Here is a 576,716-nt window from a genome sequence, read left to right on the forward strand (position 1 = left end):
TATAGTTCAATCTAACTCTAACTGGATTTAAATATTTCTATGTTAGTAAGGCTTAACAAAAGAAACAAATGCCAGTTATACTCATATAACAATAAAAGAGAGCATTATATCAAGAAATAATTAAGAATAAAGAAACATCCCAGCCCTGTCCAACTCAAATCACTGTCTGATAATAGACCATAAGTCTCTCTTCAGACACACAGTCACAAGCAATGATGCAGAATGCAGGAATATCACCGGTTGGTGGGGCCAAAGTTGTGGTGGAAGCATCAGAGTGGCCAACTGGCAGGAAAGTGAAGGTAGAGAGAGAGGTGGAGTTTCCAAGAGCATGCCTTATGAGAAGGCCACGCCCACAAGGAGGCGCCATCAGGCTGTGACCTGATTGCAGGTTGAATAGCACCCCTACACTTTATATTTCTTCAAGTTGACATGAAATTATGCCTAAGCCTTAATATAGGCACCAATTCATAAATAAATAAGCACACACCATTCCATACCATAATAAAACACACATACACACACACACAATGTTAACAACTAATTACACTTTGGAGAATTTTGTACAAAAAAAAACTTTGCTTTATCACAGGGAGAGCAGACATCTCATTTGTTATACAAGTCCTAGTTAAAGGAAGAAAATCTGCTCTGTAATCTAACCACTATCAGGAGTTCCAGGACTCCTAAAAATATCAGTTTTTAGCAGTAAATCTCCATCGGCCTAAATTAACCATCTTGGAAACAGATATGCTAGTTACGGCATTTGTTGCCCGGTGCTGCCCAGCTAGTTCTTACTCATGACTACCTGTGTCCAGAAGCTCCCTGACCCCACATCATCACACTCATTGCTTTGATGCAACTCCCACCCTTCCTTAAAAGTGTGCAATTCACACACACACACACACACACACACACACTCACAATGGGGTCCATAAAAGAAAAACACAATTTTTTTCCCAAAGCTATGGCTTTAATTAAAACAACTTTGTCTCCTGCAAAGGACTCTCCATTACACTTAATACATGTGTTACATCGGTGATTCCATTCTTGGAAACATTTTTCAAACTCATCTGTTTAGATGGCTGACAGCACCTTCCTCGTTTTTATCTTCACCTCTTCTATGTCGTCAGATCAGGTCCTTTCATGGCCCTCTTCATTTGTGGAAACAAACAGAAGCCACATGGAGTGAGTTCAGATGAGTAAGGAGTATGGGTCAAGAGAGGCATACTTTTATTGAGATGCTGCGTGAACAGGTGCGTTGTCACAAAACCAGCTCCTTCTCTCACGGCATCATGGCAACCAGTTGTTTTTCCTCTACTGACTTCTGGTTTTCTGCAGTTTGCACTTTCCCACACAGTAATTGGTGTTTGTTTTGAGAAAATGGTGGTGGCTTTCTCCCTCTTCCCCCCCCCCTTTTGGATTAAGTGCAGGATTCTGCTTGTATGAGAAGCCTTCTGTTTCGATTTTTTAACACAAAAAATCCCTTCCATGTTGGAATTCCATTCCCTCTCAGCATACTCACTGTCTCATGCCTTGTCCTGGTTCACTTTGATCTGCAAAAGACTCCTCCTGGGCACATCTTTGGGATGACCTCAGCCTGAGTGCCATCCCCCCGTCCCCACCCCCAGTGCATGTACAGCCAGCAATCTGCATACAATTCAGACAAGTCACAAAAGGCCTTTAGCTCAGAAAAGGTACACATCTGTATTTATTAGTGCATTTTATATGTAGACCGCAGTTGAAATGTATACTTAGGAAAAATATTTTTAAATTGCACAGCACAGTGAATACTTACTGTAAAATGCCCTTGGATTAGCTTCCCGTGTAAATCTGTTGTATTGTTACTACACTTGCTATAATTTTCACTGTTCACTCAGAAAGGTCTGATTATTTCAGAGCCAATGCAGAGGCAGTTGGGGATGGGCTGCATTCCCGGCATGCTGTGTGTATTTGATTTGCATTCTGTATCAATTGCCCCTTCTTCTGGCCACTCCTTGCTCCCAGCCTAGTATTTTGCAGGGTTTGATTAGTGATACACCTGGTGTCCCTCACTTGTTCTGCTACCGTTATAGAATGGCACATAGCTGTCTGGTCGCTGTGGAAGGCGCGAGGAAAGGAAGGTGTGTGTCCTTGGGCCAAAAGGCCATGAGCTGTGCCTAGGGCAGTCTTCTTGGTCTGTGTGCTTCCCTCTTGGATTTTTTTGTTGCATACTGTTACACAATCTTTCAAGAACCCCTAAAGAGAAAGCTTTATTAACAGTCTGACCTGGTGTGACCAACTCCAGATGCACTATCCCCCTCACATCAAAAAACAAATGAGTAGCATCATCATCTTTGACTTCATTTGATGAGCTTTTGGGGGGCAAGATGATAACAGCATCTTCCATTGGCTTGATTGATGTTTGCTTTTGGGGGTAAGACTAGCGCCATATCGCCTCACCTGTAATGACCTTGGAAAAAGCCTAGGTCAATTTGGAGCTGTTCTTTCCAAGCACAGCATGTTTCCACTTGACACTCCTTTTGCTGGTCAGTCAGGACCTGAGGCACACATTTAGCAGTGACCCTTCTCATTCCTAAATCTTCTCTTAAAATGCATGGCTCCAATATAATCCAGATAACTGCCCCTCTCGTCAATGATCCACCATCAGTCGTCAAGCACAAGTGCATGAATTTTGTCAACATTTTCAGCCTTTTGGGAAGTTGGCTGCTGTCCACAATGAGGTTTGTCATCAATCGACATTTTATCTTCTTGAAACTAGAAAACCGCTTGTACACTGGAGTTTTTCCCATAGAGCTGTCTTTGTAAGCTGTGTTCAACATCACAACTGTTTCTGCAGCATTTTTTCAGAGCAGGAAACAAAATCCAACAGCTGCATGCTGTTCTCTGAAATCAGCCATCACAAATAATGAGGTTCAAGTGAAACTGCTTTTATGAAAAAATTCACTGTGACCAGAGAGAACCTCCCCAGGCAAGGCCACTCGGTGCATGAATTCAGAGTAAGTGGCTTGATGCTTGCTTAATAGGCAAAATACGTATTATGCACACTTCACCTAGTGAAGCTTTTTCCATTTTGGGGGTACCCCCTCATATGTATGTATATATACACATGTATACATCATATGCATATCAAGCAATGAATGATTTTGGTCAACTTGATGTTTAGTTGATATTCACCATAGATGGATTGAAGAGAAATGTCTTTAACTTTCTGACATGACACAGACCTAATTTCCTTTTATTTTGTAGTCATGGGGACATGCTATAACTTGTCTTAATAGAATATCACTTTCAAACATTTGCCAACAATACATGAAGACACTTGGTACATATGTGTCACCTGCCATTTAGATTTCTTCTCTGACAAGCGGTAGGCCAGATTGTTTTGTATCTTCCCATAGTTTGAGGTTCTTTCTATATTAACTCTTCTTTTATTTCCAACTTAATTCAGAACCACAGATTCTTAAAATCTCCTTGAACTTTAATTGATGACATAAAATGTGGGAAAAGACATATCTGATCAGAGCACATGGGAGCAGATCAAGGGGGAGGAGGAGAAAGTGGAGCACATCCTGGCCCACCAGGCCCTGAGGACAATGTTCCCAATTAGAGAGGCCAGTCCACAGAGAGAATCACATGGCCAGCCCCACTATGAGACATGATGTCCTTCACTGAACCATAGCCCTACAGGGAACAACACCGGAGACACAGTGTGGGAATTGCACCCGATCTAATCCCGCTACCCCAAGGCAAAACACTAAGGCGGTGAAACAGAACAGTAAGGGAATGGAAAGGCATGATCCCCAGGGAATGCTGAAGGTGGAATTTGGGGCCAGGGCATAGAGCCCCAACAGACTGGACTGGAAAACACTCCTAAAGGCCAACAAATGATCCTTGAACTAACTACAAGCTTTTCTTTCTTATTGTGTTTTGTTTGTCATTGGTTTTTTTATTGTTGTTGTTTTGTTGTATATTGTTGCTTGGTTTTGCTCCGTCTTGTTTTGGGGCATGTTACTATCTCCACAGGTCTGTCTAAATAAGATAGACTGGATGAGCAATCTGGAGGAGGAAACAATGGAACCGGTAGTTCCGGGGGACATAGGAGAGGGGGAAGTGGGGGGAAAGGAAGTGGTGTTAACAAACCCAGGGACAAGGGAACAACAAGTGATCCAAATAGGTGGTGAGGAGGGTGTAGGAGGCCTGGTAGGGTGTGATCAAGGGTAATATAACCAACAGGAATTACTGAAACCCAAATGAAGACAGAGCATGATAGTGGGAAAAGAGGAAAGTCAAAGGAAATAGAGGAAAGAGCTAGGAGGCAAAGGGCATTTATAGAGGTCTAAATAAAGGCATGCACATATGCAAATATATTTATATTTGAGAATAGGGAAATAGATCTATGTGCCTATATTTGCAGGTTTAGTATTAAGGTAGCAGAAAGACATTGGGACTCCACTCAAGTACTTCCGGTACTCCCTCAATGAAAGAATACTTTCTTCTATTAAATTGGCATTCTATGATGCTCACCTTCCTGACACAACTAATGAAGACAAAGTGGGTAAATAAGTAAATGTGGTGAAGAAAGCTGATGGTACCCAGCTATCAAAAGATATAGCATCTGGGGTCTTAAAGGCTTGAAGGTAAACAAGTGGCCATCTAGCTCAGAAGCAACAAAGTCCACATGGAAGAAGCACACGATTGTGAGAGATCACGAGGTGTCAAAGGGATCAGATATCAGGCATCGTTAGAGCAAAAAATCATATCATAGTGAATGAGGGGGGAGTGTGGAGTGGAGACCCAAAGCCCATTTGTAGGCCACTGGACATCCCCTTACAGAAGTGTCTCAGGGAGATGAGCCAGTCAGAGTGTGACTAGGAATGATGAAAAATACAACTTTCCTCTAGTTCCTAAATGCTTCCTCTCCCCCACTATCATGAACCCACATCTACCTTACAAATCTGGCTAGCCCATAGGATGTACACAAGTTCAGAAAGGAACTGGAAACACAGGGAATCCAGGGCAGATGATCCCTTCAGGACCAGTGGTGTGAGTGGCGATACTGGGAGCATGGAAGGAAGGTGGGCTGTAAAGGGGGAACCATTTACAAGGATCTACATGTGACCTCCTTCCTGGGAGACAGACAACAGAAGAGTGGGTGAGGGGAGATGTTAGACAGGGCCAGATATGAAAAAATAATAATTTATAAATTATCAAGGGTTCATGAGGGAGGGGAGAGAGGGGAGGAAGGGTAAAAATGAGGAGCTGATGACAGGGTTTAGGTGGAGAGCAAATATTTTAAGAATGATGAGGGCAATGAATGTACAAATGTGCTTTACACAATTGATGTATGTATGGATTGTGATAAGATTTGTATGAGTCCCTAATAAAATGATTTTTTTTAATGTGGGAAAATATTGCTCATTAAAATAAAACATTTAAGACCTTGGAAAACATTTTTTTTCTTTTTGATTTTTTTTTTTAGTGTCCTGTACCCCTTAAAAGTATTTTTCATCTGTGTGAATAAATTATAGATATTGGAGCATCCTAGGGTTTTCCTTTGAAAATCAGTCACTATAGGACACTCTGGAAGGAATCTACATGAATGCAATACAACATGGAGATTTGTCTACTTGTTATAGTTGGAAAAGGGGACAAAAAGATGATTAATATCACCGCTGCATTTTTATCATCTGAGAGCCTGTGAGATCTTACACATGTGACTATTCACAGATTGGAACTGAGTTGCTGAATCCATTTCAAGATATAAAGGTATTTTATACTTCAAACTGTTATTCAGTAGATACGGTGAAAACCTATCACCTGGTTAGTTATATACATGAACATTTCATGTAAATAAAGAAATACATGCCAGTTAATATTTGATAAAGGACTCACTGATGAGACACAATTTAAGGATCTAACCAAATATCAATTTTTGAAACCCATTTGCCTACCTACCTACCTATCAGCCTACCCAATTAATTCATTGCCATGACACTGACTACAATTCTTAGCACCCCAATATGAAAGAGTAGAACTGTGCCCCAAGTTGTTTTGATGGCTGATCTCTGGAAACGGGTCACCAGGAAGTCAGCTGAGCTTCTGATGGACTTCAGCTTCCTACCTTTTAGTTAAAATCCAATTAGTGAAAGATAAAAGAGTCCAAAGAAATTACACTATTTTAATATAGCACAAGAAAAGAGACCACTTAAATCTATTAGCTTTTTGTACTCCAGGAAATTATATGTAGATAATAACACACGTGCCACAATTACTGGCATTAGCTACTTCAAGAATTCTAGAACATATTCTTGTTTTGCTTGTAAATAAAAGACACCATAGCACATGATGCTTGTTTAAACCTTGCATACAAATTTGCACGATGCCAACTGGATTCTATTTATCCTGGCTTAATTTGAGTTAACTTGACGGGTCTTTTGACACATGCTGAGCAGACTAATTGTTGCTTATTTGGGTGCAGTGAATCAGTGAACATGGCAATCAGAATCCAAACAGATGTTCATCGTTGCTTTGATTGCCCAGAGCCTGAGGTTGGAAAAAGAAGAGGGAGAGTCATCCTGCTGATTTACTTTTGTTAGCATTTGTCAAGGCAGCAGCTGCATTACAAATACAACTGTTAAAATAAACGGATTCTTTGTTAAGTAGTCGTGAAGAATAGCTATGAATGCTAATTATAATTCTACGGTTTGGCACATATGACCTTGTATAGTTACTGTAACCAGGGCAATATATAGTAGTGTTATCACCTATGGAGTAGCACATTTATCACCTTTTTAAATTTGTTTTCAGTATCTTCATTTTTAACGTTATAATAATTTATTCCAACTAATTTCAGGACTATAGAAATCCTAATTTTTAACTTGAATTTTCCCCCATGGCAATAATATAATGTCCCATTGCCAGTTAGCTATTATTTCTCTGGATACTTTATCTATGATTTTCTTCTCTATCCCTCCCTGTACATAGGAGGGCTTCTTATTACTTTTCTCTATATCTAATAATTTTTATTTCACTTATTCTAGTAATTTTACTTCTATGTTCTTTATTCTTTGTGTGCAATAAAATTACATCTATTTTATGGTTCACCTATTCTTTATTCATCTCTCGAGCTACATAAACATATAGGTAGTTATGTAAAATGATGTAGATTTATATATTTGATTATAGGATGTATATATAATTATCAAATTATGTATGTATGAATATATGTGTTTAGAAATGTATACATTATAAAAGACCCATTACATTTTCTCAAATCTTTCATTATACCTTACTCTCTCTTATTTTTTCTTTATATTTTAAAGTAGTTTTACTTTAAAATATTTTATTCTACTATTTTAACCAGTAATTTTCTATATGTATTATTTCATAGCTCATTTTAATATTTAACTTCGGTCCATTAGCCATCTTTCTTCATATAAGGAAGTGCTTTTACCTTTGGGTAGAGAAATCTTTAGCAAGATTTGTTCATGAGGATCATGTGTGTCTGAATGGAGCATATATCCTACTAGACAACAAGGTATATGTTTTTGCTATCATTAGCATATGAATAGCCTAAACAGTGTGATATTTATTAAGTTGTCCTAAGGAATGCCCATGATTTACAAATTTCATGGAAGCTTTTTATTCCCTGTTTTTTAACAAGATACTTAGATAAGATGGGCAACCTTTTGTGTGGCTTTCTTTTACTAGTGAGAAAGCTTTTTAATAGTTTACCTTCTAAATAAAATAAAGCATTTCAAAGACCAGAGGTTGGTGATGCAGAAATGAATTAATCAAAGGTCAGTAGGTCAGGCTTGTGATTGGATCACATGAACAAGATGCCAAATCTGGACACACCAACTTTTCCACAGTGTCCATTTATATCAGAATTAGGCCACTTCCCGGAAGAAACTGCGTTTCAACAGCATCAGGGCTATGACCTGAATCAGGGGATTGTATTCCCCTAATGTTCTTGTAAAAACTTGCGCTGGCAGAGCCCATTACGGCAGGAGTGAGGAAGATTTTTACTGCCAAGGGCCATTTGGATAATTGTAACATCATTCACAGGCAAGAGTGGTAAAATATTTAAGTCACCCCTAATATGATGACTGGAATTGCTTCTCCTTGATGAACCCCATGCTGCTCATTGGTATTGATGGGTTTTGAAGTCTTATTCAGCCTGTGTGCTGTACCTTCCCCAACTCTGCATTATGGCGTTGATTACATTCTGTTAGGTCACATCATGGAGGAGTATTTATCCTAACAGCCAAGTCACTGAGGGCCAATCCTGGCCAATCCTGGTCAAGCTATGTTGATGCAGAAGTTTATGGTCATAATAGCCATTTTCAAAACTAGTATGTATTTTAGTTGGCATCTTCTTAGTAATGTTCATTAAGATGATAAGGTTTGCTCTAAAGCTTTTCCCAAATCTAATACCTATCTAGATACTTATTCACTCATAAACACTCAGTTTAATTAATATTTACTAAGAGAAATCACCAATAGCCATATTAAAAAAAGACAATAGTAATAGTACTCAGAATGCTCCCACATGTTTATTCTCAGTCATCAATACTCACACTTTCATCACATAATCATTATTCTTAGTTTTATAATAGGTCCAGATTTTTTATTATTGAACTCAATGCTCTATGCACTTCTGGATTAGCATCTAGAAATGAGTGAGATCCACCCATGTTTTCACACTTTGCAACAGTTTTTCTCCCCACTGTTCTGTTAATGAACGTATGGTGAAGTGAATTTCTTAATATGGCTCTTCTATCCATGTCTCAGGATCCCTGGGGGTGTAGTGTTTATCGTTGGTCTACCAACCACAAGGTCCAGGTAAGCAGTTCCAAACCACCAGCCAGGAACTCCTTGGGAGAAAGATGGGGCTTTCTAGTCCCATGAAGAGTTACAGTCTTGAAAACTCAGCTGCAGTTCTACCCTGGCCTATTGAGTTGCTATAAGTTGGTATCAACTCAAAGGCAGTGAGTTTATTTTGAGTTTTTATTATCAGTGCCTTAGTACCTCCCACCAAATTATTTAGTGAGTTCATGTCAATAAAGTATACAGAATGCTAACAGAGGTAACTGGAAAGTTTTAGTTGCCACTCTTCTGGGTCTATGAAAGTAGTCTCAGAAGCAAGAACAGAGATTTCCCTGGACAATCAGCATCAGTGGAGTACATTCCTCAAGACCCCTGCCTGAAGTGACAAAGTCTCAGAGGCATGTCACATGAATCTAGAGGCTCCAGAGAAACAAGGTTGCAGCAGTACAATACAGGGAGCAACCAGATGCTCTTGCTGGATTCAGAAGAGGATGTGGAACAAGGAATATTATTGCTGATATCAGATTGATATTTGTTTAATGCAGAGAACACCGGAAAGACGTTTGCATTAGTTTTACTAAAGCGAAGTCGTTAGACTGTGTGGATCATAATGAATAATAGCTAACCATGATACAAGGTGAAGGGGTTTTCCAGAACACCTGTGTTCCTGTGCATCTTGTACATGAATCAAGAGACAGTTGTGTGAACAAAGCAAGGGATCTTGTCTGGTTTAAAATCGGGTGAGTGTGAGGGTTGTGTCCTCTCACCATACCTATTCAATCTGTATGCTGAGCAAATCATTACAGAAGCTGGCCTATATGAAGAAGCATTGGCACCAGGATTGGAGAAATGCTTGTTAACGACCTGTGATACACCCATGACACACCATGCTTGCTGAAAATAAGGAAGACAAAGCATTTGCTTATGATGATTAAAGATTGCAGCCTTCCTCAATTTAAGGAAGACCAAATGTTCCCAATAGGTAGCTTAATGATAAATAGAGATGAGAGTGAAGTTGTCAAGGATTTTATTTTGCTTGGGTCCAAAATCAATGGTCTTGGAAGCAGCAGTCAAAAAATCAGAAGACATGTTGCATTAGGTAAATGTCCTGCACAAGTTCTCTTTAGAGTATTGAAAAGCAAGGGTGTGACATTGAGGACCAAAGTGCAACGGATCTAAGCCATGGTATTTTCCATTCATTTAATAAGGAAGACTGAAGAAGAATTGATGCATTTGAATTGTGGTTCTGAAGAAGAATATTGAAAGTACCATGGACAAACCTGTCTGTCATTGAAGAAGTCATCCTGACAGGCAATGGTGGCAAGCTTGGTCTTACATAATTTGTATGTGTTGTCAGAAGAGACCTGTCCTTGGAGAAGGACATCCTGTTTAGTAGAATAGAAGGGAATTGGAAAAGAGGAAGGCCCCTGAGGAGATGAATTCACACAGTGGCTGTAACGATGGACGCAAGCATAGCAGCAATTGTGAGGCTGACACCGGAATGAACAGTGTCTCTGTTGTGCACAGGGTCACGATACGTGGTAACTGACGGATGGCACCTAACAACAACATCCATGCCTCAGTAACTCCCACCAAATGATTGAGGGAAACTGTGTAAACAGAGTAGATGGAAAACTACTAGAGGGAACTGGTTGGATTTGATTGCCATTCTTATGAGTCTAAGAGAGGCATCTGAGAAGCAGCAACAGAGATTTCCCTGGACCATCAACAACGAAGTACCCCTAGTGGAGTCTGTTCTTTTAAGACTCTTGCCTGAGGCTCATGGGCCATGCCCAAAAGAATTCAGTCTCCAGAGCAGAGGAGCTGCGGCACTGAGACCAGCGACTCTGAGACTTTGAAACGGAATCAAAGCTGCCGACAGGCTTCTTGGCCAACAGAATGGACCATATGGCTAAACCAATAAGGGCCAGAGACTTGACTGTTGGTTGAGGAGAGTTACTGCTGTAGAGCAATGACTCTATCCTGAATGTATTATGATCCTGGCTTTTGGCAACCTGTTCATTTTCCTAATGACCCCAATAAACCTGAGTACCGTCTGTGATTTCTTTGTGGTCATTGAAATGGATTACTGAACCCAGCAAAGAAATGGAATGCCCATGGGAAGAATGGTTGGTATCAAGATAGGGAGAAAGGATATAGAGTTTAAGTATGTCTAACCTCTGCCATGTGGAACTCAGCCTTCAGTCGGTGTGGAGGTGGATTTTTATTTTCTGTATTATCGTAGTTATATGATCTGGTGTTAACTTCAAAAGGGGTGGAATCAAGCCTGTCAATCATGTCATTTTGAGGTGCCACGGAGATAAATAGCTGATTGGAGGCCAGGCACAGACATACTCTCTGCTTGGAATTCCTGATGACAAGAAACATGGAGGTACACTAGAGCCTGGGAGCTGGAAGAGCCACGTGGAGGTCCATGCCAGCACTAAGATGCTTAAGCCACCATTGGATCCATAAGACTCTCCACCCGCTGGCCTGTGAGCTTCCAGCATTTGGCATTATTCTATATATTTTGTGTGTCTGAAGAGGAATTTATAGATTGGTATCATACAAATAGGTAAATGGCTGACTTGTGGACTTGATTTGGACTGGACTGGGATGTTTTCTCAATATTCAATTGCTCTTGTATAAACTCTTTCTTATACACATGAGTTTCTATGAATTTTTTTTTCTAGTCAATCCCAACGAACACATGTACTGAAGCCAGAGGAAATCACATGTGGCAACTAAACTGTTTGTTCAGATGTCCCAAAGGGATGTGTATTATCTCCTAGTAAAATATATTTCTTACTGTTTTTGCTATAGACATTCTTCTACATTTGCTCTTTAGAAGTGTGGATGGCAAGATTTCTACTTGCTTACTTTGGAAAAATCATCAGGAAAACCTAATCACTAGAAAACAACATATTAGTTGGCAAAATAGAGTTCAGAAGTATGAGAAAAGTCTTTGGTGAGATGTATTAACACAGTGACCAAAATAATGAGTTTCATAATACCAAAGATTATGAAGAAGGCTGGACTTGGAAATGTTGCTTCAAGTTGTACTTACACTTTTCATGAGTTGGAGCACCTAAGATCACATCTAACACCACCACCAACATCCTTTGGTTTAAATATGCAAATATTTCTGATTCATATACAAATATATATATGCAAAAGACAAGAATTATTGAACCTTCAAAAAACAAAAATCCATCCAATCCATTACTATATTCTGATTTATAGTGCCCTTCTTGAACAGGATAAAATTTCTCAAACATTTCCAGATCTGGAAAGCTTTACAGAAGCCAACTTTCACATTTTTCTCTACAGTTCTCTGAGCTGGTGGATTCTCATAGCTGACCTTGTGATCAGTAACTGAGCCCTTACCCACGGTGCCACTAGGCTGAGTCTTAGCATAGTTGAAATAATATCCTATCCACTCAAAAATCATCTACTTTATTTAATTTTTTTACATTCTATCAATAGTATATGAATTTGCCTCATATTCCAGTCAACAGTTGGTATGGTCAGATTGTTAAATAAATATCAGTTATTCTAGTGAATACTCAAAATTATATAATCACAGTTTAATCTGTTTCATTAAAAATAAAGGGCATTTATGGAGCTCTAGATAAATACATGTACATATGCAAATATATTTATATATGGGGAGGGAGAAATAGATCTATGTTCATATATTTATAGGTTTAGTATTAAGGTAGCAGAAGGACATTGGGCCCCACTCAAGTACTCCCTCAATGCAAGAATATTTCCTTCTATTAAATTGGAATGCTATGATGCTCACCTTCCCAACACAACCACTGAAGACAAATGGATGCATAAGCAAATGTGATGAAGAAATCTGATGGTGCCCAGCTATCAAGAGATATAGCGTCTGGGGTCTTAAAGACTTGAAGGTAAACAAGTGGCCATCTAGCTCAGAAGCAACAAAGCCCACATGGAAGAATCACACCAGCCTGTGCAATCATGAGGTGTCGAAAGAATCAGGTATCAGGCATCATCAGAACAAAAAATCTTATCATAGTGAATGAGCTGGGAGTGCGGGGTGGAGACCCAAAGCCCATTTGTAAATCACTGGACATTCCCTTACAAAAGGGTCTCAGAGAGGAGATGAGCCAGTCAGGGTGCAATGTAGCAACGATAAAACATACAACTTTCCTCTAGTTCCTAAATACTTCCTCCCCTTATCCCCATCATGAACTCAATTCTACCTTGCAAGTCTGGCTAGACCAGAGGATGCACACTGGTACAGATAGGAACTGGAAACACAGGGAATCCAGGGCAGATGATCCCTTCAGGACCAGTGGCATGAGTGGCAATACTGGGAGGGTAGAGGGAAGGTCAGTTGGAAAGGGGGAACTGATTACAAGGAGCTACATGTGACCTCCTCCCTGGAGGATGGACGACAGAAAAGTGGGTGAAGGGAGACGCCGGACAGGACAAGATATGACAAAATAATAATTTATAAATTATCAAGGGTTCATGAGGTAGGGGGAAGCAGGGAGGAGGGGAAAATGAGGAACTGATGCCAGGGGCTTAGGAGGCGAGCAAATGTTTTGAGAATGATGAGGGCAATGAATGTACAATTGTGCTTTACACAATTGATGTATGTATGGATAGCGATAAGAGTTGTATACGCCCCTAATAAAACTATTAAAAAAAGATAAATGAGGTTGATGGCATTTTAATATGTTTGATATTTTCATATTTAAGTGTCTTTTTAGATTTTGACGGTTTAAAAAACTCAGACTTTCAGTCTTTTCTTTAATGATTTTAGTAGATACATATGTATTCTCAAAATCACTAGATATTGTAAGTATTTCTTTCATCCTGACACTTGACTTTTAATTCCTAAGAAGATCGTTTTCAGAAAGGCCATCTTAGTATTAACAAAACATAATTTATCAATATTTCCTTTAAATTTAGAATTTCTGTAATTTTAAAGAATTTTTGTTAGAACTTGCAGACACTAACATTATATTTTAAAAATCTAAAATTGGTTTTTATTTAGTATATCAGATAATTATGGAGATTACTGGATTACTTATTTTTTATATTTTATTCAATCACTCTAGCATTTTTATTAAAAAATCATTCTTTAAATTCTTGCAATTGTCCTTTGAAAATTCAAATAACTCTGAGTGTTTGTTTCTGTAGTGTTTCTGTAGTGTTTGTTTCTGTATTTTATTCCATTTTTAAAATCGGTTTCCTCATACAAAAAATAGTTTGCACAGCTTTACTATAGAGACATATATAGTTTATTCTAGACTTGTTACTGTCTATTCATATTTACATAACTTACTTTATAAGCTCATTGGTATATTTTATTTTTAAAAGGGTGGATAAATAAGCTATTTGAAAATTAGAACTAATATAGCATCAATCATAAATGGAATATGATAAATAATATAAATGTTATATCTTATAAATATTATTTTCATAGATTCTGCATATTGAACATTTTTATAAGATTTCTTTCTCTATCATGTCTCTATAATGAATAAATATAATACACTATTTCCAATGAATCATCATTCAAACCAAATCTATTTCTTTTCTTTTGACTCCAACTCAAAATGACCTTTATAGGTGATTTCCAAAATAGCAAAGAGCTACGGGAGCACTCACCCTTACGTTATCCTATTGAGTGACTTTTGAGTTTGAATTGCCAGTCGCAAGATTTGCAACCCCACACATCATCCATATCACCACCGTGGCTCTTTTCATTTTTGAGAAGAATTTATAAATTTGCAAATCTAAGTTTGTTAACTATGTGCAAGTTGTAAAAAGGTAGTGAGTAGTAAAGTTTTCGAAACCTCTCTAAACTCAGGAAAGATAATTAGAATTTAACATCAGCTAGAGGTTGATTTACATTAGGTATGAGTTAGACAGGTATAGGTCAGAACTCAGATCATGCTTGGACTCCACCGGTTTATTAAGGAAATAACAGAATAAACTTGAGGTCAGTGTCAGCAGGCCACAAGTTAGGATCAGGATAAGGAAGCTTATAGGCAAGGTTTCCTTTCTTCCATCCTGCATAGCTTTCTTGGCTCCTCTAGGTCATGCAGTCCTCCTGTCGGTCCCTGGACAGGCTCCTCTGGGCCCTGCTGCCTGTTCTCCTTGGCCCTGCTGCTTGAGCTCCATATAAATGTGTTATCATCTTTAGGGTTACAGCTGTTAGGACAGTCTCTGCCTCCTCTCTCTGCCTCCTGCCTCTTTCCTACTTCTGCTTCATCCTGATGTTTCTCGTCCTGCTTATTTCTGTCTCAAAACATCTATGGAGTTGGCTGTATAGGGACACAATTCCTTGTCAATTTCAAAGTGTAGTATTGTCCAGAGAGAGCCACAAATTGAGCTATCTCTTCTCCTTAGGGCGCACATGCTTAATTTGCATTCTGTAGACCAATCACTAGACTGTAGCTCAGGACCAGACAAAAAGTATCAAACAAAGGCTTTATAGTTTACCCTGGAATGTCAATCAACCTGAACAAAAGCAACAAATCCTCTGAAGTAGAAAACTTGTGCAAAGGTCCTTGTTCAAGGCAAGAAGAAAAATCCCTCAAGGATTTTATCCAAAGAACTAAGGCAGAAGGCCACATAAAGGAACTCACTGCACTCATATATATATACCAGTCTACCAAGGCCTTCTTTGGTTTTTCAGAATGATGTTTTATAATTGTTCTATAATTTTTTCTCTCACATATTTCATTGAGGGCAGGCCTCAAAAAGTTAGTGTAACATTGGAATTTTTTTATTATGGAATTTTTCCATAAATGTTTAGAACTCCTCTCTTATTTCTATCCACTTTTTAATCTATTTTATATGACACTAATTATTAAAATTATTGTTATCATTTTTGTTTTGAGTATTGTTCTATCAGAATTCATATCCTAAATTTAGTACTTTCTCTGTACTATATTTCAGACATTTTTACATGCACAATTATGTTGTTGTGAATGAATGATTTTTGTCTCATATTTTCAATTGTTACTTTAGTATTTATTTGATACTCACTTGTTGCATCAGATTAGATCTTCTGTAAGTTGTGAAATGAAGTAGTCAAAGTAAACACACTCACGTGCATCAGTCCCACGATAGAATCCGAGCGTTGATGCTTCCACGTGAAGTCCAGAATGGTTCTGTGTAAGAGTCCAGATGCCCTGGTAGCTTCCGCGGGTCAAGAGTTGATCTGCTGATGACAAGGTCAGCAGTTTGAAACCACCAGACAAAGGAGGTTCTCTATTCCCATAAAGATTTACAACTTTATAAATCCACCGGGACAGTTCAATTTTGTCCTATAGGGTTGCTCTGTCATCATCAGCTCACTGGAAGTGGGTTTGTTTTGTTCAATTTTATGGGGAGCACTATGAGTTTTCTGGTTGGTAATAAACTTCAAGGGATATTAGAAGGTAGCTTTTCCTATTCTGGAACAAGGGAACTCCTGGTTGGAAACTCCCAGATTGTCTCCACATGTTTCTTCATTTGTATCCTTTTTGTTATATCAAAACTGTAATAATAAGTATAGGTCTTCTAAATTCCTTAAGTTTTTCTAGTACTTTATTAAACCCAAGGGAGTAATGAGGGCCCATAGTCTGAGAAGTGAGTAAAGCCCTCCTGATTCTTGAGCTGAGGGATAACTTCCTAAGAGAATGTCTCAGTTACCTACTGCTGCTATGACAGATATACTGAAAATGGGTCACTTTAAGAAACCAAAGTTTTACTTCTCCCAATTTACTAGGCAAGAATCTGAGTGTATAGTGTTGGTCAAGGCTTTCTTTCTCTATTGGTTCCATTACTGATAGTCATGTGGTATGGATTTGTCTTCCATCATCTCTGATTATGTCTCTTTGCTTTGTTGTTTTTTATATCTCAAAGTTGATTGCCTTGATATTCACCTGATAGTGCTATTTGATATAAAATATACATGGATCAACTACATGTATTACTGTACATGGGTGAAGAGGCAATTGTGGGAATCAAACCAGGGAATTATCAGTGGCTAGTGTCCATAAAAATGTGCATCAGAATTGTAGTCTTTTACCATACTTATTCATTTCCTGAGCAAATTAGTGAGTGTAAAGACCAAAATCCTCATACTAGGGCCAGTAGGTAATATCATAATAAATGGAAAAAGATTGAAGTTGTTGATGATTTTGTCTTGCTTAGATACACGATTGGTGTTCATGGAAGCATTAGCCAAGAGATCAGCTGCATTGGGTAAAGCTGCGGCACAAAACCTGCCTAAAGTTTAGCAGCAAGGATGTTATTCTGAGGACTAAGATGGAGTTGACCCAAGCCTTGATATTACAGCCAGTGTGAAAGTGGTGAAGCACTTCTGTGGAGACTCATCTGTGATGGTTAGTTGACGTCCAATCATTTCAAGAGGTAGCCTCTGAGCAAGAACCAGTGGTACTGTAGGAATATGTGCAAGAAGAATTGAAATCTTTGGCCGAAAACTAGGCTTCAGAAATTGATGAAATATGAATTGAAATGTTTTGACAACCTCGTGAATCACTGCAAGCACTTACTCATCTATACCAATAAATTTTGAAGACAGCTAGTTGGTCCACTGACTAGAATAAATGAAGGTTGTACTCATATTGCAAAAAAAGTAAACTTACAGACTGCTCAAATTATTGAACAGTGCCAGTAATGTCACATGAAAATACAATGTTGAAGATTATCCAACAACAGTTGTGGTAATACACTGGCAGGGAGCTGCTGCCAGAGGCTCAGGTCAGATTCAGAACATGTATGTTGGTGAAGAGGCAATAGAACGAAGAGAACAAAGATAAAATTTAGGAAAAGTGTGTTTCTGGGTTGGATCCTCTCACCTTACATATTCAATCTGTATGTTAAGTAGATAATCATAGAAACTGATTTATATGAAGAACGTGGCAGCAGAATTAACGAAAGTCTTACCAGTACCCTATGATATTTAGGTGACACAACCTTGAGTGCTGAAAGAGAGGAGGATTTGAAGCACTTGCTGATGCAGATCAAGAATTGCAACCTTTTGTATGGATTACAATTTAATGTAAAAAAGAATTCTTATAAGTGAACAAGAAAAGTGCACCATGATTAATGGAGTTGTTAAGGATTTTGTCTTGCTTTGATCCACAAGCAATGCTCATAAATTAAAAAAAAAAAAACACGACCTACTTAAAGTGTTGAAAAGCAAGGATGCTACTTTGAGGACTTAGGTCCCCCTGACCCAAGCCATGTTTCTTTCAATTGCCTCACATGCATGTGGAAGTTGGTCACTGAAAATGGGAAGATTGAAGAAAATTTGATGTATTTGAATTATGGTTCTGTTGATAATACCATAGGTACAAACAAATCTGTCTTGGAAGAAATACATCCAGAATGCTCCTTAGATGGCAAGAGTTCATCTCAGACACTTTGGAAATGGTTCCAAGAGAAACCAGTCCTTGGAGAAGGACTTCATGCTTGGTAAAGTAGAGCATCATTGAAAAAGAGGAAGGTATTCAAAGAGATGGATTTGCACAGTGACTTCAGCAATGAACAACTCAATTATAAAAACCATTTTGAAGATGGCACAGGATCAGGCGGTGTTTATTTCTGTTGAACATGGACTATAAATTGGAACTTACCTGACAGCCCCTAATGACAACAAGAAGAAGATTCCACAATTTACTTGTGGTCACAGAAGTGCCTCGGAGGTGAGTTGGGGCCCATATCCTTCTTAAGCTTTTTCCTAACAGACTCTGGCTCAGTTGTGTTCCAAGTTCAAGGGAGGACACAAAAGAGAACAATCAAAAAGGCTGCATATCCATTTTGCTTCTTCCCTTTTGTCTCTTCCTTTGTGGAATACAGATTTGAAGCTGGAGATGTAGCAGCTCGCTTGTGACCATGAAGTGACCTTGAGGTTTTTAGTGAAGGGGTCCTCTGGATAGATTGTTTAAGCTGGAAGCTTCAGGGTTTCTGCAATAAAGGAGGCATCAAGGTTATGTATTGTGGTTACTTAATAAAAACTAATATCTTTCTTCTTAACAGAACTTTGAACTTAAATTTTATTGGGGACTACAAAATTCATAGCTAAAATATTACATTTTCCAGCCTCTTTTGCAGGGGTGGTCATGTGCCTTAGTTATGGACAAGCAGAAGACACTGGGTGGAATTCTGGATAAACTCTTTAAAAGAAGCAATCTTAGGTAGCACAGGCCTGTTTTCTCCTTCCCCTTTCTTCTTCCTTCCCTCCCTAGAAAATAATGTGATGGGTGGAGATGCAGCAGGTATCTGCACTCTGGAAGTAAACAAGCATGAGGGTGATCAACCGTGACAAGAGTAGAAAAACAGCAACCCAAAGGAGATGCAGACATTGCTGATGGCACGGAGCCACTTCACTGCCCTGGCTGTCCTACTAGTGCACTCATTCTTCAGACTCCTCTTTCTTCATCGTTTTAACTGCCATTCAGAATCACATAAGTAAGCACTTTTCTGGCTTAGGTTTCTCCTTGTTTGTCTGGGTTTGTTTTTTTTAAGGTTAATTTCTATGTCATCTGAATCCTATAGTTTAGTACATGTAGACTGCCAGTCACTTTCCGGTAGATGCCCTTGAGAAACCCAGCTCTACTGTAATTAGCTGAAGTAGAAAGAGGATACAGCTCCCCATCCTGAGTGAAATCAACTACCTGAGCAAATATATATAACCCATTCTAGAATATTCTGCATATACATTGATTTCTTTTTTGAGATTTGAACACTAATAAAATCTAATCACTTAGAGATGGTTTGTGTATTCTTAGCCTGGATTTAAACTTCCAGATGTATAAGGGCAGAATGTGTCAAGAGAAAGACAACATGGTATAGATATAGGAAATGAACCTGTTTTTATCATCAATATTTAGGGAATATTAATGATGCAACAGATGAAAAGCTTAACGATTCCAGTCAATATCACTTAGGTTGTACAGGGTTTTTCATAGGCATTGTGTAATTTTACTTTGTTTCCCTTAACCAAGCCTACAGAATACTTACCTTTCCATTCTCAAGACTCAATATCTTGAATATAATTCCCTTCCCAGCCATCTGTTACTCAAAAGATACTATCCTTGATTTGAAAATGTATAATTAAACACCTCAAGTAAGTGACTTTTGAAATAACGCTTAGGCACTGAAAACAAAAATTTCACTATATCAAACTAAGAAGCTTGGTAACTACTGTTCAGAAGAACAACAACAACAACAACAAGCCTCTAGTTTGCTAGCCACCAGCAGCATGTCTCTTCATCCTCTCCTTAAAAGTAACACTTTGTATCTTGCTTTGGATGTGTTATTTCGCTACTATGATGTTTTCAAAATTGCATATATTTTCCCTGATAACTAGTATTGTGTGTCTCCTTTAAGACATTTTTCTTTATCTTCAAAGTAGGAATATAACCTCCAGTTTTAGCATCTAAAGACTTAATATTTTCCCTTCTACTTACAGATAACGATTCTACCTGGTTTTGCTGTTTCTTCGTGGAGTGATAAAATAATTTAATGTTTGTTTTTTTCATATTGATACACATTATAGTTGTCCAGGTGCTACCAGATTTGGAACAATGAGAAAAATTGTATTATGACTGAAGAATAATATACATTTCTGTATTTGCTCATTTAGTATTATAAAGTAGCTATGGTTGAACACTTACTCCTGGTAGTGACCTAGCTGACTTAAGAGAGTGTCGCAAGAGCAGATTTGAAGCACTGAAACTAATGTTTTAAGAGCTGATGAGTTATGGAATAACATCAAAAAATTAATTATGAAAATAGCAGAGGGTCATTAAAAACACAAGAGAGAAAAGATCAAAATGGCTATTATAAGAGACTGATACTTGCTCTTGAGCACAGAGATGCTCGCACAAATTGAAAAATGCTGAAAAGAGCATTCCAATGACTAGCTCAAGAAGACCACATACACGATAATAATTAAATATGCAATGAGCTAGACAATTAATATGCAAAATTAAATATGCAATGACCTAGATAATAATTAAATATGCAATGACCTAGAGTTAGAAAACCAAAGGGGAAGAATAAACACAGCATATATCAACCTGAAAGAATTAAAAAATATGCCTCACATTTCAACCATGAATGATTCGGTGGGAAAAATTCTTGAATGATACAGAAAGCAAGAAGAGAAGAAGGAAGACAGAGAGTCACGGCACCAAAATGATTTGGTGGACATTCACCCATTTCAAGGTGTCGCAGAGAAAGCACTGGAAGCACTTACTCATCTATTCCAAGAAATTGATAATAGAGCTGTATAGTCAGTAGACTCGAAGAGTTCAATATTTGGCTCACTCCCAAAGAACGTTGACTCAATAGAATGTGAAAATATAGGACAATATCATTACTATAACATATAAGTAAGACTTTTCTAAAAACAATGAAAAAATTGTTGTAGCAGTACATCAACCAGGAGCTACAAGAAGTCCAAACCGGATTCAGAAGCGGATATAGAAAGAGATAGTGTTGTTGAAGTCACATGAATCTTTACTAAAAGCAAAGAATATCAGAAGAATGTTTGTCCCCCCCCCACCCATAGATTATGAAAAGACATTCAACGGTGTGGATCATAACAAACTACAGATAACTTGGAGAACAATGAGAGCGCCATAATAATTCATTATCCTCAGGCAGAGCCTGTGTATGAACCAAGAGGCAGTCTTTTAAATAGAACTAAGGAAAACAGCATGATTTACAATCAGGAAAGTTCGGTGTTATGGTTGTATCCTTTCATCATATGTACCCCAATCTGTATCCTGAACAAGTAACCTATCCATTATGAAGATTAAAGTATTAGAATGTGATGAAGAGTTATCAACAATCTGTGATATCCAGATGATACAACTTTGCTTTCTGAACACAAGGCAAATTTGAAGGACTTGCTGATAAAGATGAAGGACTACAGGTGTCAGTGTGGATTGCCTCTCAATGCAAACAAAATACAAATCCTCACAATTGGACCAATAGACAATATCATGATAAATGGAGAAAATAATGAGGTGGCCAAGAAATTATTTTTCTCTTGTGTCCACGATCAATGCTCATCAACATAGCAGTCAAGAAATTAAATGACACGTTGTATTGAGCAAATCTGCTGCCCACAACCTCTCTCAAGTGCTGAAGAACCAAGAAGTCACGTTGAGGACTAAGTGCACCTTGGCCTATGCCCCACTGCTTTCACTTGCCTCCGATGCCTGTGACAGTTGGCCAGTGAATCAGGAAGGCCTCTGATGTATTGATCCATCTGAACGATGCCATTGCAATACTGAAAGTACTGTGGGGTGCCAGAAGAGCAAACAATCTGTCTTGGACAAAGGAAAGCTACTGTGCTCCTTAGAAGCGAGGATGAGGGAGAGGCCTTAGTCTCACATCGTTTGAACATGTCATCAGGAGAGACAAGTCTCTGGAAGAAGACCCCGTTCTTGGTAAAATTGATGTCAGTGAAGTAAAGAGACACCCTCAATAAGAGGAATTAACGCAGTTGCTGCGAAATGAGTTCAAATGTAACAAGTGTGAGGATGGCACAGGACCACGTGGTGTGTCATTCTGATAGATGTAGGGTCACTATGAATCCGAACCATTTCGATGACCCTTACCAAGAACAACTCCAGAGACTCGCTTTCCTTTCATCGTGGCTTTCCCGTCTTGCTTACAAGGTTGTGCATCCCGTATGATGGCTTCAGTGGAGAAGGGAGAACTGCTTCCCAAAACTTGATGTGAATTTGGCAAATATCACTGCTATTAGTTTTCACTGATGAAACGTCTCAAGTCTTCCTTCAAAGGAGGTTGAAAATACACTCTACTTGTGCGTCCAGGAAAAAGAGATTAGTTTTAATTGACCAATAGATCCTATTACTATCCAAAGTTTAAAATAAAATATATCTCTACACACACCATTCTTTTCTATATTTAAAACACACACATACACACAGAGAGAATGAGAGAGAGAGAGAAATTGTCCAGCTAATGTTTATTTGCTACTTTTTTGAATACAAATATACCATCTTTAATCTGATTTCTAGCACCTGGTTGATTTCTACTGTTTAGTGAAAGTTTTTAATACCCTTGGCTTTCACTGCCTTTAAAATCCTACTAGTGGGATCGAGAAGCCCTTTTTGTTTACAGGCCTGGAAGGCATCACTTTTCAGAACACTACCTAGTTCATTTCCTGGCTGCTATCAAGCCAGGCACTCATTGCCTGTGGAATTTTTTTTCCTTTTATTTCTTATTCCAAACTGACAGGAATAACTAATTCATATTATTTTTGGCTCCCGTTTCTCTTAAAGTTATGGGTTTAGGAGGAATTGGGCTGGCTTTCCAAGTAATCACAGGCAATATTTTATCAGAAAAGTTGCCACTGTGTAATGCGGAATTCCAACTTTTAAATTTGTTAAATCGCATGCCTCACCATGCACCACCCAACCATTTTGCCAAAGGCAGACAGTTTTAGTGTTTGTTTCCCAGCAATTCATTTTCTCAATTGCTTTGGAAATATTTACTGGTAGGTATTGCTGCTGAAACAGACCTCAAGCATCACAGTAAATAACACAATAAAACTTTCCATCTATTACCATTTATAAGAAAGTTTGTAATACTTTTCCCACTTGCTTTGTGAGCCAGAAAGGCTGGGTCCTCTTGGATTGTGGCTAAATTAACATCCAGAGCCTTGCCATTTTCTACATCTAGTGCTTGCAAAACAAAAGAAACAAACATATGTTTGTCAAAAAGGTACAGTGTATCTGAATTTGAAGCCTATCACAACACAAACCAAGGTTGATTATGTTCCATTGGTAAAACTCGGTTCCAGAACTGCATCTAAAGGAACAGAAGATAGTACATTAAGTGCGACGATAAAGAAGAGCAAATAGAACAATTCCCTGTAGAGCGCTCGTCTTTCACTGTTGGTCTGTAGTGTTTCTCTTGCCATGATAGCATATTTGTATAGGCATAAGCCTTTCAGAGCTGTAGTGAAATATTGTTCTTCTATCCATTGTCTTTATATGTCCCACAAAATAACTACTACTCAGACTCTCACTGCCATTGAGTGATTTCCAACTCATACTCTCCCTATAAGACAGAGTAGAATTATTGCTAAAGATTTCCAAGTCCTTTGACTTGAGATGAACATACATTCATTGCACATCATACCAAGGCTTTCTGCTTACCCTGGTGACAGTGGGTCACCTACTGGGCTGCTAACTCCTGACTGTCTAAATGACCTGAAATCTTCCAACTACCATGAACCACCCCTTTCAACTTAGCACCTTTACTGAAACTTTTAGTTATGCATGATCTCAACACAAAGATAATAATAAAACAATATCTGAGCCTAAGATGATTCACCCAACACATGTACAACAGAAACTCACCAGACCCATTAAACACTTTATTCTATAAATTGATGAAACAAAAATATTTTATGCCTGACAATTGCAGTTATATGAATATTTATATCTGAATCTTATAATCCTATCAATATTTGAGTGCACCTATGAACATTTGTAAACCAGCTACTTCATATATTTATCTCTCTCACATTTTAGATACACAATTTCTAAACTGCCCATTTCTATCATCCCAGTGTTCTGAGAAATATGTTTATTGATGGGAAGAATCTTCATTTGAAACTTGTAAGTCTTCATCTATAAGGAAACTTTGTAATTCTGCATCTATAAAGAAAGCAATGTCACTCAGGGCAGGTCATCTATCAAGTCAACAAGCAAAGTACACGTGTTCACAGGATCTTCAGCTCCAGGGTCTTCTCTGTAGCTGGTCGGGTCCAGACAACTCAGCCCTAGTCATTCAAACATACATCAATGGCCTTGTTGTAAGCCACAAACTCCCTCCACTTCTGACCAATGGCCCCTTCACAAATTCTCAACAACTCTGTCCCTCCAGGATAGGTCATTCCGTAGGATCAGTTAGAGTCTGTAAATCTATATGGGAACAGATGCCTCATCTTTGCCCCACAGAGAAATTGGTGGATTTGAATGGCTGGCCATATGGTTAGCCCAACTCTTAACCCACTATGTCATCAGGGACTGCTGGATATATACATATATCCATATATAAACTTTTCATTTCCCAGGTTATCAAGTAAGTCTCATAAGGTTCCAAGCATAGAACTTATGCAGAGGATCTTCTCTTAATAAGATGTAATTTAGCTCAAAATAAATGACAAAAAAATCTATAGAAAATAAGTATATATTCAGAATCAGTTGATAATTCTAAATAACCAACATGACAAAGTAAAAATTATAAATAACTCTTTAATAATAATAGACTTTAATAGTAATTAAAATAACATCTGACATATTATATAGTAAAACTTTTTAAATGGAGGAAGGGCTATATTAACACAGACATTTATATTTATATAAGTATATTAGAAAAATATGGTTAACAATAAGATATAAAAGTCATTACTATTAAAGATTACATAGAAAAATAAGTCTGAAAAAGAGTTTTGATTTTAGCAAAAGCTGGTTCTTCAAATAGATGAATAACCTTGAACAAGTGTTGAATTTTTCTATGATCAAGAAAATGAAAGAGAGAGAGGTTAGGGGAAAATGTCGACCTGGCAGCACTCACACATCTGGAGCTCCTGCTGCCAGATCAGAAAATTGGGAGGTAAGGAGAAGGAAACAGGGAGGCAGAGTCCTGAAATTAAAACTAGGCTAATAGGGTCTCTCCTGAACCCCTTTGTGAGTGGGATTTCCACTAACAAAGCAAACCAAGAATGTTCTAAAGCACTCTAGCTTTGGCAAGCCTGTGGGTGCCTGCTGTGCCCTTGCCAGGAGATTTCTGCAGGCTGACATCCGACTGGGGACAGAATCCGAGAGAGAGGTGAACCCCACGCTCGAGATCTCCGCACCGTTGCATTTCTTGAGCTCACAGCCTGGGGAGTGGTGGTGGTGGGTAGCCATAATTTAGAGTACAAGAAATAGCAGATATTTACCTCATGTAGATTGCAGTGTGGGAGAAAATAGGTGGAAAGTCGGGAGTCCAGGAAGTGAATTTAATTCCAATTAGCCAGGAAGGAAACAACCCCCCTGATAAGCTGTATCTATCTCCCCCTCTGGGAGTCAGCCTGACAGCCCCCAAATTTGAGCTCAACACAAGCATAATTTTTTTAAAGGATGAAATATATATTATTGTTTTAAAACTCAAACCCAAGTCTGGTTGCTCAGCTCCAAGGAGCACATAGATGGGAGGCCCTTAACTTAAATTAGCATAAGAAGAAACCCAACTAAGGAATGCCAGAACTCAGCTACAGGGCCTGGCATCTTCTTGCATAACAAAGACCCGCTGTAGCAAGTGTCAGTTTCAAACAGCACTGAGCCACAGCCCAGAGACTGTGGGAGAGAATTTCATTTGATTTTATTCTAGCTGGCCAGGGGGATAAAAATCAAAAATAAAATCCTCTTATCTAGTAAGCACCAGCAAACTAGAGAGGACAATAAGCCCAGCTTCCCTCTCAGTGATTCTACACACAGCTGCCTGTCCGGGGGCCCTACAAGGGCTGTGGGAACACCCCAGCCCCCCTCCTCCACCCTTGCGGCAGTGCTGCACACAGTACAAGGCAGGTACGCCAGTGAACTCCATCACTCAACAGATGCCTGGCCACAGATATGACCTTTCCTTTGAAGTAATCCCACACAGCATCTGTGGAGTCCTACATCAAACCGGTACACCACCCTGGTACCTTGAGGAAGAGTTGGAATTCCTCCAGCCTCACAGACAGGTGATCAAGTCTCAGTTATCTCCTTACCTACTTCTCTATTTCTTCTCTATCTATTCACAAGCCCTTCTATCTATCCCACTGAAGTCAGTCTCAAGGAGCTGCGGGTCGTGTTGGTTTTTTCCTCTTTCTTCTTCTTCCCTATTTATTTTCTTTTTTTCTCCCTCTTTCTCCTCTTCCACTCTCTCCTATCACATGTCACCACTGGCTTCCAGGTCACTACCCTCCGCTTAGGGAAAATCAGCCCAAATAGCAGAAGAAACTCCAGCCTGTCATCAGTGGGATTGCTGTACACCACACAGGCAGATGGGACAAAGATCTACACGGCGCTGCACTGCTGAGGAAATCTCTGTCAGACATCTAAGACAATCTCTTCAACTAGGGCAATTCGATCCAGCACCACTGGGTCCAGGCATTAAAAGGCAATACCAACCTGCCATTGTGGGGCAGGGTCCAAACCCCTCTGGCCCCACATTCAAGCAGTCAGAGATCAGCTATCTCTTTATTCTTTATTTCCTCCTTCTCTCTTTCCTCCCTGTTTACCATCACACCAAATATTAGTGAACCCAGTTGGGGTTCCCCCCCTTCTTTCTCTTTATTCGCATTTTATTTCTTTCCTCTTTCTGTCTTTGTTCTCTTCACTTCTCTCTTTGTTTGTGTGATTCTCTCTGCTTTCTCTCATTCCTTTCACTTGCCACTGCTGGTTCCCAGACCCCCTACACTCTGCCCAGTACAACCCTGTCCTCCCAGTGGGCAGCCCAACCCCTCAGACAATGATGCACACAGGGCGAGTCAGTGCTACACACAGCACAGCACGGGGTCAGCTGTTTCTTTAAACATTTTTAACATTCCCTCTTCTCCTTCCGATTCTCTTCTCCTTTTTTCTTTCTTTGCGTTATTCTTTCACGTTTTCTTTTCTCTTCTTCTTCTAGCTCTTCTCTATGTCCTACCACAGCCTCAGCAGATTTAGTTCTCCTTTTTAGTTGTTTTCTTTTATTTTTTTTACTGTTTTCACTTTCTTTTTACTCTGTGCATTTTAGTTGTATGTGTGTGAGTGGGTGTCAGTTTACTTTGCATTACTACTCCAGTCTGTGTCTTCCTCTTTCTCTCTTTTCCTTCACCTTTTACTCTTTTTCCTATCAGAAGCCACTAGCGACCTCCAGGCCACCCCCCTCTGCCTAGGGAAACTCTGAAGGCCCAACTGGGGGACCTCTCACCCGGATTTATTGGCTTAGCAAGCAGCTGCAGAATTCACTCCAGGACTCTTCCACACACCAAGCAGCAGGGGGTACTCCCCTACAAAAAGTGGGGTATCCTCAGCCTAAATCCTGAGGCTCTACAGGTTAATGGGGGAAACAGCTGACCACCACTTGTGGGGATTAATGCTACAGCATGAATTTCTACCCAACCTCCAATGTGACTTCTCTGTCTACGGTAATTCCCCTATCAGCTAGAGAGCTCTACACCAAGGAGGGTATACCCGCATGACCTGCTCAGCACTACAGTTGCAGAGGAATATACCACAGGCCAGCCGAGGTGCTCCAAGCACTGTGAAGCCTACTTAGCGATCGGCCAGGGAAGCGATGCCCTAGAGGACCCACAACAACCCAACCAGTGTGTCACATGAGAGGAATATCCAACACACATTCCAAATAATGGAATACTGGATGGCTAGGATAAGCGAGAAACCACAGGAAGATATAGCGATAGCCTGACCCCTCAGTACAGCTGCTGGCAGGTAGTTCATAGAAGTACTCAAACAAAGCCCTCAAGAGAGAGCCCAGGGCTCTTCGACTCAGGAAGATGGCTCCAGGCTCCTCTAAAACAACAAGTAAACAGCAATCAGTTCTAACAGCTTCAAAAAAAAGCAGGAGAAACAGAAGACAATGTCAGAAGAAGTAATGAACTTAATTATGGGCATAGAAGAAGCAGATATTGATCTGCCACAAAAATAAATTTTCAAAATGCTGCTTGAAGTCATAAAGGATATAAGGGAATAAATGCAGGGGAAAAAGATGAAATGATAGAGGAGATAAAGGCAACGCACCAAAGGGAAACACAAGGGTTAAGAGTCAAAATAACAAAATCCAGTGACAAATTGACATACCTTGCCAATAGGCTAAGGAGGCAGAGAATCACACCACTGACGTGGAGGATAACCAAGCAGACCTCAGCAAACAGAAAAAGCGGTCAAATAAGATAATCAAAGAAACTGAAGAAAACCCGAGAGCCATATCTGATGCTATGAAAAGGAACAATAATAGAATAATTGGACTACAGCAACAAGAGACGACAAAGAAGTCAACAGTGAAAATAGCAAGGGAATACTTAGAGGAAAACTTCCCCAGCTTTAAAATTGAAAATCAGGCAACCATTCAAGAGGCTGAAAGAACACCAGCCAGACTAAATCCCAAAAAGTCACTAAGAGACATAATTGTTAAATTGTCCAACTATGAGGAAAAGGAGATCATAAAAGCAGCTAGGGAACAGCAAACAGTCACGTATAAATGTACCCCAATAAGAGTATGTTCAGATCTATCAGCGGAAACAATGAAGAAGAGGAGGTAATGGAGTAACGTATTCCAAAAATTGAGAGAAAACAACGCAAACCCAAGAATACTTTACCCAGACAAATTATCTATTAAGGTATGTGTAGAAGTAAGAGTCTTCCAAGACAGGGACAACCTCAAAGAATACATAAAAAGAAACCCAGCCCTACCAAAGATCCTTGCCAATTCAGTATGGGCAGAAGATAAACACTCACAAAGGGCAAGTAAGAGACTATCACATAGAACAACTCCACCCATAGGGTGAGAAAGAGGAAACAGCCCCCAGGATAGCATCAGCTCAATAGTGGAAAGAAGGCAAACATAAACCACACAAAAAACAAGCAGATGAGATAGGTATATAGGAAAATATCCAACACAAAATGTACAAGATGACATCACAGAGTCCACAGATGGATATAATAACATTGAATATCAATGGCTTGACTCAGGTATTAAAAAGCTGAGGTTAACAGATTGGCTCATGAAACATAACCCATCTATCTTCTGCCTCCAGGAGACTCATCTGAGGCTTACAGACAAAAACAGGTGGAAAATTAGAAGCTGGAGAAAAATATTCCAAGCAAATGGTATTGCAAAAAAACAGGGGTAGCGATCTTAATATCTGACCAAATTGACCTCAAGATACAAGCCATAACAACAGACAATGAGGAGCACCATATAATGCTTAAGAGAACAATAGACCAAGAACCAGGGAGCATTATAAACATTATAAACATATATGCACCTAATGATCTTGTGAAATTTGCAAATGAAACAATCCAAAAGATGATAAAAGAGATCACAGGCTCAACAATTATAGTTGGTGACTGAAAAAGACAGATCAGTTGAAAAAAAAAGTACTCAACAAGGAGGCTACAGATCTAAATAGCACAATTGGATGACTTGACTTGATAGATATTTTCAGAGCTTTCCACCCACATGGAAACATTCATATTCTTTTCAAGATCACATGGCACATACTTGAAAATAGACAACATGCTGGGACACAAGTCGAACTTGAGTAAATTCAAGCACATAGAGGTTATACAGACATCTCTCTCTGATCATTGTGCCATAAAGCTGGAAGTTAACAGGACAGTGAAGAAAACAAGGGTAAACAATTGGAGGATGAACAATTTCCTATTGCAAAAGGAGTGGATATTGACCCAGATCAGAGATGAAATCAGGAAGTTTCTAGAAACCAATGAGAATGAAAATACAACATACCAAAGTCTTTGGGATATAGCAAAGGCATTTATCAGAGGAAGGCTGAAAGCAATAAATAAACAAATTAAAAAGAAGAGAGACTCATGGATTATATACTGATACAAACCTACACCAATTAGAGCAGAGTAGCAGAACACCCCACTAATAGCAAGAAGATAGATATAATAAAGATCAGAGCCAAGATACAGGAGAGGGAAAACAAGAAAACTATGGAAAAATTAATGCTGCTGAAAGTTGGTTCTTTGAAAGAATTAACAGAATTGATAGACCTCTGGTAAATCTAACCAAGGAAAGGAAGGAACCAGTGACATTTGCAAGGATGAGGGATGAAATGGGAAATTACAATGGACCCCAATGAAATCAAAAGGATAATTACACCATACTATGAAGGTCTAGAGTCTAATGAATTCAACAATTTCAAAGACATGGATAAATATTTGGAAACACAATCCCTCCCTAGACTATCCCAGATGGATGTCAACAACCTCAAGAGACCCATAGCAATGGAAGAAATAGACAACGAAATCAAGGGATTACCAAGAAAAAAATTCCCTGGGCCAGTGGCTTCACAGGAGAACTATACCAAGCATTAAGGGAACTACTGACACCAATTTTATATAAACTTTTCCAGAACATAGAAAAAGACAGAAAACTCCCAAACTCTTTCTATGAAGCTAGTATAACTTTAATACCTAAAGCGGGCAAAGTTGCCACAAGAATTGAGAACTATAGACTAATACCCCTAAGGAACATCCATGCAAAAATTCTTAATGAAATATTGCCAATAGAATACAAAAGCACATACTATACGGCCACAGTAGTCAAAACAGTGTGGTACTGGCATAATGACAGATATTCAGACTAATGGAAAAGAACTGAAGATCCAAAAATAAAAACATCAGCATACAGGCAACTGATCGTTGATAAGGGTCCAAAAATATTAAATGGGAAGCATATGCCCTCTTCAGTAAATGGCGCTGGAAGAAATGGATATCTACCTGCAGAAAAATGAAGCAAGAACCTTACCTCACTCAATGCACAAGAATAAACTCAAGGTGGATCACAGACCTTGAGATGAAACCCCAAACAATTAGGGCCATTAATTGAAGAATTGGGACAAACCTGAGAAACTTGGCACAGGGAATATATAGAAATAGGGAAGGATAAAAACACAGAGGAGTCAAAAATAGACAAGTGGGATATACTGAAGATAAGACACCTGTGAACATCAAAAGAATTCGCCAAGAGAGTCCACCAACTGTGAAAACATCTTTAGCAATGACACATCAGACAAAGGGGTTATTATTAAAATCTACAATGTTTTGCAAGAGAAAAACTAAGTGTCACTGAGGAGGTAGGCAAAGGACTTGAACAGAAGTGTCACAGAATATGAAATAAGAATGGCCAATAGACATATGAGAAAATGTTCCCGATCATTAGCCATACAATAAATGCAAATCAAAACAAGTATGAGATACCACCTAACACCCTCAAAGATAGCCGAATTCAAAAAATCAGAAAGCAACAAGTGTTGGAGGGGCTGTGGTGAGATAGGAACTCTCATCCACTGCTGGTGGACCTGTAGGTATGTACAACTACTATGGAAATCCATTTGGTGATTTCTCAAACAGATGGAAATTAAATTACCATATTACCCAACAATCCCCCTACTGGGTATAAACCCAGAAGAGGCAAGGAAAAATACCAAGGCCAGACATCTGTGCGCCAATGTTCATTGCAGCACAGTTCACAATCACAAGGAGTTGGAAACAACCCAAATTCCCATCAACACATGAATGGATTAAAATCCTGTGGTACATACATAGAATGGAGTACTATGTATCGCTGAAAAGCATTGAGGAACACATGAAGCATATCGCCACATGGGAAGAACTGGAGGAATCATGCTAAGAGAAGTAAGCCAACACAAAAGCACAAGTATAACATGAGTCTGCTGAGGTATGTTACATATATATAACATGAGTCTGCTGAGGTAAGTTTACATATATATATATATATATATATCATATATATATAAGATAAAACAGAAAGTAAGTGCAAAAGGGGCACAGGGGAAAAGCTACCATATACAATCACTCTAGTGGTGAGGTCCAGGTAGTAAGGCAGGGGCCAGACCAAATCCAGAGATACATACGGTAGCCAACAAAAAGGGGGTGGAGGGAGGAAAGGGGAAAGAAAAAAAAGATGTGTGATGGGGGAATAGGGCACTGACCCACCCAAGGGGAGGGTATTGCTGTGTCTCCACAGGGAAAGAGGGACCAGATATAAAGCCAGTGCCAGACAAATGCAGTGCGCCGGCAAGGAGTGGGGAACCAGTGGAGGGGCCTGAGGGCTCGGCCCCTCACCCCAGAAAAATTTAATTGAGAGGAAGGCACTGAAGCTGCAGCTAGGGGACAGGGGCATGTCTGATCAGAGCAAATGGGAGCAAATGAAGGGGGAGGAAGAGAGAGTGGAGCACTTCCTGGCCCATCAGGCCTGGAGGATGATAGCCCCGCTCTGAACAGCCAATGGACAGAGTGGACCATATGGCTAATCCTACTATGAGACACACCATATATTGATGGCCCAAGACCCTAATGGGGACAACAACTGGAGACCCAGTGTCAGGACTGGACCAGAATGACCCTGTGACACCGAGGCAAACCAATAAAAGTGTGTAGCAGAGCAACCTTCAGAGCGGAGCAGCGAGCCTCTGAGGGAATACAACGGACAGATTCTGGGGCCAAAGCATGGTACCCCAGGGGAACTCACTGAAGTACACGCCTGGAGTTCAAAAATCAGAGCTTGATCTATTTACACGTTTTTCTTTCTTTCTAATTTTTTTCTTTTAATTAATTTATTCTTCTATGGGTAATTGGTTTCCTTTTTTGTTGTCATCGCTGTGTTCTCACCCAAAGTCTATCTTGCTATAGCTTGATTTTTGGTGCATATTATTATCTCTACAGATCTATCCTGATAAGATAGACTGATGAATAGTCTGGAGGAGAAAACAATGGAACCAATGGTTCCGGGGGGACTCGGGAGAGGGGGAAGAAGGGGTAAGGAGGTGGAGCTGACCAACCCAGGGACAGGGGAGCAACAAGTGATACAGAATCTGTGGCAAGGAGGGTGTGAGAGGCCTGGTAGGGATTCAGCAAGGGCAAGTTAACCGAGAGAAATTACTGAAACCCAAATGAAGACTGAGCATGATAGTGGGACAAGAGGAAAGGAAAAGGAAATAGAGGAAAGAACTAGGTGACAAAGAGTATTTACAGGGGTCTAAAGACTGGAATGTACATATGTAAATATATTCATATAAGAGTGTGAGGAAACAGATCTATGTGCATATATTTATAGGTTTAGTATTAAGACAGCAGATGGACATTGGGCCTCCACTCAACACTTACTCAATGCAAGAACATGTTGTTCTATTAAATTGGCATTCCAGTATGCACACCTTCCTGACACGATTGCTGAAGAAAACTGTGTGCATAAGAAAATGTGGCGAAGAAAGCTGATGGTGCCTGGCTATCAAAATATATAGTGTCTGGGGTCTTGGAGGCTCGAAGATAAGCAAGCAGCCGTCTAGTTAAGAAGAAGCAAAGCCCACATGGAAGAAGCACAACAGCCTGTCTGACCATGAGGTGCAGAAGGGACCAGGTATTAAGCATCAAGGAACAACAAATCTTATCAGTGTAAATGTGTGTGTGCAGAGTGGTGACTCAAAGCCCATCAGCAGCCAACCAGACACCCACTTACTGAAGGGTTGTGGGGAGAAGATGAGCCAGTCGGGTTCAGGATAGCAATGAAGAAACATATAACTTTCCTCTAGTTCTTAAATACTTCCTCAATCCCCCCTCTCCCATTATCATGATCCCAATTCTACCTTACAAATCTGATTAGACCAGAGGAGGTACATTGGCACAGATAGCAACTGGAAACACAGGGAATCCAGGACAGATGACTCCTTCAGGACCAGTGGTGAGAATGGCGATGCCTGGTGTTTTATACAATTGATGTATGTATATGTATGGATTGTGATAAGAGTTGTATGAGCTCCTAATAAAATGTTAAAAAAAAGGGGGGGGGCACCGATTACAATAATCTGCATATAGCCTCCTCCCTGGGGGATGGACAGCAGAGAAGAGGGCAGCGGGAGACGTCGGACAGTGTAACATATGACAAAGTAATAACAATTTATGAATTATGAAGGGTTCATGAGGTAGAGGGGAGTGAGGAGGGAGGGGAAAAATGAGCAGTGGATATTAAAGGCTCAAGTGGAAGGCAGATGTTTTGAGAATGATGATGGCAACAAATGTACATATGTGCTCGACACAATAAATGTATGTATGGATAGTGATAAGAATTGTAAGAGCCCCCAATAAAATGATTTTAAAAAAAGAAAATGAAAGAAACTCTTAAAAATAGGTGTCCATAAAAAGGTTGAAGGGAGCAAGAAATAGAGATGAATTAGATATTAAACCATACAATATTATGGAACATGTTATAACAATAGATTTTGAAACTTAAAACAAATTTCAATATAAAAATATAATAAATAATAGACCACAGTAGTCTCTAAGGATGAAATAAATTGAATTGGAGTAAAACTATTGAGCTCAAACTTTCAGTACCAACTTTCTAAGAATATAAAGAAATAATAACTTCTATGAATATAAAAATTAAAGAAATAAAAAATAAAGAAATAATTACTTTTATAAGAAAGTGTGATCACAATTTTGACAGGAAGTCTCAAAATATATTATTAATAATTACCAACAGATATTATTTAATAATATAAACACCAACTCCTACAGAAAATATTAGAAAATCAAATCATATCTCCAAGCACCTGGGTTGTTTCTAGTCACAATTTCAGCTATATACATGATATATCGTAAATTATATCTATTTCATAACTACAAGTAATGATATTAGAAAATGAAGTACAAACACATGGCGTTATGACTCAGAAGCTAATGTAGGCCTGACCCTCAAGTCCTTATGTTCCGGAAGAAAGGCCTCAGAATTCCCACTCATTTCCAGTAATAATGTTCTTAGGCCAATTAGTTTCATGCACATTCTAGTCTACAAACTAGATTAGAAATTAGTTGAATTCTTCAGCATTCTACAGAAGTATGAAAGGATCCACAAACACCTGTGATTCACAATTCATGCTTAATATTAATCTTTCTGTACATACTGTAAAGGCATTTTAAGCAAAATGTACCCATGAGCATTTAAACTAGTTGTTAGATTTAACTGGCTGTATAATTTAAGATTTAAAACATAAATATTTGCAACTTGATCATCTGTTGACAATGATTTTTGGCGCCTAGAATTCACCATCATTTAGTAATTCCTATGTGCACACAAACTCACACACACACACACACAACTTACTTCTCATATCTTGAGAGACTCCTCAGATTCCTTCAATCTTTGGCCTCCAGTCAATTCCAAGTTCAAACATCTTTTAGCTTAAACTTTTTGAGTCATGATTTTTAACACAAGTTTTCTACCCACACTTCATCCATGCTTTCCACAGCAAAAAACGGTGCTGCCAAAATCTGAAGCCCGCTTCCCAGAAATCACCATATCACAATTGATTACGTCAGAAAGCTACGGGAGGTCAGAATTGTCCAAGACCTTCTAATGGGATCTTTTATGTAACCGAATAAGTCTTTGTATTAACCAAGAATGTCTCCAAATCCCTCGTTGGATTCTTTCACCATCTTTGGTGACTGATCAAAGAACCTAGAGAAATCATTTTGGGAGGACACCTCGTTTTTCATGCCCAGTGTCCCTCTGGAACACAGGATAGCTGCAATTCACTTTGAGGCCTCACCTGGAGAAGGAGGCTGCCACTCAGGCAGCCAGGAACCCCCACAAGTTTGTGGAAAACCCTGAGAATGTGCGATTTTTCAATCTGGACTGTACTGAAATGTCACCGGCCTTTCCCAGTGCATTCATAGGAAGTGGCACCTGGCCCACTAGTACGCCTGCTACAACCTTGCTCTAGGCTGGCAGTGTACTTAATGGCTTGGGAGTCTCACTTGCTCCGGTTTCAATAACCTGAAGCTATTATTTCAGGTTTGCAGTTTTCAAGTAGCACTTCTTTATTTAGTTGAGTAGCCATATGGATGTCAACCACCTATGAAAAAAGGTGTTTATCTCAAAGATACCATTTAACACTGTGAATTTAGGACAGAGCTGTACCAAAGGCAAAATTTGTTACTGATGGTTGGTCACTTGATGTAAAATCCACTCAGTAGTGCCTGCGGCTTTTCCATTGCAAGATCAAAACTGAGCTGCAAGTATATTGCACACCCATCCAAAATAAATAACCTTATGTGAAATAGATTATGTCATAGATAAAGGATATGAATAAAGTAGTGATTGAGCCTGCATGTTCCATTTGTCCACAAACTTGCACACTAAATACCCTGCACAATTGCAGCAAATAAAACTGCCCATTTGCAAAAAACCTAAAAGCAGTCTTTCAAAGAGGCATAAATAAACATACATATATGGGAATAAAGTTTTACTATTCAACCCAATGCTATTCTTAAAAACATTAACTGCATAGGTTAAAAAATATAGCAATGTGCAACATTTAAAACACCCCCCATTAAAAAAACCCAACCCCCCAATAAAACCCCAACACCCACATCCAAAATCACCATTTTCATGACCAATAACATACACAAATAGGAAATAATGATCAAAACTCAGAATGTAAATATATGGACTGATACACTGTCCATTGTTGGGAGTTTTTCTCCAACTTAAGTGTCTTTTTTCATCTCTAAAAATATTTTAAAATGCTAACTTTACACAAAGCCGCATGAAAAGGTGTATTAGTAATATGAACTTCTAGGTCAGCCAGGAGTTCTTCTAGTTGCAAAATGTGATATTTGCATGGAACTGTTTGATTTTTAATTTTCTCGGCCCCACTCCTCCCACTGGATAGAACTGAAGCTAGAATTTTCCCTTCTTGACAATGAAACTGGAAGTGAACATGTTATTTTTAAATTGATTCTTAATAACGAGTGGTAAATTTGAAATACTAGAATACACGATAAGCCTAATCTTAGATAGGCTTAGGAAATATATCTCTTAACTATTTTTTGAACACCCTGTATTCACATTGGCATTTAAGATGTTTTAAATTATATTTTTGTTTTCTATTTTTATTTCAGAGCTGCTTCTTCCTTGTTGGGGGCTACTTATTTTGTATTCTTAAATTTTTTAAAATTGAGGTATACTTTAAAAGCGGTTAAACCTTCTTGATAAAGCTCCTTCTTAACTGTTCCTGTCTTCCAGAGAGGGTTTTTTATTTTTACAGTCACTGCTAAAGTCACATAGTCTTTGGAATTTGGGGACTGTTTTTGTAGGAGTGCTAGTAAGAATGTCAACCCAAGATGACCCCATGGCCTGCTACCCTGTGAGCATTGGCTATGGAAAGAATATCCTGCCTCTGTAGTACATGATCAATTCTGGGCTGAAAAGTGGGGGGGGGGGGGGCTGGAGCTTCATTGTTTCCTTCATGTATAAATCAGGAATGTTTACAGTCAGCATGCCATGTTCCAGCCAGTTTCCTTTTTAGCTTCAGAAGGTGATGTTGCTTTAATTCCATGGCAAGGACATGACCCAAATCGTGGTGTGTGTACATTTAAAATCTGCATGCAATTGACTGTCTTAATAGCTTTTGTGTTAGGTGTACATGCTCTACCCCCAAACCTGCTGCACTCATTAGTTCTTGAACTTTTTATAGGCTGGCATCGGAACTGCAACAACATTCTTGTACTGATTTTTTTTTTAACTTTTACAGGGCAACACGTATTTTTTCTGAAGCAAACCGAAGGTAAATTTCTCATGGTTCTTGCTGCCGGCCTTTGCAGCATTTGAGGGAGGATCTTTTTATACATTTGTACTTTTAATAGAGAAAAATAAACCAGATAGCAAATCCCTGTTTCCTTTTGAATCTTAAACCGTGAAACCGTGTATCAAGTCTTCGGTCAAAATTATGTAGGATAAGTTAAACTTAAATTGCATCCTATTAACCATTATGAGTGTATTTTTGTACACATAGTTATGTTGAAATAAAGTTTTTTTAAATTGGAAAATCAATTAACAAAACAATAACAAAAAATTGACAGCAACTTTATAATGCAGTTCTCCTCTGTCCAATTAGGTCATTGTGAGTTTAATTTAGATTACTACAAATGACAATGAGGAAATGAAAAGATATTATTGAGTATGTCAAGGGGTGTGTATAAAATTTATTTAGCATGAGATATCCTAAATTAAATGAATAAATAAAAGAACAAAAATGAGTAAATGAATAATGTAAAGTATAAATTATGTAAAATATAAAACTAACAATCTATATTAATTTGTACTTATAAATGAAAGTTAATAAGTTTAATTATTGATATTATAATAGGTGATAGACCAGCAAACCATTTTATTTCAGATATAATTACTATCATCAATTAGAAGATAAAATAAATAATTATTCTGTTAGGAAATACTGGGACATAAATGTAACAATGGAAGTATAAATTGTTTATTGGAAATAGAATCAACACTAAAGAGATGCATTAAATTAAACCTAAAATATCTGAATGGCATAACATGTTTATTGATTGAAGTTTCGTTATTTAAAATTTCTCAATATCTGCAGACTAATCTATAAATTTAATTTAAAATTAATTAAAATTCAAACTTTTTGCAGGAGGAAATACAAACTTACTTGTTATGTATTGGCAAATATCCAGAATCTAATATAACAGGTGGCAGTCAAATAATCTGAGCTTAAATATATCAAGATATAATAAGAAATATAAATAGAGCACCAGCATACCTCAGAGCTATTGTGGGTTTTGTTCCAAACCAGTATAAAGTGAATGTTGTAATACAGTCACACAAACACATCAAATATGTTTATGCGCTACTGCAGTTTATTAAGTGTGCAATAGCATCATGAAAATCTTTGAAATATTTTTTAAGCTACAAAATTGTGACAGAGACTTTCAGGAGACCCTAAAAGGAATGATCTTCTAGCACACTGGATGGTGTCCATCCACAATTTCCAATTTGAAGTATTAAGACACTAAATCATTTATAATTTGTAGTTGCCTCAGTAATGCAAAGGCTTTTACTTTAAATATTCAATAAAAGTACAAATAATCTTTCTAAATAAATACAGACTCAACCTTAATAAATTAAAAAATATTGTTATTCTATGCTCCATTTATGGTACCACAGTACTATAAAGGTAACAATGAATAATAGAAAGAAGAAAGGCAATAAACATATGCATGGAAACTGAAATAACACTACCTAAAAATAATAGTTGATGCATAAGTGTGGTTTACACAATGGATGGAAGTATGGATTGTGATAAGAGTTGTATGAGCCCCAATAAAATGATTAAAAAAAAAAGAATACAGGGAAAGAGTGTAAGAAAAGACGGCAAAAAAAAAAGATATATATGGGGCCCAATGTCTTCTGCTACCTTGATACTAAACCTATAAATATATGTGCATAGATCTATTTCCACATCCTCATATATAAATATATTTGCATACATAAAAATAATAGTTGAAATAAGAAAATTTTACAATTCCTTGAAACAAATTAAAATGAAATATTCCAAAAATTTAGGGACATAGCAAAATCAGTTATCAGAGGGCAAGTTATAGTAGTCAATATACGGATTAAAAAAGGAGAAAACAAAATCAAAAACTACACCCAGAATTTTCAACAACTAGAACAAGGACAAACATATGGAACTTTAACCACAGGAGAAAACAAATCAGAAAGTTATGAGCAGAAATAAATCAATAGGAAACAGGAAAGTTCTAGAAAAAATCAACAAGAAAAGAAGCAGCAAAAGTATCAAAATTTAGAGATTAAAGTGATGACGTCACAACAGAACCAAATGGCGTGAGAAGAAATCACCCTTGCTAGATTACAATGTACTTTGTTTCATCTGATCTCAACTATACTTATTTTTTCTCTTGCATTTTTATCTAATTATTCTCTTTCCCTCTCTCTTTCATTTTATAATTTCCCCATGTTAGCATAGTGGTTACATAGTAAGTTTTTTCTTCTTCTTCTTAAATTATCCAGAAAATTACCAGCTCAAACTCTCATTAGGCATGCTTTTCATATCTTTTAATTTTGTACAGAATTCAGGTATGATAAAACACATTGGCAAATAATTTTTGTCCCTCTGCTCTCTTAAAGGCTTTGTGTAACATTTTTCTTAAATGTCAATGGTGTTAATCAATAAAGATATCCATGTTTAGATGTAAAAAAATTAAGATAAATTTTTATTCATTTACATTCGTAGATAACTAGAAGCGAGACTATTTAGGTTTTTATTTATTTTAAATCTGTATTTTGTAAGTGGCTTTTTCAAGGAATTTATTTTTAAAATTTGTTAATTCATTTGTGTATTTCTGTGATGCATTGAATTACTTGATATGGCCCTTCCAGTCACAGTCTTTGGAACACCCAAGAAATGCCTAGGAGGTTCTCTTCAAATAAGCTGTACAGAAACCTAATGAAGTCGGGCTGGTCAGTTTGCTATTATGCTGCTTTCAAAAGGAACCACCACAGAGGCAAGAATGGGGGATCCCTCTCTTAATAAAGATGAGTCAGGAGTGGAACACATCCTTTTGCTCCTGTGATCCCTGTGGGTAAATTCAAGAGACAGATTTCTGTGACATTGGAAGAGAGGGCAGAGGAGTGATGGAGCACTATCACAGGCAGACCCAACGCATGAGACAGAGTTGTGACATCACTGGTATTAAAGCTAAGTATGTTTGGGCATAATACTCTTTTTTGGAGCGGACGCCTCTAGTCACTTAATTAGGACAGCTTGTTTTCCTGACTCATGATGCTGCACATTTCAAGACTGAGGATTTTGATGGAGTGGAATGCCCTTTGGCCATGTATCCAACAACGCTAAATGCTTTGCAAAATTGTCTGAGCAGGACAGATGGTAAGAGTTAGCAGATGAGAGGCCAAAGACAAGAGATTGGTGAATGGCATTGCTGATGAGTTACCCTGACTTTAAAAACTGTTTTAAGTATTTCTGATACTGAATTGTAGCGTGTTGCTTTCCATAGTAAACCCAATATTAGGGACTGCACAGTAAACAAAGGAATCAGGCAGAGAAATGGAGCACGCCTCTCAGCAGGCAACTTGTGTCAGAACTGGTAAAGAAGGTTGAAGAATGGAGGAATGTTTGACCTCTCTTTCTTAAAATTGGTGTTGGGTTGATGCGTTATTTCCTTCTTGAGAAGTCAGAGGAAGCCAGGCTTGACCCCCACACTACATTTATAGTTGATCGCAGAAGTGCGACTCCATGGATACACTCATGGGAAAATAGGATTTCATAAGAGAAACAAATGAAGGGTCTTAGGAAGTGGAATTATTGATTATTAGATGACTTCTGGGGTTGTTAGCTGTCAAGACTAAAGGGATAGTGAGACACTATGATGAAGACTCGAGAGAAAATCTACTCCTGAAGTGACCTGGGACAAAAACAAGGTTGGTTAAACAAATGCCTATGTTTTATTTTCTAAAAGTTTTATAGTTATATAAATATATGCATATGTATATAAAATATTCATTTAAGGTGTGAGGAATAAGATGCTTTTAAAATTGTTATTTGTTTGGCCTGCTGAATCTTATCGCTTCAGCATTATTATTGGAAAATGTTTATCGAATACGCTATTGAATGACTTTTGCAACTTTACGAAAAATCACTTGGTTATACGTACGTCTATTTTTTGAGTTCTTGATTATTTTCTCTTAATTTCTCTGATTATTCCTACATCTTATTTATTGCTGGAGCTGAATAATAAGTCTTGAAATCTGGTACAATGATTTTCCTGTTTTATTTTACTGTTCAGGGTTATTTTAGCTATTGTGGTTGAATCATGTTGCCACATACATTTTTGGATATTCTTGTGAACACGAATAGTAACCTACTTAAATAGAAATTGCTTTAAATCTGTGTCATCTTGGGGAGAACTAGCTTCTCTGTGATAAATTTTATTTCTTCTTTTCTTTCATCATTATTATAGGGCCTCAGCTAACAAATCTCGTACATATTTAGCTAAATTTATAATTTACAACTAAATATTTCATATTTTAGCATTTCATTATACTGTTTTGAATTTGTGTCTGTTCATGTATAATATACATAATTAAAGTTGATTTCTGTACATTGATCCTGAATCATTTAATTCTCTGCACTCACATCACATAGAATTTTTTTTATTCTGTACGTTCCTATGCAATTTATACATTGTCCTTTCCAATCTGTGTGTCTTTCTTCTTTTCTTGCATGTATGTAAGTGTGATGTGAGCAGACAATCTTGCCTTCCTTTTGTTCCTAGGGGTGGGGGAGTGGTTTGGGGAGGTTTTCTAAATATGTTATCTTTAGCTGTTTTGTAAATTTCCATGATTGAAATACAGAAATTTCTCCTGTTCCTATACCTGTTTCCCAGAAAGTCTTTATCATGCATGACTGTTTGCAAAAATAGCACAGAGGAAGATTATATCTGACCTCTGACTTCCCTATTGCCAAGAGGCAAAGGACAGATATGGTTCTACCTTCCATCCTTCTCTATCCATTCTGATACTAACCATCCCTCTTTCTATCCTTGTTTCAATAATCCAATGCAATTGCCACACAGGGCTCACAGACAGTACTCACAATCGTGGGAGGTTATAAGAACAGATAAATAACAGGCTAGAATTGGTACACAGTAACTAAGCAGTCAAAGGTCTACCTCATTCCCTCTCCTCAGCTTCTCAGACACATGCTCCCTTGGCTTTTGCCTTCAGAGTCCAGGAAGCCCACAAGCTGGTCTGCTTTATACCACTTCAACCAAAGATCTCAAACGTTTCTCTACTTCTTACAATACTGGGTGTTTTTTTTTTCTCTGTTTCTTTGATGGCTCTTATTCCAAGAGATCATGCTTGTCTATCACTTTATCAAAGTATGATGGCTTGTGTGTTACTGCGATGCTGGAGGCTGTGTCACAGGTATTTCAAATGATAGGAGGTTTATCCAACAGGAATATGTTTCAGTCTAACTTCCAGACTAATAACAGACAAGAAAGAAGGACTTGGCTTCCCACTTAGGAGGAATAGCGCAGAAGACCTTATGCATAGCTTTGAGCATTTGAGTATACTGAAAGCCTAAACAAAAGATGTGGAAAGTTATTAGAAATACTGGCGCAGGTATTAGGACACTCAACATGAGATCTCTTGGAGGTGAGTTGACGGTGGTGACATGAGTCTGGTGAACCCTGTGGGAGTGGAGTCTTTGGTATCTCATTTGCTGATGGGGCACACCTCAAGGTAAAGAGCCTCTGCTGCAAATCTAATTATTAGAACTTGGGATGTTTGAATTTAAGTACAAATTTAGGAAAATTGAAAGTTGTCAAAAATGAAGTCCCATGAAGATGGATATCCTAGGCATTAATTAGCTGAAATGGACAGATATTGGCCATTTTGAATCATAAAATCATATGATTTACTATGCTGGGAATCACACGATCAAAGAAATGGCTTGACATTCATTGTCAGAAAGGGTCTTGCTAAATCCATCATGAGTACAATGCTATCTGTTATTAGATTATATCTATTTGCCTTTTAGAAAATCCAGTCAATACAACTAAAGATTCAAATTTATGCACTGAACACAGAAGCTAGTGATGAAGAAATTGTGGAAATCTACCAAGAATGTCAGTTGGAAAATGATCAAACATGAAATATAGATGCATGAATATTTATTAGAGATTGGAATGCAAGAGTTTGAAATAAAGAGGAAGGACTAATAGTTGTAAAATATGGACCTGGTGCTAGAAAGGAAGCTCGACATTGCATGATGGAATTCTGTAAAACTAATGACTTGTTTAAAGGAAATACCTTTTATCAACAACACAAAATATGACTATGCACTAGACTTCCCAAATGGAATACACAGAAATCAAATTGACTACATCTGTTAGAGACATGATCAGAGACGCCCGATATCAGCAGCTAAAGTAGACCAGGGTCCAACTGTGGAAAAGACCATCAATGGCTCATATGTAAGTTCAGGATAAAAGTTAAGAAGATGAAAACGAGTCCACAGGAGCCAACAAATGACCTAGAGTCTATCCCACCTGACTTCCAAGTGCATTTCAAGAACAGATGTTAGCATCAGACACTAGTGACAGAAGACAGGAGGAGCTACAGGAGGATATGTAGACCAGCATTCATGAAGAAAGCAAACCGTCCTTTAAAAGACAGGAAAGGTGAGTCTCAATGCCACATTATTAGAATAAACAGTTCTTGTGCTGAGGTAAAATTTAAGTATAGGCCCAAGGTATATCTGCTTCCTGTTGTGTTTGCATATATGTAAACATATAAATAATACACATATTTATATATTTACACACACATATATACACATATATTTTTTTCTTTCTTACTCTTTCTTTTTTTTCTCCTGCCCCATTGTTATGTTTACCTATCATTCACTTCTTAGTAATTCCTCTCAGATATAACTAGATTGATTAAACATGACCAGAGAAACTACAACCTCTTAGCCATCAATTTTAGAACATTTACTGTTCCCTGTACCCATCATTGTTGGCTCCCTGCTCCCCTCCCCTTTCCCTTCCATGTCCTCCAGGAACCATTAGGCAGTCGCTGGATCTGTAAGATTGCCTATCCTGCCTATCTTGTAGAGATAAACACCAAAACAACACAACAAAAGCATATAGTCACAGCCTCACAGGGATCTTGACATAGAGCTGATGAATATCTCTCTGTTGACTAGAGAGAAGGACATGTTAGAAACCATCAGTCCAGTCTCCTTTTCGTCCAGCGCCGCAGATCCTGGGTCCTGTTTACCTAGTAACTCATACACCCCTTAATTCTTCAGTGTTCATGTCCCAAAGGCGAGCATCCTAAATGGCCGTACTTCTATGCCTGAGACAGGTTTGGGGTGGTCTAGTACATACACACACGCACACACACACACACGTACACCTTCAGACATTCAGTTTGGCCCCTTGTGAGTAAGCCCAATCAGTTCTTATGGGATGCCAAGGGCTGCCCCCAAGTCAGAATTCTAAGTAATTTGGGGACTTTTATGTTCTGCTCCCATCACTGGTCTGCTGCACTCCCCTTTTGATTTTCTCCCATGTGTGTGAATCACACAGGCTGTTGGATCAGACAAACGAATTGTGTGTGAATGAATATTTGGATTGTGTAAGACATAATAAAAAAACAAAACAATACTATTATAGGGAAAAATTAAAAAGGGCTCCTGAGGGGTAGGGTGGGTGCAGGAGGGGATAAGGGGGAGGTGATATCAAGGAATTCAAGAAGAAAGAAAATTTTCTGAAATTGGTTGTGATGGCAATTGTTCAATACAGCTTGCTGTGATTGAACTATGGTATGATATCTGTAAGACCTCCCCATAAAATGATTACATTTTTTTAAAGACATAAAAAAGAAAAGATCACAGTTGATGTTTAGAAACCCCTCTGAGACTTGCTCTTAATTGTAGAGTATGATAAAGCAAATGGAGGAAAGGATGAAGTCAAGGAGTTGACTAGAACATTTCAAAGGTAGCTTGAGAACACAAAGTCAAGTTGTATATGGAATGTGCAAGAACCTAGAATTCTAAAACCAAAAAGGGAAAACAAGCTTAGAACAAATGAAAAAAGAATGAACTCAAGGAAATTCAATCCTCGAATTAAAATTTTGAAATATTCTATAGGCAAAATAGTGGATGATCCAGGAAACGTCAAGACAAGATGGAGAGAGTACACAGAGTCAACTCACCAAAAAGAACTAGCTGAGGATCCACCATTTCAGGAGGTAATATATGAGCAGGAACCAATGGTGCTGAAGGAAGAAGTTCTAAATGCACTGAAAGAATAAGCCAAAAAGAGGGATCCGGGAACTGACAGAATGCTAATTGAAATGTTTCAGAAAGCTAAGAAGCACTTGAAGCACTCACTGGTCTATGACAGAAAATGTGCAAGACAGCTACCTGGCCAACTGACTGGATGAGCCCCATATTTGGGCCAATTCCAAAGGGAGATGTTCAAGTTATAGAATAATATAATATAATTGATATGGCACACAAGTAAAAAACTTTACTTAAGATCATCCAACAAAAGTTGATGAAGTTCATTGGCAAGGAACTGCCAGAAATTCAGGCCAGATTCAAAAGAAGACATGGAAACAAGAGATATTGCTGATGTCAGATGAATCTTGACTCCAAGCAGAGAATATCAGAAAGATATTGTGTTTCATTGACTATGCAAAGGCGTTCAACTATGTGAACCACCACAAGCTGTGGATAACCTTGAGAAAAATGAGAATTCTGTACACTTCACTGTGCTCATTTGAAACTTGTCTATGGATAATAGAGAGATGTATATCCAGGTTGTAGCCTCTCATCATACTTGTTCAATCAAATAATGAGCCAATCACCAGAGAAGTTGGGTTGTATGAAGAGTGTGTCATCAGGATTTGAGAAAGGCTTATGAGCAACCTCATATACAGATAATACAACTTTTCTTTCAGAAAGTGAGGAAGACTTGAAGCACTTGATCATAATGATCAAGGATTGTATGGATTACAACTCAATTTAAGGAATCTTTACAACTGGACTAATCGGTAGCATCATGATAAATAGAGTAGAAGTTGAAGTCATCAAGAATTTTGTCTAGAGCCACAATCAGTTCTCATGGAAGCAGCAATCGGAGATCAAAAGATGAACTGCATTCAGTAAATCTGCTGCATAAGCCGTCTTCAGAGTATTGAACGATAAGGACGGTACTGTGATGACTTAGGTACTCTCCATTGCGTCATGCGCTTGTGAGAGTTACACATTGAAAAACAAAGGCTGAATGGATGCATATGATTTGGGGTGCTGGAGAATATTGAAAGTGACACGGGGTGCTAAAAGGACCAACCAATCTTTATTGACGAAGTAAAGACAGAGTGCTCAGACAACAGAGTATGTTGTCCGGAGAGACCACGCCCTGGAGAGGGGCATCATCTTTGGTAAATGGGAGGAGTGGTGAAAGGAGGAAGACCTGCTAGGTTTCTGGAGTGGGTTGTACCTCGGGTCTTTGCTTCACATGCTGAAAGAATTCACGCTGAATCACGTTTTGTAATCCAAATAGGTTTTTACAAAGGAATGGAGAAGTTTCAGGTTTTACCGTCTCTAAAGGGTACATGCTATTTCTAGAAAGTGTACCGAGCCATACAGGAGTTGCGCTAGATTCACAGCTGGGCATGAAAAAAAAACACGTGGAAAAGAACACCCACACATGAGGAACTGGGGAATCCCTGAAGCCAAGAGGCCAAGCACATTTGGACCTGTGTAGGACACCAGAGGCTCTGAGGGGGCACGCACAGCATGAAGGCATGTGTGCTCCCTGACGCTAGGGGTCCTCCTTACATAGTGCCCCTGAGCCAAGGCAGAGCAAAGAGACTGGTGGCAGGTCAAGAGGAGGTGCCAAGTGGGCAAGAGAGCAAGTGACTAAGAGTCTCAGAGTCCAAGCACATGTGGGCCCCCAGCAAGCCTGCAGCAGACCCTGAGGGGGCACGCCGGGGGTGCTTGTGTACTCCACCCTCCGAGCTGCCATAAGAGCAGAGCGAAAGAGAGAAATTGGTTTTTCCACAGTAAGCTTTTAACACCTCTGGGAGGGGAGGTGTGGTTGAAGGTATTGGTTGACCCCATTGACTGAGTCTGGCCCAACTGTGTGATGTCATTTGCTGGTACCCAAGGTGGTGGGTGTGCCCAAGGCATTGGCTTTACATGGGCCTAGGTGGTCCTAGTCTGTGCATGCTCAGTTTGGATTTTTCCCATAGGTGCCTAATGGTTGCCTGATGTCTTTCCAACCGCCTCTCTGGGGGCCTTTGCAGGCATGGGAGGGACAAGCCCGTCTCTAAGCTAGCTGCCTAACAGATCCTGGATGAGACGGACTGACAGAGTGGTTGCATCCATAGACTCACATAGAACATTGTGAACTTAGTTAGGGTGGCTATGGGTTGGAGACTCGGTGTTACCTAAGCACAACATTCATGGAGGAATGATTTTCATGGAAGTGTGCTTTAGTCTTTCAGCAGACCCTCCAGGAAATGAGGGCTTTAAATCACAGCCTTTACTAGATGAAGACTTAATCCAGCTTCCCACCCCCCCAACAACAAAAAAGAGGGAGTATCACCACAGATATAGAGGCTAATACCTCACAAAAGTAATTGTGGCCCGAAGAGCCATATGTGGTAAGTGACTATATCTGTGTTGAATTTTATTAAGCATTTATGCAACATTAATTGATATGATCATATTTTTTATCCTCTATGCTGTAATTTTGTATATTACTATGATTAATAAAAATTTAACCATACTTGTATAATTAAACGACATTTCATTTTATCATAGTATAAAATTCCTTATTTATGTTATTGATTTCTGTTTGGGATTTTTATGTTAAGCATTTTTGATTCCACTTAATTTGTCTTTATGTTCTTTGTCTGGTTGGGTATAAAGGTGATACTAGCTTCACAAATGACTTGTGAAGTATTACATATTCTGTTTTCAACAAAAATTATATAGAATTGATATTTTATTCAAATGTGTTATACATTTTTTCAGTGAGACCTCCAGACCAAGAGATATTTTTGAGAGTTTTAAAATTAAAATGAACATTTCTTAATTATAAGTTTACTCAAGTGATTCATTCTATCTTAGGTGAGTTATACAATTTATGTATTTCAGGAAGATGCTTTATTTTGTCTCAGTTGTCAAATTTATTACTATAGAGTTGCTATGATCTATTTTTTATTTTTGTTGTGTTTGCTGTTCTTTTAACATATTAATTGATATTTTCTAAGAAATCTCTATATATTTATTTATTTACTTTGTTATTTTCAAGGTCATTGGTTTCTGTGCTTATCTTTACTATTATACAGATATTGATATATTTTATTTTTATTAAGTTCTATGTATTTTATAATGCTTTTGAGGCTTCTTTTTGATTCATGGACCACTTAAAAGTGTTCTGTTTAGTTTCCAAGTGTTTAAAAATATATATGCATATATATGTATATGATTTCTTTTTACTGGCAGTTTTTTTATTCATGTTTTGATTCATTTGTAGTCAGAAGCCAATTTGTAATTTTGTATATTTCTATGCTGCAATTTTGCATATACTCATTTATGCTTGTTGAAGTTTGCCTTAGGTCCGGGATATTTTGTATTTACATATCCCCTTGTATTCCTTAGGTCCTTGAAAAGCACATGCATCCCGCTGCTATTTATACTGAGTTCATTGGAGTTTGAAGGTATGATAACCATTCATCAGGATCAAGGCGCCTTCTGAAGGACAGTGGCGTATGCTACACCTTTTATAGGCACGCATATTTCCCCCTTGAGGATAGCTTATGCGTAGTCTCTGGCATATACTTTTACCAGATCCTTCCTTAGACATTCAAGTCACAGATAATGAAAGCAAAGATAGTCCCACTTCAAACCATGGGCCACTTCATTTGCACGGTATGCACGCATGCATAGCTCCAAGGTTCAAGCTGGGGAGAAACTAGAGTTATGGTGAGCCCCTCTGGAGACTTTTACTTCCCTGCCTGCCGTCATTATTGTGGTTAAATTAGTACAAGCACCCTGTGACAAATCTTAGTTTATTTCCTACCTTTGTCTCTTCACGCTTATGATTTTTATCTTTCCCTAACATTTTATTGGACTACACTGTTTCTTCTGAATTTATTAATAAAATACTTATAGACCTTTGCCTTTTTCTGGACAAGGAATTCCTTTTCTGCTCATATTTCCTAATTTTCTTCCTCATTTCTCTCTCTCTCTCTCTTTTTTATTTTGTCAGAATATCAGTCCTGCAATTAGTACTCAAAGGCCTAGAAGGGCCAACGAACATGAAGCAAACCAGATACAAGTAAATCGACAGGGAGTGGTGGGGGGCTTGGAAAATTAGAGAACGCCACCCCCCTTTGAAAAATGCAGCGGGTAATTATTTTCATTTGGTCCAATCCTCGAAAAATTCAAGACACGATATAAATTATTTTTGATAAGTTAACAACTAATTAAAAAGGGGGGGTCAAAAAAGGAGAGGGTCCTGTTTGAGTTGACATTTTTCAGGCCAAACAACCCTGATTTGAGGACTAGGTTTGGTGTTTTGGTCCTCCATTTATGTCTTCTACTCTAATCTCTGTAATGATCTCTCCCAGGGAGTTTAGGGGTGATTATGCAAATACATCTCCTAGTGGTTCATAATTAATTCCCTTAGGTAGTTCTGAAGATCAGGTCAATTCATGGTACAAACATGGCTCAAGTCTTTTTTTAGCTCTGTTTGGCAAACAGCCCCCCTGGTTCAAATAGTCACTGCCCAGCTGATTGCTGGCAAGAAGGCAGAGCTCCGCAAAGCGTAGGACCTGGGACAACTGCCCAAGTCACAAGTTCCCAGCGGTGAGTCTGTCTCTGTTGAAGAGCTTATTGCTGCTCTTGTGCATCAGCTGCCTCTGCAGTGGCAACTAAGGGCCTCTGTCAGGCAGTCTGCAGACATCAGTACTATTGTTATCTTAGGCACTGCGGTTTTATTTCCCTCAATATGTGATTTACTCGATTGAGCAATATTGGACTTTTTTTCTGCATGAGTTAGATTTTGAGACTAAGTCATCAGCAAGTGCTTTAAAGTGTTTTCCTGATGATTGCTTGTTTCTATTTTTGGTATTTCCCTATCTCTGAAGTGCTGCTTTGGATTTTCAATTTAGGTAGTCAGACCTGTATTTCTCTTTGCCGCAGAAGTTAAGCAAGTCTCTGAGGTAGACCTTACTGTCGGATGCCTTATTTCAATTATATTAGACCAGGTTGGGGAGCAGCCTGCGTAAACTTCACAGAAAGTTTCAGAAGTAATCTGAAATTTAGTGGTGTGCCAAGATATGGCTGGGGGGCGGGGCAAAGCCAAACAATGAAACAAATATATAAAATAGGCCCTCTAGACAAACTTCAAGGGAAAGGGAAAATGCTACTTTTTTTTGGTTTTATTCTTTTTCAAGATTATTTTTTGAAAGGAGAATGCTTCCTAGAACGATTCTATAAATATTATGTTGCACACCTTTTCTCACTCGGTGTAATGGAGCTGGAAAGCTTCAGTGTATTTGTCATTTCCCAGATTAAAGGAGATTTACACCGGGATGCTTTCCTGAGTCCTTGATCCAGGTTAGAACGGCTGCTGTAGATTGCTTCAGCTTCTACTGTGAGTTTACCATAATGGCCATCGTGTATTTCTATTCAGTTTTTATTTTCTTAATACCTTCCGTACTTTTAAAGTTCTGCGAATGAGGGATTGTGTCTGTCTTACTCAGCATGGTGCTCCCCCCACAAAAGGGTGGGGGGAGGATGTTCTTTTCTGCTGAACTTATTTTATTTGCATAAATACTTATTTTTCAGTTTTAAGTTTCAATCTGTTTATTAATATTTCATCCCTGTGGTTCCCCATTATTACTTTTGCATACAAAAATAATCCACTTTACTCTCAAAAGTCAGAATTTATTGGTCACCTTCTTGCTTTCCTTTTTACTGTGCTTCTTATCTTCATACCAAAAATATAAAACAGTCGATAGAATTAATTAAATGGTCAATAACTTAATTTCAGATGCTAGATTTAAAAAGCATCTGTCCTTGTCTTGTCTAAGAACATAGGATTTTTAATAAGCAACTACAATCATTGTATAAATTTAATTAATCTAACAATATATATTAAATTAATCTTAAATATTAAATATTTAACACATAATTATAACAAGTCTTTAGAGTTTGGGGACACATATATTATTCTCTTACTGGGTAGAGCTAACTATAACTCATAAAGCAGCAGCATATAATTCAAATGCATATTCAATTAAGGGTTGAAATTGTGCTAAACTCATGTTTATATTGTAGCAATTCAGAAATTAAAATAGCAATTCCACTAGTCAGGGTAAATAATGAAAGGTAGAATTAAAATATATGTGTGATTTGGATATGTATAAAGTATACATAAAAGCCACTGACCATGAAACAATTCAAACTCAATAGCTGAATCAATGCAAGGTGTCCGGCAGGGTTTGCCTGTGTGGTCTCCTGCGACTTTGCTGCATCCTTGGTTCTGAATATACCACACATGCTCACAGCCAAAAATCAATCAATCAACCAAACCTCTGAGTCAGATGTTGTGCTTGCATCTCAATCCTATCAAATTCTTTGATTTTATTAAATGCCTGTTTGGTTTTTACAGTTATTTTATAAAACTATATAGTTTGCTACAGTAAAAATTGCTCAGATGAAAAGGGGTCCCAAGTGGAAAAAGGTTCAGAAGCCCTGGAATAGATTGGAGATTCTGTGTGCACTTAGTAAAGAATGGGGTCAATAAATTAAGGAGGGATAATTGGGACATTGATTTAGAAAACACTTACATTTGCATACTAGCAATTGAGTTTTAAGTTAAGACTGTCATGAGAAACATGTTGAATCAAAGATTGGAAAATCTTGAGAATTAAAAATAATGAATGAAGGCTAAGGACTTGTTTGATTTTTGCGAAGTATTACAGATAACCTTTTTATAATTTCCTTTAAGTATTTCTAAAGTTAATTTTATAGTTGAAATGAGAACTTTCTTTAATCCATAACTCTAAAAATATTGTTCAAAGTATACTTAGGCAGGTAGGGATGGTAATAGTGGGAAAATAAAAAAAAATTTTGAAAACTATGTTCACTATCAGCACATTTGAGAGAAATAAGAGTTGGTGACGTAGGAGGAGTGGTTACAGAATGTAAATACCGAAGCCTTTTGCCCTGGAAAACCACTTGGCTTTTGGGCGTGGGGAGAGCTTGTCTGAGCACTTTGGCATTAGGACACACTGCTGCCACTTCCAGTTAACAAGATTTTAACATGCTCCAGGCTCATGGCACATCAAGGATAATATCTAAAGTCAGGTTAGATATTTTGCTGTAAAAATTCTTGAGTTTCTGCTTAACTTACAATGTTTTCTTTGTCTTCTAAACTAAATTCTTCCCACGATTGCTTGAAATGATGTGCCATCCTAGAAGAGAGCAGTATTGGAAACAAGAACCACCTGGCGGAGCATTGTAGTTAGATCACAATAAAGTGGATCTAATTGAGATAAAATGATGAACAACAGATGAAATATTGTCTGCTCCTATGCTAGCTTCATACTTTCTGCATGTTTGAGTCCCTCATTGAAGCATGGTGTCAATCAACCTTGCATGGAGTTGTCCTCTTTTTCGATTCCTCTCTACCAAGGATGATCTTTTCCGTGGACTGGGCTCTCCTGAGAGCATGGTGAAGTAGAGAGTGGGCAAAGTTACAAAAAACATCTTATTGTTGTTAGGTGGCATCAAGTCCAGGGACTGGTTTCTCCTCCTTCCAAGACAGATGTTTGTCCTTGTGGCAGCCCAGGGTGCTTTCATAGTCTTCTTCAGCACCACGATTCAAGCGCACCGATTCTTCCACAGTCTTCTGTATTCCATGTCAAACTTTCATGTGCATACGAGCTAGTCCATGTCAAACTTTCATGTGCATATGAGCAAATACTATGATTTGGGTCACGCAAGCTCTAGTCTTCAAAGTAACATTCTTGCTCTTCAACACTTCAAAGAGGTCTTGCGTAGCAAATTTGCCTAATGTAACTCATGTTTTGTTCTCTTGACTGCTGCTCCCATGAGCATTGCGTACTCAAGCAAGACAACATCCATGACAACCTCGACCATGTCTCCATGTACCATGGTGCTATTTTTAGCCTAGTTGTGAAGATATTATTCTTCCTACACTGAGTCATAATCCTTACTGAAGACTGTAATCCTAGATCTTCATCAGCAAGTGATTAAAGTCCTCCTCTTTTAAAACCAGAGAAGTGGCGTCCTCTGCATATCGCAGTTAGCAGGTTGTTCATAAGCCTTCTCTCAATCAATTGCATCATGCTTGTTCATATAATCCAGCTTCTCTGATCTTTGTTCCACCTGCAGATTTAAATAAGTATGGTGGGAGGATACAAGCCAGATACTAACTTTCCCTGATGTAAAAACACACAGGATTGCCTTGTTAGGTTTCACAACTGCTAATGTGTTAGTCTGAGTACTTTAGAGAAACAAATCCACAGAAACTCATATGTATAAGAGAGAGTTTTATATAAAGGGTAAGTGCACATCAAGAAAACATCCCAACCTAGTGCTGCCCTAGCTCACAGTCCAACATATGTCTGACGCCAAACCACAAAGTCCTCCTCCATCTCACAAAACACACACAATGACACTGACTGCAGGAGGAAAGCTGAATCAGTGAATGTGTAAGCATGTCTGCACTGGCAGGGGTCTCCACACGGCTGCTCCAGCACCCAGGGCTGCATCAGGGTAGGTCCACGTGGCTTCTTCTCAGGGATATCTTGCAGGAAGTGAGCCTTGCCAGCTGACGCAGGGAACTGGCTAAGGCAGTTGTACCCTGGTCTGACCATCAGAAAGCAAGAGATCTGAGAACTGGAAAGATGAGGCTCACTGAACCATTATCTCTCCGCCTTTCAATTAACCCCACATATGTTTATCGGCCAGGCTGGCACAATAAACTTTAAATACCTCAACTGCTTCTTGATCCATGTGTGAGCAAAATTAAGTGTCCTAGAATATCTATCCTTCTCTAGGCTACCCAGAGTTTGTAGTTATCCACACAGTCAATGTCTCTGCAACAGAAACTTCTTAGACAAAACCAAACACTTTCGGGTATTTAGTCCCTAGAGTTGAGGTCTCAGGACCAGGGTCTGAGAGTACAGTTGACATGACATAATTCAAAAAGCCAGCACTTGTCTGTCAGTTTGTCCTACTGTGGTATCTTGTTTTTTTACTATCATGCTGGAAGCAGTATCACTGGTGTCCAAAATGTCAGCAGGGTCACCCAAAGTGAACAGATTTCATAGGAGCTTCCAGACTAAGAACAGACAACGATGAAGGAATCAGCTTCCCACTTTGGAGGAACTGGTCACTTAAAATTGTATGCACAGAATGAAAATGCCTAAGATACTGAAGGCCTGGTGAATAGAAGCTGAACCTTGTTGGAATAGTGCTGGAGGATGGACCTGTTGGGTCAGAAGGCACTGGGAATATGACCGATGGGGAGCTGTTTGCTCAAAGCAGAGTCAACCAGGATGACTTGAGTGAATAGGGGCCCTGGGAGTGGAACCGTCTGGATCTTCCTTAGCCGATGGATCACAACTTATGGTAAAATGAAACATGTGCAAAAACTACTAATAATTAGGACATGGAATGCATTAAGTATGAATCTAGGAAAATAGGAAGTCATAAAAAGTGAAATGGTAATTTATACCTCGTTATTTTGTCATATCTTGCCCTATCCGGAGTCTCCCTTCCCCCCTTCTCTGCTGTCCCTCTCCCAGGGAAGAGGTCACATGTGGATCCTTGTAATCAGTTCCCCCTTTCCAACCCACTCACCCTCCACTCTCCCAGCATCGTCCCTCACACCCTTGGTCCTGAAGGTATCATCCACCCTGGATTCCCTGTACCTCCAGCCCTCATATGTACCAGTGTACAGCCTCTGTCCTATCCAGCCCTGCAAGGTGGAATTCGGATCATGGTAGTTGGGGGGAGGAAGCATCCAGGATCTGGGGGAAAGCTGTGTTCTTCATCGGTACTACCTCGCACCCTAATTAACCCATCTCCTCTCCTAAACGCCTCTATGAGGGGATCTCCATTGGCCGACACTTGGGCCTTGGGTCTCCACTCTGCACTTCCCCCTTCATTTAATATGGTATATATATATACATATACATATAAACACATATATACACATACATACACACACAAGGGCACATGAGGGAGGGGGGAAAGGGGAGTGAGGGGAAAAAAAAGAGGACCTGATGCAAGGGGCTTAAGTGGAGAGCAAATGCCTTGAGAATGATGTGCTTTATACAGTTGATGTATGGATGGTGGTAAGAGTTGTATGAGTTGTATGAGTCCCTAATAAAATGTAAAAAAAGAAAAGAGGAGAAAAAAATGATTAGGGCAAAGACTGTACAGATGTGCTTTATACAATTGATGTATGTATATGTATGAACTGTGATAAGAATTGTATGAGCCCCTAATAAATTGTTAAAATTAAAAAAAAGTGAAATGGAACGAATAAGGAAGGATATCCTGTGTGTGGATGAGCTGAAATAGAATAGCGTTGGCCACTTTTAATTAGATTTTCTATAATTTACTATAATGAGAATGACAAATCAAGAGGAAAAGCTTTGTGTAAGTTGTGAAAAAGGGCATTTCAAGGTCTATTTTGAAGTACAATGCTCTCTGAGATAGAATTATATCTATCTGCCTTCAAGAAAATCCAATCAATACAAATGTAATTAAATCTATGTCCCAACAATAAAATGTAGTAACGAAGAAATTAAAGAATTCTACCAATGTCTTCAGTTAGAAATTGATCAAACATGCAATCAAGATGCATTTATAATTATTGATTGGAATGCAAAAGTTGGCAACAAAAAGGAAGGAACAATAGTTGGAAAATATGATCTTGGTGATAGAAATGAAGCTGGAGATTTCATGATAGAATTTGACAAGACAAATAATTTGTTCAGAACAAATACCCCTTTTGAACAACACAAAGGAAAACAATACTCATGGATTCTCCAGACAGAATACAAATAAATGAACTTGACTCCATCTGTGCGAAGAGGAGAAGCCCAATGCCAGCAGCCAAACCCAGGGCAGGGTTGCGTGTGGGACAGACCATCAATTGCTTGGATGCAAGTTCAACTTCAAGCTGAAGAAAGTTAAAATGAACTCATTAGAAGCAAATTATGAACCCAAGTTTATCCCACCTGAATTTCAAGCACATCTCAAGATAGATGTTCTGCATTGAGCATTAATGACAGAAGATCTGACAAGCTATGGGAGGACATCAAGAACATATTTCATGAGTTTAAAGAGGCTTTAAAAAAGACAAAAATGGACGAAAGACAAAAATGAATGTGAGATGAGACATTGAAACTTGCTCTTAATCACAGATTATGTACAGCAAATTGACAAAATTATAAAGTCAAAGAGCTCAACAGAACATTTCAAAAGGCAACAACAGAGGCAAGGAAAATATTATAATGAGATATGCAAGGAGATAGAATTAGACAACCCAAAGGGTACGACACACTCGGTATATTTTAAACCGAAAGAAATCAATCCTTCATTTCATTACAAATATCTCCAGATTATTGAAATATTCCATGGGAAGATATTGAATAATGCAGGTAATATCAGCTATCAAAATATATAGCATCTGGGGTCTTAAAGACTTGAGGGTAAACAAGTAGCCATCTAGCATAGACGTATCAAAGCCCACACGGAAGAAGCACACCATTCTGTGTGATCACAAGGTGTCAAAGGGATCAGGTATCAAGCATCAAGGAACAAAAATCACATCATTGGGAATGAGGGAGAGTGCAGAGTTGGGGTCCAAAGGCCATTTGTGGGCAACTGGACATCCCTTTACAGAAGGATCTGGGGGAGGAGACGATCCAGTCAGGGGGCAGTGTAGCAATGATGAAACATGCAACTTTCCTCTAATTCTTAAATGCTTACTCCCCCCAAATATCATGATCCCAATTCTACCTTACAAATTCAGGTGGCCTGGAGATGTACACTTGTAGAGATGGGAACTGAAAACACAGGGAATACAGGACAGATGAACCCCTCAGGTCCAGTGGTGATGCTAGAAGGGTGGAGGGACGGTGGGGGAGGAAAGGGGAATCGATTACAAGGATCTGCATATAACCTCCTCTCTGGAGGTTGGTCAACAGAAAAATGGGTGAAGGAAGATGTTGGACAGTGTAAGATATGACAAAATAATAATGACTTGAAAATTATCAAGGGTTCAGGAGAGAGAGGGGAACAGGGAGGGAGGGGAAAAATGAGGAGCTAATGCCAGAGACTGGAGTGGAAAGCAGATGTTTTGAGAAAGATGATGGCAACAAATGTGCAAATGTGCTTGACAGAATGGATGAATGTATGGATTGTGATAAGCATTGTATGAGCCTCCAATAAAATAATTAAAAAATAAATTTATAAGAAAAAAGGTGGAAATTATATTCAGTTACTGTACCAAAAAGAAGTGGTCAACATCCAGTCATTTCAGGAGGTAGCACATGAGCAAGAGCCAGTGGTGCTGAAAGTAGTTCAAGCTTCACTGAAAGCATCAGCCAAAAACAAAACTCCATGAATGGATGAAATCCCAAATGAAATATTTTAACAGGCAAAGAATATACGGTTCATTTTTGCCAAACAACTTGAAAGATAAATACTTGGCCAACTGACTGGAAAAGATCTCTTTTTACCTATTCCAAAGAAAGATGACCCCATCGAATTTTTAAATTATAATACAATATCATTGATATCATAGGCAAACACATTCTACTAAAGATCACCCCAGTTTGGTTTCAGCAGTAACGTGACAGGGAATTGCCAGAAGTTCAGACCATATTTAGAAAAGATCATAGAACATGGGATATCATTGCTGATGTCAGCAATGGCTGAAAACTGAGAATACCAGAAAGATGTTTGGTAGGTAAGTTTATTGTAACAACCTGGGAAATAACCCCATGTGGGCTTAATGAGCTCACAGTTTAATTGAAGGGCAGAGAGATAAATGGCTCACAAGCTTTGTTTTTCTGTCTCTTGCTCTCTGAAGATTGGACCAGTGTGCAGCTATCTTATTTCTTTACCTCAAATTGTGAGCTACACTATTTTCGGGACACCCAACCCATGGACTGTGTCACTATAGTCTGAGGTTCCTTTGAGAACTGCTTCGCCACACTGGCAGTGTATACATCATTTGATCTGGGAACTATTGGACCCTGTCAGCTGGCTGACTGTTGGTGACTTTCCCTGCTGTTTGCTGCCTGTGGCCAGACTGCCTGTATTGCTTTACGGAAGACTCACCTGTCTACTTCCTTGACTTGCATCCAGCAACCCTCAAGAGTTGAAGGACTGCCAATATATTAACTGTCCCACAGAAGTGAGTTGAACTGAGCCATTTTTACTGCTTTTTGGACTATTTAGCTGTTTATTTCTTATGTTGTATCTATCTATCTATCTATCTATCTATCTATCTATCTATCTATCTATCTATCTATCTATCTATCTATCTATCTATCATAAGTGTCCTGGTTTCGTTTTTAGAGAATCCTGTCTAACATAGGTGTTTACTTTTGTTTTATTGTCTATGCCAAGGCATTTGACTGTGTGGATCATAAACTCTGGATAGCCTTGAGAAGACTGCTGAAAGGACAAACAGATCTGTCTGGAGAGTAGTAAAGCAGAGTGCACCTTGAAAGCAAGATTGCAAGGAGAAAGACATCATGCTTGGTAAAGGGAAAGACCTTCAAGATGGATGTCACAGTGACTACAAAAATAACAATGTATAAATTACCAAGGGCACATGAGGCAGGGGGGAGCCGGGAGGGAGGGGGAAAAAAAAGAGGACCTGATACAAAGGGCTTAAGTGGAGAGCAAATGCTTTGAGAATGATTGGGGCAGGGAATGCGCGGATGTACTTTATCCAATTGATGTATGTATATGTATGGATTGTGATAAGAGTGTATGAGCCCCTAATAAAATGTTTTTTTTTAAATGTGAGTTCAAGCATAGGGACAATTGTGACGATGGTGCAGGACTGGTCAGTGTCTAGTTTGCTGTGGATAGGATTGCTATTGGTGGGAACAGACTCAATGTCCCCTCAGAAAAGCAGCAACAGTAAATTGCAACATTTTTACAACCTACTTGTTGAGTAGCTTCTAGGGTCTGTAATGCTTGTTAGCTAAGCAGTGACTATTATTCTATTCCAATTTGCATGAAAGAAAAGGGATGAAAATATATATATATAAAGTCGGTCTAATCGACTGAATGACCAGACAAACAATCACAGACAGCCCTGAGACCAGGAAAAAAGTAGAATGTACCAGATATTGTTACCAACTGCTCTGCAAAGGCCTGCTTTAAAAGGTCCTGGATAGAGCAAGGAAAACTGTGAAACAATACTAAAAATAACAAAAGAGACCTGACCTACTGGTTGCCTAGAGACTGACTGTAGCAGTTCACTGACAAGGAGCTGGGAGAGGTTCTGGCCAGAATCAGGAGAGGACCTGGAACAAGGGATATATCATTGTTGATGTCAGCTGGATCTCTCTCAGCGCAAAGCAGAGAACACAAGAAAGAGGTTAATTTGTGTTGTATTGACTATGCCAAGGCATTTGACCATGTGGATCATAACGCACTATGGGTAACCTTGATTAGAACAGGAATTGCAGAATGCTTCACTGTGCTCATTCAGAACGTGTACATGACTCGAGGCACTGTTGTGTCAACAGAACAAGGCAATACTGCATGGTTTACACTAAAAAAAAGGTGTGGAACCTGGCTATCATCTCATTATACTTACACTCGCTGTATGCTGAGAAAATCATCATATAAACAAGCTTATATGAAGAAGAATGTGGAATCAGGCTTGGAGGAAGGCTTCTTAACAAGCTGTGATGTCATTGATAAAACCTTGCTGGCTGAAAGCAAGGAGCACTTGAAGCACTTGCTGATGAAGATGGAGGATTGCAGCCCTCCCTATGGGTTACAACTCAATGCAAAGATACCCCAAATCCTCACAACTGGACCAGTAGCTACCATCATGATGCGGGGAGAAAAGTTTGAAGTTGTGAAGGATTTTGTCCTTCGAGGGTCCGCAGTCACTGCTTGGGGAAGCAGCAGGGAAGCTAACAGAAGATGAGCTGTGTTGGTACATCTGCTCCGCAGGCTCTCTTCAGAGTCTTGAAGAACAAGGATGTTACCTTGAGGACTAAAGTGTACCTATCCCAATATGGTCTTTTCAGCTGATTCACATGCCTGTGAAAGTTGGACATTGAGTAAGGAAGACAGAAGAAGAAATGCATTTGGCTTGCGGTGCTGCAAAGAATATTGAAAGTACCCTGGACTGCTAACAGGACAAACTGACCTATCTTGGGAACAGGAGAACCCAGTCCCTGAAGAAAGAAAGACCTTCTGGTTGGGGCCATGCAGAGTAGAGAGGCAGCACTGAAGACCTTCCAGGAGATGGAGTGACACCGGCTGTCACGGGCGCACCAGCACAGGAAGAGTGGCGAGGCTGGTGCTCAACGGCCCTGCTCTGTGCGGGACCTGGCAGTGTTTCGTTCTTTTCTGCTGGATGGCGCCTACCAACAACAGAGATTGATGAACGACCAAGACCGATCCTTCATCACCCTTCAATTCTGGAACTATACACACCTCTGTGTTACAGAAACAGACATTTACAATCAAAGCGGCAACATGTACACAAAGACAAAGTGCCCAGTGTGAGGGAAGGAGGAGGAACAGAAGCAGGAATCATAGGGCGGAATGAGCTGAGTGCTTCAGGGACAGAATGGATGTGATCGATGGTTGAAACAAAATGTGTATAAACTGTTGAATGAAAAGCTGATGAGTTGCTCTATAAGCCTCTCCCCAATTCACGATAAAAATTTTTAAATGCATATCAAAAGTCAAAAATTCATAAGGAGCATTATCACATGCATAAAGTGAAATATAAATAAATACCCCAAGGTGTGTTTTCCCTTGACTTTCATGGATACAGGTAACAATACTTGAAGAGGACAATTTGGATATTTGAATAGTTTAATGATCATGAATATATGTTTGCTAAGACTGGGAGGATTTCATACTGAAGTCACTTAAAAAGACCCTTTTCAACAATCACATGCTTTTATTAAAGTGTGGCTAACCCTCTGGCACAGTGCTCAGAGTGTGTGACTACTAACCACAAGGTCTGCTGTACAGACCAGCAAAGCTGCTCCCAAGCATATTCCCAGCGTTGGATACTCCGTGGGTTGCTAGGAGTTGAACTTGACTGGTTGGCAACTGGTGTGGTTATCACTGGTGTGGAAAGTACGTTAGCTAACTTCCCCCCCCTCCGCCCCCCACCCCCCGCCCACCCCTCTGAATTTCCTTAGACAAAATAATCTGCTTGTTTCCTTTTTTTTGTTCTTTCTTCTAGAGAGTTTCTTTCCGACGGAATGTTCACTAAAGCAAAAGACATCGTTTTCGAGATAAATTTGTCAGTGAAGAAGAAATTATAAGGTTTTTTTTTCACCCTCTCCTTGGTTCTGTCTGTGTTTCTCCCTACATCTGTTGATCAGCTCTGCCTTTGTTAAGCAGATGAGTTACATTAAAACAGCTCAGAGACATCAGCAATCCTCATGCTTCAGATGACAAAGCTTCTGATTATGACACAGATTTGCATCAGTGTGAAGGAGTCTTGCTGTGAATTCTTAAAAAGTAACGGATACAGGATACAATACTCTCCCACCACTGAGTTTGCCTGCAGCTGCTTTATTTGAATGAAATTAACTAGAGTTGGCCTGAATATCTTTTGTTTTCATATATTTTCAATGTTTATTTTGTGGTTCATCTCTTTTTGTTACAGATGAAAATTATATATGAAAGTAGCTAATCAGATGCCTTTTGCTGATGGCAGGACCAGAGTCTTTCTACTGCTCTTTATAATATGAAATTATGAGATGATTGAAAGTGAAAAAAATAGCTGAAGTAACATATTATGCACCTTATAGACTTTGTTTTACAGACCTTTATTAAATTTTACTTAAAATATATTATGAAAAGGATTTCAGGTAAATCTTCTGAGATAATTTTAGCAAACTCAGCATACATCTTATAGATTTATCCTACTTTATCAATATAAATCGTTCCATATATGTACACATAGATGTTAGAATATTGCAGACTATGCTTTAAGGTAAAATTGTTGTGCATTTAATAGGGCCATAAATGTGAACATTGTCAATCTGATACACAGTGTACTTGGACCTTAAAGTCTGAGTTGGTCAGCCATGGAAGTATTTCAGGTATCTTAAGAATTATTTCTGTATTCAGCTTTGATATAAGTTTCCTTTTATTATAAATGTATACAAGAATAAGTAAGAAAAATCATCAAGAAAACATCTCAAAGTCTTCCCAAATCTTAATTGGCCAGAATTTTCAAGATAGCTAATTTATCAATTTCATGGACACAATGAATTATTTCTAAAGTAAAATAAAGTCTCATCGACTTAAATAAAACATATCAGGATGCATGATAATCAATATGAGTATGTAAATAATATTTTTGCTTTATGTGAGGTGCCTATTGAGTGTTTTCTGGGGTAACAGCAACAGAGTCAAAGGCCAAGTAGTAGGCGATACGGCGCTATGGAGGATCTGTTTAGCATGAGGGTTGTCTGCCTGCATCTGTATTCCTTATCTAAAGAGCACTTATGTAAAGAATTTGCCTCTGTAGGGAGAACCTTAGGTCTAAAAATTAAATTAGGCCAGAGTTTTAGCCTTGTTTGTATATTGATACATGTAACTAGGTCTATGAAAAATGTTTTTGTTTTTGTTATTAACTACAGGCATATTTTCATTTAAAAGTACATGTCTGATAGAATGATGCACAAAAACTTTATAGTCATTTTAGTGTCCGTCCTCTGACAGGGACAGCCCTCCATCATCCACATACCTCCACCCTCTTAGTGACACTGCACACTGCGGACCTATTGGTTTTAGAAGTGCTCTACTGCCTGGTGGTTTTCTGATTTTCTGATGCAGGTTGCAGGCAGGCTCATCTCTTTTTGGCCCCTGGTTATTCCAGCTGATTTTCTCTTCTCCCTGGAACCTCACGTAAACCCTTCACAAGACCCTTCCAAACAGAGGTATCGCAGAAAGGAACAGAGTAATGTGCAGACAAACGCGGATGGTAAGGATACAGTGGGAGTTTACTAAGGACCATATTGTAACGGAGAAGAGTGATTCCTGAGAAACTAACCACAATAGGGTGATAATGAAAACAAACCATAAATGATAAGGACCCCAATGTAAAGTCATTTAATCCACATCCTTTCTGTATTTCCTGTTTTCATCTCTTCTTTTCTAATCCACTGAATTCTTTGCTTGGCTAAATGCCGCCCTTCCATCCCAAATGGTTTATTATTCTAAGGTGTGTATATCTCCCTTATGGACTTATCTATATTTTGATTGAAAATTGAGCCATAGAGTTTATAACAATTTATTTTCATATGTAATCACTACAGTAGCATATAAAGTATAAGAGGCATTACAAAGTTGGAGTTGTGCTGAGAACGTTTATTTATTTCATTGGACTTGCTGGATCTTCCAATTTTATTAGAACCAAGATTTCTTTTCTTTTGTTGTGAGATATATATATATATATATATATATATATATATATATATCTTAATGGCGAGGCAACTGTAACTACTAACATGTATCCAGTTTGTGACTCTAAATATTTTAAAATGGTTAAATGGTTAAATATAGCCATTTCTTCTTTTCTATGGATTTATACTTGCCCTTTCTCCTTAAAGGATACAATTTTTATTACTGTAGTCCAAATCTGGTACCCTTGGTGCTGTAATTGGAGTTCGATTGCAATCTGCAATGTCTGATGTTCAAGATCACCAGCCACTTTACAGGACAGAGAAGATGCTCTACTCCCACAAGCAGGGCCATTCTCAGAACCTCACATGGGCAGTTCTGCCCTGCTCTAGAAGGTTGCTATGAGTGGGTATTGACCAGATGGCAGAGAATTTGATTTTGTAATAGTCCAAATATGTATTATCTCCATTTAAAGTTTTGCAACAGAATCTTGGTATCTGGCCCATATCTGACTCATCTCATAAATCCATGCAGCAGAGCTTGAAAATCTTAAAAATATTTTTTTTGACACGTCATTTTCCATTTAACTTTGCATCAAGAACCAAGATTAATTGACTATGATTCATTAAGAACTCTGTGACTTTCCATTCCAACTTGTTGATGTTTTACTTTGTGTTTGGAATTGTTGAAAGAGAATATTCAATTAGGGATACATTTATCTTGTGTGTGTGGAATATATTTACATGGCAGGGTATAATTACAGAGCTTACAATCCATTTTATGCACAATTATTGCAAGCAAACCTACTGTAGGACTGACTTTTGGAATATTCTTACTATCCACTATATTATAGTGTATGAATTGTAATTTTACCTGAAATCTGTTGGTTGTGGAAGATAAACATGGTTTGATATATACAGAAGCTAATCTGATTTATGGGAAGTTCTCACAAATTTCATGGCACATGTAGAAAAGAAATGTAGTAAATCTTTACCTAAATTTTGTCACACCCATCGGTAACAATGATGGAAACATCAGAGAGGAGACTGAAGTATCAGAGAGGAGTTTCAGAAATTTAGCTAATTCAATTATTTCCCTCTTTAAATTTTTAATAATATTTTGGATATTATTTATTAAACAATTTTGTAGTGTTTTCATTTTGATAGGAATATCTGTATTTATTTTGTATTCATATGTTATGTATATTTAAAATTTTGTAACTTCAGGCCAAGGATCTTGGAAGGTCTGTATTATTTTCCATATTTTACACATGAATAACATGAATATGTGTGGGACAGGAGGTTAAAGTCTCCTGCAGTGATTTTTCCATTCCACTTGGTTGTTTTTTGTCCAAGTTAAATCAATTTTAAGGGAATGAGAAAAATAATATGTTATGCTGAATACCATGCCCATAGTATTACATAAAAAGAATACAAAAGGACTGGCCAATTAAGGATTTATTTCCAAATAACTGGCAACAAAAATGTTTTTTAAATTTCCATATAACACTGCTCCCTTGATTCAAGGTAAGATATTGATGTAAACTATTGGGCTTAGATAATCTCTCTATGTAGTATGTAATGTATGATTCAGAGACTGCAATACAAAAGGCAAGTTCTAGGAACATATTTAATGGAGAAAACATAGAACATATATTTGAGACCTTGTGAAATGTTTTCATTATAGAAATAATCCTCTGAAAATTTAGACATATAATTTTATTTTGTAGAGGTAACATTACCATGTGATATTTATTATATTACATAAAATAACTATTCATCTCTAAAGGTTAGTATGCTTACACAAAAATGTGTAAACCTATTCTGGAGTGTCCAGAAACAGAATACAAAGGCTAGAGAGAACAGTTTGGAACTGATGTAAGAAAGAGCATGACCAATCCAGGGAGACAAGTCTTGAGTTTATTATACGATTCACATATCCTCCCTTGGGAGGATATTTACAAATTTGATTTTGAAAATAGAAGAAGTTATGAATGACAATTTTTCACTTTTTAATGTCAATATTACAAGAATTATCCTCCATGATTAATTATCAGCTGAAAATGTTCCAGTGGAATCTAGTATCTGTTAATTTAACACTTTATATAAGAAATAAAAAAACACAGTTATTTTCAAGTCTTACATATATTACTTAAAATAGATACAAAGTTCAGTTTGTAATTTTAAAATTTTACTCCTATCATCAGCTACCTGAAAGAAAATACTTTAATGGGAAAAATATTTTGATAGATTTGATTAAATATGGCTTTTAAGACAAGCACTGTTGATAACCCTGATGTTATTTAGCAATTAGGTATGTCAAATAATATATGAAATTATTTTGAAAGGAAGGAAATAATATTTATTGGGTGGATAAAGTAATAGTGAAACTATTAGTCTATGCAACTTAGAGTCAAATTCCAGAAGTTGATTGATTAAAAAGCTAACATTGCACAAATTCATAAATAACTGTTTAGTTTCAATCTTTAATATAATCTTCATCATAGAAACACACTGAACAAACTGAGATGAGTTAACGTAGAGAAAAAAATTGTAGATCTGATTGTTTGAGTGATGGAGGAATCACTTAATTAAGATAGCATCTCATTTTCTTGTCCAAAAATATAAACTTGCTTATTTTCTATATATACAATTATCTTGTGAAATGCTGGATTCTGATGAAAAAATGTTTGAGGTATAGCATTGAAGAAAGCATCAAAATGTATGGCATTTTGGGTTGTAATTCATCAAAAAGTACTGTCAGCTGAGAAGAGTTGATCTGCGTGTGCTTCCAAAAGTCTTCCAGATTTTTGCCCTCTGAGATTTTTGAGGCGACTTCAAATAAGTGAACTCTTCAACATCAACACATACAAAGGCATTTTATTATTAATTGAAGAAAGGGAATTAGAGTCATCAGAAATTGCAACTTTATTTTTTCATAATAGATATATTTATTGCCATCATAGTTCTGCCACTGTCATAAGATTAGAGTCAGATGAAATTCAGAGACACGTGCAAGTTTTGGAACTGGACACATAGATAACAGTATAGAACTGTACATAAAATAATTACAATTTATTAAACACACTTTTTAAAGCACATCCGTGATGGATGAGAATGAGCACCATATTTTTTTTACGAATATATATTTTTCTTTTTTCCCCCCCGACAGCACCAAAGAAATCCAATAGAAAAGGAGAAACAAAACTTAGGGAATCAAGCAGCCTTATTTTCCATCTCAGCCACAATATTTTCTACCTTAATGAGTTTCATAGCTTTTCCCAGGTGGTTCTGCCCCCACGAGGACAGTAGAACTTCCTAAATGGTACATTTATATGTAGTAAGTTGTTGTCTACACCATCCTTACTCAAAACTTGCATGTGGTGTGTAATGGTTTGGTGACACCAAGGTACATTTCTGTTGGTTTTATGAATGATTTGTTCTAATATCAGCCAAGAAAACAAACAGGACCAACTTCAAATCCAAACTTCTGATTCTGATCACCAAAGTCATTAATCATTACATCAACGATAGGTACTTGATTAATTCTTGGTGTGTTGATTTCAATGACAGTCTTTTCATAGCCTTTTCTGGACTGTAAAAATAAGTAAAAATTAAAAGTTACCCAAACCGCTTCACATGCTTTTAACACTTGGCATTTCCCCCTTAATATTCTGAATGGAGATATAGAGATGAGGGCGAGAGAGTAAGACAACATATTTGCCATTATAGATCTAGTATTTAACTTCCTCTTGTTGCAACATTTACATATACTCTTAAATTTTCAATCATGTTTAAAATGTTGTGATAATTCTCTAAATATTATATTCCATTATTGGGTATATTTGAGAAGAGTCTATTGAGCATATAAATACAATTTAATATGAAAATAAAATGATTTGAACTTATCGTTGTAATTATTCTTTAGATACAATGTAGTTTATTTATTATGATTAAAATTGAACACAGCATAAAAATTAGTGCATTGGGTCAAACTCAAACTATTTCTGCCATGTATTGCCTTCATTATGGTGATGGTATTTACTAATACATTATAGTGGTAATCTCTCCCAAACTCCTGCTCCTTTTATAGTCATTTTGCCTCCTTTTGTTCAGGGCAAGGATCAGTTTATTTATAACCATGGCTGTTTTCAGCTTCAATAATTGGCTAAAGCACTGAGCTGTGTAAGATATTCAGTGGATCAACCTACAGTCCCTGACGGGTCTAAATAGGTGCTCATCTATTAGCTGAACGATTGCAATGTGAACTCACCCACACACAGCTGCCTAGGGGTCAAGCCTGAAAACAGGCTCTGTCCCTGGACACATGGGTCTCCCTAAGTTAGAAACAACTCAATGACATTTACTACAGTGATGGGGCATTTTGTTACAGGGAATTCCCTTATGTGAGGGGAAAAAAGAGAAGCGAGTCAAGGAATAAAAATTATGTTAGACCACAAAAACTGATGCATAATAGTATGAATCAGCAAGCCCCAAACATAAGAGTAAGATTGTCTGCGATGGAATGATTCTTTTATGTATTTGATTAGCACTATGGATCAAAGAGGGATTGGAGTAGAGTTCTGTATTAGTTGTTTGTTTTGTGTTCATCTCGACTCAGATGAATAACTACGTATAATGCCATTCAAATGTCAGAAAGAATTCCATAAAATTATCCAATGATTCCAGATTATCTTTTGTCATGGCTTCAAATGGGACTATTGTGTGTTTTACAGGGACCCTTTAGGACAGAGCAGAACTCTCCCTGGGGGTTTCTGAGATTGGAAATCCTTGCATGAGGAGAAAGGCTCATCTTTTCCCCTCCAAAGGCTGGTGAGTTTGAACTGCCACCCTTGTGATCAGTAACCCACTCGATAGTCCACTAAGCCACCCTGCCTTCCACCAGGTTTCTCTGAATCCGAATCGACTAGTTGAAAGTGAAATGATTTATTTATTTTTCTATCTTGTGTATCAGCTGATTACTGTGCGTGCCCTTGTATGTGTGCATGGAAGAGAAAATTAGATGTTTATAATACTCAGTACTTGCATTTCTCTGTGTTAAGAAAATTCTAATAGCAATATGCTTATATTTCTTGAAAGAAATCTGGTTTCAGATTGAACTGGGGCAGTAGTTGCTCTGTGACAGGCGAGGACAAGCAGAGGTCGTACTCACCGCACAGCCGTCAGACAGCGCTTTGATGTAGGCATTATTGTCGTAGGACAGCTCCTCATCATTTGACCCCAGGAACCGAAGTGCTTTGTCATACCCACCAGATGACACATCATACCAGGCTGCTGACTGATGGCAGTAGTAGGTGAAATTTTGTCGGGCAGTCGCAGTCAGCAGTTTCAGGAATGTCATTTGCACCATATTAATGGAATTTCCTTCAACATCTAAATAAGAAAGCTGGGAATAAAAAAAGCATTTAAAGATTATTCCACTCCTTTAGCATATAAAACATGAATACTACTGTTGACAGCAAACTGTGATCCTAAATGCATATAGACGGAGCTATTTCTACTTAAGGAACGTGTACATGCCAGATAAGGGCATGGCTTTTAGTCAGCTAGAAATATATTCTATGTGGAGTATTTAGGTGTTGTTTATTTTTGAAAAAGTCACTTTATTGAGGGGAATAAAACTTTTGTTTCCAAATAATGGTTCGTTATATTTGCATATCTTTTCAAATTTGAGGGGTTAATGAAAATTGAAGCATTTTAGTGCAATTCACTGGCGGCTTTGCTGTCACGGTTTGCTTTCTGTTCGCTCCTTTTGGAAAACTGCATGACTTGTATCTGCCTGCCTTACACTTTTCACGTGTGCCTGCACTTTTCCTTTTGGGTTTTTAGTGGGTTGGGCTGAACAGTGATCTCCTTAAAGATATGTCTAGGTTTCAATGCCTAGGATCCTAGAATGTTACCTTATTCAGGAAAAGGATCTTGGCAAATCTAACTAACTGTCCTGTCAACAAAAATGCAGAGAGAAAATGGAGACAGACAGTAGAAAACAAAACAAGTATATGCAGAGCATACGAAGCGATGAAAAATGGGGTAAGCTTATAGGGGTGCTGCTGCAAGCCGAGAAATACCAGCAGCCGACAGAAATTAGAAGACACAAAGCATAGAGTCTCCAGGAGCCACGTGGGCCAGTTATGTTCACTGCTATTGAGTCAACTCTGACTCCTAGCCACCCGGCAGGGCAGGATGGCATAGCTTTGCCCCGGGTGTGGGTTTCCATCACTGCAACTTCTGGGAGAGTAGAAAGTCTTGCCTTTCTCTAACGGAGTAGCTGAATGTGCTTGTTAGCACATTTTAGAGAGACTGGTTTTGGATTTCTGGCTCTGGCCTCTAGAAGTCTAAATGAATAAATCTCAGCGGTTGGACGCCTCCCAGTTGAAAGTAATTTATTACAGTATCCACAACAACGATGAAATCTCGCTGCCATGGAGTCCATTCCAACACATCGCGACCTTGTAGAGCAGGTTACAGCTGGCCCTGTGGTTTCCAAGACTGTCACTGTGTATGGGAGTAGAGGCCCCGCTATGTCCTGTAGAGCCGTTGGAGGTTTTGAACCGCTTATCTTGCAGCCAACAGTCCAATGTGCGCCATCACTCTACCAGGGAGCCGTGAAGACGATCACAGGGACCCAAAGGGCAGAGGCCGTTTTGTTCTCCTTTTCAGCACCAGAAAGCGTGATGGCACCATGGTTAAGCTCTAGGCTGCTAACCTAAAGCTTGGTAGTTTGAATACAACCAGCAATTCCAATGGAAAGAGAATTGGAAAGACGCTCCTACAAAAATTTCAGCGGAGGATACAATTTGTGGCAGTTCTGCTCTGTCAGTTAAATGAATGAGCCTTAACACAATCTGACAGCAAACAAGGTTCAGCAGGGCTATCGGTTGTTCTCCTGCCTCTGATATAATGTGTTTGTTCATCATTTTGTCATTAGCATCGAGATAATTCTGCAGACAACGATGGGGACTATTTATTGACTCAATAAATAATGGCTCTACATCCATAGAAAGAAAGTAATCTTAATTGGAACTGATGCAATATTGTCTCAATCATCTTGATAAATTATTTTAATAGTCATGATGGAAACGGTAGGGGTCAGCTGAAACATCAACCTTCAGAAAGGAAAAAGAAAGTCACGCAGGTTATCGAGTGAGTCAGTCTAAGGGAGGTTAACGCCGAGCTATGGCTTCTAAGCGATTTTACTCATGTGAACACCTTGAGCGCGGGCCTTGTGAGGGTGGAGGAAGCAGTCGATTTAGAAATGGGACTCCTAGGAAAGCAAAGCAGAACTTTGAAACACAAAAGAAAACCACACACAGTTCCATTTGGGTGTTTTTTGGTTTTCATACACAGGCAGGAGTGACACATGGATATTTATTATGCAACTTAATCGTATGTAATTAAAGATCAAACTTAAAAATGAGAAATAAAGTGGACCACTTTGCTAAAAATTGTTCATTCATATTGATAAGTTCACATAGAGATGATAATTGTGCAAAGGTTGTCAATTGAAATAAAATTATTTTAAAGTAATATAAATGATTGAACAGTTGCCACAGGAAATGAGAAACATTTCAATCTGCACATATTCAACTTAGATTTTTTTGAACCAATACATTTTTTAAAATAGGTTTTGAACAAGACATTGATTTTTATCATCTGTTCTTAAAATATTTCTGGAAAATCAATAGAGAACAACTAAGTAAACTGGTGCTCTATATAAATACAAGACCAGTCCAACCATTCTATTTCCAAAATAAAAATCAACAAAGACAAGGCACTTTCCAAAACTCCTTACAGGAGAAAAAAAAAGTGAATTAAAATGAAGCAGAAAAAATACAAAGTAGATGGAGTCAGATACTAAATGGTAACAATTCTGTAATGTTTTATAATTCCATTTCCTATCATAATAAAAATAGTTATTCAATAGATATAAATAGAGCAAACTAGAGACCAAATGGAATTCTGATTTGCATAATTTAGATTTGCACAATTTGAAACTAGAGGTTTATCATTTGAGCCTCACATATAAAAATGAAGATAAATAATTCCTTTCTGAGGAAATAACATACCAATTTTCCTCTCTTGAATTCACTAAACCAACTTCCTGGTTTCTCCTTCGGCCACGATGAAATTCTGACCTGTTGCAAATAACAGAAAATTAGAAAGACGATAAAACAGGAATAATACCATAAATGCAGCAATACAATAGCAAAACTTCTTCCAGTACAATGGTACTTCCTACATGGGAGCGTAAGAATGCCTATTTCATATACTAAATGTTGTCATAATGTCATGTGTCTCTTTGTGTGCATATGTGTTTGTATGTGTGTGTGTGTGTGTGTGTTTTCCAGAGTTCATGGAGAAAAAAAAACATTATCTTTTCATTTCATTTTTTCCATGCAATGTTTGAATCCTCTTTGAGTGTGTGTATGCCTATACTATTGATATAAAAATACATGCATACGTATATTATTGTTATATAAGGTTACATCAAAAAGAATTGCTATAAAACTGTTTTGCAAAACCTCATTAAGCAAAACATTCAAAATGGGAAGCTACTGTTTCTCCACACATCGGCCATTAGGTCCTTACACTTGAAGGTGGTTGTCTCTCTCTCATTAACGGTTCCCTGAAAAAAAAGTCAGCACTCTTTTCACATACTTCAGGGGCTTAGATTGTATTTCTTTTCCAATGATCTTTGAGTTATGGGAACAAAAGAAGTCTAAAGGTTGTAGGGTATATGGGTTAAAATGTACCAATAAAATTCTTGTAGGGCAGGCCTACACATGCTCACAGAGTGAGCAGGGGTACTTTGTGCCATAAAATAATTCCTCAGCATTAACTTTCATCGCATTGTTTTCACCTATGCAGTTTTCACATTTTCTTAAAATCTCATCATAGTGAGCTCCCGTGATCGTCTTGTATCCTTCCAGGAAATCTGTCAAAATCGCCTGCTTTGGAATCCCATAAAGACATGCTGCATTGCCTTCTGAGCTGCCCTCTCCCCACTGAGTTGACCTGACGCAGCAAAGCCCTTCTGAAACCACAGTTGGACCACTTTTGGAAGGCTTCAAAAGTTTGTGGACAATATGATGAAACGAGATTTTTCCAAAAACTTTTTGAAGTCGCCTCCCGCCCCCATCTCTCCTCTCTCTCGGTGTGTGTATCGCTCTCTCTTTCACACACACACACACACACACACACACACACACACACACACACACGCCGCGCGTATTTTATGGCATTTTTGTTATACATGTAAGTGGAAGTAATTTTCAATTTTCCATAGACACGAGTCACTATACTTCTCCATACATCAAACTGTGTTGGGAGATGAAAGTCTGCCACCTGCCCTACCACCTCCCTCTAGTCACACACGCAGCTTTCCTCCTCGATCAGCCACACAGAAAGCATCGTGCTTCGCCGTCAGGCATTCCTGGGACTGAATGCACACAGCATTTCACTTAGAACAAGTTTTATTATAAGAATACAAATGAGGATGAAATTCTTCATTTATTGAATGTTTGCAGAATATAAACATGCTAGTGAAAACTATTTTCTTAAATCAATGACGTGTATGTAGCATTAAAGATATAACCTTTTAACACTGTGACATTTAGCTATAAAGTTATACTACTGTGAGGCAATCAAGGAATTCCCTTTAAATAGTTAATATTAGGGAAATATGTCTGAACATAAATTCTTAAACATAAAAGATTAATTCCTTATAAATTGTATCACTGGAGCAGATTACATAGCTATAAATTCTACCGTGTGGTAATTGGATGGCAGAATACTATAGCTGCTGGATGATCTGATATTAAACTGTGCTGTGTCAGAAAGATATAGAATGTGAGAGAGCAAGCAGGTGTGTGAAGAATACATCTGGGTGTAAATAAAGGAGGAGAGTATTTGTTAACGCCCATCACTTTGGTATCTTATTCATGCTTATGCAAATGAATACTCTAATTACCCTGTAAGAAAAGCAAATAAATGAATATATGACAGTATAATTTTACTGTTTAGTTCAATATTACGAAAACATGGCAGGAACTGTCAACAGTAACCCCCCAAACAGATTGGTACTTACGCCCTCTGATTTTTTGTCTGGATAAATGCAAGTCTCCCCACCAGATGTGAAATTACAGTAAACTTTGAAGGAATCTCCTGAACAACCTTGGTTAGGATCAATCCAATATTCACCTGAAAGGTAAGAACAAATGTATATGAGTCCATTCGTCAAAAATGAAATGTGCTGGTTGAGTTGTTGAACAAGAACAGAGGGAAAAAGATTATTAATAGATATTGTTCCACATGAATTCTTTTAATATTTTATAGACATTAGAGAGTGTTTGAACATTTAACAAGTGATTCTTTATCTTGTCTGACTCAAACTATTTTCTTTTTCTGGTGGATTGGCTGCTCTTCTTATTCTAATAGGATTATTTCTTTTAGATGTTAACTTAAATGTCAACTTCTCAAATGTTAAACTTCTAATTATCTACATGTAATACATTTCAGCACATAGTGTCAGATGCACTTGACCTCAAATCTTCCATGCATTATCTACTATTTAAGTAATTTGATCTTAAGAAACAGTATATTTTATTCCCGATTTATTAATCTGTAATAATGGTAGATCTATTATATTTTAAGCAAATGAGACTGTGCGCTCCCCTAAAGATTTACAGCCTTTCCAAATCTAAAGAGGGTAGCTGTGGGTCAGAATTAATACAATGGCAATGGGTTTGATTTGGTTTGGGAGTATACTTTTGCATTCGTTTATAATTATAGGTCTTGTAGTAAATTTGCTTTTGTAGCTGTTGTTATTGTTGTTCTGTGCTGTCAGCTTTCTTCAAGTTCTTCAAATCCAGGCATGTCCAGTGCTTTCCTCAGAACTACTGTTCTATTTTGTGCACCTTGTTACAACCACTGTGTAACAACCAAATCATTGTGTTACAACCACTTGTTACAACCCTTGTTACAGTCACTATGTTACATCCAAATCATTGAAGGACTTCCTTGTTTGCTTTGACTTTCTACTTGACCTTGCATGAGATTCCTTTTCCAGGGACTGTACGCTTCTGAGAATGTGTCCAAACTAGATTAGAGGGAGACTCATCATCATCAGTTCTAAGTAGGATTCTGACTCTACTTCTTCCAAGATGATTTGCTCCAAGATCATTATTAGTGGTTCAGTATCGTTTGTATAACATCTCTAAGTTATACATCTCCTATCCCTGCATCCACATCACTAAGTCACTCCTTCCTCCTCTCCTGATCACTTGAACAGATTCCCATTCAAGCTGATTGTTCATTGCTCCCTTTTGCCACATTTCAACCTATTCTTCTTGTGCTGTCTGCTGTTCTTCCATGGTCATATTCTTTGGAATGCTGGAAAATAACACGTTTCTGCCTTTTTCAATGCTTTGAAAATTCCCTGGAATATCCTCTGGATTCTCAGCAAAGGTGACCATCTCTTTAAGGGGCAGATTCAAGATCATCATGTCAAATATCAACATTTTATTATTCAAAGTTGATTCGTCTGATTCCATCTGTTCTTTTGCCATATCTATCATAAAATGTTTCCATTAACACCTTTCACTAATTAATTTTTTTTCTTCGCTCCACAATTAGAGCAGCAGCAGCTTGAGGGCATTATTTCTTCCCCTCATTGAGGCATCAAAAACCAAAACCAAACAAACAAACAAAACCCAAACTAACTTGGTTCAGCCCAAGAAAGCAAATAACTTCCCCTGCCATCAAGTCGATTCCAACTCATACAGATCAAATAAAATATTTCTAAAGCTATACATCTTTACAGAAGCCGTTAGCCTCCTCTTTCTTCCATGCGACAACCACTTGGTTTGAACAGCTAACCTTGGTGTTAGGAGCCAAATGTTTATCCAAGTGTAACCAGAATTCCTTAAGTAAGAAAGTAATACTTATAATGATTCTTTAATTTATGACATATATAATGAAATTAGTTATCATATGGCAAACAACTGAGAATTACACTCCACACCAAAATTAATTACCAAAGTTCATAATGCACACCCCCCCAATAGAGTGATCAGGTTCATAATTCATTATATTATTTCATAGTTTAATCGTATGCTAGAATCATTTACTTTAGTTTTTTAATCCTTTTCTCATCTAGGGAAAATATCTTGGAATCATATTACATAGGCTTATAAGAGTCTCGGTATCCTCTTTGGAATGTCACATAACCCAGTAAGAATTTGCTAAATGATCAAGGATATCTAAATTCATTATGGAAATGAGAAATTGTCTGCCACAGATACAACCTAATTCACCTAATTTTTCTTCCCATATAATGCTACTTAAAAGTTATATTTTCCTAAAATAGTGAATTAATAAAACACTAAACATTTTGTTTTACAAATAAATGTATTGCATATGTAATGACCCAAATATCAATATATAAATGTTTCTTAATAATTTATATTTTCCTTAGAGTGCTGTTTCTGAAAAGTATTAAATTTTAGTCTTTGCACTCAGTTATTTATATAACATCCCATGCCTTGACAGTGAAATATAATATTCTTAATGAAGAAGAGATTATAAATTAGATAAACATATGTATTTTGGTAATTCATAAATGAATGGGTCAACCACCAGCATAGCTGAAACGGTTTCTTTCCCTGAACAACGGGAATGTAATTAAAAATAAAAGAACTCATTGCCATTGAGTTGATATCAACTAATAGCTTCCCAATAGGACATAGCAGAATTGCTTCCCTGAGTTTCTGAAGCTATAACTGTCTGAGAATGGACAGTCCTGTCCTTCTGCCATGGTGCACCGGTAGTTTTCAATTGCTCCTCTTGCACCTCGCAGGACAACACTTAGCCACTATGTCACCCTTTATTGTCACACCATTCCTTGTTGTCAAATAGTAACCCTTCAATAAATTAATCCAATTGTTACTAAGTAAAATGTTCTCAGCTGTCTATCAATAATATCTTTTTGTCCCAATTTTAAAATATTCTGCTCACCAAATTACCGTTAAAACTAAAAGGCAAACACTATCAATTTTTCTGATTCCAGCTTAAAACAATTTAGGATACAAATGATAAGTGTAGGGTAATAGAGGAGAAAGATGGAGATCTTACTCCCATAAAAAGTGACAGTCTTGGAGCCTCACAGGGGGAGTACTACCCTGTCATGGAGGGTCGCTATGAATAGGCACCAACTGAATCACAGTGAGTTAGAGGGTAATAATCACATGTGCTAATACTCAAAGTTCATGCTTATATTTATTACCATGCAAGCTATATTTGTGTTAACTGTAGTTAATCAAAAATAATCTTGGCATAATGTAATGAAATCTGACATTCAGATAAGATTTTACAACCCAGAGTTTGAATTGCACACAGCATAAATTGCCTGTCTTGAGTCTCCTTGGCCGGAACTAATTACCATTGCTTTAGTTTTGTTTGGGGACTGTATTAAACATTTAACTAGGATGAATGGGCTGACAAGGCTCATTGGTGCCTGTGCTCGCCATGTATTATTAACGTACCGTCTGGGAAGTCAGGATGGCTGAGTTGCAGGTCTTTGCACGTCCGGGCTGGATTGGTTTGCGTCCCCATTGGAAACTTCATATGCTCAATGTCTTGTTTCAAAGAATTGAGGGAACCGAATATTTCCTCCATTCCATCCGAATAATCAAGAATGTTGTCACCTGCATCTGCTTGCATGCTGTCAGTATGCCTTCTTGTTTTTTTAGGTGACAGGATAGGTAATGGTTGAATGACTTCACCAGGTGGACCCTGTGAAAAAGATAATCTGTGAGAACATGTGTCTGAAGTAAAAATTCTGCTGATCTTAGTGGGCAAAGGTTACCCCACTATTATGAGAAATAATCATTGGTTTGGCCATTTAATTTTTTCCTTAATTGCTACAGAATAATTGTGCAATATATATTTTTGTATATAAAAACAAACCAATTGCTTTGAAATCAAATCTGTCTCCTGGGCTCCACAGGTCAAAGTCCAACTGCTCCAAAGAGTTGGAAGGTTTGGAGCTGGAAGGTTTCAGAGGAGGAGGCCACCCCATCTTTCTCCTCTAGAGCATTTGGTGAGTTCAAACTGCGAACTTTAACGATAGCAACCAACCACCTTAACCAATGTGTCCTCAAGACTCATTCTTTAGATATGTACATGCAAATCATGTGTTTATATATAAACCTACACCTACATATAATTTTTATTTTGTTTTTCCATTTTAGTCGCTTAAAAAAAACTAACACTAGTCCTTTCCTTATAGTGATAATGGTGAATGGACAACGAGGCTTTAAAAACCTCATTGAAAAAAAAAAAACCAAGGAATCACACATATTTTCCATGAACTTTTTTGAAGTGCCCCTCAAAAAGTTATATTCATCCGCCAACCAAATGGATTTCAGTTTGAGTCCCTTCAGATATACCCAAAAAGAAAGTTTTGGAAATATACTACAAAACTAACCTGTCAAAGGGATCAGGTATCAAGCATCAAAGAACAAAAAATCATATCATTGTAAATGAGGGTGAGAGCAAAGTGGAGACTCAAAGCACATCTGTAGGCATCTGGACACCCCTTACTGAAGGGTTGAGGGGAGGAGATGAACCAGACAGGGTGCAGGGTATCAATGATGAAACATACAACTTTCCTTTAGTTCTTAAATGCTTCCTTGCCACCATCATGATCCCAATTCTAGCTGCCAAAATGGCTAGACCAGAGGATGTACATTGGGATAGGTAGCAACTGGAAACAGGGAATCCAGGACAGACAACCCCTTCAGGACCGGTGGTGAGAGTGGCGATGCCTGGAGGGTGGAAGGAATGTGGGGTGGAAAGGGGGAACCGATTACAAGAATCTACATATAACCTCCTCCCTGGGGGATGGACAGCAGAGTAGTGGGTGAGGGAGACGTCAGACAGTGTAACATGACAAAATAATAATTTATGAATTATGAAGGGTTCATAATGGAGGTGGGAGTGGAGAGGGAGGGGAACAATGAGGATCTGATATTAAGGGCTCAAGTAGAAGGCAAATGTTTTGAGAATTATGATGGCAACAATGTACAAATGTGCTTGACACAATGGATGTATGTATGGATTGTGAATAGAATTGTATGAGCCCCCAGTAAAATGATTTTTTTAAAAAACAGAGCAAAATTCAACTTTGATACAACACCATGCGTTGGGATGAATAATAACAATGGACTTCTGGCTATCTTCACTAGTGATACAAGATTGATTTATATAAGCATATGTTATATATGTCACTTTGATATTTATTGGTTAATCCTCATTTACATACACTTACATTCCCTCTCTCAACACCTAGTTCTTCAAGTCTCAGACTGGCAAATAAGCATTTAATGGTTCATAGTCATTGAGTTTTTTACTATACATGATACTAATTATTTTATAAAACAATAGATTGTTTCAAATACTAAGCGCTTTAATCTTTACATTTTAATAAACTTAAACAATGCAAACTTAGTGAGATGTAACTCATTAAAATAACAAAACCCTATAGTTAGAAGCACTTAAGAGCAAAGAACTAGACTAAAATTTCTTTTCATATAGATCTGCATTTTTTGCTATGACATTGCAGTTATCCAATCAATAATGCCTGATCAATAGAAGTATTAATAGATAGTACCAATTATTGCTTTTACTATCATTGTGATATTCTCTGGGATAAAATACCATGCATCTGAAATTCTGTCTTTATTCCTAGTGGCAGATATAAATATATCATTGTGTCATATAATCAGTTCATTTCATTGAGACATAAAAATTAATATCTTAAAAATAGTAAGTGCTCTATTATTATACATGTATAATTAATGCATCTTTTATTTAAAGTAGTGAAACCAATTAAAGGCAAGTCTTGGCACAGAGTCACTATTTTCTACCAAATAAGCACCTTTGATTGTGCACTTTTGCTCTACACTATAAACTTAGGTAGTGTACCTGGTGGAACAAGGTCAGCAGTTAGAATGACCAGTCACCTTTCAGGAACAAAATGTGACAGTTCCTTTCCTAAAGATTTACAGATTTATAAATCCAAGGCAGTAGTTTCACTCTGTGCTAAAGGAAGGCTATGGGTCAGAATCTATTAGATGGGAGTAGGGTGGTGTGGTAGATATATAACCATTTGTCAATTTGAGGATTAAGAGTGTATGGGGTGGAGTCTAGTTTGTCAATCTGATCATAGCCAGTGAGGCTTCTCTTTGGGCATGACTTTCTCCTGAGAATTCTGGGAAATCTGTTACTTCCTCTTTGGAGACACTGCTCACACCCTGGAAGACATAGCAGCTGACAAGACACATGGACCCACTCTGATGCAGAGACCTCTGCCAGCACTGAGATGTTTCCAGTGACACTTGATCCATAGACTTTCTACACACTGGCCTGTGATATTCTCCATTCAGCGTCATCACATGTATTTTGTGAGTCTGAAGAGGACTTTAGAGATTGGCATCGGACATCTGTGCTAATATCTGACTCATGGACTTGATCTTGACTGGACTGGGATGTTTTTTCAATGTTCAATTGCTCTTATATATAAATCTCTTTCTTATACACATATGTGTATTCATGGATTTGTTTCTCTGGTCTACCCAGACTAACACTGTGGGTTTTGGTTTGAGTATAAACTCTGATTCTTAGTAGGCTTGGATTATTCATTAACATGCACTTACTGGAGGTCCCGGAGGCCCTGGCACACCACCATCTCCCTTCTGGCCAGCAGGGCCCTGTTAGAAAGAGAAAGAGACATGAACAGGCCAAAAATCATGACTAAGACACTGACTAAGTTTGGACAAAGGAAAACATCAAAGAGTCGAGTACTTACAGTAGAGCCTTTGTTACCCTTTGGACCTTGTGGGCCCTAGAAAATGGAAAGGCCAGAGTGGAGATAAAAATGAATGGAATTGGTGTCGATTAGAATATTTAGAAATGAATTCCACCTTAGATTTTCTCTTGTACTTACAGGTAAGCCAGGAGGTCCAGGTGGGCCTAAGGGACCAGCAGGACCAGGGATTCCCTACAGAGAAAATACAATTATGATTAAAGATCTTAAAAACTTCTTCACTGTTCTATAAAATAACAAAACACGGTGAAGTTCAGAGAATTAAAAATACTTAAAATAGCCTAAAGCATTTCCACTGCATCTCTTAGAAATAATATTTCCAAAATAACTGAAAGTTTGATTACCTTTGCCTTACTATCCAGAAAAAGTTCATTTTATATATTTTTGTAACCCTATAGTTCTCTTAATTATAATTTTCATAGAGTTAGTATTTATTAAATGTTTGTATAATTAATTATCAAACAATAATTTATTATTTCTAACCTAAATATATATTTAATTATTTGCTTTGAGGTTAAATCAAATCTGAATTTTGAAAATTTCAGTAGAGTTGTGCTTAAGGAGATTTGAATAAAGAAGTTATGCTTTTCCATGCTTAAAGGTATCTGTGCAGGGCTGTGATAGAGAGAGAGAAGGGACAAGCAAGCATTAGAAAGGAAGAAGGACACCACGGAGACTTTATTCACCCCATCTCCCTTTGCGCCAGGCGTTCCTTGAGTCCCTGGGAGCCCTCTGTCACCTTTTTCACCTTGTTCTCCTGGAGGGCCAATTAGGCCAATTAAACCAGGATGGCCCTTTTGAAGAAAAGGAAAAACAATTTTAATAATATGTAAAATACAACTCTCTCATTACTTTCTCATCACAAAATATTTTCATATTAAATTCTAAAAGTATGAAGACTTGAAATGTGGATTTACAAAGTTTAAAACAACCTTTTCAACTAAGATTTTACTGTCCCTCACATAACAAGATTATTTAAGAATTACATTAAGTGAGGTCTTATGAACCGGAGGACATAGTATGAAATGAAATACTTTCTAAAGTATCTTTAATGCTTCCTTTACATAAAGCAAATACCTTCAACTAATAGACCAAGAAGGATTATATGTAATATTAGCAACAATAACAACAACAAATTCCCCAAATAATAACTTTAATAACCATATCATTTTATATACAATTACTTATTTTTCAGAGCTTTTCCAATATTTAAAGATAATTTGTAGGCTTAAAAATAATCCTACCAGCATTAATGTCATTCTGAAATATAGTTCATTTTCTTTAGCTTGAAGATCTCAGCATTCATTTTAGAAAACTATCTTACTATGTATTTTTCTGATTATTTTTTATAATCTTTAATGTTTAAAAACATAAAACAGATTATTATTTCATGTGTTTATTTTCTGAACAGCAATTTCAGTAAAACCCTTTAAATTTTGGTCCACTTTTTGCTATTATTTTGCTTCTTTTCCCTTTTCTAAATAAATCTGAGAGGCTGAGTTTAGCAGATATTTTTTCGATAGTCAGAATGTCAAAGGGATAAATTTGCTCTATGAGTATCAGAAATCTCATAACATACATCGTTCTTTTTTTCTTTCTTACCTTCTCCCCCTTGGATCCAGGATCTCCTTTGAGACCAGGTAAACCAGGAGGTCCCTATATTATGAGAAAAAATAAACATATCATAAGTATAGTATAAAGCAATATAGGTATGATTTAAAGAATCATGTTATCATTCACTGATGTTGGTCTGACTTTAGAAATAAGATAGAGTTAAAATAGTTAATAATATTACTATTACATTGTTTCAGGATTCAAATTAAATGTATATGCTTAAATTGTGTGGTTTCATCTGTAATCATAACACCGATTAATAGGATTAAATAAATATTACAGTAGAGATGGGCATGCTTTTTATGACTGTTCAATTAAAAAGAGTGTTTTAGTTACACTAATTTTAGAAGAAAAGAATTTCCCAACTATACTTCAAGTTAATTTCTGTTCTGAGCTCCATTTAAAGGGTGACAGCCTTTTTATTAAAGAATCTTAAAATAAACCTTTATTAACATTTGATAGACAACTAATCTTTGGAAATTATACATTCATTTTACACAAATATTTTCTAAACTATACCCTTGCATATACATAAAAATTATATATCAAAGAAATATTGCTTAATATTCTATAGAATAATAAAACTCCATATATTTCTATTTAAAACTAGGATTTTGCATTCTGTTAGCCTACATCAGCTTTCAAAATGTGCACGAAATTCTTATTTATTGCACACTGGAAAAGGGACATCTTTTGTGATTATTTGTGGAAAGAGATATATCCTAAGAATATATGCTAACCACAGTTACATCTTACCTTTATAAATACCTTATAGATTACAAAATTGTTTTAGTAAAACTTTACATTTTCTTAAAGCACAAGAATTCAAATGAATGAGAAGTTGTGTCACTGAATTTGCCATTGAAATCTGGAATTCAAGTCAGATTTCTGGTTCCAAACCCAAAATTATGTTACCATTTGATTATTACACTTTTAGAAAAAAATCAAATGATACTTAGAAATCACAAAGATTACTTTAAAAAAGCCACAAGGCAAACAAATGAGTGTGTGTGCATCTGCAATGAGTGTGTGGAGAGAAAGAGAGAGAGAGAGAGAGAGAGAGAGAGAGAGAGAGAGAGAGAGAGAGAGAGAGAGAGAACGGAAAGGCCAAGAGAGCATCCATCCTTTTGCTGTGGAAAGAGGCGATTTGGGGGAAAAAACACCCAAATTCTTGAAAGCTTTAGATGAAGTTTCCTCCTTTAAAGCCAGAAATGACATCAACAACCCATACATACATTTGATTGTCCTTATGTATCTATGCTAGAATTTGTTGTTTTTTTCTTTATCTTAATGATTTTGAACATTTAAAAACCAAGGATTATCATAGGGGTCGGGAAGACATACTGATCGTGTCTCTAGTTAATAGCACAAAGAGCATCAGATTAATTACTCCTGCTAAAAACTTCCAGCAACTTCCATCTACTGATTGGCTTTGGAAATGATCAAATGAACACTCTTACCTTTCCTTCTAACAGAAGTTCATAACTTTTATTAACTTTGTGAGATCACAATGCTTGCCAACAAAAACTTCAAGGACTACACCCAAAGTCTTATGACTTAGGCCAAGGTTCTTCCATTAAATCAAATGCATTTACAAATTAAACTATCATTTAATTCCTTAGCAATTTTACAAAAATATGCATCCTAAATCTTTTCTGATTCATTAAATACTTGTAGAGTTCACTCATGTGCTGATTGGAGTTTTACACTGATCATTTTGGCTGTTAAGGAAACTTGTGATATCTGGAAATGTGAACTTTTTCTTACTGAAATTACCTAAGTGGTATTTTTACCCACAGTTCATGAACTGGGTTTCTGCTCTAAATTATTTTTACATTTAATAATAAGAAAATTTACTTTTTCCATGACTAAGGTATACTTTGTTTACCTCTTATTTTACAATTCAATGCCAAGACATTTATCCTTTGACTTTAATTTGTATTGTCACTAAATTAATTTAGCACCCAACTTGGTTCTGTCCCATTACATACATTATCAAATATTTAGAGGAAGTTATTCAGAAATTATTCAGATGAATAATTTTAAAATAAATGTTTTCATCTATAAATGGTATCCTTCACCTCAAAATCATCACAAAAGACACCACAAGTAAGATTTCTGCTCTGAAATGACCAAAAAGGAATCCACAAATGCAACAAATACTGTGGCAGGAAGTGTAATTGACACCCACAGATGATGGGCAAGTCGTATTTGGCTCTGGAAATCCGGGTCATGACAATTCTAGGAAATGTAGATCACAACTGCCCACAACAAGGCACTGAACAACAAAAGCAAAATAATCATTTGGTTTCTTTATGAGTTTGAATTCTTTTGATCAGATTAAATGACTTAATTTACAATTTCAACTCTAATTTTGAACATAGCACTTAGAAAGCAAATTATTTTAGTTTTTATTTTCTATAAGGCTGTTGTTATTATGCCATTGGTTCAGATTCACAGTGATCTGTCGTGACAGGGCAGATACGCCTTTTAAGATGGTCTTGGCTGTAATCGTTATGGAGGACAGTGCTGGCTCCTTTGTCCACAGGGCTACTTACTGGGTGGTTTCAAAATTCCAAACTTCTGGTTAGATTCCCAGACACAGTATGTGTGAATTGCAAATATTAAGACACTGTATCTGATGCAAGCAGTGCAGTGTAATATGAAGCATGTAACTTCAGAATAGTACAGACCTGGGATTGGGTCACACTCTTTTTCAAAATACTGCAACTAAGCTAACCAGCGAAGTTCCATTTTCTTAAATGCAAACTAACTGACTACCATAGAGTTGATGCTGACTTAGAGGGACCCTAGACAGTAGACGTGTCTGTGTGGGTTTCCAAGACTGTTAATCTTCATGGGGGAAGATAGTTTTGCCTGTCTCGAATGGAAAGGATAAAGGATTTGAAGTTGTGACCTTATGGTTAGCAGCCCAATGCAAAAGCAACTGTACCAGGACTCCTTTCTGAAACCTAAGAGTATGATATTTATTTCTCAAACGTCAGATTGAATAGATGGGTCTTTTCCATTCCTTAGTTCTTGAGTCTACTTCTCACTGAAATCATGAATACCACATAACAATACGAGTAGTGTTGTACACCAATCTTGTGTGGCAAGAGTATTTGAGCAATATCACATATATTTATTTCATGAGTAAATTTGTTACCTACAAAATTGACAGCCTGAGAGCATTGATATAAAATATCAGTGGAAATTTTCCATTCATCACTCGATTAGAAATATATTAAAAATTTTCCACTGGAAGTAAGTGCTTCAAAAAGTTATGGAATAAAGAAGTTTAGGATAATGGAATTTTCCCATGAATTTTTCAAACCTGCTTCATAAGGACAGTTTTAAATGTGAGTATGTCTAATGACAGTCTTTTATTAAGAAGAAAACGATCAGTTCTTAATTTAGCCAAACCAAATTAGTTTTTGTTTTATACAAATAAAATTATATCCCTTTGCCTTACCTCAGTCAGGATATGGACATGAGAAATGAATCACTCAGTTAGTTTAAAATAAAAGTCTTGTGAAAAATTATTATTGCTTGTTTTCAATGCCAGATTTTCATCTTGTAAACTAACATAATATGCTAGTGTTTTGTGAAGTGTAGTTTCAGATCAGGAGGATCGGCCTCTCTTCAAATAAATATTTATGCTGCGGAATCAGCTTCTCAGGCCACAACTAGAGTAACTGGCTCAGAAATCCTAATGTTGATCTCTAGCAATCTGTTCACAGGTCTGATGTAAACTAACATTTGACAGTCCATGCACTGGTTCAAAGTCCAAACTCCGGTAAGCCAATAGGCACTTCTAAACAGTAGAACAATGTTGCTTATATTATATGAAAATGTTACATATTTTGGGCTATTGTTTTTACTTTTATAATTTAAAGTATTTCTAACATTTCTTTTTCTCATCAGAAATGAATATTCGATTAGGATAAAAGAATATTGCTCAAAAGCATATGTGTAATAAAATGTGAAGTTGTTCTGAAATGATATGCATGAAACAAATATTTTCTCAAGGCCACTGGCACAGTAAGTACCAAAGACTCCATGTTCAAGTGATATGATTTTTAAAAGAAGAAAGAAAAGAAATTGCAAGAAATAACTAGCAAAAAGGTAATTGCATTTAAAATAATATACCAGTAGCACAGACCATTTAAGAATGATGGTTAAAATTAGAATTTAATGTCTGTTTACAATAAATATACACAGGTGTTTAAAAAAGTTGTGGAAAATGAAATAAAAGATAATGGATTAAGAATATGAGGCTAAGATTGGTCTTTTTTTTTTCTCAACTTCTGATTTTGTATTCCACCTCTCTCTGACATGTGATACGCTTGGCAGAATTTTTACTGCAAATGAAAGAATTGATAGGATGTTGCTGGCAGGTCATCAATATTCCAATCTCTGTTTCCCGCACAGGCTCACATCTACCACACATTGGTTGGGTTATCTGGAATATATTATCTATTTTATCTGAGTCTATCCATAGACGTGTTCTAATAAGAACACTGTCATAGCATTGTGAGAATGAAAGGATACAGATAAAAACACTGCATAAATAGTGACACATAATACCAAGAGTAATTATTATTACAGTTAGGTTTAGATATGCTTCAGTCAATATCTCTCAGCTTTTTAGAGCCAATTTTAATAGTACAAGCTAAAATGGAAAAAAAGAGAAAAGACTAGGAATTTTAATTCTCTGGCTAAATGAGAAATATAAACTACTAGATTTTATTTATATCTGTAACACATTCTATAATTGTATGTCAGTAGTACAAAGAAGGAGTTGGAAGAAATGAGCATAAATTCCCCTAAGCTAATAAAAGCTTATGAAATTTTAAACTATATTTAAGAAAGAATTTGCCAAACTACTCTTTTTATCACTTTCATCAGCTGGAAAAATGAATTGGTAAAATTATGATATTGACAACAGTTTTAAATAAACTTCTGACCCTGAAATAGATCAATAGCATCAGCTCTGCATATAAAATTGTTAATTCAAGGACAGTGTACGTATTTTCTCTCTCTTCTTTAGGATTTTGTAAATTGAACCACTCTAGGGGAATACATAATTCATAAGTAATAAAGTGAAAAGGAAAACAGGAATTATACATCTAAGCCATCTAGAATACACAAGCAAACATTTCCCTGCAGTATTATATTTTAGAGAAGATTTGCTTTGATATGCATCTCAAAACTCAATGTATTAAGGTTTAAAGCAATTGTAGGACTATGCTTTATTAGAAAGAAAAATTGTAAAATAATATTTAATTTGGTGAAAAATCAATGCTTTACTGTTTAAATCTTGGTTGTTTAATCATTATGCAATGTTAACCATCTAAACCTTGTAAAAAAACAGACTTTAATATTCTATTGAACTCAATTCAGTCTTCCATAGTTTGAAATGAGATGTTATCAGATATTTTATGTGTTGGTTTTGAAATGAAGGAATAATAATGATAGGAATGATAATGCTAAAGGAAACTTGTCTAGAGATAAACACTGAATATTTTTGATTATATTGTAACAAACGATATAAAATAAAACATATAAGCAAAATAGAAGCTTTAACACAAACACCAATTAAATATAACATCAGACAATATTTATTTTTTAAATGATTAAATCATGTTCTTTTATCTTTGCATCAGTGGGTAGAGTTTAGCTACTTTTAATTAGTTACTCTTCTTACTCCTAAAAAAAATCTTATTCCTACTTGAAATTTGTTCAAAACAGAGAAAACATTTGAATTGAATACTTTACGTAGTTATATTATTGTAACTAGTTTTACTTTGTGTCTCATGTGAACTGTTTATCAATATTCAGTTCCATAAATTAAATATGTAAATGGATGATTACATATATGCATAGATTTGAAAAAGTTGGTGGAAAACTGAAATTAAAAGATAATTGAATATTTCTTTCTGAAGAGAATATGTGAAGGCCCATTGTATAAGTACAGTATTCTAATCATGAAAACCATAAAATTTTTTAAAGTAAGAAATAAATACTATATTACATGTAAACTTTTGTAATGTTGATAGCAATTACAAGAATAGGCATTCCTTCTCCAGAAGGTCTTATCAAATCATTAGATAGGTGGGTAATGGGTGCTTTGTGAGACAGAATTCAATTGTCCTATTTGAATTACTAGTTGCTAGTATGGAATAATGAGGAGAGTTGTGTTTAATGAATAGCTAAATTATCTTTAAGATTCGAGGGAAAGGGATGTCCTGTGACTATGGATGCCCTGCAAAGTGTTAGTAGAAAATTCTCTTTAGCTTCTAGACACCTGCAGGTGGATGCAAAGTTCTAGTGATAAGCAAGCTGAGGCCTGGGTATACTTGGATGTAGATGTTAAAATATCCTTAGAATGAAGGAAAGTACATCATGGAACAGACATCTCTTCACATGGTACATTTCAGAGACTAATTAAAGCTCTTATTAGTTTTAACACTTTCATTAATCAGCCTTGCCTCCCACTCTTTATCTTCAATTCACTCTCAATTTACTTCTTAAACAATTTTCATATAAGTTTGTAATCCAAAGAAGACGGAATTGAAGAGACCTCCTATTAACATAGCTAGCTCCTCCCCCTTGACTCTGTTGCAGTGTGTACCTTGTTAGCTGTACGTGTTCCCTTTCATTAGCTTTAAGTTGCAAAGATGTTTACTGACAGTACACATGGATAAAAGAGGTTAGTTTTAGGTACTTTGCCACCAAAACAAACTAATTTATTTTTCAAAAAGTTTGGTAAGTATTTAATTAATTTATTTAATAAACCTGTATAGGGTACCTAACAAAATCAAGCAATGATCTGGACACAAATAATTTCTTAACCAAGTACCCAATGAGAGAGAATATAACACTATCTGCATTTAACACCAGTTACCCTCATGAGGTCCTATGGGATAGATGCTATTAATGTGCCTATTTTATAGATGAGTCACTTTACATTGCTCAACTCCCCGAAAGTAATCCAGCAAGTAAGTGGCAGGGCTTATGACTGAATCCAGGGACTTTAGTGTCAGATTTTATAGCCATGATATGCTACTTTTCATTCTGGTAAACACTTCATAGTAAAATAAATGTTTCTCAGTTGACTTCAAAAACAGACATTACTTAATAACTTTAACAAATCATCACCAGGTAACTAAAACTGGGGTTTGGTTTAAACACAAGTCAGTGGTACTGTGCTATGAATGGCAGTGAAAACTGAACTTTGTATGAAAATGACAGCAGTGATGGTGATGACGGCAACCTCAGTGAAGACAGCATCTATGATGACCTCACACCAGCTGAAGCTCTGCATTGGGATACGGATGATGATGAGGAATCCAGTTTTGAAGGATTTTAACTCTTTACATTTTAGCATGGTTGCTGATTGAGCTCAGGGAATAGTACTCTTAAGGTATCATTGTTGATACCTTATTGCTTTTGTTGAACCTATTTTCCATTTACTGGGCTGGTTTACTAATGTTGAATGACTTGTCCTTTTATTTATGTTTTGTATTTAAAATAAATATTTAAATACATTACCCCACTGCTGTCTCAATTCTTAGTAATTTTATTTTAATTTGTTTTGATTATTGAAACTCACTATCAATAGCTTCTGCATTTTCCACCCTAGGCTTATACTCGAGTCAATCCGTTTTTCTGGTTTCCCAGGTAATAATTAGGTACCTCGGCTTATACTTGGGTCAGCTTATATTCAAGTATATACAGTAATTGATTTAAAGTGCAGTATTTTTGTAGTAGGTGTAGTCTTGTACAGTATAATAAACTCCATGCATATGAGTAGTATTTGTGGTAAAACATAATGCATGTAGTGTGAAGAGAGAGGTTACACTAATTACCATGACTTTGGTCTTATAATAATTATAATTTTGCCCATCAATGGAATTTAGTGTTTTCTTTTCTGGCCGACCTGACAGGTGAGCACAGTTCCTTTGGTCAAGGCATCACCTTACACTTGTGCCAATGTGACTCCTATAAAGGAAGTGTCAGGAAGCTAAGTGTAATTGCATTCCCTCTAGAGAACTGTCCACATTAGGGAAAGAACAGGCGGCTCCATCAGTAGCATTTTATTCAGAATGGAAATATTCCTTTCTATCCAACGGACATAATGGACAACAGGACTTCTATCAAGGAGAATATTTTCCAAGTATCTATTAGTTAGGATTACAGTTTTATTGGAATTGAGTAATATATCTGCCTGAATATATTTAAAGCATAATCCAATTTATAAGCTAAAACTTTATGAACAATTTTAGTTCAATAATATCTTTTGTTAAATAACAGAAAAAATAATACTCACCATAGGTCCAGGTGGCCCATCTTGACCTGCAGCTCCGGGGAGTCCTTGTTCTCCCTGCAGAAAATAATGATTGATTTTTCAAAAAGATAAAAGGAAAAAAAAGCAAATATTTCTTTAAATTTTTTAAAAGAAAAACTGGAGGTACATAAAAGAAAAAAAGCAGATGTCTCCTATGAATTTCAGTAGCTGGAAAACATCCACAAATATTATGTTTCTGTGGCTTTTCCCAATGTATGCTTATGACCATTTATAGTCTTTAGTCTTAGAACATGTTTTCTAGTTTTTCATCGACAAGCTGGAGTTTTAGCATGTGAGCATTACATAAATGGCATACTTCAATATGTGGAAGATTATTTGATTTTATGATACCTTTAATGACTTTCCAGTTAAAAGTATCAAAACAAAAAGAAAATTCATATAAAATTTATGATAAATTTCTAACATAAATATATTTAATCAGAATTTTCCGAAATAAATGTCATTTTACCCAGACTCTCAGTGCACAAATACTCACCACAGGGCCAGGAATACCGCGAAGGCCTTCTGGACCTGGTTTGCCGGCTGGGCCCTGGGGACCAACTGGACCAGTTTTTCCAGAAGGGCCTTCAGCTCCTGCTTCTCCCTATTTGATAAAAAGACACATAAGTAATGAGAAAACACACCTTATTATTTTCTCAAAGATATTAAAATATGTCTCGTCCAATTTACATCCAAGTTCTTAAAACATAATCTCTTAAAGTATACTTGACCTTAGCACCTTTTTCACCTTGTCTTCCCTCTGACCCTGTGGCTCCAGGAGGACCCTATAAATAGAAAAACGGCATTTACAATATGCATAGCCAGAACATATAAAGGCGGTGTAAAGAATTATATCATGCATGCTGCCAATCAATTTGACTGGATTCTGCTGACATGTGGTATTTAAAGCTACCCTGGCCATCAGAAGAGATCAGAACCCTGGAAAAGGATAGCATGGTTGGGAAAGCAAAAGGTCAGTGAAAAATAGCAATAGCTTCAACCAGATGAAGATTTCAACAAACTGAGATTTCACAGTTTCTACAGCAATGGGTTCAAATTATAATAACAGGAATGCAGTGTTTCATTCCATTAAACATAGGTTTTCAGTGATTTGGAACCATGTGGCGGCACCTTACAACAACAGTTATCTAATTAAAAAGGAGATGAAGAAATGAAAATCACTTTTAGGTACAAATTTTCAGTTGGAATATTAAATGAAACAAGGATTGAGTAGATTGCAAATAACCACATCACCTCAATGTAAACACGTACTAAAGCAATGATGTAGAAGATTCAGATACAAGTTTTAAAAAATGCTGATAACTTGTAAGACTCAGCAATAACATGTTAAATTTTCATGTGACACGTACATGTTATCAGATACAAATTGAACATCTCAGATTTTATCTCCTCTAAATTTATAAAGTACTTCTTATCTTAGAACACACATATACTCATGTTCCTTACAGATTCATTTACGCATTAAAATGACACAACGAATGTGTAGTCTTTTCACTTTCTGGAATTATGCAATTCACATAAGAGGCTTTAAAGACATTCCTACTTTTTAAACGATGTATTTGAAATATAATATTCAAGACATAGTATGAGAGTAAAAGCACAAGAGTATTCCCAAAGCGTCATCGAAAAGCACAAAAGAATATTCTAGTGTTTGGGCAACATTTATAGAAATGCACATTTGGTATGGAGAAATCTTAACCATGTATGCATTTGAAAGCTACTAATAATTTGTCCCTATTGCATACACTTACTTATCCCATTTTACCTTCTTGCTATTCAACATTTCCCATTTATAACCATAGTGAAAATCTACTCTCTATCTTGATCAATAAAATGGCAGTACCAGAAGCTGAGAGGCGGGGTGAGGATACTGCTGACTATGATAGTAGCTTATAATGAGGCAAATTTGCAATAAGGCGTTCATTGTGTGATCTTCAGCACAGGGTATCATCTGTTCCACTTTAGCACTTTCATTCATGATGAGTTATCATTACGAATTTGCTTGCTGAAGAATAGTTAGTTAAATAAAATAAGAAAATACAAGGTTTAGATTTAAAACCTGGATTTTCCTTTAACTAGCTGTTGATCTTGAGTACATTATATGCTAGTAAAGTCCTCATTTCCCTTCTATGTAAAATCAGAAGAAGTAGCTACCTCCATTCTGCCATTAGATTTTAATGAGCTGAAAATATATTACAATGGTATCTGGGTACATAAAACAATCCATTCATATTAGCAATCGGTACCATTATAATTCAAATCATTAGCTGTTATTTTTCTACAACTCAAACTTATTCACAATGAGAAGAATGAGGCACAACTCAAAATGAGAAGGAATGGCTACAAATAATCACTGATAATTGGCACATAGAATGTGAGAAATATGAATCTAGAAAACTTGGAAGTTGTCAAAATGAAATGGAATGCTTGCCCGTACACTTTCGAGCCATTCCTCAGATGAAAAAGGACTCAGACTGGCTATTCTGAATGCTCTAAGCCTCAAAAGAAGGAGAGTTAATATTTCTATTATTCAAATTTATACCAACCAATAATTACAAAGGTGAACAAATTGAAGCTTTCCCCTAACTTCTGTAATCTAAAATGGACCCAACAAGCAATGAAGATGCATGGATAATTATTCATTATTGTGTGGCAGAGGTCAAGCATTCGATGCAAACTTGAAGGTTGACAATGAGAGCCCACCACTTGCTTTGGCCGTCTACTGAGGTAGATTTGTTCTCTTGGAAAAACGATGGCATCTTCTTGGATGAAAGCTGAGTGTACCAGAAATATGTCGACCTATGTTTTATTGGTTATTCAAGGACACCAAAATATGTGGATAATTAAAAATATGATGACATTGTCAAGAATGAGAATTATAGAACAGTTCATTTTCTCATGGAGAATCTGTATATAGATGGAGAGGCCGTCATTCCAATAGAACAAGCGGTTATTTTGTGGTTTGAACAAAATCAGGAAGGATATACATCAGGGTTGTAATATTTTACTTTCTTTATTCAAGCTGCATGCTTAGCAAACAATCTAAGAACATGAACTTTATGAAAAAGAACATGGCATCTTAACTGAAAAAAGGCTCAGGAGCCTGCACTGTGCAGATTACATAATCTCATTTACTGAAAGTGAAGAGGAATCGAAGGATTTAGTGGAGTTTATAAAAGACTACCGCCCTCTGTTCGAACTATATCTCAGAATAAAAAACAAAATTCCTCCCAATAGGACCAAGAAGCAACATTGTGACAAACAGAAAACACACTTCTCAAGGGTTTCATTTTACTTGTATCCACAACCAACAGTCATGGTATCAGCCGTCAAGAGATAAGATGATGTACTGCGTTGGACAAATTTGCTGCAAAAGATCTGTTACAAGTGTTCAAATGCAAACATGTCAACTTGAGGGTCAAGGTGCACCTGACTCAAGCCTTGTAATTTTCAGTAAGCTCATATGCCTATAAAAGCTGTATAATGTATAAGCAACACAGAAAAGTAATGCTTCTGAATTACAGTGTTGGAGAAAAAATATCACCTATACCAAGAGTATCCAGGAGAACAAAGACATTTGTCGTGCAAGAATCTCAGCCAGCACACTCCTTAACAGGGAGGATGGTGGGAGTTCCTCTGATGTGCGAGCTTCCTGCCTGAGATCAGTGCCTTTAGAAGGGCAGCGTGCTTGACCAAGTAAAGAGTCCAAAAAGAGGAAGAAATCCCATGAGACGGCTGCTACAACGTGCTTAAGCACAACACTGATTGTGAAGTGGTGCGGACCTGGGCAGTATTTCTGACGCTGAAAACTGGGTCGCTCTGGGTCAGAACCAACTCAAAGACATGAAGAGCTTTGTTCTGTGGATGTTGTTAGGTGACACTGAGTCACTTTCTATCCCGAGCTACCACAAATTCAACAGAACACAATACAGCCCAATCCTGTGCCACCTCACAATCGCTCTGTCAAAAAACATCGCTGCAGCCACTGTGCCAATCCATCTCCTTCAGGGACTTCCTCTTTTTTGCCCCCACAATACCAAGCACGATGATGAGCCTATTTCACCTGTAGTTTCCACAATTTCAAGAGCCTAAGAGTTATGTTAAAGTAAAATAAGCTTTCAGAACACATCTGAAAACACTATGTTAACAAATTACTTTTTCCATGTATACTCTTGATAATGTAATACATTAAAATTAAAATTCTGTGTTTAAAACCACTTGGGATCTGTATCTATAATTCCTACCTATAAATCTAGCGTTCATATTTTCTTTTATGTTTAAATAAAACACTTGGCAATGCTCAGGCTGGTAATAAATGATGGTGTGAAGAATGATTTATATGACATCTGACATTCAAGTTCTTCACAGACATCCTAATAATTTTTCAGGCAAGAAATAGACCATATCCTGTATGATATCTAATTGCTGATTGTTTCAATTATACTGAATCTTTATTATCTTCACATACAGAATTTCTTATAAACCTAACAAAGCAATACAAGCAGGCCTCTTCGTTCCACAGCCTCTAACCAGGCAACCCTAGGTTTCTGCAGCTACACTGTATATATTAATGACTGATTTATTCCAGAACGTTTTAAATTTAGAATTGTATCATAAAATATACATTTCATTTTTCACTTATTAGATTTTTTATGCATTAACAAACACAAAGATTCAATCGCATAATACAAATACTTAAACATAAGTAGAGAAATACATATGTTTTACATAATGATTTTGAAAATTCAAAGTCTACTTCTAAAATTCTTGTTTTCTGTCTGTTTATTTCTCTTCTTAATGCACTGTGCTCAGAGTCGCTAACTGAGATTGGATCTGGGCAGTGAGGAAAGATGATGACATGTTGCTGAAGGGAAACCATGATGCAGTAAGGCAGGATTTCTTTCTTTTATCGCTGGCGGTGAATTTTTCTGGTCTTTGATCTGTTCCCTTTGTTGTTGTTTTTGTTAACATGTAACATACTATCAAGTAGTCATAAAATTCAAGATGCTCTTTAAGTGTATTAAATCCAAGTCAATGAACCTGTCATTCATTATGTCCTCAATAGCATCACTGTAACATCATCTATAAGTAGGCATTCATTTTTCACTCTTCAAAATCTAAATGTGCAGGTTCTAAAAGCAGTCACTTGAAATGCTGATAATAATATATGCATTACAACTTCAAAGTATTCTTTTAAGTTTCATACAATTTATGTAAGGAGATGTATGTATTAACTCAAAAGCTTGAAATATTCTCCTTTTAGAATCCTGAGCGTACATTATTGTGGTATGTTATGCAAAATATTAACTTATATAATTTACATGATCTATTTTAACTAACAAATGAATATCATTTGAGACATGTAAATTGAGAAAATCATGTGCATAAAAGGTTTTTCTATCTCGGTTTTTCCTTTGTAGATGACGTTGAAGTAGAAGTGTTTAGTAGAAAAGACTGTTTAAACACATGAACTTCTAAAACACACAGATTTATAAGTATGTGGCTTTTTTCTTTACAGCAAGTTTATGGATAAAAGCATAAGAAAAAGAATTGCCTTTTTACCACAGTAGATTAGAAAATGTTTAATACCATTTACCAAAAATTATCCTAAGTTATAATTTGTGACAAAATTGTGAGTAAATATTTATTTGTCTCAAAGGGAGTCTTACCTCTCTGAATACAGGTTGGATGATGTCTCAATAGTGGAAATATTTACTAACTGGTTTTGTTCTGCTATAATGATTTATCCTATTATCTTAGCCACTATTTTGACAGATAGTACAGTGATTTCGTGAGATATATATACATATATATTTTTTCAATATACTAGAGCAAAAAAAGGCACCATTTTCTAATAATCATTTGAAAAATCTCAATGCCTCTGGATACATTACAATTTTAGTCATGTATTGCTCATACACTTGGAGAAATTGAGTGCAGGGACTTAATCTGCACAGATTCTCCCTTGATTTTCATAACTCAGTGAGTCTCCCAATCCCTCATTAAAACAAGAGAAAAGCACATAGACTTAAACATATCCCAATTAATCCTCCACCAGTAGTCACAGTTACAAAGAATTTTCTTTCCATGAGAATATAGTACATTACACAACATTTTCATTATGGTACGGTACTTTATCAATTCTTTAACTAATTTCACTATCACTTATTAAGAATACCTGCTTTTTGAATCTCTGAAAGCAACAGTTATTGTGCTTGCTCATATGTTGCTTTGTATCATTCTTAGAAATGTCCTATGCATGAAAAATAATTTTGAAGTCTGAAGGAGTTATCACAATTTGCAACCCACCGGCCAAAAGTCAATTCAGACTCATAGAGAGCTGGCAGTGTAGATTAAACCATCTCACAGGACTTCCAGAGCTGTTCGTTTTAGGAAGCTGACTGCCACAGCCTTTCGGTGGATTTGAACTGCTGATTCTCCGCTTAGTAGACCAGTGCAGAAAATTAGGTGAATGTTTGTGAGTTAAGTTAAAAAGAAAATCTTAAAATTGAAAAGGTAAATAAAGGCCAGTGAAATGGGATCTTTACTGGCTCAATATCAGTAAATTAGAATATGTTAAATTTAGTATGTAATTAAATATTTTGGTAAATATTTTCAAATATGTTAAATAAATAACCATTTAATTTCCCCATGAAAATTAGAAAGTATTTCCCCAAATTAGTGTTAAAAATAAATATTAAGTACAGTTTTTAAGTGAAGTAAAATTGACTAAATATCTTTTTTTCCCGCAAGCTTTATAATCTCTTTGAACCACAATTCTCAAAGGAGTGCTTATATTTATCAATGTAAAAGCAGATATTATTTTTCATAATCTAACATACATTATAATTTGTGGAAATTCAAATAGAAATTTTAATGGATTTACAATCTATTATATTACTGTGTATTTAAAACTATTTATGTAAGAGGGAATTTTCAAAGACCTTCAAAAAAGCCATTTTCTATTTATATATAAATTAACATGTAACACACTTATATCTCGATATTAAATATATATTATGTAGCATATATGTACATACATAAATACATGATATACAGAAACCATTTTATGTAGATTTACTATGCAATAATTTTATATATGTGTATGCATATGCCTGTGATTATATGAGAAAGTTCCGCTACATCTATCTCTATAATTACTTAACCTCTCTCTTGAAAACAGTCTGGATAGAATTGACTCTGAGGCTGTACGTTTTAATAGGAGTGGAAAATCTTCCTTTCCGCTAGTGTCGATGCTGGTGGGTTTGAATCTCTGACCTGAGATCGAGCAATTACGGCACCCAACAGTGCCAGCGTTGTTCTTTACTTGCTAATATCATTTCTATTTTGTTTTTACTTATTATGACCATTCTTTGGGTGATACGTGATGTACTGGACTTTTAAAAATTTCATTTAAATGTGTGATTCATACTACATATTCCAAATTCACTGCTGTTGAGTCAATGCGACTCACAGCGACCCTTTAGACTGGGTTTCTGAACTCTTTTTGGAAGTAGAAAGCCTCATTTTTCTCCCGTAAGGTAGCTGGTGGTTTCAAATAGCTGACCTTGAAATTACCAGCCCAATGTGTAACCATTATGCAAACCACACACCTTGTGCTCCGTACTAAACGTTTAGATTTTGTTTTAGTCCATGCTAGATTTTTTTCAATCAAAGTTCATGGAACTGGCTGTGATGATAACGTGAGTGTGAGCTTTTTTGGCACACTGACACAAGCTGCACAACCCCCTGATGCCTTTCAGAACATACCTTTTTCACAAGTATTACAAATGGAAGACAGCATGTACTACAGATGAGAGGTTTGTTTTCCTACTTCTGCAATAACCATTACAATGTTTCTCAGTATCACTGTCACTGACAACATTCTGATCAATACGTTGTTGGTAAGTTTTATTATTATTGGTAAGATTCCCTCAAAGGAATGAAGCCATATGCTTTTAAAACACAATTCTGTGATTTCTACTTCTTTCTGAGGTCATGCTGCTAGGTGCGAGTGCGTTGGTTCTGAGTCCCGATGACCCTGTCTGCGCGCACCAGTAGGAGATGCCGCTCGCTCCTGCAGCATCCTCATGGTGACTCTGCTGTCTGAGCCCGCTGTTGCGACTCTGTCCATCCGTCTCATCCAGGGATTCTTTCTTTCCGTTGCCCCTTCACATGTCCATCTCCAAGGCCTAGTCTCTCCTGATAACATGTCCTAAGTAGATGAGGTTAAGTTCTGCCTTAAAGTAGCAGATCTGCTTCATTGTTTATTTGTTTGCTTTTTGGTTTGTTTTAATGGGAGTTCAGGGTTATGAGATTGTAGCAAAATTCTTCTTTGTTCACGTTTCTTTTGCCCCCAGTGGAGAGACAAATGTGGAAAAATTTAATTAAAAATTATATACAGTACTTAAGTCTATGAGTTATAGATAGAGTGACGTGGAATAGGTGGTAAGGCAATTCTGCATTAAGGTCAAAAAGCACAGCAACCATATTAAAGCTATTAGATAGAGAGGTATTCTTGATGTTTTCACAAAGATTATATAAAATGCTACTACGGTATCAAAGGCCTATTGCTTGCTGGCTAAACTCAGAAGTTCACAGAGACAGAATTCTACCCAGTGTTTAATTCACTATATTGTTGTGATGGTTGCCGTCACATTAATTCCAATTTATGATGCTATCTGTGCACCGTACGGTGGCTCCATGGGGCTGTCAGAGAAGATTTCTGAGATGCCTCTACAGTGGGTTCAAACCACCAACCTACTGGCTAGGGAAAGCATTTAATAATTTGCAACATCTGTGATCTCCATAATTTCAGATAGTCTGTCTTCCTCCAGTATACAAACAGTGTCAGCTCACAAATGCAGGCCTTTCAAGATAAAAACATTATCTCTTCAGATAACTCATTTAAGGTACATTGTTATTTCTAATATTGTTCCTGTGTATTTATTACAAAGCACACACAGTTGACGTGAGTTTAGATTGTGTGACTGTGCTGTTTTATGTTTCCATAGCTCTCATAGGAAACTCTTTCACATATATGGTCCATGAATTATGTCAAGATAAATGAGTATCAATTTCACAAAACCTCATATACACTGTGTTTAGAAAATGAGCTTAATTTTATATTGCATACACATATATAGATGTAGCTACATCCCAGACTACCTGGTGCTGATATTAAGCTTATGGAATGCTCCATTTTATAGGTATCAAAAGACATACGATGATAAGTCTTCTCTTCTTTGAGTAAAATGATTTGCTTAGGTTAAGTTACAACTCTTGATTAAGTTAACCTGGTTTACTTGCCAATTAGAAGGGTACATGCATTAATGGCTAGTTTTAAATCAGAGTGAGTTAATTGTTGTTTTAGTTATAAAACTGTTGACACTAGTGTAATCTTTCACAGCATTATAAATATATTTTTCTCTGGTGAGAAAAATAGATTTTTGAGTAAAATAGTTAAAACCAATTAAGCATGCTGGCTTACCCAAACTTAATATAGGAAACATTTTAGCACATTGTCCTAAATAGCTTCCAGGTTAGATTTAATGATGCCACATTTTAAAGAGGAAAAACTGCATATTAGTGCTCAGCAAAGCTGATCTCAGGTCGATTTATTTATTGGTGTCCTCTCTAATGGCTATATCAAAATGCATGTGGCTAACACTGTCAACATTGCGTAATCATCACATTGATAATGTATGGATGTGGTTTTTAAATTTTGTTTGATTACTAGACTAGATTAAAATAATCCACCAATATTTAGCTATTATACAAGATAGAATAGACTCGACTAGAAGGTTGGTGAGAGTATTTTAAAGTAAAGCATTAAAACTCAAAATCGATTGAAGTGTCTTAATAAACCAAAAAACAACCTCATTGCCTTTGAGGGATGCCAACTCATAGTGACCCCCCGTAGGTTTCAGAGACTCTAACTGTTTACAGGAGTACAAAGCCTCACGTGTCTCATATCGAGTGGCTTGTGGTTTCAAACTGCTGACCTCTAAGTTAGCATTTCAACACATAATCATTGTGCCAGCAGGACTCCTCAAATACTTTATAGTGCAATTATTAAAAAGATAAGACAGAGAACAGCTCTGCTACGGATTTTCATATCTTAAGCTCACAATTTGTAAATGAATTACATACATAGGTACAAATAATGATAATATCATTAGAAATATTCATTCATAATGCACCAGCTAATTTCTTGTGCCAACCTTTCTCTCAGAGAAATAATTACTTTACTAATAATTTTGTCCTTATTGCCTTACCTCTCTTTATACATTTTATCACTTGCTGATTGGGAAAGGTTTTCTACTATATATGCAGTTATGCAATATATATTTTCCAGCTAAATACTCATTCCTCATTAACTCACATGATTGTGTTCAAGAAAGCCAGATCATTAAGCAGAAATGGAGAATAACCACATCAGATCAATGAATGGAACATACTACATCATCATAAAATCAAAAAACCAAACTCACTGACATCAAATCAATGCTGAGTCATAGAGGCCCCCCTTGTGGGTTTCAGGCACTATAACTGTTCACTGGAGTAGAAAGCACAGTCTTGTTTGGAACTGCTGATCAGGAGAATCACAGCCCAATGCATGACCACTACATCAACAGGGCTCCTACATGATTATACAACTACCAAATCCCATCACTCCAATACTGCCAACTACTGACACAGCACAGCCAGGTTGGCACAAATCCTTTAACTACCACAACCAGCATAAGTCTAACTCTGCTATCTGTTAGTGCCCAAGCCATGGTGCTAGTAACAAGGTGGTCAGGGTTTTCACTCTTGGTCAATGTAAAATAACGTAATAGGATACTTCTAAGTGAGGAGTAGGTGTATATACTTTCTACTTACATTCAATTTTGAGAGTCACCCATTTTAATGAATTAATCTATAATTATTCCTTTACATTGCTCTATATTATTTAGGAACATAACTCAATGAGTTTAGCTCTTCTACAGACATGGGGATTCAGGTTTTTACCCAAGGACAAATATTGCATGACTCTACTTTAATAAAAATACAAGAAAAGGCAAATGTATGTAAACCAAAAATCTATTAGTTACTAGGACTGGGAGGACCGGATCCCTGGTGGCTCAGTGGTTATATTCTGGACTGCTACCAGCTGCACTGCAGGAGAAACATGAGGCTTTCTGCTTCCCCAGAGAATTTCACAGGGTCAGTTCTCTCCTGACCTACAGGGCCACGATGGGTCAGCATCGACTCAGCGGCAGTGAGTTTTGGTTTTGTTTTGAGGGGTGGGACTGAGGTCTACAAAGAAGGTTGACGGGGGAATCTCACTGGTTAAGAGGAGAATGGCACAGAACAGTATTATGATGGCTATAAATATATTTTACATAGAAAAATTTGAATAGAAAAAAAGTTGCGTGATTTATATATTCATAATCACAACCACAACCAAATAGTAGCTGCTGAGGATGCTTGGACATGATAAAACTGTACCAAAGAAATGCATAACCAAAAGAGATGGACTTAGTTCTTTCATGTGGAGGTTTGGGGTGGGGGTCATCGTTTCATAGGACACTCAGTTAATTTTCTGAATAATACGGTTAGTATTTCTGTTCTATTTCCTAATCCACTGCCAATAGTCTGGGTCTTAAACACTCAAAAGTGGCCAGCTGAGGTATAATTAGTCTTGAGTCAACAGTCAACTGGATCAATTAGGAAGGAAAGTCAGGAATCGGATACGGATATGGAATTAAACGTGAATTGCTTTCAAAAACCACTACCTCATTTACCACAAGACTGAAATGACTTGATGGTGCGCAGCTATAGTTATTGAGTATTTTAATCAAAGAGTCTATGAGAGAATTCTGATCAGTGGGACATGGGGGAACGCAGAACATAATTTCAAATTTTCCTGAATTCTAAATTTTCTGTAGCCATACAGGTCAAATTAACTCTTGTAACTACTGCCCTCAGATAATATTTAAAACTTAAACAAACAAACAAATAAACAAAAAACTTAAACAAAAAAGATTTCCTGGTGTTATCTTAAACAGAACATTAATCGATAATTATTAGTAAAATATATCTTCTATGATCATTTTTAAGAGAACTATCTGTGTGGAAACACTTTGATAATAAAGGTGTACATGATCCTAGTCATGATTTTTTTGAATCCCTAAAGAGGCATGTAAAACTGGACAATTAATAAGAAAGATCAAAGAAGTATGATGCTTTTGAATGATAATATTGATGAAGCATACAGGATAAGTTCATAGGCTTCTGTTCCACCTCCTCAACTACTGCATAGTCTCCGGGGTCAAAAAGCTCACAAACTGCCATCCAAAACCCAACGAGTCTCTATTTTCCCAGCGAAACCTGACTGCCAGAATAACAAATACATCTATTCTGAAGCACATCCAGAATTCTGCAAGGGAGGCGGAAAGCCGGCTGCAAATGCTTTGGGTAGACATATTAGTCAGAAGGAATTCGTCCTTGGAGAAAGTCATCCTGCTTGATAAAGTTAAGGGTAAACAGAAAAAAAGAAAGGACTTCTGAGAGATAAATTGACAAAGTAGCTAAAACACAGGGCTCAAACATTGCAAAATTTGTGAGTGTGGTGCAATGTGGTGATTCTTTCCATTGTGTACAGGAGTGGTATGAGTCAGAAATACTTGATGGCATTTAACACTACACTTTTGGGTCAAATTGACAGTAGCAAAGTGAATGACTACATAGAAAACACATGGTGCGATGAGTACAATTAATGAATGAAGAACAACTAAGGAAATGAGAATCCATCAGAGAACATGATAAGTGCCACTAAATTTCTACACACAGAAACTAAATTTATACATTTGCATACATTCCCAGAGCCAGGTTCAGGCACTAGAGCAAGAGTCAGAGCCAACCAGGGATACATAGGGTAGTCAATGGAAAAGGAGGGGGGACAAAAGGCCAAGGGTAGTGGGGGAACAGGGCATAACCTACCCAAGGGAAAGGTATTGTTTCTATCTCTACAGGAAGGGAGAGAGGGACAAGACCTCAACCTTTTGTGCCAAGATGTGAATGCAACATGCTGGTATGAAGCAGTGAATCAATAGAGAGGCCTGTGGGGCTGGCCCCAATCTCAGCTATGTGGCCCCTGTCCCCAGAAGAATGTACTACAGAGGACAGCACCGAAGCTACAGTGCAGGGAGAGGGTTCATCTTCTCAGAACACAGGGCAACACATGAAGAGGGAAGGAGAGACAAGAGAGAGTGGAATGCATCCTGGTCCACCAAGCCCGAGGATGATATTCCAGCTGAGAGCTGCAATGCACAGAGAGGACCATAGGGCTGGCCCCACCACCAGACACGATGTCCCCTCACTGATCCTTAGGCCTACAGAGTGGGAGAGACACCCCTGGGAGAAATATGAAGGGCGTGCAACAGAGCAGCAAGAGGAGCAAAGCAACAAAGTCCCTGAGAAATCACTAAAACAGATTTTGGGGAAGAGTGTGGCACCTCATCAAACTTAATCAGAAAACATTCGTAAAGGTCAACAGACAGACCTGGAAGCATTTTATAGGCTTTTCTTTTTTGTTGCTTTGTTTTGCTTTGTTTTTGCATGTCTATCTAGATAAGAGAGGCAGGATAAACCATCCCAAGTAGTAAACAATGGGACCCATGGGACCCATATCAGGAGAGATATGGTGGAGGGGAAGGTGGGGGAATGGAAGTGGGGAGCCCACAACTCAGGGACAAGGGAACAACAAATGATCTAAAAGCAATGGCAAGGAGGGCATAGGCTACCTGGGCTTGATCAAGTGCAATGTAGCCAAGAGGAATTAAGGAAAGCCGAATGAAAGTCAAACATGATAGTGGGGCAAGTAAAAGGAAATAGAGCAAAGAACTAGGAGGCAAAGGACATTTATAGAGGTATAAATACAGGAATAATGCATGTAAATATATTTTATATGATGATAGGGACAAGGATTTATGTACATATATTATATGTTAAATTTTAAGGTAGAAGATGGACATTGAGCCTCTACTCAAGTACTCACTCAACAAGAACACTTTGATCAAGTAACCTGGCCCTCTGTGATAGTCACCTTTTGACATGACTGCTGTAACAAAATGGGTGCATAAGCAAATGTGGTGAAGAAAGCTGATGGTGCCCAATTATAAAAAGATTCAACATCTGGGGTTTGAAAAGTTGGAAGATAGATAAGCAGCCATCTAGCTGAGAAGCAACGAAGCCCACATGGAAGAAGCACACCAGTGTGACAATGAGTTGTCCATGGGATCAGGTATGAGGCATCAAAGACCCAGAACAATCAATCGTATTGATGCAAATGAGGGGAGGACCCAAAGCCCATCTGTAGACAATTGGACATTCCCTCACAGGAAGGTCACAAGGAAGGTACTAGGTTGCAGTATAGCACTGATGAAACATACATTCTTCTAGTTCGTTAATGCATCCTCCCCCCCAACTATTATGACCCCAATTCTACCTTACAAATTTGGCTAGATCAGAGCATGTACATGGGTACAGATAAGAGCTCTCAACACAGGGAATCCAGGCCTAATAACCCCTGAGGACCAATAATGAGAGTAGCGATACCACAAGGGTAAAGGGAAGATGGCGGGGAGTGGGGAGGAGATCGAAAAGGATGAATTGATCATAATGATTGACGTATAATACCCCACCCAAAGGGTATTGAACAACAGAAAAGTGGGTGAAGGGATACAGTGGTTGGTATGAGATATGAAAATAATAATTTATAAATTATTAAGAGTTCAAGAGAAAGGGAAGGTGGGAGAGGGAGGAAAAAATTGGGAGCTAATACTAAGGGCTCAAGTAGAAAGACAATGTTTTGAAAAGGATGATAGCAATCGTACGAATATGCTTGGCACAATGGTTGTATGGATTTTTATAAAAGCTCTAAGTGCCCTCAATAAAATGATTAAAAACAACAAAAAAAGAGACTTTTGATTTGGTGCATGTTTTAATGGATATAATATTCTCACAAAGGCAAAGTAAAAAAATAAAAGCCCAAACCTATAATATAGTAAAGGATCCCTGCTGGTTCTGTGGGCTAAGCATTAGCGTACCAACTAAAAGATCAATGGTTCAAATCCACCAGCTACTCCTGAGGAGAAAAGTGAGGCCATTTGTTTCTGTAAAGATTTACTGTCTCAAATACCCCATGGGGCAATTCTATTCTGCCTCCTAAAGTGGCTCCATGTCTTAAGAACATTGAGTTAATGTCAATGGTTATGTTATAATAAAGATAAACATTTACATTATATTATGAGATTTAAAAATGTTATGCTGCACTACATTATCAAATTAAAAATATGAATAAAACTGTTTTGAAAGTGTAATATAGTGTTAATATGTGTACATAAAATATCTAAATAAATATTAGGGTGATTACACAATTCATGGGAAATGTAATTACATTATGATGCAATTTTGCACAAAATTTCTAAAAACCCCCTCTTATGCTTTGGACATGTTGTCAGGAGAGATCAATCCCCGCAGAATGACATCATGCTTGGTAAAGTAGAGGGGCAGCGACAAAGAGGAAGGGCTTCAACAAGAGGAATGGACATAGTGGCTCAGGAATAAGAACAATTGTGAGGCTGACACAGGGCCTGGCAGTGTTTCGTTCTGTTGTGCAGAGGGTTGCTATGGGTCAGAACAGATTCAATGGCACATAACTACACCAATAACAATTTTCCCCATGAAATAATTATGTTATAATTAGTTATGTAAATAGAAGACATAGGGAGAAAGTGAGTTAAACAATGGTACATTGAGAGTATTTCAATTTAATCTAAATATGAATCAAATATTATATGTAAAACTATGACTTACACTAGATCACTACCAAAAAAATCAAGCTCGCTGTTATTGAGTCGACGCTGACCCATTGCTACCATATAGGACAGGGGACACCTGTCCCTATGGATTTCTGAGACTGTAATCCTTTACAGACGACACAAGCATCTTCCTTCTCCCGTAGAGTGGCTCGTGATTTTGAACTGCTGACCCTGTGGTAGCTCCCCTTGCATAACCACTACCCCAAATTAATAACTAACAAGTTTAAAAATATTTATTTAAATGTATGGTTATATTGTTAATAGAAAATATATATGGAATGCACTTCTCCATATACTGTTTATTTTGCTTTGCTTTAATTGTGAACTACAGTGTTTTAAAAAAAACAAAATAGAATATATTTTCTGAGTGTACCATGTTTAATGGAACCACCTGAGAAATGGAAAATACTGAAATAGTTAGATATAAATCTTCAAATCTTTAAGATTAGGTTTGTAAACATATTATGTGTATAGTTATTCTTTAGGAGGGATTATACTTTGAAGGGAATTTAACTTCATCTATATCAAAAGCATACAATCTTTATCATTATTATGATCATCACTGTTCTAATAAATATTTATTAACTGCTTCATAACTGAAGTTATGAAGTTAACACATTAATGACTAGCCTGGGAAATTTAATAATTCCTTTAATATTACTATATAGACTTGAGTATAAGCCAACTCGAATACCAGCCAAGCCACCTAATTTTGCCACAAAGACTGCATTAAAAATGTGCTGAAAAATCGGCTTTTACATGAATATATATGGTACATAAAATGGCTTATCATCAGCACAGCTCTGTCAGGTAAGTCCACTGGAAAACAGAGGCTAAGTAAGTACATGCAGGCAGTCCTCGGGGTAAAAAGAGATCCACCCCTTCTTATATTTTTGAGAATTTGTAGGTATGTCCGAAAGCTGTATGCAGTTCCAATTTATTCTCGCTCTAGTGCAGGAAAGCAGGACTGGGAGGGGAGGTCCCACCACTGAAAGTGTTACAGTCTCAGACACACCAGGGGGCAATTCTGCCCGTCCTTTAGGATCGCTATGAGGTGGCATCGACTCAATGCAGCGAGCTGGTTTTCAAATTTCACTGCAAGGAAAACATGAAACGCTCTCAATAAATTAAAAATTGCATGTGTAGCAAGTAAAGGTGCTTATGATGAAGAATTTTTGGGGAGTAGGGAATGGCTCAATTGTTTCAAAGAAGTAAGGACTTTTACATAATTTCTCAGGGCTAGTAGTAGTTGTGAGTACATTGCATGATTGTAACTCAGGGACTGCCTGCGGCTGCCCAAAGCAACACAACAAATAAACGATAGGGCTAGATAAAATGCCCGCTGCTCTAACTTCATCACGCTGCGCAGCAATGCACTGCATCTCTGCCATAGAGCCAACTGTGATAGAGCTGAAGTTTGGCTGCGAGCGGCATGGTCAGTTGTTCGAAAACACTGCCATTCTGTGGGAGAGAGAAGAGGCGTTCGACTCCTGTAAAGAGTTAGTCTTGGAACACTTGGGGGCAGTTCTATTTGGTCCTCTAGAGTCACCATGAATAAGCATTACATCACATGCCACTCAATATTTGAAATTTGGTTAAAAAACGAAAACAGAATTTTATGTTTTCTCTAAAAAAATCTCAATCAATTATCAAAGATATTTTTTTGAGTGGCATTTTGTCTATACTATCAAATAAGACATGAGAGCCACTTCTCAAAAGTCTTGAAATAATAAAGAGACACATCAATTCATCTGGAAACGTTTAGGTCCTCAGACTGCAGGGAAGAAAATAACACAGATCTCAAGAATCCTGGCTCCTGCTTGCAACCCAGGAGCCCTGGTAGCGTGTTGGTGACGCACTGCGCTGCTCCCCACGAGGTTGCCGGTTTAAACCCGTAGCTGCTCCAGGGGAGAACAAATGAGGCTTTCTACACCTGCAAAGAGTTACAGTCTCTGAAACCCACAGGAACAGTTTTTTTTTTAAATTTTAGTGCAAGAAAAAACATGGCACCCTCTCAATAAGTTAAAAAGTGCATGTTAGCAAAAACAGGTGGTTACGATAAAGTGTCGCTTGCAGTTGGAATCCACTGGATGGCAGTGAGAGTTTTTTTGAGATTACATTCCGAGAGTAACTGCCAAATGTTTGTTTGAGATAGTTTTTTTCTAATAAGATCATTCTTTTGGGTTGCAAACCATAAGCAAACATTTAATATGAGGTAAGGTAGAAAAACACTTGATCAGCGAAAGACAATTGTTTTCAAGGGAAATATAGACAATAAATTATTTCTGGAGAGAAATATTTGCTTGTAAATATTGACTCTTTTGATATTGCTGAGAGAAGAAAATTAAATCCCAAGGATATTCTGTTTGATCTGAGGATATTTAGTGAGAATAAAACTAAATTAAACTACCACTGGCAAGGAACAGTGGCCCCAATTGCTTTCTGCCTTTGAATCACTGAAGTGCAAGAAACACATTGTGATGCTAACCACACATTTTGTTCATGGACAGTTATAAAAATAGACTATAAGAAACACAGAAGACATTTGTGAACTGTTCTAAATGCTTGAAGAGGGAGGATTTTAGGTATATATCTTTTGTTCTTTTTAAAAATGTAAATAGTACAATGGCACAATATTATAAGAATAAAGTAAATCTCATAGTCCAGGGAAGTTGGTATGTGAAACAAGACCTTTCTATTTGTAGTTACTATAGTCCTCTGCCAAAATCGTGGTTTTATTTCTGAGTAAGATAAGTTTGGCAATATAAATTCATTAAATTATGCACTGCCTCCTCAGCTTATTCTATGATAACTAAATTTATTTTATTTTTTTTTAGTTTATTTTTAATGTTGGATTGTAACCCTGGACTTTTGATAATTCCAGTTAAAACAAATAACCAAACAAGACATAAAGGAAACAATAACAACAAAATCAATTGATGTAAAGTCCGTTCTGCCCACAGCAGTGGTTCTGATGAGCGTCAAAATGCTAACCGCAAGGTCAGTGGTTCAAACCTAGCTGTGTGTGCTTCCATGATGATTCACAGCACTAGCATCCCCATGTAAGATTGCTGTCTGCCAGACAGACTACAGGGAAGGGAACCATGGGAAAGAAGACTAGACTTGTCTTCTGAGTTATCCCTTGATAGCCACCAACTTTCCACTTCACACAAGCAGTCCAGCACTTACCTGTCTGTGCTACTCCAGACGCCCCCTGCAATAAACCTCCCATGAGGTTTTGTTCCTGGTGCGATTAGATTCTTTCATAACAATATGCAATTTCATAACAACAATATTCTTTAATAACATTTGTACAGACAACACAAGCAAAGAGAAGTGAGAAATAGATAGAATTGGCAAATAATGAACTTGAAATTTAAAAAGTTGAAGAAACGTACCCGTTTTCCCGGAGGACCTGGTGGGCCAGCCTCACCAGATGGACCAGGAGGACCCTAGAATGGGAGAAAAAGTAAATTTTAATGTTTGGTGCTATTTGAAGAACCGCATCCTTTTTCAATAGCTGCACCAAACTCACCATCTTTCTCAGTATCTCCAGTTTGCATTTCCTGGAAAACTGTGATACTAGTGACTAGAATCATACAGATAATGATCTTACTAAATTCATATAATTGTGTGAAATCACTTTAAGTTCTTAATATAAACTTAACACTTTTATTACAAGAGTATAAAATACCTGCACAGATTTAGCTCCTATCTATTTGACTGTATGTAGTGGATATGATTTAGCGGTGCAGTGGTTAGAGGTGAAGCTTATCTTTGGTTCCTATTTCATTTGCCGGTACTTTTGCCCTCTTTCTCCAAAATAATCATATGTAGCCAAGCATGATGCTCTTTATACCTCTAAATAATTACATATTTATTTGTTGAAGCCATGTACATGATTAATGGAGGTATTTCATACTAGTATGCGACATCTTTCTTTTAGTAACGTTTGCGTTTTAAAAGTAGTATTTTTTTATTTAACAGTATAAAATAGATGACTGATCTAGCTAGAGATGAGACGCTCATTAGGATACTTTGAATGAAAATTTTTCCTTTATCTCTCATGAAGGCTTTTTGAATCACAACAAGTAGGAAACAATGGTAAATTCTCAACTGTAAGACAAATATTGCTTATAATTCTTTTTGGACAGATATGCCTTTAAAAGTCTTACAATGACTTCTTTAATATGCTTTGTGGCTATTAGTGAATAAAAATAATGAGTGTATTTGCTTACTGGTTGACCAGGATCTCCATCTTCACCTTTGTCACCACCTACACCGTCTTGACCCTATAATGGGTAGCAGAAAGTTAACCCAAATATTTCTCACTACTAATTAATATTGATGAGAAAAAAAGAACTGAAATAATCTACCTTTGTGATTTCTTAGAATAAATTACTACAAAATAGCAAAGTGAAATTATGAAATTCTCATACTTTTATTTATTTACTTTTAGGATAGCTGTACTTTTTTCTCCATACATTTTGGTATATTTCTCTAATAACACATTTTAAAACATTATGCTCATGATTTTTAAAAATTGAGGTATATGAAATGACCAGTGTACGTTTCCACCATAAACAAAGATTCTATCATTTGAACCAATATTTACATCTTAGAAATGTATACCACAAAAAGCTTATATTTTGAAACAACAATAATTTTACTATTTAGATAATTTGTGTTTGTGTAACGCAAATGCAAAATCTTGAAAATAAATAAAAATGAATTTAGACTGAATACCCTCATTGTACACAGATTTTTGCTCTCGTGATTATTGTTTTCTTTTTCAATTTTGGGGGAAATCTACTTAAAGAAGTAAAAGAATTTTCTTTAATTATTAACAATGAATATAATGGGAACATCTCTCCCACGTCCATTCCTTCATGTTTCCATGCTACTTACCGCAACACCAGGTTCTCCAGGAGGACCAGGATCTCCAGGAAAGCCTACTGGACCCTAGAATAATTTTTGTAAAGAAAAATGAATATTTAGAAGTTATGAATTATCACATTTTAGACGTAAAAGGCATGATAACAAAGCCATATGGGAATACTTTTTGTCATGCCAGAAAAAAATAGAAATTAAACAAATTGATGACATTTATGAATATATAAACATTCTGAAGTTTCAACTTCAACAACCACAGATAGGAGGACGATGATCGCCAAACTTTCCATAAGAAGTTTTATAGCTGACACCTTAGGGGCCCAAACTCACTCACCGGATTGCCCTTAGGGCCATCGTCACCTGGTGGTCCCTTAGCACCCGGAGGTCCAGCAGCACCGGGTGGGCCTGCTTCTCCTTTCTCCCCTCTTTCTCCTTTGGGACCCTACACAATGTAGGAAGGTATATGCTTATTTTACAAACTTTAAAGCACATTTTCCCAATAACACTATTGCCCTTGAGCTATAGAGTGTTTCATGGCTGGATGTCTCGCCTTTACATTTTAAAATGCTTAGCAGCTTTCTTAGTGACTACCTATTATTTGGCTGCAGCAGCTTCTCAATCCCTCTCCTACCACTTCCCTGGGTCACCCTTCCAACACGAAAATTCCTACCCCAACCATTGCCATCTTTGGGTGTCACTAACTCCCCCTGCTCCCCTGGTTTCAACCAACCAAGGTTGGAAGGGTACAATTCTAGCATGTTTTAAAAATGTGTATTTGATGAAGCAGGGATAGTTTTTTAAATCAGTCTATTTAAAGACTAAATACAATGCAAATATTACAGTTTTAACATGCTCAGTTATGTAAATGTGTTATTTTCAATTTGTATATAAATCAAAATGTCTTGGGGTATATAACCTTTTTAAGAAATGCCATGTTTGTGGTTATTCTTAATGGGTTTGAAAAGAAAAGGAAATAACTGTTCTGCCACTCTGAGTTACATGCTACACAACGGTCTATTTTTTTCCCGAACAAATCACAATCTATATTAATAACATGTCACTGCTTACCCCTGAGCCTGCTTCTCCAGGAGGCCCTGGGTTTCCTGCTTCTCCAGGTTCACCCTATGAAGCAAATGTCAAATCAGTATCAGGACACAGAAATGGTGCTTTCCATTTGTAAAACTGCCTTCACGATGACCATACCATTGAACTAACGCTTGGATTGTTATATTGTTTGATGAGCACTGAGAAGCTTCAAGAATAGAAAGGAACCTTATGCAATAAGTTTGATATTTTTATTCCTCGGGTGCAGCTCTGGTAGTTGTGGCGGGTAAGCATTGGAATGCTAACCACAAGGTCGGTGGTTCAAACCCACCAGGCAACCCGTAGAGAACTATTAGACCACCTGCCTCTGGAAGGATTCCGACTTGGAATTCTATACAGGGTCACTCTGAGTCAAATAGAATCAATGGGGTTTGTGCAGAGCTGAACAAGCTGATTAGTTAACTTTCAAGTGTATGTTGTTGTTACTTTCATGTTAAGTGCTGTCAAGTCAATTGGAACTTACCCAATGTACAACAGAATGCATCCTTCCCTTCCCTACCATACTCACAAACAGCTTCTACCGCTCACAGCCTGTCTTCTGCTTTTCACTAACCCTCTAGGGACTGATTCTTCCTGAAAACAGGTCCAAAGTATGTGAGACGGAGAGTCATCATCCTAAATTCTAAGGATCATTCTGATTGTACCTTTTCCAAGACAGTTCGTGTCACAGTCAATATTTTGCAACAACACCATAATTCAAAGGCCTCGATGATTCTTTTTGGTCTTCTTTATTGATGAGCTGACTAAACACACCATGCAGTGAGTAAGGTGCACCTTAGTCCTCCAGGTGCCATCTTTGTTCTTAGAGAAGCAGATATTTTGCCGCAGATTTTCCAAAAGTACTTGAACATTTGATTTCTTCACTGCTGCTTCCAGGGGCTATTGATTGTGGTTAAGTAAAATAAGATGCTCGGTGGCTTCAATCTTTTTTACATTTATCATGAATTGTTGGTCGATCCAGTCATGAGCAATTACGTTTTATTCAGTTGAGGGCTAGTTCATACCAAGTTCTTGCTCTTTTTCAGTAAGTGCTTTGAGACTTCTTGTAATTTTCAGCAAGCAAAATAGTATCACTGCATGCTGCAGGCTGTTAATAACATTTCCAATCATGATATGTTTCCTTCACATAATCAAGCATCTTGAATTACTTGCTCAGCATACCGTTTAAATAAATATGGTCAAACGATACACCCTGAAACACATTTCTTGATTTCAAACCAAGTATGCCTTCTGTTCAAAAACTTGTTTCTTGGTCAATGTTCTGGTTGTGAATGAGCAGAATTAATTAAGTGTGCTGGAATTCTCATTTTCGTTCTTTGAAATGTTTTCTATAATTTGGTCTGAAATACAGAGTTAAGTCTCTTTGCATAGTCCATAAAACCCAGATAAACATCTTTTTGGTATTCTACGCTTTCAGCTAAATCCATCTGACATCAAGAAGGATACTGCTTTTTCTACATACTTTTCTGAATTCAACTTGAATTTTGCACAATTCTACATTGATAGACTACTGCAACCAGTACATGTGATGTTAATACTATCGCTTGATGATTTCCACATTCCGTTGGATAATCTTTCTTAGGAATAAGCAATAATGTGAACTCTGTATGATTGAGCATGACCCACAATATGTACAGAATAAAGCATTTCCCAGCTGTGCTCCATCCTCACAATTGTGTCAGAACCGATTGTTGCAGCACCAGGGAGCAATTCTACTCTGTTTTCTAGGGCTACCATGAGTTGGAATTGATTTGATGACACACAGATCCGTTTTTTGGTTTTTATTATAAAAATAATGAACAAACTATTTGGTGTTAAAATGATAATTTAATAAAATGTTTACTATAGAACTAAAGAACCAAGAGAACAGACTAGAATTATAAGACATATAAAGGAACTTCAATTAATTAAAATTGCTTTTTCTGATGATGTACATATTTGGACAGACTTTGTCATCTCCTTGTTTATTATGAGTGATCATTTTCTAGTCAGTGCATCAATATATACATTTCCTACCCTTGTAGTTTCTGTCTATGAAGTCTCATGGTAATGCTTAGCACTTAGAATTGAGCAAAAATAAAATGTTCTGTTTAAGCAATCATTCAAAGGAAGTACACAGCAATTCAGGTACCATGTTTCCATTTAAAATCAATGGCTGTAGCAATTCTGAAACAGGTGGTTCTAGAAATTCTAAAATGGAAAATGTTATTTACATTAAAAAAAAGAAATGTGAGATTGAATTTCCTTTCAATTTTAACTGTGCTTTTTCTCCCCGAATTATAGAATATCCCTGATACAAAGCATCCACCCTCCTAAAATTGGTAGGCGATATATATATAATGTAAACATAAGTCAGTGGCTGTTTTGGGCATGTAATTTCTTATCCTAGGAGAATATGTATTTTAATGCTCTGATTTATCTATATGATGGTTGAGTAATTTAACTTATTAATAGTAGTATTGTAGATTGCTGTATTTTCTAGGATTCATAGCAAAGATTTTCAGTTATTTGGGTAAATCATTCTAGCATAATATTATATTAACATTTTAAAAGTGATCAATCATTCAATACCTGAATATTGTGGAATTATATATTATTAATTTCATAACTTTCTATTTACATTTGTAAATACAAATGTAGTCATTCAAATAACCTACAAGATGGTCAATATTCATACTGAAATATGTACAAAATTATTTAATAATGATTATCCATGTAAAACTTCAATCCACAACGATGCCACTGGAAATATAACTAACATAGAAATAAATACATTTTAATCCCTGCATAAACATTTTGGGAAAAGATGAGACTTTTTACTCCCACAGTCTCAGGAACCCACAGGGCAGTTCCAATACTATCCAATATGGTCACTATGACTTGGAATCGATTCAGTGGTATTAAATTTGGTTTGATATAAGTTTTGTGTTTTTCTATCCTTACTTATCAACCACACAATTAATCTTTAAAAAATTCTGAAAAGTTTATTTGTGGTTTATGTTTTTATGAAAGAAATGATAGGTGAAATGATCAGCTTAAACTTTCATAATTGAGTGAAGCCCTTTTTAATATTAAATCTTTTAATTTAAAGAAAAATGTCCTATAGGTCTTCTAAAAGATACATGAAAATAATCTTCTAGATAGCTGGAATCAAATATTCCCCAAGTAAATAGCAATTATTATATTGAAAATAACACTATCAAAATGCTTTATTTCAAATCTTTTGAAAGAGAAGAGGGCAAATAATGTATATATTAAACAGTGCACCGGAACTACATAATAAAATTAATGTATACTTAGCATTATTAGTACTACACCAAATATATTTTAGAAGACTAATGTTTGAAATAAAACAAACTGTGACATAAGAATGGCATATGAATAATGTGATGGAATATAAAGCTATTATTATTAATCGTGCAATCATTTTACACCATCTTAAGACATAGTTACATAAGTTAAAGCTCATTTCAGAAAGGTAAAGTGATTCTGTGGGCCCCAAATGCAATAGCAATCAATAGGAAATATGTATTAAAGTGAAAACAGTTTCAACATAATTAAGCCAAGTGTAACAGATCTATTAGCTTTTGATTTTTATTGATTTTTTATCTTAAGTGTAGGACTGAGTATGCCTACAATCTGAACTTGACAGGAAAGCATGAGTACCCCATGTTCTAAAGAAAAAAAAGTTAATACTAAACTGTCTTCCTAGCTCCCTTTCACATAGTAAATGCCCACATAAGATGGAGCAAACTGATAATTCTACGTGTCTTTTGGTGTAATGCATTTAGACTCAGGTCATTTTAAATGTGAGATAGTGACAGGTCATCAGCGAGTTTGGCTGCGCCCTCCAGAGAAAGCTTGTCTGGTACAGTGGGACTAAAGAAGCCGAACACGAAATGGAAATAATGTTGGGAGATTCTTCCCTAAATGTGAACATCTGGTGTAACAAAGAGAACAAAAGCTTAACTGAAGTAACTGAGGTGTTTAAACTATGCCCTGTGCACTCCAAACCTTTAGGGGAAACCTAAGTTGACTTGAGAAGGTTATTAAGTGATTTTGAAATTTTCCACATATCCAGAACTGGGATCCGAATGAGAGAAGCATTCTCCGGACTCATCAGAAAGGGAGGATGCAGACGGAACAAGGAAAGGCGGGGAGGGTGACAGATGGGGTGGAGGGTGATGCTCATGGCCTCACACAGTGATCTCCCTAGGGGAGACTTCTCCCGCAGCGGCCATTGCATGTAGATTGATCTGAATAAAGATATTCTTTCAATGTTACTCTCAAAACATCCATACCGTTCGAACTTCAAGCTTAGAGCATGAAATTTAGAAATTTAGAAATCTCATTTTTTCATTAATATGCTAACTTGCTAATGCCTCCCATTAAATGCCATAGAAGAAACAAAATTGTTTATAAATTAAGAAATACAAATGCTTAACTTTAAAATATTTCTAATTTAATAAGGGGTAGATATTTTGACTATTTAACCATCTATAATTCATTATAGTCACAATACTCAAATGGGGGATACTGGGCACAAGTATGTATCAAAATGTTGATTGAATCAAAAAGTTTGATTCCACGGAGAGCTGGCCCGGAAGACAGGCTGACATTCCGTTTGGTCCTAACGCTTTGCAAACCCGATTAGTAATCTTTACTCTGCACAAATGGCCTCCAGGACCAGGCGTGCTCCCAACATCAACTTCACGCAATACCCTCTACCATCACTTGTCATCTAGAAAATTCAAAAAATGCCTACCAATTTTTGCAAATTTATATTTATAATATGGAATCTAAAATCTAATTCTTCCTTTAAAACTTTATCACTTTATAATTTGCGTATTAGCGGGATGAAATGCAAACAATTCCTTTGAAAATTCCCTTAAGTAATGAGCACTCACATAAGTGCCAGAGACGCAGTTTGCAATGTCATGAAAGCAGCATCTTTCTTGTTCTGTGAGCTTCATGAAATTACATTAAGAGGGAAGGAAGCTGGTCTAGTCCAAGGTGATACTGCACAAGCCAAAACTACTTTGAAATGTGACTCATAGGTAGGTCAAATGATTAATTCTGAAAATATAACTTAAAATATGGCAAAATGAATTACTAATGATTTTTTGGGGGGAAGAGATCTTCTTCTATTTTAACTCATTTATTTATACGGCAACTTAGCACTTCTCGTTTCAGGAATGAGTATTCCTAAGGCACTGTAGTCACCAGGGAGATTCCTAGGTTTGAGTGCACACAAACTTTATCACACATTCGCTGACAAGGCTCTGAGGAAATTATTAACTTTTCCAAACTGCAACGTGCTCAGCTTACTTATGTGGATAATAAATAAGCATCATTATAAAAAGTAACTGTGATGATTAAAGGCAATGATTACTATTTCAACATATTTTCATCATACAGTATATTAGCTACCAATTAAAAACCTGGTATTTCAAAGTCATTGTGAGTTTTATTTCTTTAATTCCTTGAGGAGGTAAGCAAATAACTCATTTCATTATGCATAAACATATAACTGTATAAAATGCTTATAAAGAAATTAATATTGGAAGTACTAAATATTAACAATTTTTTACAAACGATTGCTAAATTCCTCACCTTTTCTCCAACACCACCAACTGAACCAACGGATCCTGTGGGTCCTTGTGGTCCCTGTGATTTCAGCAAAAGAGAGAACAGTTATCCTACTATTCAGATGACCTCCAAACGATGGATGTGATTTTGTCGGAGAGAGAGAAGTATCTGTGAAACTATTCTAAAGCATTTGACAGATGGGAAAGTGGTACTTTCAAAATGAATTGCCTGATTTATGAGCTAGCAAATAATTTATCACATTGAGTTCAGAATTAAAACATAAAACTAGACAGTTCACACCAGGAAAGGAGTTCCATTTCTCTTCCTATGAAACTGTCACCGGAGTTTTAGAGGATAATTTTGTCAGTTTTTGTAAAAAAAAAAATCTTGACTTGGGCTAAGAACTATATCATCTGTATAAAAAATAATCATGAGCCATATCTCACTTTTTAAAATTCCTCCAGAGAAACCCAAAGTTCATTTTTAGCTCATTTCCTAAGATTAATTTACCTAATCCTTGCCTGCTAGAGTCAACAGAAACTGTAGCAACCAAGAGGCAGAAGTCGGGAGTGACTTTAGACTTCTTCATGGGGAAAAGGAGGGATACCACACTGAAGCTTATATGCATATTAAGAACAACGGTAATATAGATATGGCATTGCCTTTAGAGCTCCTGTAATAGAATAGCGAGCCCATGTTTAATTTGAGAGAAATACTCTTTACAAAACGGAAAGGAAGCCTTTAGCATTGGAAGAGGTGTGCTTATCATAAACAAATGGTTTCCAGTGAACATGCTGAAGGCAGAACTGCTTACAAAGATATTTGGCACATTGTTCTAGTCTAAAACAGCCCAATTACAAACTATTTTCTCATGCCCCTTTCAGAGTTAAAGGTTAAATATGAACCAATTCAGTCATCCTTTATCAAGCAATTATATGTAAAAGAGGAGTTCCAACATGTTGAACAGAAGAATGTCATTAGCTAAGAGGCAGTGTATTTTCCCCACTCCTCAAAGGCTATGAATTGAAGACAAATGGTGTGTACACTTGATATTTATGGTAAATTTTCCATAGAAAGCCCAAGTCTGTATAAGTCAGAAATGACTATCATGTTCTATGTACTTGAATGGAAAATAAGGGCAGCTATGAGTACTTGGCAGTTCTCTTGCAATCCTTGAAATCAACGGATGATCTCCACTTTATCACAGACCCTGATTGCTATTTAACAATAAAATGATTTATGTAATTTTCAAAGAATTGGAATTTATTTCATAGCTCTTACATCAGCTCCACTGGGTCCTTGGGGCCCTCTTGGGCCTGGAGGGCCAGGTGGACCCTGTAAAAGATAAATATTAAAGTTTATAAAGTTAAAATGCAATGCTTTTATAACATTTTCATTCTGAGTTTAGGAATAGGAAAAAAAGGTTAAGCTTGCAAAAGTATAGTCTGTGAAGCATATCAGCATTACATTATGAAATTCCTGATGAACATAACATTGAACTAGCAAATGATCCTTTACACATAGCTCTGGGAACTGAGGGAATTATAATCTGAAAAGAGACCAAAACATATGTTATGACTCTTTGGAACAAGGTAGTAGGAAAACAAGAAATGTTTTATGCTAGACTATAAAGATAACATGAAGTTGGAACAAGAAATGATACTTAAGTAAATTTAATTAACTCAATAAAAATGTGTGACTTTTTATTTTGTTTTGTCTTGTGTTATTTATGCTTTTTTAGGGTCAGCTTCCATTTTCTATGTACCAGATATTAAAAGAAGAAACTACTTAGTAATCCTCTTTTGACTGTGCATTAGGGTTACTTAGGGGCATTTGAAATAAAATACGGAATGCCAGAACTCCTACGTTAAGGATTTGATTAACTATATTCAGGGAATATCATTCATGCTGTTTTAACAGTCACAGGTTATTCTAAGTACATGCCATGGTTTAAAAGCTTCTCTACTGTTTGTGACTATCACATGGGCAGCAAGAAAGTATCTATGATTTTGGGAAACATTATCAATCACGTGAAGAAAGGGGTTTATTTCTCTGTTACTGTTTGAATGTGTAAATCAATGTTCTTAATCATCAATTTTTATCAGCAATGTTTATTTTGATGTCCTTGCACTTAAGTATTATTGTGATGATGGCAATCATTTCAAAGAATTTAATAGACGTCAATGTGATCCTTGAAGAGAATAAAGTCTAACATGGAAATGCAAAAAAAATATCTAAGTTTTCTGAGAAAAGAAAAGGAGAAATTGGATATGTATTCATACATTTCATTATAGATTGCAACTACTTTGGCTAATTATTTCCTTATCTAAGCTAGTGCTTAATAAACACATATATGCATTTTAATTTTCAGTGAATTGTTAGTATTACAATTACAGAAGAAATTCAAATCAATAAATACAAATAACTGTAAGTCACAGATGTCACCGCATTCTAATTAAGAGAGAATTCCACATTAAATCAAGAAAGTGTTTCAAGATACAATTGATTTTAATAGTTTGTAACTATTAAATATACTATTTTTCTAAACAGTGGGTAAATACTACCATTATATATCTGCTCCACATCAAAATATGATTTTAAACACTAAGAAATCATGAATGCATGGGGCTTGATTATATACACTTCTATGACACGGGCATCCAGAAATGGAAAACTTATAAGAAGAGACGAATCACTGGAGGCTGTGCAGTCCCTTAAGTTCACAGTGAGAAAGAGATGTTCTGGGTTGTAATATAATGTGACATATTAGAATAGACTCAAAGCTTATTTAACTGTGTTTTATGGGAAAATGATGTTATTTCTTGACACCCCCCCTCCATGCAGACTTATTTATATTTCATCCTTCATACAAAGCAGTACATTTTTCAAGGTGCTGGAAGACGGATTAGAAGGAGGTGGGTGTCAAGACGGGTAGCATGAGAGCCATGAGGGTTACTTTGTTCAAACTAATAAACTTCTAGAAAATATTAGTGATAATTAGTGTGAAAATTCACACTAGAAAATAAAAACTTACCATAGGTCCAACATCCCCATTTTCACCTTTTTCACCAGGTGGTCCTGGGAGGCCCTAAAGAAATATAATAGAAAAAAGTTAAATTACAAATGGATAGAAAAACAATTAAATCACACATGGATAAAATATATGTTTATTCTATTACTAATAGAATATAAAAATTATAAGCTTAGGTATTAATATGGAATAATGAATCAGGAAATATTGGTTAAAATACTTTTGAAACATATTCTGGTTACAAATGATAAATATTTGTGAGACATTTAAAATAATAGTTATACCTATATTCTGTTGATTTGATTTTGGTTATAATACATACATGATATGATCTTTGGATATGGGAACATATAACAATTTGATATGTACTTTATAAGCAGCATATAAGAGTCATTGCAAGATTTTTCTGAAAATGGTTTTCAATTATTTTGAAGTTTTTATGCAGATGACTTAAATATCTATCTATCTGTAGATAGATATAGATATAGAGATATAGATATATTAGATAGGTATGTGTATATGTATATATATGTATCTATATATGAATGAAAAATAGAGAATAAATATTTGAATTCATTTCTAGAGTTATAAGTAATTTCAGTTTTAACTAATATTATTACTTCTAAATCTTAAACACCTATAAGCCTGAAGAACCTGCCAATGTACTTCCTTTCTTCTATCAAGATCATTTGCGAGGTATTCTGTTGCACTCCGTTTTTATAGTCTTTTGTTTACAAAATCTCTCTGTAACATCAGACAAATCAGAGTATTCTAAAATTTTAGGTGTTCTTTAACAGTAAGCCATATTAAGCCGATTATGAATTAATGATTATATGTTGATCTCCCAATTAGGCCTACATGGGGAATTGTTTGTATTTCTTCCCACAGGTCAAATAACAAACTGTACATATTTCAACTGTATGGTTTACAAATACCACTTTGTCATTTGCATAGTGCAATCTTATTCGTGCAATAGTATGTCAGATGAAATATGCTTCGAAATTATAAAATACAACAATAAAAAATTAGGTTTCTGCTAGAGTCGTAGTAAAGTTATTGTTTTCTTAGCAGTTCATGTCAAGGACTGAAAATTATTGGGTCAGTATTGACAGCAATAGAAACATTTACTCATTACTCTCTAAGCATGCATGGGTAAAGTGGATGAAACAAGAGTTTTCCAATTGCATAGTCAGTGTCTTTTGATGGTTTGACTCTATTGTGCCTTGTTTGATCTTTTCAATAAGTTATTTTGTAATTGGTAGTAATCCACTAAATTATTTATATTATCTTAATTAAACATGCCTTTCAGGTTGGGAAGAAGGTATTGTACTGAGTATAGATACACCTTTTTGATTTTTTGATATGTCATATATACATTTGTATGAGAAATTTCTAATTACTGGCTTACAATAGATAACATACTATTTCCCCTTAAAAAAAAGCATCTAGGAAGTTCCTGGGTACACTAGTTCCCAGTTCCTAGAGACTCTAGTAAAGTGACTCTAAACCTTCCTAAGGCCATAATCCTTTAGTACAGTTCCTCATGTTGTGGTGACCCCCCAACCATAAGATAATTTTTGTTGCAACTTCATCACTGTAATTTTGCTACTTCTATGAATCAGGGGACTCCTGTGAAAGGGTCATTCAACCCCCAAAGGGGTCATGACCCACAGGTTGAGAACTGTTGTAGGTACTGTATTTGAATGGCTATTGTCTGACGGCACATTCTGGACATGCCAGTGAACTCCTGAGATAACCAGGGAATGTTCTTCAGATTTCAGTATACCTAAATAGTACCTGAGAAAATGTTTCCTAATCCCAAGGCCCTCAACTTCAGTTTAAAATGTATTAATGAAGTAAAGACCTTTTATTCAAATAGATTTTACTACACATGCAAACATAGATAAATTCTTGTTAATATCATCTAAATTAATATTAATATTCCTTACCTTTCCCCAGGTTTCCAAGTTTGTTTTGTGAAAATTACTTTTGATTCAGGATTCCTAAACTTAATGAACTATCAGTATTATGCCTGTTCAATATTTAAAGAACTTTCTACTAAACACATTTTAACATTGCTGTCTTTCTTTTCTTTATGCACATGGTTATTACTAATATTAACTGATAGGATATTCCCAATAGAAATTATATATATTTATTTATTTTAGATAAAGTTTGATTGCAGTTTCAGTTGATTAAGACAGAAAGTGTTCATTATTGAAATTAATAGAAGCCTAGTGAGTCAATTCTCTTGTTGCAAGGAACTAAATATGTTAAATGGCATTCCACTGTTAATCAGTTTTCATGTACCCTAAATTTCTCCTAGGGAGCAATTTATGCATGCAGATCTCCTGCTTTTAGGTCTGTCAATTTAAAATAAGTTGCTTCTTAAATGAGTCATTAAAAAGGAAAAGTAATTTAAGTCAAGAACTCTCTTTACATACCACACCTTCATATCCAAATAGAAAATAATAAGTGAAAAAATCAAGTTATTTAATCTGAAAATTACAATACTATTATTTATGTATATTGAAATTGCTAATATCCTTCTACCCAGATGACTCAATTAAATGATGCAAATGCAATTGTGAACATGTTAATTGCATTAACATCTTTTCAAGATCCTGATTTAAAGAGGTAGTGCTAGGAAAATATAATCAATTTTCTTTATAATGAACTGCTCTTTTTTTAAATCATCCTCATCAAAGAGCACATTCCTCACTTTGTGAAAATGAATATAATTTTTATTGAATATTTTATAAATATAAGCTATCACGCACCTTCTTTAATCAGGAGAACTAAGTTGCTAAATTATTACAAGTTTATAGGATTCAGAGCAATCAGTTAAATGAAAAAGTAAAAGAAGAATGGTAACATATATAAGGGCATTGCATTTCTTAATGATTTATTTCCATGAAATTTACATAATAATGTATTACATATCAAAATCACTATTTTTATTATCCTTATAAAATAAGGACAAATGTTAAATGCATATAAATGTAGCTGATAGTTACTATAGACAAATCCACGACTTTTTAGATACTAGTAATCAAATAATTTAAGCATCTCTTAAATTGCCAATAGAGCATAAACAATATGGTACTCAAATATTTAGAGTTAAAATTTAGATTCTTAAAGAAGCCTGATCTCATTTTCAACATTTTCTGTCACTTTCTTGTTTATTCATATTGGGGTTTAGATCATATTGGAGTGGTCTTCTTGAATTTTTGTCATGATTTTCCGTTTTTCAGCATATAAAAGCCAGGACCGATGCACCTATGAGACGGCAAGGAAAACCAGGGTTTCTAGACCAGCACAGGGGGAGAAGGGAGAGTGGGATAAAAGGGAAACAATGCCAAGAGTTTCCAGAAGGACAATAATGTAAAACTGACTGTTTGCAATTGCACACTACTGCTTGATGTAATTGTGCTGTGGAACTATGCTATCTGTATTAGCTCTGAATAAAATGGTTGGGGGATCAGCCCCCCCCCCCCAAATGCGCTGCTACTGAGTCGATTATAATTCACGATGAAACTTAGAAAGAGTCGAACTGTGCCTTAGGGTTTCAAGACTGCAATCGCCGACAATCCCCTCTCTGAAAATTGTTAACCTTGTGCTTAACAGCCCAATGTACAACCCTGAAGACGCCAGGGCCCAGGGGTCTTTAGAGTTATTAACCAACAAACCCACTGTCACCAAGTTGATGCTGGCCCATAGCGACGGCCGTACATTAGCCTCTAACCTACTAGCTGCTCCTCAGGAGAAAGTTCTGCTCCTGTGAATATTTATATCCCGGGGATTTAAAAGGGCAGTTGTTCTCAGTCTCAAAATGTCTGCATGAAAAGATCATTAGATGTATAAAAATAAAATAAATAAGTAGAAGACGAAAGCTAGATTTTTCCTATTTATTTAAAAACCAATAAATACAAGTTTTAAAAAGCTGGGAAAAATCTCAAATATAGACAAGGTGATGTCCACAATGATGGTTTTTATCTTTATGAATGGTGTTGCAAGATATATTTAAATAAAATGTTTGAGCTTACAGCCTTTTCTAATACATTGCTCCCTTTCTTTAATGTGCCATTCCTTAAAATACTGAAGTGAATAATCATTTAATGTGTACTTTAAAGAGATTTTGTGCAGAATTATTTAGGTTTTCCCAAAATAAACTAACGTTTTTGTCATTTATATATAATCACGCATCTTTAAAAAATATTGGCATGTTTAAAGTGATTTGAAATCAGTAAATTAAATGAACAATTTCTGTCATAGTACTGAATCAAGTTAAATTTTGTAATTAATCATGATGAAGTAAAGAGCATTCTCATATTTTAAAGAATAAATATAAAACACCCTAATTTATAACACCCCGTTTGTATTCAGTTTGTACTGAAATAGATTTTGTTGCAGGGGTAGGCAAAGCTTAATTTTTTGTAGTCAGATAATGTTAAAACAACAAACAACTTTAAATTTCAATATATTCTTAATGTATTGCTTAATACTACTGCTTAATATTTTCTACTGTCAGCTGTGCTTAGCAAATAGTTATTTCTTTAACTATTTCAGTAGGTTAGTGATCCTAATTACTCATTTCCTATTATTAGATCTATGGAAAAATTTCTTCTTTTTACTTTCTTTAAGACTACTATTTATAGTTAATTAGGATTGTGTATAATTTATTGAACAAGTAGAATGAACATACAAGCAAATGTAAGATCTGTTGGGATGGTGCATATTCCAGGAAGAGAAAGTAGCTTTAATATATTTTCAGAAAAATAACACTTGTTGAAATCCACTGGATTTCAATTTTACATTTACGTGAAATAAGGCTGAAGTTCCATTTTATATTTAACAAAAGCAATTATCAAGTTAACCATTGTACCCTGATTCCTATGTAGAGAGAGGATGCTTTTTTCACATCCATCAGAAAACAGGTGTAAGACGGCGAAGTCCATGAGGCAGAGAGCAGCTCACCTGAAGACCTATGGGACCCGGAGGTCCAGGGAAACCTCTCGCACCTTCATCACCTTTCTGTCCAAACATTCCCTGTTGGCCCCTCGGACCTGGCTCACCATCACCTCCCTGTGAAAAAGTGACAAAATGATCACACACCAGAAGAATCATTTATGACACAGCCATAAACTAGCCATTGTTAAAGCTACGCGAGAACAAGGACAAAGTGGATTCCATTATTTGCTGCAGGTTGAAAGTCTTCCTTACCTTCTCTACTTATAGAATAAGGGTATTTTGATCTTTATCACATATGCTAAGGGCAGTTAAATCGCCTAATAAAGATATCACATTTATAATTCATTATATAGTTAAGAAGTACTCAAATGGGTATTATCTCTTTTCAAATAATGTTACAATGGGGGATTTTGGTATATTTTTGTGTGGTTTTGTTTTGTATTAATAAGAATCAGCTTAACTAACAGTAATAGGTGACAAAGTTGATAAATGTTAAACAAGCAAGAAAAAGCAATTCATTAAAAAATGTCATCTGGTAAGGTGATAGTTCATAAATTTAATGAGAGAGTAGCATGGAGTTAGATTTTCTGAAGACAATGGAACACTCACAGCTATTCCAGGGGCACCAACAGGACCCTGAAGCCCTGGGGGGCCAGGAGGACCCTGGTGAGAGACAAAACATTAGTAAAGTTAAAAATTGAAGCCAGAAAAATCTCATCTACATAAAGCAGGACATTTGTTTGATAACCATCATTAAATAGCCAAAATTCCTTTTAAAAAGAAAAGATTCCTCAGTAAAATACAGCGTCTAGCTCCGTCAAACATTATTTTGCTTGCAAATGCACATTTGGAATCACTTTTAAATGGACATTTATTAGAAGCACTTTTATTTCTAGTATTTGTTATTCAAAAAATTGTTTGTATACTACTGTAAATCAAGTTGGAGAGTCCCATTTGAAACATCTCAAAATATCATATTTATTTAATAAAACAAATATAGATGGGAAAGAATGCCTAAAAATTCATATGAACATCAGAATCTATATGCACATAAAGATGATGAGGATTCTATACTAACAGAGTCAGGAATGAAAATTTTGAATTTTCTACCTATTAAACTTAATGTTGTATATTGAATACAGCATGTTTTAATTTTAAGTCAAAGGTTTAATAGGCATTATGGTTCCTAGATGCATATGTTTTTCTTCTCAATTGCTTAAGTTATTAAATCAGTAATTGATTAGGTGTTTCAGGAATTTCAGGCTCTACAGGCAAATCAGTCAATGGTCTATGTCCTTTTTTATAATTCAACATATTAAAAAGAGTGCTTAGAGGGAAAGGTAGGAAAGTGTGGTCTGTGGGTATCTGAGGCCCTTTCCAGCTATTCTCTAGGACAAACTCCCTTTTCCTAATACTAAGACATCTTCCCCACTATGTAGATATTTTCACTAATGATGCAAACGCAGTGCTGAATGAAGACTGATACCTTAGCAAGGGTCATGGCTGGGCAGCAACCTGTAACACTATGCATTGCATTCTTCCCCGTTATGAACTCTCAATTAACATGGAAATGTCTGCTTCACTTACTTGTGATAATTAGGATTTGACTATGTGGCAGGTATTTTACTGAAATGATGCATTGAGCTGCCAACCAGAAGGTCAACAGTTCAAAGCATCAGCCGTTCCACAAGAGAACAAGGGGCTTTCTGCTTCTGTGACCTTGGGCACGCACAGGGGCAGTTCTACCCCATTCCATGGGGTAGTTAGGAGTTGGCAACAATGACAGTGACTTTTTGTGTGTTCACATATTTGTTGTTTTTTTGAAATCTGAGAATTCATAGAACAGAAATTACAGTATCTCAGCAGGTAATAAAATTTTGAAGCAAAAATTTTAATAATTGGAAAGCTGCATTTCCATGATGAGTTTCACCGATTCTAAAATTTATAGAATTTTCTATAAAGATGATACAACATTAAAAATAAATGAGAGATATATTCAAAGTACTATAAAGGCCTCTGGATGTTTAATATAAGAACACATTCCATTTCAGATTCCATTTTACAATCGACTTTTAAGAAAAACCGTCACTCACCAAGTTTTGATGTAGAAAAGAACATGTACAATTATCTGAAGAGATATTCAAAATACTCCTCTCTTTACCACCTGCATATCTGAGTAAGTTCAGCTTTTCTTAATGTATTTTAACCAAAATAGGATATCACAACAGATCGACTTCAGAAGCAGTTATATGAATCCATTTTCTTCTATGTGCCTAGACACCCATAAAAAGAAAATATTTCCACTTCTCTACCTAAATATATTTTTGGGAAAATATAGATATTTTTATTGAAAAATTATGGCATTATTTCAGTTAATTTAAAATTAATCAAACAAAATATTATTTTTTCTGTTTTAACTTATATTAGAATAACTCATATAAATACAATATTTTTGGGTTCTTCAATAAGTTTTAGGTGTGTACACAGAACTCTGTGTTATTACTGAAAACAAAAAAAACTCAAAAAACCCATTGCCAAGAGCAGCGTAAGATTTTCAAGGCTGTTTTCTGATGGAAGTAGACTGTCACGTTGTTTTCCATGTAGTAGTTAGTGGATGGAACAGGCAGTCATTCAGTTTATTTGTCAAATGCTTAAGCCCTGGCCACCAGAACTTTTTCATTTGTCATAGAGAAGGCAAACTGCATGAAGATTTGGCGACTTAATAACATATTCATCTGTCCAGTTTTATTAGATCCCAGAATTATAGTATGAGATTATAATATTTGGATTGGTAAAAAAATAGTACTCAGGAAAATGATCCAGGACAAACAGTACATGGTTTAAGTTAGGAATGATTCTTGAAGAGGAGAGAAAACACTCACACTTTCTCCTTTGTCCCCCTTGCCGCCTTTCTGCCCTGGTTCACCAATTTCACCCTGCAAGGGAACGAGCGGAGTTACACTGCATCTCCAGTCCGTCACATTTGCCATGGCCTTTCTACCATTATTGTTTGGTTCAAATAGCTCCACTATAAACTAATACATTATATTTACAATAAATCTTACTACATATCAATCAATAATGGCTTTTGTTTTCCTAATGTTAAAGTGTGGCTTATTATTAGTGTACAAATTCACAATATTCTGTAGAATTAAAATATATCTGTGATAGATTCTTTCCATTTTATGTTTCTTTTGGAAACAATATATTAAAAAAAATAAGTAACCAAACTGACACATTTTTTGTTCTTTAACTTCATTTTCTTGTCTATATACCCCCCTAAAAGTCTCAAGTTCAAATATAGAAACAGGAAGATATTAATCTTTATGAAGCATTTTATAAAGTATACTTTGAACTGGAATATAATCTTAAATTAATAATTCTCAAAAGATTTTTTTCCTGAATGCACTAATATAAATTAAAACACCAACCTTATCTCCGTCTTCCCCAGGGGAGCCAGCAGGTCCCGCAGGACCAGGGAGGCCTACAGGACCTTGGACTCCATCTCGCCCAGCTGGGCCTTGAGGACCTTTTTCTCCCTATATTGAACATAGCAATGTAAGATTGATTTCATATAAGAAGCCCATAAATTAGCCATTTGTTATAATTTTCAATACAGCTACAACACATATGCATTCTTGCAGCAACTACATATTCACCAAGGGCATTGGTTCTAGTGTTCCCAAAGAAGAAATACATTGAAGTAGTAAAAGGCCACACAGATAACATAATCTGTTCTCGGTAGTCACGGCTTCAAAAGCTGTGGACAAGACGGGATTCTGGTTACGCTTGGTTCTCTGTCCTCTCACATCGTCAGGAAACTACACGTCTTTAGGTGCTACTTTTGCACTACCCTACTCAACTTCATCACCTCAGTGACTTGTGTTTTGTTTTTCCCTTGTATCTATTATCTCCTGAATGTGTCCAATTAATTGAATCCACATCACTATAAACTTATTTCAAAATACTAGTATACTTGGAAATTTGTCTTTTCCACTTTCACTCTTATTTTCTTCCAGTTTAACACACTGAAAACAGAAGAGGGATAAGATAATATCACGACTCTTCTGAGGTTGATACACTTCTTTACTGTTACTACTAAAAGAAAGACCAACATGTTCACTTGCTTTTTCATGATAGGGCTCCTACCACCTGTCCAGTCATATCTAGGTTCGCCTTATTTTGCTTCCTGCTTTCTTCCCCTTCAAAGAGCTTTGGTCCCAGTGTCATGGCCGGGCGTTATGCGCTGCCAGGAGTGTGGTGGGATAACATGCTGTGCTTTGGACGGAATGCCTCCAGGAGGACCTGTCAGAGAGTTAATTCTTCTCATCATCTTTTTAATTTCAAGATAAATGTCCTTGCAAAGGAGAGACTAGTGTGGATTCCCGTTCTCACACAACTCCCATCATAGCCCCATTCCTAATACAACTGACCAGTGTTGTATTTGTACATTTATTTGATGATTCCTTAATTAGTATCTATTTTACCATTAGGTATTCAAGTCTATAAGTATTCTCTGACTTCTTGAAGGTCTGTGGCCCAAAGCAGCAACCTAAAAATCATTTGTTGTGATATTTAAACATTTGATGATGGCAAAAATAACAAAACATTGTCAACTTGCTAACTCTGAATAACTGCTTGCTGGTTTACATAGTGGGCAAGGTTTATCATATGGACACATTCTTGATGTCGCTCTGGAGAGCTTTAATTTCATTTAAAGTAAATAGCATCTCATCTCAAACTTATCTGAACTCCTAAGCTTATAGATGTGCCATTTTTTAGCCTTAGTTCGACACAAAATAAATTTCAGATACATTACTTCATTTGCAAAATTTTCGTGATAGTTGTGGTAGATATATAATCGTTTTTCAATTTAAGGATTAAGAGTGTAGGGGTGGAGTCTAGTCTATCACTCTGAACATAGTCAATAAGGCTTCTGTGTGGGCGTGGCCATCTGCTGAGAATTCTGGTAAATCCGGTACTTCCTCCTTGGAGGCAGGAGCCTTCCTGCTCACTGCCTGGAACACATGGCAGCTGACAAACCACATGGACCCACCCTGATGCAGAAATCCCTGCCAGCGCTGAGATATTTCCAATGCAACTGGATCCAACGACTTTCTACACACTGGTCTGTGATCTTCTACATTCAGCGTCATTGCATGTGTTTCGTGAGTCTGAAGAGGACTTTATAGATTGGCATTGGACATATGGGCTAATATCAAACTTAGGGACTTGATCTGAACTGGGGTGGGGTGTTTTCTCATTGTTCAATTGCTGTTGTATATAAATCTCTTTCTTATACACATATGTGTGTCCATGGATTTGTTTCTCTAGTCTACTCAGACTAACACAATAGTATAAATAGAACAGTTATTTTTTTGTACAAGAGAATTCGTAAATAAGACAAATTTATCTCACATGCCTTCGTGATACTAGCATAATGTTCAACAAGGAATCGCTTGACATTTACTTCTTTCAACTATGTCTTATTACGAAGGAAGAAAAAAATTCTTCAACTTCTCATCAGTCTAAATTTAGATTCTCCATTTATAACTCCACAAGATGGAACGATTCTTATTTCATTATGCATCTCTTGGCTCACCATCTCCATCCCTAGAGTAAATATTCATCTTTTCACAGCAGTCAGTTTTGATGTTACCATATCTATCCATCTATTCACAGAAGTTACTCAATCTTCAAAAGCTCATTGTTGGTGAGCCAGTTTTACCCTTGAAGACAGAATAGAACCGTCATATAGGAATTCTAAGGCTGTCCGTTTCCACAGAAACAGCTCGCTTGTTTCTTTCACTTAGCAGCTGGTGGGTTTGAACTGTCAACCTTTCCTTTAGCATCCAAGTCTATGTGAGACCAGTTTCAGTTGTTAAATCTTACCTTTGAAAAATCTGATACAAAATCTACTCTCTTACATGCGGCTTGGCATGATGTTGTAGTTATATATAACTTTACACTCAATTATTACAATTCAGAGGACCTATCCCTCTTTACCTAAAAACAAATTCATACATTTACACTCTGGTTATTAAGGTATCATTCTTTATGAAAGCTGTAGTTCAATCATATTTTTCATTGAGCACTCAATCACCAGTCCACCAACTCTTTAGAAAAATAACAATCTTATCCTCACAGAATTCTGTGGTTATCTTTAGTTTTATTGAGGTAAAAAAAAAACCAGATCCTCATCTACTTTATTGCGAAGTTTAATAACTTAGTCCATATCATGAACTCAATAAATTATGAGACTGGAATTCTAATTCAATTGGACTGACTTCAAGTTAGTAGTTTTAGCCTAGTATGACTCCGGTATTTCAGTATTTACTGAGTTTTCTATCATATATACAATAGGTCCATATACACATAGTACAATAATCAATAATACTGAGTAATAAGAGTAATAGAGCCTAACTTCACAGTGCTGTCACCTGTGGTCCCACTCTTGTAGATCCTTATATTTCACTTCCTCTTTGAATAACAATCATTTTTTACCTTTGAAGATTCTTGGTCATTTGTTTGCCATAAGGAAGGAGAGCTTCCTCTCTCTCTTGGTCTATAGGATAAGGTGTCCCTGATATTGTTCTGCAACTCAGGGCTGGCTGTTCGGCTGGTTGCTTTCCTGTTTGTCTCCATCTCTCTCCTCCTATACTCTCTCCTGCTGCCTTCCCCTCTCCCTCGTTCTCATTTGATCTTTTCAGATCCCCCACCAGTTACTTATAAAGTGTAGATCAAGAACTCAACTGCATTTTCTTAACATTAGACCATATAGGAATATAAGGACATGGTGTCAAATAACATTTTTTAATTGACTTCTAAATTTAAATTCCTACTACTGTTCATTCTGTTGGTTATAGACATACATACTTGAAATTAGAAAGCATTATATGGAGTCTATACTTTCTTGTAAGTGTCCCCAGTGGCACAGTGGGTATGCGCTGAATTTCTAACTGCAATGGCAGTGTTTCAACCCACCACTGACTATGGCAGAAAAATGATGGTCTCTGCTCCTGTCATGGTTTCCACCCTCAACATCCACAGGGGCAGGCTACTCCATCCCAGACGGCTGTTTCCTGGTTGATATGCTTTCTCCACCCTCCAAGTTCTACTGCTGAATCAATTTATGGATTTTATCTTATTGTCACTGTGCATTGCATGTAGTACTTCAGGTGTATTTAGCTACAACTGCCTACAGCATAGGTGCTGTCCTAAGACAACTTTCTATCTGTAATCTTTGCCTCAGGGCCAATTTAACAAAGTAGAGTTTCCTTTGACAATCATCTTGCCAGCAAGAGAGATCTGTTAATATGGTGAGTTGCAGAATTCGCTTCTCCTTATGCACTTTGCAGACCTCACAGCCCCACCACATGCTTACATGATTGATTTAGTGTGGAGATCCTAACTGGCCACACGTATTGGTGTGTGTGTGTGTGTGTGTGTGTGTGTATCTATGTGAGTGTGTGTGTGTGTATATATATATCTATGTGTGTGTATATATATATATGTGTATGTGTGTGTGTTATATAGGTATTTATAAGGGGCAGTGGTGGTGTAGTGATTTGATCCTTGCTTTGTTGAGGGAGACCCAGGTTCAATTTCAGGATGCTGCTGAATAGTTTTCAACCTAGCTGCCTACAGTAGGTTAGGGATGAAGCTACTGTAACTTAGTCCCCTACAGCACCCAAAGCAAACCCTGTGGATCACAGCAGACCCATCGACAAACCTCAGGCGATGAGGTGGAACCTGGCAGAATTTGGTCCCACTCTCACGCTTCATTATTCGCTTTCCCAGGAGGCTGAGTCCAGAGCATTAGCAATTTGTGGCTCTTGTGTTCCACCGTCTCCCTCCCAAGGAATTGGGTTAGTGGCTGAAAGAACCCAGGGTGTGTCTTCAGCAGGCTCCATCTTCGTTCTCTTCCTTCATGCAAGCCTAAACTAATACTCGAATAACATTGTTTTATAATACACAGCTGGCTAACAGCATTTAAGATCTAAATTGTATATTTAGATAGAGAAAGAAGTAAAAGGCTACATTTAGCATTTGAGTATATGTTTTGATCAGATTTGGGGGCCTCTACATTAAAGACTGCGGATACTATAATGGTTGATGTTATGTGCCAGCGACTTAGCTAAACATTACCCTAGTTGCTGTTCTGCGATTTAAGGTAATATAATATTAGGTCCTGGTGGTAAGCATCTGGGTATTAACCGAAAGGCCTACAGTTAAAAGCCATCACCAACGCTAAGGGAGGAAGATGTGGCGGATCCACCACCTTGGAGACTCTGGGGGAGTTCTAGTCTGTCCTGTTGGGTCCGTGTTAATATGAACACAGGAACAACCAGACTGTTTGATTTGCGGATGTAACATAGTTTAATCATCACCCAGCATATAAACTATGGAAATATAATGAACCAAATGGCTAATGGGAAGGAATGTTCTTAGGCTGTGTTTTCCCTCCATTCAGTCCCCCAGAGTATGAAAAGATCCGCTAGAAGAAATCTCTCTCGGCATTTGTTTTCCTCGTTGCCTGGCCCATGGGTCCAGAGATGCAAGAAGCGGGGGGCTCGGTTTCTCGCCTGACCTGGATTCTACTGCTCCAGCCCCATTTTAACGTGGGCTGACTCCTTCAAGTACTGCAATCCCTCTGCATTTTTCTCTCTTTTTAATTGATTGTTTTTGTAGAGAATCTTGTCCAAAATTATTTTTGTTACCCACCATGTTTGCCTACATTTTATACTATTGCCCCTGAGTAGACACTTCCTTAAGCAAAACAAAGCACTACCTAATATAGTGTCTAGCACTATGTTCTTTCCAATAATTATTTGTTGAAGGGAATAAACACTGAAAGGAACATCCTTGTGGGCGAGGACTGAGGGAGAAGGTGAGCGGGCCATTTCCTTTTCCTTTCAAAGCGAAGCCTCACCAACAAAACTCAGACCCAAACCCCAGCTCTAAAAATATCTTCCATCAATCATTTCTTATCAAAATTCACTTCTAATAACCAATGAATGGCTTTTCTTATAGTCTTTATTCTAAGTCTTCATGTAGTCAAGGTGTTTATCGACATTACACCCTATCATTCACTACATCCTGTTCACATGTACTCATTAATATTTCATTAATTCATTAAAATATTCTCTCTTTGTATGAAAACCGATGTTTGTTACTTCTCTCTATATGCATTCTCTATTATGTAATGCCAACATAAGGTTACTCTAGAATTTTTAACAAAATGATTTGAAAGGGTCAAATATTTTTAAAATTATTTTTCCCCTTTAAATAATGTTCAGTATACTACAACATTGTTTGCACTTATTTTTATTTCTTAGTTTTGCTGATAATTGGAGATGTTGTGAGAGGAAAATAAAGAAGATTTTTCTCCCATTTTCTTAATATTAATGTCTCAGAAACAGGATATATTTAAAATAGAACTCCATTAAATATTAAGCAAATGTACTGAGCAAGAAATATATTGCTTAAATATTCTCAGCTTATTAAAGGTGCTTTTTATGGCACCAAAGGATTATACACACCCATGACACCCTTACTCAAATCTTCTAACTGAAATCTGCTGTGTAATGGAATACACAAATATAATTCTTTTAAAACTTGGAAACATGTAAACAATAACTCTGATGAAATAATAAAAGAAAATGCCTTGACAATGAGATTAAGTCATTTGATGAAACAGACATATTCATGAGACAGAAGCAATTTAAATTTAAATGGATTTTTATACGTTCAGATGTATGTGTATTTAAAATTATTTGATTTGGACATCTTGATATAGTATGACTATCAATTCTTGCCTATATTTGCTGAATGTTATAATAATTTTGCAGAAATGAGACTTTTTAAAATTAATATGATTAAATAAATTAAATGGAGGAGCAATAAGTGGGAAAGATTGAGAAAGAAATAGAAACCCATGTAGTTTACAATCACTTAAGTATGCTATTTTTAAAAATCTATAGACACATGATGAAGTAATTGGTCAGATGTTTCTCCTTTTACTCGCTAGAAGTCAGAGCTCAGAGTCAAAATGAGAGGCAGCCACCTTCTGAGTTTCATTACAGAGGAGGGAAATGGCCTTAAATCAAGTTGTACTGCAAGAGGAGTGGAGAGCTCACACAATTGTAACATAAAGCATCAAAATTATAATTTTATATTTTAAAAAGAACAAAATCACAAGCCTTGTACACTGGTAATATCCAACTGCCTCACAGAATCTAGGGTTTCTTAAAGTATGGGGAAATGTTATATTCTTTCACTGAATTTGAAATTTTATCCATTATAACTATAAAAAGGTGTGTTTGTATGCCAGGCACATCTGCAACGAGAATGCAGTGGGGTATGAAGAGGCATTATTCCTGAATGAAAAGTAATAGCACGTGGAGGGCAGAATTATCATGTATTTTCTCCTGGAAATTACTTACAGGAGCACCTTTTTCTCCAGCCGGACCAGGTGGGCCCTGGGGCCCCGGCCGCCCTGGTAAACCGATTGGACCAGCTGTACCTGCTGATCCGCGTTCTCCTGGTGAGCCCTAAAACATAGAAAAAGAAACCAAAATTAGTAATGGGAAGAAAATCTGATTACCAGTGCCTTAGAAGACAATGGAATCTTACAGTCTAGCAAACAAAAAGAAAGTAACCTTGACGATTGAAAGCTCTTGAAGTAGGACAGTTATATCTTCTATTAGATTTATTTTTAGTCCCACCTTTCAGCAGATTTTGTGATGAGGGAATGATATTCAGGAGAAACAATATTTCAAATATATGTATAAATTTAACACACGCAGATGTCATCATCTTGTCTTTGAGTTCCGTTTTTTACAATGCTTTCTAAAATATCTAATACAAACCCCCCATGCGATTTACGGGAGAATCACAAGGCTCTCGACTCCCAGAAAGACTCACAGGCAATTTTGCTCTGTGCCGTCGGGTTCCTGTGAGTCAGAAACGCCTTCATGGCAGGGAGTTTAGTTTTGGAGAAGCAATTTCAAATTAAATTTCTTCTCAGCAATACTTTCTATATTTTCATTATCTGCCGAGCAATAGCACTGAAAGTTGAATTTATCGCAAACGAGAAATGGCTGTTCTTCTACGATCCAATGCCACGTTTCTTCTCCAAAAAGCCACTTACTGTTTTCTCTCTAATGAAGACAGAAATGACTTCTGGTGGCTGCTACCTTGGAATTTCTTTAAATTCACTACCTATTCAATTTCATTAAAATGCTCTTTGAATAAAAGGGATCGAAAGCAAAATTACTAGTTCATTTCTTGACTTACTTTTCTGATTAAAATCACAAGCTACTTAGCCTAAATTTTTAGTTGGCCAGTTAGCTGGATTTTGAAGCAATTAAAATAAATGGAAGCGAGAAAAGTTGAAGTTACAGAGATAATAAAAAAGGAAAAGTTATTTTGTCTTCCACTTTCCTCTTTTAAAGGACTGTCTAAACTACTGTTTTAGCTTCTTATTGTTCTATATTTTAAAGAGAGAAATAATTTAGGGAAAAACAAATGTGAAACTTAAATTTGATATAAACAAAATTATGATTTTGGGGCTATGAATAGATGACTAAAAAATCCATGAAGTGAACTTTGTGTTCTTATTAAAAGAAGATTGTGTGAATATTAAACTTTTACCTATCAGATATGCCAAATTCTTAAGAAAAAGCTTCGGTTACAAAGGAAAATATCAGATCATGTAATTTACATAATAAATACCTATCTTTCATCAAATCTATGCTTGGAAAATATTAAAATATTTACATGCAAAAGTTTGAACCACAAGTGTAACAATTGTTTGCAAGGTGGCAGACCTCCTTTGTGTTTAAACTCTGTGTGCGTGTGTGTGTGTGTGTGTGTGTGTGTGTGTGTGTGTGTGTAGGGGGCAAGCAGAGTTCTCCAAATGTTTTGTATTTAAGAAGTGTAGCCCTAGAAAACAAAAGGAATGTTACAATCTCCAGCAGATGGTAACATACAATGTCAGCAGAGTTCCATTGTTCCCCAGATTAGTACTATTGTTGTGTAGTGCCATCCTCTCTGTAGCAGAACGAAATGCTTTCTCCTGTACCCTCATGACAATCAATGTAACCACACTGTTGCATCTTTCATGCCAATTCATCTCATCCACAGACTTTCCTTTTTTTTTTTGCCACTAACCTTCCACTCTACCAAACATGACATATGGATACATTAATTAATAATTTATGAGCAGGTATTTTTGCTTTAAGTTCCCATTTGTAAATGTCAGAAAAGAAAGTAATCAGACTGTAAATAAATTTCAATATGAGGGTTCTATTTATAATTAACTATGCTGGAATAAATGTAATTTACAGTACTCAGGTCATACAATTTTTAAATTTCCCTTTTAAATTTAAACTCCAAGTGTCTGTACGTGGACCAAAGTAGATATATCAGTGAGCTGTGCTGATATTTGTAGATCAGACGCTGGCAAAGTAACAAGGAGAGTGCCTGTTATAGTTAAGTTTTCTGTCAGTTTATGACGAGGATGTAATTCTCAGAATTTTGGCAGTTGAGGGCTAGTAACCCCTCATGATTCGACCTAATACAATGCAATCAATTACATTTTGGAATCTACAGTGAGGAGTCAATGAGTTGTAAAATGGGGGTACAATGAAAGTCCTTTCATCAGCTCACAGTCCTGATGAAAATAAAGGAACTTTCTTCTAGGGTCTTTCGTGCTTTCTAAGCAAGCAGACACTGTGGGAACACTTGCTTGCCTTTTGCTTAATCAAGTCCCTGCATATAACTTGTTCACATCTGGCAATCCAGAAGTCATCAGCAACCCTGACATCTGCCCTTCTGACCTGGGCTTCATCAGCCTCTGCAGCCACCACCAGCCTGTAGTATTCTACCATTCCTGTGTTCGTCAGCCCATGAAGCTTCATGAGTCAGGAGAAACCTCCAACTTCACATCTGACCCACTAACTTGGGATCAGATTGAACTTGCCTGCTTCTACAATTGTGTGAACCATTTTCCTGATAGAAATTTCTATCATCCATCTAAAAACATCCCTGGTTTTGATTCTCTACAGAACCTAGTCGAACACATGATTTTTATATTAGTGTGCTAGGTAGGTTTATTGTGCCAACCTGGCCAATAAGAACATGTGGGATTAATAAGGTTGTAGTTTGATATGAGGGCAGAGAAATAAATGGGTTGGCAAGCTCTGCCTTTCTCTCTCCTGCTCTCTGGTGATCGGACCAGTGTGCAACTGCCCCTAGCTAGCTCTCTGCCTCAACTTGCGAGTCACCCAACTTGTGGACCATATCGCTAGAGCTTGAGGTTCCTTCAAGACCTACTTCACCACACTGCTGGTGTGTATATCGCTTGAGCTGGGGATGGTGGAATCCTGTCATCTGGCTGACTGTTGGTGACCCGCCCTGCTGTTTGCTGCCTGTGACTGGGCTGCCTGCATTGCCCAAGAGGAGACTTGACCTTGAACCTTGACCTTGAACCCAAAGGCCCTCAAGATTTGAAGGACTTCCAGTATATTAACGGTTTCACGTAGTGAGTTGAACTGAGCCCTCTCTATTGACATGTAGATTAATTAACTGTTATACTCCTTTTTGCTGTATGCATCTATCTTTATATCTATCTGTCTGTCAGTCTGTCTATCTGTCTAAATCATAAATATCCTGGTTTTGTTTCTCTACAGAGCCCTCTCTAACACAATTAGAGTGCTTACAATTTTGCAAGCATTGAGCCCAAACTTTACAATTACTATGCTAAGTAGTTCGGATAATGGATGCACTTTAACCCAATTGATTTGTATTTTTTCAGATAAAATCCTGAATGCTCAGGGATTATCTAATGTGACTCAATTCAATACATGAGTTTTGTTGATTTCCATCAAAACCGAGTATTTCACAAATTAGTAAAAAATGTTTGGTTTGGGCTTTATCTCCTAGGTCCAAATATTCATTCTTCATTATCCACTTAGTTAATGTAAACTTTGTAAAATGCATTGAATTAGTTTTTGTGTGTATGTTTATGATTGTATTTATTCAACAGTAACGCAACAATTCATAATTATTTTTAATATTGCTTCCACGGATTATGCCTATTGACACACTAATGGACTTCTCATCAAGCTATATCTCTAATTTGAGAGACTTCTTTCTTATGTAGACAAATGTCTATGCGTTTTTGAAGATCTATTCATGCTTTCCAAGATTATGGCTATACAATTTTACTTTATTTTTCTGCATTAGCAGCCTCTAATGTGAGCATTATTTTTCATAGAATATTATACTTCTCACATTTCTTCTAACAATATGCCTATCTAATTCTCGTCATCACTTTCACATTCTCTTTGCATCTGAATATTTAGTTACACTCATCTGATTTAGAAAGTTTGGGGATTTTTTCATGCACCATTCAAACTCTAGCCTTTCTTTAACCTTAGATCATCTATTGGTAACAAAAATTTTATAATAATCTGAGAATGAGAATCATGATATATCCTATTTTCAAAGCGTCTACTCTAGTGCTGGAGATCATCAATAAGTATGCTCTAAATAAATTAAAATAATATTTAACATACTGAATTTTATTTGCAAAAGGTTCCCGGATCTCTTCATTATAGGCTCAAAGCACATTGCATATATTTCATTACATAAATAAGATTATCATATATTTAGGATCATAGTAAAATTATAAATATTCACTTTAATAAAGTATACAAGCCCAATGACATTAAATATCATTTAATAGATCTACAGTTAGATCTAAATCATTCTACATTTAATCCTTTAATGTAGAAGGGCATAAAGTACACATGTGAAGCCAAAGAAAGTGTCATAATTTGTTAGAAATCACCAGTTCAGCAAGAATTCTCCATAGTAGATTTTTAAAACTTCATGGAAAATTTCATTACCTTTTATTTCCAATTTTTTTATATGCCTCTGGATGTCTCCACACATATTCCCTTCAACTGATGCAATGTGATTGATATGTTATGAAAAAACACAGCTTTACTCTTCAATATTTTAAACTAAACAAGATAACTCAATTATTTTAATGTATCCCCAGTAGGAAAAGTCTATTGGTTTGAATCTATGACAACATGTGTAGTTTATATTTTTATATGAGAACTCTTAAATATTTTAATTTCCCTAGGAACATTCACATTATTACATTTCAGACTGCAATATCTTTTGTGTAGCCTGAATTAAAATTAATAATAAAAATTTTGCTTATTCTGAAATATTTCTCATGATCCTGTCAACACTCATGTTTTGAAACAATGGATAAAAATAGAAAGAGCCTTTTTTAATGTACAATTGTGGCCTAAAGTGCAGCCATAATTTCCCATTAATGATTTCAAATATTCTATAAGCTTGAATATTTTAATAACAGTAAAACAATTGTATATCTTAATTCTTGAAATGAAAAGAGACAATATCTGATGGTACTTACTAAATAAATGAGTAAACAGTTTTGCAAATATCATGTAAATATTCCTAAGTAATTTTTTAAAAGTATAAACCGTCTGAATCCTAATTCCACCTAAATTATTGACAAGTTCCATAAAAAACTAAAGCAAATAATCATAATAAAGAAAATTCTACTCTATATTAAGAGAGGAATGCATTCAAACATGTAACAAAAATATAGTGAAACTCTATTATCTTGTAAAATTGGATAAAAATACAAAACATATAGGTCATCTGCATGCCCTGGAAAAGTTCACATTTCAGATGCAGTTTTTTTCCTATAAAGAGTAAAACATTATAGTGATCAACAATACTGCATTATTAGATAGCATTTTTTAGAGTGACCAACAGAAGACTTTCTAATTATCCCATAAAATAAAATGAATATGTTTGGGTTTAAATATATGTTAAATAGATTATGAACATCCCTAGAGAAACAGGGCTGGTGCTTGTCTTTTTGTCTTTTTTCTGTTAAAATCCTTAGAAGCACATTCAGTAACTAAACATCGCATGTTGTCTTAACTCCCTGCAACCCGAACAGGACAGGCTACAACTGCCCACCAAGGGCTTTTAAAGCTGTGATCTTTCAGAGGCAGATCGCCAACCCTCATTTCTGAGGTGTCTGTGTGTGAATACTCCTGATTATTTAAATGTAAATGCAGTGGTCAATGCAAACTGACAACCGGCTTGTAGGATATCTCTGTATATATCTCTGTATATATGGATTGCATAGAGAACCACCAAATATTTCCCAGTGCATGCCCAGTGTGTGTGGGGGGGGGAGGGGGAATGCTACCTCACTCTTCTCCTGCTGTTAACTCCCTAGGTGCTTTTTGCCTTCTGTGTGTATGCATCAAGGCACTCACTTAGTGAGCAAACCCTTTGAGAGCCCGAAACATGCCTGTGTGTGGATTGACATCTATTACCAGTTCTTAGTAAAGCATCATGAATACAGTTTGGCTAGAGCTCAAAAAGCTCAAAGGCAGAGAATCCCCTTGGGATAGCTGTGTTTGTCTCTAACACTACAAAATGTTCCCCAATACACACTCCCTTTGAGTTGTAACATTTTAGAGAATTGCAACCCGGAGATTTCACTTCTTTGCCAAAATGTCCGCTCGGTTCAAGCTTCCAACAACCCTCTGTGCCACAGAATAACAAAATGCCCCATCCTGCCCCGTTTTTGACAGCCAGGTTTGACCTATTGCTGTGTTTCGAAGTCTCTTCGTGTAACCACGGTGTGAATCCCAGAGCTCTTCCTTCTGCTGGCCAACTCTCCCTGGCATAACATGCCTTTCCAGAAACTCTTCTCATCTGAGAACATATCAAAATTACGTGAGACTAAATCTCACCATTCTTGCCTCTGAGAAACATTCTGGCTTTCATTCTATGTAAAAGTTGTTACTATGGGAGGCCATGATATATACTTGTCAATACTAAAATTCAAATACATTAATTCTTTTTTAAACATCCTTATTCATTGTCTGACTTTCAAATTCACAAGAAGCCATTGAAAATGCCAGACTGGGTCAGGTACATATTAGTACTTCAGGTGAGATCTGTGTTTTGCAACTTTAAAGAGGTATTTGGCAATAGACGCTTAATGCATTGAATCATTTAACTTATTGACTATTATGTCCAGGGACATTATTGTTGGGAATGCTAGGTGAAATCAAGTTAGCTCCAACACAAAGCAACCATAATGTACAACAGAATGACACAATGTCGAATCATGTGCCCACCCATAATTAAATCCATGGTTGCAGTCACTGTGTCGATCTCTATCTTCTCTAGGACCACCCTGTTTTCTAATGTCCCACTAATCTATCAAGCATGATGTCATTTTATAGGATCTCCTTTCTCCCTGATAACATTTGGCTAGTGTGTGACATGAAGTCTCATGATACTCGCCTCTAAGGAGTATTCTGGCTGGACTTCTTAAAAGGCAGATTTGTCTGTTCTTTGGAAGTCCATAGAAATTTCAATATTCTTTGTCAACATTCAAAAGTATCAATTCTTCTGTGGTCCTTCTTATTCAATGTGAAACATTCATATGCATATGAAGCAATTGAAAATACCATTGCTTGTGCTAGGAACACATTAGCCCTCAAAGAGCCTTGCTTTCAACACTTTAAAGAGGTTCGGATTTACCAAACACAATGTCTCTTTGTGATTTCTTGACCTCTGTTCCATGAGCAGTTATTGGGAATCCAAGCAAGAAGAAATCCTGGGCAACTTCAGTTTTTCTCTCATTCTTATGATATTACCAATTGTCAAGTTGTGAGCATTTGAATTTTCTTTGCATTGAGTTCCAATTCATATTGAAGCCCATGATTCTTTATCTTAACCAGCAAATACTTCAAGTCTTCCTGCCTCTCAGAAAGCAAGGTTGTAACATCTGCATATTGAAAGCAGGTAATAAGCTTTCCTTTAATCCTGATGCGGCATTCTTCTTCATATAGCCCAACTCCTCTATTTGCTTATCATACAGATTGAATAAGTATGATAAAAAGATACAATCATGAAACAATTCTTCTTGCTTTTAAACCATGCAGTTCTGTTTACACAAATGCATCTTGATTCCTGAACAGGTTATGCTTGAGAAGAATGAAGTGCTCTGGAATTCCATAGAGGCTATCCATAGTTTGTTATACTCTATAGAAACAAATGTCTTTGTATAGTCAATAAAAAAGAAGTAAACATCTTGGTCGTATTTTCTATCACCCAAGATCCAGCTACATCCTAGTCCTGTTCAGACTCCAGCCTCAATTTCTCGTAGGTCTCTGTCAATGCACTGTTGCAACGTTTGTTAGACGGTCTTCAGCAAAATTTCACTTGCATGTGATATCATGAGATTGTTCTCTAATTTGTACATTCTTTGGGACACCTTTTTTTGGATTGGGTATAAATATGGATCTCCTCCAGGAAGCTAGCTAAGTAGGTGTCTTCCAAATTTCTTGGCATAGATGAATGAGTGCGTCCATTACATCATCAGCTAGTTGAAACATTTGAATTAATATTCTGATATTCCTGGAATGATGTTTTTCCTAATGCCTTTAGTGCAGCTTGGCCATCTTCTTTCAGTACCATCGGTTCTTGATTTTAGGCTCCCTCTTGAAGCGGTTAAATATCGACTACCCTAATTATTTTAGGTATTAAGACTCTGGGTATTCGTCCCATCTTATCTTGATGCTTCCTGCATTGTTCTAACTATTGCCCATAGACTCATTCAATACTATGACTCAAAACTTGATTTTTTTCTTCAGTTTAAGATAAGCTGAGGTTTAACCCTTTTAGTCTTCTTGCTCTAGGTCTTTGTTCATTTCATTATAATATTGTCTATGTTTTCTCGAGTTGCCCTTTGAAATTTTCTGTTCAGCTCCTTGACTTCATCTCTTTCTTTTCTCTTAGGTATCTACAATTAAGAGCATGTTTCCAATCCCTTTTCACAGACATTTTGATCATCTCTCTTTTCCTAGATTCTGAATTACCCTTTCCTTTCTCTGTGTACAATATTTTCCATGTTATTGCTCAGCCATCTGATTATCTGTAATTAATGTTCAATGAGCTTAATCTGTTCTTCAGATGGTCTTAAAATTCATGTGGGATAGACTCAAGGTTGTATTTTGGCTCCTGTGCACTTGTTCTAATTTTCTTCAGTTTCAAACTGAACTTACACGTTAGCAATTGATTGTTCCACAATCAACCCCTGATTTGGTTTTAGATGCTGATATTGAGTTTCTCTATTATCTCTTTTCACAAATATAGTCAACTTGATTTCTATGTACTCTGGAGAATTCCACATTTATAGTGGCCATTTGTGTTGAAATAAGTTTTTCTGATGAAGAAATTGGTAGTTTTTCAAAATTCTATCATGTGCTCTCAGACTTCATTTCTATCACCAAGGTCATATTTTTCAACCTCTGTTGTGCGGATGTTTCTTTACGTTAAGGATTACACCTTTATGACCAATGCTAGGTTTTAATTTACAGATACAACCCAACATAATTTCTCTATGTTAACCTCACCCTTTTCACCATTGGATTCCTTATTACTTAATATATCACTTACTATTTACTAATTTCATATTTATCTTCTACAAGAGCTATTAACTATGGTAAGAAGGTGTCTTTTATTATATATATAATTTTACCTTACAAAAATTTCAGAATATACACATTTTTAATTTTTGAACTTCCCATAGGAAAACACTTGAGGGCTGGTTGCTTGAAATGAATGAAGATGCTTGAACGCTGCTGTCATTGAGTCGACAGATGCATAGTGACCCTGGAGGGCAGAGTACTGCTGCCCACTCTGGGTTCCAATAATGAAATTCTTGATAACTTTTCAAGCATGTAGGTGCCTCCTCCTCTCTCCTGGGACCTCTGGTGGTTTCAAGCTGCTGACCTTGATGTTCAGCAGCCCAACTCTTAACCAGTTTGCCACCAGAGCTCCTACAGGAAGGGTAAGATACTGTACAGGAGAAATAGGCAGGCAAGAAAAAAAAACTATCATGTCTATTTTCTGGAGTTCAAAAACACTAACTTTCAGAACATAGCATTAATAATATTAGCAGTCAAAAATGAATCCTATAGAATAAGCTTTTTTTTTTCAAGGATGTTATTCTACTGAATTGTTGTGAATCCAATTAAATGTGATGCTGGGGGCATACTGGGCTACTAGCTCTGCTGTTAATCCCGTTGGAAGTTCAGACACGCCAAGCCAGAAAGATTAGACTTTCTGCTCCCGCAAAGATTTATAGCTTCAGAAACCCAAAGGAGCAGTTCTATTATCTGTCCTAGAAGGTGGGTATGACACTCAACTCAATGGCAGTGGTAAGAATTATTGATCCTCCTTTAATTACTTTATCCTAGGAATGTATTATTTCTTCACTAATGTAGATAAACACAAAGCAAGAATGTTACTTAGTCATTTTTCTAATCAATATTAAACAAAGGTTCAAACAATCCACTGTCATCAAGTTGTTTCCAATTCATAGGGACCCTTCTTCAGCAGTTGCTCACCCCTAATAACACGTTCAAAGGCCACGAGGAGTGCTTTTACCATTCTTACTTTACTTCTTGCTGCACGGATTTGTTTTATTCTGTCAGTCCATAATATACTCACTGTCCGCTGCAAACAACACATGTAAAAGCCGTCAATTATTCTTCTGCCTTATTCATGATCTAGCTTTCACATGCATATGAGGGTAATGAACTCCCAGGGGGCGGCCAGGCACACCTTAGTCCTCAGAGAGACAACTTTGCCCTTCAAATGTGGTAAAAAGGGCTTTAGCAATTGTTCAATATAAAAGTCACTTGATTTCTGGACTGCTGCTTCTATGAGCATTGATTATGAAGCCAAGGAAATCTTTGGAAACTTTAATTTTTTCTGTCATATATTTACTTATAGATTCAGTATATTCAGTAGGAGGATTTGTGTTTGATGCTGATGTTGAGGGGTAAGTCATACTGATCTTCATCAGTAAATACTCAAGTCTTCAATTTCATTCAGCTTTTTCACTTTCAATATAGTATTATCCTCTGAATATTTCAGATTGTTAATTAGTCTGCTTCTAGCCCTGGCATCCATATTCATATAGTACAGTTCCTTGAAATATGTGTTAAGCATACTGATTAAATAAATATAAATATGCATACAGGATGAATATTTTAAAAAAGCATATTTTCCTGGTTTGCACCTGTTCCCATTAGAACACAGAGAGCTGTAATCTTTTTCCCTTTGCAGATTCCTTTGTGGTCAGATTTGAACTTTGCAAATCACATAAAGTTTGGCAGTTCATATCTACTCAGCAGCGCAGTGGAAGGCAGGCTTGAAGATGTACTTCAGTAATATTAAATTCACCTGAACTACTATGCAGAGACATTCACATGCATGATATCATACCGAGTCAAAATTTCTTCCAAGCAACAGGTTTGCCTGTCCTTTCTTCCCACCTTCTTCACTGCCTCCTTCTCTCTCATCCTGTCTTCATTTTTACCTCTCTTCCTTTTGACAAAGAGGTTCCACTTTAGAGAGGAGTCAAGAGTTGTAAAAGTGTAATAATGTTAATATTAGTAATAATGGAAGAAATTGGTTAGGCAGATGATTAGGGAAATTAATTAATTTGAACATACATAGCATGTGAGCATGTATTCTACCTCAGAAAATAGACTATGAACTTCAGCAGATTCTCTCTCACCTCTATTCCTCAAGTCCTTGGCTTTATTGAAATAACAGCTACCATGCTAGTTTATGAAAATCAAAAAGGAAGAAATATTTTTTTTCACTCTTCATAGTACCTTCACATACTCTTTTTTTGCATTAGGTAATTTTTAAAAAACATTTTATTAGGGGCTCATACAACTCTTACCCCATACTCTTACTTAGAGATCCCTCATTTTCATATTCCCCGTAACCTTCCCTGCGCGTGTTCCCTTCAGTGTCGTATTTCCCATCACTTAGCCAAAATCCTAGTTACCATGAGATACCTGCAAATTCACATCTGTCTAGGATCATTTTATTTTGCAGGATAATTTTATTTTTTACCTCATTAGTCATACATTTTCTACATTTGTCACAAACTCACCGAATCTTTATTCTGATGTCATCTTTTAGATAAATATTGCAAAACTGAACTTGTATTTCACACCAAAGTAGTCAACACTACGGATTTCTTCTTTTTATTATCAACAATAACCCATAGACCATCCTAAATCTCAACAAACATAATAAAATATAAAATCAGAATGAACTAATTGCCTTATGTTACTGTTTGTATTTGTAAAGTCAAAAGTTTTGGGGGGTTAATATTAGTCACTAGAATAAAAACATTGTTCAATCAAACTTAAGATGTGCAAAATTGCTGTCAATGGATTCTATTTTTTGCATTTATTATAGACTAGCAGTAATCATCATGAAATTGTTTGCTATATTTCATAGTAATCACAGCACTATGGTTGGAAACACAAATGAAATATTTTTCTTTCAGTGTTCCTTCTCTATCAACTTTTAGAGAGAGTTTATGACTTCACCTTTAAATATGTTAATTTAACCAGGAGTAGGCATTAAATCCAAATAAATAAATTCACAGTAAGCATGTGTGGATCACTTCTGATAGGAAAGGATAAAAGCCTTTTAAGGCTTCACCTTACCTCATGGCTGATTTTCAATATCTTAAACACTATATGATGCCAATGCATGCTGCGACCACACTGCCCTCTTCTCCATGGCCTACTCAATGGCTTCCTTCTCTATTTCCACAACAGCTACTGAAATTTTACTCTTCTTTAGTCTCTGCCTCTGCTTTATATATTTCACACTGATGGTAATAGCTAACAATAACAGTGAAATTATTTTATTTCAATTGTTTCAAAAACTTCACATCATTAAATTACTTCAATTGTCTATTTGATAGTCCTATAATCATAAACAGTCTTATATAGCTACTGATCTAAGGTTACTTTGTTTGAAAACACAGGCAACTACCTAGGTCGTAGAAGAAACATTGCTAGTCCTATATCAAAGCTTGCTCTTTTAGGTAAAACCAGTTAGTCCCTCAAACACACACATATACACACACCACCACCACCACCAACAACAACAACATCATCAACAACAACTAAACTCCTTGCCATCCAATCAATTTTCACTCTAACAATCCTATAGGATAGAATAGAATGTCCCAAGTGGGTTTTGAAGGCTAGAAATCAATCTTGCCATGTAACCCACTAAATCACCAGAGACCCTTTAATCATGCGCTACGTATCACAATTTCCTTGACACATGTGTTCTGAAATAGCTTTCACTTCCTGAAGGAGGCCTGGGGTCTAGTGGTTACTCGCTGGCTGGCTAAGCACAAGGTCAGCAGCTCCAAACTACGTGCTCTTCCAAGGGAGGAACAGGGCGGCATTGACTTGTTGGCAGTGTGTTTGGAAGTTGTTGTTGTTGTTTGTTTTTATACCTCATGAATCAAAGGCCAAGGGTCGCATCCTGCATGATCCTTTCTCTGAATTTAATTTTTCCCCCAAACAATTAATATTTAGATGCATGATACATTTTGCCCTATAAATAGCACTGGAGTGCTATTTTTTCATGTATGCGGTTCTTTTTAATAACTGTTTTCTGTATTTGTTATTGTTATTGGCATTTAGTCGGCTCTGATTCAGTGACCCAATGCAAGTCTATTTTAAGTGTCCTAAGGGCAAATTTGTTAACAAAATTGGTAGGAAAGGAAAACAAAAAAAAAAACAGGTTAAACGAGAGTAACATTTTGTAAGCAGAATTAATATGATTAATTAAACATGTTGTGTGCGGAAGTTGAGAGAGGATTTGGGGTAATTTTTACCTCTTACAGGATCAGAATAAAGAAGAAAAAAAGGCCATAAAATATTTCAATTCGGTAAACTCAACAGAAGTGAGTTTGTGAGGAAAATGAAGGTTGTAGGAAATACTTACTGAGAGACTGATACATAAGAAAATAAAATTTAAGACAAAAATGTACTCCTTTACCAGTTATTTAGTATGTTTACATTGATTAATAAAGCCACCTGGACGATCTATCCAAAGGATACATGAGGGGGGTTTAAAGGAGTTGGGGGGAATATTTCATCATCTTTTCATTCAAATTAGGAAAACGTTTTAGGTCACTAAGTGTGTGGGTCTCTAAATGTTTAAGTCATTCAAATCTAAAGGACTAAGAATCAGATAAATTAAGCCTGTTAAATATTAAATCATGATAGAATGGAATATGTATGAAATACAATATTTTTCATGATTAATTTTCAAATGCTAGAGATGAATGGATTCAGTTAGTATGCATTAAAATGATAATTGAAGCTCTCCAGGTCTTCTGTGACCATGAGTTTCCGTTACTCATAATTTCCTAGGGTAGTGTAAGAGACAAGAAAGCCTTTGTGACTTCCTAACAGCAGTAGTGAAGCAAATATTTCCATTTGTCTGAATCCTTCTGCTACTATACTCATTAGTGCATGCAATTAGTAGAAACTGGGCATTGGTTGATTGGATCGACATTGTTTGTTTTCTCTTGCACACACTGTGGGAACACAGCATGTTTATAATGAGAGAACGGATGTAATTTCCGAATGTGTATAGCAGGGCTCTTTCTTATCCTCGTACTTACAGTTGGACCAGGTGGGCCCTGGGGGCCTTCCCCTCCTTTCAGACCTGCTGCACCCTAGGGGAGGTGGGCAAGAGAGAGAGGGAAAAGGAAGCAAATGAATCGATAGCAATTAATTGCAAATAGAAGGAATTGTATAATTGATAAATTGAAGATGACAGAAAAAAGAGTTCTTAGACACAATTGCATACTGCTATGTATATTGTAATAACCAAAGGTATATGTATGCCTGTTGTAAAATATGAATAAATTATTCTTTAGTTAGAATCTGATAAAATTGATTCAATAAGAATGTTTTCTCTATAAATTAATTGTACTTACCTGAGCTCCAGGAAGACCTCTTTCACCAGGGAAACCACGTAATCCTGCTGGTCCATCTTTCCCTGAGATACCTTGTGGACCTGGGTCACCCTAGGGAATAGGCATCCATCAAGTGAGAGTCATTTCTACACATTTTTACAAATAACTCTACCAGAAGTGAAGTCCAAATTTCAGTATATGATGAGAAAATTGTACAGAATATCATACCTATTAAAATAGTCACGACTGTCTTCATTTAAAACTCAAACCACACTCGCCCCCATCTAGTTGATTCCTAATTGTTAAAACACAATTCGGGGTTTCTGAAACTGTAAACTGTTTTTAGGTGCAGTCAGTGTTACCGGTCCTGTGTGGATGTCTGGTGGATTTGAACTGCCAGCCTTACAATTAGCAGCCTAGTGCTTGTCCAAAACACCACCAGGGTTCTTTTCTACACTTAGTAATGAATATAAGTCTACATTTTATGGATAATGGAGCTAAGTGGTCTTATGTTATTGCTCAACAATTCATTGTAGAAAAGATTCATACTAAATATATTTTTTTCCAACCAATCTTTCTTACATCCATTTAAATACCATGTCAAAACTTGGAGAATCCATGAGCCAGTGTAAGAAACTACAGTGGAAAGTGAATCAAGATTTTCAGCCGAGCAATTTGCCGAGTCTGTTTACCTTTGCGCCTTCTTTGCCTGCTGCCCCGGGAAGACCTTGCTCACCAGGAGGTCCTGGAGGGCCAGGATGCCCACGTTCTCCTATTGGGCCAGTCTCACCAGTAGGGCCCTACATTAGGTAAGGTACATTTCATTACATTCATATTTTACTTTCAACAATCATATCACAAACTATATAAATATCACCCCTATTCACAAAAGTTTATCACTCTCATTTATATTCATGATAGTTTATATAAACATGGAAAGTAGTCTATCTGGTAGATACATGAAGAAATTTTGTGGAACACTGAATGTAATCCAAGTGTCCAAATATAATCTGAATAATGCCCAAATGAATATTTTCTTTATTTTAATACCAGAGACATCTCAGAGGGAAAAACTACACTAAACAGTGCCAACTCATTCCCTGTTTGTATACCAACCAAACCAACAGCCGCTGAGTCAATTCTCAATCCTCAAGACCCTTTAGGAGTGTGCTCTCCTTTCTTTCTGAGACGCTCAGTCTTCATGAGAGGAGAGAGCCTCCTCGTTTCCCCATGCTTCAGTTGGGGGTTTGAAAGTGCTGCCTTTATGGTTAGCAGCCCAACAGGTAGCCTGCTATGATCCCAAGGCTCCCTCCTATTTGTAGAGAGGGTATCAAATCAGCTAGTAGTACAGAGTCAATGGTAGTACATCAGCAGCTATTCAACACATCACCACGTGCGCGGGAGCCATGGTCAGCTGAGACCCAAAGGGCCAAAGCAGAACTCATTGGACTTCCCAAGGGCTGGAGATCCCCTCTCACTGTATCCACTGGGCAAGTTTCAGGGAACATGTCATGGGATTCTAGAGGCAGTGTGTTTAGAGGGCAGTTTCTTCAGGCTGGAGGCAATAACAAATAGCCAACTACTTTAACTTGCTTAAAATGCCAAAGTGAAAAATGCCAGGTCCTTGAGGAGTCCCCTGAGCGGAGCTGTGTGTTGCTGCTGAGTTGGGTCCAGCTCAAGGGGGACTAGAGACTGGAGGGCTGTTGTTCATGACCGCCTTAAAGTAGAGCAACATGAAAGACTGCAGTGAAATATATAGAGGAAGGGAGGTTTTCTAAATGCGAAAATGGAATGTTACTGAACTGGTTCACGTGAGACAATTCCGATATTTATCTAATAATACATGGGTTTTACCTCTTGATATTGGGCAAAGAATGTATCGGGCCCACATTTGGGTGGACATTTCTAGTTCTGAATTGTATTAAACTTGGAATTAGTGAAACAAACTTGGATTATCTTTGGTAACACATATTTTACCCCAAGGAATTTTTCTTCATATTTTGACACCATAATATAAACAGTAAATATCAAAGTTATCTTAATGTAATGATTATCGCCAATGCTACAAACACAGATACACGCAACAGCAAGGGTTTCATAGAAATGCACATGGCTATAAAAGAAAATGAATATCAATTGCATATATTACAATTAATATTGTCTCCATTAAACAACTTTCTAATATAAAAACAAGGCTGCATTTGAAATAAACTGTTATTTGAAGCATAAATTAAAAATTCAAAGAAGACACATAGTGTTCCTATATAAAGTTATAGGAAGTTAATATTTCCCATGATTTTAGATTAAGTTCTGAAATAAAGTGATCAAATAATACTGGACTCATTTTTGCTAACGTTACAATGTTACACATATTCCCACAAAGTGGATGCAGTGTTTGCTTCTCTGGACATGGACATGGATGTATGTGTGAGGGAAAGAGAGGACTATAAACAAAAAAATGATTCTAGGTTTAAAAAAGACTTTTAAACAATTACGTAATTAAAAATATTTATTCAATTCTTTTGTTCTTTTGCTGTAACTTGTCATAGTTAGAATAAAATTCTAGTTATGTAAACTAAAGGTGGCCCTGTTCATTCTGTTTTCCTAGAGGATAAAAATGTTTTTTCCCCTCGTTCCATGGCATATTCTTTATAGCTAATAAACATTGAACTTTAAGAAATAATTCAATTTTAAAACTTTATGTACCCTAGATTGAAAATTCTACTAGTATTTTACATTATTTACACACCAAAAGCCTACACATATGTTATGCCTGTTTTAAGAAATTTTGAGGAAATAAAATATTTTAAAATAAACAATATATTAAAATATTAATGTTTAGAAATAACTTATTCAAAGCTGTTTTATAATTTTACTTTATTATATTTCCAAATATAATTTATGCCTAGAGACAGCAAGTAATTTTATAATTAAATTTCCTAGAAGAGAAGATGGGAGACCTATTGAAGAAATTGCTTCTCTTGCTTCATTTTGCTTTACTGTAATAGATCCTACTATGATTAGGCTGTAGTGTTGGGTTCACTTTGAATTTTCTTATCAATTGGTATTAATTATTTTACTATTTCTATTGACACCTAAAAGGGAAAAATTGTTCTAGCTAAGTAATAATTCACTGAATTTCATTTGCTGTAGATAAACTGCATACTTATAAATGATATCTGAAATATAAATCATAATAAAGTAGACATATATGGGATATTACAAAATTTAAAGCAATTGAACATATAACAAGATAAGTCTTACTAAGATAACACGGTAAAGGAGCGTACCTGTGGTCCAACAACACCGCCTGGTCCAGGAGGGCCAGTCTTGCCTTGAAACCCCTAAGGAACAAAGCATCATTTGTAACAGCTATGCATGGAACAATGCATAATTAAATATTTTATGAGATAATAATATAAGTCATGAATAATATCACTATTCAGCTAAAATATTTATTTTAAATGGCTAAATATGAGCAGCTATATTTCAGTTCTTTTAACATTCTACATTTATCTTTTTTTAAATTTCATTTTATACTACAGTGATTATATTCAAGAAGCCTGAAAAAGAATATAATAGAGTGAAGCTGGAGGAAAATGTGTCCACACCCCTGCTCCTTTGGGCAAGCAATTATAGAAGTTTAACGTAGCACTATTTATGAATAAAATAAATGGTGATTTAGGCAATCTATAAAATATTCCAGTGGTTCTGTACCCAGAGATGGATATATAGTCTGTGATATTAATGCATTTATCTTCATTGCACTGCAACAATCTCAGAAAATAAGATATAGAAAGAAATGTATAAAAGAAGTGAGTCCCATGATGAATAATTATTTTAGCATTTTCTCAGAGTGCTCTTTCATAACAGCCAAAAGAATACAGGTACAAATAGACCTTGCAATAATAAAGTCATTAAAATAAAATTTAGCAGATGGGAGCATTGTGTACAGGCTCAAACAAAGCCTCTGGCCATATTTCATGGCATCTGTAATTCTCTAGGCCCCTGGGCCTGCATCATTGTATTATATTGGCCAATTCCTCATGGAAGATGAATTATATTTAATAGTTTGTGAAATAAATACAAAATACTAGGTAGAGAAAGGGAAAGGTCCAAAGAAATAAATAACAGAAAATAACTTTTATAAAGTTTAATCACTCTATTATCTCATCAGAGAATCCTCCTCCCTCATGACAATGTTCTTAATTCTCTTCCTCAAACAAGGGGATTTTTGGAGAGTTTGAAGGGAAATTATCAGGCACTCGCTTTATGGTATTGATTTTCCTCCCTCTGACTTCTTTTTGCTCTTTCATCTTTTAGTAAAACATTGCCAAGGAAATAATATATCATAAATAATTGTTTTTCTTCAGTGTTCTTATATGTTTCTTCAAGATCTTCTGGCTCTTAGAATTTCTGGGGGAAATCTGCATGGATTCTTATGACATACCATTGTTATGTTATATTGTTTTTCTTGTTACTTTCAGAGTTCTCTTCTTGTTCTTTGTCTTCAAACACTGCATTACATTTTAGAGTGGGGTCTAATGATTCCTGTCTTCTTAGTGGAATGTGTGTAACTTACTGTATTTTCACACTTGGTTCTCTGTTCCTGTCTAGGCAATTCTCCCTGATTATCTTTGGAAAATTGTTTATTTGCCTTTATTGTTGTAATAGTAGCCTGTGATTCCAATAACTCTGATATGAACTTTTTTGTTGGAATATTGTAGTTCCATTGGGGCGTGTTTGCTCTGTTTTATACTTTTCTTTTGGTCCTTGATAAATCCTAGTTTGTTGATGCTAACATCTCTTTGTTCTGCTCTATGATGAGCATTTATCTTACTTTTCTAATTCCGTTGTCCTATCCTGCCGTCCCAAGGTGTTTGAGCTGGGGTGGGGGTGGGGGTAGTTCTGTGGGGTAAGTAAAAAATCAGCAGTTCAAACTCACCAGGGACCCTACATAAAGAGGCTGTCTGCAATTGTAAAATGACAGTCTTATAACTCCATAGGGGGCCCTGGGACAGAATGGACTGAGAGCTGGGGGCTTATTCTTTCGATCCTGTAGTGACCCATGCCCCTTCCCTTCTTAAGGTTTTCAGTTTCCTGTCAGACCTCCATTTGTTCTTGCATTTCTTTCCTGACCTCTGCTAGTTTGTTTGTTGTAGTTTTACTTCCTTTTCTCATGATAGTCATTAAATTTTGAATCTGTTTTATTAATCTGGTCTCCATAAGAGGAATTTCTTCCTCCTCATGTTTGATTTAGACTGGTCTTTCTATAGAACTGTGTTTTATTGTTTTTGTTGAATGTAGCTTTTAATTTTTTTTTACTTTAAATATTATATCCTGGTTTTTGTGGGAAATGTTCTGATTAGATGCACAGTGGCCAAGCAGCTGGCCACAAACACAAAGTCTGAGAGATCTGTACCTCCCAGTCACTCTGCATGAGGACTAGGCAGCAACTGACCCCACGAAGACTGACAGCCTGGAGACACCATGGCACAGCCTGATGCAGGGTCACTTCACAGATGATCACTATGAGTCGGAATCCATAAGGTGGCACCATGCCCTGATCTCGTGGGAGCCAGCACACAGTACTGTTATCCTTCCGTGTTCTTCAGTGCTTGATCTCGGGAATCCACTGTACATACAGGGGAGTGGAGGGTCGCTGCTTGCAAACACTGATCTAAGTGGGGCTCGCTTTGCTGAGGTCTTTTCATCACAGGAATGGTGCAAGAGCGCACCTCTGCTGTCTCTCTCGGGGGAGGGGCTCAGGACTTTCTCTCTGTGGTGCGGGCTTGTCTACAGTGTTCTTGCTCTACTGCCCCTGCACTTGCTCGCAGTCGCTGAGAATCAATAGCACTCTTTCAGAGCACTGCAGTGTCTATTGGCTTCCTCTCATTTGCAAGGACCATGAATTCTTACAGCCAATGTGTGCCAGTTTAAAACAATAAGGGTGCCGGCCGCTGCCTCACATGAGAACCTTTGCAGCGTGTCCAGTTGGCATGCTGTCCAACCCCATTCTAGAATTGCTGTGCTGAGTACTCACATGGCGGAAGGTTCCCCCAGCTTCTGGGCTATCCAGTTCTTCCTTCCCCCCCTTCTGCCTGCATCTGAGTTTATCCTACTCTCCAACACCTCAACTGCTCCTGGGCATTGAGATGTCTGTCTGTCTCTTTTTATTCATTCTTATTGGGTTAGTCGCAGGGGGTGCTAGGAGAGGATATTGGAGCTTCTACTCATTTTGCCTTCTTGCTCTCAATTTTTCTTTAGATAATTTACTCTAGGCCTCTCTTGGAAAATCTATACTAAGGTGGTAGGTCTGACAATTTTATTATTAGGCCACATCAAATCATCGCGGATTCCGCCTCTGTGGTTTGAAATCTGGGTAAATCTAAGAAGGTATTAAAACAACATGTCATTGGTTAAGTGAAACAGAAATTGGGTTACTATGGACAGCTCTTTTCCCCCATGCAGCAAATTGATAAAGGTTTTAGTTGTTAAGATGATGTAAACTACATAGTCCATGGTTGCCTGGGTTGTGCTTCCCTTAAAACATTTGGAAAACATTAATTAGTAATGAAAGCGGAGAACGGATTCCAAGGAAGCATGCCACATGGTGATGACTTCTTATCAGACGGCCAGCACACGGGGGTAGCCAGACTCGTGGTTTAGTCACAGTGCCACAGGAAATAAATCAGCAAAGTCACCACCGCCCTTAGCCAACGTCTATGCGATGAGGAGAGGGCGGCACGCTTTATTTACATGTGATACATTTCAACCTATTTATTGACCGCCTTGAGGTGTGTTTAATATTTTAAAACTTCAAGGAGAATCCCTTGAAGTTTTAAAATAAAATCCAATTACATTTTCACTTGCTTTTTTTATTTGAGATGAGAGGATTCAGCTGATGTTGCTTCAAACCAATTACAGGGTTATGCCTCCATTCCTAGCGCTATTGCATCCTCGGTTATAAATAGATGCCTTTTATATGACTAGACTGGCTCATCAAAGCCTGCTCTCTTTGGAGGTCGTAAGTGGGAGGATGTGAGTGGAAGGTATTTCTAAACAAAGAATTCCAGGACGCAATCTGTAAGGAATCAAAGTAACAACTTTGGGGAAGTTTCAAAAAAAAGTTTCCAAACACATCCACTTTCAATTCATCCCTAAATTGGGGACAAAGAGCATTCATACCTTTATGTGCTAATTTCTGAAGTATATTTGTATAGGTATAAATGTGAACCCATTTGTCTTTTTATTTATTCACATATCTAACTAGATGATTAAAGAAATAAAGTATTCCACCGTCCTTAACCTTGCATAATCGAGCTGCAAATAATGGAGTTTAATATCTAAACTCTTGAGGTATAAATAATCTATATCAGAAGAAGAGGGTCACTTACAGTTTCCCCACGTTGTCCAGGATGTCCTGGCAGTCCGTCCTTTCCAGGTGGTCCCTGAAATCACACATATCAAACAGCATACTTCATAAATATTCCTGAGAAAAATGTAATAGGTTGGATGATATTTCCATTATTTTTCCTATATGAATTTTACATATAGTAATATGCTCATTCCTATCATGAATCTCACTTTACACCTATAAATAAGACCAAGAGAGAAATGTAGAGCTCTATCTAAATATTTGACTTGTAAATTGATGTGTTTAATTTGCATATAGCTCTTATAACAGCATATATCTAAATTTTGCCTTTCCAGTTTTGAAAAAAACAAATTCTTGGAGCCTGACAAATGAATAATTTCCTCTGTTTTTTGTGATGTGTTTCTAATTAAATCCCCAGTGCACTCAGACTTGCATAATAGAGATAGTGTCCTCTAGTGGTAAGCAGAGCATCTAACTGACAAGGATGTAAAATAAAATGTAAAAAAAGAAAAGAGGAGGAAAAAAATGATTAGGGCAGGGACTGTACAGATGTGCTTTATACAATTAATGTATGTATATGTATGAACTGTGATAAGAATTGTATGAGCCCCTAATAAATTGTTAAAAAAAAAAAAGATTAAAAAACAAAAAAAGAAAATGATTAGGGCAAAGAATGTACAGATGTGTTTTATACAATTGATGTATGTATATGTATGGATTGTGATAAGAGTTATATGAGCCCCTAATAAAATGTTTTTTAATAATAATAAAAAAAGAAAAAAAAACATATAGTAGCACTCTAACTTTTAGTTCCTTATATTGCTCATGTATGTAATCATCAGGACCAATTTTTCCCTAGTTGGGTTTCTTAAATATTTTATTGGAAGTATATACTTATTAATTACTGGAAAGAAAATATATTATGTAATTTATTGTTTTCCCAAATATGCTCTATTTGTCAAACCTGAAGTAATAAATGAAGCAAATAATTCTTTTAAATATGCCACTGTTAACTTCCTACTTCTTAAGTATTTTGTGTAAAAATATGTTTTCAGACTGCTTTAGGAAATTTTCATTATTTTAAGAAAGTAGCAAGCTCAAATATGATACCATCTTAAAGAAATGAAGGCAGAAATATTATTTTCCTATTGCACAAATGGTAACAAGTAATAATTATAAAATAAAAAACTTTTAGCACAAGTGATACACATCTCACTAATTAAGCAATTATCTATTTAAATATAAATTGTTCCAGCACCACACTTACTGGGCATGCATGTACCCCAATGAAATAAGAAACCATGAAACCACTCATGGCATAGAGGGCTCTGGAAAACATAGTGCTGAGTGAAGTTATTCAATCACAAAAGGATAAACACTGCGTGAGTCCACGGGGGCAGAGGCAAGCAATAGGATAGGTAGAAGCTTCCGGCTTGCAGGGCAACCAGTCTGCTGGCCAGAGTGCCTACAAAAGAGTCTGACTTGAGCCAATGAACCTTACATAATCCTCTCTAGTAAGTATCTTGAAGGAAATTTTGGGGAAGGGCTCCTCACATCAGCTGGGATCAAGTAGCCAAGAGAAGAGGAGGGATGTTGGCTGCTAATGCAAAGTTATGGTGAGGCCTCCCTTTAAGAGGGATGGGAGAGACTACAGGAAAGTCTCATCAACAGAGGGGAAAAGGAGCAGATGAGTCTGGGAGAACATAAGTGCATCAGTGTTGGTAGAAAAAGGGGGGTCAACTTCCCAGATGGAGGGATGGGATAACTAAAAACACTTAAGAACCCTCAGAGAGGAGTATGGCTGGTAATATGTATTGAATAATTGAATAAGCCACATTGACCCTAGTTTTGGTGCACATTCTGGGACCCAGGCCAAGCACCATAGAACACTGGGGCACTGAATGCAGGGTCTTCCAGGTGCACAACATGCTCCAAAGGCACACCAGAGATCCAATGCTGACATGCAGAAAGGTGACCTTGACTCTACCTAAACCACCCCTGTAGTTGGTAGTGAGGCCTTAAGATTGAAAATTCATGATGTTTGAAGAAGCAGAAGGCAGCTATTCTAAGAGTGTTGAACTGTCAGTAGGTAGCCAATGATTGACTCACTGCATTAATCCTTATTTGCTGTGTTAAGATATATATTGTTCTGGAAAATCTGTGATGGACATTGTCAATGAATATCATTGGAAAATTTTCTTGACAACCAACTCCCATTATTTGTGTAAATTGCATCCAGCCAAGAAAGGATGGATTCGGTATAAGTGACTAATTTAGATATTGCGATGCAGAGTCAGCCTACATTGGCCCAATATCCCTCTCTCAACAGTGTTTTAAAAAATTAGTACCAGGGGCTAATCAATAACAATATCTACAGAACATCTTTATGCTCCAGGGAGTTGATCGATAAGGCTCTCTACCAACATCAGCAAGGTCTATAAAGGGAGCCAAAGGCAGGTAAAAATAAAACAAAAAATATTGATCCAGGAATGGATTTGGGGCTTTCACTAAATCCTAGCTCTGATTTAAGAACAATTAGTTCTTCCATCCTGCCCTACTTGATACTTGCCCTCAGCAAGGGGACATGGTAGATAGGGATGTTTTAGGAAGGTGTGGTGAAGAAATTAGATGGTGCCTGGCTAGCAGATAAAATAGCATCAAGCGTCTTAAAGGATTGTTTCCTAATACGCAGCCATCTGCTAAGTGAGATGTCAGTAGGTCCACATGGAAGAAACACACCAATGTCAGTGACTGAAGGATTGTAAATCCTACAGTGCAGTGTCAAAGGAGGGAATCGCAGCAAAGCCTAAATTGTAAGATTCTGGTTTTTAGAAGGTAAGGGATGACAGAGGCAGCCCAAGATATATTTGTGAGGTTTACAGCGAAAATAAACCTCGGGTGATTTCCCTCTATCCACAATAAAGGAATGGGAAGAAACTAGTTACAAACAGAAAGCGCTGGAGAGATGGGTCAAAATGATAAGTCTGACTTTAATGCTTAAAAACTTTTCAACATTTTCTGTTTTCTTGTTGTTTTTCATATTGGGATTTATTTCAGATGTATTTTGTCAAGGGAATAGCCCTCTTGAATTTTTGTTATATGTTCCTGTTTGGGGGGATATGAAACTCAGCAAGTACAATAAGTGCTCCTGGTAGGTACAATAGAGGAGGGGGTGAAGAGGAATGGATGTCAAGGAAGGAGTTCCACAGGAAGAGAATGCTTTGACACTGATTGTGGTAGTCATTGCACAGTACTGGCTTGATGGGATTGAACTGTGCAAAGGCATAATATCTGTATTAATGCCCAATAAAATAGTTTTGAAATATATATATAGTTTTTCATATGAAAATTAATTGAGTAAAAAAATGGAGTTCACTGCTACATTTTTTCACCTAAACAAGTTTTTTCTACGATGACTGACATATTTTAAGAAAAAGAGGTCCTGAAGAGGTCTCAGAACTAATGCTGTTTTGTTGAGCTTAACAGTACAGATACACAGTTGTGAAGTTAAATACAAACTCTAATGTAACCTGTTGGACAAGTGTTGGGCTACTAACCATGAGGTCAGTGCTTCAAATCCACCTGTAGCTCTGTAAAGTGGGAGAAAGAGGGGCTGCTGGTTTCAGAAATGCTACAACGGGTCATTATGGTCGAGACTTGGCACAATGGCAGTGAATTTGGTTTTGTATTTATCAAAGTTCACAAGATCAATGCCTGTTCACCTATGCGAACATGTTTTCTAGGACCTCCATAAAAATTTGGTGCTTTCTTACCAAAGGGCAAAATTAAACGATTTAAAATTTTCATTCACCGCCACCCAGTTACAGACTCACCGCAACCCTATAGCGCAGAGGAGAGCTGCTCCCGCGGTTAAGCGCGTGGATCCTAAATGAAGTCAGTGGTGTGAACCCAGACCTGCTCAATGGGGGAAGATGCAGCCCCTCCGTTTATGTAGATGCATAGCCTTGCCGACCTTGTGGGGCAGTTCTACTTGTGCCATATGGTCATTATGGGTCAGAATCCACACAATGGCAAGTGAGTTTAGTTTTAGTATAGTTGTTTTTTTAGTTTCATTTAGTTTTCAGTTTGTTTTGCGGGGAGGGCATTGGGCATGAGTTAGATTTTATATTGATCTAATATTTCTAAAGAGAAAATGAAAAATACCGTAACACTGTTTTGGTATAGAAAAGAATTAAACGTGAGGAAGAGTAATTAAACATGTCCCGACAGACAAAATGCGCGACAGTTAAAGGTTAATAGGGAGGGTCCTGGCTTTCTCCCCCCGGAGTGAAGGGACAGTCCAAGGGCGTGCTTGTCATCGCGCGAACGCCCTACAAGTTTGCAATGTCTCCATAAGCCTAACAGCTAGTATTTCATTCTATTTACTGACGTGACAATTATCGGTCCTACTTTTGAATAAAATGTTATAATCCTATAAAACCCTGACCTTAGAGCTACCCCCTATCAGCTTGAGACGAAGGCAGCGTGACTGCAGCAGCTTTCCTTGACCATGCGGGAGCAGTGGAAGGGACTGTACAGATTGTGACATCATCACTTTTCTTGACTTAAGCATGCATTTTTAAATATTAAGCAATTAACCCCAAATAATTTTAATGGCTCCAAATTACTAGTCAATAATATAAAACTGCCTAATTACTAGTGTATTTTATGGCAGCTACTTAATAATATTTTATAGATCAAACATCACTGTTCCATTTATCTAACTTGCAAAGGGTAACCGACACAAATTCATCTAAATGAGGTTACGTATCTATAACAAGGCAATCTGGGCAGGCACCTATGAATAATTTCTTTTTCACTTCCCGTCGGCACTGAATTTTGAGCTTGATTTTTCCTTTTCTATGAAGAGAACGTGCGTCACTTAGAAATGGTGCCGTGGGCTTACACAGTGGAGGCTAACCCTTAGGTCATCAGTTTGAAACCATGAGGTGCTCCACAGGAGAAAGAGGAGGCTTTCTACCCCTGTAAAGACTGACTATCTCGGAGCACCACGGGAGCTGTTCGACCCTGTCCTGGAGCGTCAATGTGAATGGACTCGATGGCAGTGAGATTTGCGTTTTTCAGTGGAAATGCATCATATAAGTTATGATACAGCTCTTAGTCACCTCAAGTTAAAACTTTATCCTCAATGAGGTGAGTGTATTCTTCAAAATTGTGCCAGTATTGGCATGGAAACACTTCAAGCATTCAGTGCACATATGTGGGTTCCTGATACCTAGAGATATAAAGTTTCCAGAATTAGTTCTGGTCTTGGAGAGTCCATGTGCACTACAGTAGACCAGCGCTCCACGGGATTTTCCACTGCTGATGGTTTTCCAAAGGAGAGCACCAGGTCTTCTCCTCAGAGTGTTTCTCGATGGACTTGTATTGAAAACTTCTCAGGCGGCAACCTATCATGTCATTGGTCATTTGGACCAACCTAGCTTGTCATTGCATCTAACACACACACACACACACACACACACACACACACACACACGACACGTATGATGAGTTTAAAGAAAATTCTTGGTTTTGTCACTTCTCGCCCATTTCTATCTTCTCTCAAAGACGTGAAAGCATTTCTTTCCTAAACATCTTAAAACTACTTGACAGGGAAAATTAGGAGTGCTTTTCTTTATTGCTGCAATGTTTCGCTTGACAGAGGGGTATAAATATCACTGGGCTTAGCACTGAAAGAGCCTTAATAGTGTCATGTCTTTCCAACTAGACTGCATATTTCACGAGTATTAGCAATTATTACCCTTCTAATTCTTCTTAGAGACATAAGGCACGCATAAGCAATGCTTGAGAGTTGGTGAAATGTGCATGGCAGAATAGGCTGAAAACGCCTGAGGAAAAATGGATCAAATTGCTTTGCTGACAATAAAATTCTATTGCATGCTGAAATAATCCTAAAAAATATTTACAGATATAAATGAAATAATACTGTTTAAGCTGTATGTGTCATTTGTTTTATGGTGTGCATAACATATATGCACATGGTACGCATGAGTCCAGAGTACTTATGGAAATGTTTTGAAACAATTATTGGAATTTTGTTTTTATTTATATACTATAAACACTGTACAGATAGCCTTAATAAGACATTTGGAATGCACTGAAACAAGGAGTAAGTAACATAATCTACAGGTAGTATTAGTACTATGTCTTATATTACTATTTGCATTGATCCTTATAACACTGTAATATAGAAAATTTTACAGTACTAATGTAAAACAGTTTAGTGTTAAAATACCACCTTAAGCACTATATCTAAGGGAATTTTTCTCAACATTTAATAAAATCAATATTTCAGTTTATACTAGGAAATTCAATTTATCCACAATAAATAATTCATTTTAGGGAGGAATTAAAGTCAAATTTTAAACTTTTAAGTGAAACAGAGAACTATTCAGAATCAATAAAAAATTAATAAACATATTTATTTAATTTTAAATTGCTTTTAAAAATTTAAATATACTATGTAACCAACCCTAAGTAAAAATTTAATAAAATTTTGACATTGATATGTTTCTGAACTTTTCCTTTGTGAAATAATTCTATTATTTCCCACTTGGTTAATTATAATTACTTGGAATTAAAAAATTAGTTCATATCATTTTGAAATAGTGGTATGCATTAAAATTCTAAAATAATGTGCTCATTCAAGGTACATGTTGTGACTTCATTAAAAAAAGGTATTGAATTTGCATTAGAAACAAACATTCATTTCAAAATTCAATTAAAAATATAGCTTAAAATGTATTATCAAAGTGGTTCTAGATAAAAATTTACAGGCTATGAATAAAATAGTAGTGGTGATTACACAAAATTGTTATTTTTATTCTTGTGTTGAACAAATTACAATCACTAGCTGAACATCTTAACTGCATTTCATTTTGAAAAAATAAACAAAGTACCGAGGTTTTTTTCCTTCCAAAATAATCTAGAAGTTCGCTATGCGAAGTGTGGTCCATCGGCCAGTAGCACTGTCATCCCTGGGGTCCTTGACAGTAACTTATTTCTCAGAACCAATGGAGACACACCCCATCAAATCCTGTACTTGTGGCATGGTTGTAATTGCTGGACTACTAACCACAAGGTCTATGGTTCAAACTCACCAGACATGCTTAAGGAGAAAGATGGAGTCAGTTTTCCTGTCCATATTAACATCCTCAGAAACCCTACATAAGGTTGCTATGAGTCAGAAGAAACAGTGGGGTCAAGGTGATTAGTATGAATGTTGTGTTTGGATTGCCCTTGATCTAGACTAGATCAATAGTTCAAAGCTTTCATATGCATCAGAATAACGAAACACCGATTAGGTTCTGATTAGGTGACAGGAGTCCAGGTGAAGAGAGTATTATATTACGTTTCTAACATGACACCAAAAACGACCACTGCTGTTGGTCTAGGGAAGATACTTTGAGAACCACTGGTCTGGACAGGGTTATTCGAAGAATCGGAAAAGCAATCCTATACAACAGAGTAGAACTGTATGTTTGAGTTTCTGTGACTGTTGATCTTTGTGGGAGAAACAGCCTTATCTTTCTATCTTCAAGCAGCTGCTGAGTGCCAACTGCCGACCTTGTTTGCAGCCCCATGAGTAAGTCACCCCAGCAGCAGCGCCTAACACGTCGCCAGCATAGACCCTTACATCGGGGTTTTCAAGGGCTGGTTTTTCAGAAGCATAGCCCAGGCTTTTCTACCAAAGGGCCCTTGGATGAATTCTAACCTCCAACACTTTGGCTGGGGGTCAAGCTCCTTGGTAACAAGGTGGCACAATGGCTAAAGTGCTTCGATGGTAAACCAAAGGTCAATGACTGTAATCTACTCGCCACTCCTTGGGAAAAAGCTGCTTCAGTCTACTTCAATAAAGATTGACAGCCTTACAAATCCTATTGGGTAGTTCTACTCAATCCTATAAAATTTCTATGAGTATGAATCCACTTGAAGGCAGTGGTTCTAGTTTCTGTAAGAAATAAAATATTATTGCCATCAATTATGTTCATTATTGTAGAGGAGTGACTGACTGAATGATAATTATTTTGTTCCAGCTTAATATACATTGAAAGAATATTTAATATGGCCATATTATATTCTGAAATAATTGACAATATATTTAATATAAACTATATTAGTATATGGTATAAATTTCAACTTTATATCAATAGAGATTCTATCAATATTTGTATCTATATAATATTTAAATGAAAAAGTATCACTCAAAACATTTGACAATATTGGAAAAATGAAGAAAGAAAAGTAGAAACTATGGTACTTACAGGTGGACCTTTTGGTCCAGGGAATCCAACTGGACCCTGTGGTCCTTGAGGGCCCTGAAAACAAAGAGCATCAAGTAAAGTTAAGAATATGTCTTACTAGATATATCTCCTACATTGCGAGACTGTGCGGTAGGCTTCCTGGGCTATAGAAAGAAGCTGTTACAGTGAATCTATTGATCAATTGAGTGAGAAAGCTTAGAGTCTTGGGAAGGAGGAGCAGAGTCATGTGGGAAAGCTGGTATAAAGATCAGTTAAAAGAAAAGGCAGGAGAAATGGTACCAAGGGGCAGTCAGAATTGGTGATAAGGTCGGAAAGTAGAGAGATGGCTGACCTCCACCTCAAGGAGAGCTGAGAGACTTGGACTGATTATCTTTGTTCTCTCTTCTCCTTTGAAGTTAGAGTCAGACAAAACCATATTTTTTCTTTCATAGTATTGTGAATTCAGCAAGTCAAAATTTCATACAACCCTAATAAACATTTATCCTTGTACCTATCTACCAATATGTGTGTGTCATAAACAGAAACAGTTAATTCTGATTGATTTACACACCAATATAAATATTTCTTTTGTAAATTATCTATTGAAAGATTGGTAAGTAATATACAAACATATCTTAATATATGGTTGCATAACATTGAAGCCCATTGTAGAATATTGAAAATAAGTTTAATTTGTCTGACAATAATAAAAATATTTGAATTTAAATATTTGCAAGATGATAGCACAGAAGTCTGGCTACAAAAATGCATTTTACCAAAAAAGCCAAAAATAGAAAAGCGCTCATGCTTGCTCATCTGTATGTAGCTGTATTTTACACCAATTGAAAATCAATTTACTAAATAGTTTTTCTATTTACTGGAATAGATGTTTTATCTTGATTTGAATTTATATTGATTGTGGTTTAATGGCTACTGGTAGATTACATTTCACTAACATAATGCTACTGTTTGCTCACTGGACAAAATGCTTATCAATACAAAAGCAAGAGGAATGCATGAAAGAGCTCAAGTGCTCTGTGCATATTTAAAAATGTTTCTTTCTTGGGTTTAAAAGTTTAGTTTAGGCCAACAATATACCCTATTCTGTCATTTTAATGATAAAATTACTAAGATACAACAATTTAAACATTTTCTTCAAAGAAGAAATTAAAGAATAGGGATCTTTTTAAATTTCAATAAGACTTTGTGGATAATTGTCTAAATGCATTTGCAGATAGATGTACTTTTTCCCATAACTATAACCCATTGCAAAATATTAAGTCTTTGTTTTATGTTATATGGCTGTATCCTACTTACTCTGTCACCAGGAGGACCTGGGGGGCCATCACCACCTGAGGTACCCTAACAACAGAAAGATAAATAATAAAAATAAGATTGGATTCATTCTCATAGAACCCTTTATCTGGGAAAAGTAACTTGTAACAAAGCCCAAAGTGGAACCAATGCCTACAGTACCTTTGGCCCAGGTTTACCAGTGGGACCTCTTGCACCTCTTGAACCTCGGGGACCCTGATTATGAGAACAGAGGAGACCAAATAAATGTATAGATCGATATTCATAAGTGAAAAAAAATCTTGAATTATTGAATTAAAATTTTAACACTATGCTCATCATTTAAAATCATAGCACCCACCGTTGGACCACGTTGACCCCGAGGACCTGGCTTGCCGGCAACACCCTGCCAAAGACAGTTCCGATACTTTGAGTAGGAAGCATATTACAATAACTATGAAACCAATGTTAACATGTGGCATGCATGCAAGACAATGCATATGAAAGAGTCTAGGATAAGACCGTACCCGTGCACCTTTGTCTCCATTAGAACCTGGGAACCCAGGAAATCCTGTGGAACCCTACAAGAACAATAATGATGGCAAGAGAGAAAAGTTATTAATAATTTTGGTGGAAAACTTTAATTTTTTTTTAAAAACAGCGCTCCTGACACAATTGGTAATACATAAATCAAAAATATGTTGCTTTAAGTTACCATGCAAACTTGATTCTTATATTTGAAAACAAACTTACCATGATTTTGGAAATCCTGAAAGCATTGAAAGCATGAATTGATAAGACATATTTTAGTCTTCAACTTTAAAAATAAAATAATTAAGAGAATAATTTTCCAATTAGAAATGAGCAACTAATGGGCTTTTAAGCTAAAATATATTTTACTTGTATTTCTATATGTGCTTCAAATTTAAAGAAAAACTTATTACTGACAAATATGAGAAACAAAATGCTAAAATAGAAATCTTAAAAAGGGTTTATCAGTTTACATATTGTATTTTTATTTGTATCATTTTTCAGAAGATACTTGGAGGTTCAAAGTTGACGAATTCTTATGAAACACCACATGTATATTAAATATTACATGTTTAATCTCTAAAACAAAAATATAGAATCGTTTAATTGTTATCTTTCACAAGATATTAAATATGAATGATAATAAATGGTAAGCAGGTTTTAGAAACAGCTCTTTGTTTCTACACCTTTCAAACTCGATCAAACAATTTATGCAAAAATGTTCTTCCACCTTCTCTGTTGTTGCATCAATGTGCTTAGATATGGCTACTTGTCTAATTCAGATATCCCAGCATTAATTTTCTAATTATAAAGACATGAATCAAGATTTATATTGATTATACCATCACTTGTGTGAATTGAGTACAGTACTTATCTTCTTTAAGTGTACTTTTTCTTCCTTAAAGTGAGGGCAAGATAGTACTTTGGAATTTGTGAGATTTGGGACAAATGAAGACAGGGTATAACAATTATTATAATGTTTAACAATATATAATAATTGTTGAGCCTTGGGATAAGCACATGACAAGCATTCCTCACTAAGTCAACAATCAGCCACGTTTTACAGATGGAATATAATATAATAAATATAATATAATATAATAAATATAATAAATAGCCAAATCCCCCATTGCAGCACGTGCATAGGTCCGGGTTTGCACCTGCTCTAGGAGTACTTTGGTTTATGACTGTGATTGGTTTGTCTTAATCATTATGTCACAAATTAGAGTAAATTAGGAAGCAAAGTTTAGCTCCCCACAAATGAGATTAAAGAAGATAACAAAAAGTATATGTGAACCTTATAGAATTGATAGTAAAGATAATAACCCATAGTATGCACGACTAAGCTTCTTTTTGTAACATATGACTCAGAACCATAGAGCTAACTATACATTCCACAAGAGAACAACTGGTAAGATTAAAAAAAAAACAACCAAAACCAACATGCACTATGAGAAAGGTATCTAAATATTAGATTTTGGAAGAACTTAAAATTTTCTTCCCTTTTTCTGTAGAGAATTAGTTAGCCTTACATTTGATTGACTATTACTATGTGATTACTATATAATTTTGATAGCTGAGTATAATCCAATATGCCTATCCATTACTTTTATTAAAGTTTATTCAGGAACAAGTCTTCACTGCTGTACTGAGTATAATAGATAACTAATTAAATTAATAAAGATACTTCAATAAAACAAACTGTTCTTATGAATTGGTATTATCTACAATAAACAATTTATCACCTGGTTTCTTCTCTAAGAAATTGAGAGAAAACAGGAAAAATATTTGATCCATTAATTTAATACTTTCTATTATAGTGGCATATTATTTATCTTTTCCTACTTAAACAATTATCAACAAAATATATAATCTTCACATAGAAGTAATACTTCTTATATAAAAAACAAACAAAGTTCAAAAGGCCCTGATAAAATTGGTTTAGTCAATAAATGCAAAAATCCTGAAATTATTTAAAATTCTGTCTTAAATATCACTAATCTTGTATTTAAATGGATTTTACTTGTTGAAATATCTATCATTTATAATATATTGTAGTATTTCTTTGAGTATTTATTAAGGTTTTTATTACCACTAAGACATGGATAAAGTACAGTATTTTTGTATAATCTTTAACTCCTTCAAATAGATTAGCAGGAAGGTTTCACTTAAATCTATTCAAAGTACATTAGCATCCACATTGGGAAAAATGCAGATCTATCAGTGATATTTAATGTGTCCATCATTTATGTTACAGAATTGAGATACTTAAAAGCTTTTTACATAGGAAAATTTATTTTTAAAAGTTGATATAAAATAAATTAACACAAAAACGTCAGACAGCATGAAATATTAAAGAAAAAAAACTTGCTTGTTCTAGGAAGAGGCATTTCACTTTAGACCTTCTGTTGTGTTTTGTTAAAAAAGAGAACTTAAAAAATATTATCCAGAGGACTTAGGAAAATAGAAAAAGGTCAGAATGTAAAACAAATATGAAAGAAAAATGTGCTCCTTGAAGTTATTTATGATTTTTTTTATGTTTTAAAATCAGCAAAAGAACACTACAATTGCAATTCAAACTGGTAATTTGAATTTACAAAATAATCTAAGAATAGTGTATAAATTCTTGGGGCCAGCAGTGACTGGCTTGATTTGTTTAAAATCTCTGGGACAATTCTAAAGTTGTAGAAGGATAGTATCTAGGAGACAGTGCAGTAGATTTCAGACAAAATGTAAAAGGCATTTGTTTCTAGTTGGTGGACCCAAAGTAACTAGAGAAATATAAATGATGCATACCTTGTTTTAAATTCATAAACAACATGAATTTTATCCTGTGTTTTAGAAACGTTTACCTTATATTAAGCAAGATAATTTGATGGACAATAAAATTTTAAACTCTAAAGCTCATTTAAACTAGCATGGCTGTTTCTGTTAGGTGACATTGAATTACTTCTGTCTCATCGTGACCTCACATACAACACAATGACACTCTGCCTGGGCCTGCACCGTCTGCACTTAGACTAACATAGTGCCATCACATGACAATGAGTGAGGATAAGTACACTGTAACACTTCACATTTGTCAGAAAGTAGGACATTTTTACTTCCCATTGTGTCCATGAGAGCCGGTCAATGTATTTTCAGTGGTATTCTGTCAACTAGGCCTGGACTCTGCATACTATAGTTGTCATGCCTGAATTGTTCAGTTAGATAACTATCCTCGCTAGCTAATCAGAATATCTCAAATATATATAATTAAAAGAATGTCATCTAATATTAATAACCATAATTTACATATGAATCCATTTAGCCATTTTAAAGTACTAGTTAATTCATAGCTGTCGTCTTCACACCTTTCCACGGTCAGCTAAAGGGAAATTCTTGAACGACGAGGCACATGCCTGTGTTCACGAACGCCTTTGCAAGTGGATCAGAGTGAGTGTCAGGGACACAGCCGCTAAGAACTCCAGGACTCGTGGCATGAGGTGCATGTCCTGCAAAACCCTGCTTTAAGTTTTAAAAAGCAAAAATGTCACTTTACTGTCACAAAATGTCACAGAGACCTGATCTAGGCCATGGTCTTTTTCAACTGTTTTATATGCAAATGAAAGTTGGAAGAGACAAAGAATTGATACATTTCAACTGTAATGAGACTGTAGAAAATAATGATTACACTATGCACTGTCAAATGAACAAGACTATTACTCTCAGAAGAAATATGGGGGAAATGTTTCTTAGTGGCCAACCACTTCAGAGTTCAATTTGCTAAAACCAACAATTCATGTATTGAGGTTAATACCTGGCCCATAAGTGTACAGTGTTCTATTCTCAACAGGGTTTTAAATTAGATACCATTGGCTAAATTAATGGCACCATCAATGGAATTACATTTTGTCACAGGAATATGATTGATAATGCTGACAAACAAAATGCTAATGATATCTTTAAACTGGATGAGAGGTCTATGTAAAATATATATTTTTGAATTTATTTGGGTTTCACACTTAATTTTAGCCTCAATCTGAGAAAAATTAGTTCTTTTCACATGACCATACTTGATGGTCAGCCTCATGAAGAGATCGCCAAAAATCTGGGTGCTATAGAAAAGTGAAGCAAATAAATTAGAAGGCACCCAGTTTTAAGAAAGACTAACATCTGAGGCAGCAGTTTTCAACCTGGGAGTCGCAACCCCTTTGGCGGTCAAACGACCCTTTCACTGGGGTCGCCCGATGCATAACAGTAGCAACATTACAATGATGAAGTAACGATGAAAGTAATTTTATGGTTAGGGGGCCACCACAAGGTGAGAAACTTTAATAAAGGGTTGCACATCAGGATGGTTGAGAACCAGTGTTCTAGAGTCTTAAAGTCTTGTTTTTGAACATGCAGCCATCTCAGTAAAGCATCAACCTAGCCCCACACAAAAGAAGCACACTAGCCCATGAGATCCAAAATTTGTGAATGATTAAATCCAAACCTGAAGGAGAAGATGTTCTCAGTTTAAATCGTGAACACCAGGCTTTGGGAAGCTGTGGATGAGAATGGGGGTCAAAACCTAGAGTTGCAGGGTCCACACACAGATGGAGCCTCGGGTGGCCACTCTCAGAGAAGAGATCAAGGTTAATGCTGATTCCTCTGTGTGTGTATGTGTGTGTGTGTGTGTGTGTGTGTGCGCACGCGTGCACCTATTCATCCCTCCCTCCTAGGTATACAACATTATCAAATGTACTGTTATTGGGTGTGATTTCTGTTTTTGATTGCCTCAGACAATTCCACAGCAGTTGCCAGACAGAATCACGAGCTGTCAACAAATAGCAATACATGTATACTTGGTGGTTCCAGACCTGCAAGTTGCTCTCAGAGGAAAAGACGGACAAGGCTATCTGCCCCTGTAGAGATGTCAGGGCTCAGCTCAGAAACCTAAAAGGGAAACCGTCCTATAACCCATATGGCCGCTATGAGTTGGAATGGACTCAATGGTTTGGCAAAAAATAATCTGAATGCTTAAAGTTTGAGTTTTTTAAATAGTCAAAAGTAGGCCCTAGAAGGCTGAATAATGGTGCCCCAAAATATATGTCCATGTCCAAATCCCTGAAGTCTTAGATAATATTTTGTTTGGAAAAGAATCTTTACAAATCTAAGTAAACTAATGATCTTTTGATAAGATCTTGGGTTATCGGAGTCGGTCCGAAGAGAAGACACAGACCCACAGAAAAGGCCGTGTAACCTAGAGACAGAGATGGGGTGATGAAACCAAAGCCAAGGAGGACTGGGACCTGACGGAGCTCGAAGAGACAAGGAAGGACTCTCTCCTACACCCTTCAGCGGGAGCACCTTGTCAACACCTGGATCTCGGGTTCCCAGAATATTGGGAAAATAAAATTCTATTAAGCCATCAAGCTTTGGTAATTTGTTATAGCAACAATAGGTAAGTAGTCCTGAGGGCCAACTCCCAGGGCAGAAGGTGTATTACAAGTATTTTCTTTAAAATAAATCAAGAGGTGGATCATTCAAACCACTGGGGTACTCAAAATCTAATCAGAAACCATTAGCTAACCCTGGCATATGTTAGTGTTCGAAGAATTTCCCATTTGTCCAGCTGCATTATGCCCTTCGTTATCCTCCTTTATCTTAAATACTCCAGTCCATCACCACCTAAAGACTCGGCTTTTACCACTCTAAGCATCCTGATTCCCTATGATTTTCCTTTGTGAAATTATATTTCCAAGACTCATTATCTCTGCCTATAAGGAAAGCATTGTCATTAAATTTTGAGACAAAATGTTGATAGAATATGAGATTATTTTACCTTTTGACCTTGTCTCCCTGGATAGCCTGGTAGTCCTGGAACGCCAAGTTTCCCCTAAAGTTAGAAATCATCATCATCATCATCATCATCATGTAAATATTCTAAAGTTGAAAGACATTTTAAAAATTATTTTTGTTACTTTTCTGTGTGTTAAACCTAATATTTTAAAACTGCAAAGGAAGATTTTCAATGTTTAACAACACTTTATTCTCATTGTAATTCTTCATTTAAATAGAAAAAATGTGTATGTGGACATGTGTCTAATGCCATATGCTGTTGAACACGTCCTGTTGTACACATTACTGCAGAGGCCTCCTGGGAGGATGCCTGACATATTAAACATCCTCACCGAATGAGACACACGAGCTCTATCAACAGTAAAATGCAACTTGAAATCACTTGATAGAGTGGGAACTATATTTAGCTATTTTATTGCAAGGAGTGTGTCATAAAGTAACTCTGTTTGCAATATAAGGATGTTTATTTACAAAGGAATTGCAAGTAATCTTCAGTTACTTAACTTTACTCAGAGAATAACTAAAGTTTTAGTAAATATAGTAAGAAATTCTAAACAAAATTTGGAGTAAAACGTCTTCTTTCATATCTGGATAAAGACAGGTGAATGAATCTACAAGTGTTGTGACCTATAGCTAAATAGTGACTTTCTATGAAGTGTCCACATCTACTGATGAGTACTTGAATATGTGACTATTTGGGATTACTTCTCAGGATGCAAGTGCTAAAATACATTGTAAATTAAAACAGATTGCATTCATTTTACAAATACCATGAGGTTTCAAATGTTATTCTTACAAAATTAGTTCCCTGTAATTTATTTCACAACAAAGCATGAACGGTATCATGCAGTTAGATGGAGCATCAAATAAATTATTAAATGAATAAATTGAATAAAACGTGGAAGTTTATTTGTCTATTTTCTTTAAGATATTTATAATACACACTTCAGATATAAAACATTTGTTGTTAAAATTTTAAACATTAGCAGGCATTTGGTATTTCATTCCTGGAGCATATTTCAGTAAAACAGATAAAAAAAATCAAATTATGGTCTCCAACCTTACAATCTGAGCAGTACTTCATAAGCAAAAATAATTATTTCATTGGATGAAGCAAAGGAAGAAATGAAGACCATACTTTCTTTATGACTGTGTTACAGATTGAAGCAGAGTTATATGATTCAAGATCAACACTGCATAGGTAAGCAGAACTCAGATGGCAAATATGCAAACAGCCCTAGGAAGCATATGCATAATGATGTCGCGTTAGGTACATTCCGCTATCATAGCTTGTTTCACACCATCAATTTCAAAGTTAATGAGACCCCCTAATTTAGATCACAAAGTTATTTATGTTCATTGTTAATTACTACATATGGATGTATACTTCTTTTTTCCCTTTCTATTTTTGGGTTCATTTAAAAAATCCAGACAGAAAATTTATTTGCATTCTCAATACAGTGGAATCTAACTTTAATATTTCAGCAAAGATAGAATGCTATTTTTTAGAAATGGAGACTCTTGCATTGGTGAACTTTTCTTTTCACTGCCTAAGCACCCCGACATAGTCACTAAGGGTTACGAGTTACTTTACTTCAAATACTTTGACACTTACCCTGGTTTCTGTGAAAACGAAAACAACTCCTAGAATTATTGGGGGTATTTTGGCTACTTGTAAGGATTTGTGTTGAAGAACAGGAACCAGTCTGGAATAAACCTGAGTAGACTGACATGTACAAATCCGGAAACGTGCAGGTTTCATGGGGCAGAACCCTGCACTGGGAGCTTTCAGTGGCGAGAGATGCCCTCTGCTTTCGAACCCTTTCCAAATGCGTACCAGTCCTTCCAATTGTTGCTCCCAAGTTTCTCCTGGGTTGTATTCTACTATTTGTCTGTTTGTATCTTGTTCCTGAACTGTATCCTTCACCTTAGTAAACCTCATAACTGTAAGTACAGTTGTGATAGGCGGGTTTATTGTGCCATCCTGGCCAATAAGCACATGTGGGATTAATAAAGTGGCAGTTTAGCTGAAGGGCAAAGAGATAAATGGCTTGGCAAACCTCACCTTTCTGTCTCTTGCTCTCTGATGATCAGACCTGTGTGCGGCTGCCTTATCTAGTTTTCTGCCCCAACTTGTGAGCTGCACTACCTGTGGGACACCCAACCTGTGGACTGTGTCACTACAGTTTGATCTTCCTTCCAGACCTGCTTTACCACACACACTACTGGTGTAAATATTGATCTGGGGGACTGTCGGACCCTGCCATCTGGCTGACGGTGACCTGCCCTGCTGTTTGCTGTCTGTGGCCAGACTGCCTGTATTGCTGTAGGGAAGATGCAGCTGTCTGCTTCCTTGACTTGCACCAAGAAGCCCTCATGCTCTGTGGACTAATTAGCTGTTTATTTTTTCATGTTGTGTATATATATATATATATATATATATATATATATATATATATAATCATAAGTGCCCTGGTTTGTTTCTCTAAAGAACCATATCTAATACAACAGTCAATGAGTTCTGTGGGGCATTTCAGTAAATTACCAAACAGTAGATAAATAGACTGCTGTGTGGAAGGGAGCAGCAATGTAGAAGTTGAAAAACTGAGCTATAATGCCCTCAGCGTTTAATGATTCTTATTCATCCCAACTGAATAGTAGAAATTAGAAATATTAAACTGTAGAAAAACTGCTACATCAAAATATATAAATGATATAAAGGCTTTTTATATTTGTTCTGTCACAATTTGAGCCAAGGGCTGCATCAATGGGCTCCCAGGTAAGAACAGTTCTGAGTGGGCACAAGAGGACACACTGATCAGTGGTATGTGGGAGGGGGGGTCTTCACTGTGAGGTGGAACTGACTTGAGGACACCTAACAACAATTACAATGTACATATTTATGAAATCAAAAATGTGGAAAGTTGAAATAAGTGATTAAATTATCATCTTTATTTCTCCACAGGAGATCCACCATGGTCAAACCTTTTTGAAAGTGATGGTCATTAAGTCCCTCCCTAAAGAAGCAGGGTCTTGGGAATGTATCAAACATGTTAATGCTGTCCATTTCACATTATTAGATGAAGAAACACCAAGGTGCTCTTTCGAAGAGGAAACATAAAAAATTGTCACAAGTAGCCAAATTATGACTGTCGGGAGGATTCCAAAGTCTTTCCCATTAAACGTCTCCCCACATTGACTTGTTTGCTAAGTGGAATGAGCAGAAGCATTGTCTGATGAAGAAGGATTTTCTTGTTAGGATTTCCCAGCTGTTTTTCTGTAAAAGATTTGGCTACCTTTTTCAAACATTCTCAGAATAAGCAGACATTATCACTCTTTTGGGCTTCCCAAAAGTCAAGAATCAAAATGCCTTGAGCATCACAAAAGCTGATGCCTTGACCTTTGCCTTTCACTCCTCCTGTTCTTTGATTCCACGACTTCCATCTTCTGGAAGTCATTGCTCTGATTGTCTTCAGAATCATCCTGGAAAAGTCATGATTCCTTTCCTATTGAAAGTCCTCCAAGAAAATTTCAAGATCTTGGTCCCACTTGTGTAAAATTCCCTTTGAAAATTCTGCGCCTATAAGGAGCTGATTTGTGCAAGATGAGCTAGTTGATATGATTACCATGTTGGCTACTATTTCATAACTTTTATGCAAATAACTGTTAAAAGTTATCATTTTTTTAATTAGAAGCCAAACAAGATTATTTCTTTTTCTCAAATGATACAGATGGGTTGCCACTGTGAGCCTCATCTGAAACATCATCTCATTCCTTCTCTAAAAGCAAGGTATCCATTAATGACAAGCTAATATTTTGGGAACATTGACCCCATACAATTTACATAAAGTATTAATTATTTCACCATGATTCCACCAAAACTTCACCCTAATTTAAATATCTGTTCTTGCTTAAATTTTAGCAGAATTAGGTTGCTCTAATTGGAGCTCTTTTCAAAAATAAGCCTTATCCTTAGTACCTCAAAGTAGATTTTGTTTATGCATGTTCTAGAAAGTCAATGAGTTCATTTTGGTGTAGAAATGTGGAAATCCATGCACAGGTCTTCATAATCTACATTTTCGTGAACTTTTGGAAAAACCCTCATATTTTTCTTTAGGGAGAATGGTAAGGGAGGAGTGATTGCATTTTTAATAACCTGATGTTTCTTTCCTTTGTGAAATAATGGCATGCTTACGCTTTTGTGTGAAGAGACATAAATGAAAGAAAGGAAATTTTTAGAAATATGCTGCCAAAAGATTTTATTATTTATATTTTTGCCTTATTACACAAAATAAAATATTACTTGTCATAGTTTCCTTTAAAAAGTGACTCCATAGTATAATGTACAGGTTTATCATGTCACTGAAAATACACTGTAGAATAAGTAAATTTTACTGTGTATATTGCATTTATGTGTAATATACCTGTTGTATCATATTTTTGCCACAAAATATTTAGATATGGCTCTCAATAAAGCCAGTTTTGTAATTTTCTGGAGATATTTGTAAACATTTTTATCTCTAGGTCAACTCCAAATGAAAACATAGCATAGACCCTTGAGATTACAACGAAGGATTATTTCTTTTAAAATCACTTCCTCTGAAGAATTACATACTTCCATGGGGGGAAAAAACCAAAATATACATAGTGGCTTAAGATTTGAAGTGAGAGGGAACTTCAAAAAGTTTGTGGAAAGAATGGAATTAAAAGGCAATGGAATTTACTCAACAGTTTTTTGAAGCCCCATCATATTTGTCACAAACCAATAAACACAACTGTCTTTCATTGGTTTATTCACCTGTCAATCATCACCCTGAAATTCTCAACAAGCAATCTTGGAAAGTCTATGATACAAACATTTAAAACATTTGTTTGTAAAGCACATGCTTAGAAGTTCAAGTCTACTTGAACCTATGTGTCACGGAGCAAAGGCCTGGTGACCTACTTCCCCCCCCCCCAAAAAAAAAAGGTGGTTGACAATTCCATAGAGCACCATTCCAGTCTGACACACATGGGATAGCCAGGATCAACTAGATGATAACTAATTAATATTTTAATGTGTTAGAGCTTTGAGAGGGACTGACCATGTATGGTCAAGGAGATCAGAGGGGAGGTACAACTTTTAAAATGTACACTGACGTGCTTTACATTTGATAGCATTTCCTGGATTTCTGATGACACATTTAATATATTTTAAAATGACAACAAACTATAATCTCAAGAGGATCTGTGAATTTGGGTGTGCTTACTCACCTTCTCTCCTGCTTGACCAGAAGGACCAGGGTCTCCTGTTGGACCAGCTCTCCCTTTGGGGCCTTCAGGGCCATCTTCTCCCCTTGGGCCTAATTGACCAACTTCTCCCTGAAACCCAGAGTAACAGCGTTCTTGTAGCTTGCAATATGTTTGCAGATTGAAAAACAGAGATTGCAGTGTATCAAAAAGTCAAATTCTTCATTTCCTCATTTATTGACTCATTTGATTTATGACAACGACTTAAACACACTCATTGACTTCATCGATCATGCCACTACTGGACCTCTAGTGGTCATGTCACCATCAGGGGGCAGGCAGTCCTTTTTAACGATTCCATTACTGACTACACTGACTACAATTGGTATTTTGAAAACCGACAGAAGCCAGATATTATTGGGTGGCATATTAAATTGTTTTCAACACATTTTCATTACAATCCCAAGCCAAAGCAAACTAACTCCATTTGAGTCAATTCTGAAATCATATCAGCTCAATAGGACATGGAAGTACCTCTCTGTAGGATTCCTGAAACTGTAATCCTTTACTAGGACTGCCAGCCCTGTATTTTATTTTGTTGGGTTCACACTGCTGACCTTTTGGTTATGAGCCCAATGCTGTGCCACTGAGATAACAAACTCCAAATACACAGCCAATCTTGAGCACCTGGGCCCATCTTTCTCCATCCGAGCGGCTGGGGACTTTGCGAGGCCACCCTGAGTTTAGTAGTCCAAGTTTTCCTGAGAGCACGTTGCCATGAAGACAGATAAAAATAAGAATCAAAATCAGATAATAGCTTTGGGCATCAGAGTTTGGAAGTCAAGAAGGTCTGACCTGGACTTTCAGATATTAGAAGCTAGCTGAGCATGGAGACCTTATTTACTATTTCTATATGGTTTCTGAGATTAGGAATCTTTACAGTAGCAGATAATCTCATCTTTCCCTGTGGAATCGTTGGTGGGTTTGAACTGCCATACAAACTGCGAGGTTCACAGCCCAGTGTTTGTCCCATAGCGACATGAAGGCTCCTTACTAGATCTTCCAATATGTCAATTGTTGATTCCATGAGATACACGGATTTCACATGTATTTTAAGGAAGGGAATAGATTATACAAAACTGTCCTTTTTTCTTAGATTTATTAGATAATATTCTGTTATGTAGGAAATAACCATTGCCACAAATTGTTGAATTTTGTTTAGGTGACTCATTTTCTTTGTTTTCTGGGCATCTTTTACCAGAAAAGAACTATTCAAATTTTCAACACCACCATATAATGAAAATGCAGATATGTAGTTTCCAGACAGTGTACCTTAGTATATATGACAAATTTCAACGCAAACATAACAAATTTAACTTATTTTAAATGCATCATTTTCTACAATTGTGTCAAAAGCCCTATATAACTATATCTATAAAATAGGCATATATAAAAGAATATCAAATCTGAAAAATGAATAAAAAATAAAATCCCAATGGCAATTGATAATATAAAATTTCAACAAAATTGAACTCCTGATTTTCATAAAACTTAAGTGAGCCATGTTCTGGTACTATCTGTATTTGCCTCACCATTCTGCTAACCATAGGAGCTGTCAGCAACCTGCCACACTGTCTACAAACATTGGTTCATATTCATCTTTTAATATATTTTAAATATAAATATATATGCACATATATGTAATTCATCTTTATATATATATAAAATTTACTCTAATTTTACATAAATTAGTGCATATTTGCTTGTTACTTACTCTGTCACCTTTAAGACCCATATCACCTTTGAATCCTGGAAATCCATCTTCACCCTAAAAAACATAGTATTAGAGTAGATAATCAAACATGTAGATAAATCTAAAATATGGAGAGATAAAATATGAGAACAGGTAATTCATTAAATGGTGATGAAAAAACCATTATCCTAGCATCTACTCATTTTTCAGAATTAATGATTAAGGTACACATAATTTTTCCGAGGCTCAAAAAATCTCTATCTCTGGTGGAAAATCTATTCTTTCACATGTATATTGTGTGTTTGGCTTTCATATGTATATTGTTTATTTGGATGAAGAAATATATCTAAATAATTATATTAATTTTATGCATGCTTTGGGTTCCCAATAAAAAATGTTTTTACTCCTGATTTACTTATTTGTACCTAAAATCTTATAGTGTGTATCAATGTTATTGGCTCAATTACTCTAAATTGAAATCTCTTTTTAGTTGAAGAATAAAGTATGACCCTTTTCAAATATATGATAAATGTTCATCATGGCATCATGATGAAAACTTAGCATTGTTTATGAAAGTATAAATATTTTGGCTGAATAAATATTTTCTATCGTTATTGAAAATTGAACTTTTAAAAGTAAACTGCATGAACTTTACTGTAGAGTTTCAAGAAAAAACTAATTTTCTAAGAACTTAATGTATGAAATACCACAATTGAGCAATTAGCCTTTGCTAAGTAATGGAAAGTATTTTCAAATTATGTTTTATAAAGCTTAAGTGGGGGTAGAACTTTTGTAATAATTAAGTGTCATGGGCGCCGATAAAGCAAGAAGTGAGTAAGAGAAGGTGTGATAGAAATATGGGTGTTTTAGTTGGTAGCAGAATTTGAGAAACAATTATTTCACGTGGAGGCTATGAATATACTTAAAAATATCAGCTCATCACTTCCATACCCTGCTTCCAAAATCATCACTCTGAAATGAAAAGCTGATTACATCAGTTTTGACTTTAAAGAATTTCAATAACTCCAGATTGATGATGTTGAATCTAAGGACCCTCATGATCTAGCCCCTGTTATTCTCAGCAGTCTTGTCTTTGTTCATGAAGTCAGACTCCAAATTCCCATCTGAGTTGTGTTAGTTATTCCACCCACTAACTTGCAACCTGCAAATTGTGTTCTTTGTCCACTGAGTGATACTTTATGTTTCCGTTCATAATTCTACTAGACAATTTCACTGTCTTCAATATTCTCATCCTAACATGACCTTCTTCATTTTGTGTGGATCTGCTAAATATGTTGTAACAATATGCTAGCTTGCATTTAATAGCGTTCTCTTTTTTCCTACAAAAATCACATGAAAAGAATCATGTCTTGTTAACATCGGTATCTCCAGTCCCTAATATATTGTGACGCGCGTAACCAGTTATTCTCTGTGGCAGCACAAGGGTCACTTGATGGGCCCTATCTCGACTCGGAGAAACTGACCCTACTTGTTGGCACACCGAACTCAATGACTGGTTTCCACATCGAACCCTGACCTCTGCCTTTCTCTGCCTGAGCTCCAGAACTGAGAGGTCCTGTACTCTGACTTTGACCCCAGTCTCTCATCTCTCAGCCAGTGTTGGATTCCCAGGCTCAGGTAACCTCATAGGCAGGTCCTGCTCAAGATACTTAGCAGACTGTCTTGGAGTGACCCCGCCAGGCATGGGCCTGGGTCTGAATTTGGGAGGAAAAGTGAGTTAATTTGGTTTTGTGTCAACTTGGTGCATCTACGAGAAAATATTGGTGGACCTCAACTTTCAATCAGGACCCAGCCTAGTGATGACTCTACATGGGTGTGGCTCCTTTAGAAGAGAATCTATATAGGGCATGTTTATCTTGCCCTTCTATTTACTGCTTGCTCGAATCCTGCATATGGCTTATAGAGCCAGTGGCTCATGTGGCCTACCAACCTGGAACTGTCAGTACCTGGCCATGCTCCTTCCAATCTTGGCTCCTCATGACTCTGTGCCCCTCAGTCTGAGATCTCCCAATCCCATGCTCATCAAATGTCAGCCATGCCAACTAACATCTTACTCTAGGCTGCTTCTTGATATAAATTTGTCTTGGTCAAAAGTTTTTTTTATACATATATGAGTGTCACTGTTTTGCTTTTCTAGAATATACAGCCTAAAACATTAATTTATTCCATTTTGTATAATTTTTATCTTTTCATTTTTTCATGTGTTCATGTCCTTTGGAATTATAAGAATTAATTGTGCCATTTTATTAAAAATTAAAAACTAAATTAATAGAATTTTAGCCTTAGGGATATAACACAAGTAAGCTGGGTTTATTAAAAATGTTTTGCTATTATAAATCAGTACTAGGGAGATTTTTATTAAAATGAAGTTCTCCTAAAACTGCATCAAACTTTTAATAGTCAGTCATTGATGTCATCTCATCTGACAGTGTTACCTGTTGTGATCCTCAAGCCCCTATTTCATCAATTATTGTTCATTCCTTCATCAGAGTTTTAAACGGTTCAGAGAATACCTGTAATTATGAGAGTATGTGGCATGAACCTGAAAAAAGTGATTCAAACTAATAGCTTGCCTCTCTCAATGTCATGGTGTCAATTCTGACTCACAGCGACCCTGCAGCTTGCCTACTCCTAATACTTCTCACAAGCTTCTCAATTTCCTTTTAGACAAAAATATGATGTTTACAACATTCTATGGGCAAAACACCCTATAGTTAATATTATTTCCTATGGACTGGATCATTGGGCAATGGTAAATTCTTAGACACTGAAAAGGACCACTTAACTTCCTATTGACTGTCTCCTCATTGCCTTATCCCTAGTGAGAAAGGTAATTACACAGTTGCCAACTGTAGTTTAAAGAATACTGAACTCTATATCTAAAAATCAGTAGCAGGTTTTAGGATTGCACCACGCATATTTTAAGAGTAAGATCTCAATGAAATGATACTATTTCTATCAATTCTTTCTTTTCTATACAGGACTAATTAAAGAAAGAAATCAAGTGACTCTTAATCTATTAGGTATATCCTTGAATAAAGGCTACTTTGAAAACAACACTATCTGGTTACTGAGCTTTCCAAATGATCAGATGTCAATTGAGCCTGTGTAAAAAGGAAGCAGTTTTGTAAAACATAATATATATATACATATATATAATCTATGGAATTTTATTAATTAGAAGTAACTTAATAGAAATGGGTTTCTTTTGGTGGTTTTAATTCTTTTATTGAACAGTATTGCTTAAAGACTAGGGAACAAACATATTTCTAAAAATTTGGAGACCATTAGCTCTTGAAAATTGGTTAATTTGATATTTCCATGTTAGTTAACAATGTAATATTATATATGAAAGATCAGACACTTTTCACATTTCTCTTTTATCTCTCTTTAGAAAAATGATCAATTATATATAAAGCATACTCAGAAAAAACAAGTGCATTTAAACTTCACTAGTATTTTGTAATAAAAGTGCTTCAAATAGAGAAAACCACCATTTTAAAATTCCATGAACACGTATGTATAGTTTCTCTGAATTTATAAAATAATATACTTCTTGACTGGCACAGAATAAAATTTATAAATGTAAAATAGCTTGGTGATAATTTTTAACCCTCTACTTGCACTTAAAATGAGAATCAGAGGAAGTGCACTGTCTTCCTGAGTCTGCATGCTTAGTGCTTAGTGTATGTTTAGAACAGGCAATCTACAAATTATAACAAATTCAATACATCTGAACTATTAATGTGATCAGATGGCAATTCAGCAAGGCATTATGCATCCTGAAATTCACCTGTGATGACCAGAAAGAAGTGGAGTATCACCACAATAGGTAATGTAATTAAAAATTCATCATTCGGAATGGATGCTGCTTTCATAAAAATTGATTTTTAAATGAATTTTGACAATTCCAATCATTTCTTTGGTTATTATCATATCATCTACTGGTGTCAATGTGAGGATTATAGTTTTCTTTGCATTTAGTTGTAATTCATAGGGTGGATTAGCATCTTTGATTTTCATCAGCAAGTAGTAAAATTCTTCATCACTTTAAACAAGTAAAATGGTTTCATCTATTTATCACAAGGTGCTAAAGAGCTTCTTGGTCTATTTCCTTAACATACATAGTGAATAAGTGTGGTGAGAGGATACAGCCCTGACACACACCTTTCCTGTAAAATACCGGTGGCATATCTTCTAGCTTCACCACAACCCATCAGCCACCACAGTATGACAAACAGACAGAATATTGGATTTTGACCGCAGAATCTTTCAATACTGAAATTCAAGGTCTGCATTGCTTTCTCAATTCTTTCAGGTTGATAAATGCTGAGATGTGCTTTTCTCTTAGATTTGAACTCCTGTTCCCTGAATCATGATAATATTTTACTGTTTTCTCCAGCTGTCTTTGTGATTAAAAAAATAAAACTTTTTGTTGTGAATTAGATGGATATTTACAGAACAGATCATCAACTTTATATTTCACATTCATAGACTTTCATCTCATCCATTGTTCCTCAAAGTACTTTCACACTCTGCTTGCTCCTCTTTTGTGTGTTTTTCTGTTTCCATTCCTCATTCTCCTCCAGCTCTTGGAATGATGTCCTGGGATAAATACTGTCCCTTTGATCTCATTTGGTTAGTTTTCTTTGTGTCTGGGTTTACCCAGGGGGGTGGGCTCAGTTCCAATGCTGATGGAAGACTGAGAACCATGCTCTCCAGACTCCCCACCTATCTCTTGCCATCCAGCAACTCTGACCTTCTTCATGACTGTGATTTTTTGTTCTGAATTTCTCCCATTCCACCCAAGACTTTACAATCTAGGCTTTCCGAAAATTGGTAGCTGAGAACCATCTACTTCTGCTCTCAGGGTTGTGGATCCTGATATTGTTGGACTAATTGATTCCATAAGTTTTAGATTTTCATTACTCCTATTTCCTCCCATCTGTAACACCGCAATAGTTTTACCTTAGATTGCTACTCACAAACATATCCATCTCAGTTGCTATTTTACCCAACTAAGGTGTCAGACACTGTGTTTGTGAATTATGTCATGCCCATAGAGCTTGGTGTCCCCTTGACTTTGGTCCTAATCCCCCAGGCTTAGTGAGACATACCCTCCAAAGAGCTTGTTCATGTTTATGAAGAATTCACTTTGCCTCCTGAATGCTCCACCACAGTCATGCATATATTTGCAGCAAAGATAAGTAGACAGAGACAACCTTTCTCTGTCATAGTCAAACAGATATTCTCTGCCCCATCTATATATTTCCCTGGGTATATTCCCAGTCTCTCACCTATACCTGTTCAGCCTGCATGTCTAGCTAAGCATCTATTCCTAAATCACCACTGTTGCTGGTATATTTCCTCATTAAATTATTTTTGGTATATTTTTCATGTACTAGTATTTGTCTCTGTTGCCTTTAAATTCTATAGGTCTCCCGGTGCCTTTCTTTCTTTCTTCTTCTAATTTTTACCAACCGTCCTCTTGTGTGTATTATATCTCCCTTCACTTTAATCAAGCAAATACCTATCTCCCTCTAACCTGTGACTTTCCCTCCTTCCCTTCTATTGTCACCCCTGGTCAAAATCAAAGTATATTTCCTTTAGTTTCACACCTTTGTCATCATCTATTATACTATCATTGTATATCGCCCTTTCTTCCTTTAATTTTAAGTACTCTGTGTTCAAGAGCAAGTTTCAGAATCTCTCTTCAAACAACCATTTTGATCTTTTCTCTGGTATTGTCTCTTTAAGTGGCCTCTGTTTTTATCACAGCCACACACAAGGCACCATTGGACGACAAAGAGACAGGAGACTAGCCAAAGTGAGGCGCAGTAGCCATGAGTAGTCCATGTATCAAATCTGTGGGAATTTTATCTTATGTATTGCTCTTTGTATTTTATTATAACTTAGAGTCAGAATCAAATTATAAATATGAGTGACATCATTCTCTTTGCATAATATTTGAAGAATTTGGTGGCATAAACTCCTATGAAATATCTCTTTTAAGACACTCATAATATATGTTCCTCCCTTTAAGCCAACAAAATTAAAAATGATTGTATAAACTAGGATTTCTTCATGCACAGTATGAGGAAAGTTCTTTTAATCTACTGTTCACTGGTTTCAATCTTTATTTCCTTCTAATTACTTATTTTGCTTCCCAGGATGATATCCTTATTCCTAATTGATTTGGGGTAGTTTTAACTTTCTTTTTTTCCCCCCGCCTGCCCCTTACCCACTCCCTCTAGTTTTAACTTCCATGCAATGCATTTCGACTTAGGGATTTTGGAAAAGAGGGAATAAATATTCCTCTGATGTTGATACACCTAAATATTGTTCACCCACTATAGCAAATCCATTCATGTGACTAACCCTATACTCACAAAAGCTATCCAAATGTGTGATTAAGGGGGGCCCTCCCCACTCCACGGCAGCTTTATGAAAACTCTGTTTTGTTTTTTTAATTCAACCATCACCTCAGGATACAAGGCGCTATGTTTAAAACAAAAGAAAATTCAAGACACTTGACCCAAAATTAGACTAGTAGTTTCTGGTAAGAACTCAGTATATCTGGGTTTTACAAATAAAAGGTCCATTGCATAAAAGTTTTAGTTTAAATGTGTAGCAAAGTGAAATCTCTAAATGATAATAGTTTACCTTTTCACCTTTAGAGCCTTTGAGACCTCTGACACCATCTGCTCCCTGAGGAATAAAACAGAAGGATTACTTAATGCTAACAGTTTGCTTTGACACCCATCAAATAGTGTGAAAACCAAACAAGAACATTTACCTTGACTCCCCGAGGACCAGGGTATCCAATCGGTCCCTGGGGGCCAGGAGGACCCTGAAAAATGGGCACTGCACTTTAATATACATGACCACAAATATTACTCATCCATAACCTCTGTATTTACTAAATAATCTACAGGGTCTGATATTTTGCTACTATTAAACTTTGTAACAATTTCTTGGATAGCTTTTAATATTTGTTGTTAGATTTGGTAAACACAATGTCTAACCAGAAGTGCCCACTGAAAGTGTGTAAGGAGGCTTCACGGAGCTCTGGGTGTGCATTGGTTATGCATGGGCTGCAATCCCCACGGTCAACAGTTCGACAACCTCAGCAGCTCTGTGGTAGGAACATGAGGCTGTCTCCTTTGGTACAGTTACCATCTCAGAAACCTCACAGGGTCACATTGAGCCAGGGTTGACTTGAAGGCAATGCAAGAGAGAGAGAGAGAATTCAACGTGTTTGGGGAAAAAACTGCCATTTAATTTCACTTTCCACAAGCACTTTGAAACCCTTTGTGTGATGAAAATTATATATATTTTCCATGCTAGGTTATAGTTTAATAATTTACTTAAAGTAATAAATATAGATCATACAATTTCAGTTACTATGGTAATGTTGAGAATTAATACGTATGTATAACTAGCCACTTAATACATATTTATAACTAGGCACTCTAAGTAAAAATATTTGGCCCTACCAATTCTATTGAAAACAGTATTAATACTGACTAAGCATTTATTTTGTCATTTTTCAAGATATATTTATAATTGAATTGCTCTTAAATATATGCTCCCTTGTATTAAATATTAATAGGAAGTAGTAGGTTAGTACTAGCCTAAAATAAGTACTTAATTGACAATAATTTGTGGTTCATTTCATTTCTATACTTTATATGATCACTTATTGATCATAGAGTATATATGCAAAAGGTAAATATAGCCCTAATCACAACAATAATCTTAAAAACAGGGAGCTAATTTAATTTATAGGACTTCTAATAAAAAACTAAAATTTATCACAGGCATGCTTATCTCTTAGACCCATGGAAAAAGGATTATGGGAACACTTATTGGATTTAAATGTTAAGAAACATTATTGACAAAAATAAACAAATATATGCAAGTAAAGAAGGAGTGTAAACTCCTGTATGATTTCAATCTTAGAGGAATATGCCAATGACCAAATTAAGGCATTTTGTTTTAGGAATAAATTAGTAGCGCATGTAAACAGATACACTGCAACATACCAAGGCACCTTTATCTCCAGACTGGCCTTCTTTCCCAGGGTGGCCCTAGGTTGAACAAAAATATACTGCGGTTAGAACACTATTATTAATCTGTTCTTTTTTGTAGTTGTTTTTATTGATTTACATGTTACACATTGTATTTTAAAGAATGAAGTTGCTTTGCATCAGTGTATTTGGCAATACACAGTGTTAGAAGTTGTGACTCTTGGAAGGAAATACAAGCTAATAATTGATGCACGTAAAGTCACCAAGTACGACAAATCTTGGGAAAAGCTAACAAATCAATATGCATTAACAAATTAATAGTCATTAAAAATGTAACTCCAATCTCCAATAGGGTCTTACATGAAATTTACTGAGTTTGAATTGATTTTTATTTTTCACATTGAGCTACTGATCATGTGTGCTAATTCAAAAAACAACTGTGTAATTGGTACATTCAAAAAGAGAAAGATATAAAATAGGAAGAATATTACCCATTTTACTGAAACTTGGTTAGTGAAAATGTACAGTGATATCACTATTATAATCCATAACACCAATAGAGGCCGAATTAAATCTCCTGTGCCTTAGGCTTTACACACTTGAAAAAGTGCTTTGAAGGGGGAAAAATAACTAGACACTTAAAACACAAGTGTGGACACTTCAGCATTATACTTTTATCACTTCTGGAAGACTACCTTAAAGAAACGTCAATTCTATTTTTGTAGAGCAGAAGGGAGTCCTGAAGGCTAAGGAATTTCCATGGAAGAATCCTGATGATATTTACACAAGGTGAGAACCTTCGCCTGAACTGTTAAAATATGCCTAGTTTGGAAAAGAGGATAAGACAGTGGCGTGCTTTCTCTGAAATACAGAAAATAGGAAAGTCTTAGAGATGGAAAAATTTAGAGCATGGTGAGAGAAAAGCAAGATCTGTTTGATGATGGTTCATGAAGAAATTGGAAAATATGAGGTTGGGGGCAGTTTGGGGTGTAGAGCGCCAGAATGAGTTTATCCAGAGGCCACTGTGAGCTTACGAAAGGTTTTGCAATATCAAAGTGACCTGATGACATGGACTTTTACTGAGATCAATCTTTAAATTACTGGCCACATTTGCTTTTTTAAATGACTTCACAGAGCCATTTCCAAAACACATGTAAAATTGATTTTTGAAGACAATACACAGAATGTTTAATGACCAGGAAATTGTTACTTACAGGAGGCCCATCTGCACCAGCAAGTCCAGCAAGCCCTGGTTTTCCTTGTGGTCCCTAAACAAATACAGAAATAATCTTTTATTAAAAAATAAATAATGAAGGAAAATCTCCAAATTTGAATAAATAGTAATATACAACTAATGAAATCATTGAGTCATCTTTTCCTACTAGAAGAGAAAAGCTTATTAATTTATTAGCAAATCATCTGGAAGAAATGACATATAAACATGAAAAGAAGTAAATTTAACAGATGTCAAAACATACTTGTACTTAGCCAGCTTAGTATTCCTAAATGTGTCTTTTTAATAAATCATAGGTGTGGTTTTGGATACCACAATAAATGAGAAATAAGATGATAAAGGAGAACATAATATAAAGGTCTTGAATAAATTGACTTTTATAATTAAAGAAGTAAGCAAAGGATATTATCATCAATAGCATCAATAGGTGGCAATTCAAAAACATGCTAAATAGCAGATTTTAAAAACTAAGGTATATTAAAGTATTTCAAGAAACATAAGTTGTAGAACGATATAGAAATATAAGTCTAATATTTTATGTAAAAAGAGTACTCTTTAATATGGAAGAATCAGATAATGAAAAAGTATCTTGCCATTTAACACATTAATTTGATGCATAAGCAAAAATGGTTGTCTTATTTAATTGGACCATTGCTAAGTTTGCCACACGGTAAAAGTTGTTTTTTGCAAGAGATAAACCCTTTCTGGGAAAGAAAACAAAATTTGCTGAAAATAATTAGGACATTTTGTCTCAGACAATGAACTACTATGCTTTCTAGTCAAGTATTATCCAGGATTTAGCTACAATTGAAAGAGCAAAAAAAAAAAAAAATGAGCAAGCCCAGATGATGGACACATTTTAAGGATTTTCCGTTCTCAGAAAATATATAGGTAACCAATGTATCTATACTGAGTGATATTATAGATTTTATTCTAATAAAGTATCACCAAAAACACTGTATTATTTTTTATTGAACTGTGCACACTTTATAATTGAGATTACAGGAATCTTTCACAGAGGGTTTGAAGCGTCAGACCCTTTACTTCTCTCTGGGATGTTTTTAGTCACTTTTTATTAAAATTATGTAAGGCCAATTATAAAATAATATATATTTTCCTGTTCATATTTGCCTGTCACTAATTTTTGTTTCCTAAACAGTTATGTTATTTCATATACATATATTTACATATATATACACATATATATGAACACAGAACTACTTCACTATATTAACAGTAATAAATGCAAATGATTTACTAGAGAATAATAATGGATTATTTTGTTGAAATATACTTGTAGGTAGAAGAGGGAGATTAAAATCAGATCACTTTCCAAATCAAGTTATAATAAACCCTTCTATTTGATAATTATTTGATAGTTATTCTTTTTCTAATTACTTGAGGAGTCCACAGAGGGAATACATTTGAATGAATGAAAGAAGAATAAATTTCAAATTTTTTCAACATTTAGTAAACCAGAAAACTAGACCAATTGTTGTTAAAATGATTATGCTTTATGGTAGTCCCATGGGTGTAGGAATAGAACTGATTTCTATAGAGTTTCAAACCTGTGACATTTTGGAAACAATCAGAAGGCCTTTTTCATAAGTACCTTGGGAGGATTCACACTAACCACCTTCTCAATAGTATTAAAAGAGCTAAGGTTTTGTTTAATTAGAAACTTCTTCAGATTTAATACAGTAGTTAAACTGTATTGAATGTTGTATATAGTGTCAGTGCATTCTGTGCAGTATCCACTTTTAAGGCTAAGTTCCATGAATAGTTATCAAAGTGTTTGGGGAATATTTTAAACAGTGCTAATCTAAACTCAGCTCTTTTCCAATATCCTGAAAGGCCCTGTCTTTAAATAGTACTATTTTTTATCTGGCTTCTTGTGGTGTAGTACACTTGCTCCATGGAAGAATGATGGTGCTTTCTACTCCCATAAAGACTTGTGGTCTCAGAAACTCACAGAGGCAAGTCTATTCCGTCTTACAGGGTTGCAATGATGTGAAATCGATTCTATGACAGTGAGATTTTGTTTTTGCTTTATTCAGACGGAACTCATAAATTAATACAATCCCAGTGGTCTTTTTTGTAAATAAATTAAATCACAGTACATATTTAAGGTGTGATTATCTAAATGTCAAGAAAAACAATATAGCAAAAATTTTAAATAGTATTTTGAAACTATACAGCACCATTTAAAATGTATTTTGTAATAAATATACTGAAAGCAAGGCAATCATAACTTAAGAAAATATTATTTTTGTTTATCTTGCATATTAAATTAAGTGTGTATCTCACTCACTCACTCACTCAGTGCCATCAAGTTAATTCTGACTGAGAGGAACCGTGTCGAGAGAGAACTGCCCCTTTCGGTTTGCAGGCTCTGTAGCAGTAAGCCTCATCTTTCGACTGAGGAGCAGCTGGTGGTTTGGAACTGGTGACCTTACAGTTAGCAGCCCAATTCATAATGCCACCAGGGCTCTTTTGAAAGTATATAACATTAGTTAAAGCTCTATTTATGTATGGAGAACAGTGTCGGTCAACTTAAAGATTATTATTTAATTCTGTTTTCGAGATAACACTGATCCAAAATAAATAGAATTCAACATATCAAAAGATAAAAATAACATAGATAAAACATGAAGTGTATATTACTCTATATTGGATGTAATATAAAATAATATTTAAAAATAAAACAGTTGCAATATAAATCAAATGGTTCCCTATTTCTTTTTTTCCCCTTCTAGTTTTGGTCGAAATTAATTGTTTTTGTACTTTTTACTACATATGTAAAAAGTTCAAGGGCAAGGCGGAACCTGCATACAGTTAAGAAAGATATGATCTTGCCAGAAGAAGTGAACTAGATGTTTTGTTTTATTGTTGTCTCAACAAAGGAAATTCCTGGGCACCAATTTCATTTAATAGGCATTTCCTCATAGGAGAAATTTTATGGCTGCTTGTCTTCAGTTTAATCAATAGCAAATATAATATGTCTGTGACAAGCTAAAGCACAAATGAGTTACCCAGATTTTAACTTCTTATCCAAATTCGAGGTTAAAACTGACCTTTGGGACTTAAAATCATAAATCCATGGGCCATTTCCAATAGTACTTCTATATGGACTATCATGCACAAAGCATCCACAGAAAAACAATGAAGAGTTCTTCAATTTAAAAGTATTTTATTGTTAATTACATGGTAATTTATAATCCAGATCATCATTACAGCATTTAACAACTTAAGCTAATTATTAACCCTCCCAATAGCTTTCCCCACCCCATATTCTTCCCCTCTTTCTATCTTGTAAAATGCGAGCCTGCCATTCATCCAGGTTAAGACCTTGGATGTTAATACATTTGAGCCCACTGCTTATCTTTCCCTCTTTTTCCTTCCTCCCCCTGGTAACCATCAAAGTCTGTTCCTTTTGCAATAAAACCTTTGCCTTGATTTTTTTACAGCTGTTTCTCACAATATTTATCATTCTCTGATTGGCTACAGCACTCAATATAAGGTTCTACAAATCTGTCGGAGCCAAAGATTGGACAGATATGTGCATAGAGTGTTCACTGCAGAACTATTTACCAAAGCCTATCAGGGAAGATCTGATATATAAACTTTGGTACACACACACACACACACACACACACAATGGAATACTAAGGCTCATCAAAGAAAAACAATGAAACCGTGAATGCCCCTTAAATTTGAGGAGTTCAACTCTTACTCCTCAATAGTAAAAGGTAAAGTATCTCATTAAAATTTGATTAAAACGAGGCTAATTTTAGTTCACAGAAAAATACATGAGTATATATTTGACCATAGAAGATCTAGGAATGGCCACTAAGCCTATGTAAAATGGTGAACATCATTATATGTTAAGATTACAAAATATAACAACCTTGAGTAACCACTCCAAAAAAATGTAAATGCCCATAAATAAAAGAGGCAATAACAAGTGGTGGTGACAATGTGGAGAAACTGAAACCTCACATTTTGGGAAGGAAGAAGAACAGCTCTACTGCTTCTACAAACAGTTTAGAACTTTCATCAAGAGGAAAGGCTAAGCAGACATTCTATACAGACCATCTACAACAAAGACATAAGAAACTAAATGAAACACATTCCGATGATAATGTCACCCAGGAATGCTGAGCTTCATAAGAAAACAGAGAAAACTGATTGAGTGTCGACCAGGAGAATTAGCTGTATAGAAGCAATAGGAAATGCAGATGGGTAAATTGTCTACTAGCCTGACATGGCTTGATTTTCTTAAACTTTTTCAAACATCATTCAATCAAGACAGAAACCTGACAAGAGAGAAACATCCTAGGAAGTTCCCCAATTACTTCTTGGATCAGAAAGATCGTCAGTTATTACACTCACTCTCTCACAACAACCCCACCTACATCTGAAGTCAGAATCACATCTTGGTGGACCAGGTCCCCTGCTTCTGAAGATGTGTGAACTCAGCTGTAATAGACTGTGTCCCTGGCCACCCCTGAGCAAGCTAGAGCGTCCTCCATAAACAGATGCCCTGCTGGACTGTAAGAGTTTCCGCTGGAAGCAAGCACTCTGATGTCTGAGCTAACATGAAGTATTTCCAGAACAGATGCCCTGATGCTAAATCCAGGCAGACTAGCAGGAACACCATTGGGTCTTCCGACCTCTTTCCATTCTCCTCTAGCCCCTCCCTGTAAGCTCCTTGTCTGTGGAGGTTGCTGACCCTCTGGGTACCAGGGACCCTGCCTCCTTCCAGGTTTCTTCTCTCTTGGTCCTGCCTCTGTCCCTGGCCCTGTGTTCTTTACTCTCTCCTTTCTTCATTCTCTCTTTTTCCTTTGCTGTCTTTTTACTTTTCTCTTAGTTTTTTTCCCTTGACAGCTCTTTTTCCTCAGTATCTTTACTTCCCCTTTCTAGTTCTGATTAATTTATACTTTCATCTCCTTTGTATTAAATATTAAATTATTTCATTGCTGCTTGTCTGCTTTGCCCTACTTGCTTTGCTTTCTCTTTGCTATTATCTATTTTATTTGACCTTGTGTAGTACATAAATCAATATTTACGTGAGCCACCTCAAGTGAGAAAGAAATAGTACCCTACTTCCTGCGGCCCCATGCACTGGATGAGGGTCACTAGACTTTCTTGTAGCACCAGATCATCGGCAGACAGTGTATGAACCAGCTCTCAATTGTGCTACATTAACAGTAACAGAAAGTTGTGCAAACACTAACATTCTCTATCACATCCACTACTGCAGCCATTCTCAACCCGTGAGCTGTAACCCCCCTGGGGGTTGAATGACCCTTTCACAGAGGTCACCCAATTCATAACAGTAGCAAAATGACAGTGATGAAGTAGCAACAAAAGTAATCTGATGGTTGGGGTCACCACAACATGAGGAACTGTATGAAAGCGTCGCAGCTTTAGGAAGGTTGAGAACCACTGGTCACGGCATTAGGAAAGTTGAGAACTCTTCTACATACAATTATCAGGAAAAGAAAAACACAAAACACATCACAGTGCCTTCAAGACACTAGAAAATTTTATCTCACAGAAAAAATCAAAACCACAACCATGCGTCATTTCTTTGTTCTGTTCACACATCTGCCTCTTGACCCATGTACAAGATTTGGATAGACACAATTCCATGTTCTGGAGTTCTCAGTCTTCTCAAAGAGAGCTATAGTTTGTTATAATCCAGACAGTCAAATACCTGGCAGAGTCACCACAACACATGGAGACATGTTTCCGTGCTGTGAGCTAAGGTCCATCTGACATCAGCAATGATTCCTTTGTTCCACGGCCTCTTCTGATCTGGCCTGAGCCTCCGACAGCTCCCTGTCAATGTAGCGCTGCAACTGTTGTTGGATGACCTGCAGCAAAATCTTGCTTGCATGTCACAGTAATGATATTATTCCATACTTTGAGAATTCTTTGGACCAGCTTCTTTGAACTGGGCACAAATAAACCTATCTTTCTGTCAGTTGGCCAAAAAAGTGTCTTCCAAATTTCCTGGCATTGAGTGAATGTTCCCAGTGCTTCATCAGTTAGTTAAAACATTCCCATTGGTGTTCCATCGATTTTCAGAAACTTGTTTCTGCCTAATGCCTTTAGTGTGAATTGAATTTCTTCCTTCAGTATCAGCAGCTTATGCTCACATGGTGCCTCTTGAAATGGACAGATGTTGACTAGTGCTCGTTGATACGGCGACTGTGAGTGTGATTTTCATCTTCTCTTGAAGCTCCCTGCATCATTCAATATTTTGCCCAGAGATTCTTTCAACAGTGCAACCTCAGGCTTGAGTTTTCCTGAGTTCTTTCAGTTTAAGGTATGCCAATCATGTTCTTCTTGTCTCGGTTTTTAACTCTAGGTTTTTTTGTTCCATTTTATTTATCTTCTAAAGTCCCTTTGAAATTTTCTGATCAGCTAGCTCTCTGACTTCATCATTTCTTCCATCTGCCTTAGGCAGTTATGATAAAGAGCAAGTTTCTGAGTCTCTTCTGACATCCACTGTGATCTCTTCTTTCCTTCCAGTCTTTTGAATGACCTTTCACTTTTTCCATTGTTGATCTTCCTGATTTCACACTACAATTCATTAGGCTTTCTGTCATTAGTGTTCAAAGGGTCCCATCTGTTCTCAAAATTCAGGTGATATACATTCATGATCATATTTTGGCTTTCCTGGACTTGTTTTAATTTTCCTCAGATTCAAACTGAACATACATATGAACAATTAATTGTGGTTCCACAGTTGGCCCTTAACCTGGTTTTAGTGTCTTGGCTTCTCCATTACCTATTCCCATTGATATAGTTAATTTGATTTCTGTAAATTCCATTTGGAAAAGACCCTATTAACAGTTACTTTTTGAGTTCTTTAAACAGAGTATTTGCAATGAAGAAATTGTTGATCTTGCAAACTTCTCTCATAGGATCTCTAGCTTCATTTTTAACACGTCCTTTTTAACTAAGAATTCAAATCCATTTTCCATTATTTCATTCCCAACACTGTAGACCATATGATTTTCTGATTCAAAATGGCCAAACCAGTCATTTCTGCTCAGCAACAAATAGAACACAGACTTCTATGCATTTCATAAAAAATTTGAGAATTTTCCATTTTCCAAGATTCACACTCTTTATATCCAAGTTCTGATTATTAATTTATAATTCCAGATATTTCTTTTCATGCTCCATCAGCAAATAAAGGTACTGGAGGCCTTGGCCTACAGGCTTTAGTCCATCCATATCAGGGTGGTTGACTCTACTTTGAGAAGGTAATTCTTCTTCAGTCATCTTTGAGAGTATTTGGTTCCACACAGGAGACTGTCCATCTCTGACACTGATTTGAGGTTATCCATTCAGTTTTCTGAAGCTAATTCCTCTGAGGTGGATGGCCTGTCTCTTCCTGGGTCGTAGTGTGTTCTTAGCCTACAAGGTATACTGAAAAAGCATCACGGCGACATATACCTCAGCACAGAGTGGAAACAAGTGGGCGGGCGGATGGGCGAGTACAATACTAACAATCAAAAGCTGTAAGCTACTGGCATTTTTGGAACACAAATAAACACTTCAAATTAAAATAAATGAAAGAATACAAACACAAAAGCCACGTAATGTATCATTAGATTAATATTAAATTTTAATAAAAGGAAGCCAATAGACAGAAATTGGATAAGTGACCATCTCAGTAGGAAGATGGGGATGGAAAGTGTCTATAAGTTGAAATGACATTTCTTTCTGCAGCGCAGTAAATGTTCTAAAATTATATTGTGATGAAATTTCTACATCCCTATAAAAGTACTAAAGTTATTGAATTAGATATACCATATGAATTTTTATGATACGCTAATTATAATTCACTAAAGCTACTACTGAATGAAATAATATGTTCATGTAATCAGCAAGAAGATGAAAAAAGGCATTATAAAAAATCAGCTCACAATAGCATTGTAACTACAGTGACAAGAAAAAATACTTGGAGAATCTGACTGAGCGGATCTGGGAAAAAGACATCTCTTTAATTAAAGATTTATTCTTGTTTTGATTCAGACATTGAGTTATTAGTAATATCATTTTCCTTTTATATGTGAGTAATAGTAGTAATGACAACTTCACAACTTTCCCCTAATCAGATCTTGCTAAAAATCCTTTGTCACAAGCCAACCTAATTACATTTTTTTAAAGAATGAAAAATAAAAGAACCAAAATAAAGAGAAAACCTGCACTCATTCCAGTACATTTTTGAAATTAATATAGCTGAGAATGTCACATTTGGAAGCTGTCCAAATGGAAGCTCTGCAAACTTTTATCATTCACTCTTCAGAAATGGATGAACGAATTATTCTCACATTGTACTCTCGAGATTTAACTTCAGTTTAGTCAGAATGAGTACAGCCATCTAGATAGCTTATCAAACCACAGACAAGCCTTATTCCTACATAGAGTTTTAAACCCGAATTGATTCCCCAGACTTTACACAAACAACAAAGTAACTTACTTTTTCACCAGGAGGACCGATTGGACCTTGTGGACCAGGAAGACCCTATTTTAAAAGATTTGATTTCACAAGTCAGGAATCATATAACAAATCTTTGCTTTAAAATACTAAATTATTGGGTCTCTGTGTCACATGAAACACATTATGAGGATATATATATTTCTTCTCTCTGTCCTCCAGAAAGTCTGGGGACACTGCACACCGTGAGAAGTTTGGCACTAGCTACTCTTGGCAATGAGGTGTAATATGATCCTATTCAGGACCCTTCTCAAGGCTGTTCTTCCTGCTGGCATTCCAGGACCACCGCATGAAGCATTTTTCTCTTGGAAAAAGTGGGGCTCTGAAAGTTTGCTTAAATTTTAAAAAGAAAAAGGAAAGAAAGTAAAATGTTTTCCTACAATCACATTTTCAATATGTTTAGGGCTATATAAAACATGGCGAGGCGATCCATCTTCTTGTTTAAAGCCATTATCTTACCCCTTTACCTCCAAGGAGCTACAGTGGCTCAGACTTACCTGAGGCCCTGGATTTCCTTGCTGACCTGGAGGACCAGGCTCCCCTTGGGGACCCTGCCAGAGGAAAATATACAGTGTCTTTAATGGGACTGCACAGTAGATGCTTTTACTGATGAATTGAGAAAACAGCCCTCAAACCAGTTTTCCCTCTCGAGACTTTGGAAAAATCTGGCTAATTATTATTAGCAGACATTTCTTACCCAAATGTTAAAAGACATCATTTGTTTAAAAGACTTAGCAAAAAAAAAACGGTTTGTTAATACTCAGCTTGGATGATGATTTATTTTGTTCTCTACCTACCATGTTTCCTTTGGGGCCTTGAGGACCATCTATCCCTGCGATACCCTGAAATTGGGGGGAAAAGATTATGAGTAAATCTAGAAACTACACAAAAAAGGGTTACCTAATACGCCAGCACATACCAGCTAGGAGAACTGTAAGTCAATGTATGAGCTCTCATGCATTTTCATAGCATTTTCCACTTAGTAATGGGGATTTGGTATGTCAATACAGTCAGTAAAGTGACCAAACAGCTCCAAAGTCAAGCTCACTTCAATCGGCAGACTGTCATCTCCTAACAACCGTATAGGGCAAAGAACTGGCCTGTCAGGTTTTCTAAGATTTTAAATCTTTACCGTAGTAGCCGCCTCATTCCCCTCCCCCCAAACTATAAGGCTATTGGAGGGTTCAAATCCCTGACCTTCCAGTGCATCAGGCTGACAAGGGTGACAAGCACCACCATTAGAGCTCAGAAGATGAAAATACTACCAAAACTTTCTTCCCGGATTTATATAGTCTGCAAACAGATTTTCTTTAGAAAATTTCAACTGCTTCTAGTAATACATACAGGCTGCCCTGTGGGCCCTGGAGTCCCCCTTGGTCCCAATAATCCTCGAGGACCCTAAAAGAGAACAAATCAAAATTTGACTTTAATTTTTTTTTAAGGTTTACAAACATACATCCTCTGAAGAAAATTCAATGTAATGTCTAGAGTATAGTTATTTGCATGTCTTTCAATGCACAGAAATTGTGTTCAAAATAAAATTTTTAATTTAACAGAAACATAAAGTATTAATCCTAATCTAAAATCCAGAATGAGAAACAGCAACTTTTATTACAGATACCATATTTTTTTATTCTACAGACTTACACAAAAATTTAAGAAATTTTTAAAAATTTAAGAAATTAAAAAATAGACATTTTAAACCTTTGCATAAGTCAACTTTATATAATTTTCTAATTTGAATGGCATTCCTGAATTTTATTATTAAATCAGAAAAAATTATACAACTATGAGTGCAAATCCTCATTTATTTTACATTTAGGATTATCTCATTTTGAGAAAGATTACTCACTGAAGCAAATAAACAAATAGTTGAATAAATGTGCAGATTTTAGAAAGCATATCTTAGAGGGAAATTTTCCTATTATTTCTACTTTGTTGAATTTATTTCTCCTTCTTTCCCTCCCTCACTGAAAATGGTAAAACAATTACCGTCTCTTCTATTTACTTGGACTATGGAATTTGTCTGGAGAGACTCTGTCAAGTGGCAAACTAGAATTAAAATTAGCAGGGGAATTTGGGTCTAGTCTTTTACCTAGCATATATAAAATGCTCATGGGGGAGGATATATGTGATCTAGTGTATTGTATTTCTTTTCTGATATATAATCATTGTAGCATTCTTGTTTTCTCCTTAGAGTCAATAGGTTCATTTAGCTTAATAACTACAAATATATATGTATATATTAGAGCTCTTGATTTTTTTTTAAATAGAGGAAAAAAACAACTAGAAAGATTTTAGAGGTGGGATATGTTATCTTCTACATTTTCCTCTCTCAGTTCCCTAAGATTTTCTATATAACAAAAATAGAATTTTATGTATTCTTTCCCTTTTTTATGTTAAAATTATTTGGTTTGGTCACAGGAGACCACACTATGTACCATAGTTTGCCAAAGAAATTAGTTATATGTAGATTAGTGGGCACTATTACTCAAAAGACAGGCTACTAAAAACCAAAGATACTTACAGCTTCTCCCGGGAGACCCCGTGGTCCTATTTCTCCGTCTTCTCCCTGTCATTGGCAGAATGGATGTGAGGATGATGCCATTAGACAGTGCATTTCAACATGACTCAGTTCCCTACTGCTTAATTCAATGTATGTTGTGTACCCTCATTCCGTCTTCTCCAGGAGCTCCAGGGGGACCTTGAGGACCTCGCTCACCCTGTGAAGTAAACAGCCGTGTTAGTAGATGGCATGAAACACAGTACTTACAGGTCTAAAGGAAGCCCTTCCAGCCAAATACAACAGAGGGTATAGAGGGAAAAAAATAGGCTTTATTTGTTTCAGATCACTTCATAGATAGATTACAATTTTATAATATTAATTGGCTTTGCATACAAGTTTTCTAGAAAATAACATGTTTCCATAATCTGAAATACAGAAAAAGTTAAAATACAATATCTGAAATGACATTCAGATGATTAGCCATTAAACCATTTAAGAAGTGTTTAGGCTAAACATTGTTTTCAAATGGAGAAACTTTGCTAATTTCAACACAATTTTATACTTTCGTCTGCTTCTGCAAAAGTTTATGTTAATAAAGCACTACTCTAGCGGTATGCATTAGGGTGGATTTTTTGATACATGAAATTCGATATGTAAATTTATACATGCTAGGCACATGCTATTTTTGCTGGATATTTACAGAGTTTAAATTTCTCATCCAATTTACCTTATGGCTGACTGCTCTGTCTGTATTTCAAAATGCAGTTATTCAAAAGGTACTTTTTTGGAGAGAGCACACTTTGCTTAATTTGGAAGATTCTCATAGATGTCATAATATAAATACGTAATAGATTGCTATTCAGCATGGTAGTTAATTTAGCTTTAGAAAGTTTAAAACTCATATAGGCTTGAAAGCTCATAACTTCACCAAGGTGATAGCTTGGGGTGGCTATAGCATCATCTAATGGCAATAATAAAATGCACGGTCTCCAGTAGGATTAAAGATCCCTGGTGGTAAGGTAGGTTATGCTTTGGAAGGCTAATCAGAGGCAAATCAGTTCAAAACCACCAATGGCTTTATGGGATAAAGATGAAATTTTCTATTTCCCTACAAGATTATACTCTCAAAAACCTGGGGGAAGTTCTACTCTGTCTATGGGGTGGGTATGAGTCAGAGTTGACACCATGACAGTGAATGAGTGAGACAGTAATATTGTATTAAAGGCACACAGCCTACAGATATCTTCTTTTCAGTATATTTGCATACAAATAATATATGAGAAAGGTTGAGGCAATTGTGAAAATTTAGAGACAATGTTAAATTTCTATATTTGCTCTTCTCTTAATACAAAATTTTCAGATATGAGAGAACTTTTACAAAATATTTGTGGAAACATCCATTGTTTCCTTATTTTATTTTTCCATAAACTCTTTGAAGTCTCCCCATACATATTCCTAAAGTCTCCATTTCAAAGTATGTTTGTATACAAGAAATATTTTAATTTCTAAGAATAACTAGAGAACTAGCATAAATTTCATATATATAATTTTACCTCTCTAACTTTAAAAGCATCTTGAATGCAATATTTCATTAAATTAATTTAGAAATCTTTCATATTAGTTTTCTACTTCTGATATCTTAAAGTAAATCAATTTCTAAAATTACATAAAATTCCTACTATGCCTTCTTAAAAAGTAACAAAATGATATATCTTACCTTGTGACCTTTGTCACCAGGTAGACCTGGAAGTCCATCAAATCCTCGATCTCCCTGTAAAATCATCATCGTCATCATCATCATCATCATCTCTATCACTATCTTCATCATCACCATCATCATTTGCATTTCCAGACTATATCTGTACTAAAATTTGATTATGACATATTCTTCCCTATCATGAAGTTTTATCTTAAAGTATAAAATGTTCAGGAGTGAACTGGCATGCAAGAAAGACCTTAGTAGGAAAATGTGGGAATGCCTGACCTTTGCCCCAGGTTCTCCTGGCATTCCTCTGCCTCCATCAGCACCAGGACGACCCTGACGATACAAAAGCATAAGCAAGCGATGGAGATTCCCAGCAAGACAACCGATGCCACTAAAATCCCCTCTACCATCCAAAGAAAATCATCCATACCCTTTTCCCAACTTTCCCTGTGGGCCCAGGCGGTCCTTGGACACCTCGAGGACCCTGGAACAAAACAGCACAATTAAACGACTGCAAAGAATTCCTTATGAATGAGTACTTGCACATACGCACACATAGCTTTAGGAAGTGAGACAGGCTTCGCTTGATCTTTGCTTTCATGCAACTATTCATTTAAGTAAAAGAAAATTATTTCTTAAATACAAATGGTGATAAAACAGAAGCTAAGAAAAGATTCTTTTCTAAGTGACTTTTTGCCAAAAAATCTTATTATTTTGTAAAGCTTATATATAGAAACACGAATACATTTAAATATATGCAATAAAATGTGGTTTTCATCTTTAAAAAATCCCCAGTTGTTCGTATTATTCTCATATTAACTTGGGAGCTTGCTGCATCCCTTAGGTAAAATGTGAGTCATTTATCATAATCCCCTTTCCTTCCAACTTCTTTTCCTTCACTTTTTGATGCCCTCTCCTATATATGCCTACATTTCTTTAAGCACAATGTCTGGTATATGTGTCTTTGATCATCTACAAAATGCACATTTAGTGCTTGTTTTAAATTAGTCACATCACGAATTTACGGTGGAATCTAAAGACTCTTCAAATAAAATAGGTTATATAAATGCTGTAAGTCATTTACTAATTTAACAAATGCAGATATTTTAAACCTCTTATAAATTAAAATATTTTCTAAAACATCTGAGTAACATATCTAACTTTTCTTTACCTGAGGGCCGGGATCACCACTCTCACCTTTGGCCCCAGATGAACCAGGTCCCCCCTAAGGACAAAAAGTGCATATATGAGTCCTTCCACTTGACAAGATTCTACCTCTCCTATCCTATCATTTGCTCGTTAAATAACTAAGCAGTATCCAAAAGATAACCCACCACCAAATCCTGGTTTTATCAGATACTAAATTAAAATTTCAAATTTTTTATGTAAATGTCTTTTTAAAGTATGCTGATTTTCTTCCAGTAGATGAATTACATTTAAGTGCTATTTTGATATGACTACACAAAAACACTCCAAAGAAAGAAACTATGAAAATGGAGGAAGGAAGGGAGGGCAAAAGAAGGAAAAAGAAGAAATGAGGACAAAATCCTCTGTATTTTTATAGAAATTCTTTTCCATGAAGTCAACCTCAAAACCACATTGAAATTTTCCCCAATATTTGCACACATAGTGCACTTGAAATAAGAGGTATTATTCTACGGTGTAGTATGGTGCTGTCAGGTAAACCTTAGCCTGAGAACTACACGGTGGTTCAATCCCACAGCCACTCCCTCAGGAGAAACATGAAGCTCTCTGTCCCTTGGGTAAGCCTCAGAAATCCTACAGCATGCATTGGCTCAATAGCAATGGGCAATATCAGAGGCAAGACATTTTCATTAAGTCCAGAGTCACTGAGCCCATTTACACAACAATGCCTTGGAAAAAAACGTTATTGCTTTTACACTAAAAAGTCTCATATATTGAATTGTCGAGCAATGAGAAGTCAAGAACAGACTGCATCACAAATGTCTTCAAGTAATTTCAAAGCACATTTCCCAGACTGAATTTCTGCCCCCACTTTAGAGCAAACACTTGCTAAAATGTTTTACATAATTCAGACTATACAACACAACCCTTATACATTAACAGGAAAAAACAAACAAAAAATGACAAGGTCATTTTAAATGGGTGAAATTTGTTTGAAAAAATAATTATAGGATATTTAGCCCCTGCAAAATGTTGCAGGATATTATATTGGACATGGTACTTAAAATTATTTAATATACAATGCACTTAGTGATTTAAGACACTTATCGTTTATTAAAATCAGTACATATTCAAATAAATAATACATTAAATCAAAGTACAGCAAAATTAAGAATTATTCTAAATCTTGAAAAGACAGATAGCTAGAGCCTCCTTGTGGCTCCCAAGTGAAATGACTGACTAATCCTTACGACTTCCAAGGAATATGGCAACCCAAGTAACAACGTTTTAATCTTGGAAATTGCAGGAATAATTTTCAGTCTTCCGATGAAGAATTCTTGCGATGGATTTTTTCCAAAAGATACCAGAGGTTCTATAATAAGATTATTAATCACTGAATTGAATGCAACTGATGAACAGACAATTTATTTTAATTATTTCAATGCGTTATGCTCTCGAATTATAAATATTAACTATTCAATAGATTATAAGACTTAATAATAAACTTTGTCCAAACACATATTATAAATATTGTCAGATGATGTCTGATTGTAAAAGAATAAGAATTTTAAAATTCCATGTTTCCTATATATTATATAATATAGAATTTCATTAGCCTTTAACATGTTTCCATTTAAAGAGTATATATATATTTATGACAAAATATATATATAAGCAGTTACTTTCTAAATTTTAAAATAACAGGGACTTTATAGACTTTAGAATCAATACTCAAAATCAATAATCATTCAATAGTGTATGACAAAAGATATTTAAAAAATGAAATTATGAAAAGGGGGAGAAATTGTTTTCCTTCTCAATTCCTTTCTTTAATATGTGTTATTATTCTTAGATGCTGTTGAATAATTTGCAAATCATAGTAACTCTGCATACAACAGAATGAAGCACTGCCAGGTCCTGTGCCATCTTCACAATTTCTGTTAGCTTTCATTTCATTGTTGCAGGGTGTGGTAGTTACAAAATCTTCTGTCAATTTGAGAGGATTACCAGTGAAGGGCTGGTCTGGTCTGTCAATCAAAATATAACCAATGAGTCCTCTGTGTGGGCATGGCTTTCTCCTGAGAATTCTGGGAATTCCTGTTTTGTCTCCTTGGAGTGGGGAGACACTTCTCTCTGTCTGTTCACTCCCTGGGAGACACTTTACTGATGAGACACATGGGACTATGGTAGTAACCCGAGCTGGAGGAGCCACATGAAGGCCCCTGCCAGCACTGTAGTGCTTACACCACCACCGGGTCCACAAGACTTCTCTCCCACTGGCCTGTGTTGTTTCTGCCTTCGGCATCAGCCTGTGTTCCGTGAGTCTGCAGAGTCCTTTATTGATTGGTATTGGACATATGGCTAATATCAGACTCATGGATTTGATCTGCACTGGGCTGGGATATTTTCTCAATATTCAACTGCTCTTGTATCTACATCTCTTTCTTATATACATATGCATGCTTATGAACTTGTTTCTCTCTAGTCTACCGAGACTAGAAGACAGGGACATTGTGTCAATCTAAACTGGCAAGGTTCTTCCCGTGTTTGCCAACCCCTTACTTTGACAAACATGATGCCCTTGCCAGAGACTGGCGCTTTTTGAGAACATGGATTAAGTTTGACAGACAAAGGCTCATCATATTCTTGTCTAAGAAGCATTATTTCTGTTCTTCTGTAATTAACTAGAAGGTAGTGAGTTCTTCTGGAAGTCCATGTTAATTTCGTATTACTGCATATACTTGAGAATAAGCCAACTCAGTGACAGCCAAGGCACCTAATTTGAACCACAAAAACTACATTAAAATGTGCTGAAAAGCTCGGCTTATACACTAGTATATACGATATTTGCCAACACCGTAATTCTAATGCAGCAATTATTTTCTAGCATTTCTTATTCAGTGTTGAACTTTCATAAGCATATGAATTGACTGAAAATGCTATGGCTTGGAGCATGCACATCTTAGTCTTCAAAGTGACATCTTTGCTTTTTAACACTTTAAAGAGGTCTTTTACAGGGGAATAACCAAATGCAACACTGCTGTTGGTAGTTGCTGCCAGTCAATTACAACATATCTGGACACCCTAGGTACAACTGAATGAACCACTCCCAGTCTTCCTGATTAACTGTCCAATGCTCAAATACAGAGGAGGCAGTTGACCCTGACTTCGGTCAGGGCAACTTAGTCCTTCTGACATCTTGTCTTCAACACGTTGCACAGCAGATTCTCTCAATGCAATGTGTCACCTGTTTCTTTTTTTTCTCTCGTGATTGATACTTAAATGAGCATTAATTGTGAATGCAAATACAATGAAATTCTGGACAAGTTCAATCTTTTCTTTATCTATTGGTCCACTTGTGAAGATTTCTGTTTTCAAAGACTGGGCTTCCTAATCCCATAATTCAGTCTGGGAAACCCACAGCAGGGTCTCTATTAGTCAGCATCTACTCAAGGGTAGTGAGTTTGGCTTGGATGACATCAAGTTGTAATTCAAATTGAAGACTACAGTCTCTGATTTCATCAGGAAGTGCTGTAACTAAGGTTGTATAACAGTTTTCCCTGAACTAGAATATATTTTTATTTGTAAAATTTCAAATTATGTTTAATTTAAAGTTGAAACAAGATATTGATGAAATTTAAAGGTGATCATAATTAAATTTTCTGAAATTAATAGATGGGCACATTACTCTTAGTGATATGAGTATTTTCATTTTATTGATTTTATATTAAATTTCAAAATTGAAAATACTTTCATAGAAACTTATTGAAGCCTAAGTTAAAATAGACTTTTAATTGATTCAAAATAAGGCATAAGGATTTTCATCAGTCAGATAAATGAACAATGCCTGGAAAAAGGTGTCCATGAATTCTGTACTAATGGAATTGTAGCGTGTGGTCTTTTTAGTAACTTACCACAGGACCCGGTCTTCCAGTTAGACCCATTGGTCCAGGTGGGCCTCGTAGAGCAATCTAGGAAATAAAACCATCAATTTCAGAAATTTAATCCTGGAAGAATATATTAAAGAACAAGTATATTACTCACTTGTTCAAGCTACTCCTAAGTAAATTATCTTTCTAGCTACTTGCTAGAAAGAGTGCCAGATTACTCAAGGACTACATATTTCTAGAATGAAAAAGTGCTGTATACAAAACAGATATTTTAAGCAATTGTAATTCATATATACATATTTTAAGCAGCTGTAATTTATACATAATAGCTTTTTAATAATAAATCTTAAAGTTAAAATAACAAATGCGATGCCTAGTAATTTTACTGTTCTGAAATACAGCTCAGAGTATTCCATGAACTTCTGCTCTGAAATACAGGTGAGAAATGCTCACGGAAAATACTTCTAGAACTGAAAAAGTAAAAATTTTTCAGCAACACTTTATGGCAAATTATAATTAAAAGCATGTAGCAAAGATGATTAGGAAGTGTAATGTGAATATTTTAAAATAAATATCAAATTTAGAAGATGTAATAATATATAACAAAAATATATTCCAACATTACAGATATAATCATGTTTGCATACATTATTGTTACATTGAATATTAGAAATGCAAACTGAGCACACTTGGAAAACTGGATCACTTAGAGTACAGGAAAAAAAATTACACAGATGATAAATTAGTAGGACCTGCTTCTTTTAAAATATTATTAAACTGACAGGAAAATATTTAGCTACATCATAGCACTCATAAAAAAACTGTAATATATAATAGAATTAATGTGCATAATTATATTTCAAAAGTACACGGATGAGAAAAGTAGAATTATCAAAGTTCTACTACTAGCTGACCATTAAATGTTGACAATATATTTCTTAATTGTTGATATTTAATATCTAAAATTTTGGAATCAAAAGGCTCCCTTCCTGCTTTTCAAGGAGGTGAATAGGACTGATAAGAGGAAAGCAACAACTTCATCATATATTTATGGTCAAATAAGCACCTTTAGGTTTGTTCCAAGCAAAACAATTTGTGACATAAATTGTAGGAATAATTAGTAATTTTAAAATACTTTGCATTTTTGTTGTCCCAACGTCTCATGTAGATTTAATTTTCACTATATTTACACATGATATAAAAAAGTATGAAACCTAGTCAATTTAAAATATGGAAGAAATATATAAACAATTGTTGGGAATGGATTACTACTGTCATTTATATTTTCAAACCCTTTAAAGACACATGAATTTTTTTTCTTGAATTAAATGTTACCACAAACCAACTTATGCCAGGTATGGAGCAGGTAACATATGCATACCAACAATATCCTTTCTTCCTTTCACCAGGAATGAAGTATTATAGACTTTCCAATTCTTTTCTGATATATTATTCAGTGTTCTTATAAATATACTGTGTACAGTGTGTCTAATTTTAAAAATTTCCTTTATATGTTTTATAAAGCTACAGAAAATTGTAATTCTCAATTTATAAAGGGTTATAAACTGATGATGACTCTTAGCTAATATATTTTTGTAAAAATATTACAATCATTGCTATTAAGTAAATTCCTACTCTTAGTGATTCCACAGGATAGGAAGAACTGCCCCTGTTTCCAAGACTACCTTTATGGAAGCAGTTAGTGGAATAGAACTTTGGACCTTGCATTTAGCAGCCCAAAGCATAACCCACTTCACTGTGCAGGCAACTCAAAAGACTGAAGATTATACAATGATACCTTTGGAATGTACTTGAAGATTTATTCATTTCATATGAAATAATGTCTGTGAAACAGTTTAGTGGACTTAATTTTTTTCTTAAATTATATGCAAAATTAATAAATGTTTCTTCAAATTGTATTATCTTATTTCTATTTAAACTCACAGACTTATACTTTACAGAGGTTAAAAAACTGCATGTAAAATATAAGAAGAGCTATATCTTAAATGAAAATAAGTTTGTGTGCTACGATGGTATTCAGTCATATAATGATAATATTATAAGGGTTAAATTACTAACTGTAACATTAAGAAAAGAAAATCTCACTACTAGAAAGAGTCAACAAAATTTGTTAAGCTTTCCACCTATATGCAATATAGTATTCAGGAGTAAGCATTCAGGTTTTCATGTTACCAAATTCTATAAACACAGGCCCACACATAAATACACACACAGCACAGCTCGGCATACATTCGATAGAGATAGAATGAGGTTTGGGGACGCATGCTCATTCTTGCTTACCCGTGCTTGCTGTAGGATTGCCTGAGCCTGAGCTTCCTGAGCAGAGATGGTTGGTCCTTTTGAGCTATCCCCACCATACCGAAACTAGGAAGAATCAACATAAAGAGCTCAAAATCAGTTTTTGATAAATATGTCTGATTGGGTGTCTTGACCATTACATGAAACCTACTTATTTAAGTTACTGTAATTTGACAAATCCAAGAAAACTTCTAGTGTGTTACATTCATTCTAATAAGCTCCTCTAGCCATACAGCAATGGTTGAGGTTACTATTGCTCATTTGTACAGGGAACATATTACAGACTCCTTTCCAATTCTAAATTCTACAACTTTTGAGCAATTTTAAATAAAACCTCATATATTTTTATACATATAAAGTATACATTCTGTTAATTTATTTGTGAACATTTCAAATGCACTAAATTCAGTGGTGGTTATAGATTAGTCTTTCTTTGGTGGTGCCAAACTTTGGACTCCCCAAAAACATAGAGAATATTATTCTTGGCATATTTTCATTTTGCTTGACAGTACTCCAGTAATCTTATTAAAAATGTGATTCTTCCTACTAACTTCTCCACAAAAGCTAAAGCCTATTTTAATTTTAACTCAAATTCAAGTATGAGTCATGTTTTTATCCAAAGTGCTCATTTCTTGACATTTTGTTTATTCTGTTTGATTAATCATTTTATTTTTCCAGAAAACTACACTAAATAACCTAAAATGAGTGTTTTGGTAAAGCAAATGAGTAATGAACAGTGGGGAATGACCTACCTTGAAGCAGTCTCAAGTTGTTGTGAGGTGCTGCCCCGTCAGTTCTAATCTTGGGTTCCAACCACTAAGTCCTGCGCTAACCTCACAATTGTACTCATGCTTGAGCCCATTGTCCCAGCCACTGTGTGCACCCAACTTGTCAAGACTCTCACTCCATGGCAGCTTCTCTCTGACCAAGCATAATGGCTTTTTCCAGGAACTCCTCTCTCCTGATAGTATGCCCAAAGTATGTAAGAGAAAGCTTCCCCATCCTCGTTTCTAAGCAGCATTGTGGTTGCTACTTCTTCAGCGACAGGCGATTTGGTTTGTTGTAAGTCAATGGATCTTGCAATAATCTGTCAGCATAAAATTCAAATAGTTGAACTCTTCTTTGGTTGTCCTTATTCAATGTCCAACTTTTACATGCATATAGGGCAATTGAAAATATCATGCTGGTCTCAGGGACACGTTAGTCTGAAGGGTAACATCTTTGAGCTTTAAAGAGATTTTGTGCAGCCGATTTACCCAGTGCAATGCATCAATTGATCTGCTATTTCCAAGAGCATTGATTGTGGATCTAATCAAGACAAAATCCTTGGCATATTCAATCTTTTCTCCATTTAACATGGTCCTCCTTGGTCCATTTGAGAATTGTAATCCACACTGAAGGCCCAATCCTTTCTTCTCATCAGCAAGTTCTACAAATCCTTCTCACTTTCACCAAACAAGTTTCTTTAATTGTTTGACCCTTAGATTAAATAAGTATCCTAAAAGGTTCCAACCCTGACACACACTTTTCTGGTTTTAAACTATGTGGCATTCCTTATTCAGTTCAAATGACTACTTTTTGAACCATATACATGAGGACAAGGAAGTGCTCTGGAATTCCCATACTTCACAATATTATGAATAGATTTATGATGCATGCATTCAAATACTTTGCATAATCAATAAAAATCAAATAAACATTTCCCTGGTATTCCCAGCTTTGAGCCCAGATCTATTTGATATGTGCAGTGATATCCCTGTTCCATGTCTTTTTCTGAATCTGGCTTGAATTTCTGGTAACGTTCTGTCAATGTAATGCTGAAAACTTTGTTTAAGGAATCTGTGGCCAAAAATGTACTTACATGTGATATCGATGATATTGTTCTATAATTTTCACGTTATATTAAGTCATGTTGCTTTGTATGGGCACAAATAAGGACCACTTCAGTTGGCCAATTAGCTCTCTTCCTAGCAGAAGAATGAGTGCGTCCAGTGCTCCATCAGCTGGTATTCTTTCAATTTGGGGAGCCTGACTTTTCTTAATACCTTCAGTGAGGTTTGGACTTTTTCCTTCAGTACTATTTGTTCCTGCTCATGTGATAGCTCTTGAAATAGTTGAATATAGACAAGTTCACTTTAATATAGTGACTGTATATTTCTCTAATCTTCGTTTGATGCTTCCTACATTTTCAATAGTTCCCAAGGGAATCTTTGAACATTGCAACTCAATGCCTCAAGTTTTTCTTCCATTCTTTCAGCTTGAGATAGATACACTAGTGTGTCCTTCCTTTTTGGTTAGTAACTCCAGGTCTTTGTACATTGCATTATAATACATTACTTTACTCTGTCTTCTGGAGCTGCCCTTTGAAATTTTCTGTTCAACTCTTGTGCTTTGATTCTTCCATTTGCTTGAGCTACTCTATAACCAAGAGAAAGTGTCAGAGACTTTTTAGACATCCTCTTTGATTTTTTCTTTCTTTCTTGTCTCTTGAATACTATTTTGCTCTCTTCATGTATGATGTCACTCCACAGCTCCTCGGGTTCTCTCAATTTAGTGTCAAAGGACCAACTCTGCGTGATAGCATAGTCCAATCAGACTCTGGCCTACTTTTGCTGGAAGACATTAAACTTTTCCACCTCCCCACAGATGTAGTCAATTTGATTCTTGTCTATTTTATCTGGATTAGTTCTAGTATACAATCCCCATTTGTATTGTTGAAAAAGGGATGAAGTCATCAGTCTTGTAAAATTCTATAATGCTGCCTCCAGCTTCATTTCTGCAACAAAGGCCATATTTTCTGACTATTGTTCTATCATTTTTGTTTCCATTTTGTGCGTTCCCAATGCCAACAATCAATAATACATCTTGAACTGCATGCTTAATCTATTTCAGACTGACAATGTTGGTTGACTTGTTCAAGTTCTTCACCACTAGTTTCAGCAGTAGGCGTGTCCATTTGAAGAATAATTGTATTGACTGCATTTGGATAGATTTTATCCTATCACAGATAACACTGTACGTCCAGTTAGAGCTTTAAATGGCCTTCTTGACGACAAATGGGACATTATTCATCTTAAATTTGTCATTAGTGACATACTAAATTATATGACTGCCTGATTCAAAAAGGACAATACCAGTCAATTACAGCTCACTAACACCTAGACTGTGTTATGCATGTTTACACAGTTCATATCACTTTTCACGACAACAATTTTCCTAGGTACGTGCTTCACTTTCCAAATTCTGATTACTCACACCTGTTTCTCGCTCACTCTCCTTCTTTTGAGTCTTGCCTCTCAGTAAATGAAGGTCTCAGAAGCTGTGCTCCATTCCTGTCTTTACAGTTTACTTTCCCTGGAGATGCAGCCACAATTGGAATGCCTTCCAACCTGAATGTTCTCTTCCAGCACTGTACGTACCTGACAGTGTCCTAGTGCTAGTCAGGAGACTTCCACTATGTGACACTGTTAATTTGCTAGTTACGGTTTTCCATGTATAATTCCTTGGAAATGGATAATCTATACGTTCTTCATTGTCTGTTCCTAGTCTAAAATCACTGCTGAATGTTGTTCACCTTGATTGTCCCAGGTGGTATTTGAAATACCACTGAGAGAGCTCCCAGAATCTTGCAACACACAAGCCACCACCATACAAGGAAGTGACAGACAAGTGGTAGAAATTTAGTGTATCTTATGATAAATATTACATCAATGTTATTTTAAGTTTGTTATTGACAAAATTAATATTAATATAAACCACATGATTGGGAAGATATTTTTCTAAACCAATAAGTGTTGTTAGCGGAAGTCTAGGAAACCAATGTCACCTTGGTTCTAATGCGATTATTAACATTTATTATAATTTTAGTAACATTTCCATTAATTCCCTGGTCTGGTTGCTTTTTAGTATCTCTATTCCATAGAATGATTTGCAGTTGACTTTTCTGTATTACAGTGAAACAATTTATGTGTAGGAGCAAAATAGGAAACTATCAAGTCATCTTTCTATCAAAAAAGGACTCACCGGTAACATTAACATAGTACCAGGAGGACCAGGTAGACCATCAGCCCCGGGCAAGCCAGGACGTCCTGGAGGTCCCTAAGAAAGTCAAAGGCATAATTTTAAACAGCGGTCTGTATTTATTAGGAAACAAATACTTTCAGTGGCACAATTCTCTACAATTTTCTTTGCATTTGTTTGTTCCTCATTGGTTACTCCCTTCAATTAAATATATCTAGAAATATTTGAATTCCATTGTAGTATTTTTGAATAATGTTAATAATACCTGATTAGTAAAGTATACTCCAAGGAGTTTGCAGTCTATTTACTTAGAACCTCAAACTGGATATGGTAAAAAGCTCATCTAATCTAGGGGAATCAATGTTATAGAATCACGAGAGTTAAATGTATATTGTAGTTAAATAAGTAAATGATAAACTATTTAAAATCAAATTGATACCTTTAGAATGTATTTAAATATATTCAGTAAAGTATAATTAACAAATATTTACAATGTGTGCTTAATGATTAAATGGTGCAAATGCAGATGTTTATATAATGGGGCTTCAAAAAATTTGAGAACAAATATCATTTTCTTTAATTTTGATTGTCTCTAGCTTTTTGAAGCTCTTTCAATGTGACTATGGCATCTGGTTAAAAATGCAAATACATGCCTGCAATTATTAGAAAGTTGAATATATATGCATCTGTAAGAACCGTCTTGATGGTAATAGTTGAATCTATAATTAGGTAACTAAGTCTTACAAGGCAGATGTTTATATGCTCTCAGTAGAAGTAGGCTTTTTGATTTTCAAGTCATACTTTGGGGTGGTATATTCTAAAATTAACCAGTGTATATATAAAAAACATAAAACTTGAGCAATTCACTAAGTAAAAAAAGCTTGTAGAAACACTTTTAAAATCATAATTTCTGAAGAAAGTTAATATCGCTTGACTGTAATATTAACTCCAGTCTGACAAGATTGTATTTCATTTATAATATTAAATCTAATAGGCACTCTTTAAGATTTTAAAATATGCAATGGTGCTAAATAACTGATCCAGAAACATAACATTATTTTTAAATTAAAAAATTACCTAAAATTTTTAGCACATTTATATGTCTATATTCTAAAACAACAGTCTAAGGGGATTAATACATAATCTGGAATAGAGTTTTAAGGTAAATAAATTGCAAATTATAAAATATTCTTAAGAAAATAAAATTTATAATTAGAATGTATAATTAAAGTGACAGATGTAAACAAATATGTGAATTATATAGGACATAAGAGATGAAAAAATCAAATTCTGTATAAAGTCCTATTTGTAGGTACATTGTTTATGCCTACAGACCTAAACGTGCTACCAGCTACCATATCGGATTTCCTGAAATATTTTAGAATATTTCTATCAGTGATTTTAGTTTTTTAATTTGCTTTTCAAACTACAAATGTATAAAATGGAACAAACATTTACATGTTTGATTATTTCTTAGCACTATTGTTAAAAGGAAAAAAATAAAACCATTCAAAAAACAAACCCCACAAATGTATTAGTATTGAAGAATGGAGACAAAGAGAAGAAAAATAGAGAGCACAATGTGCATGCAAGAGGGTTTTGCAAGATGAGACTACAGAGACTCGATGGAAATTTTACCTATTTCATCTGCGACTTAATCCTCAAATTATAAATTTAAATTTAGTAGTTCATTCTATTAGTATCATATTAAATACCTATAAGAGTCTCAGGAAAATATGTGAAATTAAAATATGAAGGACTGAATCCAAAGTAATGAATTCCTATCACTATGTAAATTGAGAATAAATGTTTACTTAACAATTATAACATGAATAGTTTTAATCTTTCTATAGTTATAAAAATTAACGTAAATATTATACGAGGAATTAATATACAGCACCCATCCTGAACCAGAAGGTTACATGCTAAATGTCTCCACTACTTTAAAGTTTTTCATCTGTGTTATATGCTGTAGACTTATGTAATAGGGTACCTTTAACTTACCCTGTCTCCAGGGTCACCAGGGGGTCCAGTGGGGCCTTGTAGACCTGGAGGGCCCATAAGACCCTATGGAGAGAAAAATATATGATCTGCTTCAGATTCCTAATCTCATTAGTATTCAGGAAAATCTGACCCATTAAATTCAAAGAAGAGCTGATTCATGTTCCAGAAAATTATACTTGACTCCAACACAATTATGCTATTTATCTTCCTTTGAAAAGACAACATACAGAAACAGCTTCATGGCAACTCCACTGTTACTCTCTTAAAAGGCTCTCAGGGTGGAAATAGACATTTCAAGGAAAACAGGAGAGGAGGTTGTGCCAATGTAAAGACCCGGAGGTAGACGTTGGTTCCCAGTTCTCATTGGAGGAATTGTAGACTTGCACAACGAGAACTTCAAAACCTGATAGCAGAGCTGACAGTCAGAAAACACTGATCTCACAGGTATTTTTATGTTTTCTTTTACATAAACTATTTAAAGACATCTAGGATACTGATATTTAAAATAAAATATAATTATTTCAGATGACTCAAATTTAATTCCACAAAAGACAAAAGGAATTTTCCAAAAGGTCTAATTAGTACAATTATTTTGAATAACAACACACTGAATGACTTTAGCCTTAATAGGAAATCGTACTGAAAATGATAACTGCGTCAGAAGAATAGGTAATGCAGATATGCTCAACTCGTGTTTGTGGTGTGCTTTCCAGTCACCCTAAAAAACAGAGTATAACTGTGCCATTGGGTTTCCTAATTTGTAATCTGAAACCACAAGGGAGTTCAAACTGCCAACCTTGCAATTAGTCCCCAAACACTTACAGCCAACATAGAAATCTTCATTTCTCTCTTCAAATACTTCTATGCCTATTTGTAAGAAAAAGGTTTCATGGCCTTTGCTTTCCTAAACCTCAGGGTTGTTGTTATTAGGGCTCCAGGAGTCTGTTCTGACTAATAGCAACCTCTGTACAACAGAATGAAACGCTGCCTAGTAACTAGACCCCAGTTGCTCTGACAGCGTTCTCATTATTATTCCTACAGTTGAGTCCAACTTTGCAACAACTGTGTCATGCGGATTCAGTGATATTAAGAGATGCTAAGGTAGTTAGATGGCTAAAAAATGTTTCAAATAAAATTTGATTCTTAATCACATACACTAAAATACCGAATAGCCAAACCTGAAGACTAAAGATGAAGGTCAAAGCCTCTTTGAAAAGAGTCTAACCTCCATAATCCAATACTCGAACTTGTCTAAAATACGTAAACTTAAAATGTAATGTGACTCTTCTTCCAACTATAAAATATCAAAGACAAAAAAAATTCTTAAAAGCTTACATACCGCCGGTCCAGATGGTCCTGGTGGCCCTTCAATGAGCATACCCTATCATTTAAAAATATATCAAATAAAATCATTAGAAAATCATCACTAGAGAAATACAGCTCAATACTTTAAGAAATCACAACATCACTACATTTTTAAAAACATGAAATATATTTTTCAACTAAATAAAAGGAAAGGAGGTAATTCAAAATAATGAAAGTTCTACTCTTAAAGAAGCCACATACTAATGTTTTTTTAATTGGCATAGTACTTATAAAAAATAGTATTTAGAGGGGGGCAGGAAGGGAGGGAGAAAATGAAGAGCTGATGCCAAGGGCTTAAGTGGAGAGCAAATGTTTTGAGAATGATGAAGGCAACGAATGTACAAATATGCTTTTACACAATTGATGTTTGTATAGATTGTGATGAGTTGTATTCGTCTCCAACAAAATGATTTATAAAAAATATAGTATTTAGAAAACCCGTTTATGAGAGATAAGGTTGGAAAATAAATGTTCAGGATCTGCTATTGTTCAAAAAATGAAAATTAGATTCATAGAAATATTAAGACACATTACATTACAAGAGATAATGTGCTCAGTGCTCTAGTGAAGGATATACAAATAAAAAGGAGACATGGTCAACTTTCCCATATGGTTTCTCAGTGTCTTTCCATCAGTTCCAGCTCATAGTGACCTTATATACAACAGAACAAAGTATTCCCATACTCACACTAGTGTTCTTTGAACCGAGTGTCGCAGCCCCTATGTCAATCCATCTGGGGAGCTCTTTCCTCTTTCCAGACACTCGAATTTAACAAGCATAGTGTTCGTTTGCACAGACTGGTCTCTACTGAGAACATGCCCAAAATGCCTGAGAAAAGAAGCTTCGCCATCGTCACGTCTGATGGCTATTCTGACTATATTGCTTCCAAGAGGGACTTGTTTCAATGGCAGGAAGTGCATGGGAAATTCAGTGTTCTTCTCCAACACCATAATTCAAACCCATGAATTCTTCTGTGGTCTTTGTTATTGATTGGCCCAATTTCACACACATGTAAGGCAATGCTTTCTTTGTTAGGTTCTGAGCCGTCACAACCTTGAGCACAGCAGAAGGAGACCAAGCAGAGAGCTGCGCCAGTCCCACAGTTGTTCCTGTGCTGGAGTCCTCCGTTGCAGCCACTGTGTCAGTCCATCTCCTGGAGACCTTTCCTCTATTTCACTGCCCCTGTTTTACCAAGCACGATGACCTTCTTCAAGGAGAGATCTCTCGACATTATGTCTGAAGCATGAGAGGATGTATTCGTGCCTCTAAGGAGCACACTGGCACACATCAGGAAAGAGATTTAGCTGTCTTTCTGGCAGCCTATGGGACTCTCAGTAGTCTTCATCCACACCAATATTCAAACGCATCTATTCTTCTGAGGTCATTCGTAATCAATGTCCAACATTCACATACATATGAGGACATGAAAAATATCATGGCTTCGGTCAGGTGCAACTTAGTCCTCAAAGAAACACCCCTGCTTTGAATACTCTCAAGAGGACTTCTGCGGCTTCCATCTTCATTGCTTATGGTTCGGAGCAAAACAAAATCCTCGACAACTTCAGCCTCCTCCCATTTATTGCGATGTGGTCAAATGGGTCAGTTGGAAGGGTTTTGCTTTTCTTTACACTAAACTGAAATCCATCCTTAGTTTTCATTTCTTTGATTTTCATCAAGTACCTCAAGTCTCCCCGAGTTTCATTGAGCAAAGTTGCATCATTTTCATATAGTTGGTGCTAATAAACCTTACTTCACTCTCAATGCTGCATTCTTCATATTGTTGTCCAATTTATCAGATTATTTGTTGAACATAGAGACTGAATAAGTATAGTGAAAATATAAAACCTGAATACACCTTTCTGATTTTACACAATGCAGTGGTCCCTTGTTCTGTTCAAACTACTACCTCTTGTTTCCTGCACAGGTTCTTAAAGAGCACTATCAAATATTCATCAATTTCTATTCTTAAAAATGCTATCTATAGTTTATTACATTACACAGTAAAATTTCTTTGCATATTCCATGTAATGCAAGTATGCATCTTTCTGGAGTTCTTTGCTTTCAGTAGAGAGACGTCTGATACCAATCATGACACCTCTCATTTTCTGTTTTCTTCTGAATGCAGTTTTCATTTCTGGAAGATCTTTTTAGATATTTTGCTACAACTAAATGTATATTACTCTCAGCAAAATTCACTTGCATGTTATATTAGTGCTATTGTTCCATATACTGTTGGGTGCACTTTCTTTGAAATTGGCACACATATGGATCTCTTCAAGTCCCTTGGCTAGGCAGCTTTCTACCAAATTTCATGCTTAAACTAGTGAGTGCTTCGGGTGCTTAATCAGCTTATCACAACAGTTCAGTTGTTATTCTGCCAAGGCCTTCGGTCTTGGTTTCAATCAATGTTTCAGTTTAGATTCGATTTCTTCCTTCAGTACCATCAGTTGTTGCTCATATACATGCAAGCTCATGAACTGGTCAAACAGCTGCCAGTCCTTTGGTTACAATGACTGTGTATTTCCATCCATCTGCTGGTGTCTCCTCCAAAGTTTAATATTTTGTTCATAGGATCATTCAATATGGAAACGTGACCCTTGAGTTCTTTCTTCATTTCTTTCATCCAGAGGTTAGCATGCTCTTTCTTTTTGGGCTTTCTAACTCCAGGGGTTTATATAGTTCATTATAATATTTTGTATTCTCAGGTAGTCTTTTGAACTTTCTGTTCCGTTTTTACCTCCTCATTCTTTCCAATCACTTTAACTACTCTCAATTCAAAGTCAGGTTTTAGTCTCTTCCCTTTGTTTTTTTTTTCTTTCAACTGTCTTATTAAAAAAATTCATCATTTTATAGGGAGCTTTCAGATGTCATGACATTCCATAATTCAAATAGAAAAGGCATAATTGTATAATTGCTACTACAATCTGTTTCTAATGATTTTTTTCTTGAACTCTTGATATCAGCTCCCCTCAATTTCCTCCTACCCCACCTTGACCCCAAGATCCCTTGTTGTTAATATATATATGCATATATACACACAGACATCTTACCCTATCAAATATTTCCATTCACTTGCAATTCTGTTATATGCTCCCCTCATGTGGGGTTATACAGTCATCATTGCTATCAGCTCCCCCTTTCATCCCTGCACCCCTCCTCATCCACTGAATCCCCCTATCCCCAAGAATTCATTACTCCCTTGCTGTCTCTGATGGGTCATCCATCCTGGCATTCCTGCATCAAATGATCATAATGATATACATATGATATACATATGTAAGTTGGACAGTATTAATGAGGTGAAACATAAGCCTTAATAATAAGGGGACGAAATTTTAAAGAAACAGAGGATAGTTATGTGTTCCATCAGTGCTGTAGCACATCCTGAATTTCCCCCTGTGGCCGCTCTGTGAGGACCTGTCCAATGACTTGCAGGTGAGTTTTGGGTCTTCACCGTGTCCATGATCCTTCACATTAATTCGATTGCTTGTTTTTGAAATTCAGATACCTATTCCCATCGACAATTCATGCTGACACAGGCTGGTGTGCTTCTTCCAGATAGGCTTTGTTGCTTCCCTGCTCAATGGCCGCTCATTTGACTACAAGCTTTTAAAACCCCAGACACTATATGTTTAATAGCTGGGCACCATAGCTTTCTTCACTACATTTGCTTATGCACCCATTTTGTCTTCAGCAATCATTTTGGAAAGTCATCATACACTACCACTTTATTGGAACAAACCATCATTTTACTGAGGTGAGATTTTAGTACAAGCCCAAAGTCCATCTGTTTTCTTATTGTATTTACATATATGTACATGTATAGACAAAAACACCTATATACATATGCTTATACATTTGCATATTTATATAGCTTTATTTGTAGCTGTGTGTATATTTTTTGCTTTCTTCTTCTTTCATTTTTCTTTCCTCCTGCCCCACTATCATTCACCTTTAGTTATTATTATTCAATATAGCATGAATATCTGCTCCTGAGATGCTCTCCAAATTCAGATTTGAGATATTCGAGGTCATATTGTGACTTGTGAACTTGTTTTCATGTGTTCAGCTTCAACTTGAGCTTCCCTGGAACCGTTGACGGTGTGTTGCACATTCCAGCTCTGGCTCTGTTTTCACTGAGGATATTTGGCCTCACCACTGTCTCGACCCGCAGTCTTATTCCTTTTAGATCCACATACAGAGTCACCACTTATGTTGCTGATAAAACATATTTGCAAAGAAGAAATACGTATTGCGAGATTCTATCGGCAAATTATATTTCTATCATATTCTAAGCTATGCTTTGCAATTACTAATCCTTTCTTTTGTCCAACTATTGCAGTCCAATTGATCATAATTATGGATGTATCTTTAAAAAAATCATTTTATTGGGGCTCATACAACTCTTATCACAATCCATACATACATACATCAATTGTGTAAAGCACACTTATACATTTGTTGCCCTCATCATTCTCAAAATTCGCTTTCCGCTTGGGTTCCTGGAATCAGCTCTTTATTTTCCTTTTTCCCCTTCCTCACCCTCCCCGCTCCCCCCTCCGTCGTGGACCCTTAATAACTTATAAATTATTATTTTATCTTATCTCACACAGCCCGGTATCTCCCTTAACCCCCTTTTCTGTTACCCATCCCCCAGAGAGGAGGTAATATGTAGAGCCTGGTGATAAGCTCCCCCTTTCTACGCCCCCTTCTCTCCTGGCATAACCACTCTCACCGTTAGTCCTGAGGGATTCATCTGTCCTAGATTCCCTGCGTTTCCAGTTCCCATCTGTACTGCTGTGCATCCTCTGGTCTAACCAGGTTTGCAAGGTGGAATTGGGATCAAGTTGGGGGAGGAAGCGTTTAAGAACTAGAGGAAGGTTGTGAGTTTCATTATTGCTACACTGAACCCTGAGTGACTCATCTCCTCCCCACTACCCCTCTGCAAGGGATGTCCAGTTGTCTACAGATGAGCATTGGGTCCCCATCATGCACCCTTCTCATTTACGATTATATGATTTCCCCACCCCACCCCCCACCCTGCCTTTGGTGCTTGAAACCTGGTCTCCTCGGCCCTTCATGAGCACACATATTGGTGTGCTGCTTCCATGTGCATTTTGTTGCTTCTGGGCTACATGTCCAGTTGTTTACTTTCAAGCCTTTAAGACCCCAGACGCTATATCTCTTGATAGCCGGGCACCATCAGTCTTCTTCACCACATTTACTTATGCACACACTCGTCTTCAGTGTTTATGTGGGGAAGGTGATCACACAATGATGGTTTTTGTTCTTTGGTGTCTGCTACCTGATCCCTTGAACACCTCATGTTCACACAGGCTTGTGTGCTTCTTCTCTGTGGGCTTTGTTGCTCCCGAGCTAGATGGCCGCTTGTTTGCCTTCAAGCCTTTAAGACTCCCGACACTATATCATTTGATAGCCGGGCACCATCAGCTTTCTTCACCATGTTTGCTTATGCGCACATCTGTCTTCAACGATCAGGTCGGGAAGGTGGATATCATGAAATGACCATTTAGCTGAGCAAGGTGCTCTTATATTAAGGGAATTACTGAAACCAGAATGAAGGCCGAACATGGTAGTGGGACATTAAGAAAGAGTAAAGAAGTAGGAGGCAAAGGGCATACATAGATGCCTAGATGTTGGTAGAATTCTTCAATTTTTTTTTATCCCTAACTTTTGGTTGGTGAGTGAATTTTATTAACAGTTGCAGTAAATGGCCTTTTTCTGGGCACATAGACCATATCTTACCAGACAGCATTATCCTTCAAGATAGGTCTTAAAATGTTCTTTATGATGTCCAATGCAGTACTATTCTTCTGAGGTTGTTATTCCCAGCATAGTAAACCATGATTTTCTTACTCCAAATAACCAATACCACTACAGTTCAGCTCACTTATGCCTAGAATATTGATCTTTATGCATTTCATTTTATGACTTATAATTTTCCTAATTTATCCTCTACACATTTCATGTTCTGATTATTAATAGATATTTGCATTTATTATTCTCATTTTCAGTTGTGCCATGTCAGCAAATGATGCTTCCAACAATGTTACTCCATTCACATCATTAAGATTAACTATGCTTAGAGGAGACAGTTCTTCCACAGTTGTATTCTGAGTGTTTGCTGATGGGAGGGGCCCATCTTCCAACATGATGTCTGACAATGTTCCACTGCAATTCATAAGTTTTCATCAGCTAACTCTCAGAAGTATACAGTCATTTCCCCTGTTTCTAGTCTTTTCTCAGTCTGGAAGCTCCACCGATCCTACTGGTATTTGAAATAACAATTCTATAAAAACACCCAGCATCATAGCAAAATACAAGCGACTATGGTAAGAAAAACTGATGGAAATAAGTAAAATAATGTCCCTAGTAGCCAGAATAATCCCTAACACAAAGCATGTGCTCAATAAATGCTTACTATATGAATGAGTGCATGTAGATTGGCACCTGCACACCTTTGCTCAAGGAAAACAGAGAAAGTCCAGAAAAAGTGTTGCATGCAAACATTAAATATAGTTTTAATCAACTTGACAATTGATTAGTATTTTACAGTAAGAATCCATTACTAAAAAGTTTGTTGTTTTTGCCTTCTGATAATTGCCAGGCAATTTAAAAAGTAAGTTGTATTTTTTGGTTAAAAGCCCAACTCATAACCCACTAAGCCCCTAAGGCGCCTGTGAAAGAGTATATTTCTAAAAATACCTAGTTCTAGAAATCAGCAGCGGGCACTGTGGATCACTGGAATGAAAACTCCAAGAGCGGAGGCACTTTTATACTGCAGCTACCAAATGTTAGAAACCTGCTTGAGTGTCTTAAGCCTTTGCTGGTGATAATATTATACTTCGCTGAATCTCAGTCTCTTACCAATTTCAAAATTCATCTCCATAATTTTCTGGTTTACTGAAACGTCACTTTCACATATATCACTATTATACAAGCATTCAATTAGAAGCATTTTGGAAAAAAAGAATTTTCAATGGTAATGCATAAACATATGTAATAATTTAAGGTGATGTTAGCCAATAATGCAAATTAAATAAGTATATCTGACTTTAAAATATATTCACATGAATACTTACAGGTTCAACTACTGCTGGTTCTCCTTTTTGGCCCTTTTCTCCATATGCACCATGGCCGTTTATCTATTGAGTACAAATTCATTAAGTAAATAAGGTCAGTTCCAATTAAAAAAAAAAAGAAGAGGTGGGAGAGGAGGCATGCATTCATCAAACACATTCTAAATGAATTAAGAAAGTGTATTTTTTATTCATTAGAAAGCTATTAAAGGTTTTTGTGCACATATTAAAAAGAATGTATATTAATACTGATCCTTCCAATGAGATTGATTATTCACTGAAAAATAGACATAACAGACCTTTGTAGACTTCATTTCATTATTTCAAGGTATAAAGATACACCATGTTAATTTTAATAAAATAGTATAACACTGAAACTTAAATTTATAACTCAGAATAATAAAGCCTATATCTCAATCTTTTAAATGACAAGAAACATGGGTTTGAATTCTATTCAATATTTATACTTTATGGTAAAGACCAAGGGTGAATACAGAAGACAAAACCTCTGAAAATTCTTAAGAGACAAGTTGATTAAGTTATTCTAGAAGTAATAAATATTCAAAGTTTATAAATGAATAGAACATGCATTTTAAAACCTGACAGAATATAAAGTTTCCATGAAAATTTTATAAAAACTAAAAGGCACAGGTACATAGATTCTAGCACTGACTTACGCTTGTTTCTGAGATATCAGTCTCTGCTGGGACACCTGGACCAAATTCTTCAATAGTGGGGCTTGTTGGTTTCTCTTCATATTCTTTATATTCATAAAAATCATATTCGCCTAAGTCTCCATCTACCAGAAGATCAGAATCCCTGCCGTCTATTCTTTTGCTTTCATACAGTGTATCCTCAGAATGTTTCCTCTGGGAATCATAATCCTCTCCAGTTAGATATTCTTCAGTAAATACATCTTCAACTGGATTTGGCTAATTCGTTGTGTTGAAGGGATCGGAGAACACGAAGTTTACTGTTAGTAAAGCATGGTAAGCGGTCGCAGTTGCAGTTTGATTACACGACACGGTAAGTGATGGAAACACAAAGCAAGCCGGCCACACTGTGGACCTGAAGGCCCAGAAAGCGAGATTTTCAGAAAAAACAAAAGGAATACTTTGTACTTTGGCGTGTGCCGATAAATATTGCCTTCAAAGGCTTTCCCCATAAACCACAAATATTCACATGGAGTCAACATGTGCATTTGTTCCACTAAAAGTATTATCAATTTAATTTTGACCTTATAGCTGTAAATTGTAATTAAAAAAAGGCATAAACTTCAATCTTTGCTTAACTTTAAAATGTCACAAAATATCTTCATTAAATACAACTGTTACCTAACGAGATACATCAGTTTAAATTTGACTCTGAATTCAATAGTTAATATATTAATACCATTTAAATGTCTATTTATTATTGTTATAACTATGCAATAAGTTAGTATTTAAGTAGATATTCTTTCATCATAGTATGTTAAAATTTGAATTATATTCTACAGCTCTAAAGTAATGCAATAGAATATATTACTGTACAAGTGTTTAAAAAGCAGAAAATATTCACTTAGGAGTGCCACCCATTCACTGACTGCCAGCAAGTCAATTCTGACTGATGGCAGCTCTGTAAGACAGGTTAGAACTGTCTGTGGGTTTGGGGCTATAAATATTTATTGGAGTAGAAAGACTCATCATTCTCCTGACACTTATGAATTACTTTTAAGTGAGTCAATTGAGTAGATGACATTAATAATTCTTCATCATAAGTATAAAAATGTAAACCTGGCATAATTCTTCATTAATATCACAAATCTAAATTATGTGTATTTTGCAAACTGTATGGACTTTTGGTTATGCTGTGACATAAGTGCCGTTGTTTTGCTATTCTTTGATTTTCATTTTTAAATAATTTTCTGGAATGTTTAATGTAAAATAATGATAATATTTGAACTCATAAGGAGTAAATACTATCTATAGAAGTCTTTTATCAAAAAAAGTGTATTGTTAGAGTCAGAATACTACTATATTCATAGATTTGAATTAAAGTTAGATATATTAAAGATGTAAATAAACATATTAAAACAATATGCCCATTTTTGAAAAATTAATTTATAGTAGATAAACATTGAACTTCATCTTCAATCTAAATTGTTCATTTTCTAAATAATGTAAAAAACACATAGCTTATTTGTCTCAATGAGACACATGCAACACATATTTTCTAATAACTAAATAACTCAGATAATCCTCACACAAAGATTTGAAAAAATATAATTGTGATGTCAGATATAGTAACAAATTAAAACTGAATTGTATATTTTAAGGGGCTGAATATATGTTCAGCCTGATAATCACGGAGTACTTGGTTTGAACCTTTATGTTCTACAACATTTTCATAGGAAAAAAAAACAAACTTTAAAGTTATATTATTTTAATCCTAAGAAGCATCATAACACCACAACTTTAATATGTTTAGAAATGTAAAAAGCTGTAAAAATACACTCAAGTTGCCTTTTCCCCCCAAATAATGAGTGTCATAAACATGCATGATTATTGGTCATCTCGAATAAAGTCTTATTGTATCATCTGATGATACAATTTTCACATTAGAGAATTTTCCTCCTCAGACTCAAACCACGTTGTGACTATCCATTTTCACAACATGCTGAGAAACTTGTTTGCTCTCAGAAACAAGCAAGAAAATGAAAGCAGCCAATTCAGTTCAATCACTTTAGCAATTGCATGAAGCAAAGTATCATGCAAAATCTGAATTGGAATTATTTTGTAATTAACTGCTTTCAGAAATAGCAAACCAAAGAAAGCTATTGTTTCTCTTACCACAACGAAACTGCTCAGGGATTATAGATTCATCCAGAGTAAGGTATACCAAAGTGTAGTACCCAAACTTAATGTATCTACATGTATATATTACCTCATTTGTACCATATACACGTCTAGGCGTTTCTGTCTGGTAACTTCCCATTGTTCCATAGTTGTATTCTTGGAAATCATCAATGATATTCGCCTAATAACAGATCCAAAAAAAAACAACTCATAAAAATGAAAAGCAAACCCCAAATATAAGACACCGTGATTAAATTGAGTTACGTATTAGCCAAACGCGCATTGGTCTAGTTTGGTTAGGACTGGGACTCGTCATCAGAGATCTTCCAGCTCAGCCAGGAGAGATCTTGATTGCTTTTGCTTTGCTACCTTTACCCCTAGTTTGGCTTTGGCTGTGGCTTGGTATCTTTTCTTCTTCTTGGATGCATTTTTTTCAGATTTGGGGGGTATAAACTTTTTGGATTTTTCCTTTGACTTAGTGGCCACTGTCTTTGTCTTCTTTTTGAAATTTGATTTCTTTTTCTGTAAAATGTGACGAAAGATGGAATGTAAAACATAAATAAACTGGAAAGGGATGTGACGGGCATGAGTGAAAGAATGGATAAACAAAATGAGTATGCTTTCTTCAGGGCAGCTACTGTCAAAAACGTCAGCTACGATTCCTAGGAGTGGGCTGAATGACAAGTTACTGATAAGTGTAAGACACAGAGGACACGAAGACTCACAGAACAACATGCAACAGGCTCCACATACAAAGGCGCTCCTTGTTTTTTACCTCCGTTTGTGCTACTGTCTCCTCAGCTACAGTAGGTATCTCTGTTACACTTTCAGCCTCTTTATATTCTGTTTCCCCATACTCATAGTCATACTCGATTATATCCTCGGGTGCATACTACATAGCAAAGGAAAAATACCAGGCAATTTTGTTAGTTGCAAGTAATTTATTATCAAAGTAGGGATTCTCTTAGCTTTTACTTGGAGTACATGTTAAGAGAATGGTAATACAGTCATTCTGTAGCAGTTTATGTATTACACGGAATTATTATACTTTCTTAGGCAGAGTATAATAACATATAAACAATAAAGCAAATTTTCTAAAAGCCGAACAGTGGCCTATTTCTAAAAGCACAAAAGGAATTACAAGAAACTAAAATTTTGAATATTAACTATTGGCAATTATTGCTTGGACAAAGTTGCTGACTATCTTTGTTAATTTTGACTCATAAAAATTACTATGCACTACCGCTCTATAAGAATTTCAACATTAATTGGAATGGTTGCATATAATTTTCTTTAACCCACACATTTTAAAGGAAAAATATGGAACGTAATTTTCCAGAGTAATTTTCCAGAACTTTTGCCTCTATGGTGAGAGGGCAAAGGGAAGATGAAGGAGGGGAAATACAAAACCTCAAGTGAATCTGATCTATCAGACAGGCTGCCATCGATGGGGCAAAAAAAGCTCATTCAAACATCTCAGATGTCTCTGATCAACTATACAGACTCACCAGCACAGCACATCCCTAAACCCATCCCATGGGAACATTGTGTACTCTAGCCCTTTAAAAAATAGCAGCACCAGAAATAAATTTTTCTAGACTGATCTGGAAATCATTTTCAAATATAAGCATGACTTTAGTGTTCCTTATGATTGTTGAAACTCAAGTTGGAAGAAATGAGATGAAAAAAGATTTGTTACTAAAATTGACTGTGGTAATGATTTACAACTCTTCTTGACATGATTAACTATTGAATTGCATGATATGTGAATGGCCAAAAGAAAAAAAGAAAAAGAATTGTAACTGTATCCCTATAATAATAGTTTAATGATCAATAATATATATCTGATTAAATAGTTTTATGGGGGTTTTCCTATTTGATAAAAATGAAAAATGCCTAAATATTATAGCTTAGACATTTTTGCTTGGGTATGTCTGTGCAAGAAATTATTCCATTATTAAAAACATCATGAAGTAAAAAAAATTTTTTTTAATGTAACCACATATTAAATAGATATTAGTAGAGATTCACTAAGCTCTACTGAGTCATTTTTCTAAAGTAATGTTCACCAATTTTGAAGTAAGAAATATTGGATTTCCATAATTATTGGCTGCTATTTTTAAGTACAATAAACAAACTTACTAATTTTATACTTAAATTATTTAAAATTTTGCCAAAATTTTAGAACCACATGTATCTCTAATAAGAGTATTAATATATATGGAATAGTCTAATAAGTACTCTAATAAGCACTCTGATAAGAGTACTTAATATATACTTAATAATATACTGAGAACAAAACATATATAAACAAAACATTTAACTTTTTGTTGGAGAGTAAAACCAAACCGTTAGAATTTTAATATTGAGTAATATTTTATTAAAATTTTATTGTATAGCCTGGAATAGGATTACATTTTGAAGATGTTGCTGTTGAATTTTTATCTGCCTACACTCCTCATGTCTCACTCTGTAATATATGATGATATTGCAATGCTTTGACAAGCATGCAAATAACTGAATTTTAAAAAATGGATTTGAAGTAGGTTGGAAATGTTATTCAGAGGAAAATAACCAGAAATCAGTTACTGTCTGGAAAAATCACACTCAAATTAAGTGCCACATTTAAGAGTCAAATTCAAAAAATAAAATTTAAATACATTAATGTTTTATTAGAAAATTAATAAAGTACAATATGCATGCATGCTAGTTTATATTGTACTTTATGTTTTATATTTACAGGTAGCACTGCATTTCTAGATTCTATAAGCAAAGCACTTAGAGACCCATTATTAAAATCCATGCTTATCCTACAAGTAAATATAGTATATTTATCAATCAAAATTAATTAGAACTACTGGCTAATTCAATTAATCAGTGATATATACAAACAAATTTCAGGGATATATCAGTTTATATGCACAGACCCATGAGTATAAGTAAAAAGTATTGGTATAGGATCATAGAAACTTTTATTAAATAAAATAAGAAAATATGATGCTACAGTTTCTCTGCATATCCTTTATTTAGAGCTACACTCTTCTTTTGAATAATTCTTCAATGCAATTTCTGGACTTTGTATCATCAATTTAGATTTTAATATTCTTATTACATCTTGCTAATAATCCACCTTAATTGTCCTCTGCCAAGAAATTTGATCAAGATTACCCATTTTGTATACTAAAAATATTCACCACATTTTCATGAGCTGACCTATCTGCCTTGAATTTCATTGCTCTAGCGGATTCCTTTGAAGCCTTTGTTTTGATAGGCTCTTGCTTTCTGGATTGTATTAGTAAATCCAAAACCTGTTTCTGGTTATAACTCACTTCATAAAATTGTGAGTTTTGACTTGCTTACAGAACTGATGGAACACATTGTTTAGTGTCCTTGGGTTGTGTGGGTACCATAATAATACTAAGACAAGCCTGTGAAGGAAGTTCAAAGAGTTCATGGAAAAATGGAATTCAAGGATAATGAAATTTTCCATGAGATGTTTGAACCCCCTTCCGATTAGTTAGAGAATTTTCCTGCAGTCATCCACTGAGCCCAGAGACCTGTTTAAGTGTCTTTTATTTGGAACAAACCCTAGCATGCATGTCCTGGAACCGTAGTAGCATTACTTTTCAGCTGCCTCTCGTGTGCATGTGTGTGCGTGTGTGTGTGTGTGTGTGTGCATGTGTGTGCTGGGGAATGAGGAGGCCTACAAAAATTTTGTTATTTTTCATCTAATTTTTTGAATACCCCGTAAACACACACACACAGACACACACTAGAATGTAGCTATCTCATTACTGAAATAGGATTGTTATCTGAAGTTAGGGGGAAAATTGAGACCTTGTTATTCTTTTCAAAAAAATGGTGCTGTGGCACAATCCACATAGACACGAGTGAGAAATTATTATATTATATCATTATCATTATTATTATTTTACTGAATTACCTAAGCAGAGTTTAATGTAGTGCCTATTATCATAGTACATTGTTTTCCCCATTCAATGCTTCTAGTAAAAGCAAGTTTGGCCTATCTATAACATACTTTCTATATTGAGCTAGAACTACAATAAAAAGGCAAGTCATTTCTAACTGAATTTAAAATTAGAAGATGGGTTATTCTCCTTTAACATAATTCAGTGTGTCTCTAAAATATAGAAATAAAACTTTTCAAAAAGACATGAAGAATGTATACTTTAATTTTTTTAAAGTTCAGAAGCATATTGATTACTGGACAGATGAATTTTATCTTTATAAAAATATATAAATTTATCTATATGCGCAACAAAATGACATACATTTTAACATTAAGATACTACATAGCCTCTCAAGTAGAGAAGCATTATTGATTAGCATTCTACCTATCTTCTTGGAACTCATGAAAAGCCTTTTAAAATTAATGAAAGATTTGAGATGTATGAAAGAAGTAAACCCAAATATTTGGGTAACTTCCCTTCCCTCCCTCTTATTTCCCTTCCTTTTGGCTTCATGATACTTAGCCCTGTTTTAAAATGCGATAATATTCTTCATGGAAATGATCAGTGCAACAGAATTTCACATTGTATCTGAAAAATGATATTAGAAATGTCTTCAATAATAGAATACAAATTGAATTCATATGCAAAAATAATAACAAAAAGTTTTACGATCTTATCTCAATCTAACTAGAAAAGTCAAAGGGTGAAACTTCATAGCCTATTGTAAAAAGAAGAAAATTGTTATCTGCTTTCAAACAGAAAAAAAATAAAACATTTTCTTCCAGTCAATTTTGACTCAAAGTGGCCCTGCTGCAAAGAGTAGAACTGCCCCACATGGCTTCACAAGCTGTACATCTTTGCAGATCTATCCGCCACATCTGCCACAGGCCGGACCTATTTCCCACAGATCTGCTGGTGCGTTCAACCACCCACCTTTCAGTTTGCAGACAGCTCTAATACTTGTAAGCTTTGATGCCTAAACATTTTAATGCACTCCACCTTGAGAATAAAAATCTAAAAGCACAGCTTTTTTTCTGAACAAAGCCTAAATCTCTTCCAGCCCTACTTCATTTTAATTTCAATTAAAATCCAACTTCAAAGGCATTCATATAAAGCTTATAAGCTACTGTATTTCTGTTATTATTATTTTTAATAATTAAGTCTGACAAAGTTGTTCATACTATGTTAACATAGACATATGCATTTTTCTTTGAAGGAGAATAGAATCAAATTTCATTATGGTGAAATTTGAACACTTGAACTTCAAATGCAGTGAAATATAATTAATCAAAGTATAACCAATTTAGCTGGTGCAATCAGTACACATGACTTTTCATTTCATCTCGCTTTTAGCACAATTGGTACAAGAAAATAAGAATATATGTTAATATAGCGTAACCCTAAGGAAAGTAGAAAAAAAGTAACTCCAAATGTTTGACACAACCTGAGAACTTTAAAATGGCCCGAACGTTTTTTTTAATCTCCATGAGTTGTCAAAAAGACTGGAGAAATGCAGTGTATTGTAAGACATGTAGCTTTAGCTTGAGCAAGTTTCAATAATTGAAAACCTCACAGCGCAAATATAGCTTTAGTGAATTCTATATATATATAATATATATAGTGAAATATATATATATATATATATATATACATATTTTACTATTTGACTCCACTCCACCCAAAATAGTTGCCCTGCTGGCACACTGCTTCCGTGTTCAAGTGCTAACTGAAAGGTCAGAAGTGCACACCTACCAGTCACCCTGCAAAAGAAAGATGTGGCAGCCTGCTTTCATAATGATTACAGCCTAGGAAGAAGTCCTCCAGGCAGGTACTCTGCCCTACAGGGCTGTTGTGGTTAGTAAACATTTGATGACAATCAGTTTATACACAGTTTATTAGTGAGTTACTGCCATGTTTAAAATCTATTTTAATGGGGGCAAGGGACCACAAGATCCCTTAAATAATTTCTTTTTGAAATATTAGGATGCTATGAGGTTAAATGTACAGTTTAATTACAAGTGAGTAAGTAGGTACATATATTTTCTTAGGGCCAGGCTAGTTCACAGCACTGCAAACAGAAAGCCTCTCCTGACATTGTGCTCCCACCTCATCTATCTGTGGTTCCTGAGCCTGTGCAGCCTGGGGCGAGGAAGAGTCGCAGTCTGGACTGTAATGCTCACAGTAATCATATGCGGCCTTGGCGTCACCTGTGATCAGCAATTGCTGGATGTCCCCCTGCAAAAAAACAAACATGGATGTAGTCAGCATTCCCAACTCATATCTTCATGGAGCAAGCTTTACCCCAAACCATGTGTAGTTTATTTTAAATACCTAAAGATAAATATGTTATATATATAAATATAAGAATAGTCTCAAAAGATTAAGGAAAACACATACATATTTTAAAAACTACCTGATAATCTGTTATTCCCTTATCATCTGTGGTTCATGAAATCTATACTTTACGTGCATAATGGATAAAACTTGATTCTTTTCACTAATAGTTTATGGTATCTTATATAATGTAAATAAAATATAAGAAATGAAAAGAGAAAATATGACTTTTGAAGTGTAAATAGATAATGAAAGTTATGTTATTCTAATATTAAATAAATAGACACAAATTGACCTCAGTCATTATGGTTAGCCTATTCATGTTAAAATCTCAAAATAAAATATATAAATTGACTGTATTTTACCAGTGGAAAAAAAATCAGGAAAATATATATAAAGTAAGGTTTGTGAATTTTTATTAAGAAAACATGACCCAACTAATCATAGACCAAAATGCACTTATTTAGAAATTCTTATTATTTTAACACAAAGATTAAAATATAAATATTTAATATAGAATTATCTTATGTGTTTTCCTTCCAACAGTATTTAGAAGTTGCGTAAACAAAGGAGGCCATCATGCTTGGTAAAGTTCAGGGCCATTGAGGGAAAGCAGCAGTGGCTTTAGCAATGAGCTAAAACATAAGAACCAGTATGTGGATGGCACAGGACTGGGCAGTGTTTCATTCTGTTAAATGTAGGCTCTCCATGAGTCAGACCTGACTGGATAGCACCTACTGCAGCAACATGCCTTCAATGCCCCTTTATTCATGAGAATTGTCTATGAGTTCCGTGTGGTCTTTACCAGGAATCTTGGAATCTACATAAAAATAGAGAATGCTGTCTGGGTAACAGACTGCAGTGTATCTGTGAATCACTTGGAGTTCATTCTATTTGGGGTGTTTTATCTAATTTACAAATTTAGGTGCATCATCAAATTGGAAAACTTTTAGGCCACTGTTTCGTGGAATATTCTTCCAGGCTGACAGTGAACTGGGTAGTTTCTCATATGTCCCTAAACCTCTGTCAAGTTTTCCTCATTAGCATCTCCTTATTTCATTCAGACCAGAGTCTCCATTTGTTTTCCTTTCCTCATTTATGTTGTTACTGAAGTTCCCTACTTGGTGAGAAAGCCTGCTTTCCTATACTCCTTGAGTCATTCTTGCCTTGAGTTTTCTGAACATACTCACAATTACTGATTTCAAGGGGCTATTAAATGTATTATCAGGATTTAAAAAGGGCAGCTCCTAACATGCCCCACACATCTTCTCTTTACCTGTCTCATACTTTTTTGTTTGTTATTGACTATTCTAACTCTTGCTGGTTATTCTAACTAGGATGATACGGCAACTCTGTAACTCAGGTTTGTTCCCTAGTGTTTGTTCACCCTTCTAATTTTTTTGTTGCTGCTGGTCTTGTTTAGTGACTTTCTGAAGTAACTCTTTAAGTGTGTATACTTTATTGACTTTATCTGTTAAGATCTGTGCTTAGGTAATATTATGGTCAACAAATGGTTGGACAAGATTTCCAAATGCTTTGTACTGAAGAGCTACGTGTGTGTTAGAGCATGACTTCAACACCTCAACTGTTTACAATTATGCATTCGTCTTGCTTTTTTGCTGTGCCGCATCCAGAAGTTAACCTTATTCGAGAGATTAGAACCTTATTGGGCCTCTCCTGAATATAAACAGAGGGCATCTGCAGTCCTAGGAAGATGTTAGTTTTTCAGAGTTTTCAATGAATATCTCATTTCCAAGTTGTTAAAATATTATGGTTTTATAATCTTTGTTTACCTCTCCCAGCCCTACGTTGCTCCATATTCTCATGTTTAAATTAATATCACCAACTAAATGCAAAGACCTTAATCTAGAATAATTATCACCAGATCCATGTCGCAGACATTAAGTATAACAACCTCCAGCCATTGTTTTAACCCAGTGTGCTGAATTCAAGCTTCTCTACTGCGCACCCAGATTTGCTGCACTTCTCCGATTCTATCCGGCCTCCGTGCAGCCACTGTGCCGCCCGTTCAAAGCTGGCGGAAAACACAGAGGCAACGTGGTGTTGTGTCCGGGAAACACCAAAGGAAAACAGATACCTGCTCTTAGTTACAGATAAATACGATAGTCAGAAAATATTATTAATCAAGTCATTGCTTTTAAGGGTCATAATATCGATACTATTTTCAAACTGAAAATACATCTCATTAGGCCATACACGCAATTTCTTATACAAATTATTGTTCTGTGTTTTCTTTCAATTAACAGAAATATCTACTATTCATCTATGCCTACAAATTAATATAAGCTCTAACAATGTAGTGGCAGTACTTCTAATACCATCTAATCCAGTAGTTCTCAACCTTCCTAATGTTATGACCGTTTACTACAGTTCCTCATGTTGTGGTGACCCCCCCAACCATAAAATTATTTTCACTGCTAATTCATAACTGTAATTTTGCTACTGTTATGAATCGGGCAACTCCTGTGAAAGGGTCATTCAACTCCCCAAAGGGGTCACAACCCACAGAATGAGAACCGCTGATAATCAATTTATAATACTAAGTAGCTACATATGAATTGTTAGAAGTGATCAATCTTGAGGGAGCATGGAGAGGGAGGGGAATAATGAGGAGCTGATACCAACGGCTCAAGTAGACAGCAGATGTTTTGCGAATGCTGAGAGCAATAAATGTACAAATGTGCATAAAAAAAAGAAATGATCAATCTCAAATAGAAAAGGGATGTTTGGCTAAAAATACTCATTTCTACAGTTTTAAAAATAAAGTTTTAATTTGGAAAAGTGTTCAATTTACAACCCTGATGATTTTTCCCAAAATCTCCACTAACTTTATGGAATCATGCAAGTCATTTCACTTAATTCGTCATTTTTAAAATGAACGCAATGAGGGATAATTCCTAAGGGCCTTTCTATGACTAAAAATTCTGGAATTAAATGCTAAATCTTATGAAACCTATAATGACCCCAGTAAAGGTGTTGCTAAAATGCCAGAGAAGTTTTCTATCATATGCAAATGGCATTTTCAAAAGCACACTTTGAGACAACATAAAGAAGTTCTTTAAGGACTCGCTGTTGTGTTTAACAGACTTGGCAGCATTGAATGAATTCCTGCTAAGATTTCCACTCTAAATCTTCACTTCAGGTGTTTAATATGAAACTATAAAATATATACTGGCAAGAAACAGACAATTTTAAGGAAAAGCCCTATGTACTATTTTCCCAGAAGCATGTTACAGTGTTTTACATCAATCACATAACATAGGTTGTGAGACGACAGTCTGTAGATAAGCAAAGCAGGGTGACAGGTCAAATGAATTGTAAATACTAAAGTTCAGCTGCATCACGTGAATCTCCATCGTTGGAAAAGGCGGATGTTTCCAAGTGAAGCTGGCATTTGCAGCGCACAGTGCAGGAAAAGGCATCCCCCTCCTCATCTCGACACCAGGAGTCCTGGTGCTGGAATAGCCTATGCCTTGAGCTTCTAATGCCAAGATCATAAATTCAATGGTTAGCCTTAGTTCCAGTCTGAGATGTAAAGAATACCATCTACCTTTCCAGATTGAATATCCCACCCCAAGCTCTGATTAGTTGCCCTGTTCTACGTCATCTAATCAAATTATTTGATCTATGCATGAAACTGTGCTTGCCACAAGAAAGGCAGGAATTATTCATGTAAAACCAAAGGATGGGATCAATGCTCAACTATCAGTTTAAAACAACAGTTTAAAAATGATGTTGAAGTGGTTTCTGCTTTCTCCTTTTGGTGGGGAGGTTGAAGGAGAACCACCCTTGGTACCAATGCAAGGTTGAAGGAGAGGTAAGACATGGCTCTACCTTCCAATCTTCTTCACCAATTCTGACACCAACCATCCATCTCATGCCACTGACTCTCTGTTAGGTTCATCAATACATACAGAACTCCCAGGTAAGTCTTACAACCATGGCGCTTATTCAACAAGCTAACGAGGTATATTTCAGCATCAGAAATGCATAGGATACAGTTCTTTGAAGAGAAAACCTTCTTCTCAGTTATACCCAAAGGGAATCTCCCTAGGTTCCTTTCAGCCCCATGATTCCTGGCCCGTGTCTGGCTCAGGCAAATGTGACGAAGATATTTTAGCTCTCAGTCCTGTGGTCCACTGGCCTCAGCCTTGGTTTGGCAAGAGTAGTTTTAACAAGTAGGTACTCACTCTGCCAGTAATCCTCAGCCTGAAGGCAGTTAGTTCTAATTCTGTGAGTCAGCAAATTTAGTTTCCCCCAATAAGCGCTGGGAGACAACCCAAACTTTCAGAAGGTCACCATCCCAGAAGCAGTCGACTTTCTCACACTGTGGGCTGGCACGTGTACCACTCCCTGCTACTGCTTCTCTGCCTCTTCCCTGCGGCCTCTCCCCATCTCTGGTGCCTCAGCTCAGTCTCCTGGATCCAGAAAGAGCATTTCAGGAATATTGTGATCCAAAGGTCCAAAGGATGTGATCACCTCCTGGTCTTCTTGGTAGTCAGGTGATCCCACTTCTGCTTCTGAAACTCACTCATTTAAACCTAACAGAATGACAAAATGCCCAATCCCCTCTAGGAGGCAACACACAATATGGGTCTATGTACCTTATTTAGATTATTACCAAGCTATCCAATTCTCTCGGTGGGTCACAAACACCTCACGTTTCCATGGACTTTCCTAGGGATTTCATAGGAATGTGAAAAGACTAAGGTTAACTAGCTGTATCAAGTAATCTAGTACATCAGAAAAGTTTTCTCGTGAGTGTCCACCTAGCAACATGAAACAATACGGCCTTGTCGCCTTTCAATTCCATTCTGAATATTGGGAGATCTAAACTTCTGAATTTTTTAATTTGAATGTTTCTTACAGCCTAAGAAAGGAATTAGCAAACTTTTGAAAGAAAATGGAAGAGCTGAGCCAGCACTTCACACCATTTTAAAAATTATTCAAGAACCATAGGCACATTTTTGCAAACAAATAAAATCGCTTTGATTGAATAATATCCTTGTAGTTTTTAAAGTTCACTTCCCCGCGGCAGAGCGCTCATGGGCTGCAGTTCGCAGAGCAAATTCAAAGAGTACGGGTCTCTTGTGGAAAAGAAGACTTCCACTTCTACTGACCGGCTAGCTTCTTTCTCTGTGGTTCATGCTGCTGATTGGCCCACTTATAAGGATTTTCTTTACTTTTTGTTGAAGTGTAATCCTAGCGGCAGTCAGGAAGGCCTGTGACGTACTGCGATGGGCAAAGCTGCTGTAAAAGATCTCTTTACAATGTTAAAAGGCAAAGACGTCACTTTGAGGCTATGGTGCTTGGCCCCAAACACGGTATTCTGAACCACCTCATCTGCATGTGAAAGCTAGACAATGAATAAGGAGACCTGAACAAGAATCACTGATATCTTTTAATGATGGTGTTGGCAAAGGATAGTCGGTGTACAGTGGACTGCCAGAGACTGAGCCAGTCTGTGTTGGCTGGAGTAAAGCCTGAGTGGTCCCGAGATGTAAGGAATCCCGTACCGTGTCTCAGGAACTCTGAGGATGTTACCAAGAAGCATTAGCCCTTGGAGAAGAGCAATGTGATTGGGAAAGTAGAAGGTCAGCAAAAAGAGGGCTTTCTTCAATGAAATGGATTGACACTGCAAATAAAAAATCTCAAAGGTTGTGAATATTGTAAAAAAAAAAATAGCAGTCTGAAGTCCTTGGATGGGGTAACAAATGCCACAACAGCCAAAGTCAAATCCTATGTGGCAAAGATCAGACAGACTTCCACCCCCAAAGCTTCTGACCAAGTCTAGCACCAACAATTTTTCTCAAGACCCTGACTTTAAATTGCGTCCATCTCTCTACCTCTCAAAGTGTGTCATGGAAGCCAAACTCAATTAGGATGACAATAAATAAATAAATGTTCCCTTTAATCGGTTAGCCCTTAATTCGTTCACTATAACATCCGCAGCCACTTGTCCGTCAGTTTGTCATATGTGGTGGCTTGTGTGTTGCTGAGATGCTGGAAGCTAAGTTACTGGTATTTCAAATGCCAGCAGGATCACTTGCCCAAAGAGAACGGGTGTCAGCAGAGCTTCCACACTAAGAACAGAAGATGAAGAAGGACTCAGCTCCCCACTTCGGAGGAAGAAGCAACTGATACTGTAGGCGGAGCTTGGAGGCATTTTCAAATGCTGAAAACCTAAACAAAGGATGCAGGATATTGACCCAGATATTGCCTAAGAATGGGCCCCTTGGGTCTAAGCGCACTGCAACTGTAACTGAAAAGGAGCTAATTTCTGAGAGATGAGATGACCATGGTGACATGAGGAGGGTAAAGCTAGTGGGAGAACAGCTTTAGGGATCATTATTTGCTGACAGGGCATGACTCAAGTGAAGAGAAGCAACTTTAATAATGTTATAATAATGAGAACTTGGAGTGTTCAAAGGAGGAACTTAAGAAAGCGGGAAGTAGTTAAAAATTAAATGGAAGGCATGAATATCAATATCTTAGGCATCAGTGACCTGAAATGGAATGGTAGAGTAGTACATTTACAATCAGAAAATTACAAGATTTACTAATTACCAAAATCAAGAGGGATGGCTTGACCTTCATTATTAGAAAGGATCATGATGAATCCATCATAAAGTACATTGCTGTTTGTGAAAGAATTATGTCTATCAGCCTTCAATCAATAAAATGATTAGTCAAATTGATGAACAACCACAAAAACTAATGATGAAGAAATGGGGAAAAATCTTAGCATTTGAAATTGACCAAATATGCAATCAATGTGCATTGGTAGTTATTGGTGATTGGAAAGCAAACATTGGAAACACAGTGGAAGGAAAACCAGTTGGAGAATATGAATTTGGTGAGGAGAACAAGCTGGCGATCACAGGCTGGAGTATTGCAGGCCAGTGACTCGCTCATACTAAAGGCCCATTTTCAACATCTCAGAAGGCAGCTATGCGAATAGACTTCCCCAGAAGAAATATAAAGAAATCAAATTCACTACTTCTGTGGGAAAACACAATGGAGAAGCTCAATGTCAGCAGATAACACCAGACCAGGGTTGACTGCGGTACAGAGCCTCAATTGCTTATATGTAAGTTCAGGATAAAGCTGAAGAAAAATTTAAAAAGTCCAGGAGAGCCAAAATATGACCTTGATTCTATTCCACCCAAATATCAAGAATATTTCAAAACAAAGATATGCTACTGAACACTAGTGATGTAAGATCCAAGGAGCTATGGGAAGACATCAAGACTAGGATTCATAAAGAAAGAAGAAGATCACTAAAAGGAAATTTTGGAAAAGAAAGAACGAAAGAAAAGATCAAAGAAAAGATCAAGGATGTCAGAAGAGACTCTGAAACGTTCTCTTAATTGTACTGTTGCTAAAGCAAATACAAAAGAGTATGAAGAAAAGAAGCTGAATAGAAAATTTCAAACAGCAATTCAAAAAGCCAGAGCCAAATATTATAACAAAATGTACAAACACCTTAAATTAGAAAGCAAAAACGGAAGAACATACTCAGCATATCTGACACTGAAAGAGCACAAGAAAAACTTCAAGCTTCAAGTTGAAGTATTCAAAAATTCTATGGGCAAATTATTGAATGAGACAGGAATATCAAAGGAAGATGGAAAGAATAAGCAGTCACTGAACCTAAAAGAACGAGTCAACATTCTACCATTCCAGGAGTTAACATATGAGCAAGAACCACTGGTACTGAGGAACCTGCATTGAATGAGCATGAGCCAAAAACAAGGCTCCAGGAATTGATGGAATACCAATAAAAATGTTCCAGCAAGCTGGAAAAGTACTGGAGACACTCTTCTATGCCAGAAAATTTGGGAGATGGCTACTTGGCGAGCTGACTGGAAGAGATCCATATATGTGCCCATTCCAAAGAAATATGAGGCAACAGCATGTGCAAACTTTAGAACGAGATCTTTGAGAGGACACACGAGTAAAGTTGTGAGCTTGAGAACAGATTGATCTTGGCTCAGTGCAGACAATACCAGAAAGATGGTTGCTAGTGTTTCGTTGACCACGGAAAGGTATAGGACTATGGATTGTACTAAGTGGTGGATAACCTAGAGAAGAATGGGAATTCCAGGACACTTCAGTGTTCATGCAGAACTCTTACATAGATCAAGAAGCAGCTGTGGTAACAGAATAAGGGAATACTGCATTGTTTAAATCAGGAAAGTGTGCATAAGAATTACATCCTCTCACCATACTTGTTCAATCTGTATGTTGAGCAAACCTCAGAGATGCTAGATTATATGACAAAGAATGTGGCAACAGGATTTTAGGAAGGCTTATTAACTACCTTCCATATGCAAATGACACAACCTTGTTCACTGAAAATGATGAGGACTTGAAGCACTTGCTAAGCAGATGATCAAGATTGTAATCTTTGGTATGGATTAAAACTCAATATAAGAAAGAACAAAATCCTCAAACTGGACCAATAGGTAACACGATGATAAAAGGAGAAAGGTTGAAGTTGTCAAGGATTGGGGCTTGCTTGCATCCACAGCAAATGCTCATGGAAGTAACAGTCAGGAGATCAACTGACGTATTGCATTAGGGAAATCGAGAGTACTGAAAAACAAGCATGTCACTGTGAGGACTAAGATGTGCCTGACCCAAGTCCTGGTATTCTCCATTGCTTCATACGCATTTGACAGTTGGATGTCGAATAAGGAAGGCCATAGAATTGGTGCATTTAAGTTGGGGTGCTGGTGAAGCATACTGAGAGTACCATGGGCTCCTAAAAGGGCAAACCGATCTGGACTGGAAGAAGGAAGGCCAGACTACCCCTCTGAGGCAAGGATGACAAAACTTCCTCTAACATACATTGGACATGTGGCCAGGAGATACCAGTCCCTGGAGAAGGACATCGTGTTTGGTAAAGTGGAAGGGTAGCAAAAAAGAGGAAAGGCGTCCATTAGATGGACTGACAAAGTGGCTGCATCAATGGGCTTAGGCATGGGAACTCTTGTGAAGATGGCGCAGGACATGAACTGCTTTGTTCTGTTGTGCACAGGGTCACTGAGGTAGGAGCAAAATGGCACTAAACAAACAACAACAATATCAACCTCACACCAGTTTTTTCATTGCTAACCAAGGACAAAATTATTTTTTACCTTGTCTGGACTGAGTTAACATGATTTGTTTTACTTAAGATTCTCAGGTTTCTATTGTGACAAGACTAAAAAATGGTAACAAAAAGTTGTTTTGGCCTTTAACAGAAATATGTATATAGCCATTAGGTAGTATTAAGTATATACTTTGGAAATATTAACTGAATTAATTTTCAAATATATAAAATGCAGTATAATTAGAAGTTATAATGAAAATACACACACAACTCAGTTAACAACATAGTTAGATTCTAAAACCTAAGTTATTATGTAAAAATCAGCTTTCTATAGAAATGGAGGATGACCTTATCAAACCATAAAATGGAAGATAATTACATCATTATATCACTGCCAAATTCCATCAAACATCATTACATAGCTCAGTCAAGATCACATGTAATATCAACAATCAGGTGCTCTTACTCTTACCTCTCACATTGACATCCATTATTTCCATGTTTGTCTTGTTATATGAAAATACAATGCCTAGTTGGTTTTTTTTGCTATTGTGATAAATGCAAAATTTCCATAATGAGATAGTAGATAAGTGAGGAATATATATATACCATATGACAATGCATTTAAATGAATTTAAAAGGGACCAAATTTAAGTAATTTACAGAAGGCTTTAAAAAGTTTTTCAGATTAAATTATCTGGAGTTGATACTGATTAATTAAACTTTATGTTGCTATTTAGATGTATTTTCATGATACGAGTAAAAATAATTAAGCAATTCTCTCTGGTGGCCTAATGGGCTACACTTTAACTGAAGTGCTAACCACAAAGCCAGCAGTAGCTCTGATTAGGTCCCTATCAAATAAGTTATGTTTAATTCTTCAATGAGCAATAAACTATAAAATACAAGTTAATAAAATAACTGTGAGTGTGTATTTTATATAGACATACATACATCGCAATGCTACATATGTACATTAAAATGATTTTGAGCCTGCATTTTAAATTTTATAAAAATTTAAATTACAAATCTGAACCTACTAATAAATGATTCTCAAATTGCAAAAAATTCTTTATTTAATACAAGACTTGCTCCAGTTTCTTTAAATAATTAACATTTAAAGTATGTGCTACCACAAGGTGCACCCTCTTTAAAAAGTATCTGATATATTTTACAATCACCTATTGTGCAAACTAGTATAATTTAAAATCACATTTGGGATTTTAAAAAGTGTTTTCTCTAAACCAAATGGAAATCATTTGGAAGCCTTATGTTTAAAAAGTAAATTGAAAATATATTATTTTCATGAAAGGAAATATCACTTATCCTCCACCATTTTTAACTTGTACTTTAACACTCAGACTTAAAAGACAAGTACTTTTAACAAATCTAACTACCAACTTCAAAAGATGACCTTTACATGTAGGTGTAATTTCCACTGCAGGTCACACAAGGCTTAAGAGTAGAATTTGACATTTGCTTTGCATTTCATGGTCTTTGTCTTGGCAGTGAATTTAAGGCCTATTTTTAATGTATGTATCCTTTGGACTATGAAAAAGAAATTTTATATTATTTTCATCATACGTACAGATTTTTACAATGACTTCATCAAGCTGAGTAGGTAAACTAGAGCTTTGAGGTCCATTTACACATACCGATTTGTTGTTGTTGTTGTTATTGAAATGCTGTTAAATCAAGTGTGACTCAGAGAGAGTCTATGTACAAGAGAACTAATCCTGAGCCATTTCACAATTGTTTTTATATTTGAGGCCATTCTTGCTGCCACTGTGTCAAATTATTTTGTCAAGTGCCTTCCTTTTTTCTTTTATCTGCTTCTTTTTTTGTTTTTGTTTTTGCTGACCTCTACATGATAAAGCAGAGACTGGTCTCTCCTGCTAACATGTCCAAGATATCTTGTGATTCTTGCCCCTAAGGAGCTCTCTTGTTTTACTTCTTTCAAGACAGATGGGTTCATGCTTTTAGCAGTCCGTGATATTTTCAATATTTTTCACTAGCACCACAATGCAAGTGCGTCGATTCTTCAGCTTTCCTTTTTCAATGTTCAACTTTCCCAAACATATGAGACAGCTGAAAATTCCATGGATTGGATCAGGCACACCTTAGTCCTGAAAGTAACATCCTTGCTTTCCAACACTTTAAAGTGGTCTTGTGCAGCAGATTTACCCAATAAACATGTTAGCTAATCTCTTGGCAGATGCCTTCTTGAACACTGATGGTGGATCCATCCTGACGGCTACAATCTGCTCTCCAATTATCATGGTTTGCCGAACTGTCCAGTTGTAAGGATTTAGGATTTCTTTATATTGAGTTGTAACCCATACTGAAGACGCGATCCTGGATCTTCATCAGCAAGTGCTTCAAGTCCTTTTCCCTTTCAGCCAGCAAGGCTGTATCTATATGTTGAAGGTAGTTAATGTGACTTCATCCAATACTGATGCTACCTTCTTCTTGATATAAGCCAGTTTCTCTGACTACATAGACCAACATATATTTTGGTGTGTGACACATCAGACATGTTTGGGGATATATTTGACCTGCTGATTCAAAAAGTGCTATCAGTTTTCCCATATCAGCTCTAGTTTTTGTCACACATAATATATATCACATACCACTCTTTACTTTCCCTGCCCATAAAAAGGTAGGATGTTTGAATGTAATGTTAACTAGCCTGAGATTTAGGAAGCCCACACTGGCTTTATCTATAGTAGATTGTGTTAAACTCAATATAGTAGTTTAGGTCAAGTTGTATTTCACATGGTGTACTATGATTCAAAAATATATTTGAACAGTGAAAATTACCTGGACTTGGAGTTTTCCCCAAGTATCATTTTACCTTGACTAGAAATGGAACCACAGTTCAATTTGCTGTGTTATATATTTGGCTACAAACCACAAGATCAGATGGGTGAGTCTACCAGCCGCATTGCAAAAGACAGATGAGACTTTCTGTTCTCATAAAGACTTAGAAAATTTCCTCACTGTCCTCTCAGGCTGATATGAATTATAATCAACAGATTGGTTGTGAGTTTGATATAATAAATAGAAATTGAAATGATCTGACACTCAAAATAAGTCTGTCCGAATTCAAATTCTTATATTAAAATTATATGTTCCAGTCTTGTTATAAGGTAGCACAACTTCTCCATCTGTACACAGAAATACTTAAAGAAAAGTTAGAAGTTTGCTTATTAAAAAGCTTGGAGTTAATCTCACCTTTGAAGTATTTGTCATGAATTAGCCACTAACTTCTATAAATTAAAATGTGTTTTGAGATATTTGCTGCACAATTTGAAGACAGCCTTAGATCTTCCAGATGTTCATAATTACCATGAAGTCTTGCATTTTGAACACATTTCAAGTGCCCTCACACCTTCCAGATGCATGCCTTTTCAATTTTCTTCTTGTATTTTCCACTATTTTCAAGCTCTTTTGCAATATCCAAGTTTTGTTGTTATTAGGTACCATCGAGTCAGGTCTGACCCGTACTGACCCTGTGCACAACAGAACTGAACACTCACGATCCTGCTCCGTTTGTCCGCATGCCATAGGGACATTTGCCCCATTTCCCAATTGTCCCTAGGCTTGAATCCTTGGCTGCAGCCAATGTGTCAATCCATCCCTTTGAGCACCTTCCTCTTTTTCACTGCCCCTAATCTTTGTCCGGCACGGTGTCCTCCTCCAGGGACTGGGGTCTCTTGACACATCTGAATTATGGAAGAGAAAGCCTTGACATCCTTGCTTCTAGGGAGCACTCTGGCAGGATTATTTCCAATACAGAAGGGTTTGTCCTTTTAGCAGCTCATGGTACTTTCAATGTTCTTCCCCCGCACCACAATTCAAATGCCTCAGTTTTTCTTCAGTCTGCTTTATTCAACATCCATCTTTCATATGCATATGAGCCAATTGGAAATACCATAATATGGATCGGGTGTGCCTTCAAAGTAACATCGTTGCTTTTTAATACTCTAAAGAGGCCTTATGCAGCAGAATTACCCAATGCAATACGTCTTTCGATATCTTGACTGCTGCTTCTATGCGCATTGATGATTGTGGATCCAAGCAAGACAAAATCCCTGTTAACTTTTCTCTATTTATTCTCAATTTTGTATTTATGATTATGTTACCTATTGGTCCCATTGTAGCTGCTCAGAGCCTCATGCATGGCTTAAAAGCTTTGTCATATCCAACATATAGTCTCTGTACATGTTGCACAGTATCCCATACCAAAAAAGAACAACCCACACATCACGTTCATTCTCACTCAATAACTTACGGGAGAGGGAAGAACTGTCCCTGTGGGTTTCCAAACCTTTAAACCATTTTAAAGACTATGGATTAACTGGTATGTTCAAACCACTGATTTTAGGATTGGCAGGTCAAGGCAAAACCTACAAGCCACCCTGGATCCATATGAAGCTTCTTCACGAAATCCCCTAATACATTTCCCTAAATATTTATAATCTTCTTTGCTATATCTTATAGTTTGTTTCCTGAGTTTTTCTCATATTTAAAACTAGATGATATATTAGTTAATTAATACAACTTGCAGATGAAATTGTAGAATACCTACCTAGGAAACTAGAGCTGATGCTGTCGAACCAACAAAATTTTCTGCATCAGTGCCCCAATAACCTCAGGAAATGACCTGGAAGCCAAGATACCAAAAAATGTTTTGGTTGTAGACCTGTTATTCTCTCAGCATACAGATGGAATAAGTAAAGTGAGACGGTTCAGCTGGGACACACCCCTTTCCGGATTTTGGACCATGCAGTAGCCCATTGTTCTGATGCAAAACTGCCTCTTCATCTATGTTTGGTTACACATAAGTACTATTAAATATTCTGGAATTCCCACTTTTCTCCAAGCTTTGCATACTTTGTCAGGTTGCACACAGGAGAATGCCTTTGCTCAGTTAAAAAATGCAAGTAAACATATTTCTCTTATTCTTCACTTTGAGCTAAGACCCATCTCAGATCAGTATACGTATCCTTATTCCTTAGCCTCTTCTGAATTCATCACCAACGTCTGGCAGCTCCCTGTCCATGCACTGCATGTGTTATCAATGGTCTTGTTCTGTGATTTGGGCATTCTTTTGAGTCAGCTTTCTTCTTAATGGGGACATATATGAATCTCTTCCCATCATCAGGCCAAGCTACTGTCTTCCAAATGTCTTGGCATACACAAATGAGTGGCTCAGTGCTTCACAAGCTGTTGAAACATTTCAACTGGTATTTCATCAATTCCCGGAAACTTGTTTTGGACTGATGCTTTCAGTGCAGCTTGAACTTCTTCCTTCAGAAACCCTGGTTTCTGAACATACACTACCTTGTGAAACCATTGAATGTGTCCTTTTTTTTAATACCAAAACTGTGTATTCTTTCCATCTTCTTTTGATGTTTCTTGCATCATTCAATATTTTGGTCGTGGAATCTTTCAATATCGCAAATTTATATTTAGGCTTGATTTTTGAGTTCTTTCCATTTCAGAGATGCTGAACTTGTGCTTCCTTTATGGTATTCTAACTCTATGTCTTTGCATATTTTGTAATAATATTTTACCCTGTCTCCTGGAGCTGCCCTGTGAAATTTTCTCCTTAGCTTTTTGACTTGATCATTTATTCCTTGTTTAAGCTACTCTACAATTAAGAGCTAGTTTAAGAATCTCTTCTGACATCCACTTCAATTTTTTTCATTCCTGTCTTTTTAGTGACCTTTGCTTTCTTCATAAATGATGCGCTTGATGTCATCCCACAGCAGCACATCCACTCTTCTGTCATTCATGTTCAATGAGTCAAATACATTCTTGAGATGTTAAGAAATTTCGAAATTCTGCTGTGCTGCCTATTTGTAAGACTAGAGAAAGCTGTCTTTCAGCCGACGATAATATATAATTGGTACAGACATTGGTATACATTTATTATTTTGTTTTTAATTGCCATTAAGCCAATTTTATCTCATGGTACCTCTATGTGCAACAGAGCATAAGTAATCCAGTGAAGTTTTCTTAACTATAATCTTACAAGTAGATAGCACTATTTTTTCCTGTCATGGTATCACTTCATTTATTCCAGCTCTACCCAAAATGTTTCTGTCCCAGAAGTAATAGTGTTAAAAATATACCTTATTTTTATTCTAATAAACTTCTCTAGTATATAACAATGAATGTTTATGATCTTAAATCTGAGCATTAATTTATACAAGCTCAAAATATTTTAAAGTATGCATGTACATTCTAAAGAGCATACAATTTTTAATTATAAAAGTTTTTGAGTCCTAGTGTTCTAATTTTGAAAATTGAATGTTTTTATTGTCAACATGAAAAAAAATTAAGTATTGAATTAATGATATGTCCGTTGAAAACTGAAAGAAGGGAGTGATATTCAATGTTGAAAGCTTAGGATTAAATATTTAGATGGGAGCCTTTGGAAAGAATTTTGTTGAAGGCAAAGTAAACTGGTTGAACAACATTCTTCATTTCAGGTGGCAACTATGTCTTATTACTATAGAATAAAACACTTTTTTGTAAACAAAATATGTTTTTATTTTAATATACTGGAATAAGTAATATTTTGATTAAAAGACATAAATACATGGTAAGATGAAAATTGTAATTTTCCCTAAATACAACTTTAGCAAAGCCTTATGCAAACTTCACGAAAAGGGAAAAGATGAATAGATAACATCAGACTCAGGACCCTCGGTATCATGGAATTATAGCCAGGAAAGCAAGATTACTCATACATAACTGCATGTTTCATTAGAAACATGTATATACTTATTATTGCATGCCAATTATGAAAAATAAAGCTGTTTGGAAGGGATAAGGAGATAACTTGTATTTGAGAAAATGAGAAGAATTATCCAGGAGTCTAAACTATATGAAAATTCTAAGGAAAGCCCAATTTTATTTCTAAAACTGGGAATACTGTATTCTCTTTTGGCTTCCAGAATCCTATTATCCACACTTCTCTTTCCTACTCTGTGAACAAAAAATGTCAACCCCACAACCTATATCACCAGACTCCTTGCAGACCAGGATAGATATGGTAGAACATGTATCAATTCAGCTGGGCAGGATTCTCAGTGGTTTGGCCCAATAATTCCCTATCATGTGACCTAACAACATATAATCAAGGATTGAGATAGCAATCAATCTTCTGATGCAATTAAAAATAAGCGTCCACAGGGATATGCCTTATTTCCATATAAGTAGACATTGTAGGAAAGTTTGCCTGCCTTATAGATTTGGATCTTGCATCTGGCACATTGACCTACAAGTTCTCTGGTCTTAGGCCAACTGCCCACTATATTGCCTACTGATCCTAGGTGCAATCAATGTGCTGCCATCTGACCTGTCTGTCTTGGATTGGCCTCTAAAACTACCAGGCTGACCTGCTGAGCTTTGATTCATCTGCCTCTGCATCCAAAAGCCTATGGTCTTTTTGCTTCATCTTCCAGCTTCCTGGTTCATCAACCCTTGCAGCTAAGTGAGTCAGCAGAATCCTCCATTGTAACATCTGACCCATGGCTTTGAGCCAGTTTAGACTTACCATTTCTAAAATTGTGAGACACATTCTTGGGGAGAATATATATATATATATGTATATATATATATATATTTGCTTCTCCAGAAAATACAGCCTAACAAGTACGCAATGGAAATTACCAATCAGAATTCAGAAACTGGCAAGAGAAACAGATTGTAGTAGTTTTCTATATAAGCTTCCCTGGCATGCCACAGGGTTCGGGATGTGGCGAGGTTCCCTAACACCTATTGCCACTGTTGAAAACCTTTCCTACAGATGTCCCACTATCATGGTATTCACTTTCACTATTTCCATCCCTATTCCTTTCCGCCAAAAGGAAAATAAAGGTAGCAGCCAGGTTCCATGACTTCCTTGTTGATTCCCTGTACCCATCTCACCACTCAGAAACCATCTGATTAGAGTTCTGTTTCTTTCCAGAACTGTGATTGAACTCATGAGAATTAATGTGAGAAAAATGGAGAAAGACTTATATGTGAAGGCCCTGAAATAGAACTTAGCATCATCTTTTTATATGCATTAACTGTAAGTAAGCATTCTAATGATGGGTAAAATTCAGTGTTTCATATCTTTTACTAACCAAGTTAATTTATTGTGTTTGATTAAATTCAATGGCACATACACATCACAAGGCAGGGACGTAATATATTTTGTTCACTTAAGTATCCACAGCTCCTAAAATAGGCCGGCACACAACTCATAGGAACCCCATGTAACGGAGAACTATCCCATATGGTTTTGTAGACTGTAATTTTTATTAAGCAAATCACTGCAATCAAGTCTAATTCCAAGTCACAGCAACACTACAGGCCAAAGTAGAACTCTCCCACAGGGATTCCACATTGGAACTGTGCTGGTATCAAGACAGTGATGGGCTGCTAACAAAAGAGGAGAAAGATGTGTCTGTTGGCTGTAAAGATCTATAGAGCTTTGGAACTTTATGGGGCAGTTCTACTATGTCTAATTAGGTAGGTGTAAGCTCTAATATCCTCAGTGGCAGTGAGATTGGGGTTTTTTGTTTTGTTCATTAATCCTTACAGAGTGAGCTGCCATGTTTCTTCCACGGAGCGGTGGAAGAGTGGAATCATCAGGGCTTTGGTTAGCAACTCAGCTTTAAACTCCACCAGGGTTCTTTGCTCACAGTTATAAAGCCATTGGAACATTTCTAAATTGAGAGTAGTATTATCTTGCACTACTTCACATATATACTTGCACATATGTTTATATATACAACATTATTATTCTAAAATATACATGAATATGTTTTATGCGATATATAATATTTCAGAAAAATTAAAGGGAAACAGACTGTCAGACTTCCAGACAACAAGTATGTCAACATTATGCCATTCAATAAATGTTATTGGAGAATTTATTTATAATTGCTCCCCTCCAAATTTTTGAATTCAATTTCAGAAATCTGAAAGGCATTAATCTATAAATCAACTCTGCCAGGAAACAGCATAATCGACCAAAAGCAATGAAGCGAAGAGGTTTTCAGCATGTGGCATGCGCAAGTTAAAACTCAGCAAAATGTTCTGCTATTTCCATAAGATATCCTCTGAGCTCTAAACTTCTGTTCCAATTTGTTATTAGAGCTTTATTGAAAAGTACAGTGAGTTTTTGATTGCATATCCAGGACCACTGTTGACATTTTATCTTAAACATTGCATAAATGTCTCAAGCTGTAACTGCCATTGTCAGAAAAGTAATTCAAAATGTTATGTTTCCTGTCTTCCCAGAATTCAGAAGAATTTTCCAAGCCATTCATTATCATTACAGTTGTTCTAACATTCCATACAGTTAAGGATTCTTCTCAACTATTTTGCATGGTAAAGAATACTTCCAAAATGCTTAGAAGTTTAGGGTAATTTAAAAATGCATCAGCGAAGGGACCTGAAACGTAATTCAATGGAAGGAATGAGACTAACCACACAATCAGAGACGGAACTCCTGCCCACACTTCCCTTATACTGTGTGGAATCCCCCAAGGCATCTTCAGAAGCCAGTTGAAGAACAGCATAAATGGTCCCATGTTATTTGCATACACTGTGAATTCTGCAAATACTTTCCAAGTGGTACAGAAAATCCTGACAATATATAAAACCCTCCAAAGATATATAAAACACTCCACGTCTATTGGACTGCTCTACACATCAGACAAGATCAAAGAAGAAACTATTTTAAAAAGCCAAGCACAAATTGAAATACCTAGGGATATACTTGACTAAAAAAATGAAAGATTTGTATGAGGGAAATAATAAAACACTACTAAAAGAAATCAAGAGTGACCTCAACAAATGGAAGAATATCCTATTGCTTGTGGATTGTTAGACTCAATATAGTAAAGATGTCAGTTCTGCCCAACACATTATATAAGTTCAATGCTATCCTGATATGAATACCACCATCCTTCTTCAAAGACTTGGAAAAACTGATTTCCAACTTCATATGGAGGGGCCTGAACGCCAGATTAGCAGAGAACTCCTCGAGAAGAAGGACACAGTGGGAGGGCTTGCTCTACCTGGCTTTAGCACATACTGTGCAGCCACAGTAGTCAAAACAGCATGGTAAAGGCATAACGACAGATATGCAGACCAATGGAAAAGAGCTGAAGACCCAGAAATAAAAACATCAGCATACAGGCAACTGATCTTTGATAAGGGCCCAAAAATATTAAATGGGAAGCAGATTCCATCTTCAATAAATGGTGCTGGAAAAAATGGATATCTACCTGCAGAAAAATGAAGCAAGACCCTTATCTAACTCTATGCACAAGAATAAACTCAACATGGATCACAGACCTTGAGATAAAACCCCAAACAATTAGGGTCATTAATGAGGAAATTGGGGCAAACCTGAGAGCGTTGGCACAGGGAATACATAGGCAATCAAAAATAGGGAAGGAAACAAATACAGAGGAGTCACCAATAGACAAGTGGGATATACTGAAGATAAGACACCTGTGTACATTGAAAGAATTCACCAAGAGAGGTAGTAGAGCCCACTGAGTGGGAAAACATCTTTAGCAATGACACATCAGACAAAGGGCTTATTACTAAAATCTGCAATACTTGCAAGCTTTCAATAAGAGAAAAACTAATTGCTCACTGAAGAGTTGGGCAAAGGACCTGAACAGAAGTTTCACAGAGTGTGAAATCCGAATGGCCAATAAACATATGAGAAAATGTTCCCGATCATGAGCCATAAGAGAAATGCAAATCAAAACAACTACGAGATACCACCTAAGCCCCTCAAAGATAGCCCAATTCAAAAAATCAGAAAGCAACAAGTGTTGGAGGGGCTGTGGTGAGATAGGAACTCTCATCCACTGTTGGTGCACTTGAAGGTATGTGCAGCCACTATGGAAATCGATTTGGCAATATCTAACACAAAGGGAAATTGAGCTACCATATGATCCAGTAATTCCCCTACTGGGTATATACCCAGAAGAGGCAAGAAATAAACCACAGCCAGACATCTGTGCTCCAATGTTCATTGAGGCACAGTTCACAATTGCAAGGAGTTGGAAACAACCCAAATTTCCATCAACAGACGAATGGATAAAAAAACTGTGGTGCATACATACAATGGAGTACTACACATCGTTAAAGAGCAGTGATGAACGCATGAAGCATATCACCGCATGGGGAGAACTGGAGGAATTCATGCTAAGTGAAATAAGCCAAGCACAAAAGGACAAGTACAGCATGAGTCCGCTGAGGTAAGTTTATTTTAAAAAAATAAAAGAAGAAGAAGAAAAGAAAAATGCAAAGGGGGCACAGGGAAAAAACTACTATATACAAAAATAAATAAAAGCACTCCAAAGAAAGTACACATTTATCTCTTTATTATTCAACTGCCAATGTTAGACAAGGTTGTTTTTTCTAGATGTAAACTACAGTGATAGCTGCTACACTGCAAAAAGAACTAATGAAAATAAGCATCGGAGAAAGTACGACAAACATTAGCTGCTGCTTTCCCGTCTTCGTTGTTATAAACGATAGGTCAGCCTTGCATAAACGGAGGGTAGAAAGTGTATTTATTCATTTATTGAAAGTATGCGTCGGATGCTCTTCTAGACATTACAATTATAGTAATGAGAAAACATCGTAGCTGACCTTTTGAAATTAAACTAAAAACCTGTTGTCATTGGATTAGCTGTGGTTCATGATGATTTTGTATGTGTCAGAATAGAACAGTGGTTTCCACGGGGTTTCTATATTCTAAATGTTGAAAAGCTGATCCCTGGTACAATGCTCTTAAGCACCTCCGGATGGATCTGAATCACCAAACGTTTAGTTTGTAGTCATGTGCTCACCCAGGGGCACCATGAAGGGATTCCTCTTGGAGCTTATCCCAAGAGAAAAGACAAATGCAATAAGGCAGAAGGCTAAAAGTGCTGAAAGGAGTAGAAAGCAAAGGAGAGAGATGTGTCAGAGAGTGAAGTGCTACACCCATGAAGTGTGACGAGGGAAGATTTCACTGAGAAAGGGACGTTGAGACACCTGAAAGAAGTGAGGCTGTGTGAAATACAAGTAATTGAGCTGAGCTTTCCTGGCAGAAGGACCAGCAGATTCCCAAGCCTCCAGGTAGGAGCACACTTGATACATTCCAGGAAGCACAGAGGAAACAAGAGGGAGAGCAGCCCCTGAGGAGGCCAGAGAGACATGACAGAAGGGGCTTGCAGATAGACAACCCTGCTGACCTTGGGGGGAGAGGGGATAGCGGGGACATTGGCTTTTATAATAAATAAGTCAAAAGTCAATGAAAGTTTCACAACAAAAAGATTACATTCTTCATTCATTCATTAACTCATCCATTCCCTCAGTCGGGTATTATTTGTCAGGAATGTTTGTAGTTTTGCACCTTAAAGAAAAGGCTAAAGGATGGAAGGATAGAGCAAAGATCAATTACAAAGCTATTGAAATTATCCAAAGAAGAGAGAATATAATAGTTAAGAAGTAGTGGGTACTTAGGCATAATGGTTAAGCTAACTAAAGATCAGATTTTAACCCAACAGCCACGCTGTGAGAGAGAAATAGAAAGACCTGCTTCTGGAAAGATTACAGCCTTGTAAACCCAAGGGGGCAGCTGTACTCTGCCCTCTGGTTGCTCTGTGTTGGCATCTACCAGACAGTGAGGACTTCAATAAGAACTGTATACCTAATTAAAGTAATGGAAATCTTACTCTGAAAAAATTAATACTTTAAGAAGAGAGGTACATATTAGTAGACATGTATTGCTCCTTCTTTGGCCTTTTGCAATGTCCAACTTTCACATGCACATGAGGCACTTGAAAATACCAAGGTTTGGGTCAGGTGCACCCCTTGTTCTTCAACATTCCAAAGAGTTCTGTGCAGCAGATTTTAATGCACCTTTTTTTTATTTTTTTGATCTCTTGGCTGTTGCTTCTATGAGCCTTCATTGTGGAGCTAAGCAATATAAAATACTAGAAAATGTTCTCTGTTTATCATAATGTTATGTACTGGTATAGTTGTGAAGATGTTAGTCTTTGAGACATAGTAATGGTTATGTGTTGGACTACGAACTGCAGGGACGGGAGTTCAAAACAGCCAGCAGCTCCTTCAAAGAAAGAACGGATATTTCTACTGTGAACAATTACAGTCTCAGAAACCCATAGGGAATCACCATGAGTCAACATTGCCTTGATGGCAGTGAGTGTGATTTTTTGGTTTACATTAAGTCATTATAAATACTGAAGGCTCCAACCCTTGACTTTCGTCAGCAAGTGTTTCAAATCCTCCTCACTTTCAGCATGCATGACTGTGTCATCTTCATATTGCAGGTGAATTATAAGTCTTCCTCAAATCCAGATCTTGCATTCTTCTTCAAATAATCCAGCTTCTGGATGATTTGCTCAGCATACTGACTTAATGAGAATAGTTAGTAAGGGAATAAAACTCTGACACATTCCTTTTCTGATTTTGAACGGTGCAGTATTCTCTTATTCTACCAGTACAACTGCCCTGGGCAACTTTCCCATGAGCACAATGAAGCACACTGGAATTCCGAATCTTCTTAGTGTGATCCATACTTTGTGGTGATTCACAATCATTAAAGCACAAGCTAACATCGTTCTGGTATTCCTGTATTTTCCGTCAAGATCCATCTAACATCAGCAATGATATCCCTTGTTGAAAGCCCTCTTCTGAATCTCCCATGGACCTCCAGCCCCTCCATGTTGATGGGCTGCGGCAAACATTGTTGGATGATCTTCAGAAAAATTCCCTTTTATTTGACTAGTGATCTGGTTCTATAGTTTGAGCATTCTGTTGAGTCACCTTTCTTTGGAATGTATAAAAATATGGATCCCTCCCAATCACTTAGCCAAGTAGCTGTCTTTAAATTTCTTGGCACAGGTAAATACTTTAAGTGCTTTGGTATTTCATCAAATTGAAATATTTCTATTGGTGTGTTATCAATTCCTAGAGTCTTGTTTTTGGCTAATGCTTTCAAAGCTGCTTGAATTTCTTCCTTCAGCAACACTAGTTCTTACTCTTCTGAGACTTCCTGAAATGGTGGGAAATCAACTAGCTCTTTTTGGTAGAGTGACACTGTTTATTCTTTCTATCTTCGCTTGATGCTTCCTGCATCATTCTATATATTGCCCACAGAATCTTTCAATGTTGCAACATGAGATGTAAATGTTCTCTTGAGTTCTTTCATTTTAACATATGCTAAGCATGTTCTTCTGCTTGGATTTTCTAACTCTAATAATGCAAATGTCATTATAATATTTGACTTTATCTTTTCTTGCCACATTTTGAAATTTTCTGTTCAGCTCGTTGACTTCATCATTTCTTCCCTTAGATACTCTCTGACTAATAACAAGTTTCAGAGTCTCTTCTGACACCCACTTTGATCTTTCTTGCTTTCCTTTCTTTTTAATGTCTTTTGCTCTCTTCATGAAAGATGTTCTTGATGTCCTCCAAGAGCTCAACGGGTCTTCTTACATATTGTTCAATGCATCAAATTTATTCTTGAGACCTCTCAAAATTCAGGTGGGATAGACATAGGGTCATATGTTGGTTCTCTTGGATTTGTTTTTGTTTTCTTCACCTTCAACCTGCACTTACATAAGAACAATTGATGGTTTGTTCCACAATCAGTGCCTGGGCTGATTTTAGCTCTGAATTGTGCTTTTTCATTGCATTTTCCCACCATATAACTCACTGCCATTGAGTCATTTCTGATTCACAGTGACCTCTCTGGGTTTCTAAGATAAGTATTTACAGATGTAGAATGGCCAGTCTTTCCCAGCATAAATGCTGGTGGTTTCAAACTGCCAACCATGTGGATTGCAGCCCAACGCGTAACCACTACACCACCAGGGCTCACTTTCATCCCACAGATATCGCCTTGATTTCAGTGTATTACACCTGGAGACGTCCATGTGTATAGTTAACTTTTGCCTTGTTGAAAAAGATATTTGCAATGAACAAGTCATTAGTCTTGCAAAATTCTATCATGTCATCTCCAGTTTTGTTTCTATCCCCAAATCCATACTTTCCAACCACTGTTCCTTCCTGTTTCTTTTCAGCATTTGGATTCCAATTGCCAATAATTGTCACTTCATCTTTAGTGCATGCTTGATCAATTTCTGATTCAAGTCATTGGTAGAATTATTCAGTGTCTTCATCACTGGTTTTGGTTGTGGTGAATAAATCTAAATAATACTTTTATGGGTTGGCACCACAACTTGGTAAAAATTATTAATCACCTAACCTACATAATTTATATATATATATATATATATATATATATATATATATATATATAAAATGAATCACATCTTAAAATGTGTAGGAATAGCTATACAGATATAGATAATGCTTAACATAAAATATGCGTGTATTTTATCCAAACTGTGGTCATGGAATGTATTCTAATTCACAGTGATTTCACATGTTTTAGAGTAGAACTGTGAACAATAATATTTTCAATATGAATTTTTGGATATACATCCCCAGATCTTTCTTTTAAGAAACCAATGAGTAGACTTAAACTTGTCAATCTTAACCACAATCTATCAGTTAGCTATTTTCAACACCCACGATATCCATGGTTTATAAAGCTACTACTGAAGAATACCATGTAGATATATTTAACTATTGCGACATGAAAACAAAACTATTTCCTTTAAAAACAACATATAAATTGTTCTATATTACAACAAGTTAACATGGTCATGAATTTAATATGTATTGTTGTTGAACCTAAAGTTACATTGGTACATTGCATCTCCAGGATTTTAAAACTAAACTGTATTCTGCTTCCACTTATCTAATTCATTTAGACTTGGAGTGTGTATTTTAATCAAGTCCATCAAATGTCTATCCATGCTTATAGCCACAATTAATGCCCTGGAACTTGTATATTTTTCATAACATTAAGCAACAGGTAAGCGTGGTATGTTGGTGTATTACACAAAACGTGAAAAACAAAAGGAATTCCAAAGGTACTTTGTCAATAATTAAAGAAAAAGCTACTATCATATTCCCAAATGCATGTGTTTTCAAATGCATAAAGCAAACAAAATTAAATAACTATAAGCAGAGGCAAAATTTCCTTAGCTTTCTGTTTTGTCCACCTTCTGTTACTCTCCCAGAATAGGAGAGGAAGTCCCTTTTCAGAAGGACATTTTATTTTTGCTTTCAGGTATAAAAGTTCATTAAAATAATGATCTGATGATTCAAGAGTTTGTTATACAGTCAAATTTAAAATTTTGTTGCCCATAACTTCTGTTTCTATCAAATTTCAGAAAAAGCACATAAGAAATATCGTGTTTGTAAACAAACTCATATAATACATACTATTTTAAGATACAGATATAAATATTTAAGAAATATTAAATAACTTAATTACCAAATACTTTTGTTAAGTAAATAGTACTGTTATCTCATTGTAAAGATGAGAGAAAAAGGTATTGAGTGGTAGATAACGTGTCCATTAGCAAAAAGACAGTAAATTCTAAAGTCAGAAATCAAACCTAGAGTCAATATTATTAACTACCATGCTATAAGAAGAAAATAAATATAAAAAATTTTAGCATCTCTTTCCTTCAACTCTCTCTTCCCTTGTTGAGATGATGAACGATACCTTTCATTTTCCAAGTGGAACCATGGAAATTATTCTATGAACTGCTCCCACTTAATGCTTACTTCCTGATTCTAAGGTTTATATTGTATCTACATTCCTAAATACAAAGTAAAAATAAGATTTAAAATAATAATGAACACATCTTTCTGTTTTAGAATATAAATTAAAAGCACATACTGAAAAAAAGTTTAAACGGTGTAGGATATATTTTATTATTATATGCAAATACACCAAAAAACTCTGGGTAAAAAGGTTTAATACATTTTTTAAAAATAATACCATCCTATTTTAGAAGGTGAAACTTGCAAAATCCCATGATATAGTCTCTATGTTAATGAAAAAAATTTGTGTAAGGAATTAACTTTTTTATGTTTATATATCAAAGTTCCAATTTTCCTAAATTAGTGTAATCTTACAATACTACAATCCTTTCTTTGGTTGAATACATCAAACTCTGAGAAAAATATTTTTTAAAAGTTACCTAAAAATCTAAAGCATGAAGAAAGCAGGCAAATCAGCATGTGGAGAAGCAAAGCCACCTGTGGATATATTTCCTATGAGGATCATTTTTCCTACTGGAGGGTTTGTTGCAAGAGCAGAACACAGTATCTGAGCGATACAATGTGATGGTGCCCAACACAATAAAAATCTCTAACCAGATAAAAAATTAATAATAGAACAGGTCAGCAAATGTAAAGTTTACTCCAGAGGTTCGAAAAAGAGGACTTTCTAATTTTTTGTATGAACCAAATAAATCTCAGACTATTTCAATAAGTCATCTTTTGTAGCAAACCAAAACCAACATACAAAACACTCAAAAACTTGAATCGAGTTTAGTAATACACAAGTCTCAGAATACCTCCCAAATTTTGTTTTTATTGACCGGAACAAAGCAAGCAAACATATCCTTTAAAAACTGAATTGAAATATATACCACAGCCCACAGAAGACAAGGCAGAACATATGGTCTAACCTTCCTTGGCTGAATGCCTGCCTAAGTGAAAATATCAATATTTTCCAAGAATAAAGAACAAAACTCTAAATGCAAAATAATATTCAGAAACCCAGATGTTCATTGGCATCCACGCTTCCAGTACATCTATGGATATACCAAAATCCATGGGTACTTAACTTCCATGAAAAAATGGGATAATTGCACTTAACCTAAATGCACACTGAAGTAGACTTGAAATTATCTCCAGATTACTTAACTAACAATGTATTCTGTTTCCTCAGCCATTGAGGGAATGATGTGATGACTTAATTGCTATTTTTTTCTTTTAAAATATTTGATACGCTGTTGACTGAATCGTGGATATAGTACTTGCAGGTACAGAGGATAGACTATATAATTAAAATCACTCAACTAAGAAAGAGCCAAGAAATTATGACTAAATCTCAAGTTAAAATAAACAGATGTGAATATCTTGACAATCCAGACACTGAAACTCTCACAGACTTTTGAAAAATTAATATAAGTATACAAAACAATAAAACACATCTTTGAAAGGAGTAAAAGATAGAAATACAAATTTGTAAACTAAAAACTTTTCTTTAAAAAAAGAAAAATCTACAATTGAAAACAGTAATACTTAAATAACTCACATGACAGAAACTAAAAAGAGAAGTGGGGTGTGGGGGAAGCACAGAAAGTCAATGGACTTGAAGCTAAATCAACAGAAAATATTCAAATCTAAACATACATGGAAAAATGACATCTGAGAATAAGTCAACGGGGATGGCATTTTTGTAACTGGAGACTAAGAAGAGCATAAGAAAGAAATCAAAGTGGAAAAGAATTTGAAGAAATAATTCTCAAAGCATCCCACCTTTTTTGGAAAACATTTATTTCAAGATTTAATAAGTTCCAAGAAATCCAAAATAGAATAAATCCAAATAAAAACATGTCTGGATGCCTCATAATAAAACTGTTTCAAAAGTACATATGAAATAGAAATTATTAATAGCAGCTAAATAAAGATGATATATTGTTTATGTCATTTAGTATCTGAAACCATGGGATAACAGTAAAGTGAAAAAATATTATTGAAGTATTTAAAGGAAAATTAAACACCAAGTCAACTAAGGAGATCACCCATAATTTAGAACTGTTAATATTAAAGGAAGAAGTTCCAGATATCTGCAGGCATTGACAGAAATTTTAGGCTACAGAAATTGACAAAGTGCCACAGGAAGAATTTCAACAAAACAATGCAAACTGTAAGTGTTCACAATCTATACTAAAATTTTTGGAAAAAACTACCTGGCCAACTGACTGGAAGAGAGCCATATTTGTGGTCATTCCAAAGAAAAATGGCTCAAAAGAATTTAGAATTTATTGAACTAATTATTAATAACACATGAAAGTAAAATTTTTGCAAGTAAAATTTTACTTAATATACTCCAAAATCATTGCCAAAATCCATCCACAGAGGGCTACCAGAAATTAAAGTTGGATTCAAGAGAAGCTGTAAAACAAGGCATATCATTGATGATGTCAAGTTGATCTTGACTGGAAGTAGACATGACTAGAAAAAGATTGACCTGTGTTTCTTTCACTATGTCAATTGTCATGGTTGGCCATAGATGCCATCAGTTGATTCCCACGCATAGACACCCTGTGTACAACAGGACAAACTCTATCTGCTCTTGTACCATCCTCACAATTGTCATTTTGTCTAAGCCCATGGTTGCAGCCAATGTGTCAATCCATCTTGTCTAGGGTCTTCCTTTGTTTCAATACTCCTCTTTTTTATCAAGCATAATATCCTTCTCAATGCCAATCACATGATATTAATAGGCCCATTTATAACAACCACTCACCCCAGTATTTACATATATGTATTTATGTGTGTAGATATAATATACATATGATCATGTATTTTCAGATCTTCCTATGTGTATTGCAGATTTTCCAATGATGGACATTGAGATAGTTAATGGCCAATAAACACATGTGGGGTTAGCTGAAGGGCAGAGAGATAAATGATTTGGTGAACCTCGCCTTTCGAGGGTGCAGCTGCCTTAGCCAGTTCCCTGCTCCAGCTGGCAAGGCTCACTTCCTGTAAGATATCCCCAAGGAGAAGCCATATGGACCTACCCTGATGCAGCCCTGGGTGCTGGAACAGCCATGTGGAGACCCGTGCCAGTGCTGAGATGCTTACACATTCACTGATTCATCATTCCTCCTGCGGTTGGCATCACTGCGTGTGTTTTGTGCGATGGAGAGGACTTTTTGGATTGGTGTTGGACTTATGGGCTAATGTTGAACTTGTAGGCTTGTAGGCTGGGTTGGGATGTTTTCTTGACGTGTACTTACCCTTTATAAAAAACTCTCTCATACATATTAATTTCTGTGGGTTTGTTTCTCTAATTTGTATTTGTATCTCTATCCAGACTAACACAGTTATTGATTGGCACATAAAAAGATATAGATAGAAAATATATAAATATAGCTGTAGATATAGATGACATAGATACATAGACAAAGATATAGCTATAGATAGGTATATAAAATTCCTAACATTGAAAGATTTGAGGAAACATTATCATTATATGAGGGGGTTTGAAGACATTCGTGGAACAACAGAATATTACACAATGTTAAACACCAATGATCACTCATTGAAATACCTCATAACATCAATGAAACTGTATGACATGATGCTAAATGAAATTAATCAATTACAATAGAAAATGTTGCATAATACTGTTAGTTTTAACAGTCATGAAAAGGTTTTTCACACTAAAATAAGTATTTTTAATGGTTTCCAGGAATGGGGAGGTGCAGGGGTAGTGAAATAGTTAATGCTTCTCTCTAGTGCAAGTCTCTGTAACTCCCACCAAATAACCTGTTTCTGCATGGGTCTGGGTAACGAGTTGCTGAAAGATAGAGGATTTGCCTGTGAGTAAATGTTAACAGGTTCATAGGATTGCCATTCTGCTGAGAAGAAGGGGGATCAGATTTCACTACCCACAAAATCCAGGAGTAGAGTGTGTCCTCTGGATCCCCTAATCCCTGTGGAGTGTACTTCCGGGATCCATAAGACAGTTGTGATATCAGGAGCAGCAGCAGAACGAGGAGCGAGAACATAGATCAGAGTGTTTGTTTTCCCAGCTCCCCGTGCTCTGGGGCAAGAGACTGGCTTGTGTGATGGGGCTGGACTTGCTGACTCAAGGAGGTAGAGTGAGTGCCTTCAGGTTGTAGCTTACTCAAGTGGGCGCTTCTGGCCACTTAATTAGGGGAGATGCATGCACTGACCCCCAGAACTTGAGCCGAATGCCTTTGGGGTGCAGCTCACAGTGGAGTGGCATGCCCTTTGGGCATTTATTAGCAGTCCTCAAAAAAAACTTTGTACCATGTTCTGACTGAAGAACTATATCTTGAGCATTTCTCACTTGCACTGTAATATGTTAGCTTCTTTAATAAACCCCTTAATAATGAATAATGTGACTACTATATGATCATTGCAATGAATTATAGAATCTAGATGACAAAGTAGAGAGAGAATCCAAAGAGAAAAGATTGGAAAATCACTGGATAGAGAGTAGACACATGTTCACCTGGATGAAGGGAAATGCAAAACAATCAGACCAAGTTTCCAAAAGTGATGGAGACAAGGGTCACTGGGAAGAGTGGAAGAGTGACAGGCATAGGAGTGAATACTGTTATATACACAACCTTACAAGAACGGTGATCTGCAAGTAGATTCAAAGAGGGACACACGGGCTGGGTACTATTGGCTTCTCCTGTCCAGAGGAAAGGGTGAATGAAGGCAATCATAGATGTATGGAAACAATCAGTCTAGTGGACTAATGGACAACATGAACATTAGTCTCTGCAATGTTAAAAACAAGAATTAGATGGCCTGCTACCACTGAAAACTGGTCTGCACAGGATCATAACAGAGGGTCTGGAGAGAGTGAGAGATAAAGGTGGAACAAAAGTCCAAATCATGAAAGAGACCTGGCTGACTGGTTCCGTAAAGAGCGGTGCAATTCGTGAAAATATGAGCCTTCATTAACCTTTAGGTCTGGAAAAAATTTATACGCATGCCTCAATGTTCAGTCTTAGGAAACCAAAGGGGACAGTTCTACTCTGTCCTGTCTGGTTGCTATGAGCTGGAATTGACTTTTTGGCCTAAACAATGAGATAGAAGTGTATTATCTGACCCCAGTCTATAAATTAGTGTTGTATAATATACCAAAATACATATATGTATGTATGTATATTATGTATATGTGTAATATAATATATTATGGAGAAAACCAGAAACAAAAAGGATAGCTGTCACTCTGAATTTATCTTGTTCTTTATATGAAAATAAGGAGCCCAGGTGGCACTGTGGGTTAATCATTCGGCTGCTACCTGCCAGTCAGAAGTTCACTTAGCAGCCACCTGAGACAGTGAAGAAGCTGTCTACTCCCATAAGGATTCACAACCTCAGAAATTCTATGTGAAATGCTACAAGTTAGAACTGACTAAATGACAAGGTTTTGGTTTAGCTCTCTCTCTCACACACACACACACACACACACACACACACACACACACACACGCATGCAAGCTTCAAAAAGTTAATGGAATATGAACTGAAAGTTGAATTGAAAGATAACTGCATTTTTCTATAACTTTAAAGCCATCTCATATGCCTGTGCATGTATTTGCGGCCTGAAATTATATATGTATATATATGGTGTGTGTGTGTCTGTGTGCATACCACTGTGATTAGGTGCCGTGGACTCCGTTGAGATTCAAAGGGAGCCAGTCTGAAATGGAACGAAGCACGACCAACACAGCGTCGTGTTTGATCTCATTGCTGCAGGCCCCTATGCCAACCCAGCTAATTGAAGGGCGTCCTCTCTTCACCTGAGTCTCCTCTTTACAACATGTGATGCCCTTTTCTAGAGACTTTCCGTCCTGATAACATGTTCAAAGTATGAGAGACAGAGGCTTGTCATTCTAGTTTCCAAAGAATGGTCTCAGCTTGCTTCTCCATAAATGTATGTGTTCATTCTTCTGGCAGCCCCTGGTGCATTCGGCATTCTATGGCCACACCATCATTCAAAAGCAACATCAATTCCTCTCTGGTATTCCTTATCCACTGTTCAATTGTTCAAAGGATGTGGGGTGATAGAAAATATACTGCTTGGATGAAAAACACCACCGTCTTACGTTCTTTACCACTTTAGAGAGGTCTTCTTGTCTATCTTAGTCTGTATGCCATACTGACCCCTAGCCACCGAGTGGCACTACTGTTCTTTAAAACACCAGTGGGATGCCTTCAACATATCAATATGCATGACACCATGGTATGATATATTGGCACATGATTAGTGGCATAGACAAACATGCTTATGTGAGTCACAAATCAACAAAACACAGCAATCGTCCTATGTGAAACACGGTTATTAACTTATAATAGATTGTGCCTTGAAAAATAAATTACTCAGAACTTGTATGAAAAGAATCACTATGGTGACAAAGTGTCCAGTGTGCATCCCTAAGGTCAAGACTCAGATCTGTTTGTGCCATTAAAAATTAAGTGAAAAATTAAAGTATGAATAACCAGGTTGAATTATTATTCTCAGTATGAAAAGAATTTGATTATTATAATTAATAAAATATAATTGAAAAGTAGCTTTTACCATGTGTATAGAGTGTTAACATTAGTGAAAAGAAAAAATGATTTTAAAAACAAAGTTCATCTTCTGCAATATGATCTCAGCTTTATCTTGGAAACATTGACAGCAGGCAAATGAAAAATATATGCCTTTCACATTTCTCTAAATTAATATCCCAGGGATGGAAGGAAAGAAAATATTCTTTTCTCCAAAGAAAATAATACAAAGTACTTAGAGTAAAGCCATTTATCTGTGCTTCCCAAGAGAACAGCACTGCCGTGTACAAATCAAGCAGTCTCTCTGCACGTTGCTCAGGCGGTATCACCACTGTGCCTCGTCATTCTTTTCCTGGACAAGAGTCAACATCCAGGCGGCGCTCACAGAGAAGAAAGCAGGTCACCCTGTATGCACTCCCAACTGGACTGCCCACATGGATTGTCACTGGAACGATCATTTACCAACACTGGCCCATCTGATTAATGACATGCCGCTGAAAGTTGGGTTTGGTTTTAAAGTTCTTACCTCAAAAACTTCTTCATCCAGTATCCTTGTTCCAAAAACAGTGATTCCATTGGTATCCACAATTGCTTTCTCACTTCTATCAAGTGGTTTTGTAGTTTTCTTTTTACAATCAACAATCATTGTAACTGTTTTCTTCTCCACGCTGATTGCTACTCGATGCCACCTACAAAAGCCAAGGAGATCTCCTGTGAGCTCCAAAGAGATTGGTGCGGAATCATTATGCGTATAGAAACAGTGGAGTATTTTAACTTGTAAAGGTGAGCCAGCGTGGTATTAAAATGAAGGTTCATAAATTACTGTTAGTTAGCAGGTTATCACACGCTGTTTACCCTTCAGAGTACTAGGCTCGCAAAAGAACACAATCAGTATAAAATGCACTGAAGGATGTTCATAAAAATCCCTTGCTTTGCTTTTTACTGTAGCAACAAAGACTGAATCTCACTGTGTCCTGATAGAGATTAGAGAAGGAGATAAGAAAGTAATAGTTTCCATGTACGTAAATGCTTTCATCCAAAGTGGAATTCCCTTTAAAAACCTCTGCTCTACTTATCCCCCAGATGGATGGCAAAAAGGAACATCTGCTAATTGAATGCCTGCTCCATCTGCAACAGCTAACCCTTCTAACCGTAAAATACAATGCACTTCTCTGTCTTTATTCAGTTATTTCAACTGCTTTCCTTTTCTTTTTCCATTTGAATTTCAAGACGGTTATAGACCACAACTGTTGGCAGGATCCAAGATTAAGACACAATATCTCCCCTTTCCAGAGCTGGCAGCAAGTGGGAACAGTGAAAGAAACACAGTCAAAGCATGTGTGGAGTGAAAGTCGCAATTCACTCTGCAGCTACTGCTCCAGCTAATTCAGGACAGTGTCGACAGGCACAGGGAGAAGACATAGCCAGTCCTTTGGAAATATATAAATCCATATGGTAAATTAATGGGTTTTATTAACAGTATTTGGTGCTAACAAAAAACAGTTAGTTAAATTCACTTGAATTTTGCAAGTCGGTCTTGCTAATTTGGCTACCTCTTTGGTACATATATACACAAACTCAATATACCAAATCAAAATCAATGCCCTATAGCCAATTCCAACTCACAGCCACTCTAAAGGACAGAGTAGAAGTGCCCCTATGGGTTTCCAAGACTTATTTATTTATCCCCCCCCATTTTATAACATTTTATTGAGGCATCTTACAGCTACCCAAGATTCTTAAACCTTCGCAGGAACAGAGAACCTCATCTTGCACGCATGAGAGACTTATGGGTTTCAACCACCAGTTAGCAATTCAATGGATAGACCACAATGCCATTAAGACTTGCTACACACACACACACACACACACACACACACACACACACACATATATATATATATATATTTCTCCAAGTGAAAAATTGTAAAGTAATATTCCAGAAGTGCCTAGAGCTAGACAGATCCATAAAAGAGCCAAATCATTGCAGTAATCTTGTTCAAATATCTGTTTCATGTGTCTTGGCATGACTACTGATGAGGACCAAGTATTTTTCCATATATGCTTAATTTCAGATCTTTTTCCCTAGCACACAAATTGCTCAGGCATCTGTTTGGTCTAAAATGAGCAAGGTATACAGAAAGCACCATTTAATATAACAAGAACTAAATTTACACATATTTCTGCTACAGAGTCTACACTGCAAACCAGCCCCAATATTTTAGTTACGTTTTTCTTAACATTTTTTAATAATTTCAAATATCAAAAGCTGATTAATACTATAAACTCTATTTTTGTTGAACTAATTTACATTGGTGTGTTTATAATAATATGTAATAATTGTGATGTAATATACCTAATTCTTATTAATATGCTAAATAAGCATTTACTTCACTGTCATTTCTATTCTATATTTCACAGAACACACACTCAAATGATCGGAAAATCCCACCAGTTCTTATGTTCAAAGTATGTACAGACTTCAATGCCTCTCAACTTAATCCAAGTCTCCATTCTGCTCATCGGGAGGTCTAACTAGTCTATTTTGCTTCAGTACTCTTATAGCCTACAAATCTGTTCTCCTGCAAGCCCCAAAGAGACCATTTAAAATTATATTAGACCGTCCAGTACTCACCCCGTATGTCACCATCCTTACCTGCCTCCTAGGACGTTCCCCGGCCTCTCTCTGACCTCAGGCCTGATTGTCCCTCTGTTTCCCTGTATAGTGGCCACGCTTACATTCTTTGATGTTCTTTGTACATTGTTCTTCCCTCTGCCGAGGGTGTTCTTGAGCCAGTGTGAATATGCCGTATCCCCTCACCTTTTGAGGGTTGTTGGTCAATTTGAAACAGTGGCCACCACTTTTAAGTGATTAGCTGCTATCCCAAAATTTGGCAAATCCACTGTGGGAAAAGGACTCCACTGAATATTATCTCCCAGGAAACTCTGGGAGAGTATATTCTGTCATATGTGGTCAGTCTGGGCTGAATTCAACAGAAGGATACCTGAAATCATCATACATAGTTTTACCCTGCTTTGTTTTCATTCATAGATCTACCAGCATTGCGTATTAAATATTTACATGTTTGTCCATTGTCTGTCACTACTAGCGCCTAAGTCCTAGGAGGGGATAAGCTTCTTCAGTGTCCTGAAGTCTAACACTTAACTTCTTATGGTTAGGAGTTAATAAGTACTGATGGTATGAATGAACTGATTACAATCCTTAGAAAGAGAAAATCTGCTTCAGTAACAATACATTTTTCTTTCTTTTTTTAATCGTTTTATTAGGGGCTCATACAATTCTTATCACAATCCATACATATATCAATTGTGTAAAGCACATTTGTGCCCTCATCATTCTCAAAACATTTGCTCTCCACTTAAACCCCTGGCATCACCAACTCATTTTCCCCTCCCTCCACGCTCCCCCCTCCCTCATGAAACCTTTATAATTTATATATTATTATTTTGTCATATCTTACCCTGTCTGGCGTCTCCCTTCACCCACTCTTCTGTTGTCCGTCCCCCAGGGAGGAGATCACATGTAGATCCTTGTAATCGGTTCCTCCCTCCCAGTATCGCTACTTACAACACTGGCCCTGAAGGGATCATCCGCCCTGGATTCCCTGTGCTTCCAGTTCCTATCTGAACCAGTGTACATCCTCTAGTCTAGCAAGATTTGTAAGGTAGAATTGGGATCATGATAGTGGGAGATGAGGAAGCATTTAGGAACTAGAGGAAATTTTATGCCAGTTGATTTCTGGAAATATCATACTTTAACAGTACATAATATATTGCTTGGCACACAGTTAGGATTTAATAAGTTGTTGCTGAAATAATGTTTAAATCACTATTATTATTAATTCATTTTATTCAGATTATTGTTAAGGTAATATTTTACCATGATGACATATATATGTATAGTACCGCCCCTTATTCTGTTTGATAGTAAATAAAAAATTTTATTGACAATTCCCTGGCCTAAAAATTTAGATTGGTATTTAGTAGTAGTCACAGAATGATATGCAATCCATTATAACATTTATTTGTGCATCAGATAATATTAGGAATTGCTCCTAAAAGCCTCTATTTTTTCTGGTAATGAAACTTAAATATTTCTCCATTAATCATGGCAAAGTTAATTTGAGTAGGCATTTTGTTCCTATTTGCATTTACTTCTTATGTCTAAAGCCAAAAATCACATATGTAATAAACTGTCTATTTTTAGAAATTTAGACTCAGTAATAAAATATCAAGTAAATTTTGCAAGCATTGCTATGTGTTTAGTTGCTCTCCAAATTAAGTAAGGGCAATGTTCACAAATTATATTTTTATTAGTTGACATTTTAATTCTAATATCAGACATACTTTTTGTGTATGTAAATAAATTTGGCTATTCTCTTTTTATTTTTACATTAGTTTAAGGAACTAATCTTAATTCTAATATAATATATAATCCATCACCTTTAAGGGAAAAAAGATGTATATGTGGATATATATTTATGAGCTTCCCAACATTAAACTTGGGTTAAAAATTCAAGCTGCTTTAGGCGGGTATTCAGTTAATCCATGATCACTAGCTCTTGAAATCTCTGACATTCCTCATTAAAATGATTGCAGGAAGTTCCTAAATCTTCCCTTTTTTGACTCTCGCCTTCCAATGCTCCAATCCAGCTCAATGTTTTGTATTATTTTTCCAGGTATGTAGTGGTTAATGGAGAGTCAGCTCAAACCCTGTCTCTGTTATGTCCCAAATGTATGACCTGAGGCAAGTTACTTAAATTACCAGGGAGCTCAGTTCCCTTATCTTGAAAATATGTTTATTAGCATTACTTTCCTCAGGGTTGGAAAATTTATCTGACTTAAATATGTATAAAGTGCTAAGAAAAAATTGCACACATCAATAATTATATAAGGTTCTTTAGCTCACTGATAGTGTTAGTAAAATATAAGTAGATCTGTTCACTCTTCTATTCATAAGCCCTATACACACACACACAAACACACACACACAATAGTGGCTTTGAGACGAGACAATTATGGCTCATATGGTCTCTATATGGGAGAGTAGAACTGTCCTATAGGATTTCTTCCTTTCTTTTTCCCTATAGTGTTTTTTAGGCTGTTTTACAAGAGCAAGCTGCCACAACTTTCCCCTGCGGAGTGCCTCCAAACTAAACTCACGGCATCCAGTTGATGCTGACTCATGGTGACCCTAAAGGAAAAGGCACAATGCCCCTGTGGGTTCCGAGCCTGGCACTCTAAGGGAGTAAAAAGTCCTGACATTCTCCAGTGGAGCAGCGTGTGGTTTCAAACTGCTGACCTGACAGTTAGCCACCCAACTTGCACCCCTGTTCCAGCCGGGCTCCTAGTGGGCTCCAATACTGACCTTTTGTGTGGCACACGTGCTCATGACCACTGTGCTACCACTGATTCACGTTTAGAAACTCGATAATGACATCCCAATCCAACCATTGTTTACAAACACTCCGTGTGTGTATAAACACAGCGATCGCACCATCTCACCTCCCACTGCTTCTGGAATGTCTTGGCCTATTTATGTCCTGTCAAGATGGCTTCCTTGATATGTTACAAAATCAGCCTCACCCAAGTCTTAGGGGCTTTGCATTTCTTTCCCAAACTTCCCGGATGTTTTCCCTCAAAGATCTAAGGAGGACGGCTGCCATCACCTTTAGATCTTTCCACAGACTCCCACCTTAGTGAAAACGTCATTACGGAACATCACCCCCATCCCCAACCTGTGCCATTGTCTCTTCTCTTCACCATCCTTTTTCATTCTGGAGTCACTTACTTCCCATCGGCGATGTTAACAGTTCGGAAGAGAGGATAGTCCTCTGGGGCAGGTTTCCCAGTGTGGTCTTCAAAGAGGAAAACAGGTGATCTGCCGACCTCAACACCAACTTGCTGAATACCGTGTTCATTGTAAATAGACAAGAGGAAAGACTGAATCCCCTTTTTGGGTTTTACTGTAAATAATATTGAAAAATCTTCTGGGAAAGGTCCACCTGAAAACAAAAAAAGGCCAAAGAGACATAAATTAAGACATATCCCATCATTCCTGGATCACCCTATCGCCCTTTGATTTAGTAATCCATCTGAGCTCAGATAGTAATAACAGTGTAGATTAAAGAACATAGGGTGGGGGGGGGAGTATTAAGCTATATCTTCAATGTTGATTCAAACTACATCCAAAGATCAAAGTCACTCATTCAAATCGCACAATCAAGTGTAACTGAATTAAAACTTAGGACAAAAGGTCATGGCACCAGTAAAATATCAAAGAGTACAGCAAGCACCCTCAAAGACTTGTGCAAGTGCCGTTGTTCGTACACAGTTGTTATTGTCACCTTCATCTATTTTTTACCATAGCTCCTTGTCCATGAGACCTTGAAAGACAGTACATGGAGTTACTCTTTTAGGCATGCTGTAGAAACCTAGCTTTCTTTAGCGGGCTTTCTTATCACAAAATGCAATGTTATTCAGAGGAAGCACAACCTAAAACAACAACTCACTGCCATTGTGTTTAATTTGTATTGACCTGACAGGATAGAAGAAAACAGCCCTTTGGGGTGTTCAGGGCTATAAATCCTCAAGGAGTAGAAAGAAATCAGAACTACTAGGTATTTGACTCAGTAGTTCAAGAAAGCAAACTTTTTTCTCTATTCCTTGTCACCATGACGTCAAAAATATCCTGCCTGTCTGAAATATAATGCCTGATCTATATTGACACTAAATTAGTATTTATGAGGTAAATAAATCAGTTGCACTATTTCTACACTTATAGTCAGATAACTAAGTAATGACTACTTAGTAAACATTAATTAAAACACTGTATATTAAATCACAGGCTTTATACAGGTGGCTTCAAAAAGTTCATGGAAAAAATCCATATTCTCTTAATTCCATATTTCCACAAAATTTTTGAAGGTGTGTGTGTGGGTGTGTGGTGTGAGATTTGAGGCTTTATCCACTCTGGCACATGAGTTAAGCAGGTACTTTTTAAGGAATAATTTTACTGAAATTAAAAATTAATTCTGCAAAATGTCTGAAATATATATGCTTATATGTATGCTTATATAATCAACAATATACAGACCGACACCAAAAATTTATTTGATCTAGTTATTCCAAATTCAGTTATAAAATCCCACTGATTTAGTTGATTCTATCTAATAGATAACCTGCTATACTGCACAGCGGTTCTACACCTGTGGGTCATGGCCCCTTGGGGGGTCAAATGACCCTTTCACAGGGGTCGCCTAAGATGATCAGAAAACACATATTTCCGATGATCTTAGGAACTGAGACACGGCTCCTCGATCTGTCTGCAGGCGGGTCTGCCCACATGCAGATCCGCCCACATGCAAGGACCAGGCGTGAAGACTGTTACCCATGCTAAGCCCTGCTTCAAGACAACATTTAATTTATTTGTCATTAGAAATAAATATTTCACAATACATAATGACATTGTTTTTGTGATTTATCACTATGCTTTAATTATGTTCAATTTGTGACAGTGAAAATACATCCTGTATATCAGATAATTACATTACGATTCCTAACAGTAGCAAAATGGCAGCTATGAAGCGGCAACGAGAATAACTGTATGGTTGGGGACACCAGCACATGAGGAGCTGTCTGACAGGGTCGCAGCGTGAGGAAGGCTGAGCGCCGCTGCCTTTTAGGGTTCAGAGGCTCCGTCTTCACAAGCAGATAGCCTCAGCTTTTCCCTGCAGAGTAGCTGGTAGGTTTGAACTGTTTCCTGGTGGAAGCAATGCAATGCTTCCCACCAGCATCTCCAAGGAATTTTGAGCTCAGTTATAGACAAAAGTATAACATTTTAAGCAAATAATTCACATATCATCCAATTCAAGAATTCAAGCACATCCAGAAGAGTTGCTCATTCATCACCATAATCAGTTTTAGACCATGTTCTTCATCGTTGTACACATCCCTATTAGCTCCCATGTCCCCATGACCTCACCTGCCATACCCTCACGGGAATATCAATCCAATGGCAGCCTCTACGATTTACCTATCCTAAATTTCATAGACAGAAAAATATTTTAAAAACAAATGCACAAAACACTAATAAAGCTGTTGAAAAAAATTAGGGTGTGGGACAGTGGGGGGAAAAGTATATCTGAACTAAATTTTGCCTGTTGTTACTGACACAGTTTCAAACCTGATAACTCTATATCCTTTAAAAAGTATAAAATTATAATAATATATATATAACTTTGCCATGGATTTAGACTCCAAATAATGTAGAAATTCAATAATTCAACTTCCAAAAATAAATTAAGAGTTATACAAAGAGACAGGGCTGCTGAATCAATTAAGCAGAGCCTTGTTTTTGTTAAAATTATCAGCAATGACTAGGTCTAATTAAATAAAGCACAAGCATATATGGAAACCTATTCTGCCACTTAGAATAATTTAATATAATATTTATGTAATTTAAAAGTACATTCCAAAAATTAATAAAATCAAAGATAAAGTGGAGTATTAAAGTTCTTTGTTCCAAATATATGCATAAGATAATTCATTGGAAGGTAGTACATTGAGAGTGTCAGTGAAAAGTATGGTTTTTGCCAGATCACTTGACTTAATTCTAAGTTCTACCACAGCCCTGTTTGTTCTCTGGGCAAGCTCTTTACACGGGCCTCCTCCTCCATTCATGGGCAGATAAAATGGTGGTGGAAACTGAATGAGAGTGTGGCACACAGTAAGTGGCAATGCTTTCCACTGGGGCAAAAATCAGAGGCTAGCAAACCCGTAGGGGACAGCTCTACCCTGTCCTACTGGACCACAAGGAGTCAGATTCGACTTGCTGGCGTGAGTGTGTATTTGGAAGATTTGTCTCTAAAGGGTCCACTGTGAAGCTGTGGGCCTTTAATTATGAAGTTCCAACCCACCAGTCACTCTGCTAAAGAGTGAAAGGTTTACATTCTCAGAAGTACTGTGTAAGCTCACTATGTCTGAATCTACTCGATGACAAAAAACAATAATCATATGAATTTTTCCCTAATCACTTACTTAGAGGTTTCAAATATGTATATATCGCCAAACTAAAAATAATTACCTTCTAATCTCAATTTATATTAAAATCTTATTTTATTGTTAAATAACTTACAAATACAACATAGCTACATCACAAATAGTATGTATTAATTTTGATATGGCAGCAAGAAAATTGGTGTTCTGCTCCTTGATGTGAATGTCCCGGAAACATTCAATTTTCTATCTATAAAATGATCATTGAAATAAAACAAAAAATATGCAAAAAAGGTCTTTAATATGCTGACTCTAATTATAAAGACAACTAAGGATTTCTGCCTATTACTGAGAGAGTACTGGATAGTCATGTTTTTAATAAGCAAGTAGGGATGTTGAAAATCACAAAAGTTTTGCATCCCAAATATACCTGAAATGTTCAAAATGTAATATAAATGCAAGAGATGACACTGAAGTAGCATATAGATTGATAAATATATTTTCTCATATTTTTCAAAACTTAAAAATATCTACATCGAGATGTTTCAGAGAGAATTTTGGGAACTAATATATCATGTGAGTAAACAGAATATCACACTAATCATCCTAATATTGTTCATTAGAAATATAATTATGACAACTTTATAAAGTGTTAAACATCCTACATATACTAATGAGTAAAATGGTAAATGATGGAAATATTAAGTTTAAACTTAAGCAATAAACTTTTCATGATAACCCTTCAGCTATAACTGTATGATTAAAAAGAATGACTGTCCTAAAATATATGACATGACACTGAAACTGTTCGTCTAACCTAGATCCAAAAGAAACAAACAAAACGTTTTGCCCCTGAGTAGATTTGGACCGGTAGCATCCCTCAAGGTGGTGTGTGGGTATGTGCTGGCATGCTCACTGCAAGGCCAGCAGTTGGAAACCACTACCCACTCTCTACTCCTGTGAAGAGTGACAGTTTTGAAAACTCACAGGGACAGTTCTATGGGGCTGCCATGACTTTTAATTGCCTGATGGCAATGGATTGGTTGATGGTCCCACCTTTGTACTGGAGCTGATGGGTTTGAACCATTAACATTGTAGTTAGTAGCCAAGTGACAAACCAACAGGGCTACTTCAAGGTACCTCAACTTCATTTCCTCTCTTAAAAAATGCTAATAAAAATGTGTTCATAACTCATTAAATTGATCACAAATAATTCAGAAATGTGACCACTTAATTCAAAACTTTAGCTCATAATCTGATAATCACTATATGAAATGCAGATTAAATATGAGCTTTGAAGTTCAAAATGTCGTTTTGAAACATATAAATGCTCCTGAAGGATCAAACATTTTGCCTCAAATTATGATACTAATGAAGACAGTGCTAAAACTAAATCTTAATTTGTCACTGATACCTGTGTGTGCCTAAAACCGTGCCTGTGTGTGTACGTGTGTTCGCGTGATCCATTCTGAGCATATCAAACTCAAGTGTTGCTGCGAGGTGTCATTGAGTCAGTGCAACTCATGGCAACCCGAGCTCGTCCTGAATCATCCTCACAAATGTTTCCTCGCTTGTCCAGGATCCTTCCCTGTTTTGTCACCAAGACTGAAATGCTTTTCCAGGGACTGGTCTCTCCTGATAATATTTTCAAATACACGAGGCAAAGTCTTGCCATCCTGGCTTCTGAAGAGTATTCTGAGTGTACTTCTTCTGAAAGTACAGCTTGATTTTGCAGTTGTGTAGACAGTGTCACTTTAAGTCAGAACCAACTTGGTGGCATCTCCTGGCATTCTATGGCACTCTGAATATTCCTTGCCAGGAAATAATTGAAATGCATTGATTTTTCTTATATAATGCCCATTTTCACACACATCTGAGGCCATTGAACATGCCAGGGCTTGAGTCAGGGGCCCTTTCATCCTCAATGTGATGTATCTGTATTGTCAACAATTTAAAGAGGACTTATGAAGCAGATTTGCCTAATACCTATGGTGTCAGTTGATCAAACTCAATAGTAATTCTTAAATTTGGAGCTTTTAAGAAGAATACACATTGTACACCTGAACAAATGTGATATAAAATGGCACAATAATGTCATTTCATTTTAATTTTTAAGTGGTGCTCAATCTTCCCATACAGAATAAGTTGCTCTCAATCAAATACTTTTCTGGAACAGCTTGCTAGTGAACAGGATTTTTAATCAAGAGAAGGAACACCGTTTGCATGGCGGAGAGAAGCCAGCACGGGCTCCCTGCTTCACAGTATGTACTGGCTGTGTGGCTATAGTGAGGCATTTCAACTTATAATGAGGAGTGTGCGTGTGTGTGTTTGTGTAATCCTGTGTGTAGTGTCAGTGTCATGGACGAGGACTCCAAAGAGGGCAACTACTATTCAGGTAAATTTGTAAATTACAGCTTCTATTCTGCTCGCAAACACAAAGCTTTCAGACATTTAAATTAAAGGTCTCAAATGAGGACTTTGGAAGATATACAACTGAAATTCTACCAGGACATTACAGTGGCTGTATTTAACGGATGCCCACCACACCCTGGTGTTGCCTGCTGAAGCTCCCAATGCTGCTGCGTTCTCCAACGGAGGACGGTCCTTTTTATTCCTTTCCATAATGGAAGAAGGGGTTTCCTAAATATATTTTAAAGGATTATTTTCATTAATATAAAAATATTTGGTTTTTAAAAATATTTATTTTAATGATTTTTATTAACTGAATTTTTGTATTATTTGACAGGAAGTTCTACCCTCCAACTATAACAATTTTCATGGGGATAAATGCAATATCAATGATAAATTTCTCTTCCTATATGAAATAAAACATTGATTAACAGAATCACATGCCTCGGACACTATATTGTGAGGAGAAAAACAAACAGGAAACAAACATAAATGAGCCGTACTAATTTTGAGGATGAAGCTGTCACTTAGAAAATTGAAGTGTGTCTAACCCAAACCATGGTATTTTCTTCTGCATGTGAAAGCTGGACAATCCATAAGGAGGACCAAAGAAGAATAGATGTCCTTGAACTCTGTCAAGGGCATGATATACTGCAGGGAGAACGAACAAATCCGTCTCAGAAGAAGTGTCACTAGCATGCTGCTGAGAAGTATGGATGGAGAGAGCTCCTAGGGACCAATCAGGAAGCAGGGAACAATCCCTGGGGAAAGGGATGCATTTTGAAAAACAGGGGGTTATGTGGGGTAATACAGCCATGACAGTGAGGATGTCGCATGGCTTGGCAGTGTCGCCTTAGTTGTACAGACAGTGTCATGTTAAGTCAGAGCCAGCTCAATGGAATCTACCAAGAATATCAGCACACTGCAGTAAGGAGATTTCGCATGAGTAGGTTGTTTTCTTCAAGAATAGCAAAGCAGAAAAGTTCATATAATGAACATATTAAAAGGTATAATGACTTATGAATGACATCTCAAACTATAAGACATAATTTCTTATAAGTGTAAAATTAATTGTAGTGTCTTGAATATTTCTAAAACAATTCCAATAACCATTTTTGCTCATTTCCTCTCTACACTGTCCTATCCCTATTTCTTATTTCTGCATTAAAACACAGCAATTACAAAAGCAACTCAGTTGTTTATTATTTAAAGTACAGTACTGTTTTGTTTCATTGTAGCACTTTTAAATTTAAATTTTATTTTCAAAATCATAGAATTTCTGCATTGATATCTTTAAATCTGCAGTTTGTTACTTTTTTCTAACAAGTTTTTTTGAAACAGAAAACATTTTAAAAAGCATATCGTATATACTTGTGCATAAACTGAGTTTTCAGCACATTGTTCATGCAGTTTTCGTGGTAAACTTAGGTGCTTCAGCTGATATCCGGGTTGGCTTATACTCAAGTATACACAATATACTCAATATTATTTAGATCCAAAATTATTTTAAAGCTTCTTATAAGAGCAAAAAACCACTTTCCTATGTTGCAATATTTAATTCCTTGTTTATAATATTGCTTTTAGTTTTTAAATAGCCTCATGTAAAATGTGGAATTTATCTATAGAGAAGGGATAAAATATGAAATATTTAAATAAGTTGTTTCTGTCAATGTCCCAAAGTAACAAAAAGGAAAATAATATAGAGAAAATATTAGCAGTCCAGACTAGGTTTCAGTAATAACCCTATATAACATGAACAAGTAAGAGAATTACTGTGAATTCAATTTTTTTTCCAAAATGTAATGAAGATCTGTCCATTTAAAAGGAAGTTGTAGGGATAAAAAAATCAACAGGTATTTTAATACATTCAAACCATTGAATTGTATAGTGCATTAATTGTAGGTCTATAAAACTTTAAAAGATCAACAGGCTTACCATGAAAAGCAAGAATATGGAATGAGTTAGGTATTCAGAAACATGACACACAGAAAATGTCAGTTGATCTCTAGTTCCCTTTCCCCCACATAATCATATTTTAAAGATTAATAAAGTTAGTAGGTCAATTAATATGGAAGGAACAAAAATATTCAGCAAGTATTTTCAATAAAAATATCAAATCAGCCATGTAAAGTCTTCTATCTAGCTACCAAGTTGCCAAGAACTGTGATATGTGGATTTTACTTACATAGGGAAAAAAATGGCATCCAAACATAATGTAAAATACAACATTTTATAACATTTACCAAAGAAGTTGGTCTTCCAACAGAGTAGCTTTATATTCATTTTAGAAATCTATTTCATATTTTTTCTAAATATATATGGACATTCAATTTATCTCATAAAGTTGCCACATTCCATTATGAATTCTACAAAATTATAAGCTAATGGTGCAACACATCATCTTTTTTCAAGATTTGCTATCTTGAAATAAAACAAAAATTTCAAATAAGCATATATGGTGGAACTGTACAAAGTAAACTGTGTAGTTTTTGAATTATTAAATACTTTGACCAGGTCATCTTAGTACTCCTGATTTACTTGATGTCATTACATTTCCATCAATACCTATCTATTGCACAACATGATAACGAGAAACAATGACAATTACCAAAGGCACATTCTAACACCAACACTAACGAGATCGTACCTGGAAACAGCTGCTTCGTTGGGGCACTGAGCTGTGCTTGCTTTGACACTCTGTAAGCAGTATCTGAACCTTTGGAGTTCTTTCTGTTTGTGCAAAATCCCGTTGTTTTTGATATTCCCTCTGGAGAATTGTGAAAATCTAGTGCTTTTAGTACGTCCACTGGCGCACCTGAAAAATAAATTTGAAAAAAAATACTTAAGTAATAATTTATCATTTCTAACAGAAGACATTGTAACTCTTCTCTTCTATTCTGTTTATCACTTGTCCACTTTGACTCAATTTCCTAACATTTGAGTGAGACGACAGAGGAAGGTGTGCTGGAGGTGGAGGGTCACATAAATATATAAACCCTAACAAGATTCTCCAATGAAAATATCTCAATATGGAATAAATTATGAAAGAGCAAAACAAAATATTTGTGTATAGATATTTGAGCTGTTTGTGTTGATGTTGGATACAGCAAAGTCAACCTCGGAGGCTTTCATAAGGATTTATAGGCTGGAATTTTTACAGCCTTGAACACTGAAGACCATCAACAAGCTGGATTAACCCAGTGGCTGCATCGATGGGTTCAAACACAAGAACTATTTTGAAGATGACATGGGACAAGGGAATGTTTCATTCTGTTGTTCATAGGATCTCTATGACTCAGAACTGACTCAAAGGCATTTAACAACAATCTTTACAGAAGTAGATTGACAGGGCTTTTTCCTGGACAGACAATAGAAGACCTTGAATATACCAATTTACTAATAATGTAATTCATCTCAAGTTTAATCACTCCAAGCAACGATATTATTTGGAATTAAAGTTAATTCTAGCACCTTTACATTTTCCATTGACTTCTAAATTATTCAACTAGTTGAACTCAAGTTTCGATATTTGAGTTTCACTCAATAATTCACAAGCCAAACGTAGATGATTTTGAATTTTCAAATTTATAATTAATAGATTAATATTTTAAAACATAATTATTAAACCAGATCATAAATATAAAGAGAAGTTGAAGTTTGCTGAAGGTGGTATTCAACATAGCACAATTTTATATGTTAGAGTGTCTAACATTAGACTTTTCTTAGAGCTGAATCAAGCCAAAAGCACAGTTGTCCCGACTCCGCTCTGTAACAGCTACCGCAGTTATAGTGACATGGCCAACATACAGAAGCTTATACTGTCTTTTCTTGAACTCGGCCTAGTTGTATAAACTGGCTTTCATAGGCACTCATAGCCCCTGGACATCAAATATACATCTAATTAAACCAGTAAGCACGTCAGAAATTGAATCATGTGGTATAAGCATAGTCATACACATTTTAGAATCCTTGATACTCAAATTATTTATATGCTACTGGATTTCTATATTAAGGAGCACTGATCGTGCTTTGGGTAAAGTGTTGGGCTGTTGACTCACAGTCAGCCATTCAAACGCAACATCTGCTCACTCCCTGGAGGCGAGAGGAGGCTATGTGCTCCCATAAGAATGTGCAGTTCAGAAACCCAATTCAGTATTACTATGAGTCAAAATCAACAAAAGGCAGTGTATTTATTTTCTGCTCTTATTATTTCTTTCTTTTGTTCTAACCGTATTCAAAAATAAACAAAATATATATAGAATATTATATCAAGATCAAGTAGCCTGTATGAGAGCTTGACTTTATCTCATGCATTCACAGTCCAATTGGGAGGCACTACCTATACCCAACAAGTATGGAGGGGGCAGAATCTACTCAACAGAAGGCAGTAGCTACAATTATATATATGTGCACAGTCAGTATGGTTAAAAAAAAGACCACTACTGCCTGAAAGTTACAGCCAACTACTAAAGTGAAATTATTCAGTAAAATCAAAAACATAATAGTACACACTTTTTAAAACACAATAGAATTGCCATCAAATTTAATGATACGAGATGTTTGTGAATAAATTGATTCTGAGACGGCTAAATGAGGATGAAAAAAGAAGGCGTTGTGGAATGAAAAATGCCAGCATCAGAGTTTATTTCACAAAGTATAAGGTAACCTACAACAATAGGGTTTTGCTCGTTGAAAATGATAATTTCAACAAGTTTTTGCTTATAAAAACTATCAATCTGTTATAGAATATATAAATAAATAAGTAAATGTTTCTAAATAATGTATATCTGATCATTTTCCTAGTCACTTAAATTTTTCAAACATGCAAATCCTATATACAATGATGAATTGTATATTCCATTAATAATAATTCCCTGCCAATGAATTTTATCAAACTTCTGAAATGAAATCCATGTTATTGGGCCAAATTGTAAAAAAATCAATCAACTAACCAAAATATTTTCTCAGATGAGGTCAATGATATCAAAAGGTTTGTTAACTCCAGCAAATATAGTACTACTTTGTTCTGCCTTGCCAAGAGCACTAAACAAAACAAAAAAATGAACTCTGTTTACAATGGCCAATATTTTAGGATAATAAGAAAATTAACTATTTTTATGCTCTTTGTGTCTTCTATAAAAATAAGAAAATATACATTACAGTAACTGCCATATTCAAGATTTTCTAGTCACTGAGCTAAGTTTTTCATGAGTATTCTTCACCGTCGCCTAACTTACAGGACATCACTCTTGTCTCCACTGTATAGATGTGGGAAATGAGAGCTAGATAAACCAAACTCACTGCCATCAGTCTATTCTGACACACAGTGACCCTCTAGGTAGGGCAAGGTAGTCCGGCCCCGGTGAGTTTCTGAGCCTCACTCTCTTGGGAGTAGAAAGCCTCATCTTTCTCCTGTGGAGCAGCAGGTGGTTTCAAATAGCTGCCCGTATGGTTATCAGCCCAACATGTAACCAGTACACCACTAGGGCTCCTTTTGAGTACCAAGGAGTAAATTAAATAAATCCTTCATAGTAAAACTTAAACAATAAGTATAATGCAGTAGACAACCCACCACCTGCTTAATTTTTCTTAATTCATCCCTCTTCTACCATCCCTTTGGTTTTGATTTTATTCTTTAGTGTTTTTTCCTTTCATCATTTCCTTGCTCCACTACCATCTATCTATCTATCTATCTATCTATCTATCTATCTATCTATCTATCTATCTATCTATTATTTATTTAGAATCAGTGAAGCAGGAGCTGCGTCCTCCATCTCCAAATTCAAAAGAGCCTTCTACCTTCCCTTCACATAGACAGCATGCACTTCCACCGATCCAGCACCATATCCCTGCCACAGCAATGTTCAGTAGGTTGTGCTTATGCCAGTACTGTGTCACAGTTTTTGTTTTTTTTTTTTTTTTGGTGTGTGTGTGTGTTGTTGTTGTTGTTGTTCCTGTTGTTTTTTGGGGGGTGCTTTCTCCTTTGCTCTTTATAATCCACACCCTTGCCAAATTTTTTTCTCTTTTTATTTTTCAGCAACTATACCAATCCATACCTGCCACATCCACTATGCTAGTACCACTGCCTACTCCAGAATCATTAGTTTAAGCACAGATAGAAGCCAACATCTGCCCAGCCTGTTATTAGCTTCTCTTTAGGACCAGTGATCGTAGGTGAATACATACGGTACTAAAACAGGAAGTGAACACCAGAGTGTTCTCAAATTAGAGGCCATTGTAGGAAGCCCAACTCACTGCCTAGACATTAAAATGTAATAAAAATCAGAGTGGAGCAAACCAAGCTATAATCAACAAATAAACACTGAATACCACAATTAAGCTCATGTGGAACCTGAACATGGTTCAATAGGTAGCCATTTGAATAGTTCAAAGGGATACCATATAGTTTAGAATCAGGACATGTTCATGTCTGGATTGTATTCTTTCACCATACTTATTCAATCAGTATGCTGAGCAAATAATAAGGGAAGCAGGACTATATGAAGAAAGCCACATAAGGAATGGAGGAAGGCTTATTAACAGCCTGCGGTATGCATATGTGGAACCTAGCTTTCTGAAAGCAAGGAGAACTTGAAGCATTCAAGGACTTCAGCCTTTAATATGGATGAAAACTCAAGGTGAAGAAAGACAAAATCCTCACAGCTGGACCAATAGACAGCATCATGATAAACAGAGAAAAGATTGAGCTTGACAAGAAATCCATTTAGCTTGCATCCACAATCAGTGCTCAGGGAAACAACAGTAAAGAATCAAATGGTGTGTTGCATTGCTACATGTGTTTAAAGTATTGGAGAGAATGGAAGTCACTTCGAGGACTAAGGTGAACAGGGCCCCAGCCATGATATTTTCAATTGCCTCACACTCATGTGACAATTGGATAATGAATAAGGAATACCACAGAAGAATTAATGCATTTGAATTAGATATCTCATTCATTCACTCACTCACTCATTACAATCCAGGAGATTCTGATTCACAGCAAACCTATAGGCAGAGTAGAACTAACCCCCACCCACCTCCCTCCACGGGTTCAAGACTGTGACGCTTTATGGGAGTAAAGAGTCCTGAGAAATATGATGTAGGCAAAGAAGATTGAAAGTACCATGGAACCCCAAACAAATATGTCTTGAAAACCATACTAACAAAATACTCCTTAGAGGTGAGTATGGCAAGACTTCATCTAATGTACTCTGAATGTATTTCAAGGGAAAGCAGTGCCTGAAAAAACATATCATACTTGGTAAAGTGTAAGATCAACCAAAAAGAGGAAGATTCTGACAGAGATGGATTGACATGGGGTCAGCAATAATGAGCATAAAGCACAAGACGGGCTGTGTTTCTTTCTGTTATAGTCACTGTGAGCTAGAGTTCACTAGAAGACACTTAGCAACAACAATAACAAATATGAAGAGCTAGACTCTAATTTGAAAACCTAAAAGAAATTGTTTGAAATACATTACCTTCCTAAACTAAGCAATCTAATGTAGAAAAATTGAACAGATCCATCACAAAAGAAGAAATAAAACAAGAAATTAAAAAAACAAAACAAAATTAAAACACCAATTAAAATAAACAATTCCTAGCCCAGATAACTAGACTGCACAATTCTTCCAAACACCCATAGAAAAGCTGACACCTACTATATTCAAACTATTCCAGGAGGAAAGGAAGAAATATTTTAGAACTCTTTCTATACAGCAAGCATAATCCTGAAACCATGAGTACCCATTGAAAAAGAAAATTGATGGGCGCATAAGCAAAGTAGTGAAGAAAGCGGATGGTGCCTGGTTATCAAAAGATCTAGTGTCTGGGGTCTTAAAGGCTTGAAGGTAAACAAGCGGGTATCTAGCTCAGAAGCAACAAAACCTGCATGGAAGAAGGCACACCATCCTGTGTGATCACGTGGTGTCAAAGGGATCAGGTATCAGGCATCATCAGAACAAAAAAATCATATCATTGTGAATGAGGAGTGTGGAATGGAGACCCAAAGCCCATCAATAGGCAACTGGACATCCCTTTACAGAGGGTTGCAGAAAGGAGATGAGACATTCAGGGTGCAGTGTAGCAACGATGAAACATACAACTTTCCTCTAGTTCCTAAATGCTCCCCCCCCCCCCACTATCATGATCCCAATTCTACCTTACAAATCTGGCTAGACCAGAGGATGCACACTGGTATAGACAGGAACTGGAAACACAGCAATCCAGGGTGGATGACTCTTTCAGGACCAGTGGTGTGAATGGTGATACCAGAAGGGTGGAGGGAGGGTGGAGTGGAAAGAAGGAACCGATTACAAGGATCTACGTACAACCTCTTCCCCAAGGGACAGACAACAGAAAAGTGGGTGAAGGAAGATGTAGGACAGTGTAAAATATGACAAAATAATGATTTATAAATTATCAAGGATTCATGAGGGATGGGGAGTGGGTAAGAGAGGGAAAAATGAGGAGCTGATGCCAGGGACTGAAGTAGAAAGCAAATGTTTTAAGAATGATGAGGGCAGTGAATGTACAAATGTGCTTTACACCATTGATGGATTGTGATAAGAGCCCCTAATAAAATGATTTTTTTAAAGAAATCTGTAGACAAGTATCCCTCATGCACAGAGATTGAAAAATTCTCAACAGGATCTTTCCCTATAGAATCCAATAATCTAAGAAAAATATTACTACATCAAGACTGAAGTGATAGTTTTTTTTTATACCAACATGGCACCTGTAAGAAGATATAGATGAAGTTTAGCCTGTCAATCTGGTCATAGCTTGATGACCTTCTTTGGAGGTTGGACTTCCAAATGGCTCTTTGGAGGGGGGCCTCTCTCCCTCTGTCTTCATTTTCCTGCTGGCTAGCTAATCTGAGATCAACCAGAGCCCTGTAATAAACTTCACCATTGGTTCCACATGACCTTGAACCCACTGGCCTGTGACTTTCCTGCATTCTGTATCATTGCATGTGGATGTATGAGTGTGAAGACAGATTTATGGACTAGTGATCAGACTTATAGACTTGAGTTGGACTGGGCTGGGATGTATGAGAGTCCCTGAATTTTTTTCTCTAATCAATCCAGTCTAACACAACTGGATTCATAGGTATGCAAGTTGTTTCAACAGAAAAAAACAATCAACATAAACCATCATGTAAGTAAAATAAATGGGGAGAAATGAATAATCACACCAATTTATTCAGGAAGGGAATTTGACAAAGTCCAACACATGAATAATAAAAATATGCAGCAAAATAGTAATAAATTAGAAATTCTATGAGCATAATTAGGGTATTATTAAGGAAATTTAACTAATGGCATATTCATTGTCAATGACCAACATTTTCCGTGGAAAGAGATGCAAAACATACCCTTTGAAAACAGGTTTCAGACAAGAGTGCCCTTTATCACCACTTCTATTCAATTGTATTGGAGGTCTTAGGCAGGGTTATAAGGCAAGAAAGGTAAAGAAAAAGAAGTAAAATCAACTATATTCCCCAAAACACAATGACTCAACAAGAAAAATATAGAAACTAATGGAAAGGTTCAGCAAAGTGGTCAAGTATAAGATCAACATATAAAAATTAGAGTCATTTACATTAACAAAGACAACACTAAAAAGGAAATCAGGAAAATATGTATAATGTACAATAGCCACCCAAAATAAGAAATACTTAAGAATAAATGTAACCAAAGAAATTTTTAAAAATCTACATGAAGAAAATTATAAAAAACTACTGTAAGTAACTAAAAAATACCTATTTAAAGGGAAGCTATACCATGTTAATGGATAGGAACACTTAACATTGTGAAAATGCTAAAAGCTAGCTATAGAAAAATAGTATCACACTCACTACCACCAAGTTGATGCCAACTCATAGGGACTCTTCAGGACAGAGTAGAACTGTCCCTGTGAGTTTCAGAGACTGTAACTGTTTACAGGAGTCCAAAGCCTTGTCTTTTTCCCTCAAAGCAGCTAGTAGTTTCAAACTGCTGACCTTTGGTTGGCAGCCCAACATGTAACCACTAAGTAACCCAGGCTTCTAAAAGCTCGCTATTGGTATAGGGAAATCCCAATGCAGATTCCATCATCAGTCTTTAGAAGAATTGAAAATCTAAATACCAGATTTATAAGGAAAGGATTGGGATTCTTGATAAGGTCAGGATTACTGAAATAGAAGAACAGTTTAGGAGTCCTCACACTCCCTACCTCAAAACCTACTAAAAGGCAGTGGCAGTCAAAACAGATAGTGTTTGTACAAAGATGGACACACTGGTTAATGGAAGAAAAGTTAGAACCCTGAAGCAAATCCATCCAGCTACTGACAGCTTATCTTCGAGAAAGGACTGAAACTCACTTAATAGAAAATTATCACTGTGATGGTTAGGCTTTATGTCAACTAGACACTCCTGGCTAAAGAGAGGGATGGAGCTCGACCTATTAATTGTATTTCAGTCTGATGACACCTCCTTGAGGTCATCAGCCTTTTTATATAAGAGAGATCATGAGCAGAGTCGAATTCTCATTGGCCCTTTGCCTTCCGCCAAAGCTGGATCTTACATTTGGTTCCAACACAATCTCCTATTGTGTTGCCTGCTGGTTCCACAACGGTGGATTCATCTGGCTTGATTTTGGACATCTGTATCCACCAATGTGTGTCCTCCATTGTCTCTGTTTCATCACCCTGCATCTTGTTCATCAGCTTCAAGTCAGAAGAATCCTGACTTGAACCTGGCTGGATTTACCTATACTTACACAGATGTAGATCTGTGTAGACTTTTTGTATATCTTTCTATCTCTATTACATAGATATAGAACTGTGTAAGAGGTTTTTGTTTTTTAAGATAAATCTCTTCCCTATATACAAACACAAGTGAATATCAGTGGCTTTGCTTCTCTAGCGAATCAAGCGAACACATGTGGTACTGGCAGTTGTTCCAGAGAAACTGAAGAGGAGTTTTCTAAGCTGTTTCTCAAGGGGGTTTTTTTAGGTGTAAAGGCACTGAGAACTTCCTGTAAACACAAAGTATTCTGTCATTACTAGTAAGTGAGTACTGTTCATCTGTGGTGTGAAGTGGCAGAACTAATACCCAAAATACCACCGCCAGTAGATTAAGTGCTGGTGAGAAGGGAAGCTCTGGAGGATCGTGTGCTTGGTGTCTTTCTACCATTTTGTCAAGATGAGAAGTATGTAGAATCGTAGCTGGTTGATATTCCTTGCAATAGACAAACTATTCAAGGAAAAGATGAACTGTACGCTTCAGAAAAGCCTGGCTCAAACACCACATAAGTACACTCAAAGTTACTATTTCTGCCATGAAGAAAGCCTTATGTCTTCTAGTAACAGAAATAATATTGCTAAAAACCATATCCAGAGTCTTATTCATATGAGTAGCTGAATACCAACACAGCTTAATTCTCAACCTAAAAAGGTTTCTGATATTAATATGAGAGCAATGATTAGAACTAAATGGAACCCTGAAATTTGGTACTGGAACATTTGGTCTGATAATCCAGAAAATGGAGACACTGAGCCCCGGCATTCCACCTTTCTTATGTAAAGAGATTAATCAACTCTCAGTAAAATCACTACTACTTTCACTCACACTTAAGGAGTTTAGTCCAGCTCTGCATGCTAATGTGGAACCTGGGGGTGAAACAGATCCCTAACAAGCTAATGCTTTGGGTTCCCAAGAACCCCGTCCTCCCCATGATTGCCACCATACCTATAATTTCACTTACATCACACGGATTGCCCGGAGGCAAAGTTCAGACGATGACCCACAAAGAAACACATTATACTCTTAAAGAATTGCTGGTTTCCTATGATTTACAGACAAAACCCTGGAGAATATGCAAGGAAGACAAGCTTGTTTCTGAGTCTGAGTTTATTGATGTGTGCCCACTAAGTACAGATTCTTCATATGACGTTTCGAGTAGAGAGGTTAGAAGAGGATTGACAGTAACTGTTTGATTGGTTTACTAAAGCCTGGGTTGTGAGATGGCCTACACTACGTTGAAGGATCCAAGTTCTTTGAGACACCATAGAATAAGGCATCCAAAGGATTAGAGAAATTGTCATATTAGAGTATATTTATCAGGATAGACCTATAGACCACAAAATGGAGTGTGTCAAAAACACATCTTTTACCAAAACAGAAAGAACAGATTTGTGGAGGGAGCTTTGCATCTCTGAAGCCCCCTGCGACTGCTATTTTATACCACTAATGGTAGGAACTGAGGGTGGTTGGACCCCATGGAGGTAGGGGCCATGTAGCAATACTCAATTGACATGGACAAGGATGCGCGATTTCTTTGATGGACAGCTAAATCAATGTAGTGATCAGAATAGCTTGACTTATGTAGACCTATGGTGTTAGCTACTTAGGCAGGGTGTCCCTAGAATTGATATAGATGGGAAGTCTACTAAAAAACTACCTGACCTCTACAAACAGAAAAATCCAGATCAGGTGAATGACAGTCTAACTCCAATTGCCATACTAGAAAGTCAGGATCCCTCAATCAACTCCCTGACTTGAGTCAGTTTATAGACCCACAACCTCTTGAATGAAGGGAAGGCTTTGTTCCTTTGAAAAAGAGCCCACAACACCACCAGATGTTGAGACTTGGGGTCTTTCTCCTAGTCGTCCCTAAAGGGAAGTGCAGCCTTTCACAAGAGTGGCTGTTGCTTGGAGAAAACGACAACATCAGTCTTTGTGCACACTACTGGGCACTGGCTGTAAATTGTTATTAATCCCAAGGGGGTCACCAATCATAGTGGAGTTTATGGAGGTCAATTTTTTAATGGAATCTTTACTAAAAAAGCATCTCACAGTGGATCCAATGGATCCTCAACCGCATCCTACAGTAATTTCCCCAGTTTCGGGATGCAATATCGGAATAGTCATGCTCATTAATGGGCAGAGGCTCCATCCTGAATGTCTAAACGATGGATGGAATAAAGGCTAATGTAGTGGGAAAAGTCAAGTGGAAGTCATTAGAACTGCCCATGCCAACGAAAATATTAAACCAAAAGCAATATCACATTCCCAGAGAAATTGCAAAGATTAGTGCCACTGTCCAGGACTTGAAGAACACTGGAGGGTGATTTTCATCACATCCCCATATAACTTGCCTGTGTAGCCTGTGCCAAAATCAGATAGACCATGGTGAATGATAGGGGATTATGGCAAACTTAACCAGGTGTTGTCTACCCCACAGAGTCATAAAGTTGGACATGCCCAGCACTACTCCCTCATTAAATGGAAGTGGTACATATGAAATCAGAGTCCTAGAGCAGGACTTGAAGGTACAAATAAGATGTGATGAAGTGATATAAATGTCTATTGCCTCCACTCCTGTCACAATGCCTTGCTTCTCCTGATCTGAACCTACGATCTCATGGGGAGTTCCTTATGATCCATTGACTAAAGAACAGAACATTCATGTTTGGTTTACTGATAGTTACATAGGATATGTAGATACCACTTGAAAACGGACAGCAGCGGCACTACAATCCTTTCTGGGATCTCCCTGAAGGACAGTGATGAAGGGAAATCTTCCCATGGGCAGAGCTTCCAGCAGTGCATCTGGTTATTTAGTCTTCCTGGGAAAAGAAATACTCCAATCTGGGACCGTGCATTGCTAAGCCAATAACTTAGCTGCGTGGTCAGGGACTTGAAAGTAGCATGGTTAGAAAACGGATGACAAGGAGGTATGGGGAAGAGGTATGTGGATAGAACTCTCTGCAGGAGCCGGAAAAGTGAAGATATTTGTGTCTCATGTGAATGCTCACTAAGCGTTACCTCTAAAGAGGAGGATTTTAACAATGAAGCAGAAAGATGGCATCTTCTGGGGAAACTGGTCATCCTCGATCCCCACTCACTGCTCTCATTGCCCAATGGGCATATGAACAAAGTGGACATGGTGGCAATGATGCATTAGTTGAACAGCATGAATTCAACTCACCAAGGCTGACTTGGCCACTGGACAGCCGAGTGCCCCATTTGCCAGTAACAGAGACCAACACTGAGTCGCAGATATTGAACCATTCCTCAAGGAGATCAACCAGCAACCTGGTTGTTTACAACATAGGACATCTTCTATTGTGGAAAGCGCAGCAATTTTTCTTACTGTAGACACTTTCTGTGGATAAAGATTTGTCTTCTTTGCACACACTGCTTCTGCCAAAACTACTACTCATGGACTTACAGAATGTTTTATCCACTGGCCTAGTTGATACACAGTATTACTTCAGATCTAGGAACTCATTTCACAGCAAATGAAGCGTGGCAGTGGGCCCATGCTCACAGAATCCAATAGTCATACAATGTTCTGCGTCATCTAGAAGTAGCTGGCTTGATAGAATGAAGGAATGGACTTCAAATGACAAAATTACAGCATCAGATAGGTAGCAACACCTTGTAAAGTTGGGGCAATATCCTCCAGGATACTGTATATGCTCTAAGCTAGAGGTTAATATATGATGTAGTGTCTCCAATAGCCAGAATTTACAGTCAAGGAACCAAGGGGTGGAAACGGGAGCGGCGCCCTTCATTATTACTCTTAGTGATCCACTCTGGAGGCCTGGAGATGCTAGTCCCAAGAGAGGAACATGCACACCTGCAAACTAGCTAGGGCCAAGTGATCAGCTGCAGAAGCAAGAACTGTAACTGTTATGTCATTCCTATGCATATGTTTACACCAAATATTTTGTGGAAATACAGAACTGATCCCAATGAAGTGGCAGTTAAGAATGCCTCTTGGTCATTTTGGCCTCCTCATGCCACCATATCAGCAGGTAAAGACAGGTATTAGTGTATTGAGGGGAAATTGAAATCATGTTATGTAATGGGAAAAATGAATACAATGTCTGGAATCCAGGAGATTCCTAGGTTGTCTCTTAATAGTCCCATGTCATATGATTAAAGTTGATAAGAACCTACAGCACCCCAATCTGATAGGACATCTAATACCCCAAATCTTCAAATGTGAAGGTCTGGGTCACCCCACCAGGCAAAGGACCATGAGCAGTCAAAGTACTCACTAGTGGTAATATAAATATGAAATAGGTAGCAGTCGAAGGTACTTCTAAATACCAGCTACAGTCCTGTGACTGGCTTCTAAATGATGACTGTAATTGTTATGAGTAATTTTATATATGCACCAAATGTGCTCCCTTTGCTCACTTATAAAATAGAAGATGAAAATAGTGTTAGTGTATTTCAGTTTTAGAAATATTACTTACATCATGTTAGGTCCGTGTGCATTTTATTAACTGTGTTGATTGTGTATGGTTAAAATTATGTCCGTGTTACATTGACAAGGAGTGGTGGTCTGTGATGATTAGGGATTATGTCACTAGACACCCCTGGGTAAGCATATGGTGGCACTCAATCTATCAAACACAGCACGATGACACCTGTTTTATGGCACAAGCCTTTTGTATGAGAGAGGTTGAACAGAACTAAATTCTCTTTGGCCTTTCACTTCGCTTGGATCTTGCATCTGGTTCCGCTGTGTCCTGCTGTGTCACCTGCCGATCCCAGAAACCATGAACAGACTACAGATGGCAGGTTAATTCAGCCTACTTTGGACCTCTGCACCCACTAGTTTGTCATCTCTGCTGTCTCTGCTTAAACATCATGCTTCCTGTTTGTCAGCTTCGAATTAGGAGAAGGTTGTCTTGAACAAGACTAGACTTCATTATTTCTAAAACTACGTAAACCATTTTTGATACAAAATTCTACTTATAAACTCATAAAATATCAGTGGTTTGCTTCTCCAGGGAATCCAAACAAACAAAGTCTCTTTAGTGAAACTTATAAAAACTGGGTACCCAGGTGCAGAAAAGTGAAACAAGATCCTTAACTGACACATAGAACAAACTAAAGATGGATCAAAAACCTACATGTTACACTTAAAACTGTAAAAATCATTGGGAAAAAAAATTAAGTTACACATGGAGGCCCTAACACATGGCAAGGTAGTCCTGGGGGGTTACACATTACAAGGTCAGTAGTTATAAAACTAAAACTCTATGAAAAAATAATGAGGCTTTCTACTCTTGTCAAGATTTACAGTCTCAGAAAACAACAGAGGCAATTCCACTCTGTCCTACAGGAAAGCTGTTGTTAGAATTGACTTGATGGCTGTGAGTTTTGAGAAACATGTGGCATAACTACGCCGTCAAGCATAACTCAGAATACACAAACTGTGGAAGACAAACTGGATGTGTGGGACTTGCCTGAAATTAAACATTTGTGCACACTGAAAGACTTCAGCAAAAAAGTAAAAACGCAGACCTACAGACTGAGAAAAAAAAAACTTTGGGGAAATCATAGATCAGACAAGGGAATAATCTCTAAATTTAAAGAAAAGTAAACACCTCAACAAAAAATATAAATAATACTATTTTAAAATTGCTCGAGGTCTTCAACAAAGGAGATATTCAGACTGATGCAAAACACCTGAAGAAATGCTCACATCATAAGTCATGAGAGATAAAAATCAATATAACAATAAAATGTTATCTCAACAAAGTCCCAAAGCCCAAGTTTAAAAAATGGGAAATAATATATGCTAGCAAATGCTGGAGAGGCTAGAGCCATTATGCACTACTAGCGGAAGTATAAGCTGGTGCAACCACTGTAGAAAACAGTGTGGCACTTCCTTTACAAATTAGATTTAGAAAAACTGTATGATCCAGGAATCTCAATGCTTGATATCTACCCTAGAGAAATTGCAGCAATGGTGTCAGCAGTGTCCTGGTTAGATTTTATGCTACCTTGATGGTAGCTCTGTGGACTAAGGGAGAGTCCAACCTTCAATCAGCCTGATCATGCTTCCTTGGGGGTGTAGAGTTTTTATAAAAGACAGTGAGAACTTCTCTTTCTTGTCCTACATCATCCCTGATTGCTGGGATTCTGTGTCTGCCTCCAAGGGTGGCCCGCCCCGTGGGCTACAGAACCGGAGAGCTGCCAGCATTCTGCCATGTTCCCACCAGGCTTGGATCCACAGAGCTCTGCCCCCATCTGTCTGTGACTTCCCTACTTCTCACATCAACTTTCTGTGTCATAGAGAATCTGATGAGGGATCCAGCTAGCATCAGACACATGGGCTTCAGGTGGACTGGCTGGACACCCTCTTGATAAAAAGTTCTTATATAAAAATAAGTGTAACTGGTTTTTTTTCTCAGCCAAGCACAGACAGGTAGATGCACTTCATATTCATGGCAAAAATAACCAAAAGACGGAAAAAATGGATGACTGGATAAACATTATGGTGCGCACATGAAAGAATAATGATTAATCTAGAAAACAACTCTTAACATGGATAAACTCAGAACAATATCCTGAGAAAAATCAGTCAACCACAAAAGGACAACTATTTTATGATGTCACTATTGTGAATAATCAAGAGAAGGTTTCCACACTGAGGAAGTTTGGGGGTTTTGTTTTGTAAGGTAAACCAGGGGTACAAAGACACTACCTAGAGAGTAGACAATTATTAACTGGGGGCACAGAAAGGCAATATACAAGAAAGGCGACATCAGCACAAGATAGCAAAGGGTACAGGAGACGATGGAGGAGCATGAGATTTAACAACCATAGAGGTAAATATTATTAGAATAACAATTCATCAGTAACAGTAGGATGGTTAGATTTTATGACCAAGTAATGCCCCTATGTGTTGGCCCCGGGGTTCTCACACAGGACATCGCCAGATGATACCTCTTTAGGAGTGGGGCCTTTTTATGATAGACACTATAGACAGCTGGTCTCTCTTGCCCCTCATTCCCTTCCTATGTGCCTGGATTCTGTGTCTGTCTTTAGGGTTCCTGGATCACATGGACCATTGATCCTGGGAGTTTTCTGCATCCTGTCATGTTCCTGAAGACCTTGGATTCATGACACTCTGTACCCTCTGACCTTTGATTTCCTAACTTCATTAACTCATCCAGCATCTGACTCATGTTCTCAAGTTGGACTAGTCTGGGCTTCTTTTTATTATAAAGTTCTATCTTGATAAAAAGTTATTTCAGTATATATATATATGTATATATATACACATATATATATATATATCTAGAGCTAGAGCTATATATCTTGGTTTTGTTTCTCTAGAAAACTCAGTCACACAAACAATAATCTATGAGTGGCTATACAGACATGCAAGCTGATCCTGGGACAGAATGATGAAATGGACTACCCCAAAGGGTATTTGGGTGTGACAGGAGGCATTTCTCCATATGAATATAGTAGAGCAATCAAGTAGCCATGTTATCAAATCTTACCCAATTCTTCTTAACTCAGAACCAAATATCTTGAGGAAACCACAGTGTGGAGATACATCAAGATCAATGAACATAGCATGGGCCACAAAGACAATGAAGACTACCCCGCTATGAAGGGTAGCAAGTAGAGTTTTTTAAGAATTCTGAGTAGCCGTCTATGGTGCAACCAATGAGCTTTCCCTATCCAAAGTAAACAAAAATGAAGAAATCAAATACACAAGGACACAATTAGCCCAAATGACTAATGGGCCATAGGCAGATCATCCTCAATAACTCTGTGAACAGACAAAGTATATGCTACCTCCTCTCCCTGCTAACCACTCTGAAAGTGATCGCTTCAGGAAACCCTGGCTAGCGTGAGAGGACAATATGGAGAAAAACTCAAAATTCAAAAAATAAGATTTACTGATCTTACTGATCAATAAAAAAAACAAACTATTGGAACCCCTGGTACTATGGTGCTTATATATCTTTCACACTTATAACTGAACTCACTTCTGTGGCTTAACTTTAAGCCAAACATAGAAAGGTCAATAATACCAGGAAGGTACACCCTCCTTAGAACAATCAACCATATAAAAACAAAGGATTACCCTTTTCCCAGGGATAAAATTCAGAAGACAGAAAGGGAAAGGAAAGAAGTACAAATGGGAATAGAGAACACATTCCAGGGATTGCAATCAGTGTCACAAAGCAAAATGTGTATGAATTGTTGAATGGAAAACCAAGAGTTTGTAACAATGACTTTAAAAAACCCAATCAAGTTATTTTTAAGAGCATAATCGTTTTAAAAATCACATTGTATTCTCCAAATGACAATGTAAATTGTAACAAATTGAATATTTTGATTTTTTCCTAAAACATACGTCTATATAAAAGGAACTCAAAAAGTTTGTGTAAAAATGGAATTAGAAGACAATGGAATTTTAAGCCCCCTCATATACTTATACCAAAATACCAACAAAAATATTCTATTTAACAAGTGTTAAAAATGTCTTCCAAAGAGATTAACAATAATTCAAATCACATTCTGCTTTTTATTTGATCCAATAATCATAGTAATTAGTAAATTCTCATAATAGGTTTTCTATGTTTGAAATCTGTGTGCGCGTGCACAGGCACACACACACACACACACACACACACACACACAGACAAGCCACTATTCCTAGTCCAGTAAGTGAACTGCAGTTTTTTGTGGAGGAAAATCTGTCCTGTATGTCTTAACTCTGTATCTTAAAAAAGTGAAATTGTCATAATGAAACAGGCTATCAAATGCCCTGTATATTTTGACAGCTTCTTTGTTACCTGCCAATGGTGACCAAAGTGATGCATACCATGATTCAGTAGTTCAGATGTATCCTACTCAAAGAAATATTTTGTTCAATAACATTCTCACGCATACCTATAAACCAAAAAAAATTCAAACCCACTGCTGTTGAGTTGACTGCAGCTTACAGACTGATTCAAGATGAGAATAGGCTATCCATGTCCCATGTACTACTCGAATAGCTATTTCACCTACCTCCGTGCCTTTGCACAGAAACCTTTCCACCATGGGCTTCGTAATCTTCCAAACTAGATGCGAACATTTCATTCTCGAGCTTCAATTTTTTTTCAGAGAACCCCATTGATGTCCAGAATATTTCCTCCAATCTTGCGTATAATATAATCATGGTCCGATACCTCTGCCTATCCTTCCAGTCTCCCCCCCAGCACTGGATCCCTTGCTTACCTCTCATTACTTCCTACTTCCCACAGTCCTCTGGTCATACCAAATCAGGCTTTCTAGAACAAAGCTCTTTCTTCTGCTCTGGCCTGAAATACTTATCGAAGAAATATATGGCATATAACGAACATGATTTACCATTCCCCTATCGCTGTGCCATGCTGAGGTCGCTTGCTGGATGTGAGGCATGAGTCCAATTGAGAGGAAACATCTACAAACATCCTTTAATAATCAGAATATGGAATTAGGGAACAATGAATCTAACTAGGAAATTAGAATTCATCAAAAATAAATAGAATGCAGAAAGGTCAGAAGCTAGGTATTAGTAAGTGCAAAGGGATTGGGACTGGCCATTTTGATTAGGGCAGCTATAGAGCCTCCTGCGCCAATAATGAGAAATCGAGACGGCTCTCCCGCAACCACAGGTGAGAGCCCTCCAGCTGCGAGGCCCTTTCTCTGGCACTATCTCAGAAACTGGTCTGCTTCCACTCATCAGGCCCGCGGGAGCTGACAATGCTTCTAAGCCACCCCTCAACTTTTCAGAGGCTACTTCCTCTGAGGTGGGCGGCTGATTCCCTCTGCAGCGTTTGTTTTTAGTCTGCAAACTCTGCTGAAACTGTTCGCTTTCAGTGATCCTGTGGCGTTTGAAATACTGGTGCTGTAGCTGGCACATGGGAATAATCATGAGGTATACTTAATGCGTACATAAACAAATTCACGGGAGTCTGCATCCTACTTCACAGAGATGGATTTTTCTCCACTGTGACAGAAGCAACCTTTCACAAACAGCATCTGGGTGTGTTTGCTAAGCTTGCTTCTCAGCAGCACCGAACCACCAAAGTATTACAAGCTGACAGCCAAGCCGTGGTGAGCCGTTAGTGACATTTGAATGTCTCTATAAATAAAGTGTTCCTGGGACATTGTCAGGCAGTCCTTTACCTGTGGTCTTCACTGTGTGCGTACAAGGGCGGGCAGAGTAAGGACTGATGAAGCCTTAGGGCTTACGAAGGTTAAAATGTCACCATGCGGGCCATTTAAGATGAGCTTTAGAGATTAGCGGTCGATTATTAGCACCGAGGAAGGGGAAAGAGCAAACACAGGAGCGCAGGTGCAGGAGAGTACAGGACTCTGAAAGATGACCGCAGTCACGCTAGTCTGCTAAAACGCCAACGCCGCTCAAAGTCAGCTGTCTAAATCTACCAAATTCACCACGGCTGACGTGAACATCTGGAGAAAAGTCATGAATTCACTGACACAAACTCCAATACACACTAATCCCTCCCCACCACGCCCACAGTACTCTTTCTTTACACTCTCACTGAAGCAAAATCCATTCTGTTTCTGAGATGCACCAGGCTTCCTTTACTGAGATGGTCTCCTCCTTTCCTCCCCGCTCGCTAAAGGCAATTGACTGATTTTTCTACCGTAACTGATTTTCAGTCAGGTTATTAATATCAAGAAAGCTTTTAAAATAGATGAGTGACTGAGTCTATCCTGAATTAATTGCGACAGTGACTAGGGTAGGTTACAGAAGCCATATGCTCAATATTTTTCCCGGGTGAGTCTAATGTGGATTTAGGGTTGAAGGACTTAGTGGGCTCCGCTCTAGGGCACCTTTCCACCTCAACTGAAGGACCTGATCCACCAGGAAATCTCTACTGACACTCCCCCCACTGGGCTGTGTGATCCTCTGTCGTGTTCGTGCCTTTAATGATCTAAGTCTCACACACTGGAAGTATTTACCTCATGACATGATTTCTTGTTACTTAGTCACACAAGTAATATCTCTCTCTCTCTCTCTCTCTCTCTCTCTCTCTCTCTCTCTCTCTCTCTCTCTCTCTCTCTTTCTCTCTCTCTGAGCATGCAAAGCTCAAAGGTTGTGATCTAACACCTGCTTCTCATATTAGATCGTACACTCTGATAGGGACCATCAACATCATTCATATACGCTATCAAATTCTCAAACCTAACGTAGTGTCTGGCACATAGTAACTAATCAAGAGGCATATTTAATATTGAATAAATGAATGAGAATCTGAATCATACTTCAAATCCTACTTTCTATTTTTTTAGAAATGACCTTTAACAATCAGTATCTGGAAGCATTTTCAAGTTTAATTATCATTGTTTGAATAAAGTTTGGGAAGAATATAAGGTCAAGTGCCTTTTCTAAAGTTAATGCCTTCTCATTTTTAAGGATTAGCTTATTTTCCATTTTTACCTTTCAGACTACATATGAAGCATATCATTGTGAGGTAATCAGAGAGAGAGAGAAAGGATTAAACATGCAATCGTGAAGTATTTTGCAATTCCAGGTAAGTATTAAGAATCAAGAATGCTAATGTGTGTGCATGATATCAGAATGTTGTTGGTAGCCTATAACTACATCAGCCCTGTGGCAGCTACATAATCTCCTGTCAACTTGAGTGAAGGAGTGGAGTCTGTCAATCAGGTCATAGACAATGAGGTCTCTGTGTGGGCATGGCCTTCTCCTGAGGATTCTGGGAACTCCTGTCTTCATCCCTCAGGTGGGACACACTTTCTGCTACACATATCTGTTGACAAGACACATGGAGCTACACGGATGGAGCCAGAGCCCTGGAGCTGGAAGAACCACGTGGAGACACACGCCAGTGCGGAGATACTTCACTGCCACTGGATCCACAATACTTTCCACACACTGGCCTGCAAATTTCCTGAATTTGGCATCATTGCATGTGTTGTGCGAGTCGGAAGAAAAATTTATAGACTGGTATTCGACATAAGGGCTATTATCAGACTTATGGGCTTGATCTGGGCTGGGCTGGGATGTTTACTTAATATACAATTACTCTTTTATATAAAGCTCTCTCTCTTTTTTTCGTTTTTGCAAGGTCTTGTCTATACTAAGTGACAGACGCATGGTTATCTTCATTGCTTACTGCCATATGGTTCACTGGAAAAGCTCTTTCTGATACACATGCATGCCTCTGGCTTTGTTTCCCTAGTCAACCCAGACTAACGCAGCCCTCAAACCATGGTGACTGTGGGATGAATTGTTGTGATCCATAGAGTCTTGTTGGCTGAAATATGGAAGTAAATCAAAGGATTTTCTTCTTGTTCATTTTAGTCTGGAAGCTTTGCTGAAACCTGTTCAGCATTGGTGGAACATGCCAGCATCCAAAGACAACTAGTGACTGTGTATGAGGCGCCTGGGCAGGAACCACATCCCGGTCCACAACATAGAAGACTGGAGTTCTACCACCGGACCACCACTGGCCTATTGTGGAATTCCCATCAAAACCAAAATCCAAATTCACTGCCAGGGAGTCTATGTTGACTCATAGCGACTATGAGGCAAGATAGAACTGCCCCTGTGGGTGTCTGAGACTGGGACTGTTTACTGGAGAAGATAGCTCCATCTTTCTCCCATGGAGGATCTGATGATTGTGCCAACCTTACAGTTGGCAGCCTCATGCATAATCACTATGTCATCAGGACTGGTCTGACAAAAAGGCAAGATAAAGGAAGTGTCCAATGAACCAAATTTAACTACTACCAAATACTTCAAATCCTAAACACCTTAGTAGCGTCTAAAACTGAGTTGGTAAAAATATAGATGATAACTAAAAATTCAGTTTCAGCAGTTGGATCTCCCAACATTTAACCCCAATTTAAAAAAAAATCTATATGACTTGGCGGAAGCCCACTAAAACTTATATTCATCAATTTAGCACCATTTTTAAATGTGAGTATGATAACACATTATAATACACTAAGGCGGTGTCTAACACATAAGTACCCAATAATAATAATGCAACCCAGAGTTATTATCCTTAAAAGTTTCACATATTCTGATCTCCCCACTAGCTTCAGTGAGCACTGTCCGCATTTCTTGAGAGGAATCATTCTCTTAATGTCTGATATTCATTTCCCCAGACTCCCTGGGGGAAACTGTTGAGTAGGTTAGAAAACCAAATAGTTCTCTATTTCCGAAGCTCTTTTAAGCACCAACGATGAAAATGATGTACTGCTTACAATTTTTTCTAAAACATCATTTTACAAATGATGTACTGCTTACAAATTTTTTATATGTTACCTCAGGTACATTCAACCCCAGAGGGTTGAATAACCAAACAGGTCTCAAATTCATATTTTCATAGTCACTGTTCCATTACCACTATGACCTTAATACACTGATACCACCAGTATCTCCCCTTTATATCATTTGTATCTTTACATTGCACAGATACTGATATAACTGTAATTTAAGATGCAGCAACTCTGGTGGAAATTATATATCAGAATTTTAAAATCTAATATTTTAGTTTCTTTCCTCTGACATTGTCCTTAATTTATTTTAAAGGAATATATGCTATATACCAAACTTCCATTAAAAATAAATATAAAGTATTTGGTAATACAAGATAGTGACCTAATTTTTCCATATCTAAAAACTGTCTGAGTGTATCTATATGTTTGATTAACTATAAAGTGCAAACACTGTCCACTGAAATCACTGAGATTTCCTATGTTCTAACACACCTCTTACTTTGCTGGAAGACTCATACATGTTACTTGTCGTCTACAGTTTAATCCCTATACTAAGGAAAGGCACAAAACTGGATAAATTGCATAATCTTAAAATTAATAAATTGTAAGGTATATTATTTAAAGATATATAATATTCATTAGAGTCCATTTACTCCAAGAGTTCTAAAATCAGATAAAATGCTTTGGAACTAATAAGATAGTATTTACAGAATACATCTTCCCCTAGGAAAGTATATAAATAAATGTAAGAACCTCAAGGCCCAACATTTTAGCAGCATTTCTGAAAATGTGTTATTCAGTAGCAAGCTGAGAATTACATGAATAGACAAAAATAACATGTTGTTTTAAGAAATGTAAACTTAATTTCATTAAACTAGGCACTTAAAAAGTCTATTCATAATAGTCTTCAGAAAAGAAAATATCTGAGGATTAAATGTAAATGCATTTATACATAATTCCATGTAATACTAGATCTTTAAAAAATTCAAAGTATAATTATACTCATAATTTGAAAGATGAAATAGAATTAATGGAAAATATGTGACACCAAACAAAATAAACTGTGTTCACATCCAACAACTGGATGTTTGTATTCTAATTCTGACATGCATAAGTGTTGAAAACAATAATATTCAGAACCCTGTTTTCTGAGTTTATTTGAGAATGATAAATATACTTGTAAACACATGTATATTTCTTTGTCAATGTCAAATCTGTAATAATTTCTTAGATTTTTCAGTTGGAGTGATTTTCCATATGCATTGATATCAGACATATACATTTCCTACACCGTTGCCCTACATCTGAGGCTCCAATAACAGTTCCACACAAGTGGCAGCAGGGCTTGGTCAACGTTGCACTGCTAAGTGGAAGCCGGCAGTTCAAACCACCAATCAGTCAGCAGGAAAAAGTTATCTGCTCCCATAAAGACTTGCAACCTTGGAAACCCTGTATAGGGCCACTATGAACCACAAGCAGTTCTATGGCAGTTAAGTTTCAAAATGTGTAGTTGACTACATGTCCATTGTACAATGCCCAGGAAATAAGTGAAATGTGAGATTCCAGAAAGCCATATTGACTATGTCTAAGCATGTGAAATAAAATCAACACCTGTGGAAATTATTTAGGTAGGTGTGCTATAGTAGTTACCCAAGTAATTTCAGGTAAAGTTTATACTCTAAGATTATTTGCTCTAGTACCTGAATGCTTCTTCCAACCCCACTGCCATGAACCAGTTCTACCTTACAAATCTGGCTGGACTGGAGTACACACATTGGTACAGATAAGAACTCTGGACACATGGAATTGAGGACAGGCAAAACCCTCAGGAACAGTAGTGGGAGTAGTGATATCATGAGGTTAGGGGGAGAGGGGGAATGGGGGGGAAGGGAAAGGGGGGAAATGGAGAACCCACCAGAAGGTTGGATGCATAGCCCATCCCCAAGTAAATGAATAACAGAAATGTGGGTGAAGGGAGACAACAGACAGTATAAGACATAAAATAACAGCAATAATTTATAATTGATCAATGATTCACAAGGGTGGGCACGTGAGGGAGGGAGGGGGAAAAAGAGGAGCGGATACCATGGGCTCAAGTAGAAATAAAATGTTTTGGAATTGTTGATGGCAACATATGTACAAATGTGCTTAATACAATTGAATGATGGATTGTCATAAGAGTTGTAAGAGCCCCCCAATAATATGATTAATAAAGTAAAATAAATTATTTGCTATACATTTTGCATGCAGCATTAAAACAAATAATCTTCATGGAAACACGAGAAATCCAGGACAGATGATCCCGTCAGGACCAGTGGTGAGAGTGATGATACTGGGAGGGCGGTGGGAAGGTCGGGTAGAAAGGGAGAACTGATTACAAGGACCTACATATAACCTCCTCCATGGGGGATGGACAACGGAAAAGCAGGTGAAAGGAGACATCGGACAGTGTAAAATATGACAAAATTATAATAATTTATAAATTATCAAGGATTCATGAGGGAGGGGGAAGTATGGAGGGAGGGGGAAAAATTAGGACCTGATTATCAAGGGCTCAAGTAGAAAGCAAATGTTTTGAGAATGTTGATGGCAACAAATGTACAAAAGGGCTTGACACAATGGATGGATTGGGTTAAGAGTTGGAAGAGGCCCCAATGAAATGATTTTTAAAAACTCTAAAAAAACAACAAAATAATAATCTTTTATGTAAATAGTCCATTATTTTGAGGAAGTGATAAATTGTATTATTACTAAGGAATAAAATTAAAATCTTCAAAAAGCGTTCAGGAAGCATGGGTTTTAACATTAAGTAAGAGGGAGACATACTCAGTGAGAAGAAGATGTGTAAGCAAAGCCCTGACAGTCATGAGGCTGCTCTCTGCTGACATTTTTGTGGCAGGGCATTCCGGACAATGGGCACAGTGCATGCAAAGGACCTGATTAGGGATGATGCAGTATATTGGAAGAAACGCTTTTCTGGATGAATGCTTCCAAAGGGAATACAATAAGTACCACAGATGGAGGTCGCAGAAGGAAGAGAGGAAGATGAAGGCAGATGGTTTACATGCTCCAAGATTTTACTTCCATGAGAGTGAAATGAGGAGCCACTGGAGGATTTGGAATGGAGGAGTTACATGTATGAACTTATTTGTCCAATAACCTTTCCTGCTTCGTTGAGCATAGAATATAGATATATTAAGGTGGATTAGAGAGCAATCGATAGACAGTGGCAGTCCTCCGGATAAGTGAGGTCTTCTTGGACTGAGAGAGAAAACACTGTCCTCAGTCGCTGACTATATTCTGTATGTAAAACAGACAAGAACTGCTTATAGGTTGAATGTGAATTAGAAGAGAATGGACTAAAAAACTGTCTATAATAATTATTATTATTTCAGTCCTAACATAGTGACAATTGCGTTGCTAGTGAGAATAGGAGAAGAAGAATAGGTTTGGAGGAAAATTCTGCAACACCGTTTTAAGCATGCTAAGTTTGAGATGCCTTAAGGAATTTACTGGCTCAAAGCAGTGTTTCTCAACCTTTCCAATGCCGCGGCCTTTTAATATAGTTCCTCATGTTGTGATGACCCCCCAACCATAAAATTACTTTTGTTGCTACTTCATAATTGTAATTTTCTTACTGTTATGAGTCCGGTGACCCCTGTGAAAAGGTTGTTTGACCCCCAAATGGGTCATGACCCACAGGTTGAGAACTGCTGATTCAAAGGATAGTTGAGTTGTAGAATTCAGGGGAATTATCTAGCTGGAAATAAAACTCTGGGAGTTGACAACTTATCAATGCTATTTAGAGCCATATAATTAGTGAAATTGTTCTTTTAAAAATCTATGGTATAACTTTCCCTAAAAGAAATTATTATGACTGAAAAATGCTTACAAGCAACACTTTCTTTTCTCAAATATGTAAGATGTAGAACACAGTCAAATATCTTCAACCTTGGAAACAATACTTATCATTTACAATTATAGCTTAATTTTAGTAATATTAAGAAAAACTTCAAGGATTAGAAATTTTAGATGACTTTTTAATCTTATGAGATTTTATACATGCAGAAATATATTAATTTAATGCACTCCCTCATAAAATAATATTATTCATGAATATATTTTGCAAGTTTATTTTGAGCACAGCTCCCTGTCAAGAGTGATTTAAATATATTGATTACTGTCAACATCCCCAAAGGATTTACAGTGTAGGGGCTGTAACTTAAAAAGCAGTGTGGTCTCAAGTTCCTGATTATTTATGATAGGATCATATGGCACCAATCCACTGCGACCAAGTTCAGACAAATACCAAAGTATGCACGGCGCTACCAACTTAGCAGCCTCCCAGGAATGCAAACTCTGTCACGCAGTTCCATGCTACGTAAGAGAACAAAATCTGGAGACAGTTCTGCATGATGTGGCTGATGTCACCTTCTTCAACTCCATCTCAAACTCGACTCCTCCCCACATGTATTCTAACTTCGCGGCTTCTCCCAGTGGCCCTCCAAGAACCTTCTCCTGTCATCTCTCTGGTGCCACAGGTCTCTAGTCGTGCCGCTGCCTGCAGTGCTCTTTTCTCCCGACTCCTAGCTCTTCAACACTAGTCAAGTGCTACTTCCTTTGGGAAGTCTTCTCGGGATTTACGGAGCGTCTGTTCCACATTTTCTGAGTCTTGCACTCCCCTTCAGAGCATCTAGCCGAATAGTTTTCCACTTGCTTGTGCGACCATTTGATTGATGATTGCTTCCTCGAGTAGACCACCACTCCTTAGGGCAAAAGTGTATCTCGCTTCACCCTTTCTCTATTGCTTGGTACGTAACTCAACAAATGAATGAAGGAATGAAGGAATGAGTCTACCAACTAACACTAAGAAAATATTTCATGCATATTAGCTGAATGAATAATTGAATGCCTGTGTATGCGATCACCTTCTCACTGTCACTCTTCTAGTAACACCATGCTCCATACGAAAAGACAGCGGCACGTTCCCTTGGCAACCACAGCCAAGAACACCGGGAGGGGCGAAAAAAGCAGCGCATGCATCCAGTCAACTCCGACTCACAGAAGACTGTAGGGCAGAGCAGAACCGCTCGGGCGGGTCTCCAGTGTTTCCATTTACAAAAGCAGTCGGCCACATGTGCTCGCACAGAACCCTGGGTGGGTTAAAGCAGGCACCTTACAGTTAGCAGGGGGGCACTAACCACTGCACTACCAGCGCTTCTCTCATAAAAGACGGTTATTTAATATTTGTAGTAATTCAACAGTCTCATTTCTGAACTTTTTATTCACAAAAGCTTATATGATCTGAAGGTTAAAATCAGAATTTCATAATAACACATATCCTATATATCATCATTATGAGGTAAATATGTAAAATTTCATAATATAATAATATCATAGTTCTGAGGATGGTGAAAGAAAGAAAGAATGAAAGTCAACTGAGAAATCTGACATCTGAGAGGCATGATAATCCTGAGTTTTAAATGTCCGAGGCAATTAGAACAGGTTACTATCAAATTAAAATGATATTTTAATATAAACATGTGATTTTAATGTTGAAAAGAATTATCCGCATTGCTGAGGAGGAGGATTAAAAGAAAGCATTACCTGTGTCTTAATCGGTGGAGCTGCTCTAGCCAGTTCTGTTCGACGACAGCAGGGTCCTTATCAAGTGATTCACACTTCTGCTGATGAATAACTTTTCACTTGGGTTCTAGTGTTTTGTTACAAAATTAGGAGCATTCCTTTTCTGGGATATATATTTTTTAATTCTTATAGCGATTTGTAAATCCCTGCATAGACTTCAGAATTTTCTGTGGTGGTGTATGAAGCATATATGCTTCGGAAGCAAACAAAATCTTACTCAAAGCCCGAAGGGTTGAAATCGGAAATGACTGTGGTGGCAAACAAGGGCCGATTAGTATCCCTGTCCAATTGGCTCTAGGGAAAATCCTTCATTCACACAGACAGCAAATATTTATTGGCCATCCATTAGGCCTCAGAGAGGCTCTTGCACAGGTGAAAACGATATAATCTCTGCTTTCACTGTAGCATGAAACATATTATAGGATAAGCATTGAGTTTGAGCTAAGCACTGTGTGTTTTAGGGGGCTAACCAATGTCAACGACCAAAGTCTTCATAAGCGAAAGGAAGTATTCCCTGAAGACAGATCCAAATCCTGAATGGAAAGTGATTGTCAGCTAACCTAAAAGAGTGTGAGAGCATCACTTATGCAAGGGCGTGGAGGTGAAAAAGACACTGAAATTTTCAGGTAACTACACAGTATCACCAATATTGTTTTCATATGCTTCTGTAAACATTGCTCATAATCAATATGCACAACTGTATATCTCATGTCCTTAGTTATGTTATCCGAAACCTAATTAGAGCTGCAGCTGACATCTCATTTTATTCAATAAAGATTTATTGACTATCTTATTATGTGACAAGCTCTGGTCTGGTACCTAGGATATAATAAATGAAGCAAAAAGATGCTTGTCTTAGTGATTTTAGTGTAGCTAAAATATGCAATGACTACAGAAATTCTATGAAGCATGCATAGTCTTTTTTGATAAAATGACTCTACAACTACTATTAATATAGAAATTTATACACACCTTGCTTGAATATGTTACTTAGTAATAAAATAACTATGATATGTATAAAATATATAAATTACTCTCTAACCAAAAGATAGACTGAGCTTACTAAAATAATCTTGCGCATTAGTTGAGTCGTCATTTCTAATAATCATTCAATATAAGTCCTAACAATAATCTCTTACACAATAGAAAACTAAGATGAAAGTCTCAAAAATAAATATATAATCCTTATCATCCATTTTCCAGATTTATATCACTCTTCATTTTGTTTTCTTCTTCGCCAGCAGGCAGGGGGAATCATGGTTTATATTGCTATCACAGGCAAAGTACGCGACATGTGGCATTTTGTCCGTCAGGTTGTAATTTTTCAGCAAATCACAGTGCTACCCACTGCAGCTGGACTTCCAACCATAATGACAGCTGTGGAGTTACTATCGTTCGCAGAAAAGATTTAGTGGTGTCTTTGGAGAGATGTGCAAAACCCTGTTTCCAAAAGAAGAACGTTTTACTCTGAACTCATTTCATTTCAGAGAAAATGTATTTAAAGGGAAGGAAGAGAGATTCTGACCGCGACTAATAAGACGCAAAGAAGAGGCCCTCCCCGTGTCACAACATTCCAACTGCACGAGATGTTATCTACTGGTGGAGAAGATCACTAAAAACCCGGATGATGATGCTATCATGTGCTGTGCACTCAGGGCCCGGCATTGGCACTGGGGACTCAGACTGAAGCGGATCGCCATCCTTACCCTCCAGCACTCTTACAGAGAAACCACTGTAGTTGAGGCAGTGTTTGTAGGCAGTGTGGTAGTTTTATAATTCAAAGCAAGGTATGCAGCTTTGTAGACTCGCTTATTTCACTTAGCGTATACACTACGATTCTTCCATACATTTCTATAGCTTGATAGCTTATTTCTCCTTATCACTCATTAATCTTCATGGTACGTGGGCCTTTAAAAGTTAGTGAAAAATTCCAATAGTTTGTAATCCCTTTTTCCCTCCAACCATGAGGTCGCTCACATGGATGGACTACTTTGTTTATCCTTTCAACTCATCAAGGGTACCTTGCTGACTCCTAATTTTAGTAATTATGGATTGAGCTGCTATAGTCATTTGTGCAGAAGTTTTTGTTTGACATAGTTTTCAATTCATCTGTATAAATTCCAAGGATTAGGAGAGTGAACCGTACTGTAAACCATGGACTTTAGTTAAAAATAAGGTCGCATCAGTATTGGTTCACCAACTGAGGGAAGCAAATGAGCACTCCGTATTTTCCACAAAGTTTTTCTATAAACCTAAAATTATTCTGAAAAAATGAAATATATATATATATTTAAAGACTTATGAGAAGAGAATGTAGGGCATAATATGACCATATATTCAGCCTTAACATTTTTTAATTGTTATCAACTTGGAGATACAACGGAAAGCTTCATGAAGGTGTGACATTTCAGGTAGACTGTAGAATGAAAAGGCGTTTACTCAGTGAGCAAGAAAAGAGCAGATATTCCAGGGAGAAGGAATAGTGTATTCAATGATAGAGAAGAAAGTGGGCAAGAGATTTCCCATGGCTCTAGTGCAGAAGGAAGGGGCCTGGGGGGCGGGTATGGGGGCAAATGGCCAGTGATGAGACTGGACAGAGGGTCACATCCTGAAGGGCACTTTACATCATACTATTTTCTTTTGCGTAATCCTCAGAGCCAATGCATATTTTGAAGCATGCGTTCAAGTGTTGAGAAAGAATGGCACCCAATGGATTCTCTTTCACTGTCAGACATAATCTGCATAGAAAAATTCAAAGAAAGATCCCCGCTGGAACTTGTGCATTTCTTCTTCCTCTGCAGAGCTCTTTGGAGAGCAAACAGCATGAAAGCGCACCGCAGCCTCTTCACCTTGTCACGAGAAAATCTGAGCGAGGAAGGAAAGCCAACTGCCTCACACAGTCTAAGGTTCACTCCTTTAAGCCCGGATGTCAGTTTACCAGTCAGACAGAGGAAGGAAGCGTCCACTGACACTCTATGCGCTCAGGCTCTGAATAGAGACCTTCAGTTGCCTGTACAGTACAGAGCCATTCAGGAGCAATTAAATTTGGTTAAAATAAGAAAGAAATGCTCTCTAAGAAACAAAAAAAAGGAAGGTTTGAGGGGATTGCAAAAGTTGATTGTGCTAAAGCACTTTTACACAGGTTTGTTTTAGTTCTCAATTGTCAAGTAGTATTTAAGCTGGTCTCTTACTCTGAAATATGATAACCTTTCTTTTCTCTGAGTTCTTTCTCCTAAATTAATAGCACTGTCTCTAATTCCATGAGCAGCAAGCAAAGAGTTTATTTACCAGATAACAGTAGGTCTGGTGATCAGCCAATGTCCAAAGAACCACTCGCCAAGTTCATAGTAAGCCCAAGACTGCAACTGATAAATAGATATTACTCGTTAAATCACTTTAAAATTGCCTTTCATCTTCTCTTCGGAACTTGTACCATTCATGTTAAGTCCTGACACAAATAAAACTAAAAAAGAGTTCACTTACCTATGAAAAAAATTAGAATTTTGAAAAGTTCATGTACCAGATATATTCTAATGTAGAAGGCAACTTTTTAAAAAATCCCAAAATTTAGATTTGAATCTCACAAGACTTTTTAAGAAAAAAGTCTAAATTTAGGAAGATGGCTGAAGTATATGGAATATTATACTGAAAGTACCTTTAAAGTTGACTCTTCGGTGGGAAAATGTAGAAAATGCTACACCATTTATTTAACAACTGTGTATACCTCTCTTTCTTCTTTGTTAATGAATGAAACTTCAATGGTCCGGGGGTAAAAAAAACCCAGAGTTTACTCAGCTAAGGTCACATTCCCAGAGCTGAAGGAGAGCAGTGCAGGAAAAGTAGAAACGCAGCCCTCTCCACACCACAGTTGTCTGGAATCCCTAATGACTGCACCAACTGCGTTTAGTCCTTTCTACAAAGGTAGAAGGAAAGACATTTGTATTAATAGACCCTGATTTTTGAACTTCCGTATGCAATCAGTCAAATGCACATAAAAATAACGAACTCAATTCAGTATTTGTTAAAAGACGTTTATGCAAATGGTTAGAATCCTTCATGAGTATAAATCTTAGCACTTGTGACTTCTTAAGGACCCTGAGCACATGTATTCTTTTTAACAAAAAAAGGGGAAAAACACAATTTGGTTTTTTAAAAAAAGCTCTTAAAGGATGGACTTCTAGGAATAAATAATGGGGGGAAATTAATTTTTCCCCTTTTAACTCCTCAAAATCCCACACTACTAGTTGTCAGGGTTGTTACTAGTACAACACATATCATAGAAGCAACTATTTCCATTAGTGGATTGTTGACTCTTTCCTGAAATAAAAGATACTTATGTTGCTTAGGTGCTTCATTCTCCCCACCCCCAATCCAGCCCCCAAAATAACTAAATAGAGTTTACAATATTACGTTCTTCCTTACGGTTTTACAAATAGGATCACTTACTTGAAAATAATTGATCATTAAATAGCACCAAACAAGCAATAGTTCATTACATGTTTTATTAATAAAACCATATAAATAGATAAGGTCTATATGATTCAATCCACCTAAGATTTCTTTGCTTTTCTATGAAAAGCAGAGGAATTGGACATGACATGCTTTATTTGTAATAAATATCTAGTGTTCTCCACCTTGAAGATTTAGTGTTGCACCTATTTCTACTTTAACAACTTTAAAGAAAATAAAAAGTGATGTTGTCAATCCCTCAGTAAATGTACACTGAAATTTATTACATTATTATACTTCCTGCTCTAAAACAATCTTATAAAATCACATAATTAAATATAGTCATGATACAGCAATTATTCTCTTTAATTTTAAACAATTGAGAAATATTAAAATGCTTCTACATTTACTATTGAGCTTTCTCAAAAGATGACCACATATAACATCAGTATAAGCAAATTTAGGTAATGCCAGACTTCTATTGTAAGATATTTTTCATCACTGTTACAACTCCTTACCCAGTCCCTCAGGAAATCTCTGAAAATTTAAGGATACTTTCATGCTTCTGTGGGAAAGAGCATTGAGCTAATAGTTTTCTGTATGTCGGTTTCCTAATTAAGAAAGTGATGAATAAGATGGATTTACAATTTCTACAATAATTGATATCCCTAGCATTCTTTAAAAAGTCTCATCTAAATATTTTATTTCCTTATATTTCACTCTGAGGGGAAGTAATGGGCTAGAAGTTACTTGGATGAAAGGGAATACAAGAGCCTACAAGAGGGAGATGGGGCGGGGGAGGCCAGCTTGAGGGCAGGGGAGGGGCAATAGGACACGTCATGGGGAGGTTTGAATAGTTGTTTAACTATTCAAAAATAATGCAAAAATAATGACCTGAAATGTAAATCCTCACCTAATACACAATTAAAAAGAAAACAAAGTTTAGCATTTTTTGACACAGACAGTCAACAAAGTAGATTTAATTTGGGTCTAGTCATTATCATCAATGAGTCAGCCTCTCAATAAATTAAGCTTTGCAACCAGATGGTCCTAAAAGTAGCAAAGACTTTTGAGAAAAGAAAGGTGACTTTTTTAGACATTTTGTCAGCCAGAGATCCTACCCACAAATCTGAAATGGAGTCACGTTTCACTTCTTGTATTTTAGGGATAACAATTTGAGCGATGATGTGGTTTTAATCAGAAACTCGGGTAAACCTGAACCTAGACAAATTCGTCTTCTAGGTTCAGGTTTACCCGAGTTTCTGATTAAAACCACATCAATGCTCAAAAATGAAGACAGCAACAAATGAACAAATGTGCTTGACACAATGCATGAATGATGGATGGTGATAAGAACTATATGATCCTCCAATAAAATGATTTTTAAAAAATAAAATAAATTGTTAGCAATAGACATATTTCTCATTTTGCAACTTCACAATTTTCTTTAAAACTTTGGAAATGTTTTTTACCTCAAAGAGAAGCTGTTAAAAGTAACAATCATCAAATGAATTTTCACTTCCAGATATTGATAAAATTAATTTGTAAACTAAGATGCCTTTAGGTGAAACTGATCATAATTAATGGGCTATGTGTATGCAACCTAAACTGATATGTTGTGTATAAACCTTGCATGAAGAGACTGCTCACAAATGACCTATGAGTAATACACTTTAGGAGTAAATTTTTAAAATGTAAAGTGGCAGTATTAATTATCCTTTTATCAGAAGTATGCCTGTTCTACAACTGGTTTCCAATGAAGTAATCAAAGGGACAAATGTGACCTCCTTGCAAGGCTACATTAGCAGGTAATCAGAAGTCAGAACCCTTTCACCTGCTGATCCTGGGCACTCAAAGCAACTCCTCATCAGGGCTCATTATCAAGTAATGACAAGTTTTTGAAAGTTCCCCATAAAACTGACCAACATTTTTCAAGTGCTAGTATGGGTTAAAGTGCCTAAGATTGTAGGGGTCTTTTTAATTAGTAAAATTGGATATTATTTTTCTGTAGTAGTCAATTATTATAACTTAAATTTTACTTAAACCTTACTTAAAATGCTTACAAAGTACAATCTGTCTTAACATAACCACCAGGTAAATTCCAGGTCCTAAATATAATAAGTAATGGACTAAGTAACAAAGCATTTACAAATTCTTGAGGCAACTGATTGCTATTAACCATAGATAAATAAATGGAATATAAAATAGAAGTTCATCTAAGAACTTATATTTTAAAATATGCCTAGTATTTTATATGGAACCATAATAAAGCTTGAAATTTTTAGAAACATGGTAAAATTTTCCATATATATAAAATTTTAATTTCACGTAAAATAACATGTGTAAATCATACATTTTCTTTTAATACACTCACTTCCAGGAACCTTTCTCCATAAATCAGGATCCTAAACTATGTTTCCTTTAGATTAGACATTACTACAAACCCTGAACTTCTTAAGGTTTTGAGGTTTTCATCTAAGAGAAACAAATGCTGATCTGAAAATAGGATTCTAACTTCAATTATCTTTTCATTTAGCAGCCAAACCACACCACCACACTTCAGTGAAGTCAATAAATTTTAGTACATCTCTAGAGCATACCTTTAAAAATTAATATAAAATCCTCCTGATGGTTATGTCAATTGCAAACCTGAGATCTAATTTTAAAACCGAGTTTGAATAATGGCTAGTGTTTCTTTTATAAATATGAAGATTCTATTATTCCATTTTTATGTTGACTAAGTGACAGAAATTCCTATAAAGTTCTATGTAGCGTTACACTAAGCAATTAGCACCAAGCAAGTTGACAAAAAAGAAAATATAAGAGAAAAATCAACAGCTTAAAGTGTGAACATCTAAATATTCATACAGCTTTCAAGACATTTCCGCAGAACTACAGACAAAAATCTAACCATATCTTGTCTTTATATTGGGTGATTTCTAATATTTGACTTTATGAAATCTGACTGGACCTATCATGTAGGTGGTGAGATATTAAAATGCTTGTATTTAAGTGTTTCAGATGCACAACTAGATTTTAAAAGGAAAATTGTGTCTCAGAAGTGTAGAAATTTGATTGTATCTGCTATTCCTAGTTCTTGACAACAAGGCCTAATGAGGAAAATAGAAATACCGTCAATGACTTAATACAGTACTATCTCTTGAGTCTAAAATGTTTGCAGATTAATGTCATAGTTTCTAGATTTTTAATTACACAGCTGCGTTACTCTACTCTTGGTCATACATGTGTGTGTCCCACTGAGAAGGAAACAGATTGCCTCTTCCTTAATCCAATATCCTTTCAAGCTTTTCTGTAGTCAGAGGGGTTTTTTGAGGCCTAATTTACTGTGGCAGATGTTTGAAGTCCAAGTAATAGATAAAACCAGCAGAGGGCAGAGTACTGGCAAAACTGACAAATCCCGCTGGTGACCAGGTACCAAAGGTAAAATGCAAACTTTTGAAGCACTCCACCTTCAAGGGCTCTCTGTTTACTCTTGAAAGAGTAAGAAAAGAATAAATCGTGTCTTTATCAAGTGTAGAGAACTCATTTGAAAACTAAACAGTACTAATAGGCCTTAGCCTGGATTCACATTCACCAGAATACACTGCTGCTGCAGAAGAATCCCGCACTTTCTGCCACGCAGGAAAGCGAACCTCCGAACCTAGAGCGAACACACATCGCTTTCGCAGAATCTGGCCTCAGGGAGCGCTAATTCGCATTCGCTGTCGGTGCTTAAACCCCAAACCAGACTAGCTAGCTTCTGCTAATGACTGCGCCTTTGAGGTTTAACTGTATTTTCCCTCCATCAGCCTACTCTCACTATCCTTCTTACTGATCCCCAGCTCCTCTCTGCATTTCCTCGGACAAAACTTGGCATTCTCCTCGATGCTGCCCAGACTTCTGAACTCCAAAGCCATTAATAGCTCCCCAGCTGCTTCTATAGCACCTAAAGGACCCAGATGGATTCAGCCAGATGACTGCAGGAAAGAGGAGGTGGGAGGTGGGGAGTTGGCAGGAGGCCTAGGGAGGAGTCCGTTCCTTTCCCTTCTAGGGTACAGCCTTCAGCCTTCAGAACAGGTCTAGTCTTTGAATATGTGGTGGTGCCACGTAGGAACTTTTCTTTACCTCTCTCCTCCCACCCCATCCCACGCCCCTTCCCCTTCCCTCCCAGCCCCATGCCTGCCTCCCCACCCCAACTGATGGGTGAGTTGCATCATTCTCCAAGAGAACTGCAAGTCCAACCTGCAGAAAGAACGGGACAGGGGACGCAGAAAGAAGAGCACTGAAAGTCAGGGGAAAGTGTTTCTTCCCAGATGTTGTTCCTCGCAGTCTACCATTCTTCCACTTAAAATCTCTTCAAAATGGAAAGGGTAAAAAAGTGTCCTCAATCTTCTAGATTCACCCCCCAACCCCCCCACCCCCAGTTTCTCTTATAACCCAACGAGTAAAACAGCCCTTTTCTCACGTTGTTCAAGACAAAGAACTTTATCAAGGTTCATTTTATACTCTATATTTTCTCCTCAGGTCACCCTTTAAAAAGATACTCCCATCAGGAAGACTGTGAAGAAAGCACACGATGTGTTCAAAGCAGTCTTAAGAACTGCTAGTCAAACAAAAGATTTGTACAACTCTCCTTGTGTTCAAAGTCATATTTCCCCCTCTTTCAAAGACGTGAAAGTGATGAAAGCCATTTCACCAGCCCCTGCGCCTGACCTATCTTTCTCTCCAGCTCCCTCTTCCCCTGTTACTGTCTCACCTACATTCATCTCTCTGTCAGGTCTCAACTTCCAATCCAGTGGCAGCTACAGTCTGGATTTCATTGAAGGGGATTGTTTTTTATTTTGTTTTGTTTTGTTTTGTTTTGTTTTTTGAGGGGTGGGAGGAGAAAGGAGGAGGGATAGAAGGGGGGAGGGGCGCAGAAGGAGAAAGACCATGAGCTATCTCCCACCTCCCCAAATCCATTTATTTTTTCCTTACCTCCTCTGACCTCTCTAGCCTGGAAGAGGAAAGCCAAGGCGAGGCTTGTCACGGTGAAATCCCAGAGCCACCGTTTCGTTTTCCACCTGGAGGACCACCGCTCCATCTCCGAGTCCCGCGCTCGCGACTGTGAACTCTGCCCACACAAGTACGATGGCAGACTAACTTCGGCCCTTCCACCGCGGTTCCGCTGGGGGTGGGTGCTACACGGCCATGGAGAGGGGCAGGGGGGAGTCAATGGCTATCTCTTTGCGATTTGACGCGTGCTGCCTTCGGCCCCCAGACCCTCTCCTCCTCCTGGGACAGCCCTCGCCCTCCGCTGGGCCCTGCCTTCAGAGTGCGGGCAGCTGAGGGGCTTCAAGCAAAAGGCAGAGAGTACTGCGCGCCCCTAAAGGCTTCATGCCGTCAGTGGGCCGGACCAGAGGCGCTGGGCGCCCCCTCCCCTCTCAGCGCCCCTCCTCCCGCCCCCCCACACCAGCCCCCCACCAGCGAAACGCCAGGGTCAGACCCAATCACACGCTCCCCCGGCGGCCCCGAGCCCGCCCCCTTCCCACTGGGCACCAGACCACCCCCCAACCCCCCACCCCCCACCCCCGCTCCTCCCTCCCGCCTCCCCGGCACAAGTCCCCGGGAAGAAATGGGAGGGAGCTGGCGGGGACGCGTGCTTGGCTCCTGCACACTGGGCATGAAAGGAATTGCAGGAGAGCCTGGAGCCCGCAGAGCTCCTGGAGTTCAAGGAGCTTCTGTATTCCATAAAAACAGCTACTTGTCTGCGGGCGCCCGGCCGGGAGCCGCGGGCTGGTCGGTCGGCGGGAGGGGAGCGCGGAGCGAGCGTCCCACCCGCCACCGGGCCGCAGCCGAAATCCTAGCCCTGGGCTACCATCTGCTGCTTCGGGCCGGCCGGCCGGGAGCGGGGGACTCGTGGCTCTGCCTCCTCAGAAAAAGTAGTTTTACTCTCTTAAAAGGAGAAAGGAAAAAGAAATCTTAGAATTAAGCAAGAGGTAAAGGGTCTATCATGAGATTCTAGAAACCAAAAACTTGGGAGTTGGTAGGGCAGCTCCCCCTCCAGGAAACATCTGACAGGTTCCTTTCTGGAATGTTTCAATGTAGTACTAAGTTGTTTCAGAAACTCTTTATTGAGAGTCCAACTGTACTTAAGGTGAAAAGTAAATGTATGGAATTGAACGTGAAGGAGTAAATAATTTAAGCCATTCCAGGCAATTCGTTCCCGTCCTCCCTGGACAACAACTATGAGAAGCCCCAAGAGTCTATTCCACACCACCTCCTAAAGGAGCTGGCCCTCGCCCTTACCCCAGGAAGCTGGAAACATGGCCACTCTGCTGTAAGAGTGATGAGGATGGGCAGGTTTCCCAGTGTGCTCTCCACTCAATCTTCCCCAGTAATCCGCTGTAACCTGGATTATATTCCCTCGCCATTGTAGTCCCACACTCAAAGTCTGCATCCTCTTGACTCCATTTTGTCCTTAATATTTCCTAAGGTGTATCTCAAATATTTTCTGGAACAGTGCCCAACACGCGCCGGAATACCGTAAGTACGGGGTAGAAGTATGTTTCATGAAGAAATGTATAATTTCATTAATGGCAAGATTGGAAGCCTTCACCAAGACCCCAGTAAAAGATATTTCAGAAGAGCAGACTCCATTACTCAAGAAATTTTAATGCTTAAGGATTGTTGACTAATTTCTCCCAGCTAATCTTTAAGAAGTCAACTTTCTAAGTCATTAAAACATGCCTCACGACCTGTTTTAAAGATTGAAAGGACAGCGATCAGAGACTGCTCAACCTGAATAGAGATTATATAAAATAGTAACAACAGAAAAAAATACTATCAAATCAATTCCAACTCAGCCTGATCCTAGCTCAACTTTCAGAAGCTGGACATTTTTATTCAACAACCAGCCTCATCTTCCTGCCGTGGCGGGTTTGAAGACCCACCACCCTTTCATTAGCAGCAGTGAAAACTTGCCTGACAGGGCCCTAGGGCTCCTTATGAAATATGGAAAGTAAATAGAACATATCTTCAGCATCTATGTTACTGCGATTGAAAAACTACTACTGCTCACCAAGATAGCATCAGCACATCATTCCTCTTAGAGATCAGGTAAAAGGGTGCATATTATTTTAGTTGCTGGCAAAAAGTTGGGGATGCCGAATCATCTACAGAACAAATAACACCAACCAGCTGTTCAGACTGCCCGAATATCCAGTTGTTAACATAATGTAATACAATGTAAAAGAGTGAAATCAATTCAGTGAAATCAAATCAAAATTTAAAAATGCATATTTGGTCTGCCAGAATTCTAAATCAATTCAATAGCTAGCAAGAATCACAGGGCTTGCAGGAACATGTAGAATGCTGTTCCAAATTGTTTCTCAATAACTGTCCTGATTTATTGAGAGTTCTGCACTTAATGCTCTTCTAGAGGGTGAGAAATGATGCAGTCAGTCTAGCAAACCCCACTGTTAGTCCCATCTCAGGCCTTTTCACTACTGTGAAAGAGTCCTTTCAGACAAAGTATTTCGAGTGAATAGAGTTATTACTACCTTATGCTCTCTGTACTCTGTGGTTTGCATTCCGCTGGCCACTGCCCAGCTATGCATAACCTAGTTCTGAATTAGTGCCTTGGAGGGGCAGGAGGAAATAAAAGTTGATTCAGAGGAGTTACTATGTCTACCCCTTCTAAAGTACAGCTAGCTGCCAGAACTAAACCTCTCAGAAACAGACCAATAAAATTACAAGAGATGAACTCGGTGAAAGGAGAGATAAAACTAAGCAACAAAGGGAGCAGAGAAAAATTGGAATAGATTTACCTTGACTACCTTACACTGCCCCTGAGGAACTCACTCTGGCAATGTTTCCTGGGCCACATTTCATGCTTTCTGTGCTAATTTTTTATGCATACATTTAAAATATAATACATATGATTATTTGACCCAACACAGGTCTTTAATTTGAAACATAAATACAGATATGACAGCTGCGATTTTGTCCCACTAAAAAGTCATATTAAAAAGAGAATACAGGACAAGAAACCCTCCAGAGAAATAATGGGATTAGCAATACCTTGAAGGTAGGGGGCAGGTGCGGGGAGAGGGGGAGAATTGGCGAACCGACTATAATGATCGACATATAAACACCCACCACCCAGGGGACAAACAACAGAAATGTGGGTGAAGGGAGACAGAGGATTGTGTAAGATATGAACATAATAATAATAAGTTATAATTTATCAGAGATCCACGAGGGTGGGAGAGTGGAGGAGGTAGACAAGAAAGAGGAGTTGATACCAAAGGCTCAAGCAGAAAGAAAATGATTTGAAACGATGATGGCAACTTATGTACAAATGTGTTTGATACAACTGATTTATGGATTTGTTACAAGAGCTGTAACAGCCCTAGTAAAATGATTTATTAATAAAAATGTAATGCACAATATAAGTAAAACCAAGAGAAGATTTTTTAAAAAGTCATGTCAAAAGACATTTATTCAACCTTGTAGAATTTCCCCTTGTAAGGCTTTCAAAAACAAGCTAGTAAAGGGGTTTAAAGAAGAAGCAGCCACTGCCTTGTCAGCAATAATTTGAGTTGACCCTTTCTTTATGTCAGTTTATGTGTGAAACCAAGATGATAATTTTAACAATTGATTGGGCGGTCAGAATGAGAAAATGGAAATATCTTAAGCAACCTTCAGAGTCTGTGATGCTTTATTAAATATTATAAAAATATCAATCATGCTTAGTATCTCCACAAATCTCTATGAATCAGGGGTGCCTGCTTCAGAATCAATGTTTTACATAGTTTTAAAGTGCCATCAAGACCATTTCAATGCATAGCAACTCTTCGTACACAGAACAAAACACTGCCCTGTCCCGCACAACTCAGTCCTTGCAATAGTTGAATCCATTGCTCACTGTTCTCAAACTTTTGCCATTCATTTTGGACTTGAACTTCACAGCAGCATATGTGGAACAATGATTACTTTTCAGCTTAGTAGACAGCTATATATATATATATATTATGTTTAAATACTCACAAAGGATTAATAACTAACATTCTTATTAAGGAGACTACACAGATGAAGGGGTGGGGGAGAAGCCAGATAGACCCTGAAAGCCATTCCTAATGGGCTTTAATGGAGTGTCCTGGTGACTTCTCTTTGAGGGTTCTGGCACAGGTTAACAAGGTGGGTGGGCCTGGAGAGTGCAGAGTGGGGCTTAGGACAAGAGGTGAGGATTTAGGTTCAGAAGAATATAAATGAGGGAGGAGCATCCTTTAGATAACTATCATACTTTTCTTTACACTTTTAATCAACCATCACTTTGAAGAAACTTTTGCCTAAGATCCTTCCCTACTCAGGCCAGGCCATGTCCTAGTTGGTCCCAATAACCATTGCTTCTCCACGTGCTCTTCCGCCTTCTTCCCATGGCCTCTCTTTCTCTTCTTCACTCGTCCTTTGTTTCCTCCTACAATGGCCTCACTTTCTTACTGCCTCCAGGGCCACACAGAAAGGAGCTTGATCCCACAGTTACTGGATTTCTTCTGCTTGGGGTCCCGGCAGGTGCATTCACCCAGGTCACAGTCAGCAGCAAAAGGAATAACATTCTTGGAGGAGAGTGTGGAAGAGCAGCAGTCTCCTCTGTCGTAGTGGCAGTAGGCCCAGTTGTTGATAGTATCACACCACCCGTCTGCCTGGAAAGGCTCACAAGACTGGATGCTGTGGATCAGAAAGAGGTCTGGGTGCCACTGCTGCCGCCCAGTGCACAGGGCGCTCTGGACTTGGACAGGTTCCATCCAGTGCTCCAGAGTGTCAGCAGTGATGTTCTTCGGCAGCAAGACAGGATCATTTGGAAGGACAACGCATGATGGGGAGCACGCTGCTCCAATTCCATATCCGTGTTCATACTTGTATTCCACAAAACTCAGTTCTGTGGGACGTGGTGGGCATTCTCCCTGCAGGTTTTCACATAAACTCCCTGGTCCACAGTCCTTCCTTAGTGCAGAGGATAGGCAGCCTTTCACCTTCTTGATTGCACTTGAGCACACATTGACTGCCCAGCTGGAAACCATTGGCGCATTCATACAAGCCTTCACAGACGGGAGAAGGAGGCTCACGCACCACTGGAATGCAGCTGCCTTGCTCCCAGAGTCCACTGTCCAGGCACTGTCTCTTCAGGAGTTTTTTTTTTTTTTAATTTACTCCCCGTACTTTCTGCCACATATTAGCCTGGCTTGCATTCATATCTGCAGACAGAGCCCACATCATGGTTGCCCTGGAGACAGTGAGGTAGGAGCAAGTTGGCATTGGGTATAACCGGAGGCACATCACACTCCAACTTGCAGTAGGCTTACAGGAGGGTCCAGAGCCCATCTTCAAGACAGGTCAGCCAAGGGCTCAGTCCTTGGAGCTTGGCTGGTGGGACACAGGCGATGGAGCAGCGCTTGAGAAAGCCCATTCCCTCTGAGCAGGAAAAAGCTACATAGTTCACCAGACTGGTCTGGAATGCCCCAGTCAAGGGGCTCACCGCTCACCGCCCAGTCCCAGTGCCCAGAGGAACACGTCAGCAGAATTTCCTTCTGCATGGGGGCCTACCTCTTCTTTGCTAACACTCTGTTTTACGACGCAGGATGTCCTTCTCTAGGGGTTACTACTCTCTCTTGAGAGCTCATCCAAAGTATATGAGGCTAAACCTTGCCAAGCATACTTCTGAGGGACATCGTAGCTGTGTTCCTTCCAGCACAGATTTGTTCGTGTCGCTGAGTCTATAGTAAATCCAGCAATCTTCACCAACACTATTACTCACAAGCATCAGTTCGTCTTCAGAGTCCTTATTCCTTGTCCAATGTCCACATGCATATTAGGGGAATGAAAACACCGTACTTGTGGTAGGTGAGCTTTGGTGTTCAAAGTGACATCTTTGTCTTTACTATGTTAGATGTTTTGCAGCAGATTTGCCCAATACTTTGCTTTTTTGACTTCTGCTTCCATGGGTGCTTATTGAGATTTCAGACAAAATGAATTCTTTGACACCCTCAATATTTTTCTAATTATCCTAATGTTGCTTTCTGGTGAAGTTGTATCTCTTTTTTTCTTTATATTTGGTGTAGTGGTTATCCATTGGGCTGCTAACCTCAAGGTCAGTGGTTTGAAACCACAAGTGGCTCCAAAGGAGAAAGACGACGCTTTCTACTCCTGCAAAGATTTACAGTCTCAGAAGCCCACAGGATCGGTTTCAACTTGCCCTTTAGGGATGCCATGTGCCAGAATTGAATTGATGGTAATTAATTTGGGTTTGGGTTTGCATTCAGGTGCAATCCACTCTAAAGACTGCATTCTTTCGTCTTCATCAGTCAGAGTTTATGGTCTTTTTCCCTATCACTAAACCAGGCTGGATTATCTGCACAGCCCACTTCTTCCCTTGATTTCCTGCACTTCTGCTGAACGCCTTTTCATACAGCCCAGCCTCTCAGCTTGTCTAGTCAGCCATCAAATTGAATATATTGAATAAACATAGTAAAATTATACTAACCTGCTGTATGCTTTTCCTGATTTTAAACCTCGGTCTATGTGGAGTTTTCATAAGAGCAGAATCAAAAGTTCTGAAATTCTTATTCTTTGCACTATTTATTCATAGTTCATATGATCCAGGTAGTAGAATGCCTTTGCATAGTCCATAAAAGATGGTATTCTCTGATTTGAGCAGAAATGCATCTGATATTAGCAATTATAACCTTCACTCTACCTGCTCTTATGAATCCAAATTGAATTTCTGGATATTCCCTATTGATGTACTACAAGTGAAGGTTGATAATTATCATTTTCTGTCAGATCACCTTTCTTTTAGTGGACAAAATATGGGCCTGTTTGGTCAGTTGACCAGGTAGTTGCTCTTCCAAACTTGTTATGGTACAAACTTCCAATCTGTTCTGGTAGAGTAACTGTGTATTTGTATCATCTTGTTTGATAATTCCTGCATGATTCACTATTTTTCCCACAGTCTACATTATTACACTTCAAGGATTGAATTGTTTCTTTAGTTTTTTTCATTTTGAAAAATAGAGTGTGTTGTTTCCTTTGGCTTTGTAACCCTAGATCTTTTATTACCACATTTCATTATAATACTTTATTCTTTTTCATTAGCCTTTCAATTTTTCTGATCATTCCTTGTAAATCGTCATTTCTTCTGGTGATGTTAATTAAAGGAGCCTTATAGGCTCTGGGGAGTAACTGTTGGTTTCCTAACTTCAATGTCTGTAGTTCAAAACCACTATCTGCACTTCGCATGATAAAGATGAGGTTAACTGGTTCTGTTTTTTGTTTTTAAAGCCTATATGGGGAAGCTACGAGTCAGAATCAACTTCATGGCAGTGGGTAGATTCAAGAGTAAGTCTCAGAGTCTCTTCTGATATCAGTTTTTGCCTTTTCTTTCTTTCTTGACATTTTAATAACTTTTGGCTTTCTTCAGCTACTATATTCTTTATTTCATTCCACAGTTCGTCTGGTTTAGTCATGAGAGTTCAATGAGTCAAATCTTTCCTTGAGATGCTCTCTGAGGTGGGCTATACCGAATGTCTGGGCTCCCTTGGACTTATTTTAATATTCTCCTACTTCAACCTGAACTTGCACAAAAGCAACTGCTGCTCTCTTCTGAGGTCAGCCCTTGGCCTTGTTCTGACTGAAGATATTGAAATTCTCCTTTGTCTCTGTCCAAACATGTAGTCAATTTTATTTCTTCATATGTATCAATATAAGCTTCATAAAGGTTAAAACATTTTTGTTTTCTGAGATATTAGCCACTTAGTACATCTCTGACAAACTGAGGGTTCCAGTAATTCAACCATACCGATACATGTGTTTAAAATACGTTAACTGACAAAAAATGATTAGCCTTTCCAATATTTTTTAATGATTAGAAAATAACTTTTTAATGATTAGAAAATAACTTAGTCATAAGGAACCAACTCAGGACAGTCAGATGAATGCCTGATGATTTCCCATTAAAGTGACGATTGCTATTACCTTTGTTCTTGACTGGTTTGCTCTTACTTTTAATAGATTACTTCCACCCCTTGGTAGCTATTGCTTTGATTGTGCTTGTCTTCCAGATTGTTCTGGTAAAGTCATGTTTCATCTTCTGTTACAATTACTCAAAGAATTCTAATCACTAGTAACTGCAATGCATATGGAGTGCGTGTTTGATCAGTTTCAGATGATAATAACTGGCAAAAATATTCAAGTTCTTATCTTTGGCGTTAGTGTTTTGTGCATATTTGTGAATAATAATCATATTAGCAGGTCTTCCTTGTAAGCATATGACTATTACCCTATCAGTTACTGAGCTGTACTTCCAAATAGATCTTCAAGTGTTCATTTTGAAGGTGACTGTGAGACTATTCCTCCTCAATTTGTCATTCCTGCCACAGTAGATAATGTGATTGGTCAATTAAAAATGGCCTCTACTAGCCCATTTCAACTAATTAATGCCTAAGATACTAAGATTTATAATTCCTTTTTAGTTACAATTTCCAAATATCCTAGATTCATACTTTACACATGCCATGTTCTGATTATTATTGTTTATTTGCAGCTGTTTCTTCTTGCTTTTACCCTGTCTGATCATCAAATGAAGGTCCCCAAAGCTTTACTTAATCCACATCATTAGGGTCATTCTAAGGTGGCAAGTCTTCTAGTGGTAGCTTGGGCACCTTTCTACTTTTATGCTTTCTATACTGGTACTATAGCAGAAAATCCTTTATTTCTATGCATAAGGTTTTTAATGGCCAAATAATTCAGACTTGGGCTGCCATGTGCTTCCTAGTCTGTCTTAGTCTGGAAGCTCCACTGGAATCTATTTACATGAGTGAGCCCTACTGGTATTTAAAATGCTATAGACATGCCTTAAATCTCACAGCAACACACAAACGACTTGAGTTCAACAAACTGACAAAGGAGTAGTGTGTTAAATATTGAGGCTTTAAATATTCAGTTAGGGTTAAAGACACTTTTTTCATAGCTAAATATCCCAAATACTGTTCAGAGAGAAAGAAAGTTTTATAAAAGCTTTGTGCTACTTCATGTTAAATTTGGGGAAAGAGAAGATGCAATAGCAGGGCTTTGAAAATTATCCTTGATTTTTAAAAGCACTTAGTATTCACTTGCTTTATTTTCTTAATTATATTTTATCCTTTTCAATGGCGCTGTTTTTGTGTTTCTTTTATTTTCTACACAACTTTTACAAGAACTCTGCCATAACTAAAACTGCTTCATCAAATTATGCTTTTTGAATATGAATTTATTTGGGGAAAAAATGAAAATTTTACAAATGGCATATAACAGTAGTTCCCTAAGTTTTTAAAAGAAATTTATTTTTTTTCATGTGACCTCTTCTTACTCTGCTTAATGGCTGTCTTTTTGCATTTTCTGAACTTTAGTTCAATTCTTTAAAGAAATAAATGACTAAGCGGTTTGACATTCATTTTACAGTTATTCTAACACATGAGTGACTAAACATTGGGCTCTGTTTAAAAGTTAAGTTGGTCACTCCTACCACACACATAGCCCTTTGTATTGTAGAAAGTGGGGGCGGTCATAGGGACAGAAAAGTTTATTTCCATAGTCTAGCCTAGCTCACAAGAACCCTACAGTGATGATTGGATAGTTTTTGGCACCTTTACTGTAAAATAACTTACAGAGCAACAGTGAACTCTGAATTTAGCTCCATTTCCATGACACAACAGAATATTCAGATGAGGTGCTTCATCTGTTGAAGAGTTGAAGGAATCGACTCAGGAATGACAAATCCAACCTCAAGAAAGGACTTAAAACCTAAATGAAACCCAAGTAAGCAAGGGCTATGGCCTCATACACACATATATACATGACTTCTTAAAACGTTTGCTATTAACCTAAGACTGCATCCCTTATTGTGTTTGGATCCTGGCTTGTGTTAACTTCCTAACTTTCCTAATAAACTCACCTAATTGTGAGTGCAGTCTATGAGTTCTTTGTGGGCACTGTAATGGATTATCTAACCCATGGACAAATAGGGGGCCCTGGGAGGAACGGTAGATTTTTAGAAGAGGGTAAAAGAAGGTTGGAGTGTGGAGTCATGTCTGAGCCCCATCTTGTGGTTGTTGACCTTGTGTTGGTGTGGAAATGGATTCTTCTTCTCCTTGAGTAGCTGAAGGAGACCAGATATGGCCTCTGTGCATTTAAACAGTTGGCGTCAGATTTAGGAATTTTTTTCCCTTTCAATAGCTCCATGCTCATGGAAGCATTGGGTTTTGTAAGAAAAAAAAGACAGTGGCATGGGAGGTGAAACTTTTGATTTTTAGATGGTTTCTTTGCCTGTTCTTCCCTATAGTAGCTGAAAGAAATAAAGTGTTAGAATGCAGTTTAATGGAGCTCCCTGGAGGTAAAAATAGGCTGTTTAAACAAAATGGTTGATTGAAGTCCAGAGCCTTAGGCATACACCTTGCCATAAGCCCAAGTACATAAACATATGAATGAGATGGTCTAGTTGACAAGAATGTTTAACCCCACTTGAGGGGAATGAACAACAGAATTGTAGGTGAATGGATACATTGGATGGGGTAAGTCATGGCAAAAATAATACTATATTAAGGCTCAATGGGGGTGGTAAGATAGGGGAGGGAGAGGAAAAATGGGAGCTGATAGCAAAGAAGAAAAAAATGTATTGAAAATGATGAAATAATGGTACAATTATGCCTGATCTAATGGCCCGAAGGACTGTAATAATATCTATGAACTTCTAATAAAATGTTAAAATAAATATAAATAAAATTTAATTAGAATATTTTAATAGACTTATATGTTTAGCTGCCTATATTATGAATTTTGTGTAACAAAATAGACATAAATGTGTGATAAACATAATATTGAAAATTATGATTACAGAGAGTTCGTAAGCCTACCTTCAGTTCATGCTTGATTGGATTTTACTAAAAGTAGAATTTAAAATCCTCAAGAAACAGGCTTTTGTTTTATGCCAGTATAGAGTGAAGGGAAGGTTCTTTGACAGCACAGTGAGTTACCCGTTGACCTACCAACAGCAAAGTTGGCAATTCAAATCAACCTGCGGTCTCAAGGAGAAAGTTGAGACTATATGTGCCTGTAAAGATTTGTTATTTCAGAAACTGACAGGAACAGTTCTACTCTGTTCTCAGTGTTGTCTCAGAATTGACTCAATAGTATTGAATACATGAGTTCTTTATCTATATTCATTGGAAGCTATCAAAGTTTTGCTTCATAGCAGTTCAACAAAAAATAGGATGCTAAAAGCATGTGAAATGTATCAAGGAAATACACACACATATAGTCAAGATAACATATGGTTTATTATTATTATTATTTAAGTGAGTTTGGCATTTATTAAGTTCTTGGGTTGTCCTGAAAATACATACCAGGAAAAATATAAGTTGGCAATTTAGGAAATAAGTGTCTTAACATTCCAATAAATAGAAGTAAAGAATGAGCTTTTCAAGATTTTAGTGAACCTAATGTCATAGATAGAGGAAGCCCAAGACTAGTAGTATAAACTCCCAAGTATATTTATTTGTATGTATGCTGACCTTACTATCACGGGAGCTGTATTGTCTATATCCACACCGGCTATTCTTAGGAAACTAAGGTTTATCTTGTTATGGTAGGAGCTTTAGCTTCATAAAACTGATATTTATTCTTAACTATTTCATAAATACTTTTTAAAAAGTGAGTACAACACAGAATATCCAAATATTTTATTATTTTATATTTTATTGAATATATAATAAGGCTAAGGATGACCAAAAACATTGTTGATATTTCTAAAATAAGAAAAATTTGCTTTGCTACTTCTATGAATTTTTAACAGATTCATTTACTCCAATGGAATTTGTCAGTATTCTTGACTTCAAGGGAGAACCTATTCCACAGAGCCATGTGTAATCTGTCTGGGGCCCCACCATTCATACCAATTCAATAATTCTAAAACTAAATGCATTTGCTTCAGAACTTTAAGGACTCATACTAAAATAAATTTCTGAATCATATGCAATATTCTTATTATTTTTACATGGTAATTCTTTATATTCTTTGAATGCTACCACAAATATAGGATTTGTAGTTGGAGAATATGATTATTATACAAATAAAATTGATTTTAAAAACATCTGTGTTAAATAACTTCAATTTAATTTGTTTTGCAGATTCTCAGTGTTTAATAACCATCCAAATGTTATATTGTCTGCCAGTATGGCATGGTCATATTATTGAATATTCAAATGGCTGGAAAACAATGGATACTATTTCAGACATTTTCAAAAGCTAAAAAATATTTTAAAATCATATATGAATTTTAGAAGTATAGTAAAACAAGTACAATTTTTATCAATATAAAATAAGGGTATACTTTTAAATGCAAAATACCTTTTTGTCACTCAATTACTAGGAAATTTTTTTTGTAATTTAATATGTTCAATTGATTTTTGGTCATCTTTATGTGTCTGTGAAGTAATGCTGTAACAGCTTTAATAATTTGATTTTAAGGATGAGGTCTTCAAGTTCACACTAGGGATGCAGAGAGAAGAGTATATATGGAAAAAATTCCTGTTTTCTCACTTATTCTTTCATTATTCTATCCTCCCACATGATGGGTTTTTATGACATACTTTTTTGTATAATTGTTCATTTTGGTGATGAATTCCAACTCAAAGCAACACTATACAACAGAAAACTACCTCATATGGTTTCTGAGTTGAAAAGTTTAGAGAATTTGATTGCTCTATCTTTACTCTGCTATTTTATAATAGGTACATGACATCCTCATAGATTAACTATTTTAAAAATTGAGGATCTCAATACTAAAAATGATAAAACAAGGAAAGCAATTATTAGCAATTATCCTAGTTAGTGCCTTAAGATGAAATCTGAATCTAACAAAGACTGACAGGTGTAGATACAGTCTGAAAGTTAAAAAATGAAAAAAAAACAAGTTCTTTAAATATGAGTGATATTGAGCCCAATCTCATTCTTTAGGCCTCATCGCCTTCTGGATTTTAAAACAATTTCTAACTTTAAGTGTCTATGCGAAAAGAAAACAAAACTTTCTTTAACCCTAAGTCATTTTGTAGATTTCAAGAAGAAAAAAAAATCTTCAGAGTGCTATAAGAAGAAATATTAAACCTTATTATTTCTTTATTTAATAAATAATGATCAATTTTAAGGCCATAAGTACTATGCACATAACTCATAGCTCAAACACAAAGGAATTAATGGTAGAATATAAGTTGAGCCATTAGGATTTTTTTTCTTTAATTTTAACTTCTTTGCGTGTAGAAATGCTCGTTTAATGCTGTTGTTTCAGTGTTTTGGTTTCCCCCTCTCATTGTGTACTAACAGTTAACTGTACACACTGATTCTTCTTTAATGCACAAAATAAGAAGTAAAATAAGTGATTTTGTCCACTATCTTACAGCACTGGAAGTTTAGATTCATCAATTTGTTTCTGAAACCAACATTGTAATTGAATCCCCATGGTACCTTTGACAAGACTGTGGCAATCCTACCAATCTGGGGAAGAAGATTTAATGTAATCACTTGTAATCAAACTATGCCTTTTGGATATGGAGACCAGATCAAAACCTAAACTCACCGCCATTAGATCAATGCTGACTCAGAGCATCCCATGCGAGTTTCGGAGACTGTAATGGAGCAGAAAGGCATCTTTCTCTTGCAGAGCAGCTGGTGGTTGTGAACTACAGACCATAAGAATTCGCAGCCCAACACAAAATCACCAGGCAGTTTGATCCATTAGGTACTATTTAATGGAATATTTAATAAAGGTTCAAATTCTTTTTAGAAAGTTCAGCTCTGTTGATATAATTTTCTCAAGCTCCATAACCTCCTCTTCTTCCCTGTCCCATTTTAAGAGAATCGCAGGAGCTCTGATAATACAAGGAACAGCCTGGTTCTCAAAACTTCCATTGTCCTTTCCAGGATTTCTTTCAAACAATTCTGGAGTAGAGCATCTTTGTAAATGAAAATAAGTGGGTATAAAGGGAAGGAGGAAAAGATCAAGGAATTCATCTTAGGATTGCATTAAAAATTTTTTTTTAACTTAATAAATATTTTTATAGGGGCTCATACATCTGTTATCACAACCCATACATACATCAATTGAGTAAAGCATCCTTATATATTCATTGCCCTTGTCATTCTCAAAATTTGCCTTCCACTTGGGTTCCTGGAATCAGCACGTTTTCCTCTTTTTCCCTCCACCTCCCTCCCTGCTCACCCCTTCCCTGTGCACCCTTAATAGTTTATAAGTAATTATTTTATCTTATCTTACACTGCCCGGTGTCTCCCGTCACCCACCTTCCCATTGCCCATCTCACAGAGAGGAGGTTGCACATAGATCCCCAAGATTGGTTCTCCCTTTCTACACCCCCTTCCCTCCCGGTGTCACCATTCCCACTGCTGGTCCTGAGGGGTTCATCCATCCTGGATTCCCTGTGTTTCCAGGTCCCTAGGCACCACCGTTCAAGAACTAGAGGAAGGTTTTGAGTTTCATTGTTGCTACACTGAACCCTGAGTGACTCATCTCCTCCTGACTACCCCTCTGCAAGGGATGTCCAGCTGTCTACAGATGGGCATTGGGTCCCCATCATGCACTCCCCTCATTCACGGTGATGTGATTTTTTTCTCCCCCTGCCTTTGTTGTTTGAGACCTGTTCCCCTCTGCCCTTCACGATCACACATGTTGGTTTGCTGCTTCCGTGTGGGCTTTATTGCTTCTGGGCTAGATGGCCACTTGTTTACTTTCAAGCCTTTAAGTCCCCAGATGCTATATCTCTCAATAGTCGGGCACCATCAGCCTTCTTCAGCACACTTGCTTATGCACTCATTTGTCTTCAGTGTTTATGTGAGGAAGGTGATCACACAATGATTGTTTTTGTTCCTTGGTGTCTGCTACCTGGTCTGTTCAGCACCTTGTATTCGCTTAGGATGTGTGCTTCTTCTCTGTGGGCTTTGTTGCTTCTGAGCTAGATGTCCGCTTGTTTGCCCTCAAGCCTTTGAGACCCCAGACACTATATCTTTTTGATAGCCGGGCACCATCAGCTTTCTTCATCACGTTTGCTTACACACACACGTCTGTCTTCAATGATCATGTCGAGAAGGTGGGTATCATGGAATGACCATTTAGCTGGGCAAGGTGCTATTGTATTGAGGAAGTGTGCATGAGGAGACCCAATGTCCAACTGCTACCCTACTACTGAACCTATAAATATGTGCACACAGGTCTATTTCCCCCATAATCATAAATATATTTAAATATGTACATGTCTATATTTAGGCTTCTCTGTATGCCCTTTGCCTCTCTACTCCTTTTCTCTATTTCCTTACGCTTTCCTCCTGTCCTACTACCATGTTCAGCCTTCATTCTGGTTTCAGTAATTCCTCTCAGTTACCTTGCCCTTGGTCACTCCCTACCAGTCCTCCCATCCCCTTCCCCCACTGCTTTTGAACCACTCTTTGTTCCCTTGTCCCTGTGTTCGCCAACACCTACTCCCTTCCCCTACCTCCCATGCTCTCATGTCCCTCTGGGACTGTTGGTCCCGTTATTTTCTTCTCTCATTGTTTGTCCAGCCTATCTTATCTAGGTGGACCTGCTGATATAGTAATATGTGCATACAAATGCAGATGGCTTTGACAGCACCCTAGTGGCACATAAGAACATGGCTTCGACAGCAGCAACACCAACATGTTGATAGGCAAAAAAGCCACTGACATACAAAATTTACAAGTTAAAAAATAAGAAAAGACAAAACAAAAAGATAGCAAAAAAAATTTTTTAGTAGTTCAAGGTCTGTTTGTTGGCCTTTAGGGGTGTTTTCTGGATGAATCTTGTGAGGTGCTATATCCTAGCCCCAAAGTCCATCCTTTATACTCCCTCGGGATCTCTTTGCTCTGCTTCCCCCACTGCACCATTGCACGCCCCCAATGTTCGCCTCAGTTTGGTGGGGTCAGCTCAGTCGCACATCCCCCACTGTGTCTGAAGTGCTGTCCCATGTAGGGCCATGGGTCGGTGCAGGATGTCGCATCTCGCTGTGGGGCCAGCTGTATGGTCCTCTCTGTACATTGGGCCCTTTGAGCTGGGCTATCGTCCTCTAAGCTTTGTGGGCCCAGGTATGCTCTGCTCCGTTCTTCATCCTTCCTTTGCTTCAGCTTCCTTCTGGGTGTGGTCTGGTAGGTCAGTTCCTTTCCCACACCAGACGATCTGTTTTCATTTTCTGTGGTACTCCCTTTGATGGTGGGGGTCAGGCTAATTCTGGTTGGGGCCAGCGTATGGTCCAATCTCTTTTTGTATTCCTCTGTGCTTTACGTTTCCCTCCTTGTTTGGTGTGTCATGGTGGGGTCCGTATGCATGTTCCAGTTCTGTGGAGACACAACCAATACTCTCCCCCAGGTGGGTTAGTGCCCTGTTCCGCCCCCATACCAGCCACTTGGATTCTCTCCATCACGGTTCTCCCTCCCCCTGCCCCACTTCCCCTTATTTATGCTGGGCTCTCATGTACCTCCCTAAGTGTGGCCTGCCCTCCCTCCAACTATCTATGCTTCCCCCCGCTCATTGTGGGATGGATGCTTATTCTTCTATTTCTGTCATGCTGATTGTACTTACCTCAGGGGATTCATGTTATACCTGTCCCTTTGAGTCTGGCTTACCTCGTTAACATAATTCCTTCCAGCTCTTCACAATGAAATAACGTGTTGCATGTGCTCATCCATGCTTTTCAGTGCTGCATAGTACTCCATTGTATGTATGTGCCAAAGTTTACTAATCCACTCGTCTATCGATAGAAACTTAGGCTGTTTCCAAGTCTGCGATTGTAAACTGTGCCACAATAAACATTGGAGTGCATATGACTGATCATGTTTTATTTGCTGCTTCCACCGGGTATATGCCCAGTAGACGGATGGCTGGGTTATAAGGTAGATCAATTTCCATTTTCTTTTAAGTATCGCCAGATTGCTTTCCACAGTGGCTGTACAAATCTACATAACCACCAGCAGTGTAGGAGGGTTCCTATTTCACCACAGCCCCTCCAACACTTGTTGCTCTCTGATTTTCTGATCTGGACTAGCCTCAGGGGTGTTAGGTGGTATCTCATGGTTGTTTTGATTTGCATTTGTCTTATGGCTAAGGACTTTGAACACTTTCTCATATGCTTGTTGGATATATGGGTCTCCTCTCTAGTGAAAGTTCTTTTCAGTTATTTTGCCCACTTCCTTAGGGGGTTAACTGTTTTCCTCTTTTTGTAGGTCACGATGGTGTTGTAGATTTTTGTAATGAGCCCTTTGTCCGATGTGTCATTACTAAAAATCGTCTCCCAGTCTGTGGGTTTTCTAGTCACCCTCTGGTGAAGTCTTTCGAGGTGCACAGGTGCTTTATTATTATTAGATCCCATTTTTCGATTTCCAGCTCACCTGTGTGTATACCCTTCCCTATTGCAGTGAGCCCATGAGCTCCCTGGGCCAGTGCTCTGAGATTAGTCCTGATTCCCTCCTTAATGTTCCTGATGGTTTGGGGTTTGACTTCTAGATCTGTGATCCACTTTGAGTTTATTCTTGAGGGTAAGGTAAACATCTTATTTCATCTTTCTACATGTGGATATCCATTGTTTCCAGGACCACTTGTTAAAGAGGGCATCCACTTCCCGCTTGATGTTTCTGGGACCCTTGTCGAAGATCAGTTGTCTATATTCTGATCATTTTACTCCTGGGCTTTCTATTCTTTTCCACTGGTCTGAGTGTCTGTTGTTGTGCCAGTACCACGCTGTTTTGACCACTGTGGCTGTGTAATAGGCATTAAAATTGATTAGGGCAAGTCCTCCAACTGTGTCCTTCTTCTTGAGGAGTTCTCTGCTAATTCTGGGTTTCATCCCTCTGCATGTGAAATTGGTGGTCAGTTTTTCCAATTCTTTGAAGAAGGTTGATGGTATTTGAATTGGTATAGCATTGAACTTGTAAAGTGATTTAGGTAGGACTGCCATCTTTACAATGTGTCACCTACCAATCCATGAGCAGGGGAGGGTCATCCTTTTGTGGAGGTCGCTTTTGGTTTCCTGTAATAGGGTTTTGTAATTATGCTTATATAGGTCTTTAGTATTTTTTGTTAAATATTTCCATTGGTATTTCAGTTTGTTCTTAGCTACTGTGAAGGGTACTTCCCTCTTAATCCCCTCTTCCATGGCCCTGTCACATGTGTATAGAAAACCTACCGACTCCTGTTTGTTGATCTTGTATCCTGCTGCTCTTCTGTATTCCGCTATCGTTATAAGTACTCCAGCTGTGGAGCTTTAAGGGTCTTCAATGTAAAGGATCATGTCATCTGCAAATAGCGATAGTTTCACCTCCTCCTCTCCCAACTGGATCCCTTTGATGTCCTTCCGCTGTCTTATGTTGTTAGCCAGAACCTCCAAAACGATATTGAATAGAAGAGGGGACAGGGGGCATCCTTGTCTTGTACCCTTTTTCAGTGGTATTGTTCTTGTCTTTTCTCCATTGACTATGATGTTGGCTGTTGGTCTTTCATAGATAGCTTGTATGAGCTTGAGGAACTTACCTTCCAATCCTATCTTCCTGAGTGTCTTGATTAGGAATGGGTGCTGGATGTTGTCAACTGCTTTTTCTGAGTCTATGGATATTATCATATGGTTTTTATCCTTTTTCTTCACGATGTGTTGTATGATATTGGTGGATTTTCGGATGTTATACCATCCCTGCATCCCTGGGATGAATCCTTCCTGGTCGTGCTGGATGAAATGTTTTATATACTTTGGTATTCTATTGGCCAATATTTTGTTAAGGATTTTTGCATCTATGTTTATTAGAGATATTGGTCTATAATTCTCTATACCTGTGGGATCTTTGCCCTGTTTGGGTATCAAAGTAATGCTGGCTTCGTAAAATGAGTTTGGGAGCTTGTCGTCCTCTTCTATGTTATGGAATACTTTGTGGAGGATCGGTGTCAGCTCTTCTCTGAATGCTTGGTAAAATTCTACTGTGAAGCCAACTGGCCCTGGGGTCTTTTTCCTTGGTAGGTTTTTGATGATCCTCTCTATTTCTTCCTTCGCCATGGGTTTGTTAAGGTTCTTGATCTCTGACTGAGATAATCTAGGGAGAGATTGTTTTTCCAAATATTTAGCCATGTCTTCCAGGTTTCTGAATTCATTAGAATACAAACCTTCATATTACTTTGTAATTATCCTTTTTATCCCATTGGGTCTGTTATTATTGCCCCTGATTCATCCCTCATCCTGGCTATTGATGCTTGCTCCTTTCTTTCTTTGGTAAGCTTTGCCAGAGGACTGTCAATTTTGTTGATTCTTTAGTAGAACCAGCTTCTAGCTGCATTTATCTTTTGCATTGCTTTCTTGTCTTCCCATTGGTTTAACTCCACCCTGATTTTTATTGTTTCTTTTCTCTTGTTCTTGGAGAGGTTGTTCTGTTGACTCTGTTCTAGTTGTTGGAGGTTTTGTGTTAACGTATCTGTCATACGCCTTTCTTCTTTTTTCATGTATGCATTTAATGATATCAAGCTACCTCTGATAACTGCCTTTGCAGTGTCCCATAAGTTTGATACGTTGTATGCTCATTCTCGTTAGTTTATAGAAACTTCCTAATATCCTCTCTTATCTGGGCCTGTGCCCTTTCATGTCGCAGGAGATCGTTGTTCATTCTCCAATTGGTTGTCCTTGCTTTTCTGGATATTACATATTTAATCACACATTTTTTTGTAATACCAACAAGACTAAAGCCATGGATATTCAAAACTGTCAATTAAATATATGAGAATTTCATAAATATCTGATTTCACCACTTGCTCCGCAGGAGGAAGATGTGGTTCTATATCCCTATAACTGTTTATGGCCTTGGAAACCCATGGGGGAAATTCTACTCTGTCCATTAGACTTGCTGAGTTGGAATCAACTTGATCACAATAGGTTGGGTTAGGCGTTATTGTTGTTTGCCTTCAGGTTGATTCTGACTGTTATCAATCCTATATCCCAATAGGATGTTCTTGTTGTAATCTTTGCCATAAATGATAAGAGATCTTTCCTATAATAGAGTCATTAGTGTGTTCAAACCATTACCTTCCAGTGAGCTCCCAGGTTCTTAACCATTGTACCAGTGGGGCACCTTTGCTAATCCCTAATCATTTTTGAAATGTAACTAGTCACATGTTTCCATTTCCTCAATTAAACAGGGACTATTCTTTGCTAACAGTTCAGTTATGCTTTCTAAGGTCTATTTTATGATTCATTATTTTCTTTCTGAGGCCAACTTTTATCTAGCTTGAGCATTTCCGTTTTCTGTGAAAAATGTTCATAAGATTCTCAAGAGCCCTTTTGTTTAGCAGAGAGCACATATAACATATAATTCTAAGATTTCTGAACTTTTTCCAAAAGATTGTATAAGTACATGCCTGGTTTGAGCTTGGCTCAGGTCATCTCGCTGGTTGTGGATGAGTTTGATCTTTTCCCTTAGCCACTATCTTTTTCTGGTGAACTCGCTCCAGGACCTTCTATACATTCTTTGTATTTTAGTTGAAAACTAACTAGCTGCTTCTTTTACTCATATCTCTTGGATGCTTTATAAAACACATATAAAGAATGCAGTAGCCATATCTAAATTTATATGAAAATCTCATTCATTAGATTTTCAATACAATTTTTGTTTTCCTAGTGTGTTAGTTTGGATAGACTAGATAAACAAATCCAGGGAGGTTCATATGTATATAAGAAAGAACTTTGTATCAAAGAATAATATTATATTAAGAAAGCATCCCAGCCCAGTCCAGTTCAAGACTTAAGTTCAATATTAGCCCCTATGTCTAATACCAGTCTAAAATTTCCTCTTCAGACTCATGCAACACATGAAATGAAAGCAGGAAGATCACAGGCTATTGGGTGGAAAGTCTTGTAGATTCAGTAGCGATGGAAGCATCTCATCACTGGCAAGGGTCTACTTGTGGCTCCTCCAGCTCCAGGACTCTGGCTCCATCAGTGTGATTCCACGTGGCTTGTCAACAGGAATGTGTAGCAGAGAGTTTGTCTGGCTTCCAGTGAGCTATTTATCCCTGTCACTCCTCCAAATAAAGTAATCTAACTGCAACCTGGTTGACAGACTTGACTCCACCCCTTCCTGGGTTGACAGCAGGTTATGTAACTGCCACACCTGGTTACTGCAGAGGAGTCTCTGGGTGGAGTAAGTCATTTTAGGGGAATAAATAATCAAAGGTGGTTTCAATTCACTGAGAAAAGCAAGATGTAGCTGAAGGAAAGCCTGATGATATGCTGCTAAAATGTCACAGCCTTGAACGTTCTATTGGGCAGTTCTCCAAAGCCAAACCAACCAAACCAACAAATAATCAAAGCAAACTCATTGCCATCAACTTGAAGGGACTCATACTGACCATGTAGGACAGGGTAGAAGTGACCCGTGTGAGTTTCAAAGACTTTTTATGGGAGTTAGAAAGCCCTGCTTTTGCAAAATGGCAGCAGGTAGTTTGGAACTGCTGACTTCGTGAATGGCAACCCAATGTGTAACCACTAGGCCACCAGGGTTCCTGTTATTGGGCAGTTCTACTCTGATGCAGATAGGGTTGCATTAGTGGGGGTCAGCTACCTGTCAATTGCATACTGAAAATTACTGCAGGTCACTGTTTCCCTTCTTTTTTTATCATTGCACTGCCCTGGCCCCCTGTTTCACAGCCCCATGCAGCCATTGCTGCACAGTTGCTGCAGGTTTCAAACAGAATCTCCTCTTAGCTTGGTGTCCTTTAGCTGAGTGATCTAAAATCCGATGACAACTTCTGACTTCTGTTACACAGTAGCCCACCCTCAAGTGCCCATATCTCTAGAGACATCTTTGAAAATCAAAACTTAAATAAAACCACTGCCAAAATAGAACTTTTGAATGATGCAAATCGGTGTCAGTCTCCTCCTCTTCTGTTTTCATTTTGAAATGCAGGAAGATGGCATACGCCAGCTATGGAGTGAGACAGGAATTACGAGAGAGAAATTGAAACAAATCCTAAGAGAGCGCAGGTTAAGTTATAGGATACTAACCAAAAGGTCAGAGGCTTGGATCCATCAGCTATTCCATGGAGGAAAGAAAAAGGGAAGTTATCTTATTTTGTAAAGATTTACAGTCTCAGAAATCCTATGGGCCAGTTCTATGCTGTCCTGTAGAGTACATACCAATTAGAATCCACTTAAAACAGTGGGATTTTTAGTGTAGGTTGCTATGGTCATGTGTTCTTGAGTCCATTCGGACTCCTAGAGACTTCCTGCCCTTCAGAATGAAACACAGCCATGCCCTGCTCCATTATTCCAATGGCTCTAGTGTTTGAGCATATTGCTGCAGACACTGTGTCAATACATCTTGCCCAGTGCTTTCCTTTTACTTAATGCCCCTCAGCACCCTGTCATTTTCTGGAGTCTGATGTATCCTAATAACATATTTAAAGTTCTGGATGAAAGAGTGGATAACCCCTCGTGCTTCTAAAGGGCATTCTCACTGTACTTCTTCCAAGTTAGACTTAGTTTTTTGACAACCCATGGTATTTTCAATATTCTTCACTAGCACCATAATTCAAATACGTAAATCCTTCTGCAATTTTCCTGATTGATTGTCCAACTTTCACATGCATATGGGGCAACTGAAAATACCATGGCTTAGGTTAGGTGCACCTTCGTTCTCAAAGTAACAACCTTGATCGGTTCCAACACTTTAAAGAGGTCTTGTGCAGGAGATTTACATAGTTTAATGTAACGACTGATCACTTGAATGCTGTTTCTATGATTGTTGATTGTGGATCCAAGAAAAAAAAATTCTTGACAACTTCAACCCTTTCTCTATTTATCATGATCTTACATATTGGTCCAGTTGTGAGGATGTTAATTTTTTTCTTCACACCGAATTGCAATTCATATTTAAGGCTATCATTCTTGACTGCTTGTTCCAACAACTTGATGAAGCACTGAAAGCATTAACTGAAGACAAAGAGGGTGAATAAGCAAATATGGTGAAGAAAGCTGATGGTACCCAGCTATCAAAAGATATAGCATCTGGAGTCTTAAAGGCTTGAAGATAAACAAGCGGCCATCGAGCTCAGAAGCAACAAAGCCCACATAGAAGAACACACCAGCCTGTGTGAATACGAGGTTCCAAAAGAATCAGTTATCAGGTATCAAAGAACAAAGAAATCATATAATTGATCGTTGAGGACAAATGGATGCATAAGCAAATGTGACGAAGGAAGTAGATGGTGCCCGGCTATCAAAAGGTATAGCATCTGGGGTCTTAAAGGCTTGAAGGTAAACAAGCGGCCATCTAGCTAAGAAGCAAAAAAGCCCACATGGAAGAAGCACACCAGCCTGTGTGATCATGAGGTGCTGAAGGGATCAGGTATAAGCATCATCAGAACAAAAAAATCTTACCATAGTGAATGAATGGGGGAAGTGCAGAGTGGAGACCCAGAGTCCATTTGTCGGCCACTGGAGATCCCCTTGCAGAGGGGTCTAGGGGAGGAGATGAGTCAGTCAAAGTGAAATATAGCACCGATGAAAAATACAACTTTCCTCCAATTCCTAAATGCTTCTCCTCCCACCTCCCCCCTACTATCATGCTCTGAATTCTACCTTGCAAGTCTGGCTAGACCAGAGGAGGCACACTGGTACAGATAGGAATTGGAAACACAGGGAATCCAGGATGGATGATCCCTTCAGGACCGGGGGTGTGCGTGGTGATACTGGGAGGGTCGAGGGAGAGTGGGTTGGAAAGAGGGAACCGATTACAAGGATCTACATGTGACTTCCTCCCTGGGGGACAGACAATAGAAAATGGGTTGAAGGGAGACGTTGGACAGGGCAAGATATGACAAAAAAATTATAAGTTATCAAGGGCTCATGGGGGAGGGGAAGCAGGGAGGTAGGGGAAACAAAAGATAACGTGATGCAAAGGGCTTAAATGGAGAGCAAATGTTTCAAAAATGATGAGGACAATGATTGTACAGATGTGCTTTACACAATTAATGTATGGATGGATTGTGATAAGAGTTATATGAGCTCCTAATAAAACGTTTAAAAAAAAAGAAGAAGATTAAAGACAAGAAATTTGGGGAAATAGACTATCTAGCTGAGTGACTGGAATAGACCCATATTTGTACCTATTCCAAAGACAAGTGACCAAACCGAATGGAAAAATTATAAGGCAAAATCATTGATATAGAAGTAAAATTTTTCTGAAGAAGAGTTAACAATGATATCAGAAATATATTTGCTAGGAGCTTCCAGAAACTCAGAAAGACAGTTGATGCATTTGAATCGTGGTGCTGGAGATGAAGGTTGAAAGTATCATGGACTGCTGAAAGGACAAACCTATCTGTCTTGGAAGACATACAGCCTGAGTGTCCCTTAGAGGCAAGGATGGCATCTTACATACTTTGGACACGTTGTCAGGAGAGACCAGTCGTGAGGGCATCATGCTTGGTAATGTGGAGGGGCAGCAGAATAGAGGAAGACCCTCCATGAAATGAACTGACCTATGACTGCAACAGTGGGCTCAGGCAGAGGAACGATTGTGAGGAGGGTGCAGTTTCACGCAGTGTTTCAATCTGCTGTACAAGGGTCACTATGAGTCGAAGCCAACTCAATGGCAAATAGCAACAGCTCTGTCAATGTACAGCTGAAATTGCTTTTAGATTATCTTCAGCAAAGCATTACTTTCATGTGATATTAATGTTATTCTTTCATAAGTTATTCATTCTGAAATGGGTACAAAGATAAATTGCTTACTTTCAGTGAATTGGCTAGGTAGCTGTCTTCCAATTTTTTGGTGTAAACAAGTAAGTGCTTCCACTGTAAACAAGTAAGTGCTTCAGTCAGTACAGTGACTCTGTATTCTTTTCATGGTTTTTATTTATTTTTTTATGCTTCCTGCATTGTACAATTGTTAAATATTACAAGTTGAGTTTTGAATGTTTTCTTCAGGTCTTTCAGCTTGAGAACATTTGAGTATGTTCTCCTCGTTAGGTTTTTAATTCGAGTTTAACTAAGTAGTGAAAAAGTAAATGCTAATTCCCCAAAAATGAAATGCTAATTCCCCTAAGAACAGATTTTCCAGCCACAGGGATGGAAAACTACAATTTGCTTTGTAATTGCCTCCTTTAATCCTCACACACTCAATCAAGAGGAGTGGAATCATTACTAAAGCAACCCAAAAAAATGTAAAAAGCAAAGATACTAAAACTGAAATTGAAAAAAAAAACTAGCTTATTTGAATATCTATTAATTCTTTTAAAATATTATTTTCCTCATTATTATGGAGTTCTTCTTTAAACCAAACTGTATCTTAGTACTGTTATAAAATTTTATCATTTTGAATTACACTAGAAGCTCCCTCACATAGATGTGATGTCAGTTCTTTTCAACATTGTACCTATAATATTTGCATAAAAACCTGTTTTAAAAAAACGGGGCCAACAGTTCCGGGTGGACATCAGAGAACAGAGGCAGAGAAAGGAAGTGGATGTTAACAAACCCAGAGACAAGGGAACAACAAGTGATCTAAAATTGGTGAGGAGGTTGTAGGATGCCTTGTGGGATTGATCAAGGCAAGGTAACTAAGAGGAATTACTGAAACCCAAATGAAAGCCAGACATTACAGTGGGGCAAGAGGAAAGTAAAAGGAAATAGAACAAAGAACTAGGAGGCAAAGGGCATTTATAGATGTCTAAAACAGACATGTACATATGTAAATATATTTTATATAACAGTAGGGAAATAGATCTATGCACATATATTTATATGTCAAGTATCAAGGTAGCAGATGGACATTGGGCCTCTACTAAAGTACCCCCTCAATGAAGGAACACTTTGTTCTAATAATCTGGCATTCTATGATGCTCACCTTCCCAACACAATCACTGAAGATGAAATGGGTGCATAGCAAATGCAGTGAAGAAAGCCGATGGTGCTCAACTATCAAAAGATATAGCATCTGGGGTATTAAAGGCTCAAAGACAAACAAGCAGCCATCTAACTGAGAAGCAACAAAGCCCACATGGAATAAGCACACCAACCTGTGTGATCATGAAGTGTCAATATGATCAGGTATCAGGCATCAAAGCCTCAGAACAAAAAATCCTATCAATGTGAATGAGCGGGAGTGCCGAGTGGAAACCCAAAGCCCATCTGTAGACAATTGGACATCCCCTTACAGAAGGGTCACAAGGAAGAGATGAGCTAGTCAGGGTGCAGTATAACACTGATGACACATACAACTTTCCTTTAGTTCTTTAATGTTTTTTCCCCCACCCCCAGTATCATGATTCCAATCCTACCTTACAAATCCAGCTAAACCAGAACATGTACATGAGTACAGTTGGCAACACAGGGATTCCAAGACAAATAAACCCCTCAGAACCAATAATGAGAGTAGCAATACCAGAAGGGGAAGGGGAAGGTGTGGGGAGAAAGGGAGAACTGATCACAATGATCTACATAAAATCCCCTCCTTGGGTGATGGACAACAGAAAAGGAGTGAAGGGAGATATAAGTCAGCATAAGACATGAAAAAAATAATCATAATTTATCAATTATCAAGGGTTTGGGAGTAAGGGATGGTAGGGGAGGGAGGGGGGAAATGAGGAACTGATACCAAGGGCTCAAGTAGAAAGAAAATGTTTTGAAAATGATGATGGCAACAAATGTACAAATGTGCTTGACACAATGGATGGATATAGCTGATATTTGTCAAATTATTTTTTAAAAATCAAAGAATACATTAACAACTTATTTTTAATGTGAAATTTTAGCAATGGATCACAGCTATATTAATCCCTGCTTCCCCATCACAAACAAAAGGAAAGCAACAAAGTGCGTCTAGGAACTATGACACTTTCCAGGTAAAAATGCAAGAGGAAAAGAGGCTTATTTTAACTTTTTAAAAATGTTGTTAGGTAATAGAGAATAAGTTCCTATAAATAACAACTTTATGCACGAAAATCTAGCCTTACAATATCCTCACAGTTGTTCCTATGCTTAAACCCATTATTGCAGCCACTGAGTCCTTGTCCTTGAGGGCCTTCCTCTATTTTAATGACCCTCTACTCTACCAAGCATGATGTCTCTGATTGGTAGGCTTATTGTGCCAAGCTAGCCAATGGGAACATGTGGAATTAATCAGGTCACAGTTTGATTGGAGGGAAAAGAGATAAAAGGTTCTGCAAAACCCACCCTACTCTCTCTTGCTCTCTGGTGACCAGAGTGTGCATACTGCTGCTGTAGCTACTTCTCTGCCTCAACTTGTGAGTTACACTACCTGTGGCCAGGTCAACCACTGGATCATCAAGCTAGAGCTTTAGGTGAAGCTCCTTTGAGACCAACTTCACCTTGCATTGAGCTTGAGACTGGTGGGTCCTATCACCATGCATTACTTCCATTCGATATCCCATCTGGGCCTGTTTCGCTAAGCTCCTGAGCTACTGATTATTGGTGACCCACCTGCTGCTTGCTGCCTGTGGGCAGACTCTGCTTGCCTTGCCCCAGGGAGGACTCTGCTGTCTGCTTCTTTGACCTTTGACTGAACAGCCCATGTGAGTTGAAGGATTTCCAGTATATTAACTGTTCCACAGAAGTGAATTGAACTGAGCCTTCTGCACTGCTCTGTGGGATAATTAGTGGTTATATTCCTTCTCACTGTGTAAACCTATCATCTTATACATACATAATCATACGTGTCCTGGGTTCATTTCTCTAGAAAACCTTTCCTAACACAATATCCGTCTCCAGAGCTTGGTCTTTCCTAACAGTATGTCCAAAACATGTAAGACTAACTCTTGCCTTCCTCAACTCTAAGGAGTACCCTGACTGAACTTCTTATAAGTCAGATTTTTTTCATGTAATTTTGGCAGTCTGTGGTACTTTAATATTCTTCCCAGCATGCCTATGAGAACATCATGTTTGGTCAAGTGGAAGGGTGGCAAAAAAAAGGAAAGCCCTCAATGAAATGGATTGACACTGTGACTGTATCAATAGGCTCCGGCATAGGAGCGATGGTGAGGAGGCAGCAGGACTCTGCAGTGTTCCATTCTGTTGTGCTATGGGTTTGAGCCAACTCCATGGCATCTAACAATGTGTGATCATTGAAAAGGCCATGGTAGGTCAGCTACATCTTCCTCCCCAAAGTAACATTCTTGGTTTTTCAATATTCTAAAGAGATTTTCTTAAAAAATAATTTTACTGGGGGCTTGTACAACTCATCACAATCCATACATCAATACATTTTAGTTCTTTATCATGAGATTTACTGGTTTTCCCTGTATAATATCTTTAAAATCACTGTAATAATTCTTTTTAAGAGGTTTTGTCTTATTAGTTTAAAACACAGATTATTTATAATGAAAGCAACCAGGAACACTTTAGAGTAGATGAGCACTGTGGGATAACCAACTGTTGGGTTGCTGGACCACACGATGTGCCAATCAAACCCACCAGTTGCTCTTTGGCAGAAAGATGAGGCTGCCTATAGTGTGTGTCATTAAATGTTGGAGTCAACTCAATGGCAGTGTTGTTTTTTTGGGGGGAGGATGGGGGGTTGTTACATCTAGGGTTGACAAAGTCCTGGTGGCATGGAGGTTAAAGAATTCAGAAATTAACTAAAAGACCTGCCATTCAAATTCACCAGCCACTCCTTGGGAGAAAGATCGATGTGGCAATCTGCTTCCATAAAAATTTACAGCTTTTGAATCTGGATCAGTTTTGCCCTGTCCTATAAGATCTATAGTAATCCAAATCAGCTTGACTATGAGTTTGATTTTCTTTTTTTAAATCATTTTATTGGGGGCTTGTACAATTCTTATCACAATCCATATATACATCCATTGTGTCAAGCACATTTGTACATTTGTTGCAATCATCATTCTCAAAACATTTGCTTTCTACTTGAGCCCTTAATATCATCTCCTAATTTCCCCCCTCTCTCTTCACTCCCCCCTTGAGATTTTGTGCAGCAGATTTTCCTAATGTGGCAAATACTTTATCTCTTGATTGTTGTTTCCAGGAGCATCGAGTGAGACAAAATCTTTGAAATTTTCAACTTTTTCTCTATTTATCATGATGTTACTCAGTGGTCCACTTGTGAGAATTTTGGTCTTCTTTACAGTAATCCCCAATCCATAATGAAGGTTGCAATATTTTATCTTCATCAGCATAAACTTCAAATCCTCCTCACTTTCAGGAAGGTTTTACTTCTACACATTGCAGGTTGTTAATGAGCTTTCCTCCAATCCTTATGGCACATTCTTTTTCGTGTAATATAGCTTCTCCGATTATTTGGTTAGCGTACAGATTGGATAAATTTGATGACCGGATACTACCCTAACTCAGAACTTGCCTGACTTTAAAATGCTCAGTATTGCCTTATTTTGTACTCACAACTGCTCCTTGATCCATGTACAAGTTCCGTATGTGTACAATGAAATGTTCTGGAATCTCCATTGTATTCAAGGCTATCAATAGTTTACTATGATTGACATAGTCAAATGCCTTGGCATAGTCAATAAAACACAAGTATACATCTTTCTGGTATTCTCTGCTTTCAGCCAAGATCCATCTGACATCAGCAATGATATCCCTTGTTCCATATCCTCTGGCAGCTCCCTATCAATGTACTGTTGCAACTGTTGTTGGATGAACTGCAAAATTTTATTTCATGTCGTATCATTGATATTGTTCTATAATTTTTACATTCTGTTGAGTAATCTTTCTTTGGAATGGGCACAAATATGAATCTCTTCCTGTCAGTTGGCCAAATAGCTCTCTTCCAAATTTCTTTTCAGAGAGAAATGAGTGCCTCTAATACTTCATGAACTGGTATTCCATAAATGTCTGGAGCCTTGTTTTTGGCTAATGTTTTCAGTGAAACTTGAAGTTCTTACTTCAGCACCCTTGTCTCTTGTGCATATGTTCCCTCCTGAAAAGGCTGAATGTTAAACAATTCCATATGGTACAGGGACTCTGTGTAGCCTTTCCAGTGCCTTTTGATGCTTTGTGCATAATTTTTATATTTTGCATACAGAATTTTTCAACATTGTAAATCAATACTTAAATTTTTCTTGAGTTCCTTTGGATTACATGCTGTCCTTTCAGCTTAAGATAAGATAGGCTGAGCAGGTTCTCCCCTATGGTTTTCTAACTCTAGATCTTCTTACACACATCCACAAACACAGATAAATAGGGAAGAAATAAAATGTCTTTGATTTTATCAATAATGGTCTAAAATAATTGTGAAAGGAGAAGCAATTTAATGCTACTATCCAAAAGAAGAGTAAATTAGACATTATTTTCTTTTTAAAATCATTTTATTAGGGACTCATACAGCTCTTTTCACAATCCATACATACATCAATTATGTAAAGCACATTTGTACATTCATTGCCTTCCTCATTCTCAAAACATTTGCTCTCCACCTAAGCCCCTGGCATCAGCTCCTCATTTTTTAAAAATAGAATATACTTTTTCAATCATTTTATTAGGGGTTCATACAACTCCTATCAAAGTCCACACACACATCAATTCTGTAAAGCACACATGTAAATTCATTGCCCTCATCACTCTCAAAACATTTGCTCTCCACCTAAGCCCCTGGCATCAGCTCCTATCTTTTTCATCTCCCTCCCTGCTTCCCCTTCCCTCATGAACCCTTGATAATTTAAAATTTTTTATTTCGTCATATCTTGCCATGTCCAGCGTCTCTCTTCACCCCCTTTTCTGTTGTCCAGCCCCCAAGCAAGAGGCCATATGGAAATCCTTGTAATCGGCTCCCCCTTTCCAACCCACCCTCCCTCTACCCTCGCAGTATCATTTTCTAATCATATAAAATACTCTGAAGGATATATACCAAACTGATTGAAACCGTAAGTTACCACTCCTGAGTGGTACCTCTAACTAATAATGAATTTAGGCTATTATCATGGAATTACAATTATCATGGCACAACAAATTAAGCTTCTGGATTAGAAAGGAAAACCTGTGGTGTTTCCAGATTTGTTACATGGTAATTCCGTGATTACCAAAAGTTCAACAAGCTTAATACATGTAAACAGATTTTGATATTTCTAATTTTGTAACCCAAGAGGACACACTATTGGGGAACCTACTGTTTGGCAGTGTTGTAGTGGAAAAGAAACTATATGGCAAAAAAAGACGTGTTTTTTGTTTTAAAGCTCATACTTTTTAAAGAAACAGGAGCCCTTGTGGCTCAATGGTTGCTCTTTGGGTTGTTAACTGCAAGGTCAGTGGTTTAAAGCCAACAGCCATCTGTGGGAGAAAAAAGAGGCTTTACTTCCCTAGAGAGTCTCCTTCTGGGAAACCCATGGGGGCAGTTCGACCCTATGCCGTAAGGTTTCTGTGAGTCTGAATTGACTGGGTGACAGTGAAAGGTTTGTTTCTTAAGAAACAAAAGCTATTGCCAAAGCTTTGGAGAAAGCAAGTATTTTAAAATGATGCTGCTGAAGATTTTCTCTTCAAGAAAAGTGTAGATGTTTCCAACATGTTTTCGGTGATGATTTTGTTAGAATCCGTTTCAATAAAATAAAATGCCAAACACTTTTTTTGTGTGCAGTTAGTGAAATATGTACTGGAAAAACATTTTTTAGAATCCTTCATGAAAACAGTATTTCTTTGAATAACAGTAAAAAACCACTCTTTATGAGCTTCTTGTGACAACAAAGAAGAGAATTATTCTGAAGCACAATCAGAGATACCACCATATGAGAAACCCATTACCTAAAACATTTATGGACAAACCATTGTAATAAACTAGTGTTATATTAAAACACTCCAATATGTCACCAGTGATGTCAATTTCATAAAAATACACTTTAAACATATGGCAGGCTTATTGTTGGACTTCATGATGATATGTGCAGGGAACAAAAGATATCAAATATTTAAGAGATTTAAAAACAAAGAATACATCTTTTCATTGTTTCTTAAAAACTTCTTTTAAATTTATGAAATCTTTTCATTTGAAGGGGATATTTTGTTTTGTTTTTACTTTTTGTGATTTGGATGAAAAATTCTCATGGAAAATCATTTTTCTATTCAATAATACATATACCTTTTGTTTCATGTCATTGATTGTAATCCCTGAAATGTAATAGAACTTATTGAGCCTGTTTATGTTTCTCCCATTTTTATTCATCTTTTTTCCCTATTCTTTCCTGTTTTCTGAAATTTGTCTCTGGCCAAATACTGCCCTTTTGATTTTGAATGATTGTTTATTCTAAGGTGTGCGTACTCCCGAGTGTGATCTTAACCTTACAGGCCGAGCTACTGTTAGGCTAAATGTTGAGCCCTGAGGTAAACTCACGTCAAATCCACCTCAAAAGGTGGCTAAGTGCCAAAGTCTTAGAAGATCTGCTAGTCTCTCCCCAGACAGTTAAGACAGGTCTTTTTAATGAAAAGTTAATGAGTGGCCATATAAGGTGCATCTATTGGTCTCTCCATCCCTGAAGGAACAAATTATAAAGGAAACTGAAGTCACATAAAATTAATTAGTCCAATGGACTAATGGAATATGTGAAAATTGTATCCTGTGGCTCTGAGACAAGAAGAACCGAATGGTACATAGCTTTCATTACCAACTTCCCTGAAAGGGATGAGATTAGAAAATACGGAATAAAGTGGGAGAAAATGAAGAAGAAAATCAAAAGCCTTTATAATACCAGTCATTACACATCATATTAGAATGTAGAATATTAGCTTTTGGGACTATATTATGCCAATTGTGTTTGATGTTCCCCAAGACTAGGGTCCTGGCCCTCCAGGCTTAGCAACTCATTCCTGCAAGGTGTTTGGTTACGGCTATGAAGTGTTCATCAATTTTCCCTATGAATGCTCTTTTATAGATTTGCATCATTTACTTAATGAAAACATTTGTCTATAGGTAAATAAATATATAGAAATATCCTTTGTCAAACTTTTATAAACTTGTAGATTTACGTAGTCCTACTCTTGCCACATCTTTTCAGCTTACATATCTCTGTATCCATTTTTAGATTACCGTTTTTCCTGTTATTGCAGGATTATATACATAGCAGCAATTACCTCTTGTCTTAGGCTGGGTTCTCTAGAGAAGCAAACCCAGTGGCTCTTGTATTTTGTGTATATATGTGTGTATTTGTGGAGAGAGTTAGAGACTTGTCTCAAGGAAATGACTCACACAGTTGTAGAGGCTGACAAATTCCAAGCCCTTGGGTCGATTTTCAGGCTGCAGGGTTCTCCTGGCTCACATAGCTGCTGGGGTTGATAAATCCAATATCAGCAAGTCAGACAGCAAGCTACTAACTCTGGAAGCAAAAGAATGCAAGGTCAGAATATGAGATGACAGGCTGCTGACTCACAAAGTGCATAAACAGTGATTCCCAAACTATATGGCAGGCTATAGCTCAGTGCAGAGAACCAGAGGTCAGATGATGGTGAGCTACTTCAAGTAAAAATCAAGAGAGATTTGCCAGATATCCATATATATTGGAAGCAGGCCACACTCCTAAAGAAGTGCCCATAGCACAACTCATCAGAGAGGTTATTTTATTATGTCAATTATCATCACAGGCAGTAACTATATGATCACTGCCCAAACACTGAGATCCAGGCCTACCCAAGTTGACACACAACCTTACGTATAAGAGTGCACCCTTTTTTAAATCTTACGTAATTTGAAATAAACCCAAGTATAATGTCATATTTATATCTAACATGATACAAAATACATACAATAGAAAAATATACTAACCCAATTTATATCCCTTAAGTCAGTGGTTCCCAACCTTCCTAATGCCGCGACCCTTTAATACAGTTCCTCATGTTGTTGTGAATGCCCCCCAACCATAAAATTATTTTCGTTGATACTTCATAACTGTAATTTTGCTACTGTTATGAATCAGGCAACCCCTGTAAAAGGGTCATTCGACCCCCAAAGGGATCACGACCCACAGGTTGAGACGCTGCTAAGTGAAGAGAACAAACCAATCCGATGCACACATATAAGGGCTGAATATTCATAATAACTACACTCCTCATTTCTGCAACTGGTCATCTGCTTGTAGCTGGTTTTAAAACTGCCTTTTTCAAAAATTACAAAAAAACAAAACAAAAACTACCTTTTTTTAATGTATGTTCCAGATTCCCTTTGCCCTCAGCAAGCACCTTATCTGGCTCTGACTCTTTGTCTGGTTGGGTGGTCCACTAAGAGGCATGTTGGAATTTGTTTGTTGTAGTTTTCATTGACTTTCATTATAGGGCATCATAATACTATGATGCATTCTAAGGGGTCTTTCATTCTGACAATTCTCTGCTTGATCTCCATTATTTAATAATATCAACTCAATTGCCCCTTGGTAATAAGGATCAATCACAAAAGTCAATACAGTAATGCCCTCTTTTGTCTGTTGATTCAGTGGCATGAGGAGTGCAAAGTCTTTGGGTAATATTCGTAACTTCCAGTTCCCTGGAATCGGTATTGTCTCCCCAGGTGCTAACATTCCTGGAGCTAGAATGAAGACAGAGTTAAATGAAGAACTGCAGCCATCACGAGTCTCTTTCCTGTGACTGTGTGCTCTCCCGGTGTCTTCCTGTGCCTTGATCACTTTGTGAAGACCCCCCCCCCCCATTATTGTGTACTGTCTTTCCCTGGATTCAAAGTAAATTCCATTCCCTTCCCACCCCCTAGGAACAGTCAAAGGAGGATTTTTCTCTGTGAAAACTTTTTCTTGGATATCTTTCTTTTCTTGTTGATAAGATAATAAATTATAAAAACTTACTGATATTACTGACATAAATGGCTTTATTTTTGCACATTGAAGGATCCCTGAAAGCTAAAAATGAAATTTAAATCATGACTATGAAAGAAATGGCTACCCAATAGGAAGTTATACTATGGAGAGTTTTTTTGAAGACAGACATTTGAAATTGTGGGAAAACAAATTATGTACTGAGAAGCCTGGTGATATTCTTCAACTACGGTTTGTTTTAAATGGACCAATGCATCAGAAATGGCATGCGGAGGGAATGGCGGCTAGGAGCTCAGAAGTGTCAGGGAATGCATGCCTGGGCTATACCCTCCAATACGGCAGCCAATCTAGTAAAGTGGGAAGTTAAGAAAGAAAACAGCAAATGTTAGTGTCAACCTCCTCATCTCACCTCCTCATTTTCAATGATAGCTTTAATATGTATGTGTGTGTGGATATAGATGGTATATATAGGTATAGATGGCATAGATTTAGATAAATCACTGCCATTGAATCAATCTGACTCATAGCAACCCTATAATACAAAATTAAACTGCCCCAGTGGGTCTCAGAGACCATAACTCTTCATGGGAGTAGAAAGTCTCATCTGTGGCTGGTAGTTTCGAACTGCTATCCTCTGGTCAGCAGCCCACTATATACCAGGGTAATCCTCACATGGGTTTTATCATCACTGAAAAATATCATTCTTTGACTCCTATATTTTATTCTAGAGCCTATTTTGTCTGGTTTTCATAAAAAATATCCCCCTTCATTTACCCTGATGAAGGTCATCAATGACTTTCAAGTTCCCAAACCAAAGGGGAATTTTATTTCCTCTTGCTTCTCATCTTCTTATTAGAATTTATCCAAACTGACTCTTCTATCATGTCTGACACAGTTTCCTTTAGTCAATGAATTAACACCCATTACTTCTTCCAGGGAAGGAGTCTCATCACATAATAATATGAGAGGAATCAGTTTCATAACTTCCAGGTATTGGGGTTTCCAAGAATGACAGAGCTAATGCATGGGCACTTGATGGAACCAGACTAAGCTCAAATAGAGAAGAGGCAGAACAAAGTCCCTTCATTGCCCATGACTCTCTCTCCGCAGCAGAGCAAAGATGGTCTGTACACTTGCCTCTTGTGTAGCAGGAGGGCTCCTTTTCCTCCCTACAGGGAATAGATACAGAAGTGGGAATGGCCAGATGCCATACAAGGTGCACACGGAGTTGAGTCGTTCCGGAGAGACTGCCATGTGTTCAGGGAAGGATGGGAGGTATGTACTGACAGGCTACCATCTGCTATGGGATGTATTTTGTGTTAAGATAATCCAGAAAAGGAGTCATTGAACATTCATATCCCATCCAAGTAACTAGCCAACACATCTGGTCCTGAGAACATGGTTCATTTGTGGCTCGCAAGGGGAAGTGGCAGGCTGCTCTCAGACAGTGCCCTTCTTCATCTCTCTTGACTTCCTTCTCTTTATGCTCTTCCTACTTTACAAGTCCCGTCTTTTTCCATTTATTATCTGTGTCATTAGTTTCTTCCCATTTACCTTGGGCGAGAGGCTGGGTACTGTGCATTTGTCCAACGATTTAGTTCATCTTTTAAATTAACTGTGTGCTTTTAAATAGTTTGTAAATTCATGACATTCTAAAAGTTTTTAAATAACTGGCATGTTTCCCTTCTGTATTTTTCACCCACCTGATGACTCGTTGTACTCACTTTTCTGAATAAACAATTCAGGAAAAGAGAAAAATCTTCAAGCACAATTCTACTTCCCGACTCTCATTTTCTACCAACCTTCTTCTTCTTTTTTTAAACATTTTATTAGGCGCTCATACAACTCTTATCACAATCCATACATATACATACATCAATTGTATAAAGCACATCTGTACATTCTTTGCCCTAATCATTTTCAAAGCACTTGCTCTCCACTTAAGCCCTTTGCATCAGGTCCTCTTTTTTTTCTCTTTTTTCCCCTCCCTCCCTGCTCCCCCCTCCCTCATGAGCCCTTGATAATTTATAGATTATTATTTTGTCATATCTTGCCCTATCCGGCATCTCCCTTCACCCCCTTCTCTGTTGTTCATCTCCCAGGGAGAAGGTCACATGTAGATACTTGTTATCGGTTCCCCCTTTCCAACCCACTCACTCTCTACTCTCCCAGTATCGCCCCTCACACCCCTGGTCCTGAAGGTATCATCCACCCTGGATTCCCTGTGCCTCCAGCTCCTATCTGTACCAGTGTACATCCTCTGCTCTATCCAGACTTGCAAGGTAGAATTCAGATCATGGTAGTTGGGCAGGGGGAGCATCCAGGATCTGGGGAAAGCTGTATTCTTCATCGGTGCTACATCGCACCCTTACTGACTCATCTCCTTCCCTAAACCCCTCTGTGAGGGGATCTCCAGTGGCTGACGAATGGGCTTTGGGTCTCCATTCTGCACTTCGCCCTTCATTCACTATGGTAAGATTTTTTTTATGAACCTTCTTAATGTCAGTTAATGACACCCCTGATAAGATATTCACATGAGAAACTAGAGTCATTATTACTTCCACTCCTTCAGCTCCCACCTTTTCCTTGCTCAATTTATTTAGGTTCGAGGCAAAAATTGTTAAGCACTCCACTACTCATCTAAAAGGTTGATGGGCCAAACCCACAGAGGTCTCTGGAAAAATAGTCCTGTAATCCAAAGGTGACTTCTTTGAAAAACCAATGGAGCATGGTTTAGATGCTCAAGATTAGCATGATTTGGAATCAACAGGTCTTCAAGTAGCAAATTGTCAACATTCTCTCTTAACAATGATTCTTCCATCTATCCATGTGCTTTCATTTTTCCAGCCCTACCTCTATCTGCTAAAGATAACTTTGTCTATAAATTTAAGTTATAAAGAGGCCTCTGAGCTGGTCTCCTTGCTTCATTTCTAATCACTCTCCAATGCACTCGTTGGATATGTTTCTTCATTGTTAAACATTTCAAACCTATGGAAATGCACATTACATAAGAAGCAGCCACATCTAGACCACTGAAATGTATGCATGTCAAAAGTTTGTCATATTTATTTCATAGCCTATTTAAAAGGAAAGAATATAATGATATATTTAAAACTATCTTAACCACCCCCCTTCCTTGTTCTTTATCTTCAGAGGAAGTGTTTCTCTAGAAAAGTAGTTGATTTAGGTGCTGTCTAGTTCATTCTGACCCATAGCAAGCCTATGGGCAGCAAAATAGGATACTGCCCAGTCCTCCGCCATTCTCACAACGGTTCCCATGTTGGTGCCCTTGTTGTAGCCACAGTTTTCATCTACCCCTGAGGGCCTTTCTCCATTTTCATGCACCTCCATTTTATCAGGCCTGGTAAACTTCTCCTGACACATGTCCAACGCATGTAAGACAGAGTCTCAGCATTCTTGCTTCTAAGGATTACTCTGGCTGTACTTCTTCCAAGACAGATCGGTTTGTCCTTTCAGCAGTCCATGATACTTTCAATATGCTTCCTCAGCACCACATTGCAAATACATCAATTCTTAATCTTCCTTATTTAATGTCCACCTTTCACAATCATGTGAGGCTATTGAAAATGCCATGGCTCATCTCAGGCACAGCTTGGTCCTCAAAGCAACATCCTTGTTTTTCAATACTCTAAAGAGGTCGTTGGCAACAGACATGCCTGATGATCTCCTGAGTGCTGCTTCCACGAACATTGATTGTATATCCAAGCAAGACAAAATCCTTGGAAACTTCAACCTTTTCCCCTATTTGTTCATGATGTTACCTACTGAACCGGTTGTGAGGATTCTAGTATTCTTGACATTGAGTTGTAATCCATACTGAAGGCTGCAATTCTCAATCTTTATCAGCAAATTCTTCAAGTTCCCCTGCCTTTAAGCAAGCAAGATTGTCACCCGCATATCGCAAAGTTTGTCAGTGAGCCGTCGTACCCTCTGGATACCAAAGCCCATTCCTGTAGTCCAGCTTCTTGATTTGCTCAGCACATAGATTGAATACATGTGATGAGAAAATGTAACCCTGATGGACATCTTTCTTGATTTTAAATTATGCTGGATTTCCTTCATTTCTTTGCACAACTGATATAGAGGTAAATGAAACTGTTAAATATTTCAATTTGGAAAATCATGGCCAACACTTATTATGGACATTTATTTTGGTCTCCCCATCAAACTCACTGCTCTCAAGATAGTTCTGACTAGTAGTAATTTTTTTCCTTATAGTGATCATCTTTTTCCTAGCATTATCTATGAATTTCCAAGTCAAAGGGAAAGAATGGTACTTTGAAAAGATTCACTCCATCCACATTTAGTTTAGGGAAATTTAAGTAGAATGCATGAGTATTTAATAATTTATATAGTGCTTTTAATTCCTCTTAGAAATAAGGAAGGTATAAATCAAAACACTTCCTGTCAAAGTGATATTGTCAAACAATGCCTTCTATGTCATACACAGTTATTTTAATCGTGACATAGATGGATGAAAACTGATCATGAAAAAATTTTTACAGTTAAATTTGGAGGTTTCTATTCAAATTCCAGATACATGCAATTAAAACCATTCCATAAACAAAGAATAAACAGTTTTTAAAAATAAAATCCAATGCTGATTGCTTATCTATAAGACAGGAAAGCCTTCAGCAAGGTTATACAAATGATGAATTTGTGATAAATGAAGGAAGGTTTGAGGTACTGACAGGAAACACCACATGGAATACATCTTAGAAAATCAAATGAACACAGAGTAATGCATTTCTCGTGCAGAAGTCAACCTGGATTGTCAAAAAGAGGAAAATACTATGTCATTGTAATAATCCAGTAAATAGAGATAAACTTTAATTGGCAGACTCCAGGAGCCCTCGTTGCATAGTGGGTTACGTGCTGGGTGGCCAACCACAAGTTCAGCAGCTTGAGGGCCCTGTCTGCTGCACAGGAGAAAGTGTAGGGGTTTTGCTTCCATAAAAACATCATACAGCCTCCGAAATCCAAACCGACTGTTCCACTCTGTCCTGTGGGTTATGACTCGGGATCTCCTCAATGGCCGCGGGCTGGGCTTGGTTTTGATTTCCGTAGGACTTCATATAACAAATAAGTTAATTTTTTTAAATGTAAGTCATCTGTATTTACTCACAAATGTGGCAATCTTTCTTAATAGCAGAATTATGTTTGTTCTTAAGTTGATTTTACTACAGCATATACCGCTTCAGAAATTTCAGAGTGACATTTTGGGCTTACAATTATGAGATGCATTACTGACTACTTGGAAGGTGTTTCACTTTAAAGAGAAAATGGATTTTGGTACCTGAAATCATGAATATTTAGTGACCATGCTAGTTTCCCTATAAAATCTATAGTGACAGTGACCTAAGGAAATTTAAAATGGGTATAGAAAGGACTTCTGAAAAATACTTAACGGGATAATTCAAATCACATCCCTAAATAAAGAAAACCAAAGCTAGGGAGAATGATTTTATTTCAATATGTAATCTCAGTGGAAGTGGAGACAGATTAACAATTTTAATAAAAATTAAAAAGAATAAATTTGAAAGAGATTCTTTATAAACAAAGTGTTTGGCACTCTGTTTAAACTTTCCTTATTTTTCAAATGATTATACTTATCTCCATGCCTACTTCATCTGTTACACAGCTCCCTAATCACATTCTCTTAGTTAAAAAAGAGAATAGAATGCTCAATTTTCCCAAATAACAACTACCTGAAAGAGGGGAATTATTTATCCTAGAAGTTTTTTTTAATGTAATTGTCCTCACATTAAATAAACTCCCTTTCTCTTTTTCTTTCACACACACACTCACACACACACACACACACACAGACAAAGCATATAAATAATTCACCTTGCAAAAAATTAAAAAACACAGGTAATCCCATACCAGATTAATTTGTGTATTTAGAAATTAAGCCAATAATTCAACTTTCTGAAAGTGAAAGGTTCACACTTTGGATAATTTCAGCAAAAATGTAATTTTAAAAATATGTGCACATAATGCCCTTTCTTAGCTGTAATAAAGTTTTACCATACTGGGGGAAAATGTGCATCCAAGTTCCTTGAAAATGATAATGGCCTCTTGATTAGAATAGGCAAAACTCTATGTAGCACAGTTCTATTAGGATGCATGAGTTCATCAGCACGAGATTTTGCAGTGTATCAGAGTTAATTTGACAGCAACTAGTTTTCTGTCTGCACACAGTACATGCAATACAAAGCCTACTTCTATTAAATTTATTCCAACTCATAATGAGACTCTATAGGCTAGAGAATAACTTCCCTGCGGACTTCCAAGGCTATATATCTTTACAAAAGCAGTCTGCCACATCATTCTCCTGCAAAGCTGTTGGTGAATTTGAACATTGACTTTTTGCATAGCAGCCAAGCACTTTAACCACAGTACCACACTGGCTCTGGTTTATGTACATATATGAAGAAATCTCTTGGTGTTGAAAATAGTTAAATGTTTGACTACTCACCTAAAAGTTGGGCAATTAAAATCATGCTTCCAGAGGGAGTTACAAAGAGGGGCCTGGAGATCAACCTATGAGAGATCGCAGCCTTGAAAGTCCTAGCGCAGCGCTTCTCAACTTTCCTAATCCCGAGACCCTTTAATACAGTTGCTCATATTGTGGTGACCCCAGTCATAAAATTATTGTTGTTGCTACTTCATCACTGTAATTTTGCTACTGTTATGAATTGGGCGACACCTGTGAAAGGGTTGTTCAATCCCCAAAGGGATCGTGACCCACAGGTTGAAAACCGCCGTCTTAGAGCATTGGTCTCTTCACAGGAATCAGAACGGACTCAAAGGCAACTAATAACACCATATAGAAGCATATATTAATTCTTGTCTCCCCAGCACTTTGAATGCTCCTTAATTACTGCACCTTCTCAAATGCCACACAATATAAAATTACCGAGTACAATGCACTGTGGAAGTAACTATTGACTTTCAGTAGATTGGTAATAATTCTCTAGAATTATGAAGCAGACAGTGCTAATCTTATGGTTTTAAATGGATGCTTGTGAAGAATGATAGCAAGCTTGTTACCTTGAGAAGGTTGGAAGCAACATCCTCTGGATAGCTCAGCTTCCATCTTTCAAATGAGATATTTCCCCTAGAAAGAAAAATAAAGCATTCTTTAAAACAAACCAAAACTCTACATATATTAGTTAGGATAAGTTACCACATTTAGCATATATGAATTTAGCAAGGTGCTAAACTATGTTCAACAACGAGGAATCTGAGTAAAGAGTATTGATTCATTTACACAAATAAAACTCTAAATGTAAATTTAAAATGCAAACATTGTGCATCTCTCTCTCTGATAATGATATTAATATATTGTTTTTATTGTTTCCAATGTCTTTAAGGATGTTTACATTATTATTTTTCATTATGAAATACTTGTGTTCAGTTTCTTTAGTAAACAGATTATTTTGTCTTTGTGACAAATTCCAGACTTAAAAAAGGGAAGAAAAAAAATCCCTCCTGAGTAAAACAGTCAAGAGCTCTCATTAACCTGTGGTCAAGGAAAATAATTCCACAACTAATGATTTATTTCTTTCCTCCTTCCTTCCTTTTTGGCACTGCTTCAAATTCCCATCTACTTTTGGTGCACTTTGCCTCTATAACATTTTCACTGACTACAAAATAAACGTTCACCAGAAAGAACAATGAAAATCAGCCACAATTTGATGCTCCTCATCACTACTAACATTTCAGTGCTTTTCCTCAGAGGTTTGTTTCAATACATCCTTATGCATGCAAGCTACAGCTTGCTTTTAAATACATTTAGAATGGTACTTGAAATACTAATTATAGCTAGCTTATGATTTAGAATAGTTTCCACTTTTCATATAGTATAGTTTTCTTCAAGCACATTTTAATTATTACTTATCGTTATCATTTTTTGTGTCAGAATCTACTTAATCCATATATTACTGAGGGTTTGTTATTTCTCTTTTCAAGAGTATACAACTATCCTCTAACATATACCCAAACTCAAAACTCATGGCCCTTGGATTGATTCTGACCCATAATGGCCATGTAGGACAGAGTAATTCTGCCCCAGGATTTCTGAGACTGTAACTCTTTTCAGGAATAGAAAGCCTTATCTTATTTCTGCAAAGCGACTGATAGTTTCAAACTGCTAACCTTGTGATTAGTGGCACAATGTGTAATGCCAATATATCTTAAAACTCCTAATATTATAGCTATACATACTGTTATAAGCCATGACATTCATATTCATCTGCTTTAGTACACAAGTCTATGTGTAACAGAAAACCTTCATAAACCAAGTGGATATTTGATAAACAGACAAGAAAATTTCGAATGAAAATGATTATTATTTAGGCCTGTGTGAGAACATGAGGGAACAATGGCCTATTTTACATAGCAAAATTTAATCTTCTCCAGAATAAATTGAATTATGAAAACTTTATTAATGTCTACATCCAAATTTTCTAAATCACAGAACAAAAGGAAAACATATAATCTAGGAGACAAAATCATCAAATATATGAACTCATCAAAAGCATAGAGAATCGTTTTTATGTATCATTGGATGTAGTTTACTAAATATACTGCTGTAAAAATTGGACAAAGATAGCTGCTCGGCAAGATGGTGAGCAGGTAGGCAGCTCATGCTAGGGCTCCGTGGTGAGTTGGGAGGTCTAGGGGCTGAGTAAGGGTTCTCAGGCTGTTGGTTAATTCCTGCAACAGTTGGTTAGTTCTCCTGCACCCACAGGGAATGATCCGGCACCTTCACGGCACTGCTGTGGAGCACCGCACCTTGGCCTGCTGCAGCGTCCTAAGTGTCAGCCACCAAGCCAAGGCTGTTATAGTTGTGGTTTGATATCCAAAAAAGGGACCCTTTAGTGGATCCCTCTTCTAAGACCAGCAGTTTCTCTCCTTCCTTTTATCTGCCCTACCCCCTACTCCAACCATATCCCCACTCCATGAGCTGCAGGCCCCTGTGCCAAGGCAAGCACTTCCCTTCAGACTGCTCTGTGCACAGCTGCAGATTACCCCTACCGAGGCCCGAGGGTTGCTGGAGTGTGATGCAGGTTGACCTCAGAGCCTGAGCACTGAGAAGGGCGCACAATCTGCCCTCCAAACAGCAGAATCGTGAAAGGCTAGAGGGAGAGGGAAACCCCAGTGGGACAAAGGAGAAGTGCAACCCCTCAGAGAAGTTGGCTATAGGCAGTATGATGAAGCATCAATACCAAACAGCGAAAGAGAGAGTCCGGCTCTTTGACCCCCCAGGAGAGTGGCACCGTGTTCCAATAGTTTGGCACGGAAGCAGAAAGCTGCCTCAACACCTTCAACAAGAAAACAGGAGAAATAAAAATCCAATGTCAGAGGATGACCTAGCCTTAATGGCAGCCATAGAAGAGGCAGACATTGAAGAAAATGAGTGCAAAGAATTGGAGAATGAAAAATTCTCTATTGCAAAAGGAGTGGGTACTGGGCCAGATCAGAGATGAAATTAGGAAATTTCTAGAAATTAATGAGAATGAAATTACAATGTATCAAAACCTTTGGGACACAACAAAGGCAGTTATTAGAGGGAAACTGATAGCGATACATGCACACATGAAAATTCAAGAGAGACTTATGATTGATATGCTGGCATAAAATGTACACCAATTAGAGCAGAGTCAATGAGACAATCCCAATAAGAAAGGAACAGAAAAAATAAATATCAGGGCTGAAATTCATGCGAGGGAAAATAAGGAAGCTATGGGAAAAATTAATGCTGCTAAAAATGGTTTCTTTGAAAGACAACAGAATCGACAGACTGCTGGCAAACCTAATCAAGGCAAACTCCCAAACTTTCAATGAAGTTAGTATAACTCTGAGACCTAAAGCAGACAAAGACCCCAAAGAATTGAAAACTATGGACCAATATCCCTAATGAACATCAATGCAAAAATCCTTAACAAAATACTGGCTAATAGAAAACCAAAGTATATAAAACAGCAATTTACCATGACCAAGTGAGATTCATACCGGGGATGCAGGGATGATTCAACATACAAAAGACCATTAGTATTATTTGCCATATTGACATAGAAAGTTATAAGAAGCACATGATAATATCAATCGAAGCAGAGAAAACATTAGACAACATCCAACAGCCATTTTTGTTTAAGACACTCAAGAAGATAGAAATGGAAGGATTACTCCTCAATGTGATACAACATTATACTGGGGGTCCTAGTTAACAGCATGAGGCAAAGAAAAGACATCAAAGGTGTTCATTTGGGGAAAGAAGAGGTGAAACTATCATTATCCATAGATGAGATAATTTTATATATGGAAAATCCCAGAAGCTCCGCAAGGGGAGTGCTGAAAGCAATAGAGTGGCAGGATACTAGATCAAGAAAGGGAGGTCTATTGTACTACCATAGCCATCAGACAAAACCACAGAAGAGGGGATCAAAAAGGTAGAACGCTTCACAAGAGTCAAGCACAAATTGAAATATCTATGAATATGCCTGAATAAAAACTCGAAAGATTAATACAAGGAAAACGACAGAACATTATTACAAGAAACCAAGTGTGATCTCAACAAATGGAAGAATATCCCATGCTTGTGGACTAGAAGACTCAATATAGTAATGATGTCAGTTCTGCCCAACACTATATAAATTCAATGCTGTCTCGATACAAATACCATTATCTTTCTTCAAACAAATGGAAAAACTGATTACCAACTTCTTATAGAGAGGGAAGGAGCCCAGAATCAGCAGAGAGCTCCTCAGAAGGATAGAGTGGGAGAGCTTGCTTTACCTAATGGGAAGCAGGTGCCCTCTTCAGCAAGTGGTGCTTGAAAAAATGGATTTCTACGTGCAGAAAAATGAAGCACGATCCTTTCCTCACTCTATGCAGAAGAATAAACTCAAGGTGGATCACAGACCTTGAAGTAAAACCCTAAACAATTAGGGCTATCAATGAGGGATTTGGGACAAACCTGAGAACCTTGGCAGAGAGAACACATAGGCTATCAGAAATAGGGAAGGACATAAACACAGAAGAGGTACAAATTGACAAGTAGGATATACTGAAGATAAAACACCTGTGTACATCGAAAGTATTCACCAAGAGAAAAATAAGAGAGCCCACATACTGGGAAAACATCTTTGGCAATGATATACCAGACAAAGGCCTTATTACTAAAATCTAAAATGCTCTGTTAACTTACAATAAGAAAAAAACAAACAAAAAAACCCCAATTGTCTACTGAGGAGATGGGCAAAGGACTTGATAAGAATTTTCACAAGAGTAGAAATACAAATGGCATAAAAACATATGAGAAAATGTTCCTGATCATTAGCCATGTAAGAAATGCAAATTAAAACAACAAGGAGGTAGCACCTAACACCCTCAAACATAGCACAATTCAAAAAGTCAGAAAGTAACAACTGTTAGAGATGCTGTGGGGAGACAGGAACTCTTGTTCACTGCTGGTGGACTTGTAGGGATATACAGCCACTATGGAAATCAATTTGGCGATATCTAACACAGATCGAAATCAAGCTACCACACGACCCAAATACTTCGCTATTGGGCATATACCCCAACAGGAGAGAACCAAACCACAGCCAGACCTCTGTGCTCCAATTTCATTGCGGTGCAGTTCACTATTGCAAGGATTGGAAACAACCCAAACTTCCATCAACAGATGAATGGATTAAAAAACGGTGGTACATACATACAAGGAAGTATTACACATCCCTAAAAAGCAGTGATGAACGCATGAAGCACATCACCATATGGGAAGAACTGGAGGAAATTATGTTAAGCAAAGTAAGCCAAGCACAAAAAGACAAGTACACATGAATCCACTGAGGTAAGCTTAAAAAATGAAAAAGTGGCATAGAAGGAAAGCTACTATATTCCCACATTCCTGAGGTGAAGTCCAGGTATGATGGCAGGGACCAAACCCAACCCAGGGATGCATATGGCAGCCAACTAAAAAGGAGCAGAAAACAAAAAGACAGGGATAGCAGGGGAACAGGGCAGTAACCCACCCAGGGGAGGGTATTGTTTATATTCTCACAGGAGACTGAGAGAGGGACCAGACTTCCACCCAGTGCAACCAACAGAGAGGTCTGCAGGACCGGCCTCAATCCCAATAACTTGTCCCCCCATCCCAACCCCGTGGAATGCACTTCAGAGGACAGCACTTAAGCTGCAGCTCACAGAGAGAGGCATTTCTGATCAGGAGCCAGTGAAGAGGGAAAGAGAGAGATGGAGCACATCATAGACCACCAAGTCCCGGAACAATATTATGGCTCTGAGCAGCCAATGCACAGAGAGGATCATAGGGTTGGCCCCACCATGAGACAAGAGGTCCCCCACTGACCCACAGTGCTTCAGGGGATGGCAGTGGAGATACTGTGAGGGACTTGCACAGATCTGAGCCCACCACAGCAGGGGGAACAAAGCAACAAAGTCCCTGAAGAATACCAAAAATAGACTTTGGGGCCAGGGAGTGGCATTACATCATAATCAACTGGAAATCACTCTTAAAGTTCAACACACAGACCTGGAACAATTTATAGGCATTTCCTTTTCTGCTGTTGGTTCCGTTGTTGTTTTCTTTTGTTGCTATATTTCGCTTTGCCTTGATTTTGTGATTACTATTGTCTCCTCATGTCTATCTATATAAGTTAGGCAGGAAACTATTCAGAGGAGAAAACAACGGGAGAGACGGTTCCAGGGAGACACAGGAGAGGGGGACGTGGGGGAAAGGTAGAGGGGTGTGTAACAACAAACCCAGAGACAAGGGAAAAACAAGTGATCTAAAATCAATGACGAGGAGGGCATAGGATGCCTGGTGGGGGGCATGATCAAGGGCAATGTAGCTGAGAGGAATTATTGAAACCAGAATGAAGGCCGAACATGATAGTGGGACAAGAGGAAAGTGAAAGAAAACAGAGGAAAGAACAAGGAGGCAAAGGACATTTATAGAGATCTAAATACAGGCATGTACACATGTAAATGCATTTATGTATAACACTAGGGGAATAGATCTATGCATATATATTTTATTTGTTAAGTATTAAGGCAGCATGGACATTGGGTCTCCACTCAAGTACTCCTTCAACATAAGGACACTATGTTCTACTAACCTGGTACTCTGTGGTACTCACTTTCCTACCAAGATCACTGAAGACCAAAAAAAAAAAAAAAAAAAAGCTCATCATAGTAGGCAGTAAAGTACTGTCTGCTCTGGGAACTTTATGAATGAAAAGAGAAAATTACATATGTAAGTGTCCTGATAGGAAGACAGGCAACTTCAGAAAAGAACGTGAGAGGTGGAGAAAAGATAAACCAGGTATTTCATTCCTACTATATACACCTTTCTCTATTCCCAATCTACTAGGGCAAAATCTTATCTTTCCATTGTATATATAAAGAAGATGGTAGCAGTTGTTTTTGTTTTTGAATATTTAAACATAGTCACTACTGAAAGACTTCATGAATCTTAGATATGCTTCTTAAAAGCTAAACTTCAGATAAAACAAGATCATAACTTACTAAAAAAGATATTATCAACTACTTAGTGGGAGAACACAGGTGTAACTTAAATGAGGCATTAACAATTTAAATACACATCAAAGAATAACCATATAAGCCAGTCACATCAAACACATTTTCAAATACTAGCACCGTTACTGAGCACATCTTCAATTACATAGCAAATAAATAAGAAATTCCACCTAGAAAGCTTAAAATGTTATAAGAAAAAGAATTCTGGGAATGGCAAAACAAACAACAACAAGAAAATACCAAACAAACAAACACATCTCAGTCATCCAGGAATGAAACTTTTCATTTATCTTTACAAACGAATCAAAGAGATCCTTCAAGTCAAGACTTTTCCCAGGAACCTCTGGCTGAGAGTAGGTACCATTCAGGAAAATTGTATTCATATTTCTTCATAGAAGCAGGACTACTCATTCATATGAGAACTTTGAAAAGTATTTTGTAATTTAGGATCATCTTCTTTTCCCCCTTTTGGTCAGTCAGGTATATCCCCAGGCTAATTATTGAACTCAGAAGTTCCTAACTGAATTTCAGGAAAGTTTAAAATTAGTTGCCATACAGTGACATCATGGATTCATCCCATCGTTTCCCGTTTGCCAGTATATACAAACAAACAAACAAACAAAAAAACCCAGCCTTAACCTATGGAGGAAGCAACAAGAAATATGGTAAATAAATAAATGAGAAACTTTATCTGTAAAAGCTTAACATTTTATAAGAAAAGAATAGCTGGGGCTGCCAGGTCTAATAGTTACAAAAGATCTATAGTCATAAAAATAAACCTATATATCACTTAATGATACTAAATAATAAAATAATGTCCTTTCTCACCTATGTTCCTTGACAAAAGTCTTGGAATGAAAAGATTAGGCAACATTTAACGGACTAGGAAAATATGACTTAACTGAAAGAATCTTATTTTGTAATTTTTACTTATAAAAATGTGTGTGTGCTGACTTTATATTTATTTCTCTAGATTTTTATATATGAAAAGAAAAGATTTTTTCCCCCTGTAGTACTGGGTACTCCCATCTGGTTTTCAGGAGACTCAGATGTCACCCAAAGACATAAATGTGTATTGATATAAGTTTCTTTGAGCAAAACTTTTAACTAATTTAAATCTTAGCTCCTCATTTATAAGATAAGCTGTAAGGATTAAAATTTTCCAATTTTGTTTTTAGCTTCTATATTCTGTGAAAATTTAAATCCCTTTATGGTTCCAACCCCAACCAGCACAGGGATGGTCTAATGTTAATTTCTAAAAAATGCTTACTTAAAAAAATTATAGAAACTTGAAAATATAAACAAAAATTGAAACAATTTGACTAGCATCAGATTAAAAAAAATAAAGTGAAAGTTTAGGAAAACAAAATCTCTGCCATCATTAGCAAATTCATGATATCCTATCGAGCAAATCTATTTGATCATATCCAGAGAATTCTTGTCACGATAAATCTCAAAAGAAGAGATTATAAAAACATACGTTTCAGTAGAAAATTAATTACAAAATTATATGCCATTTTTTACACAAGATGTAACCAAATTTTTTGACAAACGAAAACTGTAGTGTCTAAGGAGATTTGGAAAATTCCACTGAAGATGAAGTGAGTCTAGAAATAGTTCCAATGCTGCAAAGATGAACTATGATGAGACAACTTAAATATGGGGGAAGGGGTGCCCAAACTGACTCCTTTCTTTGTGACTAACACTCTATTTCTGGAAAATATGCATTTCAGACACCATGAAGGGCTTGAATTATGAAACAGGAATTCAAAGGTTTGAAAACTCAGCTGGTCTGAGGTGAAGGAAAGAATGCAAGGTTTGAAAACCCAAAGTAAATTCCTGGAGGCATGAACTTTGGGAACCGAAGGCCATTCCCTAAAACAACCCTCTCTAGTCCCAAGCATCGCACAGACACTCAGTATTTACTGACTGCTGCTGTTTATCGTTATTAAACTTCAATTTTGTACTTTCAAATAATTCTTCTTTATAAAGTACTTACTAGGTGAGGATATTTCATTTGAAATGACTTCATTATTTTTAACAAGTGAGTGTAGTATAATTTATTATTAACTAAATCGTTCATTATGTTTAGTATCTGCATAAGCATATTCTATGTATGAATCTAAAACTAAAAACAAAATGTATGAATGAAAGCATTTAAAAATATACCTTTGAAAACTCAAGTGAATTCCATTGGTATGTTGATGTTTTGCTAAAATATTTTAAGATATATTTTTATTTTGTCACTTCCTTTTTACTAAATTAAATATAAAATGATAAATACATAACTATATTCAGACAATTTTATTTTGAATACTCAGTCTTGACTCAGACAAATATTTTCAATTAGTCTTTTAGATAATCAACCCTTCTGATTTAAATTAGCATGATTAAAACTATCACCTGTCAGGAAAAAAACCAATAATAATAAGTTAACACAACTACAAGGCCATGCAGCTTGCCAAGTACGACCATCTGCAGGAAGACTGCCCCAAAATCAAAAAGTAAATAAATAAAATAATTAGTGTCACTTTCAGCCATTTATGCTGAAGCACAGTATTACTTCTTGCTTGAACGGTGCTAGTGGAAGGAGCTCAAAAAACAGGAAATAGAAGGAGAAAAAGAGGCTCTTTCATGAATTACTGAATCTCTAGACACTGAACTGCCTTTACTTCTGAATTCTCTGCTTGTAAAAATGCTAATTTACCTTTACTCTGGAAAGAAAATACATCGCAAATTCGTAGTCCTATATAGAATAACCTAAAATGAAAAAGTCTGCTTTATTTTTTATTAGTCTCTTCCTGTCAAAACTTGATCCAAAAAATATAGTGCCTCTTGAAATGAGAAATTTTAGAAAAACGAGTCAAGCTTCAATAACGATTACAGTACAGACAAAAGGTCTACATCCATTTTTAAATGAACTCCAGTAACTCACGCCTAACCCACCAAAAGTAGGACTAGGAACACACTACATTTATGGGTACTAATTTCCATGAAATTTCTTAAATGATTATTTTTTAGAACCCAAGTTTTTAAATGGAAAGAAAAAAAACTACATTTTTACTGCAAAGCCTGCTTTTCATTTTTTCCACACTACTTCAGTTGACTACAAGCATGGAAAGAAACCCCAAAACTATTTCTCACTAGATGTGCTGGAGGGAGGGTGTGGAGCTCGTGGTTAGAGAGTGGGTCTTGTAGCTCAATTTACTGCGTTCTATTTCTGGCTTAATCCCTGGCAGAGCCTGTGGTGGTGTGATAGTTGCTTATATGGTCATATCTGGGTTTGCCTCTCTGAGCCCTGTGATATCTGAATGTTTTGCACTTTTGAAATCAAGTGCTGAGTACTCTTACATTCAATGATCTTCTAATTTTAACCAAACACATTTTAGATTTCTCACCTGATCTTATCTCTCATAGTGCAATCTTAAAAAAATGTTTCATTTACATATTCCTATGTTCTCTTGCTCTTACCATGCTCAGCATCTATGGAATATCAAAATTGTGTCAATCTTTCAATACCCACATAATATCTCATTTGACCTTAATAGCTGAGGTCCATTTGATTATGAGAAATAGAACTCTCCTCTGGCTAATTTAAGCCACAAAGGGAATTTATCAAAATGTTGCTGAATATCTGAATTAATCCAAAGGAAACTTTGGATCAACATGTAAACTAGGGTTCATTTCATCCTTTCAGGACGAACCCATGAATTATTTCACTAGGAGATTGCCAACAATAGGTTTCCACTTCCATAATCCTAAATGCCCCTTTTGCTTGGTTCCATATTGCAAGGAAAAGAGGGAGACAAATACTGTGATATGGAAAATCCCATATCTGAATCAGCCTTTTGTGCCTTGCGATGGTGGTTTTTTCTTTAGCATACTGTTTCCCCAAATGCAACCCCCTGCAGGTGCTGGAACATCTGGGGGCCATCAGGCGGGGGGTGGGGGGCACGTCAGAGAAGGGGGTTGTGGCTTCATGCAGGTATGTATACTTTATCCTGGATTATAGACTACAGTACAAGGTTTTTAATTGCCGGGGGAGCACTAAGTAAGTTTGTTAATTTTTTCCCTATAAAGTAGATAGTAGGCCGAATAAATTTGGAAACCTATAATTTACCAGAACATTTATCATAGTCATTGTATATGTATGAAAACAAACATGATTCTCTAAAGGGAGTTTTAGGTATGCAAGACCATTCCACTATATTCACTATATATTGCCCCATTCAACACATTTATCTTGTGATCCAAACCCAATCCAACCCACAGGCATTGCGTCAAGTCTGACTTATAGGTTTCTAAGATTGTAAACCATGATGGGAGAAGACAGCCACATCTTTCTCTGGTATGTTTGATTCCTGAATCTTGTAGTTAGTGACCAAATGCCTAACCCTTTTTCTTGTGATAGATACATTGAAATGTGACACCTCTGCCTTTCTAGAATGCCTAGTCTATTTGAGGAGAACGACACATTGTAAAAGTACTACAGAAGAGGCAAGAAACAACGTAACATATAGAGATATATTAAAATAAATCCACTGCTATCAACTTGATTCCAACTTATAATGCCCGATAGGACAGGGCACAGCTCCTTTGGGTTTCTGAGGCTGTGAGTTTTTACGGGAGCAGACAACCTCATCTTTCCCCATGAAGCAGCCCACAGGTTCTCCCTCCTAGCTTGTGGCAAGTGCCCAATGCGTAATCCACTACACCACCAGGGATTCTCTAGAAAAGTGCGAAGAAGGGAACTTGTCACATTGGTTTGTGTTGTAAATTGCAGAGAATTGCCATTGTTTCTTATTTCTTTAAGGTGCAAACCAATGGATGAAGGGATCTGTCATTGGATCTTAATTTTCATTTGCTCCTCGTTAATGAAGCGGCACAGCATTTCCACAGCCACCAGTGCTTTACAGTTCTACCAGCAGAATTTGTTGTTTTCTGCTTCAGTGAACCTTTCTATAAATGCCGGGGTGAGTTCCCCATCTCTTTCTTAGATTTATTCTGCAATTCATCTATTTCACAGAAAATTTGATTCCCTCGATCCTCTTATTTCATCTCTATTAAATCTCTCATGTCTGTGATAACAAACTTTTTTCAGCTTAAATTTGATGATCTTTCATTGAAGCACTTTCTTTAAATATCTGCCACGCTCAGCTTTCTGTTGTAATCTACAAACAAAACACACCAACCCAAAATCCATGCAATAGCCAGTCTAGTGTTCTCCATGTCTACAAATACTTTAATTTGTAGTGGTTTATTCCATGCCGTAAATCTTTCTCACAGCCTAAATTCAAGCAATTCTCTAAAATATCCTACTATTTTTGTTTTACTTTTTGTTCCTTCATTGAGAAGTTCAAATATATAGGTATCATTTGGCAAAAGAACAAAAAAGTCTATGTTTGGAAGAAAGAAGAAGAAAACAAAAGAAAAACACTTCATATGTATTCTTTGATATCTTTCCCTGGAAGAGTTCAGTGCATAAGAACCTAGGCACTAGAGATAAAGGAGTAAAGAAACCTTTCTTCCTTCAACTTCCTTTCTAAGAAGCAAGACAGCCAGCAAATCACATAAATGAGATGTGTATTGTATTTAATAATGAATAAAACTTCAGAGAAACAGTGAATCTGAGAAGTGGGATATGAAGTGGAGTAGGGTGGTGATTTCAAATGGGGTAGTTAGTGATGGTTTACCGAAAGGACATCTGTGGGTAAAGGCTAGGAGGCATATGAGCTAACCACATAGAAAGTACCCCAGGTAAAGACAACAGGTACTAAGTTCCCAGGCATAACAAAACAAAACAAAACAAAAGCATAGCTGCAGTCAGAGAATTTTTTTGCAGAGGAATGATGTACATGGGGGCTTCAAAAGTTTATGCACAATTCTTCTATCTTTTAATTTCATTTTTCTTTATATAAAGATTTCTTATATTTCTTATGTTTTAACAAAATAACTCTGGTTACTTTGTTGAGAATAGGCTTCATAGAGGCTAAGGGCTGAACTATGGAAAGCTGTTTGGAAGCTATTATAAAATTCCTAGTGTGGGTTGAAAGAATCTTCAACATCTAGGGTGGTGGAAGTGGAATGGGAGAAGTGGTCAAATTTTAGTTGATTTTTTTTTATGGTAAAGCAGACATTATTCTTAAGGCCAGTTTTCTAAAACTATTATGAAATAATGCGAGTGGGTGTTACTTTATCACATTATTGTTCATTTAATTATCTTTAGTGTATTTTGAAATCATTTATTTGAAAACCAATTTTATATAGAGACCAAATGGATGATACTCTATTTTTCACTTTGGTAATTGTGACACTGAAGTTTAACTGGCTCATTTTTGTGCACTAGGCTTGAGGAATAAACAACCAGTTTATATATATATATGATTGCACATTCTCCACAAGGCATACATAAGTGAGTTTGGGGTATGTAGAGGTGCTTTTACAAAAAAGTAAAACCCAATCACATTAACTTGCAGCACTTGAGTATAATCAATGAGCTAAATTACAATTATTTTAGAATGCATAACCTAACCTTGAATTCTGAATAATTCTCTTGTTTGTGTATTTTTCTCATGTGCATGTGGTATAGGGTAGAGAAAAGCTAAAGCAGGTCCATTAAAAAAATTAGTGATCTTAATTTTCTCCATAAAAAATCCAATAAAATGATTTAGGTGCTTTATATTTGTCACACTTACTAAATGACAGTGGGGAGTTTAAATCATGTGGTATTTTTGTAAAAATATTTATTGAAATATAGCACATATAAATTACAAATAAAAAATCTGTATGTGTCAATTCATCTTGTCAAGGGTCTTGCTTTTTTTCACTGCCCCTCTTCTTTACAAAGCATGATATCCTTCTCCAGGTGCTGGTTTCTCCTGACATGTCCAGTATATGTTAGAAGAAGTCTGAAGAGTGTACTCATGGGACTCATTCCAAGACATCTTTTCTAGTTCTTATGGCAGTCCAGGGCACTTTCAATATTTGCCAATATTCTTTGGTCTTCCTTATTTAATGTCCAATTGTCACATCCATATGGGGCCATTAAAAATACCCTTCAGTCCTCAAATTGACACCCTTGAACTTGAATGAGGTCGTGTACATCAGGCTCACCCAATGCCAGGCAATCTTTGATCTCTAGACTGCTGTTTCCAGTAGCATTGATTTTGTACTCAAGCTCGATGAAATTCTCAACAACTTTTACTGTTCCCCATTTATCATGATGGTACCTGTTTGTCCAGTTGTGAGGAATTTTATTTTCTTTATACTGAGTTGCAATCCACACTGAAGGATGCAATCCTTCATCTTCCTCAGCAAATGCTTGAACTCCTCACTTTCAGAAAGCAAGATTGTGTCATCCGCACATCACAAGTTGTTAAAAAAAAGTTTCCCAATCCTGATGCAAAATTCTTTTCATATGGAACAGTTTCAGCAAACAGATTGAATAAAGATGGTGAAAGGACACCGTCCTGATACACACTTTCTAATTTTAAACCTCATTCTCTGTGAATGGCTGCTTTCGGTCCATGTACAGGTTCCATGTGAGCACAGTGCAGGAGTCTGTAATCCTCATTCTCAGTGTTGACAAGTGTTGGTTATGATCCACACAAATTCCTTTGTATTACTGATGAAACACAAGTAGCCTTTTTTGCTTCTATTCCCTGCTTTGAGCCTAGATCCATCTGATGTCAATAATAATATACCTTGTTCACATCCTCTTCTGAATCCAGCCTGAATATTTGGCAACTCTTTGTCACTGTGTCACTGTACTGCTGAAACCATTGTTGAATGATCTTTAGCAAAATTTTGCTTTTACATGATATCAATTGTATGGTTTGATCATTTCTACCTTGTATGCGTTCACTTCTTTTTTTGGGATACAAGTATTGACCTCTTCCAGTCGGTTGAACAGGTGGCTCTCTTCCAAGTTCCTTGGCTTTTTGAAATATTTTAACTGGTACCATCAATTCAGTGCGGCTTGAATTTCTCTATTTTAGTATTATGGCAGTTACATAATCTCCTGTCAACCTGAACTAAGGGGTGGAATCTAGCCTGTCAATCAGGTCCTAGCCAGTGGTGCCTCTGTGTGAGCATGGTCTTCTTCTGAGAACTCCTGTCTTCCTCCCTGGAGGCAGGACACACTCTGTATGACATTCTTGATGACAAGCCAGATCTGGAGCTACACTGATGGTGCCAGAGCCTTGAAGCTGGAGAAGCCACATGGAGACCCATGCCAGTGCTGAGATTCTTCCATCTCCACTGGATCCACAAGGCTTTCCACCCAGTAGCCTGTGACCTTCCTGCATTCAGCATCATTCCATGTGTTTGAATGAGTCTGTAGAGGAATCTATATACTGGGATCAGACATATAGGCTAATAGACTTATGAATTTGATCTGGACTGGGTTGGAATGTTTTCTCAGTATACAATTAATCTTTCATATAAAGCTCTTTCTCATACACATATGAGCATCTATGAATTTGTTTCTCTAGTCAATTTTGACTAACACAAGTACCATTGGTTATAATTCATGTTTCTATCTCTTGAATGTAGACTAGTTCTTTTTGATAATGACTCTGTTTTCCTTCCATCTTCTTTGGATGCTTCTTATACCATTCAATCTTTTGCCCATAGAATACTTTTCAATTGAACTTGAGCCTTCCCGCTTTTCACTTCATTTCTTTCAGTTTGATATATTCTGAGTGTGCCCTTCCTTTTGGGTTTCCTAACCAAGTCTTTGCACCTTCCATTAAACACCTGGTCTTCGCAACCTGTGCTTTGAAATTTCTGTTCAGATTTTTCACTTCAGTGTTTTTTCCATTTGCCTCAGTTATTCTATGTTGAAGAGCACGTTTCAGAATCTCTTCTGACATCCACTTTGATCTTTTCTCCCCCCGCGTCTTTTTAATAACATTTTCATGTCTTCATCTATGATGTTCTTTGTGTCATCACCACAGCTTGTCAGGCCTTCTGGAATTAGTAGTCAATGAATCAAATCTCTTTTTGAAATGTTCTCAAAATTCAGGTGGAATATACTCAAGATCATATATATTTTGACTCTTGTGGACTAATTTTAATTACCTTGAACTTGCATATAAGCATTTGATGATCTGTCCCACAATCATCCACTGACCTCCTTTGAGCTGATGATGTTGAGTGCCCCGATTGTCTCTTCCCACACATGTAGTCATTAGGTTTATGTGTATTCCCTTTGGAAAAGTCCATCCATAGAGTCAGAGTTCGTCATTTTGAAAAATGGTATTGTCCAGAAGAAGTCATTGGTATAGCAAAATTATACACGATTCCCTGCTTAATTTCAATCACCAAGGTTATATTTTCCAGCAACAATTCCAACTTCGTTCTTTCCAACTTCATATTCCAATTACCAATAATTATCAATGGGTCTTAATTGCATATTTGATCAGTTTAAGATAGGAGACGTGGGTAGAATTCTTCAATTTTTTTCATCACTAGCTTTAGAGTTTGGTGCGTAGATATAAATTATAGTGATATTCACTGCATTTTCTTGAATTCAGATTGTTGACCAGTTTCTTAAAAAGCACACACAAATGAGAGGTATCTGTGTTAATCTGGGTAGACTAGATAAACAAACTCATAAACATGCATATGTGTATGAGAGAGTTTTACTATAAAGGGTAATTGTACATTAAGAAAGCCTCCCAACCCAGTCCAGTCCAAGCCTATAAGTCCAATATTAGCCCATATGGCCAATACCAACCTATAAAGTCCTCTTCAGACTCACAAAAGACATGCAATGATGCCAAGTGCAGGATGACCACAGGCCAGTGAGTAGAAAGTATTCTCGATCCAGTGGCATTGTAAGCATCTCAGCACTGGCGTGGGTCTACACATGGTTTCTCCAGTTCCCAGGGCACTGGATCTATTGGCTTAGTGCCATATGTCTTGTCAGTAGAGAGTTTCCAAGGGAGTGAGCCAAGAGAATGTGTCTTTCCCCTCCAAGAAGGAAACACAAGAGTTCCCAGGATTCTCAGGAGAAGAAATTGCCCATACAGAGGCCTCATTGGTTATATTCTGATTGACAGGCCAGACTCCAACCCTTCACTCATAATCCTCTCCAGTTGATACCTGATTATGTAGCTACCACAGACCACCCCTTGTAAGTTTGACACTTTCACATAACTCTTTGGCCAGGTATAGTTTTCAAACAAATAATAATAAAATCATATTTGTACCTAGATGATAAAACTAGAATAAAAACAATTCAGTATGTGCCACCCTCATTTAAACATAATATTCTATAAGCAAACAAAACAAAAAATATCCCATGCCTAACAATTGCAGTTAAGTAACACCTACACCTCAATCCTGTGAATATATCCCCCCACCTATGAAATTTTTTACCATCACTTTATGCCTTCGCCCTCATTTTCTATACAATTTCTATACTGCCCACTCACATCAACCCAGTGCTCTGAGGAGACAATCATGCTCTTTGACATGAAGAATCTTCATTCTAGTTGGAACCTTGTGAAGTTTGCACCCATAAGCTAAGTCAAATCAGGACAGGCCATCCATAAAGTCAGCAGCAACATGTACCAGTTCACAGGCTCAAACAACTTTTCTTGATCTGGTCGTGGGTTCTGGTCAACTCCTTGTGGGCTGCCTCCCATAGCCTCACCAGGGTGCCCATTGGTCATCTTGCCTTTAGACCATGTCCCCATGACAAATTCTCAACAACCCAAGTCCCCTTGTGCTAGGTCATGAACTTCAAGACCAGTCAATCTGCTCTCATCTTCTCCTCTAGTATCTGTAAACCAGGTCCATAGGTATCAGTGGCCAGACTCAATCCATCTCTTTATTGCTGCATCTCTCCCTCTTCCACTCAACAAGTGGATCCAGGTGGTCACCTAGCAAACATTTGAGCCTGCCCACAGGCTCCCTTTAACGTTCAGTCCCAGAGAGTTGTTTTCTTCGTGGTTCAAGATTGTTTTCCAGCTACTGGCACAAACCATTGACTCAAAATTCCAAACTCCAAAGAGTTCCTTTTATTCTTCAATCTGTCCTGAGTATTCCAAAGCACTGGATGGGGCATGTCTTTTCAAAGCTTTCTTTTCAGGCATGGCTTAAACTCATCTAAAGATCAAATTTTAATGGCTGAAGATAAGTAGGCTTATAAGCTCTCTATTTTCATACTTCCCAATAAACAGTTTTATCAATCATTATATCAATAATAAGTAGAAGAAGTCTGTATAAGCAAATTTGAATGAGATACTAAACTTAACTATTAAACAATCAATTTCAATCCTTATTTTGCTTATTTTAATCCCTATCTAAACATTTTTATTTACACAAAAGTAGGCTTCTGAAGGTATCAAACCAGATCCAGCCTGTCGGCCATTTTCTCTAGCAGCATGGTTTCTGAGACATTCAAATGGTGATTTCTACTCCTAAGCTCAACATATATTTTAACAATATTCATGTTTGCCATTTCACACTGGAATAAATAAGACAACAACCAAACAAAATAATCAAAACCTTAATTTCCCATATTTTTTATAAAACAACCTAGTGAACAGCAAAAAAAATTTTTTTTTCTTCCTTTGGCAAGCCAAAGAAGAAACACTACCATGAGGGCGAGATGAAACCCTGTCATTGCCCAATGGGCACATGAACAAAGTGGACATGGTGGCAGGGATGGAGGTTATGCATGGGCACAGCAACATGGACTTCCACTCACCAAGGCTGACTTGGCCACTGCCACTGCTGAGTGCCCCAGCAGCAGAAACCAACATTAAGTCCAAGATATGGGACCATTCCCTAGGAAAATCAACTGGCAACCTGGTGGTAGGTTGATTACATAGGACCACTTCCGTCGTAGAGGGACAGCATTTTGTTCTTACTGGAATAGACACCTACATTGGATATGGATTTGCCTACCAGACATGCGATGCTTCTGCCAAAACAACCATTCATGGACTTACAGAATGCCATATTCACCAGCATGGCATCCTGCATAACATTGCTTTAGATCAAGGAACTCACTTCACAGCAAATGAAATGCAACAATGGGCCCATACCCATGGAATTAACTGGTCACATCATGTTCCTTATCATCCTGAAGCATCTGGCTTGATAGAATGATGGAATGGCCTCCTAAAGACACAATGAAGGCGCTAACAGGTGGCATCAACTTGTGGGCCTGGGGCAATGTCCTCCAGGAGGCTGTCCACACTCTAGACTGATCCACTTGCAGCATCTGTGCTTCCTGTCCCAGCAACCCTGTGTGCTTCAGGCTTGGGGGTCCTGGTCCCAAACAAAGGAACTCTCCCACCTGGAAACACAGCACGGATTACACTGAACTGGCAGCTGAGAATGCCCCCTGGGCACTTTGGACTTCTCATACCTTTGGATCAACAGGTCAGGAAGGGTGTCTCTGTACTGAGTGCTGTGATTGATCCTGATTACCAAGGAGAAATTGGACTGGTGCTACATAATGGAGGTACAGAAGAATTTGTCTGGAATCCAGGAGATCCCGTAGGCTGGCTCTTGGTGCTACTATGCCCTGTGATTAAAGTAAATGGTAAACTACAGCCAACCAATCCTCACAGGATATCTAATGATCCAGACCCCTCAGGAATGAAGGTCTTCGGCACCCTGCCAGGCAAACAACCACAGCCAGCTGAGGTGCTGACTGAGGGCAAAAGTAATACAGAATGGGTAGTAGAAGATAGTTCTACCTATCAGTTACGACCGATGTGATCAATTGCAAATGTGAGGTTTGTGATTGTCAGTTTATCTTCTTTATAAGTGCTTATTGAATATCTTTCCTTTGTTCATGTATGATGTATCAGATACAATTGGACTCAGTGTGTTTTCACTTATATGTATGATAGATGTTTGATGTTAGATATAAGTGGGATTTCATTAGTTTCTAGAAATTATATATGGCTAAAAATTGTGTACAGGTGCCAAGTTAGCAATGGGTAGACCATGATAGGTATGTTTATTGTGCCAACCCTGCCAATAAGAACATGTGGGATTAATAATGTCACAGTTTGATTAGAGGGCAAAGAGATAAATGGCTCTGTGAGCCCTGCCTTTCTCTCTCTTACTCTCTGGTGATTGGACCAGTGTAAAAGTGACTGCTAGTTCTCTGCCCCAACTCATATGAGTTACACTACCTGTGGGTCTACCAACCTGTGGATCTTGTTGCTAAAGCTTGAGGTTTCTTTGACATCTGCTTCGCGTCATTGCTGGTGAATACATCACTTGAACTTGGCACTGTCGTACCTTGTTGTCTTACTGACTGTTGGTAACCCACCCTGCTGTTTACTGGCCAGACTGCCTGCATTGCTCTACAGAAGGCTCATCTGTCTGCTTTCTTGACCTTGCAACCAGAAGTCCTTGTGAGTTCAAGGATGTCCAGTATATTAACTGTTTCACGGAAGTGAGTTGAACTGAGCCCTCTGTACTGTTGTGTGGGTTAATTAGCTGTTACATTCCTTTGTTCTGTAGATATCTATCATCATATGTATATATATAAAATCATAAGTGTTCTAGTTTTGTTTCTCTAGAGAACGCTGTCTAACACAGTAACCCCCAACAAAAAATGTTTTTATTTTCAAAGCTATGTGTTTAAGTTTTTTTACAAAACAAACTTCTCACCTTCAAAATACTCTCCATTACATTTGTCAAATCTGTAATTCATTTTTCTAAACATCTTTCAATCTTATCGGTTTGGATGGCTGACTGCACCTACCTCATTTTTTTTCTTCATCTCTACTACCTCTTCACTTTTCTGTCATTTTATGTCCTTCATTCACAAAAACAAAAATGGGCTGCATGGAGCAAGGTCAGGAGTGTCAGGTACATGGAGCAAGAGAGGCACACAGCTTTTGACCCAAACTGGCACACTGATATGCCTGCATGAGCAGGTGTAGCGCCATGGTGGCAAAACCAGTGCCTCGTCTGCCACAAATTAGGCCTTTTTTTGTCTCACAGTGTTATGTAATCTTTTCAGAACTTCTAAATAGAAAGCTTGATTAACGGTCTGATCTGGTGGGATGAACTTCAAATGCATTATCCCTCTCACATCAAAAAACAAAAACAAATGAGCATCATTTAGATCTTTGATTTCACTTGATGAGCTTTTTTTTTTGGGTGAAGTGACTATGGCCTCTTCCACTGGCTTGATTGATGTTTGCTTTTGAGGTGGTAAGAATAGCACCATGTCTGGTCACCAGTAATGAACTTGGGGGGGAAATGTCTAGGTTACTTTGAAGCTGTTCTTTTAAAGCAAAACATGTTTCCACTTGACACTTTTTTCCCTGGTGAGTCAGACCCCAAGGCACAAATTTCACAGCACCACTTCTCATTCCAAAATCTTCCATTAAAATTCACTGAACCGAGCTCTAAGAGAGTCCATATAACTTCCTCTTCTCGTCAGTGTCTCTTTGTCGGTCTTTAAGCACAGTGCATGAATTTTGTCTACATTTTTGTCCCTTCAGGAAGTTGCCAGACATCCAGAACAAGGTTTGCCATCAATCAGCATTTCACGAAACATTTTGAAATGAGAAAACCACTCATACACTCGAGTTTTCCCCATAGCACTGTCCTTGTTAAGATGTGTTCAACATCATAACACTCTCTGCAGTATTTTTCCTGAGCAGCCAAATATCATGGTTGCATGTTGTTCTCTTCAATCAGCTATCACAAAAAGTGAAACGGCTTTTACTAAAAATTTCACTGTGATCAGAGAGAACCTGCCCAGGCGACTCCACTGGGTGTACTACCTAGTACACCTAAGAATCAAATGCATACTACGGAAACTCCACCCTGTGGAGCTTTTTCCATTGTGGTTGGGGGAAGGGGGCGGGATGCTCCTTCATATCTATCTTATGTTCCAGTCTCTCTTCCTTAATATATTTACCCATGGGATATAAAAACAAATGTGTCTGTAAAAAAGACTTTTAACAAATGTCCATAGCATCTTTATTTATAATAGCAAAATTAAAAAATATCTAAATGCTCATCAGCAGGAAATGGAATAATAAATAGGTAGTGTATCAATGTCATAGAATATGACTCAGTAGTAAAAAATGAGTGACTGATTGATTTACAGTACAGTGTTCAATCTAATTGAGTTCAATTTTATTGAATTTGAGAGTTCTTTGCATTTTCTTTATCAGATGTAAGATTTGTAAATATGCTCACCTAGTCTGTGACTTGTCTTTTTATTCACTCACCTGTGTTTTACAAAGATGTTTTTTCCTTTTGACAAAGTCCAAAGTTTTTGTCCTGTGGTTCTTGATTTTGACGTTCTGTCTATAAAAACTTTGTTTAATACAATGTGACAAAGGGCTTACCACATTTTCCTTATCCATTTTATAGCTTTCAGGTTAATAAATTGAAGCTATAATTCAAGTTAACTTTTACGTATTGTATATATGATTCAGAGTTTTGTTTAATTTTTGCATGTGACATACAAATTGTTGTAGGCCTAATTGCTAAAAAAGACTAAATTACAATTGTATCATTGTCAAGACTCAATTATCCACATATCTTCAGTTTTATCCATGTAGCTTATTATGTTGCACTGAAGAACTTGTCCCTCTTAAGCTCTAATAGCACTGTTGTGATTGCTACTGCTTTTTGTTAAGTCTTAAAATCAGGTAGTGACTGTGTTACATTATACTAAACTAGTGGGATGATTTCATGTAATGGTTAGGCTATAGAAAACTCCCTAATTTTTATTATTAATCATATTTAGGGAGTTTTAACAGATATTAGAATAATACACAATTTAATTAGATCAAGCATAATTGTGCAATTGCAGCCACCATCAGTTTCAATGCATTTTATTTTTCTTGAGCTCCTTGATATCAACTCCCTTCTGTCCCCTCCCATCCCCATCCTACACCTAGAAACCCTATTATTATATTATATGCTTTTATGTATATTTAGCCGTATGTTACACTTTCCAGTATACCCAGTACCTACAATTCCATTACTCTTTCCCCTCAATTGAAGTTATACAGTCATCATTGGTATCAGTTTCTTTTCCCCTGCCCCCACACCCCTCTTCCCATACCCTCGGGGATCATTACTCCCATTACTATTTCTGAAGGGTCATCTATCTTGGCTTTTATACTTCTCACCATCTCAATTATACAAATAAATATATGCAGGATTAACCAAATTAAAGAGGCAAAACAAAGACCATAATAGTAAGGGTAGAAAATATCAAAGAAATAGCACCCTGGATATATTATCCTTTCTGTGTCGCCCTTTTGTGAGGAACTATCTAATTATCTTACAGGGGGGTTTGGGGTCTCCACGCTTGTTTTTGAACTGATGTTACTTATTCCTATTGACACCTCATAATCACACAGGCTGTTGTGCTTCCTCCATGTGGACTTTGTTGTTTCCCTGCTCAAGGGCTGCTTGTTTAACATCGAGCCTGTAAGACCCCAGAGGCTATATCTTTTAATAACTGGGCACTATCAGCTTTGTTCACCACCTTTGCTTCTGCAACCATTTTTTCTTCAGTGATCGTGTCTGGAAGGTGAGTGTCACACACTGTCACATTCTAAGAATAAACTGTTCTTGAATTGTAAGTAAAGGCCCAAAGTCCTTCTCCTTCCTTGTTGTGTGTATATATATATATACCAAAACCACATATATTCAAATACACTTATCTATATATTTATAGAATTACATATATGCATATCTATATTTATACCTATATCTATAATTTTTGCTTTTTAATTATTTCCTCTTTTTTGGTTTTCTTTCCTCATGCCACAGTATCATGTCTACCTTTGTTCTCCTCTCAGTAATTAATTCCTCCTGGATACATTTCAATTGATCAAATATGACCAGGAATGCAAAAGAGCCCTTGCTATTCCCCTGACCCTGTCCTTATTGGTTGACTAGACCCTTCTCACCCCACCAACCCCTGTTAGACAGGGTTCTCTAGAGAGACAAAACCAGATTGCTAGTAATTATATATATATATATTTATTTATAAAGCTAGATAGCTGTCTAACACAAGCAATGAACTGTTAAATTGTATACATATAGATATATAATATAAGAAATGAACAGCTAAATTATAAAGCAGTACAAATGGCTCAGTGCAACTCATTCCCCTGAGAGAGTTGTGATACACTGGCAGTCCTTCAAGTCTTGAGGGCTGCCAGGTAGTCCTCTGCAGAGAGAGCTAGGCTATATCAGCACAGGCAGCAAATAGCAAGGCAGGTCACCAACTGTCAGCCAGGTCACCAACTGTTAGTCCCCATCTCCAGAGACGTACATTCCAATTGTATGGTCTTAAAGGGACCTTAACTTACAGTGACACAGTTCACAGGCTTGGCATTCCACAGGTAGTGTAGCTTGTAAATTGAGGCACAGAACAAACAAAGCAGCCGCACACTGGTCCGATGATCAAAGAGTGAGAGACAAGAAAGGCGAGGCTCACTGAGCCATTTATCTCTCTGCCCTTCAATTAATCCCACTTGTGTTTATTGACCAGGCTGGCACAGTAAACTATCTCAGGCCCCATTCCCATGCCCCCCTAAGGAGCAGCGATTCCATTACTGTCTCCCTTCTTAGGATTGCTTACCTTGCCTATCTTACAGACACCAAAAGAAAAAGCAAGACCATCTACATGGTTCTAACTCATATCCTAACCCAGAGTAGATAGGTATCTCTGTTAAGTAGCGAGCAGGCTCTGCTATAACCCATGAGTCCAACCCCCTGTCTTTCAGGGTCCATCTCCCAAAACCTGCTTACCTAACAGCACTTTTCATCCTCAGCGTTCAGGACCAGGAGGTGTGCCTCTTACAAGTCCCCCTGGCTCTTCTTGCAGTAGTCTAGTGCCACCCCCACTCAGTCCCACCTTTAGACTTGCAGTGTGGCCCCTTGTGGATAGCTCCTATCCATTTCTGATGAGGTGCCAAGCGCCCCCTCACCCCCACCTTTGGCCCCTTCCCCCTATTCAGAAGTCAACAATCGAGATTCCTCAAGAACTTTGTGGCTTTGCTCCCATTGCTGGTCTGTTGCACTCCCTTCTTGGTTTTCCCCCAAGTGGGTGGGTCAGACCGGCCACTCTCCCTGAACTGGATTTTCATTGCTGTCCTCTGTGGAGCTGTGATCTAGGTAGGGGACATCATGCCTCGAGCTGAGTCCAGCCTGCTGTCCTCTGTGAAAGAGCTGCTCCAAGCAGGAACGTCACCTTCAAGGACTGGCACACAGGCGTGAGGTCCATTCTCTCTCCCTTTCCTGTGGAGACATATACAGTACCCTCCCCTTGGCTGGATTAGTGCCCTGGTCTTACTTTGCCAAATTTCTTCTTCCCCTACCCTTCTGTGAGCCATAAAGGTATATGAGAGGGAGGGGTGGGGGGAAGATGAGAAGACTCCATTTTATCAGATTTGCTTTTTTGCCGACCTTGAATAAATTCTCATGTTGTAAACTGTCTTTCAAGAGATCCAATGTGGCAGGAAGTGGAGGCATCCTCCAGGAATTTAGGGTAACCTTTCACTGAAAACCAGCAAAAAAGAAACCCAGATGCTCTCAGACCTAAAATTGAAAAGAAATACATTCTTCCCCCCATCCCTCCCCCAAATTAAATGCAGTCTTCTTTATTTGATATCCAGATGTGAACACACCCCAGCTTAAAACTTGATTCTACTCTGGTGAGACCCTGAAGCAGATTACCCAGAAAAGCTTTCCCTAGAATTATGACAAACAGAAGATGCAAGATAACAAATGTGTGTTGTTCCAAACTGTTAAATCTCCATCCAAATAAAATAATTCTATTTATGCAGGTTTTCTCAGAAGGCCTTGCTAAGTTCTTTAAACTAGAATTAGATGATGGTATTTGGCCAGAGCTGGGCCTGGGCTAGTGACGGGAAGCAAGAGTTATCTAAAACATAACACGTAAGGAGACACAGTTTTTCAGGTTTATGCATGTGCTGACTCTGCAAGTGTATGACCCTGAGTGCAAGAGCCTTTGAGAGAGTGGGTCTCAGAGAAATGTATTCTTTCATTACTCATTTGAATATATTTATTTTACATCTTGAATGTCCTACTGCATTTGGAAACCCTACATTGTTCTCTTTTTATGTGAAAATTGAGTATTGTTTTAAATTATGCCCTGTAAACAGGGAAAAAATCATTTCCCCTTATTTAGCTCCAATAATGCTGTATTAAGACTTTCCTGTCTGAAGGGTTGATTTGTGTCTTCTTGTGGCTGGTACATGCATCTTATCAGAGTATCGAAGTGTTAACGTTTTCTGTTTCATTGTGTTGCTCTTTGTTTGTGTCTTGTTTTTTATTTTGTATGTTTTTCTGTATATGAGGAGTAGGATAGTCAAATCTGAGAGAGACAGTAACAGAATTTATAATTTCCTCAGCAAACGGCAGCGGGGCATGGTTGGGGAAAATGGTGTGCTCATAAAAACTACAAGAAAAGGCTTCACAATTGAGCATGGTGGTGACCGCACAACTCTACTCAACATGACTGACCTGCTGAATTGTATGATACATAGATTTTGTGCCAATGTACAAAGTAGAAAGGATACTTTAATTGGTAGGCTGGGTAGCTTTACATTCCACTTTAATCAAAATGTAGGAATAGCTAAGCATATTTGGATAAGACATTTTGTAATATATCTTGAACTGTGCTTTGAACTAAGTATCTTTTGCGTACCATCAAGTTATAGTGACTCTAGATGTCAGAGTCATGTTAAGTGGTAGGAATTGAGTTCTTAGGCTACTGTCCAGCCCAATAAATAACCTAGAGTTTGTGTCAAGGTTTCTAAAAGCCTCTACTTCTTAGAGCAGTTCTTGTTTTTCTGCTTTTCCAAAGATGCAAAGAATATCTTGTTACATGTCAAAACTCAAAGTCAGTTGTGCTGTGTAGAATTAGAGAAGGCCTTTCAACTGCTTTGAAACAATGACCAAATGATAAAAAGTGTCAAATCCATGTGACGGGAATTGTTGTACCAAGTAATAGAACCAAAAGCTTTAAGAAAACAAAACAAAACTGTTTTCACTTTTTTTTATCATTGTTGCTGTTTTGTTTGCTACAAGTCAGCTGTCAACCCACGGACACTGAGTCAAATTTCTGAATAGAGTTTACTTTGTATACTCTTGATGGAAGCAGATTGTCAGGCCTTATATCCACAGTGCCAGAATGGGTCCAAATTTCCAACTTCTAGGTTCACAAACTGTCTCCCAGGTTCCTTTACCATCATAGAGATAGTGATTACAATGGGGGCAACATGTGAAAGTCAGGAGCAAAGTATCTAAAGCTTATGTAAGGCTCAGAAATCCTCCACAGTTACTAAAGGACCTCTGAGCATCAATCGCTAGGAAGAGTACTCCTACTACCATTCCAGATGACACCTTGTAAAGAAAATATACAATCACAATTCAGACACAAATAATAGCCGTTCGTTGAGCTCCTCTTCTGTGCTGGACCTTCTCCTAGATTTGGACTGTAATGAACAGACCCCATCATGATTCTTTTAGTCTGATAGAGAAAACCAATCATAAAATAAATTTAAAATCATAATGTAGTAAGTGACATAAAAGAGTGATTTTTAGGATATGAGCTGAAAATATTTGGACTAGTCAGATAGGCTTCCATAGGAATTAATGCTTGAACTGAACTATGTGTAGGATTCACCTCATCAAAGAAGAAGAAGGAAAAAGACAGCATGAGAACCCTAGAAAGAGAAGCAATAAAAATATGGAGACAATTAAAATGATATAAAGAACTGTTTTTTTGGTTTTTCATCAACCCAGGATTGTGAACCTATAGGGATAGCAAGTAGTGGAGTCGGGACGAGGCGTAGTGGAGGGAGGGGTAATAAAAGGGAGATGATGTCGGTGATGTACCCAGAAAGAAATAGTATATTTTGGAACTTATTACAGAAGCAATGGTACAATTCTGCTTAACTAGATTGACCAATACAATGACATGACATATGGTTTAATTCCCAAATAAGAATAAATTGAAAGATCAAAAATCAAATAAGCATAGAAACAGGAATGGTTTGGGGCTCACATGAAATCCCAGCTCCAATTTCAGAACAATTGGTTCTTACGTCTTGGCATTTTCAATACTAACCTCCAGGAGGGTGCTGTAGCAAAAAGTGGTGGTGAATTTAGATGGTGCCCGACTATCAGATAAAGTAGCATCTGGTGTCTTCAAGGCTTGTCTCCGACCAAGCTGTCATCTAAGTAAGATGTTAAGAAAGTTCAAGTGGAAGAAGCACACCATCATCAGTCACCGAAGGAGTGTGAAGCACACAATCTGAAGTTGAAGGGAGGGATTGGCTTCAGAGCGAAAGTCTGAGAATGTGCTTAGCAGAAGGTTATGGAGGACCACGAGAATCCAGAATTCATTGGTGGAACTATGCAGACATAAACCTCAGGTGAACTCCCTCAATCCACAATTGAGGGAAAGGAGGAAAATGCTCACAAAACAGAATGCATTGTTGAGTTGAGTACAGGAGGTCAAAGGCAGAAGCCTGACTTGAACTGTTAAAAATTTCCAGCAGATTCCCCTTTGCATCCACCTGATCCAAACTCTTATTTTTGTTGTTGTTTGGTTTTTGACTGGACATGTTAGGGAGTATATTGGGAGTGTTATGTCATTGGGGGTCACCCTCCTGAAGTTGCAGTACATGTGTGTTTTATGGGGGGGTGGGGAATAGGAAAACCAGGGCTGACGAACCTATAGGGTCAGCAAGTGGAATAAGAGTTTTGGGGTGAGGGGTGAAGACATCAAGGAGTATCTATAGAAAAAGTGTTTGGAAACGGATTGTGGTAGCAAATGTACAAATTTGTTCAATGTGATTGAACTATGGAATATATGTAGTATGTAGTATATACTATACATGATAATATGTAGTAATCCCAATTAATAAAATAAAAAGGAAAAAAATGGAAGAAGAATCCTTTATCCAGAATGAAAAGAAACAGCATGAAAAAAAGAGACTCCAGTGATACCTTGGAGCCAGTTTATAAAAAGCCTCTTGGTCAAGTATTCTGAGCGCAATGGGAACCCAATACAAGGTTTTAAGCATAGAATAAAAATTATATTTGCATTTTAAAACTTTTGCCCTGGATGTGGTGTGGTGAATAGGTTGTAAGGCTGCCAGAGTGGATGTGAGGAGGGTATTTAGCTAGCAATTGCCGTATCCATGACAGAGATAATGTGAGCTTGAATAAAAGTGGCAGTAAAAAAAAGAAAGAAATGAATAGATTTGAGATATATTTTGAAGGTGAAATTGGCAGTGTTAACTTATTTTATATTCACAGTGAGTGAAACTGTTGACAGGGAGTTACACATGTAATTTAGCCTCTATGGAATAAAGTTTTGTGGGCATATATCTTTCCCAGAATCATTCTTCCAATTATTTATGGGGAAATGAGTGATGTAGATATGAAATCTGGGACTACAGGAAAGTCATGCCAGATCAAATGCAAATGCCATTTGGGAGAGAGGATAAAAACTAACTACTTGGACAAAAGCAAGGACGATGAGAAAAAAGATGTGGGGCACGGGTTCTAGAAACACGCAGAAGGCATAGAATTTGAATGCAAAGGATTCAAGATCAAGTTCTTTGTACTAGCTTTCACAGAGCTCCCAAACCTTATGAAGCTCTCTCAACAGCTGGAGTCTTTGTTGAGAACATTTCATCTGGAGTCAGTAGGCCTGAATTCAATTCCTTTTTCCAATAACATTGAGGTGGTGAAATGGTAAAAACAACAACAACAATAACACAATAATAATAGCTGAGAAAAGGTCTTCACTAATGTTATTTCTTATTAAAAAGGTGAGAATATTACATTAGTTCCAAAAATAATGGAAAGTAATTAAAAGTGGAGCTTATTTAAACAGGCTGAAGTCTACCTAATCAATATAATCCTAATATTGGTCAACAGTTGACTGCAAATGCACGATTTTATGAAAAGACTAGTTTCCTTTCAGCGAAGTGTTTTCAAATACAGGTTTAGACAATAGACTGATTAAGGTTAAATCCTATATCTTTTGGAGGAGATGCTTAAATTTTCTTGACTTCTGTTTTCTCCTCTGTAATATTAAAATTCTACTTATGTAATTGTGATACAAATCAAATGATCTGGTACATCTAAATCACTTTAAAGACTGGTAGTTGGTGGTGTTGTCAGATACCTGCAAACAGATTCCTTCTCACGGTGGCTTTTATACTCCAGAGTGAAACACTGCTCGGTCTTGTATCGCCTTCACAACCATTGTTGTGTGTAGTCCATTGGACAGCTTCTCTGTCATTATGGAGTGTCTTTGCTGACACGCTACCAATCACGATGGCCTTCTCCAGAGGCTGGTCTCTCCTGTTGATGTGTTCAAAGTACATGAGACAAGATCTTTTTGTTTGAGATACACTTATTTGTAACTAAAGACTCTTAAGTTTATTTCAATTTTACTTTTCCTCTTTTTTTTGGTTTTAAGCCACTCAAACCACTCTTTACATGGGGTTTATGATCTTTCCCCTCTCAAGTTCCCTCCCCATCTCTGGCCTTCTCCGAGTTACTGAGGTCTGCCCTATTGATGTATAAACCACGTTCAACAATCTCACTTCTAAGAAGCATTTTGGCTGTTGTGATGAAGTAACATTTCTTAATATGGCTGTGTGAATCTAAATAAAATAAAATTCATGACACTCTCAATATTTTTCTTTATTTATTATTATGTTGCTTATTGATCCAGTTGTGTGGATTTGAGTTTATTTGAGATGTGATTCATGTGGATAGCTTTAATCTTTGATAATCATCAGTAAGTGCCCCAAGTCCTTCTCATTTTCAGCAAACAAGTTTTATTATCTGAACTCACAGATTATTAATGAGACTGACTCAATTTTGATGTCTCATTATTTTTCCTATAGTTCTACTTCTTGGGTGATTTGCTCAGCATATAGAGTGAAAAATTGTGGTAAATAGATCCAACCCTGATGTATGTGTTTCTTTACTTTAATCAGGCAGTATTCCTTGTTCTGTTGGAATTTACTGCCTTTTGGTTTATGTACTTTACTGCACGAGCATAATTAAGTGTTCTGGAACTCCCATTCTTGCAGTGTTGTCCAAAACATATTATAATATATTACATCTGCAGTAGAATGCCCTTGTACAGTGAAAGTTCCAGGAAATACCTTTCTGGTGTTTGCTACTGTCTGCCAACCTCCATCTGACAACAGTGATAAGCTTTGTTCTACATCCTGATGGGAACTGGCTTGAATTTCTGGCAGTTTTCTGTCTGAAATAATTTTAAATGAAGTACTGCTGCAACCATTTTGAACGATCTTCATTTGTAATATTGCTATCATCTATAGAGATTCACAAGGTGGTGAGCTGCACTGATGTGACACTTGTAAGATCACTAAAGGGCCAGTGCTGCTTTCCTCAGGGTGTAACTGGGTATCCCTCGACCGAGGCATTCTTGGAATGTATGTTCTTGGAAAGGACGTTAATGATAATAAAGTAGGGCTAATGACAATTGGAGTCTCGCGGCATAGCTGGTTAGTGATCTGTCTGCTAACAGCAAATTTGTTCAAACCAAGCAGCTGTTCAGCTGGAGAAAGAGGAGCCTGTCTGCTCTCATAACGATGTATACTCTCTGGAGCCATACAGAGCAGTGTCACACTGTCCTATAGGATCAGGATGAGTTGGAATCAATTTGATGACAGTGGTAATGTCAAGAGATCGTTTGGAAGTTATTGAATAACATGAATGGCTGAAGGGATTGTGCTTAAGCAACCTGATGTTTGTCATCTACTCTGTTTCTATATAAATAGTTAAATTTTTATGTCAGGAATTTAAGAAATATCAATTCTTATTTACTCTGGACTCATGATAAGTTACTTGAATAGTCATTTTGTAATTTTATCTATTTCCCAAAATAACTATCTCAATGGACTTTTTCAAAGTTTTCCTGAATGAGCAGATACATCCCAAGTTTATTTTTTTAGAGGAATAGTTCTTTGAAATCCAGTAATCACAAATTTAATTACTCTGAGCCATGGTGCAGCCCATAGATAGCATATTTGGCACAGTATTATACTTGGCACAGGTACTAAAGTTCTTTGAAAATGAAACAGACGTGTTTCAGTATTTCGGGGGGGGGTGCACAGATTTGGTGGGGGCCAAAAGGGAGATGATGTCAAGGAGTCCAGGAAGAAAAAGAATATTTGGAAACTAATGTGGATAGCAATTGTACAATTATGCTTGGCATGATTGAACTATGAAATGATATATGGATTAACTCTCAATTAATAATAAATTATTAAAAATTTAAAAAAATATGGCATAAAATGAGAAAAAAGGAGACATGCATCACATCACAGAAGCAGTCTAAAATATACAGTATCTTCTCTGTGTATAAGTATTCAAGGAAATAATGAATTGCACTGGAAAAAGAAAGTTGAAGAGAAAAGGTTTTGATCAAGGAGTAAATTTTTCATTTAAAAATTGCACACCAAAAAATAAAACTATTCCAAAGTAAAGATTTTTCTTGAGAACATCTCACAATTCCAAGTTGCTATCTCTGTTTATAACTTTACTTATGTTTGAAATTTATTTTGTGATACATGATCATATTCATTATAATCCTAATGCATTACATTCTATAATGAGTGTGATCTATTACACACATTAGAAAAATACATACATTTCAAAGAAGAAAAATATGCTTAATTAAGAAAATACATAGCCAATTCATATATGATATCTTAAATTTTATTGTTTTGTCAAATATTTAAACATTTTTTCATTAATATTTAAGACTCTTTCATATAACGTAATCTAGTGTGTCTACTGCTTTTGCTGTTCCTATTTAAACATTAACCGTATGGAATAATACACTACCTTTAGGTATATCCTTTTTTTTTTTTTTAATTTGTAAAACAACCATTAGGGCTGCAAACCAACCGGTTGTTAATTTGAATCCCACCACTGGTTTCATTACACATTACCCCACATTATAGCCAGTGCCCAGTATTGTGGCCCCTTTACAACCATTTCCAGGGGTAGTTGGGTCTGATCCAATTTCTCTGGTTGGCTGAGTCGGGGATCATGTGTTCTCTGAGTTCTTTGGATTAATTATTTCCATGAAACTTTGGTTTTCTTCACTTTTTATTGTACCTAGCTGCATCTTTGATTATGGCTGGCAAGCTTTTAAAACCCAAGTCACTGCTCTCCAATGTAGGATATGAAACTTTATCTTTGTGAATTCTGATATGACAATGAGCCCCGATGTCTTCTGAATATGGTCCTATGCCTCCTGGAGCACTGACTCCATTCCTCTGCACGTTTGGTTGTGGCCGAGACATTTCCAGACCTTTGCTCGCCCTTTGCACTACTATAAAAATGGAAATATTTACAGCATATATAAATACGTTTACAAAAACATTGTCTGTCTGACCTACATATGGTTGTGAGGGTAATCCTTATTGTCTCCCCATATTTGTTCATCTTGTCTGTTGGTCTTTGAAACTCCTAGTAGATTAATGTTTGTTATTTCTGATAATGCAGGGCTGGGTTTGTAATAGAATTTACTTTGCTGTCTGTAATTTTGTGCACCTCTCCATATGTTTCTTTAAAGATGTTTTTGCTTTAAAGTATTGAAGAGCAAGGATGTCACTTGGATGACTAAGGTGCATTTGAGCAAGCCATGCATTTTCAGTCAACTCCTATGCATGTAAAATTTGGACATCAAATAAGGCAGACCAAAAAAAGAATTAATGCATTTGAATTATAATGCTGGCAATGGATCCTGAGAAGTACCATGGCCTGCTCAAAGAAGACCTGTTTTGGAAGAAGTACAGCCAGCATGTTCTTTAGAACTGAGGATGGTGAGACTTTGCTTCATGTGCTTTGAACATGTTATAAAGGGAGACCTGTCCCTAGAGAAGGCCGCATGCTTGGCAGAGTAAAAATGAAGCAAGAAAAGAGGCAACCCCTCAAAGAAATGGATTGACAAAGTGGTGGCAAAATTGTCTCAAGGGTAGTAATTGTGTGGATGACACAAGATTATGTACTATTTTGTTGTGTTGTACATAGAGTTGTTTGATTCAGAATGGCCTTGGTGGGACCCTTGGCAAAGCTTCTTATGTGTTTGCTTGATGCTTGGATATCTGCTTTGGTACTTGGTTAAAATTCTCTGACCATTTTTACATTGTCTTCATTGTTGAGGAGTTAAAATTTTCTCTGAATTTTTGAAATTCGCCTCTTGTTGGGTATGTATTGCCAAACGTTTTTTCCAAAATGTAGTCTCCTTTAACTCTTTGAAGATGACACAAGTTCATTTAGAAGGTTCATTATTTGTTTTACTTTCTGCTATTTGTGTATTTTATGGTTACATTTGATAGTCTATGTAGGTTATAAATTAGAGTCTTTAAGTTTGCTGCCATTTTATCTTTTAACTTCAGATTTGACATTTAGGCCTTGGATCCATCTGGAGTTAGTTTTTTATATAGCTTGATGTAGGGATCGTGATTAATTTTTCTGATGACAGAAATTCAGTTTTACCCACACTATTTGTTAAAGTGACAACCTTTTCCCCATTTCATTAATTTCAGCACTTCATTGAAGTTTAGCTATCCATAGGTGGATGTACTTAGTTCTGAATTGTCAAATATGTTCTATTCATTGCATCAGTGCCACACTCTTCTGACTACTAAAGTATAATAGAGTAGGTTTTAAATCAGGAAGTGCGAAAATGCATTGTTTTTTTCCTTCAGTATTGTTTGCTTCTCTAGGACTCTCTTTCCTCACTATATAAAATTAATGATTTGGTTTTTCCATATCCTTAAAGAATATTTATTGTAATTGGGTCAGGACTGCATATTGATAGATAGATAGATAGATAGACAGATTCCTTTGGGTAGTATTGATATTTTCATAACATTAATCATACCTATCTATGAGGTGGTAATTTCTTCAATTTCTGAAAGTCTCTTTTAATATTTTGTAGCAATATTTTATAGGTTTCTTTGTATGTGTCTTTGTGTCCCTGTTTAGGATTTCCCAAGTGTTTTGTCTTTCTGATCAATATCTTAAATACTATATTTTCCTTATGTCCTTTTCAGAATTTTCATTTTAAAGGAATCCAATTGATTTGGAATGTTAATCTTGTACCTTGACATTTTGCGGAATCTTTAAATTAGTTCCAGTTGCTTCTCTTCTTTTCATTTTAAGATACATAACATTTCCTTGGAATACTGCCCACATGACTGATTTAGGGAAGGCACTGCAGTCTCCATTAACTCACGAAGAAAGTAAAACAAATAAGGCAGTCCACGAGTGGCCAAGGTAGGACAAGAAATTGTACTGGATTTCACGACATTAACTTAACCCTGAAGATTCATTACATTATTGTAATCGTTTAGTACTATCTGGTGGGGCAGCTTTGGTCTGTTACATGGCATTGCTATGAGTCAAAAATGAGCTTGGCTGCATCTAACAGCACCAATGACCACACAACCACCTGCTAGCAGATTCAGAAATACTGGGTCTGTCTCACAAGGTCACCTCAGCACAAAGAAGAGCAACAAGGTGTCCTGCACTTTTGGGGAAATATCAGCCACTTCACAGTTCTTAGCAATCACAAATGACACAGAAGCAAATGAGGGGGGATTGTAAAAAAGAGAAAGGCCTTCGACAAGATGGACTGACAGTGGCCGCATCAATGGGCTCAGGCACAGGAACAATTGTGACGATGGCGCAGGACCGTGCAGTGTTTCCTTCATCCATGCAGAGGGTCGCTGTGAGTCAGGATTGGCTCGGTGGCATCTAACCACATGATTACTGAGTTTCAGAGGTCGTAGGTGATTTTCTCAAGGCCACTCAACTAATAGTGAATAAAGCACTATTAAATCTGTGTGACTTCACCTTCAAGAACAGATAAACTATTAGAATTTTTGAGAAAGGAAGCCTCTTATTAAGAGGTTTAGGAGGTATGAAATATCTATTTGTCACTTTCATCTAGGCTGCATCCGGTTTTCAGTCATTAATATTAAAATTTTACCTTTTATTTAGAATATACCTTGGAGTTAGCAAAACCCTGAGAATGTTCCTCTTAAGATCAGCAGTAGACTCGAGCGCTAGAAGCTTTGCCAGGGACCATTACAATATGTTCCTTCTTGGAAAGGTTGCTGAACGACATTAAGTGTAACAATGGGCTATTAAGGCAATATAATGATAACAGACATGTTTCTTTGTTATACTCAGCTACAAACAAAAGTAACAAGTGTTAGACCAAAGAGATGATAGAAATCAAGCAAGCAAACCAAAAATAACCACAGCATGATTTTAAACATGTGTAACTGCTGCTGCGGAGTAATCGGTAGCCCTGACCAACATCTGTCTTTCCCACTTCTTTGGATTGTTTTCCAGGCCTGGGAACCACAGGAATGGACTCCAGGCACATGAAACCTTGGGCATGTGACCGTGATCTTTGCCACAAAGGGAATGGGCTGGTCTGTAAAAATCTCATCCTCAGACAGACTTTCACTCTTTGCTAACACATTGCAATCTTTCCCTGAAGATTACCTGCCAAACAGGAGTCAGTGAACTTGGGTGATCTACATAGTCTAGCAAAGTTTTTCATCCAGAATGTTCTATTTTCTTTCAAACTCTTTGTACAGGATAATAAAGAAATGAGTCTAATGAATGTATAACACATATGTAAATATATATGGTACACTGTCATATTTAAACATTCAAGTTCATCTTGACCTCCCTAAATCTCACGATATAGCATGTCCTCTTGGGAGGCTAAGAGATGACCAGTAGGATTTTCCCTCTGTTCAGTACAGTCTTAGCTCCAAGCACTCTTTTACAGATATGAATGTTGAAGCATTAGACATTTTGATGGTGAGATACACAAGTAGAACTGATACACTGCAGACTCAAGTCTCAAAGCCGATAATTCCAAATTTCTAAATTTGTGATATCTCTGTGCGCTTACATTGTCTTCTCAGGAGAAAGCATCATGATAGGAGATGCAGGCAAAAGGCAGTGCAACTATAACATATGGACTGGGGGTTACGCATTGGGCTGCTGTCCTCAAGGTCCCGGTTCCGTACCACTAGCTTCTCCATTGGAGAAAGACCGGCAAACAGTTACAGTCTCCATAACTCATGGGCACAGTTGTATCTGGTCCTACAGGGCCTCTGTGAGTCAGCATCAACTTAATGGCAGTGAGCTTGTTTGTTTGTTTGTTTGGGGGGAGGGTTGAAACCAAATAGAAGAACAATTGGAGGCTGGCATGGGACCTGGTGCTGTTTCATTCTGTTGTTCAGAGGATCACGGTAAGTCAGAACCAACTCCATGCTTCCTACCAACTTCATCCAAACCACATTCCTCTTCTGTTTGAGTTTCCTATGATCGCTTCTCTTCTGTCCTATACACAGAAACAATAATAAAAGGTAGGTAGAAATCATGGGTGATTAAGAGTCAAAGCTAAAGCAAACATTGCAATATAACATTTCTTAGCTTAAGTTGGTCATCTTTAATTATCTTTTTTACCAGAAAAATATTGTGCAAATGAATGTAGAATTATGCCCATTAGAATATAAGCATCATATAATCAAAAGATGTGGTTTGTTTCATGTTATGTCCTAAGCATCTCTAAGAGGACTGCCAGACAGTAAATTATCAATAAATATTACCTAAATATGTTAATACATGAATGAGTGTGTAAGTCAATGTTTTATTGTTTCTACCTTTATGTTCATTCATTTAAACGTATCCACAGACTCAGTCCCAACAAAAACACTGGGATCATTCAGATCATGCCTCAGAGGACATTAGAAATTGAATCGGGGGCTAGATCTACCCACCTCCTCAATATTGCCTTGTGTCAGTTATTATCATTATGCATACACTCCTCCTGTGCTTCACAGCTGGGAAACACACAAGAAAACAAAACAAAATCATGCTAAGGTGGTCAGGATGAAAACATAATAATGTATAGACAAAAATACAAATAATGCACGAGAAGGAAAAGACCTCCAACAATATGCAAAGAGCCAGGGAAGAAATTTCTGTCATGGAACAAGTAAGAGATACTTGAACCCAGAACAAGTTCAGGTTGCATTTATAGTGAGGTCAACTGGCCAAGTATTGAGTTCCATCGAGCATCATCAAGGTTACAATGGTCTCTGCCTGATAGTAAGGTTGTTCTTTGCCTGCTGCTAGAGAGGATCTGCCAGGGGCTCAGTCGGACTAGATACTCTGTAGATGGGTTTGGGGATCCCACCGCCCTCCTAGCACTCCACAAATTAGGTGTCCATGATTGTTTTCCTGATGATTTTCTCCTCACCGTGTTCAAATTTTGTGAGTGTCATCTTTGGATCACGCAGCTGCTGTGCATCTTCAGTGTGGACTTGGTTGACTCCTCTCTCAGATGACTGCTTGTTTCTTTATAAGCTTTTTAGACCCCAGACGCTATTCCAACTGATATCCAGGCACCATCTGCTTTCTTCACCACAGTTGATTGTAGCACCCTTATCTTCAGTGATCATTTCATGAAGGTGAGTATGGAGCAGGGCCATGATGTAAAAACTGATTGTTCTTAAGTTGTAGCTAGGATTTAGTCTGAACCCGAAATCCATTCCTGGATCTATGAATTCTTCTATTTCTTTTTAGTTTGCTATAACTTTGGAGACAATACATACAAGGGGCTACCCCCGCCCACCAAAAAAAAAACAAACCCTGATGCTCATTTGTTTGTTTGTTTTATGGGAAGGGGATAGTGCATGTGGAGTTTGTTCCACCAGGTCACAGTGGTAATCAAACTTTTTATTTAGAGGTTCTGAAAAGATTGTGGAACAGTGTACAACCAAAAAAGCCTGATTTGTGCAGACAGGGGACTGGTTTTGGCACCACAACAAGGTACCTGCTCACGCAGCCATATCAGTGCTCCAGTTTTTGGCAACAAATAACGTCTCTCTTGCCCCATGCACCTGACTCACCTGACTTCACTCCGTGTGACTTCTTTTTGTTTCCACGAATGAAGAAGAAGATGGAAGGTCAGCAATTTGACAATATAAAAGAGATGAAGAAAATAAATGAGAGGTGCTGTCAGTCACCCAAACAGAAAAGTTTAAAAAAAATGTTTCCAAGAATGGAATAGCAGATTTGACAAATGTATTAAGTGCAATGGAGAGCATTTTGAAGGTGATAAGGTTCATTTGTAAACCAATTTAAATACATAGTTTTGAGGGGGGAAATGCAGGTTTTTTGATCCCTCCTCGAATGACATATCATTCCATAGTTCAATCATGTCAAGCATAATGGAACGATATCTTCCATAACCATACATATTTCCAATATACACTTTTCCTTTCTGGACTTCTTGATATCACCTCCATTTTATTTCTCCCAGCGCTTTATATCTAGCCCCCTTTCCACAAACCCTAGTTATATATTTTTTTACCCTGTAGACCTAACGTCCTTGAGTTTCATTTATTACAAAATCAAGAAACAAATGACACAACTTCAAGAGGGAGAGCCTCAATGGTGACACACCTCAGAGATATAGCCTAACATAAACAAGTAGAAGCAGAATATCATAGAATGGCTGGCACAGGATTGCCAGCATAATACGTATCTTAATACAACACACTGGGTGGGCATTGATGTACCAAAACCTTGTTTATTCACCAACAAACGATATGCCACTCTTTGTTTAGCTGTCTTCTGCTTCCTCAGACACCATGTGTTTTCTGGCTTAAACCCTCAGGTTACAAGGGCGTCTGGGCTAGAGTCTAGTTCAACCAGTGGAATTCCCATTTGTGGTCTAACCATTCAGTCGCTAGAGCATGACACCCCAAAGATCCAGGATTCAGTGTTGCAATGTTCTGCGGCACCCATTTTGGGTTTCTGGGAAACCCCCAGACACCATAGGTCAATTCTACCTTCTCCCTGCATGCCACTAAATACCCTCCCTCTCTAATGACTCCAAGAACAACCTCAGTCTCTCCTCGCCACACCTGACAGTCATCCTTTCCTAACCCTCTCTGCAATAGACTTGCAACTTTTCCCCAAACTTGACCATTCCCTCTCCCTTCTCCTGTGTGCCCCTCCCATCAGCAAGCTTCATCTCTCTGACATGGTCACCTCCCACTTTGGGGGACCTTACCCTAGATCCACAAGGCTAGCACTCAGCAGAGAGCATCTCCCATTTCTCTCCCCGAGCCATTTGATCCCAGCTGCCATTAGCTACCCTCTGGCCAGGTGACCACTATATTTACTTGGAGTGGATGGTGTGTGGTTCATTGGCATTGGTCTAGCTCTTTACCAGGCTATCTCTTCCCCACTTGTGGTAGTCACCCAATATGGTGTCAATTTAAGTATTAAGAGTGTAGGGGTGGAGTCTAGGCTGTCAATCTGGAGATAGCCAATGAGACTTCTGTGGACATGGCCTTCTCCTGAGAATCCTGGGAAATCTGGTACCTCCTCCTTGGGGGCAGAAGACAGCTATCTCTTGGCTCACTCCCTTGGAGATTCTCTACTGACAAGGCTGACTTCCTGTGATACATCCCTGAGGAGATGCCACATGGACCTACCCTGATGCAGCCCTGGGAACTGGGATGACCTTATGGAGACCCCTGCCAGTGCTGAGATGCTTCTACCACCAAAGACTTTCTACCCACTGGCCTTTGATTTTATACATTCAGCATCATTGCATGTTTCTAGTGAGTCTGAAGAGGACTTTATATAGATTATTGTTGGATATATGGGCTAATATCAGATTTATGGACTTGATCTGGACAGGGTTGGAATGTTTTCTCAATGTTCAATTGCTCATGTATGTAAATCTCTTTCTTATACTCACATGTGTGTCCATGGATTTGTTTCTCCAGTCCACCCAGACCAGCACACCACCAGACGACTGGATGTCCCACAACCTTGAGCCTGTGCCTGTTCTGCTGCTTGTTCCCACTGCAGTGGACTCAGACAGTATTTGCCCTTTTGTACTTGATTAATTTCACCCAGCATAATGTCTTCCAGATCCCTCCATGAGTTGAGGTGTTACATGGTCCCATCGCTGGTTCTTAGGGATGTGTAGTATTCCATTGTGGTTATGTCACAGTTTTTTTTTATCTACTCTTCTACTGATGGGAATTTAGGCTGTTTCCAGCTTCTTACTATTATGAACTGTGCTGCAATGAACATGGGGGGTGGGGTGGGGGGGGAAACATCTGCTCATATTCTGTTTCTTATTTCTTTTGGGTATATACCCAGAAATAGTATTGCTGGGCCATATGGTAGTTCAATTTCCATCAGCTTTAGGTATCACCATATCACCTTCCACAGTGGCTGGACATATTTACAAGTCCTCCAGCAGTGGATAAGAGCTCCTGTGTCACCATACTCTCTCCAAAATTTGGTGTTCAGTTTTGTTTTGTTTTTTCTAATTGGGTTACAGTAATGGGCATTAGGTAGTGTCTCATTGTTGTTTACTTGCATTTCCCATATGACTAATGACTTGTAGTACCTGTTGCCTCGTGTGTTTATGGCCTTGTGCTTCTTCTTTTGCTTTGGGTCCGTTCAAGTTCTTATGGAGAGAATGTCTTTCTAGTTATTTGTCCATGTCCTCCAAATGATTAAGTTGTTGGGGCTATAGTCTTCGATAGCACTGCATAATTAATCTTTATTTCATTGGGGTGTGTTTTTACTTCCCTTGTTGTTTCATTCCTAATTCTAGTAATAGATGTCTGGTCCTTTTTTTGCTTTAAGTTTGCTAGTGGTTTGTTGACTTTATTGATTCTTTCAAAGAAGCAACTTTTTGCTCTGTTGGTTTCTTTCCATTGTTCTGCTTTCCTGTTCTTTATCTCCACTCTAAGTTTATGACTTCTCTTCTTTTGCTGTTAGTTGGATTATACTGTTGCCTCTGTTGTAGCTGCTGGAGGTGTTGAGTTAAGGTGCCGACCATACTTTTCTCCTTTTTCCCCAAGTTTGCATTCATTGCAATAAAGTGATCTCTGATAACTACCTTTGCTGTGTCCAGTAGGTTTGGATAAGTTGTATTGCCATTCTCACTGGGTTTCTAGAAACTTCTTAATTTTCTCTCTAATTTGTTTTTTTGAGAAGCATGCATGTTATTACGTGTCCAAGTATTTGTCTTTGCTTTTTTGTTCTTTCTTTTGCTAATTTCCAGCTTTATGGTGCTGTGGTCATAGAAGGTTGGCAGAATTTTCTCAAGCTTGCTTTGTACCCCAGCATGCAGTCTGTTTTGGACTGTAAGTCATTTGCATTGGAGTAGAATGGATAGTTTTTATATTGGTTGGAGAGCTGAAATGTTGGAAAGTGCATATTAGGTCAAGTTGTTTGCTTGTGTTTTTCAGTTCTTCATTTTCATTATTGAGTTTCTTACTTGTGGCTCTATCTTTCTTTGAGAGTGGTGGCTTGAAATCACCCACTATAATATTTGATCTGGTGAATTATCTTTTCATCTCTGATAATTTAGTTGATGAATTTTGAGGGTTTTTCATTGGGTACATGTATGTTTATTGTGTTTCTGGGTCCTTGGTCTGCTGATCCCTGGAGCATTCTGTAATGGTCATTTTTTACCTCTTGTTATGTCATGTACATTGAGGTGTATTTTGCCACAACCACCACCCCCCTCTTTGTTTTTAAATTACCATTTACTTGGTAAGTATTTTGCCATCCTTTGACGCTCAGTCTTTTTTTTTTTGTCTGTGATTTTGAGATGTGTCTCTTGGAAGCAGCAATTTGATGGATTTTTTTGTGTGTCCAATCCAGTCTGCTAATAGATGCATTTAAACGTTTAACATTCAATGTAATTAATACTAAAGGAAGATTAATTGCTGTCATCTCATACTATTTGTGTTTGGTATTTTCCTTTCTTCTCCTTTATAGGATGGTGTGTGTGAGAGGAGTTGATTTTTAGTTTCCTATTTTCATGCTTTGAATACTGAGTTCAATGTGTTGGTTTCTTGGTGGTGTATCACCCTGTGGTGATCCCATGTTTGTGTGTATTGTAGTTGTTGGTTTTCTGACAATAAAGGACTGAAAGTATTTTTCATAATTATGGTTTTATTTTTAAAAATTCCCTAATGTTACCTTTTTGGAAAACACTTTAATATCTCCTTCAAATTTGACGGGGAGCTTTCCTGAATGGTGGATTCTTGGATTGCAGTTGGTTTTTTAAACTTCCAGAACATGTTGCTCCAGTTTCTTCTTTCTTCCGTGTCCTCTGCAGAGAGGTCTGAGCTTATTCTTAGCTCTTCTCATTTATATGTGACTGCTTTTTCCTCTCCAGCTGCTCACATGATAGTCTCCTTTTCGTTGAAAGGGGGGAATTTCACTGCTATATGTATTGATGTGGGGTTTTTTTTGGGGGGGGGTGTAGTTTAATCTAATTGGTGTTTTCCTGAATGGTTTTTGTCCCCTTCTTTGTGATATTGGGAACATTTTCTTCCAAGAATCCCCTTACTATTTTAACTGTAGGCTTATGTCTTTCTTCCTGCTCCAGGACCCCAACAATTTGAATATTGTTTCGCTTCATGGAATCCCATATTCTCCACAAGTTCTCTTCATATTTTTTTGCTTTTATTTCTGACTGTTTCTCACATTTGCTGAATATTGGCTGATTATCTTTGAGATCACTGATTTGCTTCTCCAGTTCTGCCATTCTTTCGTCAATATCATTCACCTTTTATTCTATTTCTGCCATGTTATTCCTTAACTCCTCTTCTTAACTTTGGTGTGAGGATTCTATTATCTCTGTTCTTTCATTTGCTTACAGGATTGATGCCCTAATTTCCTATGCAGCACTAAGCAATATTCTCAAGCATTCATTCACTGGCATTTCATGGACTGCTTCTTCTGTGTAAACATCGTGTTTGGGCCATCTTCAGCACCTGACATTTTGCTTCTTATATTTTGTAGGGTAGCTAGAGGGGTTGACTATTGTTTGCATTGAATCTTGAGTGAGCTGAAAATGGAACATAATCTTCTGGGTTGCGTAGGGTGATGGCCTGGCTCTTTAGGTGAGGGGTGGATCAGATAGGTGCTGGAAAGTATACTGTGAGTAGATGAGAAGGGAGTGTTAGTTGGGTAAGAAGGTTGATTAGAGTATTAAGAACTGTGAATCAGGTTTAAGTGGTGGTATTAATCATAGGAGTCCTTCCGCTATGTATAGTAATGTTTAAGGGGTTGGAGAAGAGGGTCATGAAACGTGCGATTTCACTTGGTGAGTTAAAGGAAGTTTTGTGTTGCCAAAGCGGAGGGAATAGTTCTAGAGGTTATTGGGGTTGGGGTAAGGGAGAGGTATAAAGCATATACCAGTCCCTTATCGACTGTGTATGATGTACAGAGAGGGCACTCTCTATTATTCTGACTTTAACAGTGGATCCCTGTACAGCTCAGAATTATCCACTTCTTATTCATAGTCCCTGGGTTTAAATGGGCTTTTATAGTGGGTACCCATAAAAGGTGGGCTTCTTATCAGAGGGTGATCTATCCTGTGGTGGGAAAGCCATCAAGAAACCCAGAAATGCCAGGTTCCATTTCTTCGGGCAGGGTGAGGAGTTTTGTGCTTCCTTTCTCAAAACAAACAGGAGCACTTCTGATGTCAGGGAACCCTTTTGCGGATTCCAACAGCTCCTCTGGTTCTGGTGCTTAAAGTCTCTTCAACTGGCTGGACCTATTTATCTGCAGGAGGGAGCTGGGCCTTGGCTATGGATTATCACCAATGGGAACTCTCCTTGGGAGACCACAGCAGTTCCCAGCGTCCAAGGCCTCCATGTGTCTGTGTGGCCATCTGTGGGATGCCCCTGAGCTTTCGACAGTTGTTCCCCATGATGGTAAGCCACTGAAAGAAGGATGGTGCAGGGGGGGATTGGGAAAAGAGAAAAACTTTCTTAAGAGTCAGAAGTTGCCTAACAGTGACAATTGATGAAAAGCCGGACTGTCACTGTGAAAAGGGACCACGTGTGTGACAAGCACAGCTTCACTCTCTGTAGGAGAATTGACCAAAGAGAGACTTAAGGTACTGCAAGACCTGGTATCACATCCCAGCCCCACAACACGGCGACCTTACTCACAAATCTGGTGATCCTACCGTGAGCTGTTTGGGTGAGTGATCCTCTATCAGTGCCATCTTCCCGGAAAGTATATGTATATATCTAAAACCTTGACTTTACCTTCCATATTTGCTTACATTTAAATCTTGTTTCTATGTGTTACATTTTGTTTACATTTAAACTTGGCATTTACATTAAACACACTGTCTGGTCTACTGAACTTACAACTAACATGGCTTGACAGTGTCCACTTTGGACAAGAAATAGACTCCGGATCCTTAGCTTATGCTCAGATGTGAGGAGTTTCTCAAGGTTATGGACAACTTGAATTTTCCCAAGCTTAAGAAGATAAACATGTTCAAGCCAACACATGCTGTAGGGTGCAGATATCTCCCTTCTGTTGGCTCTTCTCCGTCAGGTGCTCCTGTGTGTTCATGATGTACTAAGTGACAAGGGCCAGTGTGTTGGCCCCACTTGTCTCTGTCTACCTTTCCAATTTCTTAAACATTTGTGTGTGTTGAGGGGGGTGGTATAGGGGACAAAACCTTCAAAGGTAAGCTCAAGAAGACAAAGGCAAATATTATAATGAAACTTGAAAACACCTATAGTTAGAAATCACAAAAAACACACTACATATTTAAACTGAAAGAACTGAAGGAAAAATCCATGCCTCAAGTTGCAAAACTGAAAAATTTTATAGGCAAAATATTGAGTGATGCAGGAGCATGTTAATTAATATTTTCATATGTGAAATCCAGGGTTAGATAAATCTATAGAAAGTAATTGGACTAATGATTTTTGGGGGTGTGGCAGGGGGCGTTGGGAGGAAATGGGAGCTAATAATTATGAATGAGTACAGGAATGAAGAAAATGTTCCAAAACCAATTGTGATAATTGTGCAACTCTTCTTGTTGTGACTGAACTATTGAATTGTACAATCTGCAAATTATATGACAATAAAACTGTTTTAGGAAAAAGGAAAGACCACACAGAACCACTGCACCAAAAAGAGCTAGTCAACACAGTCAGCCAGTTCAGGAGATGGCACAGGAGCAAGAACATGTGGTGCCAAAGAAAGAGGTTCAAGCGGCACTGAGCATTAGCCCAAAACAAGGACCCGACTTTGAAACATCCCAACAAACTGATGAATCTGGAAGCACTCACTTGTCTAGGCCAGGATATTTGGAAGACAGCAGACTGGAAGAGATCCCTGTTGGTATCAATTTCAAAGAAACATAACCCAAAAGAATGCTCAAATCATAGAACATTATATTCGATATCACCTGCAAGTAAAATCTGGCTGAAGATAATCCAACAAAGGGCGAAATAGTACAGTTACAGGGAACTGCCAGAGGTCCAGACTGGATTAGAAGCAAGACATGGAACAGATGAATCTTGGCTGAAAGAGAAGAAAATCAGGAAGATGGTATTTATATTTTGTTCGTTATGCCAAAACATTCAAATGTGTGAATCATAGCAAACCACTGAGAACCTTGAGAAGAATGTGAATTCCTGAACATTTTGCTGTGCTCAGGTAGAACTTGTACATGGGTCAGAGGCATGAACAGAATAAGTGAATACTGCATGATTTAAAATCAAGTAAGGTGTGCATCATGGATGTATCATCTCACTATATTTATTCAATCTCCATGCTGCGCAATAATCAGAGAAGCTGTATTATATGAATACGAATGTGGCAACAGGACTGAAGGAAGGCTTATTAACAACTTCTGATATGTAGAAGACACAAGCTTGCTTGCTGAAAGTGAGGTGGACCTGAAACACTTGGTGATGAAGATCAAGTATTGCAGCCTTCAGTGTGAACTGCAACTCAATGCAAAGAAGACCCAAATCTTCACAATGGGACCAATAAGTAAGATCGTGACAAGTGGAGAAAAGTTTGAAGTTGTCAAGGATTTTGTCTTTCTTGGATCCACAAGCAATTCCAATGGGAGTAGTAATCAAGAGATAAAAAGATGCAATTCCTCTACTTAATGTGCATCCTGGAGAAATAAGAGTCTTGGCACAAAGAAATACATGCTTGTTTCAGCTTGATTCACAGGTTTAGAAAATATTTCAGATTCCATCAATGATTTTTAAAAGCTATTGTACATACACACAATAGAGTACTATGCAACAGTGAACAGTAACAACGAATCAGCAAACACCTCATAACATGGATAAATCTGGAGCGTACTACACAGTGTAAAGTAAGTCAAGCACCAAAAAAACAAATATTGTTTAAGACCACTATTTAAAAAGCAAAGAAAAGACGTTTCTATTAAAAGAGCCATTCGAAGGAAACTAGTGGGTAGAGTGTAGTTGGATAATAATACTAGTGAAGGGGATACAATAAAAAACAAACAAACACTACCACGTCTAACAGTATGAATGTAGGAAATCTACTGCTCAGTGTGAAGGAAACAACAATCTTCACACTTTAAGCAATAGAGAAAATACCGAAAGCCTTCATTTTACTTGGTGTATAATCAACACCCATGGGAGCAGCAGTCAATAAATCAACAACATCTTACAATAGGAAAATGTGTATCAAAAGCTTTCTTGTCAGTGTTAAAATGCTGAGATATCGCTTTGAGGACTAAGGTGGGCCTGACCTGAGCTGTGGCATTTTCTTTTTTCTCTAACATGTTTTGGTCATTTCACCCACTTGTCATGCAGCTCAATAGTTCAATCATATAAAGAAAATTGTACAATCATCACCACAATCAATTCTAGAAATGTTTCTTATTCCTTGTACTCCTTGTGTTCATGTAATTATTATTTTTTAAACTGTGGCAAAAGTATACATAACAAAACATTCTCCAATTCAACAAAATCTACATGTGCAACTTGGTGCCATTGTTATATTCTGCATGTTGTACAACCATTATTGATGTTCTTTACCAAATTATACTGCCACCTTTTACATAAACTCAATTTTTAAGCCTCAAGAAATCTGGACAATGAATAAGTCAGTGGAAAACTGAACTGATGTCTCCGAATTATGATTTTGGTGAATAAAATAGCCATCACCATGGACTTCCAGAAAGAAGGAACAAGTCTGTCTCTGAAGAAAAACAGTCAAAATACTCTTTAAAAGAGAGGAGGGTTGCACTGCCCAGCGGCCTGTCCTGGGGCTGGGGGCCTTCCTCCATGGGACCAAGGGCCACCCCACTTCAGGTCTCCTTTGTATGGCCTCCTCTTCTCTGAGCTGTGAATCTTTTTAACCCTGTAAATACAGTGTCAGCCCGGCCCATGCAGGCATGTCCCATGGGCTAGGCCCAAACTCGGGCCTTCAAGGACTAAAAAAAAAGGAGGATGGTGAAATTTCGTCTCCATACTTTGGACAGGATTTCAGTGGATTCAGGTCATGCTTGTTAGAGTAAAGGGCTGGTGGGAAAAGGGAGGAACTTCAGCCAGATGTGTTGACGCAGTGACGACCACTACGGGCTCACATATCACCAGTGTGAGGAAAGCACGGGAACCAGGTCCTGTTCTGCTCAATTGCACACAGGGTTCTATGAAGGGGAGATGCCTCAAGGACGCCTAACCGTAGCAACACGTGGGGGTGGACATCAAAAATGTCAATGAAAAATTCTTTTTGAATTAATAAAATTATTATACGAGGATATAATTTTATATCTTTTTCTTAACAAAACCATTTTATTGGGAGCTAATACAGATACCGTATCATTCCATAGTTCAATCGCCTCAGGCAGTATTGTACAACTGCTGCCGCAATCAGATCCAAAGCATTCTTTTCCTTCTTGAGCATCAGCTTCCTTGACCTGGCCCTGCCACTGTACCCTCCAGTACCTTTATTCTACTTGCTGTCCCTGTAAGTTCATCAAACCTGGGTTTCCTTTATACTCAACCACAGAAAAACATGTAACACAACTTCAGAGAGAGACTCCATTATGAAAAAAAGACAAAAAAATATAGAAAATGTAATGAGCATCAAAAAAGGGATCAATTGACACTATTTTAACCATTGAAGTCAGTTGATCACTTTGATCTTCTATTGTCTACTATTTTCAATTTCATGTTTCTAGTTTATATGTATGTTTGTAAGTTGTTGGTGCTAGGTGCTGTGTTAAGCCAGGTTGACCAGAGAAACAGATCCAGAGACACTCACATATGTATAAAAGAGAGCCTTATATCAAGAAGTCATTGTGTACAAGGAAAACATCCCAGCCTGGTTCAATTCAAGTCCCTGAGTCTGAAACTATCCATAAGTCCCTCTTTAGACTCACGCAGTCACATGCAATGATGCAAAATGTGGAAAGATCACAGGCTGGTGAGTGCAAAGTCTTATGGATCTAAAAACAGTGGGTGAATTACAGGGCTGGTACAGATCTCAGAGTGGCTCACCAGCATGAAGGGGATGGCAAAGAGAGGGAAAGAGAGGTTCCCATGAGGAGGTCACAGTCATAAGGAAGCACCTTCAGGCTATGACTTTGATTGACAAGCTAGCCTCCACCTCTACACTTCAAGTTGGCACAAAATTATGTAACTACCACAGACCACCCCTTGTCAATTTGACACCTTTACACAACTCTTTAGCTATATATACTTAAAAAAAATCATTTTATTGGGGGCTCATACAACTCTTATCACAATCCATACATCAATTGTGTCAAGCACATTTTTACATTCATTGCCCTCATCATTCTTAAAATATTTGCTCTCCACCTAAACCCTTGGTATCAGCTCCTCATTTTCCCCTCCCTCCCCACCCTGCTCCCTCATGAACATGTGATAATTTATAAATTATTATTATTTTGTCATGTCTTATACTGTACGATGTCTACCTTTTCCCACATTTCTGTTTTCTGTGCCCAGAGAGGAAGTTATATGTAGATCCTTATAATTGGTTTCCCCTCTCTAACCTACCTTCTCTCCACCCTCCAGTATTGTCACTCTCACCACTGGTCCTGAAGAGATCATCTGTCCTGGATTCCCTGTGTTTCCAGTTACTTCTGTACCAGTGTACATCCTCTGGTCTAGCCAGATTTGTAAAGTAGAATTGGGATCATGATAGTGAAGGGCAGGAAGCATTTAAGAATTAGAGAAAAGTTGTGTTTCATTGTTGCTACACCACACGGTAACTGATTTCTAAAACAGGGATGATAGTAAAATCATATTTTTGCTTAGTAGGATAAATCTTCCTTCTAGTTGGAGACTTGTGAGTCTGCATCCATCAGCAAAGTCAAATCAGGATGAGCCATCCATAAGTTTGCAGCAATATGCACCAATTCACATGCTCAAAAATCTTATCTTCATTTTGTTGGGTCTGGTGAACTTAATGTGTGCCCCTTACGTATTCTCACCAAAATGCCCATTGGTCACCTAGCATTTTGACCATGTGTCCCTTCACCAATTCTCAACAACCTTAATCCCTTTAGGATAGGTCATGCCATAGGTTCAGGTTCCTTACAACTCTATAAGCTTCAGACCAGCTATCCTGCTCTTGTCTTCTCCTCTAGTGCACAGGTCTATGGGTCCTTGGTTGTCAGTGGTCAGACTCACACCTGTCTCTCTATTGCTGTTTTTCTCCTACTGAATACGTGGATCCAGGTGAACTACGGGCTACCAGCAGGCTTCCTTTAACATTCAGTCCTAGAGAGGAGAGTTGGTTTTTGTGCTTTTAAATTTATAGCTCCAGGTTTTTCCAGCTTCAGGAACAAATTAGTTCAAAATTCAAAACGCAGATGCTCCTTTTTTTCACCTTCAGTCTGCCAACAGCTCTCTCAACAAGTCTTTTCAAATGCAAATGTATGGAGCAATCAAGGTCATGGATGGGGCTTACCATTTCAGAAACTCCTTTGCAGCTGTGTCCTATACCCATTTAAAGATCTAATTTAACGACTGAAGGCAGTCAGTTTACAAACTCCCTATTCATATTTCCCCAAAATCATTTCTAACACACAGCATATGAATAACAATAAGTAGAAGAAATCAGTATAAATCTAGTACAGCCAGATCCTAAATTCAATTCTTAACACAGGTTCAACTTTTATCTAAACTATCCCATTCACATGCAATATGGCCTTAAGCCTCTGACTGAATCAAGCAAGGTCCAGGCCTTCTGCCAGCCATTTTGACCTCTTTTCAATCACTTTGACTAAGCAGTATGGCCTTAGAGGAGAAGTCCATGGGGCCATTTTGCCCCTGAGCTCCTAATTTGCATTATATCAGGAAAAAAATCCCAGCCTGGTCCAATTCAATTTCATAAGTCGAAACAAATTTGTAAGTCCCTTTTCAGACTCACATTGAGACATGAAATGATGCAAAATGCAGTTAGATCGTAGGTCAGTGGGTGCAAAGTCTGTGGATCAAATGGCAGTGAAAGCATCACAGGTCTCAGTGTGACTCACTGGCAGGAAAGTGAAGGCAGAGAGAGGGAAGTTCCCAGGGCCCCCCTATGAGGAGGTCATGCCCACAAGGAGGTACCATCAGTTTGTCATTTGATTGACAGGCTAGACTCCAGCCCTCTGCTTCAAGTTGATGTGAAATTTTATGCAACTTCCACAGGTACCACAGAATCATTTCTTAGCAACCCTAAGTACAACATAATGAAACGTTGCTTGGTCCCATGTCATCTTACAATTGCTCCTAAAGTTGAGGCCATTGTTGCAGCAATGGTGTCAATCCAACCTGTGGAGGGCCTTCCACTTTATCAAGCATGATGTCCTTTTATAGGGATTGGTATCTCCTGACAACATGTCCAAAATACGTAAGAGGAAGTCTCACCATCTACGTACATATATTTATATGGCAATATATTGACGAAGTGGACTTTCGGCCTATGCTCAACCCCCCCCACACACACACACTCAATGCAAGAGCACTTTGTTCTAACAAATTGGCACTCTATGATGCTCACCCTCCTGATATGATCACTGAAGACAAAATGAGTGTATAAGCAAATGTGGTGAAGCAAGCTGATGGTGCCTGGTTATTAAAAGATAGAACATCTTGGGTCTTAAAAGCTCGAAGTTAAACAAGCAGCCATTCTTAAATAAGCGGCCATCTAGCAGAGAAGTCACAAAGCCCACATGGAAGAAACACACCAACATGTGTGATCATGAGATATTGACGGAATCAGGAAAGAGACACAAAAAGACCCCCAAAACAAAACAAAACAAAACAAAAAAACCCAAACATATTCTTGAGGTTGAAGGGGATCAGGCAAGAGACCAAAAACCTCACAGAAGGGTCACAAGGAAGAGATGAGTCAACCAGGAAGCGGTATAACACCAATGAAACACACAATATTCCTCTGATTCTTAAGGGTTCTAAACCCCCCACTATTATGACCGTAGTCCTGCCTTTTAGTTCTGGCTAGACTAGGGCATGAACACTGGTACAAATAAGAGCTCATGACACATCGAATCCAGTTCAGTTAACCCCTCAGGAACATAAATGGGCATAGGGATACTAGGAGGGTAGAGTGAAGGTGTGGGAAGGAGGGGAGGAAGGGGTTACCAATTGAAATATTTGACACATAACACCCTCCCAGGGGGACGAACCATGTAAGATATGAAAATAATAATAATTTATAATTTATCATGGGATCATAAGGGTGGGAGGTGAGGAGGGAGGGGGGAAAGGAGGAGCTGATACCAAGTGCTCAAATAGAAAGTAAATGCTTAGAGAATGATGATGGCAACATATGTACAATTATGCTTGATACAATTTCTGTAAGAAATGTTTTAAGGGCTGTAAGAGCCCTCGGTAAAAATGATTTAAAATAAAAAAGGGAATTTTAAATGAATACCACAACCATGGAACAATGAAGCTACTATTATCTTACAGAGGTAACTCTAAATACCCAGAAGATTCCTGTTCACTCAGTACCATTTTCTGTTACTAATATGAACCGAGAGTTTCTCAATAGGAAACTTTACTCCTTAAGAAATGTTCGTAGATATGTCTTATTGCTACAAGTTTAGGAAGAGTTGCTTTTGACATCTAGTAGGTAAGGTCAAGTGTGCTAGACATATTCCACAACAAATAATTATCGAACCCAAAATTTCAATAGTGGCAAGGTTTACAACCTTTGTTGAATGAACCAAATCCAATTGGAAACTAGGATTCCTTGATTGACACACAAAAATTAGGCTCTTGACTTCTGTCAAAAGACACTCAAAAGTACCTTGGCAGATGGGATTGGCAGCCTTCAGAACCTTGTTGAGTAGTTTGAGTCTGCTCACATGTGTTAGAATCTATTCAAGAGCAATTAGGAGTACCAACACTTGGATGGGAAAGGGTAAGAGGACTGAGTGATGTAGTCCACTGGGGAGACTTTTCACAGCTAAGAAGGCCACAGAGAGGAGAGAGGATCTGAGAATGGAGAGTTAGCACATGGAGAATAACACACGATTGATTGGTTGTATATACTTGTAAAGTACTCTGCTAGTTTGATGATGATTTGATGAAAATAAAATGAAAAAAATTTAAATAATCTTTAGTATATACAATAATAAATCATTTGTCACAAGAGCTTATAATTTAACATAACAATTAAAATATAATTTCAAGAGTTGATTTATCTTTAAATCACCCCCCCCCACAAAATCTTAATCCCGTATTCAGGGGAAAAGAGTGAAACAATATATAATAAATCTGTTTTCTTGAGTAAATGGAGTAGTAATTAGCTTAGTGAATTTTTAAACAGAGAAAAGCATATTTATCTTTTCTTCAAATAGTGTTTTAGCTACTTAAAAGAGGGAAGAAATCTATGCATAAAAGGGCTTCAAAATGTTCATGGAAGGTCCCCATTATCTTTTAATTCCATTTTTCTTTTAGTAGAGTCTTAGTGGACATCATAGGTCGCATTTTGGGCTGCTAAGTTTAAGGTCAGCGGTTAGAAACCACCAGTCATTCTGCAAGAGAGAGATGAGGCATTCTGCCCTCCTAAAAAGCCAGTCTTAGAAACTACAGGAGCAGGTCTACCTTATCCCACAGGGTCACCTTGAGTTGGATCAATTCAATGGCAGTGGGAAGGAACCTACAGGACACAGTGGGACCAGCCCATAGCATTTTCAAAGGTGTGAATCTTTATGGAAGTGGAGGGTCACCCCTTTCTCCCACAAGCAGCTGGCGGGTTTTGACCTCCTGGACAGCAGGTGAGTTGTTTGACCATTGTGCCGACAGGGTTTCTTGGGTGAAAACACTTATACGAAGTTAAAGTCAGGTTCCGAAAATCTCTCTTACCAAAATTAAAAAATATATATAGGATGGTCTTTTATTAAAAGGTGCAGTTTTTTCTAGTTCATGTCCAAGTGATGGCAGAACAAAATATAATATCCTCATTTCTCTGTACTTTCTGCAATCGATATTTGGAAAGCATCTGGGCGTCTGGCAGCATGTATCACTGAATACTCTCATTTATCTGTAGCTATTTAGAATCATTTGGATATGATTTCATGTCACTAGAATGCCATCAAAATCAGACTTGTTACTGGGGTAGCCAGAAGTTTTAACATACTTTTCAACCCTGCATTTTAAAAGTTAGGTCTGAAACTCAAAACTATTCCACTGAAAGGTGGGTATTGCAAAATACACCTTTTGCAACAAGAGAAATGCTGTGTAGCTAAAAATTGAAGTTACACTAGTCTAAACCAATCAACTTTATAATATGTATATATAGTCCAGACTGCTTTAAAGCCAGTAATTCTTTCATACATATTTAATTTTCAGGTTGATTCTGTTTGACCTCGCCTTCACCTTAGCTGTTGTGATAACTGAATCAGGTAGTGCTGAGCCTAGTAATTCAGACATTGCAGCTTTGAAATGATTTACTTTACACCCTGAAACAAACCCTTCTCGGCTCCACAATTGTGGTTTGCCACGTGTGAATGCGGTGCTTTATGAATGACTGGAGACTACATAATCTAGATGCAAAAGAATAACCATTATGGCATTGAGATCCGTATCCTTATGGCCCATTTCCTGCGCTTCTATCGCAAGAGTAAGGAGAACTGCTTTTATAAAAGCTCATCAGAACAGAACTTTGAAAGGTAGCAATCACAAAACCTAAATTTTGGTTGCATATCTGGAGCTTTCAGAAGTTTATCAGAAAGATTTGTCTTTATGCAAGTAGTATATAATGGCCTGAGTATCAGGCTAGCCTTCTATTCAGTGTTGCTAATTAGACATTCATCTTCGTTGTTTTAATACTTCTGTAAGCACATTTTCTTCCAGTTCTCTTAAGACAGATGAAACATGTTTGCTTATCTAACAACTAAAATATCTGTGCTTGTTTGTTTTACGTGTAATATAAAAATATCTTTAAATGGTAGTGATGAATATGTTTTCCTATACATTGGTTATTGTAAATAGAAAAATTAAATATTTTCCAGTAATGGTTCAGAAAAAAATGCCTTCTTTTGCTGCTGGCTATTCTTTTATGGTAAACGAGCTTGAAAATTATGTATTTATTGAATACTGTATATATTGGTAGACAGGTAAAAGAAGAGATGATTGAATTGGGCATAACAATAAAAATGCCTAAATTGAAAAATTAGAAATTTATCATTTGATAGAAAGCCTGTTAATTTTCTATACCTAGGTGCCTTCAGTTGTCTCTATTAGATATTATGACAGAAAAGCTACTAACGAAATAACACAAAAGAGTAAGTATTGTTTTCATGTCCTGTAGTATTATAAAACAATAAGTAAAAATTATACACAATTACATTTCAAGCAATAATCTTTGAAACACTTGAAAAGTAAATAAAATTAATTTTCAGTGGAGTTTTGAATAAAAACAATACTCTTAATTATAACTAGTCTTAAATTTATCATGATGTTCTTTTATAACAAGGCAGAAATTCTATGATCTTTTATCCTTGATGCTCATATAGTCGTTAAAAAAATTATAGTGGCTAAAATTTTAATTATTTGACTATTAGGAGTAATTTTAGGTTAAAAATAAATAATAAATATGAGGAAAAAAGAAATTAAAATTGACTTTTCATTTAAAAATTTTAATTATGCATTATGTCTTATTTATGTATGAAATAGAATGTTATATGTCTCTTTATCACCCTAGATAAGAATGAGAACATTTCATTATTAATTGATCTGTAGTTTCCTGATCCAAATCTATTCTTTTGCATGATTGAAAATATTTTCATAAACTTATTATTTTCCCTTACTTCCTTGTTTTTGTGATTTCAGCACATATAGTAAGATGCAAAAAAGTTGGAAACTGCATACGGCAGAAGCCTGTCATAGAGGGAAAATGAAATATGATTCATTAATGAAGATAATAAAAAATGCTAAGACTTAACATTGTCAATGGTATCATTTGTGAACGTGGAAAAAGCAAACACTAGTTTGGTTTCTGACGGTTTTGTTGTATCCGCTCCTATGTACTCCAAAACATTGTTGTTGGTGTTAGTTGCCATTGAGTCGCCTATGACCTACAGTGACCCTCTCTCTGCACAGTACAACGAAACATTGCCTGGTCCTGCGCCATCCTCACAATGGCTCCCCTATCTGAGGGCATTGATGCAACCACTGTGTCCATCCATCTCCCGGAGGGCATTCCTCTCTTTTGCCACCCTCCCATTTTACCACACGTGATGTCCTTCTCCAGGAACTGATCTCCCCTGACAATATGTGCAAAGTGTGTAAGACTGTAAGACCAAGGCTTGCTGTCCTTGCCTCTAAGGAGCACTCTGGCCTTCTTCCAGTACAAATAGCAGACACTTATATTCTGCCGAAGCATTGTTACACCCAGTTTTGTTTATAAGATGCCTCTCTATTGTAATAGACAACTGAAGCTCATTTATTTTCACTTCTCTCTGCATTTCAATGTGTCATATTGCCAAATTTTATTTAACCTTTCTGAGGTTGGTGGGCATTTGGATTGATTTCTAATCTCTGGTATTATCAATAACTTTATAATATTTTATATGTCTCTGGGAGCCTACTGCCGGAGAAGTTCTATGACGTACATACACAAACGGAATTGTAGGTATGTACATGTTGAATTTTTACAAAATCACAGCAAATTAATTTCCCAATGGAGATATGGTTGACATTATACCTGAAATATACATGAAACCTGTTACTCAGGTTTTGTGAAAATATAGCACCAACATATGTTTCCATTTTTCACATGCTAAAAACAAAGCAAACTCGTTGCCATTGTATTGATTTTGACTCTGAGCAGCCCTAGGCGGCAGCTCTACAGTAGAAAGGTGAGGTGTTCTCTTCTCTAAGGATGGACAGCCTCCGGAATCCAGAGACAGCGCTACCTGTCTTGCAGGGTTGTGATGACTGTAATAATGGACTTCATGACAATGGGTTTGTTTTCTGCCCTGCCCTTTTCACATCTCAGCTTCATCTTCCCATACCATCGTGGCTGTATGTAATTTCAAGTTGGCTTCTTAGTCCTCAAAGTGACAACCTGTTCTTCAGTAATGAAGAACACACAAATCTGCACAACAAATTTACCCAATACAATACATAGTTTGATTTCTTGGCTGCAGATTCCATGAGCACCGACTATGGATCCAAGCAAGATGAAATCTCTAACAATGTCAGTCTTTTCCTATGCTGTTGTCTATTGATCCAATTGCAAAAATTCTGCTTTTCTTTACATTGAATTTCAATTCACAACGAAGGCTACAGTTCTGATCTTCATCCACAAGTGCTTCAAATCCTCCTTCCTTTCAGCAAGCAAGGTTGAGTCATTAGCATATTGAAGGTGGTTAATAAACCTTCCTCCAGTCCTGATGTGGGGTGTCTTTTCATACAGTTTAGGTTTTCTGATCATTTGCTCTGCATAAAAGTTGAATAAGTATGGTCAAAGAATATATCCTTAATACAAACCTTTCCATATTTTAATAAAAATAGTATTTTTTCTGTTCGAATGACTTCAGTTGTACATGTAGATCTACACATAGGGTCTGCATGAACACAATGAAGTGATATGAAATTCCATCTCTTCTCTATTCTATCCATGGGTCATTTTAGGATTTAAACTATTGAATTTGTTTTCATAGACAACAAAACATGAGTAAACAACTTTCTAGTACTCTATGCTTTCAGTCAAGATCCATTGGAATCCATAATGATATCCCTCAGGCCACATTTTCTTCTGAATTTGGCTTGAATTTCAGGCAGTTTACTGTCGATATTCTGTTGCAATCACTACTGAATTTTCTTCAATAACATTTCACTTACTTGTAATATTAATTATAATGTTAGATAATTTCTGCATTCTGCATATGTTGCTTTGAATGGGGTACAGATATGGATTTCTTCCAGTCCGTTGACCAAATAACTGTCTTCCACTAGACCAATGAGTGATTCCAGTAATTCAATTAGCTTGTTGAAACATCTCAATTGGTATCCTGTCAATTCTTGGACTGTTATTTTTCACTCATTCCTTCAATTCAGCTTTGACTTCTTCCCAACCATTGGCTTTTGATCATATACTCTCATAGACATTGTTGAGTGGTGACCACTTATTCTGGAAAGTGACTTTGTGCATTCCTTCCATTTTATTTGATGGTTCCTTTCCCCTGCATCATTCAACATTTTGCCCATTGAATCCTTTAATATTGGAACTCAAGTCAAGGCTTATATGTTTTTTTTTTTCAGTTCTTTCAACTTGATGTGTGCTCTGTGTGTGCGTGTTAGAGTGTGGGTATGTGTGTGTGTGTTGGGGCGTGTGTGCGTTTGTGTGTTAGAGTGTGTGTGCTGTGTATATGCGTGTGCTCTGTGTTTTGCTTTCTCACTCCAGCTGTGCAGGCCATCATACTGCTTTTCTTTGGTTTCTTGAGCTGCCCTTTGAAATTTCTGTTCAAATAGTTTGTTTCGTCATGTATTCACTATGCTTTAGCCACGTGTGACCAAAACCAAGTTCCACTCTCTTCTGACATCCATTTTCATGTTTTCTCTTTTTCCTGCCTTTTTAGTGACTTTTTGCTTTCTTCACGTGTGATATTCTTGATGTTATCCCATAGCCTATCAGGTCTTTTCTTATGAGTGTCCAGTGAGTCAAATCTACTCTTCAGACATTCTTGAAGTTCAGGAGAGACATTGTCAAGATCATATTATGACTCTCATAGACTTGTGTTTATGATCTTCAACTTCATCCTGAACTTACACAGGAGAAATTGATTCTTAAAGTAGTTAGCCAGTGGCCTTGTTTTGGCTGTTATTGCTGAGCTTCTCCCTGGTCTCTTCTCACAGTTGTGATTACTTTTACTTCTCTGTATTTTATTTGGAGACGTCCTTATGTATGTTGTTGTAGGTGCCATTGACTTGGTTCCAACCCATAGTGACTGTATGCACAACACAATGAAACACCACCCGGCCCTACACCATTTGTTCCTATGCTTGAGCCCATTATATTGTCATCACTTTTGTTGTTCAAAAAGTCATTTAAGAAGTTGTTGCTCTTGCAAAATTCTATCATGTAATCTTCAGCTTTGTTTCTATCATCAAATCATATTTTCCAACTACTATTCCTTCCTCAGTTTCCAACTTTTGTATTCCAGTCACCAGTAATTATCAATACATCTTGATTACATGTTTGATCAATTTCAGACCAAAAAAGCTGGTGGAATTCTTCATTGATTTCTTCATCTATAGCTTTAGAGGTTGGCTCATAAATTTGAATAATAATTGTATTAACTGTATTTCCTTACCCAATCACAGAAAGTATTCAAGATAGATCCTGAAAAGTTGTTGTTGATGAATGCAACGGTATTGTTCCTGAATTTGTTATTCATGACATACTTAACTACATAAATAGCTGATTCAAAATGTCTGATACCAGTTAATTTCAGCTTACTAATGCCCACAATATTGATCTTTGGCATTCCCTTTTAATCTTGAAAACTTCACATTTTTAGGTTCATATTTCATTCATTCCATGTTCCCAATTATTAATAGATGCTTATTGCAATTTTTATCATTTTGAATCATACCCATCATCAAAGGAATGTCCTGAAAGTTTTGCTCTGTCCATGTCATGATTATAAACTATATTTTGAGAAGACAGCTTTTCCTCAATCACATTTTGAGCACCTTCTCTGCTGAGGGACTCATTTTCATTCTCTATATCTGACAATGTTTTGTGGCTACTCACAAGATTTTCAGTGTCTAATTTCTCAGAAGTTGATAGTTTAGTCCTTCTTCTAAATCTGTTCTTACTCTGGGCGATCTGCTCAAACCTATTCTTGGTGGGTCACCCTGCTGGTGTGTGTAATACCACCATATCACAGCTTCAAACATCGGAGCAACACGTAAGCCACCCATAGTGAGACAAAGTTACCCACAAGTTGTGGCTTCCAATGCTAATTAGTATTCAATGGTGTTCACTGTGGTTTTAATATGTAATTCCATTGTCATACCTCTTGGGCACTGTTATTTTCCTTGTAAATATAAATACTACTTCCTTCTCTTTTAATTTTTTTTTTCATTTTATGGGTGGTCTTTTAATGTAGTGGGTTGTGCTTTAGTCCATTAACCGAAAAATCAGCTAGAACCCACCAGCAGCTCTAGAGAAGAAAGATGAGATTTTCGAGTCTATAAAGATTCACAGCCTCAGGAATGCAAATGGGCGGTCCTACTTTGTCCTCCATGGGTCACTATGAATCAAAAGAGACTTGATGGCAATGTTTGGGATTTGTGCACGTGCATGTGTATGAGTGCGTGTGTGGGGGTATTATATGTTCCAGATGTTAACCTTTGGTTAACCTTTGGTTGCTGTGGTAGATGGTTTTATGTCACAACTGGGGTAAACTGAGAAACTCACTCTGCTCCTTCTGCCTTCTGGACTCTGCCACTGACACTGAGAGATACAGGTTCTCCACCTTGTTTCTATTGACCTTGAATCCACACAACTGTGTACCTACCAAACTGTGATCTGCAGTTTGCATCATTATCTGAACAGGTTCTTATGGACTAATGACAAACTTATAAACTTGTGTTGGACTAAGCTGGGATGCCTGCTTCATATAAATACTTCTTGATATAAAATTCTTTCTTATATATAGGTGGATTGTATTAGTCTTGGTTGACAAAATAACAAATCCAGAGAGACTCATATGCGTATAAAAAAGAGGGTTATGTACAAGAAACTGAATATTGAGAAAACATCCCAGGCCAGTCCAGATCAAGTCCATAAGTCCTATATTAGCCCATATGTCTGATACCAATCTATAAAGTCCTCTTCAGACTCACGAAACACATGCAATGATGCTGAATGCAGGAAGATCACAGGTCAGTGGTGGGAAGTCTTGTGGACCCAGTGGCTTTATAAGCATCTCAGCAGTGGCAGGGGTCTACACGTGGTTCCTCCAGCTTCCAAGGTTTGGCTGCAACAGGGTAGCTTCATGTGGCTTGTTGTCAGAAATGTCTCACAGGGAGTCTGCTGAGAGAGAGAAAATAGCAGCATTCCCAGAATCCTCAGGAGAAGGCCATGCCCACACAGAGGCCTCATTGGCTGTGACCCAATTGACAGACTGGATTCCGCCCCGTCACTCTTAATCCCTTCAAGTCTCAAATTAACACCAGATTATGTAACCACCACATGAATGTCATTAGATTTTTTCTCTAGTCATCTCGACCTAGCGCAGTTACAAATTTTGCAGATACCTCCTCTTAAGTTATGTCTTGTCTTTTTCTTTTAGTATTTTAAAATTTAAACCGAAGACACCATTTAAATAAGGTGCAATATGGTTCTTCACAGCTCCCTAAGGATACTCACACTGCTCTTGGAGGGAAAAATATCATGATAATTTTAAGAATGAGGAAAAGCACTCCGAAGTGGAAAGGTCCTTCCGACATCACTCAGTTGAGTCTGTAATCCAAATTCTCTTCTGGGCCGTGCTTTTCATTATGTTGCAGAATAGACCATTTATTCCAACATACCTCTAGAATAAAGACCGTTTTTATTCAATAATTAAAACCAAATGATACTTTTCTATTCTGGAAATATTTAACTTTAGTTTCTTGACTCTAGATTTTGAGATTAAGGGATCCTTAATAACTTATTGGCACTTGATCTAAGGAAAGTGATAAATTTGCTTGCAGCAAAAATAGTTTTCCAGTCAAAGAAACATATAGCAACAGGTTTAGTACAAAAATAAAATGCAACATAACTCTAATGACCTCTTGGTCTTTTGGAATTATGAAAATAAAACTCAATTTACAAAAATATCTTTTTGTAAACTACCATAAAAATTGGATCATCAGTCATTCCTAGTGACAGCCAATAATCCGTTAGTGTAGTATTTCAGGGCACAGTGAATAAAGACTATGTATAATCTAAATCGACGGATGAACTACAAAGGATGTCTACTTTTACTGGAAATGTCTTAATTTTAGTTGAAAATAAATTGTAGCAAATAAATATTTTTCTATTAGTGAAAATATTATCTTAAAAGAGTTAGTATTGCATATCTAAACTATGTTCTACATGCCAAATGTTTAAGAATTTTCAAAAGTGGTAAAATAATCTTAGAGGGTTTTAAAGAAACCCGTTATTGTGTGTTTGCAATTGTTTATGTGAATCCTTCATATGGTCAGCAGCTGGGAGTTATTCAACTTCAAAACCATGAAATGCTTTTCTACATAATTTCCAATGGCCTCCTTATGCAAAATCCTAACAGTAGCAGGGTTATGAATGTAAGTCTTGGATAAATTTTGCATTTTAATGTATTCTGAGAGAAATGACCTTAGTGTTCTATAGCAATAGCAAAACACCCGAGCTATTCTCTAGGGTACTAAAACTAACTGACTAAAAGTTCAAGGGTGGGTGAGAAGGGATACAGGACGTCAGTAGACAGTGTCCGCTGTGGGGTAAATGTGCGCATATTTGGAAATAGACCTGAGTTTGTGTCTCAACTCTCTCTCATACTGGTTGTGTAATTTATTTTTATCTGTAATATAGACTTTTAATGTTAATCAAAGTTAAGCACAGAAGCCCCTGAATGGTGTAAACAGTTAGCTTATTTCAATTCTAACTAAATAGTTGGGGGTTTACATTCAAACTGAGACGTCTTGGAGAATAGGCCGAGGGATTTACTTCTGAAAAACCAGTCATTGCAAACCCCAGGGAGCACGATTCTACTCTGACATACACTGGGTGTCTGTCTCTCAGTCAGGACGGTTTTGACAGAAATAGGTCAGTTTAGTTAGGATGAAAGAAGAACCCAAAACCTTAGTGAACTATTAAGGGGAAAAAAGTCCCTTTCTGATTTGTTGTACCTGCCTGTCATGGAGCACTCTCTGAAGACGTTTTCTCCGTGACACAGCCTGGTGGAGAAACCATCAACCCCAAAGCTGTGATTAGTTGAGGCGGAGAGAGAAAACCTTCTCCCAAGCAAGGACTCTCGGTGACAGACAACCAGGAGGTGCTTCATTCTGTCACACTTAGTGTCCGGATGAGGTAGAGCCAGCTCAGCAGCACCTCAAGATGCCAAAAACAGCAGCCCAGAAGTGACGGGAGAACCGATCACAAACCACGGGCCAGAACTCATCCTCCAACCAACTGCACGGAAGTCTCTGAGCGTTCCTATTATGCACCTGATAAACAAAGATACATCCGCCCAAAATAAAATAAAATAGCACGCGTAGCACAAGAAACCATTACAAGGTTGCTAAGAATGGACTTTTTATTAACATCACTTTGTTAGCATAACATTTTTTATACTTTTATTGACTGATACCTACACTTCCACAGTTCAGTTGTATGAAAGAGAGTTGTATGAAAATTAATTGTACTATCACCACTACAATCAGTTTCAAAACATTTTCTTCCTGTATTCGTTATTAGCGCCTCATTTCCTATAACTCTGCCCCCTCTGCAGTGTCCCCAACAGTTCTCTAATCCAGCTACGGTCTCTAAAGCTTCACCCATACCAGACTTCATGTACTGGCAGCCATTTACACACACTCACATGCACACACACACACAAGAAGGACAGCAGTAACAAAATAAGTCAGATGGGAAAAACAGAAAAAAAGCAGAAAGTATTAAAAACTAGAACAAATTGAAAATGAATGAAAATGGAGATCAGATGATCAGGTATCACATTTTAACGCAATTAAATCTGCCATGGCAGCATTTATGAGATCATCTGTCTGACAGTGCGGTTTGATCGCAAGGTTATACTTACCCCACAATTGCGGTCAGTTAGGATTCATCCGAGGCTTGCTCCATGCAGGGCCCTGCTTGTGGATTTTGGGTTCCCAATGTCACCCATGCCTTCTGAAAGTCGGGTGTTCATAAGTTAAATTCTGATACTAGTCCCTCGTTAGGATTTGGATTTTATTATTTATTGTCCTCAGATTACACAGGCTGTATGCTTCTTCTATTTGGATTTGACACCTTACTTCTATGGCTGATTGTATGAAGACAAACCTTTAAAGCCTTGTATGCTATTATTTTTGATAGCAGGGCACCCTCTGCTTTCCTCCTCACACTTTGCTCTAGCACTCACACCTTCAGGGATCTCTTCATGAAGGCCAGTAGGAGCGAGGCCATGCCATAGGAACTGATTGTTCCTAGACTGGGGTTAGAATTAAGTGCATGCTCCAAATCCAATCACATATCATGGCTTGTCTATGTCTCTGGTGCACTTTAAAAGCCTCACTAAAATCCTATCACAGAGAATCATACCAATTACCCCTTGGGATATAAGGCAATTGTATTAATAGTGTCATTAATTAATGCAATGGTATCAGTTTAATTAACTGTTAGAATAAGGAAGTTATACAAGTATTTGCACAGATTGAATGCTTAAATGATTGAGCACTATTTGCTTTCACAATGGGAGTTGGTGATAGGGCAAAATTTCCAAAAATATTCACTCACAAGAGAAGATTCATCTAGAATACTATTTACAAAATACAATGGTAAATATCTAGAGATATTATTTATTTAGGGTTGATGTTGAGCATATAACAAAAATATTTCATTTATTAACAATACTATAAAAACTTACTTTAGTATCCATATTCTGTTATAACTGGATAGTGAGCATAGAGTCTCAACAATAACCATGGTCTTAAAAGGGTGTCCTTTTCATTAAAAAAATTTTAAATAACATTGCCATGACTTATCACAATTTTGCAACTAACACAAAATCAAGATATTTGGTTTATAAAAATATCAAAGGATTTATGAGTTTCCAGATATGTTTTGGATCTTTTCCAGATTTATTAAATCTAGCAGCATAAAACCTTCAGACAAGAATTTTAAATATTTTCCAAGCAAATATCTTAAGCTTCAACCATTGAAGTCGGTTTATGATGTAACTGGTACTGTTCCGCACAGAAGAGTATACTGTTTCTATGGTGAGCCAATGGCATTTTCTGGTAGTTTTCCTGGGTTTGCAGGACTATAATTCTCAAACCTAACCAATTTCTACTGAGTCACTTCCAACTCATAGTGATGCTATCGGACAGGATAAGGCTAGCCCGTGAGGTTGCCGGACTGTGATCTATATGGAAGTCACAGCTGTCTTCTGCAGAGTGGTTGGTGCATGAGTTGTAACCAAAACAGGTTAGCAACTGAGCGTTAACAATCGTGTTACCAGAGCACATATTAAAACTCATTAATTTCATTTGAATCTTTATCATGAGTAAAAAAATTCACTATCATCGTAGAATATCATATTACTGAGGAAAACTTGAACTGATAAGGTGTGGCAGTGTTTACCTGTAGACAGATGAATATCTCATTTTCCTAAAGATAATTACATATTAGCTTGAAAATATTGAGACTGCCTATCAATCTTACTGTAATTCAACAGTTGTATCCCAATTCCAAGTTAGCAATCTTTCTGCAGAATATAATTGATTAGTCTTTTAGCATTTTACTGTTACATCTTCTATATATGTAAACTTTATCTTTGAAGAAGTATGGCCAGAGTGTTCCTTAGAGACAAGGATGGTGAGACTTCGACTTATGTACTTTGGACATGCTATCAGGTAAGGAAATCCCAGGAGAAGGACGTCATGCTTGGTGGAGGGGCATCAAAAGAGGAAGCCCCTCTGTGGGATGGGTGACGCAGTGGCTGCAGCAATGGGCTCGCCGCATCAGAACAATGGTGAGGACGGTGCAAGACTGCGCAGGGTTTTATCACGTTACGCGTTGGGTCGCTATGGATCAGAATTATCTTTGAATTCCACAAGTTTTTGAAGCCCTCTCAGATATAGGTAATAGCTATAAATATAGACATTTTATTTATGGGCACATAATAATATTATTGTTGGGATTCTTGCTGAGGATAAGAGATTTTACAACCTAACTGTACTTGATACTTACCTAAATGAGAGGGACTGAAGTGTGAACTACTTACCTAAACAATGTATGTCTCTATAAAGTTCAGGGGGACAGCTTTAAATAGAATAATTACTTGGACAATACATTGGTTCTGTAGTGAAGCTTTAAATCCAATGTATTTAAGGAAACGGCAAGTGACATGGATGATTCATGTATTTTTTACTGGGGTGGTTTTGGGGAGATATTTCTGTTTTCAGTCAGGAGAGGAGATTTAAGTGGAGTTTCTTTCTCACTGAAGAAGGGTTCCCCTTTCCACTGTCCCACATTTCAGGTTTGTGTAACTCTCCAAAGTTGTGGATATACCACCGATCTGGTTGTACAGTGTCACTCTGGCAGGATCAACTGTCTCGTACTTTTCCAGGATCGGAGACTGATGATTAATTTATCTATTTGTTGTGAGATGAACACAAGTATTAAACCCCTTTCTTTCCTGCTATTTGCTGATTTAGCTTCTTGTTTTTTGTTTTGTTCTTTCCTTTATTTCTTCTTTATTATTTTCTGCTGGGACATTATTTTTCCTCTTCCCATCTCCTTTCTTTCATCACACTAGACAGATGCTATGCTCACAAATCCCAGCCACAAATATAACTAGCGTAAATGTGTGCACGGAGCAAGGGCCACTACCTGCCCTTGTGCCACCAGACAATAAATAGACAGCAGCCAACACTAGTAAAACTCAGCCTCACTGTGTCACACAAATACTGACTAGAGAACGGGACACACATGCATGTCCTGTTCCATACCCACTCGGAGACAAGTGATGGGTTACTAAGAATACAACAACCTATACTTTTCCATGAAATGTAATGTCATGTCAAAATCTTGGAGAAAACAGAAACAGACAATTTCATTTCACATAAAAAAATAAAACATTGACTCAAACAAGAAATCCAAATATGGAGCCAAAAGATTTTTCTGAGGAAGAAATAACAGAACTGTCATAATGAGTGATTCAAATGAATGATTTTTAAATATTTTCAATAGATTGAGAAACTGCAGATGAAAACAAGAGAAGTTAGAAAATATTTATGACAATTTAGCAAAGCAGTAAAAAACAAATGAAAAATTGGAAACCAGACAAAAACAGCAAGCTGAAATTCATAAGATAAATACTATGATTTCAGAAGTAACACATTCAAAGGGCACAGGAGTAGAACTGAATCAGTGGAAGGCTGAACTACTGAGCTCAAAAGCACATCCTTCAATATTAGTTTGCTGTAAGAAAAATTTTAAAAATCTGAAGAAAGACTACAAATTTTGTGGAATTCCATCAAGAGGAATAGCTAATAAGTGATGAAAGTTCCAAAATAGGAAGAGACAAAACAAACAAACAAACAAACACGAATAGACAAAATTGTTAACCAGTTGTTGGAAATTAGTGTGGTAGGTTTTGTGGAACTTGGCGGGACTATGATTCTCCGTGGTTTTATTTTAAGATCTATTAACAAATGATTACCTGATCTCATGTATTGTAAACACAGCCAATTAATTGTAAAATGATTAGAATGGAGTACAGCATCCTTACTCAGGGCACAGTGCTGAAGTAATCAATTGATAGGAAATTTCCTTGGAGGTACTTACTGTCTGCTTCCTAAATAATTGCACATTATGGCAAAGCTCCCATGCTTTATGCTGCGTCTGGATCCCACATAGACTTCTTTGACAAATGGCTCTTTGGTCTTGAGCTAGCAATTTGATATATTGCCTGCCATTGTGGACGGTATCAGCAGCCTTTTATCTGACCTGCGGACTTTAGGGTCATTGCCATTGGAAGCCACAGGTTGAATGTGTTGACCCTGAATTAATTCGCTATTGCCACCACCAGCCTGTAATTCTCCTGCTTATGCTGGGTTCCTCATCCCTCATAACTAAGCTCAGAAGGAAAAACCTCCAGCCCAACATTTGACCGATGGACATAGAACCTGCCAAGATTTGGACTGTCCGGATTCTACGAATGTGTGAGTCATGTTATTGATAGTTATAAATTATCTATCATCTATCCATCATGTGATATAAGTGTCACTGGTTTTACTTTTCTGGTGAACCCAACGCAGCACAGTGATTTCACCTAGTATTATGGAAGATAAGAAGATTGGCAGTTGTTCAGTGCCCTCAAGTCGATCCTGACTCAGAAAAGCCTCTATGTCCTGAACCATCCGCACAATTGTTCTTGCGTTATGTTCTCATGATTGACACAGCCACTGTGTCAATCCAGCTTGTGGGGGTTTGTCTCATTTTTGCTGCCCCTCTATAGTACCAACCATGATGTATTTCTCCAGGGACCGATCTCAACTGATAACATGACCAAAGTACATAGGATGAAGTCTCATCATCCTTGCTTCTAAGGAGCATTCTGGTTGCACATTTTCCAGGACAATTTTTTTTGGGGGGGTTCTTTGGCAGTCCATGGTACTTTCAATATTCTTTGCCAGCACCATAATCCAAGTGCAGCTATTTTTCTTTGGTCTTCTTTGTTCAATGCCAAAATTTCATATTCTTATGAAGCTACTGAAAAGGTTATGGCTTGGGTCAGACTCACCTTAGTCTCAAAAGTAACATTCTTGGCTTTCAGCACTTCAATTAGTTCTTGTGCAGCACATTTCCCTAACTCAATGTTTTGCTTGATCTCTGAATTTCTGCTTCCCTGAACACTAATTGTGGATCCAAGCAAGACAAAATCCTTTACAACTTCAATCTTATCTCCATCTATCATGATGTAACCAATTGTTCCAGTGGTCATGATTTTTGTTTTCTTTACATTGAATTGTAATCAACACCCAGGGCTGCAATCCGTTATATTCATGAGCAAATGCTTCAAGCCATCCTCACTTTTAGCAAGAAAGGTTGTGTCATCTGCAGATCTAGCTTCCTATCAATCTATATATTCAAACACATAATTTTCACTTCTCTAGTGAACCCAACATAAGATAATAATTTTCCCTAAAATTGTGGTTAACTAAGGCTATCCATTTTTTATTATAGAGCAAATAATTGAATGCCTTTGCATAATGATTAAAACAGTGGGCAACATCTTTCTGGCACTTTGTGCTTCCAACCAAGACCTATCTGACATTAGTAATGAGATGCCTTGTTCCATGTCCTCCTCTGGAGTTGGCCTGAATTTCTGGAAGCTCCATGACACTGTACTGCTGCAACTGTTGTTGGATTATCTTCAGGAAGATTTTGCTTGCATCTGATATTAGCGATTAGTGATATTGCATCTGATATTAGTGATAGTGTTCTTTAATTTTCCCATTCTGTTGGGTCACCATTATTTTGAATGAATACAAATATGGATCTCCACACTCATGACTAGGAAGTCACCTTCCAAATTTCTTGACATAGACGAGTGAATATTTCCAGTGCTTCATCAGTTTGTTGAACCCTTTTAGTTGCTATTCCACTAATTGCTAGAGCCTTGTTTTGGGCTCATATCTTCAGGTCAATTTGGACTTCTTCCTTTAGTTACATTAGTTGTTATTCATATGTCCCTTTTTGAAATGGTTGAATTTGCACTAGTTCTTTTTGGTACAGTGACTCTGTGTATCTTTTCTATCTTCTTCTAATGCTTCATACATCTTTCAATATTTTGGTTATAAAATCTCTCAATATTGAAACTCAAGACCTTATTTTTTTTAGTTAGTTCATATTAAAATATGCTGAGTGTGTTCTTCCTTTTTTGACTTCTAACTCTAGGACTGTTGAAAATGTCCAACAAGAACCATACCCTAACTAACCTGCCCCTCACATATAATGGCAAAATTACAGAAAGGAATTTCCAGATAAACAAGAAAAAAGGTCAATTTGTAAAAACCATAGCAATAATACAAATTCTAAAGGAATTATTTGGACAGGAAGCAAACATCATTTTCCAGTAATTTGACATTAACATACATGAGAACGACACCTTGAAGACAACCTAGATTCCCCAAATAACCCATTGTCATGGACTTGACTTCAACTCACAGCGACTCTATAGGGAAACCCTCCCATATTTCACCCCCAGAGCAGCTAACAGGCCCATCAGAGCTCTTTCCCTTAGCTATTAGGGAGATGTAAAATAAAAGCATGGTGAACTATTATTACATACCTATTAAGAAGGTTGAAAATATATATGGTTGTAATAATAAAGCTTGTGGAATTGGATTAATCACATATTTCTGATGGTAATATTAAATGATACAGCTATTCTAAGAAATTGTTTGGCAGTTCCATAGATATTCATTTACCATGTAATCCTACAATTCCACTCCTGGTTATTATTTATCTCAGTAGGCCCATTATGAAATAACCCAAATGTCTTTCAAACATACTGTGGTGCTTATAACCCTAGAAGGCTACTCGGTTATAAAATGAATGAACTATTCATGGATGTATTTTTATTTTATACAAATTGCATGGATCTCGAGAGAATTACATTAAGTGAAAAATCCTTCTCAAAATATCATATACTATATGATTTCATTTATAAAATAGTTTAGGAATGTCAAAACTGTAGAAATGGGAAACACATTACTGGTTGTGAAGAATAAGAGCAGGGACGACTGAGGAGAGAAGGACAATTGTGACTTGCGGGTAGTGTGCGGAAGAGGTTTGTGGGAAAGGAATAGTTGTTTATGTTGATTGTGGCTATTGTCACACAAGTGTAGATATGTGAAAAACCCACATGAAAGTGTAAGCACTCCAAGAAACAAGTATTAAGAAGCAAATCAAGTTGGAAGGATTCTCTGGATTGCACCAGCTTGCGGAATTTGATTCTGTACTAAAGTTCGTTAGATGTTTTCAGTGGGGAAAATGCTACAGTGAAATGATCCTTCTAGCCACAGTCTATGTAACTGCTGTAAAACAATTGAGAAGTCCTTGGGAGAACATTCTGCAAAACATTTGTATCTTCTTCTGTATTTAAAATGATTGTTAAAAATCAGAAAAGAAAAGAAACAAGAGTAATAAAGGTGAGAAAGAACCCTTCCATGCGAAGGTACCCAGCTTTAATTTCTCCACAGGTCGGGAAGCCCAGTGCTCTGCCCCATGCTCCTGCTGCTGCTCTCCAGCCACTCCTCTGATGTCTAATCTCTGTTTCCTGCATCAAGGGCCTTTCGAACCAGCCTTTATTTCTTGATGGTAATGATAACTCACCTTCCAACTTCTAAGATCTATTTTATATCTAACAGGCTGTCAAAATTGACCAATAACCTTGCTAGAGTTCCACATCCTCACAAGCACAATGAACCCTGTTAGCTTACAAGTGCATCTTATAGTCTAGCAACATGTTTCCTCCATGTTCTCTTACCCCACCAAGTCTGTAGTCAAACAGACTCTACAGCCACTTAGACCAGGAAATGATGAAATACACCCAACTGGCATGGTCCCACTCACTTTCATGGAGCCAACAAAGTCTGCATGGCTTGAGAAGTCATATCAAGTAATCCACTGCACCACAGTTTGGTGCTTTGGTTTTTCAGCATGCACACTGCAAAGTAAACCAGAGTGCAGACATTTGTGAAATGCCTTCAAGTCAGTTCTGACCCATTGAGACCCTGTGTACAATAGAACAAAGCACGGCCCAGTCTTGCGCCATCCTCATAGTTGTTCTTGAATCCATTGTTGCAGGCACTGTATCAAGCCATTGTTGCTTGCTCTATGTGGCTGCTCCTCTACTTTACCAAGCATAGTGTTCTCTGGGGACTGGGCTCTCCTTGACAGCATGTCCAAAGTACCTGAGACAAATTCATGCCGTCCTTATCTCTAAGGAGCATTCTGGCTGTCCTTTTCCAGAGACAGATTGTTGGTTCTTTTGTAATATGTGGGCACTTTCCATAATCTTCACCGTCACCGTAATTCAGATCCCTCGATCATCTGTGTAGTAAGAACAATAGAAAGGAAGATTTTCTGGCTTTATTTTAGTAGTCTCATTATTACTACATAACTCTGTCTCCTAAATTTATTGATTATATTCTAATTTACAAAAATGTTTTCATTATCAGTGAAAAATGAAATTATTTACAATGGGTATTTACAATGATTATCTGAAATTCAGTGGCCCTCAAAAGTATACTATTCAAAGGAACTTGTTCTAAAGTACTCTGTCTAAAAGAATGTTCACATGAGACATTTTAAAGCCTTATACACCTGCATTCATAGCTTTGAATCTCCAATAGTTCCACAGTATAGAATAACATTCAATAAAACTTCGTCAGCTTATGTTATTGTACTTAAGTTTAAGTGCCATGTGATAAAAGACACAGAAACAATAGCCGATCTCAAAAAACAGAAGGATCGAAATGTTCTCAAAGACTTTGTGAATCCCAAATTATTTTATCACATGTTCAATTCACTTGAACGCCAACAACAAAGCAGATTATGTAAAAATATTGCTTCACTTAAACCCCTCCCATATTAATCAAATCAATTCCAACTCATAGTGACTTTTATAGGATTTTTGAGGCTGTAAATTTTGATAGGAGAAGATACCCTCATTTTTGTCCCATGGAGTGGCTTGTGGGTTTGAACAATTGACCTTAAGGTTAGCAGTCCAATGCTTACCCAACAATAATACCAAAGGTAGAATAAAATTATATAAATGTAGGATACTGTAGTTTATATAGTATACAAAAATTTTAAATATCATCAGTCTCCTTAAATATGCCAAGAAAATGACTTCCTCCATGGTTACTTCCTGTTGACTAACTCATTTCCGCTCCCACAGGCAATTTGACTTTTTTTTTTAATCTCAACACTTTTTTTTAAGTAAAGGAAGATTTTGCCAGTCAGAAGTCATTGGCACACAGATAAGAGGATATATCAGGCTAATTCCTCACCAACCGAGGTACTCAAATGAGACATCTTCAAAGAGGTCTATATCCTTTCCAAAAAAGGAAAACCATTTGTGTCAGTTGATGATGGAATTATGTTTCTGTTGAAAAACATTTTCTATTTTTAAATTTCACACTCTCAACTTATTTGGGATATAAAAATCTAGTGACTCTCATAATAGACATATTCATTAAGCTCAAAGAATTATGAATTCATCAATGGATAAATGTTTGGTTTATTGTTTATTAGTTAAATTTTGGTAATTCCCTTTGAGTTGAGTCTGGTTCAGGGCAACCTGTGTATACAGAATAAAACTGTTCCTTAGGTTTTTCAAGACGATGACATTGGAAGCAGATCTTCAAACTGCCAGTTTCTTGGCTAGTAGACACACTTAACCATTTATGCCAGTCTTTTTTCTAATACTGCTGCCTAATTAGCAATATGGGTTTTATCTCCCAGTCCTTCTAACTGCTCTCCAAATTACAATTAACAGAAGCTACCAGAAAAAATATTAGACATAATGTTATATAGAGGAGGGACTTAAAAAAGTTTGAGGGAAAAATTTATTATCTTTTAATATAACTTCTATGCACTTATTGAAGTCTCCTCATAACAAAAATAAATAAATAGCTAATTAATAGAAGAACTAAGAACTTAAAATATAACAACAGCATTTAAACTAATAAAGGAGTTGGCAATCAAATCTAAGAAATCAAGATTTTAAGCAAGTGTCAGATTATAAAATATTACCATTTTAGGTTTTTCCACTTAAGAAAAGTACATTGTTCTAGAAAAAGACTACTTGAGCATGAGTTATAAATCTTTGAGTTTAAATGTCATGTATATGGGAGTGTTTCTAACCTTCAGATTCCTCAACTATAATAATGCATAATAAGTTAAATAAATTAAAAAGAGAAATTGTCAGATGTGAGTTAACCAATCCACAGTGCTTCATAAAATACCTAGCACAAAATAATTAACTTCTCAGTGAAGCCTACCCATTTTTAATCCTGCATATTTTCCAGTAGGATGGATGATGCCCTAAAGGTTACGAAGGTGTCATAGGGTGTGCAAATGATTAACACATTTGACAGCTAACTAAGAGGTTAGTGGCAATAGTCTAGCCCAGAGGAATATCAAAAGAGAAGCTTGACAATCTACTTCTGAATAATCATTCATTGAAAAGCATATAAAGCAAGATCTAGTGAGCAAAGCTATGGATAGTAGTATAAATATAGATGAGCACTTATGTAAATACATCAATTAATAAAAATATAGGTATTGGCCTATGAACATATATTTATATGGAAATATGTTGAGGAAGTGGACAGACTTTGGGCCTCTGCTGAAGCCCTCCCTCAAAGGCAAGAACACTTCATTCTAAAATCCTGGCATTCTGTGATACTCACCCTCCTGTTTTCAGTGATCATGAAAACAAAATTGGTGCATAAGAAAATGTGGTGAAGAAAGCTGATGGTGCCCAGCTATCAAAAGATACAGCATCTGGGATCTTAAAGGCTTGAAGATAAACAAACAGTCATCTTGCTCAGAAGCAACAAAGCCCACATGGAAGAAGCACACCAGCCTGTGCGATCATGAGGTATTGAATCAGGTAATCGGCACCAGAAGACCCCCATACCCTCCCAAAAAAACAAAACAAAAACATATTGTTGAGAGTGAGGGTGTCAAAGCAGAGGTGCAAAACCCATCTGTAGACAATAGGACATCCCTTTCCTCACAGAAGGGTCACAAGGAAGGAATGAGTTAACCAGGGAGCAGTATAGCACCAATGAAACACACATGTTCCTCTGGTCCTTTAGGGCTTCCTCACCCCTCCACTATCATGACCCCAGTCCTGCTTTTCAGTTCTGGCTAGACAGGAGCATGTATGCTGGTTTAGACAAACTCTCAGGACACATGCAATCCAGGTCAGATACACCTCTCAGGAACAGAAATGGGACTAGCGAGGGCAGAGGGAAGGTGGGGAGAGGCGAGGAAAGGGAAACTGATTGCAATGACCGAGGCATATCACCCCCAGGGGATAAACAACAGAAATGTGCGTGAAAGGAGCCATCATTCAGTGTAAGATATCAAAACAAATAAAATTTATACTTTATCAAGTGATTGGCGAGGGGGTGGAAAAAGAGGAGCTGATACAAAGGACTCAAAAAGAAAGTAAATGTTTAAAAATGATGATGGCAGCATATGCAAAAATATGCTTGATATAATTGATGTAGGGAATGTTGTAAGATCTGTAATATCACCCAATAAAATGAAAAGAAAAAGAAAGAGAGCCATATAAGCACAGTTTTACTCTGACACACCTTGGTTGTAATCAACTGACAGCAACTCTTTTTTTTTTTTCTTAATCTAATGCATGACTTCTGGTTATTCTATTTCTATTGACTAACACTTAATAGAGAGGCTTTGGAAATAAAAACGTTAAGAAGAAATCACTCAGTTTTATTGATAAATTAATTCATATTTAAACATAAATTTATTTATTTATTTTTATACATATATGCTTATGCCAAAAATAATATTCCAACAAGCCCATGGTCAATGGGTGAAATGGGATAAGAGGTTGTTGATTTTGCTATAGAATAAAATTATTATGGTCCTAATCATGTTATAAGATTAAGTGCCTAGTAATTGTGGAAAATGAAGTGAATAATGAAGAAAAATATAATTATTTAGTATAGTTTAAGATCAGCTTATTTAAAAAAATAATACCTTCATGGCTATTAATTACATGCTATTTAATTGTCAACAAAACCTAGTGTTTAATGGTTGCCATATCAGTCTAATGAAGTCTAAAATCTATAAGCTCTTTAGCATTTAAAAATCTTTGTTTCATTGTTTGTAACATGGTGATGATAATAGTAGCTACCTAAAGACTTATTGTGAGGAAAAAAATGAGGCAATGGCGGTGAAAAGCCCTTGGTAAACTGGGATGTGCTACATGAATGGTAGTTGTTGTTCACTTTGGTAGACCAAGAAGAAAAAGTATAAGAGGGTAAATAATGGAATAATAAGGGTGAATTAAAACAGACAAAACAAAAACAAGAATGTGGTTCCATTGTGCTTTATGTCTTCTAGAGGAAGACTTTATTTAATAATGGGTTTTTTTCTTTTTATTTTACCTAAGAGCTAACATTGTTATTATATATACAAATAGGATAAATTTTCCAAAAATATAGAAGGAAAGATAAAGACTAAAATAAGACTTAAGGAGGCTTATATTGAATTACTTTTTACTAAAATATTAAGGTATCTTATATTTAATCATTTCATTTATATAATATTCATATATTAACCACTTTATTTGTTATTTGATCTTTTTTTAAAGCACCAAAAAGCAGTGGTCATTCATTATTTTAACCTTACTTCTAATTTCTTATGTCTTTTGTTCAGTTCAATGTTTAAAAATATCCATAGTAATTTACTTTAAAATATTTTCACTTAAATATTGGTATTTGGTTTTCTGGGGGGAAAGGGTTTTTTAATCTTAAAAAACCTCTCAATATATTTCATGTTATAGTAAAATACAGTCAAAGCATTATAATTGTTCTGACATAATTTTAGTAATGAGTGAAATCCAGAAAAGTTATGGAAAGACTTCAAGGATATTATACACGAAAAAGAGGGAAAGATCCTTAAAAAACAGAAACAAAATAAACCAAAAAATAAACACGGGGGAAAAAAAGAGAAAATGAAATGAATGCCAGAAGTCACTTTAAAAATCATTCTTTAGTGCAGAAGAAACAAAAAAAGCAGGCTGGCCCCACTATGAGGCATGACATCCCTCACTGACCCATAGCTCTACAGGAGACAGACAACACTGGAGACACAGTGTGGGAATTCCACCCGAACTGACCCCACCAAACCGAGACAAACACTAAGGGCATGCAACTTAACAGCAAGGGGGCAGATGAAGGAAGTCCCAAGGGAGTACCCAAAATACACATTGGTGCCAAGCCATGGCACCCCATCAGACTCGACCACAAAACACTCGTGAAGGCCAACAAACAGACATGGAACTATTTACAGGCTTTTCTCTTTTTTTTGGCATTGGTTTTTTGTTGTTGTTTTGTTTTCTTTTGTTGCTTTGTTTTGTTCTGTCTTGTGTTTGTGCATATTATTATTTATTCAGGTCTATCTAGATAAGATAGGCAGAATAAACAATCTGGAGGAGAAAACAACGGGACCTATGGTTCCAGAGGGACATGGGAGAGGGGGAGGTGAGGGAAAGGAAGTGGTGTTAACAAACCCAGGACAAGGGAACAAGTGATCCAATATTGGTGGCGAGGAGGGTGTAAGAGTCCTCATAGGGCTTGATGAAGGGCAATGTAATTTAGAGGATTACTGAAACCCAAAAGAAGGCAGAGCATGATAGTGGGAAAAGAGGAAGCAAAAGAAAATCGAGGGAAAAAACTAGGAGGCAAAGAGTATTTATAGAAGTCTAAATACAGGCATGCACATATGTAAACATATTTATATATGATGATGGGGAAATATATATATATGTGCATATATTTATAGGTTTAGTATTAATGCAGTAGATGAACATTGGGCCTCCACTCAATTACTCCCTCAGTACAACACTTTGTTCTACTAAACTGCATTCCATGATGCTCACCTTCCCAACACGATCGCTGAAGACAAAGTGGGTGCATTAGCAAATATGGTGAAGAAACCTGATGGTGCCCGACTATCAAAAGATACAGTGCCTGGGGTCTTAAAGGCTTGAAGATAAACTAGCGGCCATCTAGCTGAACAACAAAGGCGACATGGAATAAGCACAACAGCCTGTGTGATCATGAGGTGTCAATGGGATCAGGTATCAGGTCAAATAACGGAAATGATATCATTGTGAATGAGGGGAAGTGTTGAGTGGGGACAAAGTCAGTTGGCAACTGGACATCCTCTTACAGAAGGGTAGTGGGGAGGATACAAGCCAGTCAGGATGCAGGGTAGCAATGATGAGACATACAACTTTTCTCTAGTTCTTCAATGCATCCTCCCACTGCACCACACTATTATAATGTCAATTATACCTTACAAATTTAGCTAGAACAGAGTATGTACACTGGTACAGGTAAGAGCCAGAAACACAGAGAATCCAGGACAGAAGAACCCCTCAGGACTAGTGGTGAAAGTGGCGATACTGGGAGGGTGGAAGAAAGGTGGGATAAAAAGGGGAAACCGATTATAAGGATCTATATATCACCCCCTCCCTGAGGGGTAGACAACAGAAAAGTGGGTGAAGGGAGATGTTGGACAGTATAAGACATGAAAAAATAGTAATAATTTATAAATTATCAAGGGTTCATGAGGGAGGGGGCATAGGAAAGGAGGGGGGGAAATTAGGAGCTGATACCAAGGACTCAGGTAGTAAGCAAATGTTTTGAGAATGATGGCAATAAATGTACAAATGTGCTTGACAAATGTATGGATGATTGTGAAAAGAGTTACATGAGTCCACAATAAAATGATTAAAAAAGAAAGAATGAAATAAAGAAAAGTAGAAGATATAAAGAATAAAAGAACAAAAATAATGTTCAAAGGTGATTTGAGAAAACAAAATGTGCAGAATTCTGGAGTTAGAAGAACGAATGCAAAGAGCAAATTTTGTATTTTTCAATTTGAATGAATTGGAAATTCAAACCTTGAATTGCATGAGGTCCTAAAAAACAAAAATTGAACGACTAAGGACTTATTAACAGACGATTGAAGGAATAGAGACTGATGGTACTTAAAGTAAGTAATCAATATTAGATTGTTTCAGGAAGTTCAAATTGCAATGAAAACATTGTTTAAAAACGAAATGAGAAAACGACAACAATAAAAAGAATGAAGGAATTGACATGCTTAAACAAACAGATAAAACATTGAAAGTGCTCATTCATCTCTGTCAAGAACTTTGGAAGACACCTACTGACTGGAAAACCCCATATTTGTGAGAATTGTGAAACAAGGTGGTAAATTGTAAAAGGTGGCTGGAAAGTGGAAAGTTTCCAAAAAGATCATTTATGACCTGTTAGCAACTTTTTATTGAGAATAATTCCAGAAATTACTTCAGCTGTACATGTACAGGGGAATTGCCAGAACTTCGAGCAGCAAGGACATGGAAAGCAGAATGTCATTCCTGATGTACAGTGGATTGGACTGAAAACAGACAACACCAGGAAAACGTTGATCAAGACTGTGGGTCATAAGAAATTATGGATAACATTACAAACTGTGAATGCCAGAGCATGACTTGTGCTTTGCCGAATCTGTAAATGGATCAAGAGGTAGACATTTAAATAGAGCTAGAGAACACTATATGACTCAAGATTGGAAAAAATGTGTAATAGAATTGGAGTCTATCTTTTACTTATTCAAACCTTGAACGGAAGAAATAAAGAAGCAGAAGCAGATGAAAAGCAATGTGGCCTGGGGATTGGAGGAAGGCTTACTAATGACATTGACATGCAGATAATAGACCCTTGCTTGCTAACTAAACATAAAGACCACGTGAAGCATGCAGTGATAAAGATAAAAACCAGAATCTTTAGAATGTATTACATCAGAATATGAAAATTCTCACAACTGAACTCATGAACAATATCATGATAAATGAAGAGAGAATTTAAGCTGTCACGGATATCGTCCTACTTAGATCAACCATCAATGATCATGAAGGCAGTTGTCAGGAAATCTAGCACTACTGCATTTGGAAAATCTGCTGCAAATGACCTCTTTATTATTCGAAAAAGGAAGAAGGTCACATTGATTTCTAAAGTGTGCCTCACCTAAGCCATGGTTCTCTAACATGCATGTGAAAGCTATAGGTAACAAACAATGTGGTGTCCTAGCTGGCTTCCCTGTTACCACAAGACTGGGTTCATGACACATGCCTCCATGATCCATTTCTCTTTACTTATTTATTCTGACACCACACCACTTTACATCTATGATAGCCACATAGAACTCACAGAAAACATTTAAAATTAGGGGAATTTATTAGGGGAGTTAACAGGATACAATCATTGGTCAATAGCAACACCTCTCCACAACCAGTATCCAAGTCTGTCTCTCAGTCTATCAAGTCCTCAGTCTCTCAGCTACATGGTTTCTTGCCTTTACCTCCATGGAACAGGAAACTCACATGTCACTCTGTCTTAGTCCCCTCGTTTCCATAGTGCTGTTACTCTGCCCTGTCCCGTCATTTCTGTGCCATTGTCTCTAGTGCCTCTGGTCACAGCTTCTACTGTTTCAGCCAGAAGTCTCCAACATACGGCCCATGGCCCTGGGATTTCATTTTGTGTCAGAGATGACTCTTCCATGCAGCAGAATGGCTTTAACAGAGATGTGGCTTTTGTCTTTTAGCAAATCACACCACCAAGGAAACAAATGCTATGCCTTGGTTCACATCGTCTACTAAAGGCAGGACTTAACCCACCTTAAAGCTGCCCATTAGTGCAGCAGAGAACTCCCTCCCAAATGGGATTATAGCCACAAACCAAAAGTCTACAGTTATAATGCATTACATAAGGAATTAAGGAAGTATGGTTAGAAGGGATCTAATAAGTGGCTACATTTCAATGGACAGAGAAAAAAGAACACAAGAAAATTAATGTATTTGCATTGTGTTGTTGATGAAGAATATTGCATCCTGGATTGCCAGAAGAATACACAAAAGCAATCTTAGAGGAAATACAACTAAAATGTTCTTTCGAAGAAAGGATGGCCACGTTTTGTCTTCTTTACTTTGGATATGTCATCAGAAGAAAAACTAAATAAGTAATCACTGCAGAAGGATATTTTTGGTCAAAAAGAAGGTCAGTAAAGATAAGTAAGCCCATCAAAGACACAAATTAAGAGTGGTCTCAAACAGATCAAAGATCATCCAGATGACACTGATACAGGGTCATAAAATGCTTCATTGTGTTATACAGTAAACCTAAAATTCAGAACCTGTGTCGGGAGCACTGTCAGAGAAGGAAAACTCATCCTAAACCAGGTGTTGGGAAAGTAACAAAATTCCACACTCTCAACGGTGGAAAACTTTCCAGGTCTAGAATAACACAATAGTCCCCTTGAGTGGCAGCAATGTGCATAAACTGATCAGGAGCCAACCCCAACCCAATGGTAACTAACCACAGCACTTTCTGCAGAGTTATGCTTTAAAATGCTGAAATAGGCCAATGTCTGACACTTCAAATTTTATTGCTGTGTGAAAATGTGTATTTAATTGTCTCAGAAGATTAACATCTATCTTTGTATGCCAATGCTTATTATTGGGATATGTTGGCTCGGATGATAGAAAACCTCGGCTCAAGGAACAATTCAACTACGAAGGTGAGCAATGACCAATAGAATGCCTTCACCTACTTGGCTTCAGTCTCCATGTCTGTCAATGAATTGGATAGTAGTTACGTAAACTTAAAGTCATCTAATTGCGTAGCATACATTCTTTTTTACATCATTTAATATTAGCTTGCACTACCTTATAATGATAATCAAATATGATACTGTGTAAACATGTAGCAATCTCTATCTAAAACAGAATTTATCATAAATGATTTCTCCCCCCTTTCCCTTTCTGCAGCTTCAGCATACCATTTCCTTATTTAGATGATTGTAGGTGAACTGCCTGATTTTTCCTGTGTTTAATTTACTACCAACCATCCTTCTCCTGTTTTTTAAAAAAAACTTCTATTAAGTTTTAAGATCTAAAAGTATAATTTTAAGGGGAACTTGTCTTCATTTTCAGAAATGTCCATCTTACCTATTCTAACAACATCACTACAGTTTGTGTAGAAATTTTATAGTGAAAGAAAGAAATATGATACTCCCTGCTTCCCGAATATTTCAGAGAAAACTTATAAGACAGCCCAAAGAAAGACAACTCGTGTCTTCAGCTTATCTAGAAGTTGTCTGGCATATTTGTTCCAGGGCTCTGATTTCTCTGGGAAGAGAGCAGTGTCTGCTCAAGCTTGAGGGCATGAGCACAATCATCCCCATCTTTCTGAAAATCTGACATTTAAATGAGGGTAACCCAGAAAGCACAGTTACTTGGATGGGAATGGATTTATTCCAAAGAAAATGTATTCAAAGATATTTGTGAAGTGAGAGGATAGCCAGAGACATGTTCTTTCAGTAACACACTTGCCTTACTTTTCTTAGTACACATCCCACAAGAAAAAAGGAAGAAATAAGAATGTTTTTGATGCTATGGTGAAAATAAAACAATTTTGAAGTAATGGCTAATATTAAACTTATAACAAGACTCAGGTAAATAGTCTCAAATAAATGTAGTGTTTAAAAACTTTATGAGGATGCTATACCACATGAAAGGACGGTTTTTCGATGAGTGACAGGTTTTAAGGAAGACAGAGACTAGTTCAACGGTGAATTCAAGTCAGAGAGATCCGCTCATAGCTGGTGGCAACGGTTTCATTTGGGGGGTGGAGGGGAAGTACCAAAGATGTAAGTAAACTCCATAGATATTTTTCAAAGGACATAGGGTAATTATAGGGGAAGCTTTAAAATATTAAAACTGTAGTCATGGAAAACAGGCAAGGGAACTTTCATGCAGGATAGTTTCCTCTCTTCACTACATTGTACCTGTGCTTCCCTTCTATGGTAAAAAAGGCCGACCTACGGGAATTTGGTTGGGAAACCTGACCCCATACACCCCACAGCCCTGACCTTGTCCCTTCTCTTTTGTTTTAAAAGCAACATGACTTGAGTCCTTTGAGAATAACAAAATTGCCTTTTGACTTTTGGCAATGTATAAATTGAAGAGCACAGAATTCTTTAGGGAGGGGTTAGAGAAACAACAACAAAAACCACTACCTTCTCATGTGTATAGGCATACATGGTGGATATTAGCAAAAAATAATTTCATATTTTGGTGTTTCTGTGAAATAAAGATTTTTCTATCTTTGTAGCAGTATTTTTTACTTAACTATGTATGTACTCCCCAAAATGTTCCCTAATAATTATGTTGCAACGTATCTCATTGAGATTTTATAGATGTGGCAATCCTTGTAAAATATCGATGACAAGTAATTTCCTTGTTTTCCTTGGTGCATTTTCTAATATAACTTGCTGGAATTTTCAAGCTGATTAGAGAAATAAGGTTGCCATGAATTCTCATTTTAATGCATTACAGGTGTGCTCTCATATCAACACTATCTCATATGGAATACTGATTTTTTAATTGGCTGATTGATCACTTCCTGACTTGCTGTGCTGTGTATGCTTCAATACTTCTTCCACATCTTCCCTTGCCCTGTGAGTTCTGACAACTCTCCTCAGGAAATGCCTTGCAACCTGCGGCTTAATAGATCCCAGTGTGAACTCATTATCTTCCGCTTATGAATGCTCACAATTTGGTGTTTCTTATGGAAGTTAGCAAGTTATAATTCAGATGGAAATGGTCAGGATACAATTGTTCAGTTAGGACAAGTTATAAAATCGGTTAGCGTTGCTTATCAAGGCCCCTAAGGTGTGCCATTCTGCTATAAGCCTTAATCATAGGCATTCAGCTCAGGTCTTAGGTTTAGCAAACCCAACTCCTGGAATTAAGTGCCCGCAGGCACCCCAAATCGAAGCAATCTCATAAAGGCTGGTGGTAGATGGCATTGCTACTCTCCTCTAGCTACTCCACAGAGAAGGAGAATCCAACTCACAGCTTCCCAAGGATAATTCCAATGAGCCAATACCACACATGCCTCCAGCCTTCCAGATCCCTTTACCCTATTCTGAACCAGCTATCCCACTGTGACACGATTTTTTTTCTGTTGGGTTTGATAATCAGTTGCAATGATCCTTCAGAACTCAAAGACAATACAATTGTGGGAATTGTGGGGATTGTGTGTTTATTCAGGAAGTCAGCAAATTACAAGTCAGGATCAGAAAGTAGCAAAGATACTGTCTTTTTATCTTCTCAGCTATTCTGGTCAGTACTTCTCTCTGCATATTGACATCCTAGACACATGATCCCATGGCCTCTGCGCAGGATGGATTCATCACACTGCTCTAGCACTGATAAATGCCCAAAAAGCACCCCGCTCTGCAAGCCAGTTTCCTTTTCAACAGCACTCAGCTTTGTTCATCCTGAAGTCTCTGGCTCATGGTCAAATACTTCAGGCAGGGATCTCACATATGCTCCACTAATATCGCTTATTTATAGTCATGGGATTCTCTGTACCTCTTTGATACCCATTTTCTCTGTTTTACACCATATTCTATGCTTGATTTCGTCTACTTTGTGACACTCTACTTTTCAACTCAAAGTAAAACCAAGCTCACTGCCATCAACTTGATTCTGACTCATACTGGCTACATAGGACAGGGTAGAACTCTCCCTATGAGTTCTCTAGAGTATGACTCTTCACTGGAATAGAAAACCCCATATTTTTCCCAGAGCTGCTGGTAGTTTCAAACTGCTACCTTTGGGGGTTAGCAGCCTAAGACGGCACCAGCTGGTTTGATAATTCATTACAATGGCTACATAGAACTCAGACAATGCTCATAATTTTGGTGTTTCTTAGGGAAGCTAGCAAGTTATAATTCAGGTGGAATTATATCTGATGTTTATGTTTATAGTTATGAGATCTATATTTTTATTAAGTGACCTAAAATCCATTTTATAATCAAGAAAAATTTGGAATTGCTGATAAAATTTTCTGAAAATTCTGAATTAAAAATAAAAGAAAAACTTATATTTTTGTTTACTTGAATGTTTTCCAGACAACATCCAACACCCATTCCTAATTAAGACACTCAAGAAGATAGGAATGGAAGTAAAATTTACAAAGTCAATACAAGCTATTTATGAAGAGCCAACAACCAACATCATAATACAGTACTTGGAATTATGTTCTTTATGGCTGTAGTGTTGGTAAAGGACTAATATGCAGAAAATAAAAGAAATACACAATGCAGTTTCTCACATTAAAAATGAATCAATAAATAAATCCTAACTTAGTTCTTTACACAGGTCTATTTAATTACTCTGGAACACTGTAGGCATAGTGGTCACGCACTGGGCTGTGCTCTGCAACGTCAGAATTTAAAACCACCAACCGCTCCAAGGGAGAAAAAGTAGGCCTTCTTACCTAGTAAGGGGTAACAATCTCTGAAACCCACCAGGACGGTTTTACCCTGACCTATATGACGGCAATGAGTCAGAATCAATTTGATGGCAGTGAGTTTTGAGTTTATTTCTTTTTACTAAGGCATGTCTTAATATAGAATAATTTTATGCATAATCTTAAAAAGTTCAAGTTAAAACTTCAGAACTACCAGCATTGACTGTCAAATTCCCCTTCTCAAGTTTTACCTAGATTGCATGATCACGGGAAGACATCAGCAAAATCAATACTTTTTCACATTGTCACATTGAGTACTTACCACATTCCCCTTGAGCTTAAGTTTTATACCAAAGGATATTTTTTCAGGAAGATGTTTTATATAAGCTAAAGCTGTGAGATGAATATACAATTGCCAGACTAGATTCTTCAAGGAAAGACATGACAATTTACCTCTAAAATCAGTCAAGAATAAAACCCCAAGGAGAACAATGGCTAGCTCTCCAAACAATCATGGGAATGAGGAAAGCTGGGAGGAAATAAAGGGGGAAAAAACCCTCAAAAATAGCAACTGGGGTGTTGTAAAGATTCTTAGGGAAAAAGTCAATTACAGTGCGTATTGAAATCAAATGTTCATTTCTGTGGGGTCTATTTTGTAGTCATAATTGCCCCAATTTCCCCAAAACAATATACAAGTATAACTTTCTCTTTTCTAGTTCGTAAACACCCATTTTAATAATCTATTGTTAAGCTCTGTAGTTAAAAATTTTTTACAGAAAAGAGCAGTGTGGTAAGTGTATTTTCAACTATTATGGTATTGATAAAAATAATACTAAATATAGCTACTTTATTTTTTAAAAATCCATTACTGAGTCCTGGGAGACTGATCATTAATTCAACTGTCTGGATTTACAAAACTTCCACTCCATCCTTTTAAGAAATGTGCACAATAATAAGCAGCATGAGCTTCGTGAGAGAGCATTCCCGTTAGGATCAGTGCAGCGTTGGCACAGGTGTGTTCTGGATACATTGAAGCATACCTGTGCTTACATCAGTAGATGACTGCAGGCAAGTTCTCTCAGTACTAAATGTGTCTTAATCGCACGAGGGTGCTGTCAGAGAAAAACAATTTTTTTCCAAAAGGGTTTTACTTGACCAGCCAAATTTTAGTCAGCTCAGAAGGTTATAATAATTGTGTTAATATTCCAAAAAATCGATAAAATTTTCCCTAATCCACAGGATAACCATGGAATAATTAAGAAGTTTTAATAATCTGATGACTGTATTAGTGATAAAAATACCAGGAAAGATATGTACAAAAGTTATTTGTTAGTTTCTTTGTTTTTCTCACCAAAGTGCTTTTGCTAACTCATTGAGGACAGCAATGATATCGTATGGTAATCTGATTGGAACAACTTTATCTCATCAACCCTGCATCCTTGATCTTTCCTTTTCAGACATATTTGTGCTTCCTAAACTCAAAGAACACTAAACAGAAACATGATGTAAGTCCTCCAAGGGGTCTAAAACTGCCATTTGATGTTAAATAAATTAGAGTGCAGGGGTTCCCTGCAAAGGGTTAGAGGGAGAAACGCTGCCTGCAGATGTACGGGTCTCATTGGAGGATATGTTTAGACATTACAGCTTCACATTTTGATGTATTTTAATAAGATTTTCTATGACCTTGTAGCAATACTTTTTAAACTAATGCTATGTGTTAATAATTTTACTAAGCTGTTTATGCTGATTTATCTAAATTACAAATTTAGCTTTCTGTCTGTAAAATAAGAACTTCTATGATGGAATCTAACATATAAAAGACAATAAATCTCTGTTGACTTAGTTATGTATCAGCTTTATCGACTCACATTTAAGATGTCTTGGCTGAAAATAAGAATACTACAAAGATGTTCACTTGTGTTTTGTTTTTTTCATGATGATGGTATGTTTATTAAGGAAGTAAGAGTTTACAATTCAAGACTTGGAACAAATCGGGATCTAGTTCTTTAGTCAGCACAGCCTATTTTTTTTAATTCTGTTTTGTTTTTATTTTTTTAATCATTTTATTAGGGACTCATACAACTCTTTTTACAATGCGTACATACATCATTTGTGTCCAGCACATTTGTACACATGTTGCCATCATCATTCTCAAAACACCCACTCTCCACCTGAGCCCCTGGCATCAGCTCCTCACTCCCTGCTCCCCTCTCCCCCCGAACCCTTGATAATTTATAAATAATTATTATTTTATCATATCTTACACCATCCGACGTCTTCCTCACCCAGTTCTCCACTGTCTGTCCTCCAAGGATGAGGTTACATGTAGACCTTGTCATCTGTTTCCCATTTCTCCCTCACCCTCCTTCCACTTTCCAATATTGCCACTCTCACCTCTGTTCCTGAGGGGCTCATCTGTCTTGGAGTCCCCGTATTTCCAGTTCCTATCCATGCCAGTGTACATCTCCCGGTCCAGCTGGTTATGTAAGTTAGAAATGGGATCATGATACTGTGGGGGAAGAAGCAGTCAAGAACTAGAGGAAAATTGTATGTTTCATCATTGCTACACCACACTCTGACTGGTTTGTCACCTCCCCACAGCCTTTCTGTAAGGAGATGTCCAATTTCCCCCAGATGGGCCCTGGGTCCCTTACTCTGCACTCCCCCTCATTCACAATGTTATGATTTTTTTCTTTGATGCCTGATACCTGATCCCTTCAATGCCTTTTCATCTCACAGGCTGGTGTGCATTTTATATGTGGGCTTTGTTGTTTTTCAGTTAGATAGCCCCTTGTTTATCTTCCAGCCTATAGGACCCCTGATTCTATATATTTTGACAACTGGGCACTATCAGCTTTCTTCACCGCACTTGCCCATGCACCCGCTTTGTCTTCAGCATTCATGTTGAGGTAGGCTGGTGTGCTTCTTCCTTGTGGGCTTTGTTGTTTCTTAGTTAGATGGCCGCCTGATTGTCTTCAAACCTTTAAGACCCCTGATGCTATATAATTTGATAGCTGGGCACCATCAACTTTGTTTGCAACTTTTGCTTATGCACCCACTTTGTCCTCAGTGATCTAATTGGGACAGGCCGGTGTGCTTCTTTCACATGGGATTTGTTGGCTCTCAGCTAGATGGCTGCTTGTTTATCTTCAGGGTTTTAAAGATTCAGGTGCTATATCTTTTGGTAGCCGGGCACTATCAGCTTTCTTCGCCATATTTGCCTGTGCACCCATTGTCATCAGCGATCATGTCAGGCAGGTGAGCATCTCTAACAAATCTGCTGAATTGTTAGAACAAAGTGATCTTGTGTTGAGGGAGTACTTGAGCAGGGGCGCACTCTCCATCTGTTTCCTTAATACTAAACCTATACATATATGTACATAGATCTATTCCCCCCTCATCGTATATAAATATATTTACATCTTTATATGTCTGCATTTAAATCTCTATGACTACCCTTTGCCTCCTAGTTCTTTCCTCTGTTTCTTTGTACCTTCCTCTTGTCCCATTATTATGTTCTGCCTTCATTTGGGTTTTAGGAATTCCTCTTGGTTGCATTTCCCCTGATCCAGTCCTGCCAGAACTCCCACACCCTCCTTGAGACTGATTTTGGATCACTTGTTATTCCCTTGTCCCTGGGCTTGTTAACAACCTCTTCCTTTCCCGCGCCACCCCTACCCCCATGTCCCCCCGGGAACTGCCATCCCGTTGTTCTCTCTTTTCTGTCTTGTTTGTTCTGCCTATCTCTTCCAGGTAGACATGCTATGTACTATCACAAGATTGAGTACCATGAAGCACCAACAGAAAGTAAAACAATTGCTACAACAACAACAACACACATACACATATAAACGTATGAATAGCTCAGGGTCTGTTTGTTTTCCTTCACAGGTGATTTCCAGTCAAGTCTGATTAGGTGCTACACCCTGACATCGCCTTTATCCCCGGGAACGTCATTGCTCTAGTTCCCCCGCTGCTCTGCTGCATGCCCCCAGAGGCTGGCTTCGGTGTGGTGAGCTCATGGTGGTCACAATTCCCACTGTGTGTCTCTAGTGTTGTCCTCAATGGTGCTATGGGTCAATGAGGAACACTGTGTCCCATGGTGGGGCCGGCCCTGTGGTCATCTCTGTGCATTGCTTTTCTGAGCAGGAACATTGCCCTCAGGGCTTAGTGAGCCAGGATGTGCGTCACTCTTTTTTTATTTTTTCCCTTATGCCCCCCCCCCCCTTGTTAGCTCCTGTGTGCTCTGAACAGACCAGTCCTCTTCCGCTCTTCTTGAGCTGTAGCGTCAGTGTTGTCCTCTGGGCAGAAGATCCACACTCACCAAACACAAATAAGAGACTATCATATAGAACAACTCCACCCAGAGGGCAACAAAGAGAAAACAGCCCCCAAGATAGCATTAGCTCAATGGAGGGAAGAAGGGCAAGAATGAACCACAGGCACACAACACAAACTGATAAGGTAGGGAGGTGGGAAAACACCCAACACAAAAGGTAAAAAATGGCATCACAGAGTCCACAGATGCATGTAATAACCCTGAATATCAATGGACTGAACTCAGGCATCAAAAGGCAGAGGGTAGCAGACCGGCTTAGAAAACATCGATCTGCTGCCTACAGGAGACATATCTCAAGATTACAGACAAAAACCGGCTGAGGATTAAAGACTGGACAAAATATACCAAGTCAATGGTAATTCAGTAAAAGCAGGGATTGCAGTCTTAATCTTGAAAAAATGATCTCAGTGTGCAAACCAAAACAAAAGGATGAGCACTATATAATCCTCAAGGAATCAATAGACCAAGAACCAGTAAGCATAATATATACATTGGCGCTCAGCGAGAGATCCACAGAAATTTGTAAATCAAACACTCTCAAAGTTGGAAAAAGAAATCACAGGCTTAACAATCATAGTAGGTGATGACTCTAGTACACCACTCTCTGAAAAGAACAGATCACAGGGAAATGAACTAAACAAGGAGGCAATAGGTCTAAACAGCACAGTTGGATGACTTGACCTGGTATTTTCAGAGCTCTCCACCAAAATGCAAAACATTCACATACTTTCCTATTCCACCTGGCATGTACTCAAAGATAGACCACATGCTGTGACACAAGATGAACCTGTGTAAATCAAGTACATAGAAATTATACAGACTTCTCTGTCTGACCACTATGCCACAAGGCTGGAAAGCAACAAAAGGTCTATGAAGAAAACAAGGACAAACAATTGGAGGATGAATAATTCTCTATTTCAAATAGAGTGGGTATTGGTCCAGATTAGAGATGAAATCAGGAGGTTTCTAGAAACCAATGAGAATGCAAATATGACATACCAAAAACTTTGGGACACAGCAAAGGCATTTATCAGAAGAAGGTTGATAGCAATACATGCACACATGAAAAAGGAAGAGAGAGTTAGGGTTGATATGCTGCCACAAAACTTACATCAATTAGAGCAGAGTTAACAGGACAATCCTACTAATAGCAAAAAGAAAGAAATAATAAAGATCAGGGCTGAGATACAGGACTGGGAAAACAAGAAAATGATGGAAAAATTAATGCAGCTAAAAGTTGGTTCTTTGAAAGGGTTAACAGAATTGATAGACCACTAGCAAACCTAACCAAAGAAAGGAATTAACAAATGACAATTGCAAGGATAAGGGATGAAACAGGGGACATTACAATAGACCCTAATGAAATCCAAAGGATAATTACCCAGTATTGCGAAGACCTGTACTCTAATGAATTCAACATCTTGGAAGACATGGACAAATTCTTGGAAAAACAATCCCTCCCTAGACTATCCCAGATGGACATCAAGCATCTCAACACACCCATCACAATAGAAGAAATAGACAAGGTTATAAACGGATTACCAACGAAAATTCCCCTGGGCCAGATGGCTTCACAGGAGAAGTCTACCAAGCATTCAAGGAAGAACTAGCACCAATCCAACAAAAACTCTCCCAGAACATAGAAAAAGATGGAAAATTCCCAAACTTTTGCTATGAAGTTAGTAAACATCTGATACCTAAAGCAGGCAAGAATCTCACATGAATTGAGAACTACATACCAATATCCCTAATGAACATTGATGCAAAAATCCTTACCAAAATACTGGCCAATAGAATACAAAAGCATATAAAAACAAATAATTCACCATGACCAAGTTGGATTCATGCCAGGAATCCAGGGATGGTCCAAGATATAAAAAGACCATTACTGTCATTCACCATATTGACATAAAGAATTATAAGAATCACATGATAATATCGATAGATGTGGGAAAAGCATTCAAAAAAATCCAACAGAAATTCTTTTTTAAGACACTAAAGAAGATGGGATGGAAGGGAAATTCCTCAATATCATATAACTTATATATGAAAGACAAACAGCCAGCATGGTAGACAATGTGGAAAAGATGAAAACAATCCCACTGAAAAAGGGGGATGCCCCAGTCCCCACTCTTATTTAACATTGTACTGGAAGTCCTACCTAAGAACATAAGGCAAAGAAAACATACCAAAAGTATTCTTCTAGGGAAGGAAAAGGCAAAACTATCATTATTTGTAGACGACATGATTTTATATATTGAAAATCCCCAAAACTTTACAAATAGAGTGTTGAAAGCAATAAAGGAATATGGCAGAGTAGCAGGATACAAGATAGATCAACAAACAGAAGTCTATCAAGTTGCTATACATACCAGATAAGATCACTGAAGAGGCCAAAAAGAAGGAAGTTCCCTTGACAATAGCCAAGCACAAATTGAAATCTCTAGGAATATATCTGACCAAAATAAAGCCCAAAACATTTGTATGAGGAAAACTAAAGAACACTATTATAAGAAACCAAGAGTGATATCAACAAAAGGGAGACTATCCCATGCTCATGGATTGTCAGGCTTAATATAGTAAATATGTCAGTTCTTCCCAAGGCACTACGTAAGTTTAATACTATCCTGATAACTAAAACCATCATCCTTCTTCAAAGAATTGGAAAAACTGATTACCAACTTCATATGTAGAGGGAAGAAACCCAGAATTAGCAGAGAACTCCTCAAGAAGAAGGACAGAGTGGAAGGGCTTGCTCTATCTGACTTTAGCATCTATTTTGTGGCCACAGGGGTCAAAACAATGTTGTTCTGGTATAATGACAGATATTCAAACCAATGGAAAAGAGTTGAAAATCCAGAAATAAAAACATTAGCATACAGACAACCGATTTTTGATATGGGCCCCAAAAATATCAAATGGGAAGCGGTTGCCCTCTTCAACAAGTGGTGCTGGAAGAAATGGATATCTACCTGCACAAAAATGAAGCAAGACCCTTAACTCACTCCATGCATAAGAATAAACTCAAGGCCGATCACAGATCTTGAGGTAAAACCCCAAACTACTAAGACCAATAATGAGGGAATTGTTACAAACCTGAGAACCTAGGCACAGGGAATACATAGGCTGTCAGAAATAGGGAAGACACAAATACAAAGGAGTCACAAATTTACAAGTAGGATATACTGAAGATAAAACACCTGTGTACATTGAAAGAATTCACCAAGAGAGTAATAAGAGAGTCCACAGTCTGGGAAAACATCTTTAGCAAGGACACATCAGAGAAAGGCCTTATTACTAAAATCTACAATACTCTGCTAGCTTACAATATAAAATTGCCCACTGAGGAGATGGGCAAAGAACCTGAACAGAAGTTTCACAAGGACAGAAATCTGAATGGCCAATAAACGTATGAGAAAATATTACTGATCACTAGCCATAAGAGAAATGCAAAGTAAAGCAACCATGAGATACCACCTAACAACTTAAAATATAGCCCAATTCAAAAAATCAGAAAGTAATCAATGTTGGAGGGGCTATGGTGAGAAAGGAACTCTCGTCCACTGCGGTGTACCTGTAGGTATGTATAGCCATTATGGAAATTGGTTTGGTGATATCTAAAATGATGGAAATCAAGCTACCATATGACCCAGCAATCCCTATACTGGGCATATACCCAGAAGAGTCCAGAAACAAACCACAGCCAGACATCCGTGCTCCAATATTCTTTGTGGCACAGTTCACAATTAAGGAGTTGAAAACAACCCAAAATCCCATCAATAGCTGGATGGATAAAAAAACTGTGAAACCTTCATACAATGGAGTACTGCACATCCCTAAAAGAGCAGCCATGAGCACATGAAGCACATTTGCCGTATGGGAAGAGCTGTAGGAAATTATTCTAAGCAAAGGAAGCCAAGCACAAAAGGAGAAGTACACCATGAATCCACCGAGGTAAGTTTTAAAAAGGGACATGGGGGAAAAGCTTTATATACATACATTCCTGGGGTGAGGTCCAGGTACTATGTCAGGGGCCAAACCCAAACCAGGGATACACATCACAGCCAACTAAATAGGAGGAAGGAAGAGAGAGAGAGAGAGAAAAAGACATAGGGGGCTAGGGAGCAGGCTCCTAACCCACCCAAGGGGAGGGTATTGTTTATAACTCCACCAGAGAGGGAGAGAGATCAGGATTCAACTTGGTGCAACAATACATACATATACCAGGGAACCTAGAGAGAGGTCTGTGGGGCCAGCCCCAATCCCAACTACTTGGACACCACCCCGTCCCCCAACCCACCCCGCCAGAAGAATGCACTTTAGAGGACAGCAAAGAAGCTACAGCTTGTGGAGAGGGGCATGACTGATTAGAGCACACAAGAGAAACAAAGATGGATGGAAAGTGAAGAGAACACATCCTGGCCCACCAAGCCCAGAGGACGATATTCCTGCTCAGAGCAGACAATGCACAGAGAGGACCATAGGGGTGGCCCCACCACGAGACATGATGTCCCTCACTGAACCATAGCACTATGCGGGACAACACTGGAGACACAGAGCAGGAATTGTGCTCGATCTGACCCCATCCTCGTGGGGTGAAATACTAAGGGCATGCCACAGAGCAGCAAGGGGAGCAAAGTGATGAAATCCTGGGGAATATCAAGAGTAGACTTTGGAGAAAGAGTGTAGCACCCCATCAGACGCAACTGGAAAACATTCTTAAAGGTTAAAAAAACAGACCTGGAACTATTTACAGGCTTTTCCTTTTTTCATTGGTTTTTCTTTTGTTGTTGTTATTTTGTTGGTTTTGTCTTCCTTTGTTGGTTTGTTTGGCTTTGCCTTTTTTTGCACTTATTAATGTCTCTGCATGTCTATCTACATAAGATAGGAAGGATAAACAATTCGTTGATGAAAAGAAGGGACCAATGGTTCTGGGGGAAAAGGGGGAAAGGGAAGTGGGAGAAAGGAAGGGGAGGTCAACCAACCCAGGGACAAGGGAGCAACAGTGAATTAAAATCAATGGAGAGACAGGGCTTAATGAAGGGAAATATAACAGTGAGGAATTACTAAACCCGAATGAAGGCCAAACATGATAGTGGGACAAGTGGAAAGTAAAAGGAAATAGAGGAAAGAACTAGGAGGCAAAAGACATTTATAGAAATCTAAATACAGGCATGTACATATACAAATATATTTATATATAATGATAGGGAAATAGATCTGTGTAGTTATATCTATATGTTAAGAATTAAGGTAGCAGATAGACATTGGGTTTCGACTCAAGTACTCCCTCAATGCAAGAATATTTTGTTCTAATAATCCAGCATTCTGTGATGCTCACCTTCCCAACAAAATCGGTGAAGACAAAATGTGGGGAAGAAAGCTGATGGTGCCTGACTGGGGTCTTAAAGGCTTGAAGATAAACAGTCATCTAGCTGAGAAGCAACAAAGCCCACATGGAATGAGCACACCAGCCTGTGTGATCATGAGGTGCTGATGGTATCACCTATCAGGTCCCAGAACAAAATCATACCAATATGAATTGGGGGTGGGGGAGTCACAGAGTGGAGACCCAAAACCCATCTGTAGATAATTGGACATCCCCTTAGAAATGAGTCCCAAGAAAGAGCCAATCAGGGTGCAATATAGCACTAATGAAACATACAACTTTCCTCTATTTCTTTTAATGCTTCTTCCTCCCCCACTATCATGAGCTCAATTCTACATTACAAATCAGACTAGACCAGAACAGGTACACTGCTACATATAATATCCTGAAACACAGGGAATCCAGGATAGATAAACCCCTCAGGACCAACAATGAGGATAGTGATACCAGGAGGAGAAAGGGAAGGTTGGGGGAGAAAAGGGGAAACAATCACAAGGATCAATATATCAGAAAAGTGGATGAAGGGTAACAGAGGATGATGCAAGCTATGAAAATAATAATCTATAACCTATCAATGGATCAGGAGGGAGGGAGGGGAAAATGAGGAGCTGATATCTAGGACTCAAGTAGAAAGAAAATGATGGTGGCAACATATGTACAAATGTGCTTGACACAATGGATGAATATAAGGATTGTAATAAGAGATGTAACAGCCCCCAAAAGTGTTCAATTAAAAAAACAAGCTGAAAAGGACCCATTCATTGGACAAATCTACCCACAATACATTTTTAAAGTCTTGAAAAGCAGGGAGGTTACTTGGAGGACTAAGATACACCTGACCCAAACCATCGTGTTTTCAATAGCATCATATGTATTTGAAAGCTCAACATTGAATAGAGAAGAACAAGGAAGGCTCCATGCATTTGAATGATGAGACTGGCCCCATGAAATGCCAAGAGATGGAAGAAGTACAGCAGAATGCTCCTAGAGGCAAGAACGATGAATCTTTGTCTCTTCTCCTTTGGGATGTGTTATCAGGGAAATATTACCCCTGGGAAAACACACCATGCCTGGCAGTGTGGAGGGACAAAAAAGACGAGGAAGGCCGTTGACCAGGTGGACTGACACAGTGGCTGCCACAAGGGGCCCAAGCACGAGAACGAGGGTGAGGACAGTGCAGGCAGGGGCAGTGCCCGCTGCTGTTGTCGTCTTCCTGGACAAGGTCACTCCAGCTCAAGACAACCTCATGTGTTCCTGCGTTGAATTGTGCACCATAGGATTTTCAATGCATGACCTTTGGAAGCAGATACCAGAGCTTTTTTCTAAAGTGTCTCTGAATGGACTTGAACTTTCCATTATTTTGGTCAAGTAAACATGTTCACTGTAACCCCCAAGAGCTCTGTCTGCTCAATGTCACCTACATTAAAGGCAGATGTTGACAAAAGAACTGCCCTTTCATATCGTGAAAGATATGAACGATATGAGTGTTTTAAGTGGGGGCTGATAAAATGTAGAAAATCCTATATGAACTACCATATATACTTGTGTGTAAGCTGAGTTTTTCAGAACATTTTTAATGCAGTTTTTGTGGTAAAATTAGGTGCCTTGGCTGATATTTGGGTCTGTTTATACCTGAGTGTATATGACACTTCTAAATTTTCAAAATGATTCTTCTGACTAAAAATGTACTGGATTGGCTTAGGCAGAAAATGTGAATTATTTGCATATTTACATAGTATTATATTTGTGATATGTAATGGTAGCCACACCTACAAATACAAGTCACAAAGAGAGGAAAATGCTACATTCCCCTTTATGCAAGTATGTCCCTTGCACTTGGTATGGAAACACACTAAAGAGCCTCATAGAGGTTTGCTAGCTCTGTTTTACTGATGTAGGGAACCACCCTGCAGATGGCTGCAACATTAAGAGAAATAAAGTCACTTCTGGTAATTCTTTAAGGATATTTTGGGTCTCTCACTCTCAGGCCAACACCCATCTATCTCTCTATTACCCAGGGCAGGCGTGATTGGTTTCCTTTGGTTTTGATTCATCAGCTCTTATTCATGGAGAATTCCCCAGGGTTTTCAACATAAAAGGATCCCAATTTAATGCAATTTTGTTAAATCTCGGAAGAGCATCTAGAAGTTCATGTAAAAATCCATTATCTTTTTATTTCATTTATCCAAGAACTCTTTGAAGCCTTCTTATACTGGCATGCTGTGTCACAGGAAAATAAATTGTTTGATTTCTGAACTTCCTATTTCCTTTTCTTTTCTTCAGACTACTTAACCCAATGCTCTGTGGCATAAAGTATGTATAGTAATATATGTATGTACTTATATAAATATATTACTTGCTCCATTAGGCATATAATAAATTGATTCAATAGAAACCATGATATCATTTGCTTGCTTGAAATTTACTATTTAAAAACACTTATCACAAACTAATTCATAATGTCAAGTTATAAGAAAGAATAATTCCAAGAGATCTATTTTTTTTTCAAAAATTGTATGAACAATAGTTGGAAAATGTCTGTTCCTTTTTATTGGTTCTGGTATGTATTTCTACATCTTTATACTCTGCTTCTGTGCTTTTCCTATGGTCTTTGCTAATACCATAAATGTGTCAGTTAATTTGAAACAGATTTGCTGCTATTTTCAACTATATTCAGCTTGTGGGTTAAATATATGAGATAGAAATAACTTTACAAAATGTGAGTTTCTAAAGCTAGACATTCCATCTAAGCCTTTGCAGACAGGAATGTGAGTTAGTCTGGGCTGGAATTATAAACCTGGGTTAGTTAAAAGTAATAGTCCAGAGGTGTGAATTCTGAATTAAGACGTTGATCTATATAACTTATATGAAAGGTTGTGTTTGAAGAACAAGACTCAGTTCTGTTGGATTAAATAAACCCAGGTACAATAATGTTCAGTGCGTGATATAAGACATGACACAACAAAAGTAAAGGATTCAGAAGGAAATGTGGCTAAATTTCCTCCAGCTCTGTCCAGCTGTCAGTCTCCCGAGTCAGCCACTTTATTTTAGTTGGGTAGGAAATAGGAAATAGAGTGAGTGAACACACACGTTTGTTCAAATAAGAAGCCTGTGAAACAGGATGTACATGCTGTGGTTAATAACTGCAGAACACCCCTCAGTTTACAATTCCTGCCCAGACTAACTCACATTCCTATCTGAAAAGCCTAGTTGGAATGTCTCCTACCAGTAACTCTGCAGGCAGAGATGATGGACATTGACACAGGAATGGCTCCCACATGCTTCCAATATGGTGGAGGTTTCGGGTGACAGGCTGATTCAATTGCCCGCCCTCCTGACTTGGGTGGAGCATCACAAGAGACATCCTCTTCACAAATCTAGGTCTGTGTTTCAAAGGAAAGAGGACAGGTAGCAAAGCTGAAATGGTGTGGTTACAATAAATCAATGAAGTACATTCAGCACCAGGTGGGGAAAAATCCAAATCGAAGGTAAGAATAGAGATTGGAAATCATCAGTAAGCCTCTAACGCTCTTTCTCTACTGTTGCAAAAAATCAATTCACTCTTCTTTACAGACACCTTTCAAGTTGATTCTGACTCATGGGGACACCATGTAGCAGAATATAATTGCTATGTAAAAAGTTTTAGCCTGTAATCTTGATGGGAGAAGAAAATTACATTTTTCTCCCACAGAATCAATGAGTGGGTTTAAACCAACAAGCTTTTAAGTGTGCAGGTGAGTGTTAACTGTTTTACCACCAGGATTCCTTAACTGCATCTGAGTAATTTTAAAAATAAATGACACTCCTTTGGTCTCATATTTCTAACATCAGGGCCAATAATGGCCTGAATGTTGTTTTCCAAATTAAATATATACTAGAATACTGAAGGTAGTATTCTAGTGATATGCGTTATATTTCGACACTAAGCTCTGTGCTTTTCCAGTTTGGGAAACAAGATGGTTTTATATACAGTGGTAAGTCTGATGACTCAATCTATATTTCAAACTACCTGCTTCCTTAACTCCGCAGTCCCAGAGCTTAGACTGATGAAATTAAGTGCCTGAAAAAAAAGATAGCTGGCTCAGCTCATCTCTTTTTCTGATTTTTACCCACCCTTTACCCTGAAGTTGATTCCAACTCATAGCCAACCTATAGGGCAGAGGAAAACTGCTTCCCAGAGTTTCTGAGGTTATAAATCTTATAGGAGCAGAAAACTTTATCTTTCGCCTATGGAACAATTGGTGGGTTTGCGGTGCTGAATTTATGGTTAGCAGCCTCATGTATAATTAACTGTGCCCCAAGACTTCCTTGCTCAGGCTTTCAGAGTCCAAGTCGCATGACTGAGACCACACGATTAGAAATATGTATAGGATATAGCATGAAAATTAAGGATTTTTACTTCAAACCTCATGTTCCTTTTCTCATCTCACTTATTTTAAAAATGATGTCTCGATCCAAATTCAGGCACTGACCATAATGATTTAAATTATGTCAAATCTGTGGGTCCTCGACTTACTCTGAGCTCTCAATAAACCAAGATAAGCCGGATCATGTTTGTTACTAGTCTTCAAAGCCCTAGGTTGGCACATTGGCAATCTAAAGTCAGGTTGTAAATTCCATGAGTTTCTTTAGTCTTTGTTTTTGCTCTGTTCTTATATGCTATCAGGTTGACTCCCAAATCACAGTGAACCTACAGGGAAAAGCAGAAATACCCTAGGTTCTCTAGACTTGAGCTTTCTAATCTCATAGAGTTGCAGTCTCAGAAACTCACGGAAGCAGTTCTACCCTGTCCTGTGAATCAGCATCAACTTTATGGCAGTGAGTTTGGGTTCGGTAAACCTTACAGAAGTTGATTGTCTGTCTCCCTTCGCCCACCCCCCATGAAGCTGCTGCTGCGTTCAAACCTCCAACTCTTTGATTAACATCCAAGTGATGTCCGAGTAACGTAAATGGTTAAGCACATGGCTACTGGCATGGAGATTGGCAATTCAAATTCACCTAAAGGTGCCTGGGAATATATGCCTAGATATTGGCTTCTTGAATAGCATACCCTGAAAAACTTATGGAGCAATTATTGTCATATTTCTATCTATCTATCTATCTATCTATCTATCTATCTATCTATCTATCTATCTATCTATCATCAATCTATTCCCTATGAGTCACAATTGACTGGGCAGAAAACCATTTTTTTCAATTAGAATCCATCAGAATCTATTATGAATCATTAAATTGAAGTGAATTAGTCACTGTTATCTTTCCTCCAAGTCTAGTGTCAAGACAGACAATAAAATTAAGCCATATTAATTACAATAGTATTAAAACGGGTTTTTTTTACAGAAAGGTTAACAAAACTTGAGTAAAGCTAATTTTTAAAATTTGTCAGAAAAAGAATAAAAGGTGAAGATCACCACAGAGTACAGTGGAAAATTGAAGGGCAACCAGGAGACTGTGCAGAAGTAATCTGCATAGTCCATCCACCACCTTTCTCCTTTTCCACTTACAGATAGAGGAATTAGAACGTTCACTGCTTATGTCAACGTGTTAAAATATCTAGTTCCTAAGAAAGTGATCTACATGACATTTTTTGCAATTATATTCTTCACCTGTGGAATCATTTTCTACATGCATTTTATAGCTGTTATGTTGATTGATGCCCTTGAGTCATCCCCAGTTCACAGAGCCTCATTGTACAGCAGAACAAACCACTGCCTGGAAGTATGCAGTCCTTAAACCTGCTGTGTTTACCGCCATTGCCGCAACTTTAATCCCATTGCTCCTGATAATATGCTATCGCTTGACATGGTTGGATACCAACAAATTCTTTTTGATACACCGATCCTGTGTTTTTCTTCCATTTTCATGTGCTGTTTCCTGAATCATTAAATATTTTGCCCATAGAATAATTTAATATTTCAGTTCCAGGCTTGAAATTTTATGCCAATTCTTTCACCTTGAGATATACCTAATGTGTTCTTACCTTTTGGTTTTCTAACTGCGGATCTTTGCACATTGGATTATAATGCTTTATTTTGTCTTCCCAAGCTACTTTCTGAAAATTTCTCTTGAGCTGTTTTGATTCTTACATATAGATTTTGTTTTGTTTTCTTTAGTCACTCTATAATGAAGACTAAGGATCTTTTTTGATATCTTTTCTGACATCCATGATGTTTTTTTTTAATTTCCCCTGTCTTTTTAATAACCTTTTGCTTTCTTTGTGAATAATGTTCATGATGTCATCCCACAACTCTTCTGGGTTTTGGTCAATTCGGTTTTAATGAGTCAATGTTTCACATAAGATGATCTCTAAGTTTAGGTTAAGGTCAAAGTCATAATTTGGTTCTCATGGATTTATTTATTTTTTACACCAACCTGGAAGTTTCAAGGTTTCTTCACCTTAAGCAAGCAGTTACTCCTTCTGAGACTTCCTCTTCATGCCATTTTCATCTTCATAATATACCTTTTGAAAAAAATAATGCAATAGAACAAACTCTAATGCACACCATTTCTGATATGAAACATGTAGTTTCCCTATGTTTTTGTGAAAAAAGAAAAACTGTATTTTTGTCTATATATAAGTTCTGTGAGAGCACAATTCAATGTTCTTGAATTCCTGTTCTTAACAATGTTGTCCAACATTTGTTATGATTCACACAGTTGAATGTCTTTGTTTAAGCAATAGAACACATCTTTCTGCTTTCAGACAAGATCCATCTGAGATCATATGAAGTAATAACTGAATTGCTAAGTGCAAGTTTGGTGGTACAAAACTACTAACCTTGCCACGGGAGAAAGGTGACTTAACCTGCTTCCTTGAAGGTTTCGTCAGAGAAACAGAATGCAGCAGTTCTGTGTTATCCTAGAGGAACACCGGGAACCCAAATCTGCTGGATGACGGTTTGGTTTGGGTTCTGAGTCTGGGAACTAAGGGGCCATATTATTTGTCACTTAAGAAGTTTTACTTGAGCAGGGAAGAAAATAAGATTAGATAACAATAGTAAACCTAGACATTAAGTGTGATACAGCAAGAAACTAAAATGACATGAGAACTTTTAGGAAGAAGACCACTCCCTGTAATAGATGCCAAAGCAAAACGTAATGTCACCCCATCAAGTCAATTCCCATTCACAGTAGCCTTACAGGACAGAGGAGAACTGCCCTTGTTGGTTTCTGAGACTAAATCTTCTGTAGGAAGCTTTATCGTTCTCCTAGACCTGAGGATGGCTCCTGGTATGTTGCTGCTGATCTTGTGCTTAGCAGCTCAAAGCCTAACACATTACGTCAGCAGGGGATACAAGGAAAGGCTTAGTATGGACACTGAGAGGCACACTCCTCTTTCTTCCTGCCACTGGGGCTGTGGCCTAGTGTGGGAGTGGGTTATATGTTGGGTTGCTAACTGCAAAGTCAGCAGTTAGCACGCACCAGTCACTACTCAGGAGAACAAGAAAGATTTCTGTGCCCGTGAAGGTTTGTAGCCTCGGAAATACAAAAGGAAAGCTGTGCTTTGTCTTTCAGAGTTGCAATGGATCAGAAATGATTTGATGGCCGTACATTTGCTTTCTTGTTGCATTGCCTAACCACTGGCTTCATAAATTTTTCAATTTTATTTATTTGGCTTTTAGTGACAGCGCTTTGGGTAGTGCTACCGATGGTAAGAATACCTCAAACATAAGTTGGACTTGTGATTTTGCGAGACCAGTCCCTCGGAGAGGACATCATGCTTGCGAAAGCAGAGGCTCAGCAGAAGAGAAAAATATCCTCAATGAGATGAATGGGCACAGATATGAGCACAATGGTCAGGATGGTGCAAAGCCTGGCAATGTTGTTGTGGTTTTTCCTGGTGTGCCTATGATTGCTATGAACTGGGATCAGCTTGAAGGTACCTGACAGCAATAACAGAAATTAAATCAAAGCACTTAAATTTAAATATCTCTAGAAATTGTATCATTAACAGAAAACATATTTTTATCCTTTATGTTTTTAGGAAGCACTGAATAATGACTTCCCAAGTCATTGAATAGTGTGAATTTCATATGCCTTTCACTGTGTACATTAAATAGACATTAGTGTTCTACATTTACAAACGCATAATCTTTTTGTCTACATATATATGTGTTTTCAAATTATAAGCTACTCTTTATTTGTTTAACACAAATTTAAGATACAACTACCTACATCAAACCTAAGTTTTTCTGCCATTTTTACCACTTGAAAATAAAGCACCTCCTTTTTCAGAACTGAAAGAATGCCTTCTTTTAAGGTCATAGAGCTTCTGTATTAATAGAATCCCAAACATTCCATAGTGGTGGCTCAACATGCTAAAATCCGAGTCTAGAAAGCCCAATTTGATCTAAACTGTTTACTCTGATTTCTACAGAGGACGGTGAACAAGGGTCCACAGTTCAGTTCATGACTCTGTGGTCTAGGTAGGGAACCGCAGTGAGGTTAACTGGCTGCTTTCGGAATGCCGTGGAGACAGGGCAAAGGGTTGTTCCTGACATTTTTCAAATAATTTCTAAACAGAACTCTTCTATTGCCGTTTTTGAAAGGGGTTTCAGTCGTTACTCAACCGCTAGGGTGGGAGAGCAGGATTCAGAGAGTGGAGCTGCTATTGACATGGTGGAGAAATGTATTTGGCAGGACAAATGGAGAATGAGTAAGAAGAGGGAGACTGAGAAAAACAAGCCAACAAACCCAACTATGGACTAGTGAGAAACATGTCAAATTATCGTTTACTTAAGTGTCTCGTCGGATACAACTAAGTGTCTTTTAATCTCATTTAATAGTTTATACAAAAACTCAGCAGAGATCAGAAGGCATCACATTAGTATAATGAAGGAAAAAGGTATCGTCAACTCAGACACTGGATTCACCTCTGAAGGTAGCAATCTAATTTCCAGAATAGGGCAGGATAGTCCCGTTTACCAACACAATTGAATAGCATAATGCCAGTCCCAGGAAAGTTCGCTTTATTTTCTCTCAGTAGTCCTGTCTGGTAAATTCTATATCAATTTTGTTGTGATTTTAGGGAAAGTTGTCATTGAAATGGCTTTCTTAGAGTAATTCGTTTGGTCTGCTGCAGGCACGTTTGCAGAAATAAGTCACTCCTTCCTTGAAGACATTGTGGATTTATCTCACTGACCACAAGGGCAATTTTTTTAGAGCAGACTCTGTACTTCATCCACTAAATATACTCTGGAGTTCTCACAATATCCAGCACATGATGAGAGTTCATGAAAATGAATAGATGGAATGGAAAGTCCACACTAGAGAAGTTCTGGACCTGTTCTGTGCAATAGTTCCTGTTGTAAAAATGAGATACGCTACCTTGCCTGAAATAGAAAATAGTCACATATTTAACATAGCATTTTTTTTCAGAAAGAAGTCTTTTTAATTTTCGGGGGAAAAAAACCATGAATCTGTCAGGGATGAAGCTAATTAATAACAAAAATTCCTCTAATGTATTTCCATCCAATGAGAAATGGATCTTAAATTTTATCATAGTGTTTAGTACATAGTTATTCCACAAAAGAGAAAGTAAAAAATTTAAATATCTCCCAGTTAATAAAAAATAATTTCAATCCAAAACTTCCCCCCAAATTTGATGACTCTTCAAGTGACTTTATAAACCTTTGTCCATAGACAGAGCTTTATTTTAAAAAAATTATTAGGGGCTCATACAACTCTATCACAATCCATACATCCATCAGTCGTGTAAACCCATCTGTACATTCATTGCCCTCAACATTCTCAAAACATTTGCTCTCCACTAAAGCCCTTGGTATCAGGTCTTCATTTTTGCCCCTCCCTTCCCACTCCCTCCTCCCTCATGAGCCCTTGATAATTTATAAATTATTATTTTGCCATATCTTGCCCTGTCCAACGTCTCCCTTCATCCCCTTTTCTGCTGTCCATTCCCCAGGGAGGAGGTCACATGTAGATCCTTGTAATCAGTTCCCTCTTTCCAACCCACTCTCCCTCTACCCTTCCAGTATTGCCACTCACACTGCTGACTCTGAAGGTATCATCTGCCTTGGATTCCCTGTGTTTTCAGTTCCTATCTGTACCAGTGTACATCCTCTGGTCTATCCAGAGTTGCAAGGGAGAATTCAGATCATGATAGTGGGGGGGGGGGGGGAGGAAGTATTTAGGAACTAGAGGAAAGTAGTAGTTTTCATCGGTGCTTTATCACCTTGACTGGCTCATCTCCTCCCCTAGATCCCTCTGCAAGGGGATCTCTAGTGGCCAACAAATGGGTTTTGAGTCTCCACTCTGCAGTCCCCCCTCATTCACTACGGTAAGATTTTTTGTTCTCATGATGCTTTACACCTGATCCCTTCAATACCTCGTTATCACACAGGCTGGTGTGCTTCTTCCATGTTGGCTCTGTTGCTTCCGAGCTAGATGGCCACTTGTTTACCTTCAAGCCTTTAATACCCCAGACACTATACCTTTTGATAGCCAGGAACCATCAGCTTTCTTCGCCACATTTGCTTATCCACCCATTTGTTCTCAGCAATCATATCATGGAGGTGTGCACCCAATGATATGATTTTTTCTTCTTTGATGCCTTATAACTGATCCCTTTGGCACCTTGTGATCACTCAGGCTGTTGTGTTCTTCCATGTGGGCTTTGTTGTTTCTGAGCTAGATGGTCGCTTGTTTACCCACAAGTATTTAAGACACCAGACACTATATCTTTTGATAACCGGGCATCATCAGCTTTCTTCATCACATTTGCTTATTCACCCACTTTGTCTTCAGTGGTTGGGTGAGCATCATAGAATGACAATTTAATAGAAGAAAGTATTCTTGCATTGAGGGAGTACTTGAGTGGAGGCCCAATGTCCTTCTGCTACCTTCATACTAAACCTATAATATAGGTACATAGATCTATTTCCCCATCCTCATATATAAATATATTTGCATATGTGCATGTTTTTATCTAGACCGTTATAAATGCCCTTTGACTCCCAGCTCTTTCCACTATTTCCCTTGACTTTCCTCCAGCCCCACTATCATGCTCCGTCCCCACCTGGGTTTCAGCAATATCTCTTCGTTACATTACCCTTGATAATGCCCTGCTAGGCCGCCCACACCCACCTCACCACCAATTTGGATCACTTGTTGTTCCCTTGTTGCTGGGTTTGTTAACACCACCTCCCTTCCCCACACCACTCCTTATCCCATGTCCCCCATAACTGTCAGTCCCACTGTTTTCTCCTCTAGATTGTTCATCCAGCCTATCTTATTTAGACAGAGCCTGCGGAGATAATAACATGTACAAAAACAAGACAGAGCAAAACCAAGCAACAATATACAACAAAACAACAACAACAACAAACCACTGACAAAGAACAAAACAAAACGCATCAAGAAAGAAAAGCTTGTGGTTAATTCAAAGGTCGTTTGCCTTTAAGAGTGTTTTCTAGTCCAGTTTGTTGGGGCACCATGCCCTGGCCCCAAAATCCACCTTCAGCATTCCCTGGGGACCTTGCCGCTCCGTTCACTTGCTGTTCTGTTGCACCCCCTTATGTTTTGCCTCGGTCTGGCGAGATCAGGTCGGGCACAATTCCCACATTCTTTCTCCGGTGCTTTCCCCCGCCGGGCCATGGGCCAGTGAGGGGCGTCATATCTCATAGTGGGGCTGGTCATTTGATCCACTCTGTGGAATGGCTACTCTAATTGGGGACATCATCTTTAAGGCCTGGTGGGCCAGGATGTGCTCCACTATCGTACTCCCCCTTCATCTGCGCCCGTGTTTTCCAATCAGATGTGTCACTCTCCTGGAGCTGCAGATTCAATGCTGTCCTTTGAAATAAATTCTTCTGGGGTGGGGGAGGGGCAGGTATCCACTTAGTATTTGGTACTGGGGTCAGCCCCCCAGACCTCTTCACTGGTTCCCTACTCCACACTGGAATATTGCATTCACATGGGGCACTGGGTTGAAATCTGGTCCCTCTTTCCTTGGGGAGATATAAGCAATACATACCCTCCCTGTACCCCCGCTACCCATTTCTTCCTTTTTTTTCATCATTTTTTCCCTTTTTCCAACTCCTCCCCAGTTATCTACTATGTGCATCCCTGCACTTGATCTGGTCCCTGCCATACTACACGGTCCTCACCCCAAGAATGTTTGTATATAGTAGCTTTTTCCCAATGCCCCTTTTGCACAGCTTTTTGTGATATCTTTCTGAATAATACTTTTACAGTTTAGAGTATTAATTTGCAATAATATTTTGAAAGTTTAGAAGATAAGTTTGAAAAGTCATAAATGAACCACTCCCTATAAATTCAACCATAAGAATCAAGTAGGTCAACTGAGTTTTGGAAAGTAGCAGCTATTTTATCCACTGAACCAATAGCATTATTAATTTACGAACTCATTACCACATATTCAACTTATTCAAGCAAATGAAAATTTCTTGAATACTTTTCCATGATAGCCAGTGTTAAAAGAATTTGGCAGAAGATTTAAAATATACAATTTTAAAATTTCTTATTAAAATTGTTTTTACGTAACTGATAGGAACATCAGAAATTGAGCTGACGAATTTGGACAACTGGCCCAGAGCTGACCTCACTGAAGCACCAGTGTAATTAACATAAGGAGATAATGCATATTTTGTATGAAACTCCACAATGTATCACTTTTATTTCTACACACTAAAATGGTTTCCCAGACTCCAATTAAAGTTGTGATGTTTGGTTCTTGAATGCAGTATTACTTTTCCAGCAAGCAAGTGGTGGGGGGTGGGGGTAAGGGGAGTTTCATTCCTATAAAGGGAGAATTGGGAAATTTCTAGAAGTAAACAAGGTAGCACTCACCCTCACCCCACCCCCACCGCACCCCCACCCCAAATCAAATATTTTTGAAGGCTATGTATTTTTTTTAAAGATTTTTTTAACAAAACAACCTTATCACCTTCAAAATACTCTTCATTCCATTTAATACATTTAAATCTGTGATTCCATTCTTGGACACGTTTGCCAAACGCATCTGTTTAGATGGATGACAGCACCTCCTCATTTTTTTCTTCACCTCCTCTGTGTCTTTTTATGTCCTTCTTTATTTGCAGAAACTAAAAGAATGAGCAAGGTCAGGTGAGTAAGGTGTATAGGGCAAGAGACACATGTTTTTTTTGCCCCTAACTGGTGCACTGATATGGCTGCGTGAGCAGTTGCATGTGGTGGTGGCAAAACCAGTCCCCCACGTGCTGTTCTCTTAAATCAACCATTACATAAAATGAAATTTGAGTGAAACTACTTTTACTAAAAAATTCCCTGTGACCAGAGAGAACCTTACTAGGCAATGCCACTGGGTGCACTAACTCAAGAGTGAGTTTCATGATTCTTACCTATTGGCGTAGGGGACCGGGGGTGGGAATGCATACTACAGAAGCTCTGCCTAATGTAGCTTTCTTCCATTTTCTTTTCGGGGTGAGGGGATAACCGCTTCGCATACCTGGAGAGCATCCTTTGCACCCTGCACGGAGTTTGCCTCTCTCTGCCTGATCTCTAGTTCCTGGCACTTGAGATTTGACCTCTCATTGACTGATTGCACCATCTTCAGCAACCTTCTGGGATCCTCCAGATCAGCATCTAAACAGTCTTCTTTATTCTAGGTTCTGCTAAGGTTTTCCATATAAATCTGTGTTAATTTAGGAAATGTGTTTCTGGAAATTTGTCCATTTCTTCCAGTTTTTTGTATTTTTGGAGCACATTCTTTTCTAATATTGTTTTCATTTTTCTAGTATCTTTTTCATTTCAGTTGTTCTGTTGTGATGATGCCTATATCATTTTTATACTAAATACTTGCTTTTTGCACTTCTTTTCCTTTGTTAGAATTGCCAGTGATAAAGTTTGCAATGCTTTTTAAGAACCAAATATTATCTTATTTTTAATATTGTTTTTGTTTTCTGATTCATTTATTTTCACTCCAATCTTGATTATTTATTTTCTTCTGGTGGCTAAGAGGTTGCTCCGTGTTGTAAGTGTTGTGTTGAGATATTTATTTTCATTCTTTTTTATGTGAGCACTTGTTACTATTAATTGGTGCCTGTGAACTACCTTTGCTTTCTCCCAAATATTTTGTTCTGTTGTATTTTCACTCTCATTTAGAGGAGTTGTTAAATTGCACTCTTTATTTCTTCAATTGCCCAGTGGTTTTGAAGTAAACTGTTATTCAATTTCAATGTAATTGATATTTCTGATTGTTCTTCCTACTATTTATCTCTAGCTGTATAGACTTGCAGCCTGAATTGATTGTTCGTGGTATCTCTATTTTTCAAATTTATAGATTCTTGCTTTGTGGCTAAACATATGATCTACTCTGGAGTATGTTTCATGAGCACTGTAAAATGTGTATATTGTGTTTTTGTTGGGTAAAATGTTTTGCAGCTGTCTAAGGCAAAGTTGATTTTGTTGTTTAGTTATTTCTGTATCTTTTGTTTATTTTCCTTGGAGTCGATATTTCTTCAGAAGTGATGTATTAAATTCTCCTACAGTTATTGCCTATTTGTCTCTTCAACTCTGTAAGAGTTTGATTCTTGTATTTTGAGGGTTTTTTATTGAGTGTATAGAGGTGTGTTATGTTTGTGTCTTCTTATTCAATTGTGGTTTTCATAATATAATGGTCTTCTTTGTCTCCCAAGATGGTGTTCACATGGATGTCTGCTTTGTGAGAAATTGATATTGCTACTTCTTCTTTGACTACTATTAACTTTATATATATATTTATTATTTGAATTTTAATCTGTTCCTGTTGTTGTGACTTTTAGACAGTATATGGGTTATTATATCTTATTCATTCTGCTAGTATCTACCTCAACTAGTCAGTGTAATCAATTTGCATTCAAAGTTGTTATTAATAGATATGGTTTTATTGCTGTCATTTTTCTGTTTTTTACAGTGTTTTGATTTCTTCATTGTAATTTTTCGGTGACTTCATTTTGTTTGTGGAGTTACTTGTCCATTTCTTCCTTTATTTTGTTTTGCTTTATCTTGCCGTGTAGTAGACCTTTGTGGTTTCCCTTTTTATTTTTGTTGTCCCTTGTGAATAACTCAAGTTCTTCTCCGTTGGACTTTTCATTACCTACTCATTTCCTTTTATTACTTTACTGTTGTATTCATTGTGGAATGTTATCTCTGTTTTCCTATTCTGAAACTTGTCCATTTACTTCCCTTTTCTATTACTGAAATTTGGGGATTTCTCAATAATGTTGTCTTATATATTGTCTTTAGGTTGCTGTCTGTGGTTATAGATGTTCATTTTCTGTCCTAAATACTCCCTTTAAGTTTCCTGTACATTTGGTATTGTTTCTAAAGATTCTTTTAGTTTTCTTTGTATAAAAATGTGTTTATTAATCCCTCACGGTTGTGGGATAATTTTACTGCATACAGGATTCTTAGGTAGCAGGGTTTTCTTCTTCCTCTGGTTCTGTATGTTTAGTTCCAGAGCCTTCTTACCTACATGCTTTCTATTGAAAAATTGAGCTCATCATGATTGGTTTGACTTTCTAGTTATTATTTGTCTGTGAGTGGCTCTCAGGATTCTTTTTCTTTGGTACTGGGGAGTTTGGCAATGGTGTGTCATGATGATTTTCTTATGTTTGCATTTCTCTGGGCTTCTCGATTAGTTGTTTTCCTTTCTGTCAAATATTTACTAAATTCTCTTCTAATATGTTCGAGCTACTTTCTCTCTGTAGCTGTTTTTCCTTCTTTCTGTTCTGGAATGTTAACCCGGCATTTGTAGTGTCTCATAAAATCATTAGGTTGTCCTTAGCTATTTAGGGCTCTCCTTTTTTGGGTAGCTTTTTTCTTCTTGGTCTTGAGAGATTATCTTTGGGATCACTGATGCATGTTTCCATTCTTCAATTATACTGCTTTATTTTTTTCAGAGTTTTTCCAGATCTAATATATTAATGCTTATCTTTTGGAGAGAGAGAAATTAAAAAAATAAAAATAGCATGTTCTAATAGCATCTATTCTACTCCTATGAAAGTCCTGGTTTCCAGTTTGGCTCTTTTGTTTTTAGGGTGTGTAGGCCAATGATCAATACAGCTGTCATGAAGGGAGGGGGGGCATCACTACATCAGAGTTATAGGTGGGACTGCAGAAGTGAAACAAGACCATCATTAGTATATAAATAGAATAGCTTAAAGGTTGGTTTAGAGCTCTCTGATCAAGGTAGTCAGGGTGTGGCCCATGACCATATGACCCCACCACCCCAATTATCATTAAGGGCAAACCCAGGTAAGTCCCCAAGGGCTATGCTGATTCTACTGGGACTGAGAGGAGAGTATTTGTCTGAGGGTAAAGCGATTCATACTGCCAGCTAATGGTCTGAAGGAATTCAATGGAGGCTAAATTTATTTGGGGATTCAAATGGATTCAGGGATTCCTCTCTGAACCATAGGCTTTTGCATACTTTGTGCTTAGAAATTTAAGTTCTAGTACAGTGATATATAGAAGCCCTCAGGATTGGTTGGTAACAAATTGAACTACTCACCATCAGTGCAACAATTCCAAGCCAATGCCAGTTCTGTGGAAAGAGATGAGGCTGTCAGCTCATGTAAAGAAACTCTGTACCCTGCTCTATCGGGTCACTAAAATTCAGAATTTCAAGGGATAGCAGTGAGTTCGTTATGGCAGACAGACTCCAAGGTAGGCTCCATCCCCATTAACACAGTCTTATGATATCCACACTTTGTGAATAGGAGTAGATCCAGTAGACTCATGGAGGCCATATCTGACCTCCTCTGGCTTCCCAAGAAGCAAGGTTCAGACAAGCCTGGACAGTTCAACCTTCTTTATTCCTGCTGTGCTGCACTAAATCTATGTTGGGCTTAATAATCCATGGCAATGGCCACATAGAAATCACAGACAATATTCATGGTTAAGGGGGGTTACTACGGAAGTCAAGATTAGCTAACAGTAAGGATACAGTCATTGTATCCAGCCAAGTCTCTCTGATTCTCAGTCTCAACCAGCAGCCAAGTCTCTCTCTGATTCTCAGTCTCTCAGCCACGTGATGCTTTGGCCTTTTCCTCCATAACCAGGAAGCCAGCCCACCTATTGTTCTACCACAGAGTTCCATAGCCTCAGGTGAGAAGAGAATAAAGTATTTCATAGCCTTGGAACTGCTGTCCTCAGACTCCATACCACAGTCTTTGATGCATCTGGCCTCACAGCCTCTACCATTTCAGTCAGAGAGCTTGGACATGAGCTTCCAAGGTTCTAGGGGTGTTCTCTCTCTGATGATTGTTGATGATGGCTCGTCTTTATAGCCAGAGAGATGGTGATGAAAACTGAGTGGTCTCCTCTATTAGGAGAGCACATATCCAATTTTCATAGGTCCACCCAAGTATTTGGTTAAAGTTACAAAGACATAGGGTAGAATATGGAAAGTAAGGTAGGGCATAAAAATCAGTTTATTCTCAGAGTTCTGAGAATTTTGTATAAAACAATAAGAAATTTAGCATCTGTCCTAACAGCAAAATCCAGAACATTGAATTGTTACTGGTGAGGAAATAACAATTTTTAATCTTAAAATATTACTCCTTTTTAGGTAAATTCTTCTATAAAACTTGTATCATAACTGTAGAGAAACCAATTCAGATACTAATGTTTATTTATATATCAATCCCCTCTGTCTGTGAAATAATGATCATATTAGTATTTTCATGATCATTGTTCTGAGGAAAATTAATGCATAACTCTTCTAGAAAGGTAGTTTTCACATTGTTGGATCTGAAGGAATAGAGCATTATCTTTTCCTGTCGTGGAAATACAAATATGGGAGTGGCCAGCATATGAATAATATTTGCAGTCATAAGAGAAGGTACTATTATTAGAGCCAGAATGGCAAATGAGAAAGTAAGGCGAATCCAGGCCAAACTGGTTTTGAGCTCCAACATTTGAAGAGTGGCTAGAAATGAAAAACTTTCTTTTCCTTTGGCAGAAAACTTATATCATAAAGTGTGGAAATGACAGGTTCTGTCTGCAGAACTCTGCTGAGCTCACACCTGGATTATGGAGCTCATTTAGGGGCCATCATTGTTAGAAGGATGTAGAAAAACTGGATAGAGTTCAGAGAGAAATAATGAGCATGATTAAAGACTTGAAGTTGATGGATTGATGAGGTAAGGGTAAAAACTAGAATTTGCCTCACGAAAAGACACCAGGAGAATGGATAGCATTAATGTCCTGACGTTTGAAAAGAATAGTCTACATAAAGGAGAAAAGAATGAGTTTTCTCAGATTTCAAAGAATAAAAGGAACAAAAATATTAGTCTACTAACTGAACTAAAATAGGTGGGAAAACACAGCCTTATTTTATTTTGCTGTGAAAATTTCCAACCAAACTGATGAAAAATTATAGTTTGAGTATTAATTTATTATTATATTTTATTTTATTAAAATGGAAATTTATTTCCATACAGTTCCGTGTGAATAAAATAAAATCATAATGAAATAAATATTTAATTTCAATTACAGTAAAGCAAAAATAATTTATTTTGGAAGGATTATTAGAATTTGGGTCCCAATGAGATTAAGGATATTCCAATATCTGGTGTTTTCAAAGTATTTTACCACTCCATCATCCTTGATGTTAACTGGTGCTCCTTCCCTTAATATTCTTCTCTCTGACGTTTGAGGGTTCCACAGGTCACGACAATTATCTCATAGAAATGGGCAAGGAGATGGCTCATGTGGCTGTAGATGCTGGGAAGTTCAAAATCTGTAACTCAAATGCCCATCTGGAGGATTCTGCTCACTCACAGAAAATCAAGCTGTTGACTCACCAAGAAGCTGGTACCTCAGGCCGAACTACCTGCTCACGGAGGGAGAACATCGGCAAAGACTAACCAGACCAGGAACCAGAGCAAGAGAACATACTTTGCCGAGGTTGCTCAGCACAGCCACCAAAGCAAAACCAAACTCACTGCCATTCCAGTCTATTCAGACTCATGGCCACTCTTTAACTGCCCCTATAACAGACAGAACTGCCCCTGTGGGGTTCCAAGACTTTATTAATGTGAGCAGAAAGTGTCATCTGTATCCCTCACTGCTGACCTCACAGTTAGCAATCCAGTAGCATAGCCATTACACACCTCGCAGTTAGCAATCCAACACTGTAACCATTACATACGGGGCTCCCAGACATACAATGATCAATAGTGAAGGAATGTTTAATTCAGTCAAGTAAAACAAAGACACGGGAATCCTATTACCAGGATGACTAAACTCTGGGCCACTGGTCTTTTTTGGGTGGTAAGTGGTGTTTAATTGGCGTTCTTCTATATTTGACTCAGCACTGATCTTTTGCACATGCTCAGTCAGGAAGGATGGGGTGTCACAAAGATGTCATGTTGCCCATCTGGGGCTTTGATGAAAGTGTGGCTTTTCTTCTGACATCAAAGATGTCCTGCTGATGTCTGCAGATCTCAGCTGAGCCACATCTCTTCTTAGTCAGTTCTGTGAGCACAGATTTTTGCTTTTCTTAATAAAGTACATTTGCCAATTAAGGGAACCACTTAAAACAGAACGTCCGATCCTGTTTTAACAAATACATCCAAAATGATCGCTAATCTGCAAACCACATAGGTCACACTCTCAACACAATGAGGACACAAAATATATTTCACCTCCATACTGTCTCATTATTATTACAGTTAATTCTCTCCAAATGTAGAGGCTATAATTTTTTTAAGCATTTTATTGGGAGCTCATACAACTCATTACAATCCATACATACATCCATTGTGTCAAGCACATTTGTACATTTGTTGCCATCAGCATTCTCAAAACATTTTCTTTCTACTTCAGCAATTGGTATCAGCTCCCCATTTTCCCCCCTCCGTCCTAATTTAACATACATTTAAAAATGGGTGGCTATGGCTGTAAGGGCCATGTTAAGTAATTACACTACAAATAGAATCTCCACATGGTTTATTTTGGGATCTTTTTCACTGCTGTATTATCAACTTGGAAAGATTAAGACAAGGAGGGAGAAGTGGGAGTTGAAAATGAAATGATGGGGGGGGGGGAGCAGGCACTAATCCACCCAGGGGGAGAGTACTGGTCTTGTCAGCACAGAATTACGATGATGCACCAAACCACGAGGACAGCACGGCCACATGGAATGATGGATGAAAAGAGAGCTGTAGGGCTGGCCCCAAGCAGAGCCCAATTGATGCCCGCCCTGGAAGTGGGTGTGGCGGAGAGCAGAACTGAACCTATAGCAGGCCACACCCACACGGAGACAGGCCAGGAGGGAGGAATAGAAAGAGACAGACTGGACTCCATGCTGGCGCACCAGGCCCGGAGCATGACGCCCCTGCAGGAAGCTACACAGAGGGGTCTGGGGAACCAACAACCGGACATGTCATGCTGTCCCCTTTCTGGAGCAGACTGCAACAGAGGACATTTCTGGGTCACATGGTAGGGAAGCAGCACGCTCTGAACCCCCAAAATGGAGTAAATCAAGAAGGGAGCAAACCTGGATAAACAATCTGGAGGAGTAAACAGCAGGACTGATGGTTCTGGGGGGACACGGGAGAGGGGAGGTGCGAGAAAGGAAGGGGTGTTAATAAATCCAGGGACAGGGAACAACAAGTGTAAGAGGCCTGGTTGTGCTTGAGCAAGGGTAATGTAACTGAGAGGAAATACCGAAACCCAAATATAGGCTGAACATGACAGTGGTTCTAGAAGGAAGTAAAAGGAAATAGAGGAGAGAATTAGGAAGCAAAGGACATTTATAGATGTCTAAATACAGGTATGTACATATGTAAATATACTTATTTATGATGATGAAGAAATAGATCTATGTGCCTATATTTATAGGTTTAGTATTAAGGTAGTAGATGGATGTTGGGCCTCCACTCAAGTACCCCGTCAATGCAAGAACACTTTGTTCTATTAAACTAGCATTCCATGATGCTCACCTTCCTGATAGGATCACTGAAGCCAAAGCAGGTGCATAAGCAAATGTGGTAAAGAAAGCTGATGTTCCCCGGTATCAAAAGATAGACTCTAGGGTCTTAAAGACTTGAAGGTAAACAAGCAGCCATCGAGCTGAGAATCAAAAAGGCCCACATGGAAGAAGCACAACAGCCTGTTTGATCACGAAGTGTCGAAGGGATCAGGTATCAGGCATCAAAGAACAAAAAATCATATCATTGTGAATGAGGGGAGTGCAGATTGGGGACTCAAAGCCCATCTGTTGGCAACAGGACATCCCCTTACAGAAGCGTCGCAGGGAGGAGATGAGCCAGTCAGGGTGCAATGTAGCCATGATGAAACATACAACTTTCCTCTAGTTCCTAAATGTTTCCTCCTCCCCCACTATCATGATCCCAATCTAGCTTACAAATCTGGCTAGACCAGAAGTTGTACACTGGTACAGATAGGAACTGGAAACTCAGGGAATTCAAGGCAGATAACTCCTTAAGGACTAGTGGTGTGAGTGGTGATACTGGGAGGGTAAAGGGAGGGTGGGGTAGAAAGGGGGAACAAATTACAAGGATCTACATATAACCTACTCTCTGGGGGAGGACAACAGAAAGCTGAGTGAAGGGAGATGTCAGACAGTGTAAGAAATGACAAAATAATTATAATTTATAAATTATCAAGGGTACATGGAAGAGGGGGACTGGAGAGGGAGGGGAAAATGAGGAGCTGATGCCAAGGGTTCAAGTAGAAGCAAATGTTTTGAGAATGATGATGCCAACAGATGTACAATTGTGCTTGACACAATGAATGTATATATGGATTGTGATAAGAGTTGTATGAATTCCCAATAAAATGATTTTTTAAAATCCCTCATTTATTCTTACATATTAAGTCCTAAAAGTACGTTAATAAAAAACTACCATGTGCATCCCTGGTGTTGGTCTGGTCTCTGTCATACTACACAGTCTTCACCCCAAAAATGTTTGTATACAGTAGCTTTTTCCCCTATGCCACTTTTGCTTTTTTTAAAATTTTTTAATTCTTACCTCAGCAGGCTCATGTTGTACTTGTCCTTTTGTGCCTGACTTACCCCGCTTAGCATAAGATATATGTGTGTAGATGTATATATGTGTGTGTGTGTGTATATATATATATATATATATATATATATACCATATTGAATGAAGGGGGAAGTGCAGAGTGGAGAACCAAGGCCCAAGTGTCGGCCAATGGAGATCCCCTCAAAGAGGGGTTTAGGAGAGGAGATGGGTTAATTAGGGTGTGAGGTAGTACCGACGAAGAACACAGCTTTCCCCCAGATCCTGGATGCTTCCTCCCCCCAACTACCATGATCTGAATTCTACCTTGCAGGGCTGGATAGGGCAGAGGTTGTACACTGGTACATATGAGGGCTGGAGGTACAGGGAATCCAGGGTGGATGATACCTTCAGGACCAAGGATGTGAGGGGCGATGCTGGGAGAGTGGAGGGTGAGTGGGTTGGAAAGGGGGAATTGATTACAAGGATCTACATGTGACCTCCTCCCTGGGAGAGGGACAGTAGAGAAGGGGGGAAAGGGAAACTCCGGATAGGGCAAGATATGACAAAATAACGATGTATAAATTACCAAGGGCACAAGAGGGAGGGGGGAGCGGGGAGGGAGGGGGAAAAAAAGAGTACCTGATGCAAAGGGCTTAAGTGGAGAGCAAATGCTTTGAGAATGATTGGGGCAGGGAATGTATGGATGTGCTTTATACAACTGATGTATGTATATGTATGGATTGTGATAAGAGTTGTATGAGTCCCTAATAAAATGTAAAAAAAGAAAAGAGGGAAAAGAAACAAAAAAATAAATTACATTTAAAAAAGGTTCTCTAGAGATAATTTATTTTAGAAAATGAATACAAGGCTAGTCCCAAGAAAGTAGAAATTAAATATGTCCCAAATATCCCACTTTTCAAAAATACTAATCCGAAAATGCTTAAATGCCCCAAATGGTACATTATCCGCGATGTCAAACATCACTACTCCCCTTAGTGTACAAGGTGGTGCCTCCCACAAAAACAGAATGCTTTTTCCTCTGAAGCTATGTATTTAACTTTTTTTTAACAAAACACCTTCAAAGGACACTCCATCACACGTAATCCATTTGTCAAATCTGTGATTCCATTCCTGAAAACATATTTCAAACTCGTCTGTTTGGATGGATGACAGCACCTCCTTCTTTTTTTCTTAACTTTTCTACTTCATCAAATTGCAGTCCTTTCATGTCCCTCTGCCTTCTTAGAAACAAAAAGAAGTCACATGGAGCAGGTCAGGTGAGCAAGGTGTGTGGGCAAGAGAGGCAGGCTGCTTTTTTGCCCAAAACTCGCTCACTGATTGGCTTCATGGACAGGTGCATTGTCATGGCAAAAACAGTTCCCTGATGGCCACAAACCAGGCCTGTTTTTGCTGCACACCGTTACGCTATCTTTTCAGAATCTCTAAATAGAAAGTTTGATTAACAGTCTGATCTGGTAGAACAAACTCCAAAAGTACTACTAGTTGACATTTTCATCTGTTTGAGAATTTGACGAATGTCCAGAATGAGGCTTGTCATCAACTGAGATTTCATCATTTTTGAAAAGAGAAAACCACTCACACACTTGACTTTTTCCCATATCACTGTCCTCGTCAGCTATGTTCAACATCACACGTTTCTGTGGCATTTTTCCCAAGCAGGAAACAAAATTTCACAGCTGCGCGCTGTTCTTTTAAATCGGCCATCACAAAAAATGAGGTTCGAGTGAAACTGCTTTTACAAAAAAATTCCCTGTAATCAGAGAGAACCTTCCCAGTTGAAGCCACTGGGTGCACTATCTCAGAGTGAGCTGCACAATGCTTGCCTAGCAGGAAAAAAAAAAAAAAATATATATATATATATATATATATATATATATATATATATATATATATATATATATATATATATATATATACTACGAAAGCTCCGCTCTGCCCAGCATAATTTCAGATTTGGGGTGTCACCCCTCATATTCCCTATGTCACAGGTTTCTTCATTTTGCTGCAATGGTTAAACAGCTCACGGTCTTAAGGAAAATGCCTCATGTAGTTGAGCCTGCTAAGTCTCAAGTCCAAAGTTAAGATACTGGTCGGTACTATCCCACAAGGTTGCCAAAGATGGTGTAATCAGGTCGGTGAAAGGCCAAATCTCAAGTCCCAGGAACTGGTGATCACGCAGAAAGGCAAACTCCATGCAGGATACAAAAGATGCCCTACCTGCCTGGCTTTCCTTTCTGTGGATGACCGCTAATTCTCTGCCTGGCAGTGAGATCCCACTCCCTACTTCTGAGATGGCTCAATTTATACCTGGTAGTACGGCAATCGGCAATCACGAATAACCTGTTAACTATAACGCACCGCTGAACTGTGTTGGGGTAGTTAGGTGCTATTGAGTCAGTTCTGACGCATAGTGACCTGATGCCCAACAGAATGAAACCCTTCAAGGTCCTGTGCCACTCTTGTGATTGTTCCTGTGCTTGACCCCATTGTTTCAGTCAAGGAGTCCATCCATCATGTTGACGGCCTTCTTCTTTTTCACTGCCCTTCCACTTTAACAAGCATCATGTCTTTCTCCAGGGCTAGGTCTCTCCTGACCATGTATCCAAATATGTAAGATGAAGTCTTGACGTCCTTACTTCCGTACAGAGGAGCCCTCTGGCCATGTGTCTACCAAGACAGATTGGTTTGTCCTTTTAGTAGTTCATGGTACTTCTAATATTCTGCTTCAGCACCTGATTGTTCTTTGGTATTCCTTATTCAATGCCCATCTTTTACATGCATATGCGGCAAATGAAAATACTATAGCTTCGTCAGGTGTACCTTAGCCCGCAAAGTAACATATTTTCTTTTCAAGACCCTCAAGAGGTCTGGTGAAGCAGATTTACCTAGTGCAATGTGTGGTTTGATCTCTTAAAAACAACAAACTCACTGCGATGGAAGGAACTTAATGGTAGTGAATTGTTGTTATTATTTTGTGTAGTTGTGGCATCTTTGCTGCTCCCACCATATAACTTTTCTCATGGATCTGGACAAGAAGTGGAGGAAGATAATGGGCTATGTGATTCAGCAGTCAAGAGCTGGAGCATAGAGTCCATTAATTATATTTTAGTCGATTCAGACACATAGCAACCCTCTATGACAGAATAGAAGTGCTCCTTAGTTTCTGAGTCTGCAAATCTTTGTGGGAGTAGAAAGCCTCATCTTTTTCCCTCAGAGAAGCTGGTGGTTTTTCCAAACTGCTGACCTTGCAGTTAACAGCCTAACGTGTAACCCATTATGTTACCCAGCGGCCACTTGTTCATCATGCCATCCTTCTGCAGTGGCTGTGTGTTGCTGTGATGCTGAAAGCTATGTCAATGGTAGTTCAAATCCCAGCAGAGTCCTACACAGTGAACAGATTTCAACAGAGCTTCCAGCCTACGAAGAGAAGACAACACAGGGATAGGCTGTCCACCTCTGAGGAATTAGCCATCATATTAACCACTGTCAGATACTACAGGTCTAATGCATCGAAACAGAACATTGTCAGATACAGTGCCAGAAGATAAGCCCCTCAGTTCAGAAGGACTCGAAATATGACCGAGAAAAAGCTATTTTTCATAGTAGAGTGAACTACATTGACATGAAGGCATACAGCCTGTGGGCCTAACACCTTCAGGATCTTCATTTGCTGATGGGGCATGACTCAAAAATTAGACAAAGATCCTAACAAAATCTACTAATAATGGAAACTTGGAATGTATAAAGTATGAGTCTAGTAAAATCTTAAGTTGCCAAACATGAAATGGAACACAAAAAATCAATATACTAGGCATTAGTGAGCTAAAATGGACTGGTATTGGTCATTATGAACCAGAGAATCATATTATTCACTATGCTGGAAATGACAAAATCAAGTGGAATGGCACTGCATTCATCTCCAAAGAGGATATTTAGAGATCGATCTTGAAGTGCAATGCTATCTGTGAGAGGATTGCATCTATCATTATTAAAGCAAATCCAATCAATACTCCTATTATTCAAATTTATGCAACTGCCACTGAAGCTAGTGGCAGAAATCAAAGAATTCTATTAACTTCTTCAATTTGAATTTGATCAAAGGGAAATAAAGATGCATTGATAATTATTAGTGATTGGAAAACAAAAGTTGGAAGCAGAAAGGAAGGAATTATGATTGCAAAATTATAGAAAGAAAACTGGAGAGTAAGCAATAGAATTTTGTAAGACCAATGAATTCTTTATTACCAGTAACTATTTCAACAACACAAACAGTAACTATGCAGAAATCAAAATGCTTACATCTGTGGGAAGACATAATGGACAAGTTTAGTATCAGTAGCTAAAATGAGACTAGAGGTCAATTATAGAAGAGACCACCAGTTGCTCATATGGAACTTCAAGTTGAAGCTGAGTAAAATTGGAACAGGTCTACAAGAGCCAAAATACCACCTGAGTTTATCCCACTTGCACTTCGATAACATCTCAAGAACAGATTTGAGGTATTGAATAAAGAGAGAAGACCAGATGAGCTATGGGATGAAATCAAGAACAGTCTTTATTAAGAAAGAAAAAGTTCCCTGGAAGAAAGGAAAGAAAATATCAAAGTGGATATCAGGAGAAACTCTGAAAGTTATAAGGCAAATGGAAGAAAGGATGAAGTCAAAGAGCTAAATAGAACATTTCAAAGGGTAGCTCAAGAAGACAAAGCCAAACCCTATAATGAAATATGAAAAGACCTAGAGTTAGAAAACCAAAAAGGAAAAGCAAACTCAGCATATCTTAAACTTAAATAACTAAACAAATTCGAGTCTTGAGTTGTGATATTGAAAGATTCTAAGGGCAAAGTATTGAATGACAAGAAGCATCAAACGAAGATGGAAAGAATGCACAGTCACTGGGCCAGAAAGAACCAGCACCATTGTTGTTAGCATTCCAATAGTTCACAGAGTGGCATATAGTCAAGAACCAAGTACTGAAGGATGAAGTCCAAGTTCACTGAAAGCATTAGCCAAAAACAAGGCTCCAGAAATCGATGGGCTTTAAATAGTGGTGGTATGTCATCACTGACAAGAAAGGGGTGGAATGCAGCCTCTAGATCCAGCATCTGGGGCTACCCCTGCCTAATCTTCAGATTTTGGATACAACAGCATCAACATGAACAACAACTACATGAAACATCTCCTCAATTTTTTGTAACTTTATATGGGACATTGCAGTAATTCAAGAAGCTTATAAACGTGAGGTAATATACTCTAGGAGGAGTGGGGAAATGGAGCTAAATAGCATCATGGAAGAGTTGAACACTTTGGCCATCAATCCCCAAATCTTGGGACTATTCTTGTATTAATTCTTCTAAGAAAAGATTATTACCATACCCGCTCCTTAACCACCAATCAAAATTATTATGTTTGAGCTCATTTTCCCCATCGTTTTATTAGGGGCTCATACAACTTATCACAATCCATATATACATCAATTGTGTAAAGCACATTTGTACATTTATTGCCCTCATCATTCTCAAAACATTTGCTCTCCAACTAAGTCCCTGGCATCAGCTCCTCATTTTCCCCTTCCTCCCCACTGCCCCCTCCCTCATGAACCCTTGATAATTTATAAATCATTATTTTGTCATATCTTGCCCTGTCCGACATCTCCTTTCACCCACATTTCTGTAGTCTGTACCCCAAAGAGGAGGTCACATGTAGATCCTAGTAATCAGTTTCCCCTTTCCAACCCACCGTCCCTCCACCCTTCCAGTATCGCCGCTTACACCACTGGTTTTTAAGGGATCATCCGCACTGGATCCCCTGTGTTTCTAGTTCCTATCTGTACCAGTGTAATCCTCTGGTCTAGCCAGATTTGAATGGTAGAATTCAGATCATGATAATGGGGGAGGAGGAAGCATTTAGGAACAAGAAGAATGCTGTATGTTTCATTGTTCTAAAATCGCACCCTTATGGGCTCATCTCCTCCCTGAGATCCTTTTGTAAGGGGATGTCCAGTGGCCTACAAATGGGCTTTGGGTCTCCACTCCGCACACACACACACCCATTCACTATGATATAATTTTTTGTACTGATGATGCCTGCTTCCTGTACCCTTCAACACCTCATGATCGCACAGGCTGGTGTGCTTCTTCCATGTGGGCTTTGTTGATTCTGAGCTAGATGGCCACTTGTTTAACGTCAAGCCTTTAAGACTCCAGCTGCTAAATCTTTGTATAGCCAGACACCATCAGCTTTCTTCGCCACATTTGCTTATGCATCCATTTGTCTTCAATGATCGTGTCAAGGAGGTGAACAAATAATGATATGATTTTTTGTTCTTTGATGCCTGATAACTGATCCCTCCGGCACCTAGTGATCACACAGGCTGGTGTGCTTCTTCCATGTGGGCTTTGTTTCTTCTAAGCTAGATGGTCACATGTTTACCTTCAAGCTTCTAAGACCTCACAGGCTTTATCTTTTGATAGCTGGGCACCTTCAGCTTTCTTCACCACATTTGCTTATTCACACGCTTTGTCTTCAGCAGTTGTGTAGGGAAGGTGAGCATTATAGAATGCCAATTTAATAGAAGAAAGTATTCTTGTATTGAGGGAGTACTTGGGTGGAGGCCCAATGTCCTTCTTCTACCTTAGTACTAAACCTATAAATATATGCACACAGATCTATTTCCCCATCCTCACATATAAATATATTTGCATATGTACATGTCTTTATTTAGACCTCTCTAAATGCCCTTTGCCTCTTAGCTCTTTTCTCTATTTCCTTTGATTTTCCTCGTGTTCCACTATCATGCTCAGTCTTCATTTGGGTTTCAGTAATTCCTCTTGGTTACATTATCCTTGATCACACCCTATCAGACCTCCAACATCCCCCTCATCACAGATTTGGATCACTTGTTGGTCCCTTGTCCCTGGATTTGTTAACACCACTACCTTTCCCCTACCTCTCCCTCTGCCATGTCCCCTGGAAATGTTGGTCTCATTGTTTTCTCCTCCAGGTTGTTCATCCAGTTTATCTTATTTAGACAGTACTGCAGAGATGATAACATGCATAAAAACAAGACAGAGCAAAACCAAGCAACAATATACAACAAAACAACAAACCAATGACAAAAAAACAATACAAAACAAGAAAGAAAAGCTGTATATAGTTCAAGAACTGTTTGTTGGCCTTTAGGAGTGTTTTCCAGTCCAGTCTGTTGGTGCACCATGCCCTGGTCCCAAAGTCCACCTTCAGCATTCCCTGGGGACCTCGCTGCTCCATTCCCTTGCTGTTCTGTTGCACCCCTTAGTGTTTTGCCTCTTTGTGGCGGGATCAGATCAGGATCAATTCCCACACTGTGTCTCTGGTGTTGTCAGCTGTAGGGCTATGGGTCAGTGAGGGACATCATGTCTCATTGTAGGGCTGGCATGTGGTTCTCTCTGTGAACTGGCTGTTCTAATTGTGAACATCCTCCTCAAGGCCTGGTGGGCCAGGATGTGCTCCACTCTCTCGTTCCCCTTCATCTGTTCCCGTGTGCTCTGATCAGATATGTCCCTCTCCCAGAGCTACATATTCAATTCTGCCCCTTGAAATAAATTCTTCTATGGGGAGGGGAAGGTGTCCACGTAGTAGTGGGGATTGGGGCTGGTCCCCAGACCTCTCCACTGGTTCTCTACTCCATGCCGGCATGTTGCATTCACATCTTGGAGCAATGGGTTGAAGTCTGGTCCCTCTTTCCCTGTGGAGATATAAACAATACCCTCCCCTAGGGTGGATTAGTTCCCTGTGCCCCCGTTACCCATTTCTTAATTATTCTTATTATTTGTTCCTTTCCCCATCTCCTTTTTAGTCATCTACCATTCGTATCCCTGTATCTGGTCCAATTTTGGCAGTCACTGTGTCAGTCTATCTTGTTGAAGGTTTTCCTCTATTGTGTGACCCTCTGTTTAACCAAGAATGGTTTTCTAATTCAGGGAAGATCCCTACTGGGAACATTTCTGAAGTCTGTGAGACGAAGTCTCTCCACCCTTACTTCCATGGAGTATTCTGACTCTACTTCTTCAAAGATAGAGTTGTTTTTTTCTGGCAATCCATAATGAATTCAGTATTGTTCACCATACTACAAATTAAATATATTGATTCTTCCATCTTTTTTTATACATTGTCCAGCTCTCACATACATATGAGGTGATGGAAAATACCATGGCTTGGGTCAATTGGATCTTAACACTCGGTGACATCTCTGTTCCTTAAAATTTTAAAGAGATCTTTTGCAGCGGATTTGGCCAAAACAATACATCATCTTATTTTATTGTTTTAGTATTAATCTCATGGACTTTGAGACGGATCCAATTATAAAGAAATCCTTGATACTTCAATAAGATTGGTGAACACTACAAATCAAGATTTTGTACCTTTGCTGTGTTTTATTTTTTCTGGAGATAAAACTTACCAACACACAGTAAATGAGATACTGCATTTATTAAAACTGATGGTGCAATTAAGATGTATGGATTTTTCTTTATTTAGCTTTTGCTGTGAATCCTTTCAGATCTCATTACTTTTATTTGAAAAAGTTTGGTGCGGTTTATTTTAAAAAATATATATGCTTAAATACTTTGATTCAGTTTATGCTGCATGTGTGCACTGCTTTTGTTTTGGTGAAAGAGCTGTGCATTCTGTCATGTGCTTGTGTTTGAACAGTGTGTGCTCTGGAAGCATACTCTTGGGGTTCAAACTCAGCACTTCCTTTACTTGCTTTAGTATTTTTGGTAAATTGCTTTAAATCTGGGTTTCAGTTTTTAAAATTTGTTTTATATATACACACCACTTACCTCATAAACTTATATGGAAACCAAATATAAGATATTTAATTCAGTCTTCACATATTAATTGACCCTCATACTGTTATTTGATATTACACAGATCATCTGCTGGACAGTCACCTGTTGTTAAATACATTATGTGTACTAAAAACAAAGCATAAAATTAGACATCCATTAGATGTTTATGAAATTAATGAATCATTGTTGCAAATAACAGCTGCTTTGAATTCTTCAGCAAGAACGTTTTAGGATTGCTTTAAGTATCTGAAACCTTTCCCTTGTTCACGGTACTTAAGCTTTCTCTAGGGTTTCACTAACTAAATTTATAGATACGTTGCAGGAAAAATCATTGTTTTCTGGATATGCGTGTTTCACAAAAAATATCATGACTGATGTTTGTATACATTTGGGTACAATATAATTAACTAATCAAATATATGGTGATATGGAATAATTAATTTTAACTGTAAGGATATTTTAAGTAGTATTAAACCAGAAAATTATTTTTCTTTCCAGAAATTGAAGCATTTCACTTAATTTCTCTCACTCTTCTATGACAAATAGTGCATCTGTGTCTGTAACTCGCCAATCCTGCCGAGTCTGAATAAAAGGAAAAAGTCATGCCACAACTATTTTCTTACATATGAATTCCTTTTTCACCTACTGATTATGTGCTGTGTCAGTGAAAAGAGATCTGACTGGATTTGGAAAGGCAATTGACAAAAAACAATCTTTATCAATTGACCTGATTATTTTACATTTTCTCCTACAAATGCACACTCCACCCTTTTCCAGCTGGCGTTTTGTCTTGTGGAATACTTTATGGGCTTGTGAAAAGGTTTCTTTGCCTCCTGGCTTTTGGTTAAGTTACGGGTAATGGGATGCAGGAACAAAAACGTACAGGGTCTAAGGAGAGTGCCTGCTCCCTGCCAAGGGGCCTTGTACATCCATTAAAGGTTATATCCATTTCTTCCAGCCCGAGCTGCCGCTTACTTTACCCTTTCATTCCTCCCACTCTCACGACGCCAGTGTGCTTCAGGATCCTGTTAGCATCCTTAAACGAGTTTACTTTTGAAAATAGGTCCTTAGCTCAACTATATTTAGTTATTATTGCTGGGAGTGCCATTTCTTTTTGCATAAGCTCTGATAGATAAAATTACACGTAGGAAAAAGCAGAATTTGTTTCTGTTTAGACGTTCATCATCTTCATTCTAAGTGTAAGCCAGGTGGTGCAATGGTTAAGAAGAGTTGGCTGCTAATTGAAAGGTCAAGAGTTTGAACAGAAAAGCCGCTGTATGGGTGAAAGATATCAGTAAAGATTTATAGTCCTGGAAACTTCTTGGGCAGGTCTACTCTGTCCTACAGGGTTACTAAGAGTAGAAATCAACCTGGTGGCAGGTTTTCACAAGTAAACGTCAGATACATTTATGCATAGATATTTATATTAGATGCCAGTTTAATAATAAATTATTATAGAAAAATTGAATGTACATTAGAATTAATATAGAAATTTCCCCATAGTCAACCTTAACCTAACATTTTACCTGTATCTTAGAGAGAACATTTTGATAAATATTGCACTCATACAATTATATAATTTTATTATAAAAGTATCAAATCACATTTTCACTTGCAATGGCTACATATTTGTACTTTATTTAATCACTATATATTAGGTAAACAATATAGTACCATAATTCATGCTTTAAATAGGTTGAACTTATTATTTCTCTGTTTCTCTAAACTTCACCATCTATTCTCAATATAACAGGGATCCTTTTATATGTAAGCCAAATCATATCACTTTCCTAAACTAAACCCTCCAATGATCTTATATTTCCTTCAGGGTACAAATCCAAGTTTATGTAGTGGCTATCTTGCTTTATTGATTGTACTCTTTACCTCCCATGCTTATTCTCCTGCTGTCAACCTGCCTTGTTATGTTTCAACCATAATTCTCCAAGCCAACACACTGGCCAATACCCTACCATACTTGTGTTAGTCTGGATTCTCTAAAAAAGCAGAAACTAGTTATGTATATGTGTGTATACATACATACATACATACATACACATAAAGAAATGAATTTATATCAAGAAAATGTCTCACACAGTTGTAAAACTGGCACTTGGACTTCATACAGTAGATGTGGGCGGATTCTCCTGCCTTGGTGTCAACAGGAGCATGGGGGGAACAGGATGGTTGCTGCTGAACCTGGGAAAAAAAGGAGACAAAGCAGGAAGTACCCAGGTTGGCAGATGAAGAAGGAAACAAATCTGAGGTTAGCAGGTCAGGCTCGTGGCTGCAGAGGCCTCTCGTTGAGATGAAGGACACAGTGGCTACAATGATCTGTTCTGTCCTAACACTTGTGAGGATGGCCCAGGACCACGCAGTGTTCCTCCCTCTGTACATAGGGCTGGTGTGAGTCACACAACCTTAACAGCCCCTGGAAACACAAGGATTCATTGTTTTTTTTTTTACTTTTTATTATTACAATAAATAATGCCATGCATTTAAATTTAAATTATACTGATGAATTCTATAATGCCATAGAATACACATATGGAATAATTGTATGATACCTCAAAATAATATATTGAAATAGAAATTCTGTTGTTTTAACTAACATCGTACATCCTAAAAACACTTTTTTGTGATGCCAAAGAACATTGTCTGGTCACTGTATTTTCATACCTATGAAACATTCCTGAAAAGAGCTAGGCATGTCACCCCAATAGTAGTTTAAAAAATGTCAGCCAAACTTTAAAAGAATTTAATTTGAAATAGGAGTGCTAGATTCATAAATGCTAATATATGAAAAATAAAACCTGAGCATACATGACAGAAAATGAGTAGCAAAAAATTGGCGTGAAGTAATATATAACAGACAATAAGCTATGTAGTAAGAAATTAACATGTTAGAAAAAGACAGGACATAAATTGAAGTATTATGCTAACTTTTCCTGCATTTTCTTATTATAAATAATTTTTCATAACAGTGCAATGTTTGTTCATTACTATATCCCTAGCACCTGGAACAGTTTGAGTATATTTGGGGTGATCAATGAACAACTTAGCACTGACATTCTACATATTAAATATGTGAATACATAGCTCAAGTACTTTATATTAATAATATCTTAATCTTCAAAATATAATGTCTGGAATCCTGTAAGATGGTTAGATTTGAGATTTTTAGAGGAAAAAATAAAATTGGTTTTACTATAAAACATGCAAATATCATAGCGTACACATACAAAAAAGCAAGCAGGAAAAGATCATAAATGAGAATATCCATCACTACACATTCAGTAAAACAGATATTCCCTTTAGTGGAATATATATAGATATTCCCTTTAGTGGAATATCTATATATATATAAAACCGTGGAAGGTTAATAGCAACATTTTAAAGTGACATGGGAGTTTATGCCCACCAGAACCATGGCTGGATCATGTGGGTTTCTATCCCCTACATGTTTCAGGTACTGCCATAACACTTTGCACGGTGGCTGTACATATTTATAGGCAATGTTTAAGAGTTCCTGTCTCCCTGCACACTCCAACATGGAGTGTTTTCTCTGTGTGTGCGTGCTTCTTTAAAAATTGCATTATCATTGTGGGTAAAAGGTGATCTCATTGTTGCTTTACATCTTCTTGATGACTAGTCATTGGGAGCATTTCCTCGTGTGTTTGTTGGCCATGCAAGTGGTATCCCTGATGAATTGCCTATTCATGCCCCTTGCCCACATTTTAATTGAGTTATTTGCTTTTTCCTTTTTGAGGTTTACAGATTTCCACAGATTTTATTAATTAATCTCTTATCCATTGTATCCTTACTAAAGATTTTTTTTACCCCCAACCCATGGCTCTCATTTTAGCATTTGAGGAAGTCTGATGGACGTGTTTTATTTTTATTAGGTCCAGTTATCTATTCTGTTTTTTATTGTTTACATTTATTTTACTTGATAGTCTCTGTATGCCCTACAATAGGGCCCTTAAGTTTGTCCCAACTTCCTCTTAATGATCCGTATAGCTTCATGGTTGACATTTAGATCTCTAATCAACCTTGAGTTTGTTTATTTGCATGGAGTAAGGTCTTTTTTGTTTCCTTCTTCAGCGGGTAGAGATTAAATTTCTCCAACACCATTTGTTAAAGAGAGTATCATGTTCCCACGTAATGCTTATTGGTCCTTTTTTTTTTTTTAAAGCAGTTGCTTGTAGGTAGATGATTTTATTTCTGGGTTTTCTGTTCTGTTCCATTGGCCTATATATCTATCTTGGTATCAAAACCAGACTCTTTTGATTACAAGCTGGGATATAGGTTTTGAGGTTCAGTAGTTCACTTGCAGGACCTCTTATTTTGTTCTTTTATTTTGAGTAGTCCTTGGTTTATCCTGGGCCTCATCCTCTCCATGTGAAGTAGGTAATTTAAAAAAATTATTTCTTTGAGGAATAAATTTGTGACTTAGATTGGATATGATTGTATTTTAGGCTATTTTATGTAGTATTGATATTTTCACAGTATTAAGCCTTCTTATTGATGAACACAGGATATTCATCCATTTGTGTAGGTCTCTTTTGGTTTACTCTCACAATGTTTGGTAGTTTTCTTTCCACAGATTGTTTTATGTCTGTTTGGGAGCTCTTTCCCTGGCTTTTAGGACTCCAGTTGATTTCTGTTTGTTTCTCTTACATCCTGTTACTCTACTCAGTCCCGCAGGTTTTCCAACAGTGTGACGTCCTTGTGCTTTGACTCCACCACTCCAAATTGGACCATCTAAATGAATTTTTCTCACATATTTTATGTATTTATTTGAAATGCAATAAATATTTTGGAAGAAGAAAAGAATCAATAGCATTTTAATAAAATATGCTTAGCACTTCTCATTTCAAGACATTCCGTTTGTTTTAGAAATGTATACAAAAATGATAAAATAAGTTATTTAATATAACTACTGACATGGCTAAGGTTTATTGTGCCGAACTGGCCGATAAACACATGTGGGAGTAATTGAAAGGCTGAGAGACAAATGGCTTGGTGAGCCTTGCCTTTCGAGTTCTTGAGTCTCTTGCTTTCCGATGGTTGGACCAGGGTGCAACTGCCTTAGCCAGTTCCCTGCTTCAGCTGGCAAGGCTTACTTCCTGCAAGACATTCCTGAGGAGAAGCCACATGCGCCTACCCCGATGCAGCCCTGGGTGCTGGAGCAGCCATGTGGAGACTCCTGCCAGCGCTGAGATGCTTACATTCTCACTGACCCAGCTTTCCTGCTGCAGTCAGCATCATTGTGTGTGTTTCGTGAGATGAAGGAGGACTTTGTAGATTGGTGTCAGATATATGGGCTAATGGTGTACTTGTGGGTTGGGAAGCACTGGGTTGTAATGTTTTTTTTTAACGTATAATTACTCTTTATATAAAACACTTTCTTATACATGTGAGTTTCTGTGGATTTGTTTCCCTAGTTTACCCAGACTGATACAATTACTTTTTCAGACAAACTATACTAACTATAAGGCACAGGGCAACTATAAAATGGATATCCACAACGTGTCATTTATCTGATATTAATTTAAAAACTCCAAATATCATTAATTTGACTGGATTTACTTACATAAAGATTTGGGAAACTTACAATCAAGATAATCATGTTAAGCACATTTTACATAAAAGTTTAAAGAGATCAAGAAGAACAAAATGCATAGTACTACAATTACTCTAACTAAACTACATATTTAGGCTTTTATCTCTCAGAGTTTATGGACAACATATAAAAGAGAAAAATATGTCTTTGTGCAAGGGAGCAAAGGAAAATAAAAAATTATTATTTAGTTAGAATTTCAAAAAGTAGTTTTAACCCACATTTTCTTATTTATTGTTCACATAAAATGCCATGGAGTGAATTATGTTTTCCTGAAATATATTGAAGTCTTAAATTCTACACTGTACCTTTGGGCTTTGGGGGGTGGGTGGGGAGAATCTATCATTATTTTAAGATATAAGGGATACTGTGGCACAGTAGGTTAAGCATTGTTTTATGAGCCTAAAGATGGAGTCCACTGCTCACTCCATGGGAGAAGTATGAGGCAGTCTGCTTCCATAAATATCAACAGCCTTGGAAACCTTTGGGCACAGTTGTACTCTGTTCTATAGTGTCACTCTGAGTCAGGATTGATTTCACTATACTGGTCTGTGCAGAAGAATTTAGTTAAATAATATAGGAGTACAGTGGGTGATAATTCTAGATACATGTCCGAGGGGGTACCCCAAAAAACTAGGGGAAAAGCTCCACTGGACTTTAATACTTCATATTTTTCCCACTAGGTTAGTGCACCCAGTAGCATAGCCTGAGAATGTTTTCTCTGGTCATAGTGAATTATTTTTAAAAGCAATTTTATGCAAACCTCATTTTTTTGTGATAGCCAATTTAAGAAAACAGCATACAATTGTGAAATTTTGTTTCTTGCCCAGGGGAAAATGCCACAGAAATTGTTGTGATGTTGAACACAACTTAAAAGAACAGCACTATGGTAAAAATCCAAGTATCTGAGTAGTTTTCATGTTTCAAAAAAGATGAAATATCAGTTGATGACAAACCTCTTTCTGGACATCTGCCAACTTCCCAAATGGATGACAATGTCGACTCCTAATGCATTTGGAGTTCATTCCACCAGGTCAGAGTTACCACTCTTTCTATTTAGAGGTTCTAAAAAGATTGTGTAACTTAAAAAAGGCCTGATTTGTGGCAGGTGGAGGACTGGTTGTGCCGCTACGACTATGCACCTGCTCTTGAAACCATCTCAGTGTGCCAGCAGGCCTCTGTTGCCCACATCCCTTACTCACCTGACCTTGCTCCATGCAACTTCTTTTTGTTTCCATGAAGGAAGAGGGACATGAAAGAACAGCGATTTGACATTATAGAACAGGTGAAGAAAAAGTCAAGGGAGCATCGTAGAAGAGGTGAAGAAAATAAAAGGGAGATGATGTCAGCCAATCAAACAGATGACTTTGAAAATTTTTTTCAATAATAGAATCACAGATTCAGAAAATGTAATTAGTGTTATGGAGAGTACTTTGAATGTGATAAGGTTGTTGTGTAAAAAGAGAAATTATATACATAGCATTTTAGGGGGGAAATTCTGATTTGGAGGGGTACCCCTCATATATATAGAGGGAACACAGATAAATTTATGAAAAGAAGATAAATGCCAATATTGGTAGCAACCACTAGAAACTAGGAGAGAGGCATAGAATTGTTCATTTTGAGTTCAGGATAGGAATTAATATGGCCAATATGCTGCTATGGACATCTAGTTTCCAGAACTGTGAGATAGTAAATTCTGTTTTTTTAATACCACCTTCTTTGTGACATTTTTATTGGCAACCCTAGCAAACCAAGACACCAATGTACATTACAGTTTCCTATTGTGGTGATGTGAAATTAGTTGGTATTGCTCTTCTATCCAGAGTCCTTATAACTCTCACTAAATTACTTGGTGGAAGCATGCAAATAAGGTATAGAAGACATTATTTCAGAGATTGGTCAGTTTTGCCATTATGCTGTGCATTAGGGAGCCACTGTAGAAGCAGGACCAAGCATCACATGACCATCAACAAGAATGAATTACCAAGGAGATTATGTGAGATCAGTTTCTGAGGCGGTGAAGACAGCAGAGACCACATCATCAAAACCATGAAACAAAGCAAAGGAGCCACACCGAGGATGTGAGGCAAAGCAAGAGGCTTCTTGGCCCACAGAATGAGTAAATTAAGTGTCTATAGGCAGGAGGCTACCTTGCAGAGTGGGGCTTCTGCCCTTTGGGTATCTACTACCACCAGAGGAGCTTTGTACCATTTGCTTAAGCAGAGCAGAGACCTTGTGTCCATGTGTGTGAATAGCTGAGGACCAGAGAAGATGATCACTACTTGAATGACAGAGAAGGGAATAGATGAGGACTATATTCTTAATATTTCCTGATCCTGCCTTGTGATTTCCTGGTAACTTCCCTGATCAACTTTTTTTTCTTAATCATTTTATTAGGGGCTCATACAACTCATCACAATGCATACATATATCCATTGTATAAAGCACATTTGTACATTCATTGCCCTCATCATTCTCAAAATATTGGTTTTCCACTTAAGCCCCTGGCATCAGCTCCTCATTTTCTCCCCTCCTTCCCTCTTCCCCTCCCTCATTAATGCTTGATAATTTATAAATTATTACTATTTTGTCATATCTTACACTATCTGATGTCTCCCTTCACTCACTTATTGTTGTCCACCCCTCAGGAAGGAGGTTACATGTATATCCTGGTAATCAGTTCCCACTTTCCACCTCACCATGCATTTTCTCTTTCGGTATTGCCCCCTCACCACTGGTTCTGAAGGGATCATGAACCCTGGACCCCCGGTGTTTCCATTTCTTATCTGTACCAGTATACATCCTCTGGTCTAGCCAGATTTATAAGGTAGAGTTGGGATCATGATAGTGGGGATGAGGGAGGAGAAAGCATTTAGGAACTAAAGGAAAGTTGTATGTTTCATCATTGCTACACTGCACCCTGACTGACTCATCTCCTCCCGGCAACCATTCAGGAAGGGGATGTCCAGTTGCCTATAGATGGGCTTTCGGTCTCCAATCTTCACTCCTCCTCATGCACAATGATATGATTTTTTGTTCTGATGATGCATGATCTCTTATCCCTTTGTGATCACAAAGTCTGATGTGCTTCTTCCATGTGGGCTTTGTTATTTCTGAGCTAGATGGCTACAGACACTATATCTTTGGATAGCTGGACACCATCAACTTTCTTGACCACATTTGCTTATGCACCCACTTTGTCTTCAGCGGTTGTATCAGGAAGGTGAGCATCATGAAATGCCAGTTTAATAGAACAAAGTATTATTGCATCGAGGGAGTACTTGAGTGGAGGTCCAATGTCCATCTGCTACCTTAATACTAAACCTATACATATATGCACAAAGATCTATTTCCACAACCTCCTATATAAATATATTTACATATGCACATGCCTTTATGTAGACCTCTATAAATACCCATTGCTTCCTAGCTCTTGCCTCTATTTCCTTTGACTTTCCTCTTGTCCCACTATCATGTCCAGTATTCATTTGGGTTTCAGTAATTCCTCTCGGTTTCATTACCCTTGGTCATGCCCTACTAGGCCTCTTACACCCTCCTCACAACTGATTTGGATCACTTGTTGTTTCCTTGTCCCTGGATTTGTTAACACAACTTCCTTTCCCCACACCTCCCCTTCTACCATGTACTCCCGAAACCATCAGTCCAGTTGTTTTCTCCTCCAGATTGTTCATCCAGCCTATCTTACTGAGACAGACCTGTGGAGATAACAACATCTGCAAAATCAAGCAACAAAAGAAAAGAAAAGAAAACAACAGCAACAACAATATGCTAATGACAAAAAAAGAAAACAAAATACAACAACAAGAAAGAAAATCTTTTCGTTAGTTCAAGAACTCTTTCTGGGCCTTTAGGAGTGTTTTCCAGTCAAGTCTGTTGGGGCACCAAGCCCTGACCCCAAAGTCTATTTTGGTATTCTATGGGGACTCCGTTGCTCTCTTCCCCTTGCTGTTTTGTTCCACACCCTTAGTGCTTAGCCCTCGTGTAGTGGGATCAGATCAGGTGGAATTCCCACACTGTGTCTCCAGTGTTGTCCCCTGTAGGGCTATGGGTCAGTGAGGGGATCGACTTCTATTATCATGAATATTGTTGGTGAATAATGTCTGGCCATTGCAATGGCAGCGAACTAGTGTCATGGAATAGATGAGTGGAGTTAGAGACCCAAATCCCAGTTGTAATCCACTGGATATCCCCTTACAAAAGGGTCTCAGAGAGGAGACAAGCCAGTCAGGGTGTGATGTAGCAATGATGAAAAATATAACTTTCCTCCAGTTCCTAAATGCTTCCTCCCCCAGCCCCCACTCTCATGATCCGAATTCTCCCTTGCAAGTCTGGCTAGACCAGGAGATGTACACTGGTACAGATAGGAGCTGGAAACACAGGGAATCCAGGATGAATGATACCTTCCAGACCAGTGGTGTGTGGTGATACTGGGAGGGTAGAGGGAGGGTGGGTTGAAAAGGGGGAACTGATTACAAGGATCTACATGTGACCTCCTCCCTGGGGGACAGAAAAGAGAAAAGTGGGTGAAGGGAGACGTCAGACAGGTCAAGATATGACAAAATAATAATTTATAAATTATCAAGGGTTCATAAGATAGGGGGGAGTGAGGAGGGAGGGGAAAATTGAGGAGCTGATGCCAGTGATTTAAGTGGAGAGCAAATGGTTTGAGAATTATGAGGGCAACGAATGTACAGATATGCTTTACACAATTGATGTATGTATGGATTGTGATAAGAGTTGAATGAGTCCCTAATAAAGTGATTAATAAACAAAAAAAGAATAGGGTCAAGAAGGTTGGAAGTTGGAGGCATGGCTGACATTTGCCTCATAGGAATCGCCCTTGATCAGATAGGGATTGGCGTCTCCTTTCCCCTTGTGAAGCCTGAGAAGATAACGAATGGCTCCCCTGGCATTTCCTCATATTGAGGCTCAAGTAAGTTTAATGATGAGATAAGTAATTGGATTGAGATTGAAAATTAGATTTATTTTTAAGCTTCAAGTCCAACACTTTTTTCTCTAGTCTGCCAACTAGGATCCAATGTTACTCTTTGAAATAGCTTAAATTGTTTTCCACTAAATACATGTTGGAATGCTACCCCTATTTCTGTGGATGCAATCTTATTTGTGAAGAGGGTATTTTTCTTTGTGTTAATGTAGTGTGTGTCCTAAATGTAATACTCTTTCATTATAAAAGATTAAATCAGATACATAGGGTGGAGTTTTGTGGAACAGATAGCTGCCTTGTGAAGATCACCAAGAACCAGGGAATCCTAAGGCTACTGTCAGGGAAGAGATCGACTGAGACCTTAATTTAGAATATTAGCCTCCAGAAATGTGATTTTATCATTCCTTTTGTAATGTTTGCTATTTAAATCCACTGACTTCTGGTGCAGGTGTTACAGCAGCACTAGAAAACCAAGGTATGTTTCAAATGTTGTTTAAAACACACATAACTTTTTTACATTCTGTGGGATTTCGTACCAAGGCTTTCTTGGTTACAGAGCTCACTTACCTAGACTTAGAATGAACATGATAATCGAAGAACTTTTTTCTTCTTGGAATGATTATATTAAACTCAACAAGGATCGTCAAAATGAAGGAGACCAATCACTGATAAGCTTGGTAAAGTCTTTCTGGTTGCTCCCTGACTCACCAGAACAAAGCATCAGAATGCCATCTCAATCTTTTTTTTTCACCCATGTAAATTTTAAAAATATTTTCTGCTTTACTTTTTTTAAAATCACTCCATTGGGGGCTCGTACAATTCTTATCACCATCCATACATACTTCCATTGTGTCAAGCGATATGCACTTGCCACCATCATTCTCAAAACATATGTCCTCTACTTGAGCCCTTAATATCAACTGATTGTTTCCCCCCTCCCTTCCCACTCCCCCCACCTCATGAACCCTTCATCATTCATAAATTATTATTTTGTCATACATTAAACTGTCCGACGTCCTTCCCAGCCCCCTCTGCTGTCCTTTCCTTAGGGAGGAGGCTATTGGTAGATTCTTGTAATCAGTTCCCCCTTTCCACTAGACATTCCCTCCACCCTCCAGGCATCGCTACTCTCACTACTGGTCCTGAAGGAGTAATCTGTCCTGGATTCCCTGTGTTTCCAGTTGCTATCTGTGCCTATGTACATCCTCTGGTCTAGCCATATTTGTAAGGTAGAATTGGGATCATGATAGTGGGCGGGGGAAGTATTTAAGAAGTAGAGGAAAGTTATATGCTTCATTGTTGCTACCCTGCTCCCTGGCTCGTTCATCTCCTCCCAACAACACTTCAGTAAGGGGTGTCCAGTTGGCTACCATTGGGCTTTGAGTCTCTATTCTGCATTCACCCACATTTTCAATTATATGACTTTTTGTTCCTTGATACTTGATACCTGATCCCTTCAACAGCTCGTGGTCACTCAGGCTGTTGCTTCTGATCTAGATGGCTGCTTGTTTCCCTTTGAGCTTTTAAGGCCCCAGACGCTATATCTTTTGTTAGCTGGGCACCATCAGCTTTCTTCAACACATTTTCTATGCACACGTTTGTCTTCAGTGATCGTATTAGGGAGGTGGGCACTCACTGATATGGTTTTTAGCTCTTTGATGCCTGATAACTGGTCCTTTCTGCACCTTGTGGTCAGACAAGCTGGTTTGCTTCTTCCATGTGGGCTTGGATGCTTCTCAGCTAGATGGCCGCTTGTTTATCTTCAAGCCTTTAAGACCCCAAGTGCTATATCTTTTGATAGCCGGACATCATAAGCTTTCTTCACCACATTTGCTTATGCACACGTTTGTCTTCAGTGATTGTATCAGGGAGGTGGGCACCCACTGGTATGATTTTTAGTTCTTTGATGTCTGATAACTGGTCCCTTCTACACCTCGTGGTTAGACAGGCTGGTGTGCTTATTCCGTGTGAGCTTTGGTGCTTCTCAGCTAGAATGCCACTTGTTTATCTTCAAGCCTTTAAGACCCCGGATACTATATCTTTTGACAGCCAGGCACCATCAACTTTCTTCACCACATTTGCTTATGCACACATTTTCCTTCAGCAATCGTGTCGGGAAGGTGTGCATCTTGGAATGCCAATTTAATAGAACGTGTTCTTGCATTGAGTAAGTGCTTGAGTGGAGGCCCAATGTCCATCTGCTGCCTTAATACAAAACCTAAAAATATAAGCACATAGATATGTTTCACCACACTCTTCTATAAATATATTTACATATGTACATTTCAGTCTTTAGACCTCTGTAAATACCCTTGTCACCTAGTTTTTTTCCCCCTATATTTCCTTTTACTTTCCTCTTGTCCCACTATCATGCTTGGCCTTCATTTGGGTTTCAGTAATTTCTCTGGTTACATTGCCCTTTCTGAATCCCTACCAGGTCTCTCACACCCTCCTTGCCACTGATTTTGGATCACTTGTTGCTCCCCTGTCCCTGAGTTGGTCAGCACCACCTCCTCATCCCCTATCCCGTGCCCCCCCCCCCACCGCCCAGAACCATTGGTCCCGTTGTTTTCTCCTCCAGACTATTCATCCAGTCTATCATATCTATATAAATCTGTAGAGATAATAATATGCACCAAAAATCAAGCCATAGCATGATAGGTGTTGAGTGAGAACACAGCAATGATGACACAAAAAGAAACCAATTATCCATAGAAGAATAAATTAATTAAAAGAAAAAATTCTAAAAAGAAAGAAAAACCTGTAAATAGATCAAGGTCTGACCCTTGATTCCCAGGCATGTCCTTCAGTCAGGTCTCATGGGGTGCCACGCTCTGGCCCCAGAGTCTATCCTTTGTACTCCCTCAGGGACTCCCTGCTCTGCTCCCAAGGTTGCTCTGCCACACGCCTTTAGTGGTTTGCCTCAGTGTTACAGGATCAGTCTGTGCCAGTCCCGACACTGAGTCTCCAGTGTTGCCCCCCACCCCCCAAGGGCCCTGGGTCATCAAGGAATGGCGTGTCTCATAGTGGGATCAGCCATATTGTCCACTCTGTCATTTGGTTGTTCAAAGCGGGGTTATTGTCCTCCAGGCCTGATGGGCCAGGATGTGCTCCACTCTCTCTTCCTCCCCCTTCATTTGCTCCCATTTGCTCTGATCAGACATGCCCCTCTCCCCTAGATGCAGCTTCAGTGCTGTCCTCTCAAGTAAATTCTTCTGGGGGAGGAGCAGTTGTCCACATAGCTGGTATGGGGTGGGAGACAAGCTTCAGGCACCTCCACTGGCTCCCCACTCCTTGCCAGCACACTGCATTTGTCTGGCACTGGCACAAAAGTACAATTATAACATGAGTCTGCTGAGGTAAGTTTATATATATTTTAAAAAGAGAGAACAGAAAAGTAAGTACAAAAGGGGCAGAGAGAAATAGCTACTGTATATAAACACTCCAGGGGTGAGGTCCAGGTATTACAGAAGGGGCCAGACCAAATCCAGGGATACATATGGTAGCCAACTAAAAAGGAAAGGGGAAAGAAAAAACAGATGTGTCGTGGGGGAATAGGGCACTGACCCACCCAAGGAGAGGGTATTGTTTGTGTCTCCACAGGGAAAGACGGACCAGATATAAAGCCATCTCAATCTTGAAACACTCCAGTGTCTGTCAGCTGAAATTGTTCTAGAAAGAGTCTCACAGGACTGACCTTGTGCCTTTAAGATACTTGGCTCTATCTCTATTTTTTTTTTTTTTTTTTTTTTGCAAAAGGAAACTTTTTCATCAGTTCCACTGAAAAAGTAGGTCTAGAAAGCCACTCAGAACAGATAGGTAAATCTGTCAATCAAGGTACTTTTAAAATTATTTTTCTACATGTTCAGTAAGCAGTGTCCTATAGGACTAGGTTTATAAAGAAAAGTTAACTAAGTGCACTGATTCTCTTTTAAAAAATTAAATAAATTCAAACCAAACAGAACTCTTACAGAAAAAATTGGTAGCTGGGAATCTTTAAATGTTCTTGCCCTCTACCTTGCAATGACAGAGCAGCCCTGAAATTCCCTCTGCGTCAATGCTTTCACTGTAGCCTAAAGGGACACGGGGTCCATGTGTCTCAATGAGGTCTAGTTCTAATGTCGTTCCAACTCACCAATCGTGTCCGAGGAGAGCGAAACAACTCTCTGCAATGACAGTCAGGTTAAAGGGACATTATTTAAAAATCATTTCCTGAGCAGAAAATGCTGTTCCCATAGCAACCAGTATAACTGAGTGTTGACCTGACCCTTATTAATAGATGGGATCAATAGTCCCCGCGGCATGTCGGAAACTGGCAGACCCAAATAGGAGAGCCAGAGAGTAGGGTACCATTTACGTTGAAAATAGTTGGGAGTTGACTTGAAACACACTTTTGCTTACCTTGGATGAGAGCAAGGTAAGCACTCTATGAACTCTGGCAAATCTCTGTCCCTTCCTATATGGTGGGACTTGACAGGATGCTTCTGGAAGGACAAAAGTTAACCGATAGATCTGGGGGTCAGGGGTGGGAAACCACAAGTAAAAACTAAAATAAGGCCGCGATTTAAAATTGCTCTGATATTGCTCTTAATAGGTCCTTTTTATTGACCTTAAAATATCTTTGTAAAATTCCCAGCATAGAAAGCTATTTGGCATCATATGGAATTTAAGTAGATAATAAAAGAAGAAAAAACAACACCTTTAAAAATCTATTCTCAAAATGAAATGAACCTTTTATTTTCAATACCTGTTCAGATTTTATTTTTCATAATTGGTCAGCAACAGGTTCATACTTAGGTTTCCTTAGACCTTTTGGCATTTAATGACATCATATAATATGGAATTTTGTGCCTGCTTTCTTTCATTGACCCTATCAACACTGCGTTCCTCTTATGTTTGCATGTTTAGATATACAACATGTGTTTATCTGTTTGTCAATGAATGGGCATTTGGATGGCGTCCCATTATGAAGTTGTAAGAATAATACTGCTGCAGAAATTTATGTGAAAATATGTTTTCAATAGTTTGTAAAATTCTTGTTAATTGTAGATTTTAGAAATTGCCAACTTGTTCTCAAATGAACGCATCACTTTGCAACAGCTTCAACAATGCATGTGGGTTTCCATATTTTCACATCCTCACCATTATTTTTCTTATCATTATTATTAAAGTCATCTGATTAAGTCAACACTTAGCCCTTACAAAGAATAGCTGATCAAAATTGGATTTGGGAACCAAGAGGAAAGAAGTCAAGTACAGTGAGACTTTGGTTGTTAAATGACTCCTTGAACTTTCCACTACTCAACCAAAAAGTTCCCCCAAAAATCTGCTTGGTGTTCTAACTTTGCTCAATATTCAAACAAAAGTTGGACTTAAAAATACTTGTATGGTTGTGATAAGAGTTGTATGAGTCCCTATTAAAATGTAAAAAAAGAAGGGAAAAAAAAGAAAATGATTAGGGCAAAGAATGTACAGATGTGCTTTATACAATTGATGTATGTATATGTATGGACTGTGATAAGAGCTGTATGAGCCCCTAATAAATTGTTTTAAAAAAAAGAGTTAACGACCTCAAAAAACTAAATAAAAATACATGTATGGGCTGAGAGTGAGTTTTGAGTCTTGTCTCACCAAGGGCACAAAGGGGTGACACTTTAGTCTAAAGGACACTCTCACTCAGACACCATATACAGCTTGTGTTCGTGCATTAAAACATTCCTCATTTTGCTTTTTTCTCCACTTTATTTGCATAAAATATCATAGACATGGTGCCAAAAAAAGTTAGTGAGACCAGGAGTAAGCTAAGAGGAAAACTGTAAGAATCATGATCAAAGTAAAGAAAGAAATCATTGTGAAATTTGAATCAGGTCATTGATTGTCTGGTTTGAGGACTGAATACAACATGGCTAAATCAACATTCTGAATATTTTGGGGGGGGTTTGGTGGGGGGATGTGATTCAAGCAGTCACTATAGTGAAAGCTGTGAAATCATTAACCACTAAAAAAAGAGCCCAAATCATTGAAAAGTTACTATTAATTTGGATAAATCAGAATAAACTTGGTGGTGATATCTGAGGCAGTGATATGTGAGAAGAAAAAGCCTCCAAAGTGATTTAATAGAACGTGTTGCAGGAGGGAGTGCTGAGCAGCCCGAGTGTTCAAAGTCAGTGATGGCTGGCTTGAAGACAGCAAAAAGAGAACAGGCATTCCCAGTGTAGTGAGCCATGGGGAGGGGCGAGCGCGAATAAAGACCAATATGTGCATGGATGAATTCCCTGACTACATTCCCAGTGAGTGTTCAATTGCAACCAAACCAGACATGTTTTGGGGGGAAAACAAACAAACAAACAAACAAACAAAAAGTACTATAGGGCCTTCAAGATTAAAGAGGAAAAGGTATTGCTAGGCCACAAGTTTATGCACGATGGGTTCACTCTGTTTTGTGGGAATGCTGATGTGAATTTTAAGTGGTCCATACGTTATTGTACCATTCTGAAAGCCCACATGCTTTTAAACAACAAAACATAAAGGAAATAAGTTCATTTTATTTACAGTATTGTTTTTGATATTATAATGTACTGTATTTAGATGTTTTAGAGGCTATTACCATAAACTAGATCTGTTAACTTTGTGCTAAAGTCCTGTGAAATGGATATCTAAGTTATATTTGGGGGCCTTTGAACCAATTCTTTGGTTTTTCATTATTTATTACAGGAAAAATATTTTCAGCTCTCAAACTTTTTGCTGTCCAAATACAAATTCAGAAAGAATTTAGTTTGACAACTGAGTTATCACTGTGTAGTGAGCAGCATGGGGGCTGGCCATACCTGACCTCCTGGTCTCCTCGTCGCCATGACCCAGGGGTCATACATGTCTTCACTTTCCCTTCTTCTTTATCCCATTCTAACAGCAACTATTCCTCCCACAACATGCCACTTCTAAACTGGGTTATATAATTCAATGCAAGAGCCAGACACTACTCACAGACAATACTCAAAAGGAAAGGGTTTCTAAGGGAAGTTAATAGTTTAACAAGAGTCTGGATCAGCAAACAATATAGCTATTGTCCCACAGCAGTACCTCTCTTCAGACAGCAGCTAAGCCTCTCTTGCATCTCTAGACTCTCAATCATGCAGTACCTTGGCTTTTGCTGCCATGGTCCAGGAAGGCCGTCGGTAGCTCTACCTCATAGTCCCATAGGCTCAGTGCTGCTTCTCCTGCACTGTACCAGAGTCTCTGTGCTACAGTTTCTAGGGTATCTGATGTCCTGAACCTCTACCACTTCAGACCGAGAATTTGGACATCTTCTTAAAATGTTCTTGGTCCTACTCTCTCTCAGTCCAATAGCTCTCATACAGAGATGAATGAGTAGTCTCAATTATATAACAGAGACACCTTAATCCTATAACAGAGAACACTCTTCAAAATTAGATCACAGACACAGGCAGAAAGTCCAGAATTACATCACATAAGGAATTATGGCTCATTTGACTCACTGCCAAGTAGCTGAATATGACTCTGGTAAGAAGGACTATATTAATTGACTACATCTGACAGAGAAATAACTCTGGTGTTTTAACTGATTGTGAGAATATTGGTGACTGTGTTAGACAGGGTTCTCTAGAGAAACAAAACCAGGATGCTTATAATTGTATATATATATAATATATATATACAGCACAGAGAAATATAAAAGCTAATTAGTCCACACAGCAGTACAGAGGGATCAGTTCAACTCACTTTCCATGGAACAGTTAATATACTGGAAGTTCTTCAACTCACAAGTTGGGTCCAAGATCAAGGAAGCAGACAGCCGCATCTTCTGTAGAGCAATGCAGGCAGTCCTGCCACAGGCAGCAAACAGCAGGGTGGGTCAACCACAGTCAGCAGGATGACAGAATCTGACAGTGCCAAGTTCAAGCTATGAATACACCAGCAGTTTGATGAAGGATGTCTCGAAGGATCTCATGCCTCAGCAACAGGATCCACGGGTTGTCAGTTCCAGGTAGTGTAGCTCACAAGTTGAGGCAGAGAACTAGCAGCCACACTCTGGTCCAATCATCAGAAAGCAAGAGAAAGAGGGTGGGGTGGGGTTACTGGAGCCATTTATCACTTTGCCCTCCAATCAAACATGACTTTATTAATCCAACATGTTCCTATTGGCCAGGTTGGCACAATAAACCTACTTATCAAAATCCACCCCTTGCCAACTTGGCACCTGTACACAATTCTTTAGCCATATATAATTTCCAGACCTAAATGAAATTACGCTTACAACCAACTCAAACATCTATCATACATATAAATGAAAACACACTGAATCTAACTGTACCTGGTACATCATACACGAACAAGGGAAAGATATTCAACAAGAACATATAAAGAAGATAAACTGAAAACCACAAACGTAGTTTTTGGAATTGTTCACATGGTCATAACTGAAAGGGAGAACTGCCTTCTTTTACTACCCATTCTGTATTACTTTTGCCTTCGGCCAGCCCCGCGGCTGGCTGTGGTTCTTTGCCTGGTGAGGTGACGTAGACCTTCATTCCTGAAGGGTCTAGGTCATTAGACGTCCTGTCAGGATTAGGTTGCTGTAGTTTATCATTTCCTTTAATCCCAGGGCCTGGTAGCACTAAGAGATGGCCTACAGGATCTCCTGGATTCCAGACATATTCTTCTTTATCTCCATCACGTAGCACCAGTCCAATTTCTCCTTGATAATCGGGATCAATCACAGCACTAAGTACAGAGACACCCTGCCTGACCTGTTGATCCAAAGGCACGAGAAGTCCAAAACGACCTCGGGGCATTCTCAGTTGCCAGTTCATTGGAATCACTACTGTGCTTTGGAACCATGACTCCTAGCTATTTGTGACACCCTATATTGGCCACTGGTTTAGAGTATAAACAGCTTCCTGGAGGCCATTGCCCCAATCCTGCAAGTTGTTGCCACCTAGCTGGTACTGTAATTGTGTCTTTAGGAGGCCATGCCATCGATCTATGAAGCCAGCTGCTACAAAATGTTGAGGAACATGATATGACCAGTGGATTTCATGGGCATGGGCCCATTGCTACACTGCATTTGTTATGAAGCAATGCTCTGTGGAATGCCATGTCAGTGGATAAGGCATTCTGTAAGCGCAAGAATGGTAGTTTGGGCAGATACATTGTGTGCAGGGAAGGCAAGCCCAAATACAGAGGTGTCTTTTCCAGTAAGAAAAAATGCTGACCCTTCCATAATGAAAGTGATCCCATGTAATCAATCTGCTACCAGGTTGCCAGTTGATCTCCCTGAGGAATGGTCCCACATCTTGAACTCAATGTTGGCTTCTTCTATTGGCAACTAGGGCACTGAGCAATGGCAGTGGCCAACTCAGTCTTGGTGAGTGGAAGTCCATGTTGCTGTGCCCATGCTTAACCTCCATGCCTGCCACCATGTCCACTTTGTTCATGTGCCCTTTGGGCAATGACAGGAGTGGCAGAGGAAAGAGGAGGACCAGTCTCCACAGTGCATGTCATCTTATCCACTTGATTATTAAAGTTCTCCTCTTCAGAAGTAATCCTTTGGTGAGTTTCCCATGAAATACAATTACCTTTACTTTCTTGCCCCATTCAGAGAGGTCTATCCACATACATCTTCCCCACACCCCCTTGTCATCAATTTTCCAATTATATTCCTTCCAATTCCCTGACCATCCAGCCAAGCAATTAGCCCAGCCCATGAATCAGTATACAGTCTCACATTTGGGCATTTCTCCTTCCAGGCAAACTGAATGGCCAGGTGCACTGCTCAAAGTTCTGCCCATTGGAAAGATTTCCCTTCACCACTGTCCTTTAGGGAAATCCCAGAAAGGGGCTGTAGTGCTGCTGCTGTCCACTTACGAGTGGCACCTGCATATCGTTCAGAGCCATCCGTAAACCAAACATGAATTTTCTGTTCTTCAGTTGAATTATCATAAGGGACTCCTCAGGAGGCCATAGGTGCAGCCTGGGAGAAGGAAGGTACTGTGACAGGAGTGGAAACTGTGGGTATTTGAGCCACTTCTTCATACGCTTACTTGTACCTTCAGGTCCTGCTCTAACCCGATCACATATAGACCATTTCCATTTAACAATGGAGTGTTGCTGTGCATGTCCACCTTTATGACTATATTGGCAGACAATACCCAATCCATGATGATCAGCTCACGTCTCATGGTGACGTGGTGGCCCATCGTTAGGGGTTCAGTCTCCATTAAAGCCAAGTAACAGGCTAACAGCTGTTTTTCAAAGGGGGAGTAGCTGTCTGCAGAGGATGGCAGGGCTTTACTCCAAAATCCCAATGTTCTACGCTGTGATTCACCAATAGGGGTCTGCCAAAGACTCCACACTGCATCTCTATCTACAGCTGACACCTCCAGCACCATTGGGTCAGCTGGATCATGTTGGCCCAGTGACAAAGCAGCTTGCACGGCAGCCTGAACCTGTTGAAGAGCCTTTACTTTTTCTAGGTCTCACTCAGCATTGGAGGCCTTTCATGTCACTTGATAAATAGGTGAGTTAAATGGGGATGTAGTAGGAATCACCACCCCTGCATCTTTCAAGTCTTTGATGGTGGCACTGATCTCTGCAATCCCTCCAGGAATATGGTACTGCTTTGGGTTTACTATTTTCCTAGGTAATGGCAGTTCTAATGGTGTCCACTTGGCCTCTCCTACCATGAAAGCCCTTATTCCACATTTCAGGAATCCAATATGGGGGTTCTGCCAATTACTAAGTATGTCTATTCCAATGATGCATTCTGGAACTGAGGAAATAATGACAGGATGGGTTTGGGGGCCCACTGCACCTACGGTTAGTTGTGCCTAAGCTAAAACTCCATTGATAACTTGACCTCCATATACCCCCACTGCAACTGGTTAGCTTTCAAAACATTTTGGGTCTACTGGAATTAGTGTCAGTTCAGTATCCAGTAATCCCTGTAAAGTTTGATTATTTCCTTTCCCCCAATGAAGGGTCGCTCTTGTGGAAGGCCGCAGGTCCCTCTGGGGAAGGCTGGAAGAAAGACTAACAGTATAAACCTTCGGTGATGTAGCAGGGTCCTTCTTCAAAGAGAGCTGACCTTGCCCTCATTGAAGGGGTTGTGGGTCTATAAACTGCCTCCGGTCTGGGAATTGATTGACTGGTCATGATTCTATTCTGCTGTTCACCTTGTCTAGCATTCTTGTGCCTATATAGATCATGTTTTCCATGTATTTCATTCTAGGGATACTGTGGCTAGATAGCCAATGCCATTAGTCCACAAGAGACAGGTTGCTTTGATTACTACAGAAAACTTGCTAATACAATAACCAGGTCCACCTTGTCTCTTGATGCAGTGCTGACACCTGCCCTCTACCATCATGGGTGGGTGGGGGGGTGTTCAACCCCATTGTAGGAAAATGACAGACTTCATTTAGGGAATTTCTCACTGTTAATTCTGGTGCACATAAAATAGCAATCACAGGAGACTTCAGAGATGCTGGGGCCCACTTCACAAACTTGCTCCTTATGGTTGTCGTGAAAGGTGTGTCCTAGGGGCCTCTTTTTTGGGGTCTATGGGATTATTCTTATAGATCCATTCCAACATACCAATTTCCCTAAACTTTTGGATGCCTTCTTCTACAGTGTACCAAGGTCAGTCATGTACATCAAGTTGGTCTAATCTAGACCATCTGGCAGCCCATGCTTCCGTGAATCAACCAAATAAGCAATTAGATTCTCTCTTAACCTCTCTTGCTGAGACATTGAAGGGAGAATCTTAGGGGCCCTATATGAAGAAACTCAGACTGGTCTAATGTTACATTCCTTGCACCAGTATCCTACATCCTTAGTAAGTATTCCCAGGGATATTCCCCAAGCTTCTGCTTGTATATATTAGAAAACTCGAGCAGATCTTTTTGAATATAGCACACTTCTTACTGAGTCATTATCTTAACTTGACCTTTAGGAACTTTCTGAGACTTAATTCTATTTATAAGTCTAGAGGAAATAATGGGTGGTGGGGCTGTTTCCTGAGGGCTCTCAGCAACATCTTGTAAGGCATCTCCTCCAGGCCATGCTATAGATGCAGCCCAATTTAACATTTGACCTGCACAGTTTGGTTAATCTACTCAGGTGTGGGTTGTTTTACTGATAGGTGATCAATCCCCTCAGGTGGGAGGGGTGGATCTATTGACGGGTGGCTCAGTCTACTCTCATGACTCAATATCCTCCTCTTCTGGATCATCAGCCCCTATGTTCCCATCCCATGTTTCAGAGTCCCAATTTTTTTTTTATGATTAATGCCCTAACTTATAACAGCAGACACTGTTCTCGCCTGCAATTCAGCTGACACTGTGATTTAGCTACCTGTATGAGGAAAAGATAGATTTGGTTTTCAGCAATGTCAGCTCTATTACTCATGGGGAGAAGACTGTCCTTTGTAGCACATACAGAAGATTCTGTGTCTATTATTCAGCACTTGAGGTGTGCTTCTGAAGTTCTGAGATTATCACTTTCCTTGATCACATTTTCCATTGTAAGGAGGACCAGCCAACCAGCTTCCCTATACTTCTCATCCTGACAAAACTGCTGCAAAATATCAAACATACGTTCACCCAGAGCCTCTCTTCTCACCAGCACTTCCTCTATTGGTGGTGATACTGTGGTTATTAGCTTTGCTACTTGACACCGTGGATGAACACACTGACTCTATTAAGAATGGCAAACTCATCCATGCCTTTAGGGGTAGAGATAACATTACACGTGCTGTTAAGCCTAATCAGACTGGAGGGCCAATTTGAGAAGCCCATATTTTTAATGTTGTTTCTCTAGAACCACTCCTGGTACCAAATGTGTTAGACAGGGTTCTCTATAGAAACAAATCAGGACACTTATGATTGTATATATAGATATATACAGCACAAAGGATTATATCAGCTAATTAGTCCACAAAGCAGTACAGAGGACTCAGTTCAACTCACTTCTGTTGAACATTTATTATACTGGAAGTCCTTCAATGCACAAGGGCTGCTGGGTCCAAGGTCAAGGAAGCAGACAGTTGAGTCTTCCATAGGTCAATGCAGGCAGTTCAGTCGCAGGAAGCAAACAGCAGGGTGGGTCACCAACAGTCAGCAAGACAAAAGGATCCAACAGTCCCAAGTTCAAGAGATATATACACTAGCAGCATGGCAAAGCAGGTCTAGAAGGAATCTCAAGTTCTAGCAACATGATCCAGGGGTTGGCAGTCCCACAAGTAGTGTAACTCACAAGTTGAGGCATAGAACTAGCAGCCAAAATCTGGTCTAATAACAAGAGAACAAAAGAGAGAGGCATGGTTTGCCAAGCTATTGATCTCTTTGCCCTCCAATCAAACCCGACCTTATTAATCCCACATGTTCCTATTGGCCAGGTTAGCACCATAAACCTATCTATCACAGTGACAAATATAAGAGTAAAGGGAGATGTTTTTAAGGAAGAATAAAAATTATGGAACACTTTCTGGTAGCTACAATTGAAGGACCTGAATTTAGAAATATAAGCAGTGGTTATGATCAAAATCATTAAATTAAAGATCATTTTGCTGAAAATGCAAGTATTGTCTCTCGAGTCATATCATCTAAATTTGCCACAGTATTATCTCCAATGTGTGACCTTCTTGTTGGTAAACTCCTGTTCCTTAACGTCCCCATTTATAAAGTGAGTATTGTAGCAATTGTGTGTATCTCAAAGAGTTGTTGAGATAATTAAATAAATGAATGCTATCTAACTTTTGCTCATATAATATATATGTGATAGTATAAATATTACTAGGCTATAATCCCCAATTATTTGGTTAAACACTAATTCTAGCTGTCATTATGAAGTGTATTAAGTAATTAACTTTTTAATGAATAATCCTTCAGCAAAGCAGATTACCTTCCACATGTGGATGAGCCTCATCTAATCACTAGAAGGCATTAAGAGCAAATTGTGGGCTCCATAATGGAGAATCCTGCCTCCAGAATAGAAGTAGATATTGTGTCATCATTGCTCTCCCCCCCTCTCCCTGAACTATCAATGTAGCACACAAGGCTCTCATTTCACCTCGAGGTTTCGGTCTCCCGCTCCCACAACCACTGCTGTAGCTTCCAGCATCAAACAACACACGGCCTTTCACTTCTCTATGCGTGTATTGTACTGTGACGGTTTGTGCATGGCTGTGATGCTGGAAGCTACCCCACTGATATTTCAAATTCCAGCAGGGTCACCCCAAGTGAACACGTTTCTCTGGAGCGTCTAAACTAAGAGCAAACAACGAAGAAGGGACAAGCTGCCAATGTTTGAGGAAGTGGTTGCTGAAAACCGTATGCACACCTTTGAAACATTGTCAGATACTAAAGGCCTGAATAAAGGAAGCAGATCATTGTTTGAAACTGGGCCAGAGGATGGGTCCATTGGATCAGAGGACGTTTGAAATGTGGCGGAAGAGGAGCGGTTTTCTACGAGTGGAGTGCCCATGGTTATGTGAATGGAATAAAGTTTGTAAAAATAAACCTTTGGGATCTTAATTTGCTTGTAGGGTATGACTCAAAGTAAGGAGAAACAGCTTAAAAAATCTGCTAAGGACCAGAACTTGTAATGTATGAAGTATAAATCGAGGAAAATTGCAAGTGGTCAAAAAATGAAATGGAACACATAAAGATCTATATACCAGGCATTAGTGAAGTGAAATGAACTGCTATTGGCTATTCTGAAACAGAAAATCGTGTGGGTTACCATGGTAGGAGTAAAACAACCAATGTGAATGCCATTACAATCTTTGTCAAAAGGAAATCACAGTATCTATCTTGAAGTACAATGCTGTATAGCATAGGATTCTAGCTACCTTCAAAGAAATTTAGTCAAAACAACTATTATTCAAATGTATGAACCAACCACAAAAACTAATGATGAAGAAAATAAAGATTTTTGTCAATGACTTTTGTCAAAAGTACAATCAAGATGCAAAGATAATTATTGGAATTAGGAATGCAAAAGTTTGAAACAAAAAGGAAGGAATACTGGTTGGGAAATATGGTCTTGGTGTTAGAAACAAAGCTAGAATTCACATAATAGAATTATGCAAGAGGAACAATTTGTTCAGAGAAAATACCCTTTTTAAACAACATAAAAGGTAACTTTATAAATGGATTTCGACAGAGGAAATACACAGAAATCAAATTAACTACATCTGTGAGAAGACACCATGGAGAAACTCTATATCAGCAGGTGAAACCAGGCCAGGGGCTAACGGTGGAGCAGACCATCAATTGCTCCTATGTAAGTACAGGTTAAAGCTGAAGAAAATTACAAGTACAGGGGAGCCAAAATTCAATCTTGAGGATATCTCACCTGAATTTCAAGAGCATCTGAAAAACAGATTTGATTCAGTGAGGAGAGAAAACTTGATAAACTGTGGGAGGATATCAAGAATATCCTTCATTAAAAACAAAAGTCATTAAAAATGTATGAAAAAATGAAAAGTTCAGCATTAATGTCTGAGGAGATTCTGAAACTTGCTCTTAATCAGAAGTAACTAAAGTAATTGAAGGAATGATGAAGTCAAAATCTGAATAGAAATTTCAAAGCACAGCTGGAGAAGCAAAGTCAACTAATATAATGAAATGTGCAAAAACCTAGAGTTAGAAAACCAAAAAGGAAGATCATGCTCAGCATATCCTAAACTTAAAGTATTCAAGAAAAAATTCAAGCCTTGACTTGCAATATTGAAAGATTCGAAAAGCATAATATTGAATGATTCAGGAGTCATCAAAAGAAGATGGCAAGGATACACAGTCAATGTACCAAAAGAACTGATTGACATTCCACCATTTCAGGAGGTGACATCTAAGTAAGAACCCATGGCCTGAAGGATAAAGTTCAAGCTGCACTGAAAGCACTAGCCAAGAACAAGGCTCCAGGAATTGATGGCATACCAAATGAAATTTTTCAGAAGCTGATGAAGTTTGGGAAGCACTCAGGAAATTGGGAAGACAGTGACTTGGCCAACTGACTGGAAGAGATCCATATTTGTACCCATTACAAAGAAAGGCGATCCCATTGAATGCTCAAAATATAGAGCAATATCACTAATAATTCAAGTAAAATTTTACTGCAGATCATCTAACAACAGTTGCAGCAGTATATCCATCCACAGGGGGCTTCCGGAGATTCAGGTTGGATTGAGAAGAGGGCATGGAATGAGGTATATCATGAGTCCTTGATGTTCATCAGCAATTGCTGTAATCCTTCATCTCCATCAGGAAGTACTGCAAGTCTTTGATTTTAATAAGCAAAATTGTGGCATATTACAGGGTTTTTTTTTTTTTACAAATCCTCTGATTCTGATGATACATTCTTCTTCATATAGCTCAGTTTCTGGAATTATGTTTGATTAAATATTGACAATTGACTAAACATTATGAAATAACACAATACTGATGCACACATTTCCAGATTTTAAACTATATAGCATCCCTTGAGTTTAATGACTGCATTTTGAGCACACTTTAAGCATTCTAGAATTTTCATTCTTCACCATGTTATCCATAATTTTCCCTAAGATAGAAAGCTAGATAAGTAATAACCTGCTTTAGAATAATTGATGCACATGGTTGTTGGGGGCTGTTATTGTTAGGTGCCGTCAAGTTGGTTCCAACTCATAACGACCTGATGCACTGCACAACAAAATGGAACAATACCTGATTCTGTGCCAGCCTCACAATTGTGTCTATGCCTGAGCCCATTGTTGCAGCCACTTTTTCAATTCATACCAGTAAGCATCTTCCTCAATTTCACTACTCCTCCACTTTTCCAAGTGTGATGCCCTTCTCCAGGGCCTGGTATCTCCTAACAACATTTTCAAAGTATGGAAAACAAAGTCTTGCCACTGTTGCCTCTCAAGAGCACTCTGACTGAACTTCTTCCAAGACAGATCAGTTTGTCCTTTTAGCAGTCCATAGTACTACAAATATTCTTCAGCATCACAATTCAAATGCATCAATTCTTCTTCCACCTTCCTTATTCAATGTCAACTTGCAAATGCATATGACCCAATGCTTTGGTCAGGCACACCTTAGCAACAACCTTACATTTCAATACTCTAAAGAGGTCTTGTGCAGCAGATTAATCTAATGCAATGCACACCTCTCAACCATTCTGTGTCTCGCTATCTTAATAAGTTATAGTATTATCAACCTAATATGTTGTTACAAATATTAAATGAGTTAATGAAAGAATACTTATATGCCTAGAATATAAAAAGTATTCAAAATATGTTAGATATTTGTTATTATTATTAGCTGCATCTTTCTCTTTGACTAATTATAATACAAGTATTAACTGACTTACAATAGAGTCTATAGTTGCTCTGTCAGGATGGTTCTGAAGGAAGTTGAATGACTCATTATTAGGAGTTTGTGTGTGTGTGTCTTTAGTATCAATCAGCAACGTATTTTAAAATCTGCTATTTTTTTGTCTTTGGTGGTTGAGAATAACAGCAAATTACACGCAGTGTCACTGTATGTAGTACATATTACTGACAGTAGCATGAATTTTAAAATGGACAAACATGTTGTTCATCATAACTAAAATACTTATGTTGGATGTCAAGACTACTTGTAAATCTAAATTATCTTTAACCATTAAAATAACACAAATGACACTCACAATTTCCCATCAATTTTAGTGAAACAGGTATAGAACAAAGTTCACCTTGGGGAATTCAGGCAATATGTAAAATAGTAGAATGACTTTAGAAATCAAGAAGCCATCTTAGAGAATATGCACTCCTCTAGTTGTGAAAGATGGATAGGTACAAGAAGGGCGAGCGAGATGGGAGAATGTGAGAGTACAGCACCAGGGCAAAACCTCATCAGTGTGTCCAGTTTAGTCACAACACTGAAAAGCACCCAGGGAAAATTCACTAGATGACTTAGCATACCCAAGCTTTGAGCAATGTTGGCAAGTCCTCAATTCTACCCAAATATTTCAGTTTTGGAGAAATCTGTAATTCTGGCAAAGTTCAGTGTGGTAATTATACTGAGGCCCACATGAGTCAGAATGATGATGGCAGAGTTGGACCTATTTTAGTTCAGATTACTTAAAAGAAAGTGGTAAATACTGAAAGCAGATGACTTATAACCACAAAGATTCTTTTTGGAAGTATTACAGTAAAATATTCTTTCATTTTTGTATTATTGCTACATTAGTTACAGTAACTAGAGAAAATTTCTATCATGGTTTTTGTTTCATTGGATTCTGAAGCCTCTAAAATCTGATATACAACAGTTTTTCAACTAAGAACTGACATGTCCTTGAAATGCTTGCCTCGGCGCTGCTGATGTGTAAATTAAACAGAAGATTTGATTGGAATTATTGGCTTTGCTCAACCAAGATGAAAATTTAGGTTCGGGGAAAATCTAAAATATTATCTAAACTCTATTATCATGTATTTCTAGTTCCTAATTTGAATTGAGGAGTTTAGAACATTATGGGAAAAAGGAACTTGAATTACTAATAGATATGTAGCAGACTTTCAGGTATTTGGTCAGAAGGGATTATTAGGGTTGACCCTAGAAAATGAGGAAATGAAAGTTCTGTCGTCCGTGGACCCCAACCTTCCCTTGTATCCTCTTTCCACAAGTTCTTTCCTGCCTGCTTCCAACAGCTCAAGTAGAAATTGTATCTAACCAGGGACTAGCTCCCTGTGCCTCTTTTTGTCTCCTCCTTCTACAGACTCTATTTATTCTGCAAAAGGGCCCAGGAAGAAGAAGCTAAAAGAAATCCTCTCTAACTAATTGTACCCAGAAAAATGCCTGTCATTTCATGCTCTCTAATTCAGGATTATTAAACATTAAAAATTGTATTCGCTTTTATTACACTGGAACTCTGATGGTGTAATGGTTGTGTGTGGGCGGCTAACTTCACTGTAAGTAGTTCAAAACCACTAGCAGCACCCCGGAGAAAGCTGAGGCTTTCTACTTATGTAAAGAGTCACGATGTTGGGAACATACTAGGACAGTTCTGCTCGGTCCTGTAGGGATGCCTTTAGTTAGAATCGATGGCAGGTGAGCTCAGAATGTGTTTTTTTTTTAATCTTATTTCACTAAATAGACAATTAACAGTTGATTCTTCTCAGATATAACACTGATTGAATTTCATTACCAAACTCTTGAGAGGACACTGTGCAATCTATTTTTCAATGTGTTAGGTGCATGTTTTCTAGAGGCATATTTTGCCAAATCTATCATTGTGACAGATACAAATTTACCCTAAACATTTTCAAGTTGAGGCATCATGTCAGCACATGTTTAGCACATCATGTGAAACACAAAATAGATGACCTATGTTTAATATTACTCATAGTAAGAGTTCTAGGATTTTTAAAATATAAAAACATTAATGGATGCTTGTAAATATACATATGGATTTCATGTTATTACTAGTTGTTAGCATAATTCATTGACTAGAGTAATCATTTAAAAAGCATGTCCAGTTGGCTGAAACCTTGGAGCTAAACAACAGAACATTTTATATGAAGAATAAATGGAAGATAATCTTTTGATATTTCAGAGAAATGTTATCAGCCATTCTCTATCACCTTAATTAAAAATGCCTTGCTGAGAGAGGTCTCCTGAGCCTGAAAATATAAATGGGGTCTTAGGAATCATGGCCAGTGAATATACCTTAAGTCTTCCTTCTTCTATCCCTTTGAGTTTATCTTATATTTAAGCTCAGGAAAAACTATGCTTAACACAAATGTTTAAACACCTTAGAAAATTCTACATTACTTGTATAATACTTGTCTCCTTTGAAAGACTGAGAGTTATTACAGTTAGTGTACCATACATAGTGAAGACGAGGCCTAGCCAGTGTGAATCATTAAAGGATATGGGCATGATACGCCCTCTTATTAAAAGCCTAATCACTGACATACTAAACAATGATCAAAGAGCAAAAACACACCCTGTAATAATTAAAACGAACAAACAAGTAAACAACCAAAAAGCAGGACACATGCTAGAAGTAGTACAGAGAAATCTCTCTTATTGGAGTCTAGTGGGATGTTTCACCAAACTCTTTATAAGCAACTGTGATACATCTGTCCGTTGATGCGTTCAAAATGTTCCATAGATTCAGAGTGTGAAATCCTGTGAAATTCTTTAATACATTCCCCTTAGCACATAGCACTGCATGCTATTGTTTTCCCTTCCCCCACTGCCCCCCACTGCGTTTTACATCACTGCATTCTGATCTGTGTCTTCTAAATTCTTCCTCCTCAGAACCTTTCATTCCTTCTCAAAGATTTTAATCTGAGCTTACATTCCTTCCTTTATCTGGCATCTATTTATTTGACTTTGAAGTTGAGCTTTTCTCATTTAAGTTTTGGCATTTCCAGGGAACATTTGGCCACATTAAATAATTCACCTTCAATAAAGTAAAACTTCATGCAATTATTATAAATTAATTTTAGGTTTTCACTAAGTTAATCACAATTGTTATAGAGAATGGTCAGAACTACCGATGTTCAATTTTAATGGCCTCGTGAACATATCTTTAGGCAGAGGCTAGTGAGTAGAAGTTAGCAGTGATTACGTGGTGGAATATATTGCCTAACACATCTGTACACACGTAGCTCACACAGACAGGGCTAATCCTTTATAAAACAGTATTTAGAATTGTTTATCCGTTCTACCCACAATAAGTACCAGAAATACAAGTGATTTCTAACTTGTTTATTTATAAGAACTTCTAAACAGAATCTTCAATTTATATTTCTCTAAAACTAAAAGGCATATATTTTAAAGTGGCTAAAATGCATTATGAAATAAACTAAAGTTTAATGTAATTAATCAACTAAATTTAATCTTTGTTCTCTTTGACTTCAGTTGCATCATACTTAAACTGATGTATTTATAAGATTTATTTTTATATTGTATGATATGTGAGTTTGCAACTTTTATAAAGATGTCAGAAATACATAAATCAGAAGAGATTCTCTTTCCTCTGTCTTATACTCTTTACAAAATGCTAACTTTATTGCTCCCTCGCCCTCCTCATTATGCCCTCTTTTATAAACCTTGCAATATTGTGCTCTTTTCTTTCTCCTATAAGAAGAAATGTATTCTTTTTGAGCTTTTAGAAGACCAAGAACAACATATGTATACAAAAAGACCCCATTTGTGTTAAATTCATTTATTATACCTGTATATGTATCAGGGTGTTTTGCAATTTCTAAGGATTCTGGATGCTGTGCAAAATACCTTTCTTGTTTAATTCATGATCAGTGTTTTTTAACTCCTTAAAATGGTTTCTTTCATGAGAACATTTTATGAACTTTGTTAGTTGATCATGTAACTATTTCGGTTAAGAAACGATTGTTGTGTTTCTCTGGACCTTCAGGAATTATCTGCTAGCCTCGTTTAATGGGAGTGATAGTTCTTAAAAGAAGATGTAGAGTGTTCCTTCACAGACGTAAAGTGTTTGATCCCCAAACTTAATTCTTATTGTGCCAACTACTCTTCATGGGAGACAAAGTTAATAAAGCATTATCCAGGCTCAAAGACTTTATTGGAGGGAAGACAAGAGAGAGAAACCTTGAATAAAATTTGGAAAATGTCATTTGAGACAGATTTTAAAATTCATTGGATTTCCAAAAGCAAAAATTACTGGCATATATTTTTAAATAATGTCCACAGTATTGATTACACAAGAAAATCACAGGTTGAAAACAATCTAAATGATTAATTATAGAGCTATCGTTAAATAAATTATGGTGTACTCTATTGTAATTAGAAAAGTGCTCATAACAAGAAATTTCTCAAAGATGTAGGCTATTTATTAAATACTACAAGCTATATATGCATCTCATACATTCATTTCAACAAGACACAGTGTAAATACTTTCTGGAGGTAGGGCTATAGAAATATTAATTCTCTTTTTAACACACTGTATGCATTATTCAAGCTGTACCTTGTACTTTTTCAAAAAGAGATAACACAAGTCTATGAAGAGACGCTGTGGGTTGTAGCTAAACTTGATAGCACTTAACAACAACAATAGAGTTCTGAAAAATATCAATCAGCATAGCTTTAGGTACGCTGGATAGGAAAGATAAAAAAGAACGATCGCAATGATCGTTGAATAGCCCCTGACCCCACCCCCACCCCCACCCCCTCCATCCCCAGCCAAGGGCGACCAACAACAGAAATGTGAGAAGGGAGACAATGGATGGTGTAAGAGATGAAACTAATAACGATTTTTCAGGGTTGTATGAGGGTGGGGGGGTGGGGGAAGGAGTGAAAATAGAGGAGCTGAAACCAAGGACTCAAGTAGAAAGAAAATGTTTTGAAAATGATGGTGACAACATATGTACCAATGTGTGTATTACAATTCATTCATGGATTGTTATAAGAGCTGCAAAAGCCCCCAATAAAAATGATTTATTATTTTAAAAAGAAGAAGAGGAAGGGGAAGAGGAAGGAGGAGGAGGAGGAGAAGAAGGGGGAGAAGGAGGAGGGGGAGGAGGAGGAGAACTTAAAGAGGTAGAAGTCCTTGTCTACTCAAGAGAAGGGGGGATTTGAAGACATGGCCAAGGTGAACAAGGCCTACCTGTTATGAATGTGAAACAGAAACTTACATCCCTCCTAAAGGGGAGACAAAAAAGAAGTTCAAGTATCCCCAAGCACCCAAGAGGCCTCCTTGGGTTTTTTTCTTGTTTTGTTCTGAGTATCTGCCCCAAATCCAAAGCAAGAACCCCTGATCTAACCATTGGGGATGTTGCGAAGAAGCTGGGAGAGATGTGGAGTCACATCACAGCCTACGACAAGCAGCCTTAGGAGAAGAAGGCCGCCAAGCTGAAGGAGTAGAGGAATAGGATATCGCTGTGAACTGTGCTAAAGGGAAGCCTGAAAAAATATTTTAAAATAAAAGGAAGCCTGATAACACCAAAAAGGGAGTCATGGCTAAGAAAAGCAAGAAAAAGAAGGAGGACGCGGAGGGCAAGGAAGACTAAGAAGAGGACGAGGATGCAGAAGGTGATGAATAAGTTGGTTCTAGCACAGTTTTTTTTCCCTTGTCTATAGAGCATTTAACTCCTCCCTTCATGTACACAGCTCACTTCTTTTAAAGGAAATAAATTGAAATGTTATAATGTTAAAAAAAGAAAGAAAAACAATGCGCAAACACTGAAAAGAAAGCTAGGATAAGGGCTTTCAATTTGGGGGACCAGGAAACCTTTGATTCTAGTTAAGCCTGTGGATCTCTTCTCACGATAATGATTTTCAATGCATAAAATAAAACATGTAACAAAAATGAAATTGTTAATATTTCTCTCAATGTCAAAAATGTTATATATTAATATAAATGCTAACTTACCTCACAGAATGAAATTTAATTGTGGTTCTAATAACAGATAATTTTAGTATAAACAATATTTTACATTTTCTAAAAGCACTGTAATGTGCTCTGAAATACTTGTTTCCCAAATGTGACAAATTCATAAATTCTATGAATAAATACTACTATCATTTATAATATAGATCAATAATTAAATAAGTGCTTTCATAGGCAGGCTTATTGTGCCAACATGGCCAATAGGAATATATGGGATTAATAAATTCTCAGTTTGATTGTAGGGAAAAGATATAAATGGTCCGCCTCTCTCTCTCTCTTTCTCTCTGGTAATTGGACCAACGTGTGGCTGCTTTAGCTAGTTCTCTGTTGCAATTTGTGAGCTACACTAACTGTGGGACAGCCAACTTGTGGATTGTTTTGCTAGAGCTTGAGGTTCCTTCAAGGTTTGCTTTGCCATGCTGCTGGTAAATACTTCGCTTGAGCTTGAAGCTGGTGGATCCTGCTCCTTGCATTGCCTGAGTTCAATATCCCATCCAGGTCAACTTTGCTAAGCTCCTGAGCTGCTGACTGTTCGTGACCTGCCCTGCTGTTTGCTGACTGGCTGGACTGCCTGCATTGCCTGCGGGAAGACTCAACCAACTGCTTTCTAGTCTTTGGACCCAGCAGAGTTCATGAGTTGAAGGACTTCCAGTATATTAACTGTTCCATGGAAATGAGTTGAACTGAACCCTCTCTGTTGCTGTGTGGATGAATTAGCCGTTAAATTCCTTCATGCTGCATAAATCTATCTATCTATCTATCTATCTATCTATCTATCTATCTATCTATCTATCTATCTATCTATCTAATATCGATGTCCTGGTTTTGTTTCTGTAGAGAACCCTGCCTAACGCATGATGGTATCTTGGGAATGGGGTCCTAGAGAAACAAATCATGAAAATGGAGAAAGGATGTTTGACTTCTCTCTCATGGTCGTGTTCTCCAAACTTTGATTACTTTGTTTAGTTGTTGTCTTTGGTTATACCTGTTTCAAGTGGCAAAAATGAATGTGCTTAATGTATATTTTGAGCTCAGGGGGAAAATCGCTGTTTGAATTTCTCCGAGCTGTTTAGTGAAATGGCTGACAGAAGATCAAAGTGGCTGACCGAAAGCCCAGGTCTGGCGTGATGCTGTCAAAGGCCTAATCCCATATATGTTTTATTATTAGAATAACTCAGATAAGGATTAAGAAAAGCAAAATAGGCTTGAACTTTATTTTTTTTGAGAATTGAGGTTAGTATCTGATTGTACTTTGTTTATACTGAATTCTTCTGCTTATTATTGTTATTGATATAATGACTGATAGAAAGGATTATTGGGAAGTATAAAATAGAACACGTATAAGCCCACTTGTCCTCAGCCATTATAATTTGAATTATTAAATGGGTTTAGGACATGCCTACCAAGAAGGCTCTGAAAAGATAAACCCCACCCAGTGTTTTGGAGTACTCAGGATATTTGTATTCCAAGAGACTTGTCTGGGGTGCTGCTGACAGATTGAAGTAAAAGGAATGCTTTGGAATTTTGAGTTTTGAACTAGTGGTTTTTGTCAGAAGTTATAAAAAAAAAAAACAACAACAATCTGGAACCATGAATAAATGCTCCTCTCTAGGAATGAATGCTAAAGGGAGCCTGTGGGCAAGCTGAAATGCTTGCTAGGTGACCACCTGGATCCACTTGTTGAGTGGAAGTGAGAAAAATGCAGGAGTAAAGGGATGGGTCAAGGTTAGCCCATGACACCTGTGGACCTGGTTCATAGAAACTAGGGAAGATGAGTGTGGATTGACCTATTTGAAGTTCATAACCTAGCACAAGGGAGCTAGGGTTGTTGAGAATTTGTGATGGGGCCCCTGGTCTAAAGGCAAAGCAGCCAATGGGCACCCTGGTGAGGATAAGAGAGGCTGTCAACATTGAGTTGACCATAACCGACCAGATGAAGAGAAACTTTTTGAGCCTGTGAACTGGTGCACAGTGCTGCACACTTTATGGATGGTCTGTCTTGATTTGACTTTACTTATGGATGCGGAATTTACAAGGTTCCACTGGGTTGATATAAGTGGGCAATATAAAAATTGGAAACCCAAAATTGGGAGGATAAAGGCATTAAGTGACTGCTAATAAATTTTCATAGGTAGAAGAATATATTCATAGGAATATGTTCATAGGATTACTGTGTAGTTGTTCATATGAGTACAGGATATTTTTGTGTTTTTTTTCACTTTTGGAATGTTATGTTTAAATGAGTTTGGCACATATTGAGCTGTATATATTTTAGTTTTATCCTGTTAGGTGAAGATATGATTTTATTATTGTTTGTTTGAAAATTATATATGGCTGAAGAGTTGTGTCAAAGTGTCAAATTGACAGGGAGTGGTAGTTACATAATCTGTTGTCAATTTGAGACTGAAGAGTGAAGGGGTGGAGTTTTGCCTGTCAACCAGGTCACAGCTTGATGACCTCCTTTGGAAGTGCTAGGGATATAAATAGCTTGATGGAGGCTGGACACTCGCTCACTCCCTGTGAGACATACCTGTTGAGAAGGCACATGTTGCTACCCTACAGCCCTGGAGCTGAAGAATTCACATTGAGATGCTTGCCAGTGCTGAGATGCTTCTACCACCACTCGACCCACAAGAATTTCCACCCACTGTCCTGTGATCTTCCTGTATTCTGCATCATTACATGACTGCATATGTCTAAAGAGGAATTTTTGGATTATTACTGTACATATGGGCTAATATTAGACTTATGGACATGATCTGAACTGGGCTGGGGTGTTTTCTTAATATATAATTACTCTTCATAAAAAGCTCTTTCCTATACACATGAGTGTCTATGAATTTATTTCTCTAGTCTACCTGAACTAACACAAGTGCTAAATTTCATTTAGAAGTTATATATTTTTACCATTCAAAGTCATGCACCCACAGAATTCTATCAAATGACTCCTTGAAGGTATATGAATTCCAGATTAAGAGCTCCTTTAGCACAGGGTCAAATACTAGTCATGTGGAACAGCAAAGATTCCTCAACCTGAGGTATTTCATAATAGAAATATTTTAATGACAAAGTTTGTGCTAATGCACACAAATGCCAATGGCAGCAAAATATGGTAAAAGTGTAGATCAAAGGCCAGGGTCCCTGAGTGAAATACTTATCTTTGAGATCTTTGAGAGGTCATCTTACCTTTCTGTGCTTTGACATTCTCATTTTTTAAAAATCCTCATAGAGTTGTAGTGAGGATTATCCAGCAAATGTTGGAATAAAATGTAAAACAGATACCTGGACTGTGGTTGGTAATTGGTACATAATTGGAGCCCACAAAAGAAAGAAGAATGAAAGTCTATCAAATTTCATAGAAATATTTTAATCATAGTTGTTTATACAGGGGAATTTGTCAATAAACACTACTTGATTTAGATGAAGAAGTAGATAACAGTTAGGACCAGGTAGAATTGAATGAGAGGGGAGAGAGAAATTAAAAAAGGAGTGAGAGACAAAAGTTTTATTTAGAAAATTATGCTTTGGATCAAGAACTAAGACCCTTCTGAATCTCAGGACAAAAAGAGGAAGTCGATGAAGATAGCAAGCGAGCAAGTGAACGAGAGAGATTTAGAGGTTCCTGCTGGGAAATACCCTTTTGCCAGAACCATAACAAGAGCTCTTCACAAAAAATTGGGACTGAGGTGAAAGATTGAAACCTTAAGGTAAATGAATATTTAAAACAAATTTTATTAAATGCTATAGGGAATGCAAAGGGTATTTAATTAGACAAGTAGAGATGTATATCAATATTGTCAAGTAGTTAAAGGAGCTTAGCAGATGGTCAAAGAGGCTCGCTAGATTTCATCTTACATGTTACTTTCATAAAGAAATTGGTTCCAACTTTGTTCCTTAAAATATTTTAAACTACCCCTAATATATGCTCTCATTGTGCCCTCGTCATTTTTTCTGAACATTTGACTTATTAGAATTTAAGCTTTTTGCTTATTTATACCTTATTTATAAAGGCATTAAGAATGACATATAGTAATTGCTCAACATTTTGTTTTTTGTTTGAATGAATAAATGCCTTTTAGCTATTGTAAAAACTGTGGAGTTTGAGAAACCCCAATCAGATGGCTTGACACAATAACCTCGATAATAGACTCAAGTGTATTGAATATTCATGTGGGTAAGGCAACATTTTGCTCTGTTTTACTTACGGTTGCCATGAATAGAAGCTGACTTGACAGTGATCATGGTAACAGCACATGCGGTGTGAAAACAGTTTACACCAATGCTTGACTATAGTTCGATGTGTAGTTCAAAGCAAAAGCAGCTTTGTTCATGGTCAAATTAATAATCCCTTTCCCCTAAATCTGTTTTATCAGGGTATGTTCTTCCATTATATGCCCTGCTCTTTACATCAACTTTTTTTCTTGTTCTTTGTTTATATCTATCCCGCTGGTCTATTACAGGACTTCATATTTGTTGAAACTTAGCAATTTTGCTGTGATGTAATTTTATTTCTGATGGACATCCTATATTGCTTCAATTCCTCCCCAGTGTATACCTATCTTTCCACTGGAACTCAGTTCAGGGAGCACTATCTGTGGCTGTTATATAATATCCTGTCAACTTGCAAAGGGGTGGAGTCCAACCTATTAATTGCATTGCAACTTGATGACCTCATTTGAAGGTACATGGAGCTAAATAGCTCACTGGAGGCCAGATACATGCTCTGCAACATATTCTCTGCTTTTCCTTCCTGCTGACAAGACACATGGAGCTATACTGATGGCAGCCAGCGCACTGGAGTTGGGGGAGTCAGGTGGAGAGCCATGCCAGTGCTAGGGTACTTCCACTGTCACTGGATCTAAAAGACTTTCCTCCCACTTCCTGTGGGCTGCCTGGGTTCAGCATTGTTATATGGCTGCATGAGTCTAAAGAGGAATTTATGGACTGGTATTGGACATATGAGCTAATATTGGACTTATGGACTTGATCTGGACTGGGGTGGAATGTTTATCAATATACAATTGCTCTTTTATATAAAATTCTTTCTTTTACACATATGAGTGTCTCCGGATTTATTTCTCTAGTCAACTCAGATGAACCCACCATCTAATAGGTGAGCTCTTGGCCTGAATGAAGACATGGTCTGGCAAAAAATATGCAAAAAGAAACAAAGAAGAAGATAATAAATTATATGAACTATTAAAGGTCAGAAATTTCCTAGTATGGTGCAGGAGAACATCTACAAAATGAGGGAACAAAGGGGTTATTAATAATAATTTTATTTAAAATAAACATGCTCAGAATAAACATCATTAAGCTGTAATCATATTATTGTATGGTGATTTATTGAAATCCATCGCTCTGCTAACTCTCTGTGAACTTTTCTGAATACATAGAGGACACATTAAAGGGCCCACCAATTCATTTTTTCATTCACACATTTTATTCACCAGCAAATGCTTACTGGATATTTACTATGCAAAAGCATTGTGTTACAGTGATAAGATATGAATATGATTTAATATCCATATTCAAGAAATATCTAAGTTAGGGAGGGTTTAGGGGAAGTAATAAATAGAGAAAGGTAGATAATGATGTATCATACCTAAAAGTTTACAAAAGAAAAGGAGTGTTACAGTAAAAATCAAACAATGCCCAGAGAAGCTTGTGCAAGACTCCACAGAAGGGAGCATTTTATGAGCCATCTTGGCCCTACATTCATGGAGGGTGTGGAAGTACGGGGGACCACATCTGGACCAAATGTTACCTGGGCTAAAATGATGTGTTAACAATTGTTAAGGAAAACTCATTTGCTATACTATCGAGAAAAATGCAGCCTCTTCAGTAAAAATAAATCGTGTCTACTAGTTCCCAGCAGCAGATAGTCTACCAGTCCTACATTCTTTGGTCTGTTTTACTGTTCCTGAGCTGTGATTGCTGTAAGAACTAGAAATATCTTTCATCTCCAGCTGGCAGTAAAGCTATATTCCATTTTCCAAGTTAGGTGGCTGTAATCCTCCTTAATGAGTCTACCACAGCGCACTCTTGAGAGTCTCCAACTGGATCAGAAATCATCTGCATTCAGAGGAGCAGTAGAACACCATGGTCTCTTCATCTTGATGCAATGTATTTTTAATAGCTGCTACTTGCTTGTTATTCCAAGTCAGAAGAGTTTTGAAAGATCCAATAAAAGATGTCTTGAAAACCCATGAACCTTGCTTTTTTCTCTCTATTTTAGCAGAAAATAAGCCAAGAAAAATACACTAACCATATTCACAGAGAGGTAAAAAGTGAGTGAAAGATATCATATTGAGTTGGTTTTATTTAGTGATGTTTTACAAATAACATGTAACATTTTCTCAGAATAATGTAGTACTTGATTTTAAATACTAAATGTATTAATATTTTATTACATAATAATAAACTGGGTTCAGGTTCTAATGGCTTATAATATCTGCTACTATTTTCACAATAACCTATGAGTTCAGAGTTTCATTTATACTTTTTGGAATGTTGTTCTTCTTGCATTGTGTGCTAGAAATTTGACATAGTTAACATTCCAAAGTAACCTACAAGGTTAATCTGAACAAATAGCCCATGAATAGCTGGTTAAAGCAGATAGCATAACCTCATTTTAAGAAGAATATAAGGTGGTTAAGTGTTATTGTATTTGTCACAACCGAGTGAATATTTTCCATGTAGTTAATGATATTAGAAGAAATGAGTTTACATGTTCATTATGTACAAGGGTACAGTTTTTTTCCTATTTTAACTTTTAATTTAAAAGACTGTTAACCAAATGATAGCATCAGTAAGAATTGTAGTAGAAAAAAAATGGATGTAAAGATAATTGGTCAGAGTTATGAGATCAGCATTGGTCATCTATGCCGAAAGGGAAGTTTATTTGGGTCAGTGCCCTATGGGGCTCTTGATGTTTCAAAGTTTTTCTATGTATTTTTGTCTCCTAATAAGAATGAAATTATGTAGTAACTGGATGTTAGTGGTGTTTTGAAATAAATTAGCCAGTTATAAAGGGTGTGTTTTTTACATTTTTCATCAGTGTCAAAGGCAAAATGTAGAAGACAAAATGTTCTAAAGCTCACTGCAATAATACTAAAGGCTCACAGATGTGCAATTTGACTCTGTAAACAGAACCCAATGAAGCATAACTCAATAATTTACTTTAAAAAGTAAAGAAAAATAAGAAAGACGAGAAAAATCTCTAAATCAGTCTGAGCATGACAAAAAATGTTAAGGGCCATTATGCCATCAAAAATAATTTAAATTGCTCACTTGGCAGGAAAACTTTCAATGGACACATGATTGTAGTGTTAGTGCATACCATTCATAGCTTTTCAAATGTCAACCTCCCTCATACAGATAAGGCATCTTAGCTGAATAGACACAACTAACATATTTTTAAATCATTAGTTAAAGTAATCTCTAATTTTACTTAAAGAGGTTACTTCTATGCATAGAGCTAATAAAGATAATGCTCCTGATAGGTTTTATTTTATATGTTTTAATTTAACTAGCTCCTTTTCTGTAAATCTAGATTTCTATATATTTTTTATGAATTATACAGAAAGCAATCAAATATAGCAAATATATGCCAAGACTATGTAGCTACTCAACAACAGGACAAATATTAGACCACATTCTCATACACACGGGGCAAATTATGGAACAGGAAAGTATTTAAGAAGAAAAATAACAGTCTGCCAATGTGCGCTATAATTTTTATTGGTGTAATTAGTACATGAATAACCACCCTCGGTATATGGTAGTAATAAACCAATGGCATAATTAAATTTCAGTAGAGGTATAATATTTGGGCGGTGTTTGCTATACTTTTGTAGCTGTCAGCTGAGTTCCCTTTTTATGTGTGTGAGTCCCTTATGTTTTGGGAGTCTCTGGCTGATGCAAATGCTTCCCATAGTACACTGCTAACCCCAAAGCTGGTGGTTCTGATATGCTTATTGAAACCTGACGAGAAAGGGCTGGGAAGCTATTTCAGAAATACTAGCCATTGAAAACCTACAGCACACTTCTGCTTTAACACGCTTGGAGTTGCCTTCAGTCAGGATTGACACCTGGATGGCTTACTAGCTGCTATACGTGGTTTGCACTCAGTTACTACCCTAAACGTTTTCAGAGAGAACTCACTGAGTGGTACCAGGGAAGAAAAGCCTGACATTGTACTGCTATGAAAAAGTACAGCCAAATAGACACACACACACACACACACACACACACACACACACACACAAAAGAAATTTCTATGGAGAACATGAGTGCAAATTGACTGGATGACAACATGTTTGGTTTCTGAGGTTGGTTTGTCTTAAAAGTCTTATCGTTGTTAGGAACCATCGCTTGGCCATGGCAGCCCCGAGCATGACAGAAGGAACACTAAATACATGGTTATATTTGTGTCCAATGTTGCAGCCCCTGCAGTTACACTGCCACGCCTGAGGGTCTTCTCATTTTTCACTGATCTTGTACTTTATGGAGCATCATATCCTTTATCCCAGTTATTGGGTCCTGCTGGTAACGTGCCCAATATACATAAGGTGAATTCCCACTATCCTTGCTTCGAAAGTGAATTCTGGCTGTCCTTCTTCCAAGACAGATTTGTGACAGTCTTAGTGGGAGTCGAAGAATACCTGTCCGGAGAACTGAAAAGTTTTGGCTTTCCCAGTGTTCCTTGAAGGTAGGGTGGAGCCATTTGACCCAAGACACTCATCCAAGGCATCCAACCTATGCTTGCCTTTGGAGTCAGAGTTCTCCTCTGTCTTTTTGTCTTTCTGATGGCTGCAGTGGCAATTTCTGTAAGTAAAGTTCCCCGTGCAGAAGGTTTTATGATTTACTTTTTGGTTTGGGCTCACATTCCTTGGATCTTTGTGGGAATTCTTTGAGGTCTGAGTAAAAGATATATTCCTCTGAGAGCTTACAGCACAGACTGTTTTCACAGGCACAACCTTGCTTATGAGAATGTGATAACTGCCAAGAAATCAGTTTGACTAATTTGCTGAGTAGTGTCTTAAAGAGGGCTGCTTAAAGAGCCATTAGCACATATTATTGGCATTTATCATGCTGGTCCGTGATACTTATTAAATGCCTAAGATCAGATTGCTTAATTGTTTTCAAAGGTGGAGATATAAGGGGGATAGGGAACTATAATTGCCAGTACACACTTTCTGGTTTGTAATGTCTTGTGATGTCTTTTCTACATTTGTTATACCTAAGAGAATTTTCAGTGTAACTCCTTGTGTTTGTCTGGATTGGCTAGAGAAACAAGTTCATAGACACTCATATGTATGTAAGAGAGAGCTTTAGATCAATAAGTAATTGTAAATTAAGAAAACATACCAGCCCAGTCCAGATCAAATCCATAAGTCTGATATTAGCCCATATGTGCAATGCCAGTCTATAAATTCCTCTTCAGAATCACACAATACATGGAATGATGCTGAATGCAAGAAAACCACAGGTCAGTGGGTAGAAAGTCTTGTGGATTCAATGGTGGTGGGAGCATCTCAACACTGGCGTGGGTCTCCACACAGCTCCTCCAGCTCCAGGGCTCTGGTTCCATCAGCATAGTTCCATGTGTCTTATCAACAGGAAGATGAAGCAGCAATTGTGTCTGGCCTCCAATGAGCTATATATCTTTTTCATGTCTCCAAATGAGGTCATCAAGCTGTTACCTAATTGACAGACTACACTCCACCCCTTCGCAAGTTGACAGGAGATTATGTAATTGCCACACTTCACAAAATGAATCAAAAGTAAACTATAGTTGAAGATGTCTTCATATTGATTATGTATCAAATTTCTAGGTAACCAAAATAGGGACTAAGGTGGATTGTATCCCTAAATGCCTGCTTCAGGCCACAGTAAAGGGGCTACATGGAAATCAGACACTTATTAGACACCTACAGGAAAAACGTAACCTGGAACCACACACAATGCTAGGCACCAGTTACATGACATCACCCAGGTGTGCTTAAAATCAGCCAATAAGGTTGGCCAATATCCTAACCACACCTGCCCAGCCAATGATGATAAAAGCCAGCTCTGGTGCATGATGCAAGAGAAGGGAGGGATTCCTCCTGCTTGGGGCCTGTACTCTCTTGGCCCCTGAGGATTTCCTGGTTTGGCACATGTGTTTTTTGTTTTTTTTTGCTCTTGTTCCTGTATTCTTTCCACAAAGTTTTTCATGTTCACTCACAAACTCATACATGGTTCCTGCCCAGCTTTGTGTGCATGTTTTCCTGAAACAATCAGTACCTTTTGAGACTGTAATACCCAAAACTTCCCTTCTAATAAAAGTTACTTGTTCTGATGATGCCTGAGAACTGATCCCTTCAACACCTCATGATCACACAGGCTGGTGTGCTTCTTCCATGTGGGCTTTGTTGCTTCTGAGCTAGATGGCTGCTTGTTTATCATCAAGCCTTTAAGACCCCAGACGCTATTATCTTTTGATAGATGGGCACCATCAGCTTTCTTTGCCATATTTGCTTATGCACCCATTTGTCTTCAGCAATCATATCATGGAGGTGAGCACACTGGTGTGATTCTTCCATGTGGATTTTGTTGCTTCAGCCTTTAAGATCACAAACTGATGGGCACCATCAGTTTTCTTCAATACATTTACTTATTCACCCGTGTGTCTTCAAGGGTTGTGTTGGGAAGGTGAGCATCATAGAATGCCAATTTAATAGGTGAAAATATTCTTGCATTCATGGAGTACTTGATTGGAGGTCCAATGTCCCTCTGCTACCTTAATACTAAACCTATAAATATATTCACATAGATCTATTTCCCCATCCTCCTATATAAATATATTTGTATATGTACATGCCTTTATCTAGACCTCTATACATGCCCTTTGCCTTCTAGCTCTTTTCTCTATTTCCTTTGACCTTCCTCCTGTCCCACTATCATGCTCAGTCCCCACCTGGCTTTCAGCAATTCCTCTTAGTTACATTACCTTTGATCATGCCAAACCAGGCCTCCCACACCCTCCTCACCACCGATTTGGATCACTTGTTGTTCCCTTTTCCCTGGGTTTGTTAACACCACTACCTTTTCCCCCATCTCCCCCTCTCCCATGTCTCCCCAGAACTCTCTGTCCCATTGTTTTCTCCTCCTGATTGTCCATCCGCCTATCTTATCATAGTGAATAAGGAAGAGGAGTGCGGGATGGAGACCCAAAGCCCATTTTTAGGCCACTGGACATCCACTTACAGAAGGGTATCGTGGAGGAGACGAGACAGTCAGGGTGCAGTGTAGTAACTATAAGAAAATACAACTTTCCTCTAGTTCCTAAATGCTTCTTCTCCCTCCACTATCATGACTCCAATTCTACCTTGCAAGTCTGGCTAGACCAGAGGATGTACACTGGTACAGATAGGAACCGGAAACACAGGGAATCCAGAGCAGATGATCCCTTCAGGACCAGTGGTGTGAGCGGCGATACCTGGAGAGTAGAGGGAGGATGAGTTGGAAAGGGGGGAACTGATTATAAGGATCTACATGTGACCTCCTCCCTAGGGGACCAACAAAAGAAAAGTGGGTGAAGAGAGATGTTGGACAGGGCAAGTATTACAAAATAATAATTTATAAATTATCAAGTGTTCATGAGAGAGTGGGGAGAGGGGAGGGAGGGGAAAATGATGAGCTGATACTAGGGGCTTAGGTGGAGAACAAATGTTTTGAGAATGCTGAGGGCAATGCATGCACAAATGTTTTTTTTTACACAATTGATGTATGTACGGATTGTGATAAGAGTTGTATGAGCCCCTAATAAAACGATTAAAAATAGTTACTTGTATTAAAAAAGTGCTTCTGCCCTGTGAACTCTTTCAGTGTTGAAAAGGTAGAACCAAGGTATGCCGTTCCAGAAACCTAACAAGACCACTAATGTATATGTCTGTCTCTTTTGGGAGAAGATTCTTTATACTTTTATTTTGGCGAACAGCGTAAGAATACGAGCATTTATTTAAAAATGGTAGTGCTCATTTATATGGTATCCAAAATGTAAAAATTAGTCAATGTGTGTTCCCTTTATACCCCAAGTAATGTATGAGATGGAAGTGGCATCCTGATTAACAGTAGAACTTGTCAGTATTTTGAATCCTAACCATTCAAGCAAGTATGTGGTAACATATAATTGGGTTTCAAATGTGCATTTCCATGATTATTGTTGCGAAGCAGCACCCTTCATGTGTTTTGGGCTCTTTAGATATCTTTATTTGTGACGACTCTGTTCTTGCCAGGTCCTTGATTATTGACTTTTCCCAATTTAATTAAGTTATTTATATTTTTGTATTGATTTAAAGGAATACTGTTTTTATTGTGATTACAAGTTTTCTTTTGATATATGTACCATATAATATTTTTCCTTCTAAACTAATAGACACTTCTAATTTTACTTTAGCAAATTTGATAGGCATAATTTTCAAAGCTTGAATTTTAGTGCCCTTTAAAAATAATATTTGTGTACCTCTGAAATCTTGATGATCCTAGTTCATAGATGTAGTAAATTTGGTTTCTGGGTATTCCATCTTAAAAGCTCCATGTATACAATCATCATTAATGTTGCTGAAAAAAAACATATTTTCAGTGGAAAAGCCGTTGGTCTTGCAAAACAACCCACAATGTTGTCTTTCTAACATGCAATCTCTAGCTTCATTTTTGTCACCAAGGTACTATTTTCCAACTATGACTCCTTTCTCTTCGAAAATATGGCCTTGGTGATAGAAATGGACATAGAGAATGCATGATAGAATTTTGCAAGGCCAACGACTTTTATTGCAAATATATTTTTTCCAACAATTATTCCTTGTTTTTAAGGCACCCTTGTGGTGTAGTGGTTATGTGTTGGGCTTCTACCTCAAAGTCAGGAGCTCAAATCCATTAGTCAATCTGAGGGAGAAAGTCCAGGCCTTCCACTCCCATAAAGGGTCACAATATTTTAGAAACTCATAGAGGCAATTCTACCCTGTCCTTAGAGAGTTGCTATGAGCCAGAATCTACTTAACGGCAGTGGATTTATTTTTGTTTTTTAGTTGCTTCCTCTCTATTTCCAAGTTCTGCATTCCATTCATCAATAATTATCAATACATCTTGATTGCATGTTTAATCAGTTTCAAACTGAAGATATTGGTGGAATTCATAAATTGCTCCATCACTAGCTTTGGTGGTTGTTACATGAATTTAAAAATAAATAGCTGGATTGTGTATGTTTATACTGTGCTATCATAAACAGCACTGAACTTCAAGAGAGTTCTTGAAATGTTCCTTTAGACAATGACTGCAGGGCCACTACTTACTCTTGAATTTGTCATTTCAGACACAGTAAATTGTGGGACACAGAACTGAGAAGAGAGTGCATGTGGACAAATTATCTGTGCTCATACATTAAGGAGTCTAGGAGGCCGGAGTTCCAATGGAAGGAGACTTTCACGTTCATGGTTTGGAGATGCGTTCCAGTCACGTTCTCCTAAGGAGAAGCTATTCCCCATGAGGTGCCCCCAATAATCCAATTTTTAAGTGCTTTTTGCAAGCACAGGTTGCTTCTATAAACACTTGAAGGGTAACTTCTTGAAAGCTATTTGCCTCATAGTTATCTGTCATCAAAAGCAGTCAGACTGTCTAACCCTAAGCAAGTTCCCCTCCCTTCTGATAAGGATCATAGAGTGCTGCCCAGGAGAAGAGATCAGGAGCACCTCAGAGACAACCAAGGTGCGGCTGCCATCTTAACTCTAGAACCTGCCAATCTTGTTACGTATGTGCCTTTCTGTCACATGTATGTCTCTAGTACCTCCCCTTCCTATTGCATGTATGCTCCTAGCTCATCCCCCTCCCGTTGCAGGTATGCCTCTAATACAACCTCTTCTAGTCACTGAGTATCATGGCTTGCTTGCTCAAGATAATGTACGTCGGTGACAGAATACATTCCTCCCTCATTCTGGTTCCAGTCTCCATGGGGAGAGGTGAGCCCTTGCTTGCTTTGTTTTTTGATGTCTCTTCAATTTATCCCTCAATTACACAACTGCCCCCTTGGACCCATTCAGTTGTGGAGGTTGCTACCCACAGTCAATTATATGACTGGTTTGAAATGGCCAACATTTGTCCATTTGAGCCCATTAATGTCTAGGTTAATGATCTTTATGAATTTCATAATATTTGATAACGTCAATTTTCCTAGCTGTCTACTTTGTGTGCATTTTAGATTCTCATTATTGTTAGATGTTTGTAACTGTTTCTTCACTCTTAGTTGTGCCCCATCAGTAAATGAATGTCCTGAGTACTTTACCACTCCTACGTCATTCTGGTTGACTCGACTTTTGGAAAACAGCTCTTCTTCATTCATATTTTAATTGCCTTCTGACTTCAGTGCTTCATCCTTGGGTTTTATATCTGACAATGTTCCACTGTTATTGAGGTTTTCAGTAAGTGACAATGTTCCAATGATATCCATAAAGTTTTCATTGGCCAATTCCTCAGAAATTAACATGTCTTAAGAAGTCAAATAGGCCCCAATCCCAGCTGTGTGTATCACCCCCCACTCCCCCAGAGAACAGCACTGAAGCTACAGCTCAGGAAGAGGGGCATGTCTGATCAGAACACATGGAAACAAACTAAGAGAGGAGAGAGAAAGAGAGAGTTGAATATATCCTGGCCCATCAAGCCCAAGGACGATATTCTAGCTTGGAGCAACCAAAGCACAGAGAGGACCATAGGGCCAGCCCCATCAGAAAATGACACAACATCCCTCATTCTACCCCCACCACACCAAGGCAAAACACTAAGGGCATGCAACAGAGCAGCAAGGGGAGCAAAGCAATAGAGTTCCTGAGATATATCAAAACTATACTTTGGGGCCAGGGTGTGGTACTCCAGGAGACTCAAGTGGAAAACACTCATAAAGGTCAACAAGCAGACCTGGAACTATTTACAGGCTTTTCTTTTTATTGTTTTGTTTTGGGGCTTATATTGTTTTTGCATATCTATATCAAAAAGATAGGAGGGATAAACAATCTGGGGAAGAAAACAATGGGATTGATAGGGAGGTGGGGAAAGGAAGGAAGTTGCTAACAAACCCAGGGACAAGGGAACAAATGATCTAAAATCAATGGCGAGGAGGGCGTAGGATGCTTGGTGGAGTTTGATTAAGTGCAGTGTGACTGAGAGAAATTACTGAAAGCTGAATGGAGATCGAATACGATAGTGGGACAAGAGGAAAGGAAAAGGAAATAGAGGAAAGAACTAGGAGGCAAAGGACATTTATTGAGGTCTAAATATAGGCATGTACATATGTAAGCATATTTATTTTAAACGATAGGGAAATAGATCTTTGTAAATATATGTATATGTTTAGTAGTAAGGTCGCAGATGGACATTCAGCCTCTACACACGTACTCCCTCAACATAAGAACACTTTGTTCTAATAACCCATCATTCTGTGAGGCTCACCTTCCCGACACGACCACTGAAGATAAAATGGGTGCATAAGCAAATGTGGTGAAGAGAGCGGATCGTGCCCCCTATCAAAAGATACAGCGTTTGGAGTCTTAAAGGCTTGATGTCAAACAAGTGGCCATCTAGCAGGGAAGCAAATCAAAAGGTTTACACAGAGATAATAATTATTTGAAAGTTACCAGTGGTGAATGTGGAAAAAAAAAGTAACATGCTAACCACAGGGTCAATGCACACTAGCTTCAGCGAATATAAAGGCAGTACACGATAAGGTAGAGGTCAGCCTGAAATGCTCTAGGCCAAGGAAAGCATGGAGAGCTAAGTACAAAAATTAATGTCAACAATGTACTATTACACACTCAGTCCCCTAAACACAGTAGTCATAATAAAAACAGTAGTCATAGTAAGAATGGTTACATAGATAGAAACTCAAACAGAATAAAGGTGGAAAGGTAAATGAAATTATACACACAAATACATAACACAATTTGATAGAGGATATTTATATATATATATTGATTTGTATGTGCTGCAAATATATCTACGAATACAAGTTTGGTTATAGCATACAGGGGACAAAGGTGTGAAAACTTCTGAGTCATTATAAAATACCTTGAAATGGTGGGCCTGAATGTTCAGGAATATAATCTCAGGGGAGGTCAAGGTTGATTGGCCTAACAGTTCACCAAGATAATGTTCTATAGCTTACTTTGATAAATATTAACTAGTGTCTTGAAAACTTGTGAGCAGCCATCTAAGCTTTCTCCCCATCCAGAGCAAAAGGGAATAATGAAAATCAAAGATGCAAGGAAGCAATTAGTCCATAGAACAAATGGACAATGCAAACGTCAGGCTTCATGGACCGGAGACCAGAGGAACTAGATGATACCCAGCTATCACTGCTGACTATTCTAAAAGTGATCCCAATAGGAGACACTGGGTAGAGTAGGAGAAAAATTTGGAACAAAACACAAAATCACATCAAAGACCAGGGTTACTGATGTAGTAGAGACTAATGGAATCTGCACGCAAGCGTTAGTTACCTTTCAAACTTGGAACTCAACTCACCCCCGTAGCCAATTTCAAACAATAGACAGGTTTATATGGTGAGCAATGACACCATGCAAGCACATATTCTTTAAGGGAATCAACCATGCAAGATCCAATTAATAAAGGACACACAGTAGATAACATACATGACCTTCAAAAAAGTAATTATCTATACACATCAAGAAACTTCACCACTAGAGAAATCAACCATACAAGATCAAAGACCAGTATATGCCCAGGGTTAAAGCGGTGGAAAGGAAGGAAAAATGAAACTAGTAAACACAAATAATATGCAATTGTTCCTTATGTGTTGCTGTGAGTTGTCAGATGTGGCACCAGTTCATTACAACTTTATATTTAAAAAATGAAATTGCGCTCAGTCTTTTGCCATCTTGGTATTTGACTATTCGGTTATGGCTATTGTGTCAGCTCGTTTAACTAAATGTTTCCTTGATTTTGCTCACCCTCTACCATACATATTATCTTTAAAAATATTAATAGTGATTTGGGTAAAAGTTTACAATACATATTGGCTTTCTAGTCAATAATTCATTACATTTTGTTTTCAAGTTGATTACAATATCCTTAATGTAACAGCACTCTTTCCTATTTGTGTTTAATTTTTTGAAGATCAAAGTTTGTTTTCTACTGTTTGCCCTTTATTAATTACTTTGAGTCGTGTATGTGAAATCTGTATGAGGGCCCCTATGTTTGGCTTAATTTTTTCTTGGATATTCTTTGTAGTGATAGGATTTACATTCTGGCAATTTATCCATTTTGAGTTAGTTAGTTAGTTAGTTAGTTAGTTAGTTAGTTAGTTAGTTAATTAGTTTTTATGGAGGGATTTTGAAGAGTTCATGGAAAAGTGGAGTCAAAAAATACTGGATTATTTCCATGAAATTTTGAAGTGTCCTCATACTGATAAGAGATATGGATCCTATTTGATTTTTTGGAAAATGGATCTCCAGTGTTTTCATTAGCATTTGTTAAAGATACTTTATCCTTTGCTTTAAATAGGCCTTGACCCTTTGTTAAAAATCAGTTGTCCATTAAGTAGATGAATGTATTTCTGGATTCTCAATTCTGTCCTGTCTCACTGCATGTCTGTCGTTGTATCAAAGTTCTTTTAATGTGGCTGTATAGTGGTAACCTTTGAGGTCAGAAAGTACAAGACCTTCTACTTTGTTCTTCTTTAGTGCTGCTTTCCTTTACTGAAATGCTTTCATTTCCGTATAAAGTTGGTGATTCATTTTCATATATCTTTAAAGAATGGTGATAGAATTTGGATTGTGATTGCTTAATATCGTAGAATTCTTTGGGCTGTATTCACATTTTCACAATGCTAAGTTTTCTGATCCATGAGTATGGTAAATTCTTTCTAATAGGAAGTTAATACATACATCGTATTATTCCATAGTTCGATCACAGCAAGCAATATTGGAATATTGCTTCCACAATCAGTTTTCATTCGTTTTTTTCCTTCCTGGACTCCTTGTCATTGTCTCCCTTTGACCTGCTCCATCCCCCAACTCCCTCGGTCCCTTTTGTTTTTGTGGTAATATTTTGTAGTCATTTATATAAATCTTTTATGACACTAGTTTATTCCTAAGTTCATCTTTTGCATGGCATTTGTAGAGAGTATTTCTCTCTTTATTTATTTTTCAGTGTCTTCTATGTTTGCAAAGAGGAATTCACGCGACTTTTATATGTTGATCTTGTACTTTACTTAACCATAATGTTGTCTATTGGTCAAGTGGTGAGGATTTTGCTTCACTTCTTTTTTTATGTTGAATTCCATCTATACTGAATGCTACGCACATTGATTTTCATCTGCAAGTGCTTCCAGTGCTCCTTATGCAGAGAGAGTTCCATCACCTGAGTATCACAGGTTATTAGGAAGCTTTCCTGCAATCCTGATGCCATACTGTGCTTCATATAGGCCAGTTAGTCTGATTATTTGCTCAGGATACAGATTATATATGTAATAAAAGGATACAACCCCTTTATGCATTTAGAAGACTAAAAACTAACAAACAAGCAAAAAATCACCATTGAGTAAATCTTGGCTCATATCTACTCTACAGGATACGGTAGAAACTACTGGTTTCCAAGGTTGTGATCTCTATGGAAAGAGACTGGCACATCTCCCTCCCTTGAAATATCTAATGGGTTTGAACCTCCAACCTTTCAATTAGCAACGAGTGTTCTAACCATTGTACCAATAGAGCTCCTTATTGAGAAAATAGGAGATAATAACTTGACATTAGATAAAAGGAAAAGGGTGAATAAAACAGGAAAGATAAGGGTACAATTTCTAACTGGAGGAAGAGATGAGGGGAAGAGTAAAATCAAACCCAACGCAAATCCACAGCCATAGAGTTGATTCAGACCCTGGGTATGGTTTCTTAGAGCAGACAGCCTAATGTTCTCCACTGCAGCTTTGGCTATGGCTAGGTTGCCACCCCATGCCTTACCCATAGTACCATAGGACTCCTAGCGGGAAAGTAGGAGCTACACAAGTTCCCACTGGACTGCTTGCATTTGATTGGAGAAATTAGGGAGAATGTGAAAAGTAAGGGAAGTAAGCTGAAGCAAAAGAGAAAATGGAAGTGAAGACTGTCTGAGAAGGGTGGCAAAGATTTGAAATCTTGTTGAGAGAATGACAGAATAAGCTGAAGAATGATGAAAGCAAAGGATTTTCAGGTTACATTAGAGGTCCAAGTGAGGCTGAAACCCAAAAGAAAATCCACGTGGCATTCTCCTTTGTCAAAGAGGATGTTATCTGAAAAACACCTATAGTGTAACAAATAGATCTGTGTACATATATATTTATATATCTATGAATGTATCAAACTCCTTGCCATGGAGTCAGTGTCAACTCATAACAACCCTATAAGACAGGGTAGAACTGCCACTTTCAGTTTCCAAAAGTGTAGCTGTATACAAGAGTACAATGCCCGTCTTTTCTTCCAAGAAGCAGCTGGTGATTTCTACCTATTGACCATGCAGACCTCAGCCCAGTGTCTAACTACTATGCAGCCAGGGCTCATGTCTCTGTCTCTATGTCATCTATAGCTACATCTATCTGTCTACATCCACACCTTCATCTGCATCTATCTATAGCTAAACATAACAATTAAGGGATAATAATTTCAGACGAGATTTCCTATGCTGATTGCTTTCATGTTCTGATGGGAAGACAACCAGCACTGTTTAAAGTAAAATACACAACTTCTGGAATATCAAACTAGGACCTAGGTGAGCATTTTTTGTCCACTATTCAGATAGTGGCACTCATGGACCTTACCCAAGTTGGGGGCAGCCTGCCGCCAGGGCGAACCACTCTTGAAGAGACTTTTCCTTTAAACCCTCTGTAGCCTATGAATAATTCAAATGGCTTTCATGATTGTCAATACTGCATCCATGTTTCGTGTGTATGACTTGAGTGGGATAAATGTGGATAATACTATGGCATGGTTGTTAACAGCTAATAAAATTCTCATCTCGATACTCTCATGGATATGAACTTCCTGAATGTGCAAGACAGTGTTATCAAAATTCCTTGGAATATCCTTGGGTTTACAGACATATCACTCCAATCTCTGTCTCTGTCATGACATGGCATTGCATCTGCTGCAAAGACCTTTTGTACATTTTAAACATTTTTATTGAGCTATAATTAATATATTAGAGCATCCACTAATTCAATCATATCAAGAAGGACTGTGAAGTCATTGCTACAATTAACTTTGGAAACTTTTCTTCCTTCTTGTACCCCTTGATGTTGACTTCACTTTTCCCCATCCTGTCATTCAATTCCCCCAGGTAATCAACCAGTTGCTATCTTCATAAATCCACCCACCCCAATTTCCTTATGCAGATAAATATACAAAACCAGGGGAAACAGCAAATAAGGACCATCAACAATGACCATATAAAACAGAAACACCTCAATCTAAAAGAAAGCAGAGAATATTAAAAATCTAGAATAAATTCACATTGGATTTAGAGGCTGATCAAATGATAGGGTGTTATATTACAGTTTAAGAACAGCTGCTAAAATCCATGTCAAAATGATCTTTGTCTCGTATTTGGGATGTTGGCTTTCTGAATCTACATGAATTGAGGTTTCCCTGGGGACTCAATGAGCTTAGGGACCTTGCAAATGGATTTGGGCTACCATCATTATCCAGAGCTTTCTGCAACTTGGATGTTTACAAGTTGGGCACTGTTGCTGCTTCCGCCTCTGATTATGGATCATATTGTTAACAATGCATAGATAATACAGAAGGGAGCGCTTCTTCTGTGTGTGTGGAGTGAGCTGACTCCTCGCTTAGATGGCTGCTTGTTTTGCGTGAAGCCTTTAAGGCAGATATTCTTTTTTCATGAGAACTAAGCACCATCTGATTTCTTCAGCACGTATTTCGGTGGCATCTGTCTTCAGTGATCTCATGAGGGCGAGTCCTAGACAGGGCCAGGTCAGAAGAACTAATTTTTCTTATATTAGGGCTGCAATCAAATAAGAACTCAAAAGCCATTACTAAAACTATGGCTTCTAAAAACCCTGGTTCACTTTAGAGGTATCATTGTCATTTTATTATAGTATGTGATACATCATCTCCATGGGGCTTAAGGTAATTCTATTAATAGTAACATTATTTTATTCAATGTTAGACATTTTAACGATTTAAAACAATGTTGGGAAAATGAAATTATACAAGTATAGGTCAGCTTCAGACCGCAAATCATGAATTGTTGACTTATAGATTAAACTATTAAATGCCTGGACACTACTTACACAAAACACAGGGGAGGGGAGGGGGTTAGTGGAGAGCAAAACTTTCAGTAATGCTCATTCACAAAGGGAGAACTATGCCGACAAGATTAAAATGTAAGGGGTACACAATAGTAATAAAATAATTCATAGATTAATAATGAAATAATAAATCAATGGTAGACTCGGATCATCATCCTTTGGGCACTCTCAAAGAAAGGTACCAAAGAAGGAACGTTGTTCCAAGTTCAAAGACCACCAATTCCATAACGTTCGGATAGCACTCAGCTGGTTCTTCTCACACTGGGTGGTCGGCCTTCAGTCCAAGGGAGCAGATCAATTGCATACGTCTGTTACAGGTGGGTTTGAAGTAAAGCCCAGTTCACTGAGTGAGGTTTTCACGCCGATTCCTTCTGGTATAGCCTATGAAGGATGCTATGCACCTGGAAAGTTCAGTCTCTACACACTTCCTGTGTGACCAAGGACTGGATAGAAACTAGGTCAAAAGTGTCTAATTAGGAACATAGTCCAGGGTCTATGTAAGTACGGTCAAGGGTTTTCTGCCAATGGGAGGTTGCTCCTCCCAGTTTACCCACCAACAGAAATGCAACCACCTCTCTGAGACCCCCGTGCCATCCGCTCCCAACTTGACTGAATTCCCGAGAAGGTTCATTACCACTCCTATAGGGGAGTCGTTCGATTTTAGCGCCGTTTTGAATGGCAGCGGCTGAGTGGTCCTCTCCTTTTTCCCAATCTTGAAAAGCAGAACCCAGCTGAGGTGAGGTCTCCTCTGCAGACACGGTATTCAAAATGTAAATAAAAGAGAGTGGTGCACGGTTCATGGGCATAAGCAGGCTCGTTCCCTCATTGCTTGAGACTAAATTACATTTCCTGAGAGCAGAAGACGTCCTTTGTCTTGTTAATATTTCCCATAATCTATTTTGTCTTCTACTGTGTGCGCTTTCTTTAATGCTTAGTCGTGTATGACACCCTGCAATAGGGCCTTTAAGTTTGTTAAAATTTTCTCACTAAGGATCCTGTTAGCTTTGGGGTTTACATTTATGCCTCCAATCAATCTTTCTTTTAATTAATAAATCTTTTTATTAGGGCTTCCAATCAATCTTGAGCTCATTTTTGTACATGGGGTCAGGTGTGGGTCCTGTTTCATTCTGCTACACTGCAGATGTAGAAGACCTTATTTCTAGAAAAGCTTACATTCACTGAGACCAGAAGCGAGGACTCAAACATATAATTCGGCACAGTTCAACTCATAACGCCCTGGTTTTTCTTAGCATACATTTCATAAGTGGTCTACACTGTCAGGGCACATAGGATGAAGATTAGATTGTAGACTAAACAATGTGTTCTGTTGCATTAAAAAAAATCCTTAAAGCATCAACTACCGAAAATATTTCTTCATTCTCTATATTGTAAAACATTAATTTTTTATATTGACTGAAATTGTGGGTTTTTCCTGATATATGATATTCAAAGCTATAATGTATTTAACTAATCAGGGATTCAGGGATATGTTTAAAATGCCCAAACAATGTGATCATTGTAATGTAGTTATTAAAAAACATGAGCTATCATCATTAGTGGCTCTGAATTTGATGACAGTGCTCAAAACTGCAATTGGAGCAATAGGACACAGGATAAGCATATGATGCATACACACATAAATGTTGTTGACCAGACTAAATATGTATGTGCATGAAAACTACTACTGCTAATAATATCTTACATATGTCATTTCAAACTTCTGTTGTCATCAATTTATCCAATTGTACTCTATAGTTAGAATACTGCTAAGAAAGTTTTGGTTTACAAAAAAAATCTATTTTTGGAAATTATGCTTTTCCTGTACTTTATTCATGTTATAAAAATGTATTTGCCTTTTATAAGACTATAGAATTGTGGGTAAAATACCAAAATACAATATATGCTTAGAAGCATAACAATTTGAGATACATTAAGGATACCTACACACTCACTAATTTGGCTTTCCTTTAGTAATTGGCACCATTGTGTGTGTTTTGTGCGATTGAGGAAGACCTTTTTAGATCAGTGTCAGACATATGGGCTAATGTTGGGCTTATGGGCTTGGACAGAACTGGGTTTCTTAATGTACACTTACCCCTTATAGAAAAGTCCCTTATGTATGTTTGAGTAGTTTTTCTTCTGTGGCTATATAGAGGTCAGATAAAGCCACACTGTTTACTTGGTTGTTTTCTGGGAAGAATATGGGAAGTTAAAGTTTGAGCTATTTTGTTTGTTTGTAGTCTTTGTTTATTCCTGTTTAAAATGCCAAAAATGAATGTGATTAATATATATTTTGAGCTCAGGGGTAGAAATCCCCATTTGAATTTTTTAGAAACCATGCTGCTTAAGGAAAATGGCTGACAAAAGGTCAAAATGCCTGGCAGACAGCCTGGATCTGGTTTAATGTTCTCAGAGACCTAATCCCATATATTTTTTTTTATAAATAGAATAATTTAGATGAGGATTTAGATAAGTTAGATAAGGATTGAACTTGACTGTTTTAAGAATTTAATTTAGTAACTGATTCTAATTTTGTTTATATTGATTTCATTAATGTCTAGAAATTACATACGGCTAAAGAATTCTATATAGGTGCCAAGTTGGCAAGGGGTGGATTGTTATAGGTAGGTTTATTGTGCCAATTTGTCCAATGAACACATGTGGGATTAATTGAAGGTGGAAGTGAGCCTCACCTCTCTTGTTCTGTGATGGTCAGATCAGGGTGCGGCTGCCTTAGCCAATTCCTGGCTTCAGCTGGCAAGGCTCACTTCCTGTGAGACAGCCCTGAAGAGGGGCCACATGGACCTACCCCGATGCAGCCCTGGGTGCTGGAGCAGCTGTGTGGAGACTCCTGCCAATGCTGAGATGCTTGCATGCTCACTGATTCGTTTTTCCTCCTGCAGTTGGTGTCATTGCAAGTGTTTTGTGAGATGGAGGAGGACTTTGTAAATCAGTGTCAGACATATGGCCTAATGTTGGATTTATGGACTTAGATATCCTGGGTTGGGATGCTTTCTTAATGTACACTTACCCTTTATATAAAATTCTCTCTTATGTATGAGTGACTAACACACATGCCCAGAGAATGTATTTTGAAATGTAGTACCAAGTTAGATGCCTGCCTCAAGATGTATTCTGGATTATTTATGCAGTAATTGACTTTCTATTTAAAATTTCTAAAGGTAAAATTTGAGATGTTATATACATTCCACATTATCATTCATTGTATTTCACGCATGTAAATAGCCTGCTTGTCTACATACCCAATCAACTGTGCTATTATTATAAAAATTAGTTATTTTCTATATTCAACAAATGATTCTAACTGCTATTGAGTCAGTGCTGACTCATAGCAACCCCTTGAGGGTTTCTGAGAGAGTAACTGTTTACAGAAGCACACAGCCCAGTTGTTTTTCCATGGAGCTTCTGGAGGTTTCCAACAGCCAACCATGAGGATCTCAACCCAACTCAGAATCACTCCCCCACCAGGGCTCCAATAGTCTCATCTATATTAAGCTGAGAAGTGTGATGGAACAAATTTTGGGGGGCCAGAGTTTTGTCCCCTCACTTAATGATGAAGTAAAATGTGCAAATAAGGTACTTGTGACCCAACAAGGTGATTGAACAGTTTGTTAATGACACAGATAAATTGCATAGAAACCTGTCAGAATGGGCACATGCAAACTTGGTGTGTTGAACCCTAAGTAGGGGATTGATCCATTTTGTCATCTTTCTCAGCTTCAAATGAGCCATCTCAGTGATGGAAATAGGGTGTGTCACCATGAAGAGGGACACATAATGCATCCCCTGCACTTGGGATCTATGCGCTGGGAACCTCTCTAACTCAGTACAGACAGCGGGAGCCAGTGAGAAGCAGTGGCAGAGAAATAAGGTGAGCAGAGGCAAAGCCCTGTGGCTGGTAGGAGATGGCAAGGTGGGCATCCTCGCCCATGGGAGGAAAGTGTGACATGCCTGTGGAAGAAGCTTTCTGATGGAAAGGAGTCTCTGGGCACTGATTGACAGAACAAAAGACCATTGTAATACTTGCCAAAGAAGGGTACAGGCTGGGTCATCTCAAGAGACCCAAGAGACTCAAAAGGCTGCCTGTAAGTAAGAATGAGAAAAGGTTGCCCTGACTGATGCACTATATCGTGAATCCTTTTTAATATTTAATTGTAATCTGTTACTTCTATAATACATCTCAAAATCATGAGCATTTTCTGAAATTTCTATGTGGCCGTTTACAAATTTCCAAATGCAGCAGAGAAGTAATGCCATGAGATGGATGGTTGGTAGTAGAATTGGGATACAAAAACATGTTTTGTGCGTGTACGTGGAGAAAAGAGATATGTCTCCCCTTTATCTCGCATGGTTCATCATTGTGCTGTGGAAGCTGATAATGATTCCGCTCATTCGTTATGATTGTTCCACTTTTGCAATTAGTCCTTAAGGTTTATATGAAGGGAAATAAATATATATGAGGTTGAGTAAGTCAAACAATAAAAGTTGAAGGGAAAATATTACAGGGATCTGAATACATAGATCAGAGGAGTTAAACACCTCTTTAATTGGAGCCAGAAGTCTCTATCTCCAAGACATCATAGCCACTTTTTCCTTAGCTTTTTAATCAAGGCTTCACGTTCTTGCACAACTTCTCGACCCTATGTGGACAAAGAGCAGGTGTGCAAATGCCAACTGAACAGAAACCGTGGGAATGCTCAGATTAATGGAAAGTGTTGGTTTATTAATCTCTCCGTTTTGAGAACAATAAAAGCAAGACACGTCAATATGAGCTCATTTTGTTCGCATTTTGGGCAAGCAATGGGATTCTCATGTTGTCCTCTCTGCTTTCTGTAGAGTCACCTTCCTTCTGTCTCCAAGTACATAATGTGGCCATTAGGGACCCTGACTTCAGTTGTGAATCTAACCGCTTTCTAAATGTCTGCTCTCCATTACTCCCGCACTTTAGTCCTTCCTCGGCCTCTTTAGTAGTTCTCATAGCAAAATCTTATAAGTTCTATAACTTCAACACTCAAGGGTATATATTTATACATAAATGGACCGAATGTTCATGCATCATTTTATTTAGGTTTCTTTAAAAAAAACAACCTCATATTCGCATGATAGGCACCTTCTAATTTTTATGTGCTTAAAGGTTAAATAGGAAATTTGGAATAAGGCTGAAACTGTTGATATTAATCTCTTTCTACATAAATATACATACAAGTGTCAGTATCTTTGCTTGTTGAGATAACCCAGCCTAATAAAGGAGGTGCTTTACACACTGTGGAAAGTTTTCAACATTCCTGGCTCGCTGTATGCCCTTTCCTATTGTGACAGTCATCAATGTCTCCAGAGATTGCCAAATAGCCTGTGAGGGACAAGATTGCTCTAGATGAGAACGAATTGCTTAAACAAAAATGTATTTATGACCTCATGCTGTAGAACAGAGAGGACCTGGTGGTGCAATGGTTACGTTCTTGGTTGCCGATTGAAAGTCGGTTGGGTGGAGCACGCCAGTAACTGAACACCATGAGTGAGAGATAAGTTGACTTTCTTTGCAATCTTCAAAGTCTCATATTTTGGTGTAAATTCCACGTGTCTTGTTCTCTGTTTGTCTAATAAAAATGATGTTATGAAACATTTATCTTGAGAAGATTGACTCAGGTTTTATAGCATGATGTGATTTAGTTTTGTTTATGTCTTGAGATGGCTGAGAGCGAGATCTTTGTTTTCATCGATGTGTCTGTTCTGTGTGTGGGAATGCCGTGCTCTGTTTATACACTCCTCTACAATCTGTTTTTGGTTTTTCCATGGTTTTGTATCATGGTAATTGCTGTAATGAACAGGGGTGGGCATATGAAGATAAATCAAGAAGGTAACCATATATTCTGGCTTTGCATGCCTTCTTGTGGTAGTTATTAATAACATAGCCTTTCATCCTTGAGTGTCCTCATTTGAGCAATTTTATTAACTTTACCATATCATTTGAAAGCATGTGTTCATTTCTCTCCACTCCCCCTTAGAGTATAATTCTTCAAAAGCACTTTAAAATATCCTCTAAATGGATTTCCTTTCATGTCAATAATAAAAATATACTTGTTGAGGAGCTGATACCAAGGGCTCAAGCAGAGCAAATATTTTGAGAATGATGATGGCAACAAATGTACAAATGTGCTTGCCACAAGGGATGGAAGTATGGACTGTGATAAGAGTTGTACAAGCCCCCAATAAAATAATTTAAATTTTTTTATTTGTTGCTTTCGTGGAATCATTTACTAAATTATTCCTTTTCCTGAAAACACACTATTTCTTTTTGGTTGAAGTATTCAACTTGTATTGAATTATTTAGAACAAGTGGTCCTAGTTCTAAAAGGTCCATTATTTGTATAAAGAAATAAGAATGGTCTGAGAATGGATTAGTAGCCAACCAGAGCCAATCAGAGGGAATATGTCCTGTATGAGATTTGTAAAAGGATGAAGGACGCCTTCAATATTTCTTTGTAATGTGTACCATGATAACATAAGCTTGGAGCAGGGCCCAGCAGTCCTGTCCCTCATGACAATTTAAAAATTGCTCAAGAGCTATAAATATATTTTGACAACCAAATGAAATCACCATTATCTGAATAATAGTGTTTAAAATTTTTATAAATGAAATTACAATAGTTTTATTTTCATTTCCAATTTTACTTTAGAGCCACATGGATATACTGAAAGAGCCACATATGGCTCTCCAGCCGAAGTTTGCCGACCCCTGATCTAGGGCATTAGAGAGTCTGAGCCCAGAGCCAAGTCAGGAAGAAGAGACCGATGAAATGCATCCATGTGACAGCATTTGAGTCTAGTATCAAGCCTACTTTAAATAAAGAGTTGTTTTTATGTACCAGAGAGTCCATTTCTGACTTTTTGGCAGAATAGAAATGTCCCATTCCCAAACAAAGAAACTCACCATCATGGAGTCAATAACAACACATAGCAACCCTGTAGGACAGGGTAGAACTGGCCCTATGAGTTTCTGAGAGTGACTGGAAGTAGACAGCCTTGTCTTTCTTCTGAGGAGTGGCTGCTGGTTTTGAACTGCTGAGTTTGTAGTTAGCAGCCCAATGTGTAAGTAGCCACTATGTCACCAAGGCTCCTAGAACTTCCCCTTAGTTGTTCCTGCTCCATCGGTGTTCCTAAACTGCAACGTATACTAAAGGTTCAAGTCCATTTTTGAGATGCAAGCTGGGAACAAGATGATCTACTGGCAAACAGGAAGCAGGAAGATGAAGAAGGAAGACCACAGGCTGGTGGGTACAGAGCCGAATGAATCTGAGGTCAGCAGTCCACTGATGGCTCCTGAGATGGACAGGCGATATAGCAGGAGGTCCAGAAACCAGAAGCACCAGGTCCAGCGTAAGAGGGGAGCTAGCCTCCCCCGAGGGCCAATCTTTACTAAGAAGAGGCCCTACCCTGAACAAAATCTCCTGCAATCAGACCAAGCCTGTGACCAGATTAAAGAGAGGCTACTTGTGTTGTCTTGATATTTGTTCTCTACTTTACTGCTCTATTTAATCTCTAGATCCTAATATCCATTGCAATGGCTATACAGAGCACCCAGACAAATGTTTGATTAAAGGATTTATTGAGGAAGTTCAGAATGTACAATGCCAGTGAGAAGCACTCGGGCTTGTGCTGTGGATCAGGCCATGTTACAAAGTTCTCTCAGATCTGGTGATAAATGCCCCACAGGGCAAACCACTTCACTGTAAACCTCAACCTGAAGGCATTCAGCTCAAGCCCTGTAGGTCAGCAAACCCAGCTCCCTGACTTCAGTACCCAGTGGCACCCTACTCCAGTAAGCCTTAGCACAAAAGTACTCAGACCCATTTCCATGGGTCACCAAGTGCAACTTCCCCAATTAAGTGTCCAGAGGCACCTCAATCACAAGCCAGCCTCCCACACTAAAGCACTCAGTTGTCCTTGCTCCCTGGGTTGAGAGGTCCTGCTGCTGCTCCTCTGATGTTGCATCTGGCTTCTGGATCCAGGAGGTTCATTGTGCAGTGATCTCAGGTCCAGAGGATGTGATCCACTCCTGCCTCTTGCTAGTAATAAAATCCTTTCTCCTCTCTCAGAGGGCTGATTTTATGCACAGCAGGATGACACTCCAGAGGATCCTGTTTATAATTATTCACCGGTGAATCCTATCAGTATCTTCCCTCTAGATCCATGCAAGAAAGGTTGCTTAGAGGGAGTTAGTGCCTTTGGCTAGAAGAACCATGCATTAAATAACTTACTGCCTGTGTAATACTCTACCCTATGCTCCCACAGTGCTTGGCTACTTAACAGAATATCTCATCATGGAGTTGACCATACCATATCCGATCTCATTAGGGACAATCTTGGGCCATTTGACATAAACTCTCACTGTCACAGTGTCTGTGCGGGACTGGCCTATACAACCAACAGGATCCTATGGAGTGGTTGTATAATTGAAAGGTAAAATTAAAGAGACAGCAGACAAGGCATGCAAGAGCTTCCATGGAGTCTGAAAACAGGGAGTGGGAGAGTGGATTCTCTCATAGGCTTATAGAATCTCAGGGCATGCGAGCCACTTCATACACATATGTAGCAGGAAGGGCATGTGCTAGAGGTGTACATGTGACAGGAAGGCACATATGTAATGGCGTGATACGGTCCTATGGTTAAGATGGTGACTGGACCTTGTTAGTCCCTGAGATGACTTGACTTAGGTGTCCTGAGCCCTTCTCCAGGGCAAGGATATATGATCCTTATCAGATAGGAAGGGAAAATAGGGTCTGATTGCACTTGCACTTGATAGCAGACAATCTTCAGGGAGATAACATTCAAGCATTTAGTAAGCAACCATGAGCTTCTAAGAAGCATCTTAAGACTGGCATTACCATGGGGGACGTTGTGGGGTATAACGTTTAGTTAGGGACTGGGATTCATCTCTAAGTCACGTGCATGAAGACCCCTCTCCACCAGAGTCTTGGCCTTGCAGACTCCTTAAAATATGAGTGTAGAGAATTTGTCTGCATCTACTCTCTTCATGGTTCTCAGTTTCCCACAAATTTCCAAAACAAGTAATATCATGCCCCAAATGTAAATTGTCTTCAGGTTAGAAATACTGGTTTATGTAAGTTTGGGTTAGATTATCTGTCTTCTGCAGAATCAAAAATCTTAACAAATACAAGGCCATTTGTGAAATGTTTTCAGTTTAAAATGGTTGAGCCCTCAAACTGATTAGATTTTAACATTTACCAGCCTTAGAAATTCCCTACTCAAATTCAAATAGCTTCTTATATTCATGGCACTAAAAATCTAAAATCTTTAACTTTGTGTATAAAGTTGGTTTTTTTTGTTTTGTTTTGTTTTTTCTCTTTTCTTCTTTGACGTTTTATTAGGGACTCATACAACTCTTACCACAATCCATACATATACATACATCAATTGTATAAAGCATATCCATACATTCCCTGCCCCAATCATTCTCAAGGCATTTGCTCTCCACTTAAGCCCCTTTCATCAGGTCCTCTTTTTTCCCCCCTCCCTCCCCATTCCCCCCTCCCTCATATGCCCTTGGTAATTTATACATTGTTATTTTTTCATATCTTGCCCTATCCGGAGTCTCCCTTCCCCCCTTCTCTGCTGTCCCTCTCCCAGGGAGGAGGTCACATGTGGATCCTTGTAATCAGTTCCCCCTTTCCAACCCACTCACCCTCCACTCTCCCAGCATCGTCCCTCACACCCTTGGTCCTGAAGGTATCATCCACCCTGGATTCCCTGTACCTCCAACCCTCATATGCACCAGTATACAGCCTCTGTCCTATCCAGCCCTGCAAGGTAGAATTCAGATCATGGTAGTTGGGGGGAGGAAGCATCCAGGATCTGGGGGAAAGCTGTGTTCTTCATCGATACTACCTCACACCCTAATTAACCCATCTCCTCTCCTAAACCCCTCTATGAGGGGATCTCCATTGGCCGACACTTGGGCCTTGGGTCTCCACTCTGCACTTCCCCCTTCATTTAATATGATATATATATACCTATATACACATACATATATACACATATATACACATACATACACACACTTATATCTTTTTTTTTTTTGCATGATGCCTTATACCTGGTCCCTTGGGCACCTCGTGATCGCACTGGCCGGTGTGCTTCTTCCATGTGGGCTTATTTGCTTCTGAGCTAGATGGCCGCTTGTTCACCTTCAAGCCTTTAAGACCCCAGACACTATCTCTTTTGATAGCCGGGCACCATCAGCTTTCTTCACCACATTTGCTTATGCACCCATTTGTCTTCAGCGATCCTATCATGGAGGTGTGCAGTCAATGATATGATTTTTTCTTCTTTGATGCCTGGTAACTGATCCCTTTGGGACCACTCGATCACACAGGCTGGTGTGTTCTTCCATGTGGACTTTGTTGCTTCTGAGCTAGATGGCTGCTTGTTTATCTTCAAGCCTTTAAGACCCCAGTAACTATCTCTTTTGATAGCCGGGCACCATCAGCTTTCTTCACCACATTTACTTGTTCACCCACTTTGACTCCAGTCGTTGTGTCGGGAGAGTGAGCATAATAGAGTTCCAATTTAATAAAAGAAGGTATTCATGCATTGAGGGAGTGTTTGAGTAGAGGCCCAAGGTCCTTCCGCCACCTTAATACTTGACCTATAAACATAGACACATAGATCTATTTCCCCATCCTCCTATATATATTTGCATGTACATGTCTTTGTCTAGACCTCCATGAATGCCCTTTGACTCCTAGCTCTTTCCTCCATCTCCCTTGACTTTCCTCCTGCAAGGGTAAGGGTGCTTAGAGAAGAGGTATACTCTAGCCCAGGTGGCGATGAAGCATGGTGTATAAAGTTTTATATCAGAATATAGCAAATTTTATTTTCAGAAAAAGTCTACCTAGTTAATAGTTTCTATAGCAACCACCCAACTCTGCATTGTAAGGCAACCATCGTCATCAATAATGCAAAGACAGAAATGTCTTGAACATGACTAAGATTTGCTGTTGTTGTTGTTAGGTGTCATACAGTCACCTCTGACCCATAGCGACCCCATACACAACAGAAGGAACTGTTGCCCGGTCCTGGGCTATCCTCACAACTGCTCCTAGGCTGGAGCCCATTCTTGTAGCTCCTTTATCAATCCTCACATTGAGAGTCTTCCTCTCCTTTGCTGCCCCTCCATGTTAGCAAGCATAATGTCCTTCTCCAGAGACTCAACTCTCCTGGAAAATGTGTCCAAATTATATAAGACAAAGTCTTGCCATCCTTGCCTCTAAGGAGCACTCTAGCTGTACTTCTTCCAAGACAGTTTTACTTGTCTTTTGGCAGTGCATGGTTCTGAGATACAGACAGATGAGTTTGACTGAGACCTTGTCAAGTAATGTGGCACTGTTAGCCATAATTAGATTCTAATTTAGTCTATATTAGTGTGGCTATGGTCTTATATTGGAGGGAATCCTCTGTTACAGGATTAATATGATGCTAAATCCTGGCCTTAGTAAAAGGTGAGAACCAAGCCACACCTTTTGTTTCCTTGAAGATATCTCTAAACTCTACTTTATCAGAGGATGTGTCACATAGACCATCCTTCATTTCCTCAGGGATATGATCCACTAAAAGACAATCACACCTCCATATCAAAGCCATAACAATTCATCAGGGTCACAGGGAGCACAGGATCATTTGGAAGTGCGCACATAAGACTGAAGATGCTGCTAGGAGCAGAGAGATGGACCATGGATCATGGACCATGGCTAGGCCCAGAGGCATGAGAGACTGTGGCCTGGAGACTCCGAGTAGCAGTGTCAAAACTATGGGATGGTGAGGCAGAGTAACAGGCTAGCTGCTTTCCTGGCCCATGGAGACAGAAGCTAAGGAACCACATGGCTGAGAGATTAAAGATCAGAGAGAGACATGGATACTGGCTGAAGTGAGATGTTCATTGGACCAATGACTATCCTTGATGTTTGCTGCTCCTGACTTGTGGTATTAACTTCCTTAATGAATCTCCTTAATCACAAGTATTGTCTGCAAATTCCATGTGACTATTGCAATGAATTACTGAACTCACCTTAGAGGCTGAGTGGATTTGGAAGAATGGTTGATGTCAGAATAGGGTAAAGAAAGATGGAAGGAGAAGGCCTGTCTGACCCCTACCTCATTACAATATGGAAGCCAAACCATGGCAGATATACCCACTTCCATTGCTGTTCACCACAATCATTTAGAAAAAAATAATTTGATTTACAGACACTTACATCTGAGTTCCATATAACTTTCATATATCATGCAATGTTTTCAATGTATTTATTAATATATTTAATATTTTTTAAATATTTCTTTTTGAACATTAAAAATGCAAAAATTCCTTCTTAGTTTGGAAATCATAAAGAAATAACTGGTGGCTCAAATTCGGTCCAAAGGCTATAATTTGGCAACCTTTGCTCAATGCACTCTGCCGTTTCCTCCCTGCTCATTTTCTTTACCGCATTCCCTCTGCTCATGCACATCCCTCCCTTTGGTTTCCATATTGTTCTTGCCTACCACAAGTACATTCGGTGCCTTTGAACAAACTGTGTCCTTTGACTCAAATTCATTCTTTCCTTTACTAGAATACTCTGTCCTCAACCTTCTTCTTCTTCTTTTTTTTCTCTAGCACTTGTGATCAACTAAATAACATTTACATTCAATTGTTTATTTTCTTCTCCAGAAACTCCAGTCCATGAGAATTTTTGTTTCCTTTGCTGTTGTATCTAGGTAACGCCTCGCACATGCTTCAAGACTAGTCTTTGCATGAATGGATTATTGTTATTTATGATTTTCTTATTTTTCATTTCTTGTGACCTTTGTCTCAACATTATTGTCAGGTTTTATGTGATTGGAATTTGAATCCAATCCATCCAATCAATAACCCAAGGTTAATTGTTATCATTTTAGGGTTTCTTTAGTCTCTAATACTATTTATATTGTATTGCAACATGGTTATTCCATAAACTCCCTCTTTATTAATGGTGAAAATCTTTCATATGTCAGGATCATTTCCAAAATTTCATAATTAATCTTGCAGGGTCTACCCAAGACACTGATATCCCAAGGCAACTCTGCTAACTGAGAGGCTGGGTTAGCTATGAGAACCTAACGTCTGCCTTACTGTGGACTGATGGGAGTAACTTCTGTAAGGAATTTGCATCTACATCCCATTACTAATGAATATTAGGAAATTAGTTAAAAGTCCTAGTCTTTTAGCATCTGGTATATTAAAGGTTTGTCTCCAAACAAGCAGCCATCTAGGTGAGATGTCAACTAAGTTCACATGGAAGAAGCCCCTCATCATCAGTCACTGAAGGATTGTATTCCATATAATCCAAAGTCTCAGGAAGGATTAGTATCAGAGCCTACATTATGAGAAATCAGATATGCAGAAGACTATGAATGGCAGTGGGAGCCCAAGGTTCATTTGGGGAATTACATAGGAAATAAGCCTCCAGACAATTCCCTCTTATCTACAGAAAAGGGATGGGAGGAAAGTGGCTACTAAACAGAATGCTTTGGTGAGATGAGTATAGAAGGTCAAAGGCCTAAATCTGACTTGAACAGTTAAATATTTGTCACACTGGACCTGATCTGGTTTCCAAAATTTTCGTATTTCTTGTTAGTATTTATTTTGTTTGTTTTTTGTCTGTACATATTCGGTGTATCTCAGAGGTGTTGTGTAATTGGAGGTCCACTCTTGAAGTTGTGCTATAAATTTTTCCATTTTTTTGATATATGAAAACCAGGATTGTTGAACCTATAAGGACAGCAAGTAGAATTAGGGATTTGGGGAAAGTGGGGCTACAGAGGTGGTGGGAGGAGGAGGGTGTTGGTAAAAGGGAGACAATGTCAAGGAGTCCCTGTAGAAAAAGAATGTTTGGAAACTGATTGTGGTGGCAATTGTACAATTCTACTTGATGTGATTGAGCTATGGAATGATATGATGTGTTATTAAACACCAGTGTATAGTACACTTAAAAAGAAAAAGAAAATCCTAGTCTTTATTTCTCAAGGTGAGAAAAGAGGTACTGTTTATGCTCCAGAATCCTTCATGGTAGCTCTGGCCTGAGATCATCTATCCCTTTCATGTTTCTGTCCTTTATCATTTCTTCCCTCATTCAAGAAGGTATGTGCACCTTTATCTTCTTCTCAGGCTCTGCATGTGGGAACTTGTCGTACTGGAGGGACAGCTTTCCCATGGTGCCTTCCAAAATCAATGCTAACAAACTGAAAAGCATAGAATGAGTAAGGGCAAAATACAGATATTTTATATTTATAGCATAAAGTAAAATATCTCCAAACAACTTACCATATATACTCAAGTATAAGCCGACCCAAATATCAGCCAAGGCAACTAATTTTACCACAAAAACTGCAGTAAAAATGTGCTGAGAAACTCGGCTATAAGCCGAGTTTATATGGTATATCCCTTAACTAGCATGTCAGTGTCAAATATCAATAAAAATTCTGCCATTCATGTGATATTCTATCTTTAACCATATGGAATTTGTGCTCCTATTAGTAGTTTTTTTCACTTGAATGAATAGCATGATTAATATTAAATACCGTATATAGAATACAGATGTGTATATACAGAGCTGTGTGTATAGGATTAAATACACTCATACAAGAGTGCTTCAAAATATTTATGGAAAATATTTGTGGAAAATTTGCCATTCCACTTTTACATGTCCTTTTGAATGCCCTCAGTATATTCCTTTGCTCTGTAAGCTAGCTGGGAAAACACCCTGGTAGCAAGAAAGCACACGTGGTGCCCAGAATTTGGTTTCTAATACTATTCTCCTACAAAATCAGCCAGGACTTCTTCAAGAAAAGATTCATTCTGAGATTAGAGCAAGAAGTATATAAGATGAACATGGAGCACTTTGTAGTGTCCACATCAGAAAACCAAACAAAGGCAAATGAAAGAACTATTTGACAAATGAATCAAATAGAATAGTATCACATAGAACCACAGTTTGCAAAGTCAGTGCTAATTAATCCAGCTCTAGGGGCATGCTGGGTTGTTTGCCTTCTAATATCAGTGTTGGCAGGGAGATGAGGCTGTCTGCTCCCACAAAGATTTCTAGACTCTGAAAACCCAAGAAGCAGTCCCACTCTGCCCCATAAGGTTTTGGGATCTGTCTGTACTGTCACTATGGGTTATAATTTACCAAAAAGCAATGGGAAATATCAATAAATAATTAAGTAAGGAGGCAAACGGGAGAGAATAGGAAATCTCTCCTGAGTAGAGATTTCAGATATTTCAGGAAAATTCTCTACCCTCAAAAGCAGAACTCCCTGCCTCTTATGTGTGGGCTGGGCATAATGATTTCCTTGCAAAGAGTATATTATGGGAAGGGAAGAATATGGAGTAAGTTTACAGAGTAAAAAACCTTACTAATACAAGGTGATCATCTGGGTGATCAAGATTAACATCCCCCCCTCCAAAAAAAAAGATTAACATCCCGAAACCAAACCAAACTCACTGTCATCATGTCAATGCCGACACGTAGCTACCCTACAGCAGTGATACGTCATATTGATAATGTACAAGTATATCCTTTATCTGAAGTGATGGGATTGATGAAACCAGCACTTTACCACTTCCTCCACAAAATTCATAACCACCATGCATTGAAAATAGGAGACTAATTCAAATTAAGGGACATTTCAGAGATCACATCAAAATTATCAAAGTCATTTTTTAAAGTTTTAATTAAAAATAATAAAAATGTGAAAAAAATTTCCAAGCCAGAAGATTCTAAAAATACAGGATTATTAAATATATGGCAGTTTTACAAAGTCCAATGTTTCTTAATTCCATTTTCCCATGAACTTTTAAAATCCTCCTCATATAATGTATACCGGATGAGTTCCCAGAAGAGAAAAACTACATTAGGTAAAAATTAAGAAATATCAAAATATATCCCCTTCAGTTAAAATAACATGTCAATATTGATTCATCAATTGAGACCTGTGGTCCATAAGATGTTAACTAAAAGGGAAATGCAGAGGAGGGTTTATGGAATGTCTCTGTACTGTCATGCTGTTATTGTGTGCTGTTGAGTCAGTTCTGACACAACGATTCTCAGGGTGGCTTACAATTTCCCCACAGTTTTGCTGGGAGCAGATCTCGGCGTGCTTTTTCCTTCAGAGCCACCGACGAGTGGGTCCTAATCACTGACCTCTCGGTTAGCAGGCAGCACTCACTGCGCTGCCAGGACTCCTTTGTCTTCTGGGCACTTTTAAATAAACCCAGTTTTCTGTAAAATAAAGAGTTTCTTTGAAAAGTAAAAACCTGAATTTAGAATGGCAACTTTATACTGCTACTGCTTCAGTCTTTTAAACTATAAAAACACAACCAAGAAAATGTAACTCGCAGTAGAATGGCTTGATGGCCATTCTGAGACCACTGCTGCCCTTGTTGATGCGGTCACTGCTAGACGCCTTCAAGCCAGCTCCAACCCACTGGGACTCTATGCATGGCAGAAGAAACGCGCCGCGGGCTTGGGCCTTCCTCCCAGCTGTTCCTGTGCTGAACATTGTTCCAGCCACGGTGTCAATCCCTCTCCTGGAGAGCTTTTCTCTTTGTCCCTGTCCCTCCACTTTACCGAACACGATGTCCTTCTCTGGGGACTAGTCTCTCCTGACAACATATCCAGAGCATGTCAGAGGAAGTCTTGACATACTCGTCTTTAAGGGCACTCTGTCCATATTTCTCTCAAGACAGATTGGCTTATCCTTTTAGCAGTCCATGGCACTTTCCCTAGTCTTCTCCACAACCACAGTTCAAATGCATCTCTTCTCCTTTGGTCTTCTTCATTCAGTGTCTGACTTCCGCACACATACAAGGCCATTGGGAAGACCACGGTCTTGCGTTGGCCACCTTAGTCCTCAAAGCAACACGCTTGCTTTCAATATTCTAAAGAGGTCTCCTGCAACAGATTTGCCTAATGCAATGTGTCTGTTGATCTCTTGACTGCTCTTCCACTCCCACAACTGCCTCTTGGTCCAGGTGCAATTTCTGCATGAATACAACGACGTGCTCAGGAATTCCCATTCTTCTTGATGTTATCCATAGTGTGTTGTGATCCACAGTCACATGTCTTTGCACAGTCAACAAAACACAAGTACACATCTTTCTGGTCTTCTTGGCTTTTAACCAAGGTCCATCTGATCTAAGCAATATCCCTTGTTCCAAGAAATCTTCTGAATCTGGTCATAACCTCTGGAAACTCCCTGTCAATGGACTGCTGACACTTTGGTTGGAAGTTCTTAAGCAAAATTTTACTTGTAAGTGATATCAATGATACTGTTCTATAATTTGAGCATTCTGTTGTATCACCTTTCTTTGGAATGGGTACAAGCATGGATCTCTTCCAGTCAGTTGGTCAAGTATCTGTCTTCCACATTTCCTGGCAATTTTCTATGCCAGGAATATTTCTGAGACTAGATCCTGATTATTACAGAGGAAAACACACTGCCACTTCTAATGAAATCTTTAAAAATTTATAGTTAAACTATTGGTCAGTTTAACAATGTTCAATGAATTTTTCATCAAAGTGAAATTACAAATGACTTTAGCAATTCATTGGAATTATCTTTCACATATTTCCAATGTTAAGGCAACAAAGTGTTTATTATGATCTAACAACAAATTTATAAGGTTCTATGGACATGAAAATTTTCAATGAATTTTTAAAAATTCATTTAATGTAATATTTCATGAAGCTTCACATTATTATGTGCTGTCAAGTCAGTCTGGCTCATAATGACCCTGTGTACCAAGACACTTCAAAGAGCCCACACAAAAAAATGCCTGTGTATCTTAATTCCATTTTCCATGAAAAATTTCAAATTTTTCAGTCGAATGAAGCACTGACAATGTGCACAGCAGTTCCTCTGTGTGAGCCTGTTGTTGCAGTCATTGCATCTGTTCATCTTGTTGAGGGTCTTCTTCTTCTTTGCTGCCCCTCTTCTCTTCCACGTAGTGTCTCCTTCCTAAGGATGAAGTCTTTCCATCATTGCTTCTAAAGTGCATTCAGACTATGCATTCTTTTCAAGACAGATTTGTTTGTTCTGGCAGTCTATGGTATATTTAATATTGAATGTCACAATTCAAATGTACCGATTCTTCTTTGGTCTTTCTTTTTCATTGTCTTACTTTCACATAGATAGGAGGCGATGGAATATGTCATGGTTTGTATCAGACATCTGATTGTGTGTGTGTGTGTGTGTGTGTGTGTGTGACACATTTACTGGATATTTTCCAACTCCCCTTCCTGTACTATATCAGAGAATGTTCTGCGGCTCTTTAGAAGGTTTGCACTCGCCCGTTTCTCTATAAGTGAGGTGCCAAGTCTTCCTTCCAACACTACCCGAGTGTGGAAGTCCCACTGCAGTCTATGCTCATGGGTGACCCTGCTGCTATCTGACATGCCCATGAAATAGCGTCCAGCATCCAAGAACAGGCAAACAACCGCGATATGACACTGACAGAACAGAGGTGTTTCATAAGGAATAGAATTTGGTCAAATGCAAACTAATATTTATTGAGCATTTGGGTTTCATGCATAAACTATTCTAGGATCCTCCATCTTTTATCCAGATCATTAGTCACAATACAGGAAGAGGACCACAGGAAAAAAAAATAGGTAATCTTACTGCTGCTGAGTTAATTCTGATTCATTGGGACCCTACAGGACAGAGCAGAACTACCTATTTGGAATTCCAAGGCCTTAAATCTTTATGGGGACAGAAAGTCACAGTTTCTTCAAAGGAGACTGGCTGATTTAAACTGCCGACCTTGCATTGGGCTCCTAACGATAGTGGCTTCCCAGCACACCACAAGAGATTTGAATAATTTAACCTATTTTTAGGTGGGAAAGAGATTCAGTGAATACAAAGCAACCCACTGAGAGATAGTTTGTTGCTGTTTTTAATCTATCTGAGATTTCAAATCTGAGTATCCCAGAAGGGGAAGCCCTGGTGGCGTAGAGGATTACAGGTTGGACAGCTAACCACAAACCAGTGGTTTGAAACTGGCAGCCTTTCCTAGAGAGAAAGATGAGGCTTTATACTTCTGCAGGATTTGTAGTCTTAGAAACCCAGAGTCCCTGTGACTCTGAGTCCATGTGATGGCAATGACATTTCACCAATTAGTCAAGTGCTCTATGATAGAATACCAGAAAAATGCATATTCCCACCATTGCCTGCAAAGCTTATAATGAGCCCAGCTCATGGCACATAGACTCTAGTCTTCCCCAAAAGAAATACCCTAAAAGAAAGAAAATGCGTGGTTAAGGATGCCTAATGTGTGGTCAGGGTACTTAATGCAGTGTCTGAGATGTAAAAACAAAACACAGCAAAAAAAACAAGTCCATTGCTGTGGAGTTGAATCAGGCTCCATGATCCTACAGGACCGTGGCGAACAACCCAGAAGGGTCTCGAGCCTATCAGTCTCTGTGACGGCCACACCTTTCTTCCACAAAGTATGTCTTGGCTTCAAATGGCTGGATCTTGGTTAGTAGCCAACTGCTTGAACCATTGTCCTATCAAGGCCCCTTGCCTTCAACATAAAAAGTCATCGAATCCTCAGTGAACTCATTATGGAGCAAGAAATAAAAAATAAATTTTGACAAATTTTAAAAGGTACTTAGATTCTCTTACTGCACTCACAGGATTTATATAAATGATACTATAACTTTATAATATATGCAAATTTATATTATTCTGGGACTGATTAAATTCATTCACTGCATGCTTTTATTACTTACAGATTGTAAAGCTTTTTATGTTGACAATAACACAAGAAGAAACAATAATAAAGCACTCTGCTATCAAGTGACTTAATTTACAAATAGCTTTAAGGAAAACATAAAAGCAAATACATATATAATTTGAAGCAATGCTATATAATTGACAAGAAATGCAAAGAGAAGACTTCACTGATACACATCCAGAAGCACAAAACCCCAAACCAATTAGAAACCCAAGCGCCTTCTGGAAAACCCATTTTATTGTGCAATATATGGGGAGAGCGGTGGATTGTAAATACTGAGCCAAATGCAAGTGCTACAATAAATGGAATTTTCATTACTGTGAAATCACTGTTGTAGTACTTGCCTACCTCTAAAAAATCAGAGGAAAATGCAGTTATAGAATTAAATTTAGTAAAATTTAACCCTCAAAATTCTCTCATTTTAAGGTGATATTTTAAAGTTATTTTAAATGAAGACATTTGTGTAAAAGTTGTTGTTTTGAAAATAATAGTTTTAAATGACAGCAGTATTGCTTTCTCACTTTTAGAACTATACAACACATTATAGCTGAGTCTGTGGAATGGAGTCAAACTGGAAAGGACTGAATTAAGCAAAAGTGGATCTTTTCATGCTTAAATACCATGTTTAAAATATCTTTCTTTCCCATTACTTCTTCTAAAAGATTTCTTGCCTGACTGTTCTGAATTAAACAACACTCCTACTCCTCAATTATCAACTTGGTTAGGTTCCAAAAACCAGGCCCTTGCATGCAGATTAGCATTGTATGAACGTTCGGGGAGCGGATGCTTCTTGCACCCTGGAGGGATTTCAGAAATGGTCCCGTGGGTCTGCTCCTTCCCCGGCAGACACTCTCCAGAGCTTGCTCTTCTCTGCATTGTGACTTCAGTACTTCACAAGAGTTTTTGCTATTTCAAATTGCAAGGAGAGTTGATTGGGTCATGATTTACAGCCTGGAGATGACCTACCCTTCACCAACTCATGAATAATTCTCACTTTCCATGGAAATGCCCAGTGCCTCAAGTCGACTGATCACTGACCTCTGACCCATCAAGTTAACCAACAGTGGGTCTAAGGGTTTGCAGTGAAAAGACACACTGCACGTGTGCCCCTGGCTAAAAAGGAGACTAAAAGTTTAGTGGCCTGAGACCCTGATAGCCATATCTGCACCCCACTTCTGCTTTCTTCTATTTGGATTCAGTATAGGAAAAGGGCTCAGGAGGGAGGGTTCAAGGACTCGAGAACTTACAAGAGGAAGGCACTCAAAACCCCGGGGTCCTTCCATGGCTTTAGTAGGGTTTAAGGACATATATGTTTACAATGATCATAAGATGTTGGATAATAAGATAGTCACTAAGTGAGAAGTAGGTAGGTGGTCATTTTCCATCCTCCCTTTAGTAAAGTTAACTAGACACTTTGAATTAGCCAAGATAGTTCCACATAGACACTTCTGATCGGTAAACTTTGCATAGTCGGCAACAAAAAAGCAGAGAATGTATGAAATAAATCCTTCAGGCCTCCCATGCAGATGGAAATTAAAGAAACCTTTGTCATCCTCCCTACATCATTCCACACATTTGTTTTGTATCAATGGACAAGCAGATTATGGTGACAGTAAGAAAACTGTTTTTGAATTTGATTAGCTAAAGGCAGCCAAAGAAGGAATATTTGGAAATGTAAATATATGGATCAAAAATCTTTACAATGATTGTGGATACAGTAGATGGCTGAATCTGGATCCAAATATCTAAAAATAAATTTATCCATAAGACATGGCATAACTATGCATTATAGCTAAAAGGCAGGAAAGAGCTGCTTCTCAGTCAGTATTAGAGGTTGGAGACTCCTGAGAGACCCTGCTCACATTAAATCCATGATCAGTGGAGAAATGGAAAAGATTAACATGAGCTATTCAGCAGTAAGTGACAGTAACAAGAAGTTTAACAACAACCTCAGACATAAACATAACTGCCAGTTTTGGCATTTCCTGAATGGTGGACCCTCGTGGAATATTTTTCCTCTTATTTGTTTTTGCAGCAAACATTGACAACAAAGTATTTTCAAATAAGAAAACTGAAATGAAGGAAGATTTTTAAATTTTGGGAAAGTAGGTAGGGATAGAGCCAGGATTTGAATCTTAGCATGTCTGAGTCTTAAAAGCAAGGCCATTTAATGTCCATGCGCTCTTTTTCTAAAATAAGTAACACTTTGCCTTGGAAAAAAAGCACCTTCATAAAAAATAAAGCATTATATCATGTTTATAGAAATACAAAATCTAGAGGGGAAATGACCAATAGATGTTGTTGCCTTGTACTGTAAAGTCGATTCCAATTCATAGAGACTCAATAGGGTAGATAAAACTGGCCCATCTTGTTTCCTAAACTGTAGGCGCTAGGGTAAGAGAAAGGGCTTGTTTTCTAGTACAAACTGCAGGTTATTTTAGAGCAGCTGGTGGTTTCCAACCGTTGAACTTGGGGCTATCAGCTCAGTGAGGAACCACTATGTCACCAAGGCTCCGATTTTAACTGGGTAGCAGGGTACAATTGTGGTGGAATCAGTTCTCACTCCTAGTTGCCCTGTGTATAACAGATGAACTGCTGCCTAGTCCATTGCCAGCTTCAAAATTGTTGTTATGTTTGAGCCCTTGGGTCAATCCATGTCATCACATTCTTCCTTTTTCCTGACTTTACTAAGCTTGAAGTCCCTTTCCAAGGACTAATTTCTCCTGATAATAACCAAGTGTGTGAAATGAAGTTTCACCATGCTCACTTTCTAAAACGCATTCTGGTTGCCCTTCTTCAGAAACAGATTTTTATTTTATCTGCCGGTCTGAGGTACTTTGCATAATCTTCTTCTACACCATTGTTCTCAGAGATTATTTCTTCTTTGATCTTCCTTAAACATTATCCAACATTCAAGTATATGAGGCGCTTGAAAATACCCAAGACAGGTGCACCTTCGTCTTCAAGGTGCCATCCTTGCCCGTCAATGCTTTAAAGAGGTCGAATGCAATGGGCTTGCTCAATGCAATCCTTGGCAACGGCAGCCTCTTCTCCACTTATCGTAAGGGTGTCTACTAGCCCAGTTGAGGAGATTTTTGTTCTCTTCACATTGAATCGAAATGCACACTGAGCACATTGAACTGAAATCCATATTAAGGGCTGCATTTTCATCATTGAAAGCTTCGTGCTCTCCGTGTTTTCAGGAAACAAGTATGTGCAATCTGCATAAAAAATCTTCCTCCAGTCTTGGTGCCAGTGTCCTTCAGGTCAGGTTATCGAATGATTTGCTCAGTAAAGAGATTGAAACTTGTGATGAAAGGGTACCACCCTGCTGTACAATAGCCAAGTCAAACTGACACATAAAAAGAAGTCTCACCGGCAGAAGGCATCGTTATGGATTGGATGAGTGAGTCGGGTATTTAACCTTGTCTACCACCCTTTTGTAAATTTCTTTTCTCTAATTTGAACAACACATACATAAGAAGACAAAGAACAGTAAACTTCCCTTCATTTACTTCCATTCATTCCCTTTCTCTCCTTTATTTTATCTTTTTTTTTTAAAATTTTTTTTCCTTTATTTTATCTTTTGGATTCAGCATTTTCCTTCAAGTGAGATAACCATATCACATAGTGATCACAATGTTTCTCACTTTAAGGCAACATTCTCTTTGATATGTAGAAACTCTTTCCATCTTCAGATCTTTCTTTCACTGTCCTAGGAACATATTACGAATGTACATGAGCATTTTGGGAGTGATGAAATATGCCAAGGTGTAGTGGGTTTTTCTGACCACTACATTGTTATAAGCAAAACTCACACCGTAATTTTCTCTCAAATGACATCACAGGATTTTGTATCCAAAGCATGAATATCTTTGGATGAGGGAGGCAACCAGAAGTTAAAATAGATGTAGGAAAATTACACATTACACACTGCAAGGTTTTATTCAGCATATTTTGAGCCAACATCTGCTTCTTAGATGTAGTCACATAATCTCTATGAATTTATAATGGTTGGGTATCTAAGGATAAAATACTTAGGAACAATTGATTTGCAATCACTATCTGTTGAAGTTCCATTGAAATGAGACATTTCTACTTCAGATCTCAAATGTAGATGATAATTTTGCTTTCAAAATAAAATGAAAAATAATTTCATATGCCACTTAGATTACTTTTTCTAAACTTGAAATTATCTCAAAGTTAATACTAAAACATTAGAAAAATGCTGCCTGATGAGCGTTACCTGTCACATCAATACTATCCCAAGAAAATCATATGAAAACAAAACAAACAACCACCACCATCATATCCATCTGACTCTCAGTGACGCCACAAAACAGAATTGAACTGCCCATGAGGTTGCCAAGGCTGCCAGCTTTTATCGAAGCAGACTCATCTTTCTCCCATGGAGTAGCTAGTGAGTTCAAAGTGCTGATCATGCCACTAGAAACTCATCTCCTAAACATTGTGCCACTCTAGACTCCTTAAGCAAACAGCTTCCCAAGTGCACTACCACTGAGTTTATTTCAACTCATAGGAATGGAATTCAAGGTTTTCAAGACTGTAAATCTTATGGAAACAGAAAACCTTGTCTTTCTCCAGAGAAGCAGCTGGTGGATTTAAACTGACAATGTTGTGCTTAGCAGACAAAGACTTCCCTTCGGGCACCATCAGAGCTCCTTAAAGAAATAATAGTACCTCTCGAGTAAGCTACCAACTATCTCTTGAGCCATCAGGACCTTCTTTTGATTGACATCTCTTAAATTTTAATATGCATATGTCTGAGTTTGTATTTTAAAAAATCCCAAGTGATGCCTGGACTGCTGGTTTATGGATCACATTTTGAGGAGCACAGTTCTAGAAAGGGACGTATGATGGTGATGAGAGTTGCACTTCAACTCCCTGTCCCTAACAGGCATGCTGTGTAAGAGCATCAGTGTTAGGAAAGTGTCAGATTAATGTGACAATTATGAATTGTCGCTATGAATAAGTATCGAGCCAATGGCAGTGGGTTTTTTTTTTATGGAATGATGATCTACTTCATCTTTCATTAACTGACTAGTGAAACATCATGAACATCAGCCAAGCATTGCCTCATGAAGCATTCCTCAGGTTAGAAGGCACTCAACAGTTGCCTGAGGAAACGCTGCTTTCTCCAAGAAGTCACTTCATGACTTGGATAGAAGAAAGCTTCCAGGACATTCATCTGCTTCTGCGGCCTGGGCTGACACGAGAAGAAATAGCTGGGAATATTCTTTAGTCATCTGAATGTGGACTCTTTGCAACATGAATCTAGATTGATGGTAAGTCATCAAAAGTTGAAGGAAGCACATCGAGATTGACATCCTAGGGAGTACTGTGCTGAAACTGATGTATGTTGGCCATTGTGAATGGAATCAGTGTATGATCAACCAGGCCAAGAATGACAAATTAAATAAAGATGATATGACATTGTGGTTATCATTAAAAAAAATTTCCAGATTTAACCTGAAATTTTAAAAAACTATTCATGATAGTCTAATATCCATACAATTACAAAGAAGACCAGGTAATATAACCAGATACCCATAATAATGTCAAAATTGAAAAAAAGAGTTTTTACCAACTTAAAAATATGACCTTGGCTGAAAAAAATGATACCTGATGAGTGTTACCCATCACGTTAATACCATCCCCAGAAAATCACAAGGATAACAAAACATGTGGCCACCACCATTATATCCATCTGACTCAGAGTGACTCCAACGGTGATGCCAGATATCACATGACGGGATTTTGTTAAAGCAATCATTTATTTATTACAAACACCTATCTTCAACAACAACAACAAGACTGATTATTCATATGGACCTCATTGTATATAAAGCAGAGGAATCAAACTGACTACATTAAGGGAAAGAGATCGTGGGGAATTACGGTATCTTCATTCAGAACAAGGACAGGGACCCAATGCTGAACACAAATGAATTGTTCAAATATATAAAATTCTTCAAATTGTTCAAATAAATAAAAGTAAATCAAGCCCGAGGAAGCCAAAGTACAGCTTGAATATATCCTATGTGAATTTAGAGAACATCTCAGGAATAATTTGACACTGGTGTCCAGAGATGAGCGAAGTTGTGGAATGGCATCAAGCGCATCATACATGTAGAAAACAAAAGGTCACTTAAAAATATAACAGGAAGAAACTCCAAAATGGATGACAGTCTTAAAAACCACTTCTAGAGAGTAGACCGTGCCTCAGCTGGGGTCAGTTTTTCAGGAGGAGAAAGCGAGAAGACTGTTCAGTTGCTGCCATGCAAAACTGTAACGTCACCCCAACCCAGTAGACCCTCCTCCAAGCGTGATAAGGAAACTACCAGAAATTCCAGTCAGGATGGCGAGAAGGGAAATGTATGTCTCAGAGGAGGCAATTATATTTATGTTGGTAAGAAAATGGAGAGCAGTAGCTTCTTATGGAGAAAAACGTCTAACATACTTATATAGAACTCACAGGGAGAATAGGCCAGGAACTTCATTCTTAATTAAACACTTTTGACTTTGGTTCTATACAGCCCATGGTGACCCACGTTGTGTGCTCTAGACAAAATTCTGTTTTGTCATACAAGAAGGTCTCTATGTGGAAACCAAACTAAATGAACTTGGCTTTACCTCAAACTCACCGGAAGCCCTTAGACTCAAGGCTGAAACTCCCTAGTGTGAGAAAAAGCAGATGACTGCTAATCCAAAGACCTAGAGCCAGCAGTTATTGGACTTTAGTTCGGATCTCTTGATTTGAGGGGACACAGTGCATAGTGGCCCGGAACTACCATCTACTTACTATTTTAATGCCCTTCGTTTCTTTTTTTATGACATGTAGGTGTGGTTCTATTATTGTAAATGAATGTTAATGGAAGCCTTTCCCTATCACCAGTCCTCATATCTGTTTAAATTATGTTGTCACTTAAGGGTTTAATCTGTACAAGTCGATAATTAAAGCATTGAAGTTAAGAGCTGGCCTATTCTGGTATAATTTCCTTGTCTCAATAGTATTTAAATTCTATAAAAAAATGATACTGTAGATAAAGTTACTTTGCACCCCAAGTGGTGACTAATAATGTTCTCTAATATAAAATGACAGTGGTGTCTCTCAGTGAACCAGAGACATAAACAAATCATAGATATGTGAATGCCTTTAGGTCTTGCACTTAATTCTAGTCCCCATCCATGGATAACTAGCTCTTATAACATGGCCCTGCTTGATACTCACCCTTATAAAGAGATCACTAAAGATATGGGTGCTATAGCAAATGTAGTAGAGAAATCACACCCACTCCCAGGTTATCAGAAAGAATAATGTCTGTAGTCTCAAAAAGCCATCTAAGTGAAGCATCAACTAAATTCAACATGGAAGAAGTACACTGCCCTGTGATCCAATAATTGTAATGATAAAACCCAAATTCACAGGAAGGAATGACATCAATACTTAAATTGTCAACAGCTAGTTTATAGGAAGCTATGGATGACTATGGAAACCCCAAATCCATCTGTAGGGACCCCACCTGGGTTAATTCTCCATGAATCCCCCTGATCATATCCAAATGATGTGAGTAACGTTTCTGTCAGACAGAGAGCATGGTATAATCCATTGTAGGCATTAGGCTCAAATGTAATATCTTATCGTTTGATCTCCATTTTGAATCATTCTAAAGAATCAGAGTGGGAAAAAAAAGTGAAGGGGATGTAGGTGTAAACCCCTGGTTAATCATCTCTGACCATAGACTTGCTCATTATGCAGAATGCATTGCAAAGTAGATTGCTGCAGTTGCACTTAGGTTAAACGCTGGCACCACATCATTTGATTTCTCTTTTGATTCATTGAAAAATTGTTCTAGTTTTTAATTTTTTCTGCCTTTTTATTGAGATTTTTCTCTGTGCTACTTTGTTATTATTGTTAGGTGTTTTGCTTTCTAATGTTTTGCTATATATGAAGTCCTGGATAAGCAAATGTAGAGACACACTAACTGGACAGCTTCTCAAGAGTATAGCAGGGGAGTTTGTGGGGAAATGGAGAGCTAATAACAATTAGTACAAGAGTAATAAATGTTCTGAGATTGCTTGTGGTAATGATTGTACAACTCTTCTTATCTTAAGATGATTAAACTGCTGAATCATATGATTTGTGAATTATGTGCAAACAAAACAGCTATTTGTTAAAAAATGGATGTCAGAAGAGAATCTGAAAATTGCTGTTGAACATAGACTAACTAAAGCTACTAGAAGAGATAATAAACTAAAAGAATGGAACAGAAAGTTTCAAAGGGCAGCTCTAGAATTGTTATGGGCAAAAACCTCGAGTTAGAAAATCAAAAGAGAAGAACAAATTAGGTATTTCTCAATCTAAACGAACCACACAAAAAAATCAAGCCTTGAATTATAGTTTTAAAGGACTCTCCAGGCAAAATATAAAAATATGTAAGAAGCACATAAGGAAGATGCAAGTAATACATTTATTCATTGTACAAAAAATGACATTCAACTATTTTGAGAAAGAACAGATTATCACAAACCACTTGCATTGAAAGAAGAAATTCAAGCTGCATTGAAGTCACGGGTAAAAATCAAGAGTTCAGGAATTGATGAATACCAGTTGAGATATTTCAACAAACAGACAACCTGCTGGATGTGCTCACTTTTCATTTCGAGAAATTTTGAAGACCTGGCCAATTGGCGGGAAGAGTTTCATAATTGTACCCATTCCAAAGAAAAGTGAGATATCAAAATAAAGAACTTTTTGAACAATATAATATCAAAATCAAGCAACATTTTGTTGACAATAATTCAATCTCTGCTTCACTCGCTGCTTGACACTTCCATTAACAAGCCACGTGGAGCTACACCGATGGAGCCAGAGCCCCAAAGCCACAAGGAGGCCCATGGCAGCACTAAATACTTCCGCCTCCACTGGATCCACAAGACTTTCCATCAACTGGCCTGTGATCTTCCTGTACTGGGCTTAATTTCAAGTGTTGCATGAAGAGGAATTTACAGACTGGTAGAGAACATATGGGTTAATATCAGATGTACGGCCTTGATCTGGGCTGGGTTGGAATGTTTTCTTAATATACAATTACCCTTTAAATATTTTATATATAAAGGGGTACTTATACACATATGAATGTCACATATACATAAGAATGTATATTAATTAGTTTCTCTAGTCAACCCAGACTAACATACATATTATAACAGTGTTAAATCCTTATGTGTACCTTAAGAGAAGGAATCCATTCATCCTTCCAATAATGCAAAAAATCCATAAGGATTCTTGGGTCTATAAGGACCCAAGCTTGCTTATTCTGGCTTGTTGGAGTTTTCATTTTCTTAGTGCCCTGTATGGGCACATAGTTAAAATTCAAATGTATCTTATTCAGCCCAACTTATGCAATGGTTGGCCTTTTCAGAGTCTTAATTTTTGCTTAAATGCTCCCAAGAACCAAATAGCTTCCTTGGCTAAAGTTCAGGGAAATTCAGATGTCTGGTGCAAGGCCATAAGAAATAGGAATTGCCACAGAGCTTAGGCTTTGTGTTAGCTAGAAGCCAGAAAGTCTGCTGTAAGGTGAGAACTGTCTCGGTGCAGCTGCTTTTCTTTCAGGAAAGACTGCTTCCAGTGTACATCCATCTAGGACAACCCACAGCAAAATATGATTGCCCTGAACTTAACAATTACAACTTTTAATGGCCAGATCCTTTACATTTCTTACCTTCTATTTTTTCCAAGCATCTGCACAAACATATGTAGGACTGAGTAGATTCTAAAATAAACCACACACTGTGCTCAAATTCATCCCCCTTTAAGACCATGTCAAGTGCATATCATCAGTCCAGAATCTTGCTTTCATTCTGGGAATATCTTCTGCAAATAGGGAGTGTCTTCCTTGACAAAAAAATGCAATAGGCTTCATCCAATTCTTCAAGATGTTTAAATAATCTTTTTGTGACTAAATTGTTTTTCTTCTTTGAATTTGTATTGATATCATGCTTTTAGTGATGGCATCTTGTTTACACCAAAATAGAAACGTTTTTGGAGGCAATACAGACTTTGAGGCAATTCAAAAGGACATATGTCTTCCAAGTGGATCCTAGTGGTAGGCTTACTGGGTGACACCTGCTAGATCCATGTACGTATACCCTGTCCAACAAGGTGGTAAAATATAATATATTGGACTTCCCGGAAGATAGTAACAGAGTAACACATACAAGAGGGACTTCATAGAATTCAGCCCAGGAGAGTTGCTTAGAGGGAAATTCAACACTCTTGGACCACAGGAGGAACATCATAAAGATAAGTAGGCACACACCCACAAGGTTTTGAGGGGCTGGGGGCTTTTGGTGTACCACAGTGAAGGCTGACTAGGGTTTGACCTTAGCCCCGCCACTATCTGTGCCGGAGCTGGGACCATTTTGAGCCTGTAAGGGCGCTTAATCTCAACATAGTTACAGTTTGACACTGTGTGGCTCAGGGCAGGGGAAAAAACCTTTGCAGCTCCACAGGCAGGAATCAGAGTTCTGCTACATTGGTACTTTTGTTTCCTTTTCTTCTCTATATTCCCCCCACTCCCCACAGAATTAGAGGGCTGCTGTAGGGGCTTTTTCCCAACACAGCCACAGCTTAACCCTTACAGACCCAGGGGCAGGGATCAGGAGTCAGCTACATTGTTACTTTTGTTTCCCTCTCTTCTCTACATACTGACACAGTCTCAGCAGGCTTACTTTTTAGGTATTTTTGTCCTCTTTTTCTCTTTCCTGTTCTCTCACACTCCACTGCCCACCTCCAGACCACTCCCCTTAGCCTAGGGCATTTACACCTGCGCCAGACCCAGCTAGGTGAGCTCCACCCTGTGTAGCTAGCCCGAGGTTGCAAAAGCCCAGTTGACCTCCACCAGGGGATACTCTGCCCAACTTCTTCCCATAGAATTCCTGCCTGTGTGTCTGGGGGCTTAAGGTAGCTCGGCCAATACTAGTCAACGTTCTAAGGTACTACATAAACGTCTACCCAATCTGCACAACACCAAAGCAGTCAACCCACCAGCTTTGTGGGGCACTCCCCTGAGAGGGAAGCCAAAGGAGGATAAAGTGGTAGGTTAATTCCATAGTGAAATTAGCTGTAGTCAATTCTAAGAAGTATTCCTGCAAGTCTCCCAGAGAGCGATAGTGCTCTTTGCCTCGCAGGAAAATGGCACCTGGCTCCTCTAAAACAATGCAACATAAACAGCCATCAGCCCCAATAACCTCAATGAAAAAAACAGGAGAAACAAAAGGCAATGTCAGAAGATGTTCCGAACATAACAACATGCATAGAAGAAACAGACATTGAGCTGCCACAGAAAGAAATTTTAAGAATGCTTCTTGGAGTCTGTGTTAGACAGGGTTCTCTACAGAGACACAGCAAGATTGCTAGTAATTTTCTATAAATATATTTATAAAGATAGATATATAACACAAGAAATGAACAGTTAAATTATAAATCAGTACAAATGGCTCAGTGCAACTCACTCCCCTGAGAGAGTTGTTGGACACTAGCAGTCCCTTAAGTCTTGAGGGCCACCAGTTCGTCCTCTGTAGAGAGAGCTGGGCTATATATACACAGGCAGCAAACAGCAAGGCAGGTCACCAACTGTCACCAACTTTTGGTCCCCAGCTCCAGAGATGTACATTCCAATCATGTGGGCTTACGGGGACCTCAACTTACAGCAACACAATCCACCAGCTAGGCGTCCCATAGGTAGTGTGGCCTCTAAATTGAGGCACAGAACAAGCAAGGGAGCCGCACACTGGTCTGATGATCAAAGAGCAAAAGACAAAAAGGACAAGGCTCACCGAGCCATTTATCTCTCTGCCCTTCAAGTAATCTCACTTGTGTTTATCAGCCAGCGTGGCACAATAAACTATCTCAGACTCATACAGGATATGAGGGAAACAATACAGAAAAAGGATGAAATGATAGAGGAGATAAAGGCCATACACCAAAGGGAAATACAGGAGCTTAGGGAGGAGATAACAAAAACCAGTAGTAGAAACACGGACTTTGAGAATCAACTGGAGGAAACAGAGAACTGCATCAGTGACTTGGAGGATAGCCAAGACGACTTTAACAAACGTGAACAAAAATCTAATAAGATAATCAGAGAAGCTGAAGAAAACCTAAGAGCTTTTTCTGATGCTATGAAGCAGAACAACATTAGAATCACTGGCTTACTGGAGGAAGAGACAACAAAGAAATCATCTGCAACAATAGTGAGAGAATTCTTAGAGGAAAATTTCCCCAGCTTAATGAATGCAAATCAGGCGACCATTCAGGAGGCTGAAAGAACACCAGCTAGATTTTCTATCAAGAAGAAGTCGTCAAGTCACATAATAGTTAAACTATCCAACTTTGAGGAAAAGAAGAAAATCATGAGAGCAGCTAAGGAAAAACAATCAATAACATATAAAGGTTTCCAAATAAGAATGTGCTCAGACCTACCGTAGAAACAATGAAGAAGAGAGAGTGGAGTAGCATATTCCAAAAATTGAAGGGAAAAAAAACGCAAACAGAAGAATACTCTACCAAGCCAAATTATCGATCAAGATAGGTGGAGAAAATCTCAAAGAATACATTAGAAGAAACCAAGTCCTACAAAAGATTCTTGCCGACCCAGTATGGGCAGAAGAACACTCACCAAGCATAAATAAGAGACTACCACATAACACATCATCCAGAGGGCAACAAAGAGAAAACAGGCCCCAAGATAGACTTGGCTTAAGGATGGAAAGAAGTCAAGAATGATACACACACACACACACACACACACACACACACAACACTAATGGGAAAGGAAGGTAGGAAAACACCCAACACAAAAGATATAAGATGACATAACAGAGTCCGCAGGTGGAGATACTAACCCTGAATTCAATGGTCTGAACTCAGGCATTAAAAGACTGAGACTAGCAGACTGGCTTAGACAAAAACAACCCATCAATTTGCTGCCCACAGGAGACACATCTCAAGGTTACAGACAAAAATAGGCTGAGAATCAAAGGTTGGAAAAGGGTATGCCAAGCAAACAGCAATTCAAAAAAGCAGGGTTTGCAATCCTACTCTCGGATAAAATTGATCTCAAAGTGCAAATCATAAAAAGAGATAAGCAGGAACACTATATAATGCTAACTGGAACGGTACACAAAAACCTACTAAACATTGTAAACATATATTCCCCTGAATGAGAGACCCGCTGAATACGTCAATCAAATACTCCAGAAGTTAAAAAGGAAATCACAACCTCAACAAGTATCATGGGTGACTTCAATACACCACTCTCTGAGAAAGATAGTTTACAGGAAAAGAAACTCAACAAGGAGGTTTGAGATCTAAACACTACAATTAGACAATTTGACCTGATAGATATTTACATAGCTTTTCATCCAAATTAAAATATTCACATTATTCTCATACCCACATGGCACATATTAGAAGATAAACCATATGCTGGGGCATAAGGTGAATCTACATAAATTTAAGCACATTGATATCATAAGGCAAAAGGAAGACGAGGATAAGAAAAGCAAACAATTGGAGGATGAATAACTCTTTACTGCAAAAGGAGTGCGTACTGGCACAGATCAGAGATGAAAATTCGGAAATTTCTAGAAACCAGCGAGAATGAGAACATGATGTACCAAAACTTATTGGACACAGCAAAGGCAGTTATCATAGGAAGTTTCAGCGCAATACATGCCTACCTGAGAAAAGAAGAGAGACTCATGATTGACATGCTGGCACAAAATTTATAACAAATAGAGCAGAGTCAGCAGGACAATCGTACTACTAGCAAAAGAAATGAAATAATGAAAATCAGGGCTGAGATTCTGGAGAGGGAAAAAAAGGAAACTATAGAAAAATATAATGCTAAAATTTTGTTCTTTGAGAGGATAAACAGAATTGACAGACCGCTGGCCAACCTAACCAAAGAAGAAGGGCACAAATTTCAATAGCAAGAATAAGGGATGAAAGAGTGGACATTACAACAGACCCTAATGAAATCAAAAGGATAATTACACAGTACTACGAAGGATTGTACTCCAATGAATTCAACAATTTGGAAGACATGGATAAATTCTTGGAAAAGCAACCACTCCCTAGACTATCCTCGAATGAGACCAAGAACCTCGACAGATCCATAGCAATAGAAGAAATATACAAGGTTATCAAGGGATTAAAAAAAATCCCCTGGACCAGGTTGCTACACTGGAGAATCCTTCCAAGCACTTAGGGAAGAACTAACACCATTCTACACAAACTCTTGCAGAACATAGAAAAAGACGGCAAACTCCTGAAATCCTTTTATGAAGCTAGTATAACTCTGATACACAAACCAGCCAAGAATCCTACAAGAATCTAGAACTACAGACCAATATTCCTAATGAACATCGATGCAAAAATCCTTAACAAAATACTAGCCAACAGAATACAAAAGTATAAAACAAATAATACGCAATAACCAAGAGGTTTTCATACCAGGGATGCAGGGATGGTTCAACATACATGAGACCATTAGTATCATTTGTCACATTGACATAAAAACTATAAGAACTACATGATAATATTGAAAGATGCAGAAAAAGCGTTTGACAACATCCAAAATCAATAACTTTTAAGACACTTGAGAAGATACGAATAGAAGGTAAATTCCTCAAGACAATACAAATTATATATGATAAACCAACAGCCAACAGGATAGTCAATGGAAAAAAGACTAACAGAATCCCACTGAAAAAGGGGACAAGACAAGGATGGTCCTTGTACCCACAGTTATTTAATATCGTCCTGGAGGTTTTAGCTAACAGCATAAGGCAAAGAAAAGACATCAAAGGTCTTCATCGGAGGAAGGAAGAGGCAAAACTATTGTTATTTGCAGATGACATGATTTTATATGGAAAATCCCAAATACTACACAAGGGGAGTACTGGAAGCAATAGAAGAGTTTGGCAGAGTGGCAGGATACAAGATCAACAAACAGAAGTCCATTGGACTACTATACACATCGGATAAGGCCATAGAAGAGGAGATTAAAAAAAGGTGGTACCCTTCAAAATAGCCAAACACAAATTGAAATATCTAGGGATATACTTGACTACAAGAACAAATGATCTATTCATGGGAAAACTACAGAACACTATTACAAGAAACCAAGAATGACCTCAAAAAATGGAAAAATATTCCATGCTCATGGATTGGATGACTCAACATAGTCAAGATGTCAGTTCTACCAAAGGCACCATATAAGTATAATGTAATCCCAATACAATTACCCTCATCTTTCTTTGAAGAAATGGAGAAACTGATTACCAACTTCATATGGAGATTGAAGAAGCTCATAATTAGCAAAGAAGTGCTCAAAAAGAAGGACACAGTGGGAGGGCTTGCTTTCCTGACTTTAGCACATACAGCCACAGTTGTCAAATCCTCATGGTATTGGTACTATGACAGATACTCAACAATGGAAAAGAACTGAAAACCCAGAAATAAAATGATCAGCATACAGACAACTTATCTTTGATAAGGACCAAAAAAATATCAAATGGGAAGCAGATGCCCTCTTTTAACAAGTGGTGCAGGAAAAAGTCGATATTTGTATGCAGAAAAATGAAGCAAAACCCTTTTCTCACTCCATGCACATGAATAAACTCCAGGTGAATCACGGACCTTGACGTTAAACCCCGAACTATTAGGGCCATCAATGAGGGTATTGAGATCAACTTGAGAACTTTGGTACAGGGAATGCATAGACTATCAGAACTAGGGAAAGACACAAACACAGAGGAGGCAAAAATTGACAAATGGGA

General features: G+C 37.6%; 1 protein-coding gene and 1 pseudogene across 2 annotated transcripts; both read right to left on the minus strand.

Annotated features, from left to right (window-relative positions):
* Positions 1-67,608: 67,608 nt before the first annotated feature.
* COL11A1 (collagen type XI alpha 1 chain) lies at positions 67,609-318,671 on the minus strand. Of its 2 annotated transcripts, XM_075558828.1 has the most exons (67): positions 318,269-318,670; positions 281,782-281,949; positions 273,520-273,733; positions 268,234-268,396; positions 235,055-235,183; positions 229,753-229,869; positions 229,066-229,158; positions 226,821-227,075; positions 226,147-226,209; positions 219,017-219,058; positions 217,678-217,740; positions 215,677-215,751; positions 211,636-211,719; positions 209,359-209,415; positions 205,470-205,523; positions 204,729-204,782; positions 204,578-204,631; positions 204,311-204,364; positions 202,757-202,810; positions 202,615-202,659; positions 201,432-201,485; positions 200,885-200,929; positions 200,585-200,638; positions 200,070-200,114; positions 191,547-191,600; positions 190,348-190,392; positions 189,099-189,152; positions 188,966-189,010; positions 182,303-182,356; positions 180,553-180,660; positions 175,283-175,336; positions 169,470-169,523; positions 169,304-169,348; positions 169,126-169,179; positions 168,967-169,011; positions 167,671-167,724; positions 159,402-159,455; positions 155,295-155,348; positions 152,697-152,804; positions 152,026-152,115; positions 151,708-151,761; positions 137,540-137,647; positions 130,526-130,633; positions 129,977-130,030; positions 127,704-127,757; positions 127,101-127,208; positions 122,127-122,180; positions 120,374-120,427; positions 119,117-119,170; positions 113,468-113,521; positions 112,734-112,841; positions 112,415-112,468; positions 111,745-111,798; positions 110,905-110,958; positions 92,348-92,401; positions 92,113-92,220; positions 91,599-91,652; positions 83,255-83,308; positions 82,339-82,446; positions 81,773-81,826; positions 81,635-81,670; positions 81,483-81,536; positions 78,309-78,558; positions 74,855-74,967; positions 72,834-72,902; positions 69,920-70,153; positions 67,609-68,341 (listed from the first exon to the last, which is right to left on the minus strand). In XM_075558828.1, the coding sequence occupies exons 1-67, from the start codon at positions 318,372-318,374 to the stop codon at positions 68,195-68,197; spliced, it is 5,421 nt and encodes a 1,806-aa protein (XP_075414943.1). In that variant the 5' UTR covers positions 318,375-318,670; the 3' UTR covers positions 67,609-68,194. The 2 variants fall into 2 exon arrangements, with proteins under 2 accessions (XP_075414943.1, XP_075414944.1); XM_075558829.1 differs by lacking the exon at positions 226,821-227,075 and having other exon boundaries at positions 318,269-318,671.
* Positions 318,672-322,770: 4,099 nt separating this feature from the next.
* On the minus strand, positions 322,771-323,868 carry LOC142436265 (pappalysin-2 pseudogene; annotated as a pseudogene).
* Between the last annotated feature and the right edge of the window lie 252,848 nt (positions 323,869-576,716).

This window comes from Tenrec ecaudatus, chromosome 1 (genome assembly GCF_050624435.1).
Source record: "Tenrec ecaudatus isolate mTenEca1 chromosome 1, mTenEca1.hap1, whole genome shotgun sequence".
NCBI lineage: Eukaryota > Metazoa > Chordata > Mammalia > Afrosoricida > Tenrecidae > Tenrec > Tenrec ecaudatus.

Coding starts and splice junctions, on each gene's coding strand:
- COL11A1 (XM_075558828.1), bottom strand. CDS start 318,374: ATGGAGCGGTGGTCCTCCAGGTGGAAAACGAAACGGTGGCTCTGGGAT. Junction 191,601..200,069: donor TCGGTCCTCCTGGTGAAAAA/GTAAGTTACTTT, acceptor GTATTTGTTTAG/GGACCACAAGGAAAACCAGG. Junction 169,349..169,469: donor ATGGAGACAAAGGTGCACGG/GTACGGTCTTAT, acceptor TGTCTTTGGCAG/GGTGTTGCCGGCAAGCCAGG.